The sequence below is a fragment of the Aquila chrysaetos genome, chromosome 3, assembly GCF_900496995.4.
Source record: "Aquila chrysaetos chrysaetos chromosome 3, bAquChr1.4, whole genome shotgun sequence".
Classification (NCBI taxonomy): Eukaryota; Metazoa; Chordata; class Aves; order Accipitriformes; family Accipitridae; genus Aquila; species Aquila chrysaetos.
This window is the reverse complement of record NC_044006.1, coordinates 50,141,324-50,718,039: the sequence shown is the minus strand read 5'-3', so window position 1 is coordinate 50,718,039 and position 576,716 is coordinate 50,141,324. Positions and strand designations below refer to the sequence as shown.

The window sequence follows — 576,716 nt, the reverse complement described above, 5'->3', positions numbered from 1 at the left end:
TAAAGCGCAAAGCTTCTCCTCTTTCTACAGAAACAATAATAATTGAATAACTAGGCCATTGCCTGCAATGACTTTGAGTTACAAAGAGCTGTCAGTGTGCAGGGAATACCCCTGTGTGGTTGAACTGTTGTAATTTAAAAGGGATGCATTATAAAGATTCGGCAAATGTTTTTTTGCTCTCCTACATCTGTATTGCTACAGGCAGCAGAAATTTCCTTGCAATGAGTAAACTCAGAAAAGTAATGTGAATCCTCTCTGTGGGCTTGGTCAATTATGACAATTTAACAAGTTGAAGCACGGTTTTGCAATTACTGTTGAGTAGAGATTCTAAGTCTGGTCCTATATTTTAATCACTAAAAAAAATTCAAACATGCACACATGTTTTACACCAACTTGTATATGATTGATATTATTGTAGGACTTGCTTACGTAGATGGAAAATGTCAAGATACCAAATAGCTTCAGTAGTGAATATTTGTTAAATGAAGGAGACCAACAGGGCTTGCTCCGCTGAAGGTGGTTGTCATTACAACTTGCACCATTTGGAAATAGCTTCTGTCTAAAAAGAATTTTAATTAATATACCCTTTACAATGAATGTTGCTAAGCATTAGTCTTTATGAAAGTTCCTTGACATTGCTTTTGAGAACGTATCAAAAAGAGCGAATCTAGTATAAAAGAAAATAGTATGTCAGTACTTTCTTAAATTTATGATGTTGATTACAAACTGCAGCTGGACAATTCATGGACAACTCACTAAATATGCATTTATGAACCCATCTCCTTGGATTTTGCTGTAATTGAAGAAAATATATACTTCAGTCATTGCCTAACTTTAAGTATATATAAAAGCCCCTCCAACCCCAAATCAGCAACTCTTTTGCCTTGACTGGACAAAATGCTTACAGGTACACTGTTCGATTTTCTCTGTATAGATTATTTAGTCCTATTCCCGGTATAACAAGTTGTATTGCAAGTCCAAAACTAGATCTGGATGGAAATCTGATCATTCATTTCATAAAGATCCCACAATTCGGAATATTTCCATTCTGAAAAGCAACTGAGACAAGAAATGTTCCCCAGTGAAATGAAGTGCTGAACAAACAGTAGCAGAGGCTAAACTAAATCCTTCCCTTGAAAGGATGAAAATAATTAATTCCAACTTTGATTTATATCCTGCACTGTAAAATAATAGAATCTGAAGGTATAAAATGGCCTGTTGTTTTAAACAAAACATTTAACTTTTTCAGAATGTTCAATTTCATTATGTTCTTGGAGTGAATTTTTGCAAAAAATCAACCTGCTTATGCAAAAAATGGTTTGCTTTCAGCAGAAGGTCTTTTTCCATTAGAAAACCTAAATTTTTAGTCAGTTGGTTAAAAGTTCTATTCCAAAGAATATAGTCTAGGAGAAAAAAATCTTTATGTAAAAATTTCACTCATGCAAAATTCAGCAAGTTGGTGGATTGCTTTACTCTCCTTTGCTGTGATAAGTAATTTACCTGGTTTCTATTATGATTTTATCTAAGTTTGATTTCTCAAGGTTTTTGTTTTAAGCCAAGTTTTCTGGAAGAAAGCTAGTCAGAAACAGATAGCAGAACTGGCCAAAATATTTCTATAATTGTCTTGTTGATGCTGTTATTACTGTTGATATTTCCTATATTATTATCTTTATTATTAATAACGTTAATAATAACAATAGTCATAACAGCAGCAATGAAATGTATCTGGACATTTGGCCAATTCAATCTATTCCATATAAAGTGATTTTTAAGTAATAATGAGATGAACAAAAGAAGCATTTAGAAGACCACCTGTTTTTTTCAAATCTTATCCAGATCTCTTGAGTCATCAAAATGGGTCCAGAAATATTATCAGAATATAATCCCTAGTGCAATTTGCAATCAATCCTGAATGTAGCATCACCAGAATATAAACTTTCTTATGGTAGCATAGCACTTCTGTTTCTGAGAATTCTGAAGGACATAGAAAAGCATTTTGTAATTAATATTTTGAAAATCTATAACGTCCATATTTTAATAAAAAAAGGTTCTTATTTTATCAATATTCCATTTCTTTGATGACAAATCAAATTTGATTTTTAAAATACTTTCCTTCATTTTTCTCAGTTTTTCCAAAGAGAAAGGTGGAAAGTCCAAATGCAGAAGAAATAGCCGTTTTTCAATTTTCAGAGTTTTCAGCTTCTTAAAGAAAAAAATAGAAATATTTTAAAAAATAAAAGATGTATATCCAGAGACAAACAAGTAAATACAGCCACATATCTTACAAAGCAGTATCAAAATATTCATTAAATTCAACCAGCACTGAAACACAGACTCCTACAAGGAAAAGTATTCACAAAGATCTTGCTATATTTGTTTGCCAGAATGAGAAATACACCCTATACTTCAGTTTAATTGGTCTCAGAACAGGCATTTGCAGTTGAGAAACAACAAAATAATGTATATTTGATTTAAGAATTAATAAACCTTTGTAAGATGACAAAATGGAAGTCTTTTGTCAATAACAATGGAAGTTAATGAATCAAGCCTAGCTTTAGTACATGTAAGGGCTCTGTTATCATTAGGAGAAATAATCTGTTATAAACATACACCTTCACTACATTTGGCTTTTCATTCCATGAAGCCATCTCATTTTTTCAGGCACCCTGCACAGGTTTAGGAGAAGCTGTGCCACTGCATCTGTTTTTCAAAAGCTTAATGATTAAAAAAAAAAGGAGAAAAAAAAAAAAGGAAAGGTTCTGCTTTTAGCATTCAATACAGAGAGAGGCTGTGGACAGGCAAAAAACCTGATAGCCATTTGATGAAGTAATGGTATCCATTGTTCTGGGTTCCTAGTCAGATAATGAAATGGAGTGGAGGTAATCTTGTCCCCTTGCTGAGTCACTGCCTAGCCTTGTCTGGAGCTGAGACCCTCGCCTTTGAGCTCTGTCTTAAGTCACCAGGCAGGAATGAGCCGAGCAGGACGGGGTTTGGGAATCATCAAGGGTCTGCCATGTACTATGTCAGGACAGCCGGCACAGGCTTCTCTTGCCTGAGCACTACAAGGTTTGTAATCTCCATTTAACTACTCACGAAGGTAGCCTTTTGCATGCAAGGCTGAAGTCTCACCTCTTCTCAGGGACCAACAATCTAATGAAACTTCTTGCAGCAATAAGGTTGTTCATCTGCAGGCGGGCTGGTGGGAATCTTGCCACACGTTTTTTACTGTGGCTTAGTGCAAGTGTGTAATGGTAGAAATGTTAAAAGGGCTATGCCTGTGGAAGTCAGCCACCACACCACCTCTGCTGCTTTCCAGGACACGTGCAATCCCAGCTGTCATCCAGCTATGCTGGCACCATTCCCAGAAGAGATGGGTGAGGAAACTCCTAGCATAAAGTGAGTCAAGGACAGAGGGATTTTCTAACTGAGAAGCAGGGGCTGAGAGGAAGACTGATAACCTCTGAAGCAGTTTTGTGACATCTCTCAATAGTTACCTGCTAGATTTTAGCTGTTAGCTCACAGCATTCAGCTGGAACTAATGTGCATAAATCTTGGAAAGTCAATATCTTGACACAACAAATTAAATAGAAAAAAGGCTTTGCTTACAACACCTTTGATAAAGTTTTAATTCCTTAACGTGTTAGAATATATGTAGAAAGTTTAACTTTCAGTGCAACACCAAAATCAAACAATTTCAGCATTGAAGGGATAAAGACAGAATCTGGAAGGATGTATGATACCAACAATAGCAAGGGAGTTAATCTCCAGGTAACATCGTCCTTCTTGTCCTCATTTATCTTCATTGCCTATGTCACCAGTATATTTAGCCCATTGTAGAACACACTGTTATCCATATTGTTATGGTCTGACACATACATAAAAGAAACAAAGAGAGAAGAAAGTTCACAAGCCTTATGCCTGGTTCTTAACATTTTCCTTTTCTCTTATCAGGGGTGTTTAGGATACTTTAAAATACTTACAGCATGTACCACTTCCTTCTCTGTGATTCAGCTCCTTCCTCCCCAGCTATGAGCTCCCCCAGCATGTGCAATCTGTAACATTTTTCCCTCTTCAGACTTTCTTTGGCATCAGAATGGCCTCTCCATGACCATCTCCTCTCTGCATGGGCCAAGCAGAAACCTACAGTGACTTGCAGGAAAGAGAAAGACGAAGGAGCTACAGAGCCAGGCTGTGAAAGCACAAGCAGACAAGAGGTCCTGCTTGAAGCCACATCTCTTGAGCACCTCAACCCTTCTTTGCCACCAGAAACACAGACAGGTGCTCTACGGGCCTTCAGAAATTACTTATGCAGGTATAGCATCTTGTCACAAGGACTGCCTTGTCCTCTGAGTGCTGAAAAACTACAGTTAGTGGGAGACCACCCTTGGTCCTTGCTCTCTAAAGATGGTGGTGTTGTCACAGCCTTTCCTCCTACTCAATTTCCTGCTCAGCTGAGGCAGAAAGCAGAGAGTGAGAAATGGCTGTCAGCCTTGATGCTCAAAGCCATGCCACCTGCCCACCATCTTCCCACTTTATTGTGATTTATCACTTATTTTCCTTGTAAGTCCAAATCTTCTATTTCTTTTCCCACTATTTCTACTTGTCTGTGAGTTTGAGTCTGTACTTTTGAAAAGAATAAATCCACAAATGGCTTTATTTCAGCTGTCAGAGCTTTTATTGCAAAATATAAATAAAAAGTTCCAGAAGAGCACATTTTTACTTCTTTATAATGTGAGACAAAGCTGGAGTGAAACAGATCTCACCCACTGGAAGGCAGAGCCCACACAATCATAATGATTCATTAAATCATCCATCGTACTTTCCTGAGAGTCTACGGCCTTCCAGCCACCCAAGCGCATATCCACCTCTCACCTGCTTGGTTGGGAGCTAAATGTCTCCTTCATAGATTCATGGAGTAATTTGGGCTGGAAGGGACCCCAGAGGTCACCTGGGCCAACCCTTTTCTCTGAGGCCCAAAGAGAGGCTTTTGCAGGGTGAGCAGCAGGGGATCATAAGGTCTTCCGAAGCGACAGGGGACTGTCAACACCACTGGTGCTCATATTCACCGTGGGAGCACGTTGTGCTCTTGACTTTGAATGGAAGAGGCACAAAGGCAATACCAAAGAAAATACACCAAGAAAGATCTACAACGGGAAGCCAAATTGCAGGAAATAGCACTTTTTGTCTGTATCCAAATTCAAGTGTAAAATGCAACAAAACCAGTATCCTTCAAGCTATCCTACCTCCTGGCCTGCCTGTTGCCAACTGCATCATCATCTCTGTATGTGGCTGTCACCTACTCCCACCATCTCAGGGTCTTGTCCACAACGAGCACTCATTTCTTATAAGGTTACTGACTCCACCGAGGGCTGAGTGCCTCATTAAGTCCCAGGATGAGACATTTACTTGGGTCTTCACAGAGAGCTTGGAGAGGGCTTCCAACACAAACCGTTCTGTGATTCTGTGATTCTGTAAAGCTGGTGGATTCAATACCAGCTGTTGCAAGTTGGTGCACATCCAGCTGAGGATCCAACCTGTAAGAGAAAATTGAACACAGAGACAGTGGGATGTTGCTTTGTTAGACCCAGACAAAAAAAGCCAGACCAAGGCACCAAAAAGTCTTTAAAGTCAGACACTTACTATAGAGCAAAACAAATATTTATACGGTTTGAGTGACCTGGTTTTGCTCCAGCAATCAAATGAGCACTTCACACCTTTAAACAGCCTGAACATTAATTGTCACTACATGATTTGGCAGATACAATCATTATGCTGACACCTCTTTAATTTTCTTCTACAAGACTACAATTAAACCCTCTGGCTTTCTGAGCTGGACAGCATTCAGGGGTCTTGCAAGAAGTACAGGGAAAGGCATAGGAAAATTGATGGAGTTCCTCATCCACATCCACGCTGTTCCTCCATGCCAGCTAATTTAAATGCAACTTTGTGCAGTAGATAATGTCACTGACAGAGTTACAGACAGATTGTCTGCTTTGTTCTGTCATTTTAGTACCAAGCAAAAATACAGCCTTCTTCCTGTGAAGCTCAAAGATGTTGTCTGTGCAGCCGAAACTCACAGAGGCCATGTCAGTGTTTCAGCAGTGAAGATATTTAGGAGAATGAAACAGTGCTCCCACCCAAGTTGCACAGATTTCATATATCTATACTGTACAGTAGATACTCCCATTTAGCGCTGTGGACTCCTGCAGCAGCAGAGACTGTAGGGCAGATCCCTGCTGGTAAGCCCTTCCACCACCAACCCAATGCGATCAATGGAGATATGTGAGGCCTTGCTGACTGCAGTGAGTAGTACCCAGGTAAGCTGAAAAGGCTTTTGGTTGACAGAAACCCCTGTGCTAACCCTCATGTGAATTACTCCTCTGAAAAAACCTATGGATCAACTCACCCTCTGTTAGCTCTGTTGATGCTGATGTTTACTTTTGCTTCAGCATTATCTATCTGAGATCCACAGACTCTTCTCCTGCTCAGGCGCTGTTAACAGGCAGTCTGTCTCTCTGTTTCTTTTATTCAAAGAGTGTAAGTTGCTTTTTAAGCAGTATTAAAATACTGCTGTCTTTTGCACTCTTAAAAGAGTGCAAGCTCACAGCCAGGAGCAGGCTTGGCTTTTACAGAGCAATGTCAGGCAACTAAGTGGTTAAACTGGCTGGCTGGAATACAATAATGGTGCACGAGAGAAACAATTTGTTAAAATCTTATTTTCCAGAGCTGCTTATAGAAACATTTCAACTTGTTTGAATTTTATTCTCTCCTCCCAAACCACTTGTTTGTTTTAAACTCATTTCCTTTTTCCCTCCTACCAAGGCAAAGGTGTGCAGAAGGGGCTGTGCCCCCTCCAGGGCAGTCGGAGGGGGCCCCCAGGAAGACCCCTGACACCCCTTGATGCCTCTTGCTATCTCTGGCTCCCTGGCACCTGCCTGGGGAACGGAGGGGCAGGTCTGGGGGCAGAGAGGGGGTGGCAGCAGCAGTGCAGACCTTGGATGAACCTGGTGTCTCACTCCTGCTCTCTGTCATCAACAGCAAAGCAGGGAAAGACTTGGGGGCAGGGAGTACAGCACAACCTAATTTTTCCAAAGAACTCTACTTTGGCTTTTATTTTTATTGAAAGATGAGGAACATGAACGGAAAACTCTTTTTTTCAACCGCCCCTCCCCCCCAACCATTACATTTTAAAAGTGCAATGTTCTGACCAGTCCTCCAAGATGGATTATGTTAATTTGTGGCATTTTAAGGCACATTAAAAGAAATGAGACATGTCTGAATGGATTTTTCTGATTTCTCATCCTTCTGTGTGCTTTTGTGCTAACTCCGGCAATGCACTAAGCGTGGACGGGAAAAGCATTAGAACAGCTTTTTCAAAAGTCATGCTGTCCCATGGGAGTGAAGATCAGGAGAAGAAGAAAGAGAAGAAAGAAAGAAAGGCAATGCACAGATCAATTTAAATTCAGAACCTGACCTGACATCCAATTAAAATTGAAGCTCAGATGTTAAGTGGAAATTATTTAACCTTCTTTCAAGTATCCCATCAAAATAGCACAGGACGGAAATGCTGGAAGTAAGAAGAAAACTACCTGCAGGCTTTAAATACAGGGAAACACTTACAACACTACATCACTGGTGAACGCTGACAGAAAAATGCTCTTGAAAAATGGCTGTCAGGGAGAATAAGTTAGAAAGCTGGAGTCACGGGCAGGGCCATGAGACCTGAGCATTGCAGGACCGGAGAGTACAGTCCCTACCTGAGAAAGTGAGGCATATTTGTACTCAACGTGTTGACAGCTTCATGTCCGGATGCTCTTAGAGATATTTGTGCCCTTGTAGAAGACATTCATAACCCCAGCAGGCAAGGAAGTTACTAAACACTCGTAACGACTAAAGTTACTGGGGAAAGCAGGCAAAAACCAAGTCTGGCTGCAGGAGGAGAGGGGAGAGGGGGGAAGGGACTGGGGAGAGCAAATGGATGCTGTTTGCCAGGTGAGGATGCACAACCACCTCCTGGGCTTTCAGGGAGAGCACTAGCACCCGAGGGAGAAAAGCAGCTGTGTGGGACATGACTGGGGTGCCGTGGCCACAGAGGGTGGAGATTGGGGTGCATGGATTTGCCCTGAGGACATTGGCCAGGTGAAGAACTCATGGGTGGAGATGCTGGTGTAGGGCTATGTCAGCACACCTTCTCTCAGGAGCCATTAGTAGTACTTTTAGTAAGTGCCTGAGAACTGCCAATGGATCAATTTTTCATGTTTTAGCCACACAGGGGAAAGAAAAGACAGAAAATGTAACTTTATATTTCCTACTCAGAAATTAAATTTTCCATGGAATTGACTTTTGGAGTAAGGCATAAACTATTTGCTGTTTCACCTGCTCAGCTCCATGCAGCTCCAGATATATCCAGCTAACAACATGCTATGTGTCCATCTCCCATCAGGACGCTTAACAACTTGTAAGTACCCTGAATGATGCAAACTCTACCACTGGTAAAAATAGTTCCAATGTAAGGAAGCGGTTAGCTTTTCCAGAGTTTTTACTGGCTTTTGAAATAAGAATTAATTCAGAGCAGAAATATCCTAGAGAACCTGTCTCTTATCCATGCCAGCCAGTTATCCCAGCCCTCCTGGGTGCACAGGGTCCCTGGCTCTGTGATCAGTGTTGCAGGGTGCTCCTGAGCCAGACACCGAGGCTGCCTAGGCTCCTCCACACTCAATATGGCATGGAGTGGAAAACCAGGTAAATTTCCTGAAGGAAAAAAAGGAGAATGTGGTTACAGCAAAACTTTGACATAATGAACCTATTTCCCATGAAACACTTAATCTCTGAAGAGGTGGCATCTCCCAGTGGAAAAATACTAACAGGAATAGCCCAAGAAGCATTACTGCTCTCTGCTACTTATGGACATTCCTTATGGACTTCATTTAGAGCAGCCTTAAAGTTCCCTATTTGCTTTGGGAAACCATCTCCATACACAGCTGTCCCATGGTTTTAGAAGCGGAACTGTAGGTTCTAGTCACCCAGATCCTCTTCATTACTGTTGATTTCTGTGAGTGTTAAAAGTCAATTTTAAGTTGATTAAGTTGATTTTCTTGAGTGAGTTAAGTCAATCTCAAAATGTTTAAGGTGTGATCTATATCTATTGAAGTCCAAGAAAAGACTGATTTTGATGACTTTTGGCCAAGTCCAGTACTTTACTCACCTGCCAATTCCATTGTTACTTTTTTATAAGATGCTTTTTGCGTATTGATGTTAAAATTTTTTTGAAAGATTCATAAACCCATTTTGGCAATGATGTTGCCCACAAAATGTATCAATACCACAGTGTGAGAACAGAGGAACATTTATGGTGATTCACTTCCTACTGTATATACAAATCCAGTGAACTAAGTTCCACTTATTTTATGTGTAAATAAGCAAATAATTTCAAAATAATTAAGAAAAAATTGTTTTCTTTATTCAACATCATTCAGAGTCACCTTATATGTCTTTTCAGATCCAATTTAAATGTGAGTTTTGTTGCTTAAAATATTAATTTAGTCTACAACTATAGACAGGATAAATAGTTTTGGGGATATTAAATCTGAACTAACACTTTGATGGTAAAAGTTGCATTAAAATTGACAATAAACATGTGCTCTCTCTTTGTAGTAGTTTAAGAAAAGTGTAATATGTTAAAATATAATTTACAGGTGTAGTTGTATGTCCTGAGTTGCCAGCCACAGCTCTCCCAGTCAGACTCGTTAAATTATGCTCTGTGTAAACAAAGTAAAAGAAAGACCTTACCCAGGACAGTAAGCAACCTAAATTAGCCAAAAAAAGCCATTTAATATCTGAGTATTGTTATCTTCCTTTTTTCAAATAAGGAATTAAGACAAAGAGATATTAAGAAACAGAATAAACAATGTATTTAGTGGATAGTCCACCAAATTTAATCACCACATCTTCACAAAGTTCTGCTCATAAATGATTTGTCCCAGGTTATACAAGAAGTCTGTGGCAATGGATTATGAATGCAGAGTAACTGCAGTACATAAAGCATATAGTTTTGAAGGACAGATACCAATAAATCACAGATAACAGTGATACAGCAGGGAGGATGCAGCCAAAACTTTGCAGCATCCAACCTTTGATGTTAAATGGAGTTGAACTAAAGAAAAGAAGATTGGTTGTGATTCATTGTGGTTCATCTCCTCAGGAATGAAAGGCAAAGGGCAAGGTGGATGGACCCCTTGAAATATCTTTGGGTTTCAAAAGAAGAGGAAGAAGCTTTTACTAAATTATGCAGATGAACAATATTGACTGCACAACATCTCCAGCTTATTTGTTGCTTCCTGAACCATCTTATGAGCTGTTGGAATTGCCTCTTCCAGGAAGGAGGGCACTGTGGCAGCTCTAAGGCAGGGAGATGTGATGTTTGGTTACTGGGACGTTAGACTGGAATTTAGGGAGAAATAGCTCAGCTGGACTAAGACTATCTGTGCTAAGAAGCCTACTTCTGCAAACTACTAAGCACCTTTTCTAACATGCTGGGGACGAGCAGTTTCACTGGTATGGACAGAAGTTTTATGGGAACTGAAGCTTTCATCATCTGACATGGAATCTCAAGCCATCTGCAGTTAAGTACTACAGCAGAAATTAATGACAGGGCATCTCTTTAAAGTTCTCCGATGACTGACACCACTGCCTTAACACGCAGGCTGGCCTAGCCTTGTGTGAGCAATGCTCAAGGAGCAGTCTGTGTTCTCACCCCGTGGCTAGGACTTCTGGAAACACAGCTGCTCTTTGCATGGAGACCAACTGAGCTGCTCTGTCATTCCTTCAAAGACACATGGCCCTCCATCCTGTGAAGGCTGTGTGGTGTTGTGGGATGCTGCTGGAATACTATCAGTGGCTGACAGGTTTATCTCACATCCTCCTGGCAGTAAGAGAGCTGTCAGCCTCGGGCATACTCAGCAGGACTTGAGTGTTAGAACAAGTGGAAAAGTCCCACTAAATGTGAGTCACGGTCTGTATATGAAGCTAGTAGTAAGGACAAAATAAACACTGAAGAGATACCAAAGTTCATGCTGCACTGTTGGGAGGCTGTCGCCTTGTCACAGAGCTATCAGGGGAATTGGACATAAATCATTCTGTTGGTGGATGAATAGGAGGCGCATTGTTTAAGGGAAATACATCATTGCATCCACCTGTACTCAAATGATGGTGCTGGCTGAAAATGTGCCATGTCTAGGGGCTTGCACAACTTTTCTGCAGCAGAGGGAGAAATCCTTGGAAAGTGAGGGCTTAGCTAAGGTGGTTCAATGTTTAACTGTAACTACTAATGAAATAAGTGACTTTCCCATTGAAGTTATTACATGAACCAGGTCAGAAACTGGGGAAGATGCCTCCTTAGATGTTGAGTCAAAGACCCAACTCTTCCAACATCTACGGGCTCAGTCATGAGTGGAGTCATCACTACTGGGGTTGTCATGTTGCTGTGCCTGTGCTTCCAGGGCAGAGCCGAGGCCACCGTCCCCGACGAGCAGAGGGGAAGGTGCTGCAGGGCCTCTCCTGGCTCATGGCGTGCAAATAAATGCCTTGTGGAGAGCAGACAAATGCCAGGAGGCTGTGGCCAGGGGTGCCGAGGCCGGGTGGCTACTCTGTTGGTGCAGCTTTGCTGCTGACCCCAAGAGCAGGAGTCCTGCCCCGGAAAGCTCAGCCCGCGCGGCTGTAGCTGGCTCAGAAAACTGCTGAGGGATAGTCAGTCCTGGGTCACCCCAACTCACTCCACAGACCCTCTAGTGTAGCTACACCCCTTGTTATATGTTTGCCCAACGCTAGCTGCTCCCAAGCAACATCCTGAGTTCAGAGTTCTGCCTTCTGTCCCCCACACGTGTGCCATCGGAGGCTGTGCTTGCTCGTGGTATGGGACGGCATCCTCTGCCCTTGGGGCAGATACAGCTTTCTGTGCGATGCAGCACCTGGACCAGCAGATATCTCACCTCTTCATCAGGGATGTCAAAAAAATGTCATAATCCAATAATAAATGAGCAAAGGCTATTTTTCAATCTTAATTCCAGTCCATGACTTCTCCTGGACACTGGGCTGAAGGAACCAGTGCCCCAAACTCAGCAAGTGTAAAATCACCTAGCGTGCCTCAGCTTTTGCCTCTATTTCTACAACAAGCTTAGCCAGAACTTTGCACCTGAAGTCTGCTGACCGCTGGGTAGTGTGTTTCTGAGAGTACAAAGCCTTAGGACTTCCTGAATAAAGCCTCATGTAAACTGCAACATGATTTTCAGAAAAATATCTCATTTTGGCTAAAGATATTAGCAGTGGATTGCTACTCCCCTAGGAAATCACTGCAAAGGTTAGTTACCCTTGCTGATGAAAAATGTGTTTAGTCTCACTTCTGCTCCTAGCTGTCAGCTTCTACATCTTTGCTGGCTGTTTTGAAACATTGAGAAAAATGTTTTTCTTAGCCATGCTACAGAAACTGTAAATAAGACCACTTTCAGTCTTGTAATTTTTACTGTGTCTTTTCTCTTTTTCCTATCCTATTTATTAGTATGTTTCTTAAATAGGGGATACTGAAATTAATACAGCCTCAATGCTTATTTTCCACAATCAATTTTGCAGGAGAATGCATGGACACCATCGTTTTCCTGGGAGAGATACAGGGAGACATGATCACTATCAGTTCCTTAACAGTTTGATGTATATTAGAGGATACAGTATTATATTTATACCTTTGTGATTCTGCTTCTTCATTTGAAATTTCCTTATACTCAGAAGAGCTATCCGTATATAGAGAAGCTTTCTGTTCTGCTTTCTCATTCCATTATAAATAATATTTGGCATTTACATGAACTGACTGATTTTTTATTTCATTTTATTTCTTCAAGATTTTCTTACAAACACTCTCCTTTGAAGAAAAATATTTATCTTGTGCATGTCAGTGTTTGTAACATATCAAATGAAGAGATAATCTTTTGGGGCTCATATATCAGGAGACCTGTCACATAAAAGAACAGATTGGTGTGGATTTTCTATTTTTACTGCTAGAAAAACATTATTATTTTTAGCCAGTCTTAGAACATCTTGAGCTTTCATTCACAGATTTAGGATATTTTTCCCTGCAATAACAAACCAAAGTAAATAAAAGCCAAAGCTCCTGAGAAAGCCTGTTCACAAAGGAACCCCAACTCCCCTGCAGAAGCCGCCCTGTTCTACCCCCAGCCCGGCGGGGCATGGAGGACTGCTCTCACTTCAGAATCGTATTTTTTTAGGTCTGCCAGGAGAAAATACCTTGGAATGATAAAAAGAATGGTGCTACACTATATTGAAGGAAGCAGAAAAAAAAGCACAGGAATTGTGTTAGTGGGCATTACAGAATTTGTGTAAAAAGTTAAAGGAAGATGAATTCTGACTTACCACTCAAATCATTATGATTTTCCTTTAGAAAAGCTCACACTACAAGGATGTAAGAAGTATACTAAATTCTAGAAATACCATATAGCATTAAGACAGAGAGAGTAATTAAATTTTATATGCTATTTAACTCAGTCGCTTGTACAACATGACGTTTAGGTTCTGATTCTTAATATTGCTCAATTTCTGGTTTCACCTTTATATATAAACTTTCTGCTTAATTTAAATAAATGCAGACATAGCAGCTCAGAGAGCAACACTGGTTTCAAAATAATTACATAAAGGAAGCAAGAATGCAATTTCTTTTTTCCTGCAAATTGAGTTTGGGTCTATTGCTCTCCTTGACAAGTGTGACTACAAAAGCTCCCCTGAGTCGTGCTACCACTGACTTAGGACATCTCAGGTCTGAAAGCTCCTCACCACACTGTCTGCCCTCTTTCTGTTTGTCAACCACAGTTACGAGGAAGGTTCTTTTTGTGTTTGGCCTATCAGATGAATAATAAAAGTTTTAATGGGATTTTAGGGAAATGTTTTTAACATTTGGATTTTTTTCTTACCTATATCTTCCTTTTTTTTTCTTGTTTTTATTTCCAGATTCCCATTCATTTCGTACCATTAGGTATCATACAGTTAGAACTTTCTGGGGAATATTGGTGTCTGCTCACAGACACGTTTCAGGTCAAACAGAAATTCCACTTGGTCTATGCTTGCAATTATTTTCTATTTGATTTCTGGTATCGCTTGAGCAGGCAGGCCATACTAATCCTTGTGCTTATAGAAAAATCAATCTTATAATTGTGTGTTACAAATAAGTTTAAAATGGCATATCTGGAAACAAAAATTGAAAATTTGCAGTTCGTTAGTTAAATAAAACTTGTAGGTTTGTTCCTTTTTCCTAATGCCTTACTGTAATAAGATTTGGTCTGGCAAAGTACATAATATGTTTTAGCAGGACAGGCCTCACATTTCAAACTGACTTTATGTTAGATTGCTTTTCTGGCTTCTGAATCATATTAAAATAATCCCAAAATACTATTGTAATGCTTTATCTGTCTTTCCTCTATGCTTAACATGATTACTATAGGCATATATTTTTCATATTTAGAAATTATAATTCAGGACCAAAGTTATATCTTCTGCCTTGTTCTAAGGCACAGAGGACTGAGAAGCCATTCCAAGTCTCAACCTGCAGTTCCCACTTTATGATAGAAAAAATCTGACAATATATTCTAGGCAAAAAAGCCACACTAACTGTTCTCTATTTCTTCAAAACGCATTTTACTGAAGGCAGAAATACTGCATGAGAGTTACAGAATATAATCCAGCAGTAGACAGAACTTTTAGACAGATAAGTAACAGCTGGAGTATAATTTTGTGTATTTGTACCAGCTTTTTTTCCCTTAAACAACTCTGGTTACAGGTATTTCTATTCTTTCTCTGGGAAGGATATTCAAGAACTGTGAGGAAATTGTTCTTTCTTGCCAGCTTGCATGGTTATTTGATTAATTTAGCACCTGCTTTGCCTTCCCGGGGTGCTGGTGCCAGTGTGATGCTGTGGTGGTGGCCCCGGGCAGGGCTTGCCTGCTCAGCATGGACTCTGCTCAGCTTGCTTGCCCAAAGAGCTCACACCCGTTAGGGGACTGTGACTCCTAAGTCTCTTGGGCACTTTTGACATTTTCCTGCAGGTCTCTCCATGACAGGAGTTGGAGACAGATCGGTTTGTGAACAGCAAACTCAGTGCATTTGCTGCGGCTGTGATGCACTGCCTGTCCAGAGCGGACGTATTCAGTGCATCAAGATCTCCATCTAATTGGATCTGGTTTTCCAGAACATCAGTTTCTCTATTGATCTTAGTAGTCCTCATTGTCATAACATTTTAACATCACCTTTTAATGCATATCAGCAATCAAATTTCCTGTACAAATAATCCTAGCAGAGCCCGTTCATTCTTCCACTGCTGGGGAAGGCAGCACAGTCCTCCTCTGATTACATTTCCCTGATGGCAATGCAGAGACACTCTCTTTGAGGAAGATGTGATTTGACTCACTGTGGGGTTTTGCCATGGATCTGTACAGGCTATCAGTTGGGGAACAGTTAACTGATTTTTTTTTTATTTTTTTGATAAGACACAAGACCTTCTCAACTTTTTTTCTCACAGGTTTTACTAGAAGACAAGGTGTCACTTCAAGCAAATTGAAGAATGGGTTTGTTTTGAAATCTTTCACGTAAGATATTTCTGAGTAGCACCACCTAGCCTTCTGGTTCCTCTAGAAGCTAGATCCTGCATGTGGCATGGCAGGTGGGGCTGATGAAGACAGGGTAAGAAAGCTCCCTCTGCTATACAGTTACCATCACTTACAGCTGACTGTGCCCTATATCACATCTGACAGGAGAGAAAAAATTGCTGCAGCGACGCTCCCCTTAGTTTCCTCCAAGGCAGGTGTTTGCATCTAAAGCAGCAACACACTGAAATACGTTGTCTTCAGGCATGTATCTATCTCACCAGTCATTTGTGGTTGTTTCAGAGGGCTCAATACTTTGCAGAACCAAGTCCTAGAGCGTTAAGGCTTCATATAAGAAAAAGGTTGCAATTCCAGGAACCTATTTTACATTGTGATATCCTCCAAGCTGAACCCAGCCAGACTGCAAAAATGAGATCTACAGGTATTATCTCTTGGTTTCACTCTTATTTCTGATGCCCAGAATGCCTGCTGTCACCATTGTCATGGTTTAACCACAGCCAGCAACTAGGCATCACACAGCTGCTTGCTCACTCCTCCCCCCTCCCAGTGGGATGGGGAGGAGAAGAGGAAAAAAGACGTAAAACTTGTGGGTTGAGATAAGAACAGTTTAATAACTAAACTAAACTAAAATATAACAATAACAATAACAATAACAAAATATAAAAATAACAATAATAGTAATGAAAAGGAATATAACAAAAAAGAGAGAGAAATAAAACCCAAGAAGAGACAAGTGATGCACAATGCAATTGCTCACCACCCGCTGACCGATGTCTGAGCAGCGATCCACCCCTTCCGGCCAACAGCCCCCAGTTTATATACATGCTGAGCATGACGTTCTGTGGTATGGAATATCCCTTTGGCTAGTTTGGGTCAGCTGTCCTGGCCGTGCTCCATCCCAGCTTCTTGTACACCTGCACACTGGCAGAGCATGGAAACTGAAAAATCCTTAACTTAGGATAAGTGCTACTTAGCAAGATTTGAAAAGCATTTGTTAATGTAACCATCATGGACCCAGACAGGGGCTCTGTCCTCTGTCAAGTGTGTTCATATTGAAACCTTGCTCTGTAGAAACTGGGAGGAAAACCTTCACTCACATCATGTGTGGTTTTACAGTCCAGAGATGATCCTGCTGATTACTCCTGACCATGACTATTGGTAACACCCTGCAGTCTCCTAAGCCACCTGATCTCTTGTTAATGCAATTTAACTTCAGTCATTCTTATTCACACACTCGTGATGTATTTGTGAATAGGCTGATTAACACAGCAATTTCACCTGATGGATTGTCACTTTGTGGAAAATCATAGAATCATAGACTTTTTTTGTGATTAGGCTGAATGTGAAGCAGTTTTTCTTCTCCCTAAATTTTCTAGGAAAAATGTACAGAAATGAAGACGGGAGACACTAAGAACCCAAAGCAAAACCAGACCAGCCTCCAGCCCAACTCACAGCCAGCTGAGCACCAGCTCCCTTCCTCCCTTAGGAGAAGGAAAGGCTGATCCTTCCAAGCTGAGAGGACACATGGATTGCTTTACTTAACATTATACATTTGTGTGCACCTGTAGTTTATTAATTTTCAGGTGCTGTCCTCATGTTTGTATTCTAAGTGTCAAGAATTCTTCTGCTGTGCATTTGAAGTATTTGACTCAATAAGCAGAGGGCACAGCAAAATCCCTTCCTCCAAAATTGGTAGTTTTGATATTGTACATGGAAACCTGTCTCCACAGCCAATGTGTACCTACAGCAAATTCTCCTTGGCATAATTATTCCTGCTTGCTGGATGGAATGACTGTTTCACCTTTGCTCCTCTGTATCTGCAACATGTATATCTAAGTTCCAATCTCCCAAAGTCCTCACCCAGTGCCCGCTTTGCCATTGAAGCCTGTCCGTCTAAGGCTGCGGTGGAAACAACTGCTGCAGGACACAGGAAGGTGAAAAGGTGTATTTTGAGACTGAGGCAGAATACAAAAGATAAGTTTTTCGTTGTAGTTCCTGGCTCTGCACAGGTCTATAGATCTCCTGCCCAGCACATTTCTCAGCGGGCTGTGGATCAGGCCTGTTGACTTCTTTTGAAAGATGTATCTGACTTGCTACAGCTGTACAGGTTAAGCTACACTTTAGAAACTATTACACCAACAATTCTAAAATGCAGGTCTTCAAACATATAAAAAATACTGATTTTCTTGGAGGGGGAGGAACTGCACATGTAAGAAAAAAAGACTAAACTTAAAAATTTATAATTTTTTCAGTAAACACCTTGAATGCATTTAAGTTTGACCAAATTTAAAATTACTATAATTCATTTATATTTAAGTCAAGAGAAAACAGTCTCTCCAGACCAAAAATACTACAGAATCCAACCAAAATATATAACACCATCTATATTCTGAGCCATTTAGTATCAAACACCAGTCCCTACTTCAGAAAACAAAACCCTACGACATGGATTATTCAGTTATTTGGGGTGGAAAACGCACCTTCTGCAAAGCTTACAGTGAAACTCCGGTTGATGGAGCCTTTCCCTGCGTGTTTGCCCGGTTGGTGCCAAGGCTGCTGGGGCTGCAGCTCAGCACCTGGGGCACGCGTCGCTGCAGCCCCAATGCAAGTCAGTGAGGCTGCCCTGGTCAAACATGCATCTGGGAGATTTGCAGCATCGTCCATTCAAATCCTCTTGGTTTTTCTCTGGTAGTTTTCACAGGCTTTTCCCACACACCTTGAGAGAGCAAGCACTGCCGCAGCAAGGTTAGTTTTCTGTCAAAAAGAAAAAAATTATATTCTTGGTGCTGGATAATAAGTGAAAGTTTAAAGAACCTGATAATAGGGATTGCAGTAATTAAATCAGAGATATAAACAAATGCAAAATTAAACCAAATCATTTCCGCACCAGCTGTACTCTACCTACAAACTTATCAACAAAAACAAATTTACTTGTCACTGGGCAAAACCAGACTGCAAATTCTGCTTAGCACTGCAGATTTGTGTCAGAGACTTGTCTTTATAGGAAATAATAGACTCTCAAGCACAGATTTCCTGGGGACGTCAAAAAGACCAAAGACTTCTTTCCCTCTCCTCCCCTCTAAATCTTGCCCATTTCAGCACAAGTTCTGTGTCATCTGACACGGGAGAATTTGGGAGAACACAGTGCAGCTCCCTGCCCTCTCCAACACCCCCTGACTGCACCTACTACATTTCTGCAAGACAGAGGCAGACACACACTGGGTTAATGGCCCAAGCAGCAATGACACTATGGAGTTACATAGCAGAGCTGACGTTACACCATCACTTGTTCACATGCACAGGCTGGCTGTATCTGTTTTAAAGCTATATCTACTATGCAGGCTGGATGCAGCTGCACTGAGGGAAGTGAAGGGACATGGTTATATGGTCCAGTCCGTATGTTTTGTCCCTAGGGGACAGTTAGCCTCACCTGGTTTAGACTCATCCCCTGCACAGATACCTGATTTTGTCATAAAACCATCCCTTCAACAATTATGCTGCTCTACAAATTTCCATAACCACAGTCTATACCACAGGTAGGACCAACCAGGGTCTCAAACCCTCTCCTCCATTTTCTAGCCATGCCAGTATCTGACACCGCATCCTACCTAACTATGGAGTGCTTTAACTAACGTCAGTGAAGCTCCCAATGCGGATTGCTCAAGCCAGGGGTCTCAGGAATGTGTGACCCTGCAAGGAAGCTGCCATCACTCAGTGACCAAATGACGACCCAGTTTTAATGCCTCCGGCACTCCCTTCCTGCTGCAGCAATGGCACTGGATCCATGGATGCTGGAATAACACTGCTGTGGCTGAGACCCAAAGTGAGCCTCCCTTCAGCCAGCTGTGCTCGGCACTCGAGGCGGGATATACACAAGCTCTCTGTGGACCTACATAAGCCTGGGAGAAAGACTTGATCACCTGGCACTTCCCGAGACATGACACAGCCTTGCCCCTTGCCGCCGCCACCGAGGATGCACCACTGTGTGATTCTGAGGAGTTTGTAAGGGGATATCGCAGTGCTGGAAAAGCTCCTGTATGCTTGTTCCTAAGGGGAGAAATTGGAGAAACTTGGGGAATTTAGAGGAAGATGAGCACACCCACATTTCCAGAATGGCTGATAAAAAGAAAATCTCTGACTTTTGGTCTAGTGGTGTGTTGGTATTTGGGCTAGTAGTAGAGAGTATAGATAAGCCTTTTCATCAATAATGGCAAGGATGCAGGATTTGGGCTAGCTTTAAATACCCTGAAATTGTTTGCATTCTCGTCAGATGTTTGATGTGAGATATCATTTGGGAAATGTGGTAGGATCAGCTAGAAACACATTATTTGATTCTGTCAGGAAAGATTTCTATAGGTTTTCTTAATTCCTATTCTGCTTCAGAATAAGAGTTGCTTTAGGAAGCAAAATTTTCTGTTAAAGCTGGGACATGACACCTGGGTGAGTTGGATGGGGTACAAAGGGTTACCATATGACCTGATCTCTTTAAACACCTGTGTCCCAAAGCCACTGTTATCTTTTAAACAGAATGAATCTCTTCTTAAATTACGATACAAAAAATACTCAACCAAATGCAAAGGCAGATGGCATTAGCTGCCATGTAAAACCATTGAAATTGAGGCAAGAGCCATTGCTGTGTTTGACTTGCTGTTGTACAGGAAAAACACAACCAAATGCAGCCCCTTCACATTTAGAGGAGAGGTGGGTGGACACAACCCCCCCCCCCCCCCCAAAGCCTTTGAACAAGGCAGAAGAGGTGAGGTCTGACACCCTGAGCTACCCTAGAAAGACAGGGACAGCGGTGGAGGACATTGGCTCATGGCAGGTGCAGCAGGACAAGCTGCATCGCTGCTCCTGCTTTGCAGCCCCCCAGGACAGACAAATGCCTCTTCAGTGGCGAGCGCACAGCTGCGATTTGTTAGGCACCCTGGAGCCGATGGGCTCTCTGTCTCACTGTTGAAGCTTTAAGTGAGCACTGCTCACCCCAAGGGGAGGAGAGGCTCCCCAGCCCCTCTGAGCCCCAGGGGCCATAGCTGGAATCCAGCCGCCTCTGCCCTGGGGACCTCCTCCTGGTCCTGCTGGCTCCATTGCCCACCAGACCACCCAGACCTGCTTACAGATGCCAACCTCAGGCACAGAAATGCATTTTTTGTGTTGAGAAATAAATATGAACACAAGACCTCATCATGCCTAGGAAAGTTCAGGAGTCTCAAGCCCCTTCGAAAAAGTTCACTAACAACAATCTTTTTTTTGTTTTGATGTGTGTGAAGTGTTTAACTGAAACACTGTCTTTTAAGCAGAATATGTACAATATCATTAAATTTTTATAATGCTTTTGTAATCAATGGAAACCATTAATGAAGCTTGATTTTTTTATTTAGCATTTTTTTCCTGTAGGGGAAGAAACAGGGAAGCACAACTTTTTGTTCCAGTCCTAAAACAAATTTTGTAATCTCAGTTTCCCACAATGGAAAGTCCATTTCATGACTATGTTTTCCTAACGTTGCAACAGATCCATACTGCTGTTTGTTAGTACACATCTCAGCTTTAATTTTCTACAACAATCTCAAGATATTTAAAGATAGAAAATAACATGAAGAGTATCTCATGAATGGCAACACTTTAGACAAGCTTCTCTGTGTACCAATACATATGTCTGGTTAAGCTTGCTTAACTACTGTTCTCATCTATCTTGCAGCATAAATAGCTGGCTCACTGCTGCAATTATTACAAGAAAACCCCGGAAAACCTCCAGAAAACCCCACTAGAGTAATCTCACAGCTCCAGGAAAGCAATGACTTCTATAATGTGTGGTGTGTTGACCCCAGCCAGCAGCTAAGCACCCACAAACTGGTCGCTCACTTCCTCTTTAGTGGGATGGGGGAGAGAATTAGAAAAACAAAAGCAAGAAAAACTCACAGGTTGAGATTAAGACAATTTAATAAGTGAAGGGAAGAGAAAAAAAACCAACCCAGTGATGCAAAGGCAATCACTCACCACCTCCCACCAGCAGACAGCCCTCCTAGCCTCTGAGCAATGACCACTTTGGAAAGACCAAACACCCAGTTTTACTGCTGACCATGATGTTACATGGTATGCAATTGTTACGGATGCACGACTAACCAAATCCAACAGGTGTTAAAACTCAGATTTATTCTTCAGCAAAAGTTAGTTAGAAGTCCGGTAACATTTTATAAAACCACAGGCTCAATGATGTAAAGAGAATTAATACTACACGGCCAACTTAAGAATCCCCAAGATTTAAGGTGATGGCTCAAAACGCACGTATCACTCAGCTAAAAGCTGAGGGCTCTCTCCCTCGAGGAGTTACCTCGGGCGGTGCCCCGGCCCGAGGGGGAGTCCCCGACTGCAGACCCGCTGCTCCCAGGAGGGCTGGTTCCAACGTGTCCTCCGGCGGGACCCCGTTTATACCCCTGTCGAATCTGACCGGTGGTCATTTAATTCTATTGGCCGGGAGGGTCACCTCGGTGTACCTGGCGCATCTCGATTGGCCAGTTCAAATTTCAACCTGCAGCCTCCAGGGCTTCCTTCCCCTTCTCCCTTCCTGGAGAAGTTTTGTTTCCTGCTGGCAGGATGGGGGCGGGGGGGGATGTACATCCCTTACATGTTATGGAATATCCCTTACATGGTATGGAATATCCCTTTGGCCAGCTGGGGTCCACTGTCCTGGCTGTGTCCCCTCCAGCTGCCTGCCCACCCTCAGCCCACTCACTGTGGGGTCAGAGTGAGAAACAGAAAACCTTGACACTGTGCAAGCACTGCTTAGCAATAGCTAGGACACTGGTGTGATGTCAGCACTGTTTTGGTCACAGATCTGATACACAGCACCATAGGGGCTGCTATGAAGAAGGTTAACATCCCAGCCAGGCCCAGTACAACTATACTGCAGTTACCACACTGTGGTTTCTCACACTAGCTTGCTTTGTGCATGTACTAGCTCTATCCCAGCACTGTAGGAAGTCCCGCAATGACTAGTTGCAGTCCCAGTAGAAATAGATGCCTGGGGCAACCTGAGAAGTGCTGCATAAAATTCCCCCCTTGCTCCCAGGTGGGTCAGGCATGCTGGGTAGGCTATGTCCGCTCCCATGGGAACAAGCAGATTTTGGTTATAGCTTGTAGAAAAGTTGGGTGGGAGAAAGCTTTTGATTAATAAAGGAGCTTTTTATGTCTGCGGTGTAGCAGAGCTGCTGTTCTGATAGCTGAGGATAAATGTTAGGAGAATTGTAAGGGCTCACCTCAGTCTATATGCCCTATTAAACTCTGAGCACTTAGGCAGAATACTCAGCCCTATCCTTGGAGGTATCTGAAGATCTGTTCAGCATTTCCCAACCAAAATATTTCTCTCTAGAATTAAACACACTAGTCAATCTTGAACCAAACCTTGCTTACCCAGATCTGTCAAGCCCCTGCTTCAAGCAGGCTTAGAGACAGGCTGCCAGGAGGAGAATGGGGTTATAGGAAGGACAATTATCATTTTAGCTAGAGATGAGACAATACAGTGTTTGCATGGCTTTAGTTGTGCCTCTCCTGCTCTGGCTGACAGACTTGTCTCCCCGCACCTCCCATTAACACTTTGTTCCTGGGTATGTTAGAAGTCTCTGTGCCCAGCACGAATCTCTCCTGCAACATCTCTTTCAGTAGCATTTGCACTGACCTCTGTCCTCTCTGGAAACTCCAGGTTTCATAGAGCTGCTGGCTGCTTAGGGATTACATTTTGCTCCTCTCTGCTTTGAATATCTAAATCCCTAAGAGAAGGCAGCCCAGCCTGGAGATGGAGACACTGAAACAAACATCTTTTGTCTAATGATAAAACTAAAAATGAGAAAGAGTCTGAGAGCAGCTTGACAGCTGCAATTGCTCACAAAATAGATTTTTTTCCTATTTATTTTTCTTTCTCTAATATATTCCTAGCACAGGCTATTGCTATTCAATAGTAAGAAGGCCAGACTGACTCATTAAATGGAGCCACTGCACATTTTGAATTCTCTGGGCTATGAGAAACCACTTCTTGCCCAAGCAAGATCATGCATGGCTGATGTTTCCCCCTCTGTGCAGCAGCAGGCAAACCCAATGACAGGCAAACCCCCAAGCCAGTATACTCCACCATCCTGTTATAGAATCGTAGAATCGTTTAGGTTGGAAAAGACCTTTAAGGTCATCGAGTCCATGTTTGTGTCCTGAAAATTTTTGGTGTACTGGATAATTGATCGGACAGCTGACAATTAGGTAGGTGGTTTGCAAGCTGAGAGATCACAGGTTGTTATTGCATTATCACCCTCCCTCCATGTTATGGTGCTTTCATGTAGAAGATGCACGCAGAGATAAAAGCAGTTGGTGTTTAAGTCTCTGGGTAATAATTTCTGTGAGTCTGCCTGTGCTGTCCTGCAGAAATGTGGTCACTCTGCCCTAAAGTACCAACAGCAGTGCCATACGGGGCTCAGCTGGATGGGATGGTTGACCAAGACTGTAAATGTCCTGTGCATCTCTTAAGATTTGACATGAGTATGTGTCCACATAAGGAGGATATCAAGTGAAGCTTCCTCTGCTCCAGAGAGGCTCTGCCAGTGAGCAGAAGGCAGGGGCTGGGATTGCTCTCTCTCCCTCCCTCCCATGGGAATCAGCAGTATCTCCAATGCAGTGCCATGGGAATGCAAAGGGTTTGTGGCTTCAGCTGCTCTCTCCAACTTAGGTACAGCTCTGCTGAAGGAAGGCCAGGAGATCGTGTCCTGATTAAATCAAGCTGGCTGATGAAAATCAGCTCTGCTGGCCTTGAGATCAATTAATCCATTCTGGAGCACAGTTTCTTCATTACCGAGTATCCTCTGCTCTGTTTGAAATTGGGGAAAAACTGCAAGTTAGCAAAAGAAGTTAAAACAAAACTGCTCTGCAGCATTTACCTTTATATTTCCAGAAAGGCGCAGGTAGAGAAAAGCAGCTTTTTCTGTCTTTCCTCCTCATCCCTTCGAAAACAGAAGTTTTGATACTATTTCTTTCATTCCTAAGAAAGAAGCACAGGCTGATATATATTCTATGTGAAGGAATATGGTCATAGATATTTAACAGACAAAGCACAGAAAGAGTTACCAAAGATCACTACGCTACACACACTTTCTACTTTTTTTTCAACTAATAGCTACTTGATTTATTTTAGATGGCCCAAAGGTCAATGCTGGCATCCTTTTTAGTGACTACACTTGAGGTGAAAGTATAGAGGCTGGATGGTCTTGACCAATGTCAGACCAAATGAAGAGGTTTGCTCTAATTTCTTCCTTGAGACACTGAGGGACTGCTGTGTCCCTGTCAAAGACAGTGTTGCAGACCTGGGTTCTTACCACTTACACATTCACCAGTAACCATATTCATATGACCAATACTAGTAAACTCAGAAGGACTATTCCCATGAGCAAGTACCCACCACATCAGCACCATTGTTAGAACATGATTGACTACTCCTTTTTCAAACCTCTACTGCTTTCTGAATGTAAAATAAGTTGAATTATTTAGAACATTACAAAACTTTACTATACAGAGAATTTGTTAGTGCTTTCAGAAAAGATATTTTATATAATATTGTAAATATTATAAAACTAATGATGCAAATAATTTAAGATAAAACATTGATAGGTTCTATGTAAATCCAGTCTTCTAACAATATTCATTTAATTATACGGATTAAATTTGCAAGAAATCGGTTGCTTTGTACGTAATACTTGACATCACTTAGTTTTCCAATAGGGACTTTAATTAACTGCATGCATTAGCAACTGTGTATCTAAGACACTTAAAGGAAAGACTTTCTGTAATCTTTGGTGTAGTTTTATATACTTTTGAGCTGTCCAGAGTGGCTTTTTTTTCCAGCTGAAGTACTCCTGACTTTCACCACCAGTAACCCCTGCTCCAACTTCTACTTCGATGAGCTGGTAGGAAACAATGTGAATGCTGGTGAAACCAACAGGACTACTCTGATCTCGCAGTGGCCAGACACTGATCTTTACTTGCCCTTTTGTGTTTAAATAGGCATGACTGTCTCTTGGTGGAGCTCAGCTATAATAAGTGCAGAAAGGAGTCTGAATTTAGAGTATGAAACAGGCTGCAAAATTGGATCAGAGTGGGGGATCACCTACTGCAATGCCTGAGCATAGGTGGCATTAGATGCCTTAGAAATACTAGATGCTGCCCGCTGTGCTCCCCGTCGCCAGAGTCCAGCCTCCCTTCAGCCACACCATGTCTCTGCAGGATTATGGAGCAAGAGGTTCAACATGGAGAGAGCAAATAGCTTTGTGCACAGGCCTGTCCCATGGAAGGGCCCGGTGTATTTCCCAGCTTTGCTCACATCTTATAAGAGCAAGACAAAATCTGTCTGAAGGTAAAGGATCCTCACCTGTGAGTTTCTTCCTCTGCTTCCCACCCCCTGACTAGGCCCATCACAGCCTGGATCTATCACGTTGTGAAGGTTAATGGAGGTTATGGAATGTAACGTAACCACAATTTCTCCTAAAATTGCAAAAAAGACGAACTGCAAGTCTAAATCCTTGTCTATATTTCCTCTGCTGCTGAAGGATGATGGGAAGGAGCCATTTGAATTTTTCTAAAGTATTGCTCTTTTCTTTGGCTGTCCATAAATTACGTCACTTCTGCTCCCTGACATGTCTTGCATATAGTGGAATTACTTTCAATTGCCTTACATAAGTTTTTCTAAATCTGATTATTACAGAACAAAGACCATCAGAAAAAGCAGCTAAGGGTCAATTTTTAACCCACAATCCATCTCTGACATTGGGAAGATGCTTTACCCTTGTTACAGTCAGTCATTGCTCTTACTTTCACTTAGCATAAAAGGCAATTCTTAAAAGCATTCATTTTGATTCCCCAAATTTAAAAGGTGGAACCTGCCATGTTTCTCATAGTGCAGATAACATTAAAGTATAAAAATTGCCCTGTGATCCTGGAATCATTTTCTCTTGAATCATTTTCTCTCAGTTGGTATTTCTTCTAAAAGGTTCACAATGCTTGGAAAAAGGAAACAGAGCTAATTGTATGCTAAGAAAGCTTCATAATCACTTATTCCAGCCAATAAAATAATTGATTCAACTTGGCAAGAGTTTCACACTCTAAATTTGCACCCAAAGTGAGTGATTAAGTGCTGCGCTTTCCCCTAGACACATTGACTTCCAGCTATAGCCAGCAAAATGGGCCATGTTAGCTAGTTAGTACCTATTTCCCTCACTGCTCAAGAGGGTTATATATTACAGCACTGATGACAGCACTGCTTGGAGAAATAGAAGTCAAGGGCACTGGAGAGGTGATTCTGGCTGCGCTACTGAGAGCTGCTCAGCCCTGGGATGGGATTTGCAGAGTGCGTAAGGGGTTTAGGGGCTTTGGTTGCACTGGGAAGTCTGCACAGATGTCTGTGTTGGTTGCTGCTTTCTCCTGGAGGAGGAGAGAGGAGGTCAACGAGGCTGCAAAGATGCTCAGCCTCTGCCTCCTCCATGGCAGGCAGCCCTCTCCTTCTGAGGACCTGCTGCATTTGGACCAGGAGTATGAGCAAGCCTTGGCCAACTGCACCTAGCCCAAGAGCAAAGATGAAGTTGGAGGTTTCCAGAAACAAACTCTTGCAAAATACATCTGGGAGCAGGCTCCTCCCTTGCAATCCCAACCAAACCTGCAGGATTGGGACTTGGACTGGCTCCACACCCTAACCGCTCTATCTGGAGATAGATGGGGCTGGTCAAGGGTGCTGGAGCTACTGCGTTGACTTGCTGCAGCTCAGGCAGAGCTCTAGCAATGCTGCAAGGGGACGTGCAAATGGCTTCTGCTCCGAAACACCACACCTCTGCTGTGACTGACTGTGCAGAAACAAACTAAAAAGGCACATCTCACATGTAAGAGCTTGATTTAGCATTGAACAGCTCTGCAAGAGCACTAAGCTAATTTAAGTCTGGTTTTGCAATGTTTTCAAAATACCTTTGCTCATAGTTTCAAGGGACTTACAAGAGCCAGTGCTATGACACAAACACTCAAACAAGGTTTGTTAGGCTGGTGAAAATACAGTTTCTTAATCTCCTATTAACAAAATTAAAGCCAGGATCATGTTACTCTCTGGTCAGGGAGCAAACAATCAGTAGCTACCATGGTTGTTAGCCTCCATTAGCTCTGCTTGTGCTATTTCAAAGGGACCAATGATACTCCTTTCCCTTTAGGTGCACTGGTGCTGCAAAATGACTTTATTAGCTCTGGTAAATTATTTCTTCTCAGTAATGAAGGTAGAGATATGGAAAGAGAAAAGATGAGAAAAGCAGGAAGCAATGCAGCCTTACTGTGTGTTGCAATTAGAGAGAGACGAGACCCACAGCCTCTCTGCCGAGGGCACTGGAGTTCCAGCCGTTTGCACCAGTCAGCCACTGGGCCACCAGCAATTAATCCTGTTGGTAAAGCAGTTTTGGAGCCTACCTTGTTTCTTCTTCTGCCTCCTAATAATAACAGGCCAGAAGCTGGTAAAGATTTAGCGCAGACCTCAGCAATCTGACAACAAAGTGGTACATGATAGGCCCAACATAAGGGTTTGCATTTTTGCTGATGTAGCATGGCTAATATAGACAAGGAGTAATTCCACTTCTACGGGTTCAGACTACCCATTTCTGCAAATCCTCCTTCCTTCCTTCTCCCTCCCTAGCAGTCAAGATTTAAACTGCACACTCAGTTCAGAGGGAGAGCAATGCCACAGCAGCCCCATGGTCAGTTAATCCTCTGCCTTCTTTCCTAACTGCTGCTGGGAAAGGGGGGACATAAATCTTCCTCCCCCACCGAACAAGCTGAACAATAAGTATCAAGGCTTGAAAGCAGGGTGGGGGTTTCCCCACAGCAAGGTAAAATATTGTCTTCCTGTTACAGCTGCAGCAATTCAATCTGGGCTTGAAGGTAATGAAAGAGCTTCATTCATTTAATCAGATATTGATTGATTGCTATAATATACTGTGTCAACAATTCCTGCAAGGGAACGAGGGCTGGCTGAAATAAATCAGATTTCAGCAGACTCAGTTAGAAGAAGTAAAAATTATGTCAATATACTAGACGTTTGATTCTGGTATTGTGCCAGAATTGTGCATCATTAATTTTCAGTACTGCTAAATATTTTGTTTATCAAATCCAGTCCTACACATTTGCAAGAGGCAGTAACATCTCAGTTTTGCTCCATATTGTATTCTTTCATATTTAAAAGCCCTAAAGAACACAAGAGCTGGAACACAACCTTTTTTCTTTTAGGAGTAAAATTTCACAGCGTGTTTTAGTTGTATTCAAATAATCTGAGATCAGTTCTTGGCTCTGCTATAGCTTTTGGGGGTAAATCCATTTCCATCTATACCTCCTGTTGTCTACTAATCAAGTGTGTGTAACTCTAGTCATCCTTTTATTTCACCTCATGCCTATCTACATTATGAACTTTTTTGCATGAAGCTGTACGTGTGAACACATCTAACACTGTGCAGTTTCAATCCTTATTGCTTTAAAGAATTACTGCAACATAGATGGCTATAAATAATAACATCCTGAGGGTTTGGAATGCAAATTTAATGGGAAATTACACAAACAGTAACATCAATCTACCTCTGCACTTGTGCTGTGGAACAGATTATTTTAAAAAAAGGTTATGTTTTTCAGGTACTTTCTGAAATGATTGAAATTAAAGTTAGCAAAAGCTTATACAAAGTGCCTAATCACTCACATTTGAGTTTACTAAAGAGTAGTGTAACTATTTCTCAAAATATAGTTCTTTTAAATAATGCTTTTAAAAGGTAAGATTTTATAAATAAGCATAAGTAACCCTTGCAGTTCTATGAGCTTAAAATTATTTTCTAAAATTTCTTAATTGAGATATCAATTGTGAAACTTCAGTTTTACTTTGTAACACTTGTTTATCTTACGTTTAAGCCAATACGTCTGTAGGTTGGAGCAGGCAAAACTCCTCTCCTTGAGCTTGATGAATTGAAAGAGATGAGAATCTCAGAGGATGAGATTAACACCCAACTTAGCCTCAACTTCATACAAAAACCTTCTTAACAAACACAGATTCCTGCATTTGAGAATATCTCAGCTTTCTATGAACTAGACTAAGGTAGTATCTTGAAAACTTTAATTCTTGCATTACTTGCAAAATTGTTTTGGCTTCATTATCATTCTGCAGTTGAGGAGAAGAGCTAAGAGGAAAGTATCAACCAGACGTCAATAGCCAGTTCTGCTGATTTCTTCTGTGTAAAAATGTAAGGAATGTAAAATAAGGAGGTGTGAATCTTGTATCTAATTATTTACCTGATAAAGTGGGCCCTAGGAAGCACAGAAACAGTCCTGAATGTCAGCAGTTGGACTTGTCATGACTAGCTCTGTCTGCAAATGACCCCTATATTTTTCTGCAGTGGTAACTCTGGGGATGGGTGTGACTGAAGTGCCATTGGAGCTGCCTTATCCTGGGAAAAGACCACACCAGAAATGGGAACAGTTTCCACTACAATTTTCAAGGAGCAAAGATGTCAGCAATCACTGTCCCAAACCAAAGACATATAGCAAATATCAGCTTCAAAAACCCATTAGCATTGTCTTCACTGACTAATTTTCACATATTGTGGTATTAGATATCATGGTCCAACTTTGCAAGGTAGATCAGATAATTGTAAAAAGGCAGTATAGGAAATTTCTCTATGCAAAGGTATGTGAACACAAAAATGTCATTGAGAGCAATTAATTGCAAGCTACCACTGTTACAGAACTTAATATCTGAAGTAATGAAAGAGCTTTCCTAATGCAAGATGAAATGAATTAATTCCTCTCAATATTCTTCTGACCATACCAGGCGTCTTTCAAATGCAAAAGGAATCCAGATCTGACATACACAGAATATTAAATAAACTGTAAAGTGAATTGATGTGCTACATAAATGTTCAATATGAAAAATGTCCTTTAAGCAATGTATCTTGCAGCATTCATTTAGCTGGTTTTGAGAGTTTCCCCAAGAGCTGAGATGCCCTCTTTTGTTTCCAGGGGAGTTCTCAACGAGGAAGGACCTACTCGTATTCCCCTTGTTCTGACAACATGCTGCCTATAGCTACTATAGGTTTTACAGGTTTTACAGACTCAATCCTAACGTTGATTGTAGGGGAAATGGACATCCAAAAATGGTACCAAAGTGCTTATACAAACACCTTGATTCATGGGATTCTCTTCTCGAAGATGCTTGTCTATTCTATACAGATCTATTCCCTCCAGTGCTTCAGCTACTGTGTCTCAACAGATATTTGTCAGCAACAATCAACGACACAAATACATATGTCTTTGGCCTTCCAGGTCTTTACCAGTCTAAATATCACATCGGTACCATTGGCTTTGTGCAGTGGTCGGATGGCTTTGGGGTGGGACTGGTGCTCTGTCAAAAGCAGCAAGCCCTGGGTTAGTGCAAGACAGAGACATGCCCTTACGGAGCAGCGCGCTGCGTTAACTGCGCAGGGCTCATGGTGGGTCAGATACAAGAGGTCTGTCTGCAGCAGCAACGCTACGGGATGGTTGGGATTTTGGTTGGTTTTCCTGGTTTCGTGGTGTTGTTTGGGATTTTGGTTTTTTTTTGTTTTGTTTTAATGGTTTTAATGGTTATTAGAAATAATACACCTCTGCAGTATTTTAGGAGATTTTGAATTTTCCCTTTTTTTTCCAAACATCTCCCTGTGAACAAAGTGTATCTGGTTATATGATCTTGTTAGTGTAAATACAAGAGAGAATCAGGTTTGCACTATGTCCTGAGCAATCTAATTCCCAGTGATTTTGCAAATCAGGAGAAACAGGAGGCCATGGTAAAGAATGAGGTATTCTTCAACCGAAAAAAATGTAAATAAAACCCCCACTTTTGCAACAAAAAATAAAATTACAGTTTTTGAGTGGGAGTGGATTACATACATTATTTATCTGCATCCATATGAGAGACTGAAGAAAGAAATTTCAGTCGGTAGATGAGGCCCTCAAATATCAATATTTGTTTCACTGCCAAAGAAAAGCAAATAACAGCAGCCAAAGGGGATGCATTTCTTGAACTACAGTACTTTTCATTAGCTAATCCTCAGGAGGATTCCTCTGGATGTGGAGAAATGCTAACTGTGATCACTTGAGAGCAGGGAATCAGAGAGAGTAAAGTCTTTATGAACACAATAAAATGTTGACTCCTGGATAACCAAACAGATGACATACCTTTGTTCCCTTTCAGATCCAAATCAGAGAGGAAATAATGTATGATAGTGCTAAAACTTTTCCCTTGAACTATAATTGATTCATCTCTGTAATATATTATTTATAAAAACCGAACACCGTTTTTGTCATCTACTGTCAGTGACTGCCATATTAATTTTTCTTTTGGTGGAGTTGTATGTGATTCATTGCAGACTCTCTATTATCTGCTAGAGAGGAAAATGATGCCTCCTGTGAAAGTATATATAGATGGTACAAGCTCTTCAGCATTTGCGCTGCATGCTATGGGCAAAGTATTTCAGAGTGAAATGGAACATGACGCTGAACATGTTGAACCTGTCAATGGATGTGATGCCAAAACGTTAGGAGGATGTAATTATTGATAATCCAGTTATTGGCAGTATTGCCTCATCCCTAACCACTATTATTTGGTAGAAGTGAGGCTCGAGGAAGAATTTGAAAAAGGAAAATGCAGTCTTTCCAAATACTACAGTGGGATCCTTGAGTCATAGGGAAGGGGTGATGTGAGGCAACAATCTGGGCAGAGAAGCAAACTGAGAAATGTCACTGCAGGGCAATGAATGCAGATGGGAAAAAATATTGTAGTGGACTTCAGAGATGAACATGAACAGCCCAAGTTTCATCAAACCAATTTATATGTCAAGACACTACATGACTCAGAGTGTCCCTTTCTTTACATTTCCCACATTTCTCTGGTTTTGGCTGTAGCACAAATTTGGGAATTAGTCATTCAGTGCTTGTTCAAATACAACTTGCCTCTTTTCTCTGATATAGGTCTTATTAGCCATGCATATTTAAATTAAACCAGTGATTTGCAACTAATTCATTTCTCCAGAATAAGAAAATGTGCTGATTTCCTCCTCACCTACCAGGTCATTTTGCCAATTAATTTTTAGGAAATATTTGTAATATTCTTTGGGAGCAATCCTACTTTGTTTAACATAAAGCTCATCTGCTCAATTGACTTATGTTTCCAAGAGTCATCTTGCACTTCCAACATAGCAATTTTGTGCTCGTACTTTTCTGTTTGTGGTATTAAATAACCATTATAATGTCTCAAAGGATAAGCAAGTATTATACTGCAAACTACAAATTCAGAACATACAGTATTATAGAGAAGGAAAAAAAATTTCTGAAAAACAAGGTATGAACCTTACCATTTTTCCAAATGCAAAGTAATCCTTAACCAAAGTAGAAACAAATGTTAGTAATTTCAAGCATGATAATAGCTATTCATGGCCATCACAGGTAAATAAAATATTGGGTACCTGAATCACTTTCCTGGGCAAGAAACATAGAGCAAGCTGATTCAAATACAAATTACTCTTCAGATCACATACTGGTGAAAAGCCATGGCTGGTAAGGCTTGGACACGTACCATCTGACTCTTGTGGCCACCTTTTCATCCTTGCAGCATATCAAGGAATCTAAACAGGTGCAAATCCTGTGCTATGAAGTTGGGAAAAGATGTCATTTTAAAATGCAAGTATTCCATTCCACACTGGTAGTAAGTTTTTGCTGTTCTTGCTCTTTCTTATTCTAATTGCTTGGTTTCACCAAAAAAAATGAGAAAGGGAGGCTATACTGATTATTTGTTGTGTTTATTTGCTAAGCATACCCTCAGTTCTCAGAAACGTCCATTAGACAATGTAGGAAAGGAATGATAAGAAAACCCCTCCTGTATTCAAGGCACCAAGCACTTCACCAGGATCTATGATTTCTTGGCATCGTCGAATGACGGGAGCGTTATTAAGCATGGAGACAGGGAGCAAAGTTTCTGTCGCTTCCTTACTTGAGATGTATGTGCCAAGAATAGTATTTCACACCCACTTACTGACTTACAATCATGTTTCAAAGCTTTCACACCCTTATTTTAATAAAATACATAGCAGTTTATCAGTTACTGTATGCACAGGAATTCTCTTTTTCTTCTGAAGAATAATGACAATGTTATGCATTTTCAGGACAGGAACTTCATAAGTCAGAATAAAATGAATGACGTATTTATAAATTAGAAATCGCTACTCGATATAGCACATATTGTTTTTTCTAGTTACTAGCTTTTGACTAACTGTATACCACTATTCTGTTTTACAGTTAATAGAATTTAACAAAAACATGTTCCCTACATCTTCTGAATGAAATCCAGATTGATTTTCTAGAGAATGTACAAAGAAGAAGATGAGACCTCTTAGGGTTGTTGCCCACTTCGTTAATGAAGAGAGCAGCCTCCAGAATGACTTTTGTTGTATGAGTGCATATGTGCGCGTTAAGACACAAATCAGGGGATTTGCCTAAGGGACTGTCAGCTGGGAGACGGTAGCTTCTTAAAGCGTAGTAATTCAACTACTTCCACTCATCTAGACATAATCTTTATGAAGCAAGCCATTGCTGGGCATCCACAGTGTATTTCTGAAGATGAAATAAAATAAAAGAAAGAACAAGAAAAAAAAATTCCAAATAAGGTGTAAGATAAAAATGGTGTGCTCCTGCACAGGCAGATATGATCAGATTATGTAGGGGGGGAATACGCTGTGACATTTTATTTCATTGTATGTCTCTTTTCTCAGGTGCCAGTGGTTTCAGAACATTATAGTAAAAGCAACACTGACTAAGACTATATTAAGTCTATTCATTCTGAACCACTATTTTTATTTGTTTTATAAGTTTCTGGAGTGATCAGGTAGTGGGATGAAACTTTTCACGTTTCATTGTTGGATTTTTTTTTAACTACCAGCTAAAAAACTTTTCTGCTTTCTGGGATGACTAAATAGGGTTTTTTTCTATCCATGAATTTTGCTGATTTTTAATAACTTAGATTGCAAAAACAAACAAAACCTCCCAACTCCCCTGGGCTTAAAGCTGGAATTTGGCTTGTAAGTGCATTATATGGAAGAGATGAAGAAAATAGCAGCTGTGCAAAAAGACAGCATGACTGAGAGATGCTCCCAGCCATAGCCCAACAGCCAGCACCAATGAATAGAGCTGAAATCCCAACAAGGAGCTACAGCTTTTCTGTGGCAGGAAGGGAGAGAGGCTGCATGCTGTCCCCCACTTTCAGCAGAACATGTTTAACGCTCAACTTCCTTCTTCACCTTCTCATCTTCCAGTGCCTTCCTTTTGCCATCACATCTAGCTGTATCCAGGCTAACCACAAGCCTTGCTCACCTCTTTCATTTGCATATTAATTTCTAATTATATTGTGTACCTTTCTGATTCTATCACATAAGAAAAAGTCCATATACATAAAATTGTATCCACATGTATGCCTGCCAGGAAGACACTTTTTCTTGGCTTGTTTATAGCCTGCTAAGTGTTAGTCCCGGCACGACCTATTCCAAGGAGAGAGGCGTGCTGCGATCATCCTTTCACAAAATGAAGGGAGCCTCTGTCCAAGAGGACAAGCAGGACTGTAGCAGATATCAACTTGTATTCTCCCTGAATCATCTGCCAAAACCCATGGAAGTCACAAGGGTGCCTCCACACTTCGTCCCAAATAATGAGGTGGGAAATGATGAGAGATGGATTTTTTCTGCAGGACTAGATCTCGGTTTGGGGAATTGTGTAAATCATGGTAGGAATTAGCCTAATCTGGGAAAGTCCTGGCTGAAAGGCATGCAGAATCTGCCTTGAAGCCAAACCAGAATGTGAAACACCTAAAAGGCTCTCTGCTTCCATACATAATAATTGATTAATTAAACTTGACAGTTTTAGTGGAAATTGGGAGTCATTTTACTTGCACTTTGAAGTTTGTCTTGTCCTCTTTGTCCTCAGTGCTCTTATCCCTGAGGCTTAAGTATGTTTCATCTGTATTCCTGGCCAGACCTTTGATATTATGCATCTCTCCAGAAAGCACAGAGCAGTGGATGTTCCCTGGTCCAAGTCCCCACATTTACATATGTCTGTGTCATTATAGCAGTCCCATTTCTGTGCATATTTTTGGTGCCAGCTCTTGCTCAAAAGCAATTCAAACATCTCCATCTTGGCCAGCCCAATTCTGCACCTGCACATGGGTGCTAGCTAACATCAATACCAATTTCCAACCCTCATTAATTATACTGAATGATGTGGGAATGCTACATCTCCAACAGCATCACATTCGATATTTTCCTAAGAGATTCTTTTGTTATAAGCAAGCTATTTCCCTACTTTTGCCAGCAACAGCTGCAAACCATCCATTTACAATGATTGTTTTAAGTGTCTTGTATCCCATCTTACTTGTGACCACAGTCCTGATCCCCGGCTAGGTGATCCCCAAAGCATGATAAAACTGTCCCTAGATGTGCATGAACATGACAATAGCTTTCACTTAGTATGACATCTCCTTTTTTTTGCATGCACCAGCCTTTCCCCCACTGGACACACACATTTGGCTGCAAATAGCAGAAGGCAATTTTCATAATTAACAGTGGTGTCTAGCTTCCCCTTCAGAACTTGAGCTTCTTTGCTATATTATTCCAGGAACTAACCTTACATTTTGCCTGCTCACATTTACAATCCAATGTCAGTCCCAATGATTTCAACAGCAGTGAGTCATATTCCATACCAAATCATATTAAATTATTATATCGTGACTCAGAGCTGAAAGGGAGTCACTTGCATTTTAGTGGGGTACTGATTTTTCAGACAGCAATTGAGTTGAAAAAGGCCTGTTACTAACTTGTCTTCACATTTGGTTAAATCATTAGCATATATAAAAAATTCTGGCGCTAGAGCGGATTGGGCATTTCTGTAGATGTTAGTATAGGTGTAAACATACTCCCTTGAGGTAATTCATGTCATTATCCTAAAACCTAGTCTTAGGACAATTATGTTTACAGTGGGTTACAACAAAAAATCTGCCACACTACGTGACATCATTGTTTTACCATGCTGCTTTTTTGGCATTACACCTGCAGTGGCACACAGCATCCGTATTACTGAGGTACTCACAAATATGGCCTCAACAGCCACATCTTTTAAAATCCGTCTTTCATATGCTAAATATGAATCACGTCTTGATCAATATATGCCTTTCCTGGATGGAACAGAGCTTTGGGTAATAAGGAGTTCAACAATAGGTATCAGGCTGAGCTGTTTGCATAGCTTACAAAGATGGCATAGCAAAGACACAGGCTTGAAAATTCTCATCTCTTAAGCATCCATTCCTGGTTTCTGTGCTTTGCAAGATGAATTTATTGACATATTTCAAAGAAATTCACTTGTGTGAAGTTCAATCACAAAGCTGTTTAACTTAACCATGACCTTGTCTTTTACTGCTGACTCAGGGCCCTCTCTGCTTGGGGTAGCAGTCAAGTCTCTTTTTCAAGAGAAAAAACTACCTGTGAGTTTCAAGACAAAAATGACATATTAAGGCATCCAAAATATCATTAATCATTCAGAAGGCAGGAAAAGCCAGACATTGAAAATGTCACCTTGGATCTGCTCCTCTCCCTGTGCATGTTCTGTGTCATTAACTGTGTGCTCACATATTTTTCTTAATACAGCACAGTAATTTAATTGAGGTCCCCAAATTGCTAGGTGTGTGGGGATATGGTACCGATTACTACTTACTGTGTGCTTCATCTCTTCTGGAAGTATGTATATTATTCGGGAAATCTGGTCATTTTCTGCAGGCCTTCCTGGGCAGGTCTTGCCCATGCAGTTTTGGTTGTGTTTAATAGGAGTCCCTACACTTGAAGAAACCTGACAACAGAAAGAGATATAGGCAAGGAATGGGGCAGAGAAGGAAATAATCTCAATCTTCTCTTTGGCCATCTGTTCAGAGGCATGGATGAAGCTGCCCCTAATGGAGACACATCACCTCTGGGTTGCACGCAGAGCTCTTTGTGAGTTTGTAGCCCTCTTTATAAGAGCAGCCTTGTCCATCTTACCATGTAGTGTGGCAGGACAGTCACAAAGGCAGGGTGACAGGGAGCTCGCTGAAGACAAACATACTGACGGACTCAAAACATTTGTACTTCATGTCTACCACTACAAGAAAGCAGACAGGGAAATGTCCCATTCATACAACTCACAAAAGTCACATGGGGTGGCTAGAGAACAACCAGTCTGAAATCCTGCCTCTGACACTAGCTTATCTCAGTGTGACCCTGGTCTACAGAGAAAGGGACACGGCTTAGTTTTTAGCTCCCGAAATGGAGAGCATTGTTCAGCCACACTTTGCTGCCAGCGCTGTGTAAAAGCGCTCTGTGCTTCCTGCCTGTGCAGATGTGCCAGGGGTCTGGGTGAGGGATCCATGAGGGAGAACAGGCTGGAAGGGGTTTTTGTCATGAATGGGAATTATCTCCTTGCTGCTTTGATGGTTGCACTTCTTCTTTGCTAACGTGCTTGGTTGCGTTTGAATATTGTTTCAAGTAATCAAGGCTAAAGCATGTCCTCTTAACAGGGAGAATGATCTTATGAGCTCTGAGCTGGGGAAAGAACCTGTCGATCCTGTTATCAGCAGTAACTTGACCTGCTATATTACTTCCTATCAGAAAATATGTGGCCAATCTGTAAAGCACTGGTACACTCTGAGGACTAAATTTAGGCTTTTAGAGGTGTAGTTTGGCAAGGGACAAGAGTCTTCTGGAACAACCCCAGACAAGCAAAGAGAAATCCAACATAATAAAACCCAGCAAAGACATTGTTTTCCTATCAGTCCCTGCAGGTCTGCCCATGGTATCTAGCAGGCTTCGTGTCAAGGTCCTCTCCTGCTGTGTCCTCTCCCATCTCCATTGCTGCTCCCTAAACTCAGATCAGAATCTCACTGTGTAATCCTCTCGAGTTTGCTCCCTTCCCTCTTTCTGTTTTAGACAGGTTTTCCCATGCTGTGGTATGTTGAATTCTCTTCAGCATAAATAATTAATGAAAGCATCATTTCTACTTTAGACTCCTACTGTGTTGTTACTGGATTCAAATGGGAGTAATAAAAGATCTGGAATAGGCGTTGATTTGCTAGCAATGATCAAAACTCTGGAAACATTGGAAGTGTTTGAGAAACTAGCATAATTATATGAAAATACATGCACATGAGCCTTGGGTTTTGTTTTTGTCATAATAATGATTAACAATAATGGCATATCAACATTCTCAATAGTAATTGTATCTTTGTGATTGTAAACAATTACCAGAATCTTATGCGTGATGGAGACAGCAGGGCAAAAACTGTACAAACTATTTTTTTTTTTAAAAAAGATGTCTGTTCCTAGGAGTGTTGTATTCAGTGTACCATGCTTAATACAAATAGTGTTGACATGCAAACAGTAGTAAAAGCTGCAGCATATGCAATTACTAATAGATGGTTGTCATTTTATTCTGTTGGCTGTTCTCGCTTGGATTCAGAAACTTCTTGCACTTTATCCTGCTCTCCTGAGTGTCCTTCTTTGCATGCTTATGAGAGAAAATGCCTGTATCTTTACCAAATTTGTTACTCTTTTTCAAAATATTACTAGTTACACTGTAATTCATAAATGTTTTATTATAAACAATACTGCACTTTACCTGTTAGTCTGACCCCTAGTAGGGGGTAGGTTTTATGTATCTTCTCTTTGGCAGCCTTTGATTGCATGCTTTGAAAGACTAATTTTATTAGTTACATTTCTTTGAAAGCCCTTGCTGAAGGTAGCAGTTGGCTAATTAGAGAAATTTTCCCTAAGACTCAGAAAACTAAATAGCCACATCCCTTCTGCAGAATATATGTCTCCACTGTGGTAGACAGGATACAGAAGCTACTTCAGGCAAAAAGAAGTCAGGGCAGCCAGTGCTTTTTTTGATTGAATCCGCTCTAACTCCTCCACCTGACATCCACTATGTAGCAAAAGTGGCTCACTTTGTACACAGTACTTGAAATGCATCATCCACGATTCTTGTCCACATACCAGTGAAACCAGTGGTGAATAAGCAAGCCTTTGACTTCTACTGTGCAATAAAGCTGCTAAAGAAAAAATATCACATTGTCCCTTCAAGCTAGAGAGATGGACAATGAAACTATGGACATCAGTAACTGACCTACTGTCCTAGTTTCAGCTGGGATAGAGTTAACTGTCTTCCTAGTAGCTGGTACGGTGCTATGTTTTGAGTTCAGTATGAGAAGAATGTTGATAACACTGATGTTTTCAGTTGCTGCTAGTAGTGTTTAGACTAATGTCAAGGATTTTTCAGCTCCTCATGCCCAGCCAGCGAGAAAGCTGGAGGGGCACAAGAAGTTGGCACAGGACACAGCCAGGGCAGCTGACCCAAACTGGCCAACGGGGTATTCCATACCATGGGACGTCCCATCTAGTATAGGAACTGGGAAGTGGGGGGTGGGGAATCGCCGCTCGGGGACTAGCTGGGTGTCAATCAGCGGGTGGTGAGCAATTGCACTGCGCATCATTTGTACATTCCAATCCTTTCATTATTACTGTTGTCATTTTATTAGTGTTATCATTATCATTATTCGTTTATTCTTTTCTGTTCTATTAAACTGTTCTTATCTCAACCCGTGGGTTTTGCTTCTTTTTCCCGATTTTCTCCCCCATCCCACTGGGTGGGGGGGAGTGAGTGAGCGGCTGCGTGGTGCTTAGCTGCTGGCTGGGGTTAAACCACGACACCTACGTGTCAAAGGCTGTAAATCATCAGCCCATAAAATCCTACAGGCTGAATCATGCAGGCTCAGAGGAGCCTGTAGGATCACTGCAAGGCTCAGCTAGGTTCTGGAAGATAACCCTGCTAGGGGTTCATTGAGTCCCAGATTTAATTCTTTCCTTTTTTATGTTTCATCTAGTAGTCATCATCAGAAGCAATATCAAAGGAAATGGAAAAGTTCATATTTCAAAAGATCTCCTTTCTGGTTTATATTACCAGTTTATTCTGTCTATGAGCCTCCCTTTAAAGAAACCCTGGAATAATTTTCCCGCCAATTTCCTTTCCTCTTTATATAAGAAGTTCTTTTACTGTGTTAGTCACCGCAATATTTTGTGGTACTTTCAAGGAACATGGCTAACTTCTGTAATGTCCTTGCTTTCACCTCCCCTCCTCAGGGAGAGAAGTGTATACATTGGAGCCCTTTGTCTGAAATGTTTTTGAGAGATAATGTCACAAAAGTGAATGTGTGTATTTGTATGTCTATAAATTTCTGTTAACTGTCAAGGTCAAAAAAATGCACATTGCACATAAGAAGTGGGAGGTTGTGAGGTTCAAGGGAAGGTGAGATTGTGAGAGGATGGATGCCAAGGAAGAGTATCAAATTTTGACTTTAACGTTAAAATACAATTTTAAATGTTCAAACCCCTAAATTATGTGAGTGTTCTCGATACACATTCTCTGGGATCAATTAACAATGCTTTCAGTAATTAGTTGTAACTTACTTTCTAAAGTCATTGACCATAAAGATTTGCAACTGATATAGAGGTAATAAAAAAATACAATGTATATTTTAAACGTTCATCGTTTCACAGACAAAGTTAATTTGTGGTTTAGAGAGCTAAAAACCCACATATGATACATTTTTACTAAATTGCCTAGAGAAACAATACCTCGGAAACATGATTTATGTTTTGTGTGGAACATTACTGTAGCAGGGTAGGAAACACTAACAATTTAGAAATGCATAAACGAATGAATTAACTGTAAGAATGACATCCTGCTGACAGACAGACCATCAGCACTGATGGAGCTGGCTGCCAGCTGAGTTAGGGACCCAGGAAGCACAGGAACTGTTGATTTTTAATTCTCTTTGTTGCAAGCTTATTCTCACTTCTGTCCTTGAAGCCATGGTTTCTCGGACCACAGTCTGACATTGAGTGACCTGGCAGTCTTTCTAACGAGAAATGCTTAAGTACAGGTCATTCAGGAAAAGGGCTTATACCATACAAGCATCTTCTTGCAGAGTGGAAAGGGATATTAAAAAAAAAAAAATTATTCAGGCTTTATATTGGTTTCCTTTTCCCCTGTTAATCAGGAACAAATCATTCAGACTGTCGTCTCCTAGGGATGATCAGGGCGACACAGCTAGCAAGGCTTCCTGGGGTGACAGGAGCAGCCCTGGCTCCTGCTGCCCAGCTCCCAGCTATGGGAGCTGCTTCCCCAGACGGGGGTCTCTGACTCCCTGCAGTGGGAAAAGAGGGTCAACTCTGGAGAGTTTTAAAATCAGAAGTGGAACAACACTAGGACATCAATCAGCAATGTTACTTAACCACCCTGTAGCACTTTGCGTGCTGCGAATGGGCCAGCTCAGATCGAAAGGTTGTTTAGCAATGATTTGGAGAGGTTTGGGGGAAGAGGATCTTAATTATGTATGCTGATTTTTGCATTTCTCCAGTTGTAATTATTGGATTTTTTTCATATCATGAGCTGTACCGTGTAGAGAGGGAAAAAATACAACTAGAGACTGTGGGCTGGAGAGGTCCTTCTCGTTGATGAGAACTGGCTCTGCCAAGGAAGCCTATCATGTAATCCTTCCCACAAACTGATTAAACTCACTCTTTTCACTCGCTGCTACCCATCACTCTTCCTAAGATCAACCACTCTGTTGACTAGAATCTGCTGCTAATTTCCAGCCTAACTTTATCGATTAGGAGTATATTATTATTAAGGAAATACTTTCATAAATTATATAAATGGATTCTCCATGTATGAAGATATTATAGCTTCGAAGTCAAATATCTCTGCATCTGGATTAGAAGTCTCAAATTTTTAAAGCTATTTCATTGCCTTGAATGAGAGGCAGAGGCTTCTGGGATTTTGAAAAGCACTGAGGAACTGAAACCTTTTGCAAATCCCTAGTATTCCTCTACTTGCTGTTTCTGAAACCTAAATGGACTTTCAAATCTGGCTGTAGTGTTGTGTACCACCCTGGAAAACAGAACAACTTCCGAACTGGTGGGCACAAAGTTTCATCTTCATCCCAGAGAAGCCCAAGATGTTGAAGCATTTTAAACCTGCTTGATGTGGAACTGAATGTCCTCCTTTTGTGCCTGCAAAAGCAAGTTTACAAGCTGTGACACTTAAGGAGACATGATGGTAGTTGAACAAGTATGCAAAGGAAAAAGATATTACAGAACTACACAAGGTACAAAATCTTACCATGGATTGAGAAGGAACTTAGCTTCTCAGTCATCATACGTCTCCTGAAGATCTGTGTATTTGTGGAGACCTTGCCTAACATCTAAATGGATGAGTATTTTTTAAAACTTTAATGCTGTGCCAGTAAAATAGTGACATTAATATGAATTTTTTTGAATGACATTAGTATTTGCTATTGCAAATGGTGAAAAATTGCCAAAATGGGGATGTAGTTAGTTTTTATGAAAACAAAAAAACGCTGAGAGGGTGTCGTGGTTTAACCCAGCTGGCAACCAAGCACGGTGCAGCCGCTCGCTCACCAGTGGGATGGGGGAGAGAATCGGAAGGGTAAAAGTGAGAAAACTCGTGGGCTGAGATAAAGACAGTTTAATAGGTAAAGCAAAAGCCGTGCATGCAAGCAAAGCAAAACAAGGAATTCATTCACCACTTCCCATCGGCAGGCAGGTGTTCAGCCATCTCCAGGAAAGCAGGGCTCCATCACGCGTAACGGTGACTTGGGAAGAAAAAGGCCATCACTCTGAACGTCCTCCCCTTCTTTCTTCTTCCCCCAGCTTTATATGCTGAGCATGACGTCGTATGGTCTGGAATATCCCTGTATTGGCTTTGTGTGGCAAGGTTTTGGTAGTGGGGGGGGTTACAGGGGTGGCTTCTGTAAGAAGCTGCTGGAAGCTTCCCCTGTGTTCAAGAGAGAGCCAATACCAGCCGGCTCTAAGATAGACCCGCCGCCGGCCAAGGCCAAGCCAATCAGCTATAGTGGTAACACCTCTGTGATAACATCTTTAAGAAGGAAAAAAAAGTTGGGACAGACGAAAACAGCAGCCGGAGAGAGGAGTGAGAACATGTAAGAGAAACAACCCTGTGGACACCAAGGTCAGTGAAGAAGGAGGGGGAGGAGATGCTCCAGGCGCCGGAGCAGAGATTCCCCTGCAGCCCGTGGGGAAGACCATGGTGAGGCAGGTTGTCCCCCTGCAGCCCATGGAGGTCCACGGTGGAGCAGATATCCACCTGCAGCCCATGGAGGACCCCATGCTGGAGCAGGTGGGTGCCCAAAGGAGGCTGTGACCCCATGGGAACCCCACACTGGAGCAGGATCCTGGCAGGACCTGTGGATCTGTGGAGAGAGGAGCCCACGGAGCAGGTTTTTTGGCAGGACTTGTGACCCCGTGGGGGACCCACACTGGAGCAGTGTGCTCCTGAAGGACTGCACGCCGTGGAAGGGACCCATGCTGGAGCAGTTTGTGGACAACTGCAGCCCGTGGGAAGGACTCATGCTGGAGAAGTCTGTGGAGGACTGTCTCCCGTGGGAGAAACCCCACGCTGGAGCAGGGGAAGAGTGTGATGAGTCCTGCCCCTGAGGAGGATGAAGCAGCAGAAAATAACATGTGATGAACTGACTGTAAACCCCATTCCCTGTCCCCCTGTGCTGCTGGGGGGGGGTTGGTAGAGAATCTGGGAGTGAAGTTGTGCCCGGGAAGAAGGGAGGGGTGGAGGGAAGGTGTTCTGAGATTTGGTTTTATTTCTCATTACCCTACTCTGGTTGATTTGTAATAAATTGAGTTAATTTTCCGCAAGCTGAGTCTGTTTTGCCCATGACGGTAAGTGGTGAGTGATCTCTCTCCTGTCCTTATCTCGACCCACAAGCTCTTTGTTATATTTTCTCTCCCCTGTCCAGCTGAGGAGGGGGAGTAATAGAACGGCTTTGGTGGGCACCTGGCATCCAGCCAGGGTCAACCCACCACAATCCCTTGGGTCAGTTGGGGTCAGCTGTCCCGGCTGTGTCCCCTCCCAACTTCTTGTGCACCCCCAGCCCACTCGCTGGTGGGGCAGTGTGAGAAGCAGAAAAGGCCTTGGCTCTGTGTAAGCACTGCTCAGCAGTAATGAAAACATCTCTGTGTTATCAACGTTTCCTGCACAAATCCAAAACACAGCCTTATACCAGCTACTATGAAGAAAATTAACTCTATCTCAGCCAAAACCAGGACAGAGGGAAAAAGAAGCTTCATGATCTCAGATAACTTTCTAATTTTTCAACTGCTGTCAGTACAAAAAGAGTAGTTGATCTGTTACCGCTTAAGTTTAGTGACTGCCAGGAGTATTTAGCTCCTGGTGACACAGTGACCTGCTGTGTTGCACTGAGATTACTGGCTTTTCTTTCTAAGACAACACTCTTTAGATCTCTGCAATTTAAACACATTTGTGCACAACCTGGGTGGGGACATGCAGGCAGTGCCCATTTTTGAGCGTGGAGCAATTTCCTGAGGATGAATTCTCCATGAGTGCCAGTGAGCCCTTACCTCCTAATGTTTAATGCCCGGTTAACACATGGGTAAATCCTTGCATGGTTCACATGGGGATGATGTAGCCTGACAGCATCAGATGGGAATTTGGTTACCGCTGCACCTTAAGCGAGATGGGAGGAGGAGGAGGTAGAAACTGTGGCTGGCTGGATAAGCACTGATGGGCTCATCTCCTCCAACACCGCTTGTCTAAAGGCTAGGGATGCAGTCTGAGCCAGGAGTCTGAGTACTGCTGTCATCAATAGAGGAAAAGAGGTACCAATTCCAGAGTGACAGCAGCAGCATTGATCTGATCTCCCTGTGAAGGCATTGCTCTTCCTTTGCTGGTTAGAGAGAAAGCCCAGATGGCTCTATCAGACTAGACTGTTAAATTTTAGAAAAATGTAGTTGTATCAGATGAATCCCATCTTTCTTGGTAGCAATTAATGCCGGGAAGGCAGTGGTCTTTCTCTTTCTTTTTCTTGTAGTTGTACCCAGTATACAAAGTGTCTCTGAGATCTGTGTGGCAGAGGCTCCCTGCAGCGGCATCGCTATCCCTACCAAGACCAGTAGAGTTGGGAAGTCTTTCCCGATTTCTTTAAAAGAAAAAACAGAATTAAATTCTAGTCGCAAACTCTGTAATAGGTTTTCAGCAAGTACTGAGTCTGGAAACTACTGAAGACATATAGGAGGGTGTGTGACCTGTGCTCAGGGCCAGGGGGCAAAATATTAATACCAGTAGAGAGTCTCTAATTGTAGTCCTTGTTCCATGCTAACTAGGAACAGAAACCACTGAGAATCTTGCAAGGAGTTGCAAAATTTCCAAATTAGTCTTGCAGGCGTGTGAAATTTGACTTTTTAAATGAGATTTGAATAAGCACCTGAACAGCTATATGGGCCTCCACACCTACAAAATTCACTGTATCACTAGGAGCTGACACAAGGGTTATTGATCTCCTGCCACTTTCATTTTCTAAGCTACAAAACCAACAATTTAAACATAATGAAATTTCTTAAATTCATTGGTTAAGAGGACAGTAAATCCTTTTCTCCCTGTCAACTATATTCTATCCTATGTTTGTCTTTTTGTTCACACTCAATCTACCATAAAATATATTTGCAATAAATTATTACATGGCAGATTTATTAGTTTCATTTGACTTGTGTTACCAGAGTGGCTAGTCATTGATATCTCATCATTTGGGACCTTTTTAATGGGAGTTCTTTTTTTCTTCTTAACTGTAACATATTGTCTTAAAAATATATTTTTCAAAAGGAATTTTAGAACATGTGAAGACTACCTCACAATAGTTTTTTTCCTTATATTTACTTTCCTTCCCCATCTTCACTGCATCAGGTAGTTTAAATAGTGCTTGCTGCATTTATATGTTTGTGTAAAAGTAATTTGTATTTATTTGTTAGTACCATAGATACCAGAAGATCTCTGTGTGATACCAACTTGTATTGCATCAGTTGCATCTTGTTGAAATGCCCTAAAATAAAAGGAAAAATTACATGCTACTCATTTCACCTATAAGTTCAATGAAGATGATTAAACTTCTAATGTAAGTGTTATATACACATTTCATGTACACTAATGCAGAAACTTCTGCCAAATCCTTTTAATGGATTTTACCCTTTCTTAAGAAGAATGTTAAAATTTTCATATGGCAGGTATTTGTCATTTCCTAATTCAGAAGTCACATCACTTCAGATTAAAAATGCCCAAATTAAATGGACTGAAATGGAAGAAATCAAAATTTAGTGACAGCTAAATATCAAGAAAGCAGAAAGACCTAAAGCGAGATGACTTTTCCTTCCCAAGGATCAATGTAAGACTTGACAGAATATTTTAAGAGACCTGGCTGACATGAGGGTAACACTGTTTCCAGGCCTTGACTGCACCACTCAGCTGGGTTTTGAGGCCTCACTATGCTCATATAAAGTGAGGAGGCCTGGAAGATATTAGGTAACTTAAAATTGAGGCCACCTTGAAAAACATTTTAGCTTGAATTTACTGCATCACTGCGTAGCTCTTCCAGAATCAGCAGCAGAATCTGCATCACATCAAAGACTTGTAATCAGTGGGACAAGTAGGTCTGTGTCCCCTGCCCGGGCCAGATTCCAGGGCTGCTTTTCCATGAGTGAGTGTCTACTTCTGAGAAATGCCCTGTGGTGACAACAGCCTGACTTTCCACTCCTCCCGCTATACACCCTTTCTTTCATCAGGGGGAGAAAAAACCACTTCATTCAGCTTTTCACCTATTACTTTCCCAAAATCACGGCTGCAGCTAGCTGCACACTTTCCCTGTGTTTATCCAATACAATATTTACTACTGTCCCTATTCTTGCTTGAGGACCAAGCAGGGACATTATCTGATGATGGACACATTATAACCACCACTGCTTGCTCTGCAGTTCTAAATATACACGGGTCCAGGAAAAGTGGATGCTTTCTTGCCTAAGCTGCTCTCATCAAAAAACATAAGAAACACTTGGGTAGATCTCCACATTCCAGTTTGAAAGCTGTTGGGACCAACTTGAAAAAGAAAAATAAGGACATCAAATGTTTGGCTGCAGCTTTTTTTGGATTAAAGCTATAGCTGTCTGGCTGCCAGAGAGCAGACAAGCAATAACGCGGATGCTGCCCTCACTCCCATATGTCCACTGTACAAAACTAAATCCCAGCTCTGGCTGGTTAGAACTGAATGGCGAGAAATCCTGTCCGCTGGAGTCCTCAGCAGACCCATTTTCTTGCCCGGCAGCTCTCTGCTCAGGAGCGCTGCGTCTGCCCGGCGCCGTGCCGTGCCTGCAGGCAGCCTCCTGTGGCACCCACCCAATGTCACCGTTTGCACCCAAAATTGGGGTGTGAGAAACAGTCCTGTGAAAGCAGGGGAGGAGCAAAGGGTCTCTCCTTTAATCCAGCTTTGGGCTCGTGTGTTCTGGCTTGGTTCAGGGAGCAGAGTTTGTCCTTACCTCTTTGAACAAAAAAGCACGGAATGGAACATGAAAAAGAACAATTTGGGGGCCTTAGGACATGTTTGATGGCTGTTCAGATTCCCAATAAAACAACGGCATTGGTTGCTTAAGGGGGTGCTTTATACCCACCTCCAACATGCTGCAAAATATAGCATAAAAGCCTCTAGAGCACCATCAGCTAATAATAAAATTGCTAACTATAATCATACAGCAAGAGGAAGGGAATTATTTTCTTTCACAAATTGTTTTGCGATATTAAAAATATTCATTTTTTCAAAGGCTCCTTCCTGCAGGGAGTAGCTTCTACACAGGCATTTGGAAAAGAGTGCAAGCCTGTGTTTGCTGCTGGAGTAGGCAGGGACAGTGCTGCTTGCAAATACCAGGACCTTCAGGAAAAGCAGGAGAGTACAAGCTGGTAAGGTTCAAAGAGGTTAAAATCAAGTCCCTCTGATGGCATTTTTACGAGACGACTCCCCAGATGAAGTGATTTGAACTTCTGTTGCTATTATTAAAATGTGAGAATATTTTTTTCTCTTTCACTTCAAATACCCTTCACTGGATGTGTAAATGCTGTAAATGTTGTCTTTATGAAACACTTTTGTGACAGCCTTTTAATTATAATAATTAAAAACTGTTTACAAAGTCAGGCGAAAAGAAGGTTGAGCCAGCTCGGCCTGTGACTTTCCCTGACTAAAGGTTCCTGGTGACAGAGCTGGTAATAGTTTTTGACTGTGAAAAAGTCTTAGCTCTACAGCAGCAACAGCCACTGCCTGATGGAGCATTTTGTGTCTGCAGAAAATTCCGACATATTATATTGTCATACCCATGATAGTATAAATGACCTCAAGCTTTGAATAAAATGCGGTAGCTGGTGTATCTGTTTAAATGATTAAGCAATGAGCTAGGGACAAATCTCCCCTGTCATTTCTGTGTCTGCCTGCTGTGCCAAGTACACAAAGAAAACACAAAGACATCAGTACAAGATGCATTTTCAATCTGGGAGCTTTTAGGGAAATTACAGGGTTCTGCAGAATTTCATTCCCCATTAAGATTGACTAGTGTTAAAATGGAAAAGAAAAGATCCCTTGTACCTTTTTCCCCTCCGTGAATCTGCACGCTATGTTTAGGCAGAATGTTTTATCTAATTGAGAATAATTACTCTATAAAACCAAGCCTGCCATTTCCTTTTTGTGGCAATCCAGTTTTACTCTACCATTAATATGCACAAAGTAGTGCATTGCTGTGACATTTTGTGGATAGTTTAAAACACTGAGAGGATGTCCCTTGTTCTGACCCACAAAACCATAACAAACAAATGAACACTTTCTATTTGGCAAAAGCTTCATCTCTAAGCCCAAAGTAAGAAGTTTTTCTTTGCCAAAATATGGCACTGCAGGTACTAGACTCTGTTTCAGTAGTGTCCACCTTCTTTGCCAGCTGATGTTGCACTGAACACAGATTTTCTGGGGATGCATTTGAGATACCTAGTTATAGCCATTGCAGAATATTTGTAAATTTAAAAAAAAAAAAAAAGGTATTTTAACATTTTATGTTTTCTTGTCTATCCACTTCAAGCTGGTCAGTGTACATTGACCTTTATAAGCCAAAGAAGACAGAAGGCGTAAGGTGAACATTTCCCAAGCATCAAGAGAGGCTCACCGGCCATTGCAAGATGCCTCAGCAGAGACTGTGCCAATCAGATTGGGAAAATCAGCACAGCTGAACCCCCTGAAAAAAAAGAGTTTAAAAAACAAAGCTCCTATCTCTACACCGGTCAGCATGCACTGTTTGATACATTAGGACTTGAACTTTTAACCATTTGAAAATAAACTGGTAACTTTTAAAATTATAACCAAAGAAAACATGGGGGAAGAGTCACATGGTCTATCATTTGCAAGTCATGTGCACTGATCTTTCTCACATGACCACAGAAAACATTCTATTAATAGTGCCCTATTCTCCTTTTTATGTCTGTGGCTTCATATGGCAGATATTCTTCCCCTCATTCTGTTACTGGTTCCTCCCCAAACACAGCTGTGAAAAATCTCCATTAAAGTACTCTGTCATTTACTACTTCTAAACTCTTTATTACCTTCCAAACTCTTACAGCCAGTTGTACTGAAAGGCGTTTGTGTACCAGAAGCTCACATGTACAGCCTACCTCTCTTCTCAGGCTTTCACCCAGCAACTGGTCCTCCACTGAGCATTTGAGATTTGCTTTTTCAGCATAACTTTCAAAGCTAAGTTTGGAGCAAGCCTCTGCCATGGTCAAAGTATGCTTTGCTCCCTCTACAGCCAACCTACCACAGGGAGGGACAAATCCAGATGAGAGCCATCATACGTGAAAACTCTATTTCCCTGACTATTAGCATACAGTTTATGTGCACAACGGATGTACTGGGAAAATTAGGAATGGTCACAAAGATGATAACAGTAACCTTGTGTCTCCTACAGCGGGCTGGTCTCAACCATTAATACTTCTCATCAGCCAAAATAATCCCTTATTTCAAGTCTGTCCCTGAAAGCAGGATGGAGGTGAAGTAGATGGTATCCAACTTAATATGTCACTGTGTGCCAGCTGACCTATGGCCTGCAGTATAGGAACTGTTTGACTATGGCATAACATTAAAGATGTGACCTGATGCTGTTATTCAGGTTGTGTTAGCATCCCGCTCTCAGCAGTGCGGCTCAGCGATTTACTCTGTGCATCAGTATGTGATGTGAATACAACATGTGGAGTCTGGTCCGAATGCAACTTTCAAATTTCCTGAGAAAAATTGCAGAGTCCTTGAAGATGAAAAGCTTCAGCTTAGTGCAGGATGTTGTTGTGTTCTGTGTATAGACTTCACTAGCATTTCCATACAGTTCAGTTTCCTTAGATTTCAATAAAAAATAAAGTCCTGAACTTCAAGACTTGCTCAAAGGCTGTATTTTGGCCCCTTACCCTGGTAAGACCCTTCCAATACAGAAAGGCACAGCTGGTGAGGACTCATAGACTTCAGCACATCCGTGCTCAGTAGCCAGCGGTGTGAGGTCCGGCATCCGCTGTGTGCAGAAACACTGCGTCCAGAAACACAGTACACAGCATTAGCCTCCTCCTGTAAATATACTTCCACTCACTTCCCACCAATGGAAAAGGGTTTAGCTCTCCATGAAAAGCCTCCTGAGTATTGTTTTCACTATCCTGCAGGAGAGGCCTGCAGGAAATTTTCTGCAAGGATCAAGGAGTATTTACCTAGCTCCTAAACACCAGAGAGACTCTCCTTCAAACTTTTCAATGAAAGTCTTTTTCAAAAAATAAAACCCCAAGCCTGGACTGTTTCCCAAAGGCAAAGTGGGCTGAAAAAAGCTTCTCCAATGGGAAGAATTTGCACTCTGCATGACAGCTTGACTAATCTTGACTGATGCGTCTATCAGCTATTAGCTGCAAAACTAACGGTGCTACCGACAGACAGCTAGGAAGAGGGGTTTTATCAAGTCCCATGGCTTTGAAGTGAGATTTCAGAGCAGCAGTTGTTGACAAACACTTTGCTTGATGGAGGAAGGTATCATAGTTTTCTAATTTCTGACTGAAACAGTCCCAGAAGGTCTTTCTCTCTTCATTGTAAAGTCTTCCTGAAGCACCAGGCTGTCCCCTAGCTCTAGTGGGCTGTCTCTCCTGAATGCTGAAAACCTCTTCCAAGCAAAACACCCCAGTTAAATCAGTGAAAGCGTTGCCTGAATGAGTAACTGGCCTTGTAGATGTTAAGCTGAGTGGAAAGATCCTTAAATGATTGATTTCTTAAGCCTCTCAACATTGGAGTATCCTGTTCCTGAATCCTCTGCTCAGGACCTGAGCCAGAAGGCAATTATGTGCAATCTCATCAGCAGTGAATGGGAGGAAATAACTCCCTCCCAGTGCAACGTGTGATGATGATGCTCACTCAGGGTATGTGTCTTGTCCACTGCTGTTGCACCAGGCAGATGTTTATGATTTTCTGAGGTGTTCCTCAGCAGTGCTATTGTTCAGCAAATACCTTCCCACCTTGTATGAGGTCTTTTGGTGTCATCCTTCAAGCTGGCTGATCCTGAACTTCATTATATTCACCCCAGGATCACACCATATTTAATTTTTTGCTTTGGTTGCTGCCAGTTACTCTGCCCTGTAGAGCTGGAGGACGACTCACAGGCAAACAGAGGTGCCACGGAAACGACATAGTTCCCCTCATTTGCAAAGATTGCTTCAAAAGGATGGTGGAGAGCAAACTGAACAGGACAGCTGCGAGGAATCGGCAACTGGAACCTGTTGTGCTGCTGCCAATGTATTTCCTTGCTCTTGTCCATGCAGCAAAGGCTGCCTCAGTTTGAGCAGCTCCCCCAAAAGTCTTCATAGTGATGGCCACTTGAATCCACCTGCTGGTTTTGTATATGAGGAAACAGGTACGGCCAAAGCGTTCAGAGGGGCAGAAGAGCACACAGAGGCTCTTTCACAGCTGGCCCAAATCCCTGTGTTTGGCTCTGGTTTGATACACATTTTCAGCTCTCTCTGAAGGAGCTCTTACTGCCAGAACCGCAGAGGACCCTCTGGTTTGCTTCCCACCAGTGTTTATAGAGGTGTCTGTCAGGGGTGTTTTCTGTTCCCACTTGCTGCTCCACAGCAGAAAAGGAGATGTCAGGGATGCTCTGGAGCAGTCTGTCCAGGTCAGCCCCAGCATTGCAGAGCTGCTGGGAGAGACGCTGAGCTCCTCCTGCCCCCTCCCAGGATGATGAATTTTCCCACCCTTACTGGTATGTGACTTCCCACTGCCAGGAGAAACCTGCTTACCCTCCCCAAATATGAAAGACATTTTTTTCCCCACCTGGCTCCTAGAGAAGATCCATTCCCGGGGAATTATCCTGCCGCAGGCACGGATCACAGGACACTTGTCTGTCACTGCTGCTGTCACTGGAGGGCTGTGGAGTCAGCAGGAGCCATTCAAAGGAGCTAACATGTGACAGTGAACACAGCAGATGGCCCAAGGAGCATTGCAGCAGCAAGTGGTGGCTGGAAGACCAACAGAGGCAAGAGGAAGGGGCAGGCAAAGTACAGGTTAAAGGGAGTATTTTCTGGGAGGTGGGAGAGAGCAGTGACTTGTCAAGAGAATTCTTCCAGCACCATTGGCTGATTTCTGAGGAAGCCCACACAGCCTGGCCTCTGGCTTGGTAGAACTTGCTTGATTTTTCCACCTCCTGCAAGGTCTGCTTTGCTGTAACTTGGATAGCAATGCTGGGTGTTCATCAGCACAGGGGGAAGGCATGTCGGAACCACTTCTCTCTCCACAGAGTCAAATATACACTGGTGTTGATACCAAGCTTCCTTCAAAAATTAAAATGGTTTTGAAAGTAGTGACAACAAAGAACTTCTAGGCTTTATAAAACTCCTCTCTACCTTGACTGTGAAGGGTCATTTGAGGTTATTTTTTTGTTAGGATGAGAGGAAGGCTTTGCCATTGCCAGGACCTTTTTCTTCAGCATGGTAGTCCTGTTTCAAACAGATGCAAGCAAGAGTGCAGACAGAAACACCAGCCACCTCTGGCTGCTCCATGCCACTGGCCAGGCTCAGAAATGTCCTCCCTACTCTTCCTGTCTTCTGGAAGTTATCCACAGTTGTTCCAAGGCAATAACTGCCCTCCCTCATGACATAAACAAAGTCTGAATTAATTATTCAGTGTAGCTCAAGACATTTTAATAATTGAGCATGAAAGCCTAGGAAAAAAAAGCTAACGCTGTTGGTATCTTTCCCAACAATCAAGCTTGCCAAACAGAAGAGTACTGTGGAGAGAAGATGATTCCTCTTCTACTTGCGCAGCAGAAGTTGTCAGAGTAGCAGAGTATGGGGCTGATAACCAGCCAAGCGATCCATGCTGCTACACCCTACACAGCACTCAGGGAAAGAAATCAAAGTCTCCCCATTTCCAACGGTCTCCCAAGGGCAGATCTACCCACTCCCTCAAGATGAGTGGAAGCTCAGACACAGTCCTGGTGCAGCTCATCATCTCTCTATCACAGTCACGCACTCTGAACTGGGCTTGTGTGCTTGCAGTCCTAATTTGCTGGCCTGAAAGTGTAGCCTGCAGCACAGGTTTTATCTGAACACCAGTTCCCAAGTAGCCTTCTGCAATCTGGATGGTTTTGATAGCTTTCCTGTGTCCTTCTACAGTTTCTTAGGCCTGCATTTCTGACCCCTGTATCTCCTCTGTTCCTACGTGTTGCTGTGGATGTAAAGGAGAGACACCAACCCTCAGACCCATGTCTCTATAGACAGAAAGACTATCTTGCTTAACATGTTCGTTCCCATTGCCCAGAGTGTGTTTTACTTTACCAAGAAGTTATATATTTGGCTGACGCAGTACGGCTGGGAAGCCTGTGAGTGTTTTTCAATAAACCCTGTTTTTGCAATGTTAATGCTATTTCAGTTGCTAATACATTGGCATAGTTTCCAAAGCATTGTCATGAGAGGAAGAAAAGCCAGATTGCTGATATTTATACGACACCTGAGCGCTATATCCCACATTCTCATCACTGTGGTCTGTTTTCCAAGTAGGATATTAAATGGAGCACATGCTCATTCGTTATTTCCTTTTTATATCTAGACTTGGGCCACGTGGTTAGAGATGAGTTTGCTACTACTTTACAAATTTCACACATCGCAGCTTGTGTAAGCCACTCCTTGTCCTGTCATGTGCACCTCTGAGAAGAATCTGACTCCCTCCTCTGTGTCTCCTCCAAGTAGGTAGCTGAAGAGAGCAGTAAGCTCTCAATCATTGTTAGCTCTTACAATGGCTGGGAGCTTCCCCACCTCTCCTTATCCTTCGTGTGCTGCAATCCCTGCCCTATCCTGGTGCCCTCCACTGGACTTGCTCCGGTCTCTCTTTCTCATGCTGGGGAGCCCTAAACTGGACCCAGTGCTCCAGGTGTGTCCTCACTGCAGGGAAGGGAGAGGAAGAATCGCTTCCCTGGACCTGTTGTGCTGAGAGGCTTACTTTAGCAAAATGAGTGCTTGGCTCACCAAACCCAGTCACATCACCTCTACCGACCCTGCACTGTAAACTGTGTTAGCCTTAGCCTTGCTGCCCTCAGCACATCCTTCTGTTTCATCACCTCACTAAACCTGGCAGACAAATTAAAGAGGAGAAAGACTATTCACCATTGAAACTGTTGACATTGCAACAAGGTGCCAGCTTAGTTCAGAGATGGGCTTGATAGGGAGCCAGATCCAGCAGGACCCCAGAGGCAAAGGTCCCTGGAAACACACTGCCTCCCCACGCTCACCATGGGAAAGCTGTGGAGCCCACACCCCAGGGACTCAGAGCCTCTCTGGACCTACAGCACTGCCTGAAATCATGAGATGACTGCTCAGCCCTGCTCAAGCCTAAGAGCTAAATGACCACACAGTTTTCAGCTGTCCCTGGTGCAAAACCTATCACTCTTACTTACATGCACATGATAAATGACCTGTGACTATTACACACATGCTCTAAACTGCCACATTGCAAATTATGGACAATCTGACTATCTAACATAATAAATGACAGTTTAACTCTATGCATTACAGGTACTGTCATAGCTACTTCAGTGTAAATTTGTGATTATGTTGTGGTGTAATGCAAATCGTTCCAGTTTATGGTCTCTGGTAATTATCCTATTTTTCTTATCTCTCTGACTCATAGAACAAACAGGAAAAGTGGTAAGTGAGGATCTGCGGTTGAGCCACTGTTGTTGCCTTTTTTCTGACCAACCCTGTTGAGCTGTGAAGGACATACAAGTCCTTGGCAGAAATAGCTATAAATTCATTTGATGACCAGCTGCTTGGTTGCTATTATCTGCTTGTTTTATCCTCTGGTAATCAATAACAGATTTTAGCTTTGCTCTGACTGTTAGTAAGAAACAAAAATGACACTTTCCCCCAAGTAAAATCACTACTTCAAATTGCAACTGATTTAAAAATGTGAAAGGATATAAGGTAAACCAAGCTCTTTGGGATTGAAGAAAGAGTCCTCTCTTACCCAGCTCATGACTTCAACCCAAAGTACGTAATTTTAAAAAATTCTGAGCATGGTACAAAGCAATGTATGAATGAAGTTAATTTTATTCTGTGATTTGAAGTTGTCTTAGTCAATCAAACTGAAGCCAAATAAAAGTTGGTGAAGCTGAAAGTCAGTGAGAAGTTTCTATGTCTGCAGTACATCTGTGTTTACCAGCTCCCTGTCTTTGCTGAGCTCAGTTTTTCTTTACCAAGGGTCAGCTGCTGTTCCAAGTCTGGAAAATGAAAAAGTCTGCCATTGAAGGTATTAGCCAGTTGTAGGAGAGTTTATCTGACTAGAAATTAACTTTTAAAGGTCATTTTGAAGTCTCTTATTATCTGTGTACCAAAAAATGCTAAAAGGACTTCAAGTGATGTTATTTCTACTAATGGTTCCATCAGTGACTAATGGCTTTGTTTAGATCCTGTAACAAACTTCTCATAAGGCTAATATGAAAACACTGCTTAATGACACTGTGCCTGTCATTTATTACTTTTCTGATATATGTATTGTTTGTATGAACAAACTTCTTTCACCAAAATTACCTGGGGGGACATTTCATAACATTTATAGTTTGTGTCATCAGGAGAAAAGACATTTAATAGAAAAATCAGTTGTGTCCAGCACACATTGCTTCAGAAATGTCCCTTCTCTCTGCCAGCACTATACAAAACTCAGAAATCTGCATGGAGGCGGATGCACCATTCGTTCATCTCATCAATTAAATGCCGATAACACGGCATGATGCTGATTGCTTCCTTCTCTCTTATTTGGAAGGCTGGATTCACTATGTGAGAGGACTAGCAAGGGACAGGAGCCTGCTTTAACCACAACCTGGTTTGTACACTTCAGTGCCCCTGCGAATTTCAAAGGCTTTATTTAGCATTTAAGACAGGTAAATATTAGTGCAAGGTGGCAACCAGAATTTTCATTTTACAGGAAATGTCACTAGTTTGAAGTTTGTTTTCATTCTGAAGCAGAACAAAATGCCACATGAAAATTTCCATGAAACAAATATTTGAGGAAAAGCCTGGGTGAGAGGTAGGTAAGGTAAAATGTTTCACTTCACTTTGTCTTCTTTTTCCCCTCTTCCCAATATAAGATTCAACATATTTAGAAATGACAAAAAGTCATTTGAAAAAGAAAGGAAAAGACTAAACATTCCCAAACAAAAATAAATTAAGTTTAAGCCATCCCATTAATAAAATTAAATTCTTCACTACATGAATGTTCAGCTTTTGCCTAAAGGGTATTTTCCAATGAGAGAATATTACACCAGGGAAAATGATCCACTTTTCTATGACGCAGTACAGTAGGATGCTCTGCTGCAGGGATGTTATGTGCTGAAGGAGAATGGGAGAGGCTGGGAGTCTTCTCAGCCTTTTTGCCATCTTTGGCTGCTGTCTCTTTTTTCAAGATCTTGTGTATCTGTTTGACAAACAGCCAGGTATAGTATACTAGTAGCCTGGCAGAGCATGGCCAACAGCCCAGTTCTGCTGGGGAATCCATGGGGAGAAATTACAGCCCGTGGCCAGGCAGAGGGGATAGGTAGGAAAAAGACTCCAGAATTTGTGAAAGATAATCAGGAAAAGAAGGATTCGGTAATTTTAAAAAAATTCAGCTTACTTACTTGAGGCTGCAGAAAGTTTATTTTGCTTTTTCCTGTAAAATTTGTTAATGTGTTGGATATAAACCAGGGTACTGTTTCTCTAAAGTTATAGGTTTTGGCCGTGAGTCTGGCTTATTTAAAACATGATCTGATCAGTTGCTTAATGCCCTTGCACAGATTATCAAGGAGAAAAAGGTCAGATTTTCGAAGGTCCTGAGCATTTGGTGTTCCCACTGAGCTCTGTTAAGAGTGGTGGATGCTCATTGCCTCTCAAACCATGCTAAAAAGTTGTGATTTTCCTCATTTTTTGGTGACAAATATGAAATGAAATGAATGGCAACTCAGTATGGCTTTTTGCATAAGCATCACACAATGAAGTCAAACAGAAGCACCTGGAGGAAAATAAAATGGAGATTGCACAGGGATTGTAGCTTTGGATGGGGAAGAAGAGACCAACGATCATTTGTGTTCACCTTTTCCGAAGTCTTTAGACACGGGCTCAACGTTACCACTGAAAGGGAGGCTTGAGTACGGGAGCAGAGACACAAGCAGGCACAAATATGTACAAGGTACGGGGAATTCAATATCAAGCTGGACAAAGGTGATTTTGCAAGGCCATATGTCTTTCTGTAACCACTACTACTTGGCTGTCCTTTTTAAGGGGTTGATACTTCATCACTGTTCCCAGAATAAGTCACCAAAGTCTGACTAGCCAGATCTCCAGCCCATTTAAGCTGCTGTGGACCTTTGAAGTCCGCAAGGAAACACCAATATATAGCCGCCATGGGCTTGGCCCAAGGTTTCTAAATAAGAATAGACATATTAATTACATATAGAAAGAGCCATAAATTCCAGATTGCATTGAGAGCCAATGGTTATAATTTAATTGTAGTTTTCCACTGTTCATGACAGTCCATGACGTCAGCAGATTATTTAATTATAGCTTTCTTTCTCAACCCAGGATTATGTTATTGCTCTCTGGAAAACTAGATTAAATTAATTAAGAAATAAGGTGTTAGACATTATCTTGAGATGAATAGGCCATGTGAAAAAGTACTGAAATATTGCTGATTGTCTATCAAAAAAATCTGACAAAATCACAGAGGCATCAAGATTATGAATGAGCCATGGTTTGTCCAAAGTAGAAAGATTGTTTGAATGGTCCCCCATTTATTTTCAGTCTACCCCTACAGCTCACTTCCTCATGAATGACCTGAGGGGGTACACAAAGTCCAGCCAATTTTTAATAAGAGTTTGTCTGTTCAGCATGCTGCAAGTCTATGGTTTTGCTAGGACATTGGACTTTAGTGAACACTTGCATCTCTGGCTGCTCAGTAACAGACCCATGCAAAGCCTTAAACAGAAAGATGTTGGTGTTTCACATCAAGAAGCAACAGCCACACTTTTTTGTTTGCTTTTTAATACCCCCTTGTGATTGCCCCAACAATGATGTGATGGTCACATTACTTAAACAGTAGCAGTGTGCCATTCTGGAATACCTTTCCCAGCCAAACCATTTTCTTTTCTCCGGACTGAAGTTAATGCCAGTCTCCCACCACCCTGGCAAGTGTGTCCCTACCATTTATAAAGCATAGCCAAAAACTTTAAAAGCTGCTAGCTGAGTAAAAGCATTGCTGCACACTGGAGCTAAAGGTTACATTAAAGAAAACACACCTTCATGCAGTATTTACTAGGAAGAAAACAAGCCCTTTTTTAGCACCCTTTTGTTCTTTCCCTCATAGGGCAACACTTGTCTTGCAAGTTTTGTTCCCATTTATGGGCCTCAGAGAACAGAATATTTCTGCTTTCAAGCCTCCCAGCCGATGTTTAACAAGTTCGGTCAGACTAAAGACTGTGCTTCACCCTGGAGCACGATGTTTGTTGTGAGCAGAGACTGCTGGCAGGTGGAATGTTACTTAACGCTGCAGAATGCTTCTAGCAAAGATCAAAATGGGCCACCTGCATGAAGCAAAGGGAAAGGGGTGGCAAGTGGTGAAGAATCCATCAACCTTCAAAAAAACCCATCTGAATGAGGCATTTTCATGTGGGCTGGGGACCTTTGCAGATCCCAAACTGCCTGCTTTGATAATCTGTCATCCTAGCTCACTGTACTCCATCTATGTGTTTTATCCAAACTGTTTTGGGGTCTGTGTGGAGGCAATAGGGAAGTCTTGCATTTTAAGTCATTTCTAAATGATCCTTTTTTCTGTATCAGCACTGTATGCCTGGTATATATAGAATCCAGTAAAAGGATCCTAGTAAAGGAATGTGGTGGGTTGACATTGGCTGGCTGCCAGACACCCATCCAGCCACTCTCATTCCCCCTCCTTAGTCGGACGGGGGAAGAAAATAGGATGAAAAAGCTTATGGGCTGAGATGAAGACAGGGAGATCCCTTATCAGTTACCATCATGGGCAAAACAGACTCAGCTTGGGGAAAATTAATTTAATTTATTGCCAATTAAAATAGACTAGGATGGTGAGAAAGAAAGACAAAAAATAAAACACCTCCTCCCCATCCCCCCCCCTTTTCCCAAGCTCATCTTCACTCCTACATTCCCGACGACTCTACCTCCTCTGCCACCTGAGCGGCACAGGACACTGGCAGTGGGTGAGGGTGGTCAGTCCATAACAGCTCCTCTCTGCTGCTCCTTCCCCGGGGGCAAGCGTCGGTCCTTTCCATGGGCTGCAGTCCTTCAGAATAAACCTGTTCCACCATGATCCTCTTCACGGGCTGCAGGGGAATCTGCTCTGGTGCCTGGAGCACCTCCTTCCCACTCCTTCTTCTCTCACCTTGGTGTTCCCAGGGCTGTTTCTCACACTTTTTTTTTCTTCATTCCTTTCTCTGCAATGTGGTGTTTTGCCCTTTCTTAAATATGTTTTCCCAGAGGTGCCACCAGCCTTGCTGATGGGCTCAGCTGTGCCCTGCGGTGGGTCCACTGGAGCCATCTGGAAGTGGCCGTGTCCAGCATGGGGCAGTCACCCTGCTACCAAAGGCTTGCTGCCTACACCACCTACTAAGAGAAAGAGTGGGCACTTTCCTAGCAGCTGCTGGACCTCAGCATCACATTTTGCCCATCTTTAGAAGCTGGGGGAAAGCCTCTGCAGCAGCTCGTGGGGCAGCAGGCCCCCAAACCGACGCTTTGTCGCATTTCTGACATTTTTGTCAGAACATTTTTTGTCGCTTTGTCTGATATTTCTGTACGGTGCTGGCCTCTTCCACAGTGCTGGTTTGTCAGGAAATTTGGGCAATTACTAGTAGAAGCAATAGACAAGTTGATCTTGCAGGTCTGAAATAGCAGTAAACCATTGTTGTATTGAACTCACTTCAGGTTGGTAAGGAAGAGAGAGAGATCATGGTTTTCACCTAATTCTTTCCTCCTGCCAGTTCAACCCTCTGGGCATTCAGGAATTCCCAACAGGCATTTGAGATTCAAAAGCACCACAGGAAGGGACTTGGGCTGCACCTGCGAGCAACAGAAAATCTCCCATCCCCAGCAAGTGGCTGATGCTGATGATTACTTCAGCAGGCACTCCAGGGATGGAAGAGCAAAATTCATCAAATTCAGGGTATTTATTTTCATGCCATCCTGCATGTAGCAGGGTTTCCAAACCTTGTGGTGTTCCCAGAGATGTATTAACCTATCTAAATAAGAGAATTAAGGGCTCCAAAAAGCTAAATGTGGTCCTGGACAAAGGCTTTTCACTGTGACAAATACCTTGTGGCTAAGGATGATAGTCTTCCCTTAAAGAAAGATGACCATCAGGGCAGAGCCACAGTGGGGCTGACACAGGAAATCCAGTCTGAGGAGACACTTTTTAAATGTCTAAATTGCTGTACCTGATATGCTGGAAACAGGGAAGCGGACAGGAAAAAAAAGGTCAATTATTTTTAATTTCTTGAATTTTTTTTGTTCCAATCTTGTTTTGAAAAGGAGCTTCCTCAGGCCCATCAATTCCCATCTGATCTGACCAACTCCCCCTTCACCACGGTATCCTAAAATAGCATTAAGCATGGAAAAATGGAGAATGTCTTTTAGCAAAACTAAAACACTGATGGGCTTCCAAATGGTCTTTCCTACTTTCTTTCTCCCTTTTCCCTTGCACACATCTATCTCATGGGCATCTTTTGGCATGCTAAAACATCATACCTGTTTCTACTATTTGATTCAGGCTCTGAGCTTGTCTTTTGTATGAGGCTGTTGACAGACACTGTCAGCTTTGTGGATATTCCGCTGTAAACTACCACTGTTCAATCTGAAGCTGACGCTTAGCTGTGAAAAGTGCAGTTGTAACTGCAAGAATGGGGATGTGCTGGCTTAGGGGCTGAATGCAGCACCACCACCACCACCACGCTGGATTCAAGAGTGTCATTAACATCTTAAAAGAAGCCTGTCAACCTGAAGAGATGCAAGTTTAATTAAAGGCATTTTATCACCCAAAATTCTTCAAATAACATTCGGCCTTTTGGAGAATGAAAGCTGTAATTGCTGGATTGTCTTTTACCCTTTGTTAAAGGAAAACGTCTTTTTGTTCTTTTAATACCTAACTAGAGGCCATGAGGCAATCAGTGTCATGCTCTGATTCACATAACACTAGAGGAAAATGCTGAAGATAGGACTGTCCTAGTGGTATTGAAAATGGAATAGGCTTGTGCTCCAAGACCTGTTCACAAAGCACCTTCTGCAAGTTAAATAATTGATGACATAATAAAGCTAATGAATATATACTCCCATACAACTACATGGGTTGTACTGTGTATGTCAGACATGGACCCTCACCCAGCTCTACCTCCGCACACTCGCTGGGATCCCATCTAAGGCTCTAACTCTTCTTTGTGAAAATACCTTCTGATAGTAACTCTGGATCTTCATGGGGCAAAACACAAGCTCATCTCTCATTGCTGTTTGCTTCAGTTTTTTAAGTGGGTGTGCTGCTTGGTAAGCTCCCCTCTTGCAGCACATGAAGAGCACTCATAGACTGGTCTATTTCAGGATCAGAAGGACTTGTTCAGGTTACTAACCTGGTATTGGGTGGAATATTTCTTTGGTTAAATTTCACAATTATCTTGTTGTTGAAGTTGAGCACAGATTGATGAATGATCAGGGAGGTCATAGGAAGTTTAGTTAGATTATGTTTTAGTTTATGAAGTTATCCAATCTACCAAAAAATCGGAGTGATGCAGAACCACCACATCCTTCCATGAGCCCTGACCAATCCCTTGTCATGCTGTAGGCTTAAGCTCTGAGACATTAAGATGCTTCTCAGCTATCTCTTGGAAGAACGTGTGTGACATAGTTACTGAGATAAAAGAATTTTTTTTCTGTGATATATTATATGTGAAAATAATTTGATTACATTAAAAGCTATTTATTTTTTCCTTTCTGTTTAAGTACTGTTCTAGTAGATGATTTGATACTGCATTAGGAGCCTTGTGGAAGACGTTGTACTTAAGGAGTGAGTGATCTTGGGCAAGACATATCTGCTCTATTGGACCTTGTACTTAGGGCTTGAGAAGCCCACATGTTAGTTAGCATTAGTAGCTGCTGTAAGGGAATGTGCTGGAATGTTGTGGTTTAATCCCAACTAGCAACTAAGCACCACGCAGCTGCTCACTCACTGCCCTCCCCCCCCCCAGCGGGATGGGGGAGAGAATCGGGAAAAAGAAGTAAAACTCATGGGTTGAGGTAAGAACAGTTTAACAGAACAGAAAAGAAGAAACGAATAATGATAATGATAACACTAATAAAATGACAACAGCAATAATAAAAGGACTGGAATGTACAAATGATGCGCAGTGCAATTGCTCACCACCTGCCGACCGGCAGCCCGCTAGTCCCCGAGCGGCGATTCCCCGCCCCCACTTCCCAGTTCCTATACTAGATGGGACGTCCCATGGTATGGAATACCCCGTTGGCCAGTTTGGGTCAGCTGCCCTGGCTGTGTCCTGTGCCAACTTCTTGTGCCCCTCCAGGTTTCTTGCTGGCTGGGCATGAGAAGCTGAAAAATCCTTGACTTTAGACTAAACACTACTTAGCAACAACTGAAAACATCAGTGTGTTATCAATATTCTTCTCATACTAAATCCAAAACATAACACTATACCAGCTACTAGGAAGAAAATTAACTCTATCCCAGCTGAAACCAGGACAGCATCCCATGCCAGCCTGTGCTCCACACTGGTGGGTGTTATGAAAGACACCTGTCAGGAGAAGGCATATGGTTTTGTTTGTTACAAACGATAAAAGGTACCAGTCTATGGGAGGAAGGAGGAATGTCTCCATGGACGGGATCTGCACAGCGTGCCGTGGGAGAATGCAGCCAGGGTCTGTCCAATGTTGCACGAAAGCAAGATCCCCAGCATCTGAAGGGACATAAGATTTGCTCACTATCTATATTCCTCTTGTTATTCTACCTAATTAAAACAGCTATTTTATTGCAGTTTCTGTGGTTGTGCCTTTCTTATTAAAATCCAGAAAGAATCCTGCACCACCAGTGCCCATCACAATGATGCAGAACAGATACATGCAGGTATCCCTGCACAATATCATGTCACAGTCTATTGAGACTCTCATCTATCTCAGTTATCTTATCTTAAAATTTTGCAGAAATGATGTCATGTTTTGAAGACGAGGTCTAAGACTTATCATTAGGGAGAAGTGCTGTCTGCATTTAGGTTAATTTTACAGGAAGAAAATCTGCAGGGATGAAAGAACAATATATCTCTTGTTGGGACTGTGGTCCTCCTCATGTGAGTGTGTGAAGCTCTGTAAACCACTCCGCATCCCCAGGGAGACTTAATCCTGCCTTCCTTTCTGCAGCCAGGGTCACTGACAGCCCCATCTGCAGTGAGAAGCTGCTGCTTTGGAATGTTTTCCTCCTGCACTTTCCACTCCTACCCCCGGGCTCCCCAGAGGACTGCTTCCCTTCAGCCACAGGGTAGTCACCTCATTGCCCTGCCCTGGGCAGCCTCTTCCTCAAGTATCACTGGCTTCCCTGGGAATGGTCCATTCCTGGTGGCATCCCAGCAAGGGTCTGTGCCTTCAGACCTGTTAAAGACAAATCGTCTTTTGTGGAAAAGTTTTCAAGAAGTCCTTCAGAGTAAGTCTGGAAATTAGATTTGTGCATGGCTTTTCATATTGAAGCAGGTTTTGTCTTGCTTACGGTCTGTTACTGTGCAGCCTTGTGCTCAACTTACACACTTTTTTTCTGGAACAGACCAACACGCTACTGTAAACTCCTGGCATCAGTCAGCATTTTCTCTCTCAGTACAAGATATGCTTTTCCATCCAAAAGGTTTTTCCACAACATATCCAAAAATGTCACTGCTTTTAAAATCATATATTAAACTATTCCTTACTACTAATGAAGTATGAAAATAATTTTAAATAGTCATTGCTCAACACAGTAATATCTGGTATTATGAATGAAGCAAAGAGATTCCTACTATTTCCCAGCATGTAATACACTCTCTACATTTTTAGAAGACTTTCATGATATGTATTAGAGAGGCCAGTGGCCATTATGTTTGTAAGTGTATTTGGGGAGGAAATAAACTGCCTGTTATACAAAGATAGCATACTTAATATAAACTAAAAATAAATACTTCTCTGCAGAGACTGACTTCTCTAAATAAGATCTGTGCAATGAAGGTCTTTGGTAGATTAAAAAAACCTCTGTAAAAGACTTTGCCTCTGGGAATATCTCACAAGTAATAAGTTGTGACAAAATGATTCTAGAAAATTATTCTAGACAAAGGACCAGATCTGACACAGAACATAAACTCTCCTAGATTCAGTTATATAGGACCCGGCCTCCATCCTCCTAGAGAAGTCACAGCTGTGCCTGAAGTACCTTGTACTCTCCTTGCTCTGTACTACAAGTACAGGTTTGTGACAATGAGAAGCCAGAACCTTGAGCTGGGAGTCATCTCAGCTAGCTCATGAGAAAAGTCCATGAGGATGTCTGTAAGATTCATCTCTTTCCAAAACAAAGGCACCTCACTTGGAGCAGTAGAGAGGAATCTCATGTCCCTGAGTGGCTGGGACCCCATATCAGCCTGTCCTCACAAAAGAGGTGCCAGACGCTCTGTCCCACTCCACAGCAACACTTCTCTGGTGCTCCTTCCCCTTCGGTGATTGCTTAGCCATTGAGAGTCAGGTTTGCTCCCTCGGGGTCATCCAGATCCCCACCTCCCTACTGGAGCTGAGAGGGTACTCTGAGCTGGGCTCAGTGGGACACACACTGATGCTTTTACTGAGGCACCTAAAATCAGATCAACATTGAAGTTTCTCTGAGGATCTAGACCCATATATCGACTAGTGAAAAATTAACACAGGGGACTTCTCTAGTCTAGAGAAAACCATGCGTAGTGACCCATTGGACAGCTGATGCAAGACATTGTAATTGCAGAGTTCACAGCTAAACTGAAGCTTCTTACTGCTCCAGTTGGATTCAATCAACTAGCTTTTAAAACTCTTTCCATCCGCTTCTTCATTACACAAGGCCTACAAGTGTACCGCTAATGATGGGTGAGTTATTCATGTATTACCACATCGGTGCTTGTCACAGTGAAAATGTCCATACTATTAAAGGTTTCACAACTATTTAACTGTTGGGGAACATGTTCAACATTTTGCAATATGGCAGATTTCTGTCTTTCAAACTGCTTAAATACTTTTGCTTTAAGCTTTTTACATTAAAGTGAACAAAAGCAGCTTTCCCCGTCCTCTACCTTTTAACAAACCACGGCACTTCAATGCACAATACTGAAGTCATGCCATTTAAGGCATCATCAGTCCTTTCAGAATAGAGATATAACGCCAAACAAAATCTCTCCAGGAGCCCTTAAAATGATCTTTGAAGGAAGCACTCAGAGTTATTCAAGCCCATTTGTCTTGAGGAATTTCTTTTTAATTCTGTCTCAAGTATAGCTGTAATCCACATATTCTCAATTTAATTTGCTGTTTAACAGAACTAGTTGATCGAGTTTATACATTTAGAGTAAATTCAAAGATCTGATTGTCTCTTCAGACAGCTGAAGTAAATGTTCCACTCAAGTTGACAAGAGATGTGCAAATGTGAATTGACATAAATTAGAGCCACTACCTGTTTTTCTTTGTTTGTAAAGATTAGTTTAACCAATTTTATCACATGGGTACATTCTAGCACTGAAGTATTGAAAGAGGTCTCGCTAATCTAAAATCTGGGCCTTTTAAATTATAAAACTAAAACCTCTGAGAATTTCAGCTCACAAGCCTGCATTCATTTTCCAAAAACTCATTTCATCTGTGTTTCATTATGAGTTCACAAAATTAAAATTAAAATCCTTTCCCAGCAATCTTGGCTTTCCTGCTTTCTTTGTCAGGCAGCTCAGTAGCAGCTTTTCTTTCAAGGTGCTATCTCACTCTCACTTGGCACCATGATGTTTTGATGGCAATAGTGAAAAAAATTGCCTTTCAAAAGATGAAAAACAAAACATTTTTGCCTCAATTTAGTAATATCGCCTCTGGAATGAGTAAGCAAAGTTCTCAGCTACCTCAGTGTGTGGCAAGAGTCTACTCTGACCTCCCCCATCGTGAAACCAGTTTTCATAGAATAAGAAAAAAAACGCTTTTAAAAAGCTCTCTGAGATAAAGTTGCTGCAGTCCTCCAAGCACTACTTCTTCTTCCCCAGTGGACAAGTGAAGAACGAAGGCTTCATTATGCCTATGTTTACTGAATACATCTTCTTTCCTGAACAGCATATACCGCACGGAGTATAGCAATTACAGAAATACTGAGGAGACTGTGTATCCTTAAAAAGGGGTGTGAAGACATCCAAGTAGAATGGAAAGCACGTAGTGAAGATATGCTGTCTCTTGTAAACAAGAGCATGCAGGCCAGCCATGTAAGTCTTCTTCCCATGTCTTCAGGGCCCCAAGGATCAAAGTTATCTGTAACAGGATTAGTCCAAGCCGCCAATGCAGAACACTGACAGAAAGGGACTAGAGTCTCCTAGGATGTTTCACTCTCACCTACCATTAACTAGACCACTAAGAGGTTACTTTTATAGAGTGTAATGGGAGCCTCCGTATCATGGGTGCAGATCTCCTCATGCCCACAGTCGGTGCTTTTCAAGGTGGAAGCTGTGCTGCACTCCTGGATACCTCTCTCAGAGTTGCCCTGAGCAGTACCATAGGGGAGATCTGCCAAAGCTTTCTGTGATCCCAGAGGGTTGTGAGGAGAGGCAAAACTCCTCTGGCCACCAGTCTCAGAAAGAAGATTTGGTTGAATACGGACTGTTTATATTGTCAGAAAGACAAACTTCTCCTGCTGGCCCAGAAAATCGGTCACCAGCCATCCGATAACAAGCATGGTCCTAGGAGGTGCATGGCCAATAGCTCTGGGGAACAAGACACTGAGACCATGCTGCCCTGGGGAAGAGTGGCTCCCCAGTGACCCAGCTACATCTCCCAAAGCTGATGGGACCTTTCCTTGCAGGCAGTGAAAGGAGAAAGAGGAAAAACTTTATGGGTAAGAGTTTCTGGCCTGAACCAGCCAGGAGCAGTTCCTGTGCCATACAGATGCTCATGTTACCCTGTTCTGATAGGATGGACTCAGACCAAAAATGAAGCAAGCTTTTGTAGGATGCCTTGGCTCTGGATACCTGAATAAAACAGGTAATACCTTAACTGACATCCACTCCTTTTCCTGCCATGGGTGTAACCAGAGCAATCACAGTTTTATCTCCAGCCACATCACCAGTCTCCCCACTCTGCAGAGACTGGTTCAGGCAGGATTTCTGTCCCAACTGTTGCTTTGTCACCCCTCCTCCCTATTCTGCCATGGCAATCTTTTCCCATTCAGCAAGAAACAAGCTACAAGGCAGATAACATTTTCTCACGTAATGCTGACATTTCTTGAAAGTAGCTCTAAATTGCCCAGCTAATAAATAGTGAGTCAGGGAGTCCAGGAGAAGGACCACTTTAGGGAATAAGTTTCAGTTGTGAGGGTTTCTGTATTTGCTATGCATGCGGAGTCCACAAGCAGTCTATTTTCTTGTTTTGGTTCCCAAAACCTTCCTAGGGCCAGCTTTACTTCTTGCCAGCTGTTTTCTGAAATGCAACCATTGTTTCCATCACTGCAGGTCTACCTCTCTCTCTGCTGGAAGGATGAAGCCAAATTAGATCTGAAGACAACTTCTTCACACAAGGACACTAGTTCATGTATTGGTGAGTCATTTTAAGGCACATTCAGGGATTTTTACCAATGAGGGTCTGTCTCTCAGTCCACGTCTCTCATCTTGAGAGGGAGCTTCATGCTGAATTAGTTCTTTTTATGCTCATAGTACATACAGGGACAAGTTTGGAAATATTTGCCACATTTTACTTTAAATAGCATAGCATGAGATCATCTGATGTTAGTCCCTAGAGGATCTGTACCAGTGTTAGTGTCAGGGACCGGGGTGGTACAATGAAAGCTGAAGGAAAATTGCATGTCCTTGCTGTAAACCTATTCTCAGACCTACAAGAAATTTACTCATGAACCTGCCAGGTTCTTCTGTTCAAACAGTACTTCTGCTTCCTTGCTGTGTCCCCTTGTTTTTACAGTGGACAAAACTTCCTTTTTATTTTACAAAGCTATAGGAAGGAAGGAAATTGTCTGTGTAAGCCCATGGGACTGTCTCTGTCAGCAGCAGCAGATCCCAAGCTATGGTAAGTCTACTGTTGGTAGAACAGAAATCATCTCAAAAAGGATATGTGACGGCTGTAGTGGAGGGACTTCCCTGGCAGATACACACAGGCAGCTACTGAAGCTCCTTAAATACTTCTGTGCAGGACTTGCCTTTTGCATGAGTCATGTCACAGGAAGGGCAATTGTTCCTGTACAACATCCACTGCAGGGAATCTGCCAATGCTGAGACCTATGTTTCCAGCTCAGGACACAGGGCCAGGCCCATGGAGGCAGAGTATGGACATCTGGGCTTGCTTTAGGTGTCTGTAAGGACAGTTCTGGGGCTCTGCTTGTGGGCCAGCAGGGTGCAGCTGGAAGATATACATTGGCCTGAGGTTATAAGACTGTGACTTTGCTCCATTGAGATGGGTGTATAGAAGGGGATGGGGTTTATGTCCCAGTTTGGGAGATGACATTGGAGAATGAGACCAAGATTATTAGAATTTTAGGGCAAAGACTTTTTTTTACTTGATGTCTGTACAATTCCTTCCACATTGTTGAGCTTTTATGGATGCTTTTATCTCTCTTTTAGTAAAAGTAAAGAACAGTAGTAACAATACATAGTATATTTTTTTCTATTGTATTTATTTTCCCACTTGATCAGCTGGCTGTTTAATCAGATGAATCATATGCCATTTTCCATAAGCCATAGAAATTTTATCTGCTCTGGAGCAATACAATGATCCAACAGTTCCTTCTAATGTATCACAACAGGAAGGTGACTAAAAATCATAGTTCACTATTAAACATAGAGGACAGAGCTAAAGAACTGCATAAAATTGCAGAACAGGGTAATTCACAGGATTCTGCAGATTGGGGAATTTTACAACTTTTTAAAAGTATGGTACATAATGTTGTATTTTGGGCATTCACTACTGTTCTTAAATGTGTCCTATTCACCAAGAAGGCCATATAGACTATCCATCCACTGAAAGAGCTTTAATTGTATTTACCATCCTCATAGGTTTGGATGAGAAATCAGCAGTTTGCCTGGAAATCTTGTTAGGAAACTTTCCTTTTTTTTAGTTTTTGTCGATGCACATCATTGACAAGCATCAGAAGTTCTTTTTAAATGGACTGAATTTTCTAAATGGTTCTTTCTGAAAAGACTGCAGTTTTGTGATCAATTATTCCTGGATTCAGCATATCCTTGCAGAGATTATTTTTATTACAGTGAAACAAATTTATAATCTTGAACTGTGAAAATCACCAATACTAGCAGGTGTTCTAACGCATTCATTAAATCTGGAGATCAGCTTACTGAACACCTTTATTCCACCTCTCAAAAATATTTCTATGATCCCCAGAATCATATTGCAATGTGGATGCGGAAACTGTAAGCAAAGTTGTACTGGTCTGACTTTAGTGACTATGACCAGACTTGAAGATGCAACAGGATTCAGTAATGAGGGTCTGGCACATTCTTGGTAGTTAAACCAGTTCCCAGGTGATATATAATTGACTTGCATACTCATCAGGACACAGATTGATTAATTTTTTCTTTTCAAAGAAATCATCTGAAGAATTGTTGTATTCCTCCTTGTGAATTTTTCTGTGAACTGGGCCCGATTTCAGGTGGTTCACCATGTTCTAGCTTACAGGTTGTATAGTAGTCACTGCTTATTATTTAATGTATTTTAAGTAAAGCATCTCAACGACTTGTTGTAGTCATGTGCTTTTGCTCTCCAAATGGATGTCTTTTTTAAAGGCAAATCTAGAGTGGGACATGACTCTAATTACAGTTCTGGAGGATAGGGAGTTATGCATGCTAATATCTATGAAACTCCCAGGAGTTGTAACTGTTTGTATGAATAAAGCAGCAAGTCATTAAAGCATTCACAAAAGAGAATAATATGTTACCAATAGTAGCTACGTGACTTTACTATGAATATTCATAAAGCTGTTAGTGCTTTATTTTTTATACTGTTACATTAATGCCAAATTAAACTATACTGCAAACAAGCACCTTAGTAATCAGACAAATATATCTTGGAGATGTTGAGAGGTATTAAGCGACTGGTAAGACCAATGTGTAAAATGTACTTCAAGGACTGTACTTGCTTAGCTGGTCAGTTGGCAAATACACCGAAGAATTCAAACATAAAAGACAATGATTTGCATCATATGGCTGAAAACAAATAACTGCCTCTCCATTCAGCAGCTGGTTTGCACTAAGACTAAGTCATTCATATGGGATGCCTCTTGTATGTCTCATGAGATGCTATAGACAGCTTTGAATAAGAGAGTAGGGAAAATTTCCTTCATTTCCGTACAATTCTAGTCTTCCCATTCACCCTTCTTTGACCTGTGAATGGTCTTGGATTTCAGTAGTAACAGCAGCTGGTGAATAAGGGGCTGGCTGTCAACATCTACCTGCGAGCACAGTCTTAATTATTCAGTGCTTACCTGGTCTTCCAGGAGGCTGTTGTCTACTTCCCTGTGGTGATCAACTCTCCTGAGGAACGTAATGCCCCTGGAGACTGACTGATTAGCTGTGTGCTTCTTCACAGGGCACAACTGTTAGTGCACAGGACCAGGGCTCCAAGCCACTGAAACACATTCCTCCCTGTTGAGGTAATGAGAAACAGCCCCACTTAGAGATGCAAAAAGACTTGGGATAGGGTGGGTTTGTAGTGCGGAAGGACCGAGAGGGAATTGCCCTGGGGCAATCCGCTCACAGTGGTTGGCCAGGCTCTGTCCCTGGGAAACCCAAAATCTAGTATTCTCTGTGTGATGTTTTAAGCATAATTGGAAAATAGGCAGTAGGCATCACGTTCACTTTCACCTACTCACAAACTGATGATACGACTAACAGCTAGAAATAGAGTGCTACTTGAAAAAATCACAGCAAATAAATGATTCAGACCTATGAGAAAGTGAATAAATTACATCAGCTTAAAAGCCATGCTAATGAGTGTATTGACTTTTTTTCTACACTGATGGTTTTTCGGTGAGCATATGTATCACAAGTTTATCTCACTTTGCTATTCAAGAGTTATATGTACATCTGCTGCACATAGCCAAGGGGACATTTGCAGAAAAGAGATTGGAAAAATTGGAGATCTGTGAAAAACTGTAGAAAATATTACTATTGTTTAAACACCACGAATTTTTATTGCAGGTATTGATTTATCCTGCAGAAAAATACTGTTAGCAGAAGAGAACTCTCTTTAATGTACCTGTATTGCCAAAAAAGATAGAAGAAGAAAGGTATCTGATCCCAGAAAATAATTTTATGGAGGCAATGATTTAAGCTATGTTGGCTTCATTAGAAGAGAGGAAACAAAGCAAAGAGTCAAATTAATTTTGTCTGGAGCAAGCAAATTTCATTTTCCTGCTCCCAAGAAACAGTAGTGAAGGACAGTTTTCAATGCAATGAGCTTAGAGAAGGCAAAAAGTGCCAGATCATTAATTAAACAGTAAATAAGGAAAATTAAGTGATGTGCTGAAAATGAAGGCAAAAGTGAAGAGACACTTTAATTGAGGGACAAGTAGGAGAAAAGCAATTAAGATACCATTTGGAAGTAAACAGAAGAGGTGACAGAGGATACATCATCCTCCAAGAAAACCTCTCTAGCTCATTAAATACTTCAAAATTATTTATTATGAACACTCCCCCCCTCCCCTTGCCAAGCTTTGTGCTATGTGCTCACAGCACTTGGAGTAGTAGGACTCTAAGCCCTGACAGGTTGGCCAGTTTTCCTCTGGCCACAGGGGTTGGTGACGTGCTGAAGCACTAATCCACTACTGCATTATTCTAGTTGATGATATGCTTGTGGTCCCTCTCATGTCCAGTCCCAAACCCACAGATACACTTGCTCACTTTCTGATGGGTTGTTCGCAAAGTCTTGGACCTTCAATGTATTTACGCTCTGAGATGCAAGGCAAAACAGAGTAACTGTGGGTGAATTCCTGGCCTCACTGTGTGTGTGGTGTTCACGTCAGCAGAGCCAATATGCCAGTTACACACTTCTCAAACCTCTGCTTTCCTGTTGCGACCTCCTCTACACTCATAATGTTGTGTGATGGACATAGGCAATGCAATGTTAAGCTCAAGCCAAGGATCAAGCCACCCAACAGGGGTTTTTGGAGCATGGGCCTCCCATTCAGAGACTCACTCCACAGCTGAAGCACAGCACCAAGACTTTGCTCCTACTCCTGACTCTTCATCTCAGACCCAGCTGGGACAAGGGCAAGATAGGACCACAGTGCAGGCACTGGCTGGTGATGTGAGGTGGGACCTAAGTGCATGGGTGTGCCTGATGCCTCATTTAGTGGATGCAAATCCCCCAGGACTTAGAAGAGTTAGAATTAATCATTAAATCCAAGAGCCTTCCTCTCGTGATATCAAGGGATGCACTTTGCATTGTGTAATTTATTTGCTCTTAGCTTGAAAAATAATTCTTCCTGTTTGCCTCTAGTGCTGTCTGCTGCGTATGGGCAGAGCCATTTAACAGGTGTAGCCAGAAATGTTAACTGTTCTCCACTACTGCCCCCATACATTTCTTAATTTCACTGACACTTGTAGCTGATGGTATTTGCCTTGGGAGAGTCTTCAGACAATCATTTGAGGAAAAAGCTCCTTTCTCCCCACTTTTACTCGACCGTCAGAATATGCTCCATCACCCTTCAAGTTTTGTTCCTGTATAAAAAGGAAAGAGTAAACCAAAGAAAACAGAGTTTGGGACAGATAGTCAGGCCAAGCAGCACCTCAAAGAGACATTAAAGTTGCCTCAGCAGATGGTTAGAGTTTCTTCTAATGTAAATGTTATATTTGTGGAACGAGCCACAGAATTCTGAACATTTGCTTGAGGTTTACATATGTGTTTTACACATGTCTCTGTGTCTAAGGTTGGGGCAGGGATGCGCTACCAGCACAGCAGGATGCCAGAGCACTCCCACCATGCTGAGCCATAGGTCAGGACCTACTGAACCCTTCTGGCCAACTGAGTAGAGAGCAGCCCTGAACTGAGAAACCCCATTTGTTCCTTGCATTTAAACCTTCACAGATATTTGTCTACTTTCCCTATCTTGGTCGTTCTGTTCCCCCAGTTAAGTACCAGCCACTTGGAACAATACTCGTTCTACTGTAAGGTTAGCTAGAGCCCCGAAACTCCCTTTTTAGAAAAGGAAATTGCTTTCTAAACCCAAGGAGAAGGGTGGGTGGGAGACTTGATTCTGCTACATTATCAGTTTGAAAGCAAAAGGGTATAAAAGGATGAACACTAGCAGATTTTGCATCATTAGCTAATTTAATGCGTACTAATGTATCAGCACCATAAAGTGCCTGGTAGCTTAAACATCATTATGCTACTGCAGGATTTGACAACTTGTATCACATACCATGGAGGGCACTTGGACAGATTTTGGGAGTGGGCATGGCTAAGAGATGAGCACTGAGGTAAGCAGAAAGGACCAACTGTGCTGCAAGTCCTTGTCTCCCTGCGGGATAAAGGGAATCATTGGTCTATCAACTGCATTTTGCCCCTTCAAGAGCATCTCCAACCTCTGCTGAGCTCATGCCAGCACACTTCAGCTCTAATTTGGAAAAGGAAGCCTGTCCAGCCAGACCACCCTTAAAAGGCTGCAGACCTCTGTGTTAGGATATGAGAATTTAGACACTTGTACTGATTCTGAAATGCAACAGTTTCATTGCTGCAGCTTTACACATACTGTAGAGCAATCCATATCACTATAAAGGTTTTGTGCATACAGTTAATAGCTAAAACTTGAAAGCTTAACTCCTGGTTGGTTGCTGCTTGTGAAGAAAGGTGGCTGAAATTGCTCAAGTGAAAAACCAGTGGGCACAGTACAACACTGGAGCCAAACTGGAATCGTATTTTCTAAACAATATAAATAGGAGATATCGCTTTCCACTCCTGAAAACTGAAAAGATAAAAATGGTGATATTAAGGTGCAAACCTAAAATCTGATGCTTAGAGTAAGAGAGATTGCACCAGCATGATGTTTTTTTCTGCTAGGTTTCTTTTGTGCTCCATGGCTTTTTTAAAAGTATCTTGAAACCAGAGTTTTCCCAGGTTTCTGTCTATATCTTTCAAAAGATTAAAAGGTGAGCAATAGGTAGCCTTTTCATTAAGTTACAGTTTTTCAGGGTCTGAAAAATATTTTGAAATTATTTGAAATTGTTGGGGATCATGACCAAAGTCTGCCTGTGTACAGAAGGAAGAGCCCAGGCCTCAGTTTTGAGTGCAATGCAGAAGCTGTGAACATGAAATGGAGCTCCATTACTCACTCAGTCTGAAACAATTAAGAAGATATCTTCTTCTTATTGCCACATTTGTCTACATGTAAGACAATTGTGAACCAGTTTCAGGAGACCAGAAATACATATAGGCAAAAATATAGTAGATAAGGAAACCCACTTTGCCCTCCCATGAATCATAGCTGTCCCCAAATCTGCATCCCAGATCCCCTCCAGTCATTCCTACAGCTCCCTCACACAGCTGGGAAATTTTTGACAGAGGAATTAAACAGTTTTTGGGTAGAGGGCATGAATCATCCTCTGGAGGTACTGGGTTACCCCCACTGAGTACAGAGGGACTCTGGGAACTAGTTTAGACTAAATATCTAACTGTTAAGTAAAGATACATGGGATGACCTCTAGTAGGTCACCAAAGTTTGTATCAAATATTAATTAACCATAAAAATAATTTATTACTCTTTTATACCAACACAATCCGGTCTGTAGCATCTCCTAAGTATGCCTGGATTCAAAATGAAAATGCTGATGATTTCTGGAACAAGTCTTGCTACCATAGTAGGCCATGGACACAACTTTGCATCAATTTTACTTTGTAAAGAGTCTTTATGCTGCAAATGAAAAATCTTTATTCAATACAAGCTGATTTACAAGGCTAAATACTATGAGAATGCAAGTTATTGCAGATGGTAACATTAATTCATACCCGTGCTTTTATTTTACGATACTACTTAACCTGGAAGACCACACTGCAAGTTAACCTTAGTATCATGATTTACCACTGTGAACTTATATAAGTTAACTAAATCACGTATAGAGCTGTAAATATTAATGAATATTGGAAATGCGCACCAGTTATGAGTTGTTACTTATCTTGCCACTATGAATATTAATGAAGTCTAGTGAGCGGTTGCTTTGGTTGTGAGTGGTGTTACTAGGTGTAAAACTATAAATATTAACAATGCGGAAAAGACAGTCTATTTGATTGCGACTTGTGCTCTTTTCTGAGCAAGTATATACATTTCACCCTTCAATGTTTTGATGGAGGTTTAAGCAACAGCCTCAGCCTCCGCTGCTGCTACAATAAAACAGTATTTTGACAAACGCGTCCATCCAAAACGCACGAGGTGGTTCCATTTCTGAGTTTTGAACACAGCTCTGTCTGCCAAAGGCTGTCGCAGTCCCACCATCAGTGCTGCATTTCAGGGCTTTTAGAGGAGGATGTATCTGCTGAACCTTTGGCAGCCCCAGACATACATCTTGTACTTTATGCTATAAGCAGTGCAGATGGAGGCACTTATGTTTAACTTTTGCTGATACTTCCCATTGTAAAACTTGGTTTTCAGTTGTTTTAAAATTTCCCAGAGTTTTCTGGTGTGCCTGCTCCCAGCTCAGGTTTTCCGTTTATCTGTTTCTTGCCAGTGCTGCAGGAAGGGTGAGGACACTGGGCCTCCCTGCACACCGAAGGGAGGGCAGCACCCTCTTCTCCCTCATTTCCCTCTGAAGCCTGAGATGTGCCTGACCAGCCCTGATTCTGCTCCATCAGATCTGCCGTGGCAATTCTGTGCAATTACTGGTGTAAATGGGGGCAGAGCCCTTACCGTGCAGCCTACGTGAAGGGCAAGTGCAGAGTAGAGTCCAGGCTAGAGTAGGGTGCAGCCTGGAAATCCACCTAACTGTGAGATAGATAGCGCTCCTGTGACCTCTCTCCTGCCTGATTATTTAGTGTGTGTTAGCATTTACAAGGGAAAGATTCTCAGGCCGCCTCATGCTGTTGCTGTATTTATGCATTTTCCAATGCTGTGCTGTTGGACCCAGATGTGATGGTTTCCAGGAAAAAAAAAAACATGCCAGGGTCACTGGGGTGAGGGAGCTGTAGATAAGAAAAATATTCAGAAGAGGGCTACTATTATGAGCAGTTAATCAGGATTGGCTAATACTTCAAGGCAACAGAATTTCCCTTGGCTTGTACATTTCCCATTGAGTTTCTACGACCAGACAAGGCACAGGGTCTTCCAAAATTTCTGGAAGAGGGCAGCAAATGCTCACTTTCAGACTTGTTACATTTTTTTTTTTAAGCAAGTATTTAAGAATGAGGGTCCAACAGGAGAAATCAGTTTGGGAAAGAGAACTGAATTAGGCAAGGAGGGGTTGTAGGACATTAAAAGGAGTACAGGAGCTGCAAATGCTCACTTTTGTCAGAAATGAGAAACCAGTTCTTTGAGATTTCATTTCGCTCTTTAGACTTTCATTTGGGAAGTTAGGTCAGCACAGTTTTTTCTAGATCTCCAGTAATGAATGTTAGATGAAACTACATTTTCTTCTAATTGTCCACGACTTCTTGACATAGCTCATATCTTTACTTCAGTCCCAGTAAAGCCTACATTTTCTGCAACAGACAATCACAAAACTACACTGAAAATGTCTCTTCCATGCCTTTCCTTCCCTTTTTATTTTATGGCAATTTTTCAGAGTGTTTCTATTAAAAAAGAAATGGTTTTAGACAATGACTGTAACCCAAATGGATTTTGTAACTATAGTATCAATAATATAACACTTTGACAGAAGAAAAGGAGCATGAAAAAAATGCAAGACAAAGTCCTTATGGGACTTTCTTCCTTCCTTCTTCCAGGGATACAAAGCACAGGGGTAATAGATTCCACAGTTTTCCAGAACCTGTTAACAAAATGAATGTTTTTGAGGGTTTGTCTTTAAAGTACAAGTATGAAAATGTGAGTTTCTTGTTTCAAGACTCTGTGGAAACCAGGCTGTACCTTGATATTCCTTGAGAAGTGCCAGTTTAGCCAGACTAAACTTTCTGAAAAAGACTTTTAATCCTAGGAGGAAAGTTTCTTAGGTAGCCTGATATTTTATAAACTGGGGTTTCTAAATAAGATGAAGCCTGTTGGTTTGTAAATGAGTTTCTGTCTCTATTAGAGTAAAACATGGAGTGTATCCTGATTAACATCCAAAAGTTCCTTAGTGTTTTGGCTCCCCATGCCTGCTCCAGATATTACTGAAAAGTTTTGTCTAGACCTTAGTTTCAGTATATAGGATATAGATTAAATAATTGCATGATATTGATATGTTTAAAATACTTTCTATGCAGATATAATTGTCTATCATGTATCAACAATTTGTATTAATGCATTTTAGTTTGTCACATTCATCAGCAATATCACCATCATTCATGTGAGTGTCTGTGCATGTTTGTTTGTATCTATGTATAGATATGTGAGAGGGAAAAAATGGCCATCTAGGCATTGCTCTTTGATATAATCTTATGATTAGTCTAATACTTTAAACTGAAAAAAGCTGTACCTGTTTATCTTTACATAATGCTACTACACAGGATCTCATTTCTAAAACACCGAGTAATTCTTATTTACTTTTCCATCAAGGTTTAGTTGCTATTGGAGCTTATGGTGCTTTTCCTCTCCAAATATTTCTAGTCTTGCTCTTGTCCTTTTGCTCATCTGTAATCATCTCCACACCAGTAAGTTCATCCTCACAGTGAGGCCTCACAAACACATCTGCCTGCTCCACTCCCTACTGCCCAGCAATAATTTTCAGGGAAAAATCTCTTGAAGTGAGGTCTCCTTCATCATGTTTAGAGTTACATTGCACTGGTTAAAACCACATCCAACAGGTATTAGCAGTCTTTGTACAGCTTCACTTTCAAGAGTTGAAAAAATGCTTCTAAATTTTATTTGACCTTTATTTGACTGCCTAATACGATTATGACTAACAGAGCTCTCTACACATTATGACCATTAATCATTATTTGCGCACAGCTCCTTTCTGTGGAGGTACAATTTTCTGTATGAGAGAAAAAAAGGACAAAAGTAGTTGTATTTTTAGTCTATTTGCCAAAGACAGAGAAGATTTTTCTTTACCTGACTAGCCCAATAATCCACTTAGCTAGTATGCTTAAGAATTTCTTACTGCTAATATAATTAGACTAATTTAATTAGGATGAAACCTGACCTAGGGGATGTTCACATCATTTTATCTGGATGACTGAAACTTTTTAGGATTGAGAATATGAATGGTAAATGACTAATATTTTTATTCTTACAGAACTATAAGCCTTCCAGACTTGTAAGTATGCAAGTACTTACGTATATGTACGCTCAGAAATGCAAATCTTTCAGGCTAGATGCAGAAGACTCATCCCCAATGATTCCCTGGGATCAAAAGCCTACTTGCAGACAGGAAAGTGAAGAGGCATAAATGCAGTCAAATGAAAAGTAACCTACTGTTCAGTCTAGTGTTTCCAACTGCTCTCATATGCACTATTCAAGCAATTATAATCATTGCCAAAGACTGCTTCCATAAATATAGAATACCTTTCTATTTATTCTTTTCTAACTGTCAGGACAGCTACTTCACGTGCACCTAATATAGCTCATAGTGTGGCATTCAGAGATTGCTTCAATGATCAGGTTCAAGCTTTCAGATACACTATGACATTTTATTTTAAAGAACGGCAATGAAAACTGCACTGTTTCCTTTTGATGGTTTGGTATTTTGATGCATGGAGAACAGTTGCATTCTCAGTTGCAACTGGGCTGTCAATGCTGTGAGAAGTTGTCAAAAAAGTCCTCAAATCTCCCACGTAATCTGAAGCTGTAACCCAGATACAGCAACTGGGATGGGTCCCAGAATTAGTACTCTGTGTCCAGACCACAAAATCTGAACACAAGATCTAAAGAGCACCCACACTGGGTTAGACCAAAGATACTTCCATCCCAATATCCTTTCTTCAATACTTACCCAGCATGGAAGGACGGTGGTTTTCCCAGGGTGAGGCTCATCCCTTGCATTCCTAGAGTGCTGATCTTTAATTTTTTTCAAATGCAGGAAATTCAGCTGTACGATTTGTGGTTAACTGGGCCAAGTTCACTCTCTTCCTGTAAAAGACTAATACTCAAAATAATTGAAAGAAAAAAAAAAAAAAAAAGGCAAGCCAGTACCTACCCTCCAGCAGAAGGTGCTGAAGCTCCATAAGAAGTCACTGTGGCACCTCAGCTCCTGGTGCATCCTCCAAGTCGTGCATCAGTTCCCTGTCTGCGTCTGGGACCAGTCTGAGGAACACAGGAATGAGCAGTGCATGGTGAAAGCCGTGCAAGCATTCAAATCAGCTGAGGAAGAGTTAATCCATATTTTCAGCCTCCCATCATGCCCTTTTCTCCTGGTGGCATATCTGACAAGAGGTACAAGTGCTATAGGCTCCCTCGAATGTGCTTGGACCACAGGCATCCTTCTGAGAAGGTAGCATACCCTGATTATCTCTCCAAAAGAGTGCAGTGGACAATGTGTCACTTAGAAAGACAGGAGAAGAGTTTGAGCATTTAGAAGAAGCTGATGGTGCAGAAATGGATGTCCTGCCTCCAGCTTGTAAGGAAGGGCAGCTGCTGTCTCTGGGGTGACACCTAGACCCCTCAGATGTCTTACGTAAAATCATTATTTTGTGTGTGAATAAATTAGTCCAAAGAGGTTTGTCTTTTGAAAGCAGTAAAATTGTCAATAAATATATGATACTGTAACTAATGGAGAACAAATCTAAATAACATAAGTGGAAGGCATTTTGTGGAAAATAAAACCCAATCCCCAACACATAAAAGCAGATAGCAAAGAGCACACAAATGGAGAGAACTGGTAGTAACACTCCTGAATACCTCCTCTTCCCCTAAACTTAAATCTCAACAACTTCCTGAGCCAGGAAGCTCTCAATGGCTCTTTTTTCTTCCCTTTGAGTGTGAAGCATGGCTGGTTGTTAATGAATCCAAGAAATGTTTTTAGCATCCCAGGGAAGGAGCTCCACAACTCTTCCCTGTGCTATATACCTCCTTGGGAACCTTCGTCCTGCTGGCTGCCCCATAATGCCTCCTGCTTCTTGTACTGGGAAAGGTGGTGAAAAACCAGTCCATATCCAACTCTCTATGGAAGACCGTTACCATCTCCCCTTCGGTTAGCCTGAAATACTACCGTATCCTCTGCCTGCCACCCACCTGGCGTTCCCCGAGCACCACACGTCATTATCAACTCCACGGCTTCAAACCAGATGGCAAAGGCTCTGTATATGTTTCTGTTGCACATATAAATAAGAGGGAGTCTGGGGTCCAAAGACAAAATATGGGTGGCTTCAAGTAGACAAGCTGTTCTGTGAGCTGGCAAATACACAAATTTGGTTTCTTTAGGCTCTACCCTATTTTAGTTTTCTGCGGCCATGTCCTGTGGCCTTATCTCCAACAGAAAGCAGTAGTTTCAGCCCTGTTGTTACGAGAGGCATTCTGTTTTCCTGACACTTGAGGAACATCTTTTAGAGGTCAATACTTCTACCAGATTTGGTTGGAGTTGTGACTATCATGTTGAAAAACGTTCATAGTGGGCTGAAGGACTGATGAGGAAACACACAGACATCATGATGATATAAGCCTTATTTCCTAGGAAGCTGAGCTAAACTCTACCTTGAACTAATAAATTATTACTCATTCCAAATCACATTTTTCATATGATCTATTCTTTTATGAGCAGAAAGGAATATTAGGCACATAAATCCTTCATTCATTGACAAGATAACAGACCTGCTAACATAAAAGCTTTTTTATTTTACATATGAAAAGTAAGTCTTTTAACCAATTTAATAGGAAAGCATTTATCTTCTTTTTTCTATTGTTTTAGTGATTCAAAAGCTGAGAAATCCTGAATTAATTAGAGAATGAGTTAGTTAATAAATTAATTATCCTGCATATTATTTTACTTTGAAATATCAATGCTGATCCAAAACTGGCAAAGAGAATGCAATTCTACAGATAAAATGTTAATATGGGGGCAATACTTTAATCAAAGCAAAAGACTGATTGTTTGATAGTGGTAGAGGTGGAGGAAAGGGGAGAAAAGATCTGCCTGACCCCAAATTTAAATCCTCTTTAAACAAAACTGGGTCCACCCTCGATAAAGAAACCTTATGCTACATACTGGCACATTTGGCACATTGTAGATTATCACAACAGTATAACACCACTCTGCATTCCCATTTCCAAATACGATTCAATGGCTTCAATCCAAAATTGCTTGCTTAATGCCTTTGTGCATCTTCTTTATTATGCAGATACTCTCAATGCATTTGCAATGAGTTCCCATATCCTTCCTATTACTTCAGACACGGCAAAGCAGCTCCGGCAAAGCAGCTCCGGTGCTTTTGGACCAGTAAGGAAGCTGTCCATTTTTCTTGTCTCATGGCATCATTTCTGTTGAGCAGCTCCTGATCTTGGCTGCAATATATGGTCTTGAAAGATTTATTTGAGAGTGATGTTTTTCCCTCTTTGATCTAAAATGTTGAACAGTGATTGTAGTTAGTTGAGACACGCTGATGACATTGACAACTTAGACACTGTGCATGGCTCATCACTGAGAGGAAGAAACTGCAACATGTTTTAAGAATAGCAAATGCAACTCTGAAGATCAGTTAACTTTCTTCACCAAGACAGATTGTTTAAGTGGAAAAATCCTTTGAACATATCTTGTGCTTCTATTGTATTATTTTATAATATCCTACCACAGCACATAAAGCAATGTGCAGTTTATCTAACATAGCAAGCTGCTTAAGATTTCAAGAGTTTTCTTTTTTTTTTCCTCCATTTTTTACCTACTCTATTGAAATAAAACCTTTCCAGTGAGAATATCCAGCAGATCCTGCTTGTATGAATGATCAGGAAGATGCTCCATGTCAGCACTTTAAGAGTAGTATATAAAAACCTCTCTAGTGAGAGTGTCACAGGCAAGGTTATTTTACAAGACACACTCTTCTTAGATCAAAAACAGTGTTTCTGACAGAGGGATGTAAAATATGAATGTACTGTAAAGCACTCCTTTCCACCAAAACCAAATGCAATATATGATGGATAAAGGGTTTAGAACTAACAGGATCAAATCCTCACCATTCCTGTTTACTCTGATTTAAATATAATTCTGACCTTGCTTCTCCTTCCAGAAACCCGAAAATCTTATTTTACAGCCCAAAGGGCAAATGGGCTAGGCATTGGAGCATTCACTGAAAATGGGAATTTGTAATTCTCTTATTTTGAGAACCGAAGATGCAGTCACTCTCCAGTGTTTGAATGCCATAGGTAACATGATCTTGATTAAGATTCCTATAGGATGCCTAAAGCACCCTTAGGATAGGATTAAAGCTGTGTAACTGTATCCATATAATATTTAATTATGGTAAAATACCTTCATGTAGCCAATGTCTATATTACTGGGCTTGGGATGCAGACAGATTCCTGAGTTCAGGTACATAACTTAGCCACATAACCAACTCTGACTCACAGCAAAACTTAGGTGTTCGCCTCCAGGATGTGGGAAAGGAATCACAAAATTATGCAAATAGGTGCCCATTGTGGGTAACTGGTGGCAGTCCTGTGGCATGTCACAGTGTGCATCAGAAGTTGACTTAAGACACAAACTCTGGGCTCCTGCAGAAGGCAGCTCATCCCTACTATCATAGGACAAATCCCACCCTGGAAGGTCCCCTAAGCAAAAATAGTTCTAAATGCTCAGCTGCAAAATATAGCCACTCAGAAGAGGATAAGAACAGAGCAGGAAAATTGTATAATGGATCTTGAAGAAACCAGAAAAGTACTATTGCTCTATGCAATTACAAATATAATAGCTTCTTTTTTGGAAAGGAAGAAAAAAAAATCATATATCTGTTATTTTTATATTACTCTTCTACTATATTATGTTATAGTCAGACCATCTACTGCTTGAATGGAATTACTATGTACTAGACAGTGATGAACTATCCAAATCATCTGTTTTCCCCTTGTGAGTAGAAAAAAATAGTCACCATAACCGTTTCTCTCTCTTGATTGTACTAGCAGCCTTGGACAAGCAATAGTTCTTTTCTCTTGAGTAAATATACCACAGCAGCCCTGTTCACTAGTGGCGCATTTACATGGCCTAAGTCACGAACCCAAAGTGCAAAAATACTCACTGCCCCCCCCCTTCTCCCTCTGCTCAGGAAGCACAGCACTATCTTTTTTGAGCTCTTTTCAGGTCCACCATTCATACATCACCCTTCTGTTTGTCCCAAACAAAAATAGCTTCATTTAAGAGGAGTTTCTTGTTTCTGGAAATATTAAAAACACTGATTCTCTGCCGATGTGCTAAAGTGTTAAGCCAAAGTCAAGCAGCAGATCTTTACCACCTCAGCAACCACAGCACCAGTTCTGCCCTGACCTTGCAACAAACTGGTCCTTCCGTCAGACCATGCCACTGGTGACAGGAAGGCATCCAGGTTGAAAACAGCACATTCTTCACTCAGCAGTCACCATGCTGACTGGGACATTTGGGACAACAGTTGCAGGTGAGTAGCAAGAAAAAAGGGAGTTAGAGATATGTTTCCCAAACCACTCTGCCTGTGTCACTGATCATGCCCCTCATCGCCAAGTGCATCCCTCTCCACCAGAGAAGAACTTAGGTAGGAGGTACCTCTGGATGTCATCCAGTCCAGCCCTTCTCAATGCTAGGATAACTTCAAAGTTAGACCAGGGACAGCAACCATGCTCTGCACTTCTTAGCCATGGATAGACTGAGAGTACACGCTCTTGTGCTTCTCAAGCAGTTATTTGTGTATCATTACATGGAAGGGGATCATCTTCTACAGCAAAGATTCCACCCAACAGGCTGACTGAAACACTGTAGTTTCTGATCGTGGAATTAGTCTAAGTTGAAGCACCTCTCAAAACTTTTCTCCAAATCCCAAACTCTCCTGTTTCCTCCAAGCAAGTATCATCTCCTGCATGCAAACCCGAGCTGCAGTTCTGCCTTTAGCTTTTAACTTGTCTTGCTTTACTTGTTTTCTCCTCTTCTCCAATGCCTTTCATATTCTCGAAGGGTGGGATCCCCTCTCCCACTATGAGACCAATCTAGTGCAAGTACTGGTCCTCAGGCCTGGCCATGTGACTGAGGGTAACTTGAAGAAGTGGTTTCATCCATAGGTGGTTTTTGAGATTTTGGTGACCCCTTATCAGCACCTTTCTCCCTCAAGAAGCCAACAAACTTCTTTCAGAGTCGTCTTCTAGGACACACAAGGTATTGGCTGCATACAGGGATGCATGTGGCTGCTTCATGAGAGTCTTCATGCTTCAATTCTGTTGCCACCTCTTGCTCCTCAGGCACAGATGTCACATCTTTTTCCACAGGTCTTGGGAACACATGGGGCGTATGGCATTTGGCGAAGATCCTTGGAGCACAGAAGACTCAGAATTGCTTGCGGTATCACAGCCTCTGTTCTCCATGCACAGCTACAGCAAAAAATTACATACTCATCTCTGTTTAAGAGAATGCACCAGATAATTTTATGCTTGTTTTGACATCAAAGGGATTAAAGTGGTGCTTATGCATGGTCTGGACTGGGGATGCTCTCCTAATCACTGCTTTACTTCTGTGAAAAGTCACACCAAAATAATTTATTCTCTAAAAAAGATATAGAGGAGATGAGATAAAATGCCTTTAAAGTAGAAGTAATAATGATAGCAGTGGCAAAATTAGTCTAGCCCTTAGCTAATTTGTTTACTGACATTTTTAAGAGAAAAGATCTGTGTTCACCTGATGGCTGTTTTCCATGTTGTACATGTTTTCCATGTTGACTGTGTGTGTAGAGCTTGGCTGTATGTTAATAAAAGAATTGTAATCAAATCACAGTCTGCCAGAGACAAACCTTTGCTTTCAAAAGTTAGTATAAAACATACAGTACAGAAAGCAAATGCTGTCGCGTTCCATCTTTCTTAAGCTAAATATCAAGGGAAAAGTACAAAAAGTGGAGAAAACTACTAATGTTTAATGAAATACTTGAGAACATATGAAAAACAGAATACATAATGTGTCCTGAGGTTATAGACATCAGATCTATGAGTAATATTTTTATCTTTGATGTGCCTAAATATATTTAACATGTTTCTCTTAATTTGCTGCACAAAACCTGGGGTAAGCTACTCAAACTTAGAAATATCATAACTGGTATTTTCATGAATTATATATCAGCACAGTCATGTGGAAGGATATGAACATTTTATGAGCACAAACTATCTTCATTCTAAGATGGGGAGGAAACTGTCCACCACTCTAGCTTTCATCTGGAGCATGTTTATTCAACATACTTCCTTACGGTAGACATATTTAGTCCGGCGTAAATCTTACATTATCCTAATATTATTAATGAAGAATTTTGTTTAAATATGGATTAGAAATGCTGCAATGGAAGTACCGATGTATTTTTGAAGCTTGACAGCACTGCTAAGAACAACATCACCTTTCAGTCTAGTTTCATTAACCAAAGCCTTACCTGAAGATTGGTGCCTTCATCCTTCTTTTCTAAACCTAAGAATAAATTACTCAGCAATATGCATTGCCTTTTATGCATTGCCCAGTGAATGCACACCAATTATGGCAGATCCACATGTAATCTACTTCTCAGATTAGTTAAAATGAGTGGTATCATTCCTGTAATTTTAAAACACCACAGCAATTCCCCTCAGCCCTTTGGCAGTGTTTGTGGATCTTTACTTTCAAGGAAGAGCAAACAGCTGATGAGACACCTAACTTGCAGATGGGTAGGATAGCAGAGCTCCACACTTTCTACTGACTAACCCCAGGTGGTCTCGCTGTTTGTGCACTGGATGTTTGAACTCCAGTTTCGAGCATCTAAGTCTTCCTGGTGTTGGTCAGGAGAAGTACGAACCTGAATTTCATTCCCTTAGGTGCTCTAGTAAGCAGCTAAAACTTGAACATTGCAGTCCTTCGTTTTCTATGTACCCAAAACCTCTTAAAAAATAGAAAAAAAATTAGTAATTTCATATGAAAATACAGGAAGACCTCTCTTCTGTAATTTGGAATACATGCAATACATGCCATATGGTTCCAACATTTGGAGGCAAACACCACGTCACCTGAACTGTGTTTTACTAAATAGCTGTTCCTTCCTCACATTCTTGGCTGCAGATAAGCAGCGTTGCTTCTGTACAGCGCAGCCAATGCACTCAGCTATGTGTGCAGCTGCGGGTGCAGAGAGCCAAGCGGACTTGCAAGTTGGCAGGTTATGGGGGAGTTAGTACAGCTGCAAATTTGCTCATCATTTCTGTCTGAATTCATGATTCTGGATGTCCTGGGAAAATCAGCTGTCTGGGAAACCGTTCAGGGTGCTCTTTCGTAATCAATACAAACTACCAAAAATATTTGCATACACATACTACAATGCATCTGTGAGGGCATTGGCACTGAGACAGAGCACGGGCCTTAATGGTCAATATGAGATTAGTCCTCATGCATCTCTTGATTAGCTAAAATATGACAATTTTGCCTTAACTGGAGAATGCTATGAATCTAGATGAGACCCACCTCTTCCTGCTGTAAGTGAGCAGGGGAAGGGGAGGAATTCAGGAGAAAGGGAGATGCCTGCTCATGACTGTGCGCCCCTTTGAGAGCGCAGCTGGCCTGTGAGCAGAAGCAGGTCTTGGGAATGACACAGTCCTCTGTTGCGTGAAGCCTTGAAGTGATGAAAGCTTTCGTTTCTAGCCAAGTGATGACCCAGTGGTGTTTTCTCATAGGTATACCTAAAAGACTCAATTTTGTCACCTTCTTAATTTGAGTACTTCTTATTTTATACCTCAAACTTATAAAGAATTAATTTCCGCTCTAGGACTGCCTGAATTGCTAATTGGGCTGCAATTGGCAAGTGTCTTAGGCCGGTCCAGTAATCTCATTTCAGATGAACACAAGTCCAGCAGAAGTGAGGACTCTCCCAAAGGCACGGGTGCTTCCAGGTTAGCATCTCATTTACCCTTGTTCATTGGTTTCCATTGACGAAAGGGAGAATCCAGGAGCAAAGTCATTATAGCGGGTGAGATGTGAATGTATGGGAAGGGAGGGTGAGGAGAAGGGGTCTTACAGAGCTCTGACTTCCAGGGCACCGCAGGGCACAGCAGCCAACACTCAACAGGGAGTCCCTCCTCATCAGCCCAAGCCAGGGCTGTGTGATGCTCCTGCTCTGTCCTCCAGCCCTTCGCAATCACTCTCGAGTCTTTCATCATGCACATCAAAAGGAATTCTAGAAGAAACAGATGCAAATAATCTAAATATAAATCCCACCATATCAGGGACTTTGCATCAAGCAGTGGGGGCTGAGGGGGAAGAGAGAGAAGGCTTCTTTGATTTCCTTGGGCATGGAGGTGGCCCCCCAAGACTTGCTGTGAGAAGGTGTCCCCTCTCTTTCTGCCGATGAAGACAGGGCTCACAGCTTGTTAAAGCGTTTGCGTCAGACATGGCAAGGTTTTAAAATTGCTCAGAAGTCAGCATGGAGTGAGTGGGAAAGGATGACAGCAAGACAACGAAACCAAACAGATAAAATAGCCTCACATGCAATCTGATGAAAAAGTCTGAGGTTTCCATAGCATCCACCAGCAACTCTGTCACCTTCCTCCTTAGGACACATGTTTGAATTCGAGCACAAATAGCCCTTCTTTGGTTAGGCAGCTACTTTTGTAAAACTTCTGTGTAATAAATGATCCCCATAAATTTGTTTCACACTTTTTTTAATCTTTCCAGCTGAATGATTTGGCAGGGAGTGACCTACTTAAAAATGAACTTGTCACTGACATGAGTTTAGAACTTGAGAGTTTTAAAAAAATGCATATATTATAAGATACAAAACTGGAAGAGAAGGCAGCCAAGCCATAGAAAGGTATTTTACTTCAAGTGATTATCAAAGCAGCACAAAAGACTGTCCTTGCTATTCTCTCCCCTTCTGTACTTTTTTTCTGCTTTATTTGAGCATCTGAACTCCTTAGATCTCCCACTGATTTCATCCTCAGGCAATTTCTTTTTCTTTACTTCACTTTTATTTCATCACACACAATGCTACATCCAAGACTAAATTCATGGATGTTTGTTCCAAAAATGCCAACTTGTTTTCACAAGTTGTTGCACAGGTTTTCATATATGGATTAAGGATTTAGAATGAAGTCTCCTAAAAACTGTGGAGTAAACAAAAAGCAGAAAAGTCATAAGCAAAATTTTTGAGGACTTCAAAGACTTCTGGAGATGTTGTGAACTTCTGTTGAAGATACGTGAGGAAGGAGAGAGATACACTGAGGTGCAGCAAGTGTAAATAACGAAGAAGATAGCGTTATTATGGATTTGTAAAAGCTATTTAACATAACTACTAAAAAACTGGTAGTTGCAGTAATATTAGAATTCATTTAAATTTTGCTGAAACTATACCCTTTTATCCTGCTGATTTCTGAATCTATTTTTCAAATGTGCTGTGTTACTGAGAAAAATATTAATATTCAATGAAGATATAGCTATATAAATTATCTAGTTTCTAAAGCAGAGTAAAAAAGAGGATGATGCATCAGTGTTTGATCCCAAGAAACTGTTTCAATTAAGTGCAGATCGTAGCAGCCATGAGCAGCATTAATCCCTTTCTGCTGTTGCGATGAACACCGGGAAGCTGTGGAGGATCAGCAGAAGGACCTAGTGTAAAATAAGCCTCACCCTCCCTGCAGGAGAAGGCCTGGAAGTAGGAGCGGGAGGCAAGGCTACCCAGCCTCGTGCCCAGGAACTGAGGGCTGCTGTTGCACGTCACAGGGATAAAAAAAGGAGAAAGAAGAGTGAGTGGAACAGTCACGTGTCCGTCACTTTCCCGGATAACCAAGAAGTGCTGTTGGGTCCCATGGCGTGGGACCAGGGCTGGTCCTCCTCCTGGGCAACCACTCTGGTGTGGCCATCCTCATCCTCCTCCATCACTGTTGTCTGTGACAGGAGCCAGCTGGTGCTCAGAGTGATGAGGATAGGTTCTGGTGGCAGGATCACATAGAAGATACTCGGGTGTTGAAAACAGGCCAAGGGCCTGGCTTTGATGATCCGTCTGCAAAATTTAATGAGACCAAGGCCAGTCTCTGAGGAGTCTCTGAGAAAAGATTGTCCTTCCTACAGAAAAGCTTTACAGAAGGTGTGCTAAGGTTACATTAAAGGTCAGCTTTTTGCTTTCACCTGTTGATGAAGTAAGTTTAAACCCTCCCTTTACCTCACAGGTCACTGTGAGGTAGTTTTCAAACAAGCTTGAACAACTGAAGCAAAAAGCCTTAGAGAGTTAGCTCTAGACTCAGAAGGTTCCGTTTGAATCAAATCAACTGATTTATAAATATATTTGTAATCTAATAAGTATTCAGGAGACAATCGGAACAAAACGATGTCAGCAGTTTTCTTCTCAGAGTGATGAACTTAGTTAATGTGAAGCGTCTGCTCCTTGGCTGCTCTGAGTCTTTTGCACTGGGAGGAGCCTTCACATTGTAGTTTTTTCTGGTCAAGCTCAGACCAGTGATGCTCACAATCTGCCTCAGCTTCTGGAAATATTTTGTGCCACATTTCATGGTTGCCCCGGCCATTCTGTTGGCGATGGCAAATGTGGAAAAAACTGGGTTCATAGTTAAAAGAGACAGACACTGTCTCTGTGAGGTGAATGCCATTCTGTATTTGCTATTGAAATGTGTTGTTAGAATGTCATTCTCTGTTGGTTTTTTTTGAGCAACAATGAGCAAACATTGCATCTTCCATGTTTCTTGTGAAAACTGTTTGGAGAGTTATGGTAAGGCATCTCCAAGTAGCTGCAAGTCCAGATCTTCTTCTCACTTTTGTTTTGAATGAATACAGCTCTAGAAATGCCACAGAGGCCTTTCTCCTCACCAGCTCCTGCAGATGTAGAGATGGCTTTGCACAGCTTTGCTTCTTTCTCTCTGAGAGCTGCAAATGGTTGAGAATAAATGCTTTTTCTCCTCCAAGGACATGTTCTCTCAAGTAGCTCAGGAAGCTTGACAGGACTGCATTTACTCCTCTTGCAGCGGACTGTCTCTAGAGCTACTAGGTTGGGAGGATAGCCTTGTCTGCAATGTTTACATTATATGTTTACATTCAGTATCTTAATACCCTGAGATTTATTTTCATTTCAGTTGATCCCGCATCCCACCGGTATCCCTAACTTAGCGTGGACAAAACTGTGCCTCAGATCAGGGTTAAAGAAGCTCACTCTAGGTAAGATGCAAGTGATACTAGTGGCTCGGCAGGATGGAGAACAGCAACAGGAGTGTAAAAAATGACAGGGGTCAGAAGAGTGGGGAAACCCATAAACTTTTCAAAATAAGAACCAAAGACCAACATTGCATTTGCAGCGCTTACCAAATGATTGAGTAAGTGCAAGATCAGCCTTGCTTCTGCCTGTACCTGCCCAGGAAAGGGCATTCCTGTGACATCTCACTGCTCCCCTTCTTGCCTGCCTGTGAGCACAACATAGTTGAACTTATAACATCTGATTTCACAAGCAGAATAATAATCTCTCACTCTTTGTGGATGGGGGTGGGGGAGAGAGAGAGAGATGCATAATTATCACGTATGCTTCATACGCATTAATATGTACAAGCATATGCTCTGAAAATGTAAACCTTCATTAAAGGAAAAATTAAAGGTGACAAACTTGTAATGTAATATTTAAAATACAGGTGAAAGAGTAATTCACTAACCTGGCCACACTTAATTAGAAAATCAGGATGTTGTTGTGAGTTCTGCTAATTTTTCCGATGCCTCTCGGATGCTTTGCCAATAAATAATCTTACAGTGTCAAAATCAATCACTGTGTTACAAAGGCCCCTCATCTGTGATTGAAATCATTCTATTTCCCCTGGAGACACATACCTATAAAAAATTTAAGAGGTCATCAATCATGGTCTCTCTTTCCAATGTTTATAGAGTTGCATCTTTGGATAAGAACATTTCCAGTGTTCTTGTCATGATAGAAATCAGAGCTGAAGTTTGATATATTTACAGACAGGATCATTGTGCTTAGGTAGACTGCACCTCATCCCTAATTTTTTGAAGTTATATAAAATAACTGTTCTGGGGCTGTCTCCGTTATTTGTAGATCCCTGGTAAAGGGATGAAAAGAGATCTTAATATATATGACAATTAGGCTTTAGGTTTAAGTATATAGCATATAATTGTATAGCATAAGGCCACTGAAGAATGCCAGATGCATTCAGTTCATGTCAAGTGCTCTGAAATTGTGTGTACTGGAAGAATTTAGATTTGCATTCTGCACAAAATCTTACAGTGTCACATATAATCTGCTATTTTCCCATAACACATTAGCTGTTTGTTGATGGTATAAGAATCACTTGATAACAGTGTAGCAGCCAATGTGTCTTACCATTAAACTATTGGACTTTTTACTGGAAACCAAAACATCATCATAAAATTCAAATAAACATTTCACAAGGATCATCACACAGGATGTATCATATTAAAGCCATCAAAAAAGCAGTTCTCTGAGGTGTGTTTCATAAGCAATTGCTTCCCAAATAGTTTTCTATTAGTATTGAGATTCAAGCCAGAACAAGTGCCTTTAATCCAGTTCCTAAGCTCAATTAGGGAAATGTCTGGATAAGAACTCTAAAACCGCCTTTCCCTGTCACTTCCACAGGAAATGTTAACCCCTATTTGGGTTACATTGGGTCTACTGATCTCTTGATTCATGAACAAAAATACTCACGCTAGTTGTTAGAAATCACATGGTCTAACTGTAACAGGAGGGTGGGATCTGCTCCCTGAGAGTGGATAGAGCAGGGATATTCAACACAGACACCTTGTACCTGCACGGTCTCTCACATGCTTGTTCACAAGGTCACTCATAGATATAAAGCCACTACTATCTTATGTCTGAGGCAGAGGCAGTTTTTGGCAAAACAGGCTTTTTTGTTTGTGCACAAAGGACATTTTACCATGCTCTAACGCATCCCTAGGGCAGGGACCGGGCAGAACAAAGGCAAGCAGCTTCAGCTACTTCCAGGTCAAGATGTAGCTCTTAATCCCTTATTTGAGCCTTCTACCTCTTCTCCACATGAAAAAAATGAACTCAGAAAGTCTTCCTAGGAATCGGCTTTGCTCATTAGCCATGAAATCTGCTCACTTCCTGAAAAGTTCATAGTGTAATATCTGAGTATTGCAGGTCAAAGAAAGATTAAGCAGTCAATTTATTTTAGAAACTGAGAAAGAGAAAAGTGAGCTTGACCTATTAGTCATTTTTTCACTCCCACCCAAACTATTAGATAAGTCTGAGATAAAGTACTTGAATTCATTAAAATTTCTGAAGAATAGAAAGGACTGCTTTTTAATTTTCCATCTCTTGCTCTCTCAAAAAAGAAAATCCCTGTAATTTCATAGGTCAAGCTATGATTGCACCCATTTTGGTAAAACGCTGAATTACAGAACAGATAGGACTTTTCAGTTCAGATTTATCATACTCATCACGGACTCCTGAATAGTAGAGATTGACTTCACAGGAAGCTGGGAGTTCTCAGGATTTCTGTAAAACATGAGCTTCATCAACACTCGTAGGATTGGCATGCCTGGTTTGATATATCTGACCTTTTGCTCTGTTGTTGTTGTGGTAAACAGACAGAGCGTAATGAAAAAAACACAAGAAAACAATTTTCCTTCAAGGGTCTTCCAAGCTCACACATCAAAGGGAATGCTGCAAAGCTGCAGCACGAAAATCCGATGGTTTGGGTTCCCAGAGTTGCTAAACAATGTCATTTCTGCCAGCTCGTTGATAGGCAGAATGAGGAGCATTCGCACCGCCCACGCTTGCGATCTCAACAGAGGTGCCCACAGCAGGTGCTGGGGCTGCACGAAGTTCCTTGCGGGCTCCTCCAAACCACGCTTTCTCAACCACCCTCTCAAGCAGCCGGTGCTGACTTCAGAGGGACCCTCAGATCACTGGGCCACAATCTTTCCTATTTACGTGCGGAGTCTTACAGACAAAGTGTAGACACCCCCAAGAGTGGGGAAGAGGCTCATGCCTGGCTGTGCTTTGGGGAATACTTTGGGTCCTGAGGAGCATTTCCGGTCAACGGGGAGGCCTGATATTAATCATGCCTTTATTTAGCAAACGAGGTGCCGGGTCCCCCTTGGATCCACAGCTGTATGCCAACGAACGGTCCTTGGAGAGGAGGTTTACCACCGTCAGCAAGGCCACCTTAATGGTGGCATCCTGGAGCAAGCAGAGGGGTGGTACCGGGGAGCGGATTCTAGCTCCTGAGCACTCCCTTCTCTCTCAAAAGAAACACTCTTAGCTCCTGCTAAACTCTGCAGAGCGCCTGGTTTAGGCGGTGGTACCACACACCATGACAACACAGGTGCTGAGGGACCGCTGAGGGACCACCAAGGTTAACTGAGAACCCTCGTGCACAACTGCCCTTGGAGAAGTAAGACGGAACAACTGTGAAATGGAAGATAACCTAGACAGCTACCTGAGCCGAACGCCAGCAGCAGCGCAAAGCCATCGTGGGGGAAGGACGAAGGCAGGGTTGCGCTGCTGGAGAGACTGGCTCATTTCCAGCGAAGGCGTTCGCCCCGCCAGAGCAGCCAGCCCAGCCGCGCCTGCCTGCCGCCCTGTGCTGGCAGCCCCTCTGCAAGCACACGCACCAGCCCCGGGGTGCCCAAACGCTGCACCCACCGGCCGAGGCCCCCCTCAGCTCCGTGCATCCCTCGCTTCTGGTCCCGCCACACTCCCCCGGCGGGCCGGGGCTGCCTCGGCACCGGCACGGGGGAGGGTGGAGATGGGGGGGAAGGAGCTCTCCCAGGCACGGGAGGCGGCCCCGCCGCCGTGCCCGCCGGTGCTCGCTCCCCGCTTCGCGCTGCCCGCCGCTCCCCCGGTCCTTGCCCGCTGCTCGCCCTGCCGGCGGTGCCGCTCGCTGCAGCAAGCAGCCCTCCCCTCGGTGCGGGCGCGGGGTCGGCGGGGGGCGAAGGGAAAAGCGGCGTCTGCACCCTTACGTCCGCACCCCACGCCTGCGCCCCCGCACCCGTCGCCGGGGCGGCCCCGGGGGCCCGCAGCTGCAGCGGGAGGGAGCGGGGAGCCGCCCGGCCGCCCCGGGCACCTCCGGGAGGCGCCACGGGAGCGGGCGAGGGGGGCGGGAGCTGCTCGCCGGGGCGGGGGCTGTCACGGGGCTGGGACGATAAAACCGGGGGTAATTGCATTTAGGCAAATGAGGCTGCCTCGGCCCTCCCCGTCTCCAGGTATATAAAGTGGGGAGCGCTCCCGCGGACGGCCAATGCGCACGGAGAGCAGCGCCCACCCTCCCCGGTGCAGACGGTGCGTGTGCCTCCGGGAGCGTGTCCGTCTGTCCGTACCTGTATGCGTGAGGATGCGCTTGCCTGCATGTTTGTGACGGTGTGTGCGTATGTACTTCTATGTGTCCGCCTATATGCGTGTGCGGAGGGTCTAACGTGTGTGCATCGCGGCGGGGGGGGGTGCCTATACATGCTTGTGTGTCCGCACGTGTGTGTCTGTGTGTGCAAGTGTGTTTCTGTGCCTATCCCGACGTGGGTATCTGGATGTGCGAAGGGATGCGTGTGTTCCTTGAGACACGTGTGTCTGTGTGTGTGTGTGGAGAGCTGTATCTCTACATAGGTGTGTGCATCTAAGGTGTGTAGCTGTTTGTGTGAGTTTATAACTAGATGTGTATGCACCTGGGTACGTCTGTGAGGGGGATATACCTGGCTGGGGGTGTGTATGTGGGAAGGTATGAATACCTAGGCGTATATCCATGTGCGAGGGTGTGTTTAGGTGTAACTCTGTATGTATGTGTGTGGAGGGGTGCCTCTGGATGCGTGTGTCTGGCTGTGCGCTGGTGTGTGCACCCCCCTGCATACGAGCCTATATGCCTTGGGCATGTGTACCCCCAGAGGTGTATGGAGCAGTCGGTGTGGGGGGGTACCCAGGAGCGTGTATGTCTGTACGTGCGAGGGAGCGCACACCCAGGTGTGCACCGGCGTGTGCGTGTGAGCGTGTCCGCGGGGCCGCGTGCCTGCGCGTCCCCGGGCGCGGGTGCCCGCGGCCGCTCGCCCCGCCGGGGCTCCGGGTGCCGGTGCGGCTGCTTCACCCCCTGCCCCCCCCGCAGCAGGACGTCGAGGCGGCGATGAGACTCCCGCTGGCTTTCGCCGTGCTACTCCTGGCCTCGGCGCGGGCGCTGGCCGAGGAGATGGGCGCCCCCGACGACCTCAGCTACTGGTCCGACTGGTCCGACGGCGACCAGGTGAAGGTGAGCCCCGGCGGCCGCCGCTCCGCCCGCGGGGCTGCGGGAGCGGGGCGCTGGGTGCCGGGCGCTGCCCCCGGCGGCTCCGCGGCCGCGGGGCTGGGGGCGGGCGGGGGGGGGGGTCCGCGCTGAGCGCCGGCCGCTGTCCCCCCGCAGGAGGAGCTGCCGCTGCCCCTGGAGCACTTCCTGCAGAGGATGGCCCGGAGACCCCGGCCCCAGCAGTTCTTCGGCCTCATGGGCAAGCGGGATGCCGGTGAGCGGGGCGGGGGGCTGGCTCCCTCTCACCCCCCTCTGCATGCCTCTTCTCCCAGTGCCGCTCCCAACTCCACAGCGGTTGTCGCTGGGTTTTAACGCCTTAAACCTGTCTCGAACGTTGTGATGCGAGTTGCTTGGGTTTAGGTTTGGTTTGGTTCGGTTTGGGTCTTTTTTTTTCCCAAGTTTAAGATCAGTTAAACCCACCGACTGGAAAAGAGGGGGCTTCACATTAACGTGCTCAGTGCACACCAATTACAGCACGTAAATACCAGTAAGGAGTATTGCGATAATTCACAGGTCGACGTATGGGCCACTGAATTGCACGTATTGTGCGATACGTGCACGCTCGTGCACTGAATTGCACGATGCCCGAATTGTGTGGAAATTGGTTGTGTATACAATTATTGCCCTGTTTTCTACACGTTTACTGAATCAAGAATTGGTCAAAACAACTTGGAGCTAAACAGACCTAAACTGTGTGGGTTTAACTAAAACAATTTTCTGTAGTCTCTTCAAAGAGAAATGCACCTTAATTTCCCCTAAGTGGAATATGCGTAGGGTAGTTTCTGTATTTGATTCTTCAAAGCATTGCAGCAGCATCATAAGTATATGCCAATCCTTTTTCATCAACTCTTTTTCCTTTTTTTCTCTTTCCTTTCCTCTTCCAATCAGGATATGGCCAGATGTCTCACAAAAGTAAGTTAAAAAAATGCAAATATTTTAAGTAATTGTTAGAAGATATTCAAATAGGGAATAGTGTATTTGAGGGAATTAGTCAGGAGGTGACTGGGTTCAGCTAAGGACTGGCAGCGCCGGTGATGGAGAAATGTTCTGTTAAAGGATTGAATACCCCCAGTGCAGCCGTGAGCCTGTACCTCATCTGAGCCGCCACAAGCTTTGAGATTTCAATCAACATTAATGTGGGGATGTTGCAGCTCTCTCTTATTTCCCATGGGGGGGTTCTGTAAGCCTTTCTCGTAGGCAAGGCAGGCTTACTGCCAGACTCTGCGAGGAACAATTAAGATGGAAAATCTGGAAAATTAGAATAGTGAATTCCCAAATCCCCGAGAATAATTCCATGGGAGAGCCCATGTCATCGCATGCAAGATACTGTATCTGTGCTCTCAGCATTGTCTGGGTGGCACTCAGACCCCTGCTCACAGCAGGGGCTGATTGATGGTGTGCTGTCATATAAACAAGCGTATCTTGCCCCACTAATAAGCGTGCCTTGCTTTGCTTCTGTGTAACACCATGCGGGAGATGGTATCAGCAGTGTGGTGTTACCTTGTTCTCCACCATGACAGTTTTATTCTCTGAATTTATCTGAAGATGCTTAGACAGGAGCTGGAAGACTTTTAATAAGTAAAAATGATCTTGTATTCTGTGAGACCTCCTCTGTCCACAGAGGTCAATAACTGTCCCGGTGTTCTGTTAGCCACAAGATTTTATCACTAGGATTATGTATTGGAAGACCAATTAAAGAGTCCGATACAAAGCTCATGCCAAATAACCTGCTGACTAAAGTAAAAAATTATAGCTTTCTGAAACTACCTCAGCTTGAATTAATACCTGTGAGGTCTGAGGATCATTCATCTTGCTTTGTAGATGAATTAGCCAAGCAAAATTATTTCCAAAGAGAAATTTCTAAGTTTGCCTCAAAAGACAGTTTAGACAAAGAAGAATGGCTCCTTTCTGTTCCTTATCTGAAACTATAGCTACCACTATATCTGATACATGCTGTAGGCCAAAACTTGGAGTAATTTATCCTCTACACATCTTGTGCCTTGAGGAGTACTAATGGGACAGGAAGGTAATATCTGAACTCATAAATATTCCAAAAATAGAGCCAGACTGTCTAGCTCAGACATGTCCAGACATGGAGACCCATTGGCTTCCTCTCTAGTAAGGGCTCTGCCTGACCCGCGAGGAAGATTTTTTCTCCCATGTTACAGAAAAAAACCCACCAACACGTAGAAGGGATGTATCGCACAGATGCAGGCTATACCAAGACACTGCCTTCTTGTACATTTGCTCAAATCAATAGGAATTGTACTGGGAGAGGAATAAGAATCAGTTATTGGCCACTGTTTTTCCATTATACTTAAAGCAAACCCCACAAAACAATAAGTCTATCTGAATTAATGAGAAGATGTCCACTAACTGGCCTATGCCTTGGTCTAACCTGTTCAGTCTGACTGATCAGACAAACGTTCGGTCTCCATTGTCTGAGAGTGGTGTGAACAACCAGTCTGTGAGATGAACAGTTTTGAAGCCTGTGACTTCCCTCCTCGCGAGAACATGTTATCTTAAAAGCCTGCCTATTTAAAATGTATTAAAATACCCCCAAATATATTTTTTCAGGGCATAAAACAGACTCCTTTGTTGGACTTATGGGCAAAAGATCTTTAAATTCTGGTATGTATATGACTAAATCTAGTACTTGGTGATATACAGCCTCTTCATTCTGTTGCCTCTTTGTTCTCTGCCAGCGAATGGAAGAAGCAGTCTTTATGTAGTATAGACCCAGAGTTCTCTGAAAAAGGATCAGGACTTTCTTTGTTAATCAAGATATTTCAGGGTCCGCTTTACTCCAATGCTTGAGATGATCAGGCTGGTCTGAGTTGCAGGCAAGGTCAGGTAGAAGTCCCCAGGGCACTTTCCTTACTGCCCTGTCCTTGCCAGCAGCATGTTCTGCTGGTCCCCAAGGTGCTAATACAAGAAAAAACTAAATTTTACTGACACATCAAGAAAAATTCAGAGGCTGAAAATGTAAAGCTCATTTCAACTTATGATCTAAATCCAGATCTCCCCAGGTAAAGGGATATCCTCATTGTCTCTGGAGGTTATTATTCCTCAAACTTGGAGCAGAAGGTGGAAGAGCAGAGATCTGCTATTAACACCACTGCAGGTCAAGCTGTTACTCATTCCCAGCCTCTTCCAGCTTTTCATTTTACCTAAAAAAACCCCCACAGCAACGAGCATTTTAAGCTTTGAACTGATACTGTGAATTTGTGTCATTTTCCCATAGCATCCATGTAGGGCAGAACCCTCCTCCCTCATATGCACAACCCCCTGTGGGTAACTGCGGACTGCCAGTAGCTCTAGCTTCCGCGTGCTATAGGGCTGTACTGAGGAAGTCCCTCACTGTGAGCCATAAAGTGTCAGTTAATTCCCCAGAATAGGAATTAAAAACACAAAAACCCTAATAAGTATTTCATGTCTCTGAAATAGTTCTCACTGTTTTGTTAAATGGATGATAAAAGTTAAATTACTAGCTGACATCTTTATATTATGTGGATACACGCTGTGATCTATATTCTGCAATTATGGTTGTCAGTAACTTTTATTTTCAATTAAACTCTGTTCAGACTAGTAATATTGCTCTTTGCATCATTTTGCAAATTGCTATGTATCATGAATAATTTTGTACAATTTTATCTGTGGTGGCAATAGCTATTAAATGCGTAATACCTGTAAATATATCTGCTATCACAAAAGTAAATAGCCTGGAAGTGATAAAGTGGGTTTGCTTTCTATTTGGATTACATTTACATTAATATAAGAATGTAAAATACAGCAAATGTTTAAAAAAGGCAAAGATTTTATGGTGCTAATTTAAAAATTGCTGGTATACTCAGGATACTGTTATGTGGTATTTGTAACAAAGGGGAATAATGAAGTTTTACCCTGTCAGGCTATGTAATACCTGCCTGACTGGTAAAACTAGAATTCTCTGCTTTTCTGCCCGATTCCCTGAGAGGAAAATGGTAAGAAGCTGCTTCTGCTCCTCTGGAGGAGAAGATAGGTCCTAAGGACTATGTAATCGAAGCAAGATCAGGAGTATGTGCTAGGACTGTCCTTGCTTCTCCCTGCTGAAAAATATTTAACTGGGCAGGACCTTTTCTTGGTGCCGTGCCTTGGTGCCATGGTTTTCTTCTTCCACAGAAAGCCCCTGAGTCCGCTGGCAGCGTGCAGGACCCTGGCCCCGCTGCTGGGTGGGAGTGCGGTGCTGATTTAAAGCAGGGTGTGACAAAGCAGTGTACCGGGGTGCTGGTGTCTCAGTCCCTGGTTTGGTAAACTGGGATCTGACACTGTCTCCCAAGCTGTGCGGTCTGTTGGGTGAACGCTCCAGGTAGAAGCTAGAAAACAGTCACATGTACAGTAATACTGTAACAATCCATACTCAACTCATTTTGCATTCAGCCTGGTGAAAATTGAAGTCTTACTAACTTAAAACTGTCACTGATCCAAAATGCCAGCTCCCTGCAGGACCCCAAACTAGCTGTGTGTTTGTGTGCAATAGTCAGGCATGCATACGCTCTGTGAAAGCAATCCTCCCTTCGGGGTGGAAGCAAAGATGACTCTGGTGACCAGCTATGTCACCCTATGGTCAGGCTCTGACCAAGAAGGGCTCTCTGCACTTCCGTCTCATTTTTAAAGAGCAAGAGGGAGAGATCTACTGCTACTAAATGCTAAATATGTTACTGAAGACTATTTTAGGCTGCAGTTAGTCCACAGGGTAGTCTGAGGTTTGCTTAGCTCCTGCTGCAGATTTTAGTAAAAGGTATCACTGTGTGCAAGGCTTGGGGACAGGGAGGGTTTAAACCTGGCAAAGAGCTGACTCTGCAGGACAGAAGGTGCACATGTTGATGCAGAAAGCCTCTACCCACAGATTGATCCGAGTGCTCAGATCCCGTCAGTTAGATGGATTACCAGGACGTAAAGGGGCTCTGAGCTAATGGTGCTTCAAGCAGCTTGATAGATGAGAGGTAGAAAGCACTGCTCAGACCTTCGGCCTCCTGGGGGATAGTGTAGTCTGAGGGGTAAATCCAAATCAAAGCAGCTCAGGGTTGGGCAGGGAGCCCTCACCTCGGTTCCAAACACGCCGATGGGGTCCAGTGGTGACCCTGCAGGCTGCAGGTCTCTGACATTTCCTTGGGCTTGCTGGGGTTTACGCAAGGCTGCACCATGTGCTTCATTCTGCTTTGTTTTTTGCAGGATCCTCTGAAGGGAGCATAGCACAGAATTATGAACGGAGGCGTAAATGAGACATTCCTGTGCATTATTTATTAAACTTCATTTGTTCCAATGGCCAATGCAGTGTAATATAAACTAACCACTGTATGGAATAATTATTTATTTAATAATAACCGATGGGGTTTGGGTTTTTTTGAGTTGTACATTCAATAAAATGATTATTTTTCATATTGTGGCAGCGATACATGTTGTGTAGGTGCATTGTGGTTCTGAAAAGACCAGCAACCCTGGTGACGTCTCACAACAAAGCACATCGTTTGATATGACCTGTAAAGTTAAGTTCACTAAACAAAGAAAATACTCTTTTGTTCATTGAAAGCGAGTCAATCAGCTTCACAGCCAGTGCAGAACAGAGCTGATGTACAGTCTAGTGCCTCAATTTGTTTTCATGGTTTATAATGTACTGTAATTTCTGTATCAAAAAATATATTTGTATCATTGCAGCATGTTTTATGTTTTGTGACTACGTATCTATACGTTTTAAAAAGTGGGGGGTGGGTAAGGCTTGAATGGGAATCCAAGGTCTTAATTTCATAGTCTGGAATTTTATGATAGTAACATTTTAAATAAAAAACTACTCTGGGGATTTTGCAACATATTTTCTTTGGTGATAGTGATGGAGTTATTTCCCACATTGGTCCGGAATGAGACTCAGATCCAAGTGACAGCGGTCTGAGACTGAAAAGAAATGTCAAATTGATGTCTTCCTTTTGCAGGGAGGCTGTGAGCCTCCTCGTGCAGGTTTGGTGAATCCTTTGGGGGATTTGCTACTGGAGAAGGGCATTCCTGGGATTGCTCTGGGTCACGCAAGGTGCCGTCCACCCAAAACCCGATGGAAATGAAGTGTGTTGACTGAATGAAAAGGGTCTCATGTATCCTCCAGCTCCAAGTGGAATAATTTGCTGTGGAATTCATCCACTATTGCAGGTTTATTATTTGAAAGCCAAGCTTTTAATAAATTCTAGCCCTCAGCTTCACAATAAAAGCACCTGTTGGCTTGAATCCATGCAATATAAGAGAAAAAAATGTGAGTGTAATTATCTTTTTAATTAAAATGTCTGGTTACTATATTTCCAGGACAGTCCCAAAATGCTACATGCATCTCACCAGATGACAAGGCAGCTGGAGAGCTATATTCTTTCCGCTTGCTAAAAGCTATACTTCTCTGTTTGATGCTATCATACGAGCTTTCATCACAGATGAATCAGCAGTGAAAACAGCCAGTGTATACCAACCAAATTTCAAAATAAGTAATACGAAGTGATTAACTGGTGGTTGTTTTCCATTTTGGGAGTGAACTCAGCAACCTCCATTTTGAAGTCCACCTGAGGCATCCCCACAACTGCATCCATTAAGAGCGGGCAGGCGCAGGACTTCCCTCCTGCGAGGTTAGGAGCAGCACCTAAGCCTGCGCGTGCTTAAAACAGGCCCCACGGCCAACTAAGGAGGAGCTGGCTCTAGTGAGGTGGGGGCTACACGGTGGGAAAACTGAGGCAGACTTGCAATGGGGATCACGCTCATGTGGGACACAACGGCTGTACTGGCACTCTGCCAGCTCTTCGTCTTGCCAGGGCTAATTTTCAGACTAATTAACTTCTGTATGAGCTCCCGCTGTGCTCAATGAGGGGGGAAGCTGGTTGCTGGGCTAACAGCATGGCAAAAGGACTGTGGAAATGCATGCTGAATAACGCTCAGTGAAGGGTAAAAAGAAAGAAAAGCTTTAAAACACTGTTCCCCGAGCATGGAGCCCCACGGTGCTCACAGCCCGTGTGTGCTGAATTGTGAGCCACGGAGAGGAAAGAAAAAGCCCGCTGCTTGCTCCCTGCAGCCTGCACATCTGACAAACCTCCCTGCAGAAGCAACCACTGCAAACATTTGCATCCAGAGAAAGCCACGCAAGACACAGTGGGCTTTAAGTGTTTGGAGGACAGCACAGATATTAGTTAAGAGCATCCAGCAAAGGGCTAGGACTGAATTTTCTGGCAAAACCATAGAATCACAGAATGGTTTGGGTTGGAAGGGAACTTTAAAGATCATCTAGTTCAACTCCCTGCCATAGGCAGGGACACCTTCCACTAGACCAGGTTGCTCAAAGCCCCATCCAACCTGGCCTTGAACACTTCTAGGGATGGAGCACCCACAACTTCTCAGGGCAACCTGTTCCTGTGTTTGACCAACCTCATCATAAAAAATCTACCTTCTTTCAGTTCAAAACCATTGCCCCTCGTCCTGTCTCTACAGGCCTTGGTAAAAAATCTCTGTATGTCCTTTTCTCAGCCCCCTTTATATATTGAAAGGCCGCAATAAGGTCCCTCCAGAGCTTTTTCTTCTCCAGGCTGAACAACAACTCTGTCAGCTTTTCTTCACAGGAGAGGTGTTGCCAGTCCTTTGATAATTTTTGTGGCCCTTTGGACTCGCTCCAACAAGTCCACGTCATTCTTATGTTGGGGGCCCCAGAGCTGCATGCAGTACTCCAGGTGGGGTCTCACCAGAGCAGAGCAGAGGGGCAGAATCACCTCCCTCAACCTGCTGGCCAGGCTTCTTTTGGTGCAGCCCAGGATACAGTTGTCCTTCTGGGCTGCACGTGCACATTGCTGGCTCATGCCCAATTTTTCATCCACCAGTATTCTCAAGTCCCTCTCTGCAGGGCTGCTCTCAATCCCTTCATCCCCCAGCCTGTACTAACACTGGGGGTTGCCCCAGCCCATGTTCAGGACCTCGCACTTAGCCTTGTTGGACTTCATGAGGTTCACATTGCCCCACTCCTCAAGCCTGTCAAGGTCCCTCTGGATGGCCTCCCTTCCCTCAAGCATATCAACTGCACCACCACCATTTTCCCTAGAAGGAAAGGCTGACCCTCTGGCATCAAAGTAGTCTCCTGTTATGTGGCTGTCTAATGAGTGGGTTTAATTTGCCATTTGAAGCAACTAATTTTAATTCCTGGTGGCAAAATAATGTCAGATTTGTGCTAATTTAGGTTTTGAACAATAAGATTAAATTGGCATTGATATATGTGTTTGTACAGACATATATTCCAAGCTAGAAATAAACCAAACACACAGCAAAAGACACAGCTTGAAATGTTCCAAATAACTCTACCAACAATACAAAAACCCCTCATCATATTTCAGCACTGGGGACTGTTCGGATGAGGTGTGCCACGTCAGGGCCGTGCCTGCCCAGCGGGTCCAGGACAGATGTCAAGGTGCATGAAGCATGCACGCCTGCAGGCATCCAGCCCAGCAGCTGCCCATTCCCACTGCGGGCTCACTCCTGCCACCGTCCTAGCCCAAATATTTGTCCTCACAGGCATCCTGGGGTCCTGGATACTCAAACAGGAATTCTTTTCTTATGTCTTTTTTCAGCCTTTAGTAGTAAGTGATATAGTCTATACATTATTAAGTACTTCAAAGGGATCTTTTAATGATTTCTGTGGTCTTTAATCTCCCTTTTGAGGCTCCTTCAGCTTTTAAACACTTTTATGTGTTGGACAGCATTGCTTGCAGCCCTGGGCCACTCGTGCCGTGGATCACTGGGTGATGCCAGCTCTCCAGCTCCACTGCAGGCTTTGGAGAGGCTCTCACTAAATCCCCTGCCATCTCTGAAACAGCCAGCCACGACCGTGACACAGACTTAGCTCTTTTTTGATGGCAACAGCCTGACATCCCTCAGGCTGCATAAGCTAATCGATAGCACTGCAGCAAGGGCATCTGTCAGCAACATGCAAGTGAGCTTAAATAAAGCAATAAAAATCTTTCTAGGAAATCAGCACAGAGAGTAAACCCAGTGTGATGCTGGTAATTGTCCCCACTGGAGGGGTGCTACAGGCAGTTTGACATCACAGCCCGCCTCCAACACGCTCTGCCCCCTTTTTACTTCTCTTCTCCCCCAGAAATACATCCTTCATCTGCATCACGACAGGCAGCTGCTCTTCTGATAGGCGCTGTCTCCCTCACACACACAGGCACTCCCCTTCCCCAAGACGGGGGATGCTGAGGTCAGGCTCACAGCAGCCTACCTTGCCCAAGCGTGACCCGGAGGACCATCAGCTCCATCTATCACCTCCATCTCTCTGGTGCAGGTGCAGCCAAACTTACCCTGGAGAGCCAGAGCCATTGCGCACATAGCCTCCTCATGAACCGGGGAGATGGGAGAGGGGTCTGGCCCCCATACGCACCTCGCCAGGGGAGCCTGGGCTCTGCAGCACTTGTCCACTCGGCTGTCACGAGCAAGTCCTTTGCTGTGTTCATATCAGTAGGCTGGTATCTTTCAGCATGATCCTAACCAAAAGAAAAGGAAGAATCTGGAAATGTCTGGGCACGGAGATCTTTGTGGGGAACCCAGCCCTCAGCCATCATTAGCTAGAGCAGAATAACATCAAGAGGTTTTTTTTTTAAATTATTAAAGTGATTCTTAAAAATGCTGTTTATTCAGAGGAGGCCAGTAGCAGCTCCTTCAGAGCTACCAAGAGCCATTATTTAAATGCAGACTTTGTCCCTGTACTTTCTTAAACTACAGCTTAGATAACTGCTTTAGCATAAAGAGATACCAAGCAAGTCCCAGTGCAAACTTTGGTAATGACCAATTTTTTTCCTGATGAGCCTGAACAGTTCCCTTAGCCATAATATCACAGACTGCATTAACGAATATCTCCCAGATGAGAGCATACAGCAGCTCCTTCCCTGGAGTTGCACTGTATCAAGATGCAGCCGCCTGCGATTCCGGGTACAGCTCCGTGTCCTCACTCTACCTCCAAAATGGCTCTCTTCCCTTTACAGAAAATAGTCGTTACTGGAAAAGTGAGGATTTTTTTGGCTGTTAGCAAGCATAAAAATGTCCTCAATCCTATCTACATCTTTCAGGGAAGACAAACAGACTCTCTTTGCATTATTCTCTTAATGTTTTTGAAAGAGCATAGACTGAAATATTTGTCAACAGGAGGGTCATGCGGGCTGTATGAAATTCATGATGATATTCATTAAAAATTAACACTGCTCCATCCCTGATAGATACGCGGTTGTCAGAATAAAACAGCAACACATCAGCTCAGAAACTCCTTTTTAAAGAGAGGCATGCAGAGCGGGTGCAACAACCATCACCTCTTGTTTTCTACTTCCACCTCCAAATTAAACAATATTACCACTTATTGCATACAGAAGAAATGAAATGTGAACAGGCTGTTAAGAAACCAAACTCTTCATCTGTCATGGTGCTTCACGCTCTCCCAGAAGCCTGGAGGGAGGAAGCCTGGCAGGGTGAGGTGCCTTGGCCAGAGGTAACAGGGGTTGAGCTAGAAATGCAATGCACACGCTGTACCTAACCGGCCACTTCTGCAAGGTGCTACCTAAGCGCAAAGAAACTTAGGCAATGATAAAGGATAAGGTTGAATGTTAAGAAAATCTCTGGCAAATAAAAAATAAAAAAAAAAAGCTTTTTTTTTTCCTATCTAAACCATTTCTTACATTGTTATTTCAGAAGCATAGCTGTAAGAGAGTTAAAAGACATTCCTGCACCAACATATGTCAATATACTTTTAACATTGTTTTCTACATGAACTAGTTTGAATTGAAAACACCTAATTAAGCAACAGGAGAACACTTTTAGTCACAGACATTCAATTTTGGCACATAGCAATGCTTTTTATTTTCACTGTTGTAATACTCAGAAAACAATAGGCACATTGTAATTCTGTGTACCAAAGCATTAAAATTCAAGCATTACCCTCTGGAAGCAAATCTTCCTTTGAGAAGATACACATTCGTTACTGAAGCAACATATACATACAGTGTGGTTACATTAAGACTGCATTTAAAAGCAAAAGTTAAAAGTAAAATCCTGTTGGTAGGGGATCAAACAATGGTGACAGATTTTCTGCATATCTGTGTGAAAAATAGGCTATATTTGTGTCTGTTAAGTTGTATGATGGGTACAACTGAGAAATGAAGTTTTCAGTGTGATAGAAAAGAGATATTTTAAGAGATATTTTGCATATACCTGCAGTTATCTGTTTGCAGATGAAAAAATTTGCATATGCATTTAGCTGAGGTTTTTTTATTGCTCATATGATGTATCCATACACTTGAGTTTATTTTAACAGAAGTATACCATGTAGCTGAAGAAATAATGTTGCATGCTGTTTCATTTTCTAAAAATATTTGATTTGTGAGATACCACCCTGTGATGGATTACGGGGCACTGGGACTGCACCCAGAAATACAGATACTGCATTTATTTAAAAATAAGACCTCTGGGGCAGCGGAGCAAAACTGATTCTGTTTCAGTGCCACTCTATGCTGTCTGCCACCGAGAGAAGGAGGGCTGGGGAGCTGGCCGAGTTTGGCAGCGGGGGGGGGAGGTGGCCGGACAGCCCCCTGCAGCGGTGCTGTGGGACCACGCTAATGCCCACAGCATGGTCCCACCTACAGGTCAAGGAGCTCTGGGCCACCGGACCTGCTGCTCTGCAGAGGTCCTGGTGCCACACTGGCTGCTGGTTTGAGTAGCCTTGTTTTATGAAAATCATCTGGGAAAAAAGGTAGAACTGCACAAAATATTTTCCTCTTTACCCTTTTCTATGCACACAGTTACTGAAGAGTCACAGGGCATTAGCTGCTCAAACAGAGCGGATCTAGCTTGGCAGCGCCTGTGGCAGACGGGAATGGTCCTCTAGGCGCTCTCCAGCTCCATTAAAGCAAGCCCTTCTCCATCCATTGGGGAAACTCTCCCCAAGCTGCAGACTTCAGCTGTCAAGGAGGAAGAAGAGGAGCTGAGTTTCTAGCAGGGAAGCAGATCATACCTCTGTCCCATGCACTTGGCTGTGTCAGCAAAAGTTACACACCCCTTTTCTTTCCATGGAGTGAGTCACCACTACAAATGCACCTGCCTCTATTCAGAGCTGAGAGTCCGAAAAGAGTTTATTCACTTCCCTTTTCAAGTGTTTTCTAAAGAAATATTTGTTTTACCATCACTGTTAGTATGGCTGCATCTAAAGTTGTCATGGTTTAACCCAGCTGGCAACCAAGCACGGCGCAGCCGCTCACTCACCTCCCTCACAGTGGGATGGGGGAGAGAATCGGAAGGGTAAAAGTGAGAAAATTTATGGGCTGAGATAAAGACAGTTTAATAGGTAAAGCAAAAGCTGCACACGCAAGCAAAGCAAAACAAGGAATTCATTCACCACTTCCCATCAGCAGGCAGGTGTTCAGCCATCTCCAGGAAAGCAGGACTCCATCACACGTAACAGTGACTTGGGAAAACAAACACCATCACTCTGAACTTCCTTCCTCTTCCCCCAGCTTTATATGCTGGGCATGACATCACATGGTCTGGAATACCCCTTGGGTCAGTTGGGGTCAGCTGTCCCATCTGTGTCCCCTCCCAACTTCTTGTGCACCCCCAGTCCACTCGCTGGTGGGCTGGGGTGAGGAGCAGAAAAGGCCTTGTGTCCTGGTTTCAGCTGGGATAGAGTTAATTTTCTTCCTAGTAGCTGGTACGTGCTATGTTTTGAGTTCATTATGCGAAGAATGTTGATAACACTGATGTTTTCAGTTGTTGCTAAGTAGTGTTTAGTCTAAAGTCAAGGATTTTTCAGCTTCTCATGCCCAGCCAGCGAGAAAGCTGGAGGGGCACAAGAAGTTGGCACAGGACACAGCCAGGGCACCTGACCCAAACTGGCCAACAGGGTATTCCATACCATGGGACGTCCCATCTAGTATAGGAACTGGGAAGTGGGGGTGGGGAATCGCCGCTCAGGGACTAGCTGGGTGCCGGTCGGCGGGTGGTGAGCAATTGCACTGCGCATCATTTGTACATTCCAGTCCTTTTATTATTGCTGTTGTCATTTTATTAGTGTTATCATTATCATTATTAGTTTCTTCCTTTCTGTTTTGTTAAACCATTCTTTACCTCAGCCCATGAGTTTTACTTCTTTTCCCGATTTTCTCCCCCATCCTACTGGGTGGGGGGGAGTGAGTGAGCGGCTGTGTGGTGCTTAGTTGCTGGCTGGTGTTAAACCACAACACCTTGGCTCTGTGTAAGCACTGCTCAGCAATAACGAAAACATCTCTGTGTTATCAACACTGTTTTCAGCACAAATCCAAAACACAGCCCCATACCAGCTACTATGAAGAAAATTAACTCTATCCCAGCCAAAACCAGCACAAAATTATACAGTTAGCTGCATTGCAGAGGAGATGATTTATTGCACTGAATATGAAAAGCAAATCTCATCCAGCATTTACCATTACAACAGCAGAATGAATTTGGGCTGGAGCACTTTCCAGCTCAGACAACTTACATCTATTAGCAAAAAAAAAGAGCTTTGCTGCAGAACAGAAAAGCAAAACTTCCAAACAAAACAATACCAGATACCAAAATGATGAATTTACTTTGCCTCCCATCAAGAAGTGTTTGTGCGGAACACAAACCAATGAGCCCATTATATATTTTGCATCAGGGGAAGCGTTATGGCTCAAGCAGACTTTCTTTAGTATTGATATGATATTATTGGTACATTTCAAATATATTTGTTTAACATTAGTAGATTTTATAGGTGAGCTGCATAGCCAAATAGAACCTCTTATTCTTTTTTCCTTTGCCAAGCAAAACAATTGTTTTATAATTCTTAATGCTAGTTCTTCCAAAAACTTGTTCAAGAGACTCCTTGAGAATGACAACCAGCACCAGGGCAGTGCTGCCACATCTCACTTCCTCCGATGTTTTCCACAGGTACCATGTCCTCAAGTCATGGTATTTTATGAGTCTCACATTTTATGCTGAAAGAGAAATAAAATTTCCAGGTAATAGGTTAAGTGGAAAACTTAAATTATTAGGAAAACAGAAGGAAAAGAGAAAATGCAGGTACAATCTCTTATAAAATTTTATGGGTTTAATATATGCTTTTTTTTTTTTTTTTAAATGAGTGCCTGGCACTGTCAGCACTCCATATGTTTGTACACTAGAACTCAGTCACAGATTCTCAAAACCATCAAAATGCTGGGGGGGAAATGTGTCACCTTGTGTTACTCCTTTTCTCTGCAACTTTACAGAGCACTGAAACTTTGTTCTATAGAATCGTTTCTGCACTGCAGAAGATACCCCTTACCATGGAAACCCAGCTATGCCCTCTTTGGGATTTTCATCACCACCTTGTTATTCTGTTAATGGCTTCATCAGTGTAGACATGAGATGCTGCTTCTACGATAGTCCCCAACCAGAAGGGATGCACACCATATTGGTTTGGTCCAACAAGCCCAAGAGCACGGCCAAAGACAGATAGGAACTCTCTTTTGCCACAGGCATACCATCTGAGTGCACAAAGAGAGGTCCATCTTCAGGAAAAATACATTTCACATGAAAATTGTTAAAAGAAAAGTCTTTCTTCACTACAAAGGATGTTCCTAAAGATTTTGTCTGTGCTTCTCAGGAGGACTTTTCTTTGAACTTTCAACTGTTGGGTCAACTATTAGAATAGTAAAGACAACTATTAGAATTGTAAAGAAAGAGTTTTCACCTTCCTGACACAGAAAGAGGGTGCAGGAACTGTCAAGGAGTATTGTTTCTTTCATCTTTATTAGCTTTCTGGTTTTAATTCTCACGGTGATGTTAAGGAATAGATCCTGCAGGAAATAAAAGAGAGACATTATTTCTATTTGTACTAGAAATTAGCAACTTTATCTGAATGTGATATTTCAGTGATCTGAGATTCAGAGCAACCAAGTCACAGGCTCTTTGGTTATTAAAAAAAAAAAAAAAAAAAGAGCTTTTTTTTTTTTTTTAAAGTGTAATAGGTTACGTTATATCATGAAATGTTTTCTTAAGAGCTATGCGAGTTCTTTCTTAAACGAAACTGTTAGCAGGGGACCACCAGCTCTGTCTGGCAGCTGTAGCCCCCTCTCTCAACCAGATTTCACTGACAAAACCATGGTTGGAAACGGAAGCTAGTGGAGAAAGAAACAGTATGCTTAGCAATTCAGAGCAGCACTGTGGCTGTATTCCTCTCGTATCATTGCACCTCAAAAGATAGAATAATCATGATGCCCCCAAACACAGGCTTTAAGCATTTGAACCAGCTGAGGCAGCTGTTGTAGCATTTAAGGGTGATTACGGTAAATTTCTAAAGTTCAATATTTCTTCAAAACCTCACTCTACTAAAACACTCATCAATCTTTCTATTTTTGTCTCCAAAGAGCAAAGATGATCAAAGTTATAATGGAAACAAAAAATGCCCCTGAGTAGTTGCAACATTTTTTTAAGATAACTCAATTGAAAAATCATGATTGATACCTCATACACTTTGGTTTTTGATATTGATTCCTTCAGACTTATCTAAAATAGAAACAATTAAACAAGCCAATAAAAGATCCTGAGATTTAGAGTAAAGATAAGCCTTGAGTAAAAGGACGCATTTTCCCGAGCATCCTGGATGGAGCCATCCATTTGCTGAGTAACGTTATCACTTCAGATAAAATTAAACTTTCTGTTTACCTATCACCTTTTGTGTTTGAAGCAAAAAATGTCTGATCTTGCTCCCCTTTTTGTTTAGCATTGCATACAAAGACACCTCTTTATATGCTGAAACACAGCACTCCAGGGAGCAGAACTCCTCTTCCCTGGCTCCCGGAGTTGCCGAGGACAAAACCGCTCCATTTCCAGCCCCTTCGCTGCTCTGCAGCAGATGTCCCCTCCAAGGCGGCTTTGTGAATCCCAGGATTTAGCGGACATCAGCTAGTACTTTAAAGGCAGAAGCTAAATAACATTCTGTCGTCAGCACCGTAACAATAAAAATACTTATCCTGAACTTGTGCTGTGCGGATTGCCAGTTGCAGCAGCAGTGCTTTCCATTAGACCCTGACAGAAAGCATCACCTCCAGCTGGGTCGTTTCCCCGCAGCACCTGGCTAGGCAGCGTGATGGCTCCCATGCAAAACCACAAGGTTTTCCGACCGTCAGTCCTCAGCCCGCCTGTGCCCGCAGAAATAAAACCAATAGATGATAAGCACAGGCTGCGATGGGAAGGTATTAACTCTGCATGACATTTTCATATCCCACGCCTGCTACAAACTCGATGTGCGCGTGACCTATTCTTTGGCACTGCAAAATTAGCAGCTAGGAATTATCAGCGAGTCAGAGGGCTGCAAATATTGCTGTGCCAGGGGAACTTTTATTCACAGGAATAATGTAGGCATCTCTCATTCCCTCCTAGGAACTTTGATAGAGCCAGGTCATCACTGAAAAATATTTGCATATTTAAACTGTTTCATTATCTCATAAATGCCTCTAATCAGTCATTTGCATGCTAAGAGAAGAAGAATGGTAACTAAACTGAAGAGGCATAGGAAATTAATGCAAATACCTCTTCACAATCTCATGGAGCAAAAGATTTCCCAAAAAAGTGTATTTATGAAGAAAAAAAATGAACAAAATTATAAAAAGTCCATTTTGGCCATGGTGATTAAGAAAATTACACCATAGTAATAGGTTCCATAATAGACTATTTCAGTAAAACATTTGTGTAGAGGACACTTGTCTTTCTACAGAGAGCTACTTACTGCATTTATCTTTTCTATTTCAAGCTGGGGCAGTAAGCCATGCTTAAATATAAACATGACAGGAGAACTGTCTGACAGCTCCAGCTGTTTTAGCTGTGTTCTGCACTAGAGCAAAAATATCTGAACAAAACTCTAGAATAATCACCCTGAGCTATATTGAAACCAGTTAATTCTTTAACAGTGAAGGAGGTGTGATTTAAAAATAAATAAATCACACTGAGATGTCTGAACAAAATTCCTGTAACCTAGCATCCTCCACAAGTACTATTTAGAAGATACAGGGAGACCAAGAGACCTCTAGATCATCATACATATTTTATGTTGTTTCTATCTATATGGAGCAACGTCACATGTGATTCAACTTACTCAAGGTATCCTACTGTCTTTACACAGAACCGTAAAGAGCTGAAAGATGATGCTCCTACCCTAACCATAATCCACCACAGTTAAGCCTGAAAAGAGAAAGTCTTGTCCTGTGGACCTTGCCTAAAGCAATGGGAGTCTTGCAGTGATTTCAGCTGGCTTTCGGCAAGGTCTCAAAAGCAAAACTCTACATTTGCTCCTGTACCCACAGGCAGCCAAACTCTGCCTAGCTGCATGCCAGGTAGCTGAGCTTTTTTCCTTCTTCCAAGCCTGAGGCATTCGATAAAAATCAGTGTTCAAGCTAATACAATATGCACCAATATGAACTAGTTAATCAGTTCACTTTTACATCAGGCCCTTTTTCCCCACACAGACCCTGCCTGGTACATGACTGGCCTGTCTGGGGTTCTACTCTGTGGACATTGCCGAGTCCCTTCTTCAAGGTACTGAGCACCATCAGAAGCTGCTGAGATCAGGCACTGAGAAAGGGGAGTGGAACAGTAGAAATCACTGAATTTCAGTCAGTAGGCTGATCCAAAGAGCATTTTTAGCTGTCTCAATGAAGCATTCGAGGGACCTACTTCTTACTTCCGTTTTTCTTTCATTAGGCTTGGGTATAATTTTAAGGCAAATGCCTTTCCAAAGATAAAACAGAAATGTTTTACTGTAGATCATGGCAAAATTAAGGTTTTTAGTTTTCTCTTGAATTAAATGAATTTTCTGGGAAAAAAAATCATGACATCATAGAACAAATCTAGCAATGCTGTGCTAGAACAGACAGCTTGACCAACAGAAACATTTGCCTGGATCACATCAGCATGTGGCTAATTTGAGCCCTCACACCCTGAGAACGCTTAAGGAGAACATAAATTAATTTCTTTACCAGACTAAGCACACAAAGTTCTGGGAGACTCCTTGCATAGTTAAAATTCCTCTGAATTGATCCTATGTGCTTCTGAAATAAGCATAAAAATACCAAGCAAGTACGCTGTCCACCCAGCTATTGCTTTCTGGTAACTTTTAGCTTGATTTGCCAAAAAGATATAACACATTCTTTAAACGACACTAGTCTGGTTTGACCAAAAAGAAAAAAAAAATCAGTCAATAAGTGTAGTCAAACCTGGCGTTCACAAAGGCTCAAGTCTGAGAGGTCTCAGAGCTACCTTGCTGCCCCCAGCTTGGTGGTCATGCCCTGGGAGGAAGCATCCCAGAGGACTTGTCCTCTTCTCTGTCTTTCCATGAGAGAAAAGTTCATCTGCTCCAATTCAGGTATTAATTACATTTATTTTCCTGGGGCTGCAGAATAAGGAGAGACATGAAAAAGTCCTTCCAGACTTGAGCACCAGAGATGCTCAAGATCCAGAGGTATACAGCACCATGAGCTAAGTACTCAACTGCCACTGTCCCCCCACCCAAACTCCAGCACGTGGGGATTCTGAGGAAGTGACTAATAAAAAGGAAAGCTATTTTCTGTCATTCCGGTCCTGCACAAACTTGATGTTACTATTGTAATAAGTCTTTGTGAAATTAACAGGGCAATAGGAAAGCCAAATTGTGCAGCTGTAGGATGAGGGCTTCAGCAGCTCCCAGTATGCTGTACTGGGAGTCTTTTCTCTGTCAGCTCGTGATCTGCCCCCAGAAGGGCTTTGCAAAAGTCCTGACAAGGAGGAGGAAAGGAGCAGGAAGGTCCCACATAAAAGATATGTCTACACATCAGCAGCTAGCTGAAACACAAATCCCACAGCTGGTATGACAACCAGTGCCAGCCACACTAAGTCCAGTTTAGGCATGAGACGCAGTCACGACGGGAACCGCAAGCTCAGGGTACGCAAAGTGCATCTTCTTCAGGGATGTGTCAGCAGACCAGAGTGTGGGAGGTGTAGGTCAGATCCCATCACTGATTAAGAGCAAGACGACTTGTCTTTTCTGTGTTACTTCCCAAGGCACTTTGGGCCCATGGGGGTTCACCTCCTACGGAGCCACATCCCCCTGGAGTACACGGTGCCGTAGTCAAGGAGATGAGTGGTGCCATCAGTCTGCTAACGTGCATCCCTAAGCCTCGGCTCTGCACAACTCCCCAAGCAAAAATTTGCTCAGCTCAGTTATGTGTTACAGGAGTACTGAAGGCACAACAGGCACAGGGTCCATTTGCATCCAGAGCCATCCAAGGCGTTGTTTTTCTCTGAGCTGAGACTTTCAATCTCCCAAAGAACGTCACGGCATTTCTCAGTCCTCCACTCCACAGCTTGTTTTTAAAAGATGCCTCAATTAAAGGGAGATGGCCTAATATGGATAGATATTGCAAAACACTTTTCTACTATTCATCCAGCCTGTAGCACAGTTGATTTTGGTTTGCGTTTTTATAGCTCAGAGAAACAGGCAAGTTTGTCTCCAAACCTCCTTAGAGATAAAGGATGTGTATTTAAATAAAAGCTGGAGGGCAGAGGACATGGACAGGGAGCAAGATTAACAAGTTGTCCTTCACCCCAAGTTTTGGAAAGGCCCCATTTTTTTGATGATGATATATCCTACCAGAGGGGATCCCAAATTAATTTGCTTAGATACCACCATGAGTAGTAGCATGCCTATGTGAAGCTGTAAGCTTCTGGGAGAACAGGTATGGCTCCATCCCTTCCCTCACCTCACATCTACCCAAACAGGATCCAGACTTTCACCTTCATGATATCCACCTCATAACTGCACACTCCCAACGTATACTCAGACCAGCCTTCATCTTCCTCTTCCTCCAAAACTGGGACCTACAAGCCCTCACTCACCTGATAAACACTGTAGCAGTGTTTTTTCCCTTGACTTCCCCAGTCCAGCCAGATCCTGAGCTGGAAGCCCTGGCTGGGTTCCCACAGGCACTGACACAGTGGCACGTTGCTCTCAGCCAGACGAATTTGGTGACACCCAGCCACAACTGGGCATCAAACATCGTTCGGTAGGGACACAGATATTGAGCAGCACCTTCTGACATATGGCAAAGCACAGGCTCGCTCAATTTACATGGTCAGCTGCAGAGTCACATTCAAGAGCGAGGGGAAGCCCATCTTGTTGTCCCTAAATGCTATGTTTAAGCCCCAGATACCCATGCTTTTTTCCTGCAGGGGAGAAGAAGGTGGTCCACCTTCCCACTCAAAACTTCAAGATGAGATTATTTCATCAGTAGTTGGGAGATCTGCCATAAAAACTGGTCAGGACAAAAGCAGCCAAGCAGGAAGCCTTGCTAGAGAGCGGCAGACACAACCCTTGGGACTGCATGCGCTGGCGAGTGAGAAGGAGAGCACATGCAGTCCGGACTGAAGAAAGTCTGAACACTCCTGGTCATTCCTCAACTTCACAGCATCCTTCTGAGAGTGGGAAATGGCTGCACTGGAGAGGGCAGAGAGGCTTAGGTGCTTTCCTCCTGCACAGTAAGGAAGTTTTCATTGGAGTGCGGGGTTGAGTCCAAGTTTTCTATCCTCTTAGAAAACTAAAGATGGCTCAAGAGCTGTGCTGGAAGTGGCATTTCACTGTGCCTCACAATATGACATAAAAGATGTTATTTCAGAAAACAGAGCTGGTGTCACAGTACACCTACATACATCCCCATTCCTAATGACCTTTCAGTTGCTAACATATCTTTTCCATGAATAAGTTATCTACTGCAAAGAGCAGGCTGTCACGCCAGGTTTCTTCGTATACCACAGAGGAGCGTGGTGGCAGCAGTGGGGAAGAGGCTGTATGACATGATGACAGACACAGCTGAGGAGTATGTGAGTCTGGATAGGGAGTTTGAGGGTACACATGGGTGCCCCACAACGTGTCCTTGACCTCAGTACGACTCCTAACCCTGGCATTATTGCCACTTTTTCTGTAGAAGTGGAGGCAGGAAGGATTTTCCAGGGTAGAGAACCCCAGACAGCAAAAGGTCCTGGTTGCTAAGAAAATAAAAATCTCAGCAAGAGAGTAAATAACAGATATAACAGCCCGTCATCCAGGAGAGCGTGGCAGGGGTCTCACAACAGCTGCCTCACCTTAACCTGGGAGGCCGTGTCTCATGTTTTGAAAGTAACCGATGGCACCTGACACATGGGTCTCTGCTATGCAATGCAAATGCTGCCTAGGGACAGCAATCCTTTGATGGGCACCTCCGCCATCCTCTATGCCAGCTTCTGCATGAAAAATTTGTGCCGAGATAGGGTCCATAAAGCTCGAAATCCCCAGACACCTGCTCTGCGTAGAGTCATCCTGCAGCGCAGACTTTTTGGCTATCGGCAGTGAAAATTTTTATAATTCAGTGAATTTTAAGGCAGTGAATTTTTATAATTCACAAAAGACACCGTAGCTCTTTTGTGAGACCTGAGCGTTTGCAGCTTGCATTCCCATGATGCCAACTCAGCCCAGGCAAAGCCTGCGCCGTGCAGGCATGAGTGGGACCAGCCCAGGGCACCAGCAAACCTCACCAAAATCATACATGGGCAGAAGACAGCACTTCAGAACATATTCTCGAAATATAATGAATTCTGATGTCCGCAGATGGCACCCTGTTTATCCACGGCACATGCTTCCCCACACTTCCTTACCAACCCAATTTCAGCTCAAGGAAACAATCAAACCTTCCTGCCCTGCCCTCCCAGGCTGCCAGAGGAGTTCCAATTAGTGTCAATTGGGATAATAGCTCTATTTGCATTTTTAAGCTATTATTAGCAAGCTGTCAGTCAGCCAGTAATTTGTATCACTTTGGTATAATGAGTATTTAAATATTTAAAAAGAGAACGTTCCTTTCTACCACCCCCTTCCTTTTTGTGCTAAAATAATAATGGTTTTAATCAAAAGTCATTTGTATTAATATACATTTTGCCCCAGGTGTTAAGAGCAGTCTTCAAGAGCAGTGGTGAGAGATGTTAAGTAACACAGTTTATTAATATAGACAACTACTTCTATCCTCGATAGTAGCAGAAAGAGAGGCTGTTTTTGCAACCAGATCATTCTGACTCTCTTCTTGGTCTCTGCAAGATGATTAGGGTGTAGGAATTGAGGTCAGTTCCAATAATTTTATGTACCTGGAATTACAATTCTCTAAAGGACTATTTTGGACCCAATTACTCTATCTTCTCCTTAGTGAAAATGCCTCAATTAAGCACCCTGTACCACACACACACGCACACACACACAAAAAAAAGGCAGAAGACCTCTCTCCAGAGTGAGCCTGGAGCAGGTGAAAGGTTGGGTTTGTCAAATCAGACTGCCAGCTATACATTGCCATTATACCACCAATAGTCACCGGTGGATGTTGTTTCTTGATGGGGTTCAAGTCTAGATGCTCAGGTATATGCAGTCTGATGCTGTTCATCATTACACAGAGCTCATAAAACGACTGGTTTGGCCACTTAATTACAGGAAATCTTTCCAAATTTATAAGATGTACTGCACTTTATAATGCACATATATATATTTTTAAAAACATTCTTTTGAGGAAAAAGCAGAGGTATGGCCCTAAGCCTTTCTAATGTGCACCTGTAAAACTTCCTAGAAGGACTCTGTATGACTATCTGAAATCCTGTGATCCACATGTTAATCATGACAAAAATAAGAAAAAAAAATAACCCCTAACAATTTCAGAGGTAAAATTAACATTCCTCCTTCCCCAGCCCACTATTATCTTCCATCTTCCCTAGAACCGGCATTTTTACCTGTTCTAACCCACATTTCTAATTTTTAATAGCATAACTGTTTTTCAATTGCTTTCAAACTGAATATTGAATGCCTTCAATACAAATGCATTCAACTCTTAGCTGCCTTCTCACCTGCAGCACCAGCACAAGAAGCTCTGCACAGTATCTTGCGAGCAAGACCAATTAAACAACATTTTTCTTTTCTGGTTGGCTTCAACCCTGTTCTAATCAAGTACTTACTAAATTCCTTTCCGCGAAGCTCACGCACAAATCCCACTGACAAGTGGGAAGGAACAGGCTAAAAGCCCGAGGAGAGCAGGATGGGGAGCAGTCTTCCCCAGGGATGAAGAGCCCGTTTGCACAGACAGGCTAACAGCGGCTGCCATCTGCCGGCTAGAAAAAAAACCAAACCAACGCTAAAAATTTAAGAAATCATCCCTCGAAGTAACCTCTCGATCCGAATCCAAACTTTGAGGCGCTCTTTCTGGCCCGCTGGAGGAAACGTGCCCACCTCTTCGCCTCCTGGGACGCGGCGGCCGGGGCGAAGCTGCGATGCTGGGGCGCGGAGCCAGCCCCGACCCGTTCGCACGGGAGAAACGCTGACGCTGCGCGGGCCCCGGGGTGCTGCCGGACGGACGCATTCTGTTCGAGCTCGTGGGATACTTGAAGGATCCAAACCTGAACATACAGTGCAGGAAAAACTAGCTGCCCAGCTAGTGTCCTCTTAGTGGAAGAGCTTCCAGGCAACTAAAAGACGGAAAGTGGCACTACAGAGCGGGGTGGGTGAAACACCGCAAAGAGCTGCTGGAAAGAAAGCAGCATGCACAAACCCTGTTTATGTCCCATCGCCTCCCCTAGCTACTACCCCTACCCACTCGCAAGATACCATAGCAGCATAAACCACCTCTCTGCTTCATCCTCCTCAGTCCCTTCTCTCCTTCCTCAAGCTTTGTGAATAAAAGATTAAACTCACTAATTTAAATTTAAATTAATTAAATTTAAATAAATAAAAATTTTGTGCATTACCTACACCCAGAGGCAGGCTCATTCAAAAGTTTCGAAGACTTTCCTAACTGCAGCCTTTACATCAACTACAATGTCTACATAAATATATAAATATCTCGTATGTAAATAAAAAACAATAGGCCCTGAAATTCCAAAATGAGGAACCGTGACAGGGATGGTGCAGGTGAGGTACGTGCTTTGGCTATCCCTAGGAAAGTCTCTGAGGAACACACAGCTTACCTCACTATGGAAATAAGCAGCCTCTTCCGCACTTCAGCCTCATTCTCCTTTGGGGAGACTGTTCAACAGCCAGCTCAAACACAGGCTTACCTTGTATTAAATCCTCCTTTGACAACTTCTCTCTCTTATTTATGAATGGGAATCAGACATTAGGTCTGTGTCAGAACAAAAGACTAAGTCCAACCCCCAGAGTCTCAGTGTAATTTTTTGATATTTTACTTTTAACCACAATTTACCATATTTTACCTCAGTTCTGAGTGGAAAAACTAACAACCTTGACTGATATTAAATCTGAATCTGGATAAAATCAGAACACTCACTGAGGAATTAGCTTCCACAGCAAAGCAAACACTGGCTCCTGCAACCTCATTTTCTAGAAGCTTTTTTTATATTCTTGATAAAGACAGTTAAATACACATCACCTTGCAGACGTTTATCAAATGACATTTCCCACACTACAGGTCCTCTACAGAGACTCTCCATATTCTCTTAAGTAAAATAGACTGCTTTAACGCTTTACTGTGATTTTAAACACAGTTTCCAAACATTTTATATAATTTCAAACCATCCCACATAGAAATCTCTGCCTAACGGACCAAGGGTCCCCAAAGTCCTGTCAAGTGTTCCCTGGCTCGTACATGCTGGTTTGTACTAGGGAGCTTCTCTAGAGAGCCACTGTCAGAGACGCCTGGATGTGGACACAGTCAGTGAAGCTCCACAGAAGCCAATGAGCTGGAGGTTAAAATAGCAGGTAGGGTTTATTAAAAAGATGAAGGGCATATGTGTCACTGAGCAACCTTAAGCAATTGGTAGGTCCTGTACACCGCAGTGCTCTCTCTGGAAGATAAGCTCTTTACTTCTCCTTCCTCAAAAGAGGGAGAGATTGCAGTGAAAACATCATTTAATAATTTAATCAGTCCAAAGCAAAAAAATAAAACCAATAAATAAAAATAAACCACGCTATTTTATCCACTTTGCAAGAACCCTACAGGTTCTCCCCCAGCCCTCAGCAGTCCTGCAAGCCGTTATCTCCTCCCTCTGAGGTGGACCACTGACTTTAATTCCCCATCCCCACCTCTGACACACTACTCAAACCAACATACTCAAGCTGTCAGAATAGTCCAGCTTAATTTTCTCCAAAAAAACCCAGAGTGAGAAAAGGAGGCAACCACAGCAGGAAGCAAGAAAGATAAAAAGTAAAACTGGGCAAGACAGTGTTGCATACTGGACCTGCATCCCATTCCCTCCTGTGACAAATTACAAACATGTCCGCAGCTAGCAGATGATCCGGAGTAGCTGTTGTTTTTAAAAAAAAAAAAAAAAAAAAAAAAGAAAACAGAAAGTACAGAGTGTCACAGAAGCTGAAAAGGCTGTAGAATTCGAGTCTATAAATGGAGAAGGAATGAACAGGTTTTCATTCCTGAGACTCTTAGCATTTATACTTTTAACCAGAGTAAGGCAGCAAACACTGTATTTTTCCTCTGCACATCAGTAAAAAGCTAAAATAATTAGGATCACCAGTCTAGGATCTTCTCTCACTAGGTAAATGGCCAATGTTATGAGGAATTAAAAAAATTAAGGTAGATTTCCTTGAATACCTGACAATGTTGCAGCAGAAAGTGCATTTGAGTAATGACCCCAAAATGTGTTGAGCCTATTTTTACTTCAGGCAAATGATATTTTCTTATCATTTCAGCCTTGGGAAGTTTACAGTGAGAGTAAATCTTACCTTTACACATCAGTACCCAATCAACATACTCTATACTCCTCTCCCAAGTCAAAATAGACTTTGCTACTTCAAAGAAATCCAAAAAGACATGCACATGGCCCTTATGTAAAGAAGGCTGCAGAACGTATTACCTTACTCATCATATATTCATAAATAACTAGTATGTGCAAGTTTATGTCAAAATATGGCCACTACTGGCCATAGCTGGACAGTTCACGGGCTCCATGGTACCACCGAGAGGCTTCAGTAAGGTTTCTGGAATAGAGATTCAGACGCAGGATTAGCGGGGGAGTAATAAATAGACAATCAGTCATTTTATGAATCTTTTAAACCAGAATTGCTTATATTTTATCTTTTAAATAACAATTGGCTTTGGTTTCCTAGTCAAGAGGGATAATCAACTAGACTTCTGTCTTCATAAAGAGCATGATGCTAATCAAGTCAATCTGCAGCACACATGTATATTTCTTGACCACCCTTATGTTTAAGTTACCTTTAAAAAAGCAGCCCCCATGCCTAAGTAGTTAATAAAAAGTTGTCCTGGGTAAACAGTCATGTGTTTTTCAGTAGGATATTAGAAGTTCTTGTGGTTTCTGTAGAAGCTTTTTTTCCATTTTTACAAGCAAGGTGTCTGATCCCACTATCTTCAGTGATGCTTTGTCTGACTAAAATCTACGGTTAACAGGGTTGGTTCACCACACAGTTGGCCACATGCAGTTGAGCAGCAACACGGTCTACCTTTTCATCACACAGGTGGAAAAACTCTCACAGTAAGTGAAAAATGTCTTAAAATACTTAATCATGCAACTTCCATCAGACTGATACAAATCACCTGGTTAACACTATTTTCAAGAATAATAAATACATTTAAAAATTGAAGCCCTTGAGTTAGAAACAAAGACGTAACTCGGCTTCTCTTGTCTGTTCTGCTCTTTGATAAGTCACAATATCTTTAGATTGCTGGTATATTTACAACATTCAAAACAGCAAACTGGTGGCTTCACAGTAACAAATAAGATTCCCATTCATTTAAGTAACACCCAGCACCACCACTATTATAAACTCTAGTAAGCAACTCTGCATAGCTATGAATATCTAAATACCTTTTGAAAACCAGACCAAGGTTCTCAGGAATGCTTAGAAAGACATTCAAAATAGAATAATATAGACAGACTATCCAAATCCCACAGCCAGGAACTCAAATCACTAAATAACTAGGGTCAAATTCCCCTTTGCTCAGAGGGCCTGCAGCAGTTTGCATCACTTTGCCTTATTCAAGTCCTCAAAACAGAGCTCACGTTAAAATATATTAAACGACTGCAAGGCAAATGAATACAATCGAGGTCACATAAGGAACAGAGCTGCCAAATAAGGTAGTTCCTTGTCCATAAAGTATTTTCCCAAGAATTACAAAGTTTTGGTACAGCAGGGTGAATTTTTGATAGTACACTAACCACAGAAAGCTCTTATTTCCAACAGCATTGTCAAAATGCATCTTAAAGACCTTTTAAGCTTTAGGTTTGCATAATTTGTTTGGTTTTTTAAAAGCAGAGTGCGTGCAAATTGCTTGCAGCACTTCTATTTGGGGGATTATTTCAACAGCCTATTCTTGGGTAGCCGACTTGTAATGTTTCAATGTGCGAGCAGAAGGATCAGTAGCTTTAACCCATCTTGGCATCCAGTAGTGGGGCAGCCAGCTGCTTTGCCCTGAGTAGTGCTTTTCAAAGATCTGGCGGTAGTAATAACTTTCTTTTGTTTTAGGAGGATTGAAAGGATATTTCTCCACTGCCTTTTCCAGCAGAAGGTCATCAACCTATAGACATAAGCAAAACTCAAGTTAAGCTGCAAATACATGTAACTTTCACAAGTCGATTTGCTGCAAGTTAAAGATATGTAAGGATTTACCAACCACTAAATGCCCACAGGTTTAAAAAAAAAGTGTCTATTCCAGAGGCAGACGTTTCTGCCAGGTGAATTTTTGTCATAGGCTCCCTTGATCTTTATGAATACATAACTATATTTCCAGTCCTGTTAATATTTCTCTCTGCATTGTACGTGAAGCCCATTTCTCTTTGGGTTACAAGAACCTTGGTTAGTAAGCTCACAAAAACTTCTTTCTTATCCTTCTCTTTGCTGTGATTCAACCGGAACAACTTAAAGTAGTCTTTTTTGCCATGTAAGCAGCTTCCTGGGTTTTTTTCAGCTCACAGAGAGCTGTTGACTCTGCTTGCTCTTAGCAACAAAAGACCTGGGATGCAGAGGCAAAGTCATCTGCAGTTGCTAGGGTGGCTAAGAAAGGGAGGATGAATAGTTGCACCAGTTGAGACAATTTCTAAGGCCGCTTCCACTGCCAACATGCTGTGTAACTCCTCACAGCCATGAAATAAATTTGCCCCTACTACACCAATACAGGCTCAGTACAGGCAGCACAACATTGTTGCCTGACCCAGCTACTTTCTTGCCTGAAAGAGAAAGAAAATGGGAAACAAGCAGTTGGTGGTAGGACAGACAAGTACCCGTCCACAGGCTCGACTACACATATTTCTGTATAACAGAGCGCTGGTGTAAACTGGGTGTTATTCCTTCCTCTTGATGATTAAACTACTGTACACCAGAGATGATTATCCTTTGCCCAAAGCCAAAATGCTGTAAGTCTTCATTGGCTAGCAATGCAAGCAGAGGCTTTAAAAAGCAGAAGGCTTAGCTAGGCATGGCTGGGAAAAACAAATGACACAAACAAGAAAGGACATTATAAAGTCATTATGCTGTTACTCAGCTGCAGAGTAAGTTCATGCAAGTGCCTTTAGCTGAAGCAGCTGCTTTGCGTGTAACCCAGAAATTGCGTTTGCCGACACACAATCTAATTTGCGATCCAGATACTTAAATAAAGTTCATTTCCTTACACAGTCATTTGTGTCAGGCTCTAGCATTTCTTTGTATTTAGGATTTCAAATGCCTTTAACCAACTCAGACAGCTAGAAGACCACTGATTATGGTTTATCTTGCTCCTCCACCATGAAGCTCAAATTACTGTGATACCCAGATTTATTCTTCCAACTAAGCATGTGAGCTGCCTCCCCTTGGCAGCCATATCTAATACACCTAAATGTGAAAGACAAAAAAAAAAAAAAAAAAAAAGTGGTATTGTACCTGTTGATCAATATAGTCCTGAAGAATAGAAAACCAGGATTTCTTTAATGATGCTATACCATCACTGAAAGCTTCTTTGGGTCTCCAGAGTATTTCTTTGGGAAGTAAGTTGGTATCTTCAAAGGACTGTCTTAAAAGGTATTTTTCAATTCCATTCTGTTTGTAGAACAACAAACAATGTCGTGAGTCTCAGGAACTGCAGTACAAAGATCTGGCTTTAACATCTCAGAAATGGTTTCCTTTCAGAAAGTCTGGTCAGAAAAGGTTTCCCAGTAGCGTAACAATCCAGCAAAATATTTAAGAGCATGCTTGACTTTGGGTATAGGACTTAATCACTGAATTCAGCAATTTGGTCATGCTTAGAACACGTATCACTGAATTTGTGTTCCAATTGTGTACACTTGGCGTCCAACCCTAGTTTTACATACCTTTGGGATTCGCAGTTCTGCTGGTAGAGATAAATAATAAGAAGTAAACCGATGATCCAAAAATGGGACTCTCAATTCAAGACTAAATAGGGGAAATAAATAGAAAAGATACTGAATTAATCCAACAAGTCATCTACTTACAAATTCCGTAACAGTTAAGCTTTCCCTGTCTTTCACATAAACACTAGGTTTTCTGCTCTTACTTAGAAGAAATTTCACTTGCATATTCATGACTATCTGCATTCAATTCATCAATTTGGAAAGTTAAGTATATGGTCTGCACAGATTAAATAAAGATCTCGATGATTTATGATGCCATCTGCTGGACAGCTTCTAGTACAATGAATTTAAAGACTACAGTCCTGCAGGATTTGCAACAACCGTTGTACCATGTAAGCAAAAACACACTGAAAAAAATCCTGTTGCCCTCAGAGAACTACCAAGTTGCTCACTGGGATTTGCATCAGCATTTGTAAAGATATCACAGAACCAAGCAAGGATTTCTGCTGTCATTTCTGAAATCCACATTTGTTTGTGTTTTCAAGAAACAATGAAAAGGAGTCCGCATGGACACCATTAAGCTATTGGCTACTGATTCTGCAGCATTTGCACAAGTTCTCTCCTATATCAGTGGCAGATGGACACGAACAAAGTCTTTCTGCTTACATTCTTTTACGCACGCCATGGCTTCTAAGGACACAGAAGGCAACAAATAAAAATACAGTAACTGTGTCTTCGGTAGGAAGAACCCCTCTCAGTGTGTTTCCTCAAGAGACTGTATGCTGCCCAGCTTCAAAGTCAAATGGAGATGTTATACTGCATTCTAGTAATTTCATTGTCTCTCTAGCTTCTCCTCTGATAAAAAGCTTCAACTACTTCAGGTAATACCCACCTTCCCAAAAAAAAGCATCATCATTCAGCAGTCAAGTACTGCGGCGCAGTTTCCACATATACTGACAAGATTCCCATTGCAAGTCTTTTCTTACAGTTATTTTTTCCTAACTGATAAAGGTACTTTCATCATTTCCTCTCTACTCTTTCCTCTCCCTCATTATGATCTCCCTCATCTTTTCCTTCCTCCTCATCATTTCCTTTCCCTTTTCTCTATAAAACTGAACACCTTAAATTCAGTTTTAATTTGTTAATACAAGGGTTCTTTCTTCCTAGCAGTGCTGTGAAGCTGTCCCCAGCTTCTCTTCAAGAAATGGCAGGCAACTCTCCGAAGAAGAGCAGCCAGATATTGAACAGCCTTGGTTGGATATGTGGCCAAACTTTCTAGCACAAAACAAATTATGAGGCAAATGGCAGGCCTCCTGCACCCTGTCCATCTTTTATATAGGAAAGAGAAACCTAAGATATTTATAAAAAAACGGCCAAGTCATTTTGTGGCAGGATCAACATACAATGCAAGTTTCCCAATAGGCAAGTTGTTTGTTTTGCCACAGGTATCATCTTTTTCTCATCTACAGCCAGCTTCTCAACAATATTCTCCTTTTAATTAATGTACTTCTTTACTAAAATAATGCTGTTTTTTGCAGTGAAATTTGGTGATTCTTTAAGATATCAGTCACACAGATTGTATCCTAACATCTCTTTATTACAGTCAGCTACCCGACTCAATGCACATACTTTTCCTCTTTCAGTATGTTTTTCTAATTCTTCATACACATGCTGATTATCAGATTCAGGATTCCTCTTTGTCTAAACCTCAAAAAACCCCAAAGTCAAATACAACTTCGCCTTCCCTCTTTAACTCTGCTTATTTATATTTCTAATTCACTGCTTCTATAAAGACCAGTACAATCCCAGCTAAAAGATACTCCTGCATCAGTTGGCAACACAGTGGGCCCTATAGTCACAGAAGATCAGATTAAATTTTGCAGTGTGGTTTGCTGTTGCTCTAATTCCTTCAGGCTACAACTTCAATTTCATCTTGGCATACAAATCCCCAGCAGTCTTTTGCTTCAGAATCAAGAGCTACTCTAAGCAGATGCAATTAATCAAGAGGTACTGTAAGCAGATGCAATTAGATTCATAGTGTCACTCCTCCTCTCTTACTGTTCAGAAACAGCACCCAAATCCACTGTCTTTCCTCATCCACTAAAACTTTCTTTGGTAAAATATTGTCTGTAGCAATCGCAACAGCAAGTTTGCCTCATAGTGTTTAGAACAGAAACGTGATTGACGATTATTCTGAAGACCAGATTTGCCTGCCCTGTAGACTGCTAGCCCTCACAGAATCATAGAAAGGTTTGGGTTGGAAGGGACCTTAAAGACCATCTAGTTCCAACCCCCCTGCCATGGGCAGGGACACCTTCCACTAGACCAGGTTGCTCAAAGCCCCATCCAACCTGGCCTTGAACACTTCCAGGGATGGGGCATCCACAACCTCTCTGGGCAACCTGTTCCAGTGCCTCACCACCCTCACAGTAAAGAGCTTCCTCCTTACATCTAATCTAAATCTACATTCTTTCAGTTTAAAGCCATTACCCCTTGTCCTATCACTACATGCCCTTGTAAAAAGTCCCTCTCTGCCTTTCCTGTAGGCCCCCTTTAGGTACTGGAAGGCCGCTATAAGGTCTCCCCAGAGCCTGCTCTTCTGCAGGCTGAACAATCCCAACTCTCTCAGCCTTTCTTCATAGGGGAGGTGCTCCAGCTCTCTGATCATCTTTGTGGCCCTCCTCTGGTCCCGCTCCAACAGGTCCACATCATTCTTATGTTGGGGGCCCCAGAGCTGCATGCAGTACTCCAGGTGGGGTCTCACCAGAGCAGAGCAGAGGGGCAGAATCACCTCCCTCGACCTGCTGGTCACGCTTCTTTTGGTGCAGCCCAGGATACAGGTGGCTTTCGGGGCTGCGAGCACACATTGCCAGGTCATGTTGAGCTTCTTGTTAACCAACACCCCCAAGTCCTTCTCTGCAGGGCTGTTCTCAATCTGTGCTTCATGCTGTGCTTCCCACCCATTCAGAGCACACCCTGAGTGCCTGTGCATATCTGGAATGTTAGCAATGCCTGTTCCACCAAGGCAGGTGGTATCTTGAGTTATATTAAGATACAGAGCTCAAGCAGACTATGGGGTGCACCCCATTTGCTACTACTACTATGAAGACCGATGATCATCTTAGAGTAGTTTAGACCCAGACAGTAGGAATTATCCTGCATCACAATATTCTGAATCACTCAGTAATTCAAACAGTAACAAGTCAACAATTAACTGTTGTAATTTCCTCAACAGCAGCTGAACTTTTAAGATCTTCTTAGGCTTTTAAATCACATGAGTCCTCAGCATCCAAGAGACTATGTCTTACCCATGTGCTGCAGTAGTTCTGTCTGCACGAAGTACATCAAACAGATAGAGCTCCTTCAGAAGCCTCTCGCTCTCTTCTGCAGCTTCTTCGGGAGATGGCGCCTGTAACCAGACATAAGCGTGTAGCACACAGACATAATACAGCTGCACTGAGGGAACCATTACTTGCTGTCCTGTGTTTGAGTTATAGTGATCACTGTGTGGTCTAGAACTAGCAAAGACTACATACAAGAAATAACAGTCTCAGGAATTTCGAAGTTTAAAAAAAAAAAAAAAAGTTATTTTTTAGGTGATTAAATTAAATCCCTTGGATTTTATGCCACCTCAGGAGAAAGTCTCAACAAATAAACAGCTGTGAAAACTCTCAAACATAACACCTTAAAATCTCACAGGTTTTCCGTTGAAGGGGAGAACGAGCAACTCAAGAGCTTTCTGTATAGGGAATATATTTACCTTATGGAAATATATATATCCTTGTGTCAGCTCATCTGATCCTTCTCCTGAAAAAATGACCACACTGTCTGTTTTCTTCCGTATATATTTGGAGACAAGATACATACCTTAAAAAAAAAAAAGTAAAAAGTTATTAAAATACAGCTACATGTATGATGCTATATACAGCTAGTACAGTTTTAAATTCACCATTTTAGAAGTTCCTCTCCTACACTACTTTATTCTGTAGCAAACAACTGCAATATGCTAAAATAACAATTCATTGTTATTCAAAGCCATCAACAGCCACACTAACTAAAGTGCTGCAAATACATCTAAACTGTGTACTTACTCTTAACCCTCAAAATATCAGAAAGATGTGTCTGTCTGATCCTGGGAATGCTGGAGGATTCCCACAGGAACACACAGAGGAGTTGTTCTGACTCAGTTCAAAATTAAGCCCATGATTAATTCCAGCACAGTCCTGAACAAACCCAGCTTTGGAGAACAAAACTACCAGCGAAAGTTCCTGTTTAACTCTCTGCCACTGCAGGTTGAACTGGATGAAACCCTTTTTTCAATTATTTTTTTGTAAAGAATTATTTATTAATCAGAATTATGCCTTCTCCTCATTGCATCTATCCAAACAATATGGGTTTATAACAAAAGCATTAGAGATCTAATGAAAAGGATCTAGTTCATTATTTCTCATACTAAGCAGCAATCACAAAGAAAGATGACATATGAAAAGCTGGCTTTATTTTTTAAAGAAACACTTTCAATATTTCACATTGCAAAGTCCTATCTTCATGTACTAAATTACAGGCAGGGACCTGGATTTTCAAAACTGTGTTGCCTATTTGGCTTATTAACTTTTTTTACGATGTTTTAGGCTGATACAAGATTAACTGGTTAAAATGCCGTAGCTGGCATTACACAGAAGGTCACATTGGATTAGGGTTTTTCACTCTTATTAGGCTGGCAACCCTTTGCAAGAAGCTGCTGGTGACTTCCTTCGTTTCTCAGAATCAAACATACTTTATAAGAAGTCTACCTGGCTTGAGTGCACATGTGTTACTAGGAGGTGACAAGAAATACTTCACTTTAGTATTAACATTATGCAAGGAAAGGGTAATCATAATCGTTTTGCTATCATAACATTCAGTACCTCAGATAACCTGTGAATTTTCCCCCTTCCTCCAAGGTTCATACTTATCAGAGCAGAAAACCTAGACCTGTAGATCTAACATTTCTTCTTCAAATAACTTTTGGTTTTCATCCCAAAGCTTCAGGAACAGCTCTTGACAATTGTTTTGTACAGTCAGTGACTCTGAAACTAATAACTGCTTTTGCGTCAGTGTGGTATCACACAAAAGACTGGAGGGCAGAACGTGGGAGTCCCGGTTCCCAGATTCTGTGACAGCTAAAGGATCTAATAGATGACTACATGATTTTGCGTAAAATTTTATTCGGGCGATATAAAGCAAAGATTGCTATTAAAAAAAAATCTTACCAATTGAAGCTCTTATTGTTGTTATATCATAGGTTTCCAAGGAGAAGATAACCTCCTCTATTGCCTGAATTCCCTCTTCAGAATTAAATATTACTTCATGATGTTCACTGCCTATATGTGCTGCCACCTGTTTGTAAAAGGTCACAATAATGTATTGCTTTTCAATTAAAACATTTTTTAAACATACCTTGTGTTCAAAACACACACACACAGAGTGAAAGCACCAGCTCCCTTCTGCCACAGTGAGAATTACATGACATTAGGCCAAGAAAAGATGATACTGTAGCAGCCCCTCTGACTTGCAGTGGCGCATTCACCACAGGGAACACAGTCTCCGTAATTACAGTGTTCAATCATGATTACAACAGACCATCCAACTGCTTGCCCAAAGCATAACAGAATCTGTAGAGGCTCTAAATACTTCATATATTTGCCCAGAAGAGAAAAAGCAGTTCAAAAGCCATAACAGCCTGGATACCTAAAAGGTACCCCAGATGCCAAACTGTTTGTACAAGGCTCTTAATTCAGTAAACTGATGATTAACTTACAATATTTAACATATATACAAATGCCATAGCATAGGAACCACAGCATGGAGATTTACCCTGAAACACAGAGGCAGAATTGAGACAACTCCGAAGTACCATCCTTTTGGTAACAATGCAATGGGAGTCTGTCAGGAAAGTCTTCCAAATGCAAGAGAAAGCAAGTAAGGCTCAATTATCTCTTTTGTAAGATTTAACTAAGCAGCAAATGTTGTACTAAATGATTTACTGCAAACTCATTTACATCATAGCAATACATGAATATTCAGTGTTACTATTAATACCATACCATGAAGTTAGCACCATTAATACACACTGTTTAGCATTCAGCAGCTCAGAACAAACTGAAAGCAATGCTTACTATACCTTTCTGGCAGCCAGTAAGTCGGGACTGTTTTCCATTCCAATTGCAAAGGTTTGTAATGGATAATTGATGTTGATTTCTTTCATCAGTTTCAGAAGAACAGCTGCAACCAAGCTGGAATCTAAGCCCCCTGCCAAGAGAACAAATTATTTGGTTAGGTGTTTGACTGTTTTTTTGTTTCCCCTTAAGCACACTGGACAGTGGAATCTCATGAGTGGGCTTCATTTTTAAGCCATGTGAATTCAAGGTACTTCTTGTACAAGTGCACATTTACCTCTGCTTGACAAGAGAATCAGGCAACTTTAGTGGAACATCTTCAGTAACAGTTGTTAGTACTTTTGGTGTTAGAAGCATCAGTGGAAATCCTTCTTTAAGATACACAGAAAGTATTCTGAAAACATTGTACCACTACAGAACATGCCCCTTCTAAACTCTGCTATAATGGGATTTAGTCTCCATTTCAAAACTGCTCTCTATCCTCTTCCTACCTACACATTTGATACTCTACTGACAGAACTATGTAATTTTTTTTTGGTTTGCTGTTTGAATAAAAAAGAATTAAGTAAAAGAACAGAATGTTTAGTGTAAGGATTCCACTCTTCCCCAATCATTTTTCAAAAGTGAAAAGGTTCACCAGTGACATTCTTTTTTTCTTCCTTCTCAGAGGAGGACATTGGAAAGATTTGAACAGTTTGGAAAACAAATGAAAAATAAAACCAAGAGATGTGCAAACTGCCTAGATGTACCCTAAGGCTCCACCTTCTTATTCTCATGAGCTAGTTCTGCTAATCCTTGACTAGTTCTACTTGCTGCTCCCCTTTGAAGTACTGAGCAAAACACAGTACTTGTCCTCCCACACCTGCCTGCAGTTCTGACAAGCATGAGGCAAAATCCTCTTCTCTTTGTTTCCTACAGTCTGCATGTGGTTTTTCAGCTGAGTGCATTAGCATTCATTCCCACCCCAATCCCCTTTGCGGGCATGCTACCTTGTAAAAAAAAAAAAAAAATCTCCTTCTCTAGAAATTACATGCAGAGTCTGAGAAAAGGAGAGCACAGAAATCAAACTGAGTGCCTAGGATGCAGAAATCAGGGAAATCAAAACCTGAGTTTCCACTGTGAAGCTGCAGAACTCCCTCTGTGACTGGAAACAAAAGCACTTCTCCAACTGCGATGCTCCAAGCATACTCAAAATTGTGAAGCACTGAGATACTCCGGTATTATACCAGCATGGGCACTTAGTTTTGCTACTAATACATTCTGCATGTGCATCTGAGGAGCTGCTGACTACCTTCTAATTTGGGTTTTGAACATGCTTTTTACTGAGGCTGGGATCTTCCAACTGTGTATTTCCCTGTTTCATTTACCTCCTTCCTACTTTTTATGATGCCACAGTAAGGAAATGGTCCAACAGTATCTCCTAGTCAGTTCTCTCTCATTCAAATGCATATTTAATAGGGTTCATGATAAATGAGTGTAATTACTGATGTTCAATGAATTCATGAACAGCATATCAGAACTCTAACTACACGTACAAAGTGCTACAAAACGACACTAAATAAGATGTTAGTCCCATGGCTACAAAGCCTTACCTCTGTAAAGTACCTCTGTAACACTGAGCCACCATATCACAACACTGATCAGCTAAGTCAGTGAACAACTTCCTGTACCACAAGCTATTACCTCACCTGAAAAAGAGTGTAGCAAATAATTTTGGTCCAGATGGTCCCCTGTAATTTGGTAAATCAAGGGCATTCTAGGATGGAGGCTAAAACAAAGAAGGTGACAAGTATGAACTTCACTTCCTCCTGCTATCTGAAACATGCCAAGGTTTTTTTCTATGCTCAATCTGTGCAAAGTGAATATAATAATTACATTTTCAACATCAACTTAAGCATAAATCTCATATATTTAAGAGTATATTGGGTGATTTTTTCAATAAGAATATTATATTTCTTTCCTCTTAGTTAAAAATGGTCAGTGTCTCAACAAGCCAACATCCCTGCCCAGAGTAACCTTTAAAAGCATAAGACTTTCAAGATACTTGTTAACTGGAAAACTTTATCACAAACTAACAAGTTCCCTGTTCTCTGCTCTAAAAAGTGAATGAAGATTCAGATCACCTCAGGTACAGCACAGCAGAACAGTCAGTATGCTTTCCTCTAACTAGCAGAGGATGGGCAAAAGAGAGACAGGACACAGAATTATTGTGATTCTTGCTACTTACCTGACAGAAGACAACCAATCCTTCTGTGAGCCATCAAACGTTTTCTAACAGCATTTTCAAAGAGAATACGGATGTTGCTTTTCACAGTTTCAAGATCAAAGCCTGTCCAGAAAAAAAAAGAGAAAACAAATTCAAGAAGTGTTACTCAGACTTTGCTGGATTATGCTACGAGGAAACAAAGATATTTGTCTGAATTTCCTTTGATAATGAGGGCATGCAAGTTCATCTTTGTACATGACTGCCTACAAAAACAGTTCTTAAGTCCCTACATTATAAAGGTTCTTCTAGGGTTTTTTTTAAAATGGCACTTTTTTAAACCAATCAATGCAAATTTTATATTCAAAGATTATAATTTTTTCACTTTTTAATCAAAATAAGTAGCAAATGCTTTGCTGTACTACCTGAAGGCAGAGTTTCCACTGTATCACATGCAACATGGAGTGGTTCATCTTTATAGCTATGAAATTTTACTAATTCCACTGATGCAACCTTGCCAGAGGGCTTTAAATCCAACACTTCATAATGACCCGGGAGAAACGGTTCCACTTTAGGACATAAGGATGTTGAATGCTTTAAGTTGATAAGTCCTACAGATAAAATGAGAAAAAAAAAAAAAGTCAGAGTTTTTGACCTAGGATAGTTAAGTCATACCTCACTCAACAGCCTCTGTACTAAAACTACACACAAATATTTTCTCCAGGTCCTAAATTTGGTATTAAAAAATATCATTTTGAGTCAGAGTCTGCCCTGGCTAGAGCATGATTCTGCTTCTGGCAGGCTACACACAGCCATCTCAAGCTGAGGCAGATAGCAGAGAAAGGAAGCCAGCAAGTTTTACTAATTGGCAAGTAGCAATTCAGCCCCATGAACATTAAGAGCACTTTTCTTACTGACTACATGATATCCGGGTCAAGGTGTCATATGCTTACAGAATTCAGATGACAAGTGAGAACAGATTCTGTGTTTAAAATCAAGTGTAGTCAAGCTAACAAGGGGTTTGTAATAAAACTACATCACTGAAGTGATTGCTTAATTGACATTGATTTAGCGATTTCATAACTCATCAGCTCCAGACTGATCTACACCACTGCTAATGAATGCCAAGAATCAGACTTGTAGACAAACCTCATTTCCATTCCTCTTGGGAAAGAGGATGTTTTGCACCTGCTGGTCACTTAGGTGCCCCTTGAGGAAACCCACAAAAGAGATACTGAATTCCTGTTAGAAAGGGACCAGTAATTCACTGTGATGGTTATAGGACACAGTCCCAAAAGTATTCACTTCCCTTCTTTCTCCCCAGGAAGCGGAGATGGTATGGCTCTTAGTAGCAGTATGTAGTACTACTATTAGAGAAGTCAACCTACACTGGAGTCTGATAATAAAATTGATATACAGTAAATGGGAAAGACACAAGCAATCGTGAAAGCCAATTTTAGCCAAAGTGCATTTTAGGCAATAAACTCCCTTTTGGCATTGTTTGGATTTGTTTATCCAAGTCTCAAGACTAGAGATAATTACTTAAAAAAAAAATAAAAAAATTAGTGAATGTGTCATCTCGAAGGGAAAAAATCATCATCAAATTAAATAAGCGTCACTAGAAAATTACCCAATGCTGCAGGAAATTTCAGTAGGGTTTTAAAATTCTTGGCTTTTACAGATTAGCAGTTCTTGTGGCATTATTTCCCAGTTCACCATAGAACACCAGGAACAAATTCTATAATTTATCATAGCATAAATCTAGCCTAACTCCATACACTACATTTAACTTTGGGGTAACATAAAACATCTTGGGCTCAATACTGCTATGATTCCAGAACACAAAGAATTATAAAATTAAATAAGCAAGTTATTTTAGAGATATTAAGGACAATGAAACTTCTTAGAGGTTTACTGTCTGGGGTTTTTGTTTTAATGACATGTAGTTCTTATACTACTAAATATAGTTCATTTATTACTGAACTTACAGTTCACTTTCTCTTCACACTTAGAAGAAAAGCCTGACAAAGAAGTTTGTCTCCAACAACAATACCTAAGATTATTTAGGCACTAAACACAACTGGTTTTACCTTTTGCCTCAGAACAGACACCCAAAAATCCATCATCAGTCAGCACCTTGAACAGTGGTCTGACTCCATATGTATCCCTTGCCAGAAACACTTTTCTGTTTGCAGTGTCCAGAAGAATGAAAGCAAATACACCATCTAGCATGGATGCAGTTTGTTCTATTCCTCCTCTGTTGTAAAGATGAAGGATAACCTCACCATCCACTAACGTTTGAAATTCAAATCCAAACTGCTTCTGCAACTAAGAAAAAATATGAAGAAAAACATGAATAAGCATTTGCGAACATTGACTGCTTATTAATTGAAAAAACACCACTCATGTAATTGTTTAATAAGAAAAACTGATTTTTTTTTTTTAAAATCACAGTTCAAAAGTTATATAGACATTTCTGACAAAGAAGGAAATTAGGCTTTTGTGTTCGAAATATTATCCAGGATCATCTCTCAGACACTGTAGATTGACTCTGCAGTCTTAAGCAATTCACATTATGGCAAGTTTTCATGGATACATTTCTATCTGAGGATGTCAAACTGCAAACCCATGACCCTGGTCTTCAGAAGCACTAGCCTCCCCATTTCCCACAGACAAAAGGCAGAAGCAGGCAGCCACTGCTTCTAAAAAAACCAACTCCAAACAGGACCAGAAACAAAGACATCATTTATCATAGTCTCAAATCACTTGGTGCCACTTTCTTATCAGATAATAATAACATTTACATAAACCCCTCCCTGCCCCAAAACACATAGACACTGGTAACATCTCTGCAGAGTAAAGTACTTCAGAAATAAACTTTGGTTTACTTATGCAGTCACTGCAATTCCCCTGTGGTTTGTTTTTTTATGCACAGAGAATTTCCTTCTGCCTAATCTTCCTCCATTCCTCTAACTAACCTTTTCACTCTGCCTGTGCAGATGGAGTGGGGGAAGAAGAAATTAGCTGTCAGACTTAAGTCAGACCAAATATTCTTCATGTTCTTGTAGTGCTACTCTTAAAGTCCTTTCAATATCTACCAGACAGGGTGAAAGAGGAGGTTTCAATAAAACACTAGCAAGCCAAGAAACCCCACAAAACCAGCACTTCAGCATTTTAACTTATTTGGTTTTAATTGTTATTTATGGGGCAAAGTCTTGGATCAAACCGAGTCAATATCGAAATAACTAAGTCATTGCCCTAAACAAGATGCCTGTTGCACCAACAATCCTTTCCTGGGTAGGTTTCAGCCACAAGCCGGAAAGAAAAATCTCTTTATAAAGAAAGAGGGTACATAATGTAGTGAGAACAACCGAACAAATTCCTCCAGATAGCCATGTAACTTTTGCATAATTGAAGTCCCCTTATGATTGTGTGTGTAGCATGATTGAGAGTAATTCTTACTGCTTTCAACAGCAGATGAACCACAATGCAAAACACAGCAAGTACTACAGACTGTTGGTACAATACATTTCACATGTACTGCAGGGCAAAGTGTATCTCACCTTTCAAACAGACAGATACTTAAGAATTGGGAGGGGGGGGGAGCAGAAATCTCCTGCCTATTCAGTCAAATTCCCAATGACTGTACTGACGTCACTAACAGCAGCCTGACTCTGACTTCAAAAATGTGATGTTAGAAGTACTAAGACATCTCAGATTATTCACACATTTCTGATACTACCACGCTCAGTTTATGATTCATTTTAAGTATTCAATTTCAGCATGATTCAGAAACAGTCACAATTGTAAGCTGCTTTATATGCCAAATTTGGATGATCTGAATCACTTCCAAGTAACATAGGCGGCATGGACATCTCAGCACAGGGACTGAGGCACACAGACGATGATCAGCAGCAGTATCGCACCCATCAGAGACATTCAGACCTGTTAGGAACTAAGTACAGAGTTGCTGCTTGTTTTGTGCCCAAGAGACTTCCTTAGGTGGCTCTCAAAATCCACACAAAGCATCTGCCTTAAGCTGCAGACCCCTAAGGACTTTGGTGGCATACTGGAAACATCTCCCTAGTGCTTGTTGCTTTCACATAAATACATAAGCATGCATGCTATACATTAGTATATTATAAGTGACATATCCTATCTAGATCGATATGCAGAAATAAAAATGCAACACCCAACAGCTTGGAGAATGACCCAAAATAACTGAAGAGCAAGACAGTCTAAAAGCATTTGCATTATAAAGAGAGAAGGGAAGACAGAGGCTTGGAATTCCCCTCCCCAAGAGATAACGAAGAATGCATCTTTATTTTAAACTGATCAAACCTGAAGATACAAATACTTATTGCCCTTGTTGTCAATTAAAAAATTATTTTTCAGTATCAAACAGTAAGTATATTACTAAGCCACCACAGATTCACAGCTCACCGAGATAATTTACTTCCTTTTAAACAGTAGTCATTTGATAACTTTTAAAATTTTTTTGTGATATTGTAGTCCACCACATTTTAAACATTTTCTTTTTTGGGGGAAAAAAAAAAATTAAAAAAAAGCCACATGATCCATACAACACTTACCTGTTTGAAATTGTAGATTTCTCCATTGTAACACAGCCACAGATATGGGAATTTCTTCACCCGGATAGGCTGCATACCATATAACTGATCAACAACTGCAAGGCGGTGGAAACCAAAACAACAGTTGGTGAATCCATTGACGTTCTCAAAACGAAACGCATCGGGACCTCTGTGTGCTATCTTCATGGCACTTAGACACTGGACAGAAAGGCATTCATCACTCCCAAACAGGGCCCAGATACCGCACATTGTGAGGCTGTTGATCTACCTGAAAGTGGACAACCTGCTCAATAAAGACATGAACATTATAAGCAAGAGCTGACACCTAGAAAACACAAATAACAAATACAGGCTATTAATCGCTTAGCAGTCAAGAGGACTAGCAGACTTTACTAACACGAGGTAAAACCCCGTTTGCCCAGAATAATATGATAAGCAAACTTTGGCCAGCAAGAAATTAGGCTTAAGTTTACCTTTAGGTACACCAAGGTTGTCTATGATTTTTTTTACAGAGCACAGATAGAACAAATCATTAGCGGGCAGCGGGTATGATCTGTTGAAGTAACATCACCTCAGCAGAAACGTTAACAGTCCTTTTGGTTTGCGGCCTTTCAGTATATAAAGAGGGCTTATAAGAAAGATGGAGAGGGGCATTTTAACAAGGCCTGTAGTGACAGCACAAGGGGCAACAGTTCCAAACTGAAAGAGGGGAGGTTTGACTGGGCTTCCCCAGCACAGCGGCTGGCCCAGACAAGAAAGGTGTGGAGGGAGCGATGTCGGTGCAGTGCCGTGCTCCCCGCGGCATGCCCTTTCCAGCCCCGGTGACCCTGGAGATAGAGGCCTTGTAGCTCTCAGCCCTCACTAATGGCAGAGGTGGGCTGGGGCTGGGGACCTACAGGTCAAGTGATGGCACCGGGGACCTCAGCCCAAGCCCCAAGCTGCCACTGGGCTTAGAGTTCAGAGAGCCACAAAGCCTACAGCTCCAAGGACACCGGGGCTGGAAAAGGCACGCCGAGGGGAGCACGGCACCGCACCAGCAGTGCTCCCTCCGCGCCTTTCTCATCTGGGCAAGCGATGGCGCTGGGGACCTCAGCCTCCGCACATGGAGCCGGGCTTTCCCGCCAGCTGGGGAGGCTTCCGGGTGCCCCACGGCCTCCGGGGCTCTTCTAAGAGGCGCCCGCAGGCGCCCGCGGCAGGTTCCCGCTGCCCCCCCGGGCCCCGCTCCGCACGGCCGCCCCTTCCTCCGGCGGCTGCAGCGCACCCCGGGCCCGCCGCGCCCTCGCTCACACGCCAGGGCAAGGCGCGGAGGGGCCGCCCGGCGGCGGGGCGAGGGCGGCGGAAGGCCGGGTGCCGCGGCCGGCATCCCCCGAAGGCCGCCCGGCGCGGCTGCGCTCGGCCCGCGAGCCCGGCGGCGCCCGCCGGCCCTGGTCGGCGCGGCCCCGCCGCCGAGAAGCCGCCGACCCGCTCCGGTGCCTTACCCCGTCCAGACCGCCGGCGCCGGGAGAGCCGCCGTCCTTGCCGCGGCGGGTGATGAAGAAGGCGGCTCCCGCCGGCGCCGGCTCCTCCCCCGCCGCCTGCTGCTGTTGAAACCCGCCGCGAAGTTTCATCATGCGCCTCCCCGCCCTGCCGCCGGGCCGGGGCCTGTCCTCGCACGCCGGGCCGGCGAGGGTAGCTGAGGCCCGGTCCGGCCCGGCCCGGCCCGGCCCGCGGCCCCGGCTCGGGGAGCCCCGCGGCAGGCCAAGTGATCCGGGGTCTGCCACCTCCCCCGGACCCGGACCGCTGCGAGGAAAAGGACGCACCGCCGCGCACTGCTGGGCTCCCGAGGCTGCCCCGAGTTCTGTCGTGTAGAGCCAGAAGAGCTCGGGCGCCTGCACGTGGTTGCCGTAAAGCTGCTGTCTTTGGTTTGGGAGAGAGAGCGCCTGCAAAGCTTACGCCTTTGGAAGCACTTACTGAGGACTCAGGATTTTGCTGTGCAAAGCTCGGTTTCGAATAATAGATGCTATGGGTAAAAAGGGATTTTGGTGCCTCCCTGAACTTCGTTATCGGACGTTTTGCCTTTGAGAGTGCTAAAAGTAAATTAAATTCAACTCTGAAGACTAGGATGTGAAGTGCTAAATATAAGCCTTAATTCTCCACCCATACTTTGAGAGCGCCATTAGTAGTAATTTGCATGCAGTGCGCTTTCATAGCTAGCTTTAGCGCGCTTTGTGTAAAACTGCAGTGCTGTGCATAAGTTCTTCAGGTTATGAAGACTGTCAGCAGTAAGTGTGGTCTGTGTGTAGAATTTTAAAAGTACCTTTAAGAAGCCGTTAAAAGGATATTTTTCGGCTTTAGAAGGAAAAATGTGTTGAAGCATCCTGTGCATGAGAAGTAGACTCCAGTGCTGATCAGGAGTAGATGTAGGAGGTTTCTGTTCAGCACAGCTTCACCTGAACACAGGACTGGCCTTGGCAGAGGCAAGGCTTTGGGCAGCCTGCAGATGCCATGTGTACAGTCCTCAGAGCTGTGCACGGCCTGGAAGAGCAGAGTGAAAGTGCAGGCAATGGCACACTGAGTCACCGCTCACAGAAGAGTAGTGGTTGTGCTGGGGAACACCCTATATCTTGCTTTTTTTCCAGAGATCTAAACGTCACAAACTCTGCATTTTGAAAAACTACAAGAAATAACAGACAAACATTGTATTAACCTAGGTTGTTTTGGTTTTGGGTTTTTTTGTCAGAGACTTTTGTAAACAGCTTTCTTTACATCTTCTTTTCTCCACACAGAAAAGAGTTTTGGATGAGTCTGCTTAGGCTTAAATTGTTGTCTGGACATTTTCATTTTATGAGCAATTCCTAGTTCATAACTAGAGCTCATACAGTGCTTTATGATAGTAAGTCATAAACCATTTGGTAAAATAAGAATCTTTTCATGGAGAAGCTGAAGCAGGGAGGATGAGAAGTAACTTGCAGAAAGTGGCCCAGTAAGGCTGGGCAAGCACAGCGAGGGAAGAGTGAAACCTCTTAAGTCCTCATTAATGTCTGCATCCTTAGGGCATGCTGGGTAACAGCCACATATTTATCCTCCCCTTTACTACCACGTCTAAAAACTGGGGATAACTGCTGCAGTTTACTATGTCTTCCATGTTTAATCCCCTATTTTAATGGAGTTGATGATGTTATATATGGGACTAATGGCAGAAATACCGCATACAGTCTGTTTTTAAACACTGGCAATGTTACTGTTTGGTAGTTACAGTAGCATAGGTAATAACTGATACCTCCCTGTCCTTTTCTAGCCTTTTCTCTACTATAGCCAAGTAGCCTGTTACAGTCCCTTTACATTACGTGTGATTCTTCAATATCCAATATTTCAGCTTATCTGCAGACAGCACTACATGTAATTACACCCCAGTCTCACAGCTCTGCTCTTCTCAGTCACATCTTCCCTCTCGGTTTTCTCCTTCCTGCAGACATTACTATGTATAATAGTTTTTCCAAAGCATTTTCTTCTCCACTATACTCCTTTAAAGCTGATTTTTCCCTCCATTTTTGCTGAGAGGAATTTAAGTTTATGCTAGGTGGGTGGAGAGAACAGGTTTGAATGTAAATACCGGGTGCCATGAGTAGTTAAGAGACTTTCTACTTTGTTGTATCATCTGTTTAGTACCTGAGAGTAACCATCTGGCCACAGGCTAAAGCCATTTAAGAATGGCTGAAAAACACTGTAAGAAAATTCCTGATTAATTAATTAAGAAGTACTTGGATTAGTTTTGTTTCTGATCAGCTGAAATGAAAGGCTAAGAGGTTTCTCTGAAGGCAACGGGTAAATGAGTAAATGAAAGGTCAAAGTGAACAGGTAAATGAGTACAATGTAGAATAAACTGTTGCCGCTGCAGGACTGTTACACTGAGCTGGTCACTGTCAGCTCAACTCTCAGTTGAGCATTGCTCGTAACTGCTCGTGCTCCTCATTTTTTCCCACTAAAGATGAATACCTTTGCTGCATCCATCGGATGTGGTGCCACCAGCATGCCTGGAAGACTGGAAATGTGTGAGTTGTGCAAGATCCATGAAATCCATTTGGAGAGGAGGCAGAACTGAAGGGAAAGTTGAGAAGCCAGAGGCTGTGATTAAGAGAGACATACAGTGAAGGTCTGTTTCTCTCACAATGATGACGTACTCTGCAGTTTCTCGGATAGGAGTTGAACACCCTTTGTTGATGGTGAAGGTTGCCATGAGTGGATTCATGGACCAGGTCATTATGATGGGCAGGACTGTAAAACATCAGAAATTCTATTGATGTGCCTCAGCTCAGCCTTGCACCCGCCCTTTGCATGGCAGTTGCTAGTGAGTAGCAGTGTAACACACGCATTCTGCACCCTGCCAGAACATCTACGTAGTCACGGACCGTTAAAGATGCTTCATCACCAACAATTTGAGGGATAGTAAGGATAATGCTGAAACACTTTCTATTTTTGAAAAAATGGTAGATTTGGGCTGTGGGAAGGAGAGGGATGTATCTTGTCTACACTCTCATGACTCCCTTTGCATCCACTATCCATTTTTAGCTTGGGACAACTACTCTTCATCTGGCCTTGAACACATCTGGAATTGCAATAGCAGTACTTTTCTTTTCCTTCTCCAATCTTAACTTGTGTAGTAATAGAGTCATGGGAATAGGCGTCTTCAAGTTTCCAGATGCCTCAAACTATCCTTTTCCCAAATCCCAGTGACTGAATGTTCATGATGTAAGCTGGGCACAGATCACCAAGAATCCTGTATTTTCCAGCTTGAATTTTTTTCCTATATGTATTTGCTGCAAAAAACTTTGCTACACATCATCACAGGCCCAACTGAATGGACTATGCTACTACTCATTTATTTGTGTTTGTCAGCATCTACAAATTACTTTGGTGTTGAAGTCTGTGTACTATACTTTATATGTTTACATCTTCTATTCCTGAATGCACACTAATAAGTATCTAATGCAGTTCTTGGGGCAGGGAGTTAGTGCACAGCTTCATTTGTGCCAGGAAAGACTGACTTTAAACAGACATTGCTCCATGATCCACCATTGTAGCAATAACAGAAGATCAAGTGGCAAACAGCAAATGCTCTTTTGGCAACAGCCTAGTATATTTTGTAGGATGGGGACTGAGCTTGAAAGCAGAAGGTCGTTTCTCCTAATGGAGTCACACAGAAACATCCTTGTACCGTGGTGGCATTGGCAGCCCATCACACACTGGGAGAGATAGTGGTGGGCAGGTCTCAGGGGAAGGTGGAGATCAGTTCCTCGTCCCCAGTCACATGGGTTGACATAAATAACGTATCTCATACCCTGGCTATCTTTACAAATATAAAGGTGTGTTGGATACCTGTACAGTCACCAGGCAATAGTTGTAGTGCCAGGTGTTCTGGTAACACATCTGACATCTGAAACGTTTGGTTTGATGTCAGGGATATGCATATGCAGGGAGCAAAGGCTTTTTCTTATTTTGGTTTTCCTTCCCCAGGAGGATAGTAACACTGTGCTCTTAAAGTTTGAGTACCTGCACTCAAGATCTCAGGCAGAACCATCCTTTAATCCCTGTATCTGAGTGGGGAAAAAAAAAAGTGAAAAGAGAAACCGTCAAATTCAAAAGCTGTTTGGAGATCTGTAGCTTGAAGCAAGGTAGGCTCCCGTTTGTATCACTTAGTCTGCCTTTTGCCCACTGGGACTGCACCACATGCCAGAGAACTTTGAGCTGGCAGCTTTTAAAGAACTTACCGACCTAACGGAGCTGGTTGTTCCTATAATTTTGAATATCTTTATTTTTCTTTTGTTCCTCTCTGGTCTTTTCTTTTTCTTTGGAAGACATTTAAAGGACATGCAGACTACTTGTCTCTCCTCCAGACAAAATCCTCTCTCTCATGGTATAAAAAGTAGTTGTCTCTCTCACTGGGAGTTCCTATTGCTATAGTCTCTCTTATTTAATCCTTTTTCTGTTCTTTCTACTTAATTATGTTAAGCTTCAAAACAAATAAGACTTGCTCTGGCCTCGGAGTTAGAGGTCACAGCACTGAAGTGTTAAAAGAAAATCTTTTCTAGAGCCCGGGCATTCCGAACTTCAGTAAAGTACTAGGAAGGCACGTCTAGTGCAGCAGCGAGAGAGAACACAAAGTAAGGTGATTTGTTATTGCCTGCACAAAAGCCTAAGCATTTTGCACTACTGCTGCATCCTTTTTTTAACATCCCAGCCCTTCTATTATCCCCTGTGTTTCTTAGCACAGACAAGAAAGGGCTGTTGAAAGAGCTGTTGGCCATACAGTGCACATTGCAGGCATGGCATATGGCATACCAATGGCTCTATTGTTAGTAGGCCCAAGACCACAGAGGAATGAAACATTGCTGACTTTAACTGAATAGTGGTCTTGGCTAATGAGAAGGAATCCAGTGTAATTTATTCTCTTCCTGAGGAGGGGGAGAGGGAAAAAAACCCACAAAACCGAAGAACTATTACGTATGCTTTTTTAACCACTTGCAGAATAAGAAAGAAAAATTGTTGTCTGATATTGATTCTATAACATAAAGTGGAATAATTCTCTAGAGTTTTTAGAGCCATAATGGTAGAAATAATTTAAATTCTGGTTCTTTTTAATACAGTAAGAAAGATTAGGTGTCAGCTGAATTAGCATTTAAACTAACTGTTGTAGTCAATATAGCAGGATTAACTGCAAATTACAATCTTCAGTTCACTTTTTCATTGTAATTTGCCCATTGTGAGATTTTGCGCAGTTCAATAGATGTTTTGTTTAATACAAACAAGATCCTTTTAATCTAGAATACAGCTAAATTCTGCTGTAAGAGACATGTTTAGCTGGTATAAAGCTGTAACAACTAAATTCACTCTTGAACATATATAACAGAGACTTAAAATACATTGAAATGTATTTTTCAGCTGGAATAACTGGATGTAATTCTAATAAAGTTATTTTGACACACATCAGTTGTGCTGATGTCTTTTAAAGCACTTTATTTAATTTTGTGATTTGTGTCCGGAAGACATAAAAAGCATCCAGTGAAATGTGCTTAAATGCACATATATGCTCTCCTCAATACAATTAAGAACAACAGAGGAAGAAGAATAACAATTATTGAACACTACATGAGGAACTTTTTTTTTTTAAAAAAAGAAAGTTAGATGGTCTTTGGTTTATAAAAGACTGAGAAACTCTTCTAACATATGACTGCAGCTGCTCTTTGCCATCACTAGGTCGAGCTATTACCTCAAAATGAGAAACTGTCACCCTGCTAGTATTACCAGAAATAGAGGTGTAGAAGAAATACAACAAAGGTCTGTAATGAAATAACTAGACTGCCAAATGTAACACTTTGCAGTGTGGAAAATAAACAACTGCACTATCACGTACACTAAGCCAATGATTTTCTGTAAAAGAAAAAAATTTAATAATGCCCGTTTTCTCACACACTAAAATAGAGCTCACTTCACAGTATGTATTGGTGTCTTACTAATAAATCAAGCAGTATTGAACCCTTCAAATGATCGCCTTGTTTCTTCATTATAGCTACTTACTCTGCTTTTTTCCTAGGAATTAATTCTGAATTCTGTACAGAGGTAAACTTCTGTTGTTGTTACTGCTATCACATTAACAGTAAAATGGAATGTCTTTCCTCCCTATTCTTCCCTAGCTAGAAACTTAACAACAGACTTCGTAAAAATAGCTTTGTCTCTTTACATATAAAGAGCAGAGGATTCGTCCTGATTAGAAAAAGAGAAGAAAAGCAATTCTAAAGGAACTAAAAATGCAGTATCAATTCAAAAGGATTGAAAGAATTAAACAATTAATGATTGCAAAGTAGACAAAGAGTTAGTTCTGCATTCTAATTCTTACTGAACAATACTTCATCTCTTATCACAGATGCCAGATAACAATGTGGGTATTTCTACTAATTTAACAGGATAATTTCCAATTTAATTCCAACATTTTTATTAAACATAAGCCAACTAAAATCTTCTATCAACTCTCACAGAAATACCATTATACAAGAATGATACTTTACAGCAGCATTACTTTGAATCTCATTTTAGCTGACAACAGTCCCCTGAACCTCTTTGCTTTTGCCAAGAACAGGTATGAGATAGGCAAACAAAAGAATGTATCTGCAAGTGTTGGCTACACCTCAAGCTGTTCTGAAACACATCTCTTTTATTAGAGATTTTATTATTTGAGAATTTATTATTTTATTATTATGGTAGGATTTGACAGAGAAAATATTTGCACTGGCTAACTTTTAAGGTGCATGCATACGAAAAATAATCAGAAATATACTTATCTATACAGAAATATATCAGTAACAAGAACAAGAGAGATGTATTTTTCTTAAGTGCTTAAGTAGGTTTTACAAGGCCATTTCTATACATAAATCAGGTCCAGAAAGTACATTTAAGTATGGGAGGCTGACTAATTATTAGCACACTCATTGGTGTGATTTACGTCCATGCCAAGTAGCATTCCTTGAGAAAATCTCTGGGCAAGGTTTACAGAGTAACACTGGCCAAGAACTATTTCTAAGGAGCAATATGGACAAGACTGATGTTTCACTCCATCCACAGTGCAGCCCTCCAAGGGAATCCCAGCAGACTTCCTAACCCGCCAGTGCTCCTGCATGCTTTCCCACCACATCCCACAGCGCTGGAAATGAATGTCATTTTGTCAGTTTCATGATAGGAAAATCTCATTCTGGTGGGCTGCAACACAGCCCTCAACTTACTTTCAACTGAAAAATCATAAAATAAAGTCAAAGAATGGTCCCTGGCACTGTTTCATCCATAGAAACATGGATGTAGTCCAGAGCATTCTGAAGTAGGCTTTGGGGCAGATCTGTAAGCAGGATAGAAACATTGTGGGAAGTGCTTTTCTTGCAGAATTTCCAGAATGATAGCTTATTACATTTTGTCCGACACTTCCAATCAAAATACAAAGACATTTAATATACTTTAATTTTGGTAATGAACAAAACCCCTTTAATTCAAATTGTTTTAAAGTGTTATTTAAAATATTACATTTTTAGCAAGATCCAGTGATTAATTTCTTATTCTGCCACTCAAAATGTATCACTCAAGTTTTTGGCACACACTGAATACTAATCTCTAAGTTGACAATGGCTTGTTTTAAGTCAAGTATTTGTTGCAAGCAGATCTGGTTAACACAAATAGCAGTGTAGAGATTGTACATTGTTTAAATGCAAACAATACTTCTAACTTTACAGATCAGTAACGTGTATTATTACATGGCAATTCCACTATTGTTTGTGCAAGAAATATAGTCAGTAAAGTTCCGTATCATAACAGGATGTCAGACTTTCAGCCAACTGGTGTTCTTACGGGTAAAAGGAAGGTGGAGTGATACAATTCAGCACAGAGAACCCTCTTACTTCTTTATTACCTTATAATCCGCTTTATCTGATGCAGTAATCAAACATATTACAGTAAATAAGGTAAATCAGTTTTACAGCACCGTATATGGTTCTGACTGTTCCAGGACACCTCAGCACCAAGGTAGCATGTCCAGTCCCAAGACAAGTGGGCAAAGGTGTGGTGGTAAATTGAAACTCCATTCACTTTCCTAAAGGCCTTTGTTCTGCTCTAGGAATTAAGGTAGGCATGGATAATACTCATACTTGATCTGGCCCAGTGTGCCTGCAACTACAATTTGTGGGTTCACAAGCTGACACAGAATGGGTAATAGGGTCTTCAGAGAAGAATTGTCTCACTGAATTTGAATGGTCAAGTTAGTGGGAATTTTTATAAATAATATTAAGCAAATAAGGCATTACATTTAATCTGGTTGTCTGTCTGACCAAATAGGAGTGAACAGAGAACAGGAAAGTACTCATTAATATATATTTTCATGGTCTTGCTGATGATCCATACAAGTAATGGCATAAACAGAGTCAAGATAAGACAATTTATAGTTGAACACTATGTTAAGAAAACAAAATAGTTATGAATGGAAGTATGTAGAATTTGATCTGGTAAAGCTGGTTCCTTGTCACCCATTAGCATGCAGAAAGCTGCTTACAGAAGGAAATCAGTTTCACTGCAAATACTTATTAGATGTCCAATTAAATATTTGTTATCTGTGTAGTCAATGACTTGCCAACTTGCACAGCCTCAAACAGCTTTAGCATTTTACCTTCCTCCTTAACTTTGTGTCAGCTTTCTTATTTGGAAACATGTATTCTCAGACTCCTGCACATGGAAATTAAGAGAGTTGAGACCAGCAGCTGATCTGTGAGTGGGCTTTTATGGTAGGTACGTACTCTAGAGTGCTCTCCAGAGGGCTTAGGAGTGAAGATGCCCAGCCAGGTAGCTCATGAAGACCCACCTAGTGATGAGTAAAGGGATTAAGGGCCTGCTACCCTGCTTTTGCCCTGCACCTTTTGGAAGCACACGGGAAAATCTTTATATTGAATATGGCTAGCCCTCCTAGGTGGGGAAAGATCTCATTCTTTTGTATATCCTGATATGAAGACCAAAGTAATTTATTTCCTTTTAAATTAAATTACTAAAAATTTAATTTCCCTCTCATTTGTTCCCAGCCACACATGCCAGAAGGTAAGTGATGTCAATCTCATTACCATATTACTATGATACTAGTGTGTCCCACATCATTGCTGGGCTTTCTCAGTAGCAGAGGAAAGTCTCCTGTAAAAGTAGCACATTTATACAGAAAAGGACTGCAGTGAAGCAGATCTGCAAGCCCTGCGAGCAAGAGAGAGCACCAGGCCTGCTCCCCCTTTCTGACCCAGAGCAAGAGAATGGCTTTTCCCTCTACATAGCCACCCAGAAGCAGTTTGTTATGCAAAGCAGTGCTGTGCAGCAGGTATGGAAGTGTGTTTGCTACCACTTCATACGTAGGACAGACCCTTGGAGGGGCACGTTCCCTTACTCTGAACTGCCAGAGATTGCTCATCTATCCCTGAGAAAAAACAACTGCTTGTATGTGTGGTATGCAAATGTCTCCACAAAATGTTAAACAGCCATTACAATGTGGCCAAACCAGTCACATTTGTTAAAGCAAACTTTGGCTACACCAGTATTAAAAGGCAAGCCGTGACTGACTTTTGTTAAATTACAGTACATTCGACCTTCTCTCTCTGAAATTTTCCCTTCAAACTAGCCTAACGAAGAGTGAAACGGCTCAATGAACATGTCGGTACAAAAAAGTGCAGCACTTCATGCATACATAAACATGTACGTAATATACATGGGCCACAGTCCTTGACAGTAGAACTCCCATGATGCAAGACCAGGCTTTAGAGTTCACCAAGCAAAATGAAGTCTTACATTGAACTGAAGCATACGGCATTATCTGTAATATAAGACATTTTGAAAATTTCACTTAATCTATTTCAGAATTTTAAGGCATGCCCTGGACGTGGGCGCACAGAACCCCTATCAAAAACTGGGGGGGGGGAGGGAAATGAGAAGACAGACACCTCAATTTTTTCAGCAGCCTTTACCATTTGCATTGCCTTTGTTATTGTTTATAGTTGAATTTCTTAATGCCAAACATCCAAACCTCCCCCCCTACAATGAGTATGCTCACCTCACATCTGCCCTTCTTTCTATGATGAAACTAGCTCAAGGAGATACCATTCACCAAGTTGCATGTAATTTTTATTTTAAGGGGGCAGCAAACTGTGGGATGGGGCAGGAATGAGAAACTATGACCTGGAGCCACGTGGGATGTGGGACCTTCCTAAACCAGTACAAAAGCCAGCATCTACTGAACGACCAATCGTCCAGAGAAAAAGAACTAAAAATGGAGGACCAAAAGGCACACTCCCGAGGGGGTAATCATTTTGGAGAGAGGAGAGGCAGAAAGCAAACACACAGATCTGCAGCCATGAAGAGGCAAAGCTGTGGTTTGGACTGAACCCCTGGACAGGCTGGAGGAAGGACTTAGAACCATGGGGAGGGAGGAGGTATGGTGAGACATCAACAGCCTTGTGTGCAGTGACCTCCATTTACAGAAACACCAGTGGCCCTCAGCCTGGACCAGTTCTTGTTTGCATGTACCTGCAATCCAGACCTTTTTAAAAAAAAAAACCCACACCTCTACCTCTTAACTGCAGAGCTCCATTAATTACCCACTGTTTGCAAAATGCTATCCTTCGGTTACCTTGTAACATAAAACACCTTTTAAATCTATAATCCCTCTTCATATTTAATAGATTTTTCCTAAGGAAAGATGTCGAGAGAGAAACGTCACAGATGTTAAAAAGGTAGGCAGCGTTAGCAGGAGGAGATAAGGAACGATTTCAGAGGGTTCGGTTACCTAGCAACGTCCCTTGCAGTTGCCTAATGGCATTTTGGAAGTGCAGAGGCTCCAGACCGGCTGAAGTGAAGGGACAGAGGGGTTGGAAAGCAGCGGAGCTCCGCAGCCCGGCCCGAGCACACGACACAGCTGCTTTCAGCCAAGACCAGGGAGACAAGAGCAAGGTAACGCGATAAAAGGGTGGAGGGACAGCCCTGCCCGGGGCATTTCTTTCCTGAACGTGTCTGAAGAGGCAGAGGAGGAGGCACCACCGCCAAAATACCTCACCGCTGGCAAACCTTCAGTGGTCAAGGGGAGGAGACGCTCTTCGCTCTCCCGCCTCCCCCTTGCCCCCGCACGCTCTCCCCTTCCGCCCTGTGCCATCTTTTCACCCGCACACCTCAAAGCCCTGACCAAGCCACCGAGCGCGGCAGGGCGAGCTGGCCCCCGCCCTCACGCTGCAGCTGCAGCTCCGGCCCGGCGCCACCCGCCGTCACCCACCGCCGCCGCCCCGCCGGCGGCCTCCCCACACGGCAGGCGCGGGCTCTACTCGCGGCCTGGCCCGACGACGTGGCCGCGCTCCCGGCGGGCAAGCGGAGGGGCGGAAGAAAGGACGGGTTTCCGTCCCCACGCGAGATTCCCGCGGCGTGGGGGGTGCAGAGCGGCGGGGGAGGCCGCGGTCCTCCCGCGCCCCCCACCGATGGCGGCGGCGGCCGTGCGCGCGCGAGACCGGGGTGGACTGAGCCAGCTGCCACGCGGCGGGGCTCGCCCGGCGGGCAAGGGTTAAATGCGCGTGCTGGGGAAGCCGGGGAAGGCCCCGCCCCCCGGCGCTCGCCACCCAATGAGCTCGGCGGCGGGGCGGGGCGGGGCTGGTCCCCGTCGCCCCTCGGCCCCCCCGCCGGGGTGCGCAGCGCGGGGCAGCGGGATGGTGCCGCCGGCGGCGGCGTGGGGCGGCGGGTCTGGCGGCGGCCTCGCTTGCGCGCGGCCAACGGCTGCCTACGGGCCGCGCGGCTGAGCGCGCGCCGGCCCCCCGCCGGCCGACGAGGTGAGGGGGCGGGCGGGCCGCGGTGGCGAGGGGCGCTGAGGGGGCGGCGGCGGCCGGGCTCCGGGCCCCGGACCGGGCCGTCGTTGGGGGGGGAGGCCGGCGGGCAGGCCTCTGAAGGCAGCGCCCCGTCCGGGGAGGCGATGCGAAGGAAGGTGGGGAAGGTGCCTCCCTGCGGTGACGGGGCGGGAGGAGGCGGTCGGGGCGGCGCGTGTCACCCCGGCGGCGGCGGCGGCGGCGAGAAGGGTGTCCGCAGGAGCCGCGGCTGCGGGGACAGCAGGTGCCTGGCTGCCCGCCTGGGAAGGAGAGGCTCCGAAGGAGGGGTCTCCCTGGAAGGCAGCGAGTCCCTCGGAGCCCCGAGGGAGGGAGCAAGGTGCTTTCTGGAGGGGGGTGTTGCTCGCCGCTCCCCACCCATCTGCCTCCTGCTCCTTGTAACGGGGACTTCCTGGACTGACGTCGCAGTTCCCTTTAGTAAGAACTAGGTTAGTAGAGGTCTAGAAAGCCGTGCTTTGGACATGGTAACTTGTTGCTAAAGGAGGCTGTCAGCTTTTGGAATGAGCAAGGAGATTACCATGATCTTTCTTCCCTCTCACCTGTGCTGTGGATTGTTACGCATCTTGTTTCAATGCTGTTATTGGCAACCTGTACCAAAATACCTTGCTTTTGCTGCCTATGCTTTTGGATAGAACAATCAACCGTTTTTGATGGAAAAAGTTCCTCTCCAAAGAAATGCTTACAACGTCAGCTGGTTTTTTTTAAGAAAACAAAATATTTTTGAAAATGAAAAATATAATCTGTGCTTAGTTGATAGGAAACTGCAGTATTTCACAGTAATCCTTGATGCAGGCAACATTAGCAAATGTACAACTGTTTTGCATATAGCTTCATTTTAAAAGCATATGACTATGTACATATAAAGCTTCTAGAAATAATGGGACTTCGTGAGCAGAAGACCTTTCCTGGGCATTGCGTAGCTAACTATGTTTTCTACATTTTGACTTTAATTGTTCTGATGTGTTGCTTGACTCTTAAGGACATGGTGGTAGAGATCAATTTCATTGCTAATTATGCAGCTCTCAAAGGACATTTACATTTTTGTTTCATGCTGGGGCCTTGGAGCTTCCCCCTCACTTCATAAATAAGGGATACAAGGAGGAGCTAGCTGTGTGTGGGAGCTAGCTGTATTTCTCATAGTTAATTTATCAAATCTTAAAGTGATTATGGAATGATACAGCGTAAAACGTATAGAAATATCTGGAGTTATGTCCCGCATTCTGTAAATTTCAAAATCCCAGATTTGGGGGTTTTTTTTGGTTGTATGTGTTTCCTCTTGAAACAAGTTCAAAAAGTTACATGGTCTGAGTTTGCTTAAAAGTATTAAAGGTCGTTGGGTTGGTTTTTTTGAGGGGTGGGGATGGGGCAAGCTCCAGTATCATATATTCGTATTGCATAGGGATTCCCTAAGTTTGCTTTGGCTTAGGAAGGTGACCTTAACCCTTCTTGGAACAGCTAGCAGAGTGAGAACAGTATTTTAGATTAATGTGTTAAAAGGCTCATCACCAGGACTGCACAGAGGCACAGTGGGGGGGTGGGGACGACCCCATTAATCTCATCAGAGGAAGCAGCCCCTGGTTCTGTCACTGGAGAGCCATTGGCCCCATTGCTCAAGCGTGATACACATCAAGATAAGTCAACAGAAAGGCTCTCTGGAACAGTTTACAAGGTTGAGAGGGTAACTGCCTCCAGAATATGGAACATATTATGGGATGCAGGAGAGGAGCATCTTGTGACTGTACAAAACTTATTGTGGGATGCTTAGGGGAGGGACTAAAGGGAGGGAACAAGGTGATTTGAGGAGGAACAAATACGGGAAAATAGAAGGATAAGGGGATAAAGGGCTGGTCAGTTGTAAACCCAGTGGCTGGTCAGTATGTTTGGCCATGCCCTGCGCCAAATTACTCACAGCCTGTCCCCTTTTCCCATTAAGCTCCATTTCTAACCTTTCCTGAATGAGGGGACTCTGTGCTATGTTCATGTGTACATACTGAGGTCTAAGTGCCAGCAACTGGAGCGGTACTGTATGTTATAGAGACCTCTGTGTCTGGTGTGCCAGCAACTGAAGAAAATGGAGTGAGGGTCTAAATTCCAGCAGCTGGAGTGGAGACCATAAGTCATAGAGGCTTGTGTGTCTGGAGTGCCAGTAACTGGGGAGACCAGAGTGGGTGCATATTGTCCTGGCAAGTATACCAGTGTGTGGTTGCTAGTGAGTATCATGCAGGGCTAGCCAGTGAGTAAGACAAGAGGCTTGGGAGCCAGGTTTTGAGGCAGCTGTAAGTGTGGGACAGGTACTAGTGAGATCAGAGGGTCTTCAGTTTGGCAATGTGAGAGTTCAGGAGGTCCAAGCTGGGTACTGGAGGGACTGTAAGATCTGGGGTTTGGTGTGGAGGCTCATTTGCATGTGTGTCTCTGAGCGAGGCAACTGGAGACAAAAGGATCCAAGGGCCAATTACTGAGTGGTCTGAATGTCTAAGGCCATATCCTGGGGGATCATGGTATGCTTGAGGGGAGCTATGTGTGTGTATTTGGATGAGGAGGTCTGTACCAGCGAATGGAGTGGGGCTCTGGGGAGGCTGAGGATTCAGGGTTGGTTCCTGGATAGGTAAAGTGTCTGAGGCCAGTTACTGGAGGGATCCACATTGTATGTATATTCCTCACTAATGGATTTTTGTCCTGGTCAGCTAGGGAGAGGACCAGCATAAGGCCAGACCATGTTTGTGTTTACATGAACACTGTTTTTAGCTGTGTTGATCTGTATGGTCAGCCATGTGTATATGCATGTTTGCATGTGCAACTATGAGAATACATCCACAGCCTTGTCACTGGCTGGACCTGGGGGCATGGAATTGCAGCAGCTTTGTCTCCATTGGGCTGCCAGCTTCAGCAGCCCCTAAATTACTTTTTCTGTAAGTTCAAAGATCCAGAAATCATTGACACTCAAAACTTAAATTTGGAGCCAAATCTGCAATGACTATTAAGTTGTGATAGAATTTTAAAACATTTCTTGGTCTGGTTGATGTGAATAGGGCTACCTACATGAATATCTAAATAGATATATTTGGTTAAGCTACCATGATAGAGCAGTGGAGCATAATTTAAATTTAAACCTAGGCTTTTCTTGTAGGTGTTTTTTTTCTAAATATTGTCCGATTTTTAAATCAAGAAAGTAAAAATAGAAATGGGAATAGAAATGGGGATCTTTTAGTGACCTGGTAGGTTTTGCACTTACCTTTTTCCTCTCTGTATGTCATAGAATCATAGCATCACAGAATGGGTTGGGTCAGAAGGGACCTTTAAGGATCATCTAGTCCAGCTCCCTGCCATGAGCTGGGGCATCTTTCACTAGGGCAGGTTGCTCAACGCCTCATCCAACCTGACCTTGAATGCCTAAATGTTTTGCATGTCTTGCCCCTGAATAAATCCCTGTATGCAAAAGAATGTTAACGAAGAGTCTGAGTGGGGATGCTTATCATAATAAGAACTGATCTTTTAGACATTTTTGAGTTCTAGTCTAATGCTATAGCATTCAGTTATTTTTGCTGACAAGTTAAAAGACTCCACTTATGTCAAATATCAAGATAATACAAAAAATGAAGATTTCTGTCCTGTTTACTGATGGAGTTCGTAAACACATGGATATGCATGCATGTATATAGTGGTCCAGTTTGTTGATATAAAATTGATAGAACAATAAGCAGATTATTTTAGACTGAAAACTGTAACTAGAGGTATTTCATATCAAACATGAAATACAGCTTCAGCATCTGTCCCTACCTGCTCCCAGAAATCCTCTTTGCTTGCGGAATAGTGCCAGATCAACTTCTGATTTCCAAATATGATGAATGCACTTTTTTCTCTTTTGACATTTCCAATACACTTAAAGTTTTATTTTAAAGAATCTAATTTAACGTAATTCCATAGTTTAATAAGCAGCAGTTATTTTCAAGTGATCTTCTTTATTTCTCTCCAAGCAAGAATAATTTTAACAGCTGTTAGAGCAGATAACTGAAATTTTATGGCAAAGAGACACCTAATATTGAAAAGTGGAACAATGGAGACTTTTTCTTCTAGAAAGTGCTGTAGCTACATTGTGTGCATTCATTGGTGGTTTTTTTTTTTCCCCTTTTAATATGCTGAAGGAAGGCATTGTTTTATTCTGGCCCTCTCCCTTTGTGTATTGCAAATTTTGAGGGGACTTTGTGCTGATAGATGGGGAAAGTGAAAATAAAAAAATAATTTTATTACAGTGGATACTTTTCAGTGTCATAGGATGCTTGTGTGTATAGGCTTTTCCTTTAAATGTTTTGGGGTTTTGGCGGTTTTTGGGGGTGGTTTTGGAAGGCACGTGGTCTAAGTCCTCATGTTTTCTTCCCAAGTTAGTGGTATATAAGACAATAGAAATAAAGCTGGAAACCAAGTAATTTTTTCAAGGCCTGGGTCACAAATGGTAATACAGAAATTTTATACTTTAAGATGTGATGTCTAAAGGCAATCGTTAGTCTCCGCCAAGATGTAATTCTGAATTGAGGGAAGACAACATATGATTAAAAAATTGCATAATGTGCTTTTTCACATTAAAGAACTACAGCTCCTTATCAACCACAGTTATAACTATGTGAGTTTGATACAACCTTTAAGTTTCTTGATTTTTTTATTTTGTGCTTCAAGTTGTGTTTCCAGTTTTCTTTCCTTCTTCTAGCAGTGTGGAAAGAGAAGCATATCACATGTTAGAGCTCCTTCACTCTCAAATGATCTAGATCTGCATGTGTACAGTAAATCTGATGAGTTTTGAAAGTGTCAACCTAACGATGTGCACACCTGCTTTCTGTCCTCTGCTTTCTGTTGAGGAGAGTGCTCAGACAGACAGAAAGCTGGTATTTGGAGTGTGTAGCTACATGAATCACTTTGCAGCATGCTTGGGGACAGTCTTTTTCCAATAGACTCTGCATAGCCAATGAGAGAAGTCGGTGCAGGCTAAATGAGTTGTTTTGGTGGCTGCAGCTCTTCTCTGATTGATGGTTTTCATCAATGCTCTGTACATTCCACAATTTTCTTTTTTTGACTCCCTAACTAACTAAATTGGGTTCTGCCCATTGACGTTAAGAATGATCCTAATGGAGGGAACATCATCAACTTGTTTGTAAGGCTCTGGCTTGAATCCAGTATATATTTAACAGTCAATGTTTTTGTAGTTTAGTAATGAATTATTAGAAAATATCTCAACCCTTTGCAAAGATGAAAAGGCCTCAGGCCTCAACAGCCTGAAATTGGTTTGCAAGTGTTTAATATATTAAAATTCACACTTGTTTCAGATGTATAAAGCTCAATTTATGCAGGCGTAGATGCTGATTTTGTTTAATTTTACAAAAATGGTCAGCTGTGTCCCTTAGTTTTTGAGGAGCAAGGGTGTGGCTGAAGTGAAGGTTTTTATTATTACTGGAATACAAGGTTTTTGATGTGTAGAAGAGGCCTTGAGAGTGTTGTGTTCTCTTTTTCCTCCAAATGCCTTTTAAAAATGGGTATTTCTATATGAAAATTCAGATGTTGTCTTACTCTTTCTTCTGAAAGTCTATCCTTAGTACTTCCTAAAAGTGGAAGGAAAACTGCCCTACTTTGAAAGTAGATGTGCATTATAACTCTTCAAAATCTGCTTGTGTTTGACATCTGTTAAAGAATTCCTGTAATATACTTACTCCTGGAGTTTAAGTACATCTCATGACCATATTGTATCTTGACCTGTAGATTAGCTTTGATAATCATCTTTTAGCTTTGTAAAAGACTTAGGTATTATGTTTTAAAGTGCAGATTTCTTAGGATGAAGAGAATAAAGAAGTGAACATATTAGAATTTTATAATTAAGATATTGCACTTTAAATATATACATTATTGTATAAATATAATGAATGGTTTTTGTATGTACAGTCACTATTATGATTTATGACTCTTTATAATTTTAAGCTAAAGAATATATGATAGGCCTTTTGCACTAAATTTATCAATGCTTGTATAATTTTATATGAATATTTGCATTGCTCTTGTACTTAAATTTCCATGCAAGCCCAGGGGAGCTGAATCTGAGCTAGAATTGAGATACCTACTTCCAGAAACTTAGTCCTTGATTTCTTCCTGTAGTTTTAGATTTGATTTCTGTGTTAAGTGGCTTTAAGCTTAATGTATTTTTCATTTGGCTTTGACAGTGTACTACCTTCAGGAGATGGCCTCTTCTAAGTCTTTGATGAACCTTCTAACCTTCACTTTTGGATCAGCAATAGGATTTTTCATATGCTATCTTCTGTTTAGCATTATACTAGAAGAAGAGGTTAAGATCCAGCCTCATATCCTTCACAATGATCCACATGGTCAACACTCAGCAGATAGCGATAACAATCAGCTGCAAGGACAAATGAATTTCAATGCAGACTCTGGACAGCATAAAGGTATTTTGTTACACCTGACTAATTATATAATATGCTCCCTTTTCATGCATTGCAAAATGTTGCTTTCTTCACTGCCTAGAATTTGTATGAATCCTTTTCTTTCACTTTCCCCGTGTTCAGATGACATCTAACTTTGTTCTCCTGAGGTCTGCTGAATGGTGGTTTTCTTTGTTTACATTTTTATTACAGTAGTGATTTTTTTCCTTAGAGCCCAACTGTTTGTCCAACTTCTGTATCAAGATTTGTTTGGAGCAGGAACTTCTCAAATGAACTATTGACATCAAATGGTGGTTTTGCTAAGCAGATAGATTTGCTAGCATTGTAGATGTGGCTTAATTGCTTTTTAGCTTTAAGAACCTAATTTTGGACCACTTCTAACTTTTGATCTAGCCTCTTAGATAAAGCTAAAAAAAAAAAAACCCCTCACTTTTTGACATGATTAGTAAAACTTGGAATTGGGGCGGGGCGGGGTGGGGGCAGAGGAAGTCACTGTGGGCATTGTTTGCCTAGCTGATTATGCAGCAGTCCAAACACAGACTGCTGCTGCAGTCAAAAACAGAGACATTCTGTTGCACTCTGATTTCTGCGCCCCCCCACCCCAAAGAAGGTACGCCCTTCTAATATTTCAGGCGTACATTTACATCTCATTAAATGAGTTCATTCTAAATCCTAAATACAGATAACTGTCCGAGTTTGGGACAGTTTGGATGAGGAAAAAATGCACTATAATGCTTTTGCTGAAGATGATGTTAATAAGTAACTTGCTATTTAAATGTATTTAAACTGCAAACTTTGCAAGACAAGTTTGTGAGGGTTTCACATGTAGTTGTAGGACGCCGTTACAAAGAAACCTGATCTGTCATTGCATAAAGCCTAAGCAGGAATACTTCAGGACCATTATGCAGATCTGGCTCTCTGGAATATTCTTCTACGTGAGTTAAAATCGCTCTGTATGCATCAAGTGAAAACGTTTCTTTGAGGGAAATGAATACTTTGGCACCTTGGAAAACATTATATTACACACCTCGGATAACTGTGTCTATTCTGTTCGATTGTCTGCAAATAAAAACATTTTAGCACAACAATAATACTAGTTTCATAGTATCCTAACTTATTTAATCTGATTTTTTACAAATAAGATTTAACTTGATTTGGTGATAAATTCTTTCTTTCTGGCTTACCATCTGCTTTTTCCTTCAAAAATATGTTGCTGTTTTAGAAATTTTTATTAGGTTTTGTTAGTTAACATGAATATATATAACAGAGCCTATTAGCTTTTTGACCTTTCTGTGTTGTAATCATTGTGTTCATTGTGAATGGCAAAAATGTTCAACTTTTTAATTTTCAGTAGTCCTCCAACACCATAAAGAGGTTGCCTACAAACAGTTTTTATGTACAAATCAAGGTTTTCTAAAGCCATGCTTCCCTGAACAGATACCCATTTTGATATGGCTCTTCTCCTTTATCCTATGAAGCTGAAGTAGCTTTAAGAATTTTAGTAGCTTCATTTTGGGAGTCTTGTTTGTTTTCTTCCTAAATCTAACATAAGTTTCATTAACTGGTACATTTGGAAGCAAACGCCTCTTCTCTCTCTGCATGTCTTTTCTGATTTGGAAACAGAATGTCTGGGGGGAGGTTGCTCTTTGTTTTGCAATCAAGTCTAATATAATTTTGGAACTCTCCTCTTTTTTTAGATGAGAATAAAAATATTGCAGAGGGACTGTATCAGAAGGTGAAAATACTGTGTTGGGTCATGACTGGACCTCAAAATCTAGAAAAGAAAGCCAAGCATGTTAAGGCCACTTGGGCCCAGCGCTGTAATAAAATACTTTTTATGAGCTCTGAGGAAAATAAAGACTTCCCAACTGTGGGCCTGGAAACCAAAGAAGGCAGGGACCAACTGTACTGGAAGACTATTAAAGCTTTTCAGTATGTATATGACCATTATTTTGATGATGCTGATTGGTTTATGAAAGCAGATGATGATACATATGTTATATTGGACAATTTGAGATGGCTTCTTTCAAAATACAGTCCTGAACAACCAATATACTTTGGAAGAAGGTTTAAGCCTTATGTGAAACAGGGCTACATGAGTGGAGGAGCAGGATATGTTCTGAGCAAAGAAGCTCTGAAGAGATTTGTTGCTGCATTTAAAACGAACAAATGCTCTCACAGTTCCTCTATTGAAGACCTAGCACTAGGAAAATGCATGGAGATCATTAATGTGGAAGCAGGAGATTCTAGGGATACAAGTGGTAGAGAAACCTTTCATCCCTTCGTTCCAGAACATCACTTAATCAGAGGATACCTACCAAAAACATTCTGGTACTGGAATTATAATTATTATCCTGCTGTAGAGGTAAGTCCTTAGGAACCTGGTATCTATTTTATGAACTACATCTTATGATGTGTATGAATGTGTATGATGTGTGAATTAGCAGTTTAATAGCAGCTCAGTATATTTTAGAAAAGAAAATTTTGTTGTGATATCCTGTGATACACCTGTGTGTAGATGTGTTAAATACACTAGTCAACTAAAAGTTGATGCTAAGAACTTAACGTTCCAGAAGAACTAGTGAATCTTAAATTATTACTGCTGTTTTGCTATGTTCCGTGGATAGCAAAAAGCTATGAACCCTTTTTGACATGTTTGTCTAGTGTCACCACTGCTGCCTTCCTTGCAAAATTATTGTTCTGTTTTGTTCCCTCATATCTCATACACAGCGTCCCTAGCTTCTCCTCCAGCCACCCAGGTACCAGTGTGCAGTGACATTGAGACCACTGTGGTTCCTTCCAAGGTGTGTGTGCTCACTGTGCAGAGCCGGGTCAAACTATGGCTTAGTTACGTTAAAGCCTGCTGAAAGGGAAGGTGGCACCGGTACACCTTTATTTTCTACCCAACAGCAAACTTTGCATAAAACCTGTAGAAATAGAACTAATTTTGAGACTTGCTCATGATTGTAATTGGTTAACATTGTCTAAGACATTCCCAAGTTACTGGAGGGGCTGGTGGGTAATGGTATGAGTCACTGTACTGCCTGCTAGTCTTTTTTCCTTCAAATGGAGATGTGCTGCAATATACTTCTCTTATCACTCATAACTGTGTGCAGTGTCACCTGACTTGAACACTGGTAGCTGCCGGGCCCACACTCTTTTATTGAAGGTTGTTAAAATGTACGTGTAAATGAATTCCATTGAAAAGATTATAGAAGAATGAACGTTGCCTGGAAGTGAAATACAAGCCTGACCCACACAAGGAAATATGATTAGATTTCCTTGTGTAGTTGTATTGGACTCTTGTCTCCCTTCTGTAGAAGTGGAGGCAAGCATGAGAGCTGACAAAGCTTCTTTTAAAAAAATTCTTTTGTTGTAGCAACAAAAATAGTGTTTACAAGCTGAAACATTCTTACTTTAAGAACTTCAGATTGTCCTTTGTGTTCCACATCTGAAATCTCCAGCTTAAAAAAAAAAGGGGGGGTAGCAGGCACTACTTGAAATTAAAGCGACCTGAAGGCATTCTGCATTGTAAATTTCAATGATCATATAATCTGTGATGTGGCTTCTTTTTTAGGATTATAATCTCACTTTTAAAGGTATTATTTTTCAGCAAGCTTTGAGATCAGTATAAGTGGCCAAAATCAAGGATAGGGTGTGGGATTTTTTACACAGTAAAGCTGGAAAAGAAAAAAAAGTCTAGTTCTTCAGTAGATTCTTTTCATTGTAAAGCATCTATTTTTAGACTTGTATTCAGCAGCTAGAGCATTTCTGTAGCTTAAAACAGCTACGTTACTGTATTTAGTGTGTCAGGATGCAGCAGCTTTAGCTATGGTTGCAGTTCAAGGGTGGCTGAGCTGTGGACAATTACATCTGTAACTGATGCAGTGGTGGTGGGGATCCATCATGGAAATAGCATATTTGATCCTGTCGTATCATATTTGTGTTTGGATAGAGGCTACTTCATCTGGTATCAAACCCAAGCTATGTTGATCAAACTTAGTAAGTATTGAAAGAATAACAACTATATAACAATTGTTCTCTTCAATGTCTTTAAATATTTAATCTTAGTTCCAATTAGAGTTGGAATATTAGCAGCTCTGCAGTCAAATCTGATGAAAAAAACGCCACAAAACTATATTCCAGAAAAGCATTCTCAAAGCTGAATTTGAGCTAGAAGATACAAGTTGTAACAAATGTGTTAACAATGATCTTTCAGCTCTTAATAACGTCAATGAAATTAATAAACTTAAAAAAAAAATTCCAATATTATTTGTTACAACTTTCTATATGTAGGAAGTTAGATACTGGCAATTTTGCCAAACTGTATAATGTGCGAACACATACAGGTGCATGCGCGCACACGTTTGGCGCTTATACTCTGATACATTTTGCTTGCCTAGCATTATGTTTTGAAGTATGTGTATGAAAGATGATAGTGAATTTCTTACCATAAAGTCAAGTATGTGTTTGAATTCTTCCTGGATCTTTAATCCAGGGCATCCTTTGCAATTCTTGCTGATTATTTTGACTTGTTTTGTCTTTTAGGGTCCTGGATGCTGCTCCGATCTAGCAGTTTCATTCCACTACGTTGATTCCGTGACTATGTATCATTTGGAATATTTGATTTATCATCTCCGTCCATATGGGTATTTGTATCGGTACAATCCTGATTTGGCAAAAAATCCAGAAGAGCAGAGCAAAGATGAAGCACTGGAGGATAATCAAAAGCTAAAGCAAAAAATTATTGAGAATTAATTGGACTTGGAAGAAAACAAAAAGAAGCCAGTACGATGAATAAGAGTCTCCTCAAACTCCTGCATGAAGCTTGTGGACTAAAATTACTCATGGCAATTCTTATTTCAAAAATCATGTTGGCAGTACTTCCTGTCACTGTCTGTGTACAGTAGAGTCCGGTGCTGGCTCTGACTGGGATAGTGTGACCTTGCAGCCCTGCTCATGAAGATTTGAGGCGCTAAAGCTGTGAAATAGGAGGTTGTTCTGGTACACTAATATCTGGAAGAATTTGTATAAAAACCATAGTGGATGGGTTCAAAGATAATCATACAGTATTTCTGTTCCTTTTTCTGTTCTCCTCTGTTTCCTTCCAGATGTTCTGTTAGGTCAGTTCTAATATTCGAAATTGGATGCTGTACAGTCAAATACTTCACAATCGTTTTCTCTAGTATTTTCAATATCTTGAAGTTACTTTGTGTACCTTGCCCTATAAGGAAGGGAGAGGTACGGAAATAGTCTCAAGTCTGCTTTGCCTTAACGACAGGCTGGTTAATATGAATAGGCAGAGATCCACCCAAAAGATTAACCTAAATTGTTTCAGAAATGGAATTCACTGCTATGAATTATTTTTTAAATTTTTAAGTCTCTGTTGTACAAAACAATATGAAGTTAGATCAACTGTTTTAGGGAGAAACCCAGAAATAGTTACGACTTTTTAGATTGCTGAGGTGATGCAAGCTGCTTACATATTTGCCTGTGGGGTTTTTTGTTTTTTTTTTTTTTATATTAACTTATCCTATTGGTTGAATGAATATAAAAATTCATCTCAGAATTTCTCAGCATAAGGTAAGGTAGATGCTTTTTGAAATAGAAGTCTCTCTTCAATCACTCCTTCCATGTAAACCAGAAAGAATAGTATCTTAGCAAAGTTACAATGGCATTATAACAACTTGGTTTCAGCCAGTATTATAATTAGTTTGTTTCCATTTAATTTTCACATCACTATACTTTGAGATTGTGGAGTTACCTTATTCATTAAAATTTTACAGATACAAGTCCTGTTTTAAAACTGCAGCAAAGCCAATTTGAATGCTTCCCTACGCATCTAGTTTATTTGTCTGAAGTACTTAATTTCACTTTCCTGAACATTTTTTTTTTCTTCCATTTTAAAAAATTTCTTCTGTACCTGCTTCTTGTTGCCTTTTCCAGAACAAAGTGTTAAATGATCCTTATTTCACTCTTTTTGAAGCTGAAGTATATAGTTATTCAGCTAAGCCAGCCTGAATGCAAGAATCTTTCAAAGTGCATTAACTTTCTCCACTACTTTATGAGTATCTCTGCCTCTTAACTGAAAACACTTTCTTTGTGTGGGACAAAATATGTGTTTTAATTACTGAAAAAATTTCAGAGGCCAAGCCTATGTTTTATATAGTTAATGTAAAACTTTCTGGTTTTCTCTTTTTCAAATTGAGTGACTAGCAGTATGGGGGATGGGGTTAAGCTTGACATGTAGTGTGTCTTTATTCTACACTTGAACAAAAGTTTCTTCATCTTTTTATCACTTTTCACCTTCATCATATTGATGAATTTGGACATAACCTAACTGCCTCCAGTCACTGTTCTGGAAAGGGCACATACTGGTAGCAGACAGCCTTATTTACTACTGCTGTCCTTCAGGATGTTCCTGGAAGAGGATGTTACCATAAAGTACTGGATTTTTTTTTTTTTTTTTCCAAAGATAGTTCTTGCACATATTTGGTTTCTATCTGTTGTGCAACAGTAAAGAGTCATGACTTCCTTTCTGACCATTGCTCTGCAGCATGATGGCAATTACTGAAATATCTCATGGAGTTGAAGTATTACATGCATCTTCTCTCCCTGGATATAGGCTGGGTTCATGTATCAAGTATTGGTTGAATGAATAGTTCCTACAGGGTTAAATCTGTTGGTCTTTTATGAGCAAGACTGCCTCTGAAGTACTGAAAGGGACATGAGCTTTATTTTATGTTAATTGACTTAAGTAGAAAATTCTAACTGCATTTGTTTAAAAAAGGAAAGTCTCCAGTTTGCTCTAGTCAGAGGGATGCTTGTCCTGAAGAGACTGAATGGTACCATGCTGAGAGGTGCTTCCTTCTGCGAGCTAAATGTTTATCCCACGTGCAGCACAAACCAGTAATATCGTGAAATCCATATGGGATTGATGACTCCAGTGGCATTGTTCGAACATGCAATTAAAATTTTCTGGAATACTTAAGGAAGTTATAAAATTAAATCAAGATTCCAACTGAATCTCTTTGTAAATTCAGCCCATGTAGAAGTTCTACTGAACTACTGTACTGTTCTTTTATTACTGCTTTTTTCCTCAGTTCATCCATGGGGATTTAAAGATTGCAGAACTAATCTTGCCTATTTTCTGCAGATTTGAGTCCTGTGTTTGCCCTGTGAAGTAACATAATTTCCTCTTCATGTTCCTTAACTATTCTGACTATCCTGTCTTTGGGTTTTCAGTTTCATTGTGCATAAGTCTCAGGTGGACAAGAGGAAGCAGTTGGTGTTATGTTTGAGCTCCACACAGGTTGGTTGCTGAGGTGGCAAGTCAAACCAGCCACTGCTCAATGGTGAAGCCTTTTCTCAGCAGCAGTTCTAATTCTTGTCTGCTGCCCAACTGGAGCTTGTGGGTTTAGTAGAACAGGGCAGGAGTGTCCCTTTCCACAAAACATGCAGGATCTTAGAGGGAATGGAGAAACAAAGGAACAAGTTCCATTTCTTGAGGGAATAAGGCTAAGAACATACTACCTTGTAATAAATAGGTGGCCTGTCTGGAGAAATAAGAGTAGCCTTGTCTTCAAATGTCCATTCTTGCTTTGTTTTAAAGTGTCCTTGCGCTTAGGCCTCTGAATCTATTTCTTTTGCATAAAAGCACTGCAAAGAATTCTTTTTTCCTTCCAGACAAGCTAGTAAAGTATTGTTTTTACATTCTGTGATTATAACAGAGGACTGTTCTCCGTTGAATTGTATTGCCATAGCAATGAGCTGATACCTCTGAAATAATTGGTTTGTGTCTCGCTACCTTCAAAAGCTTCAGTAGACAAGGTTGGAATGTGAACAGTTAGTATAATTTTCATGTACAATATCACAGTACTATTAGTAGTTTGTTATTTCACTCTCAGGTCTTTGTGCTTTGAGAAAGTGTTTATTGAGTTTGAGTATTTCTGTAGCCCAAGGAGGCTACTGTATTTCAGGTGGATAGACCTTTCTGAAGCACAGCAACATAGGCTCTCTTAGGCTATACCGATTATGGCTCTGTGGTTTTGTTGTTTTGTTTCTAGAAGAGGTTTCTTAGTTTTACAAAACCTAAAAGCTTCCATTGGCACTGTAGTGATTTAAATGACCCATATAAAAATTTTTGAACTAGTTTTCTTGAACTTACTAGGCGGCAGTTGTTTGCACTTGGATGTGGGAATGTCACTTAGTGTAACATTTTAAGCTTGTGTTAAGTGGTTTTTTTAGTTCAGAAAGAATGAGAATGCCAAGAAGTTATCTTCTGATTACTGTTCTTAATCAGAGGGTAGTATTAATCTTTGTTTGCAGAAAAAGACCGATTTTAATTTCTTTCACTCCCAGTTCATTTTTGCAGTCTATATTGGTCTTATTTAAGAGGTTAAATGCTGGTGACGTTAGCACCATGTCTCATTTTGCAGAAGCTTTTTTCCCAGTACCTTTTGCCTTTAAGGACACTTTCTTTGTTTTCCTTTGGTGGGGGTATATATTGAAAATCACTGTCTCTTCACATGTTGCCATTTGTTCTGTTAGGCTTCCAGAAGTATAAATTTTAGTGAGTAGCTGATAGACCTCTTATAAACAGTTTGCTATCTGAGCAGGGTGTTTTATCTTTGTACGACAGAAAAGCACGGGTTATTTCTCTGATGTGCCTGCTACTGATGTTGATAGTGCACACACAGATGAAAATAGATCCCTCAATGCAGGACCACTTGGAAAGGCAATATTGTCTTTTTTCTGTCAAAAAAAGCTTCTGTGGAACTCCAAAAGTGTAATTTGCTTTGTTTTACCATGTTGTATTTAAAATACTTCACAAATGTTATTAATGCTCTAAAAGAATTGAATATTGCTGCTGGACAGTATGCTCCACTTAAAACCTGTGAATGTTTCACTTTGCAGTTGTAGGTAGTTGTGTCCCTAATGGCAGATATAAGTTGGTGACTTGTCTGGAATGATCACCATAAGGATTTGTTTCTTAAATACCTTCTTTGAAGTGCCTTTGACCAATTTTTAGCATCAAAATTAAGTTGAGAATTGAATAAATAAAATAAGTTATCTCCTACACAGTTCATGTCTGTCTTCATTTACCTCTCCTGTATGCTAGTAGTGTAGCATAGCAGCAGAATTTAGCCTAATAAGAACGTTCTTATGTTTTTTTCTTGGGTGGGTACAGGAAAGTCAAAAAGCTTCTCACACTTGCTGTGTTTTCTGTTGTTATATTGATGCTATTAACAAATAGCAAGCTACCTTGAAAACAAAGATGGTATTTTCTTACCATATAAAATTAATCATAACTGCTAGTACTAGATCCACACAAGCAGGCTGTTTTTTCTTCCTTGTGCTGATTTTTCAGTGTCTCCACGTTGTTACAGAGTCCTGAGTGAACTGATGATAGTTGATACCTCAACGATAGAGCAAAACTTTTCAAAATTAACTGCCTTTTTTAAAAAGGATTTATTTTTTCAGTGAACCTCTTACTTTTGCAAAAAAACCTGTTAAGATTTAAATCTTGTGCCTTCTAACTTAGCTTTCTGCTATTAATGCAGAATAATATTCAGCAGTAAAGAACATTCCACTTGAGGTGTCTTTACGTACGAAATGTTGGTTGTTGGACATGGTAGGTGCAAGCACGGTACAGCTGTGTTTCATTACCTTAAGTACTGTGATAGACCCTGCTAGGACTATTAACTTGTATTAATTAATTATTTCATTTCAAAGTGCAGTAAGTGTGTGACAACCAATTTAACTGTGCTCAAAAGCTAGAATATTATAGCTAAGAAACAACAGCCAATTGAACAGACAATAAAAGCTCCTCTCTGATGTTTCAGGCATAGGTTATGCTTTTATGTGACGCTACTAAAACTTTCAACTGTCAGGATCAAACTAGATCCACCAAATTGCAGGGCGATGCAAGTACTGGAGCAGAACAAAAACTACAGCTACTACTCTGGAGAAAAACTGTTTCCTAAGTGTGGGTTAGCTTTGCTTGCTTTTTTTAAAATATGTAACAGACTCAGCATATTTGGTTACCAGAAGTTGCAGACAGAAGTGAAATACCTTTAAATGAAGGTGAGCTCTTGTAACCTATTCACTTACAGAAAGCTTCATTCATTGGCTCAAGGGAATTTTCCTAGAGTTCTTCTCTGTGCACTAGTGAGAACTAAAAAGAAATTTAAGTAAATATCTTATGCCCAGGGGCTGCTAAGTTTGTTCTAAGCTGCGAGGAAGATAAGCCTGTGTATTGCTTGTTCCATCTCTCGCTGCAAAATGTTTAGCAGTCTTTCCTCCTTTTTGACAATGTTTCACCTTAATGAGGCCCTTCTGTGGGTTCCAGAAGTTTGGTAGTCAGGGCCTTATTCCTCACATAGTTGTCAGAGAAAGTGAGAAAATCAGAGCCCTGCAGTGAACATTTTCATTGTTCTACATGTTGAGTAATTTAACATAGACTTGGGAAAACAGCTGGATCATGGGATCTTACTTCTAGGTGTTAGGGTGGTATTTGGCATTTATAAATTAAAAGTGGTTATTTAACTCAGAAATGTAGCCTGAGCTCTCCATTTTTTCAGCTTTCTAATGTATATTCCTGCAAGACTGCTTGAAAGGCCAATAAAAATAAATTGTAGAGATGTTCTCAACACTGGTTAGTCAAAAAAAACGTGGCAGGAAGACTACTTCTAAGTACACTTTTGTTAACACTGGAATTTGGATCTTATGTGGTTTTGAGGTTTTACCCACACACTTGCCTTTCAACTCTTTTCTCCAGGCTTCCTCAGCCCCCTGTTCCACTGTGTGTAACACTCCTCTTCTGTGGTGAAAGTACGAGCCATAAAGTACAGTCCCTTCTTTCCTTCCTCCCCCCAAAATGCTTTGCTGTAAGCTTTGTTTTATTTAGGGAGGGTGAAGCCTGGGGTGCTGGCATCTGCACTGGTACTGACCAAAACGCCATACCCCAGTGTCCCAGTTCTGCTTGGGGCTTCTCTTATGTGTTAGACAGCTCTGGGGATGAGAAAGTGTCAATTCTTTTGCATATTCAAGGTGTGACCTTCTTTGGAGGTGTGATTTATCTTTGAAACAGATTCCCTTCCCCCCCCCCCCCCCTTTTTTTCCCCTTCCTTTTCCTGTCAATAGTTTCACCTTCTGCTCTGCAAAGTGCTTTTTGAGGAGTACGTGATACCAGATGGATCGCTGTCATTTTTACGCTCCGAAGTGGCTGCGGCTCGCTTCAGGTCTGCATGTGAAATAGCACGGTGCCTTCAGTAAAGTTACTAACTTACAACATGTTTTAAAATCAGCCTAAATGAGTCACTACCAAAGCAGGAGTTGGAACCATGTTTTATCACTTGATGATTAAAATACTCCTCAGTTTGGTAGGATGGACAGGTGGACTGGCTCCAAACTCTAGCAGCCAGTTGTGCTAAAGAAGTATGAAAAATGTTTTCCTTAGAGAAGAGGGATTTCTTTGTAGCAGTGTTCTTCTAAAAGGAATGTGGATTTTCCAACTGTCCACTAAGTGTTGCTACAGTCACTATCTTATTTTTTACTTTTGCACAAAGAGATGAACAGTCTTTTGCAAAGCTGAGTGGCAGCTGAGTTTCAAATTTAGATCTGAATAGAGATGGGAGTTTCGCAGGAATGTTTGTTAAATAAAAAGTTGATGTGAGCAGCTTGCTTATTTCCTTTCATGTAAACTCTAAAACTTTACTCCAGCAGGTACGTAAGTTTGCAGTACTGTTCTTCAGTTGCACAAAACTAACCTGTGGCGCATGTGACCCCATCACTTTGTGGCACCTTGAAGTCAAAAAGGCTGGTTTGCTGCTTTGAATTTCTAACCTGGGTTCCAGCAACTCCTTGCCCTCTTCTGATTTCTTTCCCCTCCTAGGATAAAATCCTAACCCACTGCAAGGAAAGGAGCTTTGTCAGTAACTTCAGTCACCTGAAGAACAGGATCAGCCTCCTGCTGCTTCCCAGTTCCACCCTGAGTTTTCAGCGTTCCCCAGCAGCTCTGGATCCTGCATGGTCTCAGGTAGTCAAGGTCTTGACTCTTCCTCCTCTGTCTAAGAACCAATGAAAAAGACTTAAAAATTAACGTGTATTAGTACTCTGCACCTTTAAAACCTTGGATTGATTTTCATTTTTTTTTGCTTTCACTGTCCTACATGAATTCTTAGCTAGGAATCACCTGAATGTTGTGCTGTTAAGCGCTGTCTGCCCCTAGAGATGGAGAGCATGACATTTAAGACAAACATTAACTTAGGGCCAAATCCTGAGTTCTACTAAATTTGGGAGTATGACAACGTTGTTAAATGTCTGTTCTCTGGCTGTTCTATCTTAAGCGGAGGATGTGGCTGTAAACTGGAGCCTGTATCCTTCCTAGATTTGTAGCCCAGGTGAGCACTCTGCAGGGATTAATCATAAATTGTATGCAAATCACACCTGGAGGGTCTGAAATTTTCCCCAGCACAGAAGAGCGCTTCACCAGCACCAGTAGTTTGAACATGTACCGCTGAAAACAGCAGGTTTGGCAACGAGCTGCCACCCTGAATGCTCAGTCCTCGTGAGCTTTAAAGAAGTGGAGGGAGCATGAGTTACGCTTACATGTAGCATCTAGGAATTTTACTCCTGATATCACTGTAAAATGAGGAAACTTACAAATGTTTAACAGCATGAAAAAAATGAAAGCGTGGTTGGAAAAAGGACGTATTTGCTGTGTCCTATTAGCCAAATATATTTGTGGGCTAGATGTCTGGGCCAAGGAGAGAGTGAGAAAGCTATTGCAGCATATAAATGAACCAAAAATGTTAGTTGGTCCTATGGCTTTTGCAATTAAACAAAGGTTAATTACATACATTCAGCTGGACCACCTAGTATTTTGACTTCTAAACATTTAATTGTGTACTGTAGAAGTAGCACCTCTAAGATGAGCATAAGGGAAGAAAATGCTAGTATGAGGAATGTGGATGTCCAATGCCAAGGTATCAATCAGTAGTAGTAGTAGAGAGATTACGACATGACTGAAGTGAGGACAAACCCTTTTGATTTTATGCTTTTGTATTATGCTACTGCCTGGATGGCTGAAGTCCAACATTTGTTTCAGCTGGAGCGTCTCATCAAGGGAACATCTTTACGATGGGTTTTCCTTGTACAGCTGCAACACTTTGTACTTCTTGCTGCCAGGCAGCACATTTTCTGTTTAATACCTGCCTGAACTTTTCCATCTGACTGCCCTCAGGAGCTTTGGGCTGTTCAAGATGGTCAGGTTTGAGGATGAGGCTCACTTTCCTAGGATATCTGCCTGCATGCAGGAGTGTAGAGGCTTGGCTAACCCTGTCCAACCTTGTAGCTGACTCCCCTTTGAGTGGGAATCCTGGATGGACTAGATGACTTCCATGGTGTTTTCCTACCTGAATTATCCTCTAATCCTAAAATGTTTTGTCAGCTTTGCAGGGAGATGTTTTGGCACGTGCATGTTTTCCTTTCAGCTCCTCCAGGTTGTGTTGGTCCCTGCTGCTGCTTTGCAGTCAGCTCCCTTCTGCAGCCCGGAGAGCCCCTGCCTGACCGCTGGTAGGGCTGTGTCGTGCCTATCTCATCCTTCCTGCATTTTCACTTTCTCCCTTTCCTTCCAGAGGAACAGCGGTATTGTGGAAATTCTGGTTATTGTTCTGAATAGTACTACACAAAACACCTCTTTTATGTCCCGTTTTATAGAAGGGTAGTCAGACTATTCTGTTTCGTCTCAATGCTAATATGTACTATTTCCATCATGCGGGGAAGGGACTGTTCTTCTGCATCGTGTAAGTGACTAATTATAGGTTGAGTTTGCCCTCCTTCCAATGTATCCTGGTTAATGCACACTGGGTTTTATGGGTGTAAAGGTTCCCTTCTCTCTCTGATCCTGTGCAATAATTGTGCCTATTGCTTGCTGAACGCGGAGATCATGTTTCCTTGGTATGCAGAGCTAGAAGGTTAACTCGGGTATTGGCACAGTTCCTTTCTCTGTTACAAAAGCTTCTAATCTCTGATAGCCAACAGGCAGCTGCTATTAAAAACACCATAAAAAATGATAATAGGCAATGTGAGAACAGGATCCGAAACGTTTTTTCCCACATCGAAGTAATAAAGGGGGGCCTGCGCTGCCAAGACCCACAGGAGGTCCAAAGAAATGCTTGCCACTCTATGATAACTAGCTGGCAAGCAGAGTGCCTGAGAACAGATGGAGATGGAGACCAAGGTGTGCTACTAGCATGTCCTGAGTGTGAAAGGTCAACATATACCTGAGAGTGAGAATGATCCTGCTGCGATGGGTGGAATGAGTTTTATATCACAAATAACTTCCAGATCTGATGTTAATGCTGCTCTCTTCCATTGTGGCTGTTTGATTAATAGACTCTGCTCTTTCGAAAGCTAGAACGGGCTCCTGTTACAGAATGGGATGCTACAGAAAACAGTATAAGATACATAAAAGTAAAAATATTTCCCTGTGCAAAGTATACAAATGAAAAAAAAAAAAAAAAAAGGAAATCCTGTTCCGAGAATGAAGCCTTGTTCTCAGGGCTGTAATGTGAGAAAGCTTTACAGAGAACGGGTCTGTTGGGGCACTGCTAGTTTGAGCTGACTGGAGGAAGGCAGTTCAGCTTGTATCCCAGGTTGTGTCCAGGAGGGGTCATGCTGGGCACATCGTGGCACAACCCGAAAGCAGAGACCAAGATCTTTACTCCTGTCTCAGACCTCCTGCACCTCCCTGCACGCCAGCTCGTGAGCTCTACAGCCCTTAACCTCAGATCACCAGGCTGAGTAATCTAGCTCAGAGTAAAGGCTGCTTCTGTGTAATAGCTTCATTTCCAGCATGACGCGTTCTCCGCCTGGCTTTGGACTGCAGATATAGCTGGGGGCCAGGGACTCTCATTTACTACCGCTGCTATTGCACTGAGCCCTGACTTCCCTGGGTGCCTGGGTTTCCAGAAAGCGCTCCTAGGCTTGACATTTATTGCTAGATGTAAATTCGCTAGATTCAGCAGTATTGCAATGGTTATAGATGAAGTGGGGTGCTGCAAGGGGATTCACGATGTCATTATGGGGTGTGTTGCTCCTTGGCTTTTATACTGTAGTATAGTGCATAAGGGCCCTTTTCATAGCTGTGTTCCTGCTTCAGTGTAAATACTTTGTAAGACTTGTCCCTGCAATGCTCAGTGTCTGGTTTGCTGAACATCCTGTTTACACAATGTCCAGTTTAAACACCAGTCGTAAGCCAATTTACAAGTTTGTCAGAGAGACTGAGGAGCATGACGTAGCTACGGTGGCCTGAAGAAAATGTAATTTTGTGAGATAATTAAGAGTTGACTTAAAAAGCCCTCAACCAGCTACTACTGCTGAGCTGAGTTTTGGCAGCTGTTACTTCAACATGATTTGTAAAAAACCTGTTGATGTCTTGCTGTTTGTTTTATAGAGGCATTTTGTTGTTTTCCTCCTGGTGGCACTGTAGGATAAAGCTGTGGTTGTTGGGGCCCAGTACTGCAGCTGCATCATTTAGGATGCTGGGATTTCTTCTCGCTGACATGACAAGTTCTGTAATGCTTGACTTGAGGACCAGTACAACATCCTTACTGCACGTTAACCTAAGTTATTGATGTGGACTTGAACTTACTTAAGGGAACTTTTGTTGGGTGATTTTCTGCTCTTGAAAAGGAAAGTTTCAACCAGCTTATGAATTGTAAACAAATCCAACACATCACTGAGCGTGTCAAAAAATCCCCAAAAAGCCTGACATGACTACTAAATTCTCAAGGATCTTGCTCAAAGAATGGTTTTCACTCACCCAAGTTCGCCTGTATGCTCTAGAATACCCAGCGAGTACTGTGACTTTTGGTTGACTATATTGTACAGTTCATCCAGAACAAAAATTGAAGATTTCTATTTGCAAACATGATATTCACTTCAGGCAGAGCGCAGTTCAGCCTCCAGCACTGCCTTCGTCAGTACACTTTCTGCTTATTACAGCGACTTGTGTATTTTGGCAGCCTGTGCCTCAAGTAACTTGTGACCTGCACAGTTCTGTGGCGTGCAGCCTGATGGAGTCCCAGTCGTAGTTCTCTGAGGGCCATTGCAATGAAAATATTAATTTTCAAACCCCGATTTTATAGATGAATCTCATTATGCTTGAATTAATTGGAAAATACAGCCTTTCTGGTCAGCAGAAATATATTTTACCTGTTAATTTACAATGTAGTTAAAACTGACAGAAGCTATGCTTTGTGAAAACCCGATGCACTAGGGAGTTGCCCTGAATGAAGTAAGAAGTAGCTGAAATTGCCAATTATGTCATGATGGTAATTCAGAAAAATTACTAGCTATTTGCTTTCCATGGAAAAATTGCTACCAACTGTCCCCAGCCTCCATCTCCCGCCCTGCTCTCCACACCCGTGCCTGTGTGCTCAGCGAGCCCGGGGCACCCCTGGGCCAGTATGCAGCAACCGGACCACAAAACCCCTGAAATCCTTCTCTGAATCGATGCTTTCCACATGCTGACCGTCTCTCCCCTGCAGCCCCTCTTCCCCAGCCCTGCTGCTGAAGGGGATGTACCCAGGCACATCCTGGGCCTGGGGGCTTTTTTGAATTGTTGCTCATTTATTTACTGCTCTGGTAGGTTTTTTTAAGTGTCCTGAAAGCTTTAAGCTGCTGAGAGAGGAGCACCAGCCCAAACACTTCCAGCAGCATCTGGGATTAGCTGAGTTTGCAACAATTTTAAAGGTAATCCAAAACTCTTCTGGGGGATTTACTCACATGTTGAGCCTTGTGGTTGCCAGATTTATTCTTGTCAAAACTCCTATCTACCATTAGTTTTACAATAAGAAATGGTTTTCTTTGTGTCCCATGGTCAACCGTGCCAGATGTTGGCGAGGTCCCTTTTGCCATGCCAATAAAATGCAAAAATCTGCTTTCTCCCTCCCTGTCCACACGCAGGGAGGTTACAGCTGCTGAAAGCAGACACTCTGAAACAAGGAGGAGAGCTCACATACTCTTCCTTTCATCTTAGAAATGCCTCTAAAATAGGTCTTACATACTGATAGAGAGTCTTTATGGATCATGTTATAGAGCCTTACCCATTTGGCTGAATTTCTACATATTCCTAGTTAGGAAGGAAAAAAAAAAAAAAAGCCAAGCTTAAGTAGAATTTGGCTCAAAATCTGGGTTTTGTTTACCCCTGAAGCTTAGACCCAATTCTGTCCCTACCAAAAGATGTGATAATACTCCTGGAAGTAAAGACACTTATATTTAAGGCCATCTCAAGTAAAAATCTAGTAACTAAATATAAATTATTATTTCTTTGTCTAGCTACCAAGTATGATAGCTGACATATCTGCTTACATTTGCCTGCATGATTTCAAAACCTTGATCTGCTGCAGATTCAGCTTCAGCAGCAGCTGGAAGAACTCTGCAACTGGGAAGGTAAAAAGTAAGTCTAAGGAGACTGAAATGATTATAAAGGATGACTGATAAGAAGCTGTAGAAGGAATAAAGGTAGATAATGGGGATGTCAAAGATCTCATTGCTGAACGTACAGTACCTCATGTGTCAGGAGACCTTAGAACAGTTGCTCTACTCGCAGGTAGAGCTGGGGTGTCCCAGCCCACACACCGGCCCAAGGAGAATTTGGCTCTTTCACTGAGGGGTGGAGAAAGAGGACTTATTTGTTTTGGTTTTAATAAAAGATCTTTTTTAAAAATTCATGAGGTTACCTGTGAGAACTTGCTTTAAACTATGTGCTATGAGCTGGATGCCTTTACAAGCTTCGAGAAAGGTGTGCTGTATGTGCAGATGGCACCAAAAGAGCTAAGAAAGCAGCTGAGCAAGAAAAGTGCAGGAATGCTGCAATAAATCTATACTGTCCATAAAATTTTTCTGTAAAAAAAGTGGATGCTTGTCTCAGCCATGCTATCAGTAAAGTCTTTTTTAAAATTTGTTTTTTCCCCCAAGGAATATCTTTGACAGCAACTTCCGAATAAGGAAACATGGTAATCAGTTTTCCAAGGATGTTTGAAACTGCAGTGCAGGAAATGTTGCATATTTTCAGTCAATTTAGGGTAACAGAGAGGAAATTTGAAGATGTAGAAGAAATGGAGGAGTGTAGACAGCAGGACGGTCAATGAACAGACAGTGTTATTAAAACAGTCTGAACGGGCCCTAGGGACAGACAGTGACTGAACTGGGTTAAAGCAAAAGATAAATTCAATTTGATAGTTGTTAGCAAGAGACTGGTAGAGTTTCTCAAAGTGAAAAGATGCTGCTGTTCTATGATGAGCAGATGGGGTACTATTTTCTTGTTAATTTTCCGAGTCTTTTTCTGAATTGTTAGAAGCAAGGATGTCAGAAAAAGGATTCACCTTATAATGATGAAAAAGAAAAGCCTGTGTTTTTCTCAACCATTTTTAGCTTTTTTTGGTGTATAGTGTTTGGCCTGGTCTAGCAGAAGATATAAGGATTTCATGATTAAACTACTCTTGCTTTTAAAATCCACCTGTGATGTAAATAAAGGGTTGGTTGGTTTGTTTGCCAGTGGAAACTGTAATGCTTTCAGTTAGTAATGATCTTTTATGATTTTATACAACTCGCGAATAAAGCAGTGGACATTTGGCAAGAGGTGCCCTCTCCTGGTTTACTGACCCTTGACACCCCTGAGGATGCAGAGCTGGGGGAGGAGACACAGGAGCTGCCAGTCAGTGCTGATACAGATTTAGAGAAGAGTTGTCCTTTCAGCAGGGATTTACGTGCTTTTTCATGGTTTACTAAATATCAGAGCATACATCCAGAGATTCACAGAAAGACCTGAATAGAAAAGGATGCTTATTTCAGGATAATCTGATTTGAACACCATACAACTTTTAGAAAACCTTTATAGCCTTCACTTCTGCTTCTTTGCTACAAAAGGTTTAGTCAACTCTACATGAAAGTTGAAAAGAAAGCAGTGAACTTCTGGATCACACTGGTTTAACTGCATTAAGAAGATTCCTTGTATGCATGTTAAAGAGTAACTGCTGCTTTTTTTTAGCATTGTTATGTAGCAAATGATGTCACTATTTGTACTTATTGAAGCTTGTCAACTTTACCAGAAAGGTTTGCACTAAACATTGTAAAAGGTATTATTGCAAACCTGTAACTTACATCTTCACATTTATTCCCAAATTCATTATCTCCAGTATTCCTCAGATTAGATGTATCTCTTTGGAGATCTGGAGCCGAACACAATAGCTAATCCCATCCCTGAAGAAACTGCTCAGGCACAGAAGATTAGAACAGACTTGAAAGATCCTGCAAATTCCTAGACTTACTTGCAATTCCAGTGGGCTTTGCTGCTGTGGGTTTCCAGGTGCAGCTAAACCTAAAATATTCCTGGTAGGTGTGAAATGAAGTGGATCTTGTAACCTGTTACACTTAGAGGTTTTTTTACAGCTATTCACAAGGTAATGTACTGTAGAGTTTAACTGCAAATTTTTCATCTTTTCTGGATGAAAAGATCTTTTCTCTGCATCTTCATCTGGATGTATCTCTATCCCTGTATCTATCTACTTATCTGTCTCTCTAGTTATCTATATCTATCTATCTCAATCTACAACTTAAGTAACTTGCTTGCCTATATCAGTGTATGATGTCACACTGTTACTGACTCCAGGCTGCTGTAGGATGAGGGTCCTTTTGGGATGGGGGGGAATGCTGGTGCTTTTTTTTTTTCTTTCGGATGGTTTTTTTCATCTTTTGAGAGTCATATTTTGTGCTAATCTTTTTCTTAAAAATGTTTGCACAGCCTCTTTCTTTTAATATTTCTTATATTGACTTTGTCATCTAACAAAAATCAATTCTGAATACTGGATCTGAGACCTAGCCTAGAAAAAAAGTCTCTCAATACATCTTTCAAGTTTGACAGTATGTTAATATATTTTAGTATGTTTTAAGTTTTGAATCTACTGTTTCCAGCCAATTTGAAAGCATCATTGTGTCTATCCTTCTTGCTCTTCTTTTTCCCTAAAATTTGTGTTTATTCCTCTTTTGTTCTGGACATCCGTTCACAATTAGAGGTCTCTAGCACATTGATATTCTTGGTATGATGGCCTTGGCTTTACTACTGAACAGTAGTTTGATTCTTTCCATGATCTTTTCGCACCACTAGTAGGCACTTTGTTTACTTGAAACCTTTTATTTAACCTTTTACCTTATTTGCTGCTTATGTCCAGCTTTATATGTAGCTGATTTTATTTATCACGAGTCCATCTATATAATTTGTTGTATGCTTTGAAGCAATTTATTTTTCTGATGCAAAAAACCCTAACAGACTTATTAAAAGTTGTGTCAAATTTTACTTTCTGGATTTTTTTCTGTGAAAGGAAACTAGTTCTTGATTTCTTCAGCTTGACTTTTGTTCTACAACATTGAATCCCTTCATTTTCAGGGTATCACAGGACACATAGTACAAGGTAATGTCCTTGAGTTTTGCTGTTCCATGTCACACAGAAATTAATTGTGCCCTCAGGGGTTTTTTTTGAGTGATCATCAGATTAGTTCTGAGTATAATAACAGCAGGATGGTTTTTTGGGGGCTGCTGTCAGTTCTTTCTTTTCTACTTTGAAACTCACTAATGAGGCCAGACTTTTGGGAAAAAAAAAAAAAATTAGGAACTTTTAAACTGTACTTCAAGCACATCTTTCCATAGAATTAAGTTTGCATCCTGTCTGCTGCAAACACGTTCATTTTGCATGGTACATGCTATCATTTGGTTACATGGGGGAGGCGGGGTGGAATTTTGCAAGTAATTGTTTAGACATATCAAGAATTGTCCATACTGCCTGTGTAGATACTAGTCTTTTGTTTGCAAAGAAATAACAATCCATGACTCTTTCAGGTATTGCTTTCCATTTTAATGACATGCTCATAATTTTCATTTTTAATGATATGTTCATGTAGGATTACAGCTAAAAGTAGAAATCATATAAGTAAACATTTATATACATCTTTTGGTGCTTTTCTCTTTTTTAATTTAATAGCATATATTAGAGCTAAATAACATTTTTTTTTCTTTTTTTTTTTTTTTTTTCCTAACACAGAGGCCCTGAGAAATTGAAATGCATTGACTAGCCTAAAGGACACGAAGAATCCTGTTTTTAATGTAATTCTGAATGAAAGTCCTACCTTTGTAATTGAAAACATTATATTGACGTTAATCCAAATGTGCATTAATGGGGGGAAAAAAACCCTCTAATTACCTATAGCTGTGGTATTTACATTCCAAAGAGGTACTCTAATTAATGGAAATCTTAATTTATGTCTCTAAATGCTGTATTAAGAGTGCTAATTTCAGGAACCACTTACTCTGTTTTAAACTAGAACATATTTTATTCTTCCATGAGACTGAGACCTCTGTCATTAAATGCTAAGTGTAAACACTTTTGACTTTTTAATCCCAAAACCAGAATCTCATCATTGCCACAAGTAGTAGTAACAAGTTAATATAAATGTGGAGGGAAAAGGTGTGTTCCCATGTGTGTGTATGTGTGATCGTAAGTTATTGCTATGGTGTTGCAGATAACATACGTTATACGGGAATCTAGTTAATGTGAATACAATATTGGGGAAAGCAGTAGAGAATGGTAGTAATATATTCAGATTAACACATCACTTTGGATTCTTCTCAGTCAGTTCTTCCTCAATACACATGAACTTCCAGCTTTAAAAACTCCAAACAGCAGTCATTTCTAGAAGAAATAAGGAATTGTTTAATTTTCCTGAAATGTTTAGAAAAACACATGCTGAAGTTCAATAGAATTTTCCTGTACTGAAAGATGAAATAGAGTACAATTCATTGGGGATGAGCTATATGGCTTTTGTAAAAGAAGTTATGCACTCCTGATAAGCAACCTCTGAAGTCCATGCCTCAGTCACTAAGCATGTGGACCTAAGGCAGTTAGTATAGTATGCTTGGATTTCCAAAACATGAGGTCCCTCCCCAAAGGAAAGTTATACTGGTTTGAGAGGGACAGTCTTCTAATTTGTAAGTGGTGAAAAGAATAGAACAAAGGAAAGGGGATAAATGGTCAGTGGAGAGAAGTCACTGGAGGATGTACGCTATGGTCTGTCCTACTCAACATAGTTGTATGTGATCTAGAGAAGGGAGTAAAAAGTGAGCTGACAAAATTGGTGACAATACTGTGTTACTCTGCAGTAATAAAGAAGGTGACTGCAAGAAATTGCAGAAGGACCTTGTGACATTGACTGTGTGAGCTGTGTGACATTGACTGTGTGAGCTGTGAGTGGAAGAGGAAAACTGAGTTTTCATAAATGTGAAATAATACACAAGGGGAAAAATGATCATAAATTCACATATAATATGATGGGTTCTCAGCTCATCCTATAGATGAAGTCTTGGAATTATGACCTATGAGAATATCACCTCCAATCTCAGTAATGGTCAAAAAATCAAATACAATGTTAGAGACTGTAAGATAAGGACTAGAGAACAAAGTAGAAAACCTCACTGTGTCACTGTATAAATCCATGACTACGAAGTGCACTTCTGGTCCCACCATCTCAAAAAGGTTCAGACAAACATATCAAGGTTGATCAAAGGTATAAAAGATGATACAATATGTATGGATAGTATGGGAGACATTTAAATAGACTAAATCTTTTTAGCCTGGAAAAGAGATGATTGAAGGAGGATCTGATGAAGACAACTTACTTATTCATCAATCACTGCAGGTTTCTCGACATTCTTTTTCCGTTTCAAATCTATTGTTGGTACCATTGCAACCTCCGTACCAGAACTGGCCACAAGAATTGCCATTCTTGTCATAATACCATTTTACCACATAGTCCCGACAATCCCCTGGTTTCATAGGTTCCAAGCACCTTGGATCTGAAAGTATATCAGTAAAAGTTAGCTTGGATTCTGGGAATAAGTTACGTTACCCTAGAAGTGCCTCCTTCAGTAAAAAGAGCAACCCTTCGTTTTCTTTCTTGTAGTGCCTGGGAACATATATGCCTCTCTCAAATTTGTAGCCAAACTCCATTTCTATTAATGAGTTACCCGAACAGGCCTAAACAAATACAGGATCAGTTTGAAATGAGACTGCCTAAATCCAGATATAAGAACCAAGCTGCTATTTAAATACCTAAGCACACAATTGGTATGCAAGAGTTGTTTGTCTTCTAGGTTTGAAAATCTGGCTCTCACTGTGTGTGATGTCTGTACACAGAGCACCCAGAAAAACAAAAGGTGATAAAAATCTAGTAACTATATTGGGGAGGGAGTGGGGTTTGCTTGTTGGTTTTTTTGGTGCAGACTTGCTACCCAGTATCTGAGGACAGTATTTACTACTTACCTTTTTGGGTTGTTGCTACCTGTGTTTGCAACACAGTTAGATGGTGATCTTCTCTAGCAGTTACATTGAACAAAGAATTGACAACTGGACTCTGAGGTCTGATTTCAGGTATGTCATAAAGTGGGGGAAATCTCGATTCTCTGTGAGCAGGGGTGGTCACAGTGTGATCCTGAGCAGATGGCGGTGGCTCAGTATATCTGGTCTGTGGTGGACTAGGCTGCAAAAGGAGTCAAAATCTTATAACTTAAAATTCTGTCTGGGCTCAGATGCTACAAGAAAAAATTGAGATAATTACGTAGGAAACTTTTGCTAAATAACACGTGAAAAAAAATACCATTACAGCAGGTGGGTTCAGACCTCCTTCTAGTGATTACTCAGTACGTGACCATGATTTTCTAACACTGACAGCTGAATGAAAAGGCAAAGTAATGCCTTCAATTTAGTCACTAAGCTGAATTCATCCATTTGAAGCAAAATTTTAGTCACTGCTTAGTCTGTAATATCAATAAAACAAAAAATGGGAGGAACTCTGGGGTAAATCAGTGCTTCTTAACGTCTAGTACACTCACTGGGAATGATCTGACATCTTCAATCTGTCAAGGAATGGAAAATGGCAGGCAGGAGGAACAGGGTACTTGTTATTGATAGAAAAACACATGTACATTATGCTCCTCTAAAGATCATTTCAGATGTGGAATCCCTCGAGTACAGCAAAATTTTCCAAAACTTGTGTTATAGGAACCACATCCTATTAGTAAGATTATCTCATAGATCTGTCCTTGCCTGTATCAAGCCAAGTGACAAATCACCCATTTTCCTGTTTCTAGCTAACAGCCAGTTGCTAATTATTAGAATTTTAGAGTTTACCTTGATGGAAGTGTTAAGAAGCCAACCGTGCTCTTCAAATTAAGACTATTATATAAAAAGTTGCCCCTCTAGTGTTTTAGTATATTCAAGAAGATTTGCAAGGATCTTAATATTGTATGGTACAAATGACTGAATTAATCCCACATGTTGATTACCTACTGAGAACAGGAGGGAATCTGATACTATTTAATATCTTCCCATTTACAGGCCACTACTGAGACACTCAGTCAGTTTAAGAAAACTCTTCAGAGTTATTTGGACTCTGAAAAATGAAGTCTAGGTGAAATGTAAATATGCAGACAATTCATCGAATCCTTTGCATATTGCATTTTTTCTCCAGGTCTACAAAAAGGCTGTGTTTATTTCTGATAGTAATTCAACAGTTTTGAAGATTTAACTATAATAACCATGGCCAGCCAGAACCAAGTGTGTGAGTATCTAATCACTTAAAACTAATTCTATCTGTGATCCTTATCACATGCTTTATAAAGTCAGCAGCTATAAATCCAGGTTTACATTTATTTTTCTTAATGATACAGAATGTCAAAATTGACGCCCAGTGTCACACAGATCTACCTGGAGGTATTACAAGCCCCAAACCTAAATCAATCACACCTACTCGGGTGTATCGGTGTGATTCAAAACTGAATTTTGAAAGTGAACTATTTAAATATGAATGATATTACATAAACAATAATCCAAAGGATTAATATTGGCTAATCCATTGACTCCTCCACAGTAAACCAGTAATATTTAATTAGCTCCAATCTGTGTTCAATTCACTTAATATTTAAATACCAGTATCATGGTCCACTATATCCATTCCATACAGCTACAGAGGTTTATACATCAAATATTTCAATAGTTTATTCAACAGGTTATAGGGGCAAGCAATGCCCAATTTTTATCATTGGCTATTTTTAGGCAAAGCAATAAAAACACCCTAGAGAGTTAGTGCTGATATACTGTAAAGGTGACAAATATGCTACTCTGATAATAAGACAGTGGCTGAAAAATACCAAAGACCTAATAAGGGAACTAAGGTGATACACACCTGCAGAAAATATTTATCTATTGCATTAAAACTCCACCTGCCTATCTGTGCAGCAGCACCATGTTGGAGGGCAGAACCCCAATGCAGGGTAGGAGGAATTTAAAGCTGGAGAACGAAGAGTAACATGAATGAGGAGTCCTAGAACTACAGCCCAATGTGGAAAGCAAAACAATACTGAAGGCTTAATAACACCTGAAAAGCAGGTGTTCTTGTCTTCCATGACAAGAAGCATTGTACTAACACTCAGCTTGCACATAAATAAATGCCTTATACACTATGTGTCTGCCTCAGTAGAGACGTATCTGTAAGATTTCTAACTCCCTTCTAAGATGAATAAGAACTACAAAAAAAAATATAAGGACTGTTGGCATTTATTGCAATTAAGAAATGGTATTACTCTCTTTCTTCTGTAAGCCTCTGTTCTCAACAAATAAGTTCACTCTAAAAGTTTTGTTCAAATCTTTTGGTCTAGCCAAATGACACATTATTTGCATATTAAAAGACTGGTGAATGGTGAAATAAAGAGTGTTTGAATTCAAATAAAGACACACATCTTTAAAAAACATTTGATAACTGTTACTCCTTTACTTACTGGATAACCGGTTCCTTCTGTAGGGAGCGTATAAATCTCTGAAGTTGTCATTTTGGGTAACTGGTTATTGGTATCTTCACTAGCAATTTCAGATTCCGGACTTGGAGATAGAGATAAAACAATATCTTTTCTGGTGTAGACCTCAGACACATTCTCACAGATTTTTGTGATCAGTTTATTTTCAAGAGCTGAAAAGATTAACAGAATGATGAAATTTATTAAGGGTAATCAAGAAAAGTCATAATGATTCACCACAAGCTTTTAGTGCAGTATTAACACTAAATCTTTAATGATAGCGACTTGTGAAAGACCATCTTCTAAAGTTATGTCAAAATGCAAATGAGAAGTAATAAAGTAACGCAGTCTCTGAATTATTTGATATTAAGGCCTTTTTGTTCTTTTAAGAAGAAACAGATAAAAATACCAAGTAATTTTTTTAAGCAGAAGTCATAGCTCAACAGTGAAGGCAAAAAAAAAAAAAACCAGAGTGAAGTGAAGAAAGTGTTTACATGTAAGAAGGAAAAAGAAAAACTGGGTGACACATTCTACTTATTTGCACAAAAAAAAAAAATAATCAGTGACTGGGAATACTTTTATGTTGAATGCTGGAGCCTGAGTCAGAGCCCTAAATTTAAGCCCAGCTGGGACCAGAACCTTAGCTTGGACTCTCTTCTTACTGTTAACACCTTAAATCCAGACTTAACTCCATCCACAGGCTCAGCATAGCAAAATAAGTTTATGCTCAGGAAAAATATACTTTATAGGGCTAGTTTGTGGTTAGTCTAGATCAATGTACTGTTTGTTTTGTTTTCATGGGTCATTATAGGTTTCCTCTGGATTTTCTCCTGATTCCAGCTGTGGCCACAAGATTTTCTCAAGCCACAGTTAGAAATATATAATGTACTATCAGATCCCATTTCCTTGTGTGTTGCTCCACCACTTTTCACCTAGAATCAGGATGAAAGCATAGGTTTCCCTATGGCTTTCAGAAAAAAACCCAGGAGTACTTGTAAGAGGTGGTGGAGGGACTCCAAGACTGACAAGAGCCATATGAAATAAAGAGAGAGAACGAGACAGAGATGTTGTGTCAAGGTGGAAGGAAATCTACACCCGTCTGGGATGAAACCATGGCCAAGCACAAAAGGACTGTGAGGGAAGGCTGATGCAAGCTCTCACAAAAGAGGAGTGCCCCAAAGAAGGCCTTGGCTCAGAAAACTGATGTTCATTGTGTTTTATTGTTTCTGCAAGAGGTAAAAATTTGGCAAAGGTTTCATTTGGCCAAAGAAGAGGAGAAACAGAAGAAAGAGCTGCATCCAAAAGAGAAACATAAGCTGCCAATCAGCAGGCTGTCTTGCCTTGCTATGGGAAGAGCCAAACCCTCTTATATGCTTATTCCAAGTTTCTTCTTACTAAAATAATTTCTTTTACCTGAAAGTGTCATGAAGTCATCTATCTGGTAAACATGTTCTTCATCAGGGTCTGTTGCAATGAGCTGCATTTCTTTCAGAAAATCATCATAATGAGGATCAGTCCTTTGAACAATCCCAATGACAAATACCTCAATATTCATAGCATTGGCCTCTCTTGCTATGGTATCTAGCCGTACTTTATCACGAGCGTCCGCTTGTCCATCTGTTATTACAACAGCCACTTTTCTTACTGCCGGGCGTGCTGCCTGAAATAACTGAATGGCTTCTCGGATAGCAGAAGCTGTGTACGTGCCTTCTCCTAAGTAGGGCATTTTATCAACAGCTGATTTCAGGTATTCTTTGGTTGAGTATTGCTTCAGAGAAGACACCAACTCCACTTTATGGCTGAAGTTGATAATGCCAATGCGGGTTGTAGCCTGGTTGGCAGATATCTTGTCAATGATTGTTTTCATAAAAGTTTTGGTAATATTGAAGTTAACTGGTCCAACGCTTTCTGAACTGTCAATGACAAATACTAGTTCCAGTGGTGTTACTCTACATCTGATACCACAACCTAGAAGAATAACCATTTCAGGCATTTTATGAGAAACCACCTTCATAAAGATGAATTGAACTCATATATCAGATTTACAGTCAGTTAAAGCTCAATTAATGAATTCACTGATAGTTAATGATACTGAAAATAGAAACAGAGCTGGACCAAATTACTTCCAGTATAGCTCTGGCAACATAGTGAGCATCATTTTCACATCAATGGTATCCTTACGCACAAACATGCAGAGGACAAATCCATTCCATCAATATAAATTCAGTGTGTTTTATTAGAACTAATTTTCTTCCATATTGGAATGCTTACCACATATTTCACTGATAAGTCTGATAACTTCTTCTCTCTGAAAAAGAGTATTAATTAATTTGCTGTGTGTTCTAGTTTTAAGAATGCTGAAATCTATCTATCTTTTTATTTATTTACAAAAATGCAGGCAATGCAATGCCCCATAAACAACCTTGTGTAACATCACATAACCTTTAAATATTTCCCCAAAATAAACTCCTATCTTTTAAATTAATTCATGTACATACTTACCGAAAGACCAGGTTCACCTTTTCTTCCCCAAATTCCCTGAAAATGTGTAGAATGCAATGATTAACAAAAGCCAAATTTGTCTAATTTCTATTGTGTAAAATTAAGTAATATGAAAATGTGTTTCACCTTTGGTCCTGGAGGTCCTGGGTCTCCAGCCTCTCCTTTGGCACCTTTGCTCCCTGGATCACCTTTATCTCCATAGTCTCCCTAATTTAAAACATCCATATTAAACACAGTCAGTAACTCCAGTTTTGTTGACAGAGCTGGAGTTATGGTTCGATGAGCTTTTAAGATAAATTTTCAGATTTTTTTTTTTTTTTGTGTGTGTGGCTGGTTTATGTTGTATGTATTGTGAAGAGAACATCTGAAAGCAGGCTCTCAGAGAAAGCAAGATGGGCAGTAGAAACACCTTTAAGAAATTTCTGTGGAAAATTACTTTAATTCAGGAGTACGGGGTAAAGACATCTTTATGCAAATGTCAAGAATTTAAAATTTTTTACTCTTCTTTGATTTTCTTAAACTCTAAACCGATGTTTATGCTGGACCTATGTTAATTCAAACCTATGGAGAGACATAACTGCCTTACATCAGCCAATGTACTGAAACTCACACCAGCTTTGTATAGAACTGACACGAAAAACTGGGAGCTTGCAAAGAACAGAGGAAAAGGCATGCCTGGACTGTTACATCCATTGGAAAATACGTAGTTTCACATTCAGAAGCAATTCCGCACTTTTTTCCTCAAGTGACTAAACCTTTTGATTTCCAAAAAGAGAAAGCATTCAACATTATGGTATTTCAAGAGACAGTTTTCACGTAAGGCAAGTATGAAACATACTATCAAAAGATTCAGGTTCTAAATTAGGCATTTCTTCAAGAAGGAGATTGTGCAGGACAGTTTTTTACTTCTCTCTGGAAGCTACTGACCACGTTACATTTCACTTGAAACGTTAAAGGTCAGAAATTTATCTAGATTACTGTCTCCTTTGATATTATTCCTCATTATTACCCAGCCAATGGAATCACATAGATACCTCCTGTGTTACAGCATTTGCCATGGTGACTATCAATTCTAAGGAACCCTTTTGATTGTCTCAATCTGATTCTGATCTTATTCAAACTGGTATGAACCTCAAAATTGTACACAGCTCCTCCACAGCATTAAGAAACCAGTCTTCACTAAGTAAGCTCTTGGAAGACAGTTTCTATTCTATTTCACAAAATCATAATATCCAGCAAAGGATATTACTTTCCATTACCTGTCCATGAATTGAATCTAACTTCATCAAAATTAATGTCAGCGTAAGGGAGAACAAATATGATCTACTGACTGCAGTGGTGCTGCTACTCTCTTACACATAAATATACGAAAACCTGATCTCTTTGGTATTTGGCACTTATATGAAATTCCTACTGAACTAAACCATTCATTTTCATGTGTGAGAAGTCTGCTATATTAACAGCAAACAGTAAAATTGTGAGTATTTGGAGAGATTTACATGGGGTCTCGAATATTAGTCAAGATACAAGATGAATATGAAGAAGAGTGAAAATATTGCAATTATTATTATAGTATGTAGCATTTGGCATCTCAGAGAAAACAGAGTTAGGACACAGAAATTTGAATCTGTGTGAAAGAGCTTGATATTCACTGTTGCATAAAAGCTCCAAGCTGTAGTAGCTTGAATAATACAGAAGTCTGAGAAAGTGCTATATAATGTGAGCTAGTGTAGACCATAGTACCATGAACATCATTAGTCCAGGCAACAAATGGCTGGGGCTCTGAACGGGTACTGCCTGCCTCAGGTGACTACAGAAGGGATTGAACTCTTATTTGGGTAACATCTTAAAGTTAGGGAGCCTGATCATCTCTGCTCTCCCATGAAGACTGCCATGGTTTTTTTTCTCAGGCTTTTCAGACAGAGCCTTCACAATAAATTCAGTATTTCAGCTATGTTGTAATATTGCAGAGGGGCTGCCCAGCTGGCCCAGGCCCATGCTGTGAATTAAAGGTAGTGTACTGCACCATGCATTTATATCAACGCTCATTCCGCCTGGGGACACTGTTCTCAGTTGTGTATGCACATAGTTGGCCTGCACATCCACATTGACCATAAGCCCTGGTTTCCTTTGGCAAGGCTGCTCCCATCAGAAGCTGCACATCTCAAAATCACTAATAAATAGCCAAAGTATTTAAATTCTCTTTGCGCAAATTTTGTTAGGTGGGAATAGGTATGTGTAGGAAATTCTTACAACTTTTTTTATCAACCAGGAAGTTGTTCAGTAAGGAGAGATTCAAGCTTCGGCTTCAATCATTGTAAAAAAAAATGAGTCAAATAAAACAAAGCCCTTAAAATACATTAGTCAAAAAGCAATTCTTTTTTTGTCAAAGCCTGGCAAATAAAAGGATGTTTTGTAATACCTGAAAAATATCTAAGATAACTGAATACATAATTTGACTAATTTTATTCTCCTGCTAACAGGTATGACCTCATTCTAGATCCTACTTTAGAGCCTGGTCTTTAATGACAATTAGGATTTTCACAGACTTCAAAGCTGACAGTAAGTAGTAGGCACTTACCTTGCTAGCTATACAAGGCAATGTCTTTGCCTTCTATTTATCTTCAAAGACCTGTCACACCCAATAATCAATAAAGGAAGAAAAAATTACCTTTTTTTCCTTACTGCAAACCTAGGATTTACCTTTGGTCCAGGAAGGCCAATTCCTATTGATCCCTTTAGTCCAGGAAAACCTTGATTTCCTTTTTCTCCCTGAACAGAATAAGGAAAGTAAGTTTAACTGAAAATTAAAGTAAAATCTATGCTGTATCTATTCATTTTATAACATTCTACATCATAGAGAAAGCCAGATATTTGTATTATGCAATGAAGCACATAATTTTCAAGACAGAATTGGTCTAAAGCTGGAGAAATAAGCAATTGGGTATGATTAAGAACACACATAAAGCCTTTATAAAGTATATAATGAAGAATTTATTCCTGATAAATTAAATGAAATATTGTCATTTCATTGAAACAGATGAAAGACAAAAGTAACCTCATTGAGGCCCAGACAGTTATTCATCCAGTCCACAAGCAGTAAAATGAGGTCCAGCACAAAGGTTCTCTAGAAATACACACCCAGAATCTCTGCAGGGTTGACTAAGTTTTTCTGATCTTAAGTAAATAAAAAGACATCTCTGCTTTTCACAATGTGGAGAGCAGAACATCTTTCTGCTGATACTTCAGAAGACAGTATCAGTCCAGCTACAAAGTTCAAATTTGCTTATAATGATTGTTACGCATGCCGTGCTGCATGCACACAGACTTGAAAAGCATGTTCATGCTAGCAGTGTGGGCATACAACATGTTATAAAACACAGCTGTAATAAAATACGTACAGAAAATCCTTCACAGCATCTGGTTTCCAGAAACTTTGCTGCTTTATTTAATAGGGTAACACAAATATTTTCTTCAGATCAACTGCTGTATGCATTTTAAACACAGCTGGGGTGATTATATTCTCTGGTACCTAAATGCTTCACCATAATTCACATTACATACATAATTCACATAACAGCAGTGCCCGGTGCAGATACCAAAACCAACTCCAGAGAATGTCAATGAGATCAGGAGCAGTCATCACCTGTACCAAACCTAGCCTATGAGATGCAAGTACAAGGTTAGTTAGTTTTATTTTTCAGTCAAGAGCTCTCAGACTGTCTCACTAAAGCATCTTTTACTAACACTTGTATAGCTGCTCACAAATGGGCCTAAAGGGGTTCTATTGCTCATAATGGGCAGAGAAATACAAAAACGTTTCGAAATTTATCAAGACTCCAGCCTTCACCAAAGGCACACTAGTGCAGAAGGACCGACCACTGACCATTCCTGCTTTGCTGGATAGGGGCTCACGGATTTCTGCAGGCAGAGAAGCAGCTGCACAGTGCACAGCCAAGTCAACCTTCTCTTCCTTGTACTCAAGGCTCCTGAGTCCCATGAGTTGGGAATTCACCAGGAGTTAGACGATGACATGCAGCTCCTAGAAGAGGCAGTATACTACGAGTCATGGTCCATGGATGGTTTTCCCTGTCCAAATTCAAGATTTGACTGGGATCCTGCTAAGACGGGAGCTTCTGCTCACACATGGGTGCATTGTGGTCTTGCCCCATGCTAGGCAAAGGCACCCGCTGCACTCTGCTGTTCACATCTCCACTGGAGCACTGCCTTTACAGCCGTGTCCTGTGGGAACCTCTTGGTCCACTAGCCCTAACTTAGGGAGCTAAAATGCTCTCCTCGTCACTGGGGCTACCGATCACTGACCTGCTAACAGGCAGCCTCTTGCCTCTGTAAGCAGAACTTCCCCCCTTCCCTCTCCCCAGTTTCTTACAGCAGCAAAAATTCAGACACTGTTACGTAGACTCTGGAGACTGGAAAAGAAGCTGTGATGCACCAAATTACATAGCTGATTCACTAGGAAAAAAAAAAAAAAAGAATTGCTTCCAAATAGGAAATATTCCTAAGGCAATGGAATGCACAAGGCAATTTATTTTGTGCTGTTGGAGGAACGCACAGTGACTATTTAATCTAATTTACTTTAAGTCACTTTTTAGCAGGATTGTGCTTCCTGGGTCCTTCACATAGGTTATTAATGCAAATGGCTTTTAAACATAGTGAAGCAGTGTGCCAGCTTGTTTCAATGCTTGCTGTCCAGCACTGGGACTGACTATCCTTCCTGACTAGAGTCATCACACAGTTTCCTGATTAACACCTTTGCAGATCTGCCAAGCGCATACATATGAACCAGAATTAGGATATGCTGTGTATTCCAGTCGTCCTTCACTAATAATAAATGTCAGATCCGACAAAATTATAGATTTATTGCTGCCATTTGTTACAGCCCATTTGACATTGTTAGGATGGTGTTCAGGCAGTGAAAACTGAATGAGACCTACTGTTCTAAAAAAATCCATACCTGTACAGCTGACGTTTCTCACAGGCATACATGTGAGTTTTATCCTCTAAAAAGTCAGCTGCAGAACCAAATCCTGCTTCCTCTACTTGTGCAATCAATCAAAATATGAAGGATTTATCACAGATACCACAACTGAACATTTAGTAAAAACCAAGAAGTGCGCTGTATTAATTTAAAAATATTTATTGCTTTGCCTGTTCAATCCAACCTACATAATTAAATTCAAACTTAACCATTAGTCTTATCATAAAAAACAAAGTGCTATGCATGTAAAAATGCAGACCCTTGGATCCCTGACCCTAATATCCTGCTAGATTACTGATCAATAAGCGGACTTTTAGGTAAAAATGTCATTCTATGAACTGAATGCAGATCTGAGAATGTCTAGACTGTGGTTTGGAAAGGAAACCAAGCATAAAAAAAGAAGACCTGTGAATGTAGCTATCAACATAAAGTTACTTGAAAACCATCTCCTTTTTGACATTCTGTTCTTGCCATATGCAGACTGAGCTCTATGTATATATAAAAAGATACTTGGAGTGATATTGATAGTTCAAATGCAGGAGTATAGTAGCTTTAAGCTGATGAATAGTGGCCAAAAAGAATGAAGTTTGACATGGCCGTGAAGAGATAGAAGGACAGAAGAGACAGATAGAAGCTCAACAACCATCAGCGTATGGAGGAAACAGGTACTACAGGAACAAGACAGTTGCTGAAGTTGTTCAGAAAGAAGTTGTTCCTAAGAATTACATAAGAATAACTATAATTTTAAAAAGTGATTGTTAAGGGAAGAAAATTTAAATGACAAGACTGTACCTACACAACTCGTGGAAAACTACAGAAACAACACCAGCTGAGTTTGATCCACCTCATCACTACAGTTTTTGTTTCAAACCCAAAGACAAAGACCTTCCATAGCCAGAGCACGTATTACTTTCCTACATCCATAAACTCCACATCCTTACATTACAAACATGCCTTCGTCTGACAGTGTGTGTCAGTGGACTGTGTTCTTCCACTGGAAAACTTCCGTAATGGAACTGAGTTCTCTACACTTCTAAAATATGCTTTAGCTATTTATTCATAGCAGTGCCAACATAGCATCCAAAACTCGGGGGTGAGGGGGGAGGTGAGAGAGAGAGATGTATATGTACACACTGAGCATATTTTGACTAACCTTTATCCTTTTTCAGGAACCAAAAAAAAATTATATAATCTGTATATTTTTTCATGTATCATCAGATGCATTTGATTGCTGAAAGATTTCTGTTCAGAATGGCAATTGTGCCTTTATAAATAATCTCACATACACATAGAATTAACAGAGATACATCCCAAGTATTAGATTCTGCAAACACATCAGAAATGTCTATTAAAGCCAGGCAGGAAATAGTTTTCCTATACCATAAAGCCATACAGAGATGGCAGAAATTCTTCTATTTTCCGTAAGAATAGAGCAAAGAGCCTTCAGCAAACAAAGGAAGAAGAGAAAAGAAAATAAGAAGTTCCTTATGCCCTCACATTAAAATATGTAATAGCTTTGTGGTTACTGATAACAATTAATATAGAAGAAAACTGCAAACAGATCAGAACCAAAGGTCTAGACAGTCATGACTCTAACCATGTAGAGATCTGTCTAGCAAAATCCTGAGATGAGATAAATAAGAATCTATTAAAGAAAGAGAGTTACACAATAAGGAGAAAAGAAAGAACACAGTAAAGTATGTTTTTATGCCATGAAACACCTCACAGTGAAAAAAGGAAGGGCTCTCTGCAGTATAAAGAGGGAAATGATTGAACATGAAGATAAAAATAGAAGACATTGAAGCTGGAATCAGAGCAAGTACCGAACAAAAATTCAGAAGGAATCAGTGCTTTTCTGGTAGAACTTGTAATTCCATGCAGAACCAAAGAAAGATTCTCCTCTTAAACATTTTGCCAACAAGGTACATTTAAATGATTTTGTTTGTTTGTTTCAGCATGTCACTATTTTCCAATGAAAACCTATTTTGTCAATGAATTCCCTGGTGGCTTTTGTGTCTACAGCCAACTGCAGTATAGAGAGGCATCTTTCCTAACCCAACTAAAAGAACGCCCATCTTACTGAATCACTAGTGGTTTGATAACCTAGAGTTGGAGGGCTAAGCACAGTCCTCCTGATCCAGGGAAATATTCAATCATATGGTCAACTTTAAGCACACTGATTTAAGAGAAATAGGAGAAACTTGGGTTGTTCTCCACTAAAGCCTCCAGTTTTAATAATTTTCTTCCATACATTTATGACAAGGCAATTTATTAACTTTGAATGTTCAGAATATGTTACCATGTTTGTGTTTCTCCTTATAAGAAGAGAAGTTGTGGTTATGGCTGGAACTGGGTGAGTAAAAACCTGATGAAGAGTACATGGGAGACTGGCTAATTTCTTTTATATTCCTGTATGTGTTGTTTGACTTATTTTGACATGGTAGATCTCTGTTACTGTTTTTAGAAGGGCATCCAGAGAAAACCCCGGATATTTTCTTTGGAGTGTCCTGTAAATCTAAGTAAATCAGTAAGATGTGGCAGAGATGAGACTTTTTCCAGGTTAAATATACCTGTAACAACAAGAATAATAGGAGAGCAATTGGATGCCGCCAATACTGAAAACTCAACAGTTAAAGTAAATATTACAGACCTAATGAACAAGAAACCTACATATACAATGAATATTTGCAGGAATTCACTGGCTCAGTGGCAAAGAGAAAAACAGACAATGCATCTCCTTAAGAGACAGTTTTGAGAAGAAACTGGACAGGTATCACATTAAACTGGATTACCTTGTTTCCTTGTATGCTGTCGCCAGGGGGGCCAGGTGGACCAGGCAAGCCTTTCTGTCCCATAACACCCTGTAACAGTCAGTGAGGCAAAAAAAGAAGAATTAGGCGGTAAGCTCTATTCCTGTTGACAGTAAGAAAGTCATCTCAAAGTCACTGCAAGCAAAAAGTAAAACCATGTCAAAGACTAGTTCTGATTCTTCTTTGGTTTATGGTTTCTCGCTGTGGGCCTTAGTAATTATAATTGGCAAATTCCCAGGAAAGCAAAGGAAGATTTAAGCTGAAAATAATTAAAGAATAAAATCTGCCCATGACACAGTGTTATATTTTCCCCAGTTTTTCCCGCGTAGAAACCAACAGAAACCATCTTTATACAACAGCTTCGTGCAATCACTCCACACAAGAGAGGCACAACAGTAAAGGCACAAAGGACCAGAGCAATAAAACCCAGCACAAGTAAATCTGCCAGGCAAGTTAGCTAGTTCTTGTGCACCATGTCTATACGCCCAGTCCCTGTGGTATCACAGTCTCTGAGAGCACCAGTCACTCAGAAAATTGTAAGTGGGAGGGGAAGAGAGAAAAGCCAAAGCAGCACCTGCTGATTTGTGTCAATACAGTCAAAGCCAGGTAAAGCCCTTCTGCTTTGGAGGCAGGCTAATCTAACATTTCAAAGTGACGAAGTGAAGCATATCACTTTGATTACATCAAAATTAAATTTTTTCTTCCTTTTTTTGTTCTTTATATTTAGTTGAAAAAAGCTTTTGACCAAGCTTCATAACTGTTTCTGTAGAGGTCAGGTTGGATTTTTTGATTACTGTCTTATAATAAATAGTCGCCGTGCTCCAATACAGTAAATGGCATTCATTCAGTGGCACGTAAATTACCTACATTTTGAATATGTTGAATATTTAGGCAGAAGTATATCAAAACTTGATCATCATTAAATAGAAATATATAGCTCGAATATTTAACTTCTAGATATTAGTGATGTTTGAAAAGTCATCATTCTCATCTGTGTAGACATAAAATTTGCCACAAACTTTGACAGAATCTCTTGTGAAATATACTGTTAATCTACATATTTTTAAGCAGGGATTCACACAAAACATTGTGCTAAATAGCTTGTCTCAAGAACTAGATGCTACAAGCAGGTCCTCACCCTTGAAAACAAAATAATGTTTCCCCATAGAGAACATATTTTTCATTCTCAAAGGCTTTATGGAAGCAGCATGTAGTGTCACACATTTGTAGGATTTTGTCACTCAGTCCAAACCTACTTTTTTTAAACAGACTGTGTCTGTATGATTTACCAAGGTACTGAAATTGCTGCAGCTTTCAGAAAGCAAGGCAAAGTCAGACATCCTAAGAAAATATTTGTGCTCTGTCGCTCACTGCATTTCTGTAACAGGTTGGTAATAGCAACATTTCTCCTTTCAGATATTAGTTTATTCAAAATGGCAGTGGAGACTTCTGTTAATCTCTGCTAAGGAAATCACAGAAAAAGTTACAAAGGTGTATCTATTTTTTTTAAGTTAAAGTGGAGAAATATACACAATGTTTCTCTTCATTCCCTTTATAAAAATAATTGATGGATACACCTATAATAAAGAAATCCAGGCATGCATTGAACTTCTTTTCTTACCAGTATGTCTTTTTTGAATTATAAATCACTTCAGTGGAGGGAGGAAAAAATTGCCCAGATGTTGCATGCTGGCTGCTTATAGAATTAACTTCCTGTTTTCATGCTTCTTTCCTAATGGTTTTACTAATGAAATTAATTGGATTCAATTTCATTGAGCAAAAATTGCAAACATAAAATTCACACTTAACATATTTTCCACCACAAAAGAACCTCTTGGAAACAGAATAGATACAAACAGAAGAAATGCATCATTTAACTAATTTATCCACCTGATAGTTCTGTTCAATTTCCAGCTGTAATCTCATAAAGTTTAGCTGCAAATGCAATTTTCATCCAGTTAGTATTCCTTCCTAATCTGGTTGGTAGAACTGTATGGTCAGTGCCCATGTTTTTATGCTTGATTTCTCTGGCAGTTGCATCAATGTAAATCAATATGAAGATATTTTGGTGTCTGAGAGATCAGACTCTGGCAGGCAGCATCACAAAAGAGCACAAAAGCTTCAACATGGCATTGTACCAACCTTGGGACCAATCGTTCCGCTTCCCCGTGGTCCCGGGGGCCCAGGATAGCCTCTTATTCCACGGTCTCCCTGAAAATAGTCACAGAAATGTCTGTAATTTATCACCTATTAACTGTTACATCTTCCTCCACTTATGCAGCAGTCAGTCAAACTACACAGTTTAAAAAACAAAATAAACAAATGTTACATACATAAACAGTTCCTTTACAGATCAATATTAAAAAACACCCAAAATGCAGGCACCCACATTATTTAAGCTCCAGGTGAAGAACATTATTCCCCAAGCAAAGGTCCATGTGATCAAAATCACCAATAGTTAGGCCTCTAATTTGCAAACTTATCGGCTACAGAAGAAAAAGAAAAGCAAACTCATTTGAAAACAACACCATTTTTCCATCACGTTCTGCAGAGGCTTACCAGGATGGACAGGGAGCTTACTAGTGGGACACAACAGTCATCATGCCCTTTACTGATACTGTGCTTGTTCTGAAACTAGAGACATTTAATTTCCAGAACTGTCAAACTAATGCGTTTATGAAACTAAATGAATTTTAATAGCATTGATATAGAGGAACAAAAAGAACAGCCCTTTCTTTGTTTTCTTAAAAAGCCTTAATGCACATATGTTTAGCTTGATTTCTTGAGGAAATGAGGCTTAAGAGATACTCTGCTTGTGTTTCTGCTTGTCTATGTTAGTCCTTTCTTTTCTCCCAGTATATTTTGAACTCATCAGTAGATTTCAGCCAAATTCATCAGAAATGTAGAGGCCTTGAGCATATTCATTTTCGACAGTTTTGGTGATAATTGGAGGCTGGGTAAAGGAAAGAGATTCAATTTATGCCTTTAGTGGGGGAAAAAACCCAGAGGGGGCTCATCCCTTAACCAGCAGGCAGACAGAAGGCATCAGCTGCTTGGCCAGAGGAATGCAGGTAATGCTGAGCCTGGTGCTGCCCCGCATGCTGCAGACGAGCCCAGTGAAGGAGATGGGGCTCAGGGGACATTAGTGGTAGGGGAAGGCACAGGGATGTAAGAGGCAGTTTTACCTTCCTCAGTCCATAATTGTACAAATGAGGGAATAGGAACACATTCAGCACATGATCCCTAGAAAACTCCCATCAGTTTGAAAAGAAAAAAGAAATCTGTAACTAATAAATTATAGATGCAGAAAATTCTGAATCAGGTTTAGCAAATGTCCCTAAACCTATGCCTGTGCAGGCAAGTGCAAAAGAAAGAAATGTTCTGATACGCTATGGATCATCCAATATATTAACAACAGAGCCAAGAAGAAATTGTATTTCTTGACAAAATAAAAAATTTCATAATAAAAACTCTGCATTGTACTTGTTTTGGCACTCGGAAAAGCTGTGGAAATGGCTGTGCCTGCAGAGGGAGCATTCTAACTAGAAGAGAGGTGCAAGTATGAATCACACAAATCACAGATGACACTTGAGTTGTGGTAGGTGAAAAGAAACAACATTATCAAACTGATTAAAAAAGAAGGAAACAAAAGTACAGAATCTTTTACTGACTTCCTTTACTTTTTGGGAGGAATGTGTGCGGTCATTATAATGACTGCTTTTAGGTGACACACCCAAGGTTCAATTTCTAGCGAGAGATGACTCCAATCTGTGTTTTTTATATATGGCTATGATACTCTTATGCTAAGTCCCGACATATGTGCTATTTATGTAAATATATTAGGGCCCAAACTATGCTCAGGTTTGATGGATTTGGAAAGGTGGGAAGTCTGAATCCAAACACTAAGGCTTAGATTGAGTTTATAATGCTTTCCTTCTTGATGTAACATTTGGCTTCTGAAATTATTTTCAGTTCCTCTTTCTTCCAAAGCACTGGAGACTGGGCAATTTGAGTCAGGGCATAGGCAAGGTACATGGACGCTTTTAGCTTTAAATTGGTGTGTCAACTCATTGGGTTAAACTGATTGCCATGTTCAGTCAGGAGGAAATTTCTCCCTCAGATTTGATCAGAGAGGTGAGTTTGTTGTTTTCATCTAGTATGGTTTGGAAAAGGGAACTAAAGAGAGAGCTACTCTCTTTAGTATTCTTCTTCTTAAGATGACCTGAGGCTTTTATATCACACCTTCCCTGCTAATGCAAAGAGCCAAGATATTGGCAATGCCCTTGAACTTTTTGTCTCCCCCCACCCCCAATTCTAGCTATAAACTCTTAAAGATTACAATCTTAAGTACTTAAAGATTATAGCACTTAAGTCTGGTACATGGTGCTTGGAAATGCCCCTCTGCAGTGGCATGAATGGTAGGTATTCCTGATATTTTAAAACATGCTCAGTTTCTCAATTCCTCCTGCAATGCATTTTCTTACAATGAGCTTGAGATTGTCACGTTACTAGGAAATACTGAGAGTCTAGGCAAATGTAGTCATCTTCCTATTTAGTACCATCTATTATCAAAGGAATAATTATTGGTCCTCAATGTCCCTGCAAACCACAATACAACCTTAAGCTGTTCGTAGGAGAACCCTTCATGAGCAGAAGTTGCATAGAGCAGCCAAAGCTATCTCTGCCCAAGCCTCCTTCTGAAACCTGCCAGGGGTGCCAGAGCGAAGAGGTGGATATACAGATAAGGCTTCGCATTATAAGGTTTTTTAGGCGATCCTGGGCTGCTGTGGCCTGTAAAACAGCCTGTAAGCTGCTGTGATGGAAGCTGAATGGGAGGTTACCAAAAAAGTAAATGATTCCTTATGGGCCAGTATCAAATATACCTACAACCTGCTCTTAGACCAGCCCTGACCGAAAAGAGTGTAAGGGTGACTTGAAGTCATCTGCCTCTTCCTCCCATGGGTAACACATTCTTACACAGGGTCGTTGCAGGTGAAGGATCGAATTTTAGCCTCACATGCTTAGTTAATACCAGATGTCTCACTGAAAAGCTCTTTTGTAGAGCTTTTGAGTAATCCTCAAAGTTTCTGTATTTCTTGGCTTAGAGAAAAAAGACTTTTATTTTGTTTTATGAGTTGCGAAGTGGAGCAGTTCTTTTTTCTAAGGTGTGACAGTAAACTGTCCTCCAGGGAAGTAATTTCAAGAAGGATTAGTACTGTTCTTTGATGAGGTCTAATTTATTTCCTGTATTGTGCTTGTAGACAAGCTTGTCACCATCAGCAAAACAGTGAACTAGAAAAACACCACTGAAACAAGAAATAAAGACCTGAGTCAAGACAGTGTAAAGTAGGTAATTCCAATGTCTATTCCATACCATTTGTTCAAGAAAATTCATTACATGACCTGATGGTCACCTGAAAAATAAATCTTGGCTTCCAAATATATACACCTCATTTACTGTGAAGCATGTGTATTTGATACTGAAACATACAACGGACACTGCAAGACTCTGTTTAGTGGGAACTAGTGGATATAATGGTATGTGTAAGAAGAACATATTACAAAAAAAAGACATTGCATCTCTACTTTCTACATTTTAGTTCAAGTAGACAGGGCCCAAGCTGCAAAAGTTGTTTATACTGCAACTGGATCCAGCCCAAATGTTCATGCACTAGGGACCATGCTAGGGGTTTTAATAATCCTTCTGCTATCCAGTTACTGAGAATGAAGCTTGCTTTCTAGTGCTAGGCTCTTGCTCTTGAATGTCTGTAACCTACCTCCTAGTCGGCCACAGTGCTTTTAAATCAATCTTTTATTATATTCTGACATTATGTGCTTCTGTTTTAATGCTACAGAAAATAGGGTGCTGCCAGGATTGAATGCATCCCACATGTTCCAATTTTTTTTTCATGTGAATTTGACCTCTGATACATAAAATTCCTATCTAGCAGTGTGCACATATGTGAGCCATTTCTGAAAGTGGGGAGAACAGAGCTCTGATTCAGCTGAGTGGAACATTCCTATATAATGATACTCAAAGGCATTTCAAATTAACTAGTGTGTAAATTTATGAGTCTCTTTTATCAAATAAATGTTCTTTTTTATATGCAGAGATTGTTGCTGTTCTTCTTATATTCACATTTTTATGTGGAAGGGATGAGAGGTAGCCAATGCACTTACATTTTATTTGAAAAAACAGAAGATTGTCCATTTTATGAACTAAGATCTGGGGGAATTCTTGCAATTCAAGTGAATTGTTCTTCCTTGTGGCATCTTTGCTACCAGGAAGTTATGTAGAGACTAAGGATTCAAAACTTTGTATAAGCAAACAGGATAAAAAAATCAGGAAGGGAGAAGAGATGTTTATATACTTCGTTTCTTTTTTTCCAGTGTACTCTATACCATGTCTAGTGTGGATGCACAGAACTAAATCACAGATGTGACTATCTATTCGGATAATGCATGCTTTGGTGCAGCAGTCACACAATTCCTGGGTTGTGGGACCGCTCAGACCTCTTTTTGGTCCAGAACCCAAAGCACAGTAAATGGGTCCACTGGAGATTCACTTCGACAGCACATTTCCGACCCAGCCTAAACCACCCGTGCAGATCACCCAAGAAGACTCTGAGCTTGTACGTGTGGCTGCCTGAATTAGACTGACTGCACATGCTGAGGTCTTGCTCCTTAGGCTGTATCACACCCAGCTCCCACAACCCATTCTATTAACCTGAAAACACAGCTTCCTTTGCATCCATGTTTTTCAACAATTTGGTTCTTAGAATCAAGCTACCTAATTCTGACAATTTTTGTGACAATGGCAATGACTTGATGGAAATGAGGAAGATACTTTTAATTTACACGACAACCCTGATCTGACCTGAAATTGTCAGAAAACACATGAGAGTAGTGTTAACAATTTATCAGTCTGCCTTTGCCTTATCTTTTGCTGGCTTCTTTATAGATAATGAGTTAGGACGAGAGTTTCTATTACTAGATATTCCATTGTGCTATTTCCTCTTGTAATTAAATACTATTAAATTATAAGAGCCTCACCTCTTGGTCACAGCTATTTCACTTTTGCTCAGTCAAATTCAGGTTGAAGTAATGGGCCTATTGCCAAATTTATTATTAATTGGTAACATTCAACTAACACAACACAGGTCATATTCCTCCACAAAAGGTACTACCAATAAACCTCCTTTACTAGTACTGTGAATAAACTTCAGCCCACAGATCTGGGGGGATGGTAATACTTCTTATGCTGTTCATGGGTGAAGAAGAGACTGACAAGTAAGGATGTGATGTCTTTATAAAGGAATATGAGCAACTCACTTCAAATGGCAATGATGTAAATCACTTAGCGTACTATAATAGCTAATCTATGATTTAATTAAATATATATGTTATTATATCACAAGACTTACAGTGGTTTAAGAATAACTGATAAAAAGACTAGATCCCATGTTCTCCACTGCAAAAACTGGATATATTTTCTTTCACTTCACAGCTTGTACCTCCTCCCCTCTAATGCACTCTATGATACCGTATTGTACTTCTATCATTCATGATCTGTGTTGGAACTTTCCTAATAATCATACAGCCAAAGAATTGCTTGTCCCAGCAATTACATGAATTCAAGATTGTAAGAACAAAGGGACTTGTGACCCACTTTTAGATCTCTCATATAAGCTAGGCACTATGACTTTCCTAAGTGCCTTTCTGTATACCTTGTATATTTGTAATACTTTTCAGAAACACAACCACAAACATTGATTTTAAAAATTCCAGTTGTGAGAAATTTCACTGCAATGATTCTAGTGGTTTCCTTTCACTTAAGAAAAAAAAATCTTTTATTTCCATTTTGGATTTAACTCAAATTTGTTTATATTAAACACCTATATTCCCACTGAAATTCTGATTTATATTACTGGGGTTTGTAATCTTTCAACCCTGGCATCACAGTGGGAGATCATCTTATTTGATTACCTGACATGACCTTCCAATTCCTTTTCTTCGGGAAACACTACTTTCTAGAATTATGCAGTTAGGAAGTGAGGGGGAATTCCAGATGTAACGATGCCCCCAGACATTCTGTAGTCATAAGTTACATTTTTATCAATATCTGCCTTAATAATTTCATACAAGATTCTAGGATTTTAATGAATTGTTCTGCAGTACCCAAAAAAATGTCTTATAAGACTGTATTATATCAAGTCTAGTATCTCTATTTGGAAAAGATATAATCTTGTACAAAAAAATCTAATTAGTTTAGCTCTATGTATTTTTGGTAAGTCTATATTGAATAGCATAATTGCAATTACTTTTAGTTCTCTAGTAGGTTGTGTCACGGGCCAGACCTTGCATTACTTCATGTGAAATGTCTTGTATTGATAAGCGGTAATTCAGAATAGCAGCACAAAGCCAGGTTTCCCAGATCCCATTGTCAGGCCATTCTATGGTCATTCTAAGGTCAGGTCATTCTAAGGATGAATGTCTTTCAGTTTTTCCTTTATTGTGGATATGTTTTTAAGGGGTTATTGTTGTTGTTTATTTTAAATGGGAATTCTAATGTTCTGGGAACTGAAGTTGAAAGTTCCTTCCGTTTGGGAAAAAACTTGCTTGGGCGATATTTATTTTGCTTTCTCCTGCAACAGGCTGCCTGTTTCCTATTTCACATATGTAACAAGGAAATCATTAATAAAACCACTCTCTGGGATATTTTAAAGCAATTTCTTGTATGATTTCAGCCTTAAGTCTCTTTTTTTCAACTTTTATAACAGTAGTTACAATGCAACTTTTTAGGTGAGTTACTGCTTAGAACTTTATAACACTCTAGCTATTCTTTGTTTTATGAAACAAACTTTGAAGTGTTTGAGTGTTGTATTTCTAATCCCTTTATCAGGTTTTGGGGTGGGGTTTTTTTGTTGCCAAGTTTTACCTCTATACTAATATTAATTTTAGGTGAAGGTTTATAGTCTTCTCTTAGGAATCCATTTCAAGGAACTTTAAAAATACCTCACTAGTTCCATGTAACTGACATTTCCCCTGACTCCTTTGGGGCCTTGTCCCTTGCACTTCTGTGGCAGAAAGGAAGTGCGTAATTATTAGGCAATACTCTGCCTGTGTTGGATTCTGACTTCCACATAGAAACTCCAGCATCTAGAAACATCCTGGGTCTTTGGATGTATGGAAAACCTGCAGATTTGCATCAAACCTGGGGATAAAGCAAGAACTGGTTTGTATCTACAATGGCAGAAAAGTCTACCACAAGCTTTTCTTCTAACTGAAAGTGGGAGATGAGATTGCAACATTTTGTCACATATATGCCATTCTAATCTAATGTATTTTTTGGAAGAAGTTTGTCTACCTTGTCTACTAGTCAGATGCATGTACTACCATTGTACAAGTACCTTTGGTCCAGCATCTCCCACGCCATGTGGGCCTGGTGGTCCCGGGGGGCCTGGTGGTCCTGGAGGTCCCTGGTACAGCAGAGGAATAAAGCATGTCAGTAATTGTCCCAAAGGAAGAGTATTTGTCTTCTTCAACAAAGAAGAGAATTTCAGCAATTGTTACTGATCTCTTTGGTTTTGCTGTATTTTGTCAAATTCTTCACATTTCTGATGTGTACTGAGCAACAGTCATCCTCAGTCCCAGGTGGAAACCTGAAAAGGCTACCAGAGTGGTGGAAAAAAGTCCAGCTTTTGACTTAAGAACACCAGAGCTGTTCTCAGCTCAGAGAAACCAGTGAGAAAGCAGACATTGCTCCATGATTCATACATGGCAGACATTACACATCTGGGATACCAGAGCTAACCCATCTAAATCTGGGCGTTGGGTAACCCTAACATACTCTGGTGTACTTTTGTCCGATAGTCTGCTCTCCTGAACTCCCTGCTCAGTCCCTCACATCCCCTTCAGCTGCCCTTCATACTGTTGGAGGCATCCCCAGCCTCCCTTTCAGCATTCATAGGGGAGATGTCTTTGCCCCACCATGCTACAGAGACTTAGCTACATAAATCTTGTTCATGTCTGCCAGTGGTTTACGAAGTTGGTCTTTCCAGAACATGGGGCATGGAAAGGCGGCCTGAGAAGGGGAAAGATGCATGCTACAGCACAACAGAACCTTCACGCATTTCAAGGACATGTACTCATGTGGCAGGGAGAAACACAAGCAGCTTTTACTGAAGCCTGAGATTGAGTTGCAGAGAAGCATGACTCTTACGGCAGTTGCAGATGGGAATCCTAGAACAGACATGATTTCAGGAATACTACTGCAGAGTGAAGCATTTTTTTTTTATTGCCTGGTCACTAATAGAAATGCAGGAAGCGCATACACGTAAGTTTGTCATCCTGTGACTGGTCAGACTACAACCAGCATTTGTATAGTTTTATTAATCAATGGTTACCAAACCAGGCTTCTCTTGAATTCTTTGATTAATTAGAAATAAAAAGTTTTCAGATTCTCACTGACCTCTCTGATTCTGTATCTACCAATACTTCTTTTTCATATAGTTTAAACAGATATCTTAATTTGTAAAGCTTACAACTTCAGTTCCTATGAGGTGTTTTAAGGCCTACTAAAAGTTCATCAGTTGTCTGTTTGCATCACTGCCTTATTCATGACTGCCTTTGCATTTGCTTTTCATTTGTATTTGGGATGACAGAAGGGTTTTTTCATCTGTTTGCATGTCCTCTGTTAATGGGTCTGAGTCTGTTACTGGCACTCCTTGACCCTCCAAAGAGTCTGGACCTGGTCTAGTGTCCCTACGTGCTGTGAAATGTGTCAGGTACATGGCATTACACCAGGAATTCTGAGTGAATGCCCTCTGAACTAATTCTGATCCCAAAGGATATTGCCAGGATCAGTTTGAATGATAGAAAACTGGAGCTGAGCTGTGACTTATTTGAAAACACTCAGGTCCCACCTCAGTGTATTTTTGCAGTTGTAGTTTGAAATAAAGCTGGATTACAGACATAAAGAAAACAGTGCTAATGGAAGTTTGACATGTGGTGGTTGAAGAATGGCAACAGTATTTTCACTTTCTAGTGAAATGTTGGTCAAACATGTCTATGTGGCTTTGGATGACTGAAATTTAGGATGATATGCCCTTGTAATGGAATGTGCCAGCTGGAATACTCAGGCATTAGCCCCCTCTGGAGCTAACCATCAGAAAAGCAAGGGGGGAGAAAATCTTCAAAAAGGAGGATTTAACCCCCTGGTATGAAAAGCAGCTGAAAAACCAAGGAATTGAAGGCTGCAGGATTTGGCCAAGCAGATGTTATTAGAGATCTTGAACAAAGAACAGTAAAGAAAAGGGAGGGAGGGAAGGAAAAGAATTCAAAGCAGTGATTGTATTAAACATGTATGAGCAGTCATGAAGATTTTTATGGAATAACATGGTATCCCTTTCATGATGCTGAAATGAGAACAGATTATATCTGGTTCTGACTGCCTGTAGAACCGGCACTGTATCTAGGACAGGAAAGGACTTCAAAAAATATGTGAAATATTTAAATTAGCTAAAGGATGAAAGAGAAGATTAATTGCACTTAGTTAAGTAACTAAATATTGAGTTATCACACTGTCGTGGTTTAACCCCAGCCAGCAACTAAGCACCACGCAGCTGCTCACTCACTTCCCTCCCCTCCCCAGAAGGATGGAGGCAGGAATCGGGAAAAAAAAGTAAAACTAGTGGGTTGAGATAAGAACAGTTTAATAGAACAGAAAGGAAGAAACTAAAAATGATAATAATAACAATTAAAAAATGACATTAATAATAATAAAAGGATTGGAATATACAAAACAAGTGATGCACAATGCAATTGCTCACCACTTGCCAACCAATGCCCAGTTAGTCCCCAAGTGGTGATTCCTCCCAGCCCTACTCCCCCCAGTTTATATACCAGGCATGACATCCCATGGTATGGAATACCCTGTTGGCCAGTTTGGGTCAGCTGCCCTGGCTGTGTCCTGTGCCAACTTCTTGTGCCCCTCCAGCCTTCTTGCTGGCTGGGCATGGGAAGCTGAAAAATCCTTGACTTAGTATACTAACTCTACTTAGCAACAACTAAAAACATCAGTGTGTTATCAACATTCTTCTCATACTGAACTCAAAAACATAGCACTGTACCAGCTGCTAGGAAGACAATTAACTCTATCCCAGCTGAAACCAGGACACACACAGTAATTAATTTTCTTTGTAGAACACAAAATGCAGAATTAAAATTGTACTTACAGCTTCACCTTTGTGGCCATCGCCTTTTTCTCCACGGGGTCCAGGTAGTCCAGGTGGGCCCTGGCCACCCTAAATACAAAATAGTAAGTCAGCCATCTTGCCAGTAACTGGAACATCATGATGTAACAAATATTAACAAATATGTAAGGAAACTATTTAATATCCTTTTAGAAATATGGAATACCAATTACCAGCTCTTGCAATTTGTTCGCAAAGCTCAGAAATTTTTGTGCTTTTTTATTTTGCTTCAGTTGATCAAATTAAGATTTCAGAAAAATAGGAGTTCTCATTAGGAAATTATTAATTTCTAGATTTGTAGTTGCAGAGAGAAATCTTCAGAACAGTGACTTTATCTTCAGCCAATACAAAGTTGAATTTATTTTTAAAAAGTTAAACTTCTATGACTTTGGGGGTAGGTCCTGACATTTGAACAATGAATTTAACAATACTGAAACATAATATGCCAGCCTTAAGTTATCATATGTGGTGCATTTTCTGCTTCCAGGTAATCACATTGGTTCTCTGATACAGTAAAGCAAAACTGCATTCTACAAGGGAAAGAAGTAAAAGAAAGAAATACAGTCGGTTATAAGAAATATATAATTTCTCTTAATTTAGCCTAAAATGCTCTGTATCAGGAGACAATCACTCCTTCTGTTGACTCTTCCACTGACTCCCACTAAAGATGTGTGCATTTGCAAAACCTCAATGCTTCCTTTCACGACCAGAAGAGAAGCAAATAGCAATCTTTTCCTCTTCCCTCATTCCAGTGATCGTTTTCCTGACATTTAGTGAGAAAATTAACTAAGCTTGCAATTGACTGTTCTTCACAGAACCAAGAAAGAAAACATATTACTCTGAGGTATCCCTCAAGATATGCTGGCAGTCTGTACCACAGATATTCACATGACAGCACTGCCAGTCGGAAATCCTTATTGATACTTGTAGGTCACACACCCACCCCACTCCTAAGCACTGTATGGATATGGCCATACAGGGAGAAGTGTACACCCTTCACTCAGTCCCACATAACCAAGAAACGTAAATGGACTCTCCTGTACAGGGTTGGAGGGTCAGTTGTTAATATACATACAGATAACTTATCCTGAAGAATACATACGAATAGCAAATATTTCCCTGTCTATTCCAGTAAAAATAAATAGCTAGAAAAGAGAAACTACAAAAGACTGAAAACTGCTGTTTCATCAGTGCATTGTGCCTTGCAATTTCTGCAATAACATAATGCTTCAAGAAACCATGAATGGAGTCCTGATAGCAGCTCAGATCTCAGCGGCTGGTCTGTCTGAATACAGTGTCCATGACTGGAGAACAAACTGACTTATATTCTAGTTAGATATCCAACAAAAACAGACTTTGGGTCCAGATTTCCTGTCCCATGAACATCTCTACCATAGACACAAGCAGTCAGATCTTCTTAACCAATTTAGCCCTGTCAAGGAAAAATGAAAGAGCTGCTTTGGATCTCCTAAAGATACACATCACAGGTTTAGGTTCGGAGGTAATTGAATGAAGAAAGATGAGGCAGACTCAATGTTCTGGTTAAGATGAAACCATGAAACCACTTTAAGATGGAATTTGGGATAGGGATGCAAGCATGCCTTATGCTTAAAGAAAATTGTACATGGCAGGTCACTCCTGCGTGAATCTCTCCTGTCCTCCAGTCTAATGGGATAGTTTCACTGGAAGACTTTAAACAGAACCTGACCACCAGATTCAAACTGCATCAGCCCTGAAAGAAGTTTCTTCATGTTTCCTAATTTTCAAATGATAGAATTCTGATCCAGTTCTGTAAAAATTTAACTGAGTGTGCTTCTAGTTCATAAATAGCTTTATAATAGAAAGCAAATTTTACCTCTTCTTCATTCTTAATATCCATAGATCTTAAATTGTGGATAAAATAAGAAAGGTTTTAGAAATGTTTAATAACATTTTTTTTTAACAAGAAAGGAAACCATGGATCATGAGTTCACCTCTATTTTTGCTTCTAACTCCACTACAGTAAAAACCGGCCAAACAGATGTTTTCATTTAATCTTAGCATACCATTGTAAATACCAAATACATGTTACCACATTCTTTTCTGTAAGAATTGGGATTTTGTCAAGTGGCTGGTTTTGCCATTAGTAACACAGATAGAAATCTACTTAAGCCAAATCTATGGCCAAATCTGCTACAAGAAACAGTTCTCTAGTCCAGATTATTTAATTTTTTTAACAGCTGCATTGAAAATACACAAGAGATGGCCCAGGAGCAATTCTGTGATTACTGCTTCCCACAGTTTTGTGGGGTCTGGAAAAGACAATCACAGTGACTCACTCTAAGTCAGTGCACTGGCAACAAGGCAAGTGCTGTTGATGTCACAGATGGCATGCTGAATTAATTAATCTACTTTGCCAACGTTTCCAGGGCAGGTTTTAAAGTAATTTTCTGAAGCAGTAATATAGACATGGTTGCTTCTACATTCTTTCAAAGAAAAAGGAAAAAAAAGGATAAACATAATATAAACATAAATCTGGTGCCCATGGTCATTGTTAAGAAAAAAAACAACCGCCATAATCAAAACCTAAATGATTAAGTATACAACTGGACAATTAAGTCATGTTCCTTACTTCTTGTTATAAGAAAAACAGAGTGAAGTAGTGTTCTAGAACATAGACAAAGTAAATAAATTCAGAGTTTTTGAAAATTCAAAAATACAAGCTACTGAATGCATGTAGATCAATGTGCTATCGAGTAAAGCATTATTGGTATTCCTAAGATGTTATCACACAAAAATTATTGCATTAAGTTGCTTTATTTTGAACTACATTGTGTTAGGTACACATAAACTGTTTGGTCTCTGAATTTGGGTCTATCAAATATATTCCCAAGAAATGAAACAGTGGAATTGAGTGGAATATTTTAGGTGCAGACATGGTAAATGTTAAAAAAAAAAAAAAAAAAGAGGTTTACTAAGAAGGTTCCTGATTTCAGTCTGGAAAGGAGATCACAAGAATGGTACCTTTCCAAACACTGAAGGAAAGTCTTCCTGAACTATTCCCTTATCACAAGTGGCAGAAGGCTTACAGAAAGTTTCAACCCAGATCATGACTGATAGAAGTACAATATGATATCATAAAATGTGTTAGAGGGAAGGACGTGAAAGCTGCAAAGTAAAAGGAAATATATCCAGTTTTTGCAGTAGAAGACATGGGGTCTATTCTAGGGACTGCGCTTTTCAGTTTATTCTTAAATAATGTAGAAAGGTGAGTAGCACTGTTTTCTCATGACACTGTATTATTCTGATTAGTTAAATGAAAGACAATTCTAAGGAGTTGCGGAAAAACCCTACTTAAGGGTTTGAGTAATTTGGTGATAAAATATCAGACAAAATTCCATGCTGATAACTGTAATGCATTATGCAAGGAGAAAAAGCAATCGTAACTTTATGTACCTAACAATCATCTTGAACTACTATTACCACTTAAGAAACAGGAGAAATAGAACCATTCTTTGAAAAGTTTACTCCACTGTTCAACAGTGATAAAACCCCATAAATTTCATCCTTTGCAAATCAATCTATATGCTTTTCCTCTAACTTATTTCCCACTGGCAAGAGGATGGTCCTTGGTCTCACCTTATTCTTTGAGCAGCCTTATATCAACTCACGTGTACTACAGAGGAGAATTTTTCAGTCTCTCACTTTTGCAAAGACTGCAATCTCTGTGTTACCACTGAATACTCAGTTTTATCTTTGGTCTTTCACTTGTGTGTTGATCTTGTCAGTTAACCACTAAAGGCTCGAACAGTGAGCAGTCCTGCTACAGACTACTGTACTCCACTCTTAGTGTTGAAGTTAGAAATGTAAAGGCTAGAACCAAGTAAATACTACTCTGTAACCTATATGCAAATAAGTACTTCCAAAAGATCTATTTTTTAATTTCTTTATTTTGGGCCTGTCTCATGTTTTTGAATGTGCAAGGCTGGTAATACTGAAACACCACTGTTAAAATAACTAATACCTCTCAGTTTATACTCAGTAAAGAGCATATTGCCCATACAGAGGTATAAAAGACCGCATGAGATAACAAAAGGTGGAGATGAATTTGAAGAGCTACTTTCCTAATGAAGACTTCCTGAGGAAAGTTTGCAGGGTGAGGCACACCAGACTAGTTATTTAATCTATTTTGTGTTTCTTCTTTGAAAAGATAGTAAGTTTATTTTTAAAAATAGGCTTAATCTGGAATGATGGAAAAGAAGATGGAAGATGGATGGAAGAATTAGTCAGTTACTTTCCTGAAAAAGTTGTTCAAGTGGTTTCAAATGCACTCTTCTTTGCACAAGAGTTTTGCATATATCTCATGTTTCTTTATTTTCCATCTTTTGTCCAAAAACTCCTACCTTTGGTCCTATTATTGATTTTCCAGGAGCTCCATCATCTCCTGGTGGTCCCTCGGGTCCTGGTTCCCCCTATTCAAAAAGAAACAAATCCAACGCCATGTTCATTATTTTCAGTTTTAATTTCCAAAGTTTTACAGAAGAGAACAAGTATTCAATTCCTTCTGACAGTGACAATTATTGAGCTAGGTAATATGAAATCAGTACTTGTAGAGGAAGCTTTCACTATCTTGATTCTGTCCTCTCTTACACTTTTGCTTCTCTGCAACTGCGTCAAAGAGTTTGTTCTGCCTTGATGAATAACTTGATGGCTTTAGTTTCAACTGAGGGTTGAATATCATAATTCAGTTTCAGTGGCCAGATTCACCTGTGGCTTCTGCCTGCTTTTGCCCACACAAGCAAGGCTACATAACTTTGTTTCTGCCAGAGCACATAGAGAACAGCAAAGAAATTCAAAGACAAGTGCTGACACAGAGTATGTTTAGAAAGGCTACGGATGCAATGGCACAGCACTTCAAAATTGCAAGCTCCACAGTCTGAAGACCCAGGAAGAAACTTGAGTTTTTCCTCAAATATTACCCAGTACAACTGTTTGGTAATCTTAGCTCTGTCAGTGGCTTTCCTGGAAAGCAATCAGGCTTAGAATTCAAGTTCCTTATGTTATCCCTTCAGAGCAAAATTTGGCTCCTTCTAGTGTTTAATCTACGGCAACAGATGTTTTACTTTACATTCAGGATCTTAAAAAGAAAATTGCAATTTTCTTGCAATTGTGAAACTTTCACAATTTTTAACACTAGTGAGAAGGACAGGCAGTATTTCAGGAAACATTCACTAGGGAATGCAGATTACATGTTTTATCAAAACCACCGAGCAGCTGTAACCATGAGAATATGAGAAAAAACAGCTATTTAATGTTAATGTCTCCACATTAGTAACAGCATAATGGTTGTCCAGGGAAATAAAACTCTAGTCCCCAAACGTGGGTGTAGCTTAAAATAAATAAATTTCCAGTGGACACAACCATGGCTGTCCAGGAGTTAAGACCTCTAGCAATCATCTACATCAAATACTTAGAAATGTACTGAAGAGACCTCAGACCATGACAATTCCCAGCTTTGAAAAACATGCAGATTCCCTGCATTAGAAATTTATAATGTCTGGCTTCACTACTGCAGATACCAGGATGTTCCAAGAACACCATTAGTAGTAATCATTGTACCTTCCACAGTGGAGAGAAAAAACTGACCTGTGTAGCCTGTTATATTACTGAGCAATTGTCAGAAACAGAAAATTAGATTTTTGTTTAAGCAAAGAAATTACTATGGAACTAAAAAGTTTTGTATGTTTTCTAAAAATCAACTTGCATTTTATAATTACCCAAAATACTTGTTTTCTCACATCAGCCACTGCACATAAAAGCCCTGATCTAAAATTTAGTAAAGAGTTTGGAAAAACTTCTACAGACTACAGTGGATTTTAGATCATGGTCAGTCTGCTATGAAAGTAATATGAACTGTACTGAACAGAATAAAATCAGACTGAAAAAGGCAATAAAGTCTACAAAGTTCTTATTTTTCAGCATGAATTTTATCAATAAACAATCTTGTCTCACTTACTGGTCTATTAAGAAACGACACAGTAACCAGGAAAATGTGAAGAAGGGAGACCAGTGTAGTGAAACCTGTCTTCATACAAGTTCTGCCTTATAGCATGCCACTTATATTTTCCTGATATAAAGTTTGGCACATTATTATGGTTTTAAACCAATATAAGAGATATGAGCACCCCACAGTCCTCTCCTTTTTGATCTGTGGCTGCATTTTTACTCCAGGTGTATCCTGAGCTTCTTGCGTTCCCTTCTTCCTTCCTCCTTCATGCGCAAAGAAGTCCAAACCACATCCTAGCCCTTGGTGATGCCCTGTTGCCAGGCTGATAAGTACATTGCATGCACAACACCTACATGCGCTTGTGGGGGGAGGGCACATATATTTTTAAGAAGAAGAAAAATGGGGATGAAATTACTTCAGCGCGATAGGATGTATATTAGTGATTTCTCTACCCTAAAAACTATCACTGAAGCTGAAAAGCATCAATTAAAGTTGAAGTTAACTGACATTATAAAAACAGCAACTATTTTATTCTTAAAATAAAAATGGGGTGGTAGTGAATTTTCAAATGTTTTTAAAGCCTTCAAAGTTAGCTTTACTGCTGCTGAATCCGGTTATTTTACTCAGCAGCACAAGTCCCACTCATTTCAGGTTCATTTTCCCCATAAAGAAAATGAGTTAGTTGTAGCTCTAGCTATCTCGTATATGACATTTCATTTAAAGTAGTATCTACAGGCCAGCTGTTCACTTGGAAGTGACATACAAACACTCATCTCCAAAAAATCATCTAGTTCAGCATATAACTCCCTAGAACTACATATAGACACATTCCTGCGGGGATTTACTGCCACATTCAGGAAACTTTTAGTCTAAGAAAGAAAATGCATAGTAAATTTGGAAAAAAAAAAAAAAAAAGATTTCAAAGTGATTAATTTCACAGGAGGGGCCAAAACACAACAGAAATGTAATAAGGATTTTTTTTTTTTTTAACATGCACTAAGTTCAGCATCCTGTTAAAGGGCCCGCCAAACACTCTCTGTTAATTTTCAGTACTTTTCAGTCCTTATTTCTAAAATCCAGTCATCTTTGTTACTACAACAAGGAATTTTAACTTCTTTAACTTACATTCTTTTAATTTTGACAGAAATGTGCACTAGAAATTTTCCAATCTCTGGTCTCCAGCAAACACATATCAGATAGATAATCACCTTTGGTCCAGCAGGTCCCCGAATAGATGATCCAGCGACACCAGGTGGTCCTCTCTCTCCCGGTTCACCCTGTTACAAAATGGTATCATCTAGATTTAAACTGACAGTTTCATTTTCTGCACAAGTAGCAAAAGGTTTTTTCAACACTTTATATTATAAAAATATCCACAATGTAGATCTATTTACAAAATGGACAATATTTGGGAAAAATCATAAATCAACTTACTGTTCTTGTGAAAGCTGGTCCAAATTTCATGTTTTAAATAACTATTGGTTGAACCATGTATTTGATTTTTTAACGTTAATTAATTTTTTGCGTCCGGCTTACAAAGCCAATGGAATAACCAGAACACTTGTATTTTTTCAATTTCCTTACAATTCAGAGTGATATTCACAAAATATTATAATAGAAAGTTAATGTTTCAAAGTAAAAATTTGTGAAATGCTCGTGGTTGGAATCACTTGGACAACTTTAGCTTCTCAGTGCTCATGCATAAGTATAAGGTCTGTAATTAAATGTTTACCTATTCTTTTTCTCCTTGGGACTTTTGTGTCATTCAGGACAGAGGATGGAAATATTTCTGCTTTTCCTTTGTTCTGTTAAGTCTCCGAGCATCAGATGCTTAAGAAATTTGTACATGACATAAATTCCATAGATTCTTTTATAAAATACAAAGTGGAGGAGGAACAAGCTTACTTTTGGTCCAGCTGGGCCTTGTACTCCTTTAGAACCAATTGGTCCTTGGGATCCTTTTTCTCCGGGGTCACCCTGATGAAAACAAATCTTTTTTTTCAATCACAGCAAAGATTCATTCACAACTAGGAGATACACAAATAACCAAAACCATGACGATAATGACGCCCCTAATTAGAAAGGTATTTAGATGCTCCACTCCAACTGAAATCCCACTAAGTTCTAGAATTTGCCCCAGATGTCATAAATTTAACAAGGTGGGAGATAAAAGTTGTCTGTCTACTAATACATCTTTCCAGACTTTTAATTTCATATTTAGATATCTGACTAGTCACCTCATTTCTCTTAGCTTCTTCTCTCTGCTTATCAGCATACTGAGATAATTTGACGACTCCTAACTTTAATGAAAACTCTGTACTGAATTTTCAGGAAATCTGTACTGGCCAATTAACTTTAGCATCTATGTTTATAGTCTGATTTTGCTGCACTTGTTCAGGCTAAGGAACACATCACTCGCTCTTAAACCCCTTTAAATTATCAGTTCAAATATAGTTGCTACTTAAGATATAATGAATGAAAAAATAGGCCAGAATCTGAACCCTTATAAAATAGGCCCTTCTAAAGTTTGTAGTATTTGTCCAGTGTGCATGTCAAGCCATACCTTTTGGCCTACACTTCCTTTGCCAGGGGGTCCTTCTGGGCCTCTTGGACCTTGATCTCCCTTTTCCCCCTAATAGAGATTAGATGGTTAATTAATTTTCACGTAGCTAATTTTATTGAATCAACAGACTTATGAGAAACAATGCTTGCATAAACACTTTTCTGAAAAATGCCAGTAAATATCTGGTTAATTTTTTTTCCTGCAAAAAATAAAGTATTCTGTCTTCTTAAACCCGCTCCACCTTCCTGCATTCATAGTCCTTATTTTCACAGACCTTTGTAATAGTGCCATTTGCAATTGCATCTATCTTTTTCTAGGAAGAATTGCATGCATATACTCATATGTAGGAAGAATTGCATGCATATACTCATATGAGGAAGAGAAATGTTGCAAAGTTATCAGAAAAGGTCTTGGTTGACCAATTCTAAGAAAAACAACTTTTAATAAGCAGTAATTTTAGGCAACTCTGTAGCCAAAGGCCAATCCAGGCTTCAAATATTTGCCAGAAACATTACTTCAAATAATTCACAAATAATCCACATAAAACATTCTATTAAGGAACATTATCTATGAAATATTTATGTGTAATATAAGTCAATTAGTATATCAGAATGCCTGCAGGTAATTCAGAAAGTGAAAAGTAGATCAAAATGTAGTTTAAAAATCCATTTCTGATTTGAGCTGTTGATGGAAGTGGCATTACAGTGCCTGCTGTTGATAGGCATGAGTCTGGGTCCCACTTCTGTGAGATAGCTTCACACCTGCAAATAACTGCCATAACATCACTGTGCTACTCACTGCAGGCATCAAGCTATTCTTTGCACTGTCCTAGATACCCAAGGTAGCTGCTCAGTACTAATATTTTCACTTGTAGTGAATTGCGACAGTGAAGGTGACAGCACCAAGTTGATCTCAGAATAAAGGTAATTTGCAAGAGAAAAAAACCCCAGCATTCCCAAATATAAAAGCCACCTGTAACTTTAACCCAAAATTTACTCTTAATTCTGATGTTTCACTTCTGATACACTGGGATCTTCATTTTTGAGCACTTACATAGTGGGCGATTTCAAATTTTTAAAAATAATTAAGTAGCAACAGAAATGCTATCTATTTTTCCACAGTGAAAGGCTTACTGCCTCAGGCTGTAGCTTGTCAAACTAGTATTTGCACTGCCCTTGTAGATGAAAAAAAAGTGAAGCTGCATTCTTAATAGATGTTTATTACAGCTATTCAGATATTTTCTGATTAAAGTCCTGCAGCCAAAAAAATGCTGATTTGCTTACTCTGAATCACATTCAGTTCATCAATTCTACACATTGGCCAGCTGCTACCCTCATTTAAGAGCTGCACAGCAGCAGAGTTTGGAGGCACCTGGATTCTCAGCAGCAATTCATCAGCCACAGCACTGAGTTTTGCTCACTCAGCAGCTCATTCTGTTTGGGAAGAGTAAAATTAAAAGCCTCCATTTAACTTACTCTAAATTGACTATTTTGGGCTTTCTGCTTTGCATCCCCCTAAATTCCTTTCCCACATTTTGAATTTATGTTTCTTTTTGCCAGTGTGGCAGAGTTTCTCTTAAAATCTCAGAATTCCCCTTGGAAATAAGCAGCCCTGGTTTCAGCTGTTTGTGACAGTTTCTGTAGCAGGCTGACAGTTTCAGCCACAGCTCACCACCCTGCTAGTTGCCCTAAGTCACATCAATTTGAGCATGACTTCTGGGTGTCAGGAAAAATCTGAACAGGCTGTAAGGAACAGGCTAAAGACACAAGCTATCTGTTCTCCAAGAAGATTGTGAAATTTAACAGTAGTCAATAGCCCACAAAAGGCAGGGCAGCTAAATCAGTTGCAGATTCAGATGGTAGCCACTGTTAATAAAGTTTGTTGGAAACATCTCAACTAGCCTAGTCCCTCTTCCCTGGCAAAAGTATTGGCACATGCCCTCTTCCAGGATGAACTCCCTGCCATTGCATACCTGCAAACTATGGTTTGTTCTTCTTTTGTCTACACCTTCTACATGGGGTAAAATATATTTCCTTACCTTTGTTGCTGGCTTCCCAGGATCTCCCTTCACCCCCCTCTCTCCTGGGAGTCCTGATGGACCTCTATCTCCCTTGAAGAAGAAAAAATAATTATATCTGCATACTTCAATAAATTCTTTATTGTGTAAAACGGATCTAACAGTGTGTTAAAATATTAATTAATGATATACAATATTTTTGCTCAAATAAAGGTTGTTATTCCCAGTAAGTTAAATATTTTATAGAGCCAGTAATTTTTTCTACTCATACAATCTAAAATAAGTATTTTAAATTTCTTTCCAAGATCTCCACCTACTTCTTAAATATTGGTTTTGTATTAAATAAGTTTACATTTATTCAGTGAGTAAAAATGTGATTGAATGCTGTTTGTTATCCTGTGCACAAGAACAATATGATACAAATGTAATTTACTTGCAAAGTCAAACATCTGGGACTTAAGGAATGGTCAGCTGAACATGCCTAAATGGAGTTGTTGATGAGACTAACACCTCGCTGGTTGTACAAACCGGTCTAGGCATTACTTTTAAGACTTGTCACAAAGAGTGGAAACTATCCATAGGAACTAGTTCTGCCAAGTGCTTCTTCCATGGTCCTGGGAAAGATCACCAAAACCAAGATGTCTGTGTCATCTTACTCAAGATTTCGGAAGCCCTAATTAAATCATTATGGACATAGTATACAGGCTTCAAAATGGCAGCTGAAGTCAAAGCGTTAAGTGTCACACAGATTGGTTTTTTTTCAAATCATTGCAGAGGAACAGAGGTAGTAACATTTCTAACAGGCTTTGGAAATACCTCACTAGCTTAGAAAAGATGGGGGAAAACTCTGTTCCAGTTATGGCTGCAGTAATGAATTTAGGAGAGAGGGTGGGAGCTCTAGCGCAGTATTTTGAGTTTAAAAGCTAAAACCGTGTCACTGAAATTCCTTCTTATTTTGATCATAGTCAATTTATACCAAAAAAATCTTCTACTTAGTTTATCAGCAACTAGTGAAAGAATTAGAAGACCCTATAAGGAGCAGTTAAAAATAAAAATAGGCTCACTTTAAGTCCTCGTACGCCAGTTCCTGGAAGCCCTGGTTCTCCTTTTTGTCCAGGTTCACCTGATTGGCCCTAGTAACAGCAAGTCTTTTGTTTAATAGAGGAACACAATTTAGCTTCATTCATTACTTGCACTATTTCACTAACTGCTTTACACACAGAAGTGGACTTGATGATCCTTATGGGTCCCTTCTAACTTGAAATATTCTATGATTCTGTGATTCTAAGTGGTCAAGTTTTCAGCTGAGCAGTTCTCAACTGGAAAATTCTGTTCTTTAAAAAGCCCCAGTAACTTGTAGGACTGCATCTATTTTATTTAACCTTGCAGTGGGCAGAAAGTCTAAATGAATCATTCCAACTTTCTCCTTTTTGTTTTAATACATTTTAATTTTTACTTTATACCACTATATCAAAACCTCTTTGGTCACTGAATGAAAAGTGAGTCCAAATAAAGAAAAAACAGAACGTCTATTTATGAGAAAGTTTTACCATCACAGTTCTTCCTTCCAGTAGTTCTAAAAAAGTCAAAGAAATAGGAATTCCATTTTTCAATTTTGCATTTTAAAATACTTTTTCACACTAGGAAAACTGTCCTCATACATAACAGGTTTCACAGCTACCTATTTTTCCCTGCAGTAATATTAAACATCCCTGCTGTAACTGCTACTTACACCCCAAAGTAATGTCCAGAAGAAAATGATTGTATTTCTCCCTGGTTTTGCTACAGTGACTAATGTCTCCCTTTTGTAAATCAAAGTGATTACAAAGCACACTTCTGCTTTACAGTTCATCTGTTCATTCCACTTGCTTTCCTTGGTATTTCAGGAATTCCCTTTTTCTCCTCTTACGGTGCTCATCTTGACACTGTATCGCTAGAGGCTTGGGCTTTGACAGCACTAATCGTTTACCCCACTTTCCTGTTCTCTTCTTACTTTCCTTCCTTCTGTGGTGCAATGTCAGCTACTAAGTATACTTAAGCTCCTTGTTTCTCTACTAGTGTTTCTGTCTTTGGTTTTAGTTCTTTCTTATGACGACCATGAAAGGCTGAAGGACAGGCTGAAGGTATGGTGGGACTAGCCTGAAGTCTCAAAACCATGGTAAAATGCTTTACTTTAACACAATGTGTATGTGGCACCAAACTCATTTGATATAAACACGTCTGAAAGATACTTTGTTTATAAATTTGTGTTCATTTAGAGCCTAAATCCACATTCACAAAGGTTAAGGGCTGATGCTAAGCAAAAGCCATATGCTCCATTTGGGGAACACCTTGATAACGTGGGTGGTTTTCCCTCAAAGATTCAAAATTGTTATCTCCAGTGAAGGGTTACATTTTCATCTCATCAAACACACTCTTGAAAAGCCTGGCAAAGATAGGTAGCTTGTTGTTTCTTGCTGGTGCTATTTTTAAACAGTAATATCTGAATCATTACCTTTGGACCTGGCAGACCCAAGCCTTTAGATCCTTTTGCCCCAGGGTTTCCTTGTGGACCCTGTATACCCTACAAAGCAAAATAAATGAGTTAGTGCATTACACTTTTCCACGTGTGAAATTCACCACGTGTCCGTCTTTCAGTTAATAACTATTTTATCTTATCTTTAAAAGGAAACAATTTGCTTATCTGTCCTCAGGCTTAGTTCTGAGATCTTTATTTTATTTTTCCTTTGTCACTATCCTGTGGATTTCACTGATGTATCCAAGTGTAATGACTGTTTAGGGAGAAAACAAAGAGGAAGTGTCTCAGCATCTGCATCTAAGCCCTGATTCATTGGCATAGTATGGTGGAAGCATGAGCTTTTATCTTCTTTCCAAAAAAACATAACCCAAGAGATCTTTTGGGATGTTTCAGTTTTTCTGTATTCACCTGTTAAAGGCTGTGTTCAAGCTTCAAACGGCTTGAAATTCAGAAGTGCTGGATTCTTACCTTGTGAAACTCTTACCTATATGTCATCATGAAGCAATATATCTGATTTATCTTCTATGCAAATTATTATGCATATTAGACCAAATTTCTGTTTGGTTGATTCTAAGACCATTCAGATCAGTTGAAATCACTTATATTTACAAGCTTTGCCTAAAGACTATTTTGATACTTTTTAAAATGAAAAATCACTGTGAGATTTTTAATGTCTTCACATCAAAATTAGAGCTCTGATAAGGTATAAAACAAAAACTACATGCAAATGCTCGTTACATGTCCAAAATGTAGACTTACCTGGCTTCCTGGATAGCCTGTTCCTGGTGGTCCAGCTGGGCCCTGTGGTCCTACTTGGCCTTGTTCACCCTATACAAAAAGTATTCCTGAGAGCTAAATTGCAATAGTCCATGCCAGCTGATTAACATATTTAAACTAAACACAGAGCAAGAGTCTCCAACCTGTATTATCTTGAAGTTTGCTGCTTCTATTTGAGTTAAATGTGTTTGGAATACCTGAAAGTCTGCCTATGGCAACTGATCTAATAAAAATAATACACCTTCCTACCTACAAACTCTATCTCATTTATAATATTAGATGATCACAGCTGTAACTTTATTATTAGAAGGATCCATAGCTTATCTTTACATACTGACATTAATTTTAAAGATTTTCTTGCATGGAAATACACACAGTTTCTTGCACAACACTCAGAAGAAAAACTTGCAGGTGTAAACAGAGCAGCTAGAGAGTATTTTTGAAAAATCTTTGCCATGTGGTATTGTAATGGTATTGTACAGCACTTGGGGAGCAAATAGAGGAATTATGGCAGAGGGAATTATGGGAATAGAGGCATATGGTGAACTCATGTGGGTATTGGAAGTGGCACAGACCCAACAAGGTGTGACACCAGTCCCTAGAAAACAAAAAATAGTTTCACTTATGCCAGAAATACTTATTTACTGAATAAGTAAATACTGGTCCCAAACACTTACTGTCCTGGCCATCACTGCATTTTTCCTATACAGACATGGGAATAAGATGACTTATTCCTGCACAGATAGCCAATCTTCTTCTAACTAAGGCCTCGAGCAAGATGATCTGGCAGGTGGTCACCAAGCATATGTCTCACAGACAGGCCAAATCAGACCACACCACCTAGGTTGCTCTGAAGATTTTGGAGAGCCATTTGACTGGACAGTGAGATAAGTAAGTTCACGTTAAATTTCCCACACCCATAAAGCACCCCTTGCTGACTAAGCTGTCAATGACTTTGGATGGGAGTGCTGTTCTCTACTCTCACTGAAGCTGAGTGTGGGCCAATGAGGAGAGCAGGAGTCATGGAGACAGGAGGGAAGGAAAACAACGGGGAGTAGGAGGAGGGCTATGACACTAAATCATGAGATGGAAAATCTGGAATCATTGCCTCTGCTCTGTAGGACACCTGGGCCTGTTGCATCAGCCGCTCTCTGGGGATGCACAAGATACAGACTGCAATCTCATCAGGCCACAGGAATAGAAATTGTTCTGGATCCCTCTTTGGGGGACTGGGCACCAAAAAGCTAACAAATTTCAAAAGCCAGAGTGTTTCTTTGCCTGTTCCAGGTCAATTAGGTTAGATGGCTCAAAGGTTTTCTTACATTTTTTTTAATATTTAAGTAAAATTTTAAATATTTCAAATACAATGTTGAAAAAAATTTAGGAGGAAGAAGTCCCATTTCTTCCCTCATACTCCCAGCTGCATAGAATATAGTCCTTCATGCTCTCGGTTAACATTAACAGGCTCAGCTACTTGTATAGATGAGTGCAGCCTACGGAGCTGCATGGAACAGTGTAGCATAGTTCCTCAGATTCCAGATAAAACATACCTTTGTATTGTTGTGATATTGTGTGAATAATTCATCATTAATTTAACTATAAATATAATTAACTATAGATAAGATTAGAAAAATACTCTGTGCTTCACCTTGTCACCTTTGATGTGTTGACCTTGAGGTCCAGGAAGACCAGCTACACCTTGAGAGCCTTTTTCACCCTAGAAATATGTGACAGTTTTGTAACTGTATTTGGGAATTTATAAAGAACACCATCCTAGACAAACTGGTCATCACAATGAGGATAATGAGGAAAAAAGTCTTCCTTCACAAAAAACCCAAGAAAAATAGTCAACGGAATTATCAGTATTACAGAAAAGCAATTCAGTTACAATTAATAACATGCTCATCTGCACTCATTGTGTTGTTGAACACAGGACTTTAAAAGGAGAAAATGAAATACTAGGAAGAAGAAAGCTACATTTTGAAAATGTGTTAGTATGTTCATTAGTCAGAGAGAACAGTTCTGAACTTGGTGCAAGGACACGACTAATATCTTCTCCATGAAAGGAAGAAAAATCTTCTTTGCTTAGTAGTTCAAGGCTCTAAAGAATCTTGAATCCACTAAAAAAGAGAGATACATTTTGATGGGAAGCCCAGTTGTGATTTAATCATAAATATTTGCTTGTTTGTACTTATTTTTAAAAAAAGGAATGTTCACTTATGTTAACCTAGCAAGTGCCCTTAATGAGGCAACTGTCCACAGAGACTCATACAACCCATCTTTTAGTTTCCCAGAATGGTAAGACAGAATGAAAACAGTTCCTGAATGTTTTCTTCCAATGCAGAACATAAATAGCTAAGTAGTCTTTCAGAAGACAATTTATCTCATTAATGCTACCAAAATAAGGTACCTTATTAAACACATAAATAAGAGAATCATTAACTTACTACTGTTAGAGGGACTGTACAACTCTTTTGTAATTATTATCTTGATAGAGTTTCTGAACTTGGAGGGATATTCAGAGAGCACAGTGATTCAGAAGACCAAGATCCATCAGCTGACATTTTATACCAGTGGAATGATCAGTTACCTTAAATAACTTAGACACTACTGCAAATTTGGCCCACAACGTTAAAAAAAAAAAATTTCCGTAAGACTACCTTTTGGCCTTGAATGCCCTCTCCTGGTGGACCTTTCTCACCTGGCAGACCATCAGGGCCACGTGGTCCCTGTAAGAAAAGAAAAATATATTCAGACTATATCAGCAATTCCATTTTTAATTGACATTTTGTCTAACTTGCTAGTATAGGTTCTTGCAACTCTTATGACACCGGTAAGTAAAAATGCTTCCACAACAGCTGGCTGAGCCCAGGCAATTAAAATGAAGTGTAGCAACCCTTAATTGGAGGATTTAGATTAGAATAAGATAATGCTGAATTACATAATTAATGTCTAAAGATTGTACCCTTAAAACTCAAATGAACCTGTAGATTAATTAATAATAAATACATTTACCATTGTGAAACTTATTCCCTATAATTTAATATAATTTTATGATTTTCATAATGAAAATCATTAATAGGTTTTTTCATACAAAATGGCAGGTTAAATATACAAAATTAGAGAATGCCAATTTTGTTTTAAATAAGTACAGAAATAATTATTTTTGTAATACTTTCTGTTCTTCTACAAAATTCAGCTATCTTTCATTATTTAAAGCTAATAAAAAGTTTTTAAGGATGATCTTCATTAAGTAAAAAGTTTCTATGTTTTTTTCTGAGAAAAATGATCTTTTACAACCACAAAGTGACTTTCAAAAATACTGTTAGGATTAATCTAACACCCATCCACATTTCTGGCTTCTTAATTAACAATCTCTTTGAGATTTTTAATGAAATACATGAGAAAATCATACATTTTATACATTTCAGGAAGAAAAAGCAACCAGCCAGACACACTTCTGCTGCGTCAGACTAGGTACAAAGTGGTTTATGGAATCAGTAGCCAACAGAGCTGCTGTCAATCAATTACACACACTAAGACTTATTTTATTATATTTCCACTTCCTATGCATATATCACTGACTTACAGGTAATCCTGGCTCACCAATTCCAGGAGGTCCTGGGAATCCAATTTTACCTTCTTGACCTTGAGCACCCTTGTGAAAAAGAATATTAGAAAGTTCAGTCCTAATTCAACTTGATGCTTTTGAAAAGCATAACATTTACATATAGATGACTTAACGATGTCACCAGAATGGTCTGAAATCAAATGTGTAATATCTCCTGATGTAAAAAAAGCATAAATAACAATTTAGAAACATTTGAAAGTACTTTTCCATTAATACTTGGACACCTAGATCGCATTCCAGCCCTCATGTCAACAGCAAAGGGGTGTTATCACTTTGCATAGGGGTAACCACTGAAAGGTGCAGGACCCGAGAGATGACAGGGACGACGGAGTGAAGTCAGGCAAAATGTGGTTGCAGTACAACCCAACCGTGACGGATGAATGCTCAGGTGTGAGGGATCCTCACCGTAGCCTCCATCTAGGCACTCGAATTGAAGCCTGCTTCAGTGGAATATGGGGTTGCATAGGAACACCAGGAACTGCATAGTTTCTGTATCTTCTATTTATAAGGTGTCATAATCTTCACAATTCCTCCAGTTTACTGAAGACTATGTGCTTCAAGGATAAGAGCACAGAGGATTTTTATCTCTCCCCAGAGCAGTACAGGGATTGGGAGTGACATTCCTTCTCCATAAACTACCTTCCCTTCCGGAATGACCCAGTGTTGTTCCTTTTACATGGCAAATTACTAGTTTCTGAGATAGATAAACCCTCTCTATGTTCCAGGGTCTGCCCCACTGCACAGAAAATATGCAGGAGTTCAATGAAGGTACACATTAGAGCAGTAAGAGCAAAAAAAGTGTAGATATTTTAGACACTGGCACTTGGCTCCAAAAAATAGGGAAAAAAATGGCATAAAGCAACACCAAAGACTTAGCAGCGAGAAGAACTATGGTGAGATCCAGTTCTGCCCAATTTAGATTTCTTGTTTGAGTCTGAGCTGTAGGTCTCTGACGAAACTCTAATAAACTAAGTAGTCATGTTTCCTATGTAGATGCTTTTGCAGTTTCCCAAAAGGAGATCTGGCTGGCCAGCATAGGCAGACATGACTTTTCCAAATCAGCAAGACTGGATTCCACCTTCTAGTCTTTTGCAATAAAATAAGATGGAGGAATGAAATGCTGCATGAGAGAGAGAATTTTATAACCTATAAGAATACCTGTTCCCCAGTGAAGAAATAACAAGGCAAATCTGTCACTTGACTGTGTATCACAGAGACTGAGATGTATTTCTGTGCCTTGAAGTATGGTTTACTCATTAGTGCAAGCATCTGCTAGTGCTTGAAAATAATCTCACATATTTAACCCCCATTTAAATGGCATTATTTCTGACTTCTATTTTATCAGTGGGATCATAATAAAAACTTAAGGGTTGCTGGAAAGGCAGGTCTGTTATCTCCATCCTATGCAAATAAAAAAGCCTGTCAATATTGCATCAGTTTTACATTTAAATAAGAGTTTGAGTTTGATAAATCAGCAGGCGAGAACTTTCATCCACAAAATGACTGCCCACAGTTAGCACTTTAACAGACATATTACTGAGAGTTACCTTGGGTCCTGGTTCTCCAACACCAGGGAGTCCTGGAGGACCATAGGGACCTAAAGGGCCTTGCTCTCCCTAAAGGAAACAAAATGGAAAGGAAGTATTAATGACAACGGAACCTTAACCAAATTCCGCCAAAGTGTCTTTCCACAGCCTCATTTAGGGCTATAGAAATATGTTTTTAACGTAAAAAACCAAACCAAAACAAAAACCCAACCTGTCTTAAAGATAGATGTTTAGATTAGGAGCAGGGTCAATATCCTGGCCATACAAGTTGCTGGGATAGATAATAATGTTATAAAGCCATTCGTTCATACACATCAGGAAAGATAAAATACATATTTATTCTTTGTCATATCTTTGGTCCTGACTTTATCCAATAATTTTGTGCTTCCTCAGCTTTTTTCTTGCTAGAAACATGGGCATTTGGAAATTAAGCAGTGGTTATGCTTTAAACATTGCACTGAAGTTTCTTCCCATAGCAACAACTGCGTATCACAACTGTTGTTCCTACTGCTATCTTTAACTGCAGGTCCTAATTCTCTTGCGTGTTTAATATGTTTCTAACAAAGCCAACGTAGCCACATGATTATTAAAAAGGCTTTTTATCAAAATGTGTGTATTTTCTGGGGAGGTATTTGTTTTTGGGGGTTGAAATTTTGTATATACCACAAAATTTTATATGCTGAGTTCTGAAACCTTTCAATGAGATTTTTGCACTTGAGAGGTCAATGGAAGTGTAAAAAATTACTTCAAAGCCAGATATTTCTCCAGAAATCTACCAGTCTGTAATCTGTCAAAGAATGAAGCTAAGATGCAAGAATGGGAATATACAGTGAAAATAAACAGATTATCCTTGAAGCTTAATTTCTGCTAACTATGCACTTGGAGTGCTACTACTGCAGCTTTAAACCTAGAATAAAGTGGAACTTGATGCCTAGTCTTAAATTCATTCCATTATGGGAAAATATGATAACTTGAAGAACAGCTATGAAATTTAATGCTTATTCAAAATACAAGATTTTATAGCACACCTTCATAATCTAATAAATTAATACAGCATCAATAGGAGGTAAGTCTTAAAAGGCAGAGAAAAATCAGAGAAAGCTGGTATAACTCAGCAGAATAGCACATGTATCTCCACATAGCACACTGGTAGGGTATTAGCAACACTGAAATTGCTTTAATGTGGATTCCATGCATGTGGCTGTTGCCAAAATACAGAATATAGCAAAGAAGTTTACTGTATTCCTAGGTAGACCTTATTGTTTGGGTTTCCTAATAATATTTTCATGAAGCCTTTGGCCAAGAGTCACAACTTGGTTGATGTGTATCTAGATTATCATAAATGATGCAATTCTTATTGATATAAAGCCAATTAGAAATTGACCTTTTTGGTTCATAGATCTTTTTTCCTCCTGTGTTTGTTTTGAAACTGATCAAAACCCAACAACAACAACAACAAAAATTCCTCAAATAGCCTATCTTCTAGACTTCCAGTTCCTCAATGGGATTAATTTGGCATTGAACAAACTGTCCTTTTAAAATCAGCTGATCAAAAATAATTTTTATTAAGTGTTTCCCATCAGCAGGAAATTTAAGGAAGGCCAAGAATAATACAACCAAAGCTCGTACTTGTCTCCTCTTTAATTCTCTTTACAAACTCTTGTTTTAAGTACTGTTTTCTTCTAAGCCAACAGTTAGCTGAATTTCAGGACTTTTGGGGCTGATTCTGTTTAGACAAGAAATAGGGGGAATATGTAAGAAAACACTTTATACTATTTCTTTAGAAAATAATATATAGTAAAAGCAACATTTTCAGAAGGGTTTTAGAGACTTAGAAGCCTCCATTTCATTTCCAATGGTAGTAATTTAGGCTACTGAATTTCATTCGTGCCAACTGGTCACAAGTATCTAAGCATCAATGGAAGTTCAGCTTCTGATTGTGCATCAGTATGTAGAAATGCACTGGCAGAATGGTATCAGCAAAGCCACAGTGCTGTAGTTACACACACACAGCCCCGTGGCGTGCTCTGCTTCCAGGGCAAAATCATACCCATGGGAGCTATACAAGTAAAACTGTTGTATTAAGGTTTCAGTAGAAAGTTTTGCAAGCAAATTTCCATGCATGGACGCTCCCTCAAGGTCAGAGATACTTCTGCCACCTTTAGCCACAGTTGTGCTTCTTGCAAAGCTGGTCAAGATGCACAAAGCATGGGTTCTGGAAGAATGTTAAGCCAAGCACACCAGCCTGGCACCCAGAAGCTTTGCCTTTCAGTCTATAGGCTCCCTTACCTCACCACCAACTCTTACTTCAATAGGTCTCCACTTGACAAGCTACATTAACAGATACAGCTCCATGTAGCTTCAGGGCCTGGAGACAGTCTAGTTAGGGATAGACTTCCCCACTTCAAGGAAGAGTTGCCTCAGTGAGAAAGAAATAGGCACAGGCTGCTTTAAGGCCAGGCAGTATGCTAAATATGAGCTGTTCAAATTCACAGTCCTCATTTCTTTCATGGAGAAGGCAGCCTGGGATCTCTCTTGTGCCATGATGTATTAGCATGCCCCACAGAATGAATGCAAAAGACATGCAAAGTTGAAAATATATTAAAAAAACCCCTATCGGATAAAAAAAAATAGTAATTCAGCAGCACGCAGCACCACTATCTGTAAGCAGGCTACTCTGGGCACAGCAAACGCCACTAAGCACATTGGCTCCATTTGTCAAAACTAAACCTCTGAAATGGTGTAGGAACTTGTTCCATTCTGAAAAATGATGTTTGATAAATAGAGGTTTATCTCTCAGTTGAAACAATAAACCAAACCTCTTTGTTGGGTTTGGAAAGCATCTTCCAAGTTTTTTGTCCTGTCATCCAAACGGACATTGTGTTTTGTATCTACTTCTGACAGCCCCTGCCAGAACTTCCCAAGGACAGTAACTCTGAGGCATGCTTCCTATTGCAAATCATTTGCTCCTTTGCAAGTTCACCCACATGATAGAGCTATGCTAACATATGCGCTGCATTGAATGCAGATGGGAGTCCTACTGAAGATAATGTTTTCCCAAAAGCTCTTTTTTTAACCATGACAAAAACATTACACAGTTTTCTTTCCAATGACTGGTGTCACGTAATCTGTCTCACAGCAGCTGTACTAGTAGGTACTGCTGTAGGCAGTGTAAACAGCCCCTGTGATAAAAAGCATGTACGGTAGCATGAAAATTTTGTTCTGTTCAATGTTTTCTCACTGATAGCAGAGGATGCCTGAATATTAATGGAGAAAGAAACCCCACCTTCTACCAGACAACATGTAAAACTTGGAAACTTAAAGTATTCAATCTGTTTTAAAGACTCTATATTTCCAACTTCATATGGCTATTAGTAAGCCTGGCTTTTATATTCTATGGTCTTGGTGCTACACGTAATGTGGAATTTATTAAAATCATAAAGTGCTGGCAATAATATCATTATCTCTACACGTAGAAGGAAAACTCTGCTTTTCAAAGTAGCTTCTTTGTAATTATTTTCTTTATCTAACACTGCTCAAATTGTTTTTTCTCGCCCTATTGGGATTTTCCTTCAGGTGGCATCTAATATCAGCTAGAGCAATGGGAAGGAAAATTACACTTGATCTGAACTTAATATTTTTTGCATATTAAAACTGTACCCTTTTAAGCTCGGAACATACTCAACAGTCTACCCTCCCCCAAAATAGTTTGTAATGTTATGACGAGTACCAGTTAGTGCCAATATAAATAATTTCTTTACTTTTAAGAAAGCACATACATCCTGTAAGGAACACAAAGACTCTGTATCTCAGTCTACAATGCCATAATGATTAAGCTATAGTAAAAAATAATCTTTCAAATATAATGATTTTATCTTTAAAGTAAACATTGGCAACAACAGTGCGACTAGGTATAGATATTTTAACAGATATTATTGATATTTTGTATTTCTAAGCTAGTTGAGGTACCTAGGAACTATACTTCTTTACAGGGAAATTGGATTTTTCAGCCTCCTGGGAAAGATGTAACTTGCTACATAAGTAAGGAAAGAATTTATAAGTCATCAGAAAAGCAGCACATCCCTTAGCAGTTCATTCTGGGACACATTTCCAGGGAAATATGCAATGACGGATTTTTCACAGGACTATGCCAAGATGTTTTTACAGGAATAACTGCTTTTAATACCCACATTCAAACTTAACTGTTTCTTTAAAAGTTTGAATACATGTCTGTTCATACAACTTGAGACTCTAATTCAGAATTTTACTATGCATATGAAATTTTCCAGAGAGGTTCTTACTATAGCAGTGGCTTTTAAGAATGTGTTGTTCACAGTCTTTCCATGAATATATCATGGTTTCTAGAATGTGTACTTTATTTCTAGTAGCTGGTCTAAGAGTTTAAGCAAACAAACCCAGCGTCACTTCTGAAATGATAACCATAAGTACTCCCTGTTCATCAGTTCTTTATGAGTGGAACACGGGTCATGCGCACTTCCTGATTTTATGCCCCAGTCTGTAACCATATCATTCTGTTTGTAAATTGTCCACTGAAATTTGCAAAAAGTCACGATTATTCCCCTCACTAACAAACACATTTTCAAAATTACTTTGACTATAAACACTCTTATGGAACCTTACTGGTGCTATTGTATAGAATACGTTGTTGGGGTTTTTTTAAAATAAATATTAGTTAAGCATTTTTTAATAAATTAATGAAAACAGACAAAATAATGCCTACTATTTTGCATAAATTAACAGATGTATGCATGTTGAAAATTGTGATGGTATGGTCCCCCCACCCCCAACCTGAGCTTTATTTCCCGTAACCCTGCTCGGGTGATAACCACCAGTGGTGATCGTAATGGATGGATCTGGTTGTGATGGGTGCATCCGGCTCAAAGTGGATTCGGGGAAGACAGATAACAACACAATAGCTGAGGGCTAGTTGAGCATGCACCAACTGAAGTATGGCTGGTATACAACTATGACTATAAATCAATCATCTTACTCCATAAATAGTGGACAGCCCAGGGCCTGCTGAGCTCTCTTGCACAGCAGTGGGCTGCACGCCAGGATCTCCCCTTGAGTAGGGACACCTCTCAAGGTTACTCCTCGAGGTTGAGAGAATCCTTGTTGCGTCAGATACTCAGTAAGTGAATTGGGAATAAGCGCGCTGAAACTTTGAACTCTTAGCTAAGTGATATAAAGGTTTGATTGTACAAATATAATCCTTTAGACATAAACCGTTGACCAAGTCTGGGACTAAGTCTGGATCCAGCCACACCTAAACTCCCTGCTGAGAAGGAGTTTAGAATGCAAGGGGGTCCTTTCTGAACCTCATGACTCAACGGGAGGGTCTCCCTGACAGTTTCATCTGACTCCGTCCTCTGTGCAGTAAATACTCAGGTATACTTTGCCATCGAATCTTGTTAAACCACTGTCACATTTACCATTGAACTTTGTTAACTCACTGTCTAATAATAATAATAAAATATGTTGTTGCTTCTCTTGCAAGTGAAGTACATCACTCCACCCGCAACAAAAATTCATTTTTTGTCTAACACCAAGAACACTAGGGGAAAGCGGATGTGCACATTTTACATTGGTGACCCCAATAAGGTACTTCAGCTTTGCAAAAATGTAAGCAGCAGAACATTAGTGCTGAGAAGTTTGCTTGACCAAAATAAAGGGCATTAAATTCCTTCTTAGAACTCTTTTTTTCCAGAAAAATCATGGTGATTCCATTTCCTTTTTAGAGAGGAAACCGAGATGCATGAAGTCCTTTTGTGTTAGAATATTTGCATTTTTCCTGTTTTTCATTGCTATTGAAGGGCAAAGCTGTCTTCTAATGACAACATAACCACATAATATATGTGGTAATAAATAAATCCAACAAAAGTAAATGCAATAGCCAGTTAGGACACTATTTTACTGTATTAACCAATGCAGTGAAGAGATAATGTAGAACCTAAGTATGAAAATGACAGAAAACAGGTTACTGGGAATGTTGGAAGAGAGATGGGATTCTCACTGGATAATGTTTCTGGACACTACCACTTATGATAGAATGTATTACATTTACAGAGCAAGTAAATCTTTTGTCTCTATCAATAGAGAATACTGACTTTATGTCCTGTGTCCCCTTTTGAAAGCCTATGGCTTCCTGTAATAACTTCAATGTGATCTTTGAGAAACAAACCAAGCAAAAGCAACCACAACTGATTTAAACCCCAAACCACCTATTAACCAGCCGTCTAGCCAATTCCTGGCCATCTAGGCAGGACTATGGAATATTACTGGAGCAGAACAAAGAGTAGCATGGCATTTCTCTTTGCTGACTTTCTGTTTCTGGCACTTTTAGTCTTTCTGTAAGTGAGATATAGTGTCTTCTGGGTTTTTGGAAATGGTTGCATCAGCCAGCAAAATCATATTGTGGGCCATCCTTGCATTCTTAGTGAAGAAAGGAACACAAAACCTGAGTTCCTTGCTCCTATAAGCTGCAGTTTGACAAGAGTCGAGTGTCTCTACCTTAGACCCAGAGTTATAAATTGATGTTCTGCAAATTCAATTAATTAATTGTCTGTGATAACTTAAAAGAACTACCAATTTTTTTCCCATAGGGTTTTTGTAATTTTCTTTACATGTTTTATAGCTGAATGAGGTATATGGTATACTCTGATTCAAGTTTTTGTTTCATGTTACAATGCAGATAATATGTGGTGGCTGATGAAGCTTAAGAATGCTTTAACGTGAAGCAAATGTCTAAGAAAATATAAAGCACAGCTCTGAATGCTATTTTTTCTTGGTATTTTAAGTTAGTGAGAGAGAGAGAAAATAACGTAGAATTTGGCTTTAACAACGTAATTTTTCTTTTGTAAATTTAACATCTTTCTATTGAAACATTGCCAATAGGCAATAGAAAGTCAGTAAAACAGAAAACAAACAGAATAATCCTGATTCTTTGCTCAGGACATGCTTGGGGAACAGGACCAAGATGACTGCTTCAGAAGACAGGAGATACACAGTGAAAATAGACAGTTCCCAACTCCTGTGTTTGAGTGAAATGTCCTGTTAGTCTCTAAGGTTTTTCTCTTAAAGTTATTATGTTTTATTGTGTGTTGTAGGTTTACTGTTACATGCAAGTTCAGCATTTGGCTAAATGGAATATATTTAGTCAGATAAACTGAAAATAATACAAGACGAGTTAACATGTATTTCTATTTTTATAGAAGTGGAGTTCAAATTTGTCATTTTAAACGCCTCAGCCTCTTTATGGAGAAGGTTTGTATATATGGTAATAAAACTATTTAGATGTTTCTGAGATGTTATAACTCTGCAGAAATTTAAATCGAGAAGACTTCTTTTAAAGTTTGCTTAACTGCAAAAACTGGTTTTAGTTAATGACACGCTGAGCTGCATTCTGTGCAGGATATAGGTTGTTCGACATATTCATACATGACTTGGAAAGAGGGTGAAAGTAAAGTGACAAAGTTTGCTTGTATGTTAAAGAGGTTATTAAAATAAGGACTGATTGTGAAGTGCATCAGAAAGAGTTTGAGGTTAAGGATGTGATTCAGGTCCTTATGATCACTCCTAAACTTAGGTGTCTACATGGAAACAGGCTGGCTGAGTTCCTGTTGTAGCAAGTGGAAAGCCGGTCAATGCAGGCAGTGGGACTTTGAGAGAGATTCAACTCATTATTGGCAATATGATAAGGCAGTATCACGAAAAGGGATGGAAGTAGAGTATTGTGCAGCCAGTAAGACTTCACACTGATAGATTAGCCAGCAGCTTAAGAGAGAATAAGAAAATGCATACGAATAACAGAAGAAGAAAGATATGAAAAGTTCTTTTAAGTAATTTCTTGGACAATGTTTCTGGACTCCGTGCTCCCTCGCTTCAGACAAGTCAAATTAAATTAGCTGAAATTGCAATGCCACCAACCCTCTCCTGCTGGCAGCTGCCAGAGCCAGCGGCACCCAGGCAGCACACAGATGACACTGTCCCCAGCTGCACTTGGCACTGCAAAGCGAAAGAACGGGTACGGCACTGCCTTACAGAGGTGTGGGATGGACTGCGCTGGCCAGATATGAGCAAACTGTAGAATTCACAAATGAGACCCAAAACATCTGTAGGCTGAGCTTGATCCGGAGTTTATATTCTGAGGCACTGAATCTTCTCTTTCAAACCTCAACATGGCCCACTAACAATGAATAAAAGTGTTCAGCGGCCGTGTTCTGTGTTATGTCACATCAATACTAATGGCATGCAACTGCCTTTAGCTCTGCTAAACCGGGGTGAAGTCACTAGTTCAGCTCAAAAAGCAGAAAGTATTAGCACAGAAAGGCCATGGGTATAAGTAACTACACTAAGAATAGACTTATTTATTTTATCCAAGGCAGTTATAAATAACTGCCACTTTTCAGAGATATTGTATTATGTGTCATGAAAACTAATTTTAAAAGAGCAATTGAATAATCCTTCTGTAAGGACAAAAGATATTGGAAAGAATGCTATGTGTCTGAACCAAAAAAGTCCTTGACCTTTACTAGCTGAATGGGTGTTTATTAAGCTATAAACAACCACTGATTATCTGTACTGATCATGAAAAAATTTTTCACTCATCTCAAATAAGCCCCAAAATGCCAAAGTTTAGCTTTGGTGCTAGGTATGGACAAGAGATAACCTCTAAACATACATATGTTTCTGCTATACTCTTTAAGTATAATTACCTAAGTGTATTAATTAAACTTGTCTGGCAATATTTTTATGATGATAGATGTCTGAGCCTGGAAAGACTTTGACTATAGACTTTAAACAGCAGGTTGCAGAGAAAAAAGAGGGAATTTTCCTTCTTATTCACACTGAAAATCTGCTGCTAAAGTATAACAAGAGACCATAAATATTATATCCAGGTAGATGAATTCTAGAGAGAGCTACATGTATTTTACAGACATGAAAGTGTGTGAAGAAACTGACAGGAGGATGAACAACATTCAACAAATACAGTTTAATGTATAATAAAAGTATCTGGTAGTACTGTCTTGGACTCATCAGTGTGAAATGACAGATAAAAAAATTATTGTCATTTGCTGTGCTGAAGTTAGAGGGATGACTTTTCCACCACATGTATGAATAGCTTCTTTCAGACCCATCATCCTCTTTCTTTCCCCACTTCTGAAATATTCTGTAGCAGCTTTCCTAATCAAGCATTTTGTTGAGAAGATGAAGAAATAAGAAGTATGAAAAAGCATTTGTCAGGAAGAGGAAAATCATGATGGATAGCAGTATTCCAAACTTTGTACCATAAACATTTCCCATATTTAAATTTATTTCTGTGAATCTTCAAATGAAATTGTTGCCTAAGAAACAAAACATGAGTGTTTAAATATTGCATCTTTTGCAGATTGCTTTGTGTGAATTTAGTTGCCTTGTATAACTTAGATACGGCATTGCATTAACCAGCCTATCAATAATCCTGTAGTAGAAAGTCTTTGTCATTAGACTGTACATTTTCAAACTGATACAAGAAAGATCTTTCTGTACTGAACAATGATATTAATAGCTGTCCCATGGGCAAGACAACTGTATTCACATAAAGCAATTTCCCAAAGGTTTGCAAACCAGAAGACTGCCTAAATTATTCAGATATTTTATCCAACTATTTTGCTTGACAAGCTGTAGTCATTAACTCTGAATGATCTATTTTAAATATAACTAAGGCATTAATCGTTATCAAATCTTACACCTCTACCATTTTCAAAGCTGTCTTGAGTTTTTACAGTATACAAGCTATTAAAAATTACTTTAAATACTCAATGTAAAGATTTTGTAACTACCATCTAGAATTACTTTAAATCTTTCAACACAAGGCATTTTAGTCAAAAATATTCTAGAAAAAACTTCCCAAGTGATGGCAGAAGCCAAGACACATATTCAGGTGATTTAAATTCCGATCTAAGCACTGTGTCTCTAGGCAGGTCCTTGGTAGCACCCTATTGTGGCCCTACAAAATGCTCTTGGAGACCCAGATGGAGAACCAGCTATATGTGTCAACAACACAAAGCCTTCATAATGTGACGACACTATGGCGCACCAAGCAGGTGGTGTACTTTATTGCTGTGCAAAGGACACCATTACAAAAAACTACTGAGGAAAAAGGATAGTAGAATACAAAGATTCTACACCCTCTCTCCCTGTATAAATAACATCTACACATACACAACTACATCTTACCTTGCTTCCTTGAATGCCTTTTGGGCCTGGCTCACCTGGAGGTCCACTGATACCCTGTATGAAAGTCAAAGTATAGAATGAGTTGGCTTTGAAGATGCACGTGAAGTTTCTTTTGAATGTGGCCTGAACAGTGCTTATAAAAAGACACAAACTGGCCCAAATCTAAATGTATTGGTTTCATTGCTGACATAAAAATGTGCTGAGTGTGTTCATTCCCTTTCTTAAATATGCTAAACTACAAGAAACACATGACTATCCAAAAAGAAACAAAAATAATCCCTTTCAGCTACCATCATTAATAGCTATAGATATTAATAGCTATAAATCCTCCAAAATACTGCATTTTGGCTCACAAACAGATATGAACATTTTGGAATATTTGTGATTTTGTACCTCCCATGGAATTCCAGTCAGAAAAAAAATATTTATTATTCCTTCCTTTCCTTTTGCAGCTTTTGCATAAAGCATGTAAAAATGCAATCACACACCTAAGTAACAGTTATACAACCACAAATCAAATACTAGGGGGGAAACAGTGAATGAAATGAATATAGTGTTCCAAATTATGCCAAAATAGTAACTTTACAAACTAGGGAATGACTGTCTCATAAGAGTACAGTGATGTCCCAAGTGCTGTACTGTGCACAAATTCAGTTACATGGCCTTACTCCTTGTTTTATGCATTTTAATTGAGTACTATTTACTAAAAGGAATCTTGGAGTTTTGTTTGTTTCAAAAGAAGCAAACACTACTTTATTCTTAGTATCTTGGTGTCATATAAAGAAACAAAAGATTTCTTTAAAATCTCTTAGTACTTGAAAAGCATTTCTGAAAGAGACTTTGAAAAATCATTTTTATAAGCTATTCTTCCTGAGGCAAAAATTATGATCATGATGTGAGATCAACAAATGTCCCAGCAGTAAAATGGCAATGTCCTTGAGGCAGGGTGTGCTAATAGAAATACATAATATGATCTGTTAATATAAATACCTAAGTTAAGATAAATCATTCTCAAGCTCACTGCACACTATCTTCCTTTTAGTCATTAAGCAAGTTGTAGCTCCCATCGTAATTACTTAGTTCTCATAGCTCAGAATTACTGTAAATCCTTGTCAACCATTGATTAGTCCTCTTGTATAGTGATACATTCATCTGTTTCTGTTCTCCAGCAGTTAGGATTTTTTTTTTTTTTGTAGTGAGCCTTTCAAACCTAAACTGAATGTAGACCATTGTACTATATGATGACATGTAACATTAAGCTCAAAACTGGGATAATGTAGGAGTAATTGCAGTGATGCTGTATATGAAAAGAAAAAAAATTGATTTTGCCTTAAAATAATCAGGTTATGTCATTGTATGAGAATTTAGAGATGGCTTGACTTTCAACAGCAGCTGGTATTTTACGCAGTGTGGAAAACTGAACATATACTGCATGATGAGTTGAATTTATTTAGGGAAATGCTGGTGATCTGATTTGTTTCATTAATTCCTGTCAAAATTGGCCAAAAATCTCTTAGACTCCATGTGTTTCCAGTTTTTAATAAACAAGAATAAATAAGCATCATCTTTTGGGGCACAGATCACATCTTTACTAATTGCTTACCAGACAGAATTACTGGAGCACAAAATAATAAATTAATAAATTTGTAGCATTATTACATGTCCATTGCCAAGCAAAAGTAAAGGAGAAAAACATAATTTTAAAACATTGAAAAAGGCATTTAGGACTAAATGTTCACATCTTAATAACATGTAATAAATTTCTTTGACTGTATTATGCCCTCATTACGTTTTCTTTCATATAACCCAGAAACAGGCTCAGTACAGAAGTGAGTGGGCAAGTGCTGGCTGTCATCATTCCACATCCCCCATGAATCTACTAAGGGACTGGTATAACTTCTTGAGATCTCTACTCCATACAGCAGCTCTTTTTACATGTCTAGTACCAATTTTTTAATGGAAATTACACAGGTTGTAAGAAACACAGACAGCAATAACCCTTTTCAGCAACTGCAAAGAGAGAAGACGACGATCTGGACAGAGGTAACAAATAAATGATCACTGATCTGAGAGTGGTAACAATCTCTGCTCCTAATAACATTTAGACTTTCTCTGACTCATTTCTCAGGTTTTTAAATAATTACTGCAGATTTTAGTCTCTCCAACAAATTTCAGTCTCTCTGGCTGCCTTGTATTTCAGGAGGACTGTGTACAGCTTTCCATGATACAGGCGGATGCTGCCATGTAATATAAGTGGAATTTAGCAAGTAGGGGTATGACAGGACATGACTATACTCTAAGAGTAAGAGGAGAGCTCTGCAGTTGGAGACCCCAAGTGGGCCACACACATCTGAATAGCTTTAAGCAGCAGCCGTAGCCAAGATTTTTTCTTTGAATATTATTTCCAAAAGAAAAAAGATTTGCCAGGCTTTGCTGTCTTGGTGCCTCATGCACCAATTGTGCTGCTTTCCACAGAGTTGACAGGTTGTATGTAGAAGAAACTTACAGACTATAATGTGTTTTCTTTTTATTTGGTAGCTTTTAGTTCCCTTACCTGAGGTCCCCGAGATCCCCTAGGGCCAGAAGGACCTTCCAAACCCTGAGGAAAAATAAGATTCAATTATCAGATTAATAGGAAATTCCAATGACCTGCTTTGAAGTATTGAAAACTGCAGTTACATCTAATGACTTGTATCTCTGTTCAAGCATTTTCTAGAGAGTTTATTCTCTCTCCAGAGTACTGCTGTTCTCATTCTGTATTCAGTGATTGCCTGTTACACCCCATTCTCAATATTTGGTTAAAATATTTTTCATATACAACTAACATTGTGGATGGCTACTTAGCATCTTAGCTATTTGATTAACTAATTGTTATTTGCTACAGGTCTTTAAATTCAATTTCTAGAGGTATATTAGATACAGAATTCTTAAAAAAAATGCTGCAGTGCTTATACCAGAATAACTTCAGGTAACTTTGTCTCACTAACTCAAACTGCTGATCAGTAGGATGGCAGAATCACACTAATAGTTCACAAAAACCATTAAAAACCACATCCAAAAAAAGTAAAATGCTGTATTTTTATTCCATTAGCTGTCATTCCTCCATTTAATGAGTTCTTATCACTTACCGCCACTGTATTTGTTCACAAATCTTTCTGCTGTACTGTTTTTCCTTCGGTCACCAGAATACATATTCTATGGGATTTCACTTCCAGTTGACTCAATACTCAGTTATAATTTATTTCTAAAGAAAAAATAGCTTTCAGCAAATAGGCTGCTGGTCTTTTCTTTCTCTTTCTTCTCTTTTAATTAGCAACATCTCCACACACAGAGGCAGGGGCAGACTGCTGCATTTTTCAAGGCATGCGTCACACTTCGAATAGCCTTTACGAATTTAGCAGGGATACCTATGCAGCCACACCACATCGACTGTCTTCCCCTACAGATTCAGATTCAGAATTTTTTAACAATTCTCTACTCCCTGGCATTTGCTTCCAGGCCCAGCATCACCTACCAAAGAGAGCAGATAACCCCACTCAGTTCTAGCCCATTTACAAAACTACACAAGCAATGGATGGCACAAACAACAATATGCTGATGCCATGACAGCTACTTTTGGTAGAATACACACATATGATTGGAGTCAGTTTTGATTTCAAAGCCAAACACAAACTATCTGAGTTTCAAGCCTGAACAGCTGTTGTAGAAACTAAGATTCGCAGCATCAAAACCTCTGCTGGATTCAGTCTGATTAGTGAGATTGGAAAGCGGTGGGGGGAAAAATGCAACACTTTCAAATCAGACAACACTACTGCCAATTATGCTTCAATACCCATCACTGCAGTTAAAGATCCACCTCGGAATATTGAATTTATTTCTCCTATATTTGGCCACTGTCGTGGTTTAACCCCACCCAGCAACTAAGCACCACGCAGCCGCTCACTCACTCCCCCCCCACCCAGTGGGATGGGGGAGAAAATCGGGAAAAGAAGCAAATCCACGGGTTGAGATAAGAACAGTTTAATAGAACAGAAAAGAAGAAACTAATAATGATAATGATAACACTAATAAAATGACAACAGCAATAATGAAAGGATTGGAATGTACAAATGATACACAGTGTAATTGCTCACCACCCACCGACCGGCACCCAGCTAGTCCCTGAGCGGCGATTCCCCACCCCACTTCCCAGTTCCTATACTAGATGGGACGTCCCATGGTATGGAATACCCTGTTGGCCAGTTTGGGTCAGGTGCCCTGGCTGTGTCCTGTGCCAACTTCTTGTGCCCCTCCAGCTTTCTCGCTGGCTGGGCATGAGAAGCTGAAAAATCCTTGACATTAGTCTAAACACTACTAGCAGCAACTGAAAACATCAGTGTTATCAACATTCTTCGCATACTGAACTCAAAACATAGCACCGTACCAGCTACTAGGAAGACAGTTAACTCTATTCCAGCTGAAACTAGGACAGCCACGTATGTTCTATTTCTGATTATTTTGTCCAGCATAGACTACTTTCATAAAAAAAAAAAAACCAAAGCATTTTGTTCTATCTATCTGCTCCATTTGTAAATGTGAAGCTGGGAATTCTGGAAGTGAGTGTAATTTTCATTTGTTCACTAAGTTCTTGAAGTCCATGATCCATTATAATCTCTGATCCTCTGCAGATGTCAAACTTTTTTTCATTACTGTCCTCAACAGAAATGAAACAAGCAAATTTCCGGCAGCCCTGGCATATGTTTTCTACATCCATATTTCTTTGCTGCTTTGATTATGTACTTTGCCAGCTTCTGAATAGCTTCCTTTTATCTCAGTAGCCATTTCACATAACCTCATGCTACTTCTCACATACTGCCTGGATAAAGAAGTTATGATCTGTCTTTATTCCTCCAAGAGATGCAACTCTTTCTCCTTTTTCTTTGATATTTCAGCCGTTTCTGACTCACTTGCTGCCATTTTGAACCCCAGCATCTCACAAGATATTCTCAGCCTTTAGATTTTTATTATAGTGTAATGCCCTTTTTTCTTTGCAACAAATACTGCTGCTTTGAATATTTCCTAATTCCTACCTGAAATTTATCATCAAATAACAGGTTCCAGGAATCACAAACTTTTCAAGTTGGTCTTTGATAAAGGTAAGCATAATATGGATGTTAAAACTGAAGAAATGTACTTTAATAGAATGATCAATTACAATCTAGTTGGTAGTACTTAACAACCCTAACTATAAATCAGTGGTTTGTAGTAGTCATACAAACCTGCTTACATGAATTCAAGATACATGATTATCTCACTCAGGAGTACATTATCCTTCCATCTTTCAGAGTGTAAAAACCAGGTAAAAATCTATATTCACTTGTATCATTTCTGCACTTCAGATTAAAAGAAGGGGAGGACTAGATGAAGTGTGAATGCGTCTCAGCACAGATGGGCTGGTAGACCTGAAAGTTGTTCAGGTTGTGTAAGAACCTGCTTCTACTGTAATATAACTTTATACACTTGAATTAAAATTAACATTTTAAGGAAAAAAATCTGGTGAACTCTGTAACATGGTCACAGTTCTTTGTAAGCTGGGCTTGGCATTGGTTGGGACAGCTTTTGGTTTCGGTAAGTGACTACACTCTCCTGTGAAATGGAAAAAAAGAATATGGTGAACTGTGGGTCCAGTTTCTATGAATCATATTTCTACTATGAATGTATTCCTGCTACCAGGGAATTATAAGATGTTCCAAATTTACAATAATCTTTACAAGCTATATTTATGAATGTTACATGACTTTCTAGTATCTTCATCAATGTGAAACAGTTCCAATAAAAATTATACTTACTCTTTCCCCTTTTACTCCTGGGGATCCACATTCTCCTCTTTCACCCTTTGTAAGAAATCAAAAGGTTAACAGCCAAACAGGATGTTCTGATTACACTACATGCATTAAAGACTGTGCAAGCAGTGCAGTAGCACAAGAGGTTAGTAGGTTCTGAAGACCTGAGAGTGGCATCATTAGATATGGTCTGTAGAAGATATGGTCTGCTCTACTTAAGACACTTTTTCTCTCTGAGAATGCCTATGAAATTTCCAGCCTACATTGTAAGAGGATAATACATTTAGTATCTAATAAGCTTTGCTGTATTTTTCCACCTTGCTGCGCTGCCTCCAGAATCCTCTCTATATTCTGATTTCATTACTGTGATGTCTGAGATTTTCCTGAATAACAATTGTGAGATTGTACAAATGGAATGAAGATAGTTACTAATGTGTTCCACTGATGATTTAACATATCAATAGATATATGAAAAGTAGACATATGAGTCTACTTTCCCCATTTCCATTAAATGTTTCCATAAAATTGACTGAAGCATTTTTCTAATGAATACAAAGATTCAGAGAGGCACTGCTTTTATTAACAATGTAGAGAGATAAGTGTTCAAACCAAGCAAAGTCAAAATGGGATTACCTCTGTTTCTGCTCTGGCTATGATGGTCTAGTTTTCAACATAAATTTCAGCTCTAGAATCTTGCAAGTCATTGAAGTGTATAATTTTTTGAGCTTCTTGGAGAGCCTATCTTCAGATTTTTTTTTGATCAAGCATTAGCCCTTGCAATTTATAATTAGCTTAGAAGTAAACTTCCTTGTGGTAAGTTTTTTGAAAGCTAATGATTGCCACATCTATTTGTGTTTGTAGCAAACAATTCCATGTTCTTTCTACTTAACCTCTTATTCAACCCTCAGCTTTCTTTTTCCTTTCAGAAGCTTTATTTCTTTGCCATTTTTCTTTTCAGATTACTTTTTTTTTTTTTTTTTTTAATTCCAAGAAGCCAGTCTGCAAGCATTTACATAAATGATGAATTTACTTCTAGGGATTGCATTAGGAGCTCTCATGACAAGAAGAAAAGACAGGGTCTTCTTTCCATTCTTTCACATACACTGTCAGCTATTGACAATCTATTTTCAGAGTACTTCTACTCTATAAAAATCTTACCTTGTCTCCCTTGTAGCCAGGAGCTCCCTATTCGAAAATTAAAAAAAAAAGGGGGGGAAAAAATCATAAAACAGAAAGCAAAGGCATAACATACTGCTAATTTAAGTAGGAAAAAAACCCCAGTAAATAATTAAGTTTCACAAGTTTAATTACTCACAACAATAAAGTATCTCTCTGGAATCATTTAACATATAATTCTCTGCAAATTTAGATGTGTATTTTTCCTCATAATAGCTGTAAATATGCCACTCAGTTTGCTGGCCTCTTAGCTGATATACACTACCATTTAAATGGGACTTTTAAACTGAATCGATTTTACGTGTAGAGTAGTGTTAATCTTTCTACTGTGAATCAACAAGAATTCAAGCTGAGAAATATCAGAAGTCAGAAGCCATTGGAGAACTACATAGGTGTTTTTAGTGATGACACTTTCAGTTCTATCTCTGGGATAAGTCTAATGCAAGTCAATACAAAATCACAGAACTTCAAAAGTTCCTTTTGTCAGTAGCATCCCACCTCTATACTTAAGCACATGGTTTCTCTCAGTATAGGTGCTTCTCTAAATGAGAACTTAGTTTAGGTGCTCTAAATAATTGAATAAAGTAGATGTGTGAAAAATGGAAAACACATTTTCAGTTCAGTGGAACTAAACTGTGAATCAGGATCTGGAAGATAATTTGAAAACACCAAATATGAGTTAGCACTGTAGTAGTCACATACCTCTTCACCTTTTTCTCCCTGATCTCCTTTTTGAGCATCGCCCTATTGGAAGCAAAGGAATACAACTGAAATATGTAGTGCCCTTTTATTTACCACTATTACACTAAAACCAAAAACACTGTTTAAGGAGCAGAAGTTGCTTTTCCTATTTACAAACATCCACACTTCTTCCTCCCACAATCAAGGACACGTAATTCCTGAACATTAACATATAAAACTCAGCTACTGTTATTAGATGACTGAAATCTTAGTCAGAGCAAGCTGCTTTGCTCAAGAGATTTGTGTACTGTTGGAAAGCTTTGTGGAGCTTAGAGACCCTTTAGCTAGATTCAGAGACCTCTGCTGTCAGAGAAAAACTGGAATGATAGGCCTTGTTAACTTGGTAGAAGATTAGTTTCAAAGTTTTCTCTCTCACTTCTAAAGCAGCTAGCTATAAACCTCTCATAGCAAAAGTCAATCTTTTAAATCATACTTTAACGTACTCTTCCTTTGCTATATTCACTTCTATGGTTTGAATAAAACTAGATAGAAATTTGCTTTTCTTTTTTAAATTCACTTTACCTTTTTTCCTTTTGGTCCTGGCTCACCTTTTTCCCCTCTGTTACCAGCACTGCCCTGAAACAAAGCAGGAAAATGTTATTGCTATTGTGAGGATAAAATTCTCCAGTTTCTCTAAGACTTTATCTTTGGGGCAGGCCAAAATCATTCTGGAATAAGCTTAGGTAGAAACCCTCACTGACTCAGGTACGGCACATGTGACACTACTGTCACTTAGCTAAAAAAAATCTGGTATGTCGTGGTTTAACCCCAGCCAGCAACTAAGCACCACGCAGCCGCTCACTCACTCCCCCCCACCCAGTAGGATGGGGGAGAAAATCGGGAAAAGAAGTAAAACTCGTGGGCTGAGGTAAGAATAGTTTAACAGAACAGAAAAGAAGAAACTAATAATGATAATGATAACACTAATAAAATGACAACAGTAATAATAAAAGGATTGGAATGTACAAATGATGCGCAGTGCAATTGCTCACCACCCGCCGACCGACACCCAGCTAGTCCCCGAGCGGCGATTCCCCGCCCCCACTTCCCAGTTCCTATACTAGATGGGACGTCCCATGGTATGGAATACCCCGTTGGCCAGTTTGGGTCAGGTGCCCTGGCTGTGTCCTGTGCCAACTTCTTGTGCCCCTCCAGCCTTCTTGCTGGCTGGGCTTGAGAAGCTGAAAAATCCTTGACTTTAGTCTAAACACTACTTAGCAACAACTGAAAACATCAGTGTTATCAACATTCTTCGCATACTGAACTCAAAACAAATCACCGTACCAGCTACTAGGAAGACAGTTAACTCTATCCCAGCTGAAACTAGGACATGGTATTATAAGGCATCTGTGATTTTTTTAAAATCAATATTCAATGATAAATACATTTTCTACAGAGCATTTGAAAATCTAACCAGGAAGGTGTCACAGAAAACATACATGGTTCCCCTTCCCCATTTTTCAGAGTTACCCACCACTATCTGATCTTCTTTGCTTAAAATAACCCTGTGCACAGAACAGCTAACTGTCAACATCCAGCAGCCCCAAAATAAAAAATTACTACACCATTATTCCTGTTTGGAGGATCATGAATGTAGGGACTAGAAAGCTTGGTGTATATGTGTATATACAAAAAATATATATCTAATAGGTTACATCTAATAATTTTGGACAAAATAACTCTTAAATTTTAAATTGCAAACAGGGGTTTTAGTTCCAGATGCACATTATCCAGAGCCAAGGGACTGGATGATAGGCCCTGCTGTCATAATCTGCTACACATATGGTTGACCACTTGCTTAGTGTCTAGGAAGAAAGTCAAAAAACTCTGTATTTACCGTGGTTGTCTCTGGGGGAGCTATTAAAGATAAAAAAGGGATCAGAGAGGTCACACACTGTCTGAACTCCCACTTCTCTCTTCTTTACCAGAGCCAAGAAACAGTTACGTGTTGAGGTGTCACAAGAGAAAAGACAGTGTCAGAGGCAGAGTTTTAGACCTTTCTTCATATATGCCATCACCCTCAATCTTTTGAACCTTTATCCCTTACATAAATACAAGCTGCTGGTGGAAGCAAACCTTTGGCTAATGGACCTTTCCTTTCCCATTGCAAGATTCAAGACTTTTTTTATTTGGGCTTCAAAATCATGTACCTAATTATCCACAGTGTTTTATTACCCAATAATATGAATATATTTCCAAGATAGTATGTGATTATAGATAGATTTTTTCCTGAGCGCTTATAACAGTGGCCTTTCACAGTGATATGCTATGATACATCACTTCTTTTTGCAGTACATGCACAGCTAATGTCTTGCTTTTTACAGACATAGTAACCAATCAAAATACTGTGCAACGTTGATCTCAGTGATTAAAATTCAAATTCTGGAGGCTTTTCAAATGAATGCATACTTACAGAATCACCTTTGTCTCCTTTTACTCCCTTTTCACACCAACAGTTCTTCCGCATACACTACGAGGTTAACAGAAATATTGAGAACATTTTTCAAACATATTATTTCAGATTTTTAAAGCAGAAACTCTATTTTTGCCTAGCCACAGACCAGACAACATAACAGTAGAATAACAGGAAATAAATGATCTTCTGATATATATATTTATTACATAATCAACATTACACTTCTGTATAGCCCAATCAAAATCAGTTGCTTGATTTATTTATATAAAACAAATAAATCTGTTACTACTGTAACTACAAATGTTTAAGGTAGCATATACATAGCATATAGTATCGTGACACCTTACATAATTTTTGGACCATTTTGATACTGCTATCATTTTCTAACGAGACCACTAATGAACTTGCACGTGTTGTACTAGTCCTATTCCAGTCTGGTAGGAAGTGTGCTTTATGTCTTACTGTTGATACTACTCACTAATGAACAGAAGTTGCAGATTTCTCAGGAGAAGGGATGGAAGAAATGGATGAAAGCTAAAATAAAAGCAACCATATTTGGAAACTTTACTCAGGGAAGGAAAGTTGATTAATACTGGAGTATTGTTGCATTACAGAAGAAGCAGACTTCAGGAGATCTGGTAAGAGTAATCAAAACACACAAAACTCAAAAAACCTACCTGCTTCTGAAGCAAGGCTTCCTGAAAAGAAAAGAAAAATATTACTTTCATATAGACGTAATTTAACTTAACAGAGTACTAATTTAACCATTTTTCCTCTCTAGTTTACAGAATTTCCAAGGCGAATGGTAAAGAATGTGAATACCTTCATCCTTCATCCCTTCCTCACAGTGGTAAGAACCAGTCTGTGGAACTACTCGTATGAAAAAGGGTTCTTCGGTAGGAATAGGCGGTTACTTCAAGTGACCCATAATGATCAGAAAAAAAATGACATGCAATGGGACAGCTAAGTAGACGATATTAAGGAACAATGCACACAAAGGGAATATGGAAAGGCTTCCTAATGAAAGGCCTGACTATGGAAGGCCCTACTAACAATATATAGGGGAAGGACTAGGTGATTTTATCAGCCTTATGCATGAGAACAAGTCACCTTCTGGAGTATTATCATACGCTCAGAGACATGCTCTGTGTGCTGGGAAATACCGTGTCCCTCCATCAGTGAACAGTGCACCTGAGCTATTATTGTCCAAGCACACAACTCCTTGGAGAGCGGCCGAGAGGAGGAAGCTCCCTCTGTCCTGACTCCTGATGTAGCAGAGACATGCACCACAAAAACCTCTGCACTGCCTTCAGGACTTACTTATCAAAGTTCACTAAAATCTGCCATGGCTAGACACTGACAAGATTAACATCAGCATTACTTACCAGTTCCAGCGCTACATCAACTATCAGGTTCTCATCATCCAGGCATAAGATATGCTTAGAGGATGAATCACCAGATATCACACGCAATTTTTCTTCTTGGACATTTTTCTTAGAAAGGCCAATGGTAGAAAAATGTATTCCAAGACTCCTAGCTGCTGTGGCTATACTCTGGACATTAGGGCTGTTTGGATGATCCACACCATCAGTCATCAAAAAAGCCACTTTCACACTTCTCTTACGACCTTCAGTTTTAAACAGCTGCGTGGCATTGGAAATTGCATAATAGGAGTAGGTGCCATGGCCAATAAAGACCAGAGACTTGACTTTCTCTTTAAAATTCTGCAAATTTTTCCAGGCTGTAAAGGGATGATCAATGCTGACTGTGCTGCTGAACTGCATACTTGCTAGTTTGACATTATACTTCTGAGACTTAACTGGCTTCATCTGGAAAATGCTGTCAGTTAAATTTTGAACAAAATTCTTCTGTATATCAAACAACTGATTTTTGGCACTTTCTGAACTGTCCAAGATAAAGACTATATCAATGAGACACGTATCACCTGTAATGGAACAAGAAAGTTATATCTGTGAATGATGGGCACAGCTGCACAATAGATTTCAGATAATTCTCTGCAACAATCCCAATCCTCAAATCATTTCCCCAAGGATTCCCCTGTCTTTCCAGTAAAAATGCTAAGGATGAATTTCACTGTAATTGCCAAGAAATTCTACTGAAGTAACTAAATTTAAGTTACTTTAGTTCATACCAGTATTATTAAATACAGTCTACAGACAAAAACTTTCAAATTAGGGTCTTGATGGGATTGTTTCAGCATTTTAGTTGATTTTGTATACAAAATTTTCCACATGCAATTGCAAACTAAAAATTAGGCTCCTTATCATTTATCTTAAGAGATATGCGTGTCAATGAAAATCATAGATCAAACTGAAGTCCATGACCAAGTAAATGTCACCACAGTATTTTCCAAGCCTGATAAACAAATTAAATCACGTTTTATAAATGCATAGATAAGTTGTCAATTACTAGCTAATTATCCTGAAATAAGTGGAGACATACAACACGGTCAATCAGAAATTTTAAGTAAATGGTTTTACCTTCATCTTTTTGCACGAAAGAATAAGAATTCTTTCCTTTCTTTCTGTTTTGCCCATATACTATCTGGTTTGTTGTCACAGCCAGAAGTAAAAAGCAAAAGAAAAAATGTTTTTTCCACATAGTGACTTTGATCCCAAATTAGACGACTTTTCCTTCCTGTTAAAAGTAAAAAACCACCTGTGAATACTTCATTCATAGATGCAAATAAATAAATACAGATACTTTACGTACAGAATACATATTTGTGGGAAGCACAATTCTAGAGACAACATATAAAAACAGTTATGAAAAGTCACTGGGTAGTGATTTAAGCATAGCAGCCAGTACAAGCCCAACTATAGCTCACATGTATATTAGAACCTGTTTTATTAGAGAAGAAATATGGGTAGAACAAACACAGTGCTCCTTTTTCTTTCTTAAAAAAAGCCAGTGCTATCTTTAGCTTTCATTTGAACATCTAACAAAGAAGGGTAAAAGAAAATGTTACTAATGCCTATTGCTATTAATATACTTTGCTATTAAACTAATTATATTAGACTAGCAGAAATATTATAGAAAACATAGAATATAGTTTGTTTCTAGAAATCCCTAATTGTTAGGTATAAACAAAGATCTGGGTGTTTTGGGATGCAGATATATTACCTAAGTCCGGAGCATCAGTATGAACAACTTATTCTTCTAAGAAACAATGGCTTAGTAATGAAATTCAATACATTAATGTATTATTAATGTTACATGGCTGTAACAGAATGTATGCAATATTTTCCATAAAGACAATTTTCTATTATAATGACAATATACACTAATAAAATTAACAACATTTAACTCAGTGATACAACATATTTCTAGAGAAAACTGAACTCCATTAAAACTGATTTACAAAAAAAGCCTGTAATTTACAATATTTCATTTAAAATATCATTAATAACAAAGACAATATATTAAATTTAAACATCCTTCCTAAATTCTCTTTTCAAGTCCACCAAGCGGTTACACATACAGAAACCATAAGTGCAGTCCTCTAAAAATGGAAAGGAAATAACTAAGTCTCTTACCTTTGAAGGCATTAAAAAAGCAAATTGTGGGTTGAATAAACTGTCAGTGTAGAAAATATGTCCAGTACGTCATATTGGAATATATGTTTTGTTTACAAAAATAAAGCAATCTGTAAATAAACAGCCTATCCACTTGTAAATGGCTCTACCTTGCATCTAGATCCTTTATGGTCCATTATTGCTGTTGGCCAAAATTTAAACTGAGATAGTCAGGCACTTAGCCAGGGCTGAGTAGGAGACCAAGCCATTTTATTAAAGGGGCAGCGTCAGTCTGGGAGCACGAGTGTTTTCCCATTTTAAATAACTGAACTTTTACATTAAGAAACTCACTTCTAGACAATGTGCATCTTTACCCATCACTTTTTGCCAGCCACACCTCTTCAGCTTGTCCATGTTGATGCTGCAGCACTGGCTAGATCAGAGATGTGAGATTAGTACATTATCATTTGTAGGCTAGAACTGAATTCTGACCTGATGGTCTGTGAGTCTGCCAGGACCATGAGTGTGTCTCAAAGGTGGTAATTGCATTAGCAATTACAATAATAAAAGACAACTTAAAAAAAAAAAAAAAAAAAGTCTTCCTGAGCTGTTTGCCTCAGATTTTTTTTCTGCTCTTTAAATCCTCTGAGGGGTCAGACACAAACAGGATATCTAAAAGAGGGCTGTCATTTAGGTAGCTCTCAGCATTCTGCATGCAATTCATATTTGCTCTATCTAACGGCAGGCTTCAGAGTAGAATTGTACTGTCACAGTGTTAAGTAAAAAATTGGGGTGAGAGAAAGTATGCCAGTGGTAAGTCTCAAGGAATCACGACATGCCTTGAGGGAGTTTTGTGCAGATGCCCAGCAGAAGGTCAGCGCCCAGCCTCTGGACAGGCATTGCCTACCAGGCAAGACATCCCTTGGTGCCTTGGTGGCCGTGCAGAATGGAGAGGTCCTTCACATAGTGCTGCAAAAGTGAGGGCTCAGGCTTCATCACTGGGATGAATCGGGTCCCTAGACTGCTATGTGATTAAGCATTGAAATGTTTCAGTTACAGATTTAAAAATTTATTAATAATTTGGGCATTTCAAAAACACATAATGAAAACATGGTTTTGATTGAAGCAGATTTTTTGGCAGAGGTCCGATATTTAATCAAAAACGTAGGATTGAAAATGTATAAACAGTCGTTTATTAGCGATCCAACTGTACTGAATAGCTTTAAAAAAATCTGCCTAAATGACATGTAAGTTGCACCCTTTAACTTTTCTAAAGACAGATTTTCTAGACTTCAGATCACTTTGGTAGCTTATGTCTGGGAGACTACTTGAAAGTGTCTACAACAAAAATAGATTCAGTATCTAATTCTATAGGCCAGTAATGTTGTCTGTTCATTGCTTTTTTGTATTTATAAACTCAAAGACTGTGTGTGCTCTTTTTGTTCCAGCACCTGATGGAAGTTTCACAGTGAAATGAATACCTCTCGTTACCCAGAAGACACTTTCAGCATGGTAAGTAGTGGGCAAAACTTAGGAATTGTTGTCTTACAAAAAAAATATGAAAGTTGAGGCTTCGCATTCTCTGTAAGTAATCCCTGCTTTTTTAGTTTTGTAGGAAGAGTGCATCTGAAAAGTGAAAAGGCAGAGAATACAGAATTTCTTAACTTTGATTTTGATATTGCAGATTTAATCATGTTATTTAGTAGAAATAGAACAAATACCATGCTTATCAATTGGCATTGATATGTCTTTCTTGAAGGCATTCGACTTTCAAAAAAATGCTAAAGCACATCTGTTTATTCTGCATCAAGCATAGCTCTTTCACAGCATGCCCTTTAGAAAGCTCTTAGAGCACAACATGGTAGAGTGCAAATACTTGCTCTCAGAGACTTCCCGGTCTCCTCATCAGGAAATTTCACTAATAAGGCTGATTATTTGCTATGATCCAGATTTTATTATGGGTAAACCAGAGAAACAGAAAGAAAAAAGAATAACTATAAATCAAAAGATTAACATCGATATTGTTTCATATGCTAAGTTAAAAATGCAAAATGGAAAATATTAAAGACATTTAGTGATTCCCTAAGCCTAAGGGGCAACAAGAAGGGCTTCTGTAAGTACAGAAGTAGCAAATACCAACCTTCTGCGATTATAAATCCACTGAACTATGCCTGCAGCAGTCTATATACTACACCCATATAAAACCAAATCTGTTAAAATTAATGGGGAGTATTTTCCCTAAGGCAGACTAAACAAGGTGGGGAAAACTTTTTTCCCTTCTGCAGAATCCTGACAGACTCTTTTCTAACATAAGTGAATTTCATGCAGTCAGCCTTGGAGTTCTTTGGCTACTTTCTACCAGATTTAAAACAGAAATACTAAGTCTGTGCACCTTTAATAAGAAACAGGAGCCATGTTGCACCAACGCAGCACTTGGTGGCATCTACCATCACCACTCCCTGACACGCACACACACGGCAAAGAGAGATCAGCCCTGACTTGAGTTTCCTCCACTGGCTGCTCAGTCCACATGAACTCATGAACTTGACAATCAGAGCCCAAGGCTGCAAACCAGACATGTCATTTGCTACCTCTTACCAGAACAGAGGGAAAAGATGTGGGTGGCTGGTAGGTGTAGTGGGAGCAGTGAGGACAGGGAAGGGGAATCAAGACGAGAAACTTAAGTAATGTGGGAAGGGAGCAGAAGTACTGCAAAAGAGGACTCCAAGCACTGGAGGAGTACCTGGGTGCAATGCAATAAATAGAAATGTCAGGAAATCTGAGGTTACTGTTTTATGGCTGGGAGTGTAGGGGGATGTAGGACCCAAAGAAAACCAGTGTTAGTTACACTGTTTATCAAACAACTTGCTGTACTGGAAGGCAGATTTCATAAATCTGGATACAACTGTTATATTCTTCTTGAAGGAAGTTAAACCAGTTATGAGCAGGAAGGAGAAGAAGCAATCCATTGAGGAGAGTAACATTCTAAAATTCAAATTACCTTCAAATTCTGCAGTATGAAAAACTACAAGGAAGAAGAATGAATTACTTAAAATTCACTAATCAAATCCTCATTTTTTATTTTTGGTACAGTTACAGATGCTAATAGTGATGTAGTTGTATGTCTTATAGGATTGATACAAAATCGTAATTCGATACTCAATAATAACAGAGATTCGTTATTATTAAGCAGGCATTCTTCATTGCAGCACTGGGGATATCTCCACCACAAGTGCTCCTCTCAATGTATAAAACGTACAGTATTTATTATTTTCAAGGGTGTTGACAGCACAATCCAGTAACTTTTTACTTCTATACAATTCTCCTTATCTTGCCACATATATCTTCTCTCAACATCCTGTTTTTAGTTAATATTTGACAGAATGATTCTTTAAAACACAGAAAGTTACAAGGTCAAGCAGTTTCCGGACAAAGTATGCACCCACAGCTGGATCTGAGGGAAACAATATGTTGGCAATCAACACGTACACACATTTCGAGCTAAGTTGGGGTTTTTAACTCTATCATTCCCCTCTTTTTTTCAAAATTTGAAAATTAATTTACAAATTTTCATACTTAATTAGTTCTGGCATTGTTCACAATCTGCAATTGGTATTATGAATTTTATATCATACAGAACAATTATATAAAGTCATGACTATTACCACTATTATTAAAACGATAATCAGATGTATTAAATAATTTAGAACTTGTTCTGCCGACGGAGAGTGTCTCACATGTTCTTATTGTGAGAATAACTGAGGACATATATTAAATAAGTGTTTCACCATAATCCAAAGCATGACATATAGAATAATTATTAAAGTAAAACACAATACAGTGAGTATTAATAAAACAATAACTGGGTGAAGCATTTTGTTAAAGATTCCAGTAGCAGTTGGTGATAACCCAAAAAGAGTGTCTCACCATCTGTGTTCTCTTGTCTTTTTTTATTTTTTTCCACCACCTGATGTATTTCTTCTGCATCATGACAGACAGTAACTGAAGTTCTTTGTCCATTTTCTCGAACTTGCTCCAACAACCGTTTTAGGTATTCATGTCGTAAGAGTCTTTTCCCCAAGGTGAGATTCATTCCAATAGGAGTAGGTAATATATCTCACAATAAAGTATAATTAGACTGTGGTAATTGATGAGTTGTGACAGGAGTTGCATATTCCTTAATGTTAGTAAAGTTACAAACACAAATGTTAAGAGTGATTACTAGTATCTATAGTTGTATGATCTATAGACATAGAGTCACAAGAGGTTTTTATACAAACACACCCTTTATCAATATATACAAGTACCGTTTCTGGAGTTTCGTTAGAATATATTTTAAAATGACAAACGTTTTGTTCTGTATCAAGGCAAATGTCTTGGGCCTCGATGGTATTGTTTTCACAGATGAACTCTTGTTGTTTTCACACAGTACCTGTATCAATATTCACAGTTTGCCATTTGCTTCTGTTTTACTTGGTCTGTACTCTATGCTCTATAGGGTAGAGTATAGTTCCAAGTTGATTCACTCTCAGTGTAATGACTGGGTGTATAGTGTATATCAAAGTGCTGCATATTGTCAGCACAAAAGCTGTGGCTTTATCATCAGTGGGGTCATAAGTGAAATTGACTAGATATCACCAGGATTGAATTATTTTTTTTCGAATTCAGTCGTATTATTTCAAATTACTTTCCCAATTTCAGTAGGTAAGGTGTTTTCTTCACCCTCCTGTATAATTGCATTTATCATTGATTGTATCTATAGCTGAGTTTGGATACAGCTAAGGGCTAGAGAGACTTTACTTTTGATTGTGCTAAGTGCATCTGCAATCAGCTGGTGGTTCTTTTTGTTTATCTATCTTCACTGAGGTAGTGTATCTGATAATAGCCATTGGTTAGTTCCTAGAGCTAAAAGGGAGGATTCCAAAGGGGGTTTCAATCCACTTAGGTCACTGGTCACTGTGGTCTCCCAGTCCCGTTCTAATGACACCAGTTATGTCTCTACTTGATCATCCTGGAGAGGTGAGGGATCGACTATGTAACCATGTTAACCATCCTGTGTAGGAAGTACCCAGGAAAGGTGAGCATGTAGGTCTAATTGCAGAAATGTTAGTCTGCATAGTTAACTCCACCCGTTTGAGGGAATATGATGGATTAAGCAACACCTGCTGTTGTCCTGTACTTTTAATTATGTAAGGGTCGATGTTGCATTTTCTCTACCTGGCCACTTGCTTGTGGTCAGTATGGGGTGTGTAATTTTCAGTTAGTATCCAAAAATTTAACTACACTGGAGATAAAATGTGGATCTCAATCTGATGATATTATATTTGCAGTTCTAAATCTTGGGATTATTTCATTCAGTAGTATCTTCGTTACTTCGCGAGTTTTATTTGTTTTACAAAGAAATGCTTCAGGCCAACCCGAAAAGGTGTCAGTTAACACTAAAAGGTATTGGTACCCCCCCTTTTCTAGGTAGCTCTGAAAAAATCTATCTGCCACATTTGTCCTGGCATATTCCCTTTCTCTATGCTTCCATATGTTATTTTATTCTCAGTTTTCAGGTTATTTTTCAAGCATATTTTATATCTTTCTGTTACTGATTTTATAGTCTGCATCAAATTCCTAGCAACTATTTGCCTGGCCAAGAATGCATATAATGTTCTAGTTCCTCAATGTGTTTTATTATGTTCTATCCTTATCAAATGCCATAATGTATTAAATGGCACCACTATTCTTTTGTCTGTTAAAATTGCCCATCCCTTGATGTAAATTTTCGTCTTTTATTTCTCTATTAATGTCAAATCCTTTTCATCGTATTTTGCCTGTTCAGGTAGTGGCAATTTCTTTTCTGGGATTAGACTGAAGGTTATACCTATTTCAGCCACCCTTCTCCCTTCCTGATCTGCGAGTTGATTACCTTGCTCTTGGGCAGAATTATTTTGCTGATGTCCTCTGCAGTGCATAACTGCAACTGTCGAAGGTACCTGTACTGTGTCCAAGAGTTTTAGTATCACTTCTGCATGCTTGATGTTTTTCCCTTGTCCATTTAAAAGTCCTCTTTCTTTCCAAATTGCTCAATGGGCATGGACCACCCTGAAGGCATACTTAGATTCTCTCCATACGTTCACCTTTTTCCCTTTTTCCAATTCTAATGCTCTGGTCAGGGCTATGATTTTGGCGCGCTGCGCCAAGGTATCTTTGGGAAGCTGCTTAGCTTCAATCTTCTCTTTTTCTATCGTGACTGCATATCCAGCCAGTTTCTTTCCATTCTCCACAAAACTGCTTCTGTCTGTGTATAAGTTCATATTTACCTCTTCAAGAGGTTCTTCCTTTAAGTCTATTTGACTGGCATACACTGTCTCAATGGTTTGCATGTAGTCATGAGTTGTTGGTTCAAAGTTCTGTTTCTTACTTAAAAAGGATGTAGGGTTATTGATACTTGTTGTGACTATATCAACATCATCTTGCTCTGTAAGGGTAGCCTGATATTTCGAGAACCGTGAGGGTGACAACCAATGCCCTCCCTTCTGTTCCAAGACCGTTGCTATGGCATGTGTTGTATAAACAGTTAATCTCTGTCCTAAGGTAAATTTCTGTGCTTCCTGTATAAGAAGTACTGTAGCAGCAATAGCTCGGATGCATCCCAGCCACCCTTTGCTTATTTCATCTAATTGCTTAAAGAAGTAGGCCACTGCCCTCTTGTGGGGTCCTAATTTCTGAGCCAAAACCCCCAATGCCACTCCTTGTCGTTCATAACAGTAGAGTCAAAAGAGTTTCATCAAATCAGGCAGTCCAAGAGCAGGTGCTCTCATTAGCTCCAATTTCAGCTCTTTAAATGTGTTTCGGGCCTTATCTGTCCATTTGAAATATTTATTTTCTTTTATGAGCTGGTATAATGGTTTTACTAATAGTCCATAATTCAGTATCCCTAATCAACACCACCCTGCCATTCCTGAAAAGGTTCGTAATTATTTTATTGTCTTAGGTGCTGGCGTCTGGCATATAGCCTCTTTCCTTTCATTGCCCAGTCATTGTTGTCCTTGTGATATTTTAAATCCTAGATAGACCACTTCTTTCTTCAAAATCTGGGCTTTCTGCAACGAGACTTGATACCTGTTGGTCCCCAGAAAATTCAGTAACATCACAGTCCAATTTTTATATACCTCTTGGTCTTCAGTCGCAATCAGGATTTCATCTACATATTGTAACAGAATTCCTTTTTCCTTCTGGTCTCATCCACATTTCCAAGTCTTTTGCTAATTGATTTCTAAATATTGTGGGGCTGTTCTTGAATCCTTGCGGTAACACAGTCCATGTTAATTGAATTTTTGTCCCTGTATCGGGGTTTTCCCATTCAAAAGGAAATAATTTCTGACTCTCAGGTGTAACGGGAAGGCAGAAAAAGGCATCTTTAAGGTCTAATACAGTAAACCATTCAAGATTCTCTCTCAGGTTGGTTAACAAAGTACAGGGATTTGCCACTACTGGATGCAGGTCCTCTACTACTTGGCTTATTGTTCTTAGATCTTGAACTAACTTAAAGGTTTTACTATCCAGATCCCTTATCAGCAATATAGGGGTGTTGTATTCAGATGAGTATTCTATTAATAATCTATAATTAATTACATTCTTAATTATGCTTTTAATCCCTTTTCTGTCTGCTGATTTCAACGGATATTGTTTAACTCTCACTGGAGCTGTCCCTTCTTTTGGTTTTATTATTACAAGTTCAGCATTTTTAGCTTTGCCTGGTATTCCTGAAGCCCATACCCATGGTATTATCTGATTTATTATTTCTTCCATTATTTCCCCTTTTGGTACCTCAGGTACAGTTAATGCTAGACTCAGAATTTTTACATGTTTTTCTTCTGGTACCCTAAATTCAATATTCCCATCAAATTTAATTTCTGCATTTAACTGTTCCAATAAATCCCCACCTAATAATGGTCTCGGAGCATCCGGTAGGTAGAGAAATTGGTGGATACCCATACTTTTCCCAATTTTATAAGTCAAGGGTTTCAAGAAGTGAGCAGTTTCTGACTGTCCTGTAGCTCCCACTACATCAGTTGTTTGACCACTAATAGGATATAGTGCTTGATTTAAAACTGAGATTGCAGCTCCAGTATGAATCAGAAATTCCAAAGTTGGCCCTTCCTTCCCCAGGTGAACTTCTACCAAGGGTTCTGCTGGGGGAGAATCCCTTGGTCCCTGTCATTGATTCTCCCCATTTGCAATTGTAAGTGGGGTACCAGCACCCTTCCTTAACTTAGGGCAATCTTGTTTCTAATGCCCACATTCCTGACAATAAGCACACTGATGCTCTGCTAGGGCTACATTTCTAGGAGGTGGTGGGTTTCTTATTTCACTTCTACCTCCTGGTCTCCCAACTGAACGCCTTTGTTCTGTGTTTTTCATATTGCCTGGATTCCCATTAGCCTGTAATGCAGCTATCATAGCAGGGGCAATTGCTCTTCTTACTGATCGTTCCCTCCGGGAATCACGATCTTGATATACCTGCCAGGCTACCTCCAACATCTTTTCCATATCTCTGGCTCCCTGTAGTTTCTGTAGCTTTTGCCTAATATCATCAGCTGATTGCCCCAGGAACAGATAAATCAATTGACCTCTCCCTGCATTAGATTCAGGATTCATAGTGGTATGCTTTTGCATATTTTCCTTTAATCAATTCAAGAAGTTCGTAGGGGACTCCTTCCTATCTTGCTTAATTTCATACAATTTAGACCAATTCACAGATTTGGGGATGGCATTCTTGATTCCATACAGTATTCATTTTCAATATTGTTTCAACATAGCTCTGGGCCCATCTTCATTTGGATTCCACCTAGGATCCACCAAGGGAACACGGTGATCTAACCATCCCTGGAGAGTTTCAGCAGTTATTAGGGCTTCTACCTGAGATCTTGCCGATTTCAAAATCAGTTGTTTTTCAGAGTTGTTAAACACCATCTCTAACATTGTATCTACATCCCCCCAGTCTGAATCTTGTGTCTTAACCATTATCTCAAAAGCCTTTGCAACCTTTTCAGGATCATCCCTATAACTTCCCGCACTTGTTCTTAAATTCTCAAGATCAGCCATGGTGAAGGGGACCTTTATCTTGACTGGTCCTTGATTTTCCATAGCCTGTCTTAAAGGGGCCTGGATTACTGGTCCAGCCCGTGTCTTAGTCCGTCCTGTAACAGGGCTAAACCCTTCTGCCCCTTCTCCCCAACTTGTGCCTTCAGCAACATTCTCATTCTCTCCTGCATCTCCAATCCTATCTCTAGAGGGTATTAAGTCCTCCATTGTTTCCTCCCTGTTTTCTAATTTGAGATACCATTGTCCTATACTGTATGCCAAACAGCATCTTTTCATTCTCTGATTTTTTTTCTGATCCTTTTCTAATGCTAATACCAATGGATCTGACGGGGCCAGATTGATTCCGCAGTCCTTTTGCTATTCAGGATGGTTTCGAAGAGTGAAAAACATATCTGCATATATTACTTCATCCCATTTTCCTCCTCGCCTCAAAAATAACATTAATTGTGAAAGAGTATTGTAATTCAAAGTTCCATTCAAAGGCCACTTTTCGCCATAATCCAGTTTATAGAGTGGCAATCACTGGTTACAGTATTTTATCAAAGTTCTCTTATTTACATTGCCCCCCAGAGTTCCTCCAAGATCTTTCCAATGCTGTAATACACACCCAAGGGGGCTCTTCTTCAAAATGCCTCCTGGTTGATTTCCCATTTTAACAAATACAAGGGCACTTAAATACCCAGCAAATTATGATAACAACAATTATCACAATTCCCAAAACAATAGCCAGAACAGTGAATTCAATCATTCAAAATCAAAAGCAACTGCTTAAAAACCAAAGCACACAAGTGCACTAGTACGCATAATATTCAGAATCGACCAAACAAATGCTACCAGCAGAACTCTCACAAGTTGCGACTTACATATAGCTCAAATTATTCAGAAACAAACAGACAAATGCTACCAGCGGAACTCTCATGAGTTGTGACTTATGTATAGCCCGAATGAATGGTCCCCAAATCTGAAAAGAATGCCTTTCTTACCAGTGGTCCGTGTCTGTCCCCACAGTAGATCTCCGAATCAGTGAGTCCCTCCAGAAATTATTCTGGGGCTGGCTAAGGGAGTCCCCGACTCGGTGTTCCCTGCAGCCGAACAGAGACTGCCCCATCTGGGTCACCAAAACTGATACAAAATCGTAACTCAATACTCAATAATAACAGAGATTCGTTATTATTAAGCAGGCATTCTTCATTGCAGCGCTGGGCAGCACTGGGGATATCTCCACCACAAGTGCTCCTCTCAATGTATAAAACGTACAGTATTTATACTTTTCAAGGATGTTGACAGCACAATCCAGTAACTTTTTACTTCTATACAATTCTCCTTATCTTGCCACATATATCTTCTCTCGACATCCTGTTTTTAGTTAATATTTGACAGAATGATTCTTTAAAACACAGAAAGTTACAAGGTCAAGCAGTTTCTGGACAAAGTATGCACACACAGCTGGATCTGAGGGAAACAATATGTTGGCAATCAACACGTACACCCATTTCGAGCTAAGTTGGGGTTTTTAACTCTATCAGGATAGAGTTTCTCCTAAATCAGACAGTTATTGCAATGTTTGATCTCCCTGGCCACAGACACTGAAGCAAGTGGTGTTTCACAAACCATTGCCATGATAAAATGGTGTAGATAATCACATTTCCCTGCCTCTTTTCAGTTCCCTTGTAGAAAAACGTACGGAAACTATGCCTGCTTTGCTTTTCATTTGGTGTTTAAATAACAGCAATGGAATATGCTAACTAGGAGCTTTTAAGTAAGCAGAGTACATTTCCTGCTGTTTTCATTAATTTTTCGGTGAAGGGGAAAGAATAGGGGGAAAAAGAATAGGGCATCACTGATCAGTGAGCATAAAAAAGTCTTTGCCTTTATTCAGGTTAGTAGAAGCACCCTTCATCCAGCCCGGGAGCAAAGTCTCCCCTATTTCTAGACCAAACACTTCCTTAAGTACCCTCTTTCTGCTTCTCCAAGGGCAGATCCCTTTTTAAAAAGACATTCAGCTGGAAATCACACCTTTGCAAACACCCATAATCTAGTCATGTGTGCTGTGAGCCACGAGTATGACAGCATATGAAACTAACTTATTTAAAGGGTGAGATCTACATACTAAGTAACTCAGTAAGGCCTTAGCTCTTAGCAAAGATGGAGATACTGCTAATCTGGTTGTGTGCTGGTTTTGGCTGTGGTAGAGTTAATTTTCTTCACAGTAGCTGGTATGGGTCTATGTTTTGGATTTCTGCTGAAAACAGTGTTGATGATAACACAGAGATGTTTTCATTATTGCTGAGCAGTGCTTACCCAAAGTCAAGGCCTTTTCTGCTTCTCACTCCACCCCACCAGCGAGGCGGCTAGGCGTGCACAAGAAGTTGGGAGGGGACACACCTGGGACAGCTGAACCCAACTGACCAAAGGGATATCCCATAGCATACGACATCATGCTCAGCAATAAAACTAGGGGGAATGTTGGCTGGGGGGCCGCTTCTCTGGGACTAGCTGGGCATCAGCCAGTTGGTGGTGAGCAATTGTTTTCATTTGCATCACTTGTCTTTCTGGGGTTTTATTTCTCTCTCTTTGTTATCTTCCTTTTTGTTACAACATATTACTACTACTACTACTACTATTATTATTGTTATTATTTTATTTCAATTATTAAACTGCTGTTATCTCAACCCAAGAGTTTTCTCACTTTTACCCTTCCAATTCTCTTCTCCAGATCCTGCTGAGGGTGGTGGTAGTGAGCAAGCGGCTGTGTGGTGCTTAATTACTGGCTGGGGTTAAACCATGACAGGTTGCATGGTAGAGCTGCCCATCTGCCATATGATTGTACATAGTACCATTCCTACACAGAATTGTCAGTCTGTGCATGCTCTGTTAACATGAAATGTACTGGAGGAACAGGCTGCTACAAGAAAAAAATCATACATGCTACCACCGCTCACAATCTTTCCCCAGTGCAACTGAGGAAGGATTAGCTGTCCCAGTAGCTGCAGCCTGCTCCTGAAAGGCCCCCTTCCTAGACACCTCTACATAATCTTCTGTCAGATGATGGATGAGCATGTGTCACCTCCATTGAGGTTAATTTTCTTCATTAAATAAACGTTGCCTTCATTATACAAACTGAGACTAAAGAGTTTCAATGGAATACAATCTTTTACACTAAATTATCTGTTAATGCTATATATAAATGATAATTACTGGCAGCATCCAGCATCTGTTGGATCAGACACAATGGTGACGATTAAGCATTTCATTAGTAACAAATTAGTCACATGGATCACTCATACTGTTTACATACTTTTTCTCACCTTTATGCATGTTTAGATCAAGACTTGTAAACAGCCTATCCATCCAGAAACAGATTGTCAGCTACAGAAGAATGCTCTTTCCAGCAATCGTCAAGGTTTATCTCCACTATATGCCAAACCAGAATTGAGTGAATGGATTTCCAGCTGTGCTCAAAGGTTTCTCACTTTTTTTGGACCTGCAAACATGACTCTCATCTGGCAGAGATCAGAAAATGTTAACATTTATGATTTTTAGACATAACAATTTGACTGGTCAAATACACGTATAACCTGGTAGATCTCAAAAACATCCAGTATTCAGACAGCAATGGGGTCAAGTTTGGTTGTATTTCTCTGGCTAGAAAATCTGTAGATCTGTTACATGTTGTGTGTAACTGGTCTCTGGAAACAGCCTAAGCTGCTCTTCACTACTTACTGTGCTTTGGAAGTACAATAAGGATCTTGACAGTTCTGTCACAGCATTGTAGATTTACAATTCAGAGCTTTATTTTTTCACTAGTCTTGCCAGTACATAGTTGCATAGCTTTATATTCACTTAGAAATCAAATCTGATGGAAGTAATGCCTCCAGATTTACAGCATTGTTTTTAACACTACTAATACTTCTTGCTAAGCTGTTTAGTACAGCAGTGTTTCAATGGCTGCTCTGAACCACATGCTCTCAACCAGACGCTCAGTACATCCAGCTCCCAGGACTACTGAATCTGTCTAAATGCACTCATTACATGACCATACTAAAGCTCTGGTCTGCAATACAAAGTTTCATCTGTAAAACTCGTGTTATGTTGCTATTGAATTTTGAGTTAAAAAGCCTTTAGTTCCTGCATTCATACTAACTCACCTCTTCTATTGGAAAATACCATGTAGCAGCTTTCTTTTCTGGTACAATACCTATACTCCTTGAATACTTCCTGCTATTCTCATCACTGCAGCTCAAAAACGGTAAAGAAGAAATAAAATTAAACATACAGAGCTGACAAAGATAAGACATAGCTTCTATATGAAGACAGACAAAGTAAATTATGATTCTGCAACTTGGAAAGCCACAACCGAACGCAAATGGAATACAGATCTATGAAAGTATGAAACAAGATGACTATTCTATAGTACATGAATATAATATATCAAAGGACTTACACTGGGGATTAGTTTGGTCGAGGATATTAACCAAAATTGACTGTCCTGAATTTACTTTTTTCTTCCCCCAGTATGCTCTTCCCTCAATAAGAATGACGATAGTTACTATAAAGAATAGTACTTTTTTTTTTCTGGCTAGGAGACATAGCTAATGGATGCAATTTGAAGTACGTATTTTATACAGGTTTTTAAAACCCTGTTCCAAATACTAGATATCTCTTAATTCAGTGCCATTTTTATTCTTATGCTATGTAAGTAAGCCATGATTATATGCCTTTTTAAAATCAGATTGCAATAAATGTATCAAAAGGATCATTTAGTTGCTGAATTCAATTTATGTAAGCTATAAAGATATTTATGCTACCTAAGTCCTGCCCTCTGGTGTGTCTACATGATAATGCATAATGATAGTATTTCATACTAGGTAACTTGTTCAGCATTTAATCAGGACACAGCTAGTAAATGAGGCTACTGTCTGGGCAAAACATTTGTCCCCTTGTAATAGAAGGTGGAAGCTAAAGACTAATATATTAAAAGACTAAGATACAATGCTTCAAGGAGGGAGGATATCTCCTGGAAGAACTGGTTTTACTCCTTAGTTCCTATCTGATCCTGAGAAACTAAAATACTCATTTCATACATTCCTGTCTTTTAGATACCCAGACTGGGGGCTCCAGTACTTGACACACGGATCTTCTGAGCACTACAAAGTCAGTGAAAGCTGAAAGTGATCAGTTAATGTATCAGCAAGGTAGTATGATCTGCTGAAGTAAGTACAGTTCCAGGTTGTCAGAGAATTCAAATGACAGTCTTGTGTCACTTAGGAACACATGTAATACTGGCCTTAGAAATGTTCTGCATTAGTCTTAAGGTAAATTATTACTTACAATTGTAAGAAAATAGAGCAAGGATTAAAACAGTAACCATTCCAAAACAGACTTACTTTAATTCCTGGCAGTCCAGTTCCTGAAATTCCACAATCACCTTTTGAACCAGGCTCACCTTGTTGTCCCCCCCTAAACCAACCTAACCAAACCAAACAAACAAAAAAATCAAAAAAAATTTGAATTTAGAATAATTTTTGTAAATTGTTTGACTTCACTGACACCTTAAAGCAAAGATGACCAAAGTTTTTATGTGTGGTGATCATATCATCTGTAGTGTAGCCACTTTGTGGCTACAAAAAATTATCAGTTTGAAAAAGTGCTTTGGTCAGGCTCAGCAATGAGGAACGTGGTTAGAATACAGCATATTTCATTTTCAAATCCTTTAAATAACCCTTTGTAAAGCCTCTACACTTCAATTTATTTTTGTAAGCACCTGGTGACTAAGGTTGCTTATCAAAACGTATGATATAGTTCAAAAGGCGTTCTCTCCATAACAGTCAGCTACTGACAGTGATCCAAACTGAAGAGTTACCTTTTTTTCCCAGGAGTTTCCCTAGAAGAACAGGAGCTCTAAATGTATAAAAAGGCTTGTCCTCAGTCACATGTATCCTTTGCTCTACTGTTTTAAAATCATGCTTTTTGTTCACAGGTTACCTTTGAACCTTGAACACCCAAACCTTGGGATCCCTTTGGTTCAGGTATTCCTTAAGGACCCTGGATACCCTAAAAAGATAAGGTAGGAGGTTAATTTCAAAACTTTCATAGATTAGTTTTTCAGTTAATAAAATGAAGTAATTACCTTCAAAAGGAAGTACTGTGTCTGTGAAAGTCTTGCTGTCTTTATTTCAATTCCGCTTGCTCATATTTCTATGCTTCTCGGTGAATAACAAGGACAGCAACAACAACTGATACTAATGGAACAAGTGAAGTTGAGAGGTTCTTTCAAACTTACCCAACCCTATGCAGTGGCATAGGATGCTCTGCTGTCTAAAACCAGTCACCTTCCTTACTCAAAAGGCTTATTATTTTGAATGCCTCAGTCAATGAATGCCCAAGGTGAAAGACCTGGTGGGCTAGCTGGACCCACTGGACCCTTAGAACCTTTCTCACCCTGAAAATATATGGCACTTGCATACAGTAACTTGCATTAGGATTTTACTATGAAATCGTACAAAATTAAGTGATAATCACAACATATACAAAGAATGAAAGTATGATCTGTACAAATGAAAGAATTTTCAGTAGAAATACTAAAACCTAGTGGAAATAGTCTTGCAATCTGTACCTACAAATTTTGCAATCTCATTGCTGAATCTGTATAATTTGGCATACTTTTAAAAGGACATACATTTTACATAGACTGAGAGAAGTTTGAACCCCAGCTTCAAACTCCATATCTAATTAATACTTTCTCTTATGTAAAATCAGATAAACCAGTACTATTGGGTATGCATCATAACATGGAGGACTGCAACAGCACATCTGAAACAGTCTGCTGGGCTCCATCAAGCAACAACTTTTGCAAGTTTAAGTAATCATAATCTAAAACAGAAGTAATGTGAATGACAGCAATGTCAGACTACATACTTTTTCCTGTTTCTGTAGAGGGAAGAGCAGCAATAGACTTACATAACTTAATTAGAAATTGCCGTGTCTTTAAAAAGTCAAAGTTTACATCACGTTGCAATGTGCAAAACTCCAGTAGTATTTTGGTGTTCTCTTTCAGTATTCTTGAAAGGATTTGGCTAGTTTAGCTAGTCCCCCTTGGCCAGACATGACACAAATACAATAAATCTCAGAGGTGGACATAAACTAAAAGAAAAGCCAGACTTCTAGGAATCAAATACAGAAAAGCATAACAAAGTCATAGGGGAAAAAACGTTTCCAATTAATATATCAAAAACCATTAACTAACCTTGGTATACTTTGATCTGTTATGAATTTTAAGAGATCTTTAAAGAAGAAGCTCAAAATGGAGCTTCCACTGTACAAAGTCCCTACATAATTAAAAATTCTTAAAGAAGTCATAGACTTGTACATAGAACAAACTTGGAATATTCTGCAGAGTTACAAAAAAATGTAAATTTATACCTCATCCATGAGGAGAAATTGCTGAAAATAGTTTGAGATACAACTGCATGAAAGCAGTTCTCACATATATGGTATCAGAATTAAGCAGATGTTACAAAGAATATAAAAGGGACTGATCAGAAGTGTAAGCAATGTCTGAGAGGCCAGAAAATGTATGATTAAAATGAGACTTGCCAAAAGTCAAGCTGAATTAGATCCTGAGTTATTTATTTCTTTTTATATGTAAGTTTATTTAGCCATATCAATTACAAGGAACAGGGAAATATAAAAAAGCAGCTATTATGCAATAGTGATGAAGAGATTAATAATAATCTAGGTACAACCTCAAAACTAAACAAATATTATGCATTATTTATAAATAAATATGCTACTATTGGACAAAGGTACAAATGTAGAGATAACTACAGGAAAACCAGAAGTGGAAAATCACAGTGTGGAAAACAGAAGCAAAGATCCAAGAGTTTAAAAGGCTCAGAAACTTTTCAGAAACCCACAGCATCACTAACCAAATACTGTTCCAGCATTTATTTTGAGATCAACGGAGGAAATATAATTTCTTAGTATGGTAGAATGATCAATTATAAAATGTGTATGTCCCAACAGTTCATGTGATCTAGTAACTGTGATACAGTGGTCTCTAAGAAGGTGAAATTCTTCTGCATTCTTAAACACCAAACAGCTCTTGCGTTTCCATTAAATTTGCTTGGTACCTGTCACTAGAGTAATGGCATTTACTGGTTCAAAATACAATTTTTCATTTTTAAATTTCTCTGAATCTCTCTTGTGCCAGAGACACAGGAAACGCCTCTTCTGTAGTTTGTGTATATGTTAGTAGTGTATTTGGACCCTCATTAAGTCTCAAGAAATGCATAAGTTGTCAGATATTTAAGCTGCTGATTCCCTAGTACCTAAAGAACGTCCTTTTAAAATCAAAGTTAGATGATGTGATTATTGCAAGTATTAATTAAACTCATGTCCTATACTTCCCTATGGAAAAACGTTAGGAACACACAAACTAAAGTTCATCTTTGTTATAAAAAGAACCAGTAGGTGATTATTGGAAACAGATGTGAAAAAGTCACTATGTCGCACTTCAACAGTAGCAAAGGAAGTGCAATGATGAAAAATGAAACAGATAAGCATGAAAATACAGGCTGCCAATTTTGCCTTTGATATACGATAGACTACTCTATTTGAATCACTCTTAGTTTTTCCACACATTTTGGCCTACTTTATTTATCAAAACAACTGCTGAGATCCTAAAGACTACTATTATTAAGGAAAAAATGCTGGGTTTATGAGGAAAAATGCTTTTAAAATGGAAGGAATATTAGAATGAAATCTAAGCCAACTAATTGTTGTTCCATTAGACCACATTTGTGGCTTAAATTCATGAACCCTGTGAATATATAACACAGGAAATGTAGTTTCTTGGATAATACAAATTCTCCAGTATGTTTAGAGACAAGAAAAAACACCCAACAAACATTAACACAACTAATGGTTCCACATGTTTTTAAACTACAGGCACTGAATACAGGGAGATTACTGGAAGGATGGAAGAACGATAGTTTACCATGTTTTCTTTAAAAAGTCTTGCAAAGCTATAAAAACATTGGAAAGACCATTAAAAATTATTTACTGTAATTCAAATGAGAAAGTAGGAAAATATTTAATAAGGAAGCCAAAGACTATGCATTTCCTTTGTTTTCTGAGAAAAGAAAGAAATATGAGAGGACCTAAAATAAGGAACTAAGATCCTGACTCTAACAGTGCCAAAGAAACCATGAAAAATGTGACATTTAAATATTTCCAGGCCACATATCAGCCTTTATATCTGAAGAAGGAAGTTATTCAGAGAGAACCTGAAATTGTCCAATTAGTACTTCAGCTTATAATTTCTATTTCAGACAATTTTAAAGAGAGTTAATAACAAATAAAGGACAAAAGGTAGACGTGCACATCTGCATGGCTTGCAGAAAAGCAGGTTCTGAAATCCTAATCACAGAGGACCAAGGAAATCTCTTTTTTTCAGGTAATTTATAAATAAGAAGAAAACTTAATTACTGTGACTGTGATCAAATATTGGAACAGGTTGCCCAGAGAGGATGTGGAGTCTCCTTTCTTGGAGAAACTCAGAAACCAACTGGGCAAGATCCTGAGCAACCTGCTCTAGCTGACCCTGACTTGTGCAGAGGAGTTGGACTAGGTCACCTCCAGAGGTGCCTTCCAACCTCAGACGTTCTATGATTCTCTGATACCAGGCCATATTTCACCGAGAAACTAACCCATATTTCAGAAATTTCACTCAAAGTACAAAAATGTTCTCATAAGTGTACCTTACTCCCATTGCAAGTCCTCAGCAACTGTGTGGGTTGTGGTACCAAACATACTAATGTGTACCTCTTTCACCTGACCTTTCAAACATGATGTTAGAACACTCATTTCTGATCTCCTGTGAATGACATGAAAATGCTTATCATCCCTTCCTCTGTTAAAAAAACAACAGGTCTGACAACAGGACAAACCATACAGAAATACATCACTACACAGAAGCATCAGAAATCACAAATCCAATAATGAAAAAGATAAGCAAAGCAAATTTTTGCTTTGTCAAAGCAGAACTGATGACCTAACCATACAGGTTTGGAAAAAACTGACCAAGAACCCAGGCATGCCAGAAACAGCATGCTCCAATTCAGATGTCTCCCTGTTTTAAAGGTCTGAGATCAGCTAATTTGCTTAAGAGAAAAGACAAACAAATGTACATGGGTTAGGGTAGGAATGCTTACCTGTTTAATACCTGTTTTTTCTTCATTGTAGTTTTGAGCTGACCACTAACTGAAAATGTCACTAGCTATTTTAACAGCTTTTCTCTTTCATTTAAATAATAAATTCTACCCGATTAAGTTAATACCTAAGGGACATGTAAAAACCACCAATATCTTATATAAAAGTCTCTTACAACTCAAAAACTGAAGAAGTATTCCAAATCATCGCTTTTTTGTGAAGCATTTATTTTTCTTTATGAAATAATGGAACTTAACAATATGTAATTGTCTATAAATACATTAATATAAATTGTTATATTATTTATAGTATGGCATATTGATTTATTCATTTATCTATATTCATTGGGGGTTGGACTAGATGACCTTGAAAGGTCCCTTCCAACCCAAACTATTTTATGATTCTATGATTTATATGCCCATTAGTAAGTAATTCATTCCCACTATTTGCTGTTACAGTAAAATACTGGATCAATCCTCTGTTTTAGTAGAATATTCATCTGCTTTTACTTTTCATAGTTGTTTTGTTTGGTATAAGAAGTCTCAGAAATATAAACAGAATGTAGGCTGTAACATCATGCAGCATTAATGCAAGGTTTGAAATAAAGAGATCATAGAATAATCAAAATAACTAACATACTTAAAAGAAAAAGGTAATTCAATATTGCTTGCTTCCACCTTAAAAAATTAGTTTAATAGAAGTCAGTTTTGACTTCACCTGGAAGACCAGCTAACATTTTAAAGTATACAAATTGAACATTGCAGTAACAGCTTAATTTCTGCAAGGAAATGCTGACTCCTTTGTTTCTTTTGTTAATCTCTTTCATGGCAGATCTTAAATCTCCCAAATCCTTAACGTTCTTCTTTCATAATTAGCAAGAATAACAAATGTTTTTTCTTAGACAGCAAAAATTTGGTTTTGCTAAAATTATTGATTTTGCATAGTATCATAGAAATTACACTGTCCACTATAGGGAAAAATGAGTAGTACTGCTTTAAACTATGCAGAATGGAATTTCGGACTAAAGGTTCGTGTTCTGACCTGAGTAAATTCTCCTTAACTCCCTACTCTCTTTCCCAACCTCAACCATTCTGTGAATCTGTGATACTCTGTATTTGCTGTAGTGTTTCATCTACTCCAGAGATGCTCATGTCCAGGCAGTTGCACTGAAGTGGAATAGGAAAATTCTGTCCTCTCTTTGTCGACATACAGAAGTAGCAACATGGGACAAGGTTTATGAGATCCCTGTCACAGTAAGCAACTCTCTACAGATTCCTGTCTCCCCTCCAAAAAGACTGTAAAAGTTAAAATACCCAATGACTGCTATAACCCCTTCCATCAACTGCCGAGACAGAAAGCATCAGGGACCCGCCGTTGACAACAGCTAGTGAAAAAAGAAGCGTGTTGGGCAATTACTACCAAGGGGACTCTGTTTCGATTTTTCTGATTCAGCACAGAGTTATTTAACAATCACAGCATTTTTGAGACTGCTTGATTGGTTTCAGTCTCTTTGGCTGTTTATTAAGGAGGAGTTACTTTACCAGTCATTCTGGGACACTGCAGAAGCTGCCACTTTGGCTACTGAGTAGCTCACCAGAAATTCCAGCAGCAGGGAAAATGAACTGGCAGGTCCTCAGTGACAGGAAAAAAATATCACAGCACGTACAGAGGGCCCAGCTGAACAGCTGACTGTACCAACACAGCTCTGTGCCCCATGCCAGATGTGCAGCAAATTCTTGGCATTACCAGAATGTATTATTTTTTGCCCCCACATTTGTACCATTTAGCAACAAAATTAGATTGTGTATGAAATACATAATGAACTCTCAGAAAACTGTGGAAGAGTATTTCTATACCTTATGTTTCACTTACCTGAGGTCCCCAAGGTCCTTTAGGGCCAAATGGACGTTCTAGTCCCTACATACAAAAAAAGGAAAGACAAAAAGAAAGTGTTTTTATTTATTAACATTTCTTAATAATTACTAATAATTTGGTTGGATTATCAAAAATTTAAAAATACATTTAAAATAAAACATATTGTCGTGGTTTAACCTCAATCGGCAACTAAGCACCACGCAGCTGCTTGCTCACTCCCCCTTGGTGGGATGGGGGAGAGAATTGGAAGGGTAAAAGTGAGAAAACTCATGGGCTGAGATAAAGACACTTTAATAGGTAAAGCAAAAGCTGTGTGCACAAGCAAAGCAAAACAAGTCATTCATTAGCTACTTCCCATCAGCAGGCAGGTGTTCAGCCATCTCCAGGAAAGCAGAGCTCCATCACACGTAACGGTTACTTGGGAAGACAAAGGCCATCACTCTGAACGTCCCCCCTTCCTTCTTCTTCCCCCAGCTTTATATGCTGAGCATGACGTCGTACGGTCTGGAATATCTCTTGGTCAGTTGGGGTCAGCTGTCCCAGCTGTGTCCCCTCCCAACTTCTTCTGCACCCCCAGCCCACTCGCTGGTGGGGTGGGGTGAGAAGCAGAAAAGGCCCTGACTCTGTGTAAGCACAGCTCGGCAATAACGAAAACATCTCTGTGTTATCAACACTGTTTTCAGCGCAAATCCAAAACACAGCCCCATACCAGCTACTATGAAGAAAATTAACTCTATTCCAGCCAAAACCAGCACAAAAGTATTCAGTATGAATTCTTAAACACGAACTTAATAAAAATTTTCCATTTAAACAATATGCCAATATTCTACACTGAAATATGCTGAACCATCCTCCTTCATAACAAACCACATCTTTTGTTGCACTTTATACCCCTTCTTAGTTCATTACAGTTTCTGATACTTTACAGATGACAAATGCTTGTTTCTTCAACATCATCATCATCATCAATACAAGTTACCTAAAAAAGTTTTATAATCCACCGCAACAGATTCTATGTACAGTTTTCTTGGCTGCTTTTTCTACATTCAGGCAGCCTTCAAAACATGCCCTGAATAACTTCCTGTTTTCTGATAAAACAGTTACCTTAGCATCCTAACAGCTTCTTAAAAGGTTGTTCAAGACATTTTTTGCCTTTCTCATATGAGATATTAAATACTTCCTTTCTAGATTGATGTTTCAATTTTTTTCTATAATTCCCTCATTCCTGAAGAGATGCTACAAACCCCAGTGAAGACACAAAATTTCCTGTGCCTTCAGAATGTTATCATGTTGCAGACTACTTTTTCTTCCGTTTCACAAAACTTCTTGCTTTCCTTTGAGATCTTTTTTGAAATACTTTGCTTAGTGACTGCTCCCTAAGAATTTACAAACACTTCCATTTTGTCTTTGATATAGTATGTAGAATGTAAGGAAAAATATTCAGAATTACCATCGACAGAATTTAGTTACAATCCACATGATAAATCTGAGCAATGACAATAATGCCTATTTTGCAGTATTTTCTACTTACATAAGTGAGATAGTTTTGAGTTTATCCTACAGGTCTGGGTAATAAGGCTTCAATTGCTCTTCCCTGGCCATGTTTCTTTCTGAGTCTACAAAGTCAAATGAAGACTCCTGTTTGGCATCTGTAGGGCTTGGATTAGACTTCATATCCCCTTGCAATTCCCATCACAGAGCACGTTCAAAACCAGGGATGAAACAAAGGACTCATCTAGAGAACGTGTTTAGAACACATCTGTATAATTACTGACAGGCTGGGTACCACGCTCTTTTAGTAAGGTTGCCCAATATTTCCTATTTAAGACTCTGGGTTTTGTTATTTATAGCTTTATGTAACTTCAGAAACATAAGCTGTAACTATTCGTGCCAGATGTCTTTCCGTCTACATTTTAGCCAAAGCAATCCAGTCATTTCCAAGAACGAGGCTAACGAAAAACAGGAGTTTTTCTTTGGTTAAATAAAACCTGCATCCTTAATGTTTTAAAGCAGGGGGGTATACTTTGGGAAGTACAGAGCTTAGGGGAGGAGAAAGAAGGAAGTACTTGCTGTAATTGTTATGCAGATCTACTGAATTTTGGCCAAACTGTAAGCCTTTGAAAAAGGTCATCTGCACCCAGTCAAGAAACACTTGGATTGGAACAGGGACAAGAACTTGGAAAGACAGAAGCTAGAGGGATAAAATGCAAAAGCGGCTGAACACGAAGCAAAGAGGGCTACTGGTACCAGGAACCTTGTGTGTCACACCCCGCTTCTGCGTGGGAAGGCCTCTGGGAAGCCATCCCGAAGGCAAACAGGCAACAGCAGGCTCCAAACCGGGTGAGAATTTTGGAGGTTTTGTCATCTCAGTTCACACCCATTGCACTTTCCAGTGTTAAGTAACACTGTCCAGTTCCTCTGCTTACTAGTTACTTCCATGGATGCGTAAAAATTGGTGTGGGGCATCGGTGCCACTGTTTGCCCTTTTTCCACCACTGGCATGCTAATCGAGAGTAACCTTTTCACGAGGAGGCGCTGAACAGCGTCACAAAAAGCAGCAGGAGCATTTCAACAAATAAAAGCAGCACGGGCGTCAAGCCATCCTTCCCCTGCTCCGTCACTGGTTCACAGTGCGACCGGCGTTCACTCAGCCCTGCGGATTCTTCTAACTTTGATTAAGACCCGCAGCTTGTCGGCTTTAATCAGGCCACCCCAACCCCGCCCTGCGGGTTTACGCTGGCCCAGCTACTGCCAAGCGGGCGTAGCTGGCAGAAAAAGGGCCACGAAAAGGCGGGCGGCCCCGGGGCCGGAAGTGAGCGCACGCCTCCGTCCGACGGAAGGCGCTCTACGTGAGCGGGCGCTCACCCTCCTTGCCGCCCCGCGCGCCGGAAGTGCAGCGGCTTTCCTTGCCCGGCGCGCCGGAAGCGCCGCAGTTTTTCCTTCCCCGCTGCACTCGCAACCGGAAGCCCTCGTGCGCCTCCTGTTCTTCCTCCTCGGACGGTGGGGCCGGCTGGCGGCGGGTCGCCGCCCCCCGCCCGTCCCCCAGTGGCGGTGCTGCCGGTGCCGGAGGGCTCCGCGGGGTGGGTGAGCATCTGCCGCGCCCGGGAAGGGTGGGAGGGTAGCGGTCGTCTGCGCTCCGGTCCCTTCCCACCGCCGCCGCGGTGTCCCGGCGGGCCTCGGCGGCTTCCTCGTTCCGCGGCTGCGGCGTCGCGCTGCCCCTGGGCAGGGAGCGGCGAGGCGGGCCGGGCTGCGGCCTGGGTGCCCTGCTTCCCCCGCCGGAGCACGTAGGAGCCGGGCTGGGGGGCAACCAGCAGCCACAGGAGGCCCGGGAGAAGTAAATAACGCTCCCTTTCCATGCTTCGCACTCTAGTGTGTCCCTTTCTCCAATTATAGAAGAGGTTTATAGGATCTGTGGGGTCTTTTTATATATAGGCACGTGTAACGATTCTGGGCATGCGGCTACTGAAAGCGTAAATGGAATTTAACAGTAGTGTACATTTATGAATGCTGCTAGGCCAAAGATGAACAAAGACAAGGTAATGTGGGGGCAGAAGGTGGGATTAGGAGCAGTGGAATAAGGTGAGGAGTGGGAAGTTGTGTTTCTGCAGAAATCTTCAAAGAGGGCAAGCCTTTCTAGGCTATGGAACAGGCTTTAGACAAAACAGACAGACTCCAATTTTTGTCAATTAGTGCACTTCAATGAGGCAGAGAAATTTTCATCTACCTATTTTAGGGAGTGGCTTTTTACCAGCAGGACGCCCACATATCATGCCACATCACATCTCAGTTAATCCCTTCTTCCTTAATAGTGGGGTGGAGTTTGCAAACACAGCAAATCCTATTGTCAGTTTGTAGGTGGCTATGTTGGTTCTGTCTCAGTAGGCATATACCAGTAAAAACAAAGTGTGCGGCGGGGAAAGTGATGCGATGCAGGGAACGCTTAAAGTTTTGGCCTGAAACATATACGTGTTAAACCCTTGGGCTAAAAGTCGTTCAGAACCATATTTTTGTTTCTTTAAAGATGATCTCTGATTACAAAGGAATTTGGGTTTTGATAACATTCCTACAAATTATTTTCTCAACAGTTTCCAAATGCATGGATATCACCTGAATCTTCTTACAAGAGCTTAAATTGTGTGTAAACTTACCCTAAACATGAGTGGCTCCAAACCTGATATTCTGTGGGCCCCACACCACGTTGACAGATTTGTTGTATGTGATTCAGAATTGAGCCTTTATCACATTGACTCTGCTGTAAGTTCAGAACTCAAGGCAGGGTCCTTGCGGTTATCGGAAGAAACTACAGCTACGCTTTTGTCAATAAATTCAGATACACCGTATATGAAATGTGTGGCTTGGTATCCAAAGTACGATCCTGAATGTCTCCTTGCTGTTGGACAGGCCAACGGTCGAGTGGTACTTACTAGCCTCGGTCAAGATCACAACTCAAAATCTAAAGATTTGATAGGCAAAGAGTTTGTCCCTAAACACGCACGACAATGTAATACCCTTGCATGGAACCCACTAGATAGTAATTGGCTTGCTGCTGGGTTAGATAAACATCGGGCTGATTTTTCAGTATTGATCTGGGATATCAGTAGCAAATATGCCCCAGAGACTGCAGTTGCTACAGAGAAAGTAAGACTTTCAGCAGGAGATCCGGAAGCAGGACTGGTCGTAACAAAGCCACTATATGAATTAGGACAGAACGATGCTTGTCTCTCTCTCTGTTGGCTTCCACGGGATCAGAAACTGCTTTTAGCTGGAATGCATCGAAATCTAGCTATCTTTGATCTGAGGAACACGAGCCAAAAAATATTTGTAAACACCAAGGCTGTCCAAGGAGTGACTGTTGATCCCTATTTCCACGATCGTGTAGCTTCCTTCTATGAAGGTCAGGTTGCCATATGGGATTTAAGAAAGTTTGAAAAGCCTGTTTTGACCTTGACAGAGCAACCAAAACCCTTAACAAAAGTTGCGTGGTGTCCAACAAGAACTGGACTGTTAGCTACTTTAACAAGGGATAGTAATATCATTAGACTGTATGACATGCAGCATACTCCCACCCCTATTGGAGATGAAACTGAGCCAACAATAATTGAAAGAAGTGTCCAACCGTGTGAAAACTACATTGCTTCATTTGCCTGGCATCCCACAAGTCAAAATCGAATGGTGGTAGTGACTCCCAATAGGACTATGTCTGACTTCACAGTTTTTGAAAGAATTTCTCTTGCATGGAGTCCAGTGACATCCTTAATGTGGGCTTGTGGACGACATTTATATGAGTGTACAGAAGAAGGAAAGGCTAGTTCCTTGGAAAAAGACATAGCAACCAAAATGCGGCTCAGAGCTCTGTCAAGGTATGGTCTTGATACTGAACAAGTTTGGAGAAATCACCTCCTAGCTGGAAATGAAGATCCTCAGCTGAAATCGCTTTGGTACACTCTGCATTATATCCTTTATTTTACTGTAGCTTATATCCTAAAGAAGTAATATACCTTTATATGTAAACCAGTTATATGAAATGCATGAATATCTTTAAATATAATGCAACATCCTGTAAATACTTTGCACATGTTAATAGGATGTGACTTTAAATTAAAAAAAAAAGTTTTTCAAACACTTGGGAAAAATTAAGCTTCCTATACATGAAAATACTTATGAAGCAGTATACTGAAGATATGGATCAAAAACTTACAGGAAACAAAGGTCCCTTAGTTTATGCTGGCATTAAATCAATTGTGAAGTCATCTTTGGGTAAGAATGTTCCAACTTTGCTAAGTTCTATTATAGTATGTTTACAGCATGATGCACTCGTGGGTCTGTCTTTAAAAATTGTTGAAAGAGGCTATTTAAAAATATGGAAACAAAGTATTTCTGTTTGTGTTTTAACAGTTATATTACAGGAATATAAACTGTTAACAGTTTATATTACAGGAACTTCCAGAATTTTCAGTGTTCTTGGAAAGTCAGTAATCATAAAAACAAAGTATCCTCAGAGGTAAATCTTCAACTGAACTATTTCAAACATTTGGGTTTTGACTATGGCGCTGAAAATTCTTGCTCCTCACATAACTATTATATTTTTTGAAGTTCCACATAGGAGTGTAGTTCTAGGAAGCTGACTTTACTGTAGTCACTGCTAATGTACTAATCACATTTGTATAACTGTGTTTAAATAAGCTGTCTTGTTCTGTAGTGTTAATCACCTCTGGTGCATCACATGCCTCTCATGCACAGTAAAGTTTTTATTAGTACAATTTATTATTTGAATCTTTCCTTCTCTATTCATTATGTGTCTTACTAATGTTTACGCTCCTTGGAGCAAAAAAAAAAAAACTCTTTAGTGGTGGGAAAGCTTCTAGCACATTCATGGTTGCTAAGAAGAAGAGAACTGGTAGAGCAGGTGCTTGACTGTGTAGTATGTATTTTCAAATTGAACATACTGATAACTCCTGTCAATTCTAACAAGAACCTCCAAAATCTTAGGGGGTAGAGGAAAGAAAAAAGACTTAGTGGGAAATATGTGTCAAATTTAGATGCATGATTTTTAGCAGATCAAAATGATTTTGTGGATGCTGCTACTTAGCATGGAGCTTTTAGTAATGTTAATTTAAAGTACTAAAATATGATACTCAGCTTTTGTACTCTGCTTTATGATTGAAATCAAAGTGTTGCAATTTAAATTGTGATTTAAGCATAATTTAACTTATTTTCCATTTCTAGGAACAACAGAGAACCTCAGGCACAGCAGGAGTGGATCTGATAGACAAGCAGATATTATTCAGTATCTGAGTGAGGAGAGATCCTTGGCTTTGCAGCTCTGTGGGTGGATAAAGAAGGGAACAGACTTAGATGTGGAACCTTTTTTAAATTCGTTGGAACAGGAAGGAGACTGGGAGCGAGCTGCTGCTGTAGCACTTTTCAACTTGGACATACGGCGAGCAATACAAATTCTAAATAAAGGGGCTTCCTCGGGAAAAGGTGCGTATTATGTTTAGTATCTTTTACTTTGACATTATATCACCTTAGATTTTTTTCTGTAAACAGAATTATGGAAGATAGCATGGAAAAGATGCCTGTTGTCTTATAAAATAGTTACTTCAAGTGGTTGTGTTGGAGCCTGAGAATCTGACAGATCCTGATCTTTCACTCCTCAGACTGTCATATGCCTTACTATCTAGTTAAAATAGATTCTATGTTTCAGAATTTCCTATTGATACTGTGCTGGTTTTGGCTGGGATAGAGTTAATTTTCTTCACAGTAGCTGGTATGAGGCTGTGTTTTGGATTTGCGCTGAAAACAATGTTGATAACACAGAGATGTTTTCATTACTGCTGAGCAGTGCTTACACAGAGTCAAGGCCTTTTCTGCTTCTCACACTGCCCCACCAGTGAGTGGGCTGGGGGTGCAGAAGAAGTTGGGAGGGGACACAGCTGGGACAGCTGAACTCAACTGACCAAAGGGATATCCCATACCATATGACATCATGCTCAGTATATAGAGCTGGGGGAGTTGGCCAGGGGTTGCGGATCGCTGCTGAGGAACTAACTGGGTATTGGTCGGCGAGTCGTGAGCAATTGCATTGTGCATCACTTGTTTTGTATATTCCAATTCTTCTATTATTATTATTGTCATTTTATTACCATTATTATTATCATTATTATTTTCTTCCTTTCTGTTCTATTAAACTGTCTTTATCTCAACCCACGAGTTTTACTTTTTTTTTTTTTTTCCTGATTCTCTCCTCCATCCCACTGGAGGGGGGGAGGAAGTGAGCAAGCAGCTGTGTGGTGCTTAGTTGCTGGCTGGGATTAAACCACGACAGATACATAGCCCAGAAAGTGTTACACTGAGAACTAGTGGGATTCTTTTATTTTAATGGAATTGTGTCTTGGCTAGATGTCATGTATACCTGCTTCCTTTGGGCTATATGGAGCTTTCCACCAGTGCGATGGCTGTGGAATAACTCAAATGTAATATTCAGGGTCTGCAGAAAACATTTGTTTTGGAGTAATATTTGGCAAGAGTTGCAATGTATGAGGGAAAAGTTAAGCTACTAGAGCCAGGAGATGGAGGTATTTTTGTTCTGTTTTCTTGCCAGTATTCCTCCTACAAGTGTGGTTTGCATCTGTGTTCTTTTATTAAATTTAAAAGACTATCTTGCCACTAAAGTGGATAGATAAGACATGAAGGGAACTGTTAAGGTTCTTTTATTTTTAATATTGCCCCTTTCTGGTGGGGGGAAGTGTGTGCTTTCCATAGGGAAGGTTCAGAGCGGAGACACGCTATCTTAAAAAATAAAATTGAACTTTATGACAGAATGAATATTTAGATGAAATAGATTTAATGTTTTCAGGAAACTTGTTAACTTGAAGCTGCTATATGCAGTTGTCATCCTCCAGCTAGGTTGGTTAAGTGATGGCTATGTATACAATCCTATCTTTTCACTTCTTGTGGATATGAATTATGGTAATGACAATCTTTTCTGATAGTGATAGGAACACATTTAGCAGTTCAAAACTATTTCAAAATACCAGAACCAGTGTGATGTTGCTTGAAGTATAACTCAGGCTGTCATGCATGTGGGCTTGTAACTTTGAGCTGTTAGCTGAACAGAGGCATTTAAAACAGAAACTAATAAATGCTAGTGTATGCACATTTATTTTAGCTAGTGTTAATTCTACTGCATTTTGTCTTGCATCTTGACAAAATGTTGTTTCAAACTGATGCTTTCAATTACAGTTTTAATTGTTTGGGTTTTTTTAAGTCCATAACTTGAATATTGTTTGACTGGTTGTTTTTAATAAATCAGGTGATCTAAACCTTAATGTAGTAGCAATGGCTCTGTCAGGCTACACGGATGAGAAGAACTCACTTTGGAGAGAAATGTGCAGTACTCTAAGACTGCAGTTGAACAATCCCTACTTGTGTGCTATGTTTGCTTTCCTGACAAGTGAGTCTGGTTCATATGATGGTGTTTTGGTGAGTAAATTTCTGTTATGTTAAAATTCCTTTAAGTAATAGGTACATATATATACTCATACACATGTGTAAGGGAAGTGCTATATAGTCCATGAATTAATCAGATTAGAATGTATTATTTTCTCCTGATGCTGGCAGATAACATTTTTTTTCTGCTAAACAGACATCTCATATTAGTGAATGTTACATTAGTGAACGAAACATGCGTAAGCAGCCAAAATATCCAATATAGTTCACGCATTCTTTAGAGGAAATTTTTTTAGCATGGAGTTATTAAACCACTAGAAATGCATTATCAAAATAACTTGGGGGGGGGGGGGCAAAAGGGGAGAGAGGTTAATAATGGAAATGCACAAAACAGAATAAGTGCAGGGGAGTTTGTAGAACTTTCATCAAGCTATATTTGCACTGAATTGTATTTTATTTTTCCTTGTTTACTTGTTAAAATAATTTCACTGTGTTGAAACAGTAAACAGAATAACTTCACATCTTCTGAAATTGGTATAGAATTGCCATGTGAAGAGCAAACTAAATCTTTAATATGAGATGCTTTGGGCCTTTGGAAGAGTAACATGCTTGCTGCTTGGTTAGAGAACAGAAATACTTGATTCAGTAGGAATTATTTAGCCCAAGGGAGGACTCCTGTCATGCAACAGGGTAATTGGCCTAAACCTGTTGAAAACAAAATTGTCATATGATGCTTTTAGGGTATTAAAAAAAAATAACGTAAGAATCCCAGAGGAGAGAAACCCGAGTGTTTTTTTCTTTCTTCAAGAGAGAATGCTCTTGTTCTCTGGATGTTAGGTAATAATTTTTTTAATTTTAATTTTTACTTCAGTGACACCTGTTGAAGTTTACATGAAAAAGATTTTGCCAAGCACATCTCCTTGTTTTGCTAGTGTCAATCACAATTTCTATTCTGAGAATATCATGAGGGAAAAATATGGGCATGGCTAAGTACCAGAATTAATCTAGTCAAGGATTTTTTTCTTTACTGTTGCATCTAGTAAAAGGATTAAAAAGCAGAAAGTAAATATTATTGCATTGCTGCACCTTGAATGCCAATATAGTTGTGAGAAGTCCATGTTCTGGGTGTTTGGAGTTAGTTTTTGGTTGGTTTTTGTTTGTTTGTTTGCTTTGTTTATTAACTTTCAGTTGTGATTTTAGGAAGGAATTGAGTGGTTAGGCTAGTTATTTTCTAAGTATGGTAAATGAGGGTTTGTTTGTTTTTCTTCCGCCTGTGACTTGGTGAGACTCTTGGCTATATGTGCTAGAAGCACTAAGCCCAGCTCTACATGACTTGCAAAGTTTCTTCTTCTAGAGTTTCATAAACAATGTAGGATGTGTTGTACCACGCTTTCCTGCCATTTGAGTAGATTGTTCCAGTAGCCACAGTCTTGCTCTGATAACTGTATCTGAGTGTAGACGATTAATCTGATATTTAGTGTTAGCTTTCTTCAGATGTGTTTTCTTTGTACATAATCAATTTCATAGTTATACAATAGTGCAAATGTTCTGACTTTTACAAACAATGTATTGAAAAAGCAGAAACTTGCATGTGATGGTAGTATTCCCATTTTTCTCTCCGAAGTATGAAAATAATGTAGCTGTACGAGACAGAGTGGCATTTGCTTGCAAGTTCCTCAATGATGCTCAGGTAAGTTTGTGGTTGCACATTTAAGCAAACTGTTAAGCTGGGCTTTATTTAGAGGCAGAAGAAACTCTGGGGTGGAGGGGTGAACAGTGGAAGCAATGAGTCATGAGTGATTTGGTTTTCTCATCACAGTAGGATCTAAGGTATGGTATAATCTGGTCTTCAGTCTGTACCTTCAGCTTGATTTGGGTTTTTTTTTCTTGTTTGTTTGGGTTTTTTATTAGTATTCATGACATGCTAGTTTGTTAAATGTTATTGCATTACCTGTATGTCTGTTTTGCTGAAGAGTATTTGTACTTACTCAGTATTTATTTCCAAATATTTATGTTCTCTCAAATTCAGGCTTGGTTTTACAGCAGGAATGTTTTCTTTTAAATTCACTGAAGTATTTAAAGAATACATAACCTCCCTCTTTGCACTTCCTATCAGGAGGCTTAAAGTTTCTTGATAAATACTTGAATTCTTGCAATATCATGGATATAGCCATATAACTTTTTCTGCCTAACGTCCAGCAAGCAGCATATTCTGTTAGCAGCGGACACTCTTATAGAAAGCTATTCAAATCATGAAAAGTTTTGCCATATGCCAACATAAATGAGTTAGGAAGGGATGAACAGACAGCAAAAGTTAAGTAAATTTTTTTTTATAGCTGAACAGGTTTATTGAAAAGCTGACGAATGAAATGAAAGATGCTGGGAATTTGGAGGGAATACTGTTAACCGGGCTGACAAAAGATGGAGTTGACTTGATGGAAAGTTATGTTGACAGAACGGGCGATGTCCAGACAGCAAGCTATTGCATGCTACAGGTTAGTGTTTCACTCAAAAATAAATCTTTATAGAGGAGAACTAAACACAGTTTCTTTAGCAGTATAGTACTAAATCTTGTGAACTAAAAAGTATTTTCTGTAATAAATTGGGACGGTACATATCATGCCTGTTTTGCGGAATCATCTGAAACACTCAATGTTAACTATAAACATGTATCTTCACTCTCTCTCTGGTTGAGGTAGCTTGAGGAGATAGCAGGGGAAAGAGGCAAAAAGAAAACATTGTCCTTTTCACTAGTTGAACTGGGAATACTCATTCCTCTGCTTATTGCTGGTGTGTTTCCTGACAGGTTCGTTATTTTTTTTGCTTCCAGGATTTTGATGGAGAACTCAGGTGAGATTTTTTGTTTGTAGGCATTGGGTTTGGCTTTTTTTGTGATGGACTTGTCTTGGCCCTTACACAGTTGCAGCTATTGCCAGCACTGTGTTTAACTGCATATGTAACCATCAATGATACAGACTGTGATATGTGACAGAATTTTATAATCCTTCATCTGACAGACATTAGTTTTTAGGAGGACAGGGCAGCACAAGTATTTTCAACCAGAGAGGCAGACTGAAGGGAATTTTTATCAAACTCACATTACAGTTTAGCAGAAAATTAATCTTTTTCTAGACAAATTACACTGCATTATTTCTCATATCTTGTTGTACGCTTTGTAAAGCCTTTTGAAAAAGTGAATAATATGTATTGTGTATCTTCAGTGAGTGTCTGACATTTTTTCCTGCCTGCTTTAGGGTTCTCCATCGGATGTACTTAAGGATGAGAGGGTTCAGTACTGGATCGAGAACTACAGGAATCTTTTGGATGCTTGGAGATTTTGGCATAAACGTGCAGAATTTGATATCCATAGGAGTAAGCTGGATCCCAGTTCAAAGCCTTTAGCCCAGGTAAATGTAATTCTTGTATGATGTATGACCTGTCCAGAAAGGAAGGTGGCATGGTACTTCTATAGAAAAAAGTTGCTGGCTGCACCTTGGCTTTCATGAGGATTCATGTGCAAAAGAAAGATTTCAACTAAGGCTGCACTGAAAAAGTAGCTGTTTTTTTCAAAATATTTTTTTAGAAAGGAATTGATAACTGTTTTGATAGTACAGAAATCTGGTAAACAAATCTACGTGTTTTCATGTCTAATCTAGGAAATCAGTTCCCTACCATTTTATTTGTGTTCTCTTTTTTTTCTTTTCTTAACCTTTTTCTTTCAAATAACAGGTGGTCTTTCAGAAACTAACTTTTCAACACTTTTTCTGGGGAAACTCGTTTTCTTTCGTCCCATGTTGAAAAACAAAATCAGAGATGTATCATCCAGCTGAATTCAGCATCACTGTGAGGGTGATGCTGAAACCAGGGAATTGAACCAAGAACTAGTTCAAATTGGCTCTGTTTTAACTGAAGCGAACCTCAAAGCTATTTTGAAGCCCTTGAACCTTAAACTAAAAGTGAACAGCAGCAACTTTCATTATCAGTTCTGAACATAAGCTAAACCAAAAACTAACGCCCTGTCCAAATGCTATCTACTTAACATCTGGTGGCATTTTTAGCCAACATGGTCTTACCACAGCACCTTCCACTCTCTCATGCCTGCTAAGTATGTGCATTACAAGCCTTAGGGCCCAAGGGCTTCTAAGGAAGGCTGGTTTTGAATTCATGTATTTGTCACAGCTGCTTAAGGACAGCTGCATCCTTACTGCTCCAAATGGGAGAGAGTCGAGTTTACTGCTCCTTCATTAATGTGATCGACATAAATAGCCCCTAAAGAGTTTAAAGTATGTGCTCCTTGGTATCAAGTCACAACTTGTGGCATAAGGTATGTAGATAAAGACTATTAGGAAAATACTCATGTTGGGGACTCTAGAGTGGGTCACCTGACTATAAGGAGGGAGACACCAGATTTAGTTCCATAGTAGGTAGAGTAACCTTAATTTCTTTCATTACTGCAGACATGGCTTTTTATTATCTTAAATAATACCTTTCCAAGTTTTAGCAATTGTGCTTTTTTTTAATGTGCTTCTGAGGTAAGCGAGCATCATTAACGCCTACTTCTCAGGACTGCAGTCCACATCTATAAGCCAAGATGTTAGGAACTCCTTCACAAGTAGCCTTGGCTTTCCAGGGCACTCTCTAGAATATCTGGTAAATTAAGTGTTTGCTAGCTTGAACAAATTCACTCATAGGTGTAGCAAAAGTGGAACCAAACCAAAAAATTAATGGGCTTTTGTTCTCTTTAGGTGTTTGTGAGTTGCAATTTCTGTGGAAAATCAATCTCTTACAGCTGTTCAGCTATTCCTCATCAGGGGCGAGGTTTTAGCCAATACGGAGTTAGCGGTTCACCAACTAAGTCAAAAGTTACAAGCTGTCCTGGTTGCCGTAAACCCCTTCCTCGCTGTGCACTTTGCTTGATAAATATGGGAACACCAGTTTCCAGCTGTCCAGGTATGACACAGTGGGTTTTAGTTATTCAGCTAGCATACTAGTTACAGGCCTAATTAGCAGTTCCTGTTGGAATATCTTCTGTTGCACCTTTTTCTTTCTGTTTGTACTCATACTATAAATATTCATACTCATCATTTTGAGCGAGGAAGACCATAATTGAAAACTTGTTTACATCCCATCTGATTTTATGATGAAACCTACGTGTCAATTCTTTCGTGTCAGACAGTATGCACAGTTACTTGGTTCTGACAGTTTTCCCAGTGAGATTATCAGTGAAATTCCATGGTTAGACAGATGAAAAGATTCAAGTATTGTGGTGGTCAGTATTGTGACCTTTAAAACTGTAAGAAATGGGAAGTGTGTTTTCTTGAGATGAATTATAGGCATGCTACAGAAATCTTGGAATGTAAATTAATTGATTTTTAGCTGGAAGAGGAAGAGAGAATAAATTTAATGTGGTATACTTTCACTAAGTACAAAAGAATGTATGGGTCATGCTGTCACAGCTAAGAAATATTATGACTAGAATCTTTTGGTTCTGTATGTCTTGGGCTCAGCATTATACAAGGTCTAAACTAAACTGATTTTGTCCATATTTTTAGGTCAGTCTTGTTATAGGGCCATGAGCAGCTGTGCAGTTGTCATCTATTTATATATCTCCTCTCATTCTTTCACTGATCTGTGTTATCACTTCTATATTGTAATTGTTCCAATTCATAACTTAGATTTTGTTGATTTTTCTAAAGCAGAACATTTCACGTGCAGTAAAACAGGCCCATAATTCACTGTAACATAAATCAATCACTGAAACATAAATCACTGTTGAAAGAGATTCTGTCTGTAAAATTTGTTTAATAGGCAAGTTTAGCATGTCCGTAAGATGTGAAACAACAGTTCAGCAATAAAATTCTTGTTTTGGCATTCCACCAGTTCTTAATAATTTTACTGACTTCACTTTTAAAATCAGGCCACTTCTTCATGTAATGTTCCTAATTTCAAATTTATTCTAATAGTGTTACTGGGACTGAAACAGAAATGATTTACAAGCATGTTTGTGTGGGGGGGGTTGCCTCTGCACAGGAGGATCCAAGTCAGATGAAAAAGTGGATCTTAGCAAAGACAAGAAGTTAGCCCAGTTCAACAACTGGTTTACTTGGTGTCACAACTGTAGGCATGGTGGACATGCTGGACATATGCTTAGCTGGTTCAGGTAAGTTGATATTAAAATCTTTCCTATTTCACATGTGTATGCTGCACTGAGTAGGACATGCCTCCTTTGCTGTATCTATCATTATAGTGTTTTGTTGGTTTAGAACACATGCAAAACTTAACTATGATGCTCAGTGTTTCTGAGATACTATGTCCCTGCACGTACTTAAATGTATAGATTACAAAATTCTTGTTAGTTTTATTTTACATGTTTTTTCTTTTTTCTGCTATTGCTGTCTAGGGACCATACTGAGTGCCCGGTTTCTGCTTGCTCTTGTAAGTGTATGCAGCTGGATACAACAGGGAATCTCATTCCAGCAGAGACTGTCCAGGCATAAATATTGTTTGAAAACGTGGGGCTCTCTGATGGATGTCCATCATAGTCCAAGCATATATTTTAGACAAAGGTCATTTGTGACTTACTGACTGTGAAAAAATAAATTGCTATCAGATTAGTAAAATGATGTGTGTCTGCCTGTGCTTGGTAGAAACAGGTATTCCTGAAATGAGCCTCTAGGTATAGCATGTGGTCCTTGTTCAGAGGATTGAAGCAGTTCAGTTCAAAAGCACTCCTGGAATTGTGGACTCTTTGGATTTGCTAAAATCCAAAGAACTTTATTAAAAGTTTTCAGGGTAATGCTGATGGGCCCTTTTATTTGTTTTTCTAAACAAAGCAGTGTTTCTATGCTGTGAAAGTGGGCCTTCAAAATAAACACCTGAAAAGCGTTCTTCAGAAGATGGCAAAGTGATGCTGTGGATTCCTCTGTTCATTGTTTGATCACACTTTCTTGTATGCAAATGATCATATCCTTGTAAGTTCATTCAAAGTGCCACTGTTAATTGTATTCTAAAGATTTTTATTTTAAAGAAAACTCCATTTCTATCTGTTACCAAGTTTTGTTAATAGTAAAGCAATATCTTTGCAATTCAAGATCTTACTTGCCTACGTACCTAGCCGATGTGAATTTTAATGATAAAGAATTTGAGGGGTTTGTCTCCTAGCGATGTTTATATCCTAGAGAAGAGTTCCCTGAAAGGTCATGTGTGTTACAGTGCAGAATGCAGGTAAACTATAGGAGGTTTCATTTGATTGATTAATTTTTAAGGTAGTGCTGTAAAGATCTGAAATCTTAAGGACTGGAGACTTGTAAATATTTAAGTTTTAAACTACTTAATGAATTTTGACTTCAAAAATATTTGAAGACTTTTGGATAATCAGCATTTCCCTGTACTTGTGAAATACGCTGGGAAGTGTGAAATCAACCTATAAAAATCCTGCTTCTGGTCACTAGCAGATACCAGTCTGCTCCCAAAAGGCTGCATAATTTTAAGTCATTGACCAGAAGCAGTTATGTTACCTGCTGGAATTATTATTAATTAACTTGAGAGAGAGTCAATGATATTTTGCTAATACTGTGCTAGGAGCTAATGGGTATTGTTGTCCTTGGTTTTGTAGGCAACAAAATTCACACAAATTAGGGGAAAAAAAACCTGTTTTAAGGTATGTGATAATAACATCAGTTTATTTGGTGTGTGTTTATTTACCAGTAGAAACAGTATATGAGTTACTTAACACTTGTGTGCTATGAAATACTAAATGGAATGCTAGCAATAAACTGGTACTGTATTGCCAGGACTGTGAAAATCGGTGTTTAAAAAGAGAATATATTGTAATATACCACTAGTTCTAAGAGCTCTAGTGTAGTTGCAACAAGTTAGAATGTGGAAATGTTTTCTGTAGATGTACATGATTACATTCAGGCCTTAGGGTTATATTTTCTGATTTAGCATTAATGTTGTAATACATCTGCTACATTTATTCTCATCTAAATTTCTTGCCTAATTGACAAAGATCTTTTTTAAGTTAAAAATCTAAGAGGTACTTGATATTTGTAGGCATGGGAGAGCAGTTACTTTTTTTTCTTGTTAGCATATTTATTTCTCTTTCCAGTATTCTTGCACACTTAATGTTGCTGTTGAAGAGCTCTTCAAAATGTTCTTCATTTATATATGTAAACTGGGGTTTAATGTATGATACCCTATTTATATAAATACAGGCAATAAAACTTTTGCTTTATGGAAATGAGGATTTGTAAGTGTCAAGGATATGTTTTTATTCCTCTGTAGTAACAACATTTAGTAAATTTTCCTGATAAATTCCATGGCCAAGTGAATGCAATTACTAACATACAATGTCTCATTTTCTTATTTAAAGAAAACTCATTTGTAACATTTTTGACTTGACTATACCTGTTTGTGTCAAATTCTATCATTTAATTAAATTAGATGCTTACTTTGATACTCAGCGTGTCTTTGAAATGTTTTGGATTTTGAATGTGTGCATATTCTGGCACAGTGTAACTATCAGTTTTGGCTGTTGTAATTGGTAATCAGACTTTCAGGTCTGTAATTACACTATGTGCAAAATTTACAAAGTAAGAGGTGTATGGTTTTTAATGGTCAGATTTTTTTTCCTTGTTTTGCTTTTAAATTAATAAACCTGTGATTTTGGGGGTGATTTGTTGTCTTCTAACAAAAAGTACAGCTACAGACATTTTATTAGCTGCAGTTACTTTTATATTTATTGTTTTCTGCTATCTGCCCAATGATGGTGGTGGCCTTGCATGCTAAAATATTTTGACTCTGTGGTTCATGCTGATGACGCTTCATTATTTTCATTCCATTACATGCACCACCAGCCTTGCCTCCCTTCCCCGATTAAGCACAAGCACTATGCACAGGCTGCTTGCACATGAGCACAACATGAGTTGTGCATGTGTCCATGCCCGAGCAAGGACAGCAGAACACGTCTGGTGATGGTGAACAGGGTCAGCTGAGGGTCCAGCAATTGCCAGACAAGTCTGCAGTGACACCCCTGACAAGGCTTCTCCCAGCCTCCTGTGTGCAGCCCTAGGTCCCTGCATGGTACTTCACTGCGCAGCTGCGTTCTGGTGGCCTCCCTTGGGAGCCCCACTAGAACTGAATTTCCCCAAGAGAATTCACCACATTTTCATCTGTTCCTCCATTTCACGCTCACAGACTGCTTTCTGTACCTTAACCAACTGGGACATAAACCTCTCCCAGGTTCCCACCCTTTACCACCCTCATGTCCTCCCAAAGCAGCTGCCAGCTTCCTCTTCACACTTAACTGGCCCTGCTGCTGGCCCTGGTTTTGGTGACATCCCTCTTTGGTGTTTATGATACAGTTGCCCTGGTGACTCCCCTTTGGTCAGTAACCCATGAGGCCACAATTTCCCATTTTATTATCTACAAGGTCTGGCAGCTTCTCACACCTTCATCTTAGTGCACTTAGTTAGTTAGTGCAGTCCTAACTGAGGGTTAGCAGGCCCCATGGTTATTCCTTTCCCTTGGGTATCTGCCTGGCAGTTTCTGAAATTGCTATCCTGGTAAGTGCATATAAGACCTGAGCATTACTTTTCCTTTAATATCAAGAACATTTTACAGTTCCTTGCATTGCTGTCTTATTAGAATAGCCATATAGCCAGGTTAGGCCACCTATTCACAAACCTTGGTAGTCTATAGAGAAGCAGATGAATGAAAAGCACAGAGTGGAAACTTTTAGTTGTATACTGCTTGCCTAGCCATGTATCATCACTGCAGGACTGGATGAACAAGAAGAGTCTTGACTGACACAGGGGAACTGTAGCATTTCCCACTCAGATGTGTTCAAATGTTTACACACAAGACGATCTATCCAAGGATGGTCTCTGTATGGGGGTGAAGTGCTGTGGCCATCTAGTGGTAGACTGTTTTATTAGGCCTGGATAGTCTTGGTAACTAACTGTACATAACATTTTACAGAATATATGTATGTGCACAAAATATCAGTTTTCTAAAGTAAAATAGCACAAAAGGCTTTTAAATGCTAGGAAAACACGCATGCAGTTATTAAGAATGACACTTGTTTCTACTGAGCACTAAAATATAGCAGTGATAGCACTACAGGATGGAGCATGATACCATGCCACATGGACCTCGTGTTCTTTGCCGTATGAGACTGACTCCTACTTCAGAAGGCCTCCTCCTTCCCAGTGACAGTAACTTTGTCACTGTCTTCTAAGTGGGGGGGGGGGGGAATAAATTACCTGTTAACTTGATCATCCACCCAGTTTATAGTAACTTTCATAAATAAGAAGTCTTTAAAAGATAAATTCCTTGACTGAAAACAGAGATAACTATAAGCACAAAGCTAGCAATCTTAATAAGGCACTATATCTATTAAGCCTGAAACCTGTTTGTATGAAAGGTTAATGAACAGGCTAAGGTGTATTTAAAATACTTTGAAGTATTTTATTTATTAATTCACAGAAAATATTTCCAAAGTTAGATTTTACTTTGATTGTGTTACTGTAAGAGATGTAAGAATTCTGCTGTGTGCCTGGATAGTAACAAAACTGGGAACTGTGTTGAAGTTTATACGGTTAAAGTCACCATGACAAGCTGGCTGAATCCTGGTACTTCTGTGTAGACTCCCACCAAGAATGAAGGTTGTGATGGGAAGTCAACTGCACTTGAAATCCACAAGCCTTAACTAGACATCTTCAAAGTGTTCAATATCAATGCAAAAAGCAAGTACCTTGTACTCCACTTTGTTAAAATTACCTGTGTCAGGTAAAATAGAACAGGAGTCACCATGTATCACTGAAAACAGCACTCTAACATGTAATATTATGTGAATAGTTAAATGTAGCCGGATCTTTTTTATTGGAGAAGAGACCATTTTCAAGATGCAAAATACCCCTACATGTTCAATAAATTTGTATCAAAGCAAATAAATAAAAAATCTTTACATTATAACCCCACCAAATGTCTCCAATATGAGTTTCCTGTGAAGTATCCTAGAACCTCTACCAACAGCAACAAAAAGATGCCTACAAAACTTCAGTTTCTAGCAAGTCCAGTCCTGCAAAAGAACACTCCTTATGGATGCAGAAGGGTTAAATATATACAGACAGTGAGATATGCACACAAGCGTTCTTCTTGCTGAATAAATACATTTTCAAAGAAAACCATTCTTCACTGGCAATACATGGCACACATAACACCATCTTTTCAGTATATTTGATGGAAATAAATGCAACTGTTACCATGCTGTCAGGCAAGAAAGCTACGATACTATTGTCCCCTCTAATATATATGTTCTAAATATATGCTAAGAAAAATCAATTGCTCCGCCCAGTACCGAACGGGAAGTATTCAGGGAATTCATGAATAATTTTTAGTGCTTCATTGTAGAGTTCCAGATCTGAAAGAGGGCAAAGAAAATGGTTATGATGCATAAGCTAAATTCCCCACAAGCAAATGACAGCATTAAAGCACTGCTTATTTTAAAGCAGTATAGGTGAGCATTCCCAGTCTCCCTCATCCTCCCCAGTTTTCCCCGAGGCAGCAACACTCTCATTGCTTGCTTTCTGGAGGGTTATTTTTAGGCCTGCTAGCTGCACCATCACACAAGGTCCAGTGCAAGGCCAGAAGCCCGCAGTCAGGAGTGCAAGAATGATCAGACCATGGCAACTATCTAGACTGCCTCCAGCTTCAAGTCAGTCCCTACAGTTTGACAGTAAACCAGTGTATTTTGTACAGAATTTTTCCTACGACACTCTCCTTTTCTACATTCTACTCTGCATCTGGCAGCTTGAAGAAAGACCTTGTCTGTAAGAACAGGCTCTACCTTCTTACTTACTGAAGAATAGTTTCGAACTCAAAATGAATTTTTCATAATGTATATTCTTACTTACCAAATGGACTTTTATCTTCTCTGAACTGGACATATGACATGCACATGATGGTTGCCTGATTTGTTACTCTTCCCACTACCTCAAGAACTCCTGAGATCTCTTCATCTAGCTAGAAAACATACCAAATATGAAATTAGTATCACTAAATTAGCTGCTGTCTCTACTGCACAGCACTTAAGATAGGAACTCTCCACAACTGACTGTTCATGACAGATTCTGTTCCATTTCAAACAATACAGTACTACTGAACAGCCCTGTCCCCCCTGCCCCCCAAAAGTCTTGAGCCGCTTACAGATTTAGTAACAGCCAATTCAGTACTGACACAAAAAAAATATATGAAGAAGCATCAGAGGGAAGATACTGGTTTATAAGTATATAAAACTCTGTCATTTCGTCACTGAACAGAGACTAATCTAGGACACAGAGAGCAGAAGAATCCAGATTTTCACACATAGCATTCAAACCTGAGTAAACTGTAGAACTCTGTAAGAGCTAAGGAGGTATCACGTGTGCCAGAGAGCAGTTCCAGTATTCCAGATCCAGGAGGTATAATTGGAAATTATTAAGTAATATGTCAGTAAGTGTTCAGAATACAAAGACCTTGACAATAACAAGGCTTTGGTTGAACGAGGGGGAAAAAAAGGCTAAAAGTATTATCTTGCTCCAAAATCATATAGCTTGAATATGTTTTCTTTCTTTTTTAAGATACTAATTTTAAGAGTGCAGTACTATTTCAGTAATGTTCTTCCAATATCTAACTCTTACTTTTCACTTTCTAGTAAGTCTCCTGGAACCCAGCAATAGATTCCCTCCCCTCCCCATAATTTTGGGGTTCTCTGTTGAAAGGAGAAACTACGCACATGCAAACAAAGGAATCTATTAAAGAGGAAAAAAGTTAGAAAGCACTTTGATTAGCAAATCTAGAAGTTCCTCCATTGACATTAGGCAAACCAGAGAGATGAACCTGGCATGTTTTTTCTGCATACACCAGTTTCTCCTACCGCAATGGAACACAGACTGTGAAGTGCCTAACACTGCAGTTATGCATTTATGAAATTCGACCATTTACTCTGTTATGGAAAGTTGTGAAATCGTTGGTCAGATGCTGACATCTTAAGTTTTAACAACCCAAGGCAGGAAACCTTTTCATGACCTCCAGAAAGAAAGAGTTAAGGTACAGGCAGAACTTGTAGGAAAGACATTTTCTTTCAGTTTGAAGATGATGTCAGCAAGCTTAACATTTATAAGACAAAACTGTTTGCCAGATCAAACCACATTTTTCATCAACAAGGAGAGGCTCCTGTCTTGAAAATCAGAGAGTACCACGTGCAATTATTTCACATGGAAATGGCGAGATTTCTCAGCATTAAAGACTACACACATGGTCAGTTAAGCTAAAGCATTTGCCATCACAGCGAAAATAATTATTTAATTACAACATTTGCTAGAGGAAATAAAACAAACTTAAAAGACAGAAGAGAATGCCAGGGTGTTATACCTTTAGTGGGACATGATAACAAAGGAAGCAGTATTTTTGTGCAGTAGTTATAAGCATATCTTATACCCATTGCATTAATTACTTGATTTTTTATTTTTTTAAGAAAGAATGCTTCAAGCTAATGATGAAGTTTACTGGAATGCTATGACAAGTGTTCTAAGAGGCTATAAAAATGTCAACTCAGAAACTGTTGAGAATACCATATTCTTGGGTTTTTTTGACTACCTTCACAAAATATTGTTAGGCATATAAAAGCAATAAGAAAAAGGGAGGAAAAAGTGAAATTAAAGTAAAGCTAATATACGTAGTGGAATATATTACACTATAAACAACGAATAGAGTAAGGCAAAATAGCCAGCCAGGGATCTGTCTGACAAGGAATGAGTTCTCTCTCTTAATACCACCTGAAAATTGATGAAGACCAAGGCAGTTCATGAATATGAAGACTGCAAGTTAGCTGGAAGATGTAAGAAGCAGAGGCAATGAAACATGGGTGGAAAAGGGAGAAACCAGAGATTATTTTTTTTTCCTGACTAAAAACTCGATACATGCAAGGCACGCACAGGTTTCAGAAATGACAAAACCTCCAGAATCCACAAGAGGCAACATCAAGTATTTCCAAAGTATTCCTTAACTTACAGGTTCGCTCAGCTCCACAGTCGTATGTTTTCCTTCTCCATCTGAAAGCACGAAAAGCTTCCCAGTAGGATGAATCTACAAAAGACATTAGCCCTGTGCGCTCAAAAGGCAGCTGTCAGCGTTACAGGTTTAGCCGCCTCAACCAGAACTGCGCAGCAGGCCTTCCTCCGAAAGATCCGACCGTCACGGCCGCCTCCCGCCCTGCCCCCGGCCTGACCGGAGCCGCCGGCCTCCCTCGGGCCAGGCCGCGACGAGCTGCACCAGGCAAGGCGACAGCCTCCCTCCCCACACGGCGCCCCAGCCCGGAGCGCACCCCGGGGGAAGGCCCTACCCAGGGCGACAGGGCAACTACGCCACCAAAGGCCCCGCGGCGCGGCCCCCAAAGGGCAGTAACCGACCGCCGGGCAGATCACGGACCTTCTCGACGCGGCCCACGAAGCAGACGGGCTGCCCGATGTGCTGCGCCAGGTGGCCGGTGGCGATGCGCGGCCGCGGCACCTCACCGACGTCCTCCATCGCGCCGCGGTTTCCCGCCCTTTGCGGAGGGGAGGGGCGACGTTGCCCCTGGCAACGGGGGGATTGGGGGGGGGGGGGGGAAGAGCGCCGGGGCGGGATTTCCCCTTCGCCTGACGCGACCCGGAAGCGGAGGCGGAGGTTGGTGAAGCGGCGGCGGGGGTGGCATCGGGCGGCCGGGGCGGTGGGTGATGGCCGGGCGGGTCTCGCTGCTGCCGCGGCGGGGAGGCCGGCGGGGGGGGGGGGGGGGCGAGCCCCGGGGAAGCCGGGGAACCCGGCTTCCCCGGGGCTCGCCCCCCCCCACCCCCCGCCGGCCTCCCCGCCGCGGCCCGGCCGGCTCGTTCCAGCCCTATCCTGTCATTTAATCCTTTCCTCTTAAATCACCTCATACTTTCCCTCCCCTAACGGCCGTTTTCCCTCTCCCTTTAGATACTGGCTCCCCTCAGGTCACCGCTTCCCAAGCCAAGCATTCCCGTCACCGGTCTGTTAACCCGTGCTTGTTTTACGGGCCGTAGTTGATATTCAAAACGTTGCGTGTTAACGGCGGCGATACCCACGCATTTCCACAGGCACAAGTATAAATGGGGAGAGGAGTGGCTGGAGAGCAGCCCTGCAGAAAGGGATCCGGGGGTGCTGGCTGACAGCAGGCTCAATACGAGTCAGCACTGTGCCCTGGCAGCCAAGAGGGCAAACAGCATCTTGGGGGGGCCTCAAACACAGCACAACCAGCCGGTCAAAAGCGGCAATTATCTCGCTCTAGTCAGTCCTCACCTTGAGTACTGTGTGCGGTTCTGGGCCCCACAGTTTAAGAAGGACGTGAAGGTTCTCAAATGCATCCAGAGGAGGGCAACAAAGCTGGTGAAAGGGCTGGAAGGAATGTCCTATGAGGAGCGACTAAGGACTTTGGGTTTGTCTAGTTTGGAGAAAAGGAGGCTGAGGGGTGTCCTCACTGCTCTCTGCGGCTTCCCGGGGAGGGGGAGAGGGGGGTGCTGATGGCTTCTCCCTGCGATCCAGTGACAGGACCCGTCGGAATGGTTCAAAGCTGTGTCAGGGGAGGTTTAGGCTGGACATTATGAAGCATTTCTTTACAGAGAGGGTGGTTAAACACCGGAACCAGCTTTCTAGAGAGGTGGTCGATGCCCCAAGCCTGTCAGTGTTTAAGAGGCATTTGGACAATGCCTTTAATAATATGGTTTAGGTTTTGGTCAGCCCTGAAGTGGTCAGGCAGTTGGACTAGATGATCATTGTAGGTCCCTTCCAACTGAACTATTATTTCATTTCACTTCATTTCATCATTAAAGAGCTTATGCTCAATCCCCAGGGTTAGAGTGACTGATGGACATAAGACAGAGCTAGCACTGGACGTGGCACTCTCACCACTTCTTGTCTTTTTCCGTGTGTTTTCCCCTACTGTCCCTTGCGTGGAGCGGTTCCTCCCAATTGCCCTTGCAACAAAGGCGGCTAATGGTATCCTGGGCTGTGTTAGATATAGCGTTGCCAGTGGGTCGAGGGAGGTGATTCTTCCCCTCAGCACTGGTGAGGCCACACCTGGAGCACTGGGTCCAAGTTCTGGGTACGAGGGAGACGTGGACATACTGGAGAGAGTCCAGCAAGGGCCACAGTGATGATTAAGGGACTTGAGCATCTTACATATGAAGAAAGGCTGAGAGAGCTGGGACTGTTTAGCCTGGAGAAGAGAAGGCTCAGGGGGATCTTATTAATGCATATAAATACCTGAAAGGAATGTGCAAGGAGGACAGAGACAGGCTCTTTTCAGTGGTGCCCAGTGACAGGACTAGAGGCAATGGGCACAAACTGAAACACAGGAGTTTCCCTCTGAACATCAGGGAACACTTTTTTTGATGTGAGAGTGACCGAGCACTGGCACAGGTTGCCCAGGGATTTTGTGGAGTCTCCATCCTTGGACATATTCAAAAGCCATCTGGACATGGTCCTGGGCAACCAGCTCTAGGTGGCCCTGCTTAAGCAGGGGGTTGAACAGGACAACCTCCAAAGGTCCCTTCCAACCTCAGCCATTCTGTGGCTCTGTGATTTCCTTTCTGTTTCCAGGACCCCAGAACCAGTGTTTCAGGAAATACTTGAAAAAATCTAACTCTGCTCCAGCTTAAAAGGGCGATCCCAACACTGCCTGTGTGCTGGCTGTCTCTTCTAACCAGCTGCGGGCTAGTTCAGCTTGCTAACCAGCACAAAGTGGTTTTTGTTAGTTGGCTCGGTTAGTGTCATGATGGCTTGGCAAGCTGAACCAGCTACCACCAGAAGCTATGTGGAACCAGCATGTGGCCAGGAAGGGGAGTGCTGGGGGGTTATATCTTCAGTGGGGTGTAGCTGGTTGTCATCTCCTGAGTGTCACTATGCCATTCACCTTTTCAGTAGTTTATTTGCAAGAGAATATCCTCATCTCCTTAGCATATCTTCAGATATTTTAAAGGAGAGATCTCATAAAGGTAACAGTTGGAGCAAGATGCAGCAAGCTGCTGCAAAGTGGCTCTTCTAGGGCTATTTGTCTGCCACGTTTTAAGGGTCAGCTGTTAGAAAAACATGTTGTAGAAGTTCTTACAAATACGTGTCTGTATCATGCTTAGCAGCTGTTGAAGGTTTGCAGTCAGAAGGTAACTGCAGGGAAAGAAGTAGGTTTCAACCTACTGAGTATTGTAGCTAATAAGCACCTAGCTTTCTATTTTAGCATTTTCTATCTTCTTCAGGGTTTTGAATGTTGACATCAGTTTGAATACTGTTATTTCACTCCTGGCTTTGCCTTTATCACCTATGCTTTTATTGTCTGACTGGATTGTGGTTGATTCAGCATCTTTGAGCATTTTATACTATGGTAATTTGAGCTGCATAGTTCTTGGTATTTCTGCTTCCCTTAAATTTTATGAAAACTTTAAATAGTCACATTTTATGTAAGTAAAAAAAGTCTTTGTTAGTGTTTTGTTACATGTATATCCCTGTTTTGTATTTGTGTTTCTTTTGACACTTACTTTCCTTTCTTCTCTTTTCAAGAAGCACAGACTAAAGTAATATGACTAATATTAATGCCAGATAAAAGAAATTATGTCGGGGTTTTTTTTCTTCTTCACATAGTAACTTACATTAGGCCAAAAGCTTTTAAACTGTTCTTTTGGTGTCACAGAGAAATCTTTTCAACATGCATGTTCTTGACTCTTAAATTGGTTGTTTTCATGTCATAAGCAGGGCTGTACAGGGCTGTAAACATCTTGTTCCTTTTCTGATTGCTACTTTATTGGTGAATTGCAGCAGATGCTAGTATGGAAGAGGGAATTGCTCTGATGCTCTCTGTTTTCTCCTTCCATAGATTATATAGCTTAAACTGCTAGATGTGAAATTATTCTGGTTCTTTTTTTGATGTCAGTTTTGTATATTGTTCTGACCTCATTTCATCGTTTACGTAATTACTGGCAGTGCCACTGCAATTCTGCTTTGCTGTGTTCCTGGGCATCCCCTCTTTATCTTAGTCTGCATCATTTGTGTTTTTAATATTAAATTACCCTTCTCCTCCTGTCACTTGTGAACATGCAGGAAAAAGCTGAAAAGTAATGCTAAATATGCTAGGATCTTCATTGTATGGAAAAATTTTATTGGATTTAACGTATTGGTTTGGCTCAAAGGTCACTCATACTTCTTGTTGAAGGAGACTAACAAAATGCAGGAGGAATAAATTAACCCCTTTGTGCAGCTCTGTAACTCATCTTTGTCCAATCCCACGTATGTTCTCAGAGCCTCATAGAAAGACAAAATATTTTTTTGCAGCCTCACAGAATTGCTATAGTTCACAGTTGATTACTTGCTAATGACTGAAGTGGTGCCAAAAGCATTATTCTTAACTATCAGCGATTGAGATTGGGGAAAGAAAAAAATTGTGTTCACTTTTTGGTGAGGGGGAAACATGAGGAGAAGGGAATTGCATATTCCTACCAAGGGAGATTTTTATCTTTAGGCAGTGAATTCAATTTCAGGTCTCCTATAGAAATAAAATTAATCCCATCTGGAAAGGAAAAGTGCTGTGCTATATAGGAGAAATTACTGCAGGAACGTGGTACTATCTCTGAATGGCGGGTGTATTTTCTGTGATTTTGTGCTGACAGCTTTTGAAAAAAAACCCACAACTGAGAGCTTTTTTTTCTCTAGTCTGTGTGACTATGCATCCAGGTCCACAAACTTCAAATTTAATTTTTACTCTGAAATGAAACTTGTGTGGAAACTGGTTGTTCTCAGCTTTCGTTGACTGAAACCTCATCTTATCTACAAGTAGTAAAACTCCAGCCTGATTCTGCAAGTGCTTAAACTGTGTTCTTATCTTCAAGAGCACGAGTGTTTCCATTCAGCTCTGTGTTTCTTTGTTGGACAGGGGCTTTGTTCTGTTTTTAACATCTAATTCAAGAAATTTAGTGGTTGCATTTCCCGTTGCTGGAGAGATTTATGTTTACTTTTGAAGTTCCACAGTTGATAAAATTCTTAAGAGAGCAAATATCACAAATGTCCCTGCATTGCCTGTCTACAGCTTTTCCTTTACCTATGGCATACTGTATATAGCTCTACATTTTGTTTCTGTGCCCCCCTTCTATTTTGTTAGTTGTTCTTTGTTATTTAGTTTAAACTTAATATTGTGTTCAGCAAAGGTACTAAAATACTGCAAGTAGTAGTTGGCAAGCTCCTTCCTCCACATCAGTTATGCAGACCTGAGATCTACAAGCACAAGTTTTGTTTCTAAGTGGTGAACACCCAGAGAAGGAAACCGCCTCACTAAGCACATTAGTCTTTTTAATATTTGCATACCTTACCACCTCCCCAACATTCACTATCACAAAATACAACATGCTATTTTCCTACTGCTGGACCAGTGGTTTTAACAGCATAAGAACTTGAGGCCTGAGCTTAAGGGGACTTTTGTTAGCTTTGTTTGTTTTTCTGCTTCAAGCAAAAGGATGTGTGGGGTTTTTTTGTTTTGTAGTTTGAGAAATACTGCTGGCAGTGGAATTAAGTTAAAGCTACTTCAGAAACTGAAAGCTACATGTATGTAGGTAAGATGAATTTTGGGGGTTTTAGAAAAAATTGGGATAGCAAGGCTGCCTTCTGTCAATGAAAGGAAAAAATCTAGTATGTGAGCGTGCTTGTAACATTGATTTGGCTAGATCAAATTGTACTGATTGTTAATTTACTCTGAATTGAAATGTCTGTTGTCCTTTAAGCAGTGAAGTTTAGGTATGTTAAATATGCAGGATTTAAAAAATGACAAATGCATGGTTTCCTATACAACTCTTTTCTGCCACATATACACTGATTAAGATGCTTTTCTTTGTGCAAAAAAGAAGGGAAGGGGAACACAATGTGGTAGAGCTGAAAACTGTACAATAATGCAGATGGATCTCAAAGAGAAAAAAATGTGACTGGAGCAACTGCAGCTCTGGCACCTAAAGTGGCTGACTGGAATCTGAGCCTTTACCAAAGCTATCTGTAAGATTTTACACATCAAGTTGATTTTGCTTCTTGTTGTTGCACACTTAGGATGAAGGTAAAATTGCATTTTAAACTGTTCCACAACTGCCTCTCCTTCATACATCATTGGAGCAGAAACCTGACTCTTGAGCATTACAGCACAGGTTTTTACCACTTGAGCTATAGGACTGACAACCCTAATTGGTAGCAGGAGAAGACTTATTCCCCGAGGGCTGAAAAAGGAATATGCTGCTGGCGCCATGTGTTGAGCCTGGGTGTGGGGGAAGGTAAGGAATAAATGAGATAATTTGGAGTTTCTACTGTGTAATCTCCACGGAACTGGAAATACCAGTATTTCACATGGTAAGGTAGGAAAACAAGCAAAAAGGAATAAAGTGCAGATAAGTAACATGTTTTTAATTACTGCATACCTGGGATTGGATGGTTTGTTCTGTTCTTGTGTACTTCAGTGTAGTTTATTTGGTTGCTATAAATTGCACTGTGTCAACATAAGCAAGAAGTAGCTGGCCAGCCTGCGGGGTATTCAGTCTTTTAAGTCTCAGGTATCAGTCCACAGCTTGAATTGTTGCTGCTTTTGCCATGTTCTATTTATATACTGTTCCTGAACGCCAGTGCTTACACTTCCTATATGGGACTTTCTGTGATCTGGAGTATGGAAGTGTATGCTATCACTTGTAACAGCAGAGTGTGAGGCAGTTTATATTGGGTGAATAGTCAGTGCTGATTGTGCAGTTAATTGTTACGGGTCACTGGCTACGGCAAAAAAAAGTCTTGCTTATGGTACCATGAATATTTGGGTGGTAAGGGAGGAATTGTGGCAAATAATTAATCCAGGATTTCTACCTTTCTTTCTTTTATTTTTTTTTTAAATCCAAACACTCCATGGTAGCACTCTTCTCTCTTTCCCACCTTCTAAAGATTCTTCTTTGTTAAATTTAGTGTGAAATAATGTTATCAAAACTTGGCATTGTACACCTCTTTTCTTTAGACTGGACTCCTTTCCTCTGCTGGAGGTGTCTATTAGATGTTGCTATCGGTTTGTCAGTCTCTTCTCCTTTAAATGTTGGTGTCTGCAAAATGAATCAGGATTCTGCCCCTCAAACTCTATTTCAAACTTGAAATTACATTATTCTACTTTTCCCAATTTTATATTGGTATTTTAGTAGAGATGATCTTCACATGCCTTTCTTTGAACCTTCCTTTCTGCATTTGGCACACAGTGTGTTTCAGCCAGATCACAGGCTGCTCCATAGGTCAGCATTGTCCAGTGGTCCGAGTTCAGCCCTCAAGGGCTGGAGGTGAGTGCACCTTCAAGGGGTGACTGCTGCTGCGGTGCCTCTTTCCTTTTCTCATTGTCCTAGCGCTACGGACAGAGCTGCTGTTGCAGGAGGAGGCTGGGGAGACTCTCAGTTGCTGTGTTCAGTGGTGCGAGTTAGGTAGAAAGTAGGTGGTGGTACATTGGTAGCCATCTCAATAAACTGAACCTGTGAATACGTGCTTTGTGTAGTTCTGTTGGTTGTTCTTCACATGAGTGACGCTTCCCTATAAAGCTTCTCTTATACCTTTTCTTGGAAGAAGAGAAACTTTGTTGAGTCTACATCTTAAAGTTCAGAATAATTAGAGGATTTGCTTAGAAGAATGTTTCATGATGTATCCATGTTTATGGGGTGGTTCATTGGACTTAATTTTGTAAAAGGTGGCCCAACTGCCTATCTTTTGGCTAATGCTTGTGGGGTTTTTAATATGAATTTGTCCTTTTTAAGCTATTCAGAATTGCTTCTAGGTAATCTTCCAGTCTTGAGAGAGAATAGATACTGAGCATAATCTTTTGCAGTTAATGTTTTTATCCCACTGCTTTCCTTGTTTTGTTCTAGCTGTTGTGAACTCGGAGTTCTTAGCTGCTTTGGAAGATTCTTTTAATGAATTACTGTTATGAAAAATTTGCAACATATGATTTTGTTGCAGTTTCTTTTAAGGGGATCAGTGGTAGCTGTTAATCAAGTACACCCAAGTGTTAAGCTGTCTCTAAGACTGCAAACTGGAAAAATGAAAATAGATACTATGCTAATACTGTAGGGGTGGGTGGGTTGGTCTTTATAATTGATGCACAGACACTTAAGACTGAAAATCTCTAGTGTAATTTGCTTCATTCAAGTATTCCTGCATTATAAAGCTGCATTTTCTGTAGGAGCATGTTTTGGGCTTCAAAGTTGAGATGCTTTAGAACTAACTCTGATGAGAAGGTTTGTGTAACACCAATTCGAAGTAGCAGAAAAATATGGAAACGTGCTGGATAAATGCTGAAGGGAGCTTCCTTCTTTCCTTTAGAAAGGTTGAAGGTTTTTTTTTTTTAATGGTTCCACTCCATTCATAACTTTATAGAAAAGCCTTTTATACTTTACTCCCTTTTTGCCTGTAGAAGTCAATTGCTACATCAACAAGGTAATCTGTCTGAGATACAAAAGCCTGATATTTCAAATCTGGTAATAAAGATTAATCTGTAATATCATGTATGTGGCCTTTGGCATGATGTGAACTTCTTATGGTAAATTCTGTTATCTTATATTTATTTAACATGTTTTGTCTACATTTTAGATAACAACTAAGAAGAAAAAAAAAAAGGAGGCTATGTTCAGCTTCTTCCAGAAAAGTCAAGATTCAAAGAAGGTTACAGTGCCAGAGAGAGAAGCAGATGGATTTGTTATTGTGGGTAAGTGGTGCTTCTGTATAAAGTGCATCTGTAAGTGATTCTTATCATCTTTGAAATGTAAAAATTTCTTTGAGATGCTTAGACCAAATGAAATGTTAAGAGAAGCCATGATAAAAATTGTTCAGAATTCTTACTTTTTCTGAAGGAGTTCATATTCTTAGTCTCATCATTTGGACTAAATAGCTGACATTTTATTTACATAGGTATGAACTCTTACTCAAGAGCATTGAAAATATAGTTTCTTATTTTCCTCTCATATTGTGAGCAAGGAGAAATTAAGACCTTACAAAACAAGAACGTTCAAAGCTGGGGCTTCTAGCTTTATGATTAGAGTTGTGGGAAGAGAATACCTTATTGCAGTTGTTCGAGGAGTGGTTTTTTTCAGGTTCCTTCCTTTTAGTGTTACCCCCAGTCTCTTTATATTAGAAACCAAGAAACATCTGTGTATTTCTAGTCACATGGCAAATGCAGATGTTCTGTCTGAGAATCTGACTCTTGCTTAGTTAGATGAAAATTAAGCAGTTTAGGGTTTTCAAAGTCTTTTTGTTATTCAAAAACTAATCTGAAGTCTACTCACCTGTGAACTGGCTAAATTTGCAGCTTTAGTCAAGCTCTTTCAAAGTCTTGTAGCATGGCTCAAGCATGCAGAAAATAAAGAATGTATTGCTATCATCCTGTAACTGATGCTTTTCTTTTTCCTCTTTTGAAAATTTGTGTTTTCCTCCTTGTAAATCTGTCATCATCAATATTCAGATTCTGTTGCTCTGATTTACTGACTTGTTCTTATCAGGAGTCTTACAGTGTTTCTCTATTTAAGTGTTACTTGAGCATTTTCAAGTCACAGAAGCCTCTAGATTATCAAAATCTAACAATGTGAGAGACTATTGGAACTCTTTCTGAGGAGAACTTACTTATATTTTTTGTAATAGTTCTCCATTAAAACAAATCTGGTTTCACATCTGTGACTCTGTTGTCATGTTTAATGGTTGCCTTCCACTAGATTTGTTCATCTGCACTGGTTTTGATGGCTACATCAAATCACTCCAGCACTTGCATTGTGGAAGGGTCAAAGAAGACGCATTGTTGTCCCAAAAAAGTCTGGAGACCATTTAGAGTTTCAAATGCTGTAACAGGCAGAGAGTTCTGCACCCAAACGTTGCTTATGTCCCACAATTGCTGGTCCTGATTCTGCATTCAGTTGAGCTTCATTCCTTTTTCCCAAAATGCTGTCAGTGTTTATTTAAACTTTGTTCATATAAATTCATGTTAAATTAATCTATTAAATATAAATTTAAGAACTATAAATTTCGCTTGAATCCTCTCTTATTTTATTTCTATTTATTATTATTTTTTGCTCAGACAGAAGTTAATTTAGCAAACTGCAACAAAATGGACTGTAATTTCATCTTGGCTAACTTTTACTGGGCAAAAGAATTGCCGTCAACCTTGTCAGTGGAGCATACGCTAAATGGATGTAGTTGCAGAATTATAGGTCAGCACTGAAGCAGATGCTTATCTAGAAGTTTTGTTTGTCTAGGAATAGTGGCAGTCAAAAAAAAAAAAAGGCCAAAACAAACCACAACATCTAGCTATTCTGCTATTTACTTCTTTATTACTCTGATGGGAGGTTCTGAAGCTTTTTTAAACTTAGCTGTAATATATTCTAGAATACCAGCACTAAATGTCTTTAACAAATCTCAGTAGGATTATAGGACCATTAGTGTGAATACTGCTGTAGGCAGTGAACACTCTTGAAGGGAGCAAGAATTTAATTTCTTATGTTTTAAGTTGTTTCCTAAACCCAGTCTTTCATTCAGAGCATATAAGAACAAAAAGCCTAGTTCGCTGATATACTGTGAACATGAGAGGAAGTGCTTTGCTTTTCTTTCCTGGAGGAAAAAAAGAGGAAAAATACATCCTCAAGGGACATTTGCTCCTGATTTCCACTGTTGTGCTCAGGAGAACTTGTCTATCACAAATCCTTTGCAAGATTGTTCACACGATGCACCACTGATAAGGGCAACCAGGAGTCTTACTGGAAATCTGAATGAGACTTACCAAGGAAGAATCAAATGCCATGTCCATTAAATTATAAAGAAATCTATTCAGTAATGTAGTGAGAGTACTGAGCATCACAATTAAATGTAGATAATTAAGTGTGATTTTCCTAACAATATTTAATTATTTTAACCTCTTTCTGTATCATCTGATATTTGAAAAAGAGGGAAGAAGGTTCAACACTTGATTGAGAAAGATCCACCAGAGCTATCACCCTGTCAAATCTTGAGGGTTTTTTTTTTTCTATTTTTTTCATAACTCCTCCAAGTCCTGTTATATATTGCTATATTTTAAATCTACCTTTGCTTGTAGAATATCAGTGCATTTGGAATTTCAATATCTGAATTCCTATTCTGTGACTAGAAAGATGACTCATAGAAACACTGGAAGCAACAAAAACAACTTTGCAGCATAGTAGCTGAAAGAAATTCTCTATTTTAGCTTTGGGGGCACGTACTGCATGTGTGGGAATCAAGAACAAAGAATTCATAATTCACTCTCTACAAAATAAATATAAAATGTTATTTTCTACCAGGGACTAAAGCATTTTTATGTCTAACTATGAGTTCACTTACTTTCCAGATACTGGTCATCTCATCTGTTCATGAAGCTGTAAAAGTAGTGTTTGTTCTGTAAAAGCAGAACTGTTATTCTGAAAAGGGAATAGAGGCTTATGAAATATGCACAACACGTGATTGGTTTTGATGAGTGAATCAATTGCAGAAATATGAAAAATGTTTCAGGGGTTTGCCTGATCATCACAAATTGTTTTTAAAGTTAACATTCTGAATGACAGAATTCAGAAAACGAGTAAGTTTTCAGTTAGCTTGGGGATCTTGAAGAGTAGCAGTTCTTAAGGAATTTCTCATGTTTTGTGGCTTTTGTAATATAAAATAAATTCCAGCCTACCATCCATTCCTACTGTTGCTAGCCACAGAGAAGAAGACAGATCAGTGCTAGCATTTTGGTTTGGCACAAAGCTAAAAATCTCCCATCAGATCTCAGAGATGCATACGACTGGTAGTCCTAATCTCAGTATAAGATCAGGAATTGAATAACTGAGACAGCAGTGCTGTGTCCCATGTGTGTTTGGCAAGGTCAGAAACTCAGCAAACATCCACATGGTGCTGATGGTTCCACTGGGGTGGGTGGTGAGTGTTTTTTGTTTGAAGATAACTAAAATATCATAGAATCATAGAATGGTTTGGGTTGGAAAGGACCTTCAAAGATCATCTAGTCCAACCTGCCTGCCATGGGCAGCGACATCTTTCACCATATCATGTTGTTTGGAGCCCTGTCCAACCTGACTTTGAACAAAACTTCTCTGGGCAGCCTGTTCCAGTGTCTCATTACCCTCATTGTGAAAAAAAAAAAAAAAAAATCATTTGTCACAGAATATTGTTCTGTATGTGCTCTTTAAAAAATACTGCTAAATGTTAATTTTGTTTTCAGGTTTAGTTTAAGATGCTGATGTGCAGGGTCTTGGTTACTTTTCCAGAAAAATTTGAAGTAAGCCAGTGTGAGGGAGCAGCAAGTGCTGGTGGCTCCACGCGGCAGGTGAGCCTGCAGCCAAGCAAGGGTGCCAAGAGAGCAGGGCTCGGGCAGAGACCTCACCCAGGAGGAGTGTGGTCCAACCCTCTCCGAGCAAGGACAACAGAGCAGGTCTGGTGATGGTGACCAAGGTCAGCTGAGAGTCCAGTGATTGCCAGACAAGTCAGCAGGGATGAGGCAGATCAGAGGCCAGGCCAGAAGTCAGGTCAGGGTTGGGGTTATCAAGGTGCATGGGCAGGCACAGGCATCCCTGCAGGGTGGCTTGGGCAAGGACCAAGAACCTGAGATGAGGCTTCTCCTGCTGCTCTTTGCCTGGATCCTGATGGACGTGCTCAGGCTGCACTGTGTCAGTGCTGGCTGTGGGCATGGACAGCCAAACGCCTGGGGCTGGGTGCACCTGAGGTGGTGTGCTTGGGGCCAAATAGCCAGCATGGTTGTGTTGTCTCTCACTAGTGTCTGGAGGCAGCACGCTTCTCTGAGGAGGTCTTGATCTGAGCCTTTGGCCATGCCTGAGTGCAACTCTGCTTTGCTTACTTTTAACTTGTGTTTTAAAGACCAATGTGTTTCATGGATTTAAGAGTTGTTGGTTTTTGTTTGGTTTTCTCTCAGGGATCTTTTTATGTTGTAAATTGGAATGGAGGAAATGGCTTGGAGAAGCAGCTCAGTTGCTGGTGCTGATAAACCTGATTTGTAAACGTATGTAACTTCTGTTTCTTCCTTGAACTTAGGACAGCTTTCTGTTTCAGTTTTTTAGACTTAAATTTTCAATACTGACCAATGGCTATTGTTTCAGAGGTCTGCTCGCAGCCTCAGGTGCAGACCTCTTAACAGGTGGTAGGGAGTATTGTTATTGACTTACAGGGAGCACTTAACCGTCACCTGAAGGTTGTTTTCTGAGATTCAGCAGTTTTGCTGTAGAGTTTTTCAAAGTTTCAAGGGTAAGTACCCAAGGAAAAATGGACAGGCACAGGATTCTCATCAGAGTGGAGTGACTGCCACAGATGCAGGGAGGCTGTGGCCATGGTGAGAAGGGTTGGCAGGAATTTTATCATGAAGATATACTCCTCTTCTGTAAACCTCCCTTTTTCCTACTGTGCTTTCGTAGATCCTTGGAGGCCATCTAGAACTAGTCAGCAAATTTTGGATTAACACTTATTTGTTACGCTTCTCACTATTGGAGCAGGCATGATTTTTGCCTGTTTTATTTCCTCTCAAGAGAACATAAATAGTCATAGACATAAGAAATTAAGTGTTTTGAAATCTCTTCTCAATTAGGACAAGGACTTGTGGTATTTAAGTGAGTCTTGGATCTGTCACGTTAACCAATGTGTACCTTCTGTTTCAATGCTGACGTCTGCAGAGAAGGAGCTCTACAGAACAAATGTGGTCAGGCTTGCACCAACATCTAAAACCTCACAAAAATGGAGGTGGGAACTACTGTTTTTCATCCTGTGAGGTGAAATACAGTATAAGGCAAAGATTTATTTCTTATTAAGAAAGTAGAAGAGAACTGGTATTAGATGAAAGGTGGAAAGTTCAGGATTTTCTTTCGAGAAGCAAGGTGGTGTAGAATTCATCACCACCACATGCTGTGACAAAGTCAGGAACATAACGGGATGCAAAAAGAGTACACAATGAATTCGATAAATAACAATGGATGATAGCAGATATTCTTATCTCAAGATTTTGATGGTCAGGTATGACTTAAAATATTAAGCCAATCTCTGCAAGGCATTCAAACTTCAGCTTTATCTTAAATGAGGTACTTGAACCTTCTTCTGATGTATTTGGTACATATATTACTGAGTTAATTCAGTATTATAATTCCTTTGTATGGGATCATCCTCAACTGTAGGCAGAAGCATCCTCACTCAGCTGTGAGACTGAAAAGCATGATTTACAGCCAACTGAATGTTTCCCTTTGTTAACTGCAGTTATATTGCAAAACGACATCCTTAGCAAATTGGGACGTCTTCTGTACTGAAGATGTAAAAAAGTAAAATGATCAACACAAGTCAGTCTTTAGTTCTGGAAATCTTGAGTGTTTTTCTAAAGACCAATTTTACATATACTTGTTCCCCTCCGACTCCCCATTTCTTTTTTGCCATTAATTTATTCTGCACGTAGGTAGTTGTGGGGGTACTTTTTGTTGTGGAAGGAAGAATTGGATAAATTGCGTATTTGAATTAAGGGACACCCTCACTGTCACCCAACATGTAACAAGGTCTTGCAATAAGATCCTTACTGTTTCCATATTGATCTTAGTAATACAGATCTCTACATATATTTTGAAGGTCTCCTTAAATGTTTGCTTCTGAGAGAAATGTGCAATTTTAAAATCATCAGGAGTGAATCTGTTATGAAAGGGAAATTTAATATACTGATCCTCCCAAATCAAAGGACTACCCTCATACTAGTTTATAACTGCAATTCAAATAGTTTTTTGGTTTCTTCCCTCTCCGTACACACCTCAAAGATTAAATGCATCAAGAGATTTGTAAAATCTTAGTGTTACTGCTGCTGTTTGTTTTCCAGGAGTCAGTAGTAATGTGTAGTAGATGCCTGTGAATCTTTACATTGTTTTCTCATTAATATTTAAGGAGCTTTTAGTGGTGTTAGTAAGGAAGGCTGGGCTGCTGCAGTGTTTTAAAATATACTATTACATTAAAGAAATGCACAAGGCTTTGTGCCAGTTGGCAAAAAACAATGTCTCAATGTCCTTTCACTTTCTGCATCAATGGGCTTGTATTACGTATTTTTTATATAACAGTAAGTGCTTGTGTAGTTATTTCCAACCTTGCAGTTTTCGAATAACTAAGCTACTATTTCATTATGTTGTTTAAGTTTAAAAACATTTAATACTAACTTTATAATAATCTGAGATTTGGGGAAATCTTTCAATGTTTTTATCTAAAGAATACTATATACATATCAGCCTGTGCCACTCTTAAGTGAACAATTTTGATGCACAGCAAGAAGTTATTGTATTAAGTGACCTGTTTCTTGAAGTGCTGCTTTACGGGTTTTATACTTAAAAATCGTTAGTAACTCATTTGGGCATTGAATTTTACAGTCAGAGTTGACTGAAAACGGAGGAGGAGGAATTCAGAAGAAACAGTCCTCTCCTGTTACTGATCCTTAGTTGCATAAGGAGGTAATGGCTACCGTTCATTCAGTAATGAAGTCAAACTAATCCTCTTGGGTACTGATTTTGCACAAAAACAAACTGCGTTTTTCAGTAGTACCGCTAGATGGGGATTTCTCTTGTATTCAAGAGTTGTAGGGCTTTTCTCTCTCCCTTTCATGTACACACACAAAGTGGAGTAGTAGTAATTATCAGTACACCATTTTATTAGACTGTAGGTTTTCGACAGATTTATAAAAAGCTTTTTAAAGCCTAATATCAAATCTATAATGGCATTCCAACCTAATAAAAATAATGAAGCTTGAAATGTTGACAGCATGTATCTAGATGTTGGCTTGTAATTCCTTCCAAACAGATCTGTTGAGGCCCATGTGGGACCTAAATAACACAAAGAAGTAAATTTGCATATTTTACAGCAGGGGGAAAAAACAGAATGCAAAAACATGAATAATTAGGAGCACAAGCTTCATGCTATATTAATACTGTTGAAAAGCATGTGTTGATTGTATTCTGAAAGCCAGTAGTGATTTGGTTGAGTGAACTCAGTCAGCATCTCTTATGCAGATTAAAGGAACTGGGTTACAGAACAACTGAAATTCATTGTTTTGCTGTATAAGGAGGTATATTTCTTAAAGGAAATTTTTTTTTTCTTGGATTCTGTACAGCACAGGGAGTCTTTCTTTTTAATGCCTCATCAAAGCATGTTTTTGTTGACAAAGGACTGTGCAATTCTTCATTTACTTGTACCCCTCTAGATTTTAAAAATAGTTCTCTCAGCCACAAATCAGATGTTAGTATTTTTAGCACTTTAGTCTACATGACCTACTTACTTTTCATTCCGTAAAATTTCTTTTTTTTGCTTTCTAAGGCTTGAGCCCCTGAAAGACATTCATGATGCTTCCATGCTATGAATTTGATTATTTTTAAATTTTCAGAAATGCCCTTCTTTAAATGTTAGCATACAGGCCATTTTAAAATCTGACTAATATGAATCATTGTGTTGGCTTCTGTTGATTGCAACATAAGATGTATAACATACTTTTTATGACAAAAACTTATTTACTTAAAAATGGTAAATAGTATTAAAAGTGATTTATTTATTGCTTTGGCTGAATATTGTCTTGGCCCCTTAACTCACAGCTATCTCAAAAAGTTACTTGGTTTTGAACTCTGACTCAAGGGAGGAGAAAAAAAAGAAGACTTCTTGTTTAACTTCTACAGCAGTTTTAATTCTGGGGAGAAAAAAAGAAGTATGTGCTGGTGTATTAGAGAGCTTTATTTTGGGGCTTTACGACAGACAAAAATGCACAGAACCAAACATTTTCAATCTGTCTTTTAAGCACATCTTAATTTGCATAAACAAAGGAGGAAAATGGTAAAATGTACCAGTCTTTTTAGAAGTTGATGTAATTGTAAGAGGTTAAAGAGGCATCTGGCAAGAGGTTGTTTTGAGGTCACACATGCATCTGACAGTTTGCTGCCAGCCCTCTAAGAAAATATTGGTTCGGCCTGTGTTCCTGTTTTTCATATTAACTGCCTTCTGACTTGATGTATAATAGTCACTTTCTACATGTCCAGGTCTCCAAACTGTTCCTGAGAGGTTTCGTCCTACTGATATTAACTCTTACAAATAGTGATGGAAGTAGAATATGCTGAAGTAAGAAAATCCTTTTTATTCCTAGAAATTTATCCTCAGAAAAGATGAAGGCATTTCTTGGACATGACTGTTCTACAATGATGTATTTACATAGCTGACATAGTATTCTTTAATGTTTGGTTATAGTAGGGTGATTGCTTATGACACCTGTGTTCTGACAATTTTACTCCCCTACATAGTAGTTTACTCTCCACTAGTAATGTCTTAGTCTATTGGTCCTTATAGCATTCTTAAAGCAATTTTCAGTTGGAATATAAGAAAGGAAAATACTGATTGCTTATTGTAAAACAGAGTAAAAATAGCAAAATGTAGTGTAAAAGTAGGGATTTTCAAGTGTTGGTTGTAAACTTTGTTTCCTAGAATATGCTGGTCATTAAGTGTCTTTTAGAATTAAAAGCTTCTTTGTTTTATGATGCAAAGAAAATAGTTCAAGATATAGTGTATTTTTAGCTCAAGTCTGATTTTCCTATATAAGGTGAACTTACAGCTAGGGCTAACTGAAAAACAAGAGGTGGAAAATGTGTTGCAGCAGTGCAAGTTGCTATTCTGGCAAGTGATGAATTCAGGTTGAAGTCCGTCTTTCAGCAATTTATAGCATAGTTAGAAGATCATTCTTTGCAAAGAGAGCCCTAGTCATTAGCTCATGCAATCACAGCCTGTCTGGTTGGAGTCATTCAGACTTCTATAGATGTTAATCAATGTTAATTTTCTCTGAAGGAAATGTTATGTTGAGCTGATTTTACACACACCCCTCCCTATCTCTGGCAAATAAGTGTTTTTGTACATTTTTTCAGTGGAAGAAGAAAAATTACTTTGCCAAAGCTATATTGTCTTGTTTATTTTTAATTAGGTAGTATAAAGGAACTCAAGAAGGTTATGTTCGTGTTTCACAAGTGTTTCAAGTCAGTCGTGTCATAGGCCTTAATATAAAATAGTAACATAAGTGTAAGGCTTTTCTTTATAAAATGAAGATGTCTTGTCACCTTGTGCATAAAGGTGTTTTTTTCTTCAGCTCTTCTTTCTTGATATACTAGGTTAAGTACCTTTCAGTAAGGGCCAAAGAAATTAAAGGATATAGGTGATTTATCCAGTCAATTGTTTTGCACTTCAGTGCTATTTCATCTACTTCTGCCATAACACATCTTTGGTGGCTGCCAAAAACGTAATGTGCTTTCTGATCTCTGCACACACAGCTGAATGATCTTCAGCTTTTTCATGCTGCTTTTCCCCCACAAATGAGGGCTGCATGGAGTCAGTTCTGAAATTATTCTTTCTTCCTTCAGTTAAAAATAAGCATTTGCTCACAGCATTGACCATGGCTAGCTGGGGAAATTACACAGTAATCATTTTTTGTGACCATGATCATTTCACTTTGTGCTTTTTATATCTTTTAGTAAATTATTCTAGTGCTATTTCCATTGTCATGGGGATGCCCTTCTATGTGATAGTAAAAAATAAAGGGGAATGCGAAGACCTCCTAGAAGTAGGGGGCTGCTTTGTTTGTGCAGTTTGTTTCTTTAACAATTAGCACACACTTTGCTGTTATTATAGTTAACCACGTACATCACAGGATGTAATCACAGTCTTAATTCTGTATATTGTTTCCTCAATTTATGCATGGTTATTTGCTACAAAAACTTGTGTGGGGGGCAAAAATGATAATGTGCAGAAAATCATTCAAAAGCTTAAGTGAGTTTAACTCAGGAATATTGATACAGTGTGAGTGTTTCTCTGTCTTTCCCCCTCACAGCGGTTGAGATACATGTGGGACTTCAAATACACTCAGTAGATGTATACAGTCTCTTCGTTTCCTTCTTGTTTTTGTCAGGGTGTCTATGTGAAGTTAGGGGAATCTGGATTAGGTGAATATGGATTTTGTATTTTGTCTGTAAGAATACAAGTACAAACTGTAGAGAGAGCCCACACAATTGGTAGTATTAAGTTGTCAATGGTGAGGTTTATTTGTTTTGGTGGTTTTTTGTGGTTTGTTTTTTTTTCTCTTTCAATTACCCCCAGATTGAGGTCTTTGAGCATGTGACAGCCATTAAACATGTACAATATACTAATTTTTTTCAGTTAAAATGGGCAAGCTTCCTTAAAATGATCCAAAGTCCCAGACCTTTCCTGGAACAAAACAAAGAAACAAAAAAAATATTTTTGCTGTTAGGCTGTATCATTCTAAATCTCTCTCCACTGAGATCTGTCTAGACCAGCAATATACTGCAGTTGTTCAGGAGTTTAAGCTCATAGTTTTCCTATTCCAGGGTGAATAAGGGGGAGGAACAACTTAAAACCCACAAGATTAATTTTTATCCCTCTTTCAGTGTGTATGAAACGTCAGTTTTTTGAGAGGGATGGAATGGGACTTTATGGCTATTTCTTTACCATTTGATTTTTTTCAATGGGAACTTGCCTACATAATTTCTTCTGAATGATTTAATTCTTAGGTCTTGCAGAAGGGGAAGGCTATGACTAAGGAAGATTTGATTTACAAAAGCATTACCAAAGCTATTATAGCAGAAAGTAGCCAATATTGTCTTTAAAACATGGATATTAAATACACATACCAATGCACCCTTCATTAGGAGAGATTTTTTTTTTTTTTTGCTAGAACTGTTTTCTTTTACTAACCCACAACTTGTCAGCACTGTTATAAAGAGATGCAGAAGGAGTTTTCCTTAGATGTAAACAAATTTAATATACTGAATTCAGTTGAATATAAACTTCATTTGGATATACCATCTCTTATGAAAATTTACTCCTGCTTTACCACTGAGTGAACAAGAGGTGAGACCCAGGAAAGAACCAGTAGTTTCCAACTTGTGCATGGTGTTTTAAAAAAATAGGAAAGAGTGAACCAAGAAGTGGAATTAAATATCTCTGAAATTCAGTTTACAAAATGTGTTTTGAGTATATTTGCCTAAAATGACTCACTGGCAAAAGCAGAGACCAGCAGTAAGCTTGAATTCTTGGTATGCTCTGGAGCTGAAGTGTCTGAATCAAGGCGCTGTACATCAGGCGCGTCTGTCCACTTGATTCAAAACCAAAAGCTGAAGTTACAGCATGTTCTTCTTGAAATATGTTTGGTGTGTACTTGTGCTTATTCAAGCATTCATCCGAGAAGCGGGACACCTCAAATCTAGTTCTGCATAGGCTTAGCGCAGTCAGATGCACATCTTCTAGCACTGAAGTCTAAAATAGTCCAGTCGGGAGGACCTTCACTTTTTATATTGACTGCACTGTGGTTCTACTTCAATAATGCAAGATGTAGGAGCTTTTCTGATACTGCATTAATCATTGTAGTCCCAGCAGTGACCTAGGAGTAAGGAGACTGGAATACTGGTCTCTACTCCCTAGCCTGTGTGTGTACGCTTGTTTTTTCTTAAACTGAAATGACTGAAGGTTAACCCCCTCCCCCCCAAACCCCCCCAAAACAGCATGAAGAGACTAGAGTGTGTTGCCAACTCTTAGGCATCGGGCTCAGACTCTTTCTGATTTCTGATTTGTTTTACCTCTGTCGCAGGCAACCTTTCCGTTTTTGGGTGAACCAGGTCCAGCTTCAAAAGGAAGGGGAGAAAGGTGCCCCAAGCAAATTAAAGAGTAGCTGGCCAGGAGGGCTCCCCTGTGGGAGGCAGGAGCTTGAATACCTTCAGACTTCGGGGACCAGATCTCAGGTCCATTACTGCTTGAGTGGGCCAGTTAGAGGGTGAGGGGAAAAGCAGGATCAGCTCTCATTTCCCCTGTTTTAATTTCCAGGGAAAAGGTGCCCATTATGCCTGGAACATGCTGTGGGGGAGGCAAGGGGAGGGGGGAGTTAAGCTGCTTCCCGATCAGGTCCAGGACACTTGTGCTCATGTGCAGAAGCTACATCTAATGAATTTAGATCCCTAATGCATTTTGTGGCTTCTGAGACAGCTGCTTTTTTAGATTATTGTTTTGAGTGTGCCTTTCCAGGTATCATAGCCATTCTAATCTTGTTGATAGCAAAATATGTGTACTGTGTGAAGATAATGAGTCATGGTTTGTTACAATATGCTTTTCATTTTAAATAGCATTAAACAGCAGTCAAATTCTGTGCTTGCAAGTCTTTGCTATTAGACTAAATTACCTTTTCAGGAGTATTAAGAAACTGTTAGAAGAAACAAGGGGGAGAACTCTAAGAAAATAATTGAGGATCATACTTTCAGGTAATATTCAACCTATCACAGCTGCAAATGCATTCATTGTCCATCAAAAGTTGATTAAAAAAAGCCTTACTTGGTTGCTGGGAGGTGTGTCACAGGTGCAGTGGTTCGGCAGAAGAGGGTGCATTTTGTTTATGCATGCTTCTTCTGCCGGCTTAGTGATCCAGCAGGCATGGGCCCCTGGCCCTCCCCCCGGGGGGCTAGGGCCAACAATGCTGGCTGGTAAAAGAAATGGGATCTTTTTCAATGTAAAATAATAGTAAAAGCTATCCAGCACCTTCTGATTCCAGGTTTGATTATAAGAAGTTATTGAGAACTTCAGATTAGAAAATGTTTTATAAATTTTATTTGCCTGCATATTGCTTTTTTTAAACCTGAAGCACACAGTACTGCTGTCGAAGTTGGTTTAAAGTTGATAGGGGCTGTAGTGCAATAGTGGTGATCCGCTCTTCATACTCCTGAGCTAATTTATCTTAGTGTTTGGGTTTTTTTGCAGTCTTCTGTTTTAAAACAAAAAGGAAAACTTTTTTTTTTTTCTTTTTTAAAGACCCTCCTCCCCCCAATTTCCTGTGATATCTTTTACTGGTTAAGCAATACAGGCTCATACCTGCTTAATGTCAGCAGGTATCTTTCAGCTGCATGTCTTGCACGCTGACCTTTGTAACAACTACTCTTGAGCAAGAAATGCTTTCTTTTCTAACCTCTATTTGATGAATCAGATGTAAAGTTAAGGATGTCTGTGTTGCTCTTTTGTGTTCTTATTTCAGAAGGTGTGATATGTGTAAGTGATCTTGTCTGCTACTTCCCTTCTCTCTTCTTTTTCTACCCTTTCCCTTGGGTCCACTGAAACTTCTGAATCCCCTGGATTTATATTTCTTTAAGTCTTCAGCACATTCCTGGCAGCCTAAGCCATCTGTTTGCTTACATTCTGTAGCTAAAGTCAATGAACTTCTTGTTCAGAGAATGAGTTATGAAGTTAAGACTTTTCTGGTGAGAACATGTCTAGGCACTTTTGATCTTGACTCTAGAGATCAGGCTTAACATGGGATGCAAATTAACACGCTCTCAGAGGCTCTTGCTTTAAAACTTATATTTCCATTCTACTCTTGATGACTTTCCTCAGGTATACCCTCTGTTACCTTTGCCAACTGGAGAGCAAGCAACAATTAATTTTGTTGTCTGCCTGTGTGACTTAAAGTAGCATAAGTGCTCTGATGTGATACCTGGAGTGTTAAGGGCCAGTCTACTGATGTAGTGTTTCAGGAGTCCCATGTATTCTGTCCCTTTTGAGAGGATTGAACCATGTGCTACGGTGACATGCTGCAAGCAGAAGATGATAGCTGGTATACTGTGGATGGATATATTGGATATATTGTTTGACTTTTGCTTTCAGTTTTACTTTGTAAGTATGTCTGGGATGCTTTTGATTACTGTTAACCACTCAGAAGAACAGAACTGGTGTTGAAATGAAAAAAAGCAGACAGTTTTTGAGAGGTCAGGATTTTGAGAGTGTTCTTTAAGATAACTAAATAGATAAATGCTACATAAACTGCCTCCAGAAATCATCTGAAGGGCAGAACATAATGTAACATGGTCTTTGTCCTTCTTTCCTCCCTCCAAAACAACAGCTTCTAGCTGGGAACTCATTTTCTGAATTATAAATTGAATGATGTGTATGAAACCTACTTGTGAAGTACAATGCACAGGCAATCAGGATGAGTAATGTGACCCTCACTGCTTTAGAAACATGCTGAAATGCTAGTCAAGCAAAGGCAGAAATATTGTGAAGTGCATTTACTTTTGCCAGTTGTTAAAACCCTGTCTACTTTTAGATATTCCTAGTTTCTGATGTATTTATTAACAAAAGACAGAAGAGGCTTGGCTTTTACACTTGATGGACAAAAAGATACCCAAAGGAAGAGCTTTCTATATTCTTACACTCCCCACATTCTAGTGGGGTACTAACTAATACAAGGTAACTTTTCTTCTTAAATGGAAGCATCTTATTTGTACATATTACTATACACCCTGAAGCTAAGCACCATAGACTGTTTGTAAGAGATGTGGTGAAGAAGCTCAGGAATGGTTTGTAGATTCCCTTGAAACCTTAGGGATGCCTGTTTGGGGTCATGTCTGTGGCCTTCCTACTTTCCCAAGGTGGATTTATGTGCAGTTATTTTTGTCGGTAAAACTGAGGTTCTCCTGCCAGTGAGCATTATTCGTGCTATAGTCATGGTGGAAGTGTTTGGATGTTTTGGATCTTGATGTAAACTTTGTAGACAGATCAAATAAATACAGTTGGAATAAACAGCATTGCGAATGGGGGAGGCTTTGTTATATTTAGTTTATTGTAAACTGAGTGTCTGGTTACGTTTTTTCCCCCTTAAGTTCTGTCCCTATTTTAGCATGGGAGGGTCAGTTGTTGCCTTTTTTCCCCTGTTTACACAGTGTAGTGGAAGTACTAGACTATGGAATTTGTCCTTATGGAACACTACTAAAACCTTACTGCATGTGCACCACCTGCTTCTGAGCAAAATATTTCTAGCAAGCCATATGTATATGCTTTTCTATTGCCAGTGAATTATTTTCTGAACAGTGAATTGAAGGAATAGCCTCAGTAAAATAAGTGTGTGCACTGGAGATAAATTCAGTATAGTATTAAAGTTGAAAAGATTCAAAGCTAAATGTGGAGTTAATCAAGTGAAGCAGAACTCCAGAATTCTTGACTTTTTCCTGTGAGATCTTCCAGGGGAGATCTTCAAGCAGTCAAATTACAGGTAGGCAGAGTAGCAAAAGGCTGAAAAAACCCTGAATATCTGGTTCGGTCTCATAACACCATTTAATTCTTGTATCCTGGTATTCTTCTTCAGTAGAATACCAGGATATAGTCAGGTGTGTTAGTATCTTCCATGATTGTGCCCTCTTGACAACAGGGAATTTCAGGAAGTTAAACATTGCGTATGATGGAACCACTGCAACTAAATCCTCTGTTAATGCCTTAGAACATGAGAGGAAATGGGAGAGGAACCAAATATGTCTTTAATTTACCTTTGAACTAACTGATTTCAGGTGGCCTGTCTAGTGGGTTCATTTGTCCATGTAAATTAGAGAGCCCTTTTGACTCCAAAGCTAACAAAATTTAAAATGAAGAGGTACACAGATAGAAAAAGCATAACTTACCGAAGACATGATACAAAGTATTAGCTATCCCTGTTCAGAATTCAGCTTCTCTTGTTCATAAGACACATATCTTACAGAAACCAATAGTTCTTGGCCAGATTCCAGACACTTGGGGGAAACTTTAGGTTATAATTACACTTTACAGCTTCTTTTAATTAAAAAATAAAAAGAACTTCATGTTGCCAACAATTTTCTTGTGTCTAAGTGCTTTCATTAAAATAAATATTGTACCAATGTCAAAATTTAATTCTTAAGAAACTAATCTTTAGGAGTTCTTATATATGAATATATTTCACAGAGATAGATGATTATCTGTACAAATTGTTGGTTTCAAGATTTGGCCACAGTAAAGTTTTCTTTCCCTGTGTAAACTGACAGCAATTTTAGTCTACTTACTAGTATGTTTACCTGTTATTTTTTGCACTGGATGTAAGTTGAAAGTCGATGACATCTATTTTGTATGCAGCTGTCTGTGCGTTTTCAATATAGGAGGAAATACAATCAGTTCAGCATGACTGGATTACTATAAATAGTTCTAGAAAATACCTTAATTTCCTTTCCACATTTATTTTTGTCATATGCCTTACCAACTCTTTTTAAAAATATGTATGATATAATCAAAGTTGAGTGTTATATTTTGATTTAAAAAATTCAAAGTTATGACAGAGTGGTGCCTGTACTTGAGAAGAATAACAATAAAATAGACCCCATCTTATCCAAAAATTTTGGGCATCTTTTGTTCATTGGTTTTTAGGGAGGTAAAGAATTTAATTATTGCAGATAATAGTGATCAAAGCAAGAATGAAATATAATCTTGTCCTAAAACCATAAAATGTTATTTTGGGAACTAAATGCTACATTTCTGCATTAATAGGAAAAAATACAGATTTCAGTCCTTTTTTTTTTTTTTTTTTTTTTTTTTTTTTGTCCTAGTGGAAGCTAATTAGATAAAAAATATTTTACAGTATTTCGAACTTAATATTAATTTCTAGGTGAAAAAGTTGAAATTTTAAATAGGATAGTTATGCTTTCTAAGTGTATCATCATCTGCTAAACTAGTATGACTTGCCCGCTTCTAACTAGGTATGAAAATCATGCATTTGATGAGTCAGATAAATGCAGGCTGCAGTAATATGCAATACATAACGCATCTGAAAGGATAAGCACCTTTCAAAAGAACTCATCGTTCCTTGATGAGCAAACCCCATACAGCCTGCTCTCCTATGGCTTTACAGCTCACTAGCCTTAGTCCTCCTCCCTTACCCTCCTTCAGTTCCATCCCTTCTCCTGCAAATCTCTCCTTTAATGGCTTGGCAAGGAATGGCATTTCCAAGACTAGCTGGCGTGCTGGTCTAAAGTCACGTAGCCAGCACAGGGGATGGTAGCCACCATCAGATAAGCCTAATGGAGTGCTCGGCTTTGGTGGGTAACAACTGACTCCATATAACCCTTGGTTGCCCTGATCGGGTTTAGCAGCTCTGTTTTAGGGACTTGGTTGAACCTTAATTGACACAGGGCAATGATCACAAAAGTTATTAATGAATAACAAAGGAACACACACAGGCCATCCAACTGCAAAGCCTTTTTTTAAAAGAAATTTTAGCCGTGTACTGCTTGAAGCTTTAAAAACACTAGCTGTTTTTTTGTACCTCTTAACCTGTGAAAGGGTATGCGTTGTTATTATAAACTAACTTTTTCTTTTAGAGGTATTTTTCAACCTTTAAAAAATATTTTCCTTTGTTGTAACCATTACATAAAATTTCATTATAAGTGGGAAAACTCTTAGATTTTCATGCCAAGTTGCTGCTATTTTTGCTTTCAAAATTGGGTGGTTCAGCAATGTATTCTTTTTATTGGTATAACAGTATCGTTTATGTATACAAGATATGGTAGATTAGTTTTACATCTACAACAACTCAAGTAGCTGTAGCCTAGTTTGTTCCACAAACACAAGTATTGAAGTATTGTGATACTGGATTGATACTAATTCTTTTATTTTGGTTTTTTGATTGATACTATTTTTATCCTTTGTTTAGAATTATTTCACATAACTACCTAAACTCTGGTGGATTTTACCCCAGACTTGGCTTGTTGGTTTTTGTGGGTTTTGTTTTTTTTTTTAAATAAAAGGTAGTCAAGTCTGTACTTAGCTTACCTTACTAAGAAAGTAACTTGCAGGAGAGCTGCAAAAAGGTCATGTGTTCCAATTCAGAAAAACATTAGCACTGATTGTTCCCAGGGACTTGATTCTCACTGTTCTATATGGCAAGTAATTTTTCCATCATTTGTGCCCATGCCAGGAGAAGATGACAAGCCATCTAGCCATATAAAAGTGGGATGTTAAGGGGTGTGCCTTCCTGTTACAAAACTTGTTGCAATCCCCAAATTCAAAGTAGATTAGAATGTGTGCAAGACATCAAGAACAATGGAACAAGGGAGTATGCAATAAAATAAATGTGCGGAAATGTAGATTGGTCAGGGTGACTTTGCAGAAATAAAGCTATGAACTTTGCTGTCCCTAAAAGCATCTTGTTAGGTGAGTTGAAAGCCTGTCACTGATGAGCTCTTGTTTGAATAGAAACAACTATAGCCAACCTGTCTGAGAGCAACCATATGCCAGAAGCTGACTTAAGAGTACGATAAGCCAAGGATGTTTCACAGATGCGTCCTTCCATAAAAGGAAGTTGCTTGCTTTTGCAAATCTCTATGCTAGCTAGATACCTGGATGGTTTGGTATCTCACATTGAGTCCTTTAAAAGGGAGGAAAGGCAAGCATACAAGAGAAACATTAAAAAAAAAAAAAAGGGGCAAAAAAAAAAAGTGTGGGTTTTTAGAAGTCCCATAAATAGGGAGCAGGATGCCACTGTGTTGTTCCTGAGAACACAAGTTGCCACCTGGAATTGTGGTGAAGGTGGTTGAGAATAGATGAATGAAGCGTGATACATAGTGGAAGAAAGAAGTTAAGTCTACAAAGGTATGGCTTGATAGCTTCAGAGCCACCTAACTATTAAATCCAAGCATCATCCAAAGAAAGTAGATCCCTAAATCCATTGACATTGTTGGAGAAAATACTGACATGCCTGTATGTATACAGATGCATCTGCCTAGCCATTGCAAATTTGTTGTTTAAGCTGGTAGGTTCCAGGGTGTTTTCAGCTATAGTTTAGGTAGTTTTACTGGTATGTTTAAGGTGCTCACTACTGTTTTTTAAATCAGAACTTTTTCGCAAGTGGAGTGAAAGCTTTTTTTTCCACAATTAATTAAGTACATGTGCTGTGTCCCACAGTGAATTCAGGTTGGAGAAGGTTGGAAAACTTATTCCAGTGCTAGTACGAAAGATGGCTGATTATCAGCAGACTCAGGTAAAGTTAGAACATTTTATAAGGCTGCAAAAAAATCTGTAGGACTCCAAAAAAAGTAGTCATCATCTGTATTTCTGCCTTATGTGCAGACTTGTCTTTTTTCTCCTTCCTCCATGTTGACCAAGTTAGCTTTCACTAAAAATTGCAAAGTCTTGATATGATTAAGTGAAGTTTTTAGAGAGTTAAACAGTTTTGTATACTTGTCACATTGAGATAAAGTGTTGAATATTACCTATAGATAGTAACTTCAAGTTTAATTTTAGTAAAATGTAAGTACTTAAGAATTCCCAAGTGATGAACAGAGCAGTTGTCACCCTGAAAGTTTACAGTGGCAAGTTTTAGCTTGTACTAACTCACACTGGGGAGGAGACGCCTTAGTTTATCTGTTCACCACGGTGACTTGTGAGAATGAAACAGTGTAGTTGGTAGATCTAGTTTGATATTGAAGGAGTTCATCCATCTACATTGTCTGCATTGCTATATGTCCTTCTAGTATGTAAACATTGCTAGATTTTGGGGCCTAGAAAATACAGAATAGAAGCATGTAGCTATTTCTCCTGTAAATTAAAATGTACCCATAGTTGAGACTTGCTCTCAAGTGTGCCACCCACGCTTTGAAAGTAGATTTTTGAAAATAGCTGAGTAAGGGCAGAGAAAGTACCAAACAATTGCCCATTTCCTGAAATCACTGGACAGAATTTGGAGACAAAGTAATACAAAGAAATGCTTAGTAGAAAAGTGAGGTAGCTGCAACAGTTCATGAGATGGATTGTGTTGAGGTCTAGAAGTTGAGTGTAGGTCTGGCATAGAAAGCTTCTGTTGGCTCTGCTGACCAAAGCTTAATACTAGTATCAGCCAAGAAAGGTTGGTTGACTTGTCCTTCACTGTTGTTATGCACTTCAGTTGATAAAGTGTTCTGTGGCATTTGGACAATGGTAGTAGTATGGTATTTTGACATCTTTTAAAGAATGTAAGAAAGGCTGTTCGGAATTCTGTGTCTGTATACTCTCATGCGTTATTGATCCAGGTTTCATATGATATGTCTATACTAATTATGGGTGTTCTTTCATACCTTGTTACATTCCATCCTGTCCAAGTACAAACTGAACTCTAGTTCTGTTTTCCAGTGCCACAGCAGGTAAGTGCAGAGAAATCTAAGTGTTCAGTACAGTGGGTTCTGGAGCAAGAGGGCTACACCTACCCATTTGGCTACATGCTGGCCACACTGGTGTCTCAGAACCCACTTACTCTAGGTGGTCTTGCTGGTTTTGGCTGTTGGTGCATCCGAGGTGAGGATTTCCTACTAACTGGAAGATGTATGGAGCTGTGTTGATATTAGAGGGGGATTTTCTAGGTGTAGCAAAGATCTTTCTAGGTGGAGCTGTTCTAGGGAACAGTTTCCCCTCTCTGTACATAGTCCACCAGGGGGAGATGAACACCAAAATTTGCAAGAAGAGCGTATCAGCAGAGGGTTTGGCTAGGCCAGCCTTTTTGCATCTGAGAGTACAATACCTTGTTGCCACCTCTGTGTGTCAGAATCAAGATCATAGAATCATAGAATAGTTTGGGTTGGAAGGGACCTTTAAAGGTCATCTAGTCCAACCCCCCCTGCAGTGAGCAGGGACATCTTCAACTAGATGAGGTTGCTCAGAGCCCCGTCCAACCTGACCTTGAATGTTTCCAGGGATGGGGCATCTACCACCTCTTTGGGCAACCTGTGCCAGTGTTTCACCAGCCTCATCGTAAAAAATTTCTTCATTATATCTAGTCTAAATCTACCCTCTAGTTTAAAACTATTACCCCTTGTCCTATCGCAACAGGCCCTGCTAAAAAGTCTGTCCTCATCTTTCTTATAAGCCCCTTTTAAGTATCGAAAGGCCACAATAAGGTCTCCCCGGAGCCTTCTCTTCTCCAGGCTGAACAACCCCAACTCTCTCAGCCTGTCTTCATAGCAGAGATGCTCCAGCCCCCTGATCGTCTTCGTGGCCCTCCTCTGGACCCGCTCCAACAGGTCCATGGCCTTCTTATGTTGGGGGCCCCAGAGCTGAATGCAGTACTCCAGGTGGGGTATCACCAGAGCAAAGAAGAGATGTGGAATTGTGGGTTGTTTCTTGTACTCTTGAATAAAGAGCAAGGCTATCACTGTGTTTTTAACTTTTGCTGCTATACCTTTGCCCTAGTAAAACCTTGTAGGGAAGAGAATGGTAGAGATACTGCTGTGGATTTTCTTAAGCCTTTCTGCCTTGATGGCATGTGGCTTTTGCAATTGATTTAACTTAAAGTTATATCTTCAGTGTGTGTGGGTTTGTCTGTATGGATGAGTCCAGACAGATTCCAGTTCATTTTGCCTGAACTGGGCAGGTTGACTGGACATGGGACTTCCGTACTTTTTAAAATGCAACAGTGTTGAATTGTGCCAGAGCTGATGGACCTGGCTCAGAGGGAAGTTTTGATTACCTTGATGCTAGTGACACAGTAATGGAGCTACATTGTCTGGGCTGGAGCTGCCTTGACTTCTGCCAGTGCAGAAGGGTTGGCAAAGGAGTTTGTCACCATATAGCTATATAGGCACATACTCGGTCTCAAGAGCAAGTGTGTCACTCATTCCTGTCTGGAAAATGATTGGTTTAAAGGACTGTTGAGATGAGGTGGTTCTTTAGGTTCAAGAGACCAACAGAACTTAAAAAACCTTAATTTATGACTAGTGGCTGCTACAGAATTTATACTGTAGCTTTCTTTACAGTGTCAGTCCAGTAAAGTGTAACACAGGGAGGCTATATTTGAACTAAAGATCATATGTCTTACAATCTTTTGAGTGTGTTCAAGAAAAGAAGGTCCTATTAAATGCCTTTTGGGGGCATTAGTCTTGTTCCAAACCTGTTAGTTTAATCATAAGTTCACTTAAATCTCTTGTCAACTGGTATCATTTTCCCTGAAGTGATTATTTTCAGTCAAGCATTTTAATTGAAATTAGGAGCTTTCCTTAAAGCTTAGTATTTAACTCAAACAATTTAAACAGTTTGTCATTCTTAAAGAGCATATGTTGTGATAAATTTTCTTCCTTCAGTTATGTGTCCCATCTTTAAAAACTGAAAACAGAGTTGTGCTTTTTGAGGTTTGTTTGTTTGTTTGTTTTATATTGCATCTTATCATTGATCAAGTGATCAGAGAGAGATAATTTGATTTTTAGCACATACCATTTCTTTTCCTATGCATTAATAAACAGCAGAAATAGGAAAAGATACTTACATGTAGATTCTACCTCATTTTAGTTCTCTATTTTTAATGGCAGATCCTGCACATTATCGAGGCATACTATATTGTCTTACACAGCAGTGTATCTGTATATCTTTTCCTGTTCTTCACAGTTGCTTACCTGAAATCTGCTGGTTTTACAGTAACAATGTCAACAGTTCTGGCCCACTCTTCAGAAAAATAGATTGTCTGGAATAGAATGGAAATGAACATGAGGATGTTCAGACTTGCCAATAAAATAAAATGTTGACTTCTCCTCAAGGTTATGTTTAGCACTTCCTTAAAAAAAAAAAAAGGGTCACAGGTTTTATAGCTGCATATGCTGGATATGGAAACTTTCTTGACTGAGAGAAGTTGAAAAGACTTGGTTTCTCCTGCTGTGTGATTCTGATACCACCAGTATCAGAATACTATGTTCGGTTTTTACAGATGTGTCTATGGTGCTCAAAATACAAGCTGATTGGGGTACCTAGGAATATTTAGCCATAGGTGCTGTCATGTTCTTTAAAGATTTATTTTTAGCACTGTTTTAGCATTAAGACTACAGTCATTTCCATTTTATCTTGGTCTAAAAGTGTTTCATATTAGTAGCTAACAACAACAACAACAACAAATTCAAGTTGGAGGGAGGACAGTGTTTCCCCCCCCCATTGTGTTCAACATAGCACAGCAAAATTAGCCAGGTTGGCAGGGCTTGATGTAAAAGTCTTATGAGAAGTTTTCTGTTAACTGGGAAGTCCTGCAGATATCAACTTTAAAGGTAAAATAGTTAAAGTTATATACAACGTCATAAATAGTTGTCAGGTATATTTACATTTGATTTTTTGCCATAGTGTATCTGGCCAGCTGATTATAGGAGAGCCACTAAAATTGCAGATGTGGAGTATTTTGAAAGGCTCTTTTTTGGGTTTGAATTTTTTTTTTCTCTGTTTGCTCGGGGATATGTTCTTTGACAAATAGCACAAACCTGCTCTAGTGAATGGTTGTACAGTTTATCTGTAATAGTTCAAGCTGTGTTTGCTAAAGGTCTTGTCTGATTCTTTACTGTTGTTTGATGTGAAGGACTGCATTTATCAACTTGGAAGGTATGGGGGAATCCAGGCTCTTACCGCTAATTGTTTCCCTCTTAGACTCTTATCCTGATTAGTGAGTTTTATGTTTTGGGTTTTTTTTATTGTAAATTTGTATGGTAAGCCACATTAGTTCTCCACTACATCCTGTGATAAGCATGTTTAGCTAGCAAAGAACCTCATCCTTGATCTTTTCTTTCACTTTTGTGTTCAGCTGCTCCTGAATAACGTACTAAAAATAAAATAACTTTACTGAGATCTCTTGTTGACATTTGTGTTCAGTGAGTCATTGTAGTGTGTTGCTATATGATTAAGATCTATTTTGGCTTTTAATCATACATCCATGTGGTGTACTCTTGAAAACAAGTAATTGAATGTTGAAACTTCTGATTTCTGTCTTACCAATTTATTGAAGTCTAAATCTCTGTATAATATTAAACTTAGTATCTGTCTGTTGTCTGAATATATTAGGACTCAGCTATAGTGCATTTTTTTTGCAGTAAAGGCTCAGCACTTATATCAGCAATAACATGGATAGTTTCAGTGATCCAGTCAGACTCTATAATAGACTAAATGGGAATTTTCATTGAAGTGTACTAATTAAGGATACTTTTGGTGCTTTGCAAGAAGAGGACATCTAGAATCTAGACTTCAGTTAATTTCAAATGAAGCAAACGAGAGAGACCTGTTGTAAGATCGGTGGGTTTTTTAAGAAAGATTTTTGTACGTGCAACGTTAAACTTTCTGTAAAAGCATTGTAGGGCTGATACAGAGCGTATATGAAGAAAATCAATATATCATTTGCCAAATAGCCTATATGGCAATTTATATGCATTCATGTATAGCATTTACTGTTATCCATGGCATTTGCTGTCTGGCATACTATTTTGGCATAAGCTGGCAGGTAGTTTTTGTTAGTCCATGGTTGCTTTTTGCAAGCCTGTATGTGTATCCCCTGAAAAGTGGCAGCCGCATACATTCCATGTGCCAACATTGCTGGTGTGGCTGCACACAAGTTGGATCAGAGAACTGATCAACTCATCAGGTACACGTTGAGAGTTGAGAGTCTGGCCTGAGGGCGATGATGCAGTCTGGCTGGGATGGAGATGCGGGTAGAGAGAGAGGGGGTGACAGCACAGCCGGTTTCAGCTTCAGTTTGCACTTAAAGTTGGTTAAATTGATTGTGAAACCAGCCCTCAAGGTAAACCTATAAAGCATATGTGTACTTACTACATTTTTGTAAATAAACATGCAATGAGGAGAATCTAGTGCTTCTTATAAAATGATTATTACAGTTGTCTGAATTTTCATAGTAAATGTTGCTGTTTTTCACAAGTGAGAATTGGAAAATGTGTGTAGGCAATGCAAGGGAGGCTTGTTTTCAATAGTAGTTCTTTTTCTGAAAACTGGTTGCTTTTAAAACTCAGAATAGAAAAAAGTAATTAGAAATATATCTTAGAATTAAGTGGACAATATATTTAACATAAATGAAAAAACATAAATGAAAAATCAGTTTAAGTTCATGTATCATGACTGTATTGATTCCACTAACATAGTTACACAGTAGTTAGCTCTCTTAATGGTCTGGCTTGCTGCTCTTACTGAATTTCCTTGGTTTTGTATTACCCAGCTAGATCCATCACGTTAAATCAGTGAGGAGGTAGAGACCATGATACAGCTGTATGCACATCTCTGAGGGGTTTTTGAGTCCATCGGAGGCTTGGTCAGAATTTTCTGTAGGTGCAAAATTCTGTCCTGACACAGTTTAAGGCAAACATGAACCTTGGTTTCTTAGTCAGGAATATATTTTAAGCAGCTGCAAAATTCTTGGTATGAAACCAGAAATTTTTCTTCCATAAAAAAATCATACCAACTGAAAAGTCCCGAGTCATTAATTTATGGTTCACTTTGTCAATTTATGTATGACTAAGTAATGGTGGTTTTCATGCAGTATCTTTTTTCTTTCTTCTTGTTTTATTGTTGCAATAGAGTATCACCAAACTGGGCGAAGTACATACTTAATCTTCTGAACTCTTTTTTTCCTAGGCTGGTTTACTGTAAAGATTTCAAGCAGTTACACTTAACAGTTTAAAACCAGGACATACTGCTTCATAGAAAGTCTTGCAAAATTAGGGAGCTGTATGTAAGAAAACCCTAGTAAAACTAACTGCTTCCTTATACCGTGCTTCAGTGCTGTACAACGTATTTCAAGGTAACCAAAGTTATGTATGTATGTATGTGGGAGGGCCCTCCCCATCTCAACTATAAAAGAGTTGCTGCTCTATTGAACTAGTGGAGTTATTTCATTACCATTTTAATTGTCGACTTATAAAACTTACTGCATGGAATCAGCTTTGAGCACGTTTCTTCAAAACAGTTTTTAATGGTATATTTGTACTTTGCAACTTTGCTTAAAATCACACAAATGGAGCAGATTCTTAAATGTCAGTGAAGATGTATGTATTCATACAGTTTTCATACGCATGGTATTATACCTCTGTTTACAGTGATCGTAGGGATGTTTTGAAGAATATGAAATCAATATTTTGGGACATTTTGAAAAGAAAAAGATTGTCTGATTTGTCTAGTTAGTTGATTGCAACTTCCTGCTAAATGACAGATTGTTTCAGTCTGTTTTTTCCAAAAAGTTCTGTTAAACATAGAGCAAAAATAATTTATTCCTTAAAACTGAAAAAGCACATTTTTTTTAATATCTATTTGACACATATAGAATGTACAGTTTTAATTGACCAATATAAAGCTTTAGGCTTCGATATGGTCCTATATATGAAATTCCAGCATTCACAAAGCTCTGATCACAGAGCATGGAGCTAAGTGTATTGCAGATAGAATTTCTCATCTATTGTCATTGCTCACTAACCTAAAGAAACCATGCAGATACTGACACCATAGTTTTAATCTTGATCAAACATGCTTTAAAAGGCTATATTAGTTTGTCAAGAATTAAATCTCACTTTGAGAAATACATGTACATGAAAAATCTTTAACCAGTTCAACTTTCAAACTGTGTGCAAGTAGCAAATGAGGGAAACTACAGAATGAAAGAAAAATCACCTCCACTTTACTGTATAAGCAATGTTCTCATAGAGCATTGCTCAAGTAATAAATCTTCATATTTACCAAACTTTCATGTAATAGAAATAGATGTCCAGCTGATAAGAGTTTGGGTTTTATAGCTTCTTTTATGGCCCTATCACTATCCACAGAACTCACAATGTAATAAATGACTCCCAGAAGCAGATCAACTAAATTATAGTTTAATGCAATAGTGCTGGGTATAGTGGAGGAGTAATTACACTGTGCCTGAACACTCCTGCTGGCTAGTCATTAGAGGAAGGGACATTGGATTATTTTCTGATCATCTAGTTCTGAAGTCTTTGCTGAAGCAAAACACTATTTTGGGGGGAGGGGGCAGGGGAGGGAAGGATTTTATTGTGTTAGTACAGGGACTATAGCTTGAAAGGAAGGCAGTCCATTAAAGGGAAATACAAGGTAATAAACTGGCTTAATTTCTCCTTTGGACATGGATATGTTAAAGGCCAAAGCAAGACATTTTGCACTTTAGGGATGAAATAAAAAAAAGTTGTACATAGCTTTCAGAAAATCACAGCTGAAGTTACTTACTCTCTTTTTCATCCCATCCCTTTAGTCTTTGTAATAAAAGCTATATTTCACCTCTGATTTAAACGAAATCATTGCGTAGTAGTAACTTCTGTTTGGTAATAACTGTGTTTTGTCTAGTAGCCAACTTTATGATGCAGTGTTATGGAAAGTGTCCCTGTCCTGAAAATTTGTCATCTGAAAGATAGGTAAGAGTTGCAAAAATCAAGAAAAATATGAAAGATTTTTCTTTTTTAAAAATAAAGTTAGGGTGGTTGTTGCTAAATGGCAACCTGGTGTACATGTTCCAGGGAGCAGAATTTTGGGAACTGTCTTGAAAACTCTTATGAATTTTGTGTTGTAATTTTTCCCACGCATGGCTGATGGCATCTGGGAGTTCATCAGAGAAACCAGCTGATGTTATCTTCATGGGTACATTGCTGCTATTTTTCTTTTCCAGTGCAAATGGTGAAGGCTTATTCAGAGTAAGGAGCTAATGTGGAAAGCATGGCAGTGACGTGTAATCAGAAACGGAGCTCAGAATGATTTTGGCATCAGCAATAATTTGGTAATTGAGTTATCTGGAGCAAATCTTCACAGTTGTAGCTAAAATGATGCCCACACCATGCATAGGGACAACTTGTAGAGACTAGTGGTGACTACAGATTTTTTGCATTACATAGAGACTTTTTAATTATAGATTTACTGTATTAACTGATGGAGTGAGTTTCTAGTTTTCACAGATTTAAAACTAATTTTGTCAGCCTGACTATCATCTTAGCAGAAGGTTTGAGACCTGCCCATTGCATGGGCTTTGGATTGTCATGCCCCAGACTAGCATATGCTTGACCTTTAAATACTGGCTTTTTGGACTGAATTGTTACCTGTGAAGATTTTTTCTAATCAGCCATTATATTAAGGCCATTACTACCTTTTAAAGTACAGGAAACTCAATTAGTTCCACTAATTGTTATTAATTTTTCTCCAAGTCATAGTCACAGTATTTTCCAGAGCAAATAGGCCTAACATTTTGCTTTGAAAAGAGATGAAGAACATCAGTATGGTCTTTTCTGCTGGCTGCTCTGCAGGGTTGGTGACCAGCAGCTGTGAAACTGCTTGAGCTACTCCAACTGGTGTCAGATATCCTTACTGTGATAACATGCGAGCCTATATTTGAGGTTTTGGCCAGATGGCGTCAGTTATGGAACCGAGAACCGAATGCAGGAAATGCAGAAGTTAAGGCTTGATTACACTGTGTTAACTGTTTATCCATACACATCATATTAACATCTCTAATTAATGACAACAGGCTATTTTAAAATAGAACTGTTTAAGATGTGACTGTACTTTGCTTTCTGTGCTTAAAAATGATCTTTGCCTTATGCTATGGATTCTTTGCTCTAATGTCTTTGAACTTAAAATTGCAGAAATTTAATTGAATTTGCCTCATGTTTCAAAAGCAGATTAGTCTTTGAATTTTTAGTTCAGATTTTCTCTCCCTAAACCACAGTATGGGAGAACATACTTACATGTTATATTGAAAGCTTCTGTATTTCTCCTCTGCTTCTCAAAGGAAATGTTGAACAGTTGTAACTCTGAGGTAACCTGATCTCTCAGTAACTGGTATAGAGTTTGTCTTTCAGAATTATTTTTTGATTCATTTAGGTTTTATTTTACATACCTAGTATGTTTGTTTGGTAAAATGCCTTTAGGCAAGACAACTTTTACAGGCAGAGGTAATATCTCCTATTAGCCATGAGTATCATTAGACAAACTAGACTAGCATTTTGGAGACACCAGCTCTTCTTCAGGTGTGAAAATGAAAGCTGCTGCTCCTCAGCCAGATAGCATCCAAGACAGTTGTTCAAAATGTAGGTAAACTAAACCATCCTGGGAAGGAAAGAGAGTTGATGCTTTTGAAAGGAGAGGAAGAGCTAGTGGGGTGGGAGGAAAGGTGATAGGGACACAGATTTTTATGGGACGGAGAGGTTAGTAGGGGATGGAGATTTAGAATTGCTGTAAAACAAAGATCTTTCTTGAGGCCATGGTTTTTAACATCTGTCAGAGAAAATAACCGATACTACTTATAAACTATGTGCAAACCTGTAGTCAACTTCAGACAGTCATTTTGCACTCATATTCCATTTTCAAAGCTTAATTGCTTCTGGTTTTAGGCTTAAAGGACGTCTGTGACACAAAGCCTGATATTTCTGTCTACTCTGGTTGATCTAATAAGATATATTATCTTTGCTTACAGACTTTGTCCTGCCTGAGTTCTTAAACCTCTACAACTACAACAAACCACCACTACAGTTATTTTTTAAAGCTGCTTGTTATTTGTCCATACTCCGACAGAGATTTATTTTATTCTGGTAGTTGACTGAGACCATGTGTGGGAATATTAAGAGGTCATCTTGGATATTTCCCCCTTCACTCTTTCTTGACCACCATTTTACATTTAACATAATCTACTATTTGGGTTCTCCAACAGGTTAGGCTTGTTTTTCAGTGAGATAAGTAGACATAATTGTTATTATCCTAAAGATAGGCCCACTGTATTGTTACTGGGCCCAAAGCAAAACATGCACTTAAACTGGCAAGTTGAGCTCATTTAAAGTGCCAGCCCAATTTAACTTCTCTTGCATTCACACTAAATGCAGCACTTGTATTTGTGTGTTGTTTCCAAGCCAATTATTCGCATACGTTTAAAAAGCAATCAGATCTGGTCTGTTAGGTCAAGATAATATGAACATAAATGCACATTCTTACAAATAAGCTGCCCTAAAATATAAAGTAGAAAAACAAATGTAGTGTGAAATGCTATGTAAAACACAGGCATGGCATAATTAGCAAAGGACAGTAGAAATGCTGTTTGTTAGGACTTGAATAGTAACAGTCAATTAATTTCTCACAACGGGAAACAGCAAAGCATTTAACAAAGAAACATCATCTGTCTCTACAGCATAAAGACTATACAAAGAATCACAAAACTGAGACAATTAATAGATCATAAGTCATGAATTAAAAAACCAGAAGGGACTGACTTCATATTTCTTTGCAAAGCAATCTATCTCTGTACATTTTAATAATTGATAGATTTCAATTTTTTTAAAATAGTATATGGATGATGGTATTTTATATGAAACAAGCACATACACAGTGCACAGCTAGGTATGTATGTTGTGGTAAATAACATGTAAAATGTAATTGTAGGCTTCAAAACCTAGGCATAGCCATCATTATTCAAACTAACTGTAAAAAAACTCAGATTATCAGTTCAAAGTTAACTAGTAAGGATATGATTAATGTTTCTTCCCTTCCTTTTCCTCAGCACCAGAATAATGGAAGTGATCTAAGTTGGATAAACAGAGGCAAAGCAGCATTGTGTTAGATGCAGAGAGAAACCAGTTATAAATAAATCAAGAGCTCAAGATCTTGTAATGAAGTGAAATCTTATGATAAAACATTTAGCACTTCTACTTAAATACCTTGAATTGCCCCCAGAAAGCCTCGGTGACCATGTAAACTCACTAGGCTCCAGTTTAGGTACCTCATTGAATTCCTTGTATTGGGTCATGTGGATATCTGTGACAAGCTTATAGACAGTAGAACCTTTCTCCTCCTATTGTAGGCTTGATCTTGCATCACTAAAGTTAATTACTTTCCATAGGACCAGGTTCAAACCCCATGAGAGGATACAAGGATATTTTAAGGGTAATACAATTAAGGTAAGAAATAACATTATCTGGAAATGTTTTGTTACCTGGCATTTCTGCCTTACTTCTCTGTAGCTTTTCCAAACACCGTATGTCAGGGCTGTTGGGAAAGGTACAACTTTCCATTTCGTTCCCCAGAGTATGTGGGGATCTGCTTAGCAATTTTTTTTAATTGGGGATATTTTGAGAAAGGCTGATGCCAAATAGATATTCAGTAGATTTCTAATAGCTGTGCTAAGTTGGCTAGTGATACAATGGGTTTTTTTGATGGTGCTGCTTTTTACTCTTGTTTACTTAGTATTTTGAAAGTCTTGTTACAAAGCACACGTAACTTGGTATTACTCCTCCGGTTATTTGGAAAAAACCCCGAAATCTTCCCTCTTCTCTTTCCCCACCCAACAAAAAAAAAAGAAAAAAAAGAAGAAAATATTTGGCCTCCTTTAAAATAGAGAGATGAAGGCTAATGTAAATCGATTCCAGAAACAGTGGATAAGGAGGGAACAGGGCGGGGGGGGGGAGAACAACTTGACTCTGCATCGCCTCTTTTACCCACAGAGGAATGTTGCCAACAAGAATATGGACTTGCTGGAAATTAAGTAAAGTGATCCTTCTCAGAGCACAAAAAAAGTAAAATAAATATGTCTGAGTTGCTGTTTTTTATGAAGTTTTTTATATCTGCTTCTGGGCCAATGCAGCAACACAGTATTCATTAGTCATGGCAATCTAGTCCAACAGTCATACACAGAGTGTAATATGCTTGATGTAGTGGTGCTGCAGTCAGATATGCACATACAAACGTTGTCCAACAGTTAATGTTTAACTGGTTTGCCTTTGGTTTGCATGTTTACAACTGTTTTTTTCTTCTGCAGTGTTTTAAGACATTTGTCCACTGTAGAAATACTTCAAGTGTAATACTGGGGAGCAGTGGCAACATCTTGGAAATTGTGAATGCCCCAAAACACTCGGTAATAAGAGGTTGAAAATGTACTGGTATCTTGAGGAATTATGGAGACAAATGCAAATGAAATTTAGGGTATACACAATGTGACATTTTGTACTAAATCCCAGGCCGCAATTTAAAAAAGTAATTTGGATTCTATTGGACATGCATAAAGTGTTTTGGGGTTTTTTTTTGTGGTTTTTTTTTTTTTTTTTTTAAATTCCCCTACTTCATTTTCAGCAGAGCTCTACTAGTTTTTTTTTCTCTGTGGGGATACTACTCTGCCATTGCAACTTTAAAACGCCAGCAGCTTCTGCTGCAAAGGATTTTAAAGAAACATTCTACTCTAGGAGTAATTTCAAAGCAAGAGGAGGAATTTGAAAACAACCCTTCGTATATGCCCCTGGAGATACCCCATCAAAAATATTTAATATAAAATGGCTGACTTCTAGTGCCAAAGACATGGTGCTTTTTGATTGGTATATTTGCATATTAAAACTTTGTGCAATAAACACACTATTGTTGCATTATGTGTGATAAGTGATGAAATTTTAGAGCTCAGTGAATTGCTCATTTTCAGTTGGTCTGCAATAAATGTCTGTCAGTGTTCACACGCATACCCTTTCTGAGGCACAGTACTAGCTCCAAGTGCCATTCTTATAATGTCCTTCTGTTTAAAAAAAAGAGGAGAGATAATTTATGAATAATGGGAGAATAATCCTGTGGGGCTTTGCCCAAGAGGCTTCCACTTAAGGTGCAGATAGGACTGATGAGTTCATTTAACAGATCACTGTCACCAAAAGGGACTGGCTTCTTCTCCCCTGCACCTGAGTCAGTCTAGCCATTTGTCTGATTTCTTGGTGATTTGATTCATTTCACTAAGCTGGTGAAAAACAAGTCGCCCCCCCACACACATGCTTTGGGGTTTCCTGCCTGCTTAATAAACTGAACTGTCTTGCTGAAGCGTCAGATGAACAGCAGAGACAGTTTGAAGGACCAGCTCCTTTAGTGAGCTCTTACCTTGGCTTAGCTGTCTTAAAACTACAGGCTAGCAATGACTGCATGGTACATAATTTATGAGAAACAGAATCATGTTACTTCAGGTAAATACTCTGTAAAATCAGCTTGAGATACCATTCAGAGGTCATGTGTTTTGAGTTGCAGTAAAAATGCAAAGATGTTCTGCTGCTGTTGAACAAATATTTGAGCAAAGATGGAAAGCAGTAACAAAGGAAGTGGCATAACTGGGAGATAAAAAGGCATGGAAGAGCTTAATTAAGAGCAAAAGAAGGCAAGGTATTGAACGAAGGGGTGCCTTTTTTGTTCTACTAACAATAGCCCTCAAAGACAAATACTGCCGCCGATTTAAGCTCTGTCTAGTCATCCGAAGGAACATGGTCTTTCCAAATGTTGATTCCCATTTGCCTTAACTTTTACATGGGCCCAAGCAGCAATATCATACATTTTGCTGCTGTACCATAAATATATAAATATTTTTAAAAAACATTTATTAGTGTATTTTATTAGTTAAATGGGAGCTTGCAGGCAGTACTTTGTTGATTCTGTGTACTAGTTACTTCTCTAATCTCTAAAATGTGCTTGTGGTAAAATCAGCCCTTGCCAGTTGTCTGAAATGCTGCGAATTTAGTGAGAAGTATGAATGAAAGCATGCAGAAGCCACTTGGCCACCAGTCTAATGCTGGAGAAAGGAGGTCACTGTGCAAGCTGAGTGGTGAGTGTCTGTGAAATTTGAAAGTGGAAACCTGTCCAGGATAGTGACTCACGTAACATAGACCAAAGTTGTCACACGCAAGCTGTATTACAAAGACACTGTGCTTTTGCTTTCCTCTACTGCCCTATATGTCATTGAGTTCAGTCTCTCAGTCTTGTCTTCCAGCTCTTTAGCTTGCCACTCACAGTGCCTATTTCTAGACTTACCTTTTCAGAACAAACTTGTGTCAGTAACTGCAGTGTGACACCCCCCCCGCCCCCAACTCTATCACTTTACCATTATCAGTAAAAACTGCAAGCTATAAAACACATCCTGACTTTCTACACAGCCAGTGCTCTAAGCTGCTCCCCCGTGTCCTGAATGTTGCAATCCCTGGTAGGAGATCAATAATAAGGGAAGGAAAGGGTAAACATTATGCAATATGGAAAATGTTCCATTGCAGTGAGAAGAAACTGGTGTTGCTTTGCTATATATATGTCCATTTATTGATAATATTAGTGGGGTAGTACTGAAGCTAGTCTATTGCCTCTTGACATTATCTCTTTCTTTCAGTTGTCCACACTGAAAAGGACTTTTATAAGGGTTTTTGGTAATGGAAAACATGTTGTAGCTTTTGAATCTGGTGGTATTATACTCTTTCAAATATCAGTATCAGCACTGCCACTTTCAAATTAATGGAAGTGCAGATGATTGAGAACAAAGGGTTCATGTGATTTAGATGGTTTTAATCCTGGATTATTTCAGTCAGAACTCAACCTTAAAATATAGTAATACTAAGTGGGAGGGAAATGCTTGGGATTTTACTGCCTTTCATAGTAAATGACAATGTATCTAGCTTGTTTAAAACATTTATCAAGATTTATTTCCTAACAAAGGTTATGATAGTATCCAGTTGATTCCATTACTGCCAGGGTGTTTTATCAAAGCGGGAATTGAATCCCAACACTCCTCACCCCTTGAAATACTGTTAGGTCTGCTTATTTCGGATTCTGATCTTATTTTTGATCTAGACTTTGCAGGTTGTGCCTTGCACTTTGTTACAAAATCCCTGTCAATCTTAAATCGTTGGGATTTCCCAAAAGGTACTTTATAGCCTTGTGATACCCAGCACAAACTTTCAGACCTGCCAGATGACTAACACAATGACTGCTGTATATGCGTAGTGCATTTTGGTGTTCATGAAAGTATATTGATTGTGGTTAGTTTTTATTTTACATATCTAAATATCTAAGTTTAGCTTCCTTTTGAAGAAGCTATGTATGAAGAATATATATTTGAAAATGTTACTTCAAAAAAGCTTTGAGGACTTACTTAGATTTTTGACCTTAGTTTGCATGCTCCTTACTAGCTTTCTTTTGAGCCCTTAAGGAATGTCACCTGATTTATCTTACTAACATTGCTGTAGTAGCAGGTCTTCCATCTGAGGAATAGGAAAGTATTACAAAAGTAAAAACTACAAAACAAGTTTCATAATACTCTGTTATGGTTAAACCAGCTTTCTTTAATTTGCCTCCTAAAGCTGATTCTGCATTTCTTTTAATTCAAAACTCCCAGACTAGATAATGTTCTTGATGAAACATTTATTAGATTATTAAAGATTAGACTTTCTTTTAAGTTTCTCATTCTCCCCATCTAGAAATACTCAGTTGCCATAAGAAAATGGTGACATGTGATATGCACACATAATAGACATCAAATAGTTTTTTCATTAAAAACCTTGTAATGGTTTTCTCCCCTGTACCCCCTCACTGATGAATTCAAGTGGGACATTTTCCTGCTGATACAAGGCCTAGGCCCATCTGTGATTGAAAATAAGGATTCAAAATGGGGGAACAGCCAGCAAATAAGTAACTTTGCCTCTTTACAAAAACACTGTAGGGCTTGGAGGAGACAAGGATCCTAGAACTTTTTCAAGTAGGCATTATTAGGAGATCTAGTACAATGAGAAATGACTTTTTGAAGAAACTAAAAAAGAAAAAAAAAGTTAATATAGGTTCAATATGTAGGGCCACTCATTCCCTCCTTGTATGTCAGTTATCCTGAAAACACACACAAAAAAAAAAGTTATTGAGAGTGAGAATTACACTGTTGTTTCTGGGAGGGCTGAAATTATTGTAGTCCTGACTTCTAGGTATTTTTCTTGTGATTTATTGCAAAGTCTTGCTGAAGGTTTTTCTACAGTTGGAAGCTTAATTTCTCTCTGCACAGCTGCCTTGTTCATGAAATCTGTGAAAATGTAATTATTTTTGAGACTTATATCCTTGTGTCATTTGGTTGAAATGAGTTGCTTGTTCCTCTTAGAAGACCAGACTGAAAGAGGGGCTGTTGCATGCATTGTGTTGAACATGGTTCGGTTTGCTTTTCTCATTCTTAATCTGGCCTGAAAATTGCTGGAAACTGTACTTTGGGGAAAAATTTAAATACTCTTTCAACTGGGTTACAATGTTTAGAGAAGTGCATATAATTCTCCCAACACCTGAATTTCAGAAACATTTTCATATTAGAGGCAGGGCTGGGGAACATCAGTGCATTGGGTCCATTGACCTGGATTTGGCAGGTGCTGTAACAAATTGAAGTCTTTTCCTTGTCACTTTGCGTGGCTTCCAGACAGCCTGCGTCTTCCCTGTCTTCTCAAGTAACAGAATTGAAAATTGGAAGTAGGGCAGGATTCTTCCTTTGGATACATGTGTATACTAGAGTAAAAATCAAATGTAGTTTCAAATCATTAACTTTTGCTCCTAGAAGTATGAATTTTCAATACTTATGCTATCTTATATGCAATCTTATCAAAGTGAACGTACGGTTTGTCAGTTACTAAGGAGTAACTTCTAAAATGAAACTGGTAGTTTTGCTTCCAGAAGTTCAAAAGTTGTGCTGAATTTAACTTCCTCAAAGACTAAAAAAAACAATAGCCTGGAAGTGGCACAATAACTTTGTGACAGGGGCTGTGGGAGGACCATTATAAATCCTTATTTTTCTTAGGATCAGAACTTGTTTATAGAAAAAACAAAAAAAAAGCCCCAAACAAATCAGTTCTGTACTATGAAAAGTAAGGTTTTCAAACTGAAAGTAGTGTTTCCATTGAAATTGGAAATTATCATTTGCAGATAAACATTACTTTCTCTTCATCTTTCACAGTGTCTTTTTTTGTTTACAGAACAGTCTAATAATAACCTTTAAAAACAATTTACAAATCTGTTAACATTTTCATATGGACTGTGTTGACTTGTGAAGCCAAATCCACCAACTAGTTCTTAAAATACTGAGATTTTTTTTTTTTTAGGAAATGCTCAAGAGATATTCAGTGTTGTTAGTTATTACTCTCAGACTACATTAAAAAAGCAACAAATATGTAAATTTTGCTTGTAATCATTCTAAAACGCTGCAGTGATACATGTAGCCTAAAACCAATCCTCATTAATTGGCAACACAAAATCAAACCTTTTCCAACTCCCAAAGGTAGAATGAAAAGTAAGGTAGACTAAGTTTTTGGTTTTTCCTCTTTTCATATGCTCAAAATTGTAATATTCCGAAGCCTCGTGTAATGTCTAGTCTACACTTAACCCGGTGTTTCTAATCTAGCTCAAGTACAGTAGGCATAAAGGCAAAATAAATGAAACGGTGATAGGGAAGCTACAGACAGTATTTTAAAGAAAAATCTTTAATGAAGCTCAGCATTTTTATTTTTTTTTCATTACTGGGAAATGAGTGAATTTAAACACTTTGAAGGAGTTGGTTCTCATTTTTGCATTAATCAAGATTAGCTTAGAGAAAACTCCTGAATATTGTCATTTGAATAAAATGGGAAATGTTTTCAGCTACATCCAATTTGTTTCTGGCTAAGACTTCAAATAAATTTCATGTAGCCAAATAACTAAAAAACAAAAATCTGACTAACCATTCACTATTTTTGAAGTGTAAAAGTTAACTTAGCTGTAAAGTATTTCCTGGACACATGCTAGCCTGACCACCAAGAAGGTGTTATTAGGATATTGTAGGAAACCTATGTAATGGTTTTGGTTCTGATATTTTAATGAAATCAGTTTCAATAAAGTAGAAAAAAAATTCTCTTTCAGCATTTTCGTGGGTATGTTTTCTGTCTTACGTTTTTTATTATTATGAACACTTAAATTTTGTTGTGGTTACCTAAAAAAACGAGGCAACACATTCAAAAGTTGTGCATCACAAGTTGTACTAAACATGACTTTTATCCAAATTACATATTATGACTTAATTTGCTGCACCTTCACTGTAACAAGATTGTTTTATTTCATATGTTGTAGAGAAATGTATGTTCTTGGAGAGCAAGTGATGAAGAGTTGATTGATATTTTGTCTTAATGAAGGAAATTACAATTTTTTATTATTGTGTTAATGTATATCAATAATAATAATAATAATTTCCATGAGTTACCCTGTCACTGAATATGATATTCAACAGCTTCAGGAGTGATCAGCTGATTAGCGGTATCTTGGTTTGTTGGGGTTTTTTTAAGTTAAGCATTGCAGTTCCTGTTTAATACATCTGCAAACTTGCTGTAGGTGGTCATTAAAAGCATCTACAGGAACCCGTGTGGTGTGTGTATGCTTGGGGGAGGGGTTGGTTTTGGGTTTGGTTTTTTATTCATAGAGGAACACTGATGTAGAAATCAAAAGCTCAGAGTAAAAAGAAAACACTTGTTTCCAGAATAGTGAAGACTTTTTTTTTGTAAAGTCTTTGAAAATTTGGAAGTAGTGTGGTTTGTTTTTATTGTGAAAACTCTCAGGAAGAACAATTCAGAGTCGGTGCCATTCTTCCCAGCTGAATGGTGCTTGGTTTGTGAAATGGAGCAGCTGCGGTAGTTTCAGCTTGGCTCACAAAACCATTTGCTTTTTAATCAAGAACTTCAGATTCTGTGGTGGTTGTTCATGATGGAGATGGCTAGCTATGCCTTGTGAGACAGCTGTAGTATAATTGAGGCAGACTATGTGAAGCAAATATAAATGCTGGATGGGTGTCTTAAGAGCAGAATATTCACTAAACTGTAACTGATTTTTTAAAAGGATAAGAAGCATTTATACAGGCAAGAATTTACTACACAATGAAACATGTTATGCATAGTGAAGTTCTTACATATATTGCATAAAACAGGGTTTAAGTCCTTCGCATTAGCATTCAAGTTATACAGTGCAATAATCCAGGTTTTGGTGAAGTGTGTATATAACTGCATAATGAGAAATGCCCCACTTTTCCAAAAACGTTATTACAAATATAGTTGAGGTCTCTTTCTTAAATTGTCTGGGATGCATTGTTTGTCTGAATGTAGGTATGTATGTCACACGTTCATACATACGCTTATTTTAAGAAATAAAGATGCTTGTATTTTATCAAATGGAATAGAAGGCTACTGGAGGTACTGAGAGGAGTCATTAATCTTTGATAGCAGTTATGGCAGTTACACATTTAGAAAAACTTTTTAAAGCAGGTAAATACTGGGGAAATAAGTGTTCCATCTTGTATAATGTAAAACCTCAGACTGACAGTTTGTTTTAAAGGGAGTTTTCTAAATAGCAGTTTGACTAAACAAAAAATATCTTGTTTCGCTTCACAAATCAAAAAGTGCTGCCCATATGTTAAAAAAAAAAAAAGTTGAGTTTTAACATTTTGTAGTAATTTTATAGTCACAGTTAATAACTATTTTGAACTTGGAGTGGCTAGTTGTTTCATGCTGAACTTCTACATTCTTCATACAAGTGAAAAGTTTGTTATGGATTAATTATACAGATCAGAATGTTTCACTCTCTCCAGACAGGCTATTTCATTCTCTTGCTGCCTTTTACATAAAGTTTAACTTAACTTTTATACAAGTAACTATTCCCAAGTAATACGAAGATAATGGTTCTTGTGGTAGAATATGATGTTGCTCCTAGATGTTCTCCTTTGTTTTCAAACACTTTGTCCCATTTTATGTTTCCAATGTGTGCAGTCTCAAACCTCTTTGATGCTGACTAATTGGGGGGGGGTGGGAAGACAATGTAAAAGGGTTAATCCGTTACACTTGTATTAACGAGTCAGCTGGATCCCTGCCATTCTCTCCTTTCTGATTCACTTAGCACTGATTAGCACAAACGACAGTTTTGTGGGAAGCAAGCTAGGAGGATGGTAGGTAATGTAGCCCTCAGATGCGAACAGCCTGGTCTTGGGTTAATACAGGTAAATAAATCTAAGACATGTAGGTTGAGATAAGAAAATAATCCTGTTTTCCTGCTGGACCCCTGGGAACACTGAGGGTGTTGGTAGGGCTGGGATATTTTAAGCTCACACATGGTAGATCAAAAGGTGGTCAGGTTGTTTTCTGAACTTCGTTGTCTGATGTGCTGCTGGGGATTCGAGCTTTGGATATACTCACCTGACATGCATGCGTTAGAAGTAAGAAGGTGAAAGAAAGTCATTATTTGCATGTCTGTGCAACTGAGAGCCCCTTTCTTAATTCCGAGACCTCCTGTGACAAAGTTTTGAAAAGGTTTGATTGCGTATTAATACAGCAGTAACGTTTCTGTGGTCTGTCCTGAGCTTTTAATTTGGGGTTCTGCGATGGTAATAAAGAGACACTAATTCTAAGATGTATTGTATTTTTGTTACTTTTGATTACAACTATAACTGTGAATTGATTAAAGAAGCAGATGGGGAGAAGGAAATCATGCTTCAGAACACACTTGTAGTCCAGTTACTTTTTACAGTGTTTTTTTATTAATTTCAAAACAAATTCAAGCAAGACAAACTCAGAATCCCTCTTACACCTTCATTCAACACACACACTGAAGTCTAGGTGAAGCATCGACTCCTGTCACTTGGTGCTTCTGGCTTTGATCTTCCCATGATTAAGGCAGAGACCCCTGTTCCCACCTCATTCCTTCACTGCAGGCATCATTTCACCTGCACTGATGGCTAAAAGAAATCACATGCAGTGTGGCTGCAATATTCGATGGACCTCAGGTAAGTAGAGGAGGATTGGAGTGTCTCTTGTGCCGGAGCATTTTCTTCCCACATCTCTTTAGTTGCTGGGATGCTTTTAGAGGCATGCTGACATCCCGTATCTGAAACTCTTCTCGCTGTAGCAGAGCTTTTCTTCTGATTGCGACCTTTCAGAACAGCTGCCTAGGTTCAGTCTACCCTTCATGTTGGAGAAGGGTATAGAAATAGTGGATTAGGTCACTTAGAGGAGTGTTTGACTTCAGATGTCTTCATTTGGGAGCAATTCTTCCAATTTAGTCACTGGATGGAAAGATGCTTCCCTGCATATGGAGCAGGTGTTTAACATAGGTGCCTCCTGGTCACCTTTTGGGGAAGCCTGTTGGCAACAGCTGTGTGGGGAGTCTGATCCCCTAACTTAGGGGTTTATGTTGCAGCTGTTCCCCTTTCCCAAGAAATTAGCTCCAAAATGTTCTACGCATTTGTATGCCACACCTACATTTTGACAAACTCACAACAGGGACAGTCTTCTAACCTCCAAGTTGCTTAGAAAATTTGAGACTGCTTGATTTTGAGGCCTTTGTTCCTAATTAATCCCTTGGTGCAGGACAGTTGTCCTGGTTTCAGCTGGGATAGAGTTAATTTTCTTTCTAGTAGCTGGTATAGTGCTGTGTTTTGGATTCGGTATGAGAAGAATGTTGATAACACACTGATGTTTTCGGTTGTTGCTAAGGAGTGTTTAGACTAAGTCAAAGATCTTTCAGCTTCCCATGCCCAGCCAGCGAGAAGGCTGGAGGGGGACGAGAAGTTGGGAGGGGACACAGCCAGGGCAGCTGACCCAAACTGTCCAAAGGGATATTCCATACCACGTGATGTCATGTCTGGAGGGGGATCGCTGCTCGGGAACTAACTGGGCATCGATCGGTGAGTGGTAAGCAATTGCATTGTGCATCACTTATTTTGTATGTTCCAATCCTTTTATTATTATTGTCATTTTATTATTGTTGTTATTATAATTATTAGTTTCTTCCTTTCTGTTCTATTAAACTGTTCTTATCTCAACTCACGAGTTTTACCTTTTATTTCTGATTTTCTCCTCCATCCCACTGGGTGGGGAGGAAAGTCAGTGAGCAGCTGCATGGTACCTAGTTGCTGGCTGGGGTTAAACCACAACAAGAGTAAAGCAAAGGAATTTTTTCTAACCACAAAAGCTTTAAAGTGAAGTAGTATGGGATATCTCAAAGGCAAAATCCTGTATGCTGTCTCTCCCATGTCTGATCTTATTCATTTAAGAGTTGTTTGGCCAGTGGCAGTTTTGCGAGTGAGAATAATCTGATTTTATCAGCTTGCTGCCACCCAAAAGTAAAGGTGCTACTTTCCTCCACTTCAGTGAGTCTTACTTTGCTCCAACTCTGGTGTTTGCTGGACTTTGTTAATCGGCTCAGTTACCAGAAAAAGACAGATTAATAAACAGAAAGTCTGATGTTTGTCAGAGTCAATGCAAGGGCAGGGCCTTTGAGTGAGGGGAACAGGAATTCCTCTCCTTAGTGGCAGTGAGTGGTTAGATCAGCACGTGTGGTCACACGTCACCTTTATCCAGGCAACAATTAAAGATGACTGATCGTATTGCATGCAGAAATAGTTGCTCTGTTGAGAAAATCATCCTGTCTTAGGCTAGCTCTCTACATAGCTGGGCTGATCTTTTGCTCCTGTGAAGGAGGGCGAGGTCCTTCATCCCACTTCAGACTCTACACTCTTGCCATTTAATTTTTTTGCCATTTTGTGAACTGTCTTCTGGGTTAGTGTTGTGCTGTTCTAGTAAGGTCAATTGGTTTGAAGGGGTTGAGTGATGGAGCAAGGGAAGGTAAGAGAGAAGACAGAAATGGGAGATATGAACTGAAATGCATCCTTGAGCATTGGTGAGCTGCTCAATTGCCTCTTAGTGTCTTATCACTCACTACTATTCAGATACCTGATAGGGAGCCAGGTCTGCTTACTAAGGTGAGAGCAAATTCAGCCAGCAGAAACAGTTCTTCTGAATTAGAGAGCTGAGTGGACACCCTGAGAAGCCAGACCAGCCTCAGAACAGATGAGGGGAATGGCAGGAGCAAACAGCTCAGAACAGAGAGGAAAGATGAGTCCACGTGTTTTGGCAGCATTGAGTTGGTCTGACGGCAACCATGTACAGTATCTGTCCTGCTGCAGTGCTTGTGTGTGTAAACCTCTACGCACTAGGCCTGTTGTCCTCATCTCTTCTCAAAGTAGACACAAAATCATTTGTCTTCCAGACAGAGGCCATGTCTTTGGGGAAAAAAGGGGTGTCATTTTGTGTTCATGATCCTGGTGTGGTGTTTTGTTTTTTTTTTTTCCCTTCTAGTTTTTCTGCACATCAGGCTGCATAATGATTGTGGGCAGACCACAGTGTGAGGATTTCAGGTTCTGAATGTAGGACATATTCCCGAGTAGAGCACATGTAAAGCAGTAACTGCATCATGGAAACTAAATTCTCTCTTGTTTTGTGAAAATCATTAATCTATTCTAGCGGCTGCCTATCAGATATAGGAGTTCAGGTCTTTGTGACCTAGAATTTCATCTGCCAATTTTCAACCAGTTGAATAGGTATCTGGTAACACAGCCCTTTGTGCATGGGATGGATTGGTTCGTTGGCTTGTTTTATGGGGAGACACCAGGGTGACATTGTTGGTCTGTGCTTTTCTCTTGAGTACTGAGTTCAAAATGGTGGTGGTAAGGAGTATGGCTAAAAATGGGGAAGAATTTCAATATGACTGTTTTGGGTCTCATCTTCGCAAAATTCCTCATGTTCAAGGTTCAGATAAGTGCATCTTAAACAGAATTTATAAAAATTGCATTACCTTACCTATTTTTTTACTGCTATACCCATAAGAAATTAAATACTTGGAGGGATTCTTTGCATTGACCAAGTAAGATTTCAGATTTTTCATAAAATTACTTTGCCCATAGTAATTCTTAAAGCCAGTTTACAGAATTCCTGAAAGATCTGTCATCCAGACTAATATCGTTTGCTTCCAGAGCTGGCTTCTTGAACATGGCAGTTCAGCTTTGTGTAGTGCGTGTTCACTTGTCTGATTCCCTGGGGCTGACAAAGTAAACATGAATGCAAATTTCTCATGAGGAGAAAGCAAAAGACAGAAAACCAGTTGCTTAAGTTGACCCCTTAGGAAGAAAAGGAAGAAAACTAAAAATGCATACTAATATCTAGTTTCCTACAGCCTACTGATAATAACAAAAAGGAGCATTTGCTACTATAATAAATTGTTTGGGGTTTTTGGTGTGTTTAAGAATTTCATCATGTTTTTGATATGTGAGTGCTAGCACACCATTCCATGAAACTTTCCAGGTTGATTTGTATATGTCTAGAGTGGAGACTACATTTAGATCCAAAATACTGCCTTCTGTTTTTTTCACAATGGAAAGCAAGACTGGTGCTATGATAGGGTATGTTTCCACAGGACAGCTGAGCCACTTAACTCTCTGAAGAATGGGTCATCCTGCTTCTTGCTCCTAGAAGCAGGATTACTTTCCATTACCCTTGTGCCAGCTCTGCCAGCTCATTTGACATCTCTGATTCAGCTCACTAAACTGGCAGAAAACTAACACAGCAGGAAAGGGAGTATGTATTTATCTCTTTTAACCAGTTCAGTGAGCTCAGGTGGCTCACAAGACCTCAGGAATCTCTGGGAGCCTCCACAAAGGAAACAGCAGGAGCACCGGGGCTGGGGGGAGAGGCAGGACTGCTCATTTTGGCAGTACAGAGCGGTTAGCCTGACTCAGCCGTGTTGTGAAAACTCACCCTTAGGTAATAATGTTCATACTACAGGTTGACTGACAGTTCTTCAAATAGTAGCCAGAAGGGAGTTACCAGATGTGCGCAGTTTGTTTTGTAGGGTGGCCTTGTTTGTTTTCGGTGTGTTGTGTTTTGAAACAGATACTTACTCTGTTCTAATCATGTTATTGCATGAAAACGTTCTGCAAAAATATTACATGTGCAGGGCGGACCTGTCTGGGAACTTGATGTTGAGCAAGTTGATTGTGGTAAGGAGCCACAGAACCTGGAAAAATTTGTACTTCAGCCTCTGGCACAATCTGCCCATTGGATTTTGAGGAATTCAGAAACCTTTGTACTTCTGGTCTGCTGAACCTTGCAGGCTCGAAAGCCTGAGACAGAGAGTGGTCCTTCATCTCTGAACATCAGAAAGTTTTTGTTAGAAGATCTGGTAGCCCCTGTTAACGTAGCTGACACATCCCCATGGATCTTGAGTGCCCATAAGCCTAGAGTTCCCCTGAAACCCTGGCTGCAGAGCTTGAAACCCACCGCAGCTCACCCCGCTGGCTCCCCAAAGCCCCTGGGGAAGTGGGTGGTTGCCATCTCAGGAAACAAGAAATGTTCTTTTTTTGAAAACTGCCTGTCTGCCTTTGTGCTCTTGAAGCTGGCGTGATCGTACGTGGGTGTTTTGTTGTTGGGTTTTTTGACAAATCGAAATGTTTTGGTTTCAGCTGGAAAATGCCATTTCTGTGCAGAGTTTAGGGGAGGGACCAATGTACAGTGTAAGCATAACTTGGCATAAGTGACTGTAGCCCTCAGACAGTTCCACACCATTAACAGATGATGATAAAAGTTACAGCTGGCTGTGACCTTTCTTCATTTTCTCCATGTATGACACGAATATGGTACAAAGTCCTGGCAGAATTTTTTTTTTAACAACTTGTGCAGTATTTGAATAATTATTATTTTTTTCTCTTTGCTTTGTGGGCAGTGTTAATGTCACTTTTTGGTGTACACGCAAATTTTTGGACATTTCATTGCAAGATGCAGCCAAAAACATATCAGCTGGTCTTTTACATCTGTTGCCCTTGTATCTTTGTAAATGGATATTTTAATGTGCTGGGGCTTTTTTAGACTTTGTAAGCTAAATTTCTCTGTTCAGAAATTCTCATTCATTTCTCTTTCCCCCCAAAATAACTTCTGCCCTGCTCTTCAGATACTTTAAAAGAATTCTGCTAGTGCTTTTTTTGTGCTGATACTTCAATTTTTTTCCTAACAGATCTCTACTACTACGTTTGTGTAACATGAAAATGCAATTGAAAGTCCAAACAATGGTTAGAAAAGCTTTAATGCACTAAAGCCAGAAATACTAAAAATCTGTGAATATTTAATGCTATTTATCTCATTGCCTTTAAAATCAAGCAATCTAGTGATAATATGTTGAAGTGAACATTTCCATGTTGTTTACACACAACGCACAAGTAAACCAGGAGTTCTGTAGTGTAGTTTCTTCTACAAAGCTGGCTTTAAAATAAAGTTCCTAGAAATACTAAACCAGCTTAAAGCACAAAAGTAATCGGAAAATAACACTTTAATCCTAGTTAATCCACATTATTGACCTATGTGCTCTAATAAATAAATAAATAAAATTATGTAGTCCTTTAATCATCTGTGTGGAACTGGTTATTCATGAGAGAGGTCTGATCCAAAGATTAGCTAGTGTGCTGTTTTTTGCCATTTCTGAGGACAGGTTAAATGGATTTATGTTTTATTTTGTGAGGAGACTGCCTACTTCTTAACCTGTTTTGTTTGTTTGTTTGGTTGGTTTTAGATCCCCTTCCTAAGTCCGAGGTAGATCAGAAGATGGTGGTAGTAATACAATGGAATTAACAGTGTAAATCAAAAGTAATATTTCAAGGAGTTATGGAGGTATTTTGTTTGTTTTATTGAATTATTTGTTGAGATTGCTTTTGGATGTAGGTTTTCCTTTTTTAATATTCAGAACCTTTGTGTAACAATTTTAGGTATGTTTATAAACTTGTACTTGTTACTGCACAAAATCCAAACGGAGAGTTTATACTTCTTTTTAGAGGAAAACAAAATATGCCGTGTTCAGAAATAGTCTGCAAGCATGTGTCAGAAATTCAAAAGCAGCAGTGGATGTACCATAAGGTTTTCTGCTCAGAATTGACATTATATAGTCACAGTGACATAAGATTGCCAGGCTGTCATCTAGAAGATAACTTTCAGAAAAACGCGGGGAGGGAAGCTTTTGAGCTGCAGTATTTGTAAGCCTTCTGACGGAAGCTTAGATATTGTGATTTAACTTCCTGCATCGGGTATGTTGGTGCCTGTATGTCACACAGACACATATAAACTGTCTATCAGTGTATCTATATAACTTTGTGTGTGGTGTTTATGTTTTAAATTAATTCTGCTTAACTTTGTTTCAGAATTGAGTGGGGGCTTCCATACCTCTGAGAGGATGGTAGCACTTTAAGTATGACATTATTATTACTTTGGAGAAGATTTCTTATGTCACATAAAAGTTACCTTAAACGAGTGTTCCGTCCTATGCATTAATTCTTCTCCCACAAAGTATTAACTCAGCTTTCTGGTACTTTCAGAGTTTCTAGAAGATGTGATAAAAAAGTTCTTAATAACTGATAATAGGCAGTTACTCACACATGAAGGCTAGTTATTGGGATGAGATTGTATATGATCATCTGCTCATCACAGTGCATCCCACAGCAGCTAGTGGGACAAAGATGTAAAAGGCCCTAATATGGGTAGTCCAAATGATTGATTTACAAGTTTTCCTGGGTGATTTTCCCCTCTTCTTCATTATGTAAAAATTATTTCTTGTTTAAACATACCTGAAATGCTATCAAGATAGAACAAAATATGGCATTCCGTGGAATAGGAGAAATGATGAAGCTCAGTTTTTCAAGGACTTCCCTGAGGACCTCCTAGGCCTTCTACAATAGCTGTGGCTATTTCCCTGCATTATTATAGTAGTCTCCCTTGCCTTCATTCCCAGTGACCAACCGCAGCAAGATTTGCCAATTGACCTGCTAGCAGGCCAAGAAGAACAGAGCGCAATGGGTTTTTCCTTCAGCAGGGGCATTACTCCTGGTGTTTTTTTACTACCCAGCTGCAGGTGATTATATTCTGCAAACATCTCCAAGTCTTCTATCTCTGTGCCAGTTTCAACCACATTTGACAATGTTTTCCTGTGTTATCAGGGACAGAAGATTGGTCAGGTAAATCTAATTCCTTAGGAAACCAGCTTAAATTTGCATTATTTGTTTTCTGACATAATTTGCTTTTATGTAGCGAGCTTCATATGCAAATATTAGGCTATCAGCACCTAAGTTTTTGACAGGCAAATAATTTTAATGCATGCTGGACCTACTGACATGCAAGTTACACAGTGTAACCAAGAGACTGAGCCAGCAGACCATACTGCAGATTTTTAAGTGCTAAGAAAATCTCTGTCCTCGTCAAAGTGGGCTTCAGTGTGCTGTTTTCATTCTGGACAGGATTGCCTTTAGAACCACATCAAGAATAAAACAGGAAGAGGGGAGTCCTAATCTCATAGTTAAGTGAGGATAGTGAAATAATCTTAATTTCATAGTGAAAAGTTGAATGTTATAATAAATATTTACCTTTTGAACAACATTTGAGCCTGTAATCCGAGATAGGTTTTATAGGTTGCTTTAACTAGTGACAAGAAAATGATACTGCTAAAATGTGTTTAAGGGGAGGTTGCTTGCCAGCAGTACTCTCTGTGAGCTGTGCTATTGTCTTCAACTGAGTTTGTTGTTGTTACTGATGTTTCCCCGAAGCCTTTTACCGCTCATCAGGAACTGAAGTGGTAAAGACTTTTATTGTTTTGAGATTAAACTTTCTAACATTCTTCCAAGCAAAGTAGAGAAAATGCAGGAAGGATTGTGAAGATCATGACTGTCATATTATCATCAAACGTAAAGACGACAAAGTTAGGCAAGAGAAACAGAACAAATAAAGGCAAATAATATTGTCTTTATCTCTGTCCCTTGGAAAAGCAAAAAGGATCTAGTGGGAGACTGCAACCGTGGAAGAAAATCTGTCTTGCAGACTGCTGCTTCTTTTGCACTTGTTGCATACCAGCCCATCCATATAGCAAAGTTGGATTATGCTAAGTGTAGACATCTTTCACTACCCAGGAAGCAGATTGGAGAGTTATAAATTAACACTAAACTTCTCCAAACATCTAAAAATTTAAGGGACTTCTTGTTTTATTCTTAACCTTAAAACAATGTACTTATTCTGTGGGATGACTGAGCTAGTGTAGATGACCATGACAATAAACTAACACTCAGTGATTATGTAAACAATAAATATTAAAAAAAAAAAAGAGGTAAACAGCTTATAAAACTTTTCTTTTTCAAAAAAGTGGATTTAATGGTTTACTTCCCCAGAAAAGTAGGATTCACTTGGCTTTGGAAAGTTGCATTTGTTTTGCTATGAAGAGGAGGGGCTTAACTGACAGATAAAGTGAATGACAGGAAGATTTAAAGGTGCTCTGGGAATGTCAAGAACTGCGACTTAATGCATGTAGAGACTGGCCTATGGCATCTAATCTATGCCTTCCAGGCAGTTTTGCAGATTTTTTTTTTTTAGGGACAATGTTCATGATAAATGCTAACATAAAATAGATATGCTGGGGGCTTATCCACAGAACAGTATCAGATGAACAGAGGAAGAGTAGTCAATAGTTTTGAGGTTCTCCCTGAGGCATGGGCACACACACCCAGATAAGCACAATTGTTGGGTCAGAAGACTTAGAGAACATACACTGCTCTTGTGTAGCTTTTGTTTTCAACTTCTTTTTTATAAAATGATTGAACATGTCATAAACCCTTACATGGATCTGTACTATGTTGGTCGCTTCAGTACTAAGGATGTATTGAGTAGCTGATAAGTCATATCACCTGCTCATTCCAATAGCAAAACTAGATAAGAAAGGTGCGGCAGCATCTAGGGTAATGAACTCGAGAATGGGATTTCCAAATAGCAAGATGGAAAAGTGAGATCTACTCAAAGATAGGCTGTGGTGAGGGGGTTCAGTGTTTTTGTGGGCGACTGAGAAAGGCTGGTATGCACATATAATGGAGAAGAAAGTACTTGCATGGATGCCTCACACCAGTAAATCAGAATGAGATTGATCATCAGCATTTCTTTATGCTTGACGTGAAAGTATCATCAGTTAAAACCAAAGTAAAATAACATGTCATCATGGGGTTCCTGGCTCATGGATGAATGAATTCTACAGCTTTCTTTGAATGTGACTGTGGACCTGGATGTAACAAATAGTCGAGGGATAGATGTAATTGAGAGACAAGAGAGGCTGTGGAATCTCCATCTTTGGACACTCAAAATTCAGCTGGACAAGCACCTGAGGAACGTAGTTTCACTTTGAAGTTAGCCCTCGGCTGAACTGGAGGTTGGACTACTGTAACCTCCAGGGACTCCTTCCAACCAAAATTTTGCTAGGAAACTTTGGCTTTTGATTCATCAGCTTTCTGAAAGAGTTGGGCACCTCTTAAAAGAAAACCATATAAATGGGGGTCGGGGGAGTTGGAATGATTTAGTCTCAGTGAACTGGTTGGAGATGGAGTTAGATTTAAACTCTAAGGGTCCTTTGTTTTAGGATCCAGGAAAGCTTTAAAAGAAGTCAAACTTTTAAGAAGTTGGAACGACAAAAAAGCACAGAAATAAAAAGCTTTTTGCAAACTTAAAAGGATGTAGATCTGAGATACTGAATCCTACAGGAACCTCTAATCCTCTCATACTGTTTTTCTGTTGCCGTCTTCCTAAAAGTTTTTGTTTGGGGAAAAAAAAAAAGTTGCTGTAGGGGAGTTTTTAATCTGTAGTTTTGCTCTGATCTTGATAGTGGGATGCGGGTTGAGAAGACCCTGACAGAATTGTTTAGGAAAATGGAGACTCTACATTAAGATCACCTGCAGAAGGGTGGGATACCAAAATGAAACTCGGTGGCAATTTGGAGTGCTACTCCCATAACCTTCAGTGGCATGTGCTGTAGTTGGATTTGCTTTTCCTCTTAACTGGGAAAGGACTGAACCTTGTTGCTTCATGTCTATAAATGCAAAAACATTCAGGATAATGTTTACCTTGTTAGAGTTTCCCCCCTCCTTTTTACAAGTTTGAAGAAATCAGTCTTTCAGGGTTCTCACTCTGCAGGGTTTATATAGATTTTTCTCATGGTTCGTCAGGATAGAGAAGACACTGGTAAGTTCTACTCCCGATCAAAGATTTATTTGTTGGACCCCTTAATACCCAGCTATAAAAACACTGTTGAAACTCAATATAAGGCTGCCAAAGACTTAACCATGTGCCTGCTTAGGCTAACACAGACCTCTGCCTTAGCACGGGCTTACACAGACTTCCTTCTCATTCACCCTTATACAGCATAAACTCTTAAACTCTTGTTTTGCTGAAAGTTGCAGCTGTGGAAAATCTTTTTGCTGATATATTGGATTTTTAGGGGGTATTATTAGCTTGTTGAAATGAAACTGCTGTTGATATGAAAAGCTTTAATATGAAACCAGGATGAGGTGACCTGAAACTAGGATGACATCATTGTTTTGCCAACTCTACAGATTCTTATAAAGCTATTGTATCTTGGCCATGTGCACATGGAAGCTAATGAGGGTTAATGTGTAGGTTTTATAGCACTAATGCTAGACAGAATGGTAGTCCCACTTTTAAGAAAAGAGAAGAACCACCTATCCATCAATGTCCTATCTCTCCCATTGAAGAGGACAGCAACTGACCAGTGCCTTATTTGATTCAGTTGGATCATTAAGTAGTCTGTTAATCACCAATGGGAACTGTCAAATTGCTTATAGAGTATTATATTTTGCTATAATTGTGTACAATGCATTCAGGGGGGTTGGACTAGATGATCTTTAAAGATCCTTTCCAACCCAAACTGTTTTGTGATTCTGTGCTCATTAGCAAAGATTTCTAAAGTTCTTCCCTCTGTCTTCTGTTAATTGTCTTGATCCCATAAAAACAGCACAATTTTGTGTTCTGGGTACTGCCATCAGTGTTCCCTGGTACCACCCCACTGCAGTCCCCAGCTCACTCATTGGATAGCAATTGGCTGGTAAACATACTTGACTGATATTCTGGATTGGCAGCTCAGCACTCTTCTTTGGTACTCATGTAGCTATGGATCCTTCTTGAAAGGAACAAAGGCGACTGAGATGAGGCTTGAGGATGGAAATGGCAGTGAGGGGAACAGCAGCCACTGGACATGCATTGCTGATTGCCCATCTGCTGTATGCACAAAGAAAGGAAAAGAATGTTTTCCTAATAAGCTTGCAGTGGTGCTGGAAGTAAATGGAAGCTGTGAGACCCTGGCAGTGGGTGCTGGAGGAACAAGCAGGGCTGGGGAGAGACTGAGCAGACACGCGTTTCATCGCTGCTGAAGGAGGTGGAGGCTATTTAAATAAGGCTGAAAGAGCAGGACTCAGAAAAGTGATAGTATCAAATCCCTTTACACGGAAGTAGGGACTCCTGAGACTCAGACGTTCAGATGGGAGAGGGAATTACAGTACTTCTTAAATACCTCCCTAGACTGAAAATGGTGCTGCTATCAATGGACTGAAGCCTGAAGTTCTGTTAGTTTATTCTGGAGCAGGATGACTTAAAATTGGTGTGTCTGGCCTGTCTTTCTTTTTTTCTTATCTCGGGGAGAGAGGGGAAGATTTATGAGTAAGAGAGAGGGGCAAGAAACTGCAAGAAAACCTTGATGCTTCCACAGAGTCAGCCTCTCCTGTTTTCAGATCCTACTAATCCTCTTAAAACTTTTTGTCTTTTTGCTTCCAAGTAAAAGCCAGAAGACTCTTTGTTCTTGCCATTTCTATGCAGGATAAAGAAGATAATTACAGGCAACAAAGAGTTAAGCAACCAGCTAACGTATAATGGAAAATAGCAGTCTTCCTTTTGAAGCTGTAGGTGACATTTGAAAAGTCATGTATTTGGTAGCTAGTTACTGCTTGTTGTGTTGCACGTGCTTCACTGTCTCACAGGATTGTTGCACAGACCAGGACAAATGGCAATCTAAGTTACAGAAGACTCGAAAATATATTTGCAATTGGTTTTAATTTTTTAAACTGAGGGTGGGATAGACTTAAATGCTGTCTGTTGATCAAGAGACTACACAGCTTGAGGATAACAAAATGCTGGAAGAGGAAAGAGTATAAATAGAAACGCCACTTCCTTGTTGAGTAGAAGCCAAACTTGTGGCTGATCCTTTCTATAGGAGAGTTCACTGAGGTCTGGTTAGGCAGCTGAATGCAGATATCTGAAGAAACCAAAAATTCTGAGGTCAGAGGGGGAACATACATAGTGTATACTGAAGACTGGACTGAGTATTTCTTTCCTGTGCAACACCTGGCTGCAGTTCTTGGAAAAAGAAGATACCGGTGGAACTCGGAGAATCGGTGTAAATCCAGCACCAGCTCAGTGAAAGGAGAAATGTCTGTCTGACCTTTGAGTGCAATGCCATTTATTTGGGCCTGGAAAAGGCTTAATATAACTTAAAAACAGCCTCCTAAGGCTGAGGATTTGAAATATGGGCTTCTCTAGACAGTAGGATAAATATGTCTACTGCTCTGTTTTCAAACTTGAAAATATTTTTCCATTGATAAGTAAGGGAATATTTTACAGCAATAAGCATGATTATTTTTTTCCTGATAAATTTTCCCAGTAATGTCCTGCATATTACAGATTATGCTGCTGATGTTTAAACCATATTACACTGCATGGAGCACCCTTCATTTCTAATTCTTATTGTCTCTAAATAGCATATGACATTTTTAGATCTATGACTTATAATTTTTTTTAATAGGAGTTTTATGACTAAAACTTTGCATAATGTTTTTAAAGCAAGGGATATACGAGCCAGAATCTAATTGTTTTGTAAAATGAATCATTCTGTCTGTTATCTCTTAATTAAAATACAGCTTTAAACTTGCTCTAGTTCAAGCAAATTAATTCAAGAAATCTTTCTTATACAGGAGGTTAGGCTAGATGATTATGGTGGTCCCTCTGGCCTTATCTATGAATATATTTGCAGTTCAGTTCTCATGAAGAACTTTTTTGGGAAGTGATGGTGGGTATTTGGTAGCCCTTCCTACTAAGGTCATGTGTTTGTGATTTTTTCAGAGCCAGATTTCAGTTGCTTAGTTTGGCAAAATTGTAATTACATACCTATTTACATCAGGATTGTGTAAGGGGAATTGTTTGGGTTTGGGTTTTTTTTCAGAGTGTTTGCGGGGAGGGGTGGTTTGGTGGTTTGGGTTTTTTCCCCAGTCAAAAACTATCAACCGGAATGTGTGAAGTGCTCAAAAGAACCCACATTAGTTCCTGCTCCCAAAGGTCTGTGCTCTCATGGGATGTTTGTCCATTCGGTGTTTACCTTCATCCACCTTCCTAACACGTAGGTAGACGGGAAGAGGAGATTGCAGGGTTGCAGTGGAGAAGAGGAAGAGCCAGATCAGAGGGAAGCATTTGAAATGCTGACCCTGAAGAGGAAAGACAAACTGTGACTTCCAGTTAAGGGAAGAGATTAGAATTCAGATCAATGGAAAACCAAGGCAAGCTGAACAAAAAAAATTGGGGAGTGGCTAAACAAGATGGGTCAGTTATGGCAACCTTGATAAGGTTGGGAACTGAAACAAGCACAGGAGGTATGTGAGAGTTAATTCATTATTTGGGCTGGTTAGAAGGACGACTAATCTGTTTGGATATTTGAGATAGGAACTGGTGAAAGAAGTACACCAAAAATACAGATCTCTCTGGAAAACTCTTCTATCCTAGTGGATGTCTTGGACAGTTTGGTATGCAGCTGCCTATAACTGTTTTAACTCCATTAACTCAAATAATAAGTCCATACAAAGATTCATGGCTTATCCTTGTAGGACCGTATGCCTGAAAATTTGGCAAGATGTTTGCGGGGGGGGGGGGGGGGGGGGGGGAGTTGGTTGTTTTGTTGTTGTTTTTGGGGGTTTTGGTTTTTTAGCAAATAAGAGCTCTGCATTAAAGGTCAGTTTACAAAGGCAACTTACGTTGTGAAACACCATAGATTTTGCTACATTTTGGCCTCCTTGAGAACTTATGACCTCTGGGAGTTGGATGGCAAAGTTCTAAGTCAAAAAGTTTCATTTCTCTCCAAATGAGCTGTTCTTATTCTTCCTTTCCAGCGAACATTTATACATTTTTGACCGTTTGGTCCTGATTTCAAAGATTTCTTTTCATTTTAAGGAAAACTAATCACAGGAAGAAAGTGTATTCTGGACAGTATTAACACACATGAATTTGGTCTTTTGTTTTTTGCATATAAAAACTTCCGAGTGCTTTCTCAGGAACAGTATGTAAAGACAAGGAGTAAAAAGTTGGTTCCTGTGTTTCTTAAGTCTCCAGTGTAACTCTTTTTCAGTATGTTTATGCATACACCCAACTTTACCCAATATGAGTCATCTCACTGACTTCAATTAGCTGTCCCTTTCCTACTGACTGGCTACACGGTTCTTCCCTTATACACTTGATGAGTCTTTGTCCAGCTTGCTGCAGTCTACTTGCATCTTCACAAGTCTCCATGCAGCCAGCGTGAGTTCTGTTGTCAAATCCTGATTTTAGGGAGGGTTATCCTGTGGAGTCTCTCTTCCTGCATCCTTCATGGAATGTAGGACTAGAAGAGAACACAAAAGGTCATTCACCTTCCTTGTCTTGGCAGGATTGAAACCATTCATGACAGATGTTTCTTCAACCTACCTCTGAAATCTTTTGGAGATGGACCACTGTTTAGAGAGACCACCATTTTCTTAGGTTGTTTCAAGTGCTTAATTAGCCTTACTTCTGGAGAAACTGATCTAGCCTAAATGTGGTACAATTTAAACTTGTTTGCACTCTCATCCACGGCAGACATACAAAATATATGTCTTGCTGTCCTCTTCATATATCTGTTAACCGTTTTCACGCCTCTCCAAGTTTTTGCAATCTTTCATTGCAGAGCGCAGTTATAAGACCTCTAATAATTTTTCTTTGCAGGCCTCTCTACTTCATTGTGAATGTGAACTAACGGTTTGCATAATTTATTTTCATGGCTGTTACTTACCTCATTACCTTACAGACATTTACAAATTTTGTTTTTCACAGTATTGTGGGGTGGAATTGAAGATTAACTGATGACTCATCTCCTTTGGTCTCCCCCCTGCTTTTCTTTTTTTTTTTTTTTTAATAGAGGGTGTGAATACAAGAGTTTTGATGTATTTTATGCAGAGAATTACTAGTTCACTGAGAAGCAATTTTCAACTCCAGAAAAGATCTTGAAAAGTGTAGACATTAATGGAATTAATAGGCATTAATGATGTGTAACAAAGATAATTTATTGATGACTCTCAAAATACACTGTTAGGAATAATACTTGGGTATTAAAAAGCATGTCTGATGACTAAATATTACTGCTTGTTTTCATAAGATACTTTACTAAATATTGCATTGTACCTGGAGGACCTGACCAGTCAGTCCTTGGGGGCTGGTGACAGCATGGAGCAAACATGTGTGGACCTGGGTGTCATTGACTTCCAGGCTAACTGGGCATGGACAGAAACTGGCTGCTGTTCCCAATGGCTTCTGCTGCGTGCACCAGCGCTAAATAAACCTCTGGAGAAAACGGAACAGGACAGCCAAAAACACAGGCTTAGCAAAGGAGTTAAACTACAGTAACTTGAACCCTTTCATTTAGAATTGTTGCTGCAGAACTCTTTAAGGATACACTTTCAAAATACTCCATTACAGAAAGCAGTATCAGTTCAAATAAAAATAAAACCAGAATTATGTTGGGTTTTTTTATCAGAAAGATGACTAAGTCTTTCATCTTTCTAAGTTATCTCCTCTTACAAACTATTTAATGAGTAGCACTAACAACAGAAGGGGATATTCCACAAAATCTTTACAACTTCTTGTACACCCTCCCACCAACAAAGATTGGAGAAGATAGGCTAGGTGGATGTTTGTTTACAATATCTGAGAAACAAATGCTTGGGTTTTTGTTTTACTACCTCTACCTTTTCAATAAAACTAATAATTTACCTTCTGTCTTTAAAATAAATTTAAATACTGTTGTCTCTATTGCTGTGATCTGCCCATCTTAGATTGGTACCAGCTGCAGCTTTTGAGACAAACTGAATCGTATCTCCTCAGTAAAATCCTGGGCAGAGGTAGCCACATCTATGCTATAGGAGGAGGTTAGTGCCCAGCCTGCCAAGTAGTCATTGTCCCAGTACAGTCAAACCCAGGCGATTTCTCTCAGTATGCTGCGTCTCTCTTTCAGCATTCGTGCACAGATATCCTCTGTATGGAAATTAGGTTACAAATGAGGATAGAGTAACAGTGCACATGTCCTCCTAGCCTGACATGGGACTGGGATGTGACAGAGTGTGCACCTGGTATCGCCTTTGCACCAGATACTCGTACTGCTATGACTCCTTTGTTTGACACTTTGCCAGTATTAGAACTTAATGTTCCTAAAGTGTGCAAAAAGAGGGGCCCTACTTTTTTTCTTTCTTTTTTTTTTTTCCTCTGAATTTTTCCCTTTAACTAATTGACACAGATTTATTCCTGGGTTTTGCAGACCACTTCTCAATGTTTTTCTCTTTTCCCGTGTTCAAAATTGTAAAACAGAAATGTGACAACAGAGTTCCCCCTTTCCCAGGGAATTGTATAATTTGATTTTGAGAAGACTCAAGACTTATTCTATATAAAATATGAAGGATTTCAGTGATTTAATAGGTATTTTTTTACTTTGCTAGGTGACACAATTGATGATCAAAGGCGAGAGTCAAAGGATAAAACTTCGTTTCCAGAGACCAACCAACCTCCACAGGTAGGAGACTATTTCCTTGCACACATGATGAAACTTCCATAGCAGTTTATTTAAGAAGCATGAATGTTCTGCAGGAGAAGCTTTCGACATACGCACATCTTCCATAGACTGAGTGCCTACTCAGCCTTCCTTGTCATCTATCATAAAAGAAGCACTGTTACTAATTAGATGGCAATGTTATCAAGGCCACCGATACTGATTTGAAAAAGAAAGCGTAAGAAGGCAGGGCTGTATGGCAGTGCTGAGTATCTTATTTTTATACTTGAGATGTGCAAGCATGAAACTGTAGCTAGAATGTTAATGAATTGCATAGAAGCATTAGTGTGGCGAGTAGAGATGGAAAATGTCAAACATCTACATAAGTCACTTATTTCCACAGCTACCATTGTAAGTAACAAGTTGTAAATGTGTGAGTATAATAGACTGTCTTTATTGTTTCAGTTCTGTTTCAGTACTGCGTGGCTGTAAATCTGGACTTGTTTTTATTCATCTAGTTTATTTAATATTTAATCTATGTATACCAAAGAAGGCTTTTCAGAATATTTATTCATATGATGTACACATATTTTCTTCTTTGCCTTCTCTGAAAACGTCTTTGCAATGAGTATGAGCCTGTTTTCCATTGTCATATAGTTTTAGGTATTTGCAAGATAACTGTGAGACATTTTGCTTGGACTTTTTGTGCTTGTGTGGTGGGTTTTTTTTTTTTGTTTTTTTTTTTTTTCCTTAACCTATATTTTCTCTCTCTCTTTCTCATATCTAGCTTTGGAACTAACTGTCTCTCTCTTTCTCTCTCTCTCCCCTCAATGCCATTTTAATATTTATCATTGTAAGTCCCTTGGTATATCAGAGGTGTGTGTGATAACGTTGCATCTTTAAGAGTGGTCAACATGTGTGTGTGATCTGTAGAGTCCTTTTTTTAATTTCAAATTAAAAACTGTGTCTGATACAGAAATTTTTAATTCATCATAAGTAATGAGTGGTTTACCTTCTGATAATGTAGAAGTATGAATTAGTTACAATTAATTGCAAAATTTTAGTCTGACTTCTGGATCCATGCACATCTGAGCCAGGGTGTTTTGCAGCTGAAGTCTGCAATTTTGAGGCAGTATAATGCACTGATGTTGTGGTTACCTACTGCACAGACATAGTTTCCCTTAATGCGATGTTCTTGCTAGGTATTGTGAACTGCCAGTTATTGTAGCATCAGTGGTTTGTTCAATTCTGTGGAATTTCAGTAAAATAGGAACTTGTGTAGATTTTAAGTGTTTATGAGTTAGAGGAAAGAAGCAAAGTTTTCAAAATAAAATAACAGATATTACAGTGAAGATAAAAAAAAAATTATTTTAACCTTTCTATTAAAGACTTACATGTCACAAAAATACTTGTATGAACTGGCTTGCGACAACATCAGTTAAATTAAGATACAGCATTTGGTAGTATCTAAGTTATTAATTCCAGTCTAGATTTTGGTATTTGGACTTCACGTTTACTTGAAGGAATTCTCAATTTTTCAAACTAAATAGAGTAACTGAGGATCATGGAAAAGAAATGGATAATTCTGGCCATTAGGAAAGCAATATTCCTATTTGCAGTGGTGAGTATATTTTTATAAATTTGTGGGAGAACTCTACTGATTTAGTGAAACTGGAAAAGCGTTGTATTACATAATCTATGTCATTGAGACATAGGACATTAATTGAGACAATAAACTTGTTAGCATTAAAACAAGGGTACTTCATAAACATAGTACAGTATGTTAAACAACGTTTGTTAGACTGCAAAGTAGTATCAGATATTTGTCATGCAGAGTTGAACAGAAGAGTGTTTTGTTCTTCAACTGCATCTTTTAATTGCTGGAAACTTGCTTTTATTTTTAAATATAAACTATTTTACAACCTATTAGATGTAGACTTTGTGGAACATCAAAGGGCTTCTAGAAATGCGATTTAAAGAAGAATGAAGTAATACTTTGTTCATGGGTCACTCTCTTATTCGAAAGGGAAATGAGGTTGAGTGAGTTTTTGAAGAAAGTATCTTCTGGAGTGTTTTTTGGTAACTGTCGTCATCTTTGGAATTTCCCATTTATTAGGTACTATTGGATTTGTTTGCTGTACAATTACTGAATTCTCAAGTACATATTTTTGTATAATCTTGCATAAATTTATTTAAATTAATGCACAAATAAAAGCTTACACCAAGATCATCTTGCTGCAGCTAGCAACATGTAACACAGCCTCTTGTAACAACTGCCATACCTGCAGTCTGTGTTAAATTTTAAGAGGTTTTGATATTGCATGCATGTTAGAGGAACTGCAGATATTTAGAAACTTGTTGGAGGAAGAGTATTCTCAAAGGCCAACTTCAGTCCAAACATTTCATCTGCTGCAGAGAGTGGGAACAGAAGCTCCTGCTTTGAACAGTCGCGTGTGGAGTACCCTCTCCATCTCCACAAGTACGGATGGAAGTTTGGGAGAGTCATCTCCCAATGCCGAGTCAGTCCTAGGGAGATGCAGGGTAATGAGTGCTCTGGGCCTAATCAAACACGTACAATCCTGCTGAAGTTGCTTCAGGCTCATGAACTAAAAGTCATACGCGCATTTAAGTGCTTTTCTGGATTGGGGCCAAAATGCTTAGCGCTTTGCAGGGCCGAGAACTTAAATTAGTCTCTTTGTGTAATACAAAGCTTCTAATTTTAACTTCAACACCATCATAATAGAAAGAGATATTACGGTTTTATTTTTTCATGCTTGTGAGTTTTCCATTATTACAGTACAATTTCCAGATAATTCAATCTTTATCTGCTTTCTGGGAATTTCAGGTTATAGAAGATAACAGAATGGAAAGGTTAGTTTTGATATATGAAGAGTGCTAGAAACCCTAGTAATGTGGTGGGGTTATTTTTCATAATGAGCTATTCCATTTGTAAAGCAGATTAGTGCAACCATGTATTTTTGTCCTACTGTGAGAGCAATTATGTAGCATATCTATTAGGAGACATAAAAAATATTTTTGACAGATGGTATGACTGTGAATTAGGATTTGTGAAGATTATTGTATGTCCGACATCCAGGACACCTGGGATTATTAAATTGATGTAAGAAACAACAACAACAAAAATTACATTTCTGGTAATAGCTGCAGTGTTTTGTATCTCCCTACTGTCACCCTAAGAAACAGCTCGTGTTTATTTGATATTGCGCTTCTTGATAATCTGACAGGCACTCTTTAGCCAACAGATGTCAGCAGATTTAATGGGTGAAAACTGTACCAGTAAAGGGTGTTAAAATAAACTACCAAAAATGAGAGCTGTCTTTAGATTGCAAATTAAGATTTTTCTGTGTTCTTTTGTTTTGTTTTGTTTTTCTTTATAGTCCTATTTCTCCCTCAAATACTTAATAGCTATTGCCTTCTAAGGAGCTTGTTATACGTTTTCTAGGGCAAGAGAGAATCCCCCAAGGGATTGCTTAATCCATAATTACCTAATTTATATGTTGTTGTTATAGCCACTCTTAATTATATACCTTGCTGTGATACTTATCGTCATAGGACATAGTTTTCTTTATGAATTGCAATAGTTCTGTTATGGTTCTTGTGCCCTTTCTTTTCATAATTTGCTACTAAAAGCTGAGAACGTAGCAGATAGAAAGCCCGTGTTTCCTGAAGTAAATTTAAAATTATCTGTAGTTTTCTGCATATAGATACTGGTGTGCACCATTTTGGGCAAGTATATAAACAAGTTAGAAAAAATATTTTCATATCTGAATTGGCAGATAATATCCTCATTAAATTGATGCTTTGTAAATCTGCTATGTAAGGATTCTGAATAGATGTAAATAACAGTTTCCTAGGCGTCTGGTTAGGGGTCATATTAGTCAATTGGAAAGACAGAAATACTATGAGATATAAAATACCAAGGAAGAGATAATGGGAGTTGTGAGTGCACAGAGTAGGGGAAAAGATAAATTTAACTTTCATTTTACTCTTCTAGAAAAATTAGCAAGTATTGCTGAAGTTGATAGACTTTTAAGATATCCTTTTGAGCAGATTGCCAGATATAATCCCAGGGCATGAATAATGCTAATGTTATCTTGTTTTCCTTTTTAAAAAAAAAAAAAAAAATTAAAACTAATTTATTCTTCCAGACCTATTATTGCCCAGTTTTTACTAAAGCTTGGCTGTCTGGATTATTTTTACAAGTTACTGGAAAAGGAGCTATTACTGATCATGTCTCTGTTCAGTCACCCAACTCTTAGGTTATGGTTCAGAGGCTCCCATATTTAAAATCTCGAGAAGGGTGTTCTGGGCTGGATTTACTGCATCATTTTAAATTCCCTACATGTGCTTTAGAGAAGGTGGTTTATATTTCAAAATTATTGGCCAATGTTTGTGTTTAGTTTGCTCCATTTTGACAAATTATGGTGTCGGTAGAAAATGTTACTGCTTAGATTGTGTGGGTTTTTTTGGTTGTTGATTCGTTGGTTTTTTTAAGCTCTCATAAGCTAGAATTCTAGTCATGGCCTGGTTAGATTAATTGCTTGTCATATGTCATATTAACTCCAAGATCTTTTTCACATATAAAGCCCTTAAAGCATGTTGGTCCATATTTTCTCTCTTCTTAATTGGGTATGTAAGCAATAATCACTTAATGAATTTATCCACTCTTAGAAGGGACTGGAATAAGACTGTCTGCAGCAAGTGATCAAGCATGTACTTTTCTCTGAATGCTGGTATCGTCAGAAAAAAGATCTTACGTTTTACTCAATTATTGTATGTGGTCATAAGCTATAGGAAGTGAAGTTTTAACATTACCTTTAAAGAAGGATGACTACTTTTCAGTCTTCATGGCTGCAATGGACGTAATCTTTCTTAGCTCCCTCCATCCTTTGCATGTATACTGAATAGCTTGCAGTTCTTTGGGGGATCCATGTGCAGCCACAGATTGAAAGTGCATATGAAGTAGAGCAGCCATATGATAACAAAGGCACAGCATATGGTTGTGATCTTACTGAGAAGGAAGGTAAATAGCCCAGTCAGCTAAAAAAATCAACTACTACATATTACAACTATTACTATGCAATAGCATATTTCTTTATAAGGATTCATTATATTGTAATGTTCATATTGCTATCTGTTTGCTAATTGACTGAAATATTTAAGAGGTCTTTTCATACTAGGAAGAGCTCCAGAATGTATGGATGAGGGGACTTCTGTCTGCCCCCAACAGTTGGGCAACTTAGCGGGGAGGGGAGAGTATATGTACATATTACATATAAATATATTAGGTATATGTACATACGTATATAAAATTTAAGCAACATGATCATCAATAAGAAAGTCTGCTTCTGCATGTCACAAAGGATTAGTTGCAATGGCCTCAGAAATAACATTTTATAAACTCTTGATTTGTGGAATCTATTGACCCAGGGTCAACCAGTAAGACCTGAGGCTGTCTTGTAAGACTATCACCTTGTAGGCTTTTTCTCAGTTCTAAAGTGAGTAGTTAGACTTGTTATCTGTGTAACATGATACACAGCTGGGGTTATTTCAGATACTTAGTAATCATAGTAATGTCAAGAATGCTATGTCCATTGTCTTTTTCTTAAAGGGAAACTTTATATTTTTAGATATAGGGAACTAGAGTGGGAATTGAGAGATGTGAATTAACATGGCTGTCACCAACTTCCTCTCTGAACTTAGAAAACAGTTCATTTTCAAAAAAGTAATGCAGCACTCTCTTACAAAGCACTTTTCTATAGCACTTTGCAGGTATGAAATACCTTTGTTTAACTTCAGTTGAGATTTCATTACGACAAGAACTGAGGAAGCCTTACAATCTTTTAAAATGGGACTTGAATATTCTGTCTGGCCAGCAAATACACACAACAAATTGATTGGAGCATCCCTCCCTTCTACAGCCCTGCCCGTGGAATCCAGAGTTAGGGCTGTGGTCAATTTGTACAGTTGGTGAGGTACGAACAACAGAAGACAAAATCACCTCCTGTAGGGAAAGAATGACACACGAGCATGGTATATTTTCATCATTTAGTGCCTATAAATAGCAATGTACGTACCCACATGTAAAAAGTTCATAAAATAGTAAAATTGGCCTGATTGGCAGCCTCTTCATTTTGAGAGCTAGGCTTTAGGAAAGGAACATATACTCCAAATAGTGACCAAGGCACATGTATCCAGAAGCACAATTTGCATACCTCCCTATTTAGTTTGGGAGAGACTCACTATATGCTGGACTTAATTGTGTGCTTATTCAGTTACATTGGATGGTTATTTGTAGCAGGAGATGCTCAAATTGGGTGCTCAGATGTTGCCATCACATTTTTTAGCCTTTCTCTAATTTTGGGATCTTCTGACTAGCTTAATCCCCAGATAAAACTACTGATTATCCTCTGTCTCTTGCCCAAACACATGCGGTTGGACTAAAAGCCAGTAATGCTGGTTCACTTTGCTGCTGTCAACAAATTGATTGGTCAGTCATCCTGCCTCTGGGAGCAACCCTTCTGGGCTTTCCAAATATTAAAATTGATCTAAAATGCAATGTAGATCATACATCACGTGGTGAGACTGTGTGCTAATACAGCCTGATGGTACAGTGATATTTACAACATGATGGATTAGCGTAAAATGAAAGACTGTAGAGTAGGGCAGCTTATTAATAATTACTTTAAACACCAAGTAAGGAAAATAACAATGTCTTTCGGTTAGTTTCACTGCCACTTTCTGGGAAAAAAAACAACAACACAAACCCCACCACAAACAGCAGTGGGCAGTCCATTTTAATGGAAAGGAAATATGACATGAAAACTGCCTCATTTCAGTCCAAAATGCTAATATGGATAAGACAGAAATATGTTTTTTCTGTACTTTCCATTAGTGTGGTTTGGTCCTTTCACCACAATGTGCTACTGCTGTAATTTCTGCCTTAAAGAAATCCCCAAAACTTCACCACTCCTCAGTCGTATCAGACTTGTGAAAGACTGCGCGTTGCGTAGCACAGTCAAATTTTGTTCTAAAGCACTTTTAAAAAATACAAGATAAAATGGAAGTTATTTGTTTGCAAATTTCTTGTCTTTGCTTCCACAGTATTACAAATTTTAAGAATACTTTTCTAGTGTTGTAATGGAATTAGTAGTCCTGCTTGATAAAAACAAATCTATTTTAAAAGCCAAAAAAGTACCCGTCTTCCTTTTCATTATGGTCCAGTTATCTTCCTTCCATAGTGAACCGGGAGGCTGAAAGAGGCCACCTTAATTGAAAGAGATGACCAGTATTTGTTTCCTTTTGTTTATTTATTTAATTATTTGGTCCTTTACTGCTTTGAGAGTCATCATGCTTTTATTCCTGCACCTCAAAAGCCTAAGCAGTAGGTGCTGAGGACAACTCCGTCTTGTTACTGTTTGTAGATTGAAGCTTTACAAACTGGCTCCCGGTAACCTGTTTGCTGAAGGTGCTGTTGACAAGTGCTCCAGCTACAGACTGTGTATGGAGGAACTTAAAGTCAAATATCCATCCTTCCTTTCTCTTACTGACTTGAATCTTTATGGAGAGAGCAGGTGGAAAGTTGTGTTAGGAGATACTCGCCTAATTCACATTTTTGGCATTAGAGTATTTTAAATTTGTAAATAGGACACATTGCTAGTCTTGCTGCATGCTTGGATTTTAAGCAGCACAATAAAAACCTCAGAACAAAGCACTTAGTCAGCAATTTTTATTCACACATCTGCCTGAGAATCCATTTATGATCTTCAAGACTGAGGAGAGAGACTGTTAGGAAGATCCAGGGGTTGAGTCACCTAACAGAACTTCTGAAAGCATGGCTGAGGACGTTGTTTGCAGGTATTGCTGGAGGAAGCTTCACCTGGGTTCAGAGTAGTAATTCTTTTCAGTTCACTCTACGTAATTAGCTTTCTTGTGAAAATCAAATCCAAGATCATTTCCTTTTCCTTTCCTCTTATTGTAGATGGAAATTGTTATCCCTGTCTTTTTCCTCTCACAGATATTAACGTTCTGGGGGGACATTTCACGGATGTTGCTGATGACCTCAATTACTCAGAGAGAGATTTCCTTTTCTTCTCAAAACAATAACTTCTGATATACGCAGCTTTTCCCAGTTGTTCAAATTTGCTGAAAAATTTATTGACTTCTTTTTATGAAACCATGTTTGCTAATTATTTTCTTACTAGTCTTTTATGTTTAATTGTCGAAGTTCTTTTCTTATGTAGACAGCTTCCTTTCCCATTCAAGTCTTTGGGTTTTCATACACGTAGTAGAATAATAAAAGAATGCGGTATTATCCCTGTTTTTCAGAGGTTCTGCTCCGTGAACGTGTACCACCTCAGAGAAACTGTCATCTTTTTTCTGCCGTAGCAGGTTACCATGTTGGAGCTTCTACAATAGCAGGGGTTGGGAACAAGAGGTAGAGACATGGAGGCAGAGACCCCATTTGTCTAAGCTCCTCCTATTCAGGACATCAGCTTCCCAAAAAGTCTTCAGGATGTTTTTTTGCTTGGAGCAGTAGAGAGAAACTAAAATCTTGTTGTCACTAACTACATTGACAAAATGAAGCTGCTAAATTAAATGGATTATTTAAATACTGTTTATTTCAATATGCAATTAAAGTTATATAGAAAATTAATTTCTTAGTATATTCTCTGGCTATATTGAAAAGTTATCTGAGTTTCGTATTCATCAGGAATGAAGGTAGCAGCAAACTAAATGTGACTACTTTGTGCTTCAGTGTTCTAACTGAAGTTATAGAACAAATCCATTATCAGCATTTATCAGTCTTCTCTATTTATTTTGCAATATATTGATTTGTCCTTCACTTCTGATTTGTGGCTGTGGAATGCACTGCTGCATGTCTACAACTGCCTGCATTTCTGGCTTGCAGTTTACTTACTATAGTAATTTTCATGAACTTTTTAATCTTTCAGTATACGTGCTACAGAAAAAAGAAAAAAAAATTCTGGCCTACTTAGTAACATTTCCTGGCACTGGCAGAAGCACAACATGCTGAATATTGTTTATGTTGCTTATTATAATGTATGAGATCTTTGCTATGAATAGCTTGCATAGTACTTCGAAGGAACAGAGGAACTAGATAAACTGTATCTTACTGAACCCACACCTCTCTTTCTTCCAAGATTATTCTTATCACAATATTCATGTTGCAGAGGGGAACGTTGTCCAAAATTCACCTGTTAGGACAGTGCCCTAAGCTCAGGGTCCTCCAGAGAGGCACAGGGAGGCAGCAAGAACGGGAACCCTGCTACTGAAGGGGCATAAATGCTGATACAGCTCTTCAATTATCAGATTCAAAAGTGCTAAAATTGGTTGGGATAGAAGGAAAGGTAAGAGTGTAATTATTTTACTTATGGTGTGAAATTAAGACTTAGCATTTTTAATAAAGATTTAGAATCCTTTTCTGCTTCCTTCTTGTTTCTGCTTTCTCTTAGTTCTGCAGTCATTCTTCATGTTGCATCTTATCCCTGTTTGTTCACAATTTTATAGTTTCTCGTTAGAGATGCCCTCGTTTGAGATGTTATGGTTCTCTGTCTTTAAACAATTATTGAATGAAATAAATAATAGGAATTAGGAATAAAGAAATAAAAGTAGGAATTAGGAATAAAAATATCATTATACAATTTTGGTTATATTAAGTTCAATATATTTGGTAAATTTATCACCAGTCCCCCTCAGATATTTCCTGTGCCCAATTGTTATTATAGGGGATTGAGTAAAAACAGAACCTTAATCTTGTTCTGGTTTGAGTCTGCAAAATTGTTAATGAAGAAAACCAATTTTTTTTCTTCTAGGATCAACAAATGAGATAGTTGGTTTAGACACTAGATACGCAGTCTTTTGTGGTACTTAAGAATAGTTTTCAGGGTAGAATTACATTCTATAAGTGTTTCATAAATAAAATTCACAGGCATCTCTAGTATTTACTAGGATAATTAAACTAACACTTTAACTGTGGAACATTCAGAGTATCCAGAGTTCAAATGGCAACCTCGCAATTCTTTCCCTCTGCAGAGATTAACAGTTTTAGCTGTTTGAGAGGGCAGGGAGCATGTACTAATTATAGAAAGTTCATTCTGCATTTAAAATATCGAATTGTTCCTACATTAGAGAAGAAGTTAGTTCTGAATAATTACACTTTTCTAATTGCTTTAATGCCAATGAGTATGTACAAATGTACATCATTATTGATACTGAAAGCGTGGTTTAACAAACATTTCCCTACTGTTCTTTGCAGGCCAGGATACTCTGTGGGGAGCTTTGCTATAATAATGAAAAACTAGAATGTCAGAGGTACTGTTCACTGTTTCTTTAGAATTTTTTTCTTTAAGATTTCAGCAACATTAACCTGACCTTGATTCTGTTCTCGTCTAGGAAACAGCTGAAAAACATGCTTTAAAGAAGAAAATGAAAAAGAAAAATATCTAAAATGTATGTCACAAATCAGTAAAAATACTCTTAAACGCTTATTTTAAAATCTGGTTCTGTTTTCCTCTGAACAACAATATTGATAAATGGAGAAAAGACATGCTGCCTACTAATCACACAAAATTTGTACAGGTAGCAGGAGCTCTTTAAGAAAGACAAATTACTGCTGTATTACAGAATGAGAGTCATAAGAAGCTGGGAAACAAGAGCCCAAAGCAAATGGGAAAGCTGATTTCCATTGACAGCCATTCTTGCTTCTAAAAGCCTCTCCAAGGACTTGATCTTAGCCCAAAGCTTTCAGCGTGGAAGTCTGCCCTATTGCAACCACTGACAACACCAATCTTGAGCTAGTATTACAATCCCATTCATTGCATTTCTGTTAAGAAAGAACGAAAGAGACCAGAAGTCATTTGGGTACAGCAACGAGCTACTGCAAGGTCTCCAGCACTACTTCTTCCATCTACTTTTGTTCTCCCAGGTAGAAATAACTTTTTTCTTGAGTCCCTGAAGGGGATGCTGACTAAACTTTTGAGTGAGCCTTGAAAGGATAGCAGCTCTCATGATTCACGTGAGGTTTTCCAAACCATCTCAAGGGCATCTGTTTTGTGCTTGTCCGGGTGGGTTCTTCCCTCCTTTCAGTTCTGTAAGGATATAGGTCACATACTTATTGGTGTGTTGGTTGTGCGGGTGTTTTGTTGTTGATGTTTTGGGTTGGGGTTTTTGTGATATTTAAAAACCGTCATGTCATGTACACTTTTCCCCCTCCAACAAGGCTTTACTGATCCTTTTTTTCTAGCTTAGATTTTTTAATACGAAGTGCTAAACATTCAGAGTGCCTTGTGAATAATTTTTCTTCTCCTTGCTGTTCCTCTTTGCCATTACTCTTCTTATTTGCAAAGTGAATCGTCCTCAGTGGAGATGCTCACTCTGGAATTCCTACAAATTTTCTAAAAAGGCCCAGTGAATACCCTAAAAAGCATCAACTGAAACACAACTGGAAGAACAATCCCCTAAGACAATTTCCATTTCTAGATACGTCAGAAATAACTGTGTAATGCTAAATAAATTCTGAGATATATTATGATACACTATTTGCTCTAATACTACAAAATTGCCTGAAATAAAGATAATATTTCTGTATCACCAGTAGTGTTGTAGGTCTCTGTCATCATTCTGATATTTACTAAATATTCTGGAAGACTGAATGTACTTTTTGTTTCTCAAGGCTGTCTTTTTAAGGAAAATGGGTCTGCTTCTGGAAAAAAAACACAACTCTTTTTACAGAGAGTACAAATTTCTTTAAATCACTCAGTTTTTGTTAGAAAACCTTGTTCAGTAGTTTGGATGATAATAATGCTAGCAGTAATCTTTGATTTTGCTTAAGAGCACTGTAAATCCAGCTTCTCAGTACATTGTAAACTATGCATTTTTTCTTCCTTGCGAGACTTTTGGCAGACTTTATGGTTAGCACAGAGATGCAGCAAATTAGATGTTTTTAAAGGCAGCTGAGAAACATTTAAAAAAAGAAAAAGAGCAAAAAGGAAGAATTTACTTTAGAGGTTAATTCTATACTTTGTTAGTTTTGAAATAACATATAACACCCTTGCTGTCAGAGTGCAATTAGCATCTGGTGGCCAGCTACCGTATATGTTTGCATACTGTTTTCTTTTATCCCTGTTCATTTGGATTGCAAACCAAGAATGAAGAAGACACCTTGCTTAGTTGAATTAAATTTGATTACCATACCTTCTCTAACTGATTTTTTGACTCCCTTGTGTTTGGTGAAATGTAAATTGTTTGGTGATCTTCTAAGTGTATTCAATTAATATTTCTCATAGCAGGATTGTGTGTCATAGCATTTGGCAGTGCTTTGTTTAGCTAACGTCCAGAGAATATGCTCTGAATAGATTGCATTCTGGATAAATAAGTTAGGCATTTAAGTAGAAATCAGTGTGACTAATGTGGGATATCAAATTCTCTAGGACTTGCAGTTCTATATATGCTTGAAGAATGCATGCGTGAAAACATAAGCCATTTCATAACCTTGACTTTGATTGCATCACATAGCTTTGTGCTGGTGTTTGCATTGTAACCAACTTGGGCGATCTCAGCACTGATGCGTGATTGATGTTCTCTACCAGAGTGTCCAGTTCTTCATTATGTTGCTGCAGTCGCTATAAAGGCCTGCTGGTCAGGTTGGCTTCATCAATGTCTTTTCACTGATGTGGATTCTCCAGCATATGAGTGAAATATGTCTTAGCCCATTTAAAGGATGTCTTTATGATTTGGAAGCACAAAAATATGTCTAGCTTGGTAAGATCTTGCACAAGGCCAATATCTAAATGTCACTGCAAGAGTGCTCAGAAACAATTCTGCATAGCAAAGGGCAATGATTGCCTGTAATGACTGTGCTAGGCAGAATTGAAAAATTGCTTCTTGCAACCTGAATTGTTCAGGACAAGAACTTTTTTCTTTGTATGTAGATGCCTAATAGATAATATAATATATGCCATAATGCATATGACACATTGTGTACTAGGTAAAGGGATGGGCTCCACAACGTTCAAGGAGTTAAACTGCAAACGTGACAGTTTTACCACAGCCTATCTTCAGTTAACTTTCCAGGTTAACTTTGGCCAGCGTTTTTCTACCATGTTCGTGTTTTGCATACTGCATTAAAGAATCATCCTCCCCAGGTTTTGTATTTTTCCCATTGTATAATTTGTTGGGATGTCAGTTCAATAATAGTAACATAAAATGTGATTTGCTATAAATGAAAAAGTGAATGTGAACATTTTAAAATAGTGAAAAATAGCCTTTTTCATGGGGGAGATGGTAATGGTTTATGTGTGAAACTGAAATAGGAAATCTCAAGTCCTTTTCTCATTTATGCTGTAAACTGATCTTGACATATTGGACCCAAGACCTTCTCATGAGGGGTTGGGTAGACTGGGACCCAAAAACTGTTGGATCTGAGATCAGATTATGGCATTTGTTATACTGACCTGACGCTTTTCTTTGTTCCTGGCTTATCTGTACTATGTTGCTCCCAGCCATTTGGGGCTTTATTTATGAAACTGTTTTGGCTATTCAAATAGTATCAGAATCTATAGACTATTACGAACCTTGCTGACAGTATGCGGAGATTGAGTATTGTAAAATGATGTTTAACAGTAAAATAATTCTCATGTAATTCATCCTTCCTTCCTGCAGTCTTGCTTTGAAATGTGGAGTGGGACTTGAGAGTAAGAAAAGCTGGTTCTTGGTCTATCATTGTCAATACATGGTATGTTCTCTGTGCAGAAAGGGTTTTAATTTCTGGGGCTGCCCATTTGGCACCCTTCTAACAAACGTAAGGTTTCTGGAGGAAAAAAGAAGATCAAGATGCTTTGTGCTCTCTCCGATTTTTTTTTTTTTTTTCCTCTTTGAAGTTAGTTTTGCCACATGATAGTCTAATCTGCAATGTAAATTGAGTTCATCCAGCTTGTGGGACAATTAAGATATAAACAGGTGTTCATAAAAGTATAATTTGCCAAAAAAACCCCACATTAGATTTTAGGGATTTCTGATTATCATCTGAGCTATGGGAATAGGACAGCGAGTGAGGGATCATTTTTCCCTGGAATGTGGGAGTGGGGGGAAGCAGAAGGGTCTTTGAAGATCTTGCTTAATTGATTCCTAGGTATAACTTTTTCCTGTTTTTCATTTGGAGCTTTCTGGCTCTGCTTTCCCCTTCAGAATATGGGATTGATCTAATACAAGCAAATATCAGCACCTCAATAAATGCTCCACAGGTTATTTCTTTCAAGAGGGAATGTAACAAATTTGTGCAGAGTAGAAATTCAGGGAAGCATTTAAGTTTACAGCAGCTACAAATTTAAGTACTTATTTGAAGTATTGGGAGAGGGGGTGTCAGATAAATATCATTAACATAAATAAATGTTCTGTGTGTTTGGCAGTGTTCTTAGCAAGAGAATATGTCTGTAGCAGAAGATGTTTATGAATTTTATGATGCACACCTTAGGCCTATTTGGCCATGACAAGAAGGAAGACTTCCCTCTAAGTGTTATCAATTAGCAGTAGAAGATAAGATCCCTTGTAAAGTGAGATAGGTTGAGATGAGGATAGGCTGAGAGAGTTGAGGTGGTTAGCCTGGAGAAGAGAAGGCTCCAGGGAGACCTTACAGCAGCCTTCCAGTACTTAAAGGAGACCTACAGGTAAGTTGGGGAGGGACTCTTTTAACAGGGAGTGTAGTGATAGGATGAGGGGTAATGGCTTTAAACTGAAAGAGGGTAGATTTAGTTTAGATATTAGGAATAAATTCTTTACTGTGAGGGTGGTGAGGCACTGGAACAGGTTGCCCAGCGAAGTTGTGGATGCCCCATCCCTGGAAGTGTTCAAGGCCAGGTTGGATGGGGCTTTGAGCAACCTGGTCTAGTGGAAGGTGTCCCTGCCCATGGCAGGGGGGTTGGAATTAGATGATCTTTAAGGTCTCTTCCAACTCAAACCATTCTATGATTCTGTGAGAGCTGCTCATCTATGACTTGAAGATAACTGTGCTGATTAGAACAGACAAGTACAAGAGGTTTTAGGGTTTTTCCTGAACTTACAGACTTACAGTGCTATTGCCTTTGGTTTTTTGCTCAGAGCTTGGAAAGCTGCAGTAGGAGAACTATGCGGGCTATCTTCCTGACTTCTCTGCTAGCTTTCCTATTCTCTCTGCCCTCTAAAGATACCAGAATCGGTAAGGAAAGCCAAAGAAATCTTTATCAACTTTTGCCTGTGCTGTTACACGTAGCTTTCTGAAGAGCTGTTAGCTAGTCATAAGAATAGAGAACTGAGAAAGGGAAAGCTAGGGAAAATAAAGAACAAGAAACTGTAGGAGTTATGTAGTACAGACATGTCAGTATTACAGTAGCTTAGAGAATATTGTTAAAGCAGGAGAAACCCAGCGACATACCCTCTCTATCTCCAGAAGGCTCTGAAGTGGCCTAGAAAAATAGGCAAAGATGGGACTACTCTTTCCTTTTTGATATAAAATAAAATGTTTTACAGCAATTTTTCCAGAAGGTGGTCTGAAAGAGAGGGGGAAAAATCAGATAGGATTTGTACTGGGAAGTGAATCCCAGCAGCTCAGTAGGAAGGTGCTTTCCTCACTTGCCTCCTTTGGAGCTCATTCACTCCTCTTTTGCATTGATTCATAACCAGTAACGTTAGTAGTTATATCTAGCAGTCATTGTTTTTAATAAAACTTCTTAACCTTAAGAAATTTTACATTATTATTCTGCGACATAATAGTAATGGATCTTCGGAAGTTTATCTTAAGCTTTAGGTTTCTAGTCATCGTGAGTATAAACAAAAGCTTCTAAATGAGGGTCCATTTCAGAGTGTGCAGCACCGCTAACCCCTTCTGTCCCAGTAGCTTATGGTGGAGCGAGCTTCCTCTGTCACCTAAGCCAAGTACTGACTCTGGACTGACTTAAATTGGCAAGGTTATTGTTGTGGTTTAACCCCAGCCAGCAACTAGGCACCACGCAGCTGCTCACTCACTCCACCCCCACCCAGTGGGGTGGGGGAGAGAATTGGGGAAAAAAAGGTAAAACTCGTGGATTGAGATAAGAACAGTTTAATAGGACAGAAAGGAAGAAAATAATAATTATAATAATAACAATAATAAAATGACAATAATAATAATAAAAGGATTGGAATATACAAAACAAGTGATGCACAATGCAATTGCTCACCACTTGCCAACCGATGCCCAATTAGTTCCTGAGCAGTGATCCCCCTGCCAGGCCAACTCCCCCCAGTTTGTATACTGGGCATGACATCACATGGTATGGAATACCCCTTTGGCCACTTTGGGTCAGCTGTCCTGGCTGTGTCCCCTCCCAACTTCTTGTGCCCCTCCAGCCTTCTTGCTGGCTGGGCATGAAAAGCTGAAAAATCCTTGACTTAGTCTAAGCACTACTTGGCAACAACTGAAAATGTCAGTGTGTTATCAACATTCTTCTCATACTGAATCCAAAACATAGCCCTATACCAGCTACTAGGAAGAAAATTATCCCAGCTGAAACCAGGACAATTATCTATTTCATTGTTGACAGTTTAATAGAAAGTTTAATGTTTGTTTATCTGTCCTGCTAGATGAAATGTTGGGTTGTGTAAGGAATGACTGGTGCTCAGGTTGCGTTCAAGTCAAATCCAGTCCTTCCTTTGAGAAGGAGATGGAGTGTCTTTTACCTGGCAAAATGCCTAGCTGTGTCACATACTCCCAAGCTAGAAAACAAGCAACCCCACCGCCACTCCACTGGCCAAACTGTCCTTCTGTCAAACAGCCACAACCTCAAGTGTTCTGTAACAGCCATGATCTCTAACATTCAGCTCCAGCACAGGTCAGATCTTGAGCACAACTCCCCTAAAAATCATGGAATAATTTAGGATGAAAACGACCTCCACAGGACTAGATCCATTTAACTCTTATAATCAGTTGAACACCAAATTAGCGTTTAAAGCTTTCAGTGCTCTCCCTACCCTAGTAACAGTGTAAGCTGTGGATTTTTCTTGCTGTGTGCTGAGTATGGAGGGTTGAAAGGAAGAAGTCAGGACTGCAGTCAGAAAATCATGTCTAATGTTCTTGGCTCTGACATGACTTGTTAAGCACTTTTGAACAAATTACTGAATATTTCTGTATGTGTCCTTATACAAAATAGAAATCCATATAACAAACATCTTACTCCTAGAGATGATGTGAGAGCTATCAGTTTGCTTAGGATTTTATTGCTGTAAGTAGTAAAACAAGTTAGATTTGATTTCTAGAGGCAGAGTAAATAGTCTTTTCTTTGTTTTTAAAATAGTAGAAGTTTTAGGCACTTAATAAAGTCATATTGGTAGGCCAATATCAAAGCTTGCAAGTCTATTGGGTCCAGCATTCCATCTGCTGGCATTTTCTGTAAATGATATTGACTACTTCTATATGGCAGGGGTTTGTTTATCTAATTATTTATTGTTGGGTTTGGTTCAGGGGGTTTTGTTGGGTGTTTTTAAAGTTTTGTTAACTCTGTTTTTCTATAAAGCACGTATTTGGCAATGCATATATTGCCATATATAATAGACCTCACCAACCAGTCATGCAATTCCATTTCAAATTGGAAAACAACATCATTAATACTTCAAAATAACTGGGATGGGAGTGTTTTTTAATCATCAAAGTCATGCCTTTGTTGGACAACTTCTGAAAAGGAACGGGGGAACAAAAGATGGAGCTTTATCAGTTTATGAAAGGAATTATATGAAATAACTTCTCCTGAACAAGACTGGACATAATGCCAAAAAGTCCCACCAGCCTCATGGGTTTCATAAATGCAGAGTAACATTAGGTGGAGAAATATCCCTAATAATTCAAAAAAATCAGTTGTTGTTTTAGCCTTAATTCAAGTCAGCCTGATCCAAAGAATTGTATCGACATGTATTAAGAACTGCTATTTTAGATCTACCTGAACCAAACTCTGAAACTGATTTTATTTATTATTGTATCTTTTGTTTTCATTCATTAGTAGGTCATGATGGTTCTAAGTACAAAGCCTTAGCTGCCTGACTTGTAGTGTCTAAATTTCTGTTCTTCTGTTCTCTTTAGATAAATACAGGGCACCGATCACAGTTGACTGTGTCAAGTGCAGAGGTGGGAAATGAAAGGAGTCAAAATTTGGAAAGCAGCCCTTTCATGTCAGATCTTCTGAATGATGTACCCTTTGCCCTAGCACCACATGTGTTAGCAGTACAGGGCACCCATAATGACGTTCCTGACCGATTGCTCACCTACGACATCAATGATAATTTATCAAGATTTTGGTATGACTTTACACTTGAAAATTCAGTGCTTTGTGATCTGTAATGTTTTCTTTATTTTTTCTGTCTGTGTCAAGGAACAAGTCTTAAGGTGCAGATAAAGACTTACTTTAATCAACTTAATATTTTGGGGGTCTGCCACTGGTATATCAGATGCATTGCATCAAAAGGATTGTTATTCACAACTGTGTTACATTTCTTAGCTTAAAGTGAACTGTAACTTACTATGTTAAATATTCTGTTTATCTCCAAAGAAATCAAGCAAAACTGTTTCAGCCTGAGTAGGAGACTGGCTGTTGGTATCTACTTCCAGTAGGTAGGCTGCAGACACAAACATTTCGTAACTTTAAGATGAAGTCTGCGCACGTCTGCACTGTTTTGTTATTTCACTCAGATACTTAAACACATAGATCCTGTTACAGGTGTTAAGATCACCTCTGATTTTCTACAGATAGAACCCAGTATTAACGCTAAAGCAACGATGCTTTGCACTACTGGACAGACAGCTTTTCAGTTAAACCAAGTTTTAAAACTCAGAGTTATTTATGAGTGCTTAAATAATTATGAAGATTTAATAGAATTGGTTAAAACCAATTTCAAGGTGAAAATCAGTTGCTGCACTTCCTTTCCAGTAGATGGTATTTTTGTCCATCTCATTTTGTGCCTGGAGAAGTCCTCCCCGCCTGCCTGTTGGCTGCTGTTTGTTCTCATTACCACATGTGTTCCTGATTTATACACAGATCAGCTTTTCCATTTTAACCTCTTTGCCCCCTGAAGAAGGAAATCTCAGGACACGTACTTTTAATGGTCACACCCTTCTTTTTTTAATTTGTGTGCCAGAGATACAGATGGCAATGTTTAAGAACAGGAAAACATTACATTGTTTCTTATCCAGCTAAATTAAATGGCTAAGTACCTAAACATGCATTCTCGCAGACCACTACGTCCCCTGCTCGCAAGCATTGAGCATGTTTTTCCCAACTAAAACCAGAGCTGCTGTTACATGAGCAACAGCTCTCTGATGTAACATCATGATTTGTGATGAATAATGATCTGTGTCACACAAAAGACTACACTTGTTTTCTCTCTTGGGGTAGAATATTTATATTGTGCCACATGTTAGTGGATATTTTCATATATTTTCTATGCTCTGTGATAGCTTAAAATACATATATTTTCAGACTTGCATCCTCTTACAGTATTTGAGATAAATACTGTAAATGATGGAGAAATTACATTGTGAATACGTCTTATGTTGTTATTCATGTTTTAGATTTTTTTAAATGTATGTATTTAATATTTTTGACAGCTATGTTCCTAAATGTTTTGAAGTTATTGTTTCAGGGAAAGTATCTGTGCTGCACTCCAATAAAAAAAATGCGAAATAATAGTGATACTAAATAAATTTATGTGTGAGAGTTATTACTCGGCTTCACCTGTATTGTTTACTATAGCTGTGACCATTCAGACTTCATGGGAGCTTGAACTTGGAAATTCAATTTGGAAATCTTGTCAGTGTCATTTAAAAATCGGGGTCCTTTTAATCAAATATATCACACTTTCATCTGATTTATTCTGTGTCCTATGTTGGTGACTTGCAGTGGTTTAGGTGGCATCTATGACACTGTTCTGAGTATAGTATGGCTGTGAGCTGGGAAGTACTCAGTCTTAGAAGGAATAATTAATTTTATCAGATTGTTTAGAACTCTTTTGTGTGCTGAGTTTTCTAGTTAACACATATCTGTAGCACTAAACTTAATTTTCATGATTGTTTTATATTTAAACATTAAAAAACCTAATCATTCTGCAAATAGCATGTTTCCATTCAAGTTGTCCATTTTGAATCTGAAATGTTTCTGCAGCTCAGCTGGTCTAGAAGCAGAACTGCAAAACACTGTTGAAGACTGAACAAACTTACAATACTTGTTCTTTCTTTGCTAGCTGACTTAGTATATAATTTTTTGCATTCATTTTTTGCTTACAGTTAGGTAATTTATCTGAAATAATTACATCTTGTCAGAATTGTGCTCTGTTACACTCACGAGCATTCTTTCAAAAGAAAAGGAGAGGCAACGGAGAGTAGGGAGGAGGTTGTACTCACCCATGATGAGAAATGTGGATGGTAGGTTAAACATTTGGCCTTCATCCTTAATCATGTTCCATAAAGGGTAAAATTTACACCTAGCAAGAGTATTAGTAATGAGCAAGGGTACTGGGAATGTGTCTCCTGACTGCCCTCTCTTTAGCAAGGGCTGGGCCTCAAACCTCTCCCTTGCTTGAGATCATCCATAAAAAGTGGATTGAAGCCTAATGGTATCCAGACAGCAAAGGTGAATTTCTTCCCACTGGGATAAGAAAAAAAAATACACTTGAACTGTTATAAATTAGTTAGATTTATGGATATTACTATTTGCCCACTAACAACAGGAAGATGGCACAATCTTCAGAAAATAAAAGATTTCAAAGAGTCTTAGTTCATAAAGAATGTGAATTGCTTGTGTAAGATATGTTTAACATCATACGCTAAGTGATTATTGCATAGAATATATGTGAATATATGCATATCTGTCACTGGCAACAAATACCAGGTAGTTCTATATATTGTCAAACATTTGACCACCAATGAAGGAATATAGTTAATTTTTTAAAAAAATCTAAAAACTATTAAAATATAATCAACATTGGTATCAAAATAGTAAGCCGTCCTGGCTGTCCTTTCTGTATATTCTGTATATAATAATGAGAACTTGAATACAACTGTATGCATATATATGTAAATTGTTTAGACAGAACTGAAAGATATTTCATAGCTGATGTCTTGATTCTGACATTAATGACAGGTTGCCAACTCCAGAACTAGTAATGAAAGATGGAGGTGTGATCCTGGGCCAGTGAAGTGCTGTAAATGGGAGCTTTGTCACTGCCATTAGTGGGCATATTACTAGGCCTGCACTCCTTTATTAAATAGTTTATTTAGAGTTACTTTAGTTCATGGGAGATTTTGAGTTTCATTTGCAGTTCTCTACATTTTCCCTGCAAGAGATGTACTTTGCACTGTGTGATAGCTTCCTTATGGAACTTTCTAATAAATCAAACATAACAAGACACTTCTTATTTCCTCTGGAAAAGTTGTAAATACAGGCTCTGGAAAAGTCTAATTTTGAATGTAGAAAAAGGGGAGTGAAGCCCACATGTTCAAAGGTAAATCAAAGAATAATTGCATCCAGAGCAGCCCCACAGAAGGCTGACTGGAAGCTGGTCCCTACAGACAACTCCCTGGTGACAAACTCAGAAGTGGAACCAGACAATGCTGTGTCCGGCAGGTCAGTCAAGGAGGTGGTTACAGATCCAGTTTCTGAAGTTTTCTGTGAAGTGTGATTCAAACCCTGATACTGTAGTACTGCAGCTGGCAAATATACACTTGTGTAGTCAGAGATGAGAGTTTTTGACCCTAGAGCAAATAAAGGAAAAAGGCAAAGAGCATATTCACCGTGGTAATTACAGTATCTCAAAATAACACACAGTTTATTGCATTTTTAGCTGGAGAACCTGTTGTGTTCACAAAAGCAGTAAAGCAGCCTCCTGGGCAAGACGATTGGGTTGTTCTGAACAATAGCATAAAACTTGTGCTTGAGAAACCGCTCTCCTCTCCTCCCCACAACCAACCTTTTGTTATGACATGAGAATTTATCTTGCTTTGGGTTTTCTCTGCTCAGCCTAGTGAGTATGGAGAGGAACCAGAAGTGCAACTCTTAGGGGTAAGTCCTTCCCGTCTTAGGTAACTGCAACTCTTCTACTGATGACAGGGCAATTCCAGATTAACCAGATTTCCTTTTGAAGCTGGAGAGTGTCTGTTACAGCAACAAAGAGGCAGAAAATCCTCCTTAAATTCCAAAGGTAGGCTCCTGTTTGGTGCTGTAGCAAGAAGAAGGTTTAATAAGTCCAGGTTGGGTTTGTTCAGCCCACCTGCTTGTGCTGCAGCATTCCATCAGTGTTAAGCTTGGCATTCTTTAACAAGCTCGCAAAGTTAGAAAGGGGTATGTTAGGCCTGATTTATTCCTATTGTTATGTCAAATTCCTTAAACTAAGGAAAATTATTGATCTCCCTGTATCTTCCATTGAGAGCATGTTCTTTCTTTACCAGTTAGGTATTTACGTCCTTTGAGTCTCCTAGAGAACTACCTCTTTTTTTTCAACGTCCTTCACAGAGATGAGACTGTTTTCTGAAAAGAGACCTGGGCTTCATTCTGCAAAAGGGATCTGTTCCCATAGACACTTTCTTAGCCTTCCTTCTGTCTGAATCACAGCCATCCGAAAGAAGAAATGTAAGTATTCATGCTTACTGGAAGGGGAGAAAAGTTGCTACCTTGTGCCCGTTGTGTTGACAGTCAGTTAACTTGGAAGCATTACTCCCCATAGAGTGAAACTGAGATTTTTGTCAATTCAGAATTTCATCATTTTCAGATGCCAGAAGTGTAAGAAGTAAACTTGGTCTTCTAGGCATGGCATCTCACTGTCTGTTTAGTTCTGGAGCACACATTTTAGGTTCTATGTACAGGTATGTAAAGTTTTTATTTGCACAATATGATGCTAATGAGTAAGACTGTTTGAATTCTCCTGCCTGTGCTGCCGGGCCAGCTGAATGATCTAAAAAGCAGTAAGATCCAAAGCACTACATTGACCTCTGTGGATGCAGTCCCTCGTAAGACAAATCTGTGTGGAGAATTTTTTTTCCTCCATGTATAAACGGTTTTAAGCATTCAGTAGAACTCCTAAAAAATAATGCTTCAAACTTTATTTTCTGAAACATATTAATGGAGAGCTTTTCTACCTTTATGGTGAGTGTAATAGATCTTGACTAAGCCTGGCTATTCTATATGCAATTACTTCGAGGCCGTTAAAAGTTATTAGTTTTTTACAGATATCTACCTACTATAAAATGGCAAGGTTCTCATGTGTTCGTTACTTCTTTTAGTAGTATAGAAGGAAAAATACATAGTAAAATTACATCAAACTAAGGAAGGGGAGGGGAAAAGGAGAGATAAAGCAGTTTTCATTGAACATTATTTCTGTAGTAGCTAACATTGGCTGTGATGAAAGTATGGAAACTAAATGAGGTGCGGGTGGTAAGAATACGATGACACTATCATATTGGTGATCTGAACTGGAAAGTACATCAGTATTATGCCCCGTTGTCTTTTTTTTGTGTACACGTAGTAGATAGCACAACGGTCCCTAACACTATTGCCTCTGTACATTAACATAAATAATGGGAGAGTAACGATGGATCACATACTCCTTTCAACATCTCAGAGCGGATGCTTCTTTTTAGTCTGCAGCCTTCCATGTAGTAGTCTTTCTCAACTGTTTTACTCCAAAAAAAGTCACTGAATATTCTATTAAAGTTTACTTTCTGACGAGGTATCAGGGTAGCTCAAAGAGCTTTGCTGTATCACAGCTCAGTGGTTTGTCAAATACATCCCTCCTACAGAAGCAAAACAGTCTGAGCACGCTGCATCATTCGTATAATAAACCAGGAGTTGTAAAGCTTTCAGCATTGTACTGCAGGTTAAGATGAGATGTTGGAGAAGCCTTTTTTTAATTCTGTAGCAAAAGAGAGTATGTAGCAGTGGAAGTGGAAGTTACGATGACCCCAGAAGGATGCAGCAGCTGTAGAACAGAGACAAGAGAGGTCTTAGTTCTGCCAGCCAATTCAATTCACTTTTCCTTGCTGCAAAGATAAAATAAACTCTTGAGATCAAAGATCTCATTTACAAGGCTGTCCTCTTAAGTCAGTCGACACATGTACTTCAATAACAGAACATAAAAGAAACTGCTCACAAGCAAACAGAAAAAAAGGATGAGCCTCAATTATAAACATCCCTTACCCAACTGTTTGTGGATATCAGCATTACGGTTAGAGTAGCCACTCACATCCAAATGTTCATGTAACTGTTCTGGGAGGTCAGCTTTGGGCATCCATCTAAATCTCATTGGAAAAGAAGTCTGAAGCAGATGGGCTCAGAAAACAAAGACTCAGGTGAAATGGACAATCACGGTGAGAAGGGAATTACTTACTTAAAGCAACTGATACTTGTTAGAACTGAAAAAGACTTTGGGACTTTAGTCTGACCACTGTGTCACCCTTTTTATGAAGAGATCTGCTATTTGTCTCTTCTCCTTAAGAAAATAAAGCAATGTGTGATGTTTTGGAAACTGTACTGTAATTTCCTTTTTCAGCTGTTTTTAGAAACTACTGGTGCATCTGCTTGGCTTATTCTGCTCTTAAAGGCTTTTTTAGATTCCTGTAATTTGATTTTGTCTATTATATGTTTAGATAGGGCGTTTGTCAAAGACTTGATATTTATCTTGCCAATTGATTCAAAGGATCTTTTTGTTGTTACTTGACTTTTATGTCTTTTGTAGTTTGGCTAGTTCTCCTTCAGTGGTCTCTCAAATAAAAAACATTTACACTTCTCCCTCTGCTTGATAGGGTGGAATAGAACATATGCATTAAATTTATCCCGGAAAGAACTGCCAGATTTTATTTCAAGTAGTATTACAGTACTTGCAGATAGTACATATCAATCTTAGTATAATTATGGCTAGAATTGGACGCACAGGGTTAATATATTCTCTCTTTTTTGATGTAGTTCAACTCATGTTGTAACTTAACTCATGTTTTGGGGGCAGGCAAAGTAGGAAGGCAATTGATATTGGATTAATAGAGGGATCTTAAATTACTTCCTTTTTTATATGTTTACTGCATGTAGTGTGCAGTATAGGCATCCACTCAATGATAAAGTTAAAGTAACTGCTTCAAAGCTAGAAGTTGCCATCATGTTTTTAAATGGCATCAAGTAAGAGGCTGTTGATTGAGAAATGGAAATGTAGTGTTTTGCTGTAGATCTCTCAAATGCTTTACAGTAGAAATCAGTATTAAGATTCATCTTGAATCTTAATGTCATAAATTAAATTGAAGACAAATTTTAAATCTTAGGACAGCTGTAAAAAATAGAGTGAATGAACAAAGATGGCTGATGCATTTTTGTTTACTTAGAGGCTAGCTAGCGAAATTATCTCTATTCATGTTGCACTTATTTCCATAAAAAAATTTGTATGGCAGACTGTTGTTCTAGTTATTGATTTGTACAAATCTGAGAGAATATTTAGGAATAAAGCCATTTTCCAGGATGATAGGTTTTGTCCAAAACCGTTCACCTTCATATTTAAGACCTCTAAGTCTTCTCAAACTAACCCTCTTCACCACCACCTCCAACGGCTGTCTCTCCTTCAGAGGAAAGCTGCACCTATTTTAGAAATACCAGTCCGATGCCTCCTGGGAGATACTCTACTCCATCCAGCTGGGTTTGGACAGATGGTTTGTTTCTGGGATTGGGGCATATCCTGGTAGACAGGCATCTCAAGGGTGATAGTCCTTAATGAAAAGGATGTTGCACATCGATACCGTGTGAGTAAAAGCAATGCAGACTTGACTGACTTCCATTCCTATCTCCTACATGACTAGCCATGCAATGACGGAGAGCTGACATAATTCCTCTAAGCGTGCAGAGTGGTGCTGAAGCCCCACTCTCTCTTCTTGGAAAACAACTTACCTTTAAAAACTTTGAACTGAGCAAGCTCATCTTCTGGTGATCCGCCAATCTTGGCAGGTTGCCTGAGCCACTTCACCCTGCTTAGACCAAAAGGGGAGATTTAGGCCAAGATGCTGAAGGCTATCTCCTAGAAGAGAAAGTCATCCCAAGAGTGATCTGTTCATCACAGACATCAAAAAGAAGTCAGATGAGACTTGCTCTGCGAGGATCTCCTGTAGCAATGGAAGTCTGGCTATTTGTAAGAGTATGTGCACAGTAACTAAACAAACCACTTTTTGGTGTTAGATGGGTTTGTATATCTTTGTCTTCATGGCACAAAGTAGGAAGAAAAGTGTTCCTAGTGTGTCCACTGCAACAGCAACCTAGCTGTACAAGGATTATTTTCTCCAAAATAAAAATAACTGTTACTTAGGAAGAAAAAAAGCCAACTAGTACACCCTTCTTAAATAGATGAGGTAATTTAAGTGAAGGATAAAATCTTACTTGGAAATTTGCAAATAGATTATTCTGGTTTTAGATAAATTGCAGTTAACTGAACAAGGCCTTTCTGGCACCTATTGCTTCATCTTGCTTCAAAGAGTTATTTTGGCTCGTACACAAACTAATATTCTGCTTCCCCAAAGAAACAAACTGTGAAGATAATGCTGAAAAAGTTCTCCTTTGAAACACCATTCGCTTCTGATATATCACTTTAGTCTGGAAATCATGACCCAGTAATTTGTCAGTCTCCAAGAGAACAGTCCACTCTCTTTTAGGACTTACTCCGAAACTGGTATCAGAACAGGTAATCTGTGCAAAACCATCTCAGCAAACTGGATCAGCGTAGGCATTGCTGGAGCATTAGATGACGAGAGAAGGCATCCCCACAATGGGATTGAATGTAGAGCACTGGTGACATCAGAAGTTAGAATACCCTATGCTTTTCATCAGGGGAAAAAAAAAAAAAAAAGGAAAAAAAGAGGTGGCAGCTTGGCACTGTGCTCTTGTTTTTAAAAATACTGAGGGTCTACTTTGTAATAGCTGACAAATGTTTTTGAGAACACAGTAACTCAGCAACACTTGGCTTACTCTGTTTACTTTTTCCCTCTGTATTTATCTATTGATCTTAAACTGCTCTGACCTAGCGAATGCCTCTTCTACAGTGTTTACTACGTTATTAAGATGGTGAAATTTGGGGTAAAACAGAGAAGAGCGACGATTCTTATCTGACAATTTCCTCCCTTGAATTTGTCCCAGATACATCCAACCTGGACTTGTAGATGCCCTTCATAAGTGCCTGATGGTATGCTGGCTTGGGCCAGGCCAGAAGGTCCAAGCGGGGAATTTCTCAGATACAAATCTTCTCTCTTCTCTGCTTCCTCCATGCTGATATGCTTAATTACACTCCCAGTCATCCTAGTTTCCATCTGCTCGCAGGAGAGGAGGGCAAGAGGAGCTCTTTGCCCAACGTTAAGATGAGAGTCACCCTCTGGCTTGTCTGTCTTTGGCCATCTCTGCAGGGAGCCAAGCGTGACTGCTATTGCCAGAGATGGCTCCAGCAAAGCGCCTGGGAACGGAACGAGTTTATCTCTCTCTCTCAGCCTTTTTGTCCTATTTCTCTCCCAAAGAATTATTTCTGCAGAGATCAGACCTGTCGTTAGCAGTGGAAGGCTGTATTGCAAATGGGAAATAATTTACTTTTAAATAAGTATTTTGATTTGTTCAAAGTGTTTAAGTCCCGACAATGTGGTCTGGGAAAGGTTCAGTGGGCTGTTTCTTTGCTCCAAATATAATAAAAGAGCTGGTCTGTTGCCAGCCATGGAGGAAGGAGGAGGAAATTAGAATATGCAGCTTTTAAGCAAAAAGTCAGATAAAAATAAAACTTCATTCTGTAGATACAGTTTTAGTTATGAAGTGAACAGCAGTTCAAAGTAGAGAGATGTAGAGGAAGTTAATTTATAATGACCACTTCCTAAAATGGATCAAGGTGGAATTCAGAATATACTGCTTAGTTGTAGGCCAGCAACCAGTGTTTTTCAATCTGCTGCTTTCTCCAAATGTGTGAGAAAATGGCCTTGTGAGTTCACATAACTTTCACGAAGGTCAGCTGCCAGTTGGTGCCTATATCTTGTCCTCAGCATAGAGATATTTTATGCACACACACACACAAAACAGTTCTGAAAGGAAAAAGAGATTTTTGCAAACTTGGGTTTCAGCAAAATTATTATAATTTACATCATCATAACTGAGAACAGGATTTGTCCTAAAGGTTATAGCAAAATTAATGTAAGAAGTTAGGGCAACAGAAATGTGTCATAAACTCAGGCACATACACAGAGAATGTAGATATGTATGTGTGTATATATATAGGTATAGATATATAGATATACAAGTTGATTATTCACAAAGAGATACATTGTGTGAGATTGGTCTTCAGTTTCTCCAGAAGAATTTTCTTATGTCCTTTAATTCAGACGTCAGATGCTTCCTATGACTCTACTGTCTGGAAACCTGTGTTGTTTTGTTGTATCTGCTGTTAATAACGCAGTTACCAGCTAGTCCACATGAAGAAAAAAAAAAGATTTATTTTTTTTTTTAATGCCCTGTAAAAAATAGTACTTGAAATTTTCCCAATTGTAACTTGTGTGAAGGGGTGAAGTGGCTATATGCATAGATGAAGTTGCAGTTTCTAGACCTGAATCTTTGCTGGTATCATGGGAACCATATGCCTTTAAGAACTACTCTCTATCCTCATAATTCCTTATTATAGGAAATTGCAGTTGGCAGCAATCAGGTTAAGTATTTAAATATTTTACATTTAATTGAGGGGATTAAATTCACATTTCCAATTTAAAATGTTTTCCCATCTTAACTACAAAACCTGGTTGTATGTTTTAAAGCTTTTTAAAAATGTTAATACTGACTTAGTGTGAAAATACTTGATTTCTTGAACACAAAAGAAAACACATTATCATCTTTTTCTTGTTATTTAAAGAAGGACACATTCTCTAGCAGGCACCAAATTGTTTATTATTTTGATTGCTGCCTTCTCTTCACTTCCCTTCTCCATCCCTCTTCCAGTGATTGATTTTAAGTGTCACATGTGGAGAAAATCCTCATAATGAAAGAGCTGGCAGAATCTGGTCAAGAACAGTGATCCTTCTTGGTAGGGGATCACATCCAGCTCATTTTTTGTAGTCTACATTTTCCTACTTTTTTTTTTTTGAGTCTAAGTGACTTAGATATTTCCAAGAATGAGGCTCGGGGAAGAGGAATTGTGGTGACCTCTTCTTTGAAGTAAGATTAAAAAAAGGACAGGGAGAAAGTCTATTAAAATGTGGCTGCCTTCCACGCTTTTTCAAAACGTGCTGTTTGTGTCTCCAATGCCTGCCAAGGAGCCCGTCTGCATCTTGTGTGTTTCAGTCAATGGTGCACACCCTGCAATTGCATCTCCTCTCCATTTTCGGGCAACTCTGTCTCACCTTTTCTCTGCTCTTAGCAAATATCTGAGAAATTCACTGGTACAGTCTTCTGTACCTTTTTCATGATGGTTTCAGCTATCAGGCTGGTGAGGCAGCTGAACCCCAGCCCTGTCATAGCCCAGGTGGGGCGGCAGTTCGAGCCAACATGATGGATTTGGGGGCAAGAGCTGGGTTCATGTTGTCCTAGGGTTGTTTTTCTTTTTTAAATCTAGACAATTTCAGCCATTTAATTCTAATCTAAAAGAGCATTGAGACTGCAAAGCTAAGCATGGGAGTTCTGCTGCTTTGGGGGGAACAGTCTGCATCTGGAGTATTTCCAGAAGCTCAGCAAAGTGACTGTTACCGCAGGGTTCCTAAAAGGCGGCCGGCGTGGGAGCTGTGCTTTGTAGGCCAGCACATTCAGCTAATTGCCTCTCACTGCCATAGATTGGAGCCTGCAGCCCCTCGCTGGGTTCACCTGCTGTTCCTGGAGACAGAGTGATCATTGATCTCAGTGGAAGCAAGGAGATCAATTGGGAGCCAGGAGCTTTTTTTTCTTAGGAAGGCAAAATTTTGCTTCTGTGACTGGTTGTTGCTCCCATTTCCAAGCTCCTGCTGGATCTGAATCCTGCTTCTCATGGACACAGACTTCCACTTCACAGTTGCTAGTAATTATACATCTAATTCAGGGGTCAGAAAGACCTACTTCTTGCCTCAGATACACACCCAAATTGTATCCTGGGTGCACATCAAGACGAGGCCATAGCGTCTGCTATTTTTTCCCCACATTGCCTTCATTTGGAAAGAATGTGTGTGGGTAGAGGAGGAGCTGTGGTGCATTTCAGCAGATCCCCATCTGGACCATCAGAGATCCAGGCCTGCAGGACACAGCATCCCGCATCCCACAGCATCCCTCCCCCAAGTTCACATTCAGCAGCAATCTGATGGCCTTCATGAGGGGCTCTTGATCCTCAGGGTTAAAGACTTGCCTTCCTCCTCTGTTTCAAGCAGAGGGGTATGCGTTCCACCTTTAGAGGCTGGCTATAACAAACAAAAGGCTTTAAGAAAAACAATCCGAGAAGGATCATTCAAGTACAGCCTGTTCATAGTCAAAATAAAATACCAGTGGAAAACAAATGTTTCCAGGTGTTGCTTGGAGAGAAGGATGAACTAAGGCTGATGTCATGGGCAAACAAGTCCTACATGCTTGGCTTCACCACAGCAACACCGCGGCTCCCTCCATGCCTCAGGCGGACCGGCACGGTCTCTGCACGCCGTGGAAGTGCCGCTCCTCGGCGGGGGGCACTTGGGCAAATGTTCACGTCCCGCTAGGACCAACTCCATTAGGCACTTCGAAAGCCAGCAGAGCCAACTTAAAAAATCAATCTGCTGCTTACTAGGGGAACTTGTAAGCTGTCTCAGGGCAGGCACGGTGTAATTGCAGTTTCTTAACCCGCTGAGCAAGGGTGCAGTGGGAGCAGCGAGTAATGGAACAGCTGGGTTTGAAATTCATACAGGATGGTTGCGTCTGTGGTGGACAGGAGGTTTTCAGAAAATCCTGAGCCCTATCCATCCTCTTAAATGGACATCAGTTTAAGATGGTACTCTGGGTACTATGCTTTGTTAGTACTCAGAGTAGTAACGCTTCTCATTAGCCATGTCCACACTACAGCAAGTAATGCAGCCTGAGAGGATTGGGTCCACAGAGTAAAAAAAAACAAGGCTGAAGGCTTAACACCCACTCTTACAAGCATTTCTAGTTTAGACTACTGTTGCTCTTGCCCTACGGGCCGAATGTCCCCTGGATTCCAAAGCACATCTTTCAGTTTAGTTTAATTCAAAAGGAAACAAGCTTGAATGCTCCAAAATGGCTCCATGATTCAAATGGAAACACGGTAAGTTGGAATTTTCTGGAGACGGACTCCCAAGCTGAAATGCTAACATATATGCATCCCTTGTGTTTAAATAGGATTTCACTGCAAAAGCTCGGCAAGCACAGACTCGAGCTAAAGAGATGCTGAATGTTCTTGTGAAGTCATAGGCCAGATACACTACAATAAATGATTCTGAAATGGCTCTTAATTCTCCATGCTTTGCCTTTTATACACATAATTGTTGGGGAGGCAGATTTTGTATTTTGTGGAAGAGTTTTTTAAATGATTATTCCCAATTGAAAGAAAAACTCATCATGAGGTGAAACATAAAAAAGGTCACTTCTGGGTTTGTATTACTTAAAACTGTAAAATAATGTTTGTATTACTTAAAACTGTAAAATAATGTAAAAAATCTTTTCTACTTTTACTATTCATTTTTGGCAAAGTAATTTTGAAAGCTAGAACAAAACGTTGAAATGGATAGTAATGAAAAACTCTTCTTTTCCCTCCAAGTAGAAAGTTGCCGGAAGAGTAAAGCATGTGAAGAGTTTAAATTTTGATGACTATTGGCTTTCCAGTGGAAAATATTCTCAGTAAAACTGATTAGTTGCCTCTTTAAAAGTAAGGGGGAAGATAAACAATGCTTAGTCAGAAAATGTCTTCTCTATCCAAAAGGAAAAGCAACTGTAAGATTTTGAAACCTCCTCCAGGTTCTTTACCATCATTATCTGAGATAGCCTTCAAATTTTGATTGCCACCATTAGTAAGCTTCGTGGTGAGTATTTTTTAACCGGAAAAAGAATTAGGAGTGAGAATTGTGTTTTGTGTGTGGTACACATGCTTTCATAACTTTTTCCTAATCACACCGTGAGATGTAACACGGCCTGGTAGTGCCTACGAAGGGTATACTTTTCACTACACAGCCTTCAGATGTAGCTTTATATGACTCCTATGTAGATATATGCAGCTTTATAGGACTTCTGTATTTATATGACTCCTGTATTGAGGAGGTTTATATTTCTTCTCCAAACACAGTCATCTCACCTAATCCACACTGTATCGAACAATTTGAAAATAACATTATTAGTGGGAAGGTAGTCACCCACAGAAAACATAATCACATTTAATTTTAGAAAATAAGAATAAATTGAGCATGCTGCCTGGATTTCACTTGCCTATTTGCCTTTTACAAAAGGATATATGGGCTATGGATAATTTATAAACAAACAGTATTATATTATTGATCTCTAATCTCCATGGTTACTGGGCTCCTCCAGTTTCATCTTGGCTTCTATGTAATTAAACCTTGTTGCACATGTACAGCAGTGCAAGCTAGATTAGGCTGGAAACAGAGGAATTGTTACAAAGGACAAAGAAGGAAATTTTCTTTATTTTGCACCATGGCATAACTGGCAAAGCTGTTTTGTCTCTACATATGGAACTGGTGAAACAAAAGCAACGTTGTGCTCAAACACCAGAAAGCGAGTGCTTGCGAGTAACAGTGCACTGAAGTTAATGGTGTGCTGATTGTATTTAGGTCCCAATCTTTGCCCATGGTATTTGTGTAGACCTTTTTGGCACTTTCCACCTGTTGTCATACTGGGATCTGTAAGCATACCCTCAGCTTGAGAGTCGCTCTGTTCTAACATGACTTGAAAGTAGTGGTAAGTACTCAGGCTTGTACAGTTAATTTTTTAAACATTTTTTCTTCCTTCTTGCTATATGAAAGACCCAGGCAATCAATGGGAATGTTGTTGTTTGTTAAAAAAAAAAAAAACAAAAAACCACCAACAACCTGAAAATACCTACAGATACAATATTAAATACCATAAAACTGAGCTTTTTCCCCTGCCTCTATTTTTCAGTTACAGTAATCTCAGACAGTTCTTGGAGAAACAGTATGGGAAAGTTTAAAGTAAACTTCAGTGAAGTTTACTTTTTTAACAAACATGTTTTGAATACTCTTCTATGTCACCTTTGAACTGACCTGAAGCAGGTTAGTCCTCTTCTAGATAACCTTGAGTCCAAGCTATCTAACTACTTTAAAATGCAAATAGGAAATAGTGGAGGAAGCTTTTGCATCTTGAAAAAACTTTCAAAAAATCTTTCTTTAGTCTCCATACACTGATTATGCTTTCACTTTTTCTTATCAGAGTGTTTTCCATTTAATTTTAGTTTCGGGATTCGATTTCCCCTCGTTTCATCTTTGTGGCATATTTATCCTGTTGCAAGCTGTTCCCCGAGGTTGTGGATACCTGCTTTCCAGTCTGACTGCAGAGGGTAACTGCCCTGAAGGGCATGCTCGCCTTTACCATGGCAGCTACCAGAGGGCTCACTGACTGCTCCTTCTCTTTGCATTTCTGCATATTTTCAAACAGTAAGGCACTGCCTGTTAGCCTTGTCAATATTTTAATACTCTGCGGCCTCTCTCCTCCCTTTCTATTTCTTAAAGGCCACAGATTCCTTCCCAAATAAAGCACATTGATGATTTTTTTTTTCTTGTTCCACTGTAGGTTCACTCCCAAATATGGTACTTTTGGCATCTATTGTATCTCTTGAGGCTCCCAATGGAGTGGATACTCACAACTAGTAGCAGATACTAAAAAACAAAAATGGGATTTACAAAGAAGTTTTACAGAATGTTGTTCCACATACTCCATTTCAGAAAATATAGCAGAAATGAAAGGGTTTAAATACACAAAACCCATAAAGTCGTTAAACCAAAATGCTTAGGTACCGCTGTAGTCACAGAAGGACTGTAAGCAACAAAGAAATCCGCTTTTAAAACACAAAGTACATACAAGACTGTAGAAAACAAAACATTCACCGTATGGAAAGAGGGTTTGTGGAAATAGGGGTTTGCAAAGTGGAGTCTGTGGAAAATTACCATGAGATTTATGTATTAAAAATTATTAAAAATGGCTTCAGAAATCAGAGAGAGAGTAGTTTGGTCTTCACTTCTCTCTAAATGAGAATAATAAATTGCAAAATATGCAAGGCTGGATCACATTAGAGAATTCTCATAAATTATATATTACATAGTTGGACATTAAACTGTTAATACAGGAAAGCTTCAGAGTATGGGTTTCCAATTTCCACTTTATGAATTTTTGTCAGCACAGTTTCCTGTGGTCAGATGACGTATCCTGTCAGTGCCAGGCTTTTTTCCCCAAAATACTTAATGGAATTTTAATGACGCGCAGAAACTCACACACCGGTGTTTGGTTGAAAAGCAGTGCTAGACACCATTCTGAATTTTTGCTCCTGATTGTACCTTTGTGATTTCTTACTGTATTAATTCTTGTAAGCACGCCTAATTTTCTCACCAAAGACTTAGCCACGTGAGCCTTAATTAAACACATTAGTAGTCATGGAACAATTAAAGCAAGTCTTCATCAGAAAGAATTGGTCTGCAGGGAAGAGGAGCCGTACAGTAAGTGTAGTGTGTGCTAGCACTTTATTTACAGAGGCCACGCTGAGAAAACCCAAGATCAAATCAATAATGGTTTGCCTAAAGAAGAAACTATCATGCCTCATGGACTGAGACACTAAAGTCTTCTTCTTGCCTATTATTCTTAATACACAGCCACTGTCATGGAGCTTAATCAGAATTCATGAAGCTGCTAAACCCGAGAAAGATTATTGATCTTATTAAAGATGTAACAGCACCAGACTGAGAAGACGGGGCCTCCAGAGGAAGGAGAAGACAGAAGCCTCCGGGGGAAGCCGAAGCAGCTATACTTCAGTCCACATTTAGCTGGCAGGTTCACCACCACAAAAAAAACCAGAGGCATTTTTCTTCCCTGGATCAGGAGCTTGAAAGCCTGGGCACAACTGCCCCACGTTAAGCATCTAAATCTCTTTACCTATAGCTTCTAAGTATGCCTTCCTGGTCATCATCAACAACATTTTAATTAACTTTGAAGACTTGATTCCTTCTTCAGTTAATCCTATCTAATGCTACTGAAAACAAAGGAGTGGCATAGGTGTAGCTGGATGGGAATTTAAAAATTGCAGATTACAAGGATGTTACAGATGGCCTAATTTGACTGACACAGCTGGTACTAACACAGAGAGAAATCATCGAGGTGTACTTTTGTATCCTAGGTTTTTTTGCTGTGCTAACTCTTTTTAGAGTGCGAATTAATTGCTATATTTATAGAAACTGTTGAGTGATAACAGCGGAACTAGGACTGTGCAAATGATTTTTTTTTTTTGGATCAGTTGTCAAACTGAAAAATTAAATAAAATTTGTTTAGACTGACCCCAAATTTTTTTTTCCATTTTTCATGATGAAGAGAAGAACTGAAGAAGTCCCAGTTTGAGTAAGTTGTTCCCTTTGACAGGAAATTAACTATTTTATTTAGAAGTAGCTCAGTTCACGGAAATTTGGAGTCAGGGGTTCCCCCTGCTGAACAGCTGTGTGGTCACACCGCTTCACTCACTGAGATGCAAGAACCTGGGTTAAATTTGGAGGGATCCTCCATCCTCAGGAGACAGGATGCTCGGAGCTGAATCTCCCTCAGTCTCTCCTGCTGCAACTCTTCCATCCTACTTCTATATAAAATGCATAATAAATATTAGGTCAGTCGAAGCCCATCCCTGCAAAACACAAACTTCTTGCTTCTGGTCCTCACACATTTTTTCCTCTACCAAAGGAGCAAAGGGATGGACAGAAGGATGGCAGAGAAGGGAGAGGCACTGGCTCTTGCCTCCCTTTCCCGGCCAAGGGGGCAGAGAGCCTGCAGCCGGACACCTTCAGGGTGACGACCTTGAACTCCTCCTAACCTTCCCCCTGCCCTGCTTGTAGAGGTGCTGCTCCACCCTGGATGTTTAATAACATACACAAAATACACCAGTATCAGGAGCAGGGACTGGGGACCCCACCCAGGAAAAGCTAATAACATGATAATTAGAAGACTAATTTAGGTAGGAAATTAAAAATCTGAATTCAAAGAATCTCATGAAGAGGAAGGTCTTGGCTGTACAGCTCCCATGTTCTGCATCATTCAAATACCAGGTATTGCATCAAAGGAGGCACGAGCCTTTCCTTTTCCTCCTCCAGCTTTATTTCTCTAGGGAAAAAAGCCAGCTGAAACTATTTGGCAAATCTGATACAGATTAAAGTGGGGGGGGGAACTAAACCCAGTATTTTTGATAATTACTGTAGTCATCTAAAACATTCACCCAGCTGAACACCGCAGTGTTATTCTTACAGCACACCTGTGCAGGCAGGATCGTCAAGCTAAACTGGAATTCATTTTATCTCTCCCGAGCAGGTGAAAATTAAAACTTAAACCCAGAAAGGAGTAACACAGGTCTCCTGGCCAGCAACTACTTCCTTGGTAACAGGTGACATGCAGCAGCTCTTGTCAGGGTAAAAGCTACTGCCAGACAAGTAGGAAAGAATTTTCGGGTTCATTCCCCTTGCAAAAGGTGGCAGGTTGGCACTGTATCAGCTGGGCGAGCCGTGCTGCTGGGATGAATCCTTTCTGGCTCCCAACTTTTTCCAGAAATGGTCCTTTCCATTGTGGTGCACCGTTACGTGCCAGCCCCGTCGGTTCCTTGGTTGGTGAGGGGGGACCATGTCCTCCAGCGGGAAGAGAGAGGGGCTCAAGCGCTTGCTCCCCTTGTTTGTCCTCCAGGAATCCATCACCGGAATCTAGTAGTGAGCTGGACCGCAGCTGTGTGTGAGCTTACATGCTGTGCAAAGAGCCCATACTGTGCTTGAATTTCACGCCAGTGACATATTTCCCAGAAACCATGAATCAGGTTAGTCTTTCACTTCCACTGTGTTATTCAGGTAGTGTCATAGATTATTTTTCACCTACAATGTATATATTCTGTATTTATGATCTATCCAACCTATTTGAGAGATTTCTAGTAGTGACAAGGAGATACAGCTTCATCAAGAAAGTGATTAGAAAAAGGCCATCTCAATCTTAACAAGTATTTATGCAGTATGCCTCATTGCAAAGATGAATTTAGTTCTGACTTTCCTACATTAGAAAAGCAAGCTTTTGCCTCTTACAACAGTCCTTTGAAATCAAACTTGATAGTTTCTGTGGAGTGAGGGCTGATCTCAGCTTGCAGCTGTGGATCCAAGTGTGTCAACACACATATGCCATGTATGTTTTAAGCAAATAATTTCATGCTATCCTGGTTTCAGCTGGGACAGAGTTAACTTTCTTGTTAGTATCTGGTACAGTGTGTTTTGGATTTAGCGTGAGAATAATGTTGATAACACACTGATGTTTTAGTTGTTGCTAAGTAGCGCTTATCCTAAGTTAAGGATTTTTCAGTTTCCCATGCTCTGCCAGCACGCAGGTGTACAACAAGCTGGCAGGGAGCATGACCAGGACAGCTGACCCAAACTAGCCAAAGGGATACTCCACACCATAGAACATCATGCTTAGTACATAAACTGGGGGGTGTTGGCCAGGAGGGGTGGATCGCTGCTTGGTCAGCAGGTGGTGAACATGGTGCATCACTTTTCTTGGGCGTGTTTTTTAATTTTATTTTATTTTATTTTGTTATATTTCTTTTCATTACTATTATTATATTTTTATTATTATAGTTAGTATTACATTTTATTTTACTTTAGTTATTAAATTGTTCTTATTTCAACCCACGAGTTTAACTTTTTTTTTCCGATTCTCTCCCCATCCCAATGGGAGTGGGGGGAGTAAACGAGCAGCTGTGTGGTGCCTAGTTGCTGGCTGGGGTTAAACCACGACACATGCATAAGGTCATTTACCTTCCATATCAATCTGAATAGTTAAAAAATTCAAATTCTGTGGTATTATGTATTCACTGGGCTGATAAAACAATTTGCAGCATGGAATCTCCTATAAAAACTGTCAACACTTGACATGAAAACAGAAAAGGCTGCTCAAATGCATGCTATCATTTTGCAGTTTTTGTGTATCATGTACCCTTTCAAAATATTAAACATAAACATGACTAAAAGTAGTTGTAAAAAGTGTTTTGTTTTGAGACTGGAACAGTGTTCCAGGACAGGTAGTGCAGGAGTGAGGCCAGGAGGGTGGACCTCTGAAGGATTTTTTCCTAGGCAAGAAAAGGACTGTGATAAAACTCTCTCTGATCTTCTCGATGTGATTGTAAAAAGACCAATGAAGAGAGAGACGACTTACTCCAAGGTGCATAGATGCTGTGTTTCCATTGATAATCCGTGCAAGTCCACTGTGTGTAGAGCAGTATTAGTCTCACACAAGAAATGGAAGGTGATCTCAGTATAGCCTGAGAGACAGGAAATATCCATTCAGCAAAAAAAAATGACAACAGGACAACTACATACTACGTAATACCAGCAATAAGGACACTCAAAAATAAACACTTCAAAAGGGCAGAATTACCTTAGGTAGGAGTTCTTTGTCTTTCCAGAATAAACATACTGTAACCAGTACCAAAGGCATGTTCTAAGAAATCATACATATTTAGAACCATTTAGGATTGATCTGGTAAAGCATGAAAAAGCATCTCATAGGAAATCCATTGACATGTTTTATTGGTGCAAATAGCTACACATTTTCTCTGTATATATCATTTGCTCAGTATCTCAGGAGGAAAATAAGATATGTGGATATAAAACTTAGCTGGTAATTCTGACTCTCATCATCCAATTAATTGCTTGTAGAAGTTCCTTCCTTAAATAAGCCATGGACTGTATCAAATCACCCTTATTATGTTGTTATTCTATTGATGTCCATTATTATTTAGAGATAGGATAACAGTAGATTGAAATCAAGGTTTCTCTTTCCAAACTGCTGATACATAACAGAATTTGGCACACCAACTAACTTCCTTGGTTTTCTTAAAATTCTGTCATGTAGTTACAATAAGCCCTTCCTTTTCTCTCTGAATCTACATGAATTCATAATAATGTACTTTTACAATCAATGTTTTTCTCCTAAAGATTCAGGTTTCCTTGTTCTGCAGAATCCTTTTAACTAAAGCACGCCCACAAAAGTGTAAAAAATGTTGGAGGAAGATGTTTTTTTGGAGCTGCTGCTGTGTGCTCGTGAGTATGCTGCACTTCTTGAAAGAAAATGGTAGTTTCAAGACAAATTTAAATGTCTTGTAAAAGCTTGTTCTGTACTTTCAATTTATGCTACTTTTTGAACATGTTAAATTTTAGTTTATACGTAGGCCCAGCCAAGTACTTTTCTACCAAGTGTGTAAGGGTGCTACGCACAGTGATGCACTACAAGCTGTAATTTAGGAGCAGGTGGGAACTTCCTGAAACGTCTATCTATCTTCGTAAGTTATTCCTAAAATGCTATTATTACCTGAACTCTCTCTAGTTTCAGCCCTAAATATCCTTTCCTTCCCTCTGTGCTAGGGTAGAAAGGCGGTGGAAGGGAAGTAAAGTTGTTTTCGATTTCCGTGGCTGTGGAGCTGTTATCGCTGCCAGTGACTCCAAGAGCCCACGCTAGCTGAGGGATGCAGCTGGGCTGCCGAGGGCCGTGCTAGCTCTGGGCAAAGCAGGGTTTCCCAAACACTAAGACATCCTCAGAAAGATGGTGTGGGACTACGGGCACACTTAACAAAGCCCATACACAAATACAAAAGGCCTACCTGCCTATTATAAACTTTTTAAAGTGAGAGGTGTCTATTAACATGGTGTTCAGATGTCACAGCGATGTCCATTCGATGCATCCCAACGCCTGGATCAAAGTGATCACACTAGTGTATGTATTACAGTTTCTAAATACATTACTTAAAACGCTATTGCAAAAGCTAAACCAATGGGATCTTTGTTCTCATAAACTTTGTAGTTATTCTTTACATAGTGGCTTGTACAGCTACTCAAGTTCTTGAGTGTTTCTATGAAACTACCACCAATTAAAATTCTTCACTTGCATATAATAAAGTGGGCTATTTTTAGTTTATTTAGCATAGCTAACTTGGATATAAGGAAAACAGCAATAAAATACTGAAATTTAAATTTAATAAACTGATCGATGGGAATTTGTAAATGAGAACTCTTCTTCGGAAAGTTTGCCATTTGAAGGAAGAAAAGCTGTTTTACGTGGGGACTTAAAACCTCCACTGAATGCAATATTCCAGCTTTTTGGACTATTGGATGGACAAGCCGAGCTTCTAAATCTTCCTACCTGCATGTGTCTGATCACTGTCACTGCTAAAATTAAGCAGCAAGAAGCTTAATTTATAGATATGTAAGAATAATAAGCAGATACGAGAAATGACATTTACAGAGCAGTTACGGGCTATTTATCACAGGCCTATTGAGGAAGCAGGGAAATGCCTGGGAGCTGGTAAAACACTAATAGCAAAAGTGGGCTTCCATGTATAAAACAGGAATAGGACTCCTACTTTTTTTAAAAATCTCTTTGTGTTAACTCTAATGTTATATATAGTAGGGAGTAACTTCTTTGAAAATGTCATCTTGTTTTCACCTACACAGACACATATTTCCTGAGTGGCAGAAGACAAAAATTGGATCTCTGATAGTTGCTTGGAAAATAATCAGTTCCCACACAAATTCATGATAATATTTAAACTTTTTCTCACCGTCCGAGGATCTTAGTATTATTTATACTTCAGACATGAGATTGGAAAATGTTTTTTACTTTTTACATATTTGTGACGTTGATTCAAATTAAGTAATGACTTCTCCATGTTTATAATCTAAAAATATATTTGCTTTGGAAAATACAAACATTTAATTTAAATAATGGTCTCCTGAAATCAACTTCACACACCTCCGCCACCTTCTTATCCATGTTATCAGTTCTTTCTTTTTCAAGAGAAGATCTAATCAACAAATCCATGTTCTTTCTCCTTTCATCCACTCTCCCACTTTTTCCTCTCTCCCCCAATCCCTTATCATGGCAATTCTTATCAGATTTTCATTTTACCCCTCCTCCTTTGCCAGTAATCATGTAATTTTCTGTTTGTTTGGGTTTTTTTTCCCTTGTTCTTTGTTTTTCTTAACTCTCCATGGCCATCCCAACATACACAGAAGTATGTCTGTCTCATCCATATTTTTTAAAATCCTACATTTGACCTCCTTTGCTCCCACATTTCTGCTAAGTTTTCCTCCTGTCCATAACTTCTAAAATAAAATAATGCATTGCCCGAAACAATTACCTCAGATGGCTTTCTGCCATCTTCACCTTTTCCCAAGTCATCTTTAGTTTTGGCTGGTACACTCCACTCAGCTCTTCTGAGGTCACTGTTAATGTGACCAAATCTCCAGACTCTTTCCATCTCCAGAGCCTGTGACATTATTGATCATACTGTGAATCTGAAATCTTGTCCTCTCTTGACTCTCTGTCTTGTCTTGTTTTCTTTTCCAAATCATTGCCAATTCCTTAACCTTTCTTTCAGCCGTGGGAGATCTCCATCCTAGCTTTCTCTTTCAACAGATATCTCACTAGGCTCTATTTTTACCTCTTATTATTCTACTCATATGTTTTCTTAGGTGATTTCTTGTGATTGCATCAATGCAACTGTCATCTCTACAATGCAAGTTCTCCACTTTTCATTACACATACCTGTTTTTCCCTTGAGCCTAAAACATTGAAGTCAAGATGACCTTCCTGAATTCTTTCTATGATTTTATCAGCCTGTCTTTGTACCCTTTCCTGGCATTCCCCTTTACTGCTACTTTGAATACAAGTTAGGGGCATCCATTGGGCACTCATCTATAATGTTATCTTGTATCTTACTGTGCAGTTCATTGTTCCAAGCTGACAATGCCTTTTTCAGTTGCCCATACATCTCTTTCTCTCAGAAGTTCTTTCATACACATCTTCCAGGCTTTCTTCTAGAAAACTATACCCCAAAATAGACTGTAAAAAAACCTACACAGCATTCCTTCAAAGTTATCTCAAATCCCACTACCTTCATGATGCATTCAGGAAACTGAGAACTGATATCGGTCTGCAGCATTTTCAGTGGGGAGTGCTCTTTTTAATTTATTTGTAGATTTGTAAATATGTTGTGTGCTACATTTCACAGTATAGATATCTAGTCTATACTACATACATACTCTAACTTCACTCTTGCTCCCTTCTTCTTGTTTTTTACTTCAATTTATTTTACAAATATTACAAGCTTTTTTGCTTTAAAAACTGCCTTTTTGGGTGTGCACATTAAGCAGTACAATATGCCATGACACAACAAATAATACTAATTTATGGGGTTTTTAGCTCTACTCACATGACACTGATGAGATCTCCAAAACCACTTATTCTCTCTGGACACCTGTAGCAGCATATACACAACAATAAGACTCAGCGTTAAATAATGTGATGGCAAAAAGGTAATTAAGTTCAAAGATATCTGACAGTTTGAGGCATTAATATTGTGGCATGTCAGCCCACTTCATCGCATAAAAATAATGTAAAAACATAGTTTGAAAAGAAAACCTATGCAGTATTGCACACTTCAGTCCAATCAAAATCTTTTCACAATCAGGATTTCACCCCTATTTTTAGGATAGTGAGGCAGACAGATAGAGATTCCCACGGCGGCCAGTCAGGGCTGTATATATCAGGAGAGGAAAAGGGGATGGAGAAGTGCTTATGTTCTGTGTATATACAATGCCAGACATAATAGGATCATGATTAACCACTAGGTCACTCAGGTGCTATGGCAGTAAACGGGAAAAACAGTTGAATTAAAGTTGGTTAGAGAATATTTTGAATTTCATTTCTTAAGGGTGTGAGAATGTCAGGCCATTTCAGATCAGCATATTCTAGTTTTATATAAAATAAAAAATCTCCAAAAAATATAAAACTCAAGCCCACTGGATTGCATAACTTTTATGTAACGCTCCAAGAGAGTTCAATGTGAAAGGTGATATGAAAGTGCAAGTTGTTAACCACCGTTGCAGCTGACTGAGTTTTTTGTTTATTCTCTAACCAGATTCTGCTTCAGGAGTCTGTACCACAACTAATTAACCATAATGCTTTATAATTGTATAAACAGAATATATAATAGATTTGTATGATATATAATTAATTCTGCCCTTAAGGAAAGCTTTTAAGTCAAACCATGTGCTGTTTGAGAACTGCCTCTTTATGTTCTCCCTTATAAGGCAGGTATATTTCCCTGCCAGCAGGGCTCGGGGAACATTCTAGAAAATAATGCTCGTTAAGGCCAGCCAGGTGCTTTCTCGCAGGACTGACTACTGGGAGGCCCATCTCCGAAGCTGAAGTGGTTGCAGCTGCCTCTGTTCCTTCCTTTATGCAGCCCACAGAGAGGAAAGGGGCTTTGGTACAGAAATTTGTCTGGTTTTAAAAGATCAAGCTCACTTGCTGTTGTCATGCAGTAGTTAGTTATTTGTTTAATCTTGAGTTTTGTTGGCCTTACTTTTCTGTATTTTTTGTGTATTGAATTCCAGGCTCAACTCCATCACTGCTACTGGACCTGCAAGACCAGAACAAAACCCCAAACACACACAAATATTTTGTTTCTGAATTATGACCCATAAATAAGCACAGCCCCATCTGTGGCTAGAGGATGACCATTCTCCCATCTGGCATTTGATGTGCTTGTCCTTCCTGTGGAAAAAAAAAGACACACAGGAGTTCAGGAGACCTGGGGCATTAGACACCTGATTTCATTAGATGAGGGCCTGCTTCCTTGAATTGACAGAACAGGCAACATCCATCTTTAAGACCTGTTCAATCAAAAGTGTGGAAGTGCCATGTCACCCTTACATGGGGACCGGAGCTTTGTGTGTCCCAGGCTGTGGCTGGTAGAGAAGTCTTGAAACACCAGGCTTAGCAGAGCTGATTCAGTCCAGTGAAAGACTCCACTAGGCTGTTTTCAGAGAAAACTTGTCATTGTAAGATGCTAATCAGAGCCAGCAGCCATCCAAGCACCCCAAGATGGGAAACTCCCATCTACCTAGTACTCTGCTAATGGTCTAGTTGGAGATCCATTTCCAAGGACCACTGTGCCTTGGGGCATTGGTTCACGCTTTGGGCATCTTAAATGTACATGATAAAAGAAGTTAGTATGAAGATAAGTTGTTTGCTGAAAGAAAGGAAGAAGAAAGAAAGAAAGAGAAGAAAAGAAAGACAGAGTGAGCAAAGAGCAGAAGCCTCCTTGACCTAGCCACCACTGGGCTGAATGGGAGGCACAGGTTCACGTTACACTTCTCTGGAATGATAATCACACCCTTCCTCAAGCCTGACACACCACTGGGAGGATTATCTTTGCATGGCAGCCTAGATCCTTCTCACTGATAAAGCTGCTGTGTCTGAGAAGTATTTGGCAGAACTGTCACCGTATACACAAACAGAGAGGCTGACTCTCCTAACCTCAGAGGCTTGGTATGGGGAGTAGTCTGTAACAGCTTTTGTGCCCTCCACATCAACTCTACAGATCACCTATGTAACTTGTAGAACAAAACACACAATTTCCTTGGGGAGCTTTGAGGTGGTTTTATTAATTGGTTTCCAAACCTTCTGAAGTAGCATTTTTAAGGTAACAAGGTTTGTCTTCTTCCATTGCTTTCCCACCCACATCACATTCACTTCTGAATTCAGAGCTCGCTTCTGTTCCCTTGTGAGCTAAGAAGTCACAAAAAATTTCTTTTTTTTCTCTTCTTTCCAAAATTAAGAGATACAGCTTCTTCTACCCTTGCAGCATCAACTGCACTTCTTACTCCCTTTCTCTATGCTTCTTATGATGAGTTATCTCACATATCGTCCTTTTTCCAAATACATTTTCTGTTTAACATTCCCTCTCATGTAACAGAGATACACTGTCTGCTGGAAGAGCCAAAGCCATAACTCTGTACTATAGCAGAAGGTCTTCCCCTTGAGACATTTCATCCTGAACTTAAAATAACTGAACAATTACATCAAAGAGTTCAGTTTCTGCATGATGACACTAATTTCAGCTCTTCATTTGAATGTAGTAGTTCTATCTCCACCAGTTGTGGTTACATTGTATCTCAAGCATCAGGGAAATTAGGTGTGCCTACATCTACCTGGCTGGGCAGTCCAAGTTTGCACATAACAAGCTTGGAAAGAATTTCTTCAAGTAACGTGTGGGCTTTTTGTCATTTAAGACTATGAAGAATCTGAAGAAATTATCTGAAAGATGTACTTCATTGGAACTGCTCTGATCTCTCAAAGAAAGAACTCTCTTCATGGGCGAATAACACATATAGATAGATTTGCCAAATAATGCTTTTCTTTCCAAGGACCCATACATCTCAGATTACTTTTGAGAGTAATAAATGTTGCAATAATGCTGTTCTTGATTACAGGCAAGACTGTAACAGCTCTGACTGGTAGTGTTTCCATAATTATGTTTGATTACAGACATGCTGCTTCTGTACTGATGCAAAGGGGTTATTTGTTGCCTTCTATCAGTCTCCTGGATTCCACTGGAGACCAAGAGCATGCCATGCCAGCATACACAGCTTACTCAGCTGCCTTCCTCAGAGCCTTGTTGCTAAAGCACAGCATTTAATAGCAGGACCTGTGATAGTTGGGCGTGCAAAACCTTTTATGGAACTGTAGTTAAAACACTACGTAACTACATCAGTGATGGCCACTTTCTAAGAGGATCCCGAATTTCAGCAACTCTTGAGGGCTCAATCTCACAAATAAAGTTTTACTTCACAGCGCAGGGGCTAAAGTTACTCATGCCTTTACTAGATTACAGTTACACCAAGAACCAAAATGACAATGAGAAATAAAGGAAAAGTAGATCTGTAACATTGTCCATGCTTTCTACTAATACAGAACTTAAAAAAGGAAAGGCTCCATTAAGTCAAGTAGCCCTCCCTCTGTCAATGAACAACAACAAAAAAACTCATGCCTTACAATTTATTCTCCAGTGCTTTGTTTATTCGGTATTAAATGACTCATGGAATAAGGTTTCCACCTCTCCCTGTGGGAGATTATCCCAGCTGCTGAGACCTACCAGCAGTTCCCTTTCCTTTGTCTCGCTTTTAATGATGCCTAAGTTTTGCATTCTATTTTAGTTTGGGATGTAAAAGCTACAAAGGAAATTCACATCCCCAAACCTGCTTTTAAATGCAATTAAGGCCGTGACATGAACTCACAAACCCAATGAAACATGCAGTTAAAACAGAAATGCATCATATATTTCACTTAAATACTGTGCCACCTAAACAGTACACTTTTAAGCTAACTGCAGGCTTCTTTGTTTTTACAGGTTTGTTCCTTAGTGTTATGTAAATGCACTTTTATTGTATGTAAATTAGCATTAGGCAAACTGTTAAAGCCTGTTTTATAGCTGTCACACCAACAAACCACATTTACAAGTAAATATTTGTTCTACTGGCGAATATATTACCTGCCTGGAAATAATAATAATTATTTCCAACATTTCACCTTAGTGCTGTGAGTCTGCTCTGGCCCCATAACCTGTTGTATGCACACAAGCTCTCAAAATGGAACATCCTTATTAAATGTATGTCAGTTAAGGAGTAGCAAACCCTAAAATTCTTTAAACAAAGTGGCTCTCTAATATATTTTCTTCTTCTTCTTCTTCTTCTTACCAGGCTGCAAAACCTCTTTAACAAGAGAATGTTCTCCTGCTTTGAAGATGTAGAGACAGCATGTTTACTTCCAGTAGTGGTAGTGGAGTCCACTGTGTCACTCAACAGCATCCCATTTGGCTGGTAAAGGAACAGTGGTGACAAGCTCCAAATAAAGTTTGGTGCTGTTTGTTGTGCCTAGGAAGAAAGATGGTGGTGAACAAGGCTTTATTTGTGAGAAAAATTAAAGTAGGATAAACAGAGAGGTAGAAGAAATCCAGAGGACTCTCCGAAATCGAGGTTGGAGTTCCCAAGCCCTCAGATTTGCCTTTTAAAAAAGTATTGTCAAAATGTACCCTTATTAACACCAGCACAAACCCAACAGCTAGGGCACTGGTGTGGTAGGGGCTTTCACAGTTAATGCAGTTCAAAAAAGAACAACAAAAAAACAGATACAGACCAAATCAAGAAATCCTAATGGAAAGATGCCAGGGACTCTACTATCAGACACTTATAACTGTTTTAATGGATCATAATGGCTTCAAATCTCCCCCGTTAAGGGGATGCTGCTCATTTAAAAAGTAAAATGCCATATAAATCAAAGTACTATACAGCACATCTGTGCTTTCCTAATATCCTCAGCAAGGTAACTGCTCACATGAAATGTTGCCTTTCCTTTCATTTATTATATTTGGTATGATTAGTAATAAATATAACAATATAAATATATTCAAATTGCTACTGGTATTTGCTTACTCTTTCTACCTTTTCTATTCAAGTTACTGTTGCTGTACATACTTAAGGTAGAGTACCTAAGCGACTCTGAAAAGATAATTTGTTTCCTCACAGATGGTTCTATGATGTAGCCTGAGGGTGTTTTACGAACAGGAAGAATTATTTTCATTATGTCCATGCAGCATGAAGTGTTGCATTATTTAGCTATTATTGTTGATATTTTACAGATAAGACACTGGCAAGAGAAATTAAGGTAAAACCTGCTAAAAGCGTCCATTACATTTGACACGTCAGGTTATCAGAATATTTTTACACTGTTTCAATCAGTTTCACTTTGGTGTTCAGCAACCACACAAACTTGGCCGCAAGTGCCCTCATACCGATTGCCTGGAAATGGAATAAAGGGAAAACAAACCTGCAAAAGCCCTCAGCTACTTCTGTGGAAGGACTCGGCCTTAGTCCCAGCTGTGCCAACCGGATTTTTTTTCCCAGATGATGAAGTGGGGAGAGGGGATGGAGACAGTGATTGAGTCAAGTGACCAAACTCGGAACAGTAACGCAGGGCAGCGTTGCTGGCTGGAGAAAACTCAGCTTCTCACGGGGTAAGGTCTGACATGGTTGACTTGTTAGCTAAAGGAAAGTGTTGAATGGAATTACCTGTACCAATGGATAGAAAGAAAAACTTCAGACTGAATGAGGAGCCTGGAAAGAAGAAGGATCGGTGATTTTAGCTCTGAGTTGAATGTTTGCCTTTATGTTAAACCAAATGCCTAAGGAATACATAATTCAAAAGTCCCAAGCGGCTGGCCTATTTTCCTGAAGAAGAGGAGAGGATGTAGCAGCAGGTCTGATTCCAGATGAGATAAGATTTTGTTATAACAAAAGTAATGGTTAATGGGCAGGTTCTGGTTTAAGTGAGTTATTCAGTATCACAAAAAAGCTGCTGGCAGACAGGGAAAAAAGACAATTATCCACAATGGTATTAAATTTTCTTAAGAGGAAATCTTACGGTTCTTATTCTGTAGCTTCCTGGCTTGTTCATTATGCAGTCCTTACTCATAGTGACAATCCTGTGCACTGAATGAAATACAGCAACAAGCACCATTTGACTGAAAAGACAGCCCTATAATAGCTTTTTGCTGAAATGTGATGCTAAAATTAATTCTGAAATTTTCCAGTTTGTGAGTATTCACAAATACTAATTTGACCTAGTATAAATACTGTTTGACTCCATAGGTCCAACATTCCTTTACTTTACTTAATGCCTTTTCCCCATCTCCAGGAAAACAAAGACATGAGGAAAGGAAATCTAACACTTGACCACGTGTTTGGCCCTAAATTGGATGATCAGCAATGTGACGGTAGGTCCTCAGTAGTGGGTTTCCTTTTGTTGTTGGAAGACAACTTGAGCATGTAGAGACTTGAAAGTCATCTTGAGTTGGAAGTACTGTAAGTGGCACTGAATGGGGAGACAGAAGTTTTTCCTGCCTCTGCCTGCCCCATTTTGGCTCCTGCTCTCCCTTACTCTCTGTGCCTGAATCCAGGCCCTCCTACCCCATTCCCAAATACTTTCCTTCATTTTTATATATATTTTTTTTTTAATGCCTTGTCCCATTTCTCACTCCTCTGCATTTCACCCAGACTTCTCAACTCCAACCTCTTCCCTGGAGAGTGTCAACAAAACCAGCAGTGGGGATAATGACTCTGTATCAGCAGCCCTGAAGAATTCAACGGCACAATTGCAAGGTTAAGTCCCAAGAAGCCTGTGGACAGAGAGTGCTCAGCTGATATGAGGAGATCATATCTGTGCCATTGAACACTTGGGAGCTGAGAAGATGGAGTGTGGCTGACGAAGGCAGCGTTCAGCTGTCAAAAAAACTTGTAGTAAAAATAATTCCATGTATTTTGTTTTTCCCATGACTGGCTTGTTCTAGCTAGAACCTTTTTTAAAGGCAAAACAGGCCAAAAACTAAACCAACACCTCCACAGCTTGAGACAGACATTTTCTAGGAAAATTTGCCACTCCTGCTTCAGCAGTGTTACTCAGCACCAGAAAGAGGCACTTCACACGGGGGCCCTAACTACAGGTGGTGCTCCCATTCCTGCCTAGGGATGCTGCAAGTGCACAGTGGCAAGGTTATTTTAGACTCACTTTTATCATTTGAGAGCTGCACCTTGGTTTGTTTGGGGTTGTTCCAGTCTTCGGCCACAGCTAATGCTTTCTTGTCTCTTCCAGAATATTACTGGGATGTAAGTAGTTCATCTTGTTATTTCCCTCTTCCCAAATGTAATATTCCTAACTGTATATTCATTACAAATAAGTGAAATACAGGGAATGGATCCGAAGATATGTGAAGATAAATGTGCCCTTTCTCATTACTATTTTGTGTTAGGCTCTGTCTGAAAACCTCGGAGACAGTCACGAAGGACTTGATTCTAAGTGGAGTGGGCAAAGGGCAGCAAAGAAAACATAGAGAGAGGGAGATAAGAGAGACATAAAAGTAATGAAACAAGCAGGTAGATACACTGGGAACCGAGTATTGATGGCCTTACACCCAGGTAAGTGCCTAGGAATGAGAGATATGTCCAGATTTGAAGAGTTTTTCCTCTCTAAAACCTTCAAGTAGGAACAAAATAAGGATTAGGATTGCACAGTGTCTAATGACTGCTTAAACCTCGGTTTCCATGGCTCATGGCACTCAAGTAAACCTGCTTCTGCCCTCGAGAGATGAACCCATTAGTAATTGATAATAGTAGGAGAGATGTGCGTAGCTTTGCTACACACTTGGTGTCACTGCCCCACTCCTTGAATTCACTCCCTTGCTCCCACGCTCTTGCTGGGATGTATAATTTCCACTGCTTTCAGGATGCCTCTCCCAGAAGCTGCGCTAAGGATGCCCGTGTCTCCAGAAAGGATTTAAGTTTCAGAAATACCCGTTACCTCCAGTGTACACTCCCTTAAGCACATGTCATCTGACAAGGTAGTTTCTTAAAATGGAAATGAGAAGCAAGAAACGCCTCTTATGTGGCTTTTGAAAAGTCATCTCAAGGTATTTAATGCAAACATGGGTTTTTGAAAGATACGAAGATTCTGATAGGAGCTCAGTTTTTGCTTCACTTTCCCTGTTAGATCTTCTGAATATTAGAGAGCAATGGTATTCCCTGAGGGAAGTACTCTGAAACCTAGACCAAAAACATAATGAAAAATTCAGCAGTTGGCATACCACTTTAAAATAAGGAAGAATACTTTCTTCAACTCCCCAAATCACTGTTTCCTGGGCACATGGCATGGTGTTGTTATACTATGTATGCTAATTGTAGTTAAGAAAGGGATGAAGATGGAAATAACTTTTGGGGAGCAAAGTGTCCCCTGTACAGCTGTTGATGTGTCTGATAACAGCATGACTGGAAGCAGCTCAGGTGGGTCTTTTCTTCTTTGCTTGCTTTGAAGGCTATGCAGGCGATGTGTCGGTTCAGTTCGGACTGTAAGGTTGCGGCATGGTCCTCGATTTGTTTGGAAAGGAAGACTTGCTACTGATATTTTACACTGCCGTGTCCTATGGTTTGGGGGAGGTTGTTTTTGTGTTGGGACTTGTGGGATTTTCTTTGTGTCACGTTTACCTTGTCTTTATGCATCTATTCTTCCTATTCAAGTATCTCACTTGTTTTGATGGGGAAGAACATGATGGAAGTATTTGCAGGGATTGTAGAATAGTGTCTAACAGCTAAATTCAAGAGTTATACTAGTTCACCTTATTTTAATCTGACGTAACCCTGAGCACTGGCAACACCTGCAATTTATAAGCTATTGTCCTATTCAAAGATGCACCTTCTCTCTCAGCTGACACCGAATGATTTTTGGTCTGTAAGACATTACTGTATCAGTGATGTTATCTGACAAAGTTACAGATATAGGAAAATGCGCTTACTGTTTAAAACACTACTGGTATTAGTGTGGGCAGACTACTTCTACAGGTGAATGCTTTCCAGCCATTTTGATCCCAGTGCAGTGAAGCAGAAAAAATAAACTAGCTAGACTTCGTAAGCTGTGATTAAGCACAGTGCAAAATCCTTGGAGGAAAAAGTCTCTACACCACAGTTATACAAACAAATTTGGCTCATGCTAGCAGAAAAAAAAAAAAAAAAAGACTGGACTAATGGAAAAATACATGGTTGCTGTTTTTTTAAAAAAATTAATTTATATGAGTGGCTTTGTTGACCAAGCACATGTTCATGTGGATGTGCGGTGTATTATTCCAACCCTTTCTGTAACATAACCACGGTGACTGCATCACATGGTGCTAGTGCAAACAAAGTCTCGTTAACAGCCCATGAATAGATGCATTTTCCTAGAATACAGTTTCTCATTGGGACTATCGACTGGTTCCTGGGCTACCAAGGGATAAGGATAGGTATGGACAGCTTTGGAACTATAGAGTAAGTGTAGTAACCTGAACTGTGCTACATGACAATTATGAGTGTTTATCATATAATCAAAAAGAGTACAAGGGATATACTTAATTCTGTGACACTTTTGCTTGATTACTGATTGACTGGAAGGCAGTATCTTATATAGTAGAATACAGCTTGTTAAACACCAACCATTCTACTTCTACCTATATTCTATGTCCTTTTTGTTCTCTTAAAGCCCGCCCTTTGAATCTGAGAGGCCATCCTCCATGAAGCAAGACTCACTGAATTTTTCCTTCACCTCCATTAGCATCCCATTTGCGTCAGATCCAACATAAACACTGCTCTCTTGATGGACTCGGCTCAACTTATCTTTCTGATCTTATGGCCATTTATTTTCTTAGCTATTAAGCTACTCATCTTAATTTTCTTTCTGTCCCATTGTCTCGTGTTATCAATTCATCTAGTGGGAGCTCCTTCTCCTCCAACAAAAGCACTTTCCTTAATATCACTGTAAAACTTTTTATTTTCCTCTTGACATTCTCTGAGAAGTATCTTTGGATGTACGTTAGGAAAATATTCATATAAATTCCATATACACTTGTATGAAGTGATGAAACTGCACTTCATTAGAATTTGAAGAACATCTTGATCTTTCAGCGAAAGAAAAAATCATTGCGAAGGCCTGTCGGTCAGATACAACGGACGTGAACAAACTTCGCTGCAGGTAGTTCTGGCTGTTTCTGAGCCTTCCCTGCACGGCAGTGGAGGCAGTGGGGAGAAGAAGAGTCTTCTGGGATTAGGGGTGCTGCCAGACTTGGTTCCGAGTGCCTGCTCTCTTTACTTAGTATTAAGTCGGCACCCTCCTAAAATCAACTTTAAACCCAAGAGCGCACCTCGGTACCTCACCGAGCAGCGCCCCCCGCGCCCCGGGGGGCTGCTGCCCTCTCTCTCCACCGATTGCCAATGCAGCCCAGTACTCCCAATTTACTCGGCCCCGCAGGCTCGCGCATCCCACCGCAGCGTCTCCCGGAGGCCCCCCCCCGGGGCGGCCGAGGCCATCTTTACCGGCCGCTGGCGCACCCCCGCGCTGGGCGGCCCGGGCGGAGGCAGGCTTTGCGGGGAGAACCCGGCCGCTCCCCTGACGGAAAAGCCTGACGAGCGCAGCGGCCCCGGGCCGGCCCGCCTCCGACGGCTCGGAACGCCGGGGGCCGGGCCGCGGGCCGGCTCCTCTCGCCCCCCCGCGCCCCTCCACCGCCCCGACGGCAGGGACCGGCGGCGCCCGGGCCACGTGCCGGCGGAGGCAGCCGCAACCGCGCCCGCCCTCGCCGCCCCGAAGGGCCCGCGCCGCCCCCGGCGGCCAGCACGCGCGGGCGCCGCACCGCGTCCCCGCCCCTCCCGCGGCTGCCACATCCCACTTCCCTCGGCCTGCTTCCCCCGCCCCGCCGCGCCGCCCCGCCCTCCGCCGCCGCCCTCTCATTGGTCGAGAGCCGAGAGCGACTGCGCCTCCGGGCAATGGGAGCCCCGGCTGGCGCGGCGGTGGCGCCCAATGGTTGCGCCTGGCTGCCGCCCCTGCCCGTCGCGGCCGGGCGTCGGGGCTGCGCGTTGCCATTCGGAGGCAGGGCGGCGCGGGGAGCGGATGGTGCTGGCCGCGGCTCCCGGGCGCCGGCGGGGGCAGCGGCAGAGGCAGGAGCTGGCTGCGAGCGCCTTCCCCCGTTTCCATCCTACCCCCTCCGGCTGCGCGCGCCCTCGTCGCGCCCCGCCGCCGACCGCCCTGAGCCGGCAGCGCCGTACGATGTGAGCGGCCGCGGGGCTCGGCAGCGCCCCCGGTGCCCACGACGCTGGGGCGGGCAGCGATGGCCAGAGCCTGGCGTGGGAGCAGCCGCCGTCGCCGATAGGAAGCGCCGGGGGCAGCTGGACAGGCGGCGCGGAGACTCCCTCGGGCCGTGAAGCGCTTGTCCCGCCCCGCCCCCTCCCTCCTTCCTCCCCCTCCCTCCTCCTCCTCCTCCTCCTCCTCTCCTTCCCCCCCCCCCCCCCCCCCGCCCGCCCGCGGCCGGTGCATGCGGGGCGCCGGGAGCCGAGCTCGGGCCCCCCGCAGCCGCCGGAGCGAGTGACCCGCCGGGTCCCGTGCATCCCCGCCATGTCCTCCTCGTCCAGCTCCTCGCAGACCCCCCCGTCCCACCACCAGCCCCCGCCGCAGAGGATGAGGCGCGGCGCCGCCGGGTCCCCCACTGCCGGCGGCGGCACCGCCGGGGGCCCCGGGAACGGCGCCGGGGGAGGCGCGGCGGGCACTAGCCGGCTGCTGCAGCCCATCCGAGCGACCGTCCCGTACCAGCTCCTGCGGGGCAACCAGCACAGCCCGACCCGGTCCCCCTCCGCCTCGGTGGGCAGCAATACCGGGCCGGGGGGCGGCGGCGGGGGTCGCGGCGGAGGCAGCCCGCCGCCGCCGCCCAGCGCGACGCCGCCGTTGGCGGCGGGAGGCGGCGCGGCGGAGCCGGGCAGGGTGAAGGGCAGGCAGCGGCGCTCGCCGGAGAGCGGCGGCGGCAGCAGCAGCAGCAGGAGGAGCAGCTCACCTGAGAGACGGAGCCCCAGCTCCCCGGTGTACAGAGGTAAAGCACCGGGACAAAGCCGGCGCCCCGCTTCCCTGCCCCCCGGGGGTGCTGGCCGGGCTGGGGCCGCCCTGCCTCCGGGCACCCCCGGCGCCTCCGGGCACCCCCGGCCTCAGCTCCCCGCTGTGGGGGGTGCGCCCTGCCCTGCCCTGCCCTCCCCCCGGGCCAGCGGGGGTGGGAGCCCGGGGGAGTGCCGGCCCGGCCCAGCCCGAGCAGCCCCGCCGGAGTCTTAGAGAGCGGGTGGGGGGGCGAGGGTGAGCCCCAACCCCCGCGCCCCGCCCCGCGGCAGCGGGGCAGGTGCCGTGCCCGGGTTTGCCCTGCCAGGAGGGCAGCCCGGCGGCGGGAAGCACCTCGGCCCGCCGCCCTCCCCCCGGGGAGGGGGTCGAGCCCTTAAATGCCGTGCTTCTCCTCCTCGGGCGAGGTGGAGAGCCAGCTGGGGAAAACAGCCCCGTCCTCCCCCCGCGCCGCCTGCCAGCGCCGGCCTCGGGAGGAAGTGCCTCCCCGGCGGAGCGGAGGCGAGCCCCGCCGCCCTCGGGGGGCCGCCGGCGGCTCCCCCCGGCCGGCCCCTCTCCTCTGCGGAGGGGAGCAGCCGGGGGCTCCGACGACAGTGCTCCTGCTCCTTTCTGCCCTGGCGCACGGGCTCTGGAAGTGGAGGTGTGTAATAGAGGAGCGAGTCGGAAATTAACCCTCTTCCCTGTCTACAGGTGTAGTTATTTAGTAGGGGTTGTTAATGGGTTAGATGTATATCTGGGGTATCACAAGCCAGTTCTTAAGTGTGTGTTAAAACCAAGCCTCAAACGTTCTTCCTCTATGCAGAGCTTGCTTTCTTAAAGACTTGTATTTTTATAACATCTTAGGTTAAAATATATAATGTTTTCAAGCATAGACTCCAGAACAAAAAGGAAATTCCCATATTGAGATGCTTAAAAATAAATAACACAGTCTCCTTGTGAGATTCAGTACTGAATCCTTGAGACTGTAAGGAAAAAAAAAACAAACAACCAAAACGAAACAACCCCAGTGTAGCCAAAATAGGCCTGTAAAGTTTAAAATGTAGAATTGATTCCCAGCAAGTCCAACTTAACCTGCGTCAGGTTGTCTGTTAAATTATTGAACGTGTTAAAGTGGCAGTGGCCATCTTACCTCCTCCCCCCTTCCCCCATCACTTTAGCAGTTGAATGAATCAGACTAAATGCACTTTTTATGTTATCCTGCTGTAGCTATCAGGTATCACACATCATCTCTTTCTGGGAACGTTTTATGTGGTTCAGTACCCCTCACTTGTTCTCTTCCTTCCTTAAGTCTTGCCGTGTTTCATTTCTGTGGCAAATTGTGGTCTGTGTTGTTTGCCAATGTGTTTTGTAGCAGTGGAATCTGTTACCTTCTCCCCACCCCCCCTTTTCAGTTTTAACGTGTAGTGAAACCTTACGATCTGTAGTATTTGTAACTTCGGCAAATCTCTGTCATCAGAATGGTCCTAGGACACGGGCAGCATTTTGCAAATGAGCAAAATGTCACTGCCAGTTACACATGGAGTTAATTTACCTTAGACAGTATTTGTGCTTATGCAGATGACCAAATCGGTTGTGTCATAATCTGAACAGAGATACTTCATAACTTATTTCTTAAAAAGATCATTTATTTATGCAGAAGTTTTTGCATGCTTGAAAATGGAGCTGAGCTTCAGTGGTTTTGCTTCATTCAAGCTCTATTTACAATTTTAAAGATCCTATTCTTCCCACTGTATGATGCACTAAATGTAGTTTCCTTTTTTCCTCCTTCTTTAACTTTTGGAAAATGCTAATGGGAAACTAGGCAAAACAAAACAAAAAATCGGTGCATATGAATAGTGATGCTGCTGCTGCTGAATATTGTAAATTAATTATGTGAACCCGGAGCAAAACATTGTAGTGGTGCAGTGTATAAAGGTCTACACTTACGGTGTATTGAAGAGGGAAGAATGTGGGCAGTTACCTGCAAGCAAGGAAAAACACTGCAAAGCAGTGAAGTATTTCATTACTATGTATGAATTTTTTGTTGGAGGGGAAATTTTAATTTTAGAAAGTGGTTTCAGTCTTCTTCATCTGTGGGCTATTTTAACCTTAATAAATTAGTACTGAATGACTTTTCCATCATTAAACTTGTTTGAGCTTGCCTCATGGTGAACCACATTAGCAGCATACATGACTTGGTTCGGTTTAATGAGTGCAATGCATAAAATCATAAATGGTCCGTCCAGAAATGCACCCTGTGATCTGTATGCGCTGCAAGGAATTTGTTCCCCCTCCTCTGGGTCAAGCCAGCTGCTGCTGCAGAAGCTGACATCCTCTAGCAAATCCTGAATGAATGAATGAAAACAACGTGATCGCCCTAATAATGACCACAATTGCACACGTCAACAGCTTTATTTTACCGAAATACAGGCACCATTTTCTAGCAGGCGAGGGTAATAAGATACCCTATTTCTTCAGTCTTGCAAATGAAAAAAGGTTACCAAAAAAAGCCCCACAACCTAGAGCTGTTTTTACACAATTTGGAATATAGTTGGATGCTATGGGGCAGGATTTTGTCTTTGTTTCCCTGCTTGTTCTCAGCATCTTAGTACATGATGTATGGATACTAAAAACGATGTTTGTAGTCTATACAGTGATAGTAGTATATAGAAAATTGATTGCTGAACCGGAGGACTGCTGCAGTAATAATGGAGGATTTGGGGGGGGGGGGGGGGGGATAAAAATGTTCTGTTTTCAAACATAGACCATCTTGCTGCAGCTTGTTAAACAATGTGCTACTCCAGCTATTTATAGTTGTTATCAGTATGCAGGTCTTGGGGAAGTGGCTTGATTAAGTTTTTTTGTCAGTTTTTCAAAACCATTTGCCACTGCTGTAAAATGTGAGCTTAGGCGCTAGGTATAATCCTGTTGTTTTTCTCACCAGTGCAGGAGGTCTGTTTGTCTTTGGCTCTGCAGTCTGACTTGGATTGTTTCGCGAATATGCTCGTGCTGGAGGCTGCTTATGATTCTGATGGTTTTTCTCTTCTTAAGACACCAGCCCCTTCCCCACCTCCTTTCAGCATTTTCCAGTATAGATTCCTTGAATTGGCTATCCTGCTAAGCCATTTTGTTGTGGATATTTTAGTGATTTGCCACAGGTTCTTCTTTATAAAGGAGATTTTTGTGAAAACACTCCAGCTTTGAGCCTCTACAGGTCAGAGCAACTACCATTGCAGGCATTGACATCACTACTACATGAATGAAAGCATCATCATCTTTTCTCTCCCTTCTTTCTAGGATGCCGTAAATGTTTTTGTTCTGCAGCAAACCCCTGTGTGTTTAGAACTGAAACTTTAAGAATTTTCTATTTTCTTTAAGCAAATTTGGGGATTTGTAGTTGTTAGGAAACAATCGATGCCAGTATTTGTATTTGGTTAGTATTGATACTGAATGGATCAGAAGTCATGGATGCTACATACTAATTTCAAGGTGCTAAAAAAGGAAAAAAGAGGGGAAAAAACTTCTGATATCGTAGGATAAACCTGCAATGTGTGAGTCTACTCCTTTCCTCTATTTTTAAACATGTTTATTCCTTACTAGTAGATAAGTTTTTATAGTCTGTATTCGTGTTTTGGAGAGCTGGCAATGTAAAAAGTGCCTGGTTGAATGTAACAAGACATGGTTTTCTTAGAGGGAATATATCTGATACATCTCTGATCGCATAAACGCAACGTCAACAGAATATGAAGCTGTGTGGTTCATGACAAAGGACTTTCCAATAATAATCCCCAAAAAACCCTTGGACGAGTCAAACAAAACGTATTACTTGCTTGTGAACACTTATGTTTTACAGAAAAAAAGCAAGTTGTTTTCTTCCTCACCTTACCTGGATAAAATCAGTAGTTTCTGTTATTATGTAAAGTAGCTTGTATAAATATGAGAGTGGGTTTCCTGTTTAGTTTGTTTTTTCACATGGTATGTGATGTTTTGTATGCAAGGAGGGTGTAAATGACTTGTATATGATTCAAGCTCAATATTGCTTTCCTCAAATGCTTTGTTTAGCGTTAACTCTGGTGGTACCGTAATATTATGCTTCATGTTTTTCTAACTTTCACTTGTATAGTTTATAGTACAAACTTTTTTCTGTATCAAATTTTGGAGGTAAAGGTTAGTTTTAAGGACATCTGAAAAATATTGCAATCAATTGTTAAGGGCTGTTAAGGGTTCCCAATATCTTTTACTTCCCCAAATAACTCCTGAAGCATTGCCAACGTTAGTAAGAGAATGGAATTAAAAAAGATGCAAAACAACTGCATAACCCAGTTCTGAGTAATAAGTATGTATATCCGTTGTTATGCTAGCAGATAAAAGGCTAGTGGAGTGAGGAGTGGAGTAAGATGGACAATATTGCTGATCTCTAGACTTGTAAGGGATATCAGTATTTAAAAAAACAAAATTCAGACTTCAAAAGGCAGGGACTGTTTTAATATCCTGGATTCAAGCCATCCAATATTTTGGCATCACAAGCATTTATACCAGAGATCAAGAAGATCTTTCCTTTATTTCTAACAAATGTAGGTAAGGAAGTAATTTTTGTGACGCTTCCTATTTCCTGATGCCTGAATAATAGCAGTATTCCCATAATTGTATGGCCAAAACAGTTTTGCTCCAGCTTTGTCCCTCTCTCTTCCCAAAATAGCTTTCATTGGAATATAATATGGTGAAATAAAAAGACACTGGCTAAATTTGAACCAGTTGCCTTGAACTCAGAGGCTTTTTAGTTACATGTTTTAACATCACTTTAAATGAGAATAGTGTATTAGATGCCCTTAATAAACATGTTTCATAAGACAAATTAATTAAGCTTCTTTCGGGTGTTAAAACAACTGCAGGAAAGAAAAATAGAAAGGTGTTTTCTCCATTGACTTGAATGGTATTGTAGCAGGGCATTAGCTATTAAGAAAGCACCCCCCTGCCCCATGGAAAAAATAACTTACAAAGTATATGTATATATCTATTTTAAATCACTACCTGACCTTTAATTCTTATTCTTTGGACGTAAGCAAGTATTAGTGTGTTACATATGGCCAAACTGAAGTTACTTGCCAGCATCCATGCATAGTAAAACAGTGGCTAATATGGGAATTTGGTTTCTGAAATTCATGATTCCTGCGTTTTGTCCTTTTCTTTCCCATGGTGTGGGGTGAACGGCAGTTCTTAAAATCTATCTTAAAATGCAGGGAGGGTAGATAAATGGAATATATCTTAGAATCCTACAAAAAAGTCAGTGTTTGCCAAGTATAGACTGACACATAATGAGTTGTTGAGCTTTGCTGTATTGCTAAAATTCACAGTGGAAAGCTAGTTATTTTAAAAATGGGGTTTATGCTACTACTCTACATATCATCATGGAAAAAAAAGATAACTGATGCAGGAATTCTGAAATTTCAGTTCAACCTGGACTTGAAAGCATTAGTTGTAACAATGCATAACCTACTGGAAATAAAGTCTATGCTCCTCAATGTTTCAGTTTAAGTGAATATTTGAAATACTTTTCTTTATGGGACTTCATCAGTTGAGTAATTATCTTCATCTGAAGAAGGTAATAGTTTGTTCCCCCCCCCGCCCCTGCCGTGAAAAATGAAAGTTCCTGTATAAATCAGTTGTCAATATCTTCAGTAGAGAAAAATGTTGCCAACACTTGACACAATACTTAGCTCTCAGTGGATTTAGCATACTTCAGGAAAAGTTGGTAATATAGTAGGGTTTAAACATTGACTAGCATTTTTTTTAAAAGTTCTGCTGATGAAAAAAAGGACCCTGTAGTAAAGATACATAATTGGAAGACTTTGCTCAAGACTTCAGATAGTTAACTGTGTTAATGATCATCATCTTGCTTTAATGTTAATATTTAAATGCATTGAGTTCTTTCTCTTTCAATGCTGCCTCCCATGTAAACCTGTAGTGTCTAAACAATGGTTTAAGGCATTTTCAGGCAAGTAAAATAATATTTACATCTCATCATTGGAAGGGATACATCCACAGCAACTTGTCAGCCTGTGATTATCCCCTTTTCCTTTGTGTCACCATTTTTAGGGTGTAGGCAATTGCAAAATTAAAAGAATTGGAGATTAGACTGAAGGAAAATGGGTGTTTGTACTTAATGTAATTCTTACATTTCGAGTGTGTATTTACTTCTTCTCAAAAATCAGGTCGTTCTTCAGTTATGCTCTAATTTTTCCCCTCCTGATTTGACTCTGAAGTTCACCAACACTAATTTGTTTTATGACTGTTTTTGAATTGGAAATTAAATCCTAGAGCTTGAAAATAGCCGATGGGTACTGAAGGGGATCACAGTTGAGACTTCTGCAGTTTGGTTACCACACAGAGTATCATGATACAGTGTGTAATATCAATCCTTTTGAATGGCGAGTCAGTCTCTCCAACTCCTATTTTTCTGAAGCCAGGATCTCATCCATAGAGACACTCACCCAGGGTTGAAACTGAAATACACACTCTCTCAGGAACCCTTTCCTGCTGTCCCAGCTGTGTGGATATGGACTTAGGACCAGAGCTGTTCCCTTACATGGTCCCCTTGGACTGTCTGGTGATGCTGCTGCTCAGACTCTGTCTTTTGCTGTTAATAAGACAGAAGAGGGCATGTGGCTACTGGAAGTCTTATCTTTGGGAAGCAAACCCAGCAAGGCCAAGTGGGGCCATGCTGGGGAGTGCCCTCAGCCTGTTCTCTCTGGCCTTGTAATACTGCCTCTGCCCTGGTCCTCTTCATCTCTTTTGTGCACCTTCCCTGATCCTTTGGTATCTGTACCGCTTAGTAGCTGCTGCTGCTGTATCCTACCAAACTATTGACTATCACCCTTTTAAAAACAGATTAGCTTTCTCTGACAGAGGGACAAAAAAACCCCAAAACAAAACGCAGAAGATGTGGGTATCTATACTCAAGCGATAACTGTTTTCTGCACATATAATTTGTAAATAGGGATTAACCTAGCCAGTTGATGTTGGGTCAATGGAAGATAGTTTTGATGGAGAGTTTTCATTTTTTGTAGTGGTAGAGTAGATCTCTTAATTAGCTTTCCATATTAGATATTGCTGCTTTAGAGACAATATATACTTCCCAGGAGGTCATGAAACGGTACGAGCTTGGGTTTTGAAACCTTAATGCAAGATACTGTATTGGTTAGACTTTTTTATTCAGTGTTGCATGTGCCCTAACAATAAACAATTACAGAGATGTTGGTGTTTATAAGGATTTAACTTTCACTGCTGCTAGTGTTAAATTGAGGAGTAGCTGTTTGCAGTGGATATTGTTCTCTGAATCAAATACAAATGAGTGATTAACCTGGTTCTTATATGCTACTTGTTTTGCACAACCTGAAACTAGTTTTATCCAAACTCCACATTTTGTTTCCTCTTTAGGAAGAATGTCTCATATTTTGCTCATAAGAGTGGTTACTAAAAACAGAACGATAGCAGTTCATCATGGTTTCTGAATAATTTAAAATCCACTGTAGAATATTTTCTTCTCACTCTGCCTTGAGATAGTCTAAACTGGAATAATAATTTAAGTGTTCCATTCCTTTGAACAGTGCAAGTCACCTGTTTGAACAATGTTAGCTTCATCCTCCTTTCCTATAGTCTCACCATCAGGCATTAAGTAAGGAGATAAGTTGTAGACACAATTCTGAATTTCAGGAATTAACACTCATATTTAACTGGCTTGACTGATCATTGCAAGATCACTGGCATTCATACTACAAACTTGAAACTCATTTCTGTAGCTATATGAATTTTAATATTGTTTTAGTAAGTATAAATCTGTCTTTTGGGAATGTTTTCTGTAACAGTAACCACTCAGTTGTGAACGAATTAAATGTATGGCAAAATGGGTATTGTTATACCGTGTGCCTTTTAATCTCTGGTGTTTTGGTGTACAGTGCCTATTCTGGAGTTCTGATAGAAATGCTTTGTGAACGTTGGCTAGCTGGATTACCTGTATATCTACATTTTAAAAAAAGGCTTCATGGTTAGAAAAAACCTATACATTTTAATATAGGTGCTTAGGCTGCAGTACTAAAAAAAAAAATCAAAACTCTAATAATTTGTTGACATCTGTCAGCATTTGGAAATCAAACTGTGATTTGGAAATATTGTGTTTTTACCAGAAAACAAATTCTGGTTATTCAGTCCTCAGTCACTAGCTAATTCTGTTAATCCTAGTCTGCAGAAATTAGCCTGTAAATACAAAGCCCACTTCTTCAAAGTATGACATGTGGTCAGCCATTGGCTATTTGGGAGCGGATTACCTAAGCGCAGATACAAACACCCAGGTTTGTGAACATACAGCTTCCAGGGATAACAGTACAGTTGCTTTCATTAGATGAAGCGCTGTACCCATGCTGGATCAGAAATGGTGCTGGATAAACCTTGAAAATTTTGCACTGTGTTTCCAGAACTCAGGCCACTGAGACACACAGCGTGGAGGAGCCAGTGAGTGGCTCTACAAGACCTATGGGTCTCTGTCGGTATTTAACATGGTCTCACTACCGCTCCTTCTGCACGTCATGGCAGAGCTCACTAGCGCAGTAGGACTAGAAGATGCTGATGATTATAGCAGGTATCAGTGTGATGCAGTCTGTGCTCTGGAAGGGTTTGGTGAGTGCAGTTCTCACACATGGAGTCAGCTTAAATTCAGCGCCACATGTCAGCTAATTAGTCTTTCTGGAGTCTGGTGCCTTGGAAAGTACATTGCAAAACCCAAGCGGCTTTGCAGTGTTGACTCTATGCAGTTAGGTATTACACCTCCATATCCAGTATGTCATATATTATTCATAATCTTTCTGTTATACGTGATATCTTAACTTTCTGGTTTTCAGAGTAATGGAGAGTTGGCTTGCTCACTAAAAATTAAACCCAGATTTATGCTGAGTGTCCCGGAACAGACTTTGAACAGTGTGACTCTAAAAATATCAGCTAACTGCTGAAGAATGCAGAATAAAACTTAGGTTTACACAGTAGTTGGGAAGCTGCCAGGTTAAAGGAGAAGCTGTCTTCACAGAAGTAAATTTATGTTCAAGGTCTTAAAATTTTAATTCTTAACTGATAGCTGTGTTTGCTTAATTGTGGCAATTGATAGTGGAATACTCTTAGACATCCTTTCTCTCATACTCTGCTTTCTCTCATATTTCACCTTTTGTGGCTCCTTTGTTGTACCTGATGCCTTGCCCTGAATAATCATCTTTGCAATGTTTTCTTCCCCTACAAAGAAACCATAAAATAAATTTGGAATACTTGATGTTCTTTTCAAGGGGAACAAGAGAAAGTCCTAATCTGGAAGAGAAAAATTTCTCCTGGGCAAAAATATAGTTAACTCATGCTCGTTTAAAAGTAATGTGTATTTGAGAAACATCCATACAAGGAAGTGACCAGAGATACATAGTCAACTTCAGAGGTTGTCCACGCTGAAAGATCCAAACAACCTTTGGGCATTACTGTAGAAACAGAGACACTCATGCTTTCAAAGTCGTGTATTGAAGTGTGCAGTCTATATATTGTTTAAAATACTAATTTTGTGAAACTGTTGTGTACATCTACCTTAATTTCTTCCAAAGGCGGCACTAGCCTATTAAGATGATTGGAGTCTCATGATTTTATTTAGTGGTGTGTGTAACCTTTAATGTGAAGTTGGAGGATGCAGGGAAAACTTTAGATTGCAAGAATTACAGTAGAAACTCAGTTTGGCAGCCTTGAGAATAGGAATTACCAAGTCTGACAACTCAAAATCTCTGAGAAGCAGAAGAAAGGGGTGTGCTGGCACTGTATATACAATAAATGTTACCTGTTTTCTACAGCTATGCCTTTTTTAATCATGCAAATTTACATGCATATACAGCAAAAAAAAAAAAAATCCTATATAGAGGTATGGTCTAAAGTTCATAAATCTGGAGTAAAATTTCAGATTTCAGAAGGAAATCCTGTGAAAATTTGGATAAACAAGATTGCTCTGACTTGAATACAGAGAGAATCTCTTTTAATGAAAAATGTTAACACAATTGGAATCTTTCAAACGTCAGAAAAACTCAAGGATGTGATCTGATTGCATGGAAACTTACCTCAGAAAGGCTGCTAGGAATAAGCAGAGAGCCTGCAAGAAACAGGAGGAAGAACCGAGAAAAGAATGTCCTATTATCAATCAAAAAGTGAATCTTAGCTGAGAATTGTTAAAACACGAATGGACTTGGACTTTTCATGCTTGGAGACAGACAATAGAAAGATGCAAATAGAAAAATAAGGAAAAAGTAGTTGCAGCCGTTTGGTACCAAGAAAAAAGAGATTAAGGGTGATCTGAGACTGATTTGCTGGAATGTATGGTTTCAAAATCAACTCCAAGGAACAGTGGCAAAAATCTCAGAGGAAATAGCACAGATATTATTCAATGCTTTATGCTCACCAGGACAAAGTATAAGTAATCAACTCTCAATAAGGGCAGTGATTTTTAACCCAGGAAGATACAAAAAAATGAAATTTTAAGGGAGAGGGTAATTTGGAATTAGGAATTACCAAGACTCTGATAAATACAGATTGCATATTTTAATAAAGTCAATTCAGTGATCTCTGTTGCAGGATTCAAGATGTTCATGCTTACCTTCAACTTTCTAAGGCAATCTTTTGAATAGGAGGTGACACCATCTGAGAACAGATACCCGAGTTTAGCAGATACGATGCTGATGTTTTCAGAATGTGAAAAATGTTGAGTCCAGCTTTAAAGTACAGAGATATGTTGGTCTAACTTCAGCTATATGTGAAACTTCAGAAGAAATTCTAAGGGGTGGTGGAAAGCAAGGAGAAATGTTAAAGTGCAAAATGAGCTTTCCAAATTGTGTCATGCTAACCTGGTGGTTTTGATAAGTGAACTGATTTTCTAGACAGGAAGTAGATCTTATCTGCTTAGGCAAATTTTAAAATTATGGTGATGAAACTGTTGATGAATTTTGAGAGGTTTAATTAGTACGCAGGAAGATTATGCAAGAAGAGATGAAGGACCTTGGAAATTGAAGTAATAATTTTAAAAAGTGAGATTTAAAAGTAAAAAATCTTGATTTATGTATGTGAGGCTGTACTTGAACAGAATATGTTTTCCTCTAAGGGGGAGCATATAATTTGAAAATGCTGGAGGGTGGAGTTGGGTGGTGGTGGGATCTCTAAACTGCCAACATGAAGAGACTGAAAAAGTACTGGGCACAGGTCAGGTCTTGCACAAATGAGCAACCTGCTGCACAGGGGCCTGCTGAGACATCATCTGGGATACTGCACATGGTTTTGGTGCTCTGCAATTTAAGAAGGGTAAAATCAAATTGGAACAGACTCAGAGACAGACTACTAGGTTAGGAGTTTAACCATGTGATGATAAAAAAATCTACTCTCAATAAAACCACAATTGCTTTCTCTGAATCCAAGTGTGTGGTGAAGGGGATGGAGAGGTGGGAAGGAAGAACTGGAAGTTAGTGCTAGGATGTGAATGGGTAGATTGGTTTGACAATGTAAATGTTTATGTGGAAAACTATAAGGCGGCCTGAAACCATCAGGGCAAAAAAACCCCTTCTGGATTATTTTCCCAGTAGGAGTCATGGGGTAAAATACGCAGGTGCTGTAAGAATGAGTTTGTAATCTCTTTTTAAGTGATTATGTGTGTTTTGTTGAGAACTGGGCTCCTGATGTAGGAAGTTGTTTCTAGTCCTTTGTTTCCATGACTTAAGTGATAATGAAAAGATAATTTGTTTAATCAGCAAAGTTGGGCAGCCTGATTTAAGCAATCCGTTTTAATCTTGTTTTACGTTTCTATTTTTCAGTATTTTTTTCAGAAAAAAAGATTATTCTTGTTTAGTATAATTAGCTCTAGCTAGGAGAATGCTTTCTCTCGCTAATCATTGGTGATCATTATGACAGCATTGTATAGCCTACTGTGCATTGATTACAGTTCTTTGTGTATTTTGATTGTGAAAATGGTGAATCATGCCTTCTGATTTTTAAATTTTTTTTTATTCACAGTTATGTACAGCTGCATTTTGATGGAAAGTGGAATTAAAGGTGTACAAACCCCTCACTTTTCTACAACATTTTGTTAAATTTTAAGTATTATCATTATAACAACAACAAAAAAATCCCTTCAGAGTCATCAAGTTTATTCAACAAAGGTGGTATTATCTGTAGTTACTGAATTAACTACATGTTTATAATTTCCTTCAAAATTTTAATTATTAATACACTGGAAGAAAAAAACCAAACAGCTTTAGTGCTCTTTTTGGTTCCCAGTTCATTTCTCAATATTGGATAAATTTATCATTCAACAGATCTAAATAAACTAAATTGAAGAAAATTCTCTGTACCTGCAGAAGTGCACAATAGTTAATGGTTGGTTGTGTGTTTCAGTGTGCTCTTTTTCCCAAGTACTTAGCTTCTGATCTCAAATCAATTTTGTTTTAACTTCTAACAGTAGGAACATTTTTAAGGTACTTTATTAAATGATATTAAGTTTAGGTATTTGTGTAGTGTTTAAGTTTGAAGTAATAATGTTACAAAGAAAAATACCTCCTAAAAATGTGAAATACTTAATCTGAAAGGTTTGCAATTAGTGTTTTACCTACCTGGTGTCCTGTTAGAGTACAAATGTGTAGGTTACATCTGTTGAACAAAGCAGGCTTTTGTGTTATTAAATGCTTCATCTTTTGTATACTGGTCCTATACATGCCAGCAGTAATCTTTGTTAGAAGAATAACTTAATTTTAGAGACCTGAAACTTTCTTCCTTATAGTTTGTTTACTTTTCTGACTGAGATGAGAGCATTATTTCTATCTTGATCTCTGACGATAATGTTGATTTTAAACGGGAGTTTTGCTGTGAACAAAGTCTGACTTCTGAAAGATATGCACAGTCACATTTTACTTGACCTGTAGTTGGGTGGAATAGGGACATGAGGCAGAGACTGTGTTTCTACATACATGCATAGGCAACTCAAGATTTTGAGAGTCAGCTGTAGGTCCAATGAAATTCATATGCCTAATCAGATTCATCCATCTGTCCCTCTTCCTCTGGGTATGTATAGCCTAGCTCTGAGCACTGCACCTTCCTGTGCAGTTAGGCAAGTAGAGCTGTATGTCCTTGAAGAGTCATGTATAAAACCTCCCTGATGGAAGGAAATGCCTTGATCTACCTGTTGGATTCAGTGACTAATCAGAAGACCAGTTCCCTTTCTAGGTGGCTTTGTCATGGCTATAAAAGATAACTCAATATAGTTGATTCCCAAAACCTGTACTGTGGGTCTTTGTCTACAATTTTCCTTTGAAAGATCAAGCTGGTTTTGTTTCTTTTGTTTTCCCAGTATAGGCTACCTCTTGTATTGATAGACTTGTTGTTTCATGCAGTTCAGTTTGAATTCTCCTAAGCCTCATCAGGTACAAAACCGAATTTTCCCTGACTACCAAACTGTAAAATGACCTATGTGGAAGACTGGCTCCCCTCTTTTTTTTTTTTTTTTTTTTTTTTCCTTTCTTTTTTTCTTTCTTCCTCCCCTGAAGAATCTTGGATGTAGAAAGCACATCATTCATGGACCTGGATCTCTGAAAAGATCTCAGATCTCATGAAGTGGACTGCTTTCTGCTTGTTCAGTTTGGTTGTTGGAGCCTTGGTTAGATTATGGTGCTGTTCTGTGCCTTTGGTTGGTTTGACGTTACGGATAATGAAAAGAAATTAGGGTGGATTGTCTCAGTCTGTTTGGAACAGTTACTTCAGAATGTCATCCCCCTTCATTTTTAGTCATCATCTGTCTTGCTTTCTAAAAATAGAAACTTGGAAATAATTTCTGAAGTTGGTACAACTGAATCAAAACCAGTGTGGTGCACATAATGAAGACAGACGTTTTACGGAGCTGAACATACAGTATTTTTAGAGATGTATGAAAAGGTAACTTAAAATGACTGTGTCTTACTATATCCTCTTAGAAATATCTTTTTGGTAGCAAAACACTGTACTGCATTTTAAGTGTTTGAAAAAGCTAGTATGTTGCTTTGTTTTAAGCTACTAAAGAGATTAAGCTTGTTTAATTTGAAATTATAGAAGAAAGAGTGCAATAACTTCATATTTTTTCTGCTTAATTACATATTATGGTGTTGTGGGTTTTAAGTTGCTATTTAAAATCCTATTTTCTGTTATTTTCTATGAACAGTACGTGTCAAACAGTGTGCTCTTTGTTGTTCTGTACCACTCTGAACTGTTAATGCAGTCATTCCGCCGGTTTGCAGATTGGGTCAGAAACAAAAGTCCATCAGTCACTGGCAACTGGGAGATGTCTTTTGAGCCAGTAGATCTATCTTGTGGAGTAAAACTTCTAGGGACCCCAGATCCCTCATTAATCTTTTTCTTAAGAGATTTTGGCTCCAGTTACAAGAGGAAAGCCTTCTTGAGAATGAAGATGGAAATATCTTTTGGAGTGGCCTCTAAATCCCCATTATTCAATCTTTTTCCTCCCAAAGTCATAGAGACAAATTCTGCAAATAAATATGCACTGATTTGTCCATCTGCCTACATAACTGGAGCAGGAAAGACCAGTCAAATATACATTCAGGAATCAGTACAGTATCACTATATACTCACTTAAAAAAACAAACAAAAAGGCAAAAAACCCCTTGACCAGACTCCTCAGAGACTGTGCCTCCTCTTGTGTCTGAAAGTCTACTTTTGTAGTACTCTAGGAATCATTGTTCGAAGCAAGCAAGAGCAGAGGTATCCCTTTTCATGCTTGTAGAAGGTGTAACAGAAGAGGGGATTTTTGACTAGACCTGTGTGGAGCAGCCGCTGCTGTGGTAACCATGACCTAAGTGTTGGGCCATCATTCTTGGTCGCTGTGGGTCAGCATTCCTTAATACTCAGCTTTCCATTTCTAGCTGATGATTTCTCATGCTGCGTTCCCATGTACTTCATTCATACAGGTACTTCTGAATCATTGGGTTTGTAGATTGTTGTAAATTTGTTGTCGTCTGTAGTAGGAATATCTTAGAAATACCCGATACTCCTTCGTAATGTTATATCAAGTCTCTGCATCTCCTTTGAGGCAGACTACTTGAACTCTGACTTTGGGGCTCTTGAGAAGAGTCTTAAGCAGACCAAAGTGAGTCCTTCCAAGAGTCTTTAGTATTTTTGGAAAAAATTCTTTTGAAGTTATTCATTTCCGTGGTAAAATCTGAAATTCTTTAGGAATGGATAAGACCTAAGCTTGGGACTCATTTCACTAGTAGCTCTTCTGAAGGTGAACCAGAAGGTTCTGCAGAGTGCTAGCAACTGAACTGAAGAGAAGCAACATTTTGTGAAACTTTATTGTGGAATTTAGTACTGATATTTCATGGTGTCATGACTTGGCTGTCTCAGGTAAATAGTTTAAGTTAGTAGGTGAACTTTCAAGAAAAAATCAAGATACTACTGCAAGAATGTTGTCTAGCGTTTTGGCATGAAAGTGTCACAGTTAGCTGACATCGATAATGAGATGACAGTATTAATAGTCCTAGTTTTAGGGAAGAATTAATTTTATTTTTATTTAATGTTTTTCACTCGAGAGGAATCTGTGTCATTTGAGAAGTTCTTAGGATAATTTTAGTCTTTTTAAGCTGGATATATCCATGCAAGGATGTGAGCGGAAAAGTTTTGGCCAAATTTGAACTGCATCTGCTAATTGCTGAAAAAGAGATGGGAAGAAAAGATGCTGACAGATGAGCTCTGGTAGATTTAGCAGAAGGAGTTTTTATAATGGTACCAATGCTAGCTGTCAATCTTGCTCTTCTGCTGCAGGTGATTTTCCTCACTGCACGCATGGCAGAAAGCATTATTTAAGCTAAAATGGACTGCGAACATGTGCAGGTTAGCTGCCTCTGTGTTGGACAGGAAGGCAATCTTTTCATTTTAGAGCTGTAGCAGATGGTTTTATTTGAGCCCTATGTCCTTTTCAAAAGAGCTGTCATGTGTTAGTCTCTTACTAAATTACATTTTGCTGGCAGAGAAATGGAAACCTTTTTTCAGTCAGTCTAGGTGGTATAACTAGAATTCTTTTGGCTCTCAATGCAGCATGCAGAACCATAATTTCATGATTTCATGCAGTTTATTTTAGTTGATTCCTGCTGGGAGGCAAGATCATGCCAAATTTCACCAGCTGTAGTATTCAGGTAGACCCTTGTGTCATTTTGCGTAACATCATTTATAACTAGAAATGTGTAGCAATAGCCATTATATATGTGCCATTAAAACTTGTGGCATATTTTAAATAACACATGAGGTATTTTGCCTTCCTATGAGCATACATCTTGCTTTTGTAATTTCGAGCTAACTTTTTCAAGTAATGTCATGCTGCTTAAGTGCTGTGTTCCTAACTTTACTTGTTCAGTCTGTAATTTTAGAAATTTTTGAATATTGATGAAGCTTTTCTGAATGCTGAAGTCTGTTGGCTAACTTCAGGAGCTGTTGAAGTGCTTCAGGTATCAGATGGTACTTGCTGGATTTTTTTTTTTTTTTTTTTTTCTTTTTGGCTTCTGTGAGAAAGCTGGAGCATGAGGTTTCCATCCGGAGAAAGTCTTAGGACTGGAGAAGGATATTCATGATAGTAGCATCAGAATCCCATTGGTAATTAAAGTTTGGGGAGAAGTGAAAGTTCTATAGTAGCTCCCTAGAGTAGCAGGAAGACAGACTTATAATGAGGTGAGAAAAAGCAAAATTAAGAAAGGAATAGTGAGAACAGTTTTAATATTTAGAAAACAATTTAAGCTGATCCGAGCCACCAGTGTTGTGGTCCAGTTCAACGCTGCTCTCCGTGGTATCCTGTCATCTTTAAGTACGTTACTGTACAAGACAGTTTGTCAAATGCTAATTTGTAGAAGTTCCTTCAAATTTCATGCTTACAGATCCCTTCTCCTTTATTTTTTATGATCTAAGGATATATCATAAAAGGATGAGAGCTGAAACTGTTATTGAACAGACCTCAGCGCTGCTGCAGCCCTGTTCCTTATGGCTCTCCTGTGGTTGTTTCTGCCCATTATATTATGCCAGCTCTGCCTATAACGGGGAAACCCATGTATTTATGACTTTTTGAGCGTACATTTTAGCTTTCTTTATGTTTAACTCAGTGAATCACTTCACTAGGTGGGTTCACGCATCTGTGCATGCCATCTCAAAGTAGATGGAAGGAACGCAGACAACAATGGAATAGGGTTGGCATTAAATTAGTGTTAACTTGGATTGGTTTATGCAGTTGAGAAGTAGTTTGTTTCCTGTAATTCAAAGAAACACTGAAGAGTAGTAGGGACTTATGAGACTGCATCTTGAACTTTCCTTCTCCTGGCTTTAGGGTTTGACGTCCTGCAGTCCACTTCCAAGATTACCATTGAAAAATATAAATGTAGTAACTTTTGGTGGTGTTTGTTTCCGTTCAGTTGTAATGCAGTTATGTGAGTTATTAATGATGGGATTGCTGTTGCCTTTCCTCTGGGTGTAGAATAAGACACAGACCGTAGTTCATTCTCTGGTTGTGTATATTTTAGTTGTGTTTTGGGCTTGTGTTTTCTTGGTTTTTTCGCAGCAAGACTTTTAAATGTAAAGTTTGCAAAGGTATGCTTAGTCCTTATTTCCTCGTCTTCAGACATTGTCTTGCCAGTTTGTCTTCGCGTGGTCTCTAACTTGTTTTAAAAGTTTTTTTTTTTTTTAGAACACACTTAACTACTTACATATTTAACAAATTCCTGATAGTTTTTTGCATGTAATATGTATCAATGAACAGAGCTTTTGGAGAAATTTTCAAAACTGAGGCTACTTGAGAGAGTAGTGTAGTGCCATAGCATGACAGTGAAGGTTGGAAGAAGGCTTTGTAGGTATGCACCCTTTAGGTACACTTGTGTTTCAGTGCAAATGTAAATACTGGTTTCATGTTTAAAATTTGTCACCTTTATTTTGCATTTCAGGCTTCTTTACTTTTAATAGTTCAAAAATCTTTCTTAAAATGCAAATTTGTCACAATTGGAATCCTATGAGGATAGATCTGTTTGAAATTGTAGGGATTTGATTTACAGATAAGGCAGTCAAAACAACGGTATTATACAAAGGCAGCATGATATACTATCATGCTTTAAATTCACAGCATTATTTAGAAGTCTTCACCTAAACTAAGTAGCTAATGAAGTGTTTCAGCAGCTCTACATTTCTTTAAAATGGTCTGTTTTAACATTATCACGTTCATACATCATACTATAAGCATGCTGTATTAGTGCAAGCTATACCCTAATCATTGTGCTGAATGCTGTATAAAACATTGATGATGGAGTCTGCCTTTGAGATCCAGCAATTCTAGATGATATACAAAGAGAAAATGCATGTGGAGGTCAGTGGCCATGTTTGGGCTCGAAGTGTGCTAGCAGGTCTGCTTTCAAGTTCTGAGCAGTGAGTAGAGTTTTGGTGGGTCAGATCAGTGCATAGCATGTGACTAACTTGAAAGTAATCTCACTTGCAAAATTCTTGTAGTAGGGGTGAGCAAAATAGACAGTAGCTATAATGTAGGGCTTAGGTTGGCTTATGTGAAGTCTAGCAAACGAGTATATGAAGTAATTTTGCCTAGAGGACAAAGCAAGATGATCCAGAGAGCATGCTGTAAAACTGTTCTTTCCCACGTCAATCTCATGAATCACCCTGCTCTCTGCTTTCCAAATGAAATGCAGGAAAAAGTGTTCCATGATCTAGGTGTATGGGGAGAGAAGTACAGGGAGGAGTCAAAGATTGCAGGCGCTGTGATGAGTGAAGACAAACATGGTAGCTGCCTTGACCTGAGCTGTGTCAGAGGGAAATACACAGTCAGATGCTTTCAGCTTGCTAAGGCCTGTATTGGGATCTTGTAAATAATATGGAATGACATACGTGAGAGCAAGAAGTCAGATATGCATCTTCTTAAGAATCATAATTTTTGTCATGATACCTGTTCTAGTATTTAGAAAGCTAAGCAAGCTGACTTAAAAAACAAAACACAGTAACCCAATACTGATACTATATTTTCTATTTCTATGTGTCTGGCTTTCCTGAGTTGCGTCATCGCTGTATTTAAATTTGCTTGATTTTTTTTGTTGATGAAAATATGTCACATAAGTAGCCCAGTTCTTTGCAGATATGAACACTGTAAGCGTTGTTGTTTTTTGTAACTGTTAAGTTCCCCCTTTTGTATTTTTTTTTTTCTCCTTTGTCTGATGTTATTTGCTTTGATGTGATGGCATTCTTTTCAGCTTGGCATTTAGGCAAAGGTTTCTGATGTGTCCTTGCCATTGTGTGTCATAGCTAGCTTTTAACATTTCACATCAAATTTAGCCTGACTTTTTTGTTGATTTTGTTCTGGTTTTCTACAGTGGACAGGCCAAAATCCCAGCAAATCAGAACTTCTGGTACCATAAGGCGAACTTCTTCTTTGGACACAATAACAGGACCTTACCTCACAGGACAGTGGCCACGTGATCCCCACGTACACTACCCTTCATGTATGAAAGATAAATCTACTCAGGTAAAAGCTGTAAAACAAGACAACAGAGATGTTTCGTGTAATTGATGTCTTCCTGGTAATACTTCTGTCACCTGCTCTGGAATCTTAGCTCAACTTAATTCTGAAGAAATGTGGATTCACTTAATTTATTATAAATTTGAAGCCCTAAAAATAGGTTACAGTGGTGGTTTTTTAATCAGTGTCAATTCAGTAACATGGGTATGCGACAGATAATATTTTTATGCTTTTAGAAAACAGTTGTTAAAAATAATTTTCTGTATGTGGGCAGATCTATTCAGGCTAAATAAGCAGATTTCAATCTCAGCCTTGTATCTGGTTTATTTTGAAGCTGCTATAGGCAAAATTGTGCTGAGTGGTACTTGAAAAAAGATTTCATAATAGTAGTGGCTGACAAACTAAAGATTTTAATAAATCTGTGGGTCTCAAAAAGTGTATTTGTGGGGGGGGCGTGGGGAGGAGAAGGAGAGCGGTTACTGTTGAGAAGAATTGATCAGTTTGTCACTAGAGGGGAAATCAAGAACAGGAAGCTGGGAGTGAGCATGCAGTATGGTCTTGAGATGTCCCCTCTGCTGCTTAGTAGTAAGAAAGACAAATAAAAATGCTCTGTGAAAGAGTTGTCTCTTGAAGCCAGACATCAGAACAAGAGCCTGACCACCAGCTACAAAGGGAAGGCTACTGAGATTATTTATGGCCTGATACCCTTGGATCCTCCTCAGGGCTCTGTCCTTAGCAGGAACCTCTGGCAGGTAGGCTCCTGTGGCATTCATAGTGCTCTGGTGCTCTTTGGCTAGAAAAGTGAACATTGTTTCTTGCCTGATTCCTCCTCATGCTGGAGCTTGTTGTCCACAAAGATGATCACTATCAAACAGGTAAAAATATATATAAAATTCTAAAAAACCCAAATTACTAGCAAAGAAGTTGCATTATTGTTTTTTCAGTAGTGTTATTAGAGTATGGAGTAAGTCATCTGAGTTTGTGTTCTGAACTAAATTGGAAACTAGAAGAAACTATCTATCTTTGGTTGTATTTTCAATCTACACGCTGTGTAGTTAAATCAGTTTTCTATCTCTTGTGCCATGATTCTGGTCCATTGTTATCATGGGTGTCCTGCTAAGCAAAATGGTACTTCTGACATCCTACCTTTTGCTTATAACTCTCTTTTGCCATTAAGAATTGTTTTTAATGGAAGCTGTCACAATGCATGATACCTTTAAAATATCAAGGATTTTTCTGTCATAACTTCACTTGAGGGCGTATAGGTTTTGGTTTCTACTGACTTGCAACATACTCGTCACCCATTCTGCCACCATTGCTTAGAGCAAACGCAGCAGCTCTTTAAATTGATTCCGGGTTTTAGTCTTTTGTGTAATACTGAATTTCTTAGGACAAGTTAGAATGTAAAAATAATTTTCCACATGCAACGCCGGAAGCCCTCTGATGGGGGAAGGATAAGTGTAGAATGCTTAGAAAAGAAAAAAGATCTGTCTATATGTTCCAGAAATCCTATTTAATGAATTAGGGAATCTGATGATTAAAATTGTTTAAGGAAACTTCCACAAACTGTGGTGGGACCTTTAAGAAAATGCTGTCCTTATGTCCTATGCATTCATTTTGAAACCAGCCACCTAGTTTTAGCAAAAAAGAAGCAGCAGCAGTCGTCTTTACTGTCATGAAAGATCTACCTAAAAAGCTCTTCATCCTGGATTTCCAAGGTGCCTTCCTTTTGCAATACTATGCCTTGAAAGTCTTTATGTTTTGAAACTATAATTTCCATTCAGGAGAGTTTTTGATAGCATGCTTTGTACTTACTGTATTTCTTAACCCCTCTTTTAAAACATATATCCATATCAAACTTCGCAAATACCCTTATGAATAGAAAATTTAGAATATTTAAACATTCACAAACAAGCCTTTTCACTAGTTACAGAAAAGAGAAACAAACTTGTTCTATAAATATTTGAACTCCAAGCATTTGGCAGTAAAATTGCTTTCCTAGTGAGCTCAAGTAAGTGTTTAGGTTATTTGACCTGTTGGCTGCCACCCTTTGCCTCATTCAGAAACAAAGCTCAGGGAGGAAAAAAAAAAAGAAAAAAAGTTGTTTTACCTTTTCAGCATAATCAAATGTATCAGAGAGGAAAGGCAGTACTGTTGTTGCTACAAGCTGTAGTATTACTTCAAAGGCATAAGGGCAGGGAGGTTTTGTGGTTTGGATTTGTGTGGATATCTTCTAACAAGGAATTATATTAACTGTCTTTTTATTCAAATTATGCAAAAATCAAGCATTTAGCAGTGTTTAAGTTAGGTTGAAAAACGTGTGTCTTGAGTACTCAGGAGTATCTGAATATGTAAAATATAACAGGCGCAGTGATTGGCACAGCAAATTCCAGGTTGTTTTTTTTTAAATAAAATGTTCACTGGGGAGACTTGTAGATCATCATAAAATACTGACTTAGTTATGTTTTGGTTGTGTGAGGTTGTTTTGTTGTTTGAGCTCTGTGTAGTTTGAAGTGTATCTAATTTCAAGAACTAAGGATGAGTTCCAAGTTGTTGATAGGATGCATGCATGGCAAATTAAGTTAAATTAAATTAAAACCTTGCTCTTTGCCTGAGTACCAACACAAGTACTTCTACTACTTCATGTCTGTTGGCTAGGTAACAGTTTAGCTCATGGGAGTTCATATAGTTTATAGTAGCTAAAAATAATAGTGCTTGGTAGTTTAGCAGAGTGGAAGATGGTAACAAACAAAATAAATAAAAAGATAACAAAAATCAATAAACCATTTTTTTTGTATGAGCATGTTTCACTGGAGAATAAATTATCTCGTTTTAATTCTGAAGTCATGAACAATACTGTCAGTATAACTTCCATTGTAGGTGGAATAATCATTTCTCTTTCAAGGGTACTTTTTGTCCCTAATTAAACATTAATTTAAAATCCAGATTTTGTGCAGTTTCATGAAGGTGGTGATTATGGCTCTTCCAGGTTTCTTAGAATTATTTTATGTAAAAAAAAAAAAAAAAAAAAAAAGTCAGATTCTGGTCTCCACTGTGAACCTTTAATGAGTGTTATTCCAAGTCCTTGTTTCCCACTTAAGTTCTTTGAACCTGTGTAGTGCTCATGAATAAAATGTTTCTTCTTTCTCCAAAATTAAACCAGGATTTTTAAAAATGAATTCAGTAATACCTTATTCTTTAGAGGAAACAATGTTGTTTGTTTGTTTTAGTTTCTGTTGCATCCTGGAGAATAGTAACTATAGTTCATGTTTCTGTGTCCCTCTTACCCACCTCAAGTGTTTTGACTGAAAACACTGAAGAGAAGTGAAGTTGTTATGTTTGCTTTTGGAAAAATATACTATGATGCTACGCATTGTGACATTTATACAGTTCCATATTTCTCAGAATTCTGCATGCATTTATGTTCGTGTGTGTATGTGTGCATGTGCATATGACTAGCTGATCTTTAAGGAGCAGCAAGTTTTGGATAATCAAAGGTACACCATTTTATTCAGAAATGCAGGGAAACTTACTATTATAGGAAGTTTTTATAGGTGTTGATATACTTTGTGGTCCCCTTCCTGAGTGCCTCCACTGTCCTACTCCCCTCTCCTTTTCAGTAAATTTGAACTTTTCATTAAGGCCATTTAAAACTCAGTATAGCTTCCTTCCCCATTTTTTCAGTCTCTGTTGGGAGCACTGATGGAACAATTTTGTATACTTCTCCTTCATGCTATACATGTAAGTATTCCCTCCTTCCTAGTGTAAGGAATAATTCAATGTTGAAATGGTTATGCCTAACCTCAGAATCTTCAGAAACATTTGGATAATCGTCATAGTTTATTAATATAATTATTTGGCAGTAGCTAAATAATTTAAAAGATTTTTATAACATTAAAAAGAAGGAGAGATTAAGGATAAACATGATACGGATGTAAAAGATATTGCCATTTAAAGTTCATCTGTGTAGTCTTTCTCGATCTAAATAATACAAAGAAAAGAGCAAATGACCAAGCGGAATATGATTCAGTGATTCCCCCCCAGCTGACGACTAAAATGATTCCAATGTGCCTGGATATGCCTTTTTCGTTGTACATGGCAATTACGTATTACACAAACAGAAATGAAGAAAGCTTGCAAAATGCCTTTCAGAATTTTTACTACTCTCTAATCTAAAGAATAATGCAGAGTTATTAAACTGGAATGCTTGGCTAAAATATATTTTTGTTGTTCTTGTGTGTGGATCAAGGCTTTAATGTCGTTACCTCTCTTTAGTCACCTGCGTAATGTTTTGTTTTCTTTTGGGTAGAAATTTTGTTGCTTAAAAATTAACATCAGGAGGCTCAACTACATGAAGCTTTTTCATTGGTGTGTTAGTTATCATTGCTTTCATGGGATATTTTAATGATGTACTTTGGGTGGAAGGGACAAGGAGGAAGAGATATGTGTCATATAACTATGAATTTATCATTCTAACTTTTCTTAACCTGTCTGATGTTTATAAGGAGTCATCAGCTATAGTCAAATTAACTTCTAACTCTTTAGGCCATTTCTTTCTGTAAAATTTCTAGAGGGCCTTTGCTTTAGAAACATCTGAGACTCATAAGACTTTATCTTCTAGTGCTGTTGTTGCATTTCTTTTGAATGTGGAAGTTCTGCGAAAACATTATTGCTTCCCCTGTAAAATGTAGACTTGTATTCTTAATCTTTGCACCAATCCCCCATCGTAGTTAATCTGGAACGCAGGCTAGGTATAGTAATTTGACTGAAAGGCTGGCAATAAAATGTGAGATATTTAGAGTAATTCAGTCTTATGTCTAGGTTTAGGTAGGTTGGTACTCCGTTCTGATCTAAATGAAGTGGAAAGAATGTAGGTGTATATCCCTGACATGGGTGGAAAAGCAAGGCAAAATTACCAGGCGTGTTGGAAGAAATGCTAATCTCTACAAGGTTGGGTGAGTTGGAACAATGGTAATTGTGATTTACGTTAAGACCGAAGAGAGCAAACAGATGTGGTGTTCTCAGCATGTCCTATCCAATGCGCATGCTTTAAGCATTGTGTCAGCTGAAACTGGGACCACGAACCTTCACATTTCGAAATACCAGCGATTCCCCTCTTGAAGCTGCAGCATGCGTTACTTAATGTTTTCAAGGTTCTCCTTCTAAAATGTTTTAAATCTTAGTTTCTGAATATAGTTTTTCAGGAATAATCCTTCAGTTTCATGAAGTTCAGTTCATACTTAAGTGATGCTGTAAATTTGTTTCAACTCTGAAATACTACCAGTTTCACAGATAGTGTCTATGACTTCTCTTACTGTGTTTCTGGCTTGAGGTGTAGCAACTTTGGTTTTGTTTATTGTGATTCAGAAATTTTTCTTCAAATCCAGTTTTGAATTACTTTTTTTACTTTCTTTTTTTTTTTAATATGTTCTAACATATGGGAATTACACTTGCAGCTTCAAATGAAGGCTTCCATGGATAAGCCTGTTTTGTAGAAGTTGTAAATAAAGATGTGAAAACAATTTTCGTGAAATATTAAGGGTGCCGTATACCTCCCATCTTATTTGTGATGTAAATTACAACATTCAAGTGAGATATGAGGTGCTCATACATAAGCTAAACTTACAAAAGCAGAATTTCTGTTTGAATGTTGCAAGTGTGGGGTTCTTTTGTTTGTTTGGGTTTTTTTTTAAAAGCTTTTGCTTGAATATAGGAATTTGGGTTACAACCCCAAAACATATCTTCATATAATGTGGGTTACAATATATTATAAGCAGCAATTTCTAGGGTTTGAAGACGACTAGCTTGCTATAATATTCTAGTAACTGCTTATGTTGTGTTATTTTGTTAACCTTTTTTCTTTTTTCCATCTCAATGTAAATAGCACATTAATATAACATTGCCTGACTTCAGTGCTGTGCTAGGAACTTCATATAGTATTTGTAATCTAACACTGCAAATAAAATTGAGGGACACAAATAGTCTGCCCCCTGTATACCGATACTTTTATGTATATTTTGAAAGGTTGTGACTTGACTCAATTTACCAAAGGTTGAAAGCAACTGTGTAATCCTTGTCTCAAGGGAGATAGTATTTGAGTGGAAGAGAGTGTTAAAGCATATTTGAGAAAGTACAAAATTTAGTATTAAGTGAATTAATGTTATGTATTCGTTACTTTTGATTTCTGATTAAATCAACTGCAATATAAGGATTCCTACCTCTCTCTGCTAAGTCACCAGTGTTGTTGATAAAAGTTCTTCAGGGTGTTGCTATTAGTTTGTTTTTTGTCCTTGCTATCTGGATTGGTATCTGTGCTTATTAAAAAATACAGGCAAGCTCTTGCTTTCTACATATTTGTTTTGTTTTGTTTTTTAACAGTTTACTTTGTTGAGAAACTCACTTTGGCTTTTTAGACACTTGATGCCTTTTCTGTTCTGTTTATTAAGCTGTAGTTGAAAGGCTATGAGCTTGTAGTGATCCCTGGTACAACCTCCTGCACTACAGGTAAATATTTAAGCACCTGAAATGCCTGTTTGTACCTCGTCCTGGAGTTGTTGCCCAAACTATGGAGCAGTGCTGTATTCAGAAAACACTCTTTGGAAGATAAATTTTCCAAGAATTCCCTTTGCATTGATGTTTTTCTGGTTTTGTATCAGGGTATAGTTCCAGCTGTACTTGAGATATAGTAAAATACTTTAAAAAAAGAGCAATTTAAATTGGAAAGTAAATTGTAGTAGATTGTGAAAGCCCATGATTTTGAAAAAGGACCAAATTCCGCCCCCCCCCCCCCCCCCCCCCCCCCCCCCCCCGTTTTCTGTAGTTCTTTAGAAATCTGCAAACTTCAGTGTTTAAAAAATATTTAAAAGCAATACAGTGTCTTTCACACAAATTTCAGGGAGGTGGTAAGTACCCAATCTGCAAGAACAAGTAATTGTTTAGAACATGGCTCCGCTAAAATGCAGAGCGAGTGCATGCACACACAGGTAGCACGTGTGTGGTAGAAGCTCTGCTTTGGGTGATGAGAGTCATGGGTTGCCTGGCTGAGGGACTCCCATGTTTTTCTCATAGTTTTAAATAGCTGTTTTAACTCTTCACTCTTGATATTTTTTTTTTTTTTTTCATAACCAATTATCTTCTGGCTTCTTCCCCAGACCCACACAAAGAGAGTCATATAATAAATAGACAGAACCCTAACTTTTATAAAGACTTGTTTTTTCTTTCCTGGGAACATGCAGCAAAAACTTAGTTACTGATTTTTTCCATTTTGCTTTCTGATCGCCCACGCAGCTTGCTGGGGCTTTGGTGGAAGTATTCCTCGTGGTGTAAAAATAATGGAGAAAAAAACCCACCAAAATATGGAAAGTACAGGGCTAGCAGAAAACACAAGTGGGATATGTAGGCCTGTGCACACAAAATGACTTAGCACTTTAAATATTAACACTGAGGAGTTAGGTGCTGGGCTGTAGGACGTGAAATACTATGGCAGCGCAGTGATTATGAAGGCATAGCCTGTGCTCTGAAACTACAGTTCAGTGCTTAATGGTACCAGGCCTGGCCTGGCATGCTTGGCTTGAGTGGCCTGGCCTCAGAGGTCTGCTTCCACCTCCCTTGGCAGGGCAGCAAGGGCGAGGAGCTGCAGGTGCTGGTTTTGTGGTGGTCTCCAAGGCGATGCCCAGTCTCTTTGCTGAGCAGAACAGTGTCTGCTATGTGTGTGGGTGCTACAGAAGTTTCTAGACCCTAGAGAGGAAGCAAGAGCAAGGAAGGCTGTGGAGGAGCAGGGTTTCCATGCATGAGAAGGAAGTCCGGCAGGGAGGTGGATCCCAGATCCTACCTGTCCTGCTGGGTTGGGGTCCCATCTGCCTTGGAGAAGTATCGGCAGTGGTCCCCTCCCTGAAAAACCTCACTGCCAAATTCTCATTGTTTTCAGTGGTGTAGTTTTATTTCTTGTGGCCTTATTGTGAAAGATTCAGCTAATACTAGTAGGAATTGTTGGGGAAAAAAAAGCCTTTTCACAAATTTATATATGTGCCTGTAGCTCTGAGTTTTATATGGTTCATATCCCAAACTCTCCCTGGATTTTAGATGTCCCCATTGCTCCTCTGGTACCCGTTGACTCCCTTGTTCAGAAGTGCTGGTGGATACCCTCAGTTTTCATAATAGTCTAGTGGTGAATAAGGACAGGAGTTGGGAGATCTGGCTTCCAGACCCTTCTCAATCTTTGGGGTTTAACTTTATAGCTCCTACATCCAAGGGCGGTCCCCAAACTTCTGGGCTTGCAGACAAGGCTGGAAAAGGCCTGCCCTTCGCTGTTCTGCTCACGTAGGTTGGTGCCAAAAATAATAAAAGGTGTATCAAACTCTGTATCAAGTCAGAGTTAGCAAGAAGGAATTGATTACATGGCCCAGTGATTAAGACAGACAGGTGGGAGAAGTGAATCCTGGCTTTTGGTGTCTGAGTTTGTGTATTGTTTTTTTTAATCTTGTGGTTTTCTAAACTGTCCACTGAGTGAAAACTAGAAATGGATGTCAAAGCGCAGATGGGAGTAGCCAGGTAAGGCTTTTTTTGTGATTGTGAGGCCTCTGATTCCTTCTTCAGTAATGTGCGTTTTCTCATCCTTTGTAAATGCAAGTTTACAAAGCCTTAGTTTTCTACATTGTTTTTTTATTTATTGAGACTATTACTGCTGCATGTCAGATTCTGAAATTTGTTCTTCATGTATAATGCCTGAACTCTGACACTGCAGAAGGAGTAAAGCATTAATTTGTGCCGTAAGTTTTTCTTACCTGGAGAATTCAGTACAGTATATTTTCTTTTTTTTCCCTTTAGACACCTAGCTGTTGGGCTGAAGAAGGAGCAGAAAAGAGATCACATCAGCGCTCAGCATCATGGGGAAGTGCTGATCAACTAAAAGAGGTGAGAAGTTTTACACAATGGAGCCTTTCAAGTTTTGATATGCCCAAGGTATTTTTTTTAGTCCTGATCTGGAGTCCAGGAAACTGCACCCTTTCCCTCCCCTCTGTTGCTTTTGAAACAGGTTTTACCCCCAATGTAACAGTTGTTTCAAGAGTGGTGATTACTTCATGCCTATTGGATTTCCTCCCTGCCTACTACACAGTGTTGGCTGGGAAGGAGTAGCCCGAGTGAGTTCTGAGGAACCAGCTGCTTGTTGCTTACTGATTTTTCTGTTCAGAGTTACCTTAACTAGCTTTCTGTTCTTTAATGCTGCTCTCCTGAAAGAGACAAAGTGTAAGTCAGTATGTTAGCATATTCTTGTTTAGAAATTTCATTCAAGTTTTAGGGTGGAGATAGAGAAGACATCACTTTCACAAATGGAAAAGGAGGGTGAGTGTTGATACAGTAATGGTATGATTACTTGAAATGTTCTTTAATCATATGTTTTTTGCTGTAGACTACAATTGCAACTAGAAAGAACCCACCAAAAATGAAGTGGATTTGCATCTTGAGAAAGTGATGCGAAGTTTTTGTTCCAGTAAACTCTGTTCTGTCCAGAGTTCATGTAACTCTAGCTCTGTCCAGTACCTAATAACTGGCCTGCAGTCAGCCTCATGCCCCTGTCAGGAAGGGTGCAGCCTCTTTTCAAGAGCTACACCTTTCTTTTTAGGAAATGAATCTTGCAGTGTGTTCTCATGGGGTGGGACTTTTCCGATACTCTGGGCTTTTTGCATCATCTCTCCTGGCTCCCTTTTTAATAGAACATTAAAAAATTAGAAGAAATGTGTAGGTTATCTGAGGAGGTGATGTTACTGGCAACATATAGCCCTCTTCCGGACAGCCATTGATAAGAAGAATAGTTGTCAAAAGGAGTGATGTAAGTTTAATTACTTGAATTTTAAAATCGGATTTGACAAATATGGAATAATCTTGCATTCCAGTGGTGACAATAGCCTCATTTTTAAAGATGAGGACCTGGGCCAAAGAGAGGTCAATCCAATGAGGGTTGTCTGTTCCCATCTCCTTGAGTACCTGTTATGAAACCCATCACAGCTGATTTATTAGTACGTGGGCCTTCAGTTGCCTGGGTGACTTCATCTGCAGCTGTGAGGAAGCACTCAGAATCACAGATTAAGTGCCCAGAAATTAGTGCAGAAGGAGTTTTATGTCTGAAAAGTTTTGGCTTAAACTTTACCCACCAGCACAAAGGAATTGTAGCAGAGGCAGGAAAAGCATCTGTATTGCCAGAATAACGCTTGCTTGCTTTTACTGAGAGACCATCCTTCGTCTTCTGGCAGTTCCCTATCAAGTTCTGCAACAAGCAGCTTTACCATAGGGCTGTGACTGTCAGTGATAGTGAAACCTGCAGCATGTAAGCAAGTCTCTGCCATTTGATAACAGTGATCCATTGCGCTAGGTTGCCATCCTCTTTATGGACTGACCACAAGAGAAAGATAAGAAACATGTGGCCAATGGGTTTCATGGTTCCTTTCTGATAGAACACAGTAATGGAAAAAATGGAGTCTGTGGAAGGGAATTGTTTCTATCCAAATTTTGCAATGGTTGTTCACCCCAAAACTTGCCCTCGTCTTTTCCAGCTTATAGTTCTTCCCCTTCCTCCCTTTTCCTTTCTTCAGCTTCTCAGACCAGTTTTCTTGCCTTTTCTAGTTTGGTGGGTTCATACTCCCAGTGTCACTCTGCATGCATTACCCAGCAAGTTCTTGTCTATCTTCCCTTACTTGAGCTCTTGCTCAGTTACCTTCCAGCTCCTTGTCTGGTCTGTCTCCATTGTTTGGTTTCTATTTTATCCCTTTCTTTTTCCTTTCCCTCACCTGTAAGTCCTGGTTGCAGCTTCTCTGTCTGGCTACTTAATGCCTGTGTGGTGGGTGTTAAGAGTTTGTTCAATACCAACAGTACAGTTTCTTTGTGCCACAGTAATCTGCAGTTTCTGGAAGGAGAAATTCCCTGTGGCAGTTCTATTCAAATTGTAAAGCCCACTAGAGACAGAACTACTAGCAAACGTAGCTGCTGGTTCCAAATATCTTTCTTGAACGCGTGCAAATTGCAATTTTTGCTAAAGCTTCGCCAAATGTAAAGACTTTTCCAAGGGAATAGAGGGGCACATTCCCAGCATAAAGGACCCCCAGACCAATGTTCGGCTTTTTCTTCCAAAGCATTGGACAACAGAGCTTCCCAGGTAAAAAGCTACAATAATGTGTTTTAGCACATAAAATGGTAACATGATTTCTACCTCCCTTTCATTTTAATCTCATTCTTAAAACAACTCTAATACTTGTACTGAAATCTCTGATGGGAAGGGGTTAGGAGAGCTGAATGTTGCATGATAGACTTCAAAGAAAATTTGACAAAGCTATAGGCAGCTGAAAGCAAGAGCTTAAGTAATGGAAATAAAAGTATTGCCTCTCCTGGGCAACTGCATTTGTTATGAGTAACATAGGTAACAGTAGTTCTGATCAGCATTTTGAATTGTTTCCCATAGCATTTGACAGTTAACAAGTAGATAGCTGTTTACAGTTTCCTTGGCTTGTCTTAGCAGTTTAGATTCATGTTTTCTTGTTCCAGCAATTAATGGAATGATTTCTAGTGTGTATTTTTTATTATGATGATACTGTAAACTAGCCAAATACTTGTATGCATAGTTTTAATTGGTTTTGGTAAAAGAAGATTGAATGTGCTTTCAAGTTTAAAAAAATTGCTTTTTCCTTGGCTAGTTTGAGAACTATTACAATTAAATGCATTTATTTAACACAACTGGGAGCTCTTTTTAAAAGACTGACATTTAAAAAAACTAAAAAAGAGTGTATAGACTTAAGGTCTCAAGCAAGCAAATGAATTCCGTACTACCACATTAAAAAAAATTCTCACTTTGTGTAGTTGAAAATTATTTTGCCCTTGAATTGAAATAGATGGGTGTCAGGATTGAATCTGTCTAGCAGTGAAATAGGCAATGCTTGTTTTCTTGTAGTGTGTCTATTAAAAAATTTAAAACTCCTCAGATCTCAATATGAACTTTGTAATGATAGAGTGTACCTTTTTTATCACCTCCTAATAAAATTTACTACTTTTTTTTGTTCTGAAGGGTTCTACTTGTTTTTATGAAGTCTTGAATATAACTTGTAAGATAATGCCAGACTGCTTTTACATTATTTTAACAGATACACGTCTTGACTGGGAGATAAAGATTGCTGTCAGTCTTTGTACGGGACACAAACCAGGTAGTGGTTTGAACCACTGCTATTTTTTTCCACTTTCAACGTGGGAATAGTTAGTTTGAAATTCTGTTGAAGTTGAGTAGCGACAATTTTAGTTATAGCTTACCCTGAACTGGAATTTACTTAAAACTGGAAAAACCCAGGATTTAAAACAAATAGTTTTCAGTTTGTGTAGGTTTTTAAAGACATTTCAGACAGCTGATTTTTCACTTCCCTTAAGCACCTCCGTATGCTGTATCTGTTACACCGACACCAGCAACCCTCTATTGGAAGGTCCCTTTTGCTCTAACAGAGTACTTGAAAAGGACTTTGGAATAAAAGAGAATCAAATATGAGAGCTTGCACTTTTTATGTGCTTTCGTATACCAATTGAAAGATTGTATTCAAAGGTTTAAGGTGAATTTCAAATGCTTGTTTTGCTCTTTGACCTACTAGTTAACTTGTTTATTAACAAATGGTTCATGAATGAGTTAGAGCTTGCTCTCGTTAATAAGGAGTCTGTGGCTTGTTCAGCAATAGGAAGTTACCATATTGTGTAGCCTGATTGGTAGAAATACAGCCTATTGACTGGTAAATACTAATGAGCATTTGGACAGGAATGGTGAGATGTAACATGTTCCTTCATATTAGTAGTCTGCATCTAGGTCTCTTCAAATGAAAAATGATCAGGCTACTCCGATTATTTCAGTGTTGTAAAGAACTGAGCTAATGTGCTTATTTCTCAGGTTGGTGCTATTAGTTATATTAGACTGCATGCATATTACAGGTGGTATAGACAAGATTCATATTTATTTCAAGTACACTTCTAGCTGTAAAAATACTCAGCAAAAAATATATTTATAGGTTTTTTTTCTTAACTTCTTGTTTGTTTAATAATCTTCGATGGTCATCTTATAGTTGGCTGCATGACAGTAAACCGTCAAGGCTGAACTGCACGTTTGTGTTCTAGATATGATGCACTGATCTTTGTGTTTTCTTGGGGGTTTTTTTGTTGTTGTTTTTTTATAAATGACTTTAAAGTACGTGAAGAAAAGAGTCTTCCTGATACATCAACAGTATTGCAGGAAACAGTCACTGGAAGAGGAAAGGCTGAAAACTTCACTAATTTTTTTGAAATGTGCACAGATATGCTTTGTGTTCCCCCCTGCCATACAGTCATGTGAGAGTACTTGCGAAATGTGAATTAAAACATATACTTTGAAATTTATTCCCGTGTGTGTTTACACCTTGTAAAGTAGCAAAATAATTTTGAATAATTGCATCTGAACATTGGAAGTAGGTTTCAAATTATGTTTATTCCTTGAGGAATTCCTTGATTTTTTTCTTTAGTTTTTTTATTTTCAGCTCTATCTTTTCAGAAAATACCTGTGTTGTATAATGAGAACTTTCTGCCCATCTTCAAGCTGGGTAGACAGGGAGAGCATTTGAATTGGTATACTAAAATCATTGTCACATTTTATGGATCTAAGTGCACATATGTGCAAGGCTAAGGCTTTAATGTCTTCAACAACTGAATGCTTTAAAGGATACACATTAGATGTTTTTGTGACGATTTACATGTATTCCTTAATATGGTTGTGTATGCCCCATTTACCTTCATGCTCAGTATTTGGGCATGTGAGGGAAATGTCCCAAACCTTTTCTGTTTTTAGCTGCCCTGTTAAAATGGAGTGTTTTGCTACTGCGTATTTTTTCCCCAGCATAGCACATTATTCCTTTTCTTCCTCATCTTCCTAACTGAAATATCTGTATTGCTGCCCTGAATGGAGTTCAATGTCAGTGTATTTACACCAGTGTAATGGCTGGATTTTCAAGTACATGTTTTCCTGATACCAATCGCTTGGCGCTATTTTCTTTGCACAGCAAATTCCCTAGTTCATGTTAGTTGCATCAGTTGAGTGCCCAAGAGACAGGATCTGCTGCCTCTTTGAGATACTTGGTAAAAGAAGTGCCATCAAGGCGTATGTTTCAGACTCCTTCCTCACTACACAAATTATATCCTAGGATGCGTGTACCTCATACCTGTCTGCAGTTCATTTGGTTATGTTTGATGATTTGATTGTGCTGCTTTGCTGCTTAGGAAGAAGGTGAAGATAAACTTCTAGGAAGCTAGCACAGATACCTCTTCCTGTTCGTAGTAGTGGCTTTATTTGAGCTTGGGATGGAAAATAATTGGCAATAAAAAGATAGTCTTGTAGAAGAAGAAAAGCTATTGGTATTTCAGGATTAGCTTTAGCCAGTGGTAAATTCACTGTGGACTCCCCTTGGTGAAGAGATGGAACATCATTTAGTTTGGAGGTTTCTTCTGTCCATGTACTCGGTGCCACTGCCTGCTTAGTGTGACTGCTCTGAAGCCAGATTGTCTGTGCTGGCAAGCGTCTGTCTCCCATGTCTGGAGGATGAGTAAGAAGTGGCAGATTCCTTTCTATATGCCCATCCTTAATTTCTCTCTCTCTCTCTCCTTTTTTTTTTTTTTTTTTTTTTTTTTTGTCTGATGGTAACTACCACATCACACAAAACTAGGGTTCTTCAAATTTAGGGCTAAGGACAGATGATCTGAGAAGGCATGTCTGTTTCTTCACTGCATTGCATGTTTGGCTTAAGTGATCATACCAGGTCCAGATACACAGTCAGATTCTTCAACAAGTTTTCATCTTTCTCTTTCTCCCCATTGACCCAAGAAGCCTTTTCTTTCTGTTACTGTCAAGAACATACTGACTGCCAAAATATACATACTCTTGAGGTAGCTGAGAGAACCTCAGATTCCAGGGGTCCATGATTCCTTTCAGGATATCAGAGCTTCAAGGTTTTGGTCAGCCTAGAGACATACCAGCCTATCAACACTCTCCCATTTAATGCTTTCACTGTCCAAATTTTACAGTGAGAGGTTGTGTTCTCAAAGATTTGCAAGCTGTTTGCAACAGAAATCAGTCAGCCAGATCTTTGAGGTGGAATTGTATAGATCTTTTTTCTTATAGCATGCTCCTGAGGAAAGCTCAGAAAGCCAGATTTCATTTAAATAAAAAAAATAGGGTATTTAACTTTTGAACTAGGAGGAAGCACACAGCATCAAGGAGAGGCAGCAGAAATGAAAGATTTATATACTGTAGTCTCCCTGTTTTCTGATTATTCTTGTAGCCAGCCATCTCAGTCCACAGCTGTCTTCTGATCTGGGCATTGTTTTTTCTCTTCTGTTTTTAAGTTTTTAAAGGGGAAGATGAAGATTATTTGCCTGTTTTCCCCATTCTCCAACATTCTGATGTAAGACATAAATCTTTGTAGATGTATCTATACTTACCAGACTGGTTACCTGCTTGCTTCTTCATCTCTCTATGGAGCTAGGTTTCCTAATTGCCATTATTCCTACAGGGAAAATGTGGAAGTTATGGACAATTTTTTTTTGTAGACATGAAATATCTCTTCAGACTCCGTCAAAGTTTCTTCCAGTGTGGTGCCTGACTTGCACCTTTCATCAAGAGATTAGTCTTCCAGTTCTCTAAATCTAGCTCATCTGTGTTAGAAACTCAGTCATATTAGGGCTCTGTCTGTCTTGATGTATTCTACACACAGACCCTTTTGGAAGTCTGAACTGTTTGTTGTTGAAAGATCAAAGTATTCAGCCATTTCTGAGTAGCAGTTCTCTGAATGTGGGTAACAAGCTGTGGCAAGACATGATAGGAAGCCTTAAAGGTGGATCCTTCTTTTGTGAGTGATACCAGAAATATCACAAAGAAAAGTCCACAGCCTGGAGCAAAGCTGCATCCAAATCTCTTCACCAAGCAGTGTCATCTCTGATACTGTGAAGAGTGATGTGAAGTGATTCTCTACCACAGAGTTGCTTTGCAAGAACACTAGTGATATATTTAACTACTTGGAGTTAACCACAGAGCGCGTGTACTTGTAAGCTGTCACTCAGAAAGAGAGGTTACTTTCTGATGAACTGATGAAGTTCTTTGAAATATGAATTTCATGCACATTCACTTCTCCTTACTTGCCCTTCAGGTTTTTAAAAATTGTATCTCTAGCTGAGTTAAAAATGAAATGGGGCCGTGCATGCTTTGCCGTATATGCCAGTGTGCTGAGCATGAGCCCAAAGGAAAAAATTATCCAGTCTTAAGAAGTGTCTGTACCTGTTGTGTGAATTTGCACATAGTCTAAACTTCTGAGATAATGCTTATAGATGTAAATACTCTCTTTCATGTACAAATTATCCAGGAGGAATAAGGAATCCCCAAATGAAATTCTTTGGTTTCTTGTTAAGGAGCAGGTTAAATGCATAATGGCTTTAGTTGCATTTGACCTTTAAAATATGTAACTTTTGATTAGACATCTTTGCAGCAGACAGCAGAAAAGATAATTCTGTCTGCCTGAAGAAACCTGTGATAATTTAGCCTGCAGGGAAATGCTATTAAATAAGTTCTCAAAGATGAGCAATGCATATTGATTGCCAGTTGTTTGTGAAGGCTCTTTGCTTTTATGATGAATTATCATTGGAAAACTTTAGTTTGGTTTAAGATCAAATAAATTAAACTGTAGGCTTCATAGTCCCCAGTTTAAACCAGTTTTAGGCCAGAAATTGCTATGAACTGTCATTCTGACTACTTTTGTTTGCATCAGTTATTACAGTGCTTGTTTATAAATGAGGAAGTTTAGTAATTAAACTAAGCCTGCTGTCATATTCAGGTTGGTGAATAGGGCAGATACTTTGAAGAAAGTAATAAGTAGAAAGAAGCTTTAATGCTCATGCTTCAAGGGAAGGCAATCCCATATGCTTGTAAAATCCTCCAAAGAGGACTTAAAATGTCTGTGATTCACTTTATACGTGAAGATTTGAGCAGTTATCCATTCGAAAACTCACTATCACGTCACCTGAACTTCTTTCCAGCAGATTGCCAAACTGAGGCAGCAGCTTCAGCGCAGTAAGCAAAGTAGTCGTCACAGTAAAGAGAAAGAACGTCAGTCACCTCTCCATGGCAACCATATAGCAATCAGTCAGACTCAGGTAAGTAGATAGTTGTTTATATTAACAGCCTCCTACCTTATCAGGGTTGGGTGAATAGCCTGCTGTTTCTTCCTGTCTTTCTTGGTTTTTTCTTATGTGGTACGCTAAAATGCTTAACAACCTGATACCATTGCATCTTCACTGAAATTTATCTGATAGTTGTCATATAATAGAAGAAAGAAGGTTGCAGCAGGATAGCAACTAAAATATATTAAGATGCTGTAAAAATTCTGAGCATGGCCAGCTGAGACTGTGTTTACAGGAATACATACTTGCTTCCAAGACTAATTTCTGTGGTGCACTTTCAAAAGTCTCTGCTCCTCTGGAAGGTATTTGCTTGTCAGTTTCACAACCCAATTTCATCTGAGCTGGTTAAAAAAACCATAAAAATAGAAAATAAAGAAAGTACCAAGGGTAAGCAGTCTGGATTGGCAGCCGAAAAATTGATCGGTCTTTGAGCAGCAAGCAGAACACTTAACTGGCTTGTTACAAACAGACTTGTAATTCACCTTACCATGTATTCATCAGTAAAAGACAGCAATGCTGTATAACCAGAAGTTTGAGAGAAAATCTCATTTCCTTGTCCCATTTTAAGAATCTTTCTGCCTTTGCTTATTGGTCAGTTCTGGCCAGAGAGGCAATTTCCACATCACATTGAGGAAAACAATATTGTGGTGTTTACTTTCTAAAAAGAAAGTGGTAGTTCACCTTGAATTTAAACTCAACTGAAATCAAGATGATGCTTGCCACAGTACCCCATCCCTGGTGACTGGTGACTAGAGGATCTGTCACGCTACAGGATGAAAGTCTTTTTCTTCATGGTTTTGTCTAGGGCATACCTATTGGTTGTTACGGTAGTCCAGAATCATTGTCAATACAGGATCCTGTCTTCTAGCATGAGAGTTTGTGGTTGCAATGGCTATGTTACAGTACAGTTGTTAACAGTATATTTTGAGAGTTTCAATCATACTAAATGGAAAAATTGCTACAATCACCAGCTTGTTCTTGTTCCAGACACTGTGACTTACTGTAGAACCTCAATTGGACATAATCTTAAGGATGCAAAATATTACATCCAGATTATGTTGATGACCATTCTCATGTTCTATACCAATGGGCATTGTGATGACAGGATGTCTGTCCAACCATCGGTCTATGCATTTGGTATCCTCCTCTCTGAGAGGTTAAGCTCAGGCTCCTAGTCTGACAGCTTCTGTTTTCTGTTGTCTTATTACTTACCTATTTTTCAAAGTGATATGTGAGTTTAGGCAAATTCTAATATATCTGATCATTTTAACACTAGCCTGGCTAAGACAATTTTTGTTTTCAGGTCATTTTCCTGTTTCACAAAGTTAGAAAAAATTGCCCATGCTGAGTATATCTGTATTTCTTCTGTTATAAAGATGCTGACACATATGAAGAATAGCTTCGGACAAATTACCTGGCCAAATTACCTGAACATGAACCAGGTTCTCAGCAGGGTGCAATGGAGGGTGCCCCATGCAGTGTCTGCTTTAGCCGTTAAAAACTGCCAGCGAAATTGTAACCCAATTATGAGTTCTAAAGCTCAGGCAAGGTTCAGTCAATGACTTCGTGAACCTTAAGCCACTTGTAGAAAGGAGTTAATCATGTCTCATTTGACAGTGCAGACATTTGAGTCCTGATTAAATTTCACCTTGGATCTTTAACTTGGACCCCATGTTACTAACAGGCCACTGTTTGAACTCCTGAAATGTTGGTTCTGTCATTGTATTTCCTGACTACCTTTTTAAATAGCTAGTGTTTTAGAAAGAAGAGGTTGAGCCATGGCTGATCCTTTATATTCCTTCTTCTGTTTGGATAAAATCTTGTGGTTAAAACCTAATCTTGTGATAAAGACATACAGGAAATTGATGTTCTTCCTGAAACTTTTATGTCTCTATAACAAAGGGTCCCACTACATTTTGCATAGAAAAGGGGTTTGCTTTCCATCTCAAAGTAAGCTGTTGCAGGTACTTGTGCCACTATTTATAGTTACAGTTAGTATGACACAGACTGAAATCCACCTGGGACATATGCTTTGAAGGAACATTCTTCAGTACTTGGAGTTCACTTTGTCATGGCTTGTTCAACATTTTGATTTCTCAAGAAGGTGTTCTCTGACGAGGCCAGTGAAGTTTTTGGTTCTGGCACCATTGTGGGAAGCCATCCTGCAGGCAGTGTGTTGTCAGAGAATGCCTTCACACAAGTGACATGCACCTTTGGAGCTGCACATTGTGCAAGGTTCATTTGGCAAGAACTCAAAAAAAATATTTTACATTTTTTCTTAAGCATCCTGTGATTAGATGAACAAGAGGAGAACATATATTGGGAATTTGAACATTGTTCGTGGCTATCAGCATAGGTGCATCTGTGCTGTGCAGCTGCTGCCAAGGTAAAGCTTTTGAGGTTGACTGCGCAAGATGCATGTGCACTCTTGTGAATGGTTCCTGTTGGTAACAGAGCTTCACTCCAACAGGTTTTTCTGAAAACTATACTTCTATTTATTTACGTGCTTGATTCTTAAACTCGAAATGATTTCTTTTAAGACCTTTCTATAAGCTGGTGAAATTAAAGGTTCAGAAAAAAATGTTTTATTCTTCATTCACTAAAACTGACCAAAAGAGAATAAAAGTGCATTAAGTGAATATTTCAGTTGAGTGGTTAAGCTTTAGGAATATTACAAAATGCCTTTTGGATCCCAGTTAAACCATCAGCATCAGCACCCCATGTGCTCCCCATCCCCCTACTACATATTCTGTAGTCTATACATCTGGAAAGTACCTATACCTGCCTACTTACTGATAAGCGAAGTAGTAGAATGCTTTTATTATAGAACACTTCTGTGAGTTAAGTAGAGGTGATTTTAGTGGCTTTTGATTTATGCAAGCATTTCTTTTTATTTAAATTTGCCAAGTAAAGATGGTAGTCTAGGTGGCAAAATTAATACACAGCTTCTTACTTTCTAGGGTTTTTTAGTACTGGTCTCAGACTTCTGTCTTTATTCCATTTTCCAACTTCAAATCATGTTGCTCTCTACCTTCTAGGCCTCTATTTCCAGATCAGTCCCTATGCCACTGTCAAACATTTCAGTGCCAAAATCAACTGTTTCACGTGTGCCGTGTAATGTAGAAGGAATAAGCCCTGAACTGGAAAAAGTATTCATTAAGGAAAACAGTGGAAAAGAAGAAGTATCCAAGGTAATCTTATATTAATGTGTTCATGGTTGTTTTTTCTTTGTAATCTATAAACTCATGGGAAACCTTCCTCGTGAGAAACCTTCCTTGTGGCTGAAATTACAAATAATTTTCTTCAAAGAACTGTTTGTTTGAAAATTTTGTTTCAGTGTTTTAGGGTGCTGTTTGTTGGGGGTTTTTTTGTTTGTTTGTTTGTTTTAAAGGGCTTCTGGCCAAACATACTTTGTTTAGAATGCCCTTTCTGTAGAGAACTTGAAAGTTTTTGTGCAAAATGCAAGTGCTTGAAAATTGAGATACATCAGGCTACAGTAGTAAGTAATTAGAGCCCAGGAGATTAATTTATTTGCTTCATTTTGCATTCTTTTTCTTAGGCAAGACTTAAGTTTCCTGTGCTATGCTCTGCTTTTTGGTTTTAATGCTTTTCTTCCATAAACTGAATGGAAGACCATTTTACTTCATGAAACCACTGTGTTCTGTCATGGGAGATCTCCGTATGGAAATAGTGACAAACGGGGCAGCTTTACTTATGTGGGAGAACTGGAGCATTGGAATTGTCATTGAGGAGCACTGGAGTCCTTAGATGACACTTAAAATGTGAAATACTTGGATTACAGCCACTGTTTCCTAAATAGCCAATGGAAATTTTCTGCTGTGGAATAAACTACTGTTTTTTCTAATCTGCTCTAAGATGTAGGTTCTTTTCTTGTGAATGGTCATGTAATAGCAATTCAATGTACAAGTCAAGCTGTAAAACTTTAGTCAGGGGTTTAAGGTTCCAAAACCTGATATTGGTAGTTGTTCATTTCAGCAGTAAACTTAAAAAGTTTTGGAATAGTCTTGGCTTCTCCAGAGACTTAGTTGTGAGGACAGAGCAGTCTTAAGAATTAAATACTGTAGTAGTAGAAGTTGTATGCTAAGTTTGCTTCCCTAAGGCTGTCTCAACCCTTTAGAAGGGGTGTGTGTTATAACAGGGGAACAAGGAAAAAACCAAACACGCAGAACGAAACAGAAGGCCCAAATCAATAAACCTTGTTGCACCACCTCAAAGAGAGTATAAAAAGGTACATATTGCAGTGCCATCACTGATATTGCTATGACTAGGGTTGTAATCTCCTATGGTTAGAGGACATTTAATTTATTTATCAGACAAATCATCTTCGCAAATGTCCTTGGGCTTTAACAGCTTATTACTTGGGATGCAGAAGTTGGTCTCCTAAGTTACTGAATGTACTGGCTCTGATCCAGCAAAACAGTTAAGCACATACTTAAGTGCATTGTTGGATTGGGGCCAGAGGTGCTCAGCAGTTTACACAACCAAGGCAATAGTGAACCCTTCCTCCAAACATCTAGCTGGGGAGAGCCTTCGGACACAAAAGAAAGTCATAAATTAGACATTGCCCTTGAAGTCAAGTCCATCTTTGTGGGCACAGGGTTGTTTCTTGCTATGTAACTGTTATTTTCTGTGAAGTCTGGTCTAGTGGGACCTAAAGCGGGACTCCTAGTACTGTCTTTGAGCTTACTAGATCTCATAGCTTACTTATGGAAGATCATAACAACAGTAATTTACTCAATCTTACTGCTGGTGAACTGTACCCTAATACAACAATTTAGCTTCTTTTTAGCCTGGGGGAGTTGGGGCAGCTAGGTTAAGGGTTAGGAATTACTGAACAAAAGATAAACCATAGGAAACCAAACTTCATTAGTTTCACTGCTAGTGAAACAATTTGTTTTTCTTTCACTTTTCTGCCATTCTTTCTTGCTGTAACATTCTGTATTTTTAGAAAGCATTTTAAAATAGTGGTCAAAGGTAGTTGGTTGCTTTGGGTGATGTGTGAAGGATAAATTACTCTATAGACTTGCTTGTAGGATTGGTGTGCATCTAGATTTTCAACTGGTTTCTTTTAACCTGTTTCCACATTTACTTCACAGTTTTAACAGTGCATGTTCAAACCTTAATTTTCATATGAATCGATCTATCCAGCTGCATAAAACACTTGGTGCCCGATTGTGCAACTATTCATTTGCCAGGAAAGATTTGGGCAATAACGTACAACCTGCTAACAACACTGAGAAGGAATATTACCTTTATTTTAGGTGCAGCTCGCTATGTAATTTAAAAAAAATCTATATTTTTTTTCAAATTTAGGTTCTACATTAGTAGCTTTCTGTTTTCTTCCATTTCATTTCAATAACCATGTTTGGGCTGTCCCAGGTAAGATAAAATGCATTTTAGTTTTGTTAACTTTTAAAATCTTAGTCTAGTGTTCTTGAATTTTTTTCTATTAGTCTCTCATCTCTTCAGTATAAACTTGGGATTTTTTTTTTAACAAACTACTTCTTAATTCATATATTGAAATCAGACTACGTGATATATAGGGCAAAAATAAGCTTAAGGTTAAAGCAGTTTTATGGATAGTTTTATGGATATTACACGAATTACTTTTTAAATTTAGCTCCCAGTTAAAATGGGTAACCAGTGAAACTTTCCTCCCAGTTTCATACTTCCTTGCTTAGTCTTCAGATACAGAAATCAATTTAAATTATTTTTTAGACTTGTTTTTTTGGTTTTGTAGGGTATGATGTTACATACTTCCTGTTTTCCCTTTTGCTGACTTGAATTTTTGTTATCCTACTTCTTAAAAAATATATATAAATTGATTTGGAATACGTCTTCTGTCTTCTCTCGTGCTGACTTAGTTCTGTTAGTTTTTTGAAACGCTCTTCTTTGCTTTTTTAAATAATATTTTAATGATAGTAGAAATTGTACTTGTGAAATACAGTTACTTATAAAAGTAAAAATAATTACTGTAGACGTAAGTTGTTATTTTTGTGTTTCACAAAGATAGTTGATGCGGTGATGTCATTATGTCACTAACTTTTAATAATCTAATTGAACATAACGCTTAGAGGGGTTGCATTGTAAGTGGTCAAAACATTCCAAATATTTCATTCTTTCTAGTTTAGCCATGTATGTGTATATTTTTTCAGATCATTCATCTTGCTTGCTTAGATGAAGGTGTTCTCTTTTTTTCTTTCGTACAACTAAGTTAAAGTTGGCTTTTTTGAGTCACTTCTTAATTGCCTCTTTTTCCTCAGATTTATTAATAAACTTTAATTCATTTTCTAATGCATTTATTCAAAGATCCTGGATATATTTTCCTTCCTGTTTTATAACTTGTTGACTAGCTTTTCAGGAAGTTGTGAGGGTGTGTTTGTGTTCGCACTATAACTTATAAAAGGGAATCAGCTTTTTGTGAAGTTATGACAGGCTTCTGTTCTTTGTCCCGCTGTGACTTCACAACACAAATGTTGGAGACTTTGGTACAATAAGATGATGGACTTATTGTAGGGAGTGGGGGGTAAGAATTCTTACAGAATACATTCTGAAACTAATGAAAAGTGCCTTGTAGCAGGACATGGACATGTTCATGGGCCTTCTATTAAGGAAAAAATATTACTGTAACTATCTTTCAAGTATACCATAAGTCATTAGAAGTGAAGCAATTTTGATGGACTATCACACAATATAAATAAAATGATTAAAGTATTTCTTCTTTGATTTCTAATGCTTCTGGAAGTAGATAGCAAGATGGTTTTAAGTACCTATCAGAAAACTTAATCCTGTAATAAATTTGCACAGATGCAGGTGATCCTTACTTAAATCTTCATATCCTTAATCTGAAAAGTCTTGGGTTTTTCCAAGTGTTCCTTCTCAGGACACTTTATGGTTTTTTGCACTTGCACCTTATCTAATGCATTGATGACTTCATTGATGACAGAAGGAAGAAGCACTTTCCTATGTCTACCTTTGTGTTCCAGTCTAGAGAACAGTTTTAAAATCAAAAGCATGGAATGCTTTGCTCTCAAGATGTTGCCTCGCAAATAGATGTAAGGCTTGTGAAGAACACATTATTTTTAAGGCTTCTATTGGTATATTCTACCATAGTAGTATTCCTGATGATACTGAGTAGGGTGATGGTGTTTTTTTTCCAGCAAAAAGATTGATACTGAAAACAATGTGGTGAATTTTAACAGTGTATTGAGAAATGCATGCTGTTGTCAAATTGAGCATTTCCCTACCTTTGTGGGGAGATGAGGGTAGTATGTAACTGTGTCCAAGAACATGCTGTCCCATAGGGGTTGGCAGGTGTCCCATCAAAATGCATTTGGCATAAGGTTAGTACATGACTGGATACTCTTGGAGAAGAAAAAACCCAACAACAAACAACCCCCAAACCCAGCATATAGAATGCAGTAATTTCTAGTTGGTTCCCATGCGTTGAGGATTACGAAAACTAATAGCAGCTGTACCGAATTAGTTACCTTATTTCTTATGTTGTATCGTTGTGAGGACTTCAGTTTTTAGAATAGTTTAGGCATGGCTCATGGAAAGTAACTTCTAAAATACTTGCTTATGTTGATCAGGTTTAATACATATAAAAAATTGAATACTTTCTGTTGATATATTCATGAAGTTTTTTACACTTGTCAAAACTTGGATTCAATATTAAGGAAAAGATAAATACAGAAGCACAGTAATCTGAAATATTTGCTGGCATTTTCTATGCCTTAAAAGTTATTTTACTTGGAAAGAGTGGTAAATATTGAACTTTTTCTACTTGTGTGTATATTTAGAGGCATGTCTAAAAATATGGAAAACTTTTTGTACCTCAGATTTTAATTCAGTGGAGGTTGAAATACATGATTTGGGATACACCACATAAGACTACATTACATTGTTCCTCCAGGTGTGGAAAAACATCTGTGTTATCCTGAAGTCTTTAATTATGTGATCACTTACTGGTTTTTTCCCTCCCTGGAATCCTTGCTTTACCTGTTACGTAGAGCATAGTATATGCACTTAACAAGTAGCTGTTTGGTGTTCTTGTTTTCTCCTTATTAGATATGTGTCCTAATGCTCACTATTAAACCTTGCTTTGAAGTCAGAAATCTGAATTTCTTCCTGGGTTTTTGCTTCTATATAATAGGAGAGTGCCTGAAATTTTGTTCTCTTTATCACACCTGTGTGAGAAGAAAGATGATATTATATACACTTTATGGATGGAGAAACACAAATCCATCAGGTTTCTATAATGTGATTCTTCAGGTAACTCAGGATACTGCATGCCATTTTAGGAGTTTAAAGTGTAGCTCCCATAGTCTCCTCCTGCATCTGTGAACATTGAAGACCTTTGCAAATCAGTCCTATATGACTAAGCATCCAGAAAAGATATCATAAAAGAGAGAGGTTGGTTCAAATGACTTCCTGGCATCTTATAGAATTTTTGTGGCAGAGACGGAAATAAAAATGCTGTTCTGTGTGGCAGTTATTTTTTTGGTTATGTTAATTGTGAGACTGTTTTCTTTCTACAGCTTCAGTCTTGTTTTCTACCTCTCTTCTGTGTAACAAATGATACAATGCTTCAGGTCTATCTTGTGCATTGAATGAGTCATGGCCTGTTGGGGGTGATGGGAATAGCAACATGTAGTCATGTTGTAACACATATGCAATGTGAACTGAGCTGTTGGAACAGACCACACAGCTGTGTCCAAATTTTTCAGCATTTGATGTAGCAACTGTAATGTTCTCTTTATAGTGTGTTTCTTTGCTCTTAATTGAAACGTGAAATGGTATTAACTGGAAGGCTCATAAGAAGAAAAGGATCTTCCTGTTCTGCCATGTCTGCCTCTCTGTGTAATATGTGGTGGTTTTCTGGATAGACTATTGCTGAAAAGGAGAGAATGCGATACTCAGTGAATAGGTTTTATGTCCTCATTGCTAGCAACAGTGTTGGGTTGAATTTTAGGCTCTGGAACAAGCTGTTACAGTTTTGGAATATATGAAGAAGAAGGCGGCAATCAAATAAAAATGTTCACTTGAAGTGAGAAGGAAAAAGACATTATTTTTTTGTAGCTAGAACATTTAAGTTGTTCTCTATGGCTTGAATACAGTCCTCACTGAAGTGAGGATAAAAATGGTATTTAAATCTTGCAGGCATTTTTTTCCCCTTCATTTTTAGGCAAAACTGTAATTCTCATTTGATTTCTTACATTTAAAGCAGTGCTGTCTTTATGATAAAACTAATTTTCCACTGGGAAGGACAAGTAAGTAGAGCATGCCAGTCTACTACTATGAACATGTCTATGCAGTATATTGCAGAACGGAATGCAAAATCACTCTGGCCAGTGCCAACTAGGCTGATAGGAGCAGGCAGTGCTTACTAGCTTTGGTTCAAGACAACGCTTGTGAACCTTGTATAAGCCTGTGCATCATCTACTTAGTTGCCATTTTGTCAGAGGTCACCTATAGAAGTGAAGGATGGAATGTAGAGGTGTGCTAGAAAATCACGACTTACTGGCAAAAACTTGGATGGTTTCAGTTATAATTGTAATTCAGTTGGTTGTTATGGCAATAGTATGCCGTTGTACTTGACGTTTTCTACTTTCCTTTTTATCCAAATGTGATCTCTGTCAGGGTACTTGTTTTACTTTCATGGTAACAGTGACCTTTATTGAAAATTGTATTACTAAGTATAATTAGAGATCTATTTGTTGGGGAGGTTTGCTTTTTTAAACTATCATTAAAAAAATGTAAAAATGTAATGCTAGCATGTGTTGAAGTGCATTCTGGTGTTAAATTTGCGTTAAAAGGATATAGTTGGCTTGGAACATCTGCACATTGTCCCACCATTCAGCGTAATTAATGTATGTTGTGTCCATTACACATTGCATTATTTTCTTGTGTAAAATTGGTTCTTTCAAAAGTGGCTTGTTTGCTGTTCTTAAGGCCTCACCTCATTACTTCAGTTATGAGTGCTACAGGCTGACACTGCTTAGGAGTTTGATCTTTTCTCTGTAACCTGAATTGCTTGTTTCTCTTGCAGCCTTTGGATATCCCTGATGGTCGAAGGGCCCCATTACCTGCTCACTATCGTAGTAGTAGTACACGAAGCATTGACACTCAGACTCCGTCTGTCCAGGAGCGCAGCAGCAGCTGCAGCAGTCATTCACCATGTGTCTCTCCCTTTTGCCCTCCTGAATCTCAGGATGGGAGTCCTTGCTCAACAGAAGATTTACTCTATGATCGTGATAAAGGTGAGAGTAGAATGGCCCGCCTTTACCTATGGGAGGCATGTGATGTCCTGCTTTTACAACTACCTTCATTTTACTCATTACATCAGTTTTTGTTTTTGTTCGATGGTTGTGGAGGGATTGAGGATCTATCTTAAAATTGGTTTTGTTTGTTTACATATCTTTTTCCCTCTTGTTTGTGAAACTTCACAAACATCTTCCATAAATACGTCAGAGGAGCACAGCAAACAGTCTTAACTATTTATGAAGATTCTAACGTGAAGAATTCAGACTGTAACATGTTTATGTTTAAAAAAGGTTTCCATAAGGTTTGTGGTAGACTATATATTCTTCATGGGTGAGTTACTCGCTGATCAGAATGGTGATGATGAAGTTTTGGACTGCTTTTAAAAGTACTCTGCTTCTGAACCCTTATATTCCACTTGAAGTTACTTGGTGAGGAGGTCAGATATGAGTTTGAACAATCTGATGGAGAGTAATTCCTTGTCTGTGTACATTTCATAACAACCCAAACTTTCTGAATAATTTATGTGTTTATATGTCAATATCCTGCATTTTTTTCAAAGTCTGTAAAATGTCATTTGGTTTTGTAGAGGGAGTAAACGGGAGTTTCAGTAATTAAGAGTTACTGACAGAACATGTAGTATGAAAATATAGGCACCAGTGTAAAAAGACTGGTTTTGGACGACTGTTTACTAATGAAATTATTCTTGGGCTTCTGGACAGCTAGCTGGAAACATGGACTTTAGTTTGGAGGGATGCAGGGTTTGGGTAAAACATGCAAGCTGAGAGTAGTAAGTTTCACAGAGGAAATGAAAACTTTTCAGATTTAGCATAGATTTACTAATGAGCTAAAGATAGCAGTATTTTGAGGTTATAAGTAAGGTTAAGCTTTTTCTGTATATATTCTCTGTTTAATAATTCTTAAAGTAATTTGGGAATAAGATTGGGGAAGGCAGCGGGAGAAATACTAGCTTTTCGTGGTTTCTGAAAAGTATTGCTTTCCCATCTTGGATTTATAAGGAAGTAGTGGAAAACAAATCCACTTGACCAAATCCTAAATTGGGGCTGTGTGTGTGCACGTATGTAAGTTAACAACATCAAAGTAAAAGTCTTAACTCAACATGATAGTTGGCCATGCTCCAAAAATAACAGAGATATTAGCCCGCCCCTTCTCTTTCTTATAGTATGCATGTGAATTGTAATGTGTTGTCAAGACTGAATCACTGTAGACACATCCACAAAAGTATTAGCACACAAGGAAATGTCTTGACAGGTAGATTTGTTCATATGTGTCCTGATAACAAATACAAGTTAAAAAGCGAGGAAATGAAAAGAATAATTCCTTCTGCAGTTAGTACTCAGTTAACACAGTAATTGGAATTTTCAGTTGGTACTTTATTGACAGTAGCGAGTGAAGACAGTTTGAGATGGTGCATCTAACCTTCTTAATGCTTTTCAAGGGTTTTTATCTCCTGTCTTGGATTTTTTGAACAGCTAATTAGAATAAAATTTATTGCTGAACTTCACAATGAGTAGATACTTATTCGTGGATTTTGGTTTTAAGACTGGCTTTAATGCTAGGTTTGGGAGTCTACAAAAAGTCTGCTTTAGTAGTAGCGTATAGGTGACGGTGATAAACAGCCAGCTTTGTAAAGTGAATATAATGGCATTTTTTAATTAATTAAAGTACTTAATAATGTGCTTATGAAAGATAGAAGCTGGAACTGCTCATCACAACTTTGTTCTAGTTAGAAACTACAAAAGCATGTAGCAGTTTTCCAAGAGAAAGTAATTTGTTCAGAGGTTGTAAAAGTACAGTCAGAAAGGCACCTTTTACTCTCAGATCATTAAGACCCTACAGGCCAGTTGTTCTGAATAAGATGTTATCTGCAAAATAGTTAAATTACCAATAAATTAGGGATATAGGTAGAAATTATAAGGGAGTAGCAAGTTTTGAGAGACAGTTTATTAACATTGTTGTGGCTGTTAACTGCTTTATAAAACAAAACTCACGAAGTTTTTCACACCTTCATTTTAAAGGTTTTTGTGATGCTAGAATAAAACTTGTGAGTTTGCTTTGAGGCCTGTTAAGTTTTGAAAAATGCATTGTATAGCCAAAAGCAGACATTTTAAACTCAAGATATTCTTCTGTTGCTTTTCTCAAGTTGAGGTTTTATTTTCCTCTCTATGGGAATAACTTGGCTTTACCATTAAAAAATATAATTACCAGCTTTATGAATGCTCCTGAGTGTGTTGCTGAATAGGAAAGGAAGGTTAGTAGTTTGACTGAGACATGAGCAGTGAGAGGAGCCAGCACTCTGCACAGACACAGCGCTGCTTTACATTTCTAAAGCATCTTTTATTTCTTGTGCAAAGCTGTGCTTTGGCCTGAGGCCCTCACAGCTGCTCTTTGGACTGTATCAGCTGTTTGGTTTACATTTCTGCAAGAAGCTGCTAAATCTATTGAATTTTTCAAAAGAAAGTGAAAGCTAAATTTCAGAAAAGGCCCACAATACTGCTCCGAACAGAGCAGTGATACTAAATGGTATTGATTGGAGCAGAGAAGGAAGGGTGGGAGAGAAGGTATTTTAATGGCATCTGGCTTTATGATTCTGTTTTCAAGTATCAGCCTATTGCAAGGTAAGTGACTGCCTTGCTGCATTAAAGCTACAGGTTTCACTAGATCTGTTTTATGATAACTCTGGTCCATGAGACTATAATTCAGGGTTTTACGTAGCAGTTGCGACAGAGGTAAAGTTCAAAGGCATCCTAAGGTATAAGCAGATGAAATTTGGGGATTTTGTACAAAAATAGATAGTATAACCTGTTTCTCAGGGATTTTCATTAGGTGCTTTTGTGTAGCATTGTGTATTCCCACTGTTGCTAGCAGGCTACAAGCAACATGTTCATGAAGATGAACTGAAGATACTTTTTAACTTCTGGGCATCTGATTCATAGTTCTTAAAATGAAAAGTGTATGTAAAGTCTTTGGATAATCTTAAGAAATAAAGGTATTTTTGAACCTATCTAAACAAATCCCAAGGCTCACTGGCAAAATTTCTTGTTTCCCTTAAGTTTTGTTACTCAAAAAATTATTTTACAGATTCTTTTTTAGTTTGCTTCCTTTGTTGCTCTAATATATGCAAGCTGAAATTTGTGGTATTAAGTCTTCTGGTTAAAATAGTATTTTTAGTGTTTAATCACAACCTTAAACATTTTCTAGATAACAGAATATATCCATTTTGAATATTTATGTTTAGAAATTCTGTGTAATAAGGCTCCATATTGTCTTCTATGTGGTTATGGTAACAAAACTTGCTTTAAAGGTTACATCTGTTAATCTTCAATCATTGTCATCTTAATGAAATTTGATTAGTTGGCTGAAATACGCCAGCAGAGCACACCCTACTGGTTGAAGCATGGAAGGTGCAGACATGTCTTCTGACATGAAGGCTCATGCATTGCAGCCTCTGAGACAGTAAAAAGATGTGTTAATAGCACAGTTTGAGAGTACACATTTGCAGTGTCGTTAAGGACTAATAAGGTGACAGTTTAGCACTTTAAGAGCTTCCAGGATACACAAGTGGAAACTGGCTTAAGCTGTAAGTTCCACCTCTTGCCACTTTAACTCATGGCCTATTTTCCCAGTACCCTTCTGTTCCCACATTGCTGCTGTACATGTAGAACCAACACCAAGCTTGTACATGTGAGCCTCCTAATAACCACATGTATTTTTCAAATAGTAGTGTGGTGTGTGTTTGGTCAAAATGAAAAGCTAACAACTTAGTAAACTTTAAAAATCAGGGAGGGTAAAGAGAGGAACAGATGGTTGAATTATACAATATATATTTTTTTTTTTTTACTTGTTTAACAGCTGTCTTATATAGAAAGTTTCAGCCAGACAGGGCTAAATAAACCAAAAACTTGATTGAAAACTGAACTGGCTAGACAAGACTCTGAATCTTCCAAGAACTGACTTAACTTTGAATTCCGTTTGATTCTTTCCTTGGATGTAGTTCCACAGTTTTCCACTATTTGGTGGACTGAACAGTAGCACATTTTATGTCTCAAATTTTTTAAATAGAAACTTGGATCTTCAATTTTAAATATTAAAAGGAGGAAACAAACTGTCTGGGTTCTGTTAATGATTTCTGTGTTTGGAATGAGCTGTGTGGGCCAACAGTGGAAAGATGCCAACAGGACCATCATGCTCCCAGCTAGGCAAATATCTGCATTGTTTCTAAGCTTCTTCTGCCTTCGTACAGTTAACACCTAAAATTCTGTAAATAGAAGTTCTGTGTTCACTCTACAGCAGGAAAAAGCTGAATAATCAATACACTGCTGAGGTTCACTTAACTGTGTTTTCTTCTTATATCTTTCATAGTAAATCTCCAAAGGGAGGTGTGACATTTAAGTTGATTTGTGTCTTGTTATAAGAGGAAGCAGAGACGTTTCAAAACCTCTAATGATTAGCCTTTGTATTTGAGTCGTGGTTATACAAAAGTTTATGTAGTTACTGTTTGCAAGCTGTAAAGGCGACTTTGCATGCTTTAGTGAATCTAGATCATAGCACTTGAAGGTTTGGTTTGGTTTTCCACTGTTGCTGAAAAGGCACACATGAACAACAGCAGAATAAACAAAGGTATCTGAGTTAAAAATGGTCAGGTATCCTGCATCAGTGGAAAGATGCAAAAGGAGCTAAAGCAAGAGCAGTTATTTCTCTCCAAATAAGGTGTGTTTGTAAGTCGGGGGATCCTCTTTAACCTTGCTATTTAATTTAATTTTATTTTTTTAATTGTAAGCCCAAGCAGAGAATAGGGAGCCACTAATACTAGCCTGAGGTAGATGTTGCTCTTTGAAAAGGTAGAAGCCACTGCGGAAGGCTAATTTTCTGTGAGTAATTATTTTTGTACATACTCAATTTCCTTAATGCATGAATATCATGTTGTCAAGATGAGTGTTTAAAGTGAACCTTTTCATAGTCTTAATTTTTCAAACTTTTGTGTTTGTCATTACCAGAGTTGAGCCTTCTCTCTTATATTTTCTGACAAGTAAAAGAAATCAGCCTATTGCCTTGTGTCCTAGATCTGCACACCTTTAGTTCTAAGTGTGTCTAGTAAAATATACACAGATAGCTAGAGTTACAAAGAATACCTATATCATATAGGTAATAGTGATGAGAGAATTGAATTGTGGAAGTTTTATTTTGAATACTGAAACAACTTCACAATCATGAAGCCAGGAAGGTAGGACACTGTAATTATGAGGTTTCAGTACCTGTGTTACAAACACATGCTTTGTTTCTTTGCAACTTCTGAACTATTCATGAGACTGAGGTCAATATTCCAGTGAAGAATTATGTTTTGAAATAAGATGCATGCTGTATACACACATTTTCAATAACTGTGTTTATACAGTGAGAAGGTGTATTATCATTACCACTCATAAGTCTTCTGCATGTATTATGCATATTACCTTGTTCATTTATGTTTTTTGAAGTACATAATAAAGAACGTATTTGTTTCCAGGATCACAGCTCTGCTTTGTTCCGATTGCAGTGTTCTGGATAAAAATATCCTCCTGTTATGTGTTGTTATGTGATAGATTACTGCTGCACTGAAGCTTTTATTCAGAAGAAATGTGCTATACAAGGGTGTTAGAAATAGCCTGCAATAAAGGAAGCTTTGTGGTAGAAGCAAACCGGCATAGTGGCTAAATTGTGAAAAAAGCCATCTTGTTTGGAAATCAAATTTAATTAAAAAGCACTCTCAATCTCTAGTAATATAACTGCTTTAAATTTTCAGACAGTGGGAGTAGCTCACCGTTGCCCAAGTATGCCTCATCTCCCAAACCAAACAACAGCTACATGTTCAAACGAGAGCCCCCAGAGGGATGTGAGCGAGTGAAGGTCTTTGAGGAAATGTCGTAAGTAATGCCTTTTATATCAGCTGGTATCTGCAAAGCAGTAAACCTGTTTACTGAGCCTATTCAACTGCAGATGAATAAACTATTCCAGCTGATGAGTTTTTCAGGAGCAAACTATTCTTAGAGTTTGTACAGAAGAGAAGTTGAAGTGTTCACGTTGGTTTGAAGAGGAAATGGAGTCTTTTATGCTTGAACTCTTTTTGTGCATTTATAAAAGGCAACAAAAATCCAAGCAGAAAAGATAAGGTACATTTAATTTCCTAAGCATTTATAAAACTCTTCCCATATATTTTTTTTATTAACTTTTTAGAATGTTCATGGCTTAAAAAAAACCTCTCGTCATAATTCTCCACCAGTTTCAAGCATAGGTTATGTTTTGATACGTATAAAACATATGAAATGGAATGAAACACATGTAAAGTGTTTCTAGATGGTAGTATACTTATGGCATAGACTTCGCTCAATATTTTTGCTGAGCAAGAAATGGGAAATTAAACTCTCGGACATCATGTCTTTTTCCCCTAGACCCAGCAGTATTTGAGCACATGCTGTCAAGGTTGCATGCTTAGCTCCTGTGGATGAAAGAATAAAGGAGGGGACATTTCTTGCTCTAACAGCATTCATTCCGTGCTGGATGGTGAAGGAGCAATGTTGGGTTGTGGAGGAAGCCTCCAGACAAATTATGGAATATGGGAAAGGAGAGGTCTGTTTCATGGAGGTTCTCAAAGGGTTTTAATATGACTAAATGTGGTGTCGCTGCATTGTTTTTATTAAAGAAGAATTTGTGCCATTCTAAATTACCTCGGCACTTTTTCATGTGCATATGTACTGCAGATTTTTCTTGCTGGAAGTTGCATGTTTATCCAATAATTATCAAGTCATTTTTGTGACGGTACTATTTTTAATGCTGTGGATCAGTTAGCTGACTACCAATATGGAAGATGTTTGCCCCTCTGTCCAATTAATCCCATTCCTTGTCATTCACATTTTAGCAACGTGTAGAACCACAAAGTTCGTGATGTATAAAACATCTTGGTTGGCCAGGTATATAACCTTTTTTTTTGTTGTAGGTCTCGTCAGCCTGTCTCAGCCCCTCTCTTTTCATGTCCTGACAAAAACAAGGTTAATTTCATCCCAACCGGATCAGCTTTCTGTCCTGTAAAACTTCTGGGCCCCCTCCTTCCTGCTTCAGACCTGACGCTGAAGAACTCTCCAAACTCTGGTCAAAGCACAGCTTTGAGCACCCTGACTGTTGAGCAGCTTTCCTCTCGGGTCTCTTTCTCATCTCTGTCAGATGACACCAGCACAATGGACTCCACAGAGGTCCCGGTACAGCAACCGTCCCAACAGCAGCAGCCGCTTTTGCAAGAAATTCAGACTGAAGACCATTCCTCTTCTCAGAGCTACGTGCTAATCTAGACCAAGGTGGAGCAGGCCTCTGCCCTGAAACAAGGATTGAGGACATAATAGTTCAGATACATCTGCATGAGGTGGCAACCTTTCAGAACAACACGGAATACTTAGCAGCATTCAAAAAAATATCTCGCCGCTGTTCTTGGCAGGGACAGAATTCATAGTCAGCATTTTTTGTGAGAAAGCAGTAATGCCTGCAGAATCCATATATCATTAAGCGTTTTAAGTGGAGACTATGCATTTCATAGTATGTTTGACCAGATTAGTACTGTGTCCTGTGTTCTGTTTCAAATTCTACAGTATAAATAAGCTCTATATATATATAAAAAAAAAAAGTTGCCTGTCTGAATAGAAAATGTCTTGCTGTGTTGTGTCCTATGGAAAATACTGTACTTCAGGATTATGTTTACAATTGATCCAGGTGTTTATGTTTCTAACTTCTGTAATACACACAATGCAAAAAAAAAAAAAAAAAAAAAAAATGGCCACAACAGTTGCACAGTGCCCACCCTATGGCCTAGCTTCAGGTACTTCTCTCGAAGTGTAAACTCAGGTAACTTGGAATGTATATCATATTGGGATATAAAATATTTTACAGCTACAAAGCTAAAGAGGGAACATCACTCTTTTGCCTTTCCTTATTTTATGCATTAATATTTCCTCATTACATTCCACTTTCTTGGAATAAGTGCATTCAGATCCAGGTGAACGATGACCCTGGACATGGGTGAACATGAGGAGAACCAGCAAATCTGTGATGTATATCACTTTGTCATGTGCTTACAAGTAAAACAACCGTTGCATTTACTGTCATTTCAATATATGTAAAAATGTGGCATTTAAAGGTTTCAGGTGTTGCTCAGTTAATGACTGTTAAACTGTTGCAAATAAAGTGTTCAGTACTAGGCTGTACATGAGAAACATTCCATGTTGTGTATGAGAGGATTTTGAAAGACAAGAATGTTTTTGTTCAAGGACAGAAATTGTTTCAGGTTTCACAGGGGGTGATGGGGATTTCCTCTCACGTTCTTGTTGGCAGTTAAGGATGTGAAATGCTACTGTTACCGTCTAAAAGTCAAATTAATGTTTAGTTTCTCTTTTGGAAATGTTCATTCATTTGCTGGTTGGATATAGGTTTTCAGATTTTGTCAAGCAGTGTTAGATGAGCAGCGTTTTATTTATGTAGTGAGTAATTGTGTTTGGATTAAAGTCCAAAAGTAGCAAGTGGGTGTTCTAAGAGGGGTGGGGAAAACAATAGTTTTAAGTTCATGTTACTTAATCAAAGCTTATCCCATAACTTTCAGTTACTTAAGTTGTGTGTGTAAAAGTGTGTTTCCCCCCCTTCTTAAGTGTGAATAAAAAAAAAAAAAAAAAAATCCTTGTAAAATAATCCTGGTTTTGCAGGCTGGACACTTTCTCAAAATAGTACACGGCAAGAACGGGTTAGTGATGCTCTTCTATTGTACTGGAACAAGAGGAGCATTGCTTTCAGAGATAATTTCCTGTGATACAAAGAGGACCCTAAAGGCAAAATAAACTTGTTCTTGCTCCATTGCTTTCAGCTCAGTGGAACTACATTTATGCTGTCTGCTCCTAAGAGAATAAGGTTCACCTTTTCCAGGAATTGAAGAGATTAGTAGCCTGCAGCTACTGAGCATTTAAACTTGCTCCATTATGGTTTTTTCCTCTTTTGAAGATGAGATTGGAGGGGGGTGAGAGGGAGCCACCAATAACTACTCACTAAATATGTTCTTTCTTTGGAGATAAAGCATTGTTTCCTTTTTATTACTGAGTTTTTGTTAATACTATCTTACAAGATGGAATTTGCAGCCTATAAAATGGTCACTGTTTTTTGACTCCCCTTGCAGAAAATATAGAAGGAGAGAGAGGTCTGTCTCTAACCATTTTCATGTGAAAAACCTTCTTGCAACACAGCAGCCATCTTTAACCCTACTAATCTCAGGCCTAGGTGAAAACACTATATATTTTATAGACCGAAGATAAAGGGGAGAAAATACTCGTGATGTAAGTATCGATTCCTTTTAATATTTTTCTTTCTAGATTAACATTGCAGTATGATGACCTTTTTATGCTCTGGTTATGTCCAGATAAGAAATTGTAGTCTCAGTTATTGGTGTTAGGTTACCAGGGGATACGATGAGTGGTTTTTAGATCAGTGATGAACTCTGTACAATATTTGCAATGCCATTACATGTTCTTTTTATTTTTTCCATGAGAAACTAAATATTAATTACATTGCACATTTGTTCTTAGCAGATTTGAAGGTTTTGAACCAAATGTGTTAAAGCTAATGCTTTGCCATGTAAATTTCCCAGCAGTTGTTTATCTCAATTGTATTCTACATCCAGCTGTAGAAATTTGTCAAATATTGTTTAAAGTTTTGTACATAGTTGTACTGTTATTTCTAGCCACTGTGCTGAACAGTATTCAAGTTATCACACAATATTGCTTTACACAAGGAAATGTGTGGCTTTTGTTTTGTATTTTTTTTCGGTATAGAAGTTCCTGTGTCTTATTTAAATAAAAATTATAGTTAAGAAAAAGTGGTGGGGACGACACACAAAAGCAGTGGTTCGTTTATTTGTTTTGGAAACTGTATGAAACACCATAGAATGAGATTAAAGTTTAATATTGTTCCAAATTCACATCTAAAATAATGTCAACCATGTATCTTTATGACTAGTGTGCTATGTCTTCCAGAACAAGATAATCTCTTACCTATTGATTTTCGCATAATGCTGTTCTAGGAAGGGGAAAAAACTAAAAATAGCTGAATGCTTAAATATGCTTAAAAATAGCGTATTTTATTTCTGCATATAATGAGGTTTTTCTTCCTTCAGAGCATAGAAAAAAAAAATCAGTTAAGCGTTATTGGAAACTGTATCCGCTGCTGTGTTTGTGGTATAGCTAATATCAAGTTATCTGTTGAAAATTATGAAAGCCATTAGACGTTTCACTATGTGAAACTAAACTAAACCCCTAAAGGATGTGGTATAAATCTACTGACAGTCTTGGTTTCATGTTATTCTGTATGAGTCAAGTGATTGTCATTTGACTTGCAGAATAATTCTTTCCAGATGGGGGGTGAGGGGGAGGGAGGAGGAAAGAAGAATAATATTTAAATACATGTAAATCCTCCAAAGTCAGTGTTTACTGAAGAGCACTATGGCAATAACCATCAAGAATGGTTTAATGCTTATTATCAGTAAGTGAAAGTGTAAGTTTTCAGCATCCCAAAGATTACAAGGTTTTGATGTGACTATGTTAAAAACATTAACTGAAAGTGCTGAAAAGGGCATAGTATCCCACCCTGCTATGAAAATGGTTGATGGCCTTCTAGTCAGAGACGGCTTGCTTTCAGCCATTTCATCATCAGCTTGTAGGGCTTGCTAGGCAAAGCTTTGTGACCGCCTCGTCCTCTAAATGGATTTGGCTGCAGCAGTTCCAGGCTGTCCCATGTGTGGGAGGACATTCTCTTCTCAAGAATTACTTCGACAAAAGCGCGTAGCTCACCCTGAAAAGACATGATGCAACTTGTACCATGGGTAACTTTTTCACCTTCCCTGTGAACCTAGGCCTCGCCTGGTTAGTTACGGTTGCGGTAACATGTCGCTTCCACATAAGCCACACTTTGAAGTTGAGTGCTGTGTGTAATTCACTGCCTATGTCTTCCTCAAAGCCAAGACAAGCAGTCTGAAAAGTGCTGCGAGTAGGGAGCTAATGAAGTAATTTTGCCTTGTGTCCCTGCTTTGTGACTAAAAGACCTTCCTCAACTTGAATGTAACATTTTCTAGCAATTCATGGCTCTCAAAATGGACTCTGTTCAGAGACTGGAGGGCTGTGTAAGAGGAGCCCTTGGCTACGTGTGCTGGGGGTAGAGGGCAACAGATAGTGACCTGCTTGTTTTAGGAAGCAGGGTGCTGTCAGGGAAATGATTTATGGCTTCCTGACAAATCAGCTCTTGGGAAGGGCCAGATACTGGCTCAAGGGTAGAGTCTTGATATCTTCACAGTATTTAAACATAAGCCTGGAGTAATACAAAATAAACACAAGAAATTGAATGGATTAGAGATGTTGGCTGACATCACAGTTGCATGCAAAGACCACTGAGGCTTAGCAAACTAGCTCCTGGCCTTACTCCATGGTAATGGATTGATACCTTCATCTGTTACTTGAGGTAAAATCCAAGCAGCTTGAAGATGACAGATGACTAGTAGAAGTATAAATCAATTACTGTTGTAAAACAGCCTGGCTTGCTTTGCAAAATACAGCCATGCAAACACAAATTTGAAGCTACACATTTTGGAGAAAATAACTACAATTCCTGCAGTGTGTTTCTAGAACCTAAATGCAAGGAAAAAGTGAGTGAAAGCTGGGAAGGAACATCCGTTACTGGGATGTACACGTACGTTGGTGCTTGGCTAAAGGAAGTTCTTTGATCAAAGATTGCCATGCAGTTAAAATATGTATATCTTTCTGTCTGCATTAGTGTAACCGGTCCTGGAAAACTATCTAGTTCGGGAGAGACTGTAAAAAGCTGGAGAAGGCTCAGGGAAGAGCTATAGGAACAAGTGGGGTACTGGAAAAAAACGCACAGCAAGGTTTTGTATTTTGTTTTACTTAACAGTTGAGGTGTGACTTAATTCCAGTTAGTAAATACGTACATGTGAAATACTTAGTAACAAGCTACTTAAATTTAACAGACATGGAATACTAAAGCAGTAAGAAAATGAAGGTAGATGAATTCACACTAGAAACATGAATATATTTTAGTATTAAGGGTAATTGAGTTCTGGGCCAACTTGCAAAGGTGGATTTTTTCAAGTACTGGTATGTTTAAAATGAGATGATTTTACAAAGGATGTGCTCAAAGATGTTTTTATAAGCCTTACTAGCTCATGATTATTTGGGGCTTTTTACATTTCAGTTGACTTTAAAGAGGTAGGGTTTTTTAACTACCATAAGCATTCTTGCCTCACTAAAAAAGTAGCATGCTGCAATATTTTTAAGTAGGGAGTTAATGCTTTTTTAAAAACTGTAATAGCTCTTTAAAGATAATTTCTGGCTTCTGAAACTTTTTGGTTTGTGTCACATATGAATGAAGTCTTCAGTAAAAGAGGTGGTTGAGTAGCTTTATAGTTGTTTTGATTCCCGTCACCTCCTCAATAGCACTGTAATTTTGAAGAGATGACAAGAAACTGGAGGGTCAGTGGTGTCTTTTTGGAGTGCAACAGGTCATAGAAATAATGTGTCACTCAAGTGGGGCTGGTAGGAAAACGTTGATCGAGAAGGTAGAGTGTTTCCTCAGGTAAGACCACATTGGGAGTGAGTGAACATGCAAGTTAAACTCCTAATTCAATTGACAACAAGAAAGACTAGCAATGTGATGAAGCTGGATGGAGAGATGACCCCTTTTTTAAGAACTTGAAATTTTATCTCAGGTTGTAACAAGTTCTGATGTTAAATTGGCTGCCTTGAGCTGTAGCCAGGAAGCTCAGATGCAGAGGAGCTGGAAGCCTGGGAGAAGAGGAACTTGTGTAATTTTTTTTTTTTTTTCCCCTTGCATTACAGACAGGGCTTGTTAATGAAGCACAATTAGGCTAATAACTGCGCCTGTAGAAAAATAAGTTCTGGTTTTTTTAATTATTTTTTTTTGTGTGTGTGTATGTGCATAGTGAAGTGCGTGGTTGAACTTTGCAGTGATATGTACAGCTATTGGTTGAGAAATAGGGTTTGCTCAGGGCAACATATGTTTAGTAACGCCCATGGTAGTCTATTTCTTGTACCCTTGTTTTTACTTTTACTTCTCCAAATAAGCTGTAAGTAAATAGTGTTACTGAAATCCAGACTGCTAGGCATAACAGTCATGTTAACTAATTCTGGGTGTCTGACTGCTTGCTGCAAGAGGAGATGAGATCTGAGAACTCTTAAGGTTTTTTGTGGAAGGAGGTTCTTTCTCCAAGGAGGAGAAAGCTAAAAGAAACTAGACTCCCTGCAAAGATTTGGTGCCAAAAGGCTGGGTGAAGCAATTACTCCTTTCCGATTTCTATTTGGATAAGAATTTCCAGTCCTGCCCTATCTCTGTGATACAGAGGTTTCTCAGGGAGTAACAGCCTCCCTTTCCACAAGATTGGTGTATCTTTGGGCTTGTTACATAGGGAAGGAAGAACTCATTCTTGTGTAAAAATTAAAAAAGTAAGGGTGTTGCCTTTGGAAACTAAACATTGTTTTTAGGAAATGGTAAAAAAAAAAAATGCTTGACTCTGCTTTTGTGATTCCTTTGGATTCTAATTCATTGTACCTCCTGAGAATGCTGAAAAACATTCAGCATTTCAGTGTCAGTTGCTGAAAAAATAAGTTTCAGGTGTAGCCTTACATCTCTTTGACAGTACAGAGATGGTACCATACTACAAGGTTTCACTGCATGGTTTTATTTTGGATGGGGCATATGCATGTATTTTAAGGATTGCCACCTCATTCAGGGGCTCTTGTTCATGAAATGAAGTTGGGTACAATGGTGGACGTGTTTTCTGTTCTAGCGAAGAATGCCAAGGAGACAGTTTAGACGCTTTCTGAATTCAGTACCTAAGAAATGTGCTTCCCTCTAGGGAAGACTTTCTGGTTTGACCCTCTTCTGGAGGGGAATACTAAACCCTTGGGGGTGGGGGGGTGATGAAGATGATGGTAGTAGGTCTTTCACTTTCTAAGGAATGGGAAAGCAAAGGCATCCTAGGCCCTACCTGTACCTGATTTGGAGGGTAACCCTGTATGTGCATATTTGTATGTGCAGCATGTTCTTTGGGTTAGGAAGACAGTGGATGCTTTACTACTACAGAGGAGTGGTAGTCTGGGTAAGTGTCATTTGTTCTCCAGATCAGGCCATCTATAGATTGCAATCTGCCTCTTTGGTGGCATCCTAACTGAAAGGCTGTTGAATGCAGCACTGTAGCATGATTTGGTTTTGTATCCAGTAAGTGAAAAAATGTTGGATACATTTATCCAAATAATAGACTGGATAACAAACTAGACGGGGAAAAAAACTTGTTTGGGAATCCTGTGATTTTCAGATCTGGATCCATTTCGGATATTGATCCACATGGCTAAGATTCCCCCCTGAGTCTTCTACAGTGCTGAGTAGAGAGGAAGGATTGAGCTTGGAGCAGGTGATCCTTGAAAATCAACCAGGTCTCCTGGACTCCCTTCCAGGGCTGTATCCCATGGGATTCTTCCAAGCAGGTCCCTGAAGGGGCCAAAGTCTGCTCTCCTAAAGTCAGTGGTTCTCATCCTGCTTTTTGCTTCCCCCCCCCCCCCCCCCTTCCTCTCAGGATCCTAAACTTTACTGTCTTGTGGTAACATCAGCCAAAGCTGCCCCCAACCTTCATGTTCCCAACCAGTTGTTCTTTGTTTGTAGGTATGGGATCTAGCCGAGCATCTCTCCTCACCAGCTCCTTGGCTAACTGTCTCGGGAGGTTCTCGGAAACCTCCTGGACTGCTTGTCTCCTGCTGTGTTGTCCCTCCAGCCGATCTTGGGGTGGCTCAAGGCCCCCAGGGAACAGAGCCTGTGAATGTGAGGCTTCTTCCAGTTCTCTGAAGAAGGCCTCATCTACTCCCTTGTGATCCGGTGGTCTTGTAGCAGACACTCGTGGCAATGTCACCCATGTTGGTCTGCCCTCTAATCCTGACCCATGAGCTCTCAGCTGGGTCACCACTCATCCCAAGGCATCCACGCCTTCCCACGTAAAGGGCAGCTTCCCCTCCTCACCATCCTGTCCGCTCCTGCCTGAAGAGCCCGCATTCAGCCATGGCAGCGCTCCAGTTGTGGAAGCTGTCCCCCCACAGCTGATCCCAGGGAGACGGTAGCCCTGCAACTGCATGCAGGCCTCCATTCCTCCTGTTTGCTCCCCAGGCCGCAGGCGCTGGTGTACAGCCCCTTCGGGGAGCCACCCCCATCTCTCAGAAGCGCTAGGAGAGCTCCCCACAGCCCTGTTGTCTCCGCGCTTCGCTTATTCGGGCTCACCCGGGGCGAGCCCCTGTCTTGTCCTCTCCGAGGTCTGTCTTGACCACATCACCCTGCACCCTTTGTTTGCCACACCTGGACCACAACTTCGTCACTTGACCAGACAGGCCCCAGCAGCGTCTCCATCAGGTCCCTGATCCAAGTCCCCGGCAAGCTGCAAACCTCCCTAGACGACAGGTCGGGCTGGCAGCAGGGACTTGCCCGCTGCGGTCAGCTCCTGCTGCCTCCTCGTACTGCTGCACGGCCCAGGCTCGGCAGGCGCAGGGGCTTCGTGGGACATGGCTCCCGGGGCGCTGGCCCCCTTCTGTAGATGCAGATCTGCAGGTGGAGCAGGAGCTGTCTCCTGGTGCCAGAAAGTCACCAGCTCCCAGCCTTCGGCATCGTGGCCGTCTCCGTTTCCCAACCCAGTAAGTACAGGCTCTGCCTGCCCCTCCTGCGTGGGAGTCTCCTTTCCGCCGTCTCTGACGACTGGGAGAGCAAACTAAGAGGACAAGGCCTGGTCTCCTGCAGCCTTTAGGACTTAAGGCAGGCAGCATCACCGTGGTGTTTCAGGCTCTGGCAGTAAGCTGGGGACAGGAACCACCAACCACAGTAAGACTGGCCCCAAGCTACTTGACGCTGTCGTGGGTCAGGCTTTTTTTTTTTTTTTTTTTCCTTATGCCCTGGTGCAGCAACTTAAGCACCTTGATAGAGATTTTGTCAGTGCTGATGGTGTGTATATTGGATTAAGCCTTCCCTGCGGAAAGGCCCTTGCTTCACTTTGACAGTCCTCCCTGCAGAAAGGAACTTGTTTTGTTTTGGCGATGCTACACAACAGAAGGACTTATTTTGGGGCCATAAAAGCATTTTCCTGTATCATAAAACACGTTCCTTTTTTTTCACTTGGATAACAACCATCAAAGCAAACAACATTACGTACCTCAACCTCAATTAAGCCCTCTGCTAGATACTTCACATGTTTATGGGGAACAGAGAGGGAACCCAAACCACTTACAGGCAAGCTGTACTGTTCATTAAAAACCACCCCAGGACAGACAGTTAATTCTGCTCCTGCAAATCTCAAGTAGGAAAATGACCCATTATGGATTTTTAGTGTTTTCTGATTGCATTTAATGTTTGCTAAACAGGATGGGCTGCTAAAATGGGTGGGGGCAAGAGGGGGGGCCTTGAAGCAGTGTCAGTGCAGCCTTTCTTCCTGGATGCCTCTGTTTGCTTTTTGATCTTGCTTCCCTTTATGCTTTGTTTTGGCAACATTCCCATGGCTTAAAATGTGAGCGGTGAGATGGACCTGCGCTCTCTGAGGTCAACTGCTGAACGTGGCAAAGGCTGGTGAAGCCGAGAGCTCTCCTGCTTCCAAGGCAACCCAGATCACTTCTCTTAAAAATGAAAGCAAAAGCTGCAAAGTGCTCAGCGTGGGAGGGGAAGGGAGGGTTAAGTGTTGACAAAAGGAAGATTGTGTTCAATTAAGGCTTTTCAGAATTATTTCCCTACGTGAAGAGCAGTAACAGCTGTGTATACCTTGCAGGTAAGCTTGGCTGTGGTTTGGTGACGAGCAGAGGTGACCACAGGCCCTGTCCCAGGGCTCCGATAGCGCTGCTGCTTGCTGCCGCCGCCGGCATCTCCCTGCTGCGCAGGCTCACGTGCCTGTGTGACCTCTGCTGCCTCAAATGTTTGGTTTTTTTTTTTTCTCCTTGCCTTTTTTTTTTTTGGCCAAGTTTTCAGCCAGATCAGAGCCGTTACAGGCTCTTCTTTCAGTTGGAAAAGGCCTGCTAGGACACCACAGGGCAGCGGCCCACGTTTAGATGGGTTTGGTATGCTCATGGACCCGAGCCCTGGGCAGGCTTCTGTGACTTAACAGAATAGGCTGCCATTTTGGGGGAAAAGCCTTGAATAGCTCACATGCCTCTGGCTCCTTTGCAATCCTGGCTGCTCTCACCAAATGCAGGGACAACCTTGCAGAAAGGTCAGATCAGCCCAGGACCCAGCTGAACCATAGATCAGAAGAATTCCTCCAGGGCTTGCCTCATTCTTCAGAATCTCTGTTGTCTTCTAAAAATCGAATTAAACTATCACCCTGCCATGGTGAGGGTTGCTCTCTGTTGTCAGACTTTGGTGTTCTGAGGCTCTCATACTCAAGGTCAAGGCAAAGATGATCACGGAAGACCACACAGACTGCCTAAACAGTCCAGAAAAATATGCAGGTCTAACAGCAAAGCAGTGACTTCAGTGGCCCATGATTATAATTTCTGTATTTTATGTGTCAAGGGTTTATTCTGAGGATTGCACTTGGAATAATAGTAGGAGTTTGGTTTTTTCCTTGTTGGATCCTGCTCCTGTTACATTCAGCATGCTTGTTTCCTGCAGCCAGCTGTTATCCGCCCACCTAGATGGAGACAGGGTGGATGATTTAATTGTGTAGCACTTTTAAAATTTTGTTTTCCTTTCCCCAGCCTGTTGATGAAGCAAGCATATGGCTTCCAGCACCTGTCCTGGGGCCTTTCCTACTGCCATAATAGCTGTGGAAGTCCAAAATAAAAGAAACACCCTACAGAGCAAGTTTCTGGGCTAGATGAAAGACTGTTGTTTGAAGAGAAGACTGGCTGTAACTTTAACAGCTTAGGTAGGTCTGCAGTCACTTCTGAAATCCCTTATCTACTTTCTTTTTTCTTTTTTTTCTTTTTTTTTTTTTTTTTTGGTATTCATTACCCCATAAAGATTCCAACAGCAACCAGTGTAAATAGCTGGCAGGTAGAATGAGACAGACCTTCACCTCCAGGCTACAGCATGCTTCTCTTTTTTTAATTTAAATTTTGTAATTTTTTGAAAGAAGCCAAAACTTCACACCCTTCCACTACGGATTAATTGCAAGGTCGGGCACATCAAGCTTTTGGTATGGTACAACAGAGTTAAAAGTTGATGCAGTTGATGGGAGGTGTACACTGCTCCCTGGCAAATGGCAGCCTTCTCACTTCATTATAGACTCACAGAATGGTTTGGGTCAGAAGGGACACTTGAAGGTCTTCTATTCCAACCTCCCCTGCCATGGACATCTTTCACTAGATCAGGTTGTTCAAGGCCTCATCCAACCTGAGCTTGAACACTTCCAATGATGGGGCATCTGCAACTTCCTTGGGCAACCAGTTCCAGTGTCTCGCCACCCTCATCATAAAAAGTTTCTTCCTTATATCCAACCTAAACCCTACCCTATTTCAGTTCAAAACTGTTGCCCCTTGTCCTCAGGCCCTGGTAAAAAGTCTCTCTCAGTCTGTTTTATAAGCCCCCTTTACAGAAAAGCCCCAGTAAGGTCTCCCTCCCTGGAGCCTTCTCTTCTCCAGGCTGAACAACCTCAACTCTCTCAGCCTGTCTTCACAGGAGAGGTGCTCCAGCTCTCTGACCATTCTCGTGGCCCTCCTCTGGACCTGCTCCAGCAGGTTTCACATGGTGGGCTCCTATGCAGGCAAATACCTTCTGTTACTTAAAGGGAAGATTATCTGGTTTCTAATTAGTCAATGAGGGGAAAAGTCAATTTTATGCTTAGGAGAGCACTGTTAATGAACACCTGGGTAATGGTCTGATTGACTGCAAAGCCAGTCTGCCTTGGAGCTGGAGGCTGGATGGGTTACCCAAAGCCAAACTTGCTGAACCTGCAGTTCCTGTTTGGCCATGGTACCCTTGTTTACTGTCACAGGAGAGTCTCTGTGTCTGTACACGGCATCGGGCTCACGCGCTCTGCAGCATCACAGCCGGGCTCTGCGCACTGAGCACGTGCCGAGCGAGGATGGCAGCCCCAACAGTGGGAAGCAGCTCGTTTGTACCTAGTTTGCCAACGCGGTGCTAGACTGTCTCAGCGTTTCTGCTTCTTAGCAGAGGCAAACCCTCTGCTGCTCGGCTGTTGGCAAGCCTAGTTGTTGCTCTGCTTCCTGCCTTCCCATATGGTGGCTTGTTTAAAAATAAGACATTTACAAGGAGCAGAAGTTGTAAAAGTAGGCTAACCAGAGGGGGATTTACAGTAAACACTAGATGAGAGAGTGTGCTGGGGTTGCAGTGAGAGCTGATCTTCAGGTTACTTACACACCTGTAGTGTTAAAAAAAACCCTAGAAATACACGGGGTCCCTGGCTGGCCATGGAAGTCCAACTCCTGCAACTAGTCCTCGCTGATGGGCTGAGCAAGAGTGGCCTCAGGCTGCCCAGCCTGCAGCATGGCAGGGCCTCCCTATGCTGCCCAGCTCATCCTTGCTGGGCTGCCTGAGAGCCTCCCTGCCAGGGAGGAGAAAGCAGATGGGTGCTGGACCAAGTGGGTGGAAGCAGTAACTGCATGCTGGGCAGGAGAGGAAGGGAGCTTGAAAAAGCGAGGAGGGACCCGATGCTGGCAGCTGCAAATTTACCATGTTAATGTCTTGCTGCTACTCGGAGTAATTGTCTTTGGGAACTGCACTGAGAGAAGACAGGACCTTCCAGTTCTTCCTTTGCCCTGGGGCTATTTCACCCCACATAATCTCAGCAGCAAGCATGGACAGTACAACCACCATTCATTCCTCAGTGGTGCTCATCCAGTATCCCTTGGCACCTGCAGTGGGATGTGATGGAAAATGGCAAATGGTAGTGATAGAGGCCCCAGGAAAATGCAGCATGATGCACAACACCTGGGTCAACCTCTTGAGCTCAGATCCTGGAGCTGTCATGGCTTGTAGGCCTGCTGCTATTCCTACCTGGAGCAAAGCTGCTGCTGCTTCTCCACTCGCAGTCACCTTGTTGCTTGGGTGGTCCTTTTTTTTCTAGCATGTGGAGCCCCTAACACTTGAAGGGCACCCATTTTAAAAAGGGTGTTGGGGGAAGGCAGGTGGCTGCTTGTGGCCAAGTGGTCCTGCTTCAAGTACCTCAGTGTCATGCCCATGCAATGCTGGATGTGGAAACAGCAGAAGGGAACAAGGTAAGTCATATTCTGCTATGTTGGAAGTAAATTCTGATCACTTAAGAAGGCCAGAAAATCTACTTGAAAATGTTACTTAGTTTTTTGAATGAGCTGTTCAATTCCCAAGGCGCACACTCCAATTCCCCTGAAGCAGCTGTTCTTAGATTTGTAGAAACCTCAACTCACCAAAATCAGTTACATCAACTTTAATAAACTTCCAGATAAAGACAGTTAATCAATTACCACTGTTTTCATCTGCCATAGGGCTCTGCAGCTGTTTTTATTTTAAAAGAATCCACTACTCAACCAGAATACGCAACTGGAATGAAGCATATTAAATCAAGATGAACGTTATGTGTGTAGAACAATCCATCTGTAATTTTACCAGGATGATGAACTACCCTGTTGTCCCAACTACTGCTGAGCCTGTACACACATCACAGAAAATCCTCTCACGATGGCACTGGGGCTTGGAGCTGCTCTGCAGCCAGGCTGCCGAGAAACACATGCCATACACTTCATTAGTAGTAGGGAAGCATTGTTTGTAACTCTGTAATTAAGATTTTTGCCTGAAAAATGCCTATTTGCAGGGTGTTAGCTTTCTTGCTCTAGTTTTCAGCTTCAATAAATGTTTTTGACAATAATGCATTGTATGTAGGGATTTCAATTGCTTTTCTTTAAGGAAAATTAATTCTCTTTTAAATACTTTTGGCTCCTTTTTTTTTTCATTTGAAAGTGTAAAAAAATTGCATAGGCTAAGGACTAAGAATTCAAAGCTAATGTTAATTTCAAAAATTACGTATTACAAGAAATTAATGCATAATATGAACTAATTGATAGTGTAGTTGGGGGGGGGAACCCTGCAGCCATGGTGTTTCTTGTGTAAAAGGGATGATCGTTCAGCTGGTTTTCTACCTAAAACCATGATGAGGATTCAGAACATCTTTAGCTGAACTTGTGCAATGCCCTTAATTGTGCCACTCAAGACAGGAGACTTTCTTTTTTTTAAACTTAGAAGTCTAGAATCTGTGACCTAAAAAGCAAACACAAACATTTTTCTGATTCTTGAAGAACAGTTAATTAGCTGTTTTGAAGTCACTATGGCCTCCTCTTTGCTTTTATCCTAATTGCTTTAGCTACTAAAAATGCTAAAGTGATTGTCCATGAATGTTCTAGCAACTATCAAGACAAACAAACATAATCCATAGCAAGTTTAGCAACCACAGAATTGCTTAAAAGTTGCAAGAATCTGTTTAATGATTTCAGTGGTAACCTAGCTGGGCTGAAAAGCAGCCTGTGTATCCCTTGAGCTCCTAACATTTTTGGCATTGCAGATAATTACAGTTTGACATGAAGAGGATTTGGGGCAAACATCCTGTGTTATGAGTGCAAACGAGCACTCGCAAGTGTAAGTAAAGGCACCCCAGCGTAAACCTTAGGTATTTCCCAGTTAATCCACTTTGTAGATGCCTTATTTACTGCTGGAGACTGCAGCCCAAAGTCAGGAGTTCAGGCTCCCCGCTAATGCTCAACAAAGTTATACATCCCAGAAAAGACGGCTTATTGAGCAAGGAGCTGCCAGTACCAAACAGTAGGAAATACTGTGGAAGGAATCAAGTTTTATCTTTAGAGACAGTTAGGCACCCACCTCAGCTTCCATGTCTTAATTACCAGCCTCGGTGCTAGGGACCTGATTGGGCTGGGTACTGCGCAAAGGGAAGACCAAGCCATACAAAAAATGTGAAAATATGCTGCTAAACATCTGAAGAACTTCTCTGGCAAAAACTGAGTACCTTGAGACTTCCAGGCTATGGGGTGGGCTTTTGAACACTACAGTTTTGGACAGAGGTATTTATTTAAAACTTGCTGAGGATTCAGTCAGATGAACTCCAGTCAGTCCAACCCCCCCCAACTACTGATAGCATGTAGCTTTTTACCTAGGAGGTATCAAACACATTAATGCTGCTCAGTGCAGCCGTCAAATTATGTTCTGCTCCATTCAAGAAGCAGCAGGTCAGTTTGGTTAACTTCTATGTTTATATAGTTATTGTCATGTTTCCAATGCAGGTACTTAGTTATCTAATAGACCATGAGGCAAGGATTAACTGAGTGTACAGTTAACTGGTAGTGAAAAACTTAACCAACGTAAAAGGAAAATTAACTGAACTAAAAAAGTCCAAATAATACAATAAATTGCAAAGTAGGTCTTATACAGTACATAGAGCAAATATGCAGAATTTATGATCTTAAGTGGCTGCTGACACATCCTTTTTACCTTCCTTTGCTGTAAAATGAGAGTGGGGAGGCAAAGGGACACTGAGTGAGTTCAAATTTTCTTACTGTCCTACTGGGTTACTATTCAGAAACAGCATGAGGCAATGATATTAATTATTAGGTACTGTCTAAAAAGTGGTCATATGTTTTATCTTCAAATGCTTGTTATGTACCAATTCAACAGCACACCAGCATTCCAGTGGGAATAAAAGGTCTTTTTTGTCAAAATCATTTTATTAAAGAGTTAATGTCACAACAAGCTCAAAATAACACATGCTTCAGAAATAAAGTGGATGAAAAATACTCCGAAAAGAAATACAAATGTTTTGAAGGCATGGTAAAGCATCAGTTGCAAGGAACTTCTGCAAACAGGTGCATATTCTGTTGGTGCAATGGAGAAAAACCTCAGAAAAGAAGCCTGCTGGGCATGACTTCTGTTTATGTAGTGCAGTTTGTCTAGTAAGTTAAATCAGAAAGGGCACAACTTCCATGGCTGCACAGACCCAAAAGTATTTCTTCAATAATTAGCCCCAGCACAGGTTTTTCACTGTGAGTACTAACAAAACAAATTTAGTTGACATCTTAACGTAGCAGTAATATATAGATTATATACATGATAGATGTTTGACTCATGCAGCCCCCTCAGTTACATGATTTTTTTTTATTTACTCAAGAAACATTATAAAAAAATAGGTTTGCAATTTGTATTTCACTCCAGCGTTAGCTCCGCATCACCTCAGGCAAAGACAGTGTTTCAGCAGATAATCTAATTTGGCAAGAAATCTGCCCTAATTTTTAACCTCATTTTTGTAAATCCACGTAGAAAATAAATGCGAACTCTTTATACAAAACAAGAGCAAATAACTGTACCTATATAAAAGGGGATTCATTCCCTTTAGTTTTATTATCATGGCACATACTTTATAGTTTCACAACAGTATACTAATTTTCATTTAGTTTTTTTAAACCTCAAAATAGTGTTGATGAATGGAAGAATGTGAGTTACCATAGGCAGCTGACTCATGCATTAAGCAATTCATGTTCTTTATCAGTTTTCCCAACAGCATCAGGATTGGATAATGGGTCAAGGTCTGCAAAGAGACTGAACCAGGCAGTCAAGTCCTTAGGATTCTTTGTAGGTTCTGGGAAAAAAAAAAAAAAAACAAACAGTACAGAGTTGTCAACTATTTTAAAGCAAAACTGACTGAATGTTTGACTGAGGTCAAACAAATGCCATGCTATTAATTTATTACTAAGAGCACTTCTGACAAGGAAATCGGAATGAGTGATGGCATTTTAAAACACTACCTTTAACAGAATATGGAACTTTAGTAAGAATTAATGTTTTACATCTGTCTGCCTGTGTATTTTATATGGCTCCTGCCATGATAAGTACAGGAACACTTTAATTAAAAATAGAAACAATCTCACTCTGTCTAGCTTTGTTTCATGAAAGGTATTTTATTTGTGTGTGCACCTGCCTGTCTGAAAAAAGTAAAAGGAAAGTAAAGGCAAATTTTACTTTCAACCTTTCTTACAGGACTAAATTCCTTTGCCTAAATCCAGTTCATGTGACTGTTCTGTCCCCCCCTGTATATGACCACGCAGGGTCATTACCCATCTGGAATGAAGTTTTAAGGGGAAGGTATTGGCTGGAGTGAGAGGGGGTACATCTGATAGCCAGTCCCAAGTACAGCTTCTAGTATTAGGGTGTATTTTTTTGATGCATATAAAAAAATGTGAACCAGGAATATGTTCCAACAGCAGCTGGACTATTGCATCTATGTGTCTATATTGACATAAAGATTTCACAGAGGTCTCCTACCTTCCCTTATTCCAACAAGGCAGATGTTCAGGTTAAAGCAGTGACAACTTTGGCTGCTATAAAAAAGGTACATCACCACTTGCTTTATTTTTTTGTGACCCTATGCTTAACATGTATTACAGTGATAGTGAAATAAGACATGCTTTTCCACTCAGAGATACAACATCGCGTGAAAGCATTCTTTGTGACACAAGGAATTTACGGACAAAATAGGCTCCACCTGGCATGACTTTAATCTTGGTGTCTGCAAGGCCGGAGTATCTGCCACTTTCATAAACACAGATTTCAAAGTAGCTGAAGGCTGTTCCATTTTCTGGTGAAGGTACTGTGGCTGTGGTATCACACTCGTTTCCAAATCAGTTTCAAAAACACCTTAACCCTCTTTTTTTCTGCTGAGCTGAAAAATACCAGTCTTTTAATCCTGGGAGGCAGGGGAAGGAATACATGTCGCTCCTTTCTTCTGCACTGAACATCTTGGACATAGCTTCTGACTGAATGCGAATGCACAGAATAGGCTACAAACTGGCAATAAGGATTCAACATATTTCTGGTTCACTTATCCAGAAAACCCTAGTCAAAATCAGTGGGGCTTTGTCTCAGTAGATGGCAGGACTACACACTCTTGGCTCAGTTACAAGAAGTGAATTAAGTTTCAAACAGATGATTACTGATATGATGTATGTTATCAACAAAATTTGCAAGTAGGGCTCTTGTGCCTTATCAGTAGCCCATATTTTAGCCACAGTGTCCTCCTACAGCTTCAAAACAGTTTAGCTTAGACAAAGTGCATGCAGATGCTATTCTGTGTGACTCAAAATTAAAGTAGTAAAAGAAACTGTAGTTTCAGCTCCCTCATTATATAGTAAATTACTCTTTTGATATACTACTAGTAAGTACTGAAGGCTACCAAAAAAATACACATACATCATACACATAATCAACACTGAAACAGTAATTCATTAGTGAGCACAAGATTCTTGACATGCAACTACTACAAAAATAGCTTTTATTATGATAGAGTAACTGACAAGACTGGAAAGATACAAAAGTCACAGCTAAAAAGGAAAAGCAAAGTAACTGAAAAAATACACGACTATCACCTTTCACTGGTGTCTTGTTAGCATTCACGTTCAGGCTGTTTGGTTTCTGTGTTGGCTGTGGTATAGATGGTGGGCTCACACTGTCAGCTGCCCATCCTAAAAATTCAATAATACAGCAGCATTAGCATGAAGAATTACCATGAAGCAGAATATTATGTTTATGGCTGTTCATATCTTTCCTCGTACACAAGAAATCAGCAGTCAGATGCTGCAGACAAGCAACATTTTTAAGAAGAGAGTATCTGTGGATCAGTTTCATCATCTCCAGATTCAGGCAACTCAAGCCTTTAACCTGGCTAAAAAAGATCCCTTCTTGTTTCTTTTATCCAATCACAGCTAATACTTGCTTACAAAAAGGCCAGTAGAGTAATCAAGTCAAGCATAGCTGTAGGGAGAAGAATATCACTTACATTTGGGTGAAAATATCACACATACTAAACATTTTTTCCACCTTTCTTTACTTTTACAGTTCCAAAGACTTTCATTACATCAGCTATTCAAAAAACCCCGTATTTAGTGACCAGAGAATTTTTAGTTAATTTTGAAATGAAATTATTAATTCTGAAAAAAATAATTTCTTGCAAAACACTTTGAAGAATTAAATCCAAGACGCACTACTTCAAGATGCACTACTAAGTTAACATTAGGTTTTAATGGAGTATTTTTTTGTTCTTCATTTGGAAGGATCTTCTCAGCAGAGAAGAGAGTAACTATGCAGGAAGAAGTGAAACTGAGTATTCACAGTTTTTTGTTCCTACATGCATATTCCACAGCCACAAAAGAGTAATGATAAATACAGTTAATGAGGCCAGATGAGCTAGGCTGGCAAAATGAACTAGGGGTGGTGTACCCTGGAAACACATTAGGAAAAAATGGAGCATTTTTGTCCCTGGCTTAAGATATTTAAATTCTTATGCTTTATCACATTCAGAGGACTGGAGGTCGTATTTCTGATTTCAATAATATCTCCTTTAAGTGTGGCCTGATCAATTATCCATCCATCTCAGGGATCTAGCGTATCTAATTCTGCAGTATCACAAACAGGATAGTCACCTGTGCACACAGTTAGCATTTCCTTATTCAGTCTCTTTTTTCTACAAGTTCATGCTCTCACATCCTTTTCTACTCTCTTTGTCCTTCCTCCCCTTACTTTCTCCTCTTTTGAGACCCCTGTCAGATACTGGTACCCAGTGTCCTGACAGTTACGGTAATAGCCATGTAGGTCACACAAACCCTTCCTTTCTCCAGTAGATTATTCTCATCACTCTCTGATCTTACCTTGACTATAAAAGGTCTGACGCCCAAGCTGTGTTATTAAAAAGAGGCAAGAAGAGTGTTTCTATAAAAATCACATGAATTAGGAAGGAAATTTAAAGCTACAAACATCCTCCGTGTCTCTAAGGAAACAAACCGAAAACTGCTTCTAAATCTGGATGCAGAGGGTTCACATATATTTGTTCTAGGCAAAGGTGATAAAAGGCTTATGAGCTAGCCTGTGCCCCCCAAAAATGAGATTTTAGAGTTTAATCTTTCAAATAAGCACATTTGAATCATAAATAATGAAAAGTATGGCATTAACACTTCAGAATGACATACTTTTCCAGGCATTTTCTCTGCTTGTGTTACAAAAGAGGAGAATGGCAGAGGACATTACACACAACTACAGAAAACTGTAATGCCTTCATTTGTTTGGAGATGTATTGCAAGAAAGTGTTTTAATACGTCAATGGATAGCAATGGATAAATTGAGTGGCTTAAGCGAATAAGGCCAAATCCTAATTTCATAGAAATGAATGGGAGTGCTGCCCGGAAACTTTCTGTGCAAGTCCCACTGACTTCAGTGAGATCAGGAGTTGGCTCCCCGAGACCTCACTGATGTTCATTTACACTGATGTGACTCGCAGACCACAGAGCGAAACACCGCAGACCAGTTAACTCCTTTGGAGCCCTCCTTTTGAGTCCCTGGACTAAGGCCTGGTAAGTAGAACGTCCCTGAGAGATGCTGTGGTCTGGTTCTCTGTTCGTTGGAACGCAGGAAGCTCAAGCACCACTTAGGAAACAAAAAGAACCTAACAACGGCAACAAAAACATCCAACCAAAAATGTTCCAGAAGATGTGTGATGTTTTTGTAATGAACTTGTCCATCTATGAAGGTTCTGGGAAAGACTGACACAGAATTTTTATTAAACGCTTTCATGAATTATGTTTTTAGTGTCCACTCACAGCAAGCTACAGAGAACAACTTTGCCTTTCAAAAACAAACTGCAGGCTATCAATTTGAAAGCAGTTGTCAGCCCTAAGCCTGTTCTGGTTTGCCTGTTCACAGGATGGCTTTGTTACGTGACTAGACAAAAGATTATTGCCAAGACAGCAAGGAAACCAAAGAGCTTACTTTTCAGCTAGCATCTTCACAAACGTTACCACAATTAAATTTAGAAATGGAAATGGTAAGCTGCACATTTTCTTACCAACTAGAATACATGCACATGTAGGGAAGAGGAGCCCTTAGTGGTATGAGTAAGGAAGTAAATGAGGCCGTAAACATCATGAAAGAGAGAGCCAATGCTCTCTCTGAAAAAGTGGGAAGGCAACCAACCTACAAAGCTGTATCTAGAGGAGAATCTAAAAGATTTGTTGGGAGCATGCTTTGTTTCTAATATATATATACACACGCACACACATTTATATGTATTTTAAACCAGCACCTGGTAGTCCCACAGCAATTCAAAGTCCCATTGTGCTAGATCCTGCCTATAAATACAGCCAGAGAAAACTCTGAGCTGGGAATTCCTGACCGTAACAGTTTATAACCTGCATAGCATTGTGCCTGTTTTACAGATTAAGATCTGAGGCAGAGAGAAAACAAAGCCCCAAAGATTTATGAGCGTGCTTAACGTAAAGTAAGTAAGTAATCCCACTGAAGTTAATAGAAAAGTTAATGTGCTTAAAGTTAAGCATGTGAGTTTTAAGAATCTTTATGGTCTTAAGGCCAAATTCACACAGGAAGTATGCAACATCGAGGCTCCAGTGTAGCACCTCACACTGAATAATTATTAAGCAATCATACTAATTAGGGGGAAAAAAAAGTGTAGGAGATGTATCACAAGTCTTCAGTAAAAATACCCATAATTCATATATTCTAATATTTCCAACTTGTATGTTTAGATATATTTATACTGCAGTTAGTATTTTGTTAAACACCCCCACCTCTGTTCCCAAATGTATTGATAAGGTCAAATTATGAAAGAAGTGCTGTGAAGTGAAACGAAATGCAGTTTAAGATTAAAGCTGAGATTTCACAAGATATAAAATGGACAAGATTTTACCTTCTGTTAAAAAATAAGAAACAAAAAACTTAAGAATAGTCTATGAAAGTTAGTTTAAATAATACATTTTACTTGGCAACTAGAGTCAGCTGGGAACATGCTCATTATAAGATGCAATCATTCAGCTGATTAGCTCTGACTTTTCAAATGCCAGTAGATCAATTACCATGATCTTCTGCCAAACCCTTGGAAATCCATTTGAAAACATCAACATATTTTATTCTTCCAATACAGATTTATTCTTTTTCTTATTAAAAAAGATTTTGGGATACCACATTGACAGGAATGGATTTACCATTTCTAGTGTTCATTGAATGCAACATACCCGAGTTCTGACTTTGAAGTGCTAACAGTGCAGCCAATGTCAGTGTCTTGTGCAAATGAGAGCAATAACAGCCTCAGAAAGGATACCCAGCCCTGTTTGCCATTTACACCTCAAAAATATTTTTCCTTCAAAAACACGTTTACATTTAAAAATATGTAAAAACTCTGAAAAAAAAAAATCAATCCCATAGTAGTTCTACTGCTATTTTCAGTAATTTGCTTAAAATCTGTTTATGTCTCTGTATCAAGAAAGGCGTTTTTCATTGTTCCTTTTTCCCCCTTTCAATAGATACCGTGTCTGCTTCTTGTCAAAAACTGTTTAATTTGACAATGCAATGACTAAACCTCATGATTTTTTTAGCTCAAATTTTATGAGGTCAAATCCTACACTCTTCCAGTCCCCTCTTCACTCTATCAATCATACTCATATATGCATGTATCTTATCATAAAAATACAACTAAAACTGCATCATTACAAATGTCACTCTCCCAGTTTCCATCTAAGCGTTGAAGTCAGTGAACCCAAATATCTTGCTTTAGGGGGGGTGATGATAACTATTAATTATAAGGTAAATTCGACTTTCTTATTCTTGCCAAAACGTCACAGGTCATTTTACATCATGTATGATTGTACCAGCTGCATGGGTTCCACGAAGTAGTCTTCAGGATGGAGTCAGTCTGCTAGTCTTTCCTACATCACTCTTCCCCAAATGAGATTTAAATGACTTGGGACAGAGCCCAAAAAGGCAAGGTCCTCCTCCAGCTTGCAAAGCCCTAGGAGAAATCTAGCCAGACTGTGTGGAAGACAAAGGTAGCTGCTGCTGGCTGGGTATCCCCAGCCTGCCTTTCTCCCTCCCTTCCTCAAGGCCAAAGCAGCAGCAGGAAAGCTCTGCCCCAGTTCCCCTCTTTCCTCTCCTCTCTCCCCCACCAGCAGCTTGGAAAACCCAAGAAAATGAATTGCATAGAAGAAAGGGGAGAGAAAGAGTTGCATCAGTAGATAACCAGCCTAGAAGAGGAATCCACCTGTATTGTTGCTAGGATGAGACAACCCATTCTACCTTACCCATATCCCTACATGCAACAGTATGGGATGCTTTGAAAAAAATAGAAAACGAATGAATGCAACTGATTTTCACTAAGTTGTTTAGCAATAGTATTCCCAGACAAAAGACAGTAATCATTTTTGGTTCTTTGGCCGCTTAACAGACAGCAGTTGTGATTTAAACAGTAAAACCCACTCAAACAGATTTTCTGTTACAGAAAAAAAAATAAATCTCAAAGGCCTACAGAACATTTCAGGAAGCTCAATGAAAACATTCAAGACAGTAATTTTGACTTCAGGTTTTAGCGTACTTCATTCACAAACACTGAATAAGCAGGGCTAGAAAAACAAATATGCTAGTCACATGTTTTTCTCCAGGCCACACTCTGCTTTAACTTGAGGGTTTCTGCAGCTATGGCACAACACAAGCTGTCACCACGCTTCTACATAGCAGAAAACCATACTCTAAAACCTAAACCCAAAACCCTAACAGAACAAGATAAGCTCTCACCATGTAAAGATGACTGCAAGTCATTCATGTTTTGGTCTAACAGCTGTGAGGGCAAGTAGCCTGATGGTGTTGGTGCCACAGATGATGAAGTATTCTCCACATCTCCAGCTGAAGAGTTCATGGTGAGATCAGCAAGTGCAACCTGTCCAAAAACTGCTGTCCACTCTTTGCTGAATTCCCCCTCGTCCAGGGAAGAAGCGTTGAGGATCTCATTCAGTAATACCATGTCATCCTTATCACCAGGTTCTGACTCCAAGGACCTCACAAACTGATCCTTCGAAGCTGTCTCAGAACAAGAGAGTCAAGAGAAATAATTTTTTTTGACAAAGAAAAGAAGGAACCTTTTAAACATATCCAATCTAGGTTTTGTATGTTAAGTGAGATGGAGTATTTTTGCGTGAATATTTGTTGTTTTCTCTTTTAGACCCAATTCTCTTGGACATCTGGGCTTGTAGCTTATGCAACAAATAATTCCTTAATTATCTTAGATAACCTCACTGCTGTTAAGACTCATTTCTCTTTAAAAACAATACTACGAATATGCTTAAAATTCTATTAAACTCCACACCAAAATCATTACATAGTCTAATAATTAAAACATTGGAGGAGACTACTTTTATGTTGCTTTTTGAAGCATTATATAAAACTGTCAAAAAAAAAAAAGGATTAGTATCAATTGAAAATAAGTAAGGGTTGGTATTATTCTAGAATTTTGTGAGAACATACTTCAGATCACCTTTATGACCTTCTGACCAATGCTTGAATTATTGGGGTATTTCCCCATGAGAACAGTTTACACAGAGTGAGATTTCTACACTGTTCAATGCTGTAGTAACTTTTTTTTCCTCTCTTAGGCTGCTGAGAAAGAACTGGGACCACTTTCCTTCTGATTCGCCTTGCTAGTTTTACTAGCACTAGAACTGCAGCTGAAGAACCTCTTAGATCACTTGAGCCATTACTCCTTAAAAACAGTTTTCTTCCTATTTTAGAAATGTTAAATAGTTATATAAAATACATGAAATTTGTAACCAGGATCATAATCCTTTTTCTCTAGCTTACAAAATATTTGGAAAGTGAAAGAAGTATCAAGGAACCCCAAGTGTTATTTTACGTGGAAACATTTAGAGCTCCACTGTGGAAGTATGCAGGGACAAAAATGGTGGTTAACAACGTTGATAATGTTATGTTACTGAAAGCCAGATCAGTTTATCTTAATTATGTTTGTTTCAAACTTGTGGTAAGGCACAGAAGCAACTTTAGTTTTCCAAAGTTCCGGTAGATCAGCTGAGCTCTCCAAGTTGCATACAACTTGCAAAGATATTTTTAACCCTTTTGGGTCGGGATAAAAGATTGATAATAGCAAAGTGGTTGCAACAGGCCATTTTATTTAAATGCAACAGCCTTCTCAGGAAAGTTCCCTTTTAATAGCTGTAATACGTTATAATGAAATGGCTGAAGTTGAGTCAGAGGAGAAAAAAAAAGCACAAAACTGTGTTTTAAAATAGGCTGATGAGTCAGCATACACACCCACATACTAAGAAACAAATAAACCGACACATAATATAAGTTTTTTATTCATTACTGAAGTCAGCCCTGAGATTCAGCTCTTTTCTAATTCACATTTTTATATACCTCTGTACTCCCTGACACGGCCCAAAAATTAGATATAGAAACATTATAAACATGTCAATTCTCCTGATGTTCCCACTAGACTCTCACTAAAATACCATAGAAAACAATTTGTTCTCATGAATTTTCAGGCTGCTTTCCCATCTTCAGATAAACAGCAAAGAATGTTAATGTTGCCCAAGCACCTACAATTCCCCCAAGGTATTCAGCAGGTGAGGCAGAGGGGTAAATCCTTCCGTAGGGGAAACACACCTGCTATTTCAAAGGCACTTAAGAACTCTGATCTCTATGGGGCATCACCACCTCAAAGCTGCTTTCAGGAGGCCCCTTCATGAACTTGGAAGGCTTGCAGGGTGAGATGCAAAGGGAGCATCATTAGTAACAGATCTGCTAAGACATACCGTCAACACTGTACCTAACCACAAATGACCTATAATGGAACAGCAGCTTTGCAGCGACACAGCTCAAAGCAAAGCTCTGCTTCATCTGGGTATCCCATTGCAGTAGTCCCATTTTTACCAGGGGAGAGAGTACAACACATAGCTTTACATCTGAAGAGCAGTTAGATCTTGCTGTAGTGCATACGACCACCAGATATCAGGAGTGACACATTTCTTGTCTCAGCAGTTTTTCTGATCTTACTGCGGGGACAATGACTCCCAGGGCAGAGGAGGATAGGGTGGTGCTTATGCTCAGGCTACCTCAAGTAAGCAACAGTAAGTTCTACTCTTGTTTTCAATAAAGGTTATCTTGAAACCAGTCTTGCTTATTGAGATATTACTCATGTGGTATCTCTGCTAGATTACTAGAATGATACGGACTTTCTCACCTCACCCATAAATCTTCTATTACTTCTTTTCCTGTTTCTGTTTTCACTGCCCATTTTCACAGTCAAAATCCTTTTTTTGTCTGCACATGCTGCCCCAACCTTATAAATGTCCATGAAAAAAACCCCAAAACTCCCAATAAAACACTGAAAAAACAATGTTACTATATTCTTTTTTGTACTTGTTTGAACAAGCCTCTAGCAATGGCCATATTCCTTTGCAAACATGCCTCGTTTTGATGGTATTTAAAAGAAAATAAACGGGAAGAGAAACTAAAAATATTTCCAACCATACATGATCAGAAACACAGGATAAAGACCTCCTTCTGAAACACACACGAAAGGGTACCTCTAACTATACTGCTTCGCTTAAAATAATACAATATTCATTAGCCTAAAGCTAGCTAGTGTGTAAAATTAGGGTAAATAGCTGATATTGTAACATTAACATAAGCACTATTATCTGATGTAGCTGCCGCACAACTGTTTTCGTATTGATTTAACTATTTGACTAAAAAAACCCATAGCCTTCTAACTGACATAGCTAAACTTGTATGACCAGTAATTGTATGCATTATCTGTATCTCCACTGTGAAGGTCCAACAAGGAATGGAACTGAGTAAGGGGAAAACCAGAAGAAAAAATGCCACTATCAGACATGCACTGACCTTTTTTATTAACCACAGAAAAGAAGTCATCACTACCTTATCTATCCACAGATTAGGGCTGCTTCTACACAGGCAGCTGAGGAACTTTCCCTGTTTCTGCCTTCATGGGTAACTTCCCCACAGTGCAAGAGACTGCCTGTGGCAAATCCAAAGTCGAGGTGTTTGCAAATGCTCTCTTCCTTACCTACCATGAAGGCAGTGCCTTAAATACCCCAAATGACACTCTCAGTCTGACTGTCTAAACCGCACAAAGGGATTTTTTTCTCTGTTTCTTTACTTGCTTTTTGAGTTGCCAGAGTTGTTTTTGTTGTTGAAGTTTTTTTTACTCATTCTTCTGAGGTATATGAGTGAAAAATCAAACGAGAAATTATGGGCAATACTCTTACTGCATATGAAAACTCAATATAAAACTTTTAGTCAGATCTTTCATATGTTACATGGTAAAACAGTACCCTTTGGAAAAAACCAGCACATCCCCTTGAGCTGCCATGGATCTTACAAAAGTGTAAGGTTAGGAGTAGAGCCTGGAATGAAAGATTGCTTTCTCATGTGTGTATGAGAACAGCACAGCAGATTTAATTAACTATCTGGCTGAAAGAAGTCACCAGTTCTTATATGGTTTTAAGAGGACTAAATAATTTCTGTCTGATATGTACATTTCTAATATAAAATCTTGCAGTTACTACTGTATTGCCAAGGCTTGTGATACAACAACTTAAAGAACCAAAAAGAAAAGTTTGTGAAACATTATAGGAGGGGTATGGTTTATAGTGGAACCTACTTCAGTGCGGCAAATACTGTATAGTCTGGTCCTTGAATCACCTCTCACAAGGCATTTTATCCCCAGTAAGGTTTGCTTCATATTACAATGTCAGGAATAGTTCCTCTGCATGTATATGAAGTTGAGTTTCCTTTAACACTGTTTAAATACTGCAGCTGAATAATTTCATTCAACCTTTCAGATTATGAAAACAATTAAGATCTAAGATTAAAATTATAATTGGTGCCTGTAATTGAAAAGGAGATGAAACAGACATACACAAATGTTTCATACCATTTTCTTCAGGTTGCAGGTCTAACAAGTCATCTATGGCACCTAAAAGCAAAAAAAAAAAAAAAAAAAAAAAAAAAAAAAAAAAAAAAAAAGAAAAGCCACAAAGGAAGATATGCAGTACACTGACAATCAGTATGTATACATCTAAAGGTAGTTTTCTTAAGTCTCTTCACCTGAGTTCTGCTTGTGGTTACAATTTCCTTGTAATGTGGATATGATATCCTTGCCATTGTCAGCTGTAATCAAGATCCATAAACATGTCAAATTGTACCTGGCAGAAGACCATGCTTATAAACAATGTCACCATAAGATCAACATGCAATGGTTGTTGGTATTCGTGTTTAAAAGGAACCTGGTCGCTATGGATGAAAGACCAGATATAAACATTTCTAAGAAGTTAGGCAAATTTCTGAATAATAACCTGGGCGGGATCTTCCTTTGAATCTCCACCTGCCACAGTAGCCCATCTCCAGCCTGAGTGCACCCAAGTGAGTCAACTGCAAGAATCAGACAGGTCTCTGCTGTCCTCCAGAAGCAGACACACTTCTTTAGAAGCTTGTACTTACACAGACTAGGAGAGAGCACAAACGTGCCCAAACCTCATCACTCCCTAAATCACCTTCCTTGACAATACATTCTTCCTCATGACACCAACTCTGGGAATGGGGAGAAGGAATCTTCCCCCAAAGCACCCCAGGTCAGAATATAAGTAACAGCACCTCTTGTCCTGCAGGAAAATAAATGGACTAACACCAATAGGAGGGAAAATGTATAGCTCAGGGTTATAGGCTATCAGAGCTGAAAAAACACCACCGCACCCCAACTGTAAATACATTAAGTTCTGAGCAAGTTTCTTAGATTAGACATGGAGTCAAAACAATCATCTAAATTCTGTCTATCGGTGAAGAGAAAGACACCTCCCTCAGGTGATTAATTCCATTTAAGATATGTAGCAAAACAGGAGGGATGAGTTACCTGCTGAACATGCCTTTCTCTCCCCATTAACTGTTGAGGAAATCTAGCTTCTAGACAGCTAAGGCTGTAGCTCTAAAGGCAAGTGAAAGGGTCGGTCACAGTATTGCCAGAACTGGAAGGCAGATCTGCTGGAAGCCTCAAACTTGAGGCTGGAAAGGAGAAATAAAATTTTCTATAGGGGAATAAAAATTGAATGCCAAACCCTTTCAAGAGAAACTTCAAGGTGTGTTCAGAACTAAATGAAACAGAACAGCCTGCTGTTTGAATCATATTGTTTTAACAAGGCTTTACTAGGACAATGACAGAAATGTGTTACCAGCACTAGGATCAGCTGGTCATTTAAGGACCCATGATCACATCTGACTACACTCTATATAGATATACATAGGAGAGGCACAAACACACATGGACAAACATACATGATGCTTCTGTAAAATGACAGTACATAAAGCTAAAGGGGAAAAACCCAACCCTAAACTGACTGGCAGAGGGGAAAAAAAATAGAAATCAGAAAGAGAAGTTCATGAAAGGTGGGATACGGATGGCTACAATTCTGTGATGAAAAAAGTACAACTGTTGCTGAAAGCCTGCCTTAGTTCAGAGGTAAACATGATGGAGCCAATCTTAAAAACATCCATAGTATATTAAGGGAAAATGGAGAGCAAGTGATAAAAAATTGGAAGTTATGAAGTAGAAGCAGTTGATAAGGAAAACTAAGAAGAAACACAGCTCCATCACTAGTAGCACTACATCTGTATTACTTTAGTATGTACAGAGTACTTTAAGGAAAAAAAAAAAATCTTAGCAATGGCACAGACCAACTAGTGTATGGAGATGGAAAAATGGTAGCAGAGCAGGCAGAAGTATTCCAAAATACTTCAATTCCTTTTAGGGGCGATAGAGAAAGAGACAGAACAAGGTATTTCTATTATGGACAACAGTGAAATATTTTACAGCCCATAACTAACTGAGATTCTAGAAAACATCTGTTAAGAAAATATAAGTCAGATTTTGTACCCAAGAATATTAAAATATCTTGTCAAAGAGATATCTGATCTAATTAATTGCAAAATGGGTAAAACCTCAAAACACTGGAAAAGTCCTAATACTGTATCATTATTACAAAAAAAAAAACCCCCAAAACCCAACAATAATTAACAGGGTGACTTAAGCAATTGTAGGTAACTATGGGCTGGTTGCTCACCATGACTCCTAGGCAAAACGTTATCTGAATCCCATATGGGATTCAGCAAAAGAATACGAGCATAATAAATGCTCCTATAATAAAAGGTGTTTTTATGGAAAGCAGACCTAGTTAAAAAAACCCAACTAATTTCATTCTTTGATAAAACTATGAGCTTTCTTTGGTAAAGATATTGTTTAGAAACAACTTGACTTTGCACTGCATAGCCTTCCAGCTAAAAAGTTAGCACTGCATAATATCTATAATGAACATATTGAATGGATTAGAAACATGACAACTAACAGATGTCAAAAACCAGTTGTTAGGAGAAATAATTGCAAAGTAGAAGTGTTTCTAGTTTAGATCTGCAGGGCTTAAGTGTTATATCCATCGCTATTCAATGGCTTTAGCAGTCATCTGGAAGTAAACACAAAATCACTCTTGAAAAAAACATGCAAACAACTAACAGACTATTAGAGGTGGTCATTCACGCCAGTCATTCAGTTTCTGTAGTCAGAGCTGGGAGAATTTAATACCACTAAGTTGTAAGTTATACCTATAGGAATAAGGAATATAAGTCATGCTGCAGAAAGGAAGAATGAGTCCTGGAAAGCTGTGACCAAAAGGAACCGAGTCTGGATAAACAACAAATCCAAATACGAGCTGCTAGCTTGATGTTGCAGCAAAAAGAGATATCTTTGGATATAGAAACAGGAATGTGAGTTTGCCTTCTAGAAACATGACAGGAGAGACCAACAGCAGAAATGTCTTGTCCAGTTATATATTTCATATTTTAAAAGGGATGTTGTAAAGCGGAATGGAAACAAAAACTTAAAGAATAAAGGAGTAGAGAAGATGTCTTCAAGACATCAATATGGTTAGCCTATCAAAATGAAGATTTGAGAGGAGTCTTGATTTTAATGTAGTACCTTTTAAGTATCTTCATGGAGGATAAAACACCACATATTTAAACGATTCTCCATTAATTTAGTAGAAAAAGATGTATTATAATGCGATGGCTTATTTAGGCTGGAAGGAACTCTGGGGGTCATCTTGTCCAAGCCCCTTGTCAGAGTAGAGTCAGCTATGAAGTTAGATCAGGTTCCACAGAGACGTGTCCTGTCAAGTCTTGAAGATCTCCAGAGATGAAGACTCCACAGCCCCTCCAGGCACTTTTCAACAGCACCTCACCACCCTCACCACAAAGACTTTTTTCCTAGCATGTAATCAGAATTCCCCTTCCTGTCGCTTTTGTCCATTGCCTCCCATTTTTTTCACTGTGCACCTCCAATTAGAGCCTGGCCACCTCCAATTAGAGCCTGGCTGTGTCACTGGGTAATAACCCATCAGGTCACTGGCAGCAGCTGAATATAACTTTGCCTAGCTTTTGGACAGAAGTTCCACTGAATTCATCAAGTTTTTAAGAGTACATGTTTAATCACTGGAACAAACTAGCAAGCTAAGTGGCATACTTCCCTTATCTCAACACCTACTAATTTGTAGATCCTTTCCTTGAAGACATACCCAATGTAACAATTACACTTTGGAAGACAACTATTTGACCTATCTGAGAGTAACTGAGTGAAACGCAGTGGGATATAACATGCAAGAGATTAGTTTTAACATCTCCTGGCCTTAAGTTTTATGCATTTGTAGGGATTTGCTGGGTGAAGCTGAACATATAGGAAATAAACAAAAATGAAAAAATATGTATTACAGCACTTACAAAGTTATGATAACATGAAATAAAATACCTGAATAGTTTGATTCCTTGGTATGGCTCTCCTCATCTAATGAAATCAACCTTAATTTGAAAGAATAAGAAAAAAATTGAGAAAATAATTTTCAGGCTATAGAATAATAACACATTTTTCTCTTTTTGGTCACATCATTACAGAATCATCTCAATAAACAGTAATTCAGATAGACTCTTGCATTTGCTGTATATGCTGGTCTATTATTAACTTTTATTGTTTCATTGGCGTAAGTCTGTTGAAAACCAAAATTAGATTGAAGGCCATCTATCAAAATCTACCACCCTTCCATTTTTAATCTAACTAAATCTCTGTAATGAAAAGTACAGTGTATTCTCCTTTTCCAGATTTGGTCTTTCATAACTACCATGAAGGAGGTACAACTGTTCCCAAAAAAAAAAAAAAAACAACCAACAAACCCCAAACCCCCCAAAAACCCCAAACAAAAAAAAACAATCAAAAAAACCCCAGCCACTTTGCACTTCTCTTTTTAACAGCAACTAATTAAAAATCAACAGTCAGGTGAGTTTTGTCCCATGTCAACACATTTCTAAAAAAACAGATCAGCAGTGTTGATGAAAACGCTCTTGTCAGAAGAAAAAGCTGTGGTTTACATGCAATTCTTATACAAAGGTAATCTCTTCAATGAAGAATATATACTTTCTAACTGCTATTAATTTGTGTAAGGGCATTCACCCAGTAGGGAATGAAGCAGCCACAAGGTTGATGTGGTGGTGAAGAGGACTGTATAGGCACACTCCTCCTCTCCTCTAGTGACAGGAGAGGAGGAGCCACCTCCCCTCCTCTTGAGGATAGGCTTGTGGTGGAGCAGAGGAAAATTAGACTCAGGCCAAATTCTAGTATAATGAATGTTTACTGCGAATGGAAAGTTCATGAGGATTTTAAAAGCTTTGTTTTGTGTAATTCTTCTAGAATATTAGATGTTTGTTTATGGTTTGTTTTAGACAGCAAAATCATGACATATTTTTTTCCCCTCAGTTTTATGACAGACTAGGAAAAAGCTAATCCGTAAATAAAAAAAAGTACAACCATGACATGGCGTCTGATGTGTTTGCTGGTAGGTGCCAAAGCACACATCTTGCATAAATCATGAGTTCATTCTAGAACTTTATATTCAACATTGAGGAAAACAATTGTTTATGAAATTCTTTATTATTGTCACGAGATGCAGCAGATTCAAGGAAATGCTGTGGAGACAACCACCTGCCAAACTGTACTTGGCTGAGTCGTTTCTAATCTGAATAGCACCAAATCTGACCAATTTATAAACTGGTTTTGGTCAGTTGTTCTGAATCTAAACAAGTAGAAGGACTGGAAAACTGAACTCTTTAAAAATCCATTATTATAAACAGCCGAGCAAAATCCACTAATCAGTCAAGCTGTTCTCTGCTTTTTGACAACTGATCCTTTGCCGGGTGCTTCATTTAACCAGGAACAGTCAAAACAACAGGTGGCAGCAGGACTATATCAATGCTGCATCTCCTCGCAACTGAATCCTGATGGTCCTGTAGCAGAGGGATCGCATCTCATTCTCCTCTTCTCCTCTCCCCATAGCAGCCCATTCATAAGTCCCTCTCACCTCAGAGCTACAGGTAACTCAAACCTTGATAGCATCAGCTCACTTAGATGTACTTTACACTAAGTACCTACTGCTTCATTGGATTACTAACCGATGCTGTATACATTACAAAAACTAATTGCTGCTCGAAGCAATCAGGAATCCATATCCTATTCCCAGGTGAAAGGAGATGCTGCTGAAGGGAGAAATACAATGCTCATATATCTTCTCCCATTTGTAGTTGTTTACCATTTCTTTTACTAAAGAAAAAATGAAGCAAAAGCTGAAAAATAAAGAGAAGGCTAGGAAAGATGAAAAACTTATAAAGATTTAATGGGTCTTTTTAAAGTTCTTAATTTCACCATAAACTTTATTAGTTTTCATGTACACACCACAACATTTCAGGAATTCTTGTATTAAGCTTACTATTAGCTAGTATGATCAGACTAGCTGTGTCTATATTTCCATTTATAAATGTTTGGTGACTTTAGCAATCAGAAAGCAGATTATAGACAAGAATACTTATTATTTTAATATAGAGGCCATGTGACTTACTGACTCTGCTGATCTTGTACTGATTTGGTGCTCTCAATCTGCAGGTCCTCCTTTTCTGCTTTTTCTGTTAGTTTATTCACAGGATCTTGTAAGCTCTAGATCATAACCATAATATAAACGAAGAGAAGAAAACAAAGTAGAATCAGGGAAGCAAAAGTATGTCATTGAAGGCCAAACCAGACTATGGAACCTACATAAATTAAGCAAGAATGGTTTTGAGCTGTATCAAAACTGTATCTGACTCAAACAAGCGAAATAAAAAATGGTAGAAGATACCCATTCAAATTGAGCCACATGAACACACTTTATATAAAAAGGTGACTCTTGGCTACTTCTAAACACATGTTCTGTTTCCAGTATTTCTAAGTAAAACCATCTATACCATGTGCAAAGCAGGCACTGACAGCCTGTTTCTTTGCCATTTTGGGGGTTTGCCTCTTTTTTCCCCTCCTTTTTTGCCTTTTTTCTTTTTTTAAAGTTGAGAAAAATTCATTCTTTACATTGGTTTGTTCCTCATACACTGCTGCTTTACTTCTTTATTCTCTTTTTTTCTGACACAACTATTCACACAACCGTAGCAACGGCAGTGTAGTGGGAAGGTACTACTACTTGTATCCTGAATCTGAAAATAAGGGTTAAACTTGGATAATTAATTAGATAGAGACCAGGTGTGCTATTACAAAACCCTACTGTCCCTTTGCAATCTGAAAGGCCATGCTACAAAATAACAATGTGCAGTTTCACAGTCAGCATTTTTATAACCAAAATTTGGACATGTGAACAAGCCAACACATAAAGCATTATAGACTGACTCTTTGAGATTACAGAAGTGATAAGTATACTACTGGTTGTCCCTGTTATGCATTAACTAGGATTTCTGTAAGAAAAATTAAATAACTGAAGATAGTAATTATATAATTGCAGACGTTAGCAATGTGAATATTTGGCTCTATCAAATGGTTTTGCTGTGAAGGTGAAAACATGTTCCTCTTTTCAAAGTCCAACTCCGTTTCTGAAAAATAAAACCATGTTTCATGTGAATAGTCCCGGCCACTTCTACTTAAGTTTATTTATGTCTCACTCATACTCATAGTAGTGCATCTCACCCACCTTTTCCCCCCAACCCTCAAAAAGCTGAGGCTAAAACAAATAAGCCATGTTTTCTGCAAAACTCAACACACACAAAAATGTAGTGGTTTTGCATCTGGAGTTTTAACAAAATGGTAGTATGTTTCATCAGAATAATAAAACAAAGAAAAAAACATGGCCACTACATCCATCTCATCTATTGAATACAAGTTAGAGTCCCTAGCCCATCTGTTACAAGAAAAGCATTCCCAGGCATGTTGCAGGTCTTGTTTGCACTACCCTGTTAACCAGGACAGATGAGTCCCCAGAAGGGGCATTCCAGTTTCTGCTTGGCTCAGTACTTATCTGTATGAGGAAACATATACTTCAGTGTTTCAGAAACCAAACTAATGGGACATGTCATATACTGCAGTTGCATTTCTTTTTCTTCCTAGTATGTTAATTCTTCTATCTAGAACCGCAGATTAATTTGTCATAAACACCTTTAGCACTGCAGACATCATGCGTCAAAAGATGAGGGATCACAAAAGCAGCAATAATAAATAGAGGCTTTAAAGAAATTTACCTTATTCTGTGGTTGCCACTTTTTTTTTTTTTTTTGGACACTGTAACAGTGCTAACCAGAATCACATGTAAGTGTACTTCTTGGATTCTGAATAAGAGACGCTAGCCACCTCAGCTAGATCACCTATGAACGAATATGTTACCCTTTAACTGCATTTGTACTGAGTATTGATTAGACTGCACTCCTTGTACTGATAAAATTGATGGGAATTATTCCATTGACTCCAACAGGACCTCGATTAGAGTTAAAAAATGTAAGAATATGCACTATACTTGCACAAAAGTGCAGAGCAGAGAAAGGCTGCAGAGCTTTGCATTATGGGGACTGTACTGCTTCAGGCACTTGAACCATCTTGGACACTTTTACAGTAGGACACACAGTCCCCCGTAATCAGGAGGCGATGGTGCAACAGTTGTGGTGCTCTGCCTGCCACTAAGTATAGCAGCACAAAGCCTGCCCCAAGAAGGATGTAATTGTTTTGAATAACAAACAGGACTACTTTAACCACTGCTTAATTATACAAGTTAAAGACAATTATCAGAAGTAAAATCTTCTGCATCTTCCCCAAGAAAAATATAGAGAAACCAGCATCCGTCTTTAAGGAACTGTATTTTATGATGACTTCACAAGTGTTTCAGGAAATCCATGTTTAAAGGACTGTGATCAAACCACGGAAACAGCATATAGAAATGGAGTTCACAAGTACCTTGGGAAGGAAACAGCATGATAATAATGGCAGTTACTATTTCCTGTATTAGAAAAATAAACATAGCTCTGAAAAAGCTTCAGTTTCAATGGAGATTATGATAAAAATTGTTAAAAATCAGCAGCTGTATTTTAATGCAATAATCCAATGTAACAATTTAATTCAGACAATATTCCCTCAAATTCTGATAGCGAACACTGAACTTATTTTCCTCTCCCCTGCCTCCCTCTACTCCACATCTTGATGTGCACTACAAACCGAGATATCTTTTTAAAAAAGATTTTAAAAGGCTAGGGAATGGGTATGACCTAAAACTCAGTGTTAACAAGCCATTGTCAACTGTTTTCTAAACATGAACCCATGGTACCGTGATCACTACTGTCAGCATGTATAGAAATCAAAATATGATATTCTCTTATCTCCCATCAGAAGAAGGGAAGAAGTCCCACCATCTAGAAAGTGTAGTGATCAAACAAGGCTGTAAAGACACAGACTGAGTTCAGACAAAAGCAAGCACACGTCAGTTGGGTGGGTGAAGCATACCTGACTTCGCTGGTGCAGAGCAGACAAATGCATAACTTCACAGCATGATTCTGGTTGCTCATGTGAACTCATACGGACTTTGTTGTGAGCTACATCAGCATGTGGCTTAAGGTAGGATCCTTGCATGTTTAGAAAGCTATCTTCCTAGCTTTATTACTTCTCTTTTACCATAAAATTCAGGGTAAGACCATACACACTAGCAGAGCAAGTTCACAGTCATTCACTCTGCCTGTCTTGTCTGTCTCTACAACCGAAAGTCACCCAGTGATATTTGCTTGCTCCCAGTACTCTGACTAAATATCCAAGCCAACAAGAAGTTCCTTCACTGCAGAGTTAACTCTGGTTCCAGCTCAGGCACCATTCCGAGGCTGACTGCTACTCACTCAGAAAATTCCTTCACCTGCATCTGGGCTGCTTTCAAGTCAAGCCAAGATCATCTGGACTGCACACAAAACCTGTCCTCTGCAGTTAAATCACCAGAGTGTTGACAACGCACTCAGCTAGCCCACAGTTCCCTCAAGTGCCTTGGACAACTAATGCACTTCCTCTTGACTGAGAAAGAATCAAAGCAACACAGCTAAGGGCAGGTGCAGGAGCCAGGGATACATCCCAGGATGTCACGACACATATGGAGAACTGTGACACCATTGAGGAGACAAAAACTTGGATATGTTTCATTTGGGGTGGGGGGGGGGGGGGGGGGGGGGAGAGCTGAAAGGGAAGAGGAAAAGCAGGTAGTCTCAGAATTTCCTTGTGGAGATTCATCAGAACACCGCCCCCCCCCCAAAAAAAAAAAAAACCAAAACCAAAACCCTAGAGATATAAAATTACACACAATCTTGCCTATGAGTAAAGTCATGGTGCAACAAACAGAAACAAGAAAGGCTACCAGACTACAGCAGAGGTCAGCAGAAGGCAACAGTATTGTAGTACCTGTTTGGACAGAGTTCTCCAAACCACATAAGAAGCACAGGCAGCAGTGTTCCACTTTGCACAGAAATAAATGGATGCATTGAGATTTACGCCTTCTGACTCCCTTACCAGGGCTATTATTATTTCTAGGCTCATACGAACTCTTCAGGAAGTTTGGTATTATAGCATTAAAATGTAAAAAATGCAACTAAATATTCATTAAGTAACTAAGGCAAATAAATGGTGACAGAAATTAGAAAGAAGTATTATTCATGAAAAGTAGCCCCTGAAATAAATTTGAATTCATTTGCTATATGGTAATTTCAAGACAATGAAACCTTAAAGGCTTTACCAAAACAGCAGCCCATCATCTTTAATATTACAGCAATGGATACAGTAACGGATACTTTTACATCACGATATATAGAGTTGTTAGCACATTAATAATCATCTTTCATCAAGCATAAAACTCGCAGTTAGGAAATACAGCTGCAATAGCACAATTATACTACTCTCAGCATATACCCTGAAGCAAAGAAAACAAATGGGCTGCTTTTCATTAAGGGAGTTTGGCAAACATCTCTAAAGACAATGTTTTCTTTCCAGAAACAATCCCGAGAGGCATTTAAGAGTCTCTTTCCTGAGGTAAACCTGGTACATGAATATATTCATGCTACAAAATACAAATAGTAATTTTCCAGTACATAGCACCTTCTAATTTTTCAGTAAGACAATATACATCTATGTAAAATATTAACAGTTTCTTTAAATTCTTGTTTTAAAGTAAAACGCTAATCCTACATACATGTATGCTTAATTTAATTCAGAAGGATCACTTGTATGAGCAAAATTAAGCTGCTAGTATCAGAACTGGAATCATAAAAGACAAAAATGATTTTCAAGCACCAAATTCAGAATTTTCTTTTAGGAAAGATCCCTTTTAAGATATAAAACAGGGTAAAATATTCTAAAAGGGGTAACTCCTGATTAAATGTAGAAATGGGCACACTGAAATATTTTTATGTATCTTTTAAGCAATTATATATTCTGATTGTGTATTTTTAATGCATAAAGTCAACAGCAGACACAGCATCTTCATTGGGTATGTTTTTAGAAAAAGTTTCTCCATCAGAAACTACACTTACCCCAGATCAGCTATAGCTATTTATTATACTTCATAAAAAATAATACCATGTAATCTCAATGTAGAATTAGCTTGCAGCTCCTTCTTAATATATAGTTACTCTGGCATGAACGTATGATATGACTGGTAGGGATCAGTTCCCTAACCATAAACATCTATTGTTATTCCACACCCAGGTCTAGCAGAGGAGACACAGGACTCATGGGAGCCCCACACCCTTCAGAAATGACAAGTAAAGGTGAGGTCACTTACCCTAGTAAGGCACCTGAAGTAGCAGCGAACATCTATTCTCTTATGCAACAGAATCTCACCTGATGCAACCACCAGAATTTGATTTAATCTCCTTATCAATCATTTAATGTAAACAGACAAACTACTAATTGGGGGAAAACAGATCACGGAGGAGACTTAACTTTGGTATAGAAAATAATCCCACACTCTAGAAACCGAAAGAAATAAAGAACTGATACTAAAAGGCAGTAACATAGTCTTATTCCCAAGCAGCTGTTTTCTGAAAGCACAGACTTTCATGAAATGCTGTAGTATAAAACTACCTCCTGATTAGCATCATTTCTCAGCGTACATATCACTGCAAAAACAGGAAATCACATCTTTTCAGCACAGAAGGCCAGCAATAAAGATGGTTAAGATTCTCGTAACAAAGATAGGCTGCATCCTAAACACACTACAATATTCACAACCATTTTTACAGTTACTTTTTGCTTCAAGGGACTGCTTGTTACACATGTATGGACTCAATATAGATTGTATTTCTTCATCATGATTCCCAGCCTAATTTCAAATTTAGATTAAACTGAAATCTTTCACAGGAGGAAGTTCAAAAGATAACAAGCATCCCCAAAGCTCTCTCATCCTCCATCACAAGGGTACTTCACGCTCCAGAACAGGTGCATTTTCTGTATAAGTTTCTCTCCAAGATGTCCAAATGTTACTATACATTTTGAAACATCATATGTTGTGTTCAGATAATCACATTTTTAGATAGAAAAGAGAATAAAGAATAAACACCCAGCAACAATATAGGCTACCTACACAAATTGGACTGGAACTGGTTTGTATCCAAGCAAAGAGGAAAGAAATCCTCAGAAACCTTCTAACATGGGGAAGTTATGAGAACAGCCCACCGGTATGGTATCCAGGCTCCTGAGCAGTACTCTGGCTGTGCTAAATCCAGGCTGTGAACTAGACATCGTTACAATGGGAGGCAATGGTGGGGAAATAAAGGGGACTTCCTTTTGTGGCTTGGAGTTTAATTGGTGAGTCTGTATGCAGTTACTAGCAATGTCAAGATAACTATGCCCAACTGTCTCCTGTTGAAATCTGGACATAAGCTCTGGCTAAAACCCATCTTCCATGACATGGACTATGCAAGAAAGATGCTTAGAGTTATGTTAACTTCACAGCAAATGAGGACTTTTCATGCAAGACAGGATTCTTCAGAGGCTAGGTAAGATGAAACAGTTTATGAGCCTCCTTTTATTTTTGTCCTCGGTCAGGAGAGACTGATCTTGAAATTTGTTTGTTTGGTCTGTTGTGATGTTTCAAGCTGCAGCAGTAAGTCTCCTCAAGCTCTTTACACACTTCAAAGTTCAGAAACTGCTCCCTCTCAACCCACATTCTAGAAAACAACTTTAAATATAGCATAGTCATGTACAGACAAGTTTGGTAGTGTGGGGTGAATTAAACCTTATACCTTCAGGTGCTTCTTTTCCAGGAGCTCTGGGGCAGCCACAAGCTATATAGCATAATACAGCCCAACTTCCACTTCTACATGTCACACACACAAGTGTTTCATGGATTGAGGCTATGACTTGTAATTGTTTTCAAACTGGGTTGTCCCTCCAAGCAAACAGTGGCTTTGCTGCAAGCTGTTCATTCCTCACTTTCATCCTGATGGTAACCCTTCCGTCAGACCTCCTTCAGATAAATGTTATTTTTCTCCCATGCAAATAGGATCAGCCACAGTTATTACGCTGCACAAAATAACTACAGAACAAAGACATCTATGGGGATAACTGGAAAGTTAACTGATTTTTTCACTGTTTTCCCATTCCCCTGCTGAACTTCGAATTGCAGTGAGCAAAACAACTTCATATGCAGAGGCAGGCATGACAAGGGAAATGCACAGTGCTGAGTGATTATTTTTAGATACCTGGTGAAACTTTCAACTCAGACTTCAGTCAGATATTGCACATATTCCATATTCAAATATTACAAAGGATCAGCAAATACCACTAGTCAAGCAAAACAGTATTTCCCAGAGCAGTTAAGGGTTAAAAAGTCTGACAGGTGTGAGAACGCTGAGCATCCATGTATTCATATTCAGTCCAATAAGGTGTTCTTAAAGAGTGTGAGTTTTGAAAAACAGATACAAGGGCAAAATAGTATTAATTCACTTGTGGGATTTTGGAGAGCAAATAAATCCATAATTCTGCTAGATTTTATGATTCTTTAGGAATAATCAAATACAATCCCAGTTAGCACTTAAACACATACTTAAGTGCAGGTCTGAATAATGTCTTCCTTGAAATATTCCTTAGTCACTGCACTCTACATTGCAGTTTTTGATCCTACTAGCCAGAAGTGCATTAAACAGAAAACCTGTATTTAAATGAAAAGACAGGACAGGGATAAAATCGTCAGACAATATACAGACAAAATATGAATGTGTGCTTTCTACATCCTTGTATGATCTCTTATTTGTTATCATTGGGCAAACAAACATATCTATATATTCCTTACCTTTAACATAGTGAATTCATAAGGCTGATAACCTTTGAAACTTTCATGGATAGCTGCCATCGTGTGCGAAGTTTTTTCCCAAAAATGAAGAAGTGTTGTCTGTAAGGTAGGGTAAAATTTCAATGCAATGTTAGCTTTAACACTGATCTGCTTTCAGTGCAAATTCCACATCTACCCTCCAATACTAGTTACATATTCTTACAGTTGAATATCACCATGGTAACCTCTTCCAAAAAACATATATTAACAGGAAATCTTTCTTTTGGAGGTCAATGTTTTCTTTGGATACCTGATATGTTGTTAATACATGAGAAAGGAGGTTGCATCTGCTTGCTCCCAAAAGATCCACTTTTTGACAGACATCAGTCTTCAGTTTGTCAAAGTTCAGTTTTGCATGTCGTACTTGAGCTTGAACCTTTGAACAAAGGGGCAATTGTTTACATAGTGAAATTTTTTCTCCATTTTTCATGATGCAAACAATACAACTTTTAGGGAAATCAGGCAACCGAACAGACTCAGTTAAAATTTAAGTAGAACTTTACTATAGCATCAATCCCACTGAAATTAAGATATGGCAGGCTGATGTATGCTAAAATATGGCTCTTACTAAAATATGGCTCTTACTATCTTCTATGTTACTATTTTTCTAGTATATTCAGTAAAGAAATTTTGTTTTCTAACCCCTGTTTATAAAATCAATATTAGTATCAAAGTTATACTGAGAAGATAATGATTGGAAAACATACTCATTTTGGTATCTTTACAGAAATACCAATTCAAAGCCTGACCAACAAATTTGGAACTAAAAGTTTACTACATAACATACAGGCACACAGGCAGAGACATCTCCATGTACCTATAGTAGGAGACAAATTACACTGACAAACTTTAAAGTCAATCTGCAACTTTCATTGACAATACAGCACTTCAATAACTTTGAACTGCTATAAAATTTCACTCATTAAGGTTTTCCTTTTAAAATGGAGTGCTTTTCCTGTTTATTGCTATACGAAAAATATCAAGGCCCCCTTTCTTAGAAGCGAATAATTTCAGTTTCAAAGGGTTTTAGTTTTTCAAATTATTCTTCTACCACCTATTAAGTACATACAAGACACCCTCTGTTACACAAGCCGCACATGTTTGACAACAATACTGGTATTCTCATGATCAGGTATCAGAGTAGCAAGTTGATGTAGGTGTTTTGTACCCAGGATTCCCCAGTTTTATGACAGCTTTGTACACTACCCTAATACTATATTAACAAAACAAATTTGTTTATAAAAAATTATTATACAAAATTTAGTTTTCTTCCAAGGAAATGGAAAACAATCAAACCACAAAACATGATGATTTTCCTATAACTCTTTCACAGTTACAATAAAATGTTTACTCCAAAAACCCTTCATAGTGGGAAAAAAACCCACCGAATGCAAATTAAATATGTTTCCCTTCCTTTACTGGCGTAACTCAGAGAGTAAACTGATTTTGTTCAGAATATGCAGACTGAATCAAACAAGATCTGACAAACTTGTATGCTCCTGATCTTCAAAAGTAAATCGAGAACCTTGCAGCAAACGCCTATGCTCCTTGTGCAGTAAGGACAAATACATACCTCATAACACAATCTGAAACTTTAGGGTTACCATATTTCTAATCTTACTCTGCCAAACTCACAGAGTGTATGAGACATCCAACCAGGCAGAAAAACTGCAAAAGATCTGCATCACAAATTAATCAGATGACACACTCACACAAATTGTGGGACTCTTGGGTTGCTGGATACATGGCAACCTTTTTTTCACTGATCAGATCAGCTCTGCATAAGTAATATAATATGGCTGCACATATCATAGGCCTGATATGTTCATAATGAAGAAGCTACCACCATTCAAGATTTCTGATAAATGCAGCACCTCATAGATGAGATTTTAACAGTAGAAAAATATGATGCCTAGAATTTTTTTTTTTTTTTAAAGAAAGAAACAGCAATGATACTCTACCTTTATAAGATAGTTTTGTGGTTAGTGCATTCATCTAGAAGGGGAAGTCTTCCAGGGTAACTCCACATATTACACCAAGCAATCAATGAACAAAGCTTGCGTTCTGGTAATAAGAACTACACCTCAAACTTCTGACCTGATCCAGTGCACTAACCACAAGACTAACACATCTCACTGATGACTTGCCTTGTTGTTTTTGCATATTGAAGACTTTCAAACTAAAGAGGGGTGTGTCCGGAGCTGGAAGAGTTCCTGGGTAGTTAGGCGAGGTTTTGGTGAGGTAGAGACAGATTTGAATTCCCTCAGGAAGGAGGAAATTGCTCCCATGGCTTCCACTCCTTAGGCAAGCACGATAAATGCTAAGCTATGATATAAAAAGCAAGGAGCAGCTACTGCCAAAATATCTTCCTACAAAGTATGATACTTTGTGAAAAGTCTTAGTCAGAACTACACTGGCATGAGCTGAGGCTCCCCCTTAGTTTGGGATCCTCGAGGAACTCTACGCTACTACTTTTAGCTTCTGCCTGGTGGAAGCCCGAGCAAGGCACCATGCTATCCACGCCAAGAGTCCCACCCCCCACACAATTGTCTAGTCAGAAGAGCAGGTGGGTAAAGAGCTTATGGGCCTCCAAAATTAAGCAGCAATGGAGGAGGGTGGGAGCAGTGGCAGAAGGAGTGTGGAAGTTTTATCCAGTGCTGGATAAAACACCTTTGTCCTGCATTAGATCCTCAAATCCTTTCTTTGCTTTAGCTGCGAGTGACTGAGAGCACAGGTTTACAACTTCAGTCTGAAAAGAAGAATTGTGAAGAAAATCATGGGCCTGTGCAAAAAGGAACTTCTAGCTGAAATTGAAACATGAGATTACCTACATCTTTTGCCAGCAAGAATTGGTACAACAGGAAGGTATTTAAGACATGTTGTAGGGCTTTGAAAAACCTAGTGAGACTTGAGACTAAATTCTGATCTCAGTTACAGCCATGAAAATCCAGAGAAATTCAACTGATGTCAGTGGAAACATGTCACGTATAAAACTATATTTTACAATGGTGCAGCTGAGATCAGAATCCCTTTCCTATTCAGTATATCATAGCACTGGTGAAAACACAGTAAGAACAGCTGTGGCTTTGTAGACTGATAGTCCAAGTGAGCAAAGAATGTTAGCTCTGGGGAATAGAATTACACTGTCAGAGATCGTGGGCCACAAGAAAAAAGGAAGTACTAATAAATGTAATTATTAATTTCTACAACTGCAAGTCTGCACAAGGACTTTCTAAAACAGACTGGGATTTGGGTCTACCTCATATCTCCAACTCCTTAAAAGAAGAGAAAAAATCCAGAAAACAAAAAACCTGTAAAATTTTAGTTGTAGTCTTCCTGCATACAGTCTTCAGGGACATATAGCGTGAAACAATGTCAGCATTTATCTTAACTGAATGTGTAATTAGTGTCTCTTAAAAGCTAGGGAATTCATAAAGAGGCAATCCACAACACAATGTGGAATTCCCATATGACATGCTCATACAGATGATTCAAAATACTTAATGCTGTGTTACCAAATGCCACGCATTTCTCTTGCCAACCAGGGAAGATGCAATACTATGAGAACTATTAAATTAAGGATGCTTTTAGTTTTTTTGATACACTGAAAATTTATGGAGAAGTACTCTCCATTTTGCAGCAGCAGCGCAGGACAGCCAAGAAAGAACACTGCATACTACATCAGCATGACCTTTTGCCTTTTATGTGTGCAAATAAATGCATTTTCAATTCAAATTATTATTAGACATCTTTTAAGATTACTTGTGGCTTCAGGAATTAGGTATAAAACCTTAGTGCTTACAAAGCATAATCTACTTAATACCACACAAGTTATCAGAATGAACCTTTGGTTTTCTACTCAAGGGAAAGCTGATGTAATACATACTAATCTTCTCCTTTCTCTGCAATTACTCTCTAAGACATGAGAAACAGGACCTCACTGTGGTCTCAGTCCTGCAAATTTTTCTTCAAAATCCTGGTCTGAAAAGTGTCAGGATTTTACTGACTGTAAGAGAACTGCACTGATCCAAATGCAACTTGGACATTTTATGATGAAAGAGCTCCTAAGCATCTGAAACCGTAGGTGCTAGTTTTGAGGTTTATGCTGTACAAGAAAATCTTATGGTACTACTGACATAAAAAGAGTATTACTCTTCATCTTTTTCTAAGCAGCAACCTGGAGCAACCTGCTTTTAATTTCCCAATGTAAACATCTAAGTACAATATTTATGGAATATAATTCTTTAAAGAGAGCACATAAGAAAACACAAAATTGGAAAGCAGTATCGTATTAAATCAATAGCTTGGTAAACTACGAGATGCCAGATAAAAGTGAAATAATTTCAAAAGACTAAAATAAATAAGAAAGTAAATAAATAAATAAATGTTAAAATCCTAAATCCTGGGGGCTTGAAAGTCAGATTCTGGAATGCTTGATTGTAAGGGCAAATGTTTGCTGACACAGGTTCCTAAACCTGTATTCAAACAGAAAAGTCTCAGTCTTCAAGAGTGCTAAAAATATGTTCAGACCCAGTTAAAAAACCCTGTTCAGTATGTTCAGTTACTAAAATATGGATTTGTCATGTATTTTCAAGGAATCTTTATGTCCTCTACAGTACATCTGTGTTATTACTTTCTTTCAGTCTACCATAAAACACAAAATTTGTTTTTAGTAGTAGCTCAATTTCAGGGACAATTCAGCTAGTGAAGCATCATCTCCAAAATGAACTTATGTCAGATAAATGCATTAACTCTCTTTACATACAGTGTATTTTTGTCTCAGCATTTCTAGCATAGAAGCAGAAACAGATGCTTCTAGTCTAATTTGTCACCCAACCTTTCACTTACTCGATCTGAAAAGCATGCACGGCGTGTGTATAGGCTGGAAGGAGGTGGGTAAGTAAATCAAGAAGGAAAAATGCCTGGAATATAGCAAAACTTCCTGTTGGAGGCTCTGGGTAAACTCTACCAGCAGATGGAATCAGCACAAATCTCTGCAGTAAGTATAGCACCTTCTGGCATACCTGATCCTTGTAAAGACTACATGCAAATTAAATTCAAACTGAAGTAGGCTGTAGTTTGAGGACAAAGTATTTAGCGTATAATGTATCTTACACCATTTCTGCATATAGCACAGAAAGCATAAGGAACTAGAATCTCAGTTCCCACAAAACTGTAATAACTTCATAGCTTGAGTGGTGTTATGACAAGGAGCATGCATTACACTTTTACATGAGCATATATAAGCACATACTGATTTTTTTTTTTTTTTTTTTTTTTTAAATTCGAGATTGATGACGGGTAGTCAGAGAACAGAAAATGTAATGTTTCATACAAAATAATGCCTGCAAGTAAGCTTTTCCATGTGCAATGTAAGGACTTCCAACGTCTTGCACAGTACTAAACCTGACTTCAGTGTGCTTTGGTACGTTCTACATTTTGGAGACTATACTTTGACTCAACTGTTCCCTTGGGTTGGAATAGTATTTATTGCATTCATTAATCTCTGTTCCATCAACTTGTAGGAATAACATGTAAGAACAATGGTTAAGGAAGAGGTAGCATTATTTCTGTTCATCTGCTTCAGCCCTGGTTATTAAAATCTTCATTTATGATCTGACGAGAAACACTGATTAAAATTAATTTTAGGAGATGAAATTTATAAAGCGAGAAATGCCTAGCTAAAAAGGAAAATTACTTGGACAGTATAATAGATCCAAATAATATCTCTTAGGTCAGACACTGAGCAGCTGTACATCAGATTTGTTCAAGAAATGTAACTATTCTTGAGATATGAATTTAGATAACCTAAAGTGCATAATGACTTCCAATGATACATTTCTTATATTTGCCATTTTGGACTTAATTATGATCATCTGCGCTTGTGCATGCATCCCCATGCACCTCATCCTATTAAGCTTGATTAAGCAAATTTGCAGTCATGTTGCAATTCATCTAAAGTACTTAATTACCATTGCGTGTCTATCTGTCTCACTGTGGAAAGCAACAAAAGTACTGTCTGCCTTTCTGCAACAAAATAACAACCAGTATGTCAGCTTTGAAAGAGAAGTTTATGTCTGTGCAAGGAGAGGAAAAACTGCAGGTACACCTGCCATACAGACTGCCTTTTTCTTCTTTTCCTATGCAAGACTAGCAGAGCGGAGCAGCTACCTATGACTCAGATTCCCAGTCACTACAGCAGTACAAGCAAATAACACTGAAACGCCTGTCAAAAATATAGATGTCCTGTGTCAAGGTAGTTTAAATGTATCAGCAAACTCATGTGGAAAGACAGTAGATAAGTGAAAGCTGAATTAAATGTGTATTAGGCTAGTTGCACTGTAAGAGATAAAGATTCTGGAAAGAAAACTTTCTGGTATCATAAAGGGGTAGAAAACTCTCATTATATACGGACTTGATCAAGGCAAATCTATCACAAGATACAATACAGCACAAAGACTTTTCAGCCACCAAAGACCATTTTTCTAGCAGCTCAAACATTAATGGTGAGAAACAAACTAAATATTCAACTGAAACACAGTGATATCCAACATTATCCAATGAAATCAATGCCTACTCAAATAATCGCAAGTATCTACTAGCAAATTACCTGCCATAATTACCCAGAGATTTTAGATTTAATTGAAGCATCTAATTCACCTGTTCAGATTTCTCACTGGAGGCTGCAGCATGTTCATGACAATCCTGGAACTGAATGTAAGCAATAGAAGAAGAGTGCTAAAGTACAGCAAAGAAAAAGAGGAAAGAAAAAAAGAAAAGAAAAAAAAAGAAGGCAGAAGCAATGCTATACCCCTCCATAACAGAATATAGAGAAATGCAGCTCAATATGGATTAAGTTAGCAGTAGCAGCATTTCACTGTATTTACTGGGACCAATGATTGTGTTTCTCTGCCAAACAACTCAACCTGAAACATCAATTGTCTATAAAAAGAACAACCATAAAGTCATCACATGCTGGTAAAAAGTTTCTTTTCCTTTAATCACAACATTTTTGTTTCTAGTTAGAACAATCAAATCTCCATGATTTTAACATCTATTTTGCTCTCCTTGCACTACGACAAAGTGGTCTAAAGAAACAAACTAGTAAAAAGTCACATTATAACTGAAATGTTATTCCCCCAAACCCAGCAGCTTTCATGCATTCAAACCTGCTATATTTTAGCTATTTTCACAATACCACCCTATCTGAATTCACGTGATAGAATCATTCTCACGCTTAGTCTTCCTTCTCAAAAAATTAGTTTAGTCAAAACCAGGATTTTTCATCTACCTCTGCAATCAGAATGGGAGACAAAATAACAGCTGCAATTGTTTTAATTCACACAAAAGAACAATAGTTCATTTGAATATGTGACTATTCCCTTTCACTTCAATAGCATTGCTCACTATTATTTAACATTTGTATTACAGCAGTTCCTGAAGGTTTCAACGAGACTGGGTCCCATTGTCCTCAACACTAAAAAGCACTGAATAAATTACAGGTCTGCCCCAGAGTTACGGAATACTTAAGCACAAGCCCAAGTGTTTGAAGGACAGGGGTCTTAAATTAGTATTGCGCTGGGGAAACAAGCCCTTACTGGGTATGTACAGGGGTGAGTGACTCTTGCCCCCAGGATAGTGGAGTCTAGGCCACCAGAACATTATAACATTACAGCAGCCACTTGTTCCATTTTGCAAAATAAAACAACTAAAGATCCCTGTCTTGTAAACATGACCATGAATAGCCTGCACCATTCCGTCATTTGTATGATACAGTTCTCTTAAACCTCCATTGCACTATACACATATGCATGTGCACGTACACACAGGTCTACTACAAACTTTTCTATTGCAACACCTACCAGCTAAAAAGCATTAGAGCTGCCACTGGGTGTCTGGATATAACAGATTCAAGCAATCTTCAGCCTTCAGCTGTGCTCCCGGTCTGAGAATTTGTAGAGTTTGAAGGGCTTGGAGATTTTTTTTTTTCTGCTTAAATTGGTTTATAATAAAAATATAAACATATCCTGACTGGTGTGAAGATAAAATTGAACTCTTCTACATAAAATTCCAAGTTTTGTGGGTTTTTTTTTTGCAATTTCTCATGGGTAAGGCCATAGGATTTTAAGCTCCTCTCTCCCTTTTCCTTCTGTCCCCCTCAGGAAGGCCTAATAAAGATGCTATAGACAGGACAATATTTGTGTACCAGGCAAGGAAAGGATTATATGACAGAACTAAATTTCACACGGACACTTTACACCGACACATGATAGCTTTGATACAACGCACAGCTCTAAATTAGTGTGTAGCATGCAACTGATAATACAACAGAATTTCTCAAGTCTGTGAAATTAATAGAAATAAAAAAACAGTTTGGGTGTTCTATTCTCATCTGTGCCTGTGATGCTATATTATGCTATAGAACAACTGGAGGGTTAATTATTTTTTCATCAGGAAAGTGATCATACTCTGGTTGCTCTTCCTTCTGCCTCTAACATGCCCTGAGGCACTGAATAAATAATAATTTGACAAGAAAAGCGTAGGAGGTTTTTAAGAAGCTATATTGAAGGAACTTTGCAAAGTTGCATTACTTAGACCGTAAACTATACACACATACATTCATATATATATATATATATATATATATATATATATATTTATCATAGAGTATCATCTCCCAGAATGGAGCAGAACGACCTCAAAAATCTTTTAAGGTTGGATGATAATATTCTGTACTTTAAATCTATTAGCAATTGTAACTCTTAAAACCTTATCCACCTAGAAAACAACGTAATCATGTAATAGGGAAAGCTTAGTATATTTGTGTTGGATTAAGTTTTCACAGTTTTAAAAATACATCAGATGTCATTAGTTTTAAATGAACTACTTTTTAAAAATACTGCAATTTTTTTATACTATTTTAAATAAAACAAATTTACACCTAATTTACTTTTTTCAGTATGTTAAAAACTTTATTAGAAACATTCAGGTATCTGTGGGTAACAAAGTTTAAACTCCAGGAAGCACCAAAAAGGATCCCGTATTTTCTTTGATTCTATGATTTTCAACATGTCCTAATAGGATATGACCTATTTCAGCAGTTCGTTGAGGAGAGCCATTATAACTCCCATAGTAAGTTCCAAAATTCTAGTCACTATTTTGGCTCAGTTTTTGCTAGAATTTGTCCCTGTACACAGCAGGATTCCTATCCCCTTGGTCATTCATACCTTATCCAGCTTTGGGAAGTGCTGCAGGTTTTCTAGAAAAGTGTTCCTAGGCAGTTGCCATGTATTTGGCTAGAGAGTTTAAGGTCAGAACAAATCAGTAGATTAACATCACAAAATATTATTCCTGCACTTACCCTAAGGCATGTCTTCCAGAAAGACATGCTAGGTGTGCCTAGCTCAGACATTGACATCTACACCATTACCCTGTGATCTGTTTTAGTGGATGGAGATCTGGCCAACACAAACAATTGAGACTAGAGTTTGGTTCATGTTAGCCTAAAAGAGCCTGTTTCTGTCCACTGGACAATAACGAGAGCTCTTGCTGATTAGTTTAAGTGCAGACATCTACACAGCAGATGTCCGAAGTTACGTTTGATAAATCCTAACCTAAGTGACGTCCAGAAAAAAAACTAGTTTCCTTTATTGCTAATAATACCCATGTTTAAATACCTGCCTTATTTACCATTTGAATTCATCCAGCATAAGCTTCCAAGCTATGATTCTTGATAAAATTCCAATGAGTAGATTGAGGAGCCTCAGCAACTTACATACCACTGTCAAGCCAACTGTTCATCTTCTCTTTGTTAAACGAGACAGATTGACTTAGAAACACCTTAAGTAATTTCCCCTAGTCCTCAAGTTACATCTTATAGTTTTTGATACTCTCCCTCTCCGGTTTTTCAAGCCAGAGATGTGGACTGTGATCTGTGCTCACTCAAACTGTATTGAAAGTCTCCTGCCACTGGCTGACAGCTAAGCTACATCTTTACAGAAGATCTTCACAAAAACTGTTGCAGAAACCTTTTGAATGTAGTTGCAGAGCTGCAATTAGCAATTTGCTGCCTGGGAGGAGAAAAGAATTAAATATACAAGGGAAAAGAAATTGTGGCTATATATACAAAAGACCTCCTTAATCTAGAACTCCAAACATACGCTGTCGTGTTGTTTCTATCTCCAGTCACTGAAGACATGGCTGTTGTGCTCGGGATACATATCCCAGACAAACTATTACTTCCATTCTCTGTTCTCTTCTCTGACCACAGAGCCTCATGCTTTTCTTTTCTCCTGCCTAGGTAACTTTGTCCTAATTTCTAGCCCTGTCCTTATCCTCTCAGTACTTTGGGTCAGATGCCTGCCTTTTTCTTCCTGGTTTGAAATCCATGTGTATGGCCCTGGGTCAAGAAGAATGTCATGTTAAAGAGCAAAGTGCTTAATGAGCATTGCTGCATTTTATTTTTTTCTTTAACAGCAAAAATATAAGGTAAGAAAAGATGTTAGGTATACTGAGTTAACTACTGCTGCTTTTAAATCCCAGTGGAGGATTTTTTTCTAAAAGATGACATAAAAATACCGTATTTACCAAACAGTTGGGTTGTGGACATGCACCATGACTTCTTTGTGGATTTTATTCAGTAGAATATGAAATTTGCTCTTTGTATCACATTTATGCCACATTTCCCTCTTAAGTTCTTCAGTACTCAGCCTGTAAAAATTTTACTGCCTTGAGCCTGTTGGCTCACACGCCACGTAACTCCAGCCTGGCAGTAATGAGTAAGCCATGGTCAAAACTGCTTACTTCATAACCACTGACAGTCAGCAGATGTGAGCAATTCTCTGACCCCTGTGAGGATATAAGGTTATGGCTGGCTTGAATATTCTTCCTTTTTTCCCTCTCCAAAAAACAAAGGTTGGTTGTACCATCTTCTAGTATATTCAATAACAGCCATCACAGAAACTGAATCCTGCCAAGTAGCTTTCCCTCTCTCCTTTATGCAAACACATACACATTTATCTTACTCCTTTCTTTTTCTTTTTTTTCTACTGCCTCCCTTCTTTCCCAGCCCTGTGTTTGTTCCTGCTGTTTTATAATGTACCTTTTCCAACTCTCTTGTGTCTCTTTAGGGATGGGGAAAAATGAGAACCTCCTTGCACATTATGCATGTGATTCCACAAATATTATACAGTGACATGAAGATTTTTTTTTTTACTCTACATCTTTGGTCCACCCAAAGCCAAGTTGGATCTGCAAGAGCAGATCAGTTCAGGCTTAGCAATGGGGAAAAAAAAGCAGGCAAGAAGGAAATGTCTGATCAAAGATATAAATTAGTTTCTGTAAAAACAATGATAGATTAGGATTTTCCAGCCCAGAAAAAAGAGGTGGCTAGGGAGGAGTATGATGGCAGTCCATCATACCACACATACAAAAGTTGTAAAAGACCAGACTTCAACCAATACAGGAACCAGAGGGCATTATACCAAACCAGCTGTTTGAATTCAACAGAAGAACAGTGAATCTTTACACAACATCTGTGTCAGTAGGGCAGCTCTCTGATCACAGCTATCTGTTGCGATGGCCAGAAATTACATTGCTTCAGAAGGCAACTGGACAATTTTATAGAAAAAACCCAAAGACTATGTTTTATGATGCCTCCACTGGTCACAGTACTACAAGAAAATCCCACTGTGTATTTACTCTATGCAACTCCCTGGTTGCTAGCATTGGTCACCAATGAAGACATGTGATGGACAGGCAGCGGAGTTTTGTTTGAACTAACGCATCCTTAAGAATAAGGTAATCCTGAGGCACATTTGCAGGTCAAGGTGGGTTTGTGAGTTTGCTATGCTAGATTCAGACTGGTTCAGTGCCTTCCCATGGTGGGAGAACTCTGTTCTGTGGTCTAAGGCAGCACAGATACTTCAAACGAGCTTTTCCAACAAGGTGGTAATCTCTTTACCACCTGTGTAACAGCAGATTTTCCATCATCAAAATTCAAAAGCACGTTGAGTTGAGCAATTGCTGGAGCAGCCCTACTACTGGGTTAGATATTTAATCAGAACAGGCCCATCAATTAAAGATACTCTAAATTCATATGCCCAAAATCTTTCTGCTATTCAACCAACAAGGTGTTCTAACTGAAGGTGTCTCGAGAGAATGTGTTTTTTTTCTTTGCCTGTTTAACTTTTTTGACTTGAATTTGACATATTTTCCTCCCTACTATTGATGCTATGGTAGTGCAAAGACCTGGATCCAAATGTGTTTGCAGCAGCAAAGTTTTGTTACATCCAAATCAAATTTCTCTGAGACATGAAAGCTATCTGTGGCAAGTAATATTGGCCTCTGTGCTAAACAACAACTTTTTGAACAGCTGCCCTGCAGCAATAGGAATATACTTCCTCCTCCATTATTAAAAAATAATTTAGTCCCTTCACAGGAAAAAAAAGCAGGTTGAAAGGTACGGCCCAACAGCAACAGAAAACCTCCGAAGTTTTTTTTCTAAGGAACTACCAGGAATTAAGTAGATATTTTCCTCCTCCTTCCTGATTTCTTCCCCTCTAGAATGGCCCAGTGCAGGCAGACACAGCACATCATTTGGTGAGAACGCAGCCTCTGTAGAATCCTTTCCACTTATCCAGCAGCTGGACACAGCCCTGATCAAAGTTATGCTTCTCAGCACAATCCAGCAAGTTCATCCAGCCAAAAACCAGACAACAAAATTTTTAGCTTTAAGCCTCACAACTGCTTTCACAAACAGAGCAGCACAGTGCAGTTCCAGAATATGAATCCAATTGCTCTACCAGCAATGAGTTCATTCCAACAAGACATAAAATGGAATGTGCACAGAAAATACAATATGTCAGCTTTTAAAAAAATTTCTATCAAATACAGGATGCAAGCAACTCTCAAATATAAGATGTGGATCACTTTCATAACTCCAGCCACTATTTTACTGTAAAAAGAAAGAAAGTTTGTTAAATTTAAGCAGCTGAAAACAGCAACAGTTTTCAATTTGTCAGAACCACACTCAAAGTCATTATTGAAATTAAGATCACAGCACAACATAAAAATCAGGCAAAGCAAAAAAAATGTTACTGAGTCGCCCCATCTTAAAAGACTCAAGAGCCTCCAAGCCCCCAGCCCTAGAAATGGAGAAGGTATCTTACTTTTCTGTAGCTTAACTAAACCATTTTAAAAATTATTTTGAATTAAACAGATGCTAAGCATGTTTACACAAGATTTATTTCAAATTAAGAGTTGTTTACTTGATTTTAAGCTGGGGAAAATACATTTTTAAGCTCAACTGATAGATGCTATTCTCAAAATGCACTGAGTGTTTACACAGAGTTCTGTGCCAATTCAGCCTCATTTAGGCACCACCTTTCAGGAAAGCAGCATCTCTGCATAGCCATACACCTTCCCCAGAAAAAAGGGCTACGTGTACTCCCGGCTCTTCCTTTCCAAAACTCTTCCCCCACTCTTCAAATACATAGTCCCATGCTCCTTACATGTTACCTACCAACTTCCCTATCTCCTGCCTGTGCAGAAAGAAATCAGCTCTAAATAAAATGCATCCACACTTTATGCATGGTAGAGCCTGACCTCAGCAGCTTTGACCGAAAGAGCTGTAGCTCTTACTCCAGAGGAGGGTACTGGGGAGAAGCAGAGGGCTGCGGTCAGCAGCTACATCCAGCTGACACCACTGCTAGCTGCATGAGGCCTCTTTTTCTCCATCATGAAGACAAACTACTTATGGTTAATCTGTTTAATTTCAAACTGTATCAAAGGAGGGAGTTTTCATGCAGTCAGATACGTGGCAGCCGAGAGCTAGAGTGCACACAGCCTCTCCTCCTAACTCATTCACATTGGGTCATTACAGGAATAAACTGTGTATGAGAGCAGCTCTACCCCTCAAAGCTTACACCTTCTGGCTACTCTCTGATTATCAGCCAGCAAAGAACATAACACCCTCCTCAAGCTATTAAGATGGAAAGGTTTCTCACGGTACTTGTATTCATTTTTACAGCTTGGATCAATATGCAAATCACTTTAAAAAGGGAACAAACATGAAACAACAATTTAAATGAAGGGAAGGCAATAAATACATAGCTTCTAGGCTTACTAGAAGGTCTGCTTTTTTGTACTTTAAGAAGCCTAGATACATGCCTCAACTTTCTGTTGGTAACAAGTTTCAGTGTTAGTCAAACCCAGGAAGTGTGCTTCACTAGGCTGAAGGGAAAAAACCAAATGTGTTGACACTAATAGAGACATTGAAGCAAGGACATACAAATAAAATAATTACCAATGATTTTTCTATTCATGTGACTGGGATCCTCTTAAATTGCATACACAATGACATTCATCTAAATAGCATTACTTCAGAGTTTGGGGATAGACTCCTACATTACAAGCCCCAAATGTAGTTCTAGTAGTGAGCACGCATCTGTCAGTCTGCAGTTGCAATTACCACAATAGCGTGCTTGGACATATAATATTCTAAACTGCAAACGAGTGCACATTTTCATGCATGGACATACATCCTCTTTAGGGAAGAGTTTGGTCCTGATAACTTAGAACATCTCCTCTCCTCAAATGACTACGAGGGAGTTGATAAAACCCAACAGTTCTTTGCACAGATGCAAATAACTTTATGTAGTCTGAAAACAAAGAATCACATTTTGTTAATGTGATGAAAGTCTACGAATTACCAAAAATGGTTGCAAAGATTTACAGCAAGAAGCAGGCTAACCGAGATAAATGGCAAAAGTAAAGAAATAAGCTTTCAGGTCTGAAAGATCATATTCAGCTTGAAACCAGAAGTAACCTGGACTTTGAGTTTAAAGTGCTAAAAATTGCTTCGAGTTTATCATAACTCAGTTGTGTTAACCATATTAGACAACCTAAGAGCAAAGGATGGTGGGCACACGTGGTGCAGGGGGAGATGCCGGCAAGTGGAGAGCAATTAGACAGACCCTGCAGGAAACTGAGACAGGTAATTACTACCTTTGAACACTGAAAGACCAGAGGGGCAACATAAAGAAAATCGTAATATAGCATAAAACTAATCTCTCTACCATGCCCATGATTTTATTCATCTAGTAATTACACAGTTCAGTTTATCTCATTTAATGAAGATATTTTGGAGGTCTCCTTGACTCCTTTAGGTGCGGTGTCCTCATAGTTAGAAAACGTCATTTATATTTTTCATTTCTTTGCATCCAAATTAAACTCTTCAGGGCCAGAGCAAGATTGTTACTTGACTCTGGGTCACTTCTGAATAGGCAGATGAGGGAGTGAATAAACTGGAATTAGGTAAAGGGATGTGAAAAGTTCAAGTTCAGGTGCAGTAACATTTTCCCCAGTGAAAACACCATAAAACAGTAAGCTGACCTGCAAGATCCTCTTGGCCATTGCAAAGGGTGGTGGGATGGGCGGATGTACAAAGTGCCAAGGAATCCCATTGACATATGCTGCAAATCCTAGCTGGATGTGACACCAACACTCCAAGAAAGACATCTTTAACAAGATCACCACAATGACCAGGTTGCCTTCAGTATTTAGTCCCCAAATGCCCTCACTGTCCTGAGCGCAAAGCCACTCTGTTTACAGTGCTAACGTGGGAGTAGAAGTCCTATAAGTTGAGCTTTGGGGTTTCGTTTTCTATTTAGCTCTTTCAGCACAGAATATGAAATGGCAGCCATTAATAATCATGATTCATTTGTAACACAATGTCTGTTGTACGTAATCCTGTGTGTTGTTACTGCTATTCCTGGTTGGCATTTGATACATCAATAAGTATGCCTTGTTTCCCTCAAAACAATTTAATTATATTTTGTCCAGATACAAACTCAGAAAGATTGTACTTATAAAAAAAGCTTTCTGTAGTGCTCTTCAGATTTCACGCTGTGCTATTACAGAAGAAACAACATTTGAAATCTAAGCAGGGTTCAGGCACAATATCCCTAAAACAGAGATGAAATGGTGTATAAGCCATTTTTCTGGTTAGAACAGTATCTTTTGTTTGGTGGCTTTTTTTAATCCTATCTTCAATTTGGTTTCACTATGTGAAGGAGAAAAATCAAACATAGCATCTTTGTAATCATTCAGAGCCTACGTAGCATATAACTGAACAGCAAAGGCTTTATGAAGTAAAGCAGATGGACTACATTATGTATATGCCCAGGCATTTTAGGAAAGTATAAGAAGAATTCCTGGGCAGTGGCGACCATAGAAAAACGTGGTTCTCTTGTGTAAACAATGTTTTCCCCAACAGCTGTATTCCCCTTCCTGTTTATTCTTCTCTCCTGCAGAACTCTCTCAGTTCAGTCACATCTGTATTTCATTTATTTTTAAAAAATATTTCTTTAGCTATCCTCCTAGCCTTTTTGGATTATTAAGGCTGAGGGAATTTTCCAAATCTCACTTCTCCTTTCACAACCTATTCTGTTTACATTTTTACACTTCATTTAGGTTCTGAATTCACATAATGATCCACATGGGTTAGGGACTTTGCCCACGCAGACCAGTTTGCAGGGTTAGAGTTTTCATATGAGCAATAGAATTTGTCTAGGCAATCATCTTTTTTTTCTGATTTTAAGACCAAAACACAGCAGAATAAGCAAGTAAAATCAGTGTTCAGTTGTTCCTTTTTAAAAAAAAATTTCAATACTACATTTAATGCTTACACATTTCTGTAATTATTAGGCGTGAGAAAAATTCTTGGAGCTCAATTTTTGTCACATCATATTTGAGAGTGCCTTTTTAATATTGGGGCTAATAACAATTATTACATTAAAGTTGGACATTCCTATTGATTTAAATAACTGGGTTTTTTTATAAATTTGTTCTATTCTGTTGAAACATTACAAGTTCTGCTACTTATGTGAACAGAAATTTTTAGAATGTGTCTGTCTGCCTTTTCTTGAAATAAATACAAGTCTGAAAATGCACAATTAAAGCAAGTCTACCTTTTTTTGATTTCAGCTAGGTTACATGAAACAAGGTTGTTAAAAAATATATTGTATCTAGTCTAGCACTTAATTTTATTCTATTTTACAGCCATTTTGCAGAGTCTCACAGACTCTTCTTTCTTAAAAATAACTGAACAGATGATGAACTGCCTCTCAAGGGCAAGCATCAATCTCTGGGAGCAACTATATTCTATAAGCAATACCTATTAAGATGATGTAATCTGTTCTAAGAAGCCTGTTTCTATTTTTAAGTGGTATACTCTTATTATGCTTTTAAAAGGGTATCTCCATCACACATTTTTACTTTGCTTTTAACCCAGTAACAATTATCAGTGATATTTAATATACACGAAATGGCTTCAGAAATTGATTTTATCTTATTGTCTACTCTGATTCTTACAAATGGTACTTGAAATGGTAATTTAAAGTTGTAAGACTATAAAATGCTTACACTGTGAAGAACATTTCTACTTAAGGTCACGTTCTCAAAAAAGGTGCATCCTTCACATCTGCCTTAAAATGTTTGAGGATTTTGTATGTGAAGTATCTTGGAATGTTTTGGTTTCTCCACTTAATGTTACTGAATTTGACATTGGAGAACCTGGAAAAAACATTTCAGCAGAAACTGCACAGAAAAAACATGCTCAGCACTGAAACTCCATCTGCTTTTAAAAAGGAGCAACAATAATGATAAAGCAAAAACTAGAATTTTGTATAAAGAGCACTTTTTTGTGTATTTTGTTTTTCACTACCATAATTTCTAGGTAAATCATGAAATTTAACATTTCCAACACCATATACTTTCATATTAAAAAAACACTTAAAAAAAATAATGTTTTTACTGCTATTCCTTACCAGAATGAAACCAAACATACTCTTGGTGGCACAGGCATGTCACAAGAATTGATATGTGTAGGTGTTGCTTATCATCATATTGTAAGAGCATGCTGTTATCCATCTCTGCCATCACATTGCTACACTAAGATGTGGATCTCAGAGTGCAGTGTGACACTGTCTTACTAATTTTAGAGTACACAGCTATCTTGCAGCAAGTATTACTGGATCTCCTGGAATCTCACCTATTCATCTAGTGAGCAGCAGCAATCCAAATCAGCATACAGATTGCAGTTTTGGTTTTTTTTTAACGAAGATTTTGAACCAAGAGTGACAAAGATGGACTATCAAAGTGATAGATTTTACCATCTCACATTCCTAATAGGTATTATGAAAGCCAGCGTTATTTTTCTCATTATAGTGCCACACTTCTCATATTTAATATGTGGTCAGCTACTCAGACCTTTCTGACATTTCCAGAGCACAACAATCATCATATGCTCTCTCACATGCAAAGGCCTAGATTTTTGTCACCTATAAGCAAATGTGCTTTAAGTTTTCCAGATGAAGTTAACCTTGGAATTTAATGTGGAAGTATCACCTAAAAAGAAACAGACAGAACTGCTGTTTACAACTTTTTTTTTGTTTTGTTTTGGGTTTTTTTTGTGACTACCATAGCTGGTTCTAAACATCAGTCACTTACACTCCTATTTGTAACTATGGCAGCTGAGAGTCTATTGATTACACCAAGGTGACTGCAATGGCCAAAGAATTTTTTCTTTGAGACGGTGGTATACTTTGCTGCTTAGAAAACCAAAAGACTTTCCAGCTCAATATAATCTGCAGATGTAATTATCATTAGCACATTTTCTTTTGGTTGACTTTTTAATAATTGAACTAGAACATCACCAATATCCACAAAACTTCTAAGAGCATTACCCTCAACTGAATTATATTTATTAGATGTAGAAAAACATTTGGAAAATATATTACAAATGCACAACTTTGTCCTGGCAGGAAGAGAGTTTAGTTGATCTTTAAGGTATTTTCCATCTTTATATTCCATGATCCTCTGAACTTTGTTTAGTGTCCCTCAGCCAATATTCCCAACGCTCAGCTCCTCAGAGCTCTTATTTCCCTAGCAAAGTTAAATTCATTTTTCCAGTAATCACTCATAAGGAACTGCAACAATCCAGATTTGCAATTTTTTCCTACTAATTTAATAATTTGATTAAAAATGCAAAATAACAAAAAAACATCTGTAATGTTATTTATAAACCTGTGTTGTTTACTCTTCAGTTTCTTAGCTTCTAAATGCCTGCAGATTTCCTTTTCATTTTTTTACCAGGAACTAAAATTATGTTTACAAGGATGGTAACTGCCAAGTCAGTTCTTATTTCAAAGATCAGCATCATATTTGGTTTTTCTCCTTCCCTAGGCTTTTTGCATTTTCTCAGCCCTCCAGGAGTTTTCAAATACAACAGAGAATTAAAAAACCCAAATCCTCCAGCACATTTTCACAGTGCCTCCAGGTCTGCAGGGCTGTTTGCAGCTGATGTTAATGGATAGGTGAGTAGCAGATGATACTGTAACATGGTACACAGCCACTTCATCATCACACAAGCCAAAATGCACTCATACCAGGCCGTGCTAGTAGGCAAGGGAACAGCACGGGAACAGAGATGTATGTCCAAAGCCTTCCCTGTAAGGCTGCAGCAGATGTATCTTATGCTTGCTGAGATCTTTACAACAAATACATATACTTCAGTGTTTCCCTTCTGACCTTTTAATCAATGGATTTATTTAGATCTTCATTATTCCCCAGCTGTCCACACAAGCTTTAACTTTTATTTCTTGAAAGATATTTAACAGAGAACTTGCATAGATGAGCCATTCCCTACATTAGTACATCTGTAAAAACAACAGTTTAAGCCATTGTTATATCATTATTAGTTCTTCTTGTTGAACTTTCCTTTTTCTCACTGCCTTTCCTTTTCTCTTGCCAGATTTATCTTTAAAATGCCATTTAAGGGCATTCATTTTGTTTGCAGTATATAGAGTGCTACAGCTAGGAAGAACTTGAGATAAACCATGCCCAGACAACTTGGCTGCAGCCTTGCAAGTTTCTCAACAGCTGCATGCAAAGTAACAGCTAAGCATTAAGGGTCTATAATAATTTAGGATCTTTTGGGGAATATTCCGACAATTCTCTTCCGTGGTAGGACCTATTCTACTTCCTTAGCACCACTGAAGTAGTTAAGGGCTCTGCACTGTGGGGTAAGGCCTTTCTAATCTTCCAGAACAAGGAGGCCCAGCACAAACGATGCTAATGGTTCCCCTCACAGATACCATGCAAATATATTGATCAAAACCCAACTCTTTTTCCAGACAGTATCCCATCTAATACATACTGTTTTACAAACTCAGATATTTATTGCTATAATATCCAAGTACCATAGAGATAGATACAGGACTTGCACTGTATGCCAAGCAGATCAATCTCATAGCATTTACAAAGCTCTGCTGCAACCAGCAACCATGCATCATTCCTTAACCTTACACAGCTTCATCCTCTTCTTTGTCCCACCTGAGCTTTGTTTGGTTCATACAAAAGCAGAGCTCCTAGGAAAGCAGCTTTGGCAAAGCAGAGAGGACTAGCCAACAGGGAGAAATAGAGCCCAACCCTCCAGGTACCCAGTTCTTAGTACACTGCTGCAGCACAGCTTGTCTGAGGGATCCCAGCATGGCCACTGGGTATTTACAAAGATACTCCAGCATTGGTTCAAGCCTCAGGATGAAGGGGAAGCAGAGGAGTATAAGAATGATGGAAGCCAAAAACAAGTATAGAAAGGATTAATTTGCTCTATCAATGTAGCATGATAAAAATCCTGCCATGTATCACAGATACAATTTTTCTTACAGTTAACCCAAAGGTCAGCAGATGATTTTTTCAGCTCTCCCTTTTTACTTGTTATAGGTGGCACTGTGATGTCTAGGTTTGATGAGAAAGTCTATACTGCACTGTATAAGCATCTGAGATAGCTTAGCTAAGTAAAACTGAACAGCAGAGTCTCTTCTGTATTCTTGTAGGATGCACATGGGAGGTTGTTGCCTGGTATCATAGCCTATCACTCCGCACATTGGCATGTTCCTTCTCAGGAAACCCATGGAAAAGCTTAACTTTTTCAGAGCTGCAGGAAGGACACTGGGGGAACTATCAGCACTTGGGCAATTTGGTCTGTACTTTTACCATATCATGGTAGAGCTCATGCCATAGTGTACAGTTGCCAGGCAGATAAAACAGCCTGGATTTAAGAACCTTAACAACCTGATCAGTGGTGGAGAATTTGGTAAAGGGGTATTAACTCATTCAAATTCTTTTAAATATCACAGCATTGTCAAGACACTGTTTAGACTCTCTCAAGCGACACTTCAAACTCTGAACTTGGGATCGAAGGCCTCTATATCTAGAACAGCACTGGAGTGTCCATAAAAACTGTTAATAGAAAAAAAAAGAATGAAGTTACATAGCATTTATAGAACTCTGCAGGGAAAAGTAAATACTTCACCTGTTTCCTTGGTTTGACTCAAGTAGCTATAATCACACGGATATCTTCAAACAACAACATAAAAAGGCTGTTCTGCAATGTTCTGGGACACTTTGAAAGTGGTAGTACTGCTAGGTCTCGCATATTTAGACTGATGCCTTGAGAACAGCATTAGAAAATTCTTTCAAGTACCTCATTGTTTTGAAAGAGAGCTACAAAAATGCCAATGTTTTAACTCAGATTTTATCAGCTCTGAAAATACTGACTCAACTATTGATCTTTTAGCCTGAGCTATTCTGAGGGAAGGTATGAAAACCCCATCTGGATTGATTTAGCTTTGGTCTCCAAAAACAAGTACCATATCTGTATACATAATGATACATTTAGGTTTACATTATAAAAGGCTACATACTTGAAAAACAGTCCTATAACCAAGTGATATAAATACCGCTGATGCACTAGGTGCATTAAAGATCACTAAACCAGCACTATTTACTTGAAATAAAAAAGAAAAAGATGTTTACTAAAGTAATACTTAGGATTTTTACAGTTAGAAGTTTGAAGAAAACTTTCAAGTGCTCTGACAGGATCAGCTTCATTAACTACTTGCTGGTGTATACTAGATATGCAGCTCCAGATCAAACAACTTCTCTCCAGTGATGGCATATTTTAGAACCAAAAACCTTACATCAGTAATTATATCTTTCTCAACAGAATAACATGACTTCTTAAATTGTTGTTATAGATCCAAAATAAGCCCTAAAAACCCAGCATTACACTGCCACACTATGGCACAACTGAGATCTGCAAGCAAGAATAGAACAAAAAGACAATAAAAATAACTCCTCTACTTTGATTATTTATGACTACAGTATCCACCATTAGTTTTGTTTGCCTAGTACATTTGTAAAGCAGTAAAAACAAACTGTTGTGTCTTGTTCAGCAACAGCTATCTAGGTACATTATGCCTGAGGATTTTATTTTAGTAATTTTTTTTTTTTCCAAAATGAAAAAAGGAAAAGTTTACTTTCTGCAAGTGTTAAAATCTTCAAAGACTAGTTTGATATGCCTGTTGCACAGATGGGATATGTGGGGAAGTGGATACCAAGAGCATTTCTTTACTTTGTTGGCTGCAAAATATAGAGCTTTTTGTTCTCTATATTACAATGTGATCTGAAAGGTTTTCAGTTGACAGGCAGTCAGAGGAAAGAAAGGTTCAAAAGACCTTCACCAAGTTTTGGTGGGTTTTTTGTTGTTTTTTAAACTATTTGAGGTAATGCTACAGAATTTTAGAATGTACATTCATTATTTCTTTACATCAGAATATAACCCATTTCAGACCTAGAAATATTTCAAAATATTTAGTAGTAAAAATGTGGAAATACTAAGTTTTGTGAGAGCTTTAAAGAAAACAAAACAAAACAAAATCTTATTTTTGCTGACCTTGAAGCACAGCAACCCAAAACGGCTGAAATTTCACATCTAACTTTTTAACTACAGCAGCCCACTGTACAAAGCATACATTATTTTAATTACTTTGCCATTTATATAATTAATACCTTCCATAGCATTTGTTTTGCAAGAAAGCTATAAATCAATTTTGTACGACCGTTACCAGTACTGCTTTATTCATTCTAACATTCCATTTTTTAAGTGTTTTTCTAATAAATCAAACATTATACATAAGCAATTGGCTGAGGCCAAGACCATACCAATTATTTTACCTGCAAGAACTTGCCATTATAAACATTTCCCACAAGGCATAATAAAATACATGTCTGGTGCCACAAGACTTACAGGAATATCCTGTACTAAAGCATTAAATAAAGATTAGATGACTAGCTAGGGTTTCATTTGTTCCACCCCTTCCTTAATTGCTATTGTCACCACTTCAGTTTACAAAAAATGGCATAGCCTAAATGCATGCCAGTCCTTTCCCGTTAGGATGGTTTATTCAAGCTTTTAAAATTCCGAATTAAGTATCTTTCATCTCCAAACACTTCCAGTCACAGATGCTTAAGCCGTCGATGAACAGGGTTTTCTCTTTTGTACATTACCTGTCTCTAAGCCATATGCACATGCATATACGCACATTCAGTACAATTTCTTTAACTAGGCCTCTGCTTTCACTTATCACACAGTTTCTGTAAATTTTTTTCCTGTCTTTACTCAAAGCACAAGCCACCATGTTATTCCTAGAATCCTAACTCTTCCTAATAGTCAAGATGTATAAATAGCAAACTGTGAACATTATAGTCTTTTAACAAAATCGGCGCTAGAGCCTCACCAGCAAATGTGAAGTTCTCATGAGCATTCCTGAACTGACTGGAACAGGATCAGTCCAAATAAATTCTATACTCACACCTGGTAGCAAGCCTGCAGACCACTGCCTAGGACTTGTGATTTTTGGAAGCCCTTTGGGAGAGGAGGAGTTCAGCAAAACTTGAGTGACACTGAATGAAGATTTATGGAGAGTACATTCTTAGCAGTTTTAGTGTTTAGCAGTTGCCCAAAAGTCATGCTGAACTGCACAAGGAACATAAAAAAAATTCCAAATGTGCAACTCCCCCCCAAAATCCAACAATAGCCAATTTTGAAAATGTTGGTCTTTAACTGCACCCAAAAATTTAGCAGCAGATACTACAGGATTTCTGTTATTCTGTACTTTTTAGTTGCAAAAAATCAATTTTCCCTTCCCCAGTTGACAGCAGACATATTTTCTTCCATTAGTCATTCAGACATCACAGTTAAGTATTTAAAATTAAATAACCTTCTTTAAAAATATGTCTTATTTAAATTATAAAGATTCAGGCTGAAGTTGAATAGTTGAAAAATGCTGTTTCTTACTACCATATCTTTCCTTACAGCCCACTCTGTGAAGGATACTGTATTCCACATCAGATTAATTGGACTTCTGTCACACGGAAAAGATTAGTTACGATAAATGGCATCCTTAGTGCTGCTGAATTATGTCTTCCTCAGAAGAATCAAAACCATGCTTCATTGTAATTCATCAGGCATCCCCTTCTAGGAAACTACAGGAAACTTCATACCTTCCTGAACTTTTCCATCTGCTTATAAAGATCTGGATCCAGCTCCTGAGACACATCTTTCATCCAGAGTAGAGCTCCTCTGTATTCAGTCCGATACTGTTCCATTCGGTTTACTGTCAGCCATGTGTCTGAGATGGCCCTATATCTGAAAGTCTCCACTTCTTGATACAATCTACTCAAAGGAGTACGCAGTGCTAACCTGGGGGAAGGCATGAAGGGAAAGAAAGGAAGGAGAGGAACATGTTAAAGTAGTTGTTCCACAAAGGCAGACGGATTAATACAACTACTGACGCTTTACTAGCAATCAAAAAACCATACACAGCCAAAATAGTTCACTTAATTGCTAGTGTATGTTCAGACGGTTCTACAGCTTGGTTGGGGGTACACATGAATGGGGTAATTTTGCACGAATATTGTGTTTGCAACCTTCCTGTTCAAGTAGTGACCTTTCACTTACACATGCAAATGGAAAAGGAACCTTTTCTAATGCGTATATGTATTTTAGTTAGCCAAGCTGCTTGTATGTAAGCTATTACCGTTCCTCTTCACAAGTTGCATTTAACAACTCTAAAGATGTACCTGAGGTAATTTATTACTGGATACATACCACAGATATATCAGGATTGTTATGTTAAATTTCACAAAAAGCACTTCTATTAGCCTTTTAATCTTCAAATGTACATGTAAATAAAGAAGTCATCTGTCAAGTAGATAATTATCTGATTTTTTCCCTATTTTTCCTTTTTTTTTTTTAAGGAATCTCAACAATTCCTTTGAAGGACATTTATCTTTTGGAAGGATTTGGGCATTTTCTTACATGTTTCTTCCAGCAACTACACTTTGGAAAGGCAGTAGGGGACACTGTTGTCTTCCCTATGCTATCACTTTGGCTCCTAATGGGATCTCAGAACTAGGCAGGATTACTCCAACTTCTGCTCTGCTTCCTCCTGCTGCTTCTGCTTTCCTCTTGGTTGCCAGCAGCCACCTGACTGGAATGGGTTCAATCAGTTCTACACCAGTGTAGAGTTAGTTTAATGTGCTACTTAGGGACTTCTTAGGCATAAGAGAGTTTCTAATTTCAGCTCCAGTACCCAGCAAATTGTGTCTTCTTGATCTCCAGCTACTGAGCTAGCTATTGGCATGCAACGTAAATAAGAGCAGTCCCAACGTCAACATGAAATTGAGGATGGCTCAAGAGAAGACAGACGAACAATTGGTTTTATTTTTATGTGAGTTTATTTAAAAAGATGCCTTAAAAATGCATTGAGTAAGAGATATAATAAAATGTGAACTTCTTAGTGTGGCTTCCTCCCTCCCATTTTTTCTCATTCTACAAATACTTACCCAGCCATTCAAAGGAAAATTCAGTTTATGTAGACATGTCATACACTGGGATTTCTATAAACAGTTAAGCCTTTTAAAGAAACAAATCATCAGTGCTTTTGCTCAAAGGTGCCTTACATGTGTTTTAAAGATTCCACTCATGGCTGTTACTGAATGTGCTAATGACCAAACTCTAGCCCAAGATAAACACATGAAATTCTCGGTGCTCTGTATGCGATGTTTTATTTTGAGCCAAACAGCTGCACTGTTAAGCTAAAGCTGGAAAGTATCACAATAGTTAAGAGCCCCAAAATCGTGTAAAATATCATGGAATAGAATTTTCCCTTGCAAACGATGGTGAATTTCAATCTTTCATAGTCCCCATACTGTTAAAAAAAAGCAACATAATACTCACAATGCCATCAGGTACTGTTACTTAAAAGTTTAAAAACTCTGAGCAAATACAGGGTCAGTGAGACATCAAGGGCTCTGGGTAACAGCATGTGTATATGTGTCCCTTTGGTTTCCTCGCCTTTTACTGACTTCCTCCTACCCAACCTACATGAGCTCAGTGGGCATCTAGGATCTTCTCCTGGGAGACTTCATGGTGTAAGGTTAAAGCAGAAAATGGCATTCAACTCCTCCCTTCTCCTCCGTCTACTTGAGGTATGAGACTCCACAGCCCAGAAAAGGCATTCCCTTACCCATTTCCCTGCCCTCCCAGGACCCAGAAACCTCCACAACAAGCCTGCTGTAGCATTTCTCTGCAGAGTGAGAAGTGCCACCAAGCAGGAGAGGGACGCCACATCAGCTGCTTTACAACGCCACTGCTAGAGAGGCTGTGCAGATACACCTGTACAGCTTTAGAACTGCTGAGCTGAACAGGCAAAGGTGGGGGATCTGGAGACACACAGACATAGCAGGTCCATAAGACAAAAAACAGGATCAGGCAAAACTACACAGAGCAAGCCAGTATTATTGCCAATACTACAGCAGTTTTGGTCAATAATAACTTTCCTATCATTTGGTTCCTCACACATTTCAAACTACCATTATCCCACGTACTTTGTAAATCAGACAGTAGTTCTGACACATATACCTTTGCTGAGAAGAAAAGCAGAGGGCCTTTCCTGTGGCTTGCATCATTTTTCCTGCTCTCGTTTTATCCTGAGAACCCTGTGATCGAAGAAATTTCCCCAGTTCGTTTTCTTCCTGAGACAGAACTAACGAAAAAATAAATGAGTGGTCAAACGCGTTATTTAATAGGTTCCTAACAGCTCTAAAACTGGCCTAACATCAAATAAGTTGTCACTCTAAAACCAAGCTGCACGGCAAAAAATAAATAATTGCACAGAATTCCTGCATTTAGTAAACAGAAGATCTGATTCACTTGAGACATTTGTTGATACACTTAACAAGAATCACAAAATTCTGTCAGTGCCAAAAGACAACAGGAAAAACACGCTATTTCTTCCCTGAACAAAAGAACTAGGTTGGTTAAATTATACAAAGGGCCCAATCCTGATTATAGTATCTTTTAGTCTTGGGGTTTTTTTGTTTGGTTGCTTTTGTTTTGTTTCATTTTAAATCCTTTTTTACTACCTGGACTGCCTCAGCTAATCTTTGGTAGCATCCTTTCACTGAAGCTAATTCTGAGTTATACTACCTAAAGCTCATTCACTTGCTTTTCTCTTGCTCTCCATTTTTCATGGTTGACTACAGAAATGAATTTTTCATATGAAAAATCTAGTACTTAATTTTAAAGAACATTTATTTTCAAATTACTTCACAAAATTATTTTACAACTTCAACATTCCACACAATTCAAACACTATTTTTTAATTTATATTTCAAATATCTGAAACATTTCTATTTCAAATTAACTGATTGCTTTTTAAACAAGAAGATGAAGAAAAATAAAACTTTTTTTACACTGAATTGACTAATTCCAAACTGGGACCATGGGTCTTCATGATCTCACATCCTCACAAAAATATTTCATTATGGCCTCATCTATTAGTCTTCCAAAGCGACCGTCTCCTATAGTACCAATTTCTTCCCACTATCAATAAGGAAAGTAGCCCAATGCAATGAAAGAAGATCTCTTTAAGTCCTCCTGTCAGTTTTCCAAATGTTGACAGTCAAATCCAATGCAGACTCATAGCATACTCTGGTAGAACGTGCTGCATGCACATCTTTGTGTCAGAGATTTCACCTGCTACTGTGGAATGCTTCTTGAACTCAATACACTACTATTCTGTATTCTAAGTTTACCTCCAGATCCTGAAACATTATCTCTGACTCTCTTTGGACAGGCAAAAGAAAAAGGAAAGACTTCAGAAAATATGGATAACATTCAACAAAAGAAGGTAAATTGAAAGATGTCTCCAAAGCTGGATTCTCTTTTCCAGGCCAGAAATCACAGCAGCAAAGAATCCAACAATATTGATTGCAGAGAACCTTTAGAGGTCATTTAATACAACCTGCTGTTTGAAATTTCTCAAATGAGATCCCTGCCTCTCACTAATGACTGCTACTAATTACTGTACACCTGTTACAGCCCAGTCAGCATTACCAAATTCATCGTAATAACATGGATTACTTAATTATAAACTAGTAATAAGCCCAATACACTTCATAGTCAATCATGATTAAAAAAAATTTAAAACCGTTCTGAACAGTTAGGATTTCTAGGACAAGACACTTCCAAATTTAAACAAGTCAAGCAAGCAATGGAAAAAAAAAAAAACCCAACACCTTAGAAAGCAAGCTTTCTCCTACAATTATTGCTACCTATCACTGCATATTATCAAATATAAAATGTAAGAATTAGGACATCTTCAAGTAGATAAGCAAGTCTGCCTTTAACTGTCTGCAAGGAATGTTATCTTTATTTTTAAATAGGATGAAACTAGTAGCTCCTCATTTTCATTTTTAGTTTTTAACTTGTTTGATGATTCCATAATGCAGACCTCCTTATCATTTTAACTACTGTATTTGATCATACTTACAACAAATCCTTTTTTGATACAGTTCAATTGCTTTCAGCAACTCCATACATGTTCTCTGAATAGAATGGAACAGCTAATATTGAAACAAAATACACAAAAAAATTTTAAGCATGTGCAAGAAACACTGACAATTAAAATACAAGAAAGAGCTTAATTTTTTGTAGAAATTATTAGGGATCACTATTTTCTTCTTGAACAATGAGTAAACTTTCCAGCTTGAAAGTAATTTTTCCTTATCAATTGTGCTTTTCTTTCAATTAAGTTGTCCCACTGAAACTACAGACAGACCAATCATAACTTACTAAAGGAAAATAAAGACAAAAATAATTTTGGAAACATATCTATTCTAAACAGCTGGTAGTTAACCAAACTACTCACGTTGGGGTTTTTTTTTTGTTGTTATCTTTGGATATATAGGAAGATGTACAAATCTTTGTTCCTAAAAACCTCGCAGTACAGCAAAAAGTTATCAAAATGTCTATCATGTTTATCACGTGTGGCAATATGCATACTGAATTTTTAATACTGTAAAGTCTAGTGGAACAAACTTGCATTGGTATGCCAACATAGAAAGTTAATGATTTAAACTGAACTTTTTACTGGCATAGCTCCAGTTTTCTAACCAAATTTATAAAGCAGCAGTTTCAAAAGGAAGTAGAGGAAAAAGTTTGGAGATTGTTTCTAGGAAATAGAAAAATGATTACTCTTTCTGTCTGTCCATCTAAAACCTCCAACCTGTAACTTAAACCTAGACTCCACTGGATCAAGCATTACACAAATATAAGCAAAATGGACTGCGGGCACACTAACTGTCTCCCTTCGCATCTGCTTGACTTCCTGTACATTTACATGGGTCTTGCCTTTTAAACTGAGAGCATGACTTGCAGTTGAGAAGTTGTCCAAGTGAAAACATGCTTATAGTTTTTTATCTGGTAAACACAAGTTTCCCTATTTCCAATCCTACCTGAGCTAACAAAGCATCCTTCCTGATCAATCTGGAACACAGTAAGTATGGTAGGAACTCAGGTATATATTTATAAAATATTGTTCCATCCTTCCAGCTTGTTTTATATCAATACTCTTGATTTATAACCCATTATGAAGACCCCATAGCTAGAATCATCACATTATAATTTATCACTATTATAGCTAGAACTACAAAGATTTGTTTGTTGTAAAAAAGCCTCGTGTATTTCAGCTAAAATGCAAATAAACCAAGAATCCTAAGTCAAAAATTTTATAAGAAACTGCAAGATAACCAGTAAGGCAAAACCTTTACCCTTACGTAACAAAACAACGCCGATAACACTCGTCTGGACACTAACTTGATTATTACACTTTGGAAGTCCATTCTCTATCTTTTGCTTTCTGTCAAAGACATTCAAGCTCTTCAATTTGTAGATCCTTAATTATTTTTTTTCCAGTGTGGTTGAGTATACTGACAGTAGGACTGTATTTGTCACACAGCAGGATTCCTTCTCTTGGTTACACTTTACAGACTTTCAGAAGCTTCTTTGGTCATGTCAGAACCAACTTATCTGAATGAGAGCTCCAGAGAACGAGCGCACTATGCACTTTGCTCCTTCTTGGTATATCGCATGTTTTTCTGGTATATGTGATATTTTATAACTGTATAAAGAATGTCATTTGTATATACTATAGAATACTATTAAAAAAATAAATCTTAAATTGACATAAGCAAAGGGTAAGAATGACTGATATAAGCACAAAGGATGATCTCCTGCTCCCCCCACCAACAAAAAGAAAAAACCTGCCCCCAAAACCTGAAAACAAATACGAGAGACATTAGGTTCCAAATCAACTTTGAGGGTCATGGGTTTTTGTATTACAAAATGCCACTATATTCCCCATATTTACATAGGTACTTTTGTCAAAAATCAGAAAAGATATTACAAGAAAATAATGATAAAAATGTATATACATATTAGAGGCTTGAAGGAAACGAAAACATTTTTAAAATTAACAAACAGAGAATAGATATTATGTAAACATCACAAACCTCTAGTTTTGCATCCAGATCTGCATCTGAAGCCACAACATGTTCATCTTCCTTTTTTCCTGTAACTTTTATAAGGGTTTGTTTTGTTTTCCAGTATTTCTGTTGCATTTTATTGACCACAGATTTTTCTTGGCTTTGAGCATATTGGTCATAAAATTCCCTCGGATAATTGCTAGAATATTAAGAAACAGAAGTACAGAACTCCAATAGGATGCTTAAAAAAAATAAGTCTAACATGCTAGATTAATACATTTCCATCAAGAATATTGCATTTGCATGCAGACACACATATTCCAACATGCATTTCCTCATCATGCATTAATAACAAAGCAATTCAATTAGTACTATATTTCCCATCCTACTTTGGAAAATAATACACTGCTTTCAATTTGAATGTCTTTAGCATGTAGTACTGCCAAATAATCAGCTGCAAAGAATTCTTCCCAATGCATTTTAGAATGATTTATAAGCCATGGAATTAACTTTCTATTTTTATATAACTAATAGGAGAGTTTCAAGTGAACTAGCACAGTTGCTTAATCAGGCAGCAATTTTCATGCAAATTCAGCTGTGTCAGGATTTCACAAAGTTCATTTTATGAATGGAATTAGACTACTTCTTGCCCTCCCTTTTTTACAATTGAATAATAAAGAATTAGAAGAACACTCATCTCTTTTGACCATGCTATGTGAAAGATAGATAGCTCACATCTTTATGCAATGACTACATGGCAACTGTGGGTGTGTAACACGTGAACTTTTTTTTCCAAGGATTATTTTCTACTGACAGATGATTCTGCATTCCTGTAGCAGACCTAATAAAAAGTGCAATCTAGAGACAAACTCCGTATTCCACAATATTTAAACCATACCAAGATGGTTTAATAGAAAATATAGCCTTACAGTGAAATACTGATCTCTTTCAGGAAGTGTTATTCCATCATTAATTTCTGCAAAAGTACATGCCTTTTCCCCTATGTGCATATATAAAAAGCTGCAGTGATTTTCCAGATCTTTAGAAGTAAATGGCTGCTAAAACTTGCTATATTAAATACTCCAGGAAAATTAAAGAGGTTGAGTTTATTTTGAAAACAGATAGCCTCCACCTGTGGAGTGACAGGTGGTTCATTGGTTCGTTACTGAGATACTGCCTACTAGCTCTGTTCACAACACAGAAACAGCTCAGGGATGCTACCCCAAGAGGTCTTCAGACCCAACATACACATCAAGTCATGTATTGAGAGAGAGAGAGAGAGAGATGCTTGCTGTGAAATACTATGGCCATTCTGAAACAAGCCATTGCTACACGTGTTCCCCAAAAGGGTGGCACATCTGCCCTACATAGTTACTAGTGACACAGTTTAACCTGAAAAGGAAGTTTGTTTCACAGGGATTTGGGATTTGTTATTTGCTTTAGTTATTTTTAATCACTGAGTTAGAGGACATTGACTTAATCACCAAAGAGATGGCAAGAAATTAAACTGGAAGTGAGCAAGGACAAAATTCGACACGCTTATACACAGCACTTCTTGGCTTCTTCCCCAAACTTTAAAAGAAAAGATATTTATCCATTTATTTCTACCCAAAAATTAGTTCCAAGAGTTTAATTTATGAATTTCATTAAAATTAAAATAAAGGTCTTTTTGGTGCTACAGCACAAAATAAACATCACATGCAAAACATACCACCTTTCATGTGGAATTCTGCACAAACAAACCATTACACACTCGACAACAGCCTATCAAGTTAGGTGAAGCCTATATTGACCTGATATATGCTGCACCTTTAAAATACAAAATCTACAACCTCTAATAAATAACAAGGAGATCCTCCTGCATTATGAGAAAACAGAATATGAGTGTTTAATAAAAACAGCACTACTTTAAAAATAGTAATAATAAAAACAAAAAAATCAAACCACTCACAAGGTAGTATAAAGACCCTAGCTGTCTGGCTAGTTGTGTGCTTTAACTTCTGCTACAGCTGTGCAAATAACTGATATCTCAGTTCAGTGGTCAAGCGAAGAAAACACCATAATTCATCTGATGTCAGCCAGCTTTGATATCTACCTCACTTGAGGTCACTAGAAATTCTGGGGGCATGGTACGAGGAATAAAAATGAATATGACAAAAAAAAAAAAAAAAAGCTGTGATTAATACAAATTCCTGAATTAGAGACTGATAAACCAATTGAAGGAATAAGAGAAATATAATCTTTTACCACTACACACAAATTCAGCTTCTAATTTCATTTGGAGAATTTACTGGCTCCTGTTTATGCTTAAGATAAAAAAAGATTTATAATCACATTACTGAAATATTCAGTGGACAATTTTTACTAGTAGACACTCATCCACACCTTTTAAAATGGATTTTGTGTCAAGTAATCATGGACATATTTAGGCTTTGTTAAACAATCAGAAAATATAACTAAAACAAGGATGTACTTTATTCTGAAGTTAACAACCATGGATAAGCCTCTTGAAATACAACGGTTCATACTCTTCTTTCCATTAAGCAGGAACTTGATAACACGCTATTTTTCTATCTAGTCAATTCACTTGTTTTTCCATTCTTTGGCAGTTGTTCTTTTTTTTTTTTTTTTATTCTTTTTAAAAAGAATGTCTACCAGTGACTTTATATAAATACTAGATGCCAGAACATAATGTGTGATAGACTCAGGCAGTTACAAATCAACATGCCAAACACCATTAGCTCTTTAGAATAAGAAAAAATGATCAAGATACTTACTACTTATGACCTTCCATGTTTCTTGTTTTCTTCAGACACTTAAAATAAGAAATTATCAGTTAATACAAACATCTTTAAAACATAATTTTCCAAGTTAGACACTAGAAAATCCCTACCTTTTCACACAGAAAATTACTATGTTGTAGCATCTGGTTTATCATGTTATGACAGAAAACTTTTCAATCCATGGACCAAATGCTTTTCTCATGTAACACACAATTCTTGCTTAAATCCACAACAAACACATTTAAGTGGTGTCGCTGATATTGCCAATTATTATATGTTAGCAAATTTTCCAGGCAAAGGCCAATCTATGTGGCATAAATTCACTGACTTAAGACAAGGCAAGCCAAAATTGTCTGTGCTAGGCATCTTCCTCAGTCAAGTTTTTTCCCCAAAACTTTTAGCCACAGCAAAGTTCAGCTACTTTTTTCACTAATGTCCCACTGATCTATTTTTTTAAAAACACTAGCCACGTCATGTCTTGAACCACAGATGCAAAATTTAACCACCAGGTGTTTTTGCTATGAGGGACACCACAGTTCCTGAGGATAGAATATGATCTGTATGCATTTAGACTTTAGATTTTATAAGTTAATATCTCCAGCTTGGATACTCAATTCTCCCACTATACTTTGAGCTGACCAGATGGAACAAACATCACTTCCCAACAGTAACCGAGCACACTCCTTCCAGGCCGAATTTACAAGTGAAGCCAGACACTCCTCATAAACAACGAGCACCTGGCTTCTCTGCTGCTTTCAGAGGACCCTATTCTCCACCATACAGCCAGCATGCAAACATAGGCACTACAGCATGATCGTAGAGGAGACCAAAAAGAAGCTGGTCAGACGGTGCTGCTGGGAAATGGCCTTTGGTAAGACTGGGCACAGAAGGAACGCACCAACAGGCTGCACTAAGATGTGAAGTTGACAGTAATGGAAAAAGCAGCTAGGAAGGTAATGGTGCTGGAACTGAACTTTGGCACTAATCTGGGCGAGAGACAAAAGGGGCTGCAATGGGGAGACGTGACACTCCAAGCACGGTGCTGCTTACAGACAGTATGGTTAGCACTGGAGTGGCAAAGGGACTGGAACAGATTGCATGAACCCGGAACAAGGGAATGCAAACAACCTGAGCACTTCCTGCAACTATGAAGCACATGCACTTCCATTTGGAGCTGAATGGAGCCAAATCCCAGATTTCCAATTCTAACCTCTCTGCTCTCAGTACCTGTGAAACTTCCTGGCAAAGTTCCATGAGATGCTGCAAGATTATATCAGAGCAGGAAATTTGCCTGAATTGGAATTTTTGTGAAGTGCTCCTAAGCACTGCAGGAGAGACCATGAGAAAATTCGTAACTCTGTCTTCAGAGCAGAGTTTAAACATAAAGGCCAACAGCTAAACAACAGAGGAAGAAAGAACTGTTTCAGAGTGTTGTTTGCGTTACAGCACCATTAAGTCAGACAATATACAGAATGGACAGCATCAGTCATAGCTTTGCTGTAGTTTCTAGAGCCATAAGGCACAGGCAACATTAACTCCAGTTTTCTAACACCTTTATACTTGACTTCACTGTTTTAATACTGGTCCTCCTTATGTCAACTGTGGGTGTGTGCGAGTGAGATAAGAACACAGGATTTAGCTTGTATACACATCCATGACTCAGTTATTCAGCAGCACACTTGGTTTGACAGGAAGTGAAGAACAGTTTATCTAGATGGAATAGCATACATATTACACGGGCCAAAGCGTAAAGGACCAACATGGGGAACAGGTCTAAGGCACTGACCTTACACGCTGTACACGTCCACCTGACTCTCCTGGAAACCAATGTCCCTTAAAAAAAAAAAGGGGGGGGGGGGGAATATGTCAGGGTCATGGTGAAACAGTTCTCATTTGCAAGCATAGCTCACGCTCTTTCTTCCTAAACATCTGACCTTGTATTTTGACTCTGAGATCTTCTTAGTTATACTCCTCTGAGTCCTACATAGCAGCCCTATGCCCTTAAGATATTATTTGTGGGGATTTTTTAGTTCAAAGTGAGGACTATATCACAGCTATTAGGACAGTGTTTTCACGGTATGAAAATGAGGGTATGTATTCCCTGTCCTGCTGTGTGACATGATGGCATTTGAGGTGTTTGAGGCTACAAGACCTGCTGGGATAGTGTTGTATGGCCAATGAGGGTGGAAGAAAACAGAAGTGGAGTCTTACCTACACTGCCTGCTGGAAATGGCTCCTGGCATGTGGTATCACCCAAAACATGCCAGGAGAGAGAAAGGTCCCAGAGAGTTCTAGGTGGTATAGATAAAAACCATGCCAGGGATACTGCAGCAATTAAACAGCAGGAAGAAGCAGCAGCCTAGTGCTCAAGCTCAATCCCTGGGCCCATTTTATTTCCAGTACAGAGCTAGCTTTTGAGAGAGAATGAGAATAAGAAATGAGAATTCAGTTTGTACAAAGACAGCTTAGTAGAGCACTGTCATTGAGAAAACAGAACTGTGGTTGCTCAAAAAGAATCAGACGACTTTTGATAAGGCTTGCAGTATTTCACCTACAATTTCCATCAAGAATGTTCCTGGATCCCATTCATTCCAGATGCTGTTCAAGGAACTTTCATAAAGAAACCAGTTATGCCTCAGAAGACCCAGCTGAGTTTCACCTTTCTCAGTGACTGAGAACACTCTGGAAAACCTGGATGTTCACTATTATTATGCCATTCTTTTAGCTGTTAATTTAGACCACAAATGTGCATTTGGTTTGAGTACCACTGATCTCAACAGTACCCTAAACGATTTCCATTCACACAGACCTTGTTTCAAGTTAGATACACTTGTGTAATATTTGCAGCACTGTAAACTCATTCATATTTCATGTTTCAGCACCACAGTTAAACTCCACTGAAATGGAAACAGTATATATACCGTAGATATTAGTATTGGAAACAAAGGGAGAGGAACATAATAAAGGAATATTTACTTGAGCTGGTGTAGTGGATGTGCTAGTACAGGAATTGTATCTGAGTTCTACTGCAAATGTATAAAATTTTAGCTTGTAATGTTAGGATTTTATTTTTAAGAAACATCCAGTTTTACTAGATAGGTCATATCCTTAACTGGGTTTTCAGGAGGAGCTCAGGACAACTGTGTGATCTTTGAGATAAACTTCCTCAAAGCACACAAACAGCCCATTTCTATGGGCAGAAAGTTGAGCACCTGTGGCAGAAGGCCAGCATAGATTAATTTTAATGAACTCAAATGCAAAACTAATGCATGTAGAAGATGGAGGCAGGGACAGGTTACTCAGGAGAATGCAAAAGCATTGCCTGAGTATGCAGGGATGGACTTAGGAAAGCCAAAGCCACGCTGGGTTTGAACCTAGCAAGGGACGCAAAGGGCAACAAGAAGTGCTCTGTAAAAACAGTGGCAGCAAAAAGTGGGCTAAGGAAGACACATGCCCACAGCATGACAGCGAATATATAATCAGAGAATCATAGAATCATTTAGGTTGGAAAAGACCTTCAAGATCATCAAGTCCAACTATCATCCATGCCCACTAAACCATGTTCTGGAGTAGAAAGGCAGAGGTACATTTTTGCCTTGGTTTTCACTGGAACATCTGCCCTACAGCTCTCTAGTTCTCTGAGCCTATTGTCAAGGTCTGTGGATATGTAAGTATGTATCATTACCCATATTACAGAAAGACTGATTTAAGAAGTACCTAAGACATACACAAGTCCATGAGACCAGATGGGATGGATCTTGAAGTGCTGAGGGAGCTGGCTTATGTCATTGCAGTGATGTTCCCTCCGTTCTCTTGGAGGTTATGGTGATCAAAAGAGATGGCTGATGACTGGAGAAAGACAAACACCATCTCCATCTTCAAAAACCATAGCAAAGAGGAACAGGGAAACTTCAGGCCCATCAATTTCACCCTCAGTTCCTGGAAAGATCATGAGAAAACCCTCCTGGAAACCATTCTCAGCCACATGAAAGACAAAATGGTGAATGGGAACAGCCAGCATGGATTTGTTAAGGGCAAATCATGCCTGACTAACCCAACTGCCTTCTACTATGAGAAGACTGCCTCTGGTGAATGAGGGGAAAGCAGTGGATGCTGTATGCTGATTTTGGCAATGCCTTTATCATGGTGTCCTACAGAATCTTTACAGCCTCTTGTAGGACCACATCTGAAGTAGTATCCAGTTTTGGGCTCTCCATACAAGAAAAACAGTGGCATACTGGAGTGGGTCCACCAGTCAGGGTCTGTATCCTGTAACACATCTGTTCAACTATAAGACCATCAGGCTAACAGGAGGCCTTATTGCTGTCTACAACTACCTAATGAGAGATGTAGAGCAAACAGTCAAACTCTTCTCAAAGATCCACACCAGAAGGACAAGTGACCATGGACACAAGCAGGAACATGTGAAATTCCAACTTAATATAGGCAGGAAAATTTTCACCATGAATGGTCAAGCACTGGAACAACCTGCCCAGTGAGGCAAGTGCTGGACATGGCCCCGAGCAACCTGCTTGAACTGGGCCTGGTTGAGCTGGAGGCTGGACTATGTAATTTCCAGGGCTCCCTTCCAACCTATGTGATTCTGTGAAAATTTGTACAACGTAAAAGAAGACAAGATTGGAGAGCAGCAAGTTTGCTGCTACCATTGGTTTAATACAGAAGACTTTCCACAAGAATGGTGTAAATGGACAGCAGAATTAACATTGTACCATGACCACTGTGGCTACACACACACACACACACAAAAAAAAAAATACAGTATGTTTTCTTTCTAAGAGTTAACTACAATATTTTCAGCTTTTAGCCATAGTGTTTATTTTCATTGATAGCCCAAACTTTTAACATTAGCAGTTTTCATTCTCCAGATATTGCTACATGCACAATGTAAATTGTCCCTGCAGTCATTTAACAGGGCAGTAATTTATTTATTTTTATAATCTCTAACTACATGTGTTCTTACTGTCTATTCCAAATCCAGGAACCAAAGAGGGTTAAGATATTGGTTCAGCTGTAACAAAGGACATTATTAAAAGCATCTGGAATAGCTGAAGCAGTGAGATTTTTTAAAAGAAATCCCAAAGCATAGGTCTAGCCACAAAAAGTGAGAGATGCCAATAAAAGGGGACTAGAAACAGCCCAGGGAAGTATCCAGGAACTAAAGAACACTTCATAACCATGTAACAAATAATCCCTACAGTCATGAAATGCTGGCCCTGAGGCTGCAGAGAGAGACCAAGGAATGAGCACATAACCTTTGACTACTTTAGGTTTTGAACTCTGTTATGCTTTCAAAGAACAAGATATAAATGTACTGAACAGAAATAACAAGAGAGTTGCTCTTTGCCAAAGCTGACTACAATGGAAGCACATGACAGTAACTACAGTCCACCAATACCTTCCCCCAAAACTGCAGTCAAACTTAAAATTAATCTATATTATCATGCAGTTTTATATACAAAAACAAGCTTAATTTGCCACAAGGAGATGATGTAAGGGACTTCTTTTTCTTTTTTCTTCCCAGTGTAATAAGACTAAAAAAAGAAAAGTTTCAATAAATAATATTATGCTGACACTGATTAAAAAAAAACCAACAAACCACAACCCAGCAGCATTCACCACCCCATTGGAAAGCTTTTGTATTGGAAAGTTTCCATTATCTTTGATATAAAGAGTTACACAACACTTGTGATCTCCATGACAGACAGCCTTTATCTTGGCATACAAAAAGTAGGGATACTCTAGATACAGGGGTGGGGGCGGGGGGGGGGGGGGTGGGGGGGGGGGGGAGCAAACATAGGTGCTTTATAGCATGCTAGGAAAAGCACTGCTACATTACAGCTGACTGTATGCAAATCCATGGTTTTTGCTGCACAGTGCTGGATCTGAGATTTCCTGAAGTTGTCCACACGCGGCTCCAGTAATTTTCCAAGTGCTTCCTAGCTTTTTGAGACAGACAGAGGCTACCTCAGTTTCAGCATTAAACCTGACCTGGCCCCATTCATAACAAGTCTGCCCAGCACACAAGGGACCATAGTGCCGAACCATCCATTCCCATACAGAACCAGCTGGGTTCATAAGCCCTGCTGAACCTTGAAAATCTCTAGCAGGCCCTCTGCCCTAGCAGGTCACCAAGAAGCCTCAGCATTGTGTTCCACAAACGTCCCTGTTTGCAGACTGACAACAGAAAGGACTGGCACCACCTATCAGTCTGGACACTGTGAAATACAGCCGAACTGTTGCTAGACTCAGCCTGGCTTAAAAAGCGGTACAGCTGCATTCACACAGTGCTCTGCCACAGCTAACAAAACATGCTGGAACCAAGATGGCCCTGCAAACAGCCAAATATGGCACCTCTGCATCTGTGGCAGAGTTTATCTGGGTTGTAAGCTATTTACCCACAAACTATTTCCATGGGAAGCCAAAATAGCTGTAATGCACACAGAACTTCATAAAATTTCTGGCATAGCACATTACCCTACCTTCCTGCTGAGATATTTTATTAGCCATGATGCTGGAATAAAACTTGATGGAAGACACTCTCATTAGCAAATGGCATTTCTATTCCCATGGAAAATCCTCTGATTCTCTATATTCTCCAAGACCATTTGAATATATCATCTGCATTTTTTTGTGCAAACAGGAAAATGCTTTCATGGTGTTTTGAAGCCCAGCATACCCTGGGCTTACCTTCCAGCTCATGCTCATACAACATTTGTACATGCTTGCTTCTCTTTTTTAGCTTTATTAAACTATACTTTGCTGCAGCATAAGTTGTCCATTTTCCCAAGAGCTGAACAACTTTATACAAGTAGTATCTGAAGATTATTCATAAGAAAAAAGACAGTAGGAGTGCCTTCTCTCCAACAGCTAAATTGATAATAAACAATTCTGTATATCAGTGTCACTTGGATAATTTGTCTTTTCCAGTGAGCGTAAATATAAGAAGTGTCATGTGGCAAGGTGAAGTTCAGATCTTAATGCTCTCCTAGGTTATGAGAAAATCAACTTTAAAAAAAAAAATTTTTTTTCCCCCTAATTCAAATACTTCTCCTTAACTGAGCATTGGTTACACAGCTCTTACTGTGCTTTTAGCTTAGCTAAGGGATCTTATAGAAGAAACCAGGGAGCAACCAGAGACAGCAAACAGGAATCTTTTCCACTATCTAAACCAAACTGTTGATCTAATCACAACTTCTCAAAACCAAGAGATGATCTGAAATCCTTGCAAAAATGCTGATCTACAGATTAAATTTAACATCCAAAGATGACCTAGCATAGTTATATAGGAAGGCAGTAGATCAAACAACATTCTTTTGAGATGCATCCAGAAACAACAAAAGGGAACCGAGAGGCAGAGCAGAATTCAGCAACCCTTATGTGAAAGTAATATGTTCATCAAAAAAGACACAGAAGAGTCTGCATTTTCACCGATAGCACTGTCCTCTCAGTTCACTGTTCTTTCAAAGCAGCTGATATGTTCTGTGTAGTTCTTCAAATCCCAACAGACTCTCTGCACCCTAAAACCCCTGCAACTTATAACTTCAAATACAGCAGAATCATGCATTGCAATTGATTTACTTAATATAAGAGTTTTATTAAAATGAATAATTTTCCAAGAAACTTTTAATACAGTAATAGTAGAGTGGTATTAAGTAACAAAAAATAAGAAGAATTTTAGGGAGTTCTAGCTGTAAAAGTTAATAGTGATAGTTTCATTTATGTAAAATACTCTGAAGGAAAGAAAATGTGCTTAGGTGAGAGAATCAGTGCCATCTGTGCCTCCAACAGCTCTTGGCTGACCACCTCTCTCCCTCTGCTCCCTGGAAGCTGTGATCAAACTGAATCAAGTAAATGGGCCTCCAAAGCAAGAAGCAGTCTCACCACAAGACAAAGATTAGGCAAGGCAGTTTCAACTTCTCTGGTCTGTCTACAAATACACTGACCAGGAGCTTCAAATCGCGTTTCACTTTTCCTTTCCCAAGCAAAAGACAATAGAGCAGCCTATTGTTCTGAATTATTCATATTGTCAATGCAGGAAAAAAGTGAAAACTGAAGTCTGGGTTTATATAGGCATTCAGCATCAAGATTATACACAGACTTACAAGTATTCCTACTCTTAACTACATGAATAGCTGCCGCTGTAATTCAGCTAAAATGAATCTAGAGTTTAAGTTATATCAATATGACAAATGACAAGATTTAATTTTTCCTCTAAAGCTCTTAACACTCATCACTGATGCTCTAATCCTGCAGAATCATCCATGCTTAGCTTTAAATCCAGGAGTATTTTCATTCTGTTAGACTACTCACTGATGCACTTGTTTATTAATTCAAAAAGTTCGCAGAATTGGTCTGCAAGCGCTGCATTAGCAGTCCTTCCACCCACTACAACTTTTAGTCTGTTCCTTTGTCTCGGACAGATCCACAGCTTTGCTACTTATCCTAGGAAGCATGTATCTTACAGATTATCCACAACTTGCCAGAAGAAATACTGCAATCTTATAAGGGAGTTGTATTACCAGAATCACTCTTTCAACCTATTTCAGGGGCTGACATACAGAAAGAAGTTTCATATGTTCTTAAAAGAAGCACAGGGCAAAACGGCAGCTATTATACAGAGAGGGACTCCTGCTATATTCATACACCTGGGAGGTGCTGAGGGGGAAATAAATTCATGCTGTTTGACCCCAATTATCTAGCTGTAGTGCCTAAATTACCATACAAGCCTCTCAATACTAAGCCCCTGTACAGATAGTTAATAGAACCTCCAAAGAGCAACTCTGAGCACCTGAACCAGAGCCTCACCACTGTCCTCTGAGCACAGGGAAATGACGACTTCTGCCTGAAGCACCTGAACTACACGGCTAAATCACGGAGTAAGAGAACATCTCTACTCCACTTCTCTTAGAACTGGGATTTCATGGTGGTCTGTTGAATTACTGGGGAAAAAAGATTCAGCAGCCTACCGAGTAACACATTGTGCTTGGGATGCAGCCACATCTCGTAAGCCCACCGGAACCAATTCTTTCTTTCACTGCAAGCACTTTTGGAACTAACATTTCTATACACAATTTCTTCCACTTCCTTCTCCTCTCTATTGAGGTTTATGAGACACCCCAGCGAAAAGTTCATTTATTTCATTCCATTTACTCATTTGTCTTGATCCTTCAGAGAACCAAAAAAAAAAAAACCAACCCCAAAACCCACAACCCCAACCCCAAAATTCGACATGCAGAAAAACCCCAACCAGGTACTCAAAAGACCAGAAGTATCAGAGAAATTGAAGTCTGTTTTCCAAGAAGGTAGTTTGAGCCAATATAACACTCCCTTTCCCTTCTTTTTCAAGTTAGCAAATTGTGTGGAGAACAAAAAGCAGGTATCCTAAATGACGAAGATTTTGTGATTAAGGACTCGCACAATTAGAAACCATGCACAAGGTATGAAGAAATCTGGATGTTTTGGGTCTTTTTTCTGTCATTTTGTAGCACTACCTAGGCACCCATCTGTGAACTGTACATCCAACAACATGAGTAGTAGTACTATTGACATTAAGTATATAATGACCTGTCTTCCACTGAAATTTACACTGACTCTTAATACTCTGTGCAGAGCAGATGACCAATAGCTACTGCAGAGAGTACTGTTAGGAGTTACTTTATTCAAAAAACAATTATCATGCTTCTAATGTTTCAGAATACACAATTAACATAGGAAATTATTCTGTTTAATTTCCTGGTGTAGTCTAAACAGAGGATGATATCCAGGGCCCTGTTTCTTATGCTATCATTTGGTCTTTCATTTTTTTATTCCCAACTCTGATATGTACAAGTTAATAGAAGACAGTAGCAGATAAACAGAGCAAATTTGCACATTGGAAATTTATTGCTCACTTATACCTAGAACCTAAGAGTATCAATCCATCTGAATTTCATTGGTTTTCAGTACTCGAGTGGTTAGAGGTAAGTTTTAACCAACATGAAAAAGTGGAAGTTTGGCACTGTGTCACCATGTTTTTTAAAACCTGTTTTTGCTCCCACAAAGTGCAAGGACCAAGTCAACCATTAGTATTCCTCTCTACTCAAACAATTTTGTGTCTATTTGGTACTATACACTTGTCATATTATTCCAACAACTATCAAGTCAAACTTACAGGCATAAGTGATCTCCTTCTTTCTAGAGCATAACATGTATTGAAATGACACTTGGAGCTGGGGTGTTTTGTGTTTTTTTTTTTTAAACAGTTGAATGACAAATTCCTAAAAACAGTGGTTTATCTCAAAAACACTGATAACAATGGCACATGTAGTCATGACATAGTACATGTAGTCTCATAACAAAATATTTCAAATAAATGCTGGTAGACTCACAGTTGGAAGATTGACAAGCAAAAAATAGCCCTTTCTAGATAAGTTAACTTGCATGCAGAACTTCATTTACATAAAGACACAGATATTTAATCACACATAAAATTAATTTTAAATTCCTTTTTCAGATTATACTGGGTTTTTTCAGCTGCTTTTTGTGAAATAATATAAGAACAGCACATAGTATCAGTTTGCACTTCCGTAACATCTTTTACTTGACTACTAGTGTTCCACTTATATTTGTGAAGAACACTGAGCGAATATCCTTAGGAAAGAACCAGGTAGGTGTTGTAAGTATTATGTGTGTTTTATGGAAGAATAATTTTAATGTAAGTTGTCGAGTGGCAAGTCTAACCTTACTCTGCAAATGAGCAAAGCTGGGGATATACGCAATCCAGCATTTAATCTCATTCTAAATGCAGACTTGTTTCATTTCTCTGAAATGACTATCAAATTGTTTTGTAATACACATTTGTTCTCTTAGTTTAAAAACCAGTATTTTTAAACTTAGTAGCCAAATACTATTAAAGAAAATGCCATATGGAACACCTGCTGTCCACAGATTATAAAAGACAATATGAAGATGTGTTTTCTGACACATTTTACCCGTAATCAGTCTAGAGTCTTAACCTTAGGAAACCTTCCTTTTGTAGAACCTATGTGGATGTACAAAAAAAATCATTAAAGTCTTTTCACATGTATACTGTACTAAATATGAACAAATATGGTTTTAGAAGTTCAAACTAATGGCTTTCTTATTTAGATATCTTATTTGCTGACACAGTCAACACTCTCAAGTGTCTGCCTCCCTCTTCATCCATGCAGAAGCCAGGAAGCAATGCTATTACACCCGAGGGGAAACAATGCCGGGGGAGGGAACAGGGGAAAATAATTTTTTTCTAGTCCCTCAGGAGATCATTTCACATCCATGGATAAGAGATTTGATTAACAAAACAGTTTTAGCATGCACAGCAACAACAATACAGGGTGATCTTCTTTCACTGCCTTTTGAGTAAACACCACGATCAATACAGGCTATATATTCTTGATAGAGGCATAGTCCACTCATTTTAATACTACTGTTCTCAGATCCTGGCACACCAGCCGACTGTTCCTAGAGCAGCAGTGATCCCTATGAAGCTACTTGCAAGATGGACCCAAGTACTGTTTCAGTGACTCAGAACAGACAGTTCCCAAGGTTGACGTAAGTGATTGCATAACCGGTCAAAATGCCCCTCAGTTTGCCATGGCTAACAATAGCCACAGGAAAAACTACTGAGAGACTATTAGTACTAGCAACATATAAAAGGTCAAATGTTTCTACTGTTCTTGACTGCTTGGTTCTTTGTTTAACCTCCTTCACTCTCCAGGCTTTTGTATTTTTAATGCTTCTGCATCACGTGGCATAATTTTGTCTTTAGAGTGATTTTATGGTTGAGAAGTGGCAAAACATCTTGAAGAATCAACTACTTCAGAGCAACACTGTTGGAGGAGATTTTGAAAAAAGTATTAAAAAAAGAGTCTTTGAGGACATTTCTTGACTTCTAGTTTAGCTGAGATATTAGCACATTTTTTCCTGCCAACTCGTACCAACAGCTTTCAACACTAGTTGAAGAGTGAAAAGAGCTGTTAGTATTCATTTCTTCGAGAAAAGGTTACTTAGGAATTCATCAGAACAATTTAGCAGCCCTGTAGAGTATGGATAGCAGAGAAGAACAGGCAAGATGGGTGGGCTTGAAAGTCTACAAAGGGGAAAAAACCCGACCCTGTAGTAGGATTCAAGAGGAATTTTACTTTGCACTATGTGATTCCCACCACACCCCAAAAACATAGTCTTGTGAAATAAAAATGTTAGAGAAAACTTCCCCCTTCCATACAGTCATAACTGGTGGTCTTAAACCTGCAAACCTTCAGTAACGTGCGTATTTGAATCTCACCTCCCAGAAACATAATGGATGAAATCACCATTACCTAAAAAGCACTTAATTCTTTCTCAATTAAGAGGACCGCAAATTCCAATTACCAACATCTAACTCTTGAGTACACTGTTTGAACCTTTCTGGAAATAACAATGTTTCAGCGATTTAGTTTTGACAGGAGAGAAACTTTAGACCAAGGTTTAGCTGCATTTAACTGCCACATCATCTTCCAGTAGAGCTTGCCATTGGAAAAATGTGACTGGTTATACCAGTTATGGCAGTTTACTATTCAAAACAAGATCTCTGTGGCTTTACACTAAATTCCTTCTTCAGTGGTATTAACATAAATCTTAAATCATTAAGTTACTCAGTTTAAACCAGTAGGCTACCCTATTCAAACAGCAGTATAAAAAATTGCTAATGTCCAAATGAGATGTTCCTGGACTTCATGCCAAGTACCACTAAGAACTGCAACTCCTATATCAGTGCCAGGCAGATAGCACTCTCAAGTGGTACTTCCACTCACTTCTTGGGAGCCCTGGATAGACAAAGTAGAAAAAGAAGGGATTATCAGAAAAATCAGATGAAAGACCATAACCAAACACAGCCTGCACTGCAGACTCCAAAACCCAGCCTGCTATTTTCTCTGTCCAACACTTTGGAAAAGTGATCAAACACAGTTTTTTCCTTACAACAATAGCCTTGCTAGACCAAAACATGAGAACAATTTATTTCCAAGAAGTCTGCTATGAAACAAGAGCCACAGCTGCTTTCTAAGACCCAAATTAAATAAAATCCATCCAGAAAATAAGAGGATAACAGAATAAAATAGGGGGGAGGGGGGAAACCCCAAAACAGATGATTCCTCGAAATAAACAGTCACCTTGGTTTACATCAAGGCTTGCAGGCAGGGGCAAAATATTACAAACAACCAAACAGAAGAACAACTCCAATGCCAAGCTTCCAAAATATCTACACAATGTAACTTGGGGGTAGGAGGTTAAAGGACGTACCCCTGAGATTACCCAATTCAGTTTCACATTTACACATTTGAACTAAGGCAAACCTGCATTACTGTTTTAAGAGGTTCCATGCAGGACCTTGAGGCTGTCAGCACCATGCAAAACAGCATGGAACAGGAGACTTATTTACATTTGGCACTGAACATATACACAATGATACTGATGAATAAAAGAGCACAGTGCCCTTCACCCTCTTCTCTTACTAAAAACTGACCAGAGGTTTCAAGTAATTGTCTATTTTCCTCCTTCTTCTAAACGACTAGAGCAGGTAAACAACATTCATGTGCCAGGTGGATGGATGCAGAACAAATCCGATGATCAAGAGCAACCTTTCACAAAATACAAGCTTTAAATCAGAAGTTTGGGGGGTGGGGTGTTAGTTCCCATTTCACCAGCTGTTAACGCCTCGGTGCCTGGTTTGATAACGGACATTATCTTACCACGGGAAATCCTGCCGCCCCTCTTAACCCAGGCGGGCCGAAGCCCTCAGGTAAAAACAAGGGCCGCGGCCGCCACCCCGGCCCGCGGCGCACGCCGCGGCCGGACAACCTGCGCCTCAGCCCCGAGCCTGGCAGGCAAGCCGGAAAGCGCTGAGGAGAAGCGGCCGTTTTCCTCCCCAACCTCCCCGCTTCCAGCGGGCTGAGGGCCAGAGAGGATGTACGGGAGGAAGGGAGGCAGAAACGGATAAATGCAATAATCATGGCGAGATAACCGCACGGCGGGAGGGGGAACAGAAGGCAAAAAGGAGGGGCAGATGCCATCTTGCGCCTCGGAAATTTCACCCCTCGGCAGGTCCGGCCCCGGCTACACCCGCCGCCAAGCCCTGACGGGCACCAGCGCCTCAGGCCCGGCCGCCGCGCCGCCCGCCTTCCCCCCAAGAGGCGGGGGGGGCAGCCCGCGGGGGAGGCGGCGCCCACCCGAGGCTGCCCGACAGCGGCCACAGCAGCTGCCGGCGGAACCCGTTTTCCCCGCCAGGATCCGGCACGGAGCCCAGCGAGTCCCCTCTTCCCGCACTCACCTTGCCCGCGGCGGAGGGGAGGGCCGAGCCGGAGGCGCCGCCGCCCCTCCAGGTGTTCCAGCGCCGCCGGCGTCACAGCGGCGAACGGAGCCGCCTCTGCCGGCGCGGGCGGCCCCCGCAGCGGGGCGGAGCCGCCGCCGCCGCCCGCCCAGCCCCCGAGGCGGCAGGGCGGCGGCTGCCAGGTCCGCGGCGCCCGGGGCCGGCAGCTTCCTGGCGTTGGTCTCGGCCGGGCCATGTTTCCTCCTCCTTCTCTGGCCGCGCGGGGAGGGAGGCCTGAGGGGAAAGCGGCGGGAGCGTCTCCCCGGTTCTGAGCCCTTCCGGGGCTCCTCTCACCGGCTCGACCAAAACCCCAGGCCCTTCTCTTCTCCACCGCAGGTGTCCCACAAGGACCATCAAGGAAATCATAAAATGTTTTGGCTGCTATAAATAGGCAGTTGTCGTCTAGGTGATGGAAACTCATTTGAGATTTTGTGATAACTGTTCTCGGTAAACTACTTGAGGTGGATTTTAAGCTGATTTCGGAGCTTGAAATGAGGGGAAATGTTCGCAGGTGGCATTTGAAAATGATCCATTGGATGGGTGGGAGGTAAAAGGAGAAACGGGGGAGCAGCAAGATAGGGTGAAAAATTATCCCACTTAAATGGGGAAGGGTTAGCTTTCCTGTACTGCACGTGAAAGGAGCAGCAGTTTAAGGGCAACACAGGGAATGAAAGCAGGAGTGGAGGAGATGAGGTTGAGTTGGCAGGGCCTGAGGGAAGCGTTGAAGAAGAGTGGACTGAGTGGAAAAGAGGACAGTTATGGGGCATCATTTGCTGACCCTTACAGAGTTCTGAAGTGCTCATCTCTGTTTTGGTGTTTCTGTGAGGGGTAGCTGAACCACTTCACTGGAAGTTGCACATCTAGGAGAGAAAATGCAAGATGTTTACAGCAACAGGGACTTTACTGTGAGACAGTAGCTCTGAAAAAGACTTGGGATCCTAACTGGTAAGTAGCTATGCATGCACTCCCAGTGCACTGAAGACATCAAAAGGGATAATTAACAGCTGTATAACCTGAGGAATTTCAGGTAAGATTTGGGAGGTTGTATCGTTTCCCTATTTGACACTGGTGTGACCACTAACAGCAGGTCGTACCCAAGCGTGGTGTACATAGAGCAGACGGTGTGCTGACAAACTAGAATGGATTTATGGCAAGAAATGTGGGATCGCTTTCCAGAACTGCAGAAACACCAACAGGATAGTCTTTGTGTTTAAACATGGTAACAGTGAGCAAATACTTCATGGGAGACAAATCTCTTAATGGGGTCCTCAGTCTTGCAGAAAAAGGTGTAACACACTTCAGCAGCTGAAAGTTTGGCATACAGGAAACCTGATGTTAGATATCTCATTTGCCTTTAGATGTTATGCTGTAGATACTGTTAGGCTGTGTTGGTCATCTAAAGCTCTTTTTAGAGCAAATAGAAAAAGGTACAGTTTTGGGTGTAGTTTATCTGATTTATTTTAGTTTCCAATGAGATTAATCATTCTCTGGACACAAGTTCACTTGACTATGAAAGAGTAACAGGCTCAGGTGTAAACACTTGCATTAGAGGTATTACCTGATCAGTCAAATGAATTCTAGGTACTACTGGTTTTGAGAGAAAAAACGTTCATGGAGTTACTTCTTACCTCTCCAACAGGAAGCGGTGCTAATAAGTGACAAAAGGTCTCTCTGCAGTGGATGAGGATCTGGGATCCCTTCAGCCATGTCTGGCATTGGGTTTTGGTAGTTTTTCCTTCAGAAGTGAACCTGTGTTTTTCAATGGGATTTATATGTGCAAATCTCCTAGAGGATGGTGAAAAAAGAAAATCTCACTGTGTGTGAAGGAAGTACTTTAACCGTTGCAGGAGCAGAACCAAGACACAAAGGGAGATTTTATTTGGTAAATTTAAAAGTATTATATTTCTTAGTTGCACCGGGGTAAGGTGGGAGTGCAAATAGTCCTGAATAAACCTTGATTCTGGAAAATGTTATACTTTTGTAATCATGGAACTATTTTTATGCCAACAGTTATATATATATATATCTGTGTGAATATACTTAGAATCAGGGACTTAGGCTAGCTCATTTCTAGTTTACGAGGCCAACATTCTGCAAGTTACAGACAGCTTTTAGCATTGTCCAGCTTAACGTCTTAAAGCGTTAGCTAATATTACTGTATAACCTCAAAAAAATTAGTTTTAAACCTTTATTCCTCACTATAGTGCAGGCATTTCTTAATCTTTTATCATATTTCATATAGTTTATCACCAGACATGAATGTTATAAATATAAGCAAGTGCCATCTGGTTGTTCTAGCACCTCTCATCTCCCATAGAGATATTTTTAGTGCAGCAGAAATACAGAAATGCAACAACAGAAAACAGTTATTGCAAGTGGTGCATGAAGTAAGGTGTACTTACTACTTTTCACAAAGTAGCTACTTTTTTTCAAAGTAGCTTTTTGGCAAAGCTGACTGGATGCATGAAACGCCCTGAAGCATGGTGCTACATTCATATTGTTACTAACATATTTTTCCCTATTTGGGCATCAAAGTACTCTAGTTGCTTAAATCAACCAAGCAGTTGATTCTCTGACCTTAAAAAAAGTCCATTTTTTCTGTTTTATAGAACTCCACATCCTCTTGCAAACTGAGATTGTTTGGATGACATCATCAGAACTGCTGTAAGATTCAAGCAAAGATAAAGTACAGCCCTCTGAGGTGTAACTATTAACCGCACCACAGGTGGAAGTGTCACATTCTTGGTACAGAACTGACTTTCCAAGCCCCCAATCACACAAACCTAGAGATTTTGAAAGAGCGAGCTGGCAATAAATAGTAGCCCTCTTCATGTAAGATCTTTTCTGAATCTGAGCCTTATGTTACACTTTGCCTCAGCTGCACTTAATTTGTAAAAGGACAAATAAAGATTGGAATCACATGTTGACTCAGTGAGGCTCACCATCCAGTCATGTTTACTATATCACATCGCTACTATAGTATACTATGGGATATGCTCCTCTTGTCACTTAATTTGGTACATGCTCCTGTATTCTGTGCCATCTGTATAATAAAATCTTAACAAATGTGTGTCTTTTTTTTTTCCCCAAACCTAGATTATTATATTTCTTTAAGTAATATGACAGAAATTCAAATATGATAATGGAAAACCATCAGGAGCAGGAGAGAGTAAACTAGAAATTCAAGTATTTTGGAAGCCCAGTGGAAGTGAGCTGTTTGTCAATTGAAGCAATAGGAATGATAATTTTCCCTTTTGTATATTATTTTCTTAAGATTTCTTAAGATTTGCATGTGCTGTAATTCTATCCACCATTTAGGTGTATCTGTGAATCAGTTACTTCAGAACTTTGCACAGTATCAGATATTCCAGAAATGACATTGAAGGTTTCTTATCTTCCCTGGACTGTAACATTATTAGTATTAATGGGTGGTTGAACTTTCACACATTAAGATGTTTTTTAATCTTCCCATAACACATCACTTGCCCTCTGTTTCTCATCCATGTAAGGAAGTACAAACATTTTGTGCTGTATTTTATGGACACAGTCACTTCCTGTTTGAGTTTCTGCTCAAAATTTGGAAATCGGGGAGGGAAACGATGCTTCCCTTAAACTTCCTCCAGTCCCTTATATGAGTATTTTCAGTCTTTTGTGTCCTCTCTGATCTATCTGCTGGTCTTTTATTTTTCTTGCCACACTGCTCCCAGTGTCTGGAACACCACTGCAGTTTATAAATGGCTTTTCAGTCTTTAATCTGTTTTCAAATATCTTAGCAAAATTATCTATCGAGTTTAATGGTGTTCAATTCTTCAGCTCGTGTTCTGCTGTTTTGTAGTTATTTCTATAGTTTGATAATTTAGCTCTATAAGGCATGTACTTTGTATTGTTTGTGTGACCTGTAGATAAAAAGCCATTGGAAAGTAGAGCATATTCTTTTGGGCGTTAACATTATCAGCTGGAGGAACTAATCCATACAGATTGGAAGAGACTTTAAAGAGTGTTATATTTCTATGAGCAGGTTAGTGAGAGGCTAATGTAGACTAATTCTAGTCATCAGTTGAGGAAATCATGTTAATGTAAGGACTGCTTGGCCACTTGTGCCTGTGATAAACACGATTTCAGCTTAGTGATATGCTGAAAACCTTTAGCCTATTGGCAGCTTCAGAGATTTAATTAATTAATGATTTGATTCTGCTTTCATATGCTGGAAAATACATACTAGAATAGTGAAGTCACTGAAATGACAGCCAGGTTTAGAATTAGAGGGCTCCAGGTTGGAGTGGTGCCAGCATCTCTGACCATCAAGGTAGGACCAAAACATTGCCAAATAGGAGTCAGCCTGTAAGGGTGGCTTTCATGATGTTTAGTCAGCATTACTTTCCTATACTTCTGTGGACTTAAAATGAAGCAGTCACGAGCACAAGGGGTTGCCTGGATTCTTCTGCATGCAGGACTGGTTTCACTTCTTTCAATGTTGCTGTCCAAGTGGAGGTTAATATACTCTTTTTGGCAATTCATGATCAGTGAGCTGTGCAATACTTCTCTTTCCTCTTGTCTGGCTGATACTGAACGTTGTTGTTACTGCACTTTCTTCCACTATCCCACACTATTTGTCTCCCTTATTGTCATAATCAAACTCCTTGGATACTCTTGCAAACAGCGCACGAAGTACTCTTTCCTGTCAAATACTTTTCATTTGAATGACAGGGATGGGGCACGCGGAGTGACCATCTATTTTTCATGTCTGACATTTTGAATCAAAAGAGCTGTGTTAGTAAATCCGTTGTTTAGATGGAGTTGGTATTTGTGGAAATTGACGAGAGAATTAGCGGGGCGTTCAGGAACCAGGTTTATCCTTAATAAAGACAAGTAGAAAGTAGGAAAATGAGAACTGGCATGGTGGCAATTCACACTGATTTCCATCTGAGAACAATAATAAAAAAAATAAATCTCCTTTTCAAGTATTTACTTGAAATTATTAATTTTAAACACACACAACCTGCAGTCATCCGTTGCATTCTGAAATGCAGATATACTTGAACTGAGGTTATCTTCATCTACTGTGGACTTGGGTAAGGAATCCAGCCCCTGCAGTAAGCTATGAATTTATTTTATTATAGCCTGCAACAGTATTATCCAATAGTCCCAGCACAAACCCAGACCCGGTAGTTTTGGCCACTATACATACATGTTGCAAATAGTAATTTCTTTCCAAAAGAAGCTTACAGTCTGAAAAAGAATGCAAAATGGGGGAGAGACAACAAGGATCATTGTTTTCACTTCATAAATTAGAAATTGAGACACAAACAGATTCAATGATTTGTCAAAAAAAGCCTATGGCAGAGCTGGCCAGGAGTTTTTTCTTTGATTTACCACTGCCTTTAACCATCCCAACTTCCTCCCAATGTTTTCAGAGGCTAGAAATTCATAAGATGTGCTTGCCTTTTCCACAAGCTTGGGGATGAGAAGGGAGCAGGGTACAAACAGAAACTATGTTTAATAAATAAAACTTCTTGGGAGGAGGTTGTATCAATAAAATAGTTCTTCACTGATTACATTTGCATGGTGGTAATATGAACCAATGGCACTTTTTCTATTAAGTACAATTCTTTAGAAGACAGAAATATAGTAAATACAAGCTGAAGCTCCCAGATGTTCCCATGTTCTCTTTGATGTGTTCATGAGAGTTGTTCCATCTAAAAAAGAAAATCTTGAAACAGTTATTAAAATATTCTTGCCCATTAAGAATATGAGTCACCTAATTTTTAAAGCTCTCCTGGAGATGTTTCGTATGTCAGGAGGATAAAAGTCTATTAAGAAAAAATCTAACAGCTGTTATGCTATGAACTGTAGATACTGCTTATTCTCAGAAGCGTGAGAATAATTGTACCACGTCAAAAAAAAAATCTTGTAGTACATTAACTATTGCAAGCAACTACAGAGATTGATTTACCTTCAACCACTCATGTATCATATAAACACTTCTATATTAAAATGCATACTTACTGAATTTTCTGAAGGTATGATCCTTAGTAGATATTTGTTACCAAGTAATACTATGGCTTGGTATCTCAGGTTCCTGCTGAGCACCCTCAACAATCCAAACTGCAGATAATTTAAAATATTTTATTTTTTCCAAAGCATGTTAATGTTCAATTTTGCAAAGTATTCTGATATTTGCTTGCAAAGAAACTAAAATGAAGTCATTGTCCTTGATAAACCTTTGTAACATGTGCCAAAGAATTCTTAGTGATACAGTGGAAGTAAATCAAGCATCATGGTTTAAATAATCTCTGAGATTTCGACAGGTTGAATCAGATCCTCCAGTGCTGTACAATCTCTTTGCTCTCCAAGCAAGGTTATCTTGGCTGTCCCAAGATAACCACGTTGAGACAAGATATTTTTCAGTTCCTTATGACATAAGGACTTTATGTTATTTTTACAGTCTAATAGAAAAAATGTGGCATTGCTTGAAATTGAGGAAGAGAACATTGGTGAAATTTCATCTTCTAATATCCTGAGACCTTCTATCTGAGGGAAATATCTTTACCAATCATTTTCTTTTTTTTTTTTTTTTTAGTTGCCCCAACAGGAGTCGTGGAGGCTGCTATTCTGAAAATATTCTTTAGACCAACTTCAGTACATCTTTGCATTTGAAAAACAAACCACTTTATTTTCTAAAGTGTAAGGCAGTTGTTTTGTTTTTTTTTTTAAAGTGATGGGAAATACCAATTATTATTGAAAATTCTATTTTCCAACCCTTTTCATACTAAGCTTTTGAAAAGCACTTCACCTCACCATAGGAATATTATTGAGCTGAACTGAGGAGAAAAGGTTGAAGTGTTCTTTTAAATAGAGAAAGTATTTGTTCGTCAAAATGCTGCTGCATCTCTCATTCAGCAATGATTTTCCCCCCCTCCTCTTTTGGGAACAGCGTGGATCATTTGTCCCAGGAGACAAGCTGTACTCTCAGAGATTCAATATTTTCTGTTTGTGCTGTTCCTTTTTTCTATCACATATATGAGTATTCCACATAACTAAGGATGAGTAGTTTTCTTGCATGTTGCTCATAAGATTATATTCAGTCTGATTCTTGAGAAGTGGTTTGATACCCTCAGAATATTTAACAAAGGTGAAAATGTTGTGGACGATTAAACCATTTTGCTCACTAGGTTGATGTGCTGTAGCTCAGCTCATTCCTGCTGAAGAGATCAATGTTTACTTGGAATATACATTAAAAAAATCTTGAGATTCAGCTTCTCTCCTGATGCAGGGTTTGAAAAAAGCTCTTAAACCCCACAGATACTATTAGTAAGAAGAATTAAAATATCCATGTAATTTTGGAGAAATCATATTATTTTGTTTATTGTGAAAGCACAGTAGATTGATTATTTGTCATTTTGAGTTATCAAAAACATGGATCATCTTAATAATTTTAGAGATAAAGCTGCTAAAATTTGCTGGTTTCCCATGGTCAGCTCACTGACTGGTACCACAATAGTTTACTGTGCTGAGCTGCTGCAGTGAAAGATCTGTCAGCTTTTCCATTATCATGTCCTTTTTGGAGAGGATCCTAATTCATTCATTTCAATTCCCATCAGGATAAAACTTGGCTTATAATACATATTATTGGTAGTTTTAAATTCATTTGCATTTGGAAATGCAAAATATGTCATATTCTCACAGCTCTATTTCTAATCTGTTGCCTCTACAGCAAAAGAATTCATTAGACTGAATTCTGGAAAATAAAATATTCGGGGCTAGACTGTTCCTTTCAGCACAACCTTGATGTGTGAATGATGTGCAATCTGTGCAGCTCAAAGACATTGTGCCTTTAGAGACACTCTCCTCTGGTATATTACAGTCTTGCTTCCCTCTGGTCTGCACCAACAGCTCATTTTAACTTCCTCTATAAGAGGTGGTTCCTGTGCAATGTAAAGAAGAGAGCGCTCTATCTATTCTCCTGCCCAATCAATCAGAGTGGTGAAAAATGTGGTATCTACTATTTCTGCGTACCAGAATACAAGATCTAAGTAGCCTGCTCATTGGTACAAAGGCAAACATTTTACACACCTAGCTGGTCTGATAGAGGAACGCAACCCTAATATTATCTTTCCTTTTTGAAAATGCAATTAACAATTTTTCAGCTAGCTATATATTTTTTGTATTTGACGGTGTATGTTATAGGGATGAACAAGTGATAACAGTGCAAAATTTCACTGAATGGATTCACTGAATTTCACACAATGGATTCATTGTGACTAAGTGAAAATTTAGAATTTGAGCCCCTTAAGCATTGTTTTCAGGCACTGCAGGTCCAATCCAAAGTCTTGATGACTCCAGTGACTGCTGGTTCAAGCTCCTGCTTATGTAATTTTAGAATCTGAGGCCCAGTGAGCTCACTTCAGTTCTTTAGCAATGTTTTTTTCATGAGTTCCTTAAAACCGAAGTAAATGCAATCTAAACAATCTAAACCAACATTAATAATGTAACTCAGACTAAACCAAGATACATTTATGATGCCTATAACCTCATCTGTCAGGTTAACATTTCTCTTTTGAACCAGAAAAAACAATGCGGAACCAAATATTTAAATTGAGTAATGTTGAAGACATCGAGCTATTTAGCCAGACCAAACATGAACTACAAAATATTGCCAATAAAAAAAGATAAATCAATTAAAACCCTCCTCCCTTTGTATTGGTTTTATACCTACCTTTATAAAGTTTTTTTTGTGAGCTACAGAAGAATGTGTACAATCATAAGTATCTTTATTGGTATTTTTTGGCAAGATCTGCTGACAAGCCCCCCAAGTACCTGTGCCTTGCGGCAGAATCGCGGGGAGGGAAGTGCTACCCCTGGTAGAGAAAGGCTGGGTTAAGGACCACTTAGGCATGCTGAACATACACCAGTTCATTGCACAGGATGGGATGCTGGCTGGTGTCAGGGAGAGGGTGCTGTCTATCATCCTGGAGAAGCTGTGATGACTAGGGGAGATTTGTGATGGCTGGAAAAAGGCAAATGTCACACCTGTGTTTAAGAAGGGCCATAAAGGTCATGAGGAAGGTGCAGCCTGATCAGCCTGGCCTCAGCCTCTAGGATGATTGTGGAGCAAATCCCTCTGGAGGCCATTTCCAGGCACTTAGAGGGAAAGAACGTAATTAGGAACAACCAGCGATTTAACAGGGATAAATCATCCCTGAGCGATTTGATAGCTTTCTGTGATGAACTAACTGGCCCTGTTAGTCATTGGGAGAGAACAGTGGATGATGCATGCCTTTACTTCAGTAAGCTTATGTCAAAGTCTGCCATAGCATCCTTATAGCCAAATTAGAGAGATGGGTGGATTACAAGGTGGCTGGAAAACTGGCTTAATCACTCGGCTCAAAGATTCAGTGGCTTAAAGTTCAGGTAGCCACTAGTGTAGCTCTTCTGAGCTTGATCCTGGGTTGACATTGTTTAATGTCTTCATTAATAGCCTGGATGATGGGGCGGAACACCCTCAGTGAGTTCATGGCTGCCACCAGGTTGGAGGAAACGGCTGATCCACTTGAGGACAAAGCTGCCATATAGGGGCATCTTGAAAGACTGGAGAAAGGGGCTGCCATGCTGCTTAACATGTGTGTGTCTTAACTAGTAGATGCATACACAGACTTACCTCAGGACACATATTATACAGGAAAAGTCTATTATCTGTTCTGCAGTATGACTTAATTATGATGAAGTGCTTTAAGTGTAGGGACATTATTCCTGTTGAATAGCACTATGAATCGGTGATGTGGTTCAAATCACTGAACACCGCTATGCCCTGCCTGGCACTCAAGATATGAAGCGGAACACCTACCACATAATGCATCCTAAAATGGCTGTGCTGCACCCAGGTATAGTCAGATTTGATAGACAGGTTTCCAAAGAGCAGTAATGTAAATGTCTTTCCACCAACTTCAGTCATGCCAGGATTTTACTTCTAATGGTACAATCATGTCAATTGGGTAGAGCCTTCGGAGAAAATAGCACAAATTTACATTACATCATGTTGCTCAAAAGCACAGAACAAACTTTATCATAACTAATACATATATTTCAGTCTTGTAGAACTGACACTACATCAAAGCCAAATTCTTCTATTACATTGCTATAAATGTGAAATGAATGGACTTAATTGTTTCAGGTATGTGTTTCTAACTGAAGCCAGAATTTGACCCATGAAGCTAGAATAATTAAACAACAAAACAGTCAAAAGACATTCTGTGATCCTTAACATGTCAAACAAGTGTGGCTGTTATGTGGAGAATCACAAAGAGGGCAGTAGGTCTTTCTTTTATAAAGCTTATACTCAAGTTCAGTAGGAATTGATTGAAAGAAGTCTTAATATGTCGCATGGATGGGAGGCAAGATTAGGTGATCTGTTGTGGCATTACAGCCAGCATATCCTTGTAACGTGAATTTTCTTCTGTTCCAAATTGACTTCAGTGACTGAGGAAGGAAACTGCATAAGGGCCTTGTTGCCAAGAAGAAATAATACTGCTCTGTGGTGAGGAAATGTTCTCTCCACTTCTTCTGAAAAAAATGGCTTATTTAATTGCAACATATAAAACTGCTCCTTTCTATTTCAGCATACAAGTATGAACTTACCATTCTGGCCTTGTTTAAACTTATTATCTTGTATACTTTTCCAGAAAGGTATCATTCTCTAACCCTATCACTAGAGAGCAATAGTATATCAGTGTGAGAAGAATTATTCTATTTTCTGCATATTGGCTCTTTGAACAAAAGTAGGCTGTAAGTATTTTGCATTAACATAGACTTACATTATAGTAAACCTTTACCTGTAATGACAAACATCTCATCTTAGGTGTTTTCAACTAAGATTTAATCAGTTATAACCATTTTTTCCTGTGGTTGGCATTCATTAGTGGAGCTCATAATTTCTAAACTCCAGTCTGCTGAAAATAATTAAATTAGATCAATGGAGTTGTGTTTAATGGCTTGTGTTATGCAGCTCATCTGAAAGGGCTCTAAACATATATTTTCATAAGGTCTGCATTACTTAACTCATTGACCAGAGTGTGGTGATGAGCTAATGCTGTTATTTTTAGTTCCTGCAGGTTTTATCCAAGGCATTTTGGAGATAAAGAGCTAGAAGGAATGACTGCACTGAACGGGGAAGTAGGATGCATTATGAATGAATTTTAAGTTCTGTTTTTCAGGAATGAAAGTTAGTCAGACTTGAGTAGTGTTGTAACTGCAATTTCCTCATTTTAACAACTCCAGTTTATAGCCTTGGGAATATGCCCATTTTCACATTTTCATAGTGTGTGTCCATTGGCTAAAGGAGCAAAGAAATTGCACTACTGGATGAGACCTGTATGCTGTCCTGTGTTGAACTGTGGCCAGCACTAGGGGAAGATGCAAAAAGCTGTACAGGAGCTAGTTGCAGGTCACATATAGATCTCAGCCTGATCCCTAACCCCTCAATTTAAGACCATAACTGTGGAGTTTCCTTATTTCTACCTGTTTGTTACTCATATTGACCATTATAACTCTGATATCACTAGTATGTAGACATGGTTAGGATTACTAGGAGGTAGAATTGAAGTGCCTTTACTGTAACTTTTGTTCATTTTCTTTCAAAGAAAAGCAGTATCAGTATTTTCAGTCTCCCTTTGTAAAACTCCTCTCTTTTATTTCTTTCAGTCTTCTCTGAATCCCCTGTAATTCTGCAATGGTCTTCTTGAGACACTGTGTATGATCAGATGCACACCTGATGCGGAAAGAGGGCTATTTCTGTGGCTTATCTAACAGCCTTCTGATATGTTTGGTGATTTTCTCTAGCCCTTTCCTCACACCACCTGACAGTTTGTCTGTTTTTGTGAGAAGAGGTGCACATTAAATGGAAGTTTGCCTTTTTTCCCCTTAACGTAAAAGTCACTTTTGCCTTTATTACCTTTATTAACATTGTGCTGTAAGAGTACCCATTCATCTACTTTGGTCAGAATTCCTTAAACTTCCCCATCACCTTCTCTGGACTTCATTAATTGTAACTGTGTTTCCAAAATGTAAAACCCGTATAATTTTTAGATTGACTGCAGAGTCATAGAGGAATGCTGAGTTTTAGGACAGTGCTTTGGATTCTCACATGCAAGGTACCACACAGAAAATGGAAAATTATAACGTTATAAAAATAATTAGCTGTGTTCCATTTCTGGTTGGAATTTTTTAATTCAGAGGAGATTGTGACTGGTCCAAAGGAAACCTGGTTTCCTGACATTGTCTTTGCTCTTGCTAGCCTTGTGTTTTTAAAGATGTTTGAAATTTACATGGAGAACCTGGTTGAGTACCTCTTAATGAACCTTGTTGGCTCAGGTCCAAACTGTTTTAAATAACTAGAAAAGTAAATATGGGGCCCCACAGGATATTTTCAAAGGCACAAAGGACAGTTAAGTAACCAGCTCGCAGGACAAATCTGAGGCTCTTTGCAATTTGAGCTGTTATAAAAGCCCCATACCTACACAACTTTACACAAGCTGGAGATTGTGGTCCATAGATACCAGCATATTTCTGTAAACTAAATCTTGAAAAACATCTAATAAAAAAAAAAAAAGAGCGAAGAGAGGGCTGGATCAGTAGATTGTGTCAAGATATAAGATTCATAATTACAGCACAGGAAATGGCAGCAGATTATGAAAGATCTTTGGCCTGAAATGATGTAGCAAAAATCTCTAAGCAGCTGGTTAAAGAGGCCTATTAGCAAGTGCCTGAATTTCACCAGACCTTCTGTATTGACTGATGGTGAACATTTTCGGCTGACGAGAACAAGCGAGTGTAAGGTGGCAACTTTGATTTTTCTTTTGATAAACAGCAGGAAGTGCTAGTAATTGTCAGTTTGTATTTGTTAAGCTGGTACTCCATAGCATCAGCCCAGCAAAACCAGTTTCTTTGGATATGTCTAGAAAGCAGAGTGGAGCTTACTAGAAATGCCCAGTCTTGTGCTGGCCTCTGCTTGTGTGCAAACTCTGTATAGTGCACCAAGTTGAGAGATATTTGGTGATGTCTGACTGTGCTGTCATCCTGTAGGCATGGCCTTGCTTCCAAGCTAATAAAAGAAGACAAGTTAACACAGAGCCAGCATTTTGATAGCATCTTAATACTGCTCTGGTTCCCTCGCTACTTAGCTGTGCTGCTGCCTCTGTGTTCACAGTCTTCGGACTTCATGGTGTAAATATGTCCAAAGAGTAGTTGGAATTTATCCATTTATCCTCTAATTCATTAGTATCATTGCCAACATGATAGCGAAATATTTTATCTTTGCCAGAATCACCTATTTGATTTGATTCAATTTCTATTCTGGTCTTATATCACGTGCAATTCCAAACCAAATTACATGTGTTCATAATAACCTGCATAATAAGAAACCCATGTATGTTTTACTGTCATTGAAATCAACGTCTTTCACTTCTACAGTCCATAAATTTAGTTGTGGTGAAACTGCATTGGTGTTAAAATATGACAATTAGTTAACTCCTTTGTTGCATCCTAATGTATATAGAGCAATTCTGTGCAGAAAATCCCAATATAACTAGATTTTGAAATTATTTCTTTAAAAATTAAACATATTTTTACCTAGTTCTTTCATTACATAAAGGCAACTGAAAAGGAAACTTGGACAGAAATTGTCTGATTTCAGGAAAAGTTTAATGTAATATTGTGAAAAAATTAATTAAAAGATCAATAAAGCATGAGATGGATGGCCTTACTTATATGAGCAAAATTGTAAAGCTATTTTCAGTGAGTTGACATTTGCCGTGGTATCTATGATTTATTAGTAATGTTGTTGTAATTGTTAGCAGAATAACTGCATTGGTTGAGCACTCAGACAGCATGACAATATATGGTCTCTTCTGTGTAAACATGGTGTAAATAAAATAGAAGGCAATCTCTGTCTCTAAATAATCTTAACAGGCAAGACAGAAAAAGGGTAGCAGAAAATAAACAGAATTACAGTGTGAGGAAGTGACTTATCCGTGGTCCCATCATACATAAGTGAGAGGGCTGAAAATAGAAGGCAAGTCTCTTGAGTCTCAGTCCAGTGGCTTGTTTGTTAGTCTAATCTGTCTCTCACATATCTCTTGATCCCACCTAACTGCAATATCCACCGATCAAAATTTAACAGATCAATTTTAAAGGCTATTTTTAATACTTGTGGTTGCACAGAAAACCTTCCAAATTCACAGAACTGTGGTACTAAGGAGGAACTCATACACAGGCTCAAGAAAAACACATTTTTCAGGGGTCATATGCTCACACTGATTTACTCTTTGACAGTAGCAAGCTTCATGTTGAGTATATGCTTACTATGAACATCTATCTACTTTGACCATATCCTGTGTGACATAGGGTATTGCTCTTCTTGGCTGTAGTGCTTGTTGGCTGACCTCAAAAGTATTGTTGGGTGTGTATTACTACATTACTTCTGCTTTATTCTAAATGAGGAAGCCATTGAATTTCCGTCTTTTTAACGATAAACAAAGCAGTAGAAACTAGTGTTAGCCTGGACAAGGCCCAAGCAGATTTTTAGCTGGGCAGCCAAGGGGACTTGCTTCAAAATTGACCACAAATTCAAGGACTGATGCATCAATTTGGTGCAGTTGTCTGCTTAAAGATGAATAGGAATGGAAAATAAAAATAACTAGAAAACAAGGGAAATTGTGAATGTAGTCATGGATGGAATTCCTATGAGAGAGAGGGAAGCTTATTTTGAGCAGATGATTAGGTGGAAATCCAGACTTGAAAATTTGGAAGTGGGAAACCCTTCATACTGGCTTCTGAGAAATTTGTGTATGTTCTTTGTATGCATTTGTTATAAAAAAGTATGAGACCACGGAAATAATCTGAGTCATATATTACATTTCTTTTTCAAATGGAAACAAGATGGCTTGGGGATGGCTAACATTTGAAGGTTTTTGTGGTTGAAGCAGATTAAAGGGTTTTAAAGTATGGGACCCAAAGGACACTTTCATATGAGGATAGGCCAAAAAATTATTTGGGGATCTCAGAAGAAATGACACAAGTCCTTATGTCAAATTATGGCGTGACTTAAAGCAGATAAAATGAAGAGTCAGAACTCTTCCGTAGACACATTTTGCTCTCTTCCTTACAGGTGCTTCCTGAGGGTTAGATTGTATGGGGGGGTGTTGGGAGTGGGTTTAAAAGATCATCAGAAAAGAACACCAGAAATAAACAGGCTTGGGTGCTGCACCCATCAGAGTGACTGACAGCATCCCTGGGAATTGAGAGTGCTGTGGAAATTGCAGCATAGCAGGATATAAGGAGCCTTTCAGAAACTAAATTGCACAAGGACTGGGCTTTTTTCACCCTTAGCATACAGAGTGTGTTACAGCACTTTGTCTTTATAAAGCCGTATCTTAAAAGTTATATTCCATGCATTTTTTAATGAAGAAAACACTATATTTTGTTTGCATGTTGTGACACAGCAGTGATCACTGGCATTACAAAACACTACCTGTGTGATGTGGATATGCTGAATGAAAGCCTACACATCATTTCACCAGTTAGAATTTGGTATGAGGAAAATAAATGTGTTGCTCAAGTTAATGCCTTGAAAACGGGCATACATATAAATGTGAAGCAAGCATAAAAGTATTATGGACACCATTTCCCTTCTGGAGAAAAACATCACATGTAAAATATGACTGCCAACTCAGAGGAATTGCTATTTAGCTTCTGCCTACAAATACTAACATATTAATTGAATTTCTCATCAGGAAGTTGTTCCTGTCTCCTCATTCACCTAGTGATAATCCATCTGATGTAGCAGTTGCTATGGTAACAGCTGTTTCAACACTTTAACCTATATAAATAATGCTGGATATAGACTTCTTTGATAACAGAGTTAACTTGTGTAACTGTTAGTCCTCAGAAGAAAATTACTGTCTTAATAATAAGATCAAACAAATTTGCAAGAATTTACTTGCAAGCCGGGGAGAGGCTGGTTGTATAAAGCAAGGCTGACACCTGCCGGCTCTTTCTCTTGGACACAAGTGTATTTTCTACATGCAGGACACGTCCAGCTTTATTTAAAATTGTCTTTTTAATTCTCTCTGCATCAGGAGAGTTTTGGTTTTCTAGCATCGTCCCCTATTTCTTATTTTATCCTTTTTTCTGCAGGTTGTGAACAATTCTTCTATAGGGCTTATAGCTCATATTACAAAACATAAGCATATCCTTAGTAAAAACATGCTCAGAACTGGGGCTTCCAATTCTAACTTCCCAGATTGCTCATTCATAAAGTTTGACATTCAGGACAAATTCAGTGGTGCAAATTGGCTAGTTAGGCATGCTGATGGACTCTCTGCTTCGAGAGTGAATAAGGCTTTTTATATTCCTTTTAAAATACCCTTTGCGATTTTTTGAGGCAGAGAATGAATGAATATGTAACAAATAATCTCTTCCAGGCAGAGCTTATGTCTTATTAAGCATCATGCATATGGCCAGTGCTTAAAAATACCATAAATAAATCCAGCAATAGGACACGCATAAATCCTGTATGATGCCTATTCTCCCGACACTTGCAAGGGCACAGCAAAATCATGGGGGAACTGCAGGTGCACTGCAGCGCTGGTAATTCCTGAAAGCGTTGTGCCTGTCAGCTCTCAAGGGCAGACGGAAAGTCTCAGTGTCATGGAAAGGATTTCTCCAATGACAAGTAGTTTGTACGTCTCCTTTGTGGGGTATAGCACAAACTCCCTCTGTTTAGTTTTGTAGCTAATGTGAGAGAAAGAGAGCAGAGCTTTAACTGCCCTCCCTTCTGCTCCACTTTCCTTTGAAAAGTGTTCTGCTGCTGGCATTATTAACTCTGAAACTCCCTATACAGCTGTGGACTGCGAGGACTGGCTCTCCTATGCAACCATGGAAGAGGCACAAAGGTTTCCTTGTGACCACTCGTTCTTTTTGTGTCCCCACAAAAGGCCAGTCACAATGTAGTATGCTGTTAATAGCTGAAGCGCAAGATGTGGTAATGTAAATGAAGCCTGAGCAGCTGAAGCTAAGGTTTGGGGGAAACTGGGGCCTAAATGACTGTGCTTTATCTTTCTTATTGAGTCACTGCCACATGACTCTTTTGGCTTAATCCCTTCATAGCATTTTATGCAGAGGCACTCCGTTCAGATGTTTAAACACAAATTCATTATATGCCATGTATGCTCAGATGTCCTTGCACGTGAATATGACTTTGTTATTACTCTGTCCTCAAGTGTATATTTCACTATTTCACCTGTCCATGTGAATACCAAGGTGTTTTGGTAAAGTGCTTCATTGCAAGACTGTACTTCCCACTCCTTGAGCTAACAGTATGCTCTTCTCATTAGCATGTATGAAACCACACTTTTTGGTTTAATAAGGGGTTATTAAGAATCTGCGAAATATCAATGTAGAAGCAAAGAACCTGAGCATCATTGAAGCTGTGCATGCAGTAGAGATGCAAAGAGCTCTGGCTTTTCAAAGAGAGGAGAGGCACCAAAGAGATGGGGGGGGGGGGGGGCTGAGAAATGTGTGCATGGCGTGAATGTCCCTTCTGTTTGTTAGCTCTGCAGCGGTGTCAAAGAAGCTCCTATCTGTGACAGGCAGACCTGACAGACAGCATTGTTTTTGCTGGTTTTATTCCTGCTTCATCTTCCATTTGATGGAAGCTCCCAGTGTCAGGATAAAGTAGGACTAAGTAAGTGGTCTCATGGGTCCTGCTCTTCCAGGGCTCAGGAGTCCAGGATGTAGGTACTACATGTAATTCACATTTTGCTGGCAGGGACTCAGATGAAAGTG

General features: G+C 39.5%; 9 protein-coding genes and 1 long non-coding RNA gene across 37 annotated transcripts; 6 read left to right on the top strand and 4 right to left on the bottom strand.

Moving 5' to 3' along the window:
• The first annotated feature begins 95,929 nt into the window (after positions 1-95,929).
• Positions 95,930-102,859, top strand: TAC1 (tachykinin precursor 1). 5 transcript variants are annotated; one of them, XM_030010463.1, is made up of 6 exons: positions 95,930-96,026; positions 96,835-96,975; positions 97,126-97,222; positions 97,897-97,920; positions 99,586-99,639; positions 102,223-102,859. In XM_030010463.1, exons 2-6 carry the CDS (start codon positions 96,853-96,855, stop codon positions 102,270-102,272), a joined length of 348 nt encoding a protein of 115 aa, XP_029866323.1. In that variant the 5' UTR covers positions 95,930-96,026; positions 96,835-96,852; the 3' UTR covers positions 102,273-102,859. The 5 variants fall into 5 exon arrangements, with proteins under 5 accessions (XP_029866323.1, XP_029866322.1, XP_029866325.1 ...); XM_030010462.1 differs by having other exon boundaries at positions 95,931-96,026; positions 96,838-96,975; XM_030010464.1 differs by lacking the exon at positions 95,930-96,026 and adding an exon at positions 96,257-96,260.
• A 20,257-nt stretch (positions 102,860-123,116) lies between these two features.
• ASNS (asparagine synthetase (glutamine-hydrolyzing)) lies at positions 123,117-140,966 on the bottom strand. 2 transcript variants are annotated; one of them, XM_030009832.2, is made up of 12 exons: positions 140,813-140,966; positions 139,335-139,602; positions 136,833-137,070; positions 135,168-135,353; positions 134,767-134,868; positions 132,545-132,672; positions 131,634-131,760; positions 130,142-130,248; positions 129,690-129,790; positions 126,382-126,463; positions 125,954-126,109; positions 123,117-124,616 (listed from the first exon to the last, which is right to left on the bottom strand). In XM_030009832.2, exons 2-12 carry the CDS (start codon positions 139,581-139,583, stop codon positions 124,407-124,409), a joined length of 1,686 nt encoding a protein of 561 aa, XP_029865692.1. In that variant the 5' UTR covers positions 139,584-139,602; positions 140,813-140,966; the 3' UTR covers positions 123,117-124,406. The 2 variants fall into 2 exon arrangements, with proteins under 2 accessions (XP_029865692.1, XP_029865691.1); XM_030009831.2 differs by having other exon boundaries at positions 139,335-139,617; positions 140,813-140,963.
• A 9,918-nt stretch (positions 140,967-150,884) lies between these two features.
• Positions 150,885-168,247, top strand: C1GALT1 (core 1 synthase, glycoprotein-N-acetylgalactosamine 3-beta-galactosyltransferase 1). Of its 6 annotated transcripts, none has more exons than XM_030009822.2 (5): positions 150,885-151,805; positions 152,140-152,683; positions 158,935-159,174; positions 160,869-161,536; positions 163,720-168,247. In XM_030009822.2, the coding sequence occupies exons 1-5, from the start codon at positions 151,686-151,688 to the stop codon at positions 163,927-163,929; spliced, it is 1,782 nt and encodes a 593-aa protein (XP_029865682.1). In that variant the 5' UTR covers positions 150,885-151,685; the 3' UTR covers positions 163,930-168,247. The 6 variants fall into 6 exon arrangements, with proteins under 6 accessions (XP_029865682.1, XP_029865688.1, XP_029865683.1 ...); XM_030009823.2 differs by lacking the exon at positions 150,885-151,805 and adding an exon at positions 157,211-157,352 and having other exon boundaries at positions 152,572-152,683; XM_030009828.2 differs by lacking the exon at positions 152,140-152,683 and having other exon boundaries at positions 151,737-151,823.
• Positions 168,248-180,070: 11,823 nt separating this feature from the next.
• COL28A1 (collagen type XXVIII alpha 1 chain) lies at positions 180,071-274,581 on the bottom strand. Of its 7 annotated transcripts, none has more exons than XM_030009931.2 (38): positions 274,045-274,581; positions 273,329-273,413; positions 271,795-271,839; positions 249,580-249,736; positions 248,464-249,023; positions 247,756-247,776; positions 247,076-247,132; positions 245,185-245,238; positions 244,624-244,665; positions 243,904-243,930; positions 242,752-242,796; positions 239,478-239,522; positions 236,924-236,977; positions 226,685-226,753; positions 225,096-225,164; positions 224,167-224,235; positions 223,155-223,223; positions 221,489-221,557; positions 220,706-220,774; positions 219,276-219,344; positions 218,233-218,304; positions 216,195-216,263; positions 215,537-215,608; positions 214,840-214,908; positions 212,028-212,096; positions 207,628-207,696; positions 204,802-204,870; positions 197,534-197,602; positions 195,374-195,442; positions 190,286-190,354; positions 187,709-187,789; positions 187,583-187,618; positions 187,352-187,388; positions 186,494-187,048; positions 185,066-185,253; positions 182,553-182,769; positions 181,910-182,086; positions 180,071-180,926 (listed from the first exon to the last, which is right to left on the bottom strand). In XM_030009931.2, the coding sequence occupies exons 4-37, from the start codon at positions 249,698-249,700 to the stop codon at positions 181,917-181,919; spliced, it is 3,489 nt and encodes a 1,162-aa protein (XP_029865791.1). In that variant the 5' UTR covers positions 249,701-249,736; positions 271,795-271,839; positions 273,329-273,413; positions 274,045-274,581; the 3' UTR covers positions 180,071-180,926; positions 181,910-181,916. The 7 variants fall into 7 exon arrangements, with proteins under 7 accessions (XP_029865791.1, XP_040978015.1, XP_029865790.1 ...); XM_041122081.1 differs by lacking the exon at positions 273,329-273,413 and adding an exon at positions 263,019-263,213; XM_030009930.2 differs by having other exon boundaries at positions 273,329-274,581.
• A 157-nt stretch (positions 274,582-274,738) lies between these two features.
• Positions 274,739-289,460, top strand: MIOS (meiosis regulator for oocyte development). 2 transcript variants are annotated; one of them, XM_030007948.2, is made up of 11 exons: positions 274,739-274,877; positions 275,883-277,249; positions 277,456-277,554; positions 278,524-278,781; positions 280,613-280,782; positions 282,374-282,439; positions 283,086-283,244; positions 284,004-284,156; positions 285,495-285,699; positions 286,780-286,909; positions 287,150-289,460. In XM_030007948.2, the coding sequence occupies exons 2-11, from the start codon at positions 275,953-275,955 to the stop codon at positions 287,244-287,246; spliced, it is 2,634 nt and encodes an 877-aa protein (XP_029863808.1). In that variant the 5' UTR covers positions 274,739-274,877; positions 275,883-275,952; the 3' UTR covers positions 287,247-289,460. The 2 variants fall into 2 exon arrangements, with proteins under 2 accessions (XP_029863808.1, XP_029863809.1); XM_030007949.2 differs by having other exon boundaries at positions 274,743-274,881.
• A 1,745-nt stretch (positions 289,461-291,205) lies between these two features.
• RPA3 (replication protein A3) lies at positions 291,206-295,400 on the bottom strand. Its single transcript, XM_030007954.2, has 4 exons — positions 295,222-295,400; positions 294,805-294,879; positions 292,668-292,776; positions 291,206-292,174 (listed from the first exon to the last, which is right to left on the bottom strand). The coding sequence occupies exons 1-4, from the start codon at positions 295,318-295,320 to the stop codon at positions 292,092-292,094; spliced, it is 366 nt and encodes a 121-aa protein (XP_029863814.1). The 5' UTR covers positions 295,321-295,400; the 3' UTR covers positions 291,206-292,091.
• On the top strand, positions 295,369-380,451 carry UMAD1 (UBAP1-MVB12-associated (UMA) domain containing 1). Of its 4 annotated transcripts, XM_030007951.2 has the most exons (5): positions 295,425-295,458; positions 300,865-301,082; positions 303,412-303,526; positions 360,641-360,714; positions 378,818-380,451. In XM_030007951.2, the coding sequence occupies exons 3-5, from the start codon at positions 303,445-303,447 to the stop codon at positions 379,073-379,075; spliced, it is 414 nt and encodes a 137-aa protein (XP_029863811.1). In that variant the 5' UTR covers positions 295,425-295,458; positions 300,865-301,082; positions 303,412-303,444; the 3' UTR covers positions 379,076-380,451. The 4 variants fall into 4 exon arrangements, with proteins under 4 accessions (XP_029863810.1, XP_029863811.1, XP_029863812.1 ...); XM_030007950.1 differs by lacking the exon at positions 300,865-301,082 and having other exon boundaries at positions 295,369-295,458; XM_030007952.1 differs by lacking the exon at positions 300,865-301,082 and having other exon boundaries at positions 295,436-295,501.
• A 27,951-nt stretch (positions 380,452-408,402) lies between these two features.
• Positions 408,403-410,557, top strand: LOC115339562. Its single transcript, XR_003922760.1, has 2 exons — positions 408,403-409,572; positions 409,853-410,557. It is a non-coding gene; the product is annotated as an uncharacterized LOC115339562 (long non-coding RNA).
• A 3,660-nt stretch (positions 410,558-414,217) lies between these two features.
• On the top strand, positions 414,218-472,306 carry GLCCI1 (glucocorticoid induced 1). 2 transcript variants are annotated; one of them, XM_030009031.1, is made up of 8 exons: positions 414,218-415,230; positions 434,660-434,811; positions 443,632-443,718; positions 451,876-451,992; positions 455,058-455,210; positions 462,092-462,302; positions 468,107-468,227; positions 469,298-472,306. In XM_030009031.1, the coding sequence occupies exons 1-8, from the start codon at positions 414,762-414,764 to the stop codon at positions 469,644-469,646; spliced, it is 1,659 nt and encodes a 552-aa protein (XP_029864891.1). In that variant the 5' UTR covers positions 414,218-414,761; the 3' UTR covers positions 469,647-472,306. The 2 variants fall into 2 exon arrangements, with proteins under 2 accessions (XP_029864891.1, XP_029864892.1); XM_030009032.2 differs by having other exon boundaries at positions 414,219-415,230; positions 451,879-451,992.
• A 10,476-nt stretch (positions 472,307-482,782) lies between these two features.
• ICA1 (islet cell autoantigen 1) lies at positions 482,783-559,266 on the bottom strand. Of its 7 annotated transcripts, none has more exons than XM_030009643.2 (16): positions 558,840-559,266; positions 546,282-546,328; positions 544,490-544,527; positions 541,740-541,911; positions 539,720-539,792; positions 537,808-537,931; positions 535,386-535,584; positions 511,228-511,353; positions 510,939-511,037; positions 503,217-503,311; positions 501,083-501,132; positions 497,344-497,406; positions 497,156-497,212; positions 492,994-493,275; positions 487,791-487,886; positions 482,783-486,007 (listed from the first exon to the last, which is right to left on the bottom strand). In XM_030009643.2, the coding sequence occupies exons 1-16, from the start codon at positions 559,072-559,074 to the stop codon at positions 485,886-485,888; spliced, it is 1,878 nt and encodes a 625-aa protein (XP_029865503.1). In that variant the 5' UTR covers positions 559,075-559,266; the 3' UTR covers positions 482,783-485,885. The 7 variants fall into 7 exon arrangements, with proteins under 7 accessions (XP_029865503.1, XP_029865496.1, XP_029865497.1 ...); XM_030009636.2 differs by having other exon boundaries at positions 497,171-497,212; positions 558,840-559,132; XM_030009637.2 differs by lacking the exon at positions 497,156-497,212 and having other exon boundaries at positions 558,840-559,132.
• Between the last annotated feature and the right edge of the window lie 17,450 nt (positions 559,267-576,716).

Coding starts and splice junctions, on each gene's coding strand:
- MIOS (XM_030007948.2), top strand. CDS start 275,953: ATGAGTGGCTCCAAACCTGATATTCTGTGGGCCCCACACCACGTTGAC. Junction 277,555..278,523: donor AATTGTGAAGTCATCTTTGG/GTAAGAATGTTC, acceptor TTCCATTTCTAG/GAACAACAGAGAACCTCAGG. Junction 284,157..285,494: donor GTTCAAAGCCTTTAGCCCAG/GTAAATGTAATT, acceptor TGTTCTCTTTAG/GTGTTTGTGAGTTGCAATTT.
- C1GALT1 (XM_030009822.2), top strand. CDS start 151,686: ATGGCATTTTGGAAGTGCAGAGGCTCCAGACCGGCTGAAGTGAAGGGA. Junction 151,806..152,139: donor CAGCTGCTTTCAGCCAAGAC/CAGGGAGACAAG, acceptor GCCGTCACCCAC/CGCCGCCGCCCCGCCGGCGG. Junction 161,537..163,719: donor ATTATTATCCTGCTGTAGAG/GTAAGTCCTTAG, acceptor TTTGTCTTTTAG/GGTCCTGGATGCTGCTCCGA.
- ASNS (XM_030009832.2), bottom strand. CDS start 139,583: ATGTGCGGTATCTGGGCCCTGTTTGGGAGTGATGAATGCCTTTCTGTC. Junction 130,249..131,633: donor AACAATAAGAGCTTCAATTG/GTAAGATTTTTT, acceptor TTTTTTTTTAAG/GTATGTATCTTGTCTCCAAA. Junction 124,617..125,953: donor AGGACTATATTGATCAACAG/GTACAATACCAC, acceptor TTATGTCTATAG/GTTGATGACCTTCTGCTGGA.
- COL28A1 (XM_030009930.2), bottom strand. CDS start 249,700: ATGTGGAAAAAACATTTTTTCTTTTGCTTTTTACTTCTGGCTGTGACA. Junction 245,239..247,075: donor AAGGAGACAAAGGTGATTCT/GTAAGTATGCAT, acceptor GCTTTGTTTCAG/GGCAGTGCTGGTAACAGAGG. Junction 223,224..224,166: donor AGGGCATTCAAGGCCAAAAG/GTAGTCTTACGG, acceptor ACATATTTCTAG/GGTGAAAAAGGCTCTCAAGG.
- UMAD1 (XM_030007950.1), top strand. CDS start 303,445: ATGTTCAGCTTCTTCCAGAAAAGTCAAGATTCAAAGAAGGTTACAGTG. Junction 303,527..360,640: donor AGATGGATTTGTTATTGTGG/GTAAGTGGTGCT, acceptor TTACTTTGCTAG/GTGACACAATTGATGATCAA. Junction 360,715..378,817: donor AGACCAACCAACCTCCACAG/GTAGGAGACTAT, acceptor TGTTCTCTTTAG/ATAAATACAGGGCACCGATC.
- ICA1 (XM_030009643.2), bottom strand. CDS start 559,074: ATGGCCCGGCCGAGACCAACGCCAGGAAGCTGCCGGCCCCGGGCGCCG. Junction 539,793..541,739: donor ATCTGGATGCAAAACTAGAG/GTTTGTGATGTT, acceptor TTTCAATATTAG/CTGTTCCATTCTATTCAGAG. Junction 511,038..511,227: donor ATGTATTAACAACATATCAG/GTATCCAAAGAA, acceptor CCTACCTTACAG/ACAACACTTCTTCATTTTTG.
- GLCCI1 (XM_030009031.1), top strand. CDS start 414,762: ATGTCCTCCTCGTCCAGCTCCTCGCAGACCCCCCCGTCCCACCACCAG. Junction 462,303..468,106: donor ACTCTATGATCGTGATAAAG/GTGAGAGTAGAA, acceptor TTAAATTTTCAG/ACAGTGGGAGTAGCTCACCG. Junction 468,228..469,297: donor AAGGTCTTTGAGGAAATGTC/GTAAGTAATGCC, acceptor TTTTTGTTGTAG/GTCTCGTCAGCCTGTCTCAG.
- TAC1 (XM_030010463.1), top strand. CDS start 96,853: ATGAGACTCCCGCTGGCTTTCGCCGTGCTACTCCTGGCCTCGGCGCGG. Junction 97,223..97,896: donor CATGGGCAAGCGGGATGCCG/GTGAGCGGGGCG, acceptor TCTTCCAATCAG/GATATGGCCAGATGTCTCAC. Junction 99,640..102,222: donor CAAAAGATCTTTAAATTCTG/GTATGTATATGA, acceptor TGTTTTTTGCAG/GATCCTCTGAAGGGAGCATA.
- RPA3 (XM_030007954.2), bottom strand. CDS start 295,320: ATGGAGGACGTCGGTGAGGTGCCGCGGCCGCGCATCGCCACCGGCCAC. Junction 294,880..295,221: donor TCGTGGGCCGCGTCGAGAAG/GTCCGTGATCTG, acceptor TGTCTTTTGTAG/ATTCATCCTACTGGGAAGCT. Junction 292,175..292,667: donor AGAAGATAAAAGTCCATTTG/GTAAGTAAGAAT, acceptor GCCCTCTTTCAG/ATCTGGAACTCTACAATGAA.